The sequence below is a fragment of the Chrysemys picta genome, chromosome 3 (assembly GCF_011386835.1).
Source record: "Chrysemys picta bellii isolate R12L10 chromosome 3, ASM1138683v2, whole genome shotgun sequence".
Lineage (NCBI taxonomy): Eukaryota > Metazoa > Chordata > Testudines > Emydidae > Chrysemys > Chrysemys picta.
This window is the reverse complement of record NC_088793.1, coordinates 106,601,782-107,178,497: the sequence shown is the minus strand read 5'-3', so window position 1 is coordinate 107,178,497 and position 576,716 is coordinate 106,601,782. Positions and strand designations below refer to the sequence as shown.

Below are 576,716 nucleotides of genomic sequence, written 5' to 3'. Positions count from 1 at the left end.
ATGTCTTTATTCTGCTGCTCTCCTTTCTTCCTTTTGTCAGGATCCTGAACTCGACTATCACATGGTCACTGCTGCCCAGGTTGCCACCCACTACTACTTCCCCTACTAATTCTTCCCTGTTTGTGAGCAGAAGGTCAAGAGGAGCATGGCCCCTAGTTGGTTCCTCCAGCACTTGCACCAGGAAGTTGTCCCCAACACTCTCCAAAACCTTCCTGGATTGTCTGTGCACTGCTGTATTACTCTCCCAGCAGATGTCAGGGTGATTGAAGTCCCTCATGAGAACAAGGCCTTGATCTGGAAACTTCTGTTAGTTGTCCGAAGAAAGCCTCATGTACCTAGTCCTCCTGGTCTGGTGGTCTATAGCAGATGTCCACTACGACATCCCCTTTGTTGCTCTTGCCTCTAATATAAACCTAAAGACTCTCAACAGGCTTTTTCTCCAGATTTATACTGGAGCTCTGAGCAATCATACTGTTCTCTTACATACAGTGCAATATTGTTATAATCTTTTACAATATATGCCTTGAGGTATCATTTGAAAACTAACTCACTGATCATTAATATTCTTGCATGATGTGTATTAAGAATTATAAATATATGCTGGAATTATGTATAACGTATGTATGTGTAAACCAGGTATGCTGGGAGAGTTGTTAAACAGGTCTATCCCTAACAAAGGAATGTGTGTTTACTGCTTATATGTAAAATGACGTAAATAGGACCATCAATTTAACAGGGGGAAGGGATGTCAGGAAACAGAACAATTTTCAATTTCAGCTAACAAGTAGGGGGAAGAAAGAACATGGACTTCACCACCAGACTCCATGTCATCTTCCTCAAACCTTGAATGAACTTTACTTTGGAGGGTGACCCTCAGAAGAGTCAATTTCAAAGGTGTATTCATCTATGGAGACAGGGGGAGAGGAGAGGCTGAATCTCAAGTGATAAATAATTGAATCAACAGATTTTGTATAATATTACTGTATTATAAAAGTGAATAGCGTGAGGTCTTTTCTGAAAGCTAATAGCATGCTGGTAATACACTGGACCCTTGCTAGAACACAGGATTTGGGATCCATGTGTGGTACTGTGTTAATGCAGGGACCGTGTTATAGTGGGGATCATGTTAAAATGAATTGCAATTAAAGTAATTAAATTTGGGATCCATGGCTGCAACTGTGTTATATGCAAATTTGTGTGTTCTAGTGAGGGTCTGGTGTATTGTGAAATGTATATATTAACACTATATGAAGAAATATGGATACCTAATGATATGTTTTAAAGTTTTTTTTTAAAGTTATGTGGGCAAATCAGGAGAAACAGGTTCCCTCCCAGAAGAGAGATGGCTGTGATTTATCTGTTTCCTATATAAATTAAACATAATGGAATCATAGAATATCAGGGTTGGAAGGGACCTCAGGAGGTCATCTAGACCAACCCCCAACTCAAAGCAGGACTAATCCCCAGACAGATTTTTGCCCCAGATCCCTAAACAGCCCCCTCAAGGATTGAACTCACAACCTTGGGTTTAGCAGGCCAATGCTCAAACCACTGAGCTATCCATCCCTTGAATCAAAACACTGGAAGTCCTATTTACATACACAGGGATGGGAAGCCCACAGGAAGGGAAAAGTAGCATGAGATTATCCTGCATCTTGAAACAACGTCATTGAACTTTGGAAGATATAAACAACAGAAGCCATCTTTGGCATCCAACACTAGATAGACACAAGAGCCCAGAGCTCCTGCAAGCTGAGAAAGATGGATCTTTCAACCAAAGGAGTGGGGTTTGAAGTCTCTGGAACTTGATACAAGTGAGAAGTCTGCTTAAGCAAAGATCTTTCACCTAGGAAGACATGGGAAACCAGTCCCTTGTGCTTTTGTGGAAGGTCTTGATTGAGAGAAAGTCAGCCATGGCCAGGAAAAAGGAAGACTGGTGAGAGAAACCATCTTGAACAAAGCTTGTATCTTGCTAGGTTACGTTTTAGATTTTTAGATGCCTGTTTACACTATAATTTGCTTGTAACTCTAACTTTATTCCTTTTACTTGACATCACTTAAATTTATTAGTAAGACATAGATTGCTTTATCTTTATTATAAACCATCTCAGTGCTGTGTTTAAATGGAAGGGTGCGTTTAACCCAGTTAAGTTAATAAGCTGTGATGTGGTTTGGGGGTCTTTCTAGAAAGAAACTATATTATTTCTCTGAAGTGTCCAAGAGAGGGCTGGATATTACAGGGCATGCGGTTTGGGGAAAATTTGGAACTTCGAGTGTGTTGGGGTCACCCTGAAAGTGGTAACTAATGCTTATGAAAACCAGAGTGGGGCTGTAGACAGGCTGCTGGGGCCAGAGCTGTTGAACCAGGGCTGACAAGCACAGAGACACTCAGAGTATGACCTGCATGCTTATAGGATGGCTGCTGCTGTAGCTTCCAACCTGTGATGCTCACAAAGCATTGGAGGCACCCAGGGTTGCAGGGCAAGTGTTGACAATCCCTTACTGGTCTGGACTGCACCCAGAACCCCATGACAATCTCTACAAGCTCTACACCAGCAGAGATTCCCCTACAGATGAGCAATTATCTGTGTGGAATCTCTGGCCAACTTGTGGCCTTACCAAAAAAGTTGAGCCTCTGTATATGCATACAGTATATATGCATATACAAGTTTATACATAGAAAGAGTATTGTGGTGCAGAGTGGCATAAATACTTTATTGGCAGGTGTTTGAGATGGTAACATTACTCATGAGTAGGGAGATCACACACAAGTTATGCAGGGCCCTCCGACCAGTAAGAAAAATCCTATTATTGTGTGGCTCTGTCCCCGTCTTGTGGCTAGACCATATGTAGAGTATTGTGTCTGTGCAACTTTCACACTAACAGAACTAGATCTTTTAACCCAGGCAGTATAAGCTCCTGCCTTTAGATCTAGAGATTTGGGGTTCAGTCCCAATGACACATCCAGAGCATATTACAATGATATCACTTTTCTTTTTAAATGGCAGCTGTTTGAAGGTGTTTCAAGATTTAGAATGTTAAAAGTAGCTCTTAAGGAAAAGGATTAATAGGCAGGTGAAGTTGTCAAAGGTGCATAATAAATATAATTTATCTTGTGGCTCTATTACACAAATCATAACCACATATGGTATCTAATTTAATTTATACATATTTCTGAAGATTGCATGATATATTTATATGCAAAAGCACACTTTTTTAAAGAAAACTATTTCAGTTTCTGAAACTTTGAAAGCTCTGATATTTGATTGTACTTGCAGGCAAACAGAGGGGAATATGCTTTCTTGATATTCCAAATAAAAGCTTCTTTTCTTAATTAAGATGAAATTAACAATGAAGTTTAAAACAGCAACTTCATCTTCAACTTTCATTCTATATGGAGAAAGAGGGACTTAATGATTTATATTGAAAAGAAGTCATTAGATCAATAAAGTTTTCAAACTTGGAACAGAATTATTTGGTTAAATACTGCACAAAGATTGTAGATCCACATTATGTATTTCAGGGATCGGCAACCTTTGACACACGCTTCGCCACGGTAAGCACCCTGGCGGGCCATGCCAGTTTGTTTACCTGCCACGTCCACAGGTTCAGCCGATTGCAGCTCCCACTGGCCGCGGTTTACCGTTCCAGGCCAATGGGGGCGGCGGGAAGAGGCGGCCAGCACATCCCTCAGCCCACGCCGCTTCCTGCAGCCCCCGTTGGCCTGGAGCCAGTGGGAGCCGCAATCGGCTGAACCTGCGGACGCGGCAGGTAAACAAACCGGCCTGGCCCGCCAGGTGCTTACCCTGGCAGGCCACGTGCCAAAGGTTGCCGACCTCTGATGTATTTTTTGTAAAACATTTACCTTGAAATTTTTAACTCATTGTACAGTGAGGTTCTCTAATGCAATATGCTGCTTAATAGTGCCATATTTATACACAACACAAACTTGTATTATTAACCTTATGACTAAAGATACAAGGAATTTAGGGAGTCTCAGAATCACGCTGCATAGGTTTAATTGTTTGGATTGGGGGGTGGGGCAGGGAGGACAGGATATAGAAGGTATAACAATCCTAGGTACCATTTGTACTATTTAATGGTCAGGGGCCAACAATCTCATGTCTGTTCAATACTGCTGTGTGAAATGAAGTTGAACTTAGTCCAATGCCTACTGGAGAAGTATTTTTCCCCAAACAATCATCATCATAATTGGTGTTTGGCTGTTGGTGTTGTCAGCAGAAAGGCCAAAGACTGAGCAGGAGCAGAGATTGAATTCTCTCATTTACAGAGATGGGGCCTTTCAAGATCAGTCTTACAGGATATTGGTAAGGCAGTGTAGAGAAGCTTGCTGCCTGTCCAGTAACTAGTCTGTGAAGTAACAGATTACTTTAATCTCCAATGCCATCAATCTGACATCTTTTGAGGTGAAACTATGACTTTAAGAAACACTGCATTTATTGCAAATGCCCTTAGCCAAACCTCAGGCTGAATTTACCGTACAAAAACAAAATAGTCTTTTTTAGAAGAGAACAGACAAATTGTTCCAATCTCCAAAACTAAAACCCCTTCCAACTCACTGTTACACCACAAAATCCTATATGCTCAACCCATCCTCACATCCAGGTAGCCTGAGAGAATGTTTAAGCTTTGAAGAGTGATCTGGAGGTCACTAAATAAGGACTCTGGTAAACCAAAGAATGTGGAAGCACATTCCATCATTCTCCTCCTTTTTAAACCCAGACTGATCAGAACAGATGTGATATGGCACTGAGGTAGCCAAGACCCAAACCAGGTAGGAATTTTAAGAATCAAACACTTTAAATTTCACCTAGAAGTCATTTAGAAGTCAATGCAGATCACAGTTCATGTGTGCAGCAGGAACTCCATAGTAAACACTACTTAAATCTGTAGCTCATTCTGCACTAGCTGTAATTTCTGAATTGTTTTTTTAAGGTGTGGCACCATGTTGAACTACTACAAGGAGTACTATATGGAAGTGAAATAGGCTTGCATAACATCTGAAAGAAAAAAGTCAGAACCTTCTTACCAAGCAAACATTAAAACTATTGACAACCACGTACACCTGCCCACCCAGGAGCAGCTGGAACAACTCCCTGAGTAAGAAATGGAAAGTAAACCCGAGTAAGAAATGGAGTCATTTGGCACCACTATATTGGTGGCCCCATGTGACAGGGTACACCACTCTCTGCTGGTCTAGCAACTCCTCCAGGTAACTCTGGGATTAGCTCTTGAGGTCAACACGCCCTTCCACAGCTTGCATGCCATTGTTCTGTTTTTCTCACAGGCCTGCAGCTCCTCTCTCATCCCAGGAACCACAGAGTCCTCTTCATGACCCAGCCTTCCATTGTCCCATACTGCCACTCCCTCAGTGGCTGGTAGGGGAACACAGGCCCACCCTCTACTGTGGGTTCCAGTCCAGGGACCCTCAGCTCAGCAGTTCTGGGCCTTCCTCTATCAGCCTTCACTGCACCTTCCCTGGACTGGTTCCTAGCACACCTGACTCCCCTTCTCCTTCTGAGTGTACCAGCTCCAAAACCTTCCTCCCTCTTCCCACATAGTGATTCTTTCCTGTAGCCTTTCCCAGAGGCCCCCATCTAATCCCAGCTACCTGGCTTTATATAGGCCCCACCTGTTTCTGCACAGCTAAACCTGCTTCCAGTTAGTTCCCTGATCCCTGGCTCTTCCTCCAGGTGCAGCTTGTGGAGATAATTGGGCTACCTGGCCACCTTAACCCCTTTCAGCCCTTTCACCACATCACACACCAATATATTTTTTCTCATTTCTTTGTTACTTCCCCACTTTATCAAACATTATTTCATTGTAATCTGGATTTAGCCTGAGACAAGTATCCCCCATGCAGATCCCAATTTGTATCAGACACTAAATTGCTCAGCTGCACAGGAAAAGTCAGATGAGATGGAAACATAGAACAGAGTGTCACCCATGTATTAAAGACACTACAGTTTATATACTGCCCCACAGACAGATTGAACAGGAGTGGTCCCAGAATTGAACCTTGTGGAATCCAGCATAGGAGTGATCTTGGGACAGTGGAATAAATGCCCCAAATTACATCTGACAAAGCATCAAGTGGTCCATGTAAGAATGATTCATCTACCCTGCTATAGAGACAGCAGGCTATCAACAACAAAGGCAGCTAACAGATCCAAGAGAATCAGCATGGTGAACTTTGTCCATTGCCAAGGGCAGATCATCAACCAATACAATTAGCACACTCTCTGCTATAAGGCTTTAAATCAAACTGATTGGAGTTCAAAAAGACCTGAAGACCCAACATGCTGTTGTCTGACTGCAATCTTCTAGATAATATTCCCAGAAAAAGGAAAAATTGAGCCAGTGAGACAATGAGAAACTGTCAGCATGAAAACTGGTTTCTTTAGTAAAGGTCTAACAATTGCTGTTTAAAGAGAAGTTGTCAGCCTGTTCTCCATGAGGGATGTGTTGATAGGCAACTCCAAAGAAGGCACCAACACTTGCCAATTGGCCTTCACCAGTCAAGAGGGGTATGGATCTAATTCGCATGTTGCAGCACACACTTCTCCAGTATCTCTAGGACATCAGTGAACACCAGTGGCTGAAGTTCCAGAACAGAAGCCTAAGGTGTCAGACAGCTCAGTCAGCGTCGAAGTGGCCTTGTTAGCAAAACAAAAGCAGTATTACACAGCAAGAAACATTTAACTCTGTCACTGGTTGAAAACAATAATGCATTAGCCAAATTGTTTACCACCCAGAAGTGATCATGGCTGCTACAGTGGAGATACAGGAATGCTTTCTCTCATCCTGCACTGCTATTTAAGCATTCATCTCAGTCAGTCTGACTTGGAATGAAAATTCTGTTACCTACTATGTAATCATCTTCCCTGCCACTTTGTAAGTTGCATTCATCTGAATACCATGGTGACTTGTGAATTTGGCTCCTAAACACTTGCTTTTCCAGCTTCACTATATTGATAATCGAAGAAAACAGATTACCAAGTCCAAGCCAACCATTGAATGGCCTAGTGGCAATGCAATATTCTTCCTTAGAGCCCTCTTTTTACCAATTACTCCTCTAAGTGACCTTGGAATACATTTATTTTTACAAAGCAGTAGTAATAGTATACAATGCATGCTTGTATCGTAACTTAAGTACACCTCTAAATATTTACATGTTCAACACACATACCATTGTCTCTACAATGTGATGAATCATTTAAAACAAATCAGTACACCACACTCACAAAAATATGGTTTCTTAAAAACAATATTGTAGAAAATGCAACTTGTAGAACAATAACTTTAAATAGTAAAAAAAAGTCATTTAAGAGGGATCCGTTGTGTTATGAAATACGTTTTGCTTTAGTATGCACAAATGATATTAATTGAATGGAATTTTAAACAGGCCTACATTCTATTGTATTTTACCTTCAGGTACAATAGGTACAATTATTCTTCCTAATGAGCTGTGTTCTATTCATTTATATAAGATTCATTTTTATTGTGTATAGGGCTTCTTTTCCTCTTTTGAAAATGCATTTATTTAACAAGTCTTTTCTTTTCTGAGGCATTCTGTTAACTGTATAAGATAATGTCTGAGTCACTTATAGTTGCTAACAAATTGTAAGAAATATATAATGTTTTCAGTGAGTCTTTTTAAGTAAGCTATTTCACCCCCTAGCGCAGGATTGTCCCCTCTGGTGTGCTCCATCTTGTGCTGTAATGCTATCTGATTAATGTTTAGTTAGTGACACTAGAGGAAAAAGATATCATAATATCAATGAATCCTCATTTAGGCAAGTTCTCGAAATTAGGGATATTTTTCATGTCGCCTTGAATATTTTGTTCCTGAAAACAAAAGACAATTTCTGTAGGTTGAACACTGTCATTTAATATATGCAAATACTTGCTCCATAAAACTGAGCAGTTTAGCCTGCTCTAATGTGCATCTGTACTAAGCTTATTCTGAATTCCACTAGGGTACAGGACTCCCTTACTTTTGCAAATATAACTTTTCTTTGCTTCTGATCTTATCCAGAAAGAATGACTTGCTCCAAAGTTTGGATATGATCCAATCTTCCACAAAGTTCAGGTGCTTTGAGAGCCGGAGGACTGTTTTGGCTTTGGCCCATCTTTAACATTATCTTTTAATGTTAATATTTATTATAATGCAGAACATATACATCACAAATGCCAAAATGAAAGTAAACAGAAGATAATCTGTTTCAGGTACGCAAGTTCATTAAAAATACTATTCAGATCACAGCCAATTTTTTTTTTAAAACAGATAAGATGACATTCTATTTTAGTGACACTAGTGAGTTACTGTTAGAACTTATAATGAGCAGGCATATTTGCTGAATTTTGAATTCACTCAAACATTGTGGGTTTGAAATAAGGATCAGAACTCTAATATTTAGAGGTATGCATTCCACTAAGCCCTAGCAACTACCAGTTTCTGTCCACTGATGCTAACAGTGCCCCAAATTGGGAATGCATGCATTCTAAATTGAGGCATGACCCTCCTCTTTTCATAACAATACAGGGGAGAACTCCTTGGTCTAGGTAATAGAGAAGAGATTCTTCTGCACAACCTCATCTTGCTCACTTCCTATAGGAAAGGTGAGATGAGCAATGCCTCTGAGTGGGGTTACTCCTTAGCTTAGTCCGTTATGTTACATCTTTGCCCCACAGCACTCAAAGTATAGTATAATAAGAGGTGTTTCCTGAATCTGCTGCTGCCAGATGGAGAGAGAATGGATTAGAGGAGTGGCAAACCACCAGATCTCTGAAAACACTCTCTTTGGATAGCGGGCCCCAGGCTTGCATATCTTGAAGACAGACGAGGAGAGGAGATAGGGCACCCTCAATGCTCCTGGAAGAGAGCAAAGGAGCAGGGGATCCCACTTGTTTGTGGGGAATGGTGCTTCTCTACTCCTACTGGATGGAAAGAAGATAGAGCTTGGGATTCATAGATTCTGAGGCCAGAAGGGACCATTGTGATCATCTAGTCTGACATCCTGTGTAACACAGGCCACAGAACTTCCTCAAAATAACTCCTTTTGAACTAGAGCATACCCTTCAAAAAAATCCAGTATTGATTTAAAAATTGCCAGTGATGGAGACTCCATCACAATACTTATCAAACCGTTCCAATGGATCTGAGGGCTTGTCTACATGGTGGGGCAATGTGTTGTGATTTCTAAAGTGCACTCATGTGTTGCACATTAATTGGTCCATGTAGACTTTGCTGGTGCACAAAAAAGTTTCCCTACTGCACTTTAATGTAGTATGGTTTCAAACAGCATTCCATTAAAGTGTGCCAGCAAGATTTACATGGACCATATAGCACATTACCCTTCCATGTAGACAAGTCCTTATTTCCACATCCTGTAACAACACCTACTGAAGTTAGTAGATATGTAAGACTGCCAATGTCAGTGTTTTACCAACACTCCTGGGTATAGCACCTTTAATACACACACACTCTTCTGACAGGTGCTAGATCATAAAGGCTAGTAGGAACTTGGACACAAGCCTTCGGTATATTTTTCAAAAGTCTCGGTTTCATAAAGCCTTGGACTCCATGAGGTTCAACCAGACGTAGAGCTCTTTTATGTTTTTCCAAGCTCTCTCTCCTCACACTTCCCTTGGCTCCTCCACCAAGTATACTACACTGCAGGCAGATCCTGGAAAAAATAACAATGTAACAATGGGCAGCAAAAAGCATCAGATCCACCTACTGTCAGTAGAAGAGACCTGGACCTCATCCAGAATCAATGTCTAGGCAAGTGCTGCCAGCCAGAAGCATCAGTGAGGTGACCATTAGTCATCACAAAGGATATGTCTGATTAGAAAGAAAGAAACAGAGCATAATGAGTGAATTTCTGTATACGTTGATTTTTGGACATGATGGTATCATTCAGTAATTTACTCCCATTAGTGCTGTGCTTTCCACTAAGAGTGCACGTCATTTGTTTGTCTTCTCTCCTGAGACTTCTCTCTCTCTATATATATATTACATACACACTAAAATTTCAAGACAAATTCAGTTATGCATTCCCATAATAAATACCATTAGCTTCTCAGATGTCATTGTTTACTGTGTTTGACAGACACTATATATAAATATGATAAAGTGCGACATTCCATCCACTTCTTCTGCTGTTATGCAGAACTATTGGCTGCATTTTTTCTTTTGCATAACTGTAGCCCTCCTTTCTGGGTCTTTCCTCAAATAGTGTCAGAACAGAAAGTTGTTATCATCTTCAGTGTTCCTGGCAGTCAATGATAACACCAAACGGCATGACTCTGGGAATGCAGGCTGTTAGGTACGCACGTGCAGTTAGCCAGGGTCCACAGAGTATGAGCAAATATTGTTACATGACACAGAATGACAACTGCTAGTCACAGCTTCCCAAGGGAAATATGGTACTTGATAGAATGTAGTCCTGTTGCCCAAAACTACAATTGTCTCATTGTTTTCTAACCTACAGCACCTGAATGACAGAAGATCAGGATCGGGGCATGGATGTGCTTACGCTTTTTTGCATATACAGTTGGGCAGACGTTGGTTACTGGACTAAAGGCAAAAGTTTGGTGCCAGGTTGAAGGAATGGCTTGTGAGTGCCAGGTTGAAGGAATGGCTTGTGAGTTTGTGCAATGCCTTTGCATATGAGACAATATATTAAGTCTTTACAGAGTATTTAGGCTTTGCCACAGTTTTTGGTGTAGTTCTGCCCCAAGGGCCAGATCCCAGGATCCCTCAACCGTAATAATTTACATTTAATATATGCTTTAAATAGCCTGGGATTCCCAAGCACTCTTACAAATACAAATGTAAACTGATTAGAATTTTAATTGCATACAGAAATGCAGCAATCAATGGGATGAAATTAAAAAGTGTATATGGGCACAGAGCAACCAATTTCGTGCAGGAAGTTAAAACACCACCTTAGCCAACAGAATAGAAACAATTATAGATCAGCAGAATGTAACTACCCACACTGGAATGTAGTCAGGACTTCAGAATATTGCCTAGCATCCCTACACTGAAGTACCTAAAACTACAAGAGTAGGTGATACTACCCCACAAGTTACAGAGATAAAAGACTACATTTTAAAGTACAAATTGAAATTATAACAGCACTGACAACCCCAAAAATTAAGTCATGAATCAGGGTCCCAAAATCATGAAGGGTTTTTTTTTATTAAAATACATTTTGGGTTCTTTTTATTTGCCTTTTGGTTTTTTATTTGCCTTTAGGGTGCACTCAGATCACATTTTCAAGCCTTTCTCCACAACTGTAAGGACTAGACATTTCTTTAGAAAAACCCAAACAAACAAACTAACAAAACAACCCCGAGATTCTCATATAATCACAGGATTCTAGGAACTGGGGGTTTAAATAAAAATACCAAATATGACAAAATTTGTGATAAAATTGTAAGAGTTGGCAACACCTATGCAGCAGGGTGGTCTGCCCCTTTAAAGGCTTGCAATGCCAGCGAGCAACAAGCCCTAGCCTATGGATAATCTTCTGCCTCTGCACAGGGAAAGGTTTGCCTCACCAGCCTTCTCCCTCACCCCCTCACAAAGCTGGTTCCTTACTTATATCTTGCAGCTTGGAGTCAGGGCCTATCATTAGCTTGATCAGCTGATTCCCAGTACCTGCTTGCTGGGCTTCTCCTTGAGTTGCCCCCTGGCTCTGCAGGCCCTAAGCTGTAGAAGGGCAGTCTGCCCCTTATCAGTTTAAACTTCCTGCTTTCTGATTAACTATCACTCTCACTCTCTTACTCTACTTCGTTGATTCTCTGACCAGACAAATCATTGTCTGGAAAGGGGCAGAAATTATGGCCTTGCTCCTGGGCTGCCGCCTTACAGAGGAGTTCCCCTGCACAGAAAAGAGTATATGGTGCTGTCCGGCAGGAAACATGGCTGTGCACCTCTAAACTCATCCTAAACTTTGCAGTGTTACCAGACATTCCAAAATGGAAGCCTGAAAATGGACTAAAGGTATCTAGCTCCTTCAAGATGGTAAAGGAAGTATGTTTTTTTACATCCTTTCTCATAATTTCATATGATGGTATGAATGATTATTGAACCTAATTTATGTCGATCTTAATTTTAGCTGTAAAACAAATAATCATCTTGTAGAATGACTGAAACCTGAGATTGTCCTCTCTCTAGCAACCCCATCCCACTTCTTATCTCATCCACAATAATGAAAAGCTTGAAAACGTAAAGAGTCTCTTGTTTACTGGTATCAGACTACTCTTTGCTCTGCTTTAGGCAGAGCTGCAGTTAAGCAATCCAGCTATCCACAAATGTCTATTTGGAATGCATCTTCAGTACTAATGGAAAACTTGTCACAAGCAAGTCTGAAATACTAAGAATGGTGAAAAACTGACATTCCTAAAGGTGAATATGAAGACATTTTAGTAAAATTCCACTGTGTCAACCTCTCTCACTGCTTCAGGTGCTGTCAGTTTTGACAGCATTGGTGATGAACGGGGTGGGTGCTGACAGGGGAAGACAAGGGGCTAGAGGAAAAAAGAGAAATCTTCCAGATTTAAGTCTTGTGATATTACATTTTTGGCTCTGTGAACTCAAGTGTTTAGAACATGTGAATAAATAAACTGCAAGGTGAACTATAATTCCTATACAGCAAACTCTGCATTACTATACTCCATTCTGTACATAAAGCTAAGTAATATGCCTAAATTCAAGATAACTATATAGCTACTGTAGTGATAGATTAAATATAACTACATGGGTAGATAGACCCTAATTTGTACAGAATTACATGTCAGAGTAGCAATAAAGCAAGAATTTAAGAAGAAATATAATATGCTGTTACTTTTAGAATGCAAATGGAAAGAAATTCCTGTAGGATTTACCCATGATAAGCTCATGATACTTTAAGGGTAATCTGCTAATTACTGTAGAAATAAAATCAGACACACTGAATTGCAACTGAAGCAGGGAAATGAACACATGAAATGAACAGATCTACTTCTTGATAAATACAGTCCTGCATTCTTTGCAGCCAAATTTCTATTTTGAGATGGACAGTAGAGCTGTGTGGGAAAAGTTCCTGTCCCACAATAATTTTGAGACTTTGAAACTTTTTCCCTATACCAACTAGGGACAAAAAGTCAATCTTGAAAAATGTCATGACCAGAATCTGAATTTTTTTTGATCAGTTCATTCATTTTGAAACATTTTATTTCAGTTTCAACTTATGCGTACATTTATTAAAATGTCTGAACAAAAAGTTGTTTCCAACTGAAAATCCAAACTTTTCATTTCTAAAATTATTGAAACAGGACTTTTGAGCATTCAAAATGTTTGCTTCAAAAATATTTCAAATCAGGAGATTTGTTGAAAGAGACCCTTTCCCACAAATATTTTCTGGTTTGATCAATTGGTATTTTCTGATGAAAAAACTTGTAGTTGGAAAATTCCAAACCACCTGTATTGGACAGGCATAAAAAGCTCAACCAACCTGCCTATCTCAAGTGAACCAAGAATAGGTGGTTTCAGGAAGGTGCTTGGTACCCACAATTATTACCCCATAATGACCACATCAGCTTAGTCTCATCAGTATTCCACATAGAAACATAAGGTAAGAAGTTATAAGGAGAAACAGTAAGGAGGAAAAAAATGTAAGCAATTGCACTGTAGTGCTTCTGTTTTTCCACTCTTTTTCCATTAGATCTTATGCCCATGTAATCCCCAAACCATTTTGAGGGCTAGTCTACACTACCCGCCCGGATCAGCGGGTAGAAATCGATCTCTCGGGGATCGATTTATCGCGTCTCATCTAGACGGATAAATAGATCCCCGAATCGATGCACGTACTCCCACCTCATCAGAAGGAGTAAGCGCTGTCGACGGGGGAGCTGCAGTGGTCAATTTTCCGCCATCCTCACAGTGGGGTAATAGGATACGTCGAATTCAGCTACGCTATTCGCGTAGTTGAATTTGCATATCTTAAATCGATTCCCCCCCCCTGCAGTGTAGACCTAGCCTAAGACAAATAAGTGGTGTTTGCTGTGTTCTGCATGTAAATGGATCATCATCAGCACAAACACAATCACAGATATCTGGCATGCAAGTATTCAAATATGTATTGTTAGCCAATCAGCTAACAAGTGTTTCTTTGTGTGGGCTCTCTCTAGGTTCTTAAAGAAAATTGTCTATTTCTGATGGCACTTATTGGTAATCCTTGACCACAGTTGGTTTGAGGGCTTGAGCTAGCAGCCATAACCTTGACTCTTACAGTGAGAGATGTAAAAACTCAATCTGTTTAGTTTATTAAAAAGAAAATTGAGTGGTGACTTAATTACAATGTACAAGTATCTTCACTGAGAGAAGGTACTGGATACTAAAGGATTTTTTAATCTTTCAAAGAAAGGCATAACAAGAACCAATAGCTGGAAGCTAAAGCCAGACAAATTCTAAGAAATTAGGCACAATTTTTTAATGAAGGATGTGTAACTATTGGAACAAACTACCCAGGGAAAGGGTGGATTCTCCATCTCTTGGTGTCTTCAAATCAAGATGGGATGCCTTTCTTGAAGACATGCTTTAGTCAAACACAAGTTATTGAACTCAGTAAAGGAATAACTGGGTGAATTATAATGGCATGTAATATCCAGGAGGTCAGACTATATGATCTAATGGCCCATTCTGCCCTTACTATGAATATAATCACTCCTCCCAAATCTGTATTGCCATCATAGCACCTATCCTTTCCCACAAGTGGGAGATATATTTGTTTTGACTAGATGGACTTATATAAACTCAGGTGTTCATAACTGCTACAAATCAAACTGAGTCAGGGTGTGTTGGCACTTAGTTGGAAGAAATTCAAGCAACACCTACGTCCTGCAGAAACTGAAAGTGCTGATTTAGTTAGTGTCATTCCATCCTCTAAGGCAACATGTCCTTGCTTATCCTAGCAATGAGGCCACTACACCACCATACAGAGCAGGAAAACTGTTTTCTCCTGGGCACCATGCAGAAACTATATTCCACATCAGAGGTTACATTCTCTGGCTGTAAATAACATATAAGGCTCTAGATATTGACCTTAAAATCTACCTGGAGATATGAAATAACCCTCTTGTGAGTATAGCATTCGTTTTAAAAGGTATCAGAATGATAAAAGAACATAAGAACGGCCATACTAGGTCAGACCATAGCTCCATGTAGCCCAGTATCCTGTCTTCCGACAGTGGCCAATGCCACGTGCTTCAGAGGGAATGAACAGAACAAATAATCATCAAGTGACCCATCCCCTATCATCCATTCCCAGTTTCTGGCAAACAGAGACTAGGATCCCAACCCATCCTGGCTAATAGCCATTGATGGACCTATCCTCCATGAACTTATCTAGTTCTTCTTTGAACCCTTTTATAATCTTGGCCTTCACAACATCCTCTGGCAAAGATTCCACAGGCTGACTGTGTATTGTGTGAAGAAATACTTCCTTCTGCAAACTAAACTCTATTTTTTATCCACAAAACAGAAACTGTACTGCAAGCTGCCTTATATTATCCATCCAATGTACCTCAGCTGTATTCTGGAGAACATCTAGTAGGGATGCTGTAGTTCCATCTCCAAACCCATTCAGCCTTTTCCCTATCTTCTGAGACTGCCAACAAGTGGCTAATTAGTCCATTTCTGATGGTTGTTATGGAACATAAAATCTTTTCCAACTGGAACCAGAGCATGGGATTGTATGTAACTCTCTGGGGGAGGGTGACCCAAACTCCTCCAGGAACCAAGCCCAGTGTGTGTGGTTGGGAAGGAGGAGATTAGGCAAATTCATCCAAATTGTAACACCTCTGGAAAGGTGTCTCCACCTTGAGAGTCTCGTTTACTTTGGTTCAAACTGAATTATCCAGAGTTCAGCAAAGAAAGGACTTTTGGATAAATAGCCTGAGTTTAAACTGACTCAGGGCCTTCTTTCTGATCCAGAAAATGATCAGAACCTTCTGCCCAAGGGGGGCCCCAATCCTTCCTGGGAAGTTTGAAGGATTTTGGCCTACTGAGGCCCCATAAGACTGATAGGTGACCTCTGGTAAGCTTTTAGCATGCATATAGGAACTTTTATTGGTTTTTTTTTTATATGTCTTCCTCAGTAATTCTTTCACTCTCAGAATATATGTTCTTGCTTATAAAGAGCTGTGTGGTAATTTGTGACTGCTGGCTGTTCACAGCCTTTAAAGAGAAAGCAAAGAGCAGATGCTGGCCTGTTTAGGCAGTCTGGCTTGCTGGGAATATCACAGTGTAGGCAGGGAACTGTGCAGCCTAGAAAATCCCTGCTCCAGAGGGAGAGAGACACAGGTCAATATCCAAGAGAGGTGATGACTGAGGAGCCAGGGCCCTAGAGGGGGTTCTCTCAAGGGACCATGGAAGGGGGAATACTGGTGCAGTTGCCCTGAATTGTGACATCAGCATTGTTTCGTACTGAATCAATAGAAAGATGCTGATTTACACCAACTGAGAATCTAGCCCAAACATTTTGTCTTACTCACAAACAGATAAGAGCACCATCAGCCCATGCTCACAGCTACTAGAATCTCCCCAAATTGGTTCAGTCTAGTTGCATATGTAATATTAGCAACAACAATAAAAATGTATCTCAGCCAGTTTTGATATGCTTCTAGAAAGTACATTCTGGATTTTGTCACAAAGGCCAAATAACTCAATAATTCACAGGCAAAGGGAACTGTACTTTAGGGTTTTTAATAAAATAGGTGACTTTCAGAATAACATATCTAGTGGTAAATGTGAAATATCTTAGTAGATCATAAGCTGATTTAAATCAGCATTGCTTCATTGACGTCAATGCACCTCTACCAATTCAATTCATACCAGCTGAAGAGCTGGCTCATTATCTTTAGATCTTCACACAAATGACCCACTTTTTAACCTTTATTTTATTGATTTTCAAATCAGGGAAAATGTTTGTTCAAGCAACTTCAGTGTATTCTGTACACTCTTCAGCTCTGCACTTAAGTGGCTCTCTTAATAGTAATGGTCCTACAGCTCCTGAAGGAGAGCCTGAAAGCCTTAGACTCTGTCTTTTCAAACTATTCCTTATACAGAGATTAAGTAACCATTAACAAACTAAACTCAAGGTGAACCTTCTTCTGCCCATCTTTTATTTTAATTTCGCTCCACTGTCATCTTGGTTCTGTATTTATGGATATTGAGAAGAAGACTTTAGAGACATCCCCATGGAAACAAGGGATTCTCAGGAGCAGAGAGACCTTTTACTTTCATTACTTTCTATTAATGATCAGGTTAACATAAGTGATGATTCTGCATTTTATGTTTTTGTCATATACTACACCAAACACTAGCTGTTTTTCAATCAATATGGTTGTATGGATCTGACATAATTAATCGGTGACATAACGAATTGGTGTTACCTACAGTAGTAACAGCTCATATTAATATGATGACAAACAGATGGGGGCCCTGATTTTGCAAAGTACTGAAGCACGCCCTTAAAAATCAATGTCAATGGAATTTAGGCATTTGTTTAAAATTATGCACCATGCTTCAGTGCTTTACTAAATGGAGTGGTTTGCTGAACCAGAGCCAGAGTTAGGTATGTTTCAATCAATAAAAAGGAGATGCTGGTTCATAAGTGACAATTCTACCAACTAGTAAAGATCTTTCGTGGCCTCTTTATGAGCAGCTTTGCACTTCTTTATTTTAGTTCAGACTCCAACAAAGCAGGTAAACTGCTAATCTCCCTCTATTCCCTTTTCAACAATTAAGTATCTAATGAATGTATACAGTGGTTTTAGCTTTATGGTGATATCGCTAATAGCTGCTGTTCCCCATCATGACTAGACACACCATTTTATGTACAAGACAGAATGCCAAAGTATTATGTTGATTAGTGCCCTAATCAAGACTAAAATAGATGAGAGAAGGAGAACTATCTGGGGGCTGCAAACTTTCCACTGATGACTGTTCTGCTGAACCTCCCAGAAAAACAGCAAGAGGAACTGCAATGACAGGCCTGGTCCAGAGATACTGGGCCAAAGCTGAGCATGGGTTGTTACTCTCAGAGTAACTGAGCACATGTCTCAAGAGGAGGTTATGTCCATCCCACCAAAATGATTGAACTTTCGACAAGGAAATAAAGTTGCCCATTGCAGCTCCCATCCCATGACGAGGAATGAAAAAGTGCCAGAGTGCAGAAAGAAGTGCTGGGCCATAGGAAAAGAAGATGGCAGAAATAAACACTTGGGCAAAAGCCTTCCGGAGCTTTCAAGCAACCATCTTGTATTAACTGGGTTCTGCTCCAACTGAAAATGAAGGGGACCGATTCAGGAATAATAGAAGAGTCACCATAGCTCACCAGTCCAATTGCCAAGAATGGAAGAGGTGGAGGGGACATTCAAACAATACTACGGGCATTTAACCTAAGGAAAAATCCAAAATGTCAGTGATTTCTTACTATGAATAAGCATGAAGTGGCCACTAGAGTGTTCAGCAAATCTTTCTTTCTTTCTTTCTTTCTTTCTTTCTTTCTTTCTTTCTTTCTTTCTATTGTGTGCTCCTCTGAGATATGGACCGTAGTTGAAGTGCAGAAATTGTGAGGTGAACAGTGAACTTGCTGGAGGATTCTCTGCACCTTGAAGTCTATAAACCATGATTTGAGGACTTCAGTCGCTCAGACATAGATTAGGGGTTTGTTGCGGGAGTGGGTGGGTGAGATTCTGGGGCCTGCGTTGTGGAGGAGGTCAGACTAGACAATCATAATGGTCCCTTCTGACCTTAAAGTCTATGACTCTATGTATTGGTAACGAAGGGACTAAATACCAGCCAAATGTACAAAACCAAGACAATGAATATAAAAGCTTGCAGAGTCTGAATTAATGTGTAATATCACATGGAAATATGATAGAGGTTATAGCAAACAGATACTGGAGATGTGGTAACTGAGGGGAAGGTGTGACAGGGCAGAATGGCCCCGCACTGGCGCAGCAGGGGTTAACCCTTCCTTCCTGGCAGAGGAAGTAGGAATTTGTACATGCAAAATAGATAATTGCACACCTAACTACCAGTTTTGCAATGGTTGACTGCAGGTACAATGTTGGAAGCTCATTTTAATGTGGACCTTTGGATTGTTTTCACGTCATTCGTGTACCACACATTAGTTCTGCAGTGCTGTTTTTTAAGGGAGTGCACTTCAGGGACTGAGTAATATACATGTATATAAACATGCACTGATAAATTTCACAGTGGGTGTGTGGATATGAACATACACACACAGGCTTGTGCATTTTTATTCTCTTTGTATGTAGGAAAGAGTATTTTTAACCACAGCTGCTTAAACTGTTTCTGTAAAGTTGCTAAACAAGATTAATAATATATTTCCTGTATGAATTATTTATTGTTGTAATATTTAACCAGAAAAAAATTGCAGATCTTTTTTGCACCTCACACTCAAAGATTTCCTGGAATAAGTAGAAACTATGAAGATGAAAATGCCATGTTTAACGTATTTTGAAATCAGTCGTCTGTTCCTTACTATTTTAAGACTTGCATCCCCAAGATAAGCCTCTAATTTCTTGTTGAGCAATAACAAGACTCAAGATCAGGTAATAATAGAAAAGGAGTGCTTAAAGACAATAAAGTCATTGCGGAGAAACGAAATGAATTCTTTGCTTCAGTCTTCACGGCTGAGGATGTTAGGGAGATTCCCAAACCTGAGCTGGCTTTTATAGGTGACAAATCTGAGGAACTGTCACAGATTGAAGTGTCACTAGAGGAGGTTTTGGAATTAATTGATAAACTTAACATTAACAAGTCACCGGGACCAGATGGCATTCACCCAAGAGTTCTGAAAGAACTCAAATGTGAAATTGCGGAACTATTAACTAGGGTTTGTAACCTGTCCTTTAAATCGGCTTCTGTACCCAACGACTGGAAGATAGCTAATGCAACGCCAATATTTAAAAAGGGCTCTAGAGGTGATCCCAGCAATTACAGACCGGTAAGTCTAATGTCGGTACCTGGCAAATTAGTCGAAACAATAGTAAAGAATAAAATTGTCAGACACATAGAAGAACATATTGTTGGGCAAAAGTCAACATGGTTTCTGTAAAGGGAAATCATGTCTTACTAATCTATTAGAGTTCTCTGAAGGGGTCAACAAACATGTGGCCAAGGGGGATCCAGTGGACATAGTGTACTTAGATTTCCAGAAAGCCTTTAACAAGGTCCCTCACCAAAGGCTCTTGCATAAATTAAGCTGTCATGGGATAAAAGGGAAGGTCCTTTCATGGATTGAGAACTGGTTAAAAGACAGGAAACAAAGGGTAGAAATTAATAGTAAATTCTCAGAATCGAGAGGGGTAACTAGTGATGTTCCCCAAGGGTCAGTCCTAGGACCAATCCAATCAACCAATCAACTTATTCATAAATGATCTGGAGAAAGGGGTAAACAGTGAGGTGGCAAAGTTTGCAGATGATACTAAACTGCATAAGATAGTTAAGACCAAAGCAGACTGTGAAGAACTTCAAAAAAATCTCACAATACTAAGTGATTGGGCAACAAAATGGCAAATGAAATTTAATGTGGATAAATGTAAAGTAATGCACATTGGAAAAAATAACCCCAACTATACATACAATATGATGGGGGCTAGTTTAGCTACAATTAATCAGGAAAGAGATCTTGCAGTCATCGTGGATAGTTCTCTGAAGACGTCCATGCAGTGTGCAGCGGCAGTCAAGAAAGCAAACAGAATGTTAGGAATCATTCAAAAAGGGATAGAGAATAAGACGGAGAATATCTTATTGCCCTTATATAAATCCATGGTACGCCCACATCTTGAATACTGCATACAGATGTGGTCTCCTCACCTCAAAAAAGATATACTGGTACTAGAAAAGATTCAGAGAAGGGCAACTAAAATGATTAGGGGTTTGGAAAGGGTCCCATATGAGAAGAGATTCAAGAGGCTAGGACTTTTCAGCTTGGAAAAGAGGAGACTAAGGGGAGATATGATAGAGGTATATAAAATTATGAGTGATGTGGAGAAAGTAAATAAGGAAAAGTTATTTACTTATTCCCATAATACAAGAACTAGGGGTCACCAAATGAAATTAATAGGTAGCAGGTTTAAAGAAAATAAAAGGAAGTTCTTCACACAGCGCACAGTGAACTTGTGGAACTCCTTACCTGAGGAGGTTGTGAAGGCTAGGACTATAACAGCGTTTAAAAGAGAACTGGATAAATTCATGGAGGTTAAGTCCATTAATGGCTATTAGCCACAATGGGTAAGGAATGGTGTCCCTAGCCTCTGTTTGTCAGGTAGTGGAGATGGATGGCAGGAGAGAGATCACTTGATCATTACCTGTTAGGTTCACTCCCTCTGGGGCACCTGGTATTGGCCACTGTCGGTAGACAGGATACTGGGCTAGATGGACCTTTAGTCTGACCCAGTATGGCCGTTCTTATGTTCTTATGTTCAAGGTTATTCAACTTTTGGCCATCATGTACCCAAATTGATTAGGATATGGAGATTCCTGAATCCTGAATATCTCATTTTATGAAATCATTTAGTTATGACTCAAGACAGCTTTCTCTAGTTACGCGTTTCAATAAAATCTGTTTACATACTTTAAGCAAAAGGGGTGAAATACTTTACAACTCTATTTTTCACTTAACTACAACAGCCTTTCAGTGTTCTGGAATTTGGGAATTTGAGAATTCCAGATGGGCCTGAGCCCAACAGCCTGCTTCCACCCCTCCCCCCAAATCCTGATTTTTGAACACCCCAAAATTTGGAGCAAGTTTCCATTTGGGTCACTATTGAGACTGGAGCCAGGTGAAAAATTCTCATATATCATCCAGATTCCAAACACCTCTAGTCCCTTGCTTTGGTTCAGGCCCATTTCTATCAGGAACTATATCATAGGATGGAAATTAGAGTACTTATGGATCAATGTCTGCCCTCTCCAAAGGCCATTTATTGAATTCCTTTCAAATAGAAATTCTACGGGATAGGGATTTTAGTTCTTTGTTTAAGTTGGTGAATTGGTCCCTATAGAAATAATAGAATATTAGCCTACTGTCGCTGACTGCTGGGGACCTTATGTCCAATTTTGGCCAGGACGGTCCCTTTTTTAAGCCCTGTGCTGGCTGTCCCGACTTTTTTGGCAAAATTTGTCAAGAGCAAATAGGAAAAATGCCTACTTTTGCCAAAAAAGTGGGGTGCGGAGGAACATGGGGGGGTGCGAGTGGTGCTGCCAGCCCCACGCATGTGGGGGGAGGCAGGGCTCGAGTAGAGGACAGGCAGGGCTTGAGCAGTGGTGCCAGCCCCAGCCTCATGCAGGGCTTTGGCAGGGCTTGGGCAGGCAGCAATGCAAGCCCCGCCTTGCACGCACGGGGCGGGGGGGGGGGGTCAGGCAGGACTCGGGTGAGCAGCAATGCCAGCCCTGCATGGGGAGAGGGGCTCAGGCTAGCCCCATGCAGTTTTCCCTTTGGGAAATATGGTCACCCTAAGCAAATTAGTGTTCAGTTTCATCCTGCTTTACAATATATATTTGCTTACCTCTGCCAAAAGGTAAGACTGTAGGACAGATCCATAAATGTCTAATGCTAACTGATGTGACAACAAAGGAAATCATCTAGAGAGACCTCTGGGTTTTAAACTCCCCGAACACATGTAATGCTGTGCCCGGAGGTGGGTCATTGGCAGCTGGACTGAACCTGGGATCTCTGCATTATAATGTATATACCTATACTGCTTGAGCTAAAAGAGCCACCTGTTAGCCAGGGCTGCAGCAGGCTCATCAACCTCTCTGTGGCCCAGCCTATGCTAGATGGAGACAGAGTATCAAACTGAACATACATGCTTCTTAATGCAGATGAAGACCAATTGTAGGGCACTGAAGTTATTCAGATTTAAAATAAGAATAATAAACACCAATTGCTGTGACTGTTTTTATAAAAAAGATATGCAATGAGAATTGAGATGACTACATAGGGAGCAATATAAACCTCCAATACTTCTAAATAGAAGAAAGCAGTGAAGGGCATACATTTAGAAAGTTAAGTTTTCTATGCTGGTAAGGAAGGCACAAAACACATAACAATTAAGAGTTGTCTATTAGTAATGCTGCACCTACCTGAGTGATAATAGATTTATGGCATTAGCTTCTGAGGCACTGCACAGAAGCTGATCTTGGACCCACAATGGGAAAAAAGCACACTAATTTTCTGCAAAACCATGGAAACAAGAGAAAGACTAAAGTAGTGGAGAAATGAAATTCAGAGAAGGAAAAAGGACCCTAGACACACAAAATCCTGGGGAGGGGGATGAAAGATGTTTTCATAATCTGCTTCCCCAGTCATCCTAAAGAAACCCCAAATGGAAGGAATAATATGTCCGCATTGGTAACACAATTGTAAATAGCACAGATCTTCATGAGATGCTTCTTTTGGACCCATATGTTTTGTTAAATTGCTCAAAAGAATTTAAAGTGAGGTAACTTTAAGGTGACACTGTGTTGGGGTGTCAATGAGCTACTGTTAGCTAGGCCATTAAATAAACCAGGGCTGCCCACTGGCAGCAACTAAAGCATTGGAGTAATGTGTTGCATACCTAGAAGATAACAAATAGGGAGAAATGTACTTGTGAATTTCATTGCCTTATTTCTTAGAGACAGGGAATCCCCAGAAGAGGAGTCAGTCTATTGACAGACTAAACAGACAGCAAAAGCCAGAAAATGTTGGCACCATATAAATATATACTGCATGATGCATCCTTTCCCCAATAGTAAACAGTATCTGTCTACTGAAGCATTTAGAGTACACACCCCACACTCCTGTGAGATGCAGGGTATTCCAATTCTGAAATTCCTAGAATAACACAGAACAAAAAAAGGAAAAGTTGGTACAGCCTGGCCACAGGTTTTACTAACCGAACATCTCTTAGTCCCCACTAGAACAGACAGTTGAGAGTGCTCTACCCAGCTGATTCAGGAGTAACATCTGAAGATGACATTTATAGTTTTCCCATAAACTACCTGATTCCCTGGCACTTCCATCTCTAGCTTTCCTGCACGCCACTCATCTCTGTCTCATGTTCCTCTCTCTCTCTCTCATCTCCTAATCCCACCTCTTCATACATGTAACCATGAGGAGGGCTCAGAACTCCCATTCCTACTATCCCCTCATGTCACCAAATTTTCCCATCAAATGGTATGGACTTGGACCAATCCATCTGCCCTCCTCCCCATCCACACACCATGATTGTACTGCACTAAAAGGGTTAGTATGGTATTGAACCATCCATCTATAATTAGTGTTCCTTTTCAACCATGCAATTAGCTGTTATCTTCTAAATTTTATAGAATCATTGGAGGATTTAATGACATGATTCCCATTAAAGTCAATAACAGTCACAGAATTAAACCCACATGTTGAAAAATTATAAGGAAAACTACAGTACACTACATTCAGATTTGAGTGGAGAGCATTGCATTGGACTGGATTATGTTGAAAATGTCTACATTTCCTAATTCCCCCCAAACTGACTATACCCTGGTATCTCTCCTGAAAGCAAGCAAATGTGTTTTGAAAGCAAAAATGAATCACTTAAACTCCATTAAAAGAGATAGATAAGAGTATGAGTAGCAGAAAAGCCACATTCTCAACATAGGCTCTGCTATTGATGCACATTTCTGAAGGAGTCAATGAGTGGGGGGAATGAAAAAAATGACCACAAATAAGATAGGACAGGGGTTCTCAAACTGGGGGTCATGACCCCTCCCCGTGGGGGGGTCCTGAGTAGTCAGACTCCACCCCCAAACTCCGCTTCACCTCCAGCATTTATAATAATGTTACATATAAAAAAGTAACAGAGGGTCCTGTGGCACGTTTAAGACTAACAGAAGTATTGGGAGCATAAGCTTTCGTGGGTAAGAACCTCACTTCTTCAGATGCAAGTAATGGAAATTTCCAGAGGCAGGTATAAATCAGTATGGAGATAACGAGGTTAGTTCAATCAGGGAGGGTGAGGTGCTCTGCTAGCAGTTGAGGTGTGAACACCAAGGGAACACCTCACCCTCCCTGATTGAACTAACCTCGTTATCTCCATACCTATTTATACCTGCCTCTGGAAATTTCCATTACTTGCATCTGAAGAAGTGAGGTTCTTACCCACGAAAGCTTATGCTCCCAATACTTCTGTTAGTCTTAAAGGTGCCACAGGACCCTCTGTTGCTTTTTACAGATTCAGACTAACACGGCTACCCCTCTGATATATAAAAAATGTTTTTAATTTATAAGGGGGGGGGTCACACTCAGAGGCTTGCTGTGTAAAAGGGGTCACCAGTACAAAAGTTTGAGAACCACTGAGCTAGGTCATATGCAATGTTTCTATTCCCTCCTGAACATATAAACAGAGCTGATATTCCACAGGTTTGGATTTTGCAAAAGTAGTAGTCTGTCCATTCCTAACCCATGTCACCATAGTACACTAAAAATAGCTTTCCACAGACATGGTAAGGATCCTTGTTGTCTTGCTGCTGTTCACAATTATGACTGACTGTAATAATGTTTTCCCTTTCAGTAATATAATCTTACTTAATGGCAGCTTCCCTTAGTATTCTATTTATGGAAAGGATATTTAATTATATGCCTGGGTTATCATTTCTTATATTAATTATATCTAGAGGTCATGTGCTAGCACATTTAATAGTTAATGTTTTGAAAATAAATTAAAATACATAATTTAAGGGTAACTAATTTTCAGATATTACAAAATGGATTACAGAAACAATTATGTAGCATATTGAGAGACTAGATGATTCACAGATGGCTAAATGGACAGAGTCTTTCACTTCTGGGTTACCAGTTCAAATCCAGCCTAGATTACTCAGTACCAACTAGAACCAGTTGAATTTTTTGTTGCAGTTATCAAGTTAATTTCAGCTGGGATTTTCAAAACAGCCCAGAAATGCTTAACTCCCTTAGGACCCTTTGAAAAATATCAATTTTTTTTCTCTGTTCACAAGTCATTCACAAAGGATGGAAACCTGGTACTGCTGGAGTCAATGGGAACTTTGCTATTTACTTCAATGGGCTCAGGATTTCAGGAAAAGAGACTGAGTTTTATTAATTTTGTTTTTGTTAGTAATTGTTCAAAGAGCAGTTTCTGAAAAGAGTTTTCTTCCTAGGGGTTGTTTCTACACTCTTCACTTTAGCATTTTTCTTAATTGCTCACCTAGCTCACACTATTATATTTGCTTAATGATTGGACTCAACATTTGTAAGCAGGAAAAGAATGAAGGCAGAATAGTCTAATTTGTGCATGAATAACTGTGAAGGAGTTCACTCAATGCAGGTGCCCCCTTGTGGCCAGGCATACTCTCTTCTTCTTTCCAGGTGCACCCTGCTGAAAGCTATGGTCTGCCCCCTATTGTGACTCAGCCCTGTAGCCAGGCCATGTATTTATGTCTGCCACTTTCAGGGTATATAAAGAGTCTGACAAAGGATAACCCCTCAGTCAGGCAAGGGACTCCAGGCTTCCTGTGGGCCAAAGTCTCAGGAAGGCCTAGCTTCAGGGCCTTCTCTTATCTAGACTCCCCATATCAGGGGTAGACTTTCCATCTTCTGCCCTGCCTAGGGATTGACAAGGGAACTCCAGACCCACCCTCTCCACCAGGTTCCAATCCAGGTTCCTGTGGTAGGCAGTGAAGGTCCATCAACACCCCAAAAGTGCTGTACCGCAGTTTCCCTGGATTGTTTTCTACCAGTCCTTTTCTCCCAAAGTGCAAAGTGAAGGCACTAAACAAAATAAATCAAAAGTAAATCTCAGAACTTTTGAGTATCCAGAGTCCTTTTCTCCTTCGTGGGTCTGGTTGAGTTCCCCACAGCCAGAGGCCCCAGGCAGCTGGACCTCTCACTGTGCTCCTTCTGAAGAGCTAAGTATAGGCCTATTCACCTCTGCTGGCTGCCTGCTACTAAGCTGTTCTGTTTCCCTTGGAAACCTCTCCTCCAGCCTATATATGCTTTGCAGGTACAGTGGGGTGGGGCTGCCTGGGCCAAAATAGCTTTTTCATCAATTTCTTTCCAGTGCAGGGTTTGTACACCCTCTGGGTGTGTGTACTGATATTCATATGAACACATATTCCCCAAACTTTTTTATAATTATTAGTTGTGTTATGGCAGTGTCTAGAAGCCTCAGCACAGATGAGGGCTCCACTCAGCATACAATCTAATAAGAGAACAAAGGTGGGAGAAAAGAAATATCCCCATTTTACAGGTGGAGAACTGATGCACGGAGAGATTAAGTGACTTTCTAAAGGTCACACAAGAAGTCTGTCTCAGACCCAAAAAGTGAACCCAGGTCTTCTGAGTCCCATTCAGTGCCTTTATCATATTTCTTTTCAAACACTTACATGAAATTAAAACATGAATATATGTAAATAAATATAAAGAGGCATAAATATGATGAAAACAGACAGACATTCAGAAGTGAAATAAATGTTTATGAACACTGTTTTACTTCATCCAGCCTTAGCCTACTCTCTGTGAAAAGAGTACATGGATTCAATCTCATTCCTGGTGAAATGGCATCTACATCACAACTGTCACTAGTTGTAGCAATGAGCAATTAGCCAGTTTGGAGATTCAGGTGATAGTAAAGAGTCATAATATACATAAATCTGAATAGCCTCAAAATTCTAATATCACAGCACTAGGAGGAATTTCCTTTTGACATGCCTTCTGTCAAGGCTGATTTCCCACTCTGGCACTTTGAGTGCAGAAGGTGGGGGCCCACAAGGATTCTAAAAATTAATACTGGCCGCTCCAGGCTTGTATTAAATTCCCAAGGTTACGGCTTCTCTCTGACCTTGGATTGGTAGATGCTGCCACCACCCAAATGCAAAAAAACCCTTTGAGTCCAGGAAGGTGCACTTGAGAATTCCTCCCTGTGGGGTACCCTTTCACCCCCTCCCTCCGGGGAAGAGCTGAGAAAGAAAACAAAGGAAATCAGCTGTTGCCACCAACTAATTAAACAACATGTGCACAAACCTCTTAGGACACAAAAACCCAATCCTGTTCTTAAAAAAGGTAAATTTTATTAAAAACAAAAAGAAAGAAAATACATCTGGAACTTAGAATATTGCTAGATTTTAAAAGAGCAAATATAATAATTAAGCATCAAGAATGGTTTTCTTGAGGTCCAAGCAAAACAAAAGCATTTGGGGTTAGCACAGAGGAGTCCACTCGCATCGTCCTAGACATTTCCTGATCTACTTACATATCTGGGGTTTCAAATGAGTAGTTTCTAGGTATGATATAGTGATTTTCATACCTGGCCCACAGCTTTTACAGCATAGCTCCAGCCCTGTCTTTGCTCTGTCTCCTCTCTCTGGAGAATAACAGACAGACAAAGGGAAAGCTTTTTCCCAATTTTAAAAAGTTGCAGCCCTCCCATTGGATCTTTTGGTCTGGTGCCCATTCCCTTCCTTTTACCTATGGGCTTTTTTAACCCTTTACAGGTAAAGCAAGTCGAGAACAGCTACTAACAGGGATTTTGTAGCTAACTGGCTGGCTGGCTGTCCATAAAAGGGAGCTCCCCTCTCCCCTTCATTTTTCACACCTTCCCTCAAAGTGCCAATGCTCCTCCAAGTTACCTTGAGATATTTTTTGAAGTGCTTCCATTTACCATCCCACCCATCCACAGACAGAATGTCCTTAGAGGGTGCAGTGGGAAAATGGCTCCTTTCCTCTTCTAGGTCTTCAGGGGATAATCAGCTAGCCAATTTCTCTTATTTGTTTCTTTCTTGGAGATAGTAAATAGGTTCACTCCCTCCTCCGCAAACTCACTCACTTATCTTTGAGAAGTAACCAGGCTGTTGCATCACCCATCCTACAGAACACATTTTTTCTGTACCTGTTCACTGGGACGTTAATCCTGTGTGGATGAAATTCCCCAGAATGCACTTGCGCTTCTCGTTGAGGTAGAGTACCAGAGTCGATGCTCAAGCGATCGGCGGTCAATTTATCATGCCTATACTAGACATGATAAATCGACCCCCGCTGGATCGATCGCTGCCGGTCGATCCAGCCAGTAGTGTAGACAAGTCCTGAGGCCAGGTCTACACTACCGACTTATATCTCTATAACTACATCGCTCAAGGGTGTGAAAAATCCATACCCCTGACCAATGCAGTTATACCAACCTAACCCCCCAGCGTGGACAGTGCAATGTCGATGAGGGGGCTTCTCCTACCAACACAGCTACTGCCTCTCGGGGAAGTGGATTAACTATGCCAATGGAAGAAGCTCTCCCGTTGGCATAGTAGTGTCTTCATGGACAGCACTAGAGTGGCGCAGCTGCACTGGTGCAGCTGTGCTGCTGTAGCGCTGTATATGAAGACAAGCCCTAAGAGGACAGTGGAATACCCTTCAGTAGGTGGCTTTGTGTAAGCTGGGGGAGCTGGGGACTGTTGGGGAGAGAGGAGGATGTTTGGAAGGGGCAAGTCCCATGCCAATAGGGCAAGCCAAAGATTCCGGCTTTTGTTATCTTCTGGGGACAAGATGTGATTCTGTGCTCAGCTCCCTGATCAGGATGGAGCTCAGGGATTAGCAAGTGTTTCCCCATCACCCCATTGTGCAGGCCAGAGAAAGGTGTTCCAAAATAATATTTCATCCTTTTCCTCCTATGAGAGAATCAGGTGGACCTCTATGGACCAGTGTTCCTGGAAGGAGGGAAAACTATCAAGGAAAAAAGGCAGGCTAGGAACATATGATAATAGTAGCCCAGGCAAAGCTATAGGAGAGAGAATAATGTGAATCCTAATGCTAGTCTAGTAGCTTTACACTATTCTCAAACTGATTTTTTTTCAAAGCAGCTACCAACAAAGAAATGACCACAGCAAAGATTTGTCAAAAGAACTCAACACATAAAAGAAGAAATCCACTTTGACTTCCTGTGTTTCAGCAATAATATTGCTAAACTTACAGTGAGTAGTAGGTCATCCAGTTTCTGGCTGAAATCAGATCCGTTGGCTGCTAGTCTTGTCTTAAGCAGACTATAAGAAACTGACCTGTTTGCAGTGGCTGATTTTTATTTCATGCCAGAAATGATCATTGGGAAGCTCTTGGAAGCTCTGGGCTTGCTGTGTAGCTCTGCTCGGAATTCTAAACACTTTCAGATGGTTCAGAACACAGGATTGAATGACGCCTACTTTGTACCTCATCCCATGCTATCCTTATCTAACTGGCATCTAGCATTGTGTTGATCACATGTAACTTTTCTTTAGGGCATTACATAATGTATATTTTTGTGATTTGTGAACTAATATATCTGAATATATTGTATAAAAATGGAGGAGGAAAGAGATCCAGGAATGTGTTACCTGGAGCCAAAATGTAATTGGTATTTTGGGTTGAGATAAAATGGAAACTTGTTTTACTTCTGGGTATATAGCCAGAGGGAAATACTGCTGACACCAACTGGCCTTCAGTGCCTGAATTCTTTGAATACAGCATTGTGTTAAATTCCTACCTCATTAAATCAGCTGTTTAGCTGCAGCAGCTCTGAGCTGCATCTACTGTGTTGCCTGTAAAACCTTGTAAGGCAAACAGGATGCCTGAACTATGAGGTATAACGTAATACAAAAGTCAGGCCAGCACATTCTTGACTACTTAAGTAAATTTCTGTATTTTTTACTGATCAAAGTGAACACTTGTTCAGTAGTTGGATTTTTTTTTTCTTTTTACTGTAGTGTTGGTATTGCAGGCAGCAAGCAGGTTGCCCAAAAGTTCAAATAGCAATTAAAGACAGTTTTGGAGCTTATGCAAGACAATCTCACATTTCAGCACCAACCAATAGTTAGCCCTAAAAACTTGGAAAACAAGGTCCAAAAATTCTATGGTTTCTTTATTAAAGAAGGGTGATGGTGAAAGACACTACACTGACATTGCTGGAGACCTCCATTGATATTTAGGATAAATGCCAACTGGATAGGCAGCAGCAAAAATATCCCCACACAGCATTGTGCTTTTGTGCATCTGCCCTGACCAGCAAGGAGTGACTGTAAGGGTGAGGGTCTGTTTTTGTCTCCATACCAATTGATTCCCTTTGAGAGGACAACATGCCTGTTAGTGACTACTGTGGTGCTGGCTCTAGTGACATGGACATCTATGTAGTAAGAGCTGATTACGTCCCCATAAAGGAGCTCCACATAAAAATCTGCATAACCACCCTATTGTTCTCCTTCAAATCCTTCCTGAAAACTCACTTCCTGATGCTTACAAAACACTTGATGATAGTGGGTGTGCTGTGACCATTCCTTATCACTCTCATCATAATCATCCCACTGTTACTATGTGCTGCCCCCCCCCCCCCCGTCTGTTTGTTGTATCCTTTTGTCTCATCTTCTACTTTGTCTGTAAACTCTTTAGAGGCAGGGGCCATCTTTTTGTTATGTTTGTATAGTGCCTAGCACAATGAGATTTTGATTGAGGCCTCTTGATTGGGGCTTCTAAGATCAACAAATCACTTTATATAAGACACTGAACTGTTTTAAGTTAGGAACGACTGTTGGTCACCATCAGCCTTGTCAAAATGTAGACTGGTGACATCACTATGAAAGATTCTATATCCAGTGATGTACTCAAGGAAACGCTCAAGATAGCATTGTTGAAAATCCATCACATTAAAGTGTAGATTTGAGGCTGTTTTTCCTGACTCCTTTTGGAGTTCATTGCCTTTCTAGATCTTACTAATTCGTTACTGTCAAGGATGACTTTTTATTCCTGGAGCTCATAAATAACTTTTCCCACCCTTTTCATTACAACAGGTTGCATCCTCAAGTCTTTTCTGCGAGATCTTCAACCTCTTGCCCAAGCAAGTGATATAAACTGAATGCAAAATCTGCATCATCCTCAATGTTCTTCAGAAGTGCACTTAATATAAGCATGGCAGGAGGTGCTTCCTCCTTCTTTGGTTATTAGAGACTGTTCTTGTTTCTATGCAAAAGCGAAGGACTACATTTCCCACCCTTCACTGCTTCTCCACAAGTGCATCCACCTGGTATGAATTCTATTACAGGCTAAAGGGATTGATTTTTGTTGGTACCCATTGTGAAAAGATTGGCAGCATATTACTGTCTATATTCCATTACGGATCCCTTCAGCCTGCTTTCAAATTTATAAAACTTAATGTTAACAAAAGTTTTGAAAAGGATACAAATCCTCATGCTTCAGGGTTTCAACTAGTTTCTATTAGGAATTAGGATGAAACCTTCATAGGGCACAGATTACATCATATCTGAGTATTCTGGGGTTTCTTGCACCTTTATCTGAAGCAGCTAGTGCTGGCCACTGTTAAAGACAAGATGCTGGACTGGATGGATCACAGGTCTGATTCAGTATGGTAATTCTTATGTTCTTATGCAGTGCACATTGCAGCAGCAGGAATTACATGCTCAAATGGCAAGATCCCAAAATTAGAGTGGTACTCTGGAAGACCCAGCTTCAATTCCTTGCTCTCCCACAAATGTCCTGTGAGACTTTGGGCAAATTCCTCAAGTGTCTCTATGCCTCAGTTCCCCACCTGTAAAACCAAGATAAAAGCACTTCTTTACTTCACGGGGAGGTTGTGCAGTATTCAGAAATTGCAGACATGAGGCTATTTAATACTTTAGATAGATAGAAATTTAGGCCCAGATCCACAAAGGGATATAGGCACCCAAACGCCAGAAGGGGGAGCACCATGACCTCCCTTACAACTTTTACCTCAGTAGTTAGAGTACTCACCGGTGATGTGAGAGACACTTGTTTGGTTCCCTCCTCTGCATGATGTAGAGAAGGGATATGCCATGTGGGCCTTAGTCTCATAAGAAATTAAAAGTTGCGAGGAACTATCAATTTATTTTGTTTCACAAATACTGGAGTTGTGAAACTACTGTTTTCACAAAAACTGGCAGATTTGTCCCAGGAGAAAAACTACCCTTTCCATCAACAAACATGATTCCTAATGCCAAATGTCACACAACAGAAAGTTTATCACCTTACACAGTAAACTGCCACCAAGAGTTTGAAATTTCCTTCCTATGCAGCATCATGGATGGCCACAGCTGGAGATGGGACACTGGGCAGAATGGGCCAGTGCTTTGAGGTGGGATCAAGCATTCTCTGTCTTAGGGTACGTCCAGACTACCCGCCGGATCGGCGGGTAGCGATCGATCTATCGGGGATCGATACATCATGTCTCGTTTAGACGCAATATATCGATCCCCGAACACACTCCTGTTGACTCCAGAACTCCACCAGGGCAAGCGGTGGTAGCAGAGTCGACGGTGGAGCCGCGGCCGTCGATCCCGCACCGTGAGGAGGGGAGATAAGTCAAAATAAGATACGTCGACTTCAGCTACGCTATTCCCATAGCTGAAGTTGCGTATCTTACATCGACCCCCACCCCAGTGTAGACCAGGCCTTAGGTGCCTGGCTGGCTGGTTCTTGCTCACATGCTCGGTGTCTAACTGATCACCATTTGCAGGGTCAGGAAGGAATTTTACCCCAGTTTAGATTGACTTTGACCTTGGTTGGGGGTTTTAACGTTCGTCTCAGCAGGACAGAGGTAAATAGTGGTGTCCCCCAGGGGTCTGTTCTGAGACCAGTCCTATTCAACATACTCATAAATGATCTGGAAAAAGGGGTAACAGTGAGGTGGCAAAATTTGCAGATGATACAAAACTACTCAACATAGTTAATACCCAGGCAGACTGCAAAGAGTTACAAAAGGATCTCACAAAACTGGGTGACTGGGCAACAAAATGGCAGATGAAAGTCAATGTTGATAAATTCAAAGTAATGCACATTGGAAAACAATAATCCCAACTATCCATATAAAATGATGGGGTCTAAATTAGCTGTTACCACTCAAAAAAGAGATCTTGGAGTCATTGTGGATAGTTCTCTGAAAACATCCACTCAATGTGCAGCGGCAGTCAAAAAAGCAAACAGAATGTTGGGAATCATTAAGAAGGGAATAGATAATAAGACAGAAAATATCATATTGTGCCTATATAAATCCATGGTACGTCCACATCTTGAATACTACATGCAGATGTAGTTGCTCCATCTCAAAAAAGATATATTGGAATTGGAAAAGGTTCAGAAAAGGGCAACAACAATTATTATGGGTATGGAATGGCTGCCATATGAGGAGAGATTAATAAGACTGGGACTTTTCAGCTTGGAAAAGAGATGACTAAGAAGGGATATGATAGAGGTCTATAAAATCATGACGTGAGTGTAGAAAGTAAATAAGGAAGTGTTATTCCTTCTCATAACACAAGAAGTAGGGGGTCGCCAAATGAAATTAATAGGCAGCAGGTTTAAAACAAACAAAAGGACGTATTTTTTCACACAAGGCATAGTCAACCTGTGGTACTCTTTGCAGAGGATGTTGTGAAGGCCAAGACTATAACAGAGTTCAAAAAAGAACTAGATAAGTTCATGGAGGACAGATCCATCAATGGCTATTAGTCAGGATGGGCAGATATAGTCTCCCTAGCCTCTGTTTGCCGAAGCTGGGAATGGGTGACGGGATGAATCACTTCATGATTACCTGTTCTGTTCATTCCCTCTGGGATTGGCCACTGTTGGAAGACAGGATACTGGGCTAGATGGACCTTTGGTCTGACCCAGTATGGCCGTTCTTATGATTATCTGGTTATATCTAACTTAATCATTTCCCTGCCACTGCGGGGGTCTCAGGTATTGGTGTACTTCGGTTCCTCCTATTCTCTGCCTATAGTACATGTGGGCTGTAATATTTTGGTCTAATTTCAGTTATTGGGTTTAGTGTGTGGGTGATATCGGTGCCCTGTGATATACAGGATGTTAGACTAGATGATCTGGTTGTCCCTTCTGGCCTTAAACTCTATTTTTTCTAAAAATTACAAAGGACAAAAGTAACAATATTGAAAATTAGAAATGACAAAAATGTGCCTCCCTTTCCCATCTCTCCTGTTCCATCTAAATATATTCAGCCTATCTGGTGAAGAGAAGTAATGAGGCTATGCCTAGTGCTTCTGCCAGTTTAAGTGTCCTCCAGTCCTTTTATTATCGGAGCACAAGGACCAAGATTGTGCCTGACCCCTGTGAAGAGGGATCAAGGAGGAAGGTTCTTTGTACTCTTCACCCACAAGCGCACCCTTGCACATGCGAAAAAGGTTAGGCACATACTGCTACTTCTACCTCCCCTTTTGGAACAGCAAACTTGGCCTCTAATGTCCATCTAGTAGCCTCTGTCTGACAGTGGCCAATACCAGCTGCTTCACAGGAAGATGTAAGCCAACCCTGTAGTAGGCAGGTCTTGTTATTGAGTGTGTGTGAAAGAATGTACATGTGTTCACACCCTGCACACTATTGTAATACTTTTTGTCCAAGGCCAGTCCTTTAAGGCATCATGTGAAAACTCACAATTTGCTGGTCAGCATTGTCCCAAATACGTGTGGAACATTGTATATAAAATTGTAAGATTTCCCTGTAAGATGTTATTGACACTTGTTCCAAATCCCACATCTCTGCCTAAACTGAAGTTGGCAAACAAGTTTGTCCTAAACAAAGGAATGTGTGCTCTGCTTAATTTGTATTTAAGCAGTAAACAGAGTCATCTTGCAGGAAGGGAAATAAAGAAAGCTCAAACATGTGAGAAAAAACCAGCAGGGGAAATGCTTCCACATAAACTCTTTGTGTCATAGTGCCCAGCTGGAAATGTTTTTCAAGAGAGGGACTGAAACTATCAAAAAGGGGGGACAAGGCACCCCGTTCTTTCTCCCTGTCCATTGCATTCACTGCACCTGAAGCAACAAAGGAAGCATTTGCTGAGGGAGAGGTCCTGACCTACTGTGTTGGGTCAGTCAAACGGCTGAAAGCATGCAGTGAGAAACTTTGCTTGAATCTGATATAGTTTGTTAAGTTAGGTATCAGTAAATGTCTTATCTTTATTTTTCTTTTAATAATTTCTGACTTTTATGCCTCATTACTTGTACTCACTTAAAAGCTATCTCTTTGTAATTAATAAACCTGTTTTACTGTTTTATCTAATCAGGTGTGTTTACATTGAAGTGTCTGAATAATTATTTGAGATAATAAGCTGGCATATTATTTAAGGAATAACAGATTTAAAATATTTTGTACTGTCCAGGAGAGACCTGGGTAGTAAAAGACATACATTTCTGGAAGAAAATTTAAGCCTAGGCATGCTTTGGGGTCACTCCGCAGTATAACCAAGGCAAGTGAGAGCCAGAGTGTAACCCAAGTGTGGTTGGCAGGCTGAAGTTACACACAGAAACTCAGGGTGTGGCTTGCATGCTGGAAAACTGTTTGTGAGTGGCTCAGGTGGGAGCTACTTTAGCAAGGCATTGTGAGGCATCCCTTGCTGGTCAAGGTGATGCAGCTGTTCATTAGTCTGGATTGTACCCAGGTATGTGTCAGTGTGATTTATCATGATATCAGAAGCCAGGGGAAGAGAGGAGGGGAGGCCAGAGAGATGAAAAAAAAACTGATGGTGACCCAGACCTCCATCCAAGATATTTTTGAGATAATGGAGATGGAGGAGGAAGAGAATTAAGAGGGGCAGAAGAAAATGGAAGATAAAAAGGAACTAAGGGAGAAATATTTATCATCTGTAATCAAACAAGTAGCAAAGGGAAAGTGTATGAGGAATGACAACCTTTATCTTTGAGTGCATTGTGTTGCCACTAACTATCAAGACATCAGAAGTTTGACTCAGCACTTCTAACACCAAGAGTCACTTTAAATGAACCTCCAAGGGGAACTGCAAGAATCTCAGACATTCAAGGAGAAGGAGGAAGGCAGGGAGGGAGAAAAAGAAGGAAGGAAACCAAGGTCATTTAATTAAGGGTAAAAATCCAGGCTGATACTCTGGCATAAACCAACATTGCTTTTTAGAAAAGAACAAAAGATGGCATAACAGCTGTCAAGAAACATCAAGTGGGAAATTAAATTTATATTTTCACTTCTATGTGAAAATGTCCTGGTTTTGGTGGGATTACATCAGATCTTTAACATTTCTTATATGGCATTTGTCTTCTGTGTTATTACAATTATGTATTTTAAAAGGGAAAAAACACATTTGATAGCTCCCAAACAGAGAAATATAAACAGAAGATAATACATTAAAAGTGTACCAATTTGCACTCCTATGGTGCCTTTCATCAAAGAATCTCACTGTACTTTACAAATGGGTATTATTCAGTTTTTCAGATGAGGAGGCTGTGGCACAGAAAGATTGAACATTCAGACTTTCCAACATGGATGCAAACATTAGACCATGTGTTTAGGACCCTGGAAGTGAGACTATTTTTTTAGGTGTCAACATTTATATCCACCTCAGAAAGTATAAATCTTTAATCATTCTGTGCCTCAGCTGCTTCATCTAAAAAGCTGAATAATACCCATTGTTAATGCTGACTTCAGCACCTATGAAAATCAGGTCATGTGATTTATCTATGGTCACCCAGCAGACATGGGACTAGAACTAAAGTCCGATTTCTAACTGCTAGACTTCAAGGTTCAGAAAAGGTTAGCTTTTCCTTTCTTCCAGAAATTTCCATTGTGCCCCTACACTAATGGGCTCTACTCTGCACCAGAAGCAAGAATGCTGACGTACTGTGCCAGGAGATGCTGTTTCAGCCCCAGCATTTGTAACTCAACCCGAAGCTGTTCATGCCAGAAACTCATTGCCCAGCTTGATACGATGGCTACAGGCATGTTAGAAATGTAAGTCAGATAATGAAGATAAGGCCTGTTTTCATGAAGCTTTAGGTAAAAATCCCAAGTTTAAGGTAAATGTCTACGCCAATGTTCCATACCTTTCAATGCTTATCCAACATCAAGCTTCTATCACTCTAATGCTTTATCACAAACTACTTGGCGAAGGAAAGTACATCAAACTGTCATAAGGGGAGGTGCAGAAGGAAATCTTATTCAAGCTGATAATGAAGCTTGAGCTGCGGATGTTGATGAAGAAAGGTAGGCCCATTACAAGCAGCTGTAAAAGTTGGGCAAAGAAGTCTATTAGATTGTGCATTGGTAAAACATGCGTGCTAGTTTTAAAAGTGAAATGTATAGCAGAGACTAAGCTTTGAGTAGACCACTTGCTCTGGTACAGTCAGGACTGGAACTAGGCACCAACAAACCAAGAACATTAATGGGGAGGCACAATTCCGGACACCTTTTTTTTTTTTTTTTTTTTGCTTCGGCAGTTGCGCTCTCTACTGCTACCAACCATCATGATTTGAATTTGTCCAGCTCTGAGGGTCCATGCATGTAAGAGCTGAAAAATCTTTTAAGAAAGAAATCTTTTGCCTTAATTTTCTTTCTAGCATCCTCAATAGTCAGATTAATGATACAGCAAATTGTTGTTGGAAAACACAGAGTGCAGGCATAAAATTCACCATCCACTTTTTCAACAGGTTCTTTGCAAAGGGCAAATGCATGATTATTGACAGAGGTTTCCAATTGTCAATCACTTCTGATATGCTCAAGTTTAATTTTCCGTCTCAAAAATTATTCCCAATTTGTAGTTGCTGATGAGGCATAACCTAATTTTTGACTGATGTTTTGACTGAATAGTTTTGAATAGATGGTGGGCAGTACTGTTTTACAAAATTAAACATGATCAAGTGGAAGTAAAACTGAAGCTCTCTGCAACTAACTTTTGAGACCAGTCCATGCTTTTTATAGGAGAACACACATACATCAATGTGGCAACAAGTATTCAACAAACCAATATAGGTTTGATTTCTGCTTGAAGGTTCTCATTCTTGAATACCAGAAACTTCATCTCCTGTCTCAATGTAATTATACATGATTCTGGTTGAATGCAAATATTTTAGCAAGGGTCATAACAAGCTCAGTGGCCATCTCAACTCATTCATCAAACATCCTAGTGCATTGAAGAAGAGAGATACAGTCTGCCTCAATTTGATCCTGGCAGAAAGAAAGATCAGTATGAAAACATTTTGTGGATTGGCTTTCCCCCTATTGAACCAAGATTCATAAAGACATTAAGGTGTCACTGATGGTATCGCAAAAATACTTAAAAGAAAGACTGATAGATGACCTTGCAAGCATGATGCCCAGAAATTACATAGTCTGCTACAGTAGAGGAAAACCTTGACTCTTGAAAGATCTTATCTCCCTACTCACAACTCTAGCAATTCTGCTTCTTCCTTTTCCTCCAACTGTATGTCAAAAGCTGAAAATTGAGGATATCTTAAGATGTACCTGGAAAGATGTCCCACAGCAAGTTGGACAGCTTTGTTATGATCAAAACATAATTAAGTGGTTAACATACATTGGGAACAAATGTGAAATTCCTTTACTTGGCACCCAAAACCAGAATTTTAATTATAACTGTAGTCAAATAGGTAAGATATTCTCTTGCTGAATACTGAAAATGTATAACAGCTGATACTTGTGAAGGTGAAAAGTGATATTTCATCAAGATGCCACCATGTCCACTTTTCCTGATACTTCAAATTCTGATGTCAGTTCTGACAACCTTAGTAATGAATGGCGTGGGTGTCCATTGACAGCTGAATATGAGGGGCTAAGACAGAAGAAGAAAAATTCAAGTAGGAAACTATTTGCCAGGATGCTACCTGACATTATTGGTTTCATTGACTTGGGTCTAATAAATAATTTGATAGAATCTAAAATGCAAAACTCACCATGGCTTTGTGATGGGGTCTATAAACCCTCCACCAGTGATAAAGAGGTTAAACAGCTGCTGTGAGCAAGGCCATCAATCATGTCAAGGGTGAAATAAGGGCTTACAAGCAGGAAGTTCCCAGTAGGTGCTAGGCAGCTCTGAGAGATAGCACATGGTGACTCTACAGCTCCCAAGGGAGACTCCTGGAAAGGCTTCAAGGGAACTGCCTGCAGCAGGGCCATTTACCAGCTCACCCAACCCCCCTCCCCCCCCATGCCCACACCCACAAGGGGACAACAACCCTGGTATAATGGCTGAGTAGAATAGGTTCAGCAAGCCCCATAGAAAACCATTAGGAGGTAGGTACCACCACCATCTACCCCATTTGGGGTTAGGGAATCTGCGATCATACTAAACTAACTAAGGGAGTGGGAGTCAAGAGCCCTATCCCCTTAAAACATGTGGACTATTTAACTCAATTTGTATTACAGAAATCCCTAATTAGGCAGATGGGGGTACCTAGGGATTCTTCAGTGTCTGTACAATAGGAGGTGCCAATCAGCATCCCAGGAACTGTGACAGGCTCATATATTGCTTCTAACTTGTACAAATACAATTCAATAAAACAATTTATGCCATCCAAATGCACACACTAAAGATAATTTACATGTAGGTGCAGTAGTGGTTCATATCTGTTCTAAAGAAAACCCCATAATCCTCTAGAAAGGAGAGACTGAATAGCAGTGGCTGACAGCTACACTAGTGGAAAGGGACAACAGTTAGCTAAGCCCCTATATCTCTACATCTTTGTAGAGACAGGATTGTGAGGCACCAGGCCCAAGGAAATTTCCCTTACCAGGCTTCAGCAGGTTACAGCTTTTTAACAGCTTCAGTAATCTCAATATTGTCAGAAGTTCTGACGTGAGCCATTTTGTTAGGACAGCCAGTTTTATGATTAAGGCACTAAACTGGGAGTCAGGAGATGGGATTCAATTCCTCGCTTTTCCACAGAATTCTGTACGACTACAGGCAAATAACATCATATCCATTTGTCTCAGTCCCCCGTCTGCAACATGGGGATAATAGGACTTCTCTACTTCACAGGCGTGTTTTCAGGAACAAATTCATGAATATGTATGAGGCAATCAGATACCACAGTGGTGGGGACAAGGTAGATTGACTCTTGGTTGGGGGAAGTATAAGCATCGGGACCTGGATCCACAAAGAAATTTAGGCACCTAGAAAATCACAGGAACAAAAATGTGATCCAGAAAGCCCAAATTAGGCACCTGGACTCCCCATACAATGTATGGGGAGATACAGGCGACTGAAAATGCGATTCGCAAAAGCCAGCATACTAGGCAAGGAGCCGCTTAAGCTAGCCAATGGGAGATAACAACTGGAGTAGAGTCCACCGGCCCTGCTGATCAACTCCACCCTTCCCTCCCAGTGCCTCCTGCACAATGCAGAACAGCTGGAAGGGGGAGGAGTTGATCAGCAGAGCGGCGGACAAGCAGGGAGGGGGCGCATTCAGGGGAGGGGACGGAAAGAGGTGGGGAAGAGGAGGAGAGGAGTGGAGCAGGGGCAGGAAGATGTGGGGCAGAGGTGGAGTTGGGGCAGGGCCTGGGGCTGAGTGGGGGATTTGGGATCTGCGAAAAAATTTAAATCAAAATGGGGGTCCTTGGGTTGCTAAAGTTTAAGAACCACTGAACTAGAGGATAGTATCCTAACTCTACTCTTTCAGGGAGATAGCCACCTAACTCCAGGCAGCAGGGAAATGCCTCTCTCTGCTTGTGATCACCAACCAGGAATCCCTCTCTGAGGCTAGGTCTACACTACCCGCCTGAATCAGCGGGTAGAAATCGACCTCTCGGGGATCGATTTATCGCGTCCCATTGGGACGCGACAATCGATCCCCGAATCGGCGCTCTTACTCCACCAGCGGAGGTGGGAGTAAGCGCCGCCGACAGAAAGCCGCAGAAGTCGATTTTGCCACCGTCCTCACAGCGGGGTAAGTCGGCTGCGATCCGTCGAATTCAGCTACGCTATTCACGTAGCTGAATTTGCGTATCTTAAATCGACTCCCCCCTGTAGTGTAGATGTACCCTGAGAGTATGTGGCTTAGGTGCCTAAGTTGTCCTCATCTGCTCCTGTGGGTAATGGCACTGCAGTGGCTGAAAAAGGAGAGACATGGCAGGGGAGAAAAGCTAATTTTTTTAAAAAAGAAGTAAACATGCAAAAATGGAAGCTGAAAAACAGAAAAATGGAAATTATCAGATCTTAATGATCAGATTAATCCTTTATTTTATTCAATATGATGATCAAATCCAACCAACAATTTAATCCTGGCTTAACCATGATGTTGTCACAGCAAAAAAAGATATATCAGGGCCAAAAGATTATATATTTTTATCTCAACTAGTCTTTAGTGGGACTACTCAGATGAGTAATTTCTCACCAATGTGAGTAAGGGGTTCACAGTCTGGCCCTAAGAGAAGTTATTTTGAATATAGCAAAAAAAAAAAAAAAGCCAGCAAGCTCTTAGCCTACCAGTTAAGGGCCTGATTCTATGAAGTCTTGATCACATGCATAATCTCTAGTGCCGACCGAGGTGTATAAATCATCACTTGTGTAAAAGTCTCTAAATATGTCTAGTAAAGAATGCCTAAATGTGTAACACATGCACAGACACCGATGGGACTAAGGCATTCAGGAACCATAACCCATCTGTCCATTAATATTTTATGTGTCTCACCTGCTCATGTGGTGTATTAGGACTACCAAATGTAAATAAGTCTCAGATGTACATTTATATTTAGGATTTACATTTTGTATTTTTGGAGGGGTTACACTGAGTGCATTTGGAGTGCCTGGTGTGGAAGATTCCCATGTTTGTAGTTTTGTGCTCTTCTGGTCTCTTTGGGAGTCTTCCTTTGGAGTTCTCATTTTCTTTTGCAGGCTTTAGTAGGCTTTAAATGTAGTAGTGAAATAATTATAATGCCACAAAATAGTCAAGTAAAAGGTAGAGTAGTTCCTAAATGTTTGCAGATAATCTATAGGTTGGGGAATGAGAGACTAGCAGGTCAATTTTTTGCATCTCTGAGTAGTAGGAAATTCATTATGTTTTCTAAGCAAGCTGGTTTAATGTAATTTCTATATATTTTGAGGTGGAGGGAAACTTGTATAAAAGTTTTGGCCAACTTGTAAAGGTTGGCTTGCTTCCCCCAGTTGGTGTCCTGCACAGCCACAGGTTTTATATATTTGCCTGGAGAGCAAGCTTTACAAGTTCCATGTTCCCATACTTCATCCACCATGTTACATATTTTAACAGTTCTGTAATGCTCTGGATATTTTATTAGGTAGTGCTTTAAATTAAGGTTCCCAAATACATATTAAAGATTCCATAAGACACTTAGGCTGCACTTTTGAAAGCTACCTAGGGGATTTTGGGATGCTCAATTTCCATTAAAATTAATGGGAATTAGGTGTCAAAATCCCATAGGCATCTTTGAAAATCTCAGCCTTATTGTATGCTAAATAAATACTCATTGTTAAGGAAGACATTTATTGAGGTTTAGCAACTTCATTGCAATCAGATGTAAAATGCTGGAAGCTCTGGGGTGCAGTGCCAAATCCTGCACAATCATATGGGATTTTTTTTAATGGAAGGATTGAGGGAAGGGGAAGAATATTGTGGTGTTTTCTTAAAATGCCACAGAGAAGCAGCATTGTTGAGCTGCTCATGGGGGTCATTAAAGTGTAAATACCAACAATTCAACAGTGCAGTGGATTCTAGATTATTATTTGAGTTGCCTGCATAAGGATATAACAAAGATTTAAACTTTTGCTTAGCACCCTACACATCTATTTAACCTCCAAGTATGTAAAAGATAAAAATACAGGTTACACTTCATCCCAGGTGAAATCTAGAGCCAATATATCAGTGGGAGTTTTGCCATCAATGGGACCAGGATTTCACTTTAAGTGCTCAAATGTTTGCTAAATAGGGATGAGTTTAAACATGTGGTTAAGTGCTTTGCTGACTCTAGGCCATACATTTGTTATACTCAGTTTGTTTTAAACCTCAGCTAATAAGATTTTAGTCATCATCCACTGTATAAATAAAATAAAATTAGTTAATGTTCATTTTAATTCCTTAGCTACTAAATCTTTATTGAAGGTATAAACAAATTAAGTTAACAAGACAGTTTCTGTCCCAAGCAACATAAAAAGATGCATACATTTAAAAAAAAAATCAATCATTAGTCAACACATACATAGCTGACTTGTTTGTGTTGTATACTAATGCACATGTACATTCTGATTCCTGGTTTTAGAATATGTGTGTTAAATATGAGCTATGAAGCATATATAGTTATTAAAATGTATGTAAGTGAGATACGTATTGCAAAGTAAATATCAAGGGACAGATATGTGTAGTATGATTGTATTATATTATGTTAGATTCTAAAAGAAATGTGGTTAGGAGAATATATTGTTTATATGCTGAGAAAGCTTTGTAATTAGAATGTACATAGTAGGAAAGTAAACATTCAAATGAGCACAAAGGAACATACACACATGATCTCAAAAATTCCTTCAAGCCATCTCTTCAAATTCCAAATAACCTGAAATCGTTAGCTCACATATACAAATATTAGGAAGAATAATTATTAAAATATGGCCAAGTGGATAATAACTATTCCAAACCCTTGAAACGTTGTCTTATAACTTTTAAAAATTGATATCAGTCATCTCTGTTTTTGGGGAACCAGGGTGCAGTGTCTGGCCTGTCTTACTCATGAGGGACTCACCCCCGGTCTCTGCTTGAACCAAGACCAATCAGAGAAAAGGCTTGCAGAGAGCAGTGAAGGGCATTGGCAGAAACACCTAGACTCCTCCTGACAAGGGTGACAAGATTAAGACATCTCTATCTACATACAGAATGGAGAGCACAGACAACTTCTAATCCCTGTCCTCATCTGCATGAAAGATGGGACAGGGATTAGAATACAGAATGAAGAACAGAGAACCGCACCGAACTCTGGGACCAGAAAAGCAGGGAAGCACTGCATCATGGGAATCTCTGCTCCAGATGTTAATGAACCTACGCCTGCCCATGCCCAGCTCAGCAGTTATCAGACCAATTCTAATCATGAATCTTTGATTGATATCCAAAATACTGAAGCAGCCTAGTTGCATTATGAGCTCCCTGGAAGAAAACACCATAGACTTGCTCTGTTAATATATGTGTGTGTGTGTGTGTGTGTGTTCATCTGGTTTTGGGGCAGGTGGAACCTAGGTCCTGCAGGATAGCTCCATTGGGAGGGGACTTGCATAAGGGAGTAGAGCTCCATGTGAAAACAGACGTGACACAAGCAGTACATTGATAGAATTACAGACACCCCCCGTCCCAGGAGACTAACCCGAATAAATGAGCATACCTCAAAGTAACGGTCAAATCTGGTAACAAAATTGCTGGTAGTCTTTCTGGCAATCATAGTGTATATAGATTAGTTATGTATTCAGGTAGCAAACACCTGACTTTGTAAAGGGTTGGGGCATAGGAAGTCTGGCTTAGCAGTCACAGTTGGACAAGTCAAGGATGGTCACGAGGCAGTAGTCAGTGACAAGGGATTGGAGTAATTGCTAGAGCCAGGGGTCAGATAAGCAAGGGATAAGCAAGAGCCAGGGTCCGAAACCAGAAATAGTATCAGGTTAGAATCAGGAGGCAAAAGCCAGGGTCAAAGACTAGAGATTACAAAGCAAGGTACTGGCATCACAGCAGGTCAATTACCGGTTTTCCTCAGAGATTTTTTGTTCTTATTGCACATCTCCATATTAATCCTTCTCTTACAGGATCAGTACTACAGAACTCAATTCTTCAAACATTACAGAGAACAGCTTCAATGGGACTACTCATGATAGTATGCACTCTGCTTGGAAGTAGCTGTAGGGTTGGACCCATAGCTTTGTGGGGCTCTGTACCCGTGTGAGGATTCATCCGCCTGGGCCCAACCGCAGGATTAGGGTCATAGTTTTTTAGTGCATCCTTTCTATGGCAAGTGCTTAAAAAGAACAATTCCTCTAAAGAAAATTGGAGCAGTAGACAGCTAGGCTCATAAGTAGATGGTCAGAGCCATATATGTTTTGATATAATGTCTCAAGTCGTGCTAGTAATTTAAAAAATATACAGCATGGAGCTTATGGAGGGCAATGGCAACCCAATAAAAGTAAATACCTTTTTAAAGTGAGAAGCAAATAAATGACTGTGTAACATGGTAAGCCTATAAATGTTTTGATTTTCTTCTGGTCTGCACTCATATTCCATGCCTACAAAAATAAGGAATATCAAGTCTGATCTTCCATGATATTATTGGAGGATTTCCTGGAGAGCTGAACATGCAATATATGAGGATGGTTGTCTTGTGTTAGGGCACTAGCCTAAGAGCTGGCAGAATTGAGTTCAATTCCTTGCTGTGACAGAGACCTCACTTGGTCTCTTTGTGCCTCAGTTCCACATCTGTCAAATATGGGGGTAATAATAGAGCTGTTTGGAAATTTTCTGATGCAATATTTTTTCATCCCAAAATGCCACTTTGTAAAAAGCCTTAACTGTTCAGGAAACAGTCGGTTCTGACAAATCTCTTGATTCAAAAAAAAATTTGAAGTAAGTTTTGACATTGCTGAAACAGCTCATTTTGGCATTTTCAAACTGAGACGTTTTGGTTTTCAGTTCAAAATGACTTTTTGTTTAGAAATTATAGTTATTTTATACTAAAAAAGGGTCAAATAACAGGCAGTATGCAGGAGTCAGGATTTCTGTGCTAGCTAAAATAAGCAGGAACACCATGGTGCTAGAGACAATGGATAAGATAAACTTGGAATGTAAAGATGAGGTTATACATGAACAGTGCACTGACAGAGCATGCTGTACAGGGATTGGTTCCTGCAAAGTAACCAGTCCAATCCCAAAACTTATAATGCAATGTATCGCAAATGCAATGTAATGTGTAAATGTATATAAAGGAAGAGGTTTTCTGTGTAACTTTTATGTGTGGTACGTCCTATACCCACCCCCTGTGCTTGAGTCTGAATAACTCAGCATAGCTTCACTGTATGCCAAATGAAGGAACTTGAGTGATGACCTTCAGGGTCCTAGAGCTCAGGCTCCAGCCCAAGCCTGGAAGTCTACACCGCAATGAAACAGCCCCGCAGCCTGAGCCGGCTGTCATGGGCCAGCCGCGGGTTTTTCTTCGCTGTGTAGACCCACCCTAATTGGCCCTTTCTCAGCTTCCTTAATACTTTCAGGGCTGGTGTGGGATGAACACCCCATCATACAGTTTATAAGTTGGTTAAAAACCAGCAAAACAAAATCACCACAAAACTGAAAAATGTTTACAAAAAATTCTCATTGAAGTTTCAAAATTTTCTGTCAACTTTTTAAATAAACTATTAAGTAAAAATGAAAACAAGGAGCTTAAAAACAACCTGACTAAAAAACCTCTTGCCTTCTCAACTGGCTACCTTTCATTCTCTTCACTCTTGTCATGTCATAATTTCCCACTTTTCTAGTCATCGTCAATTTTTCCAGGACAAACAGAAACTTGATTTCAATCTGAAAAACAGAAGAAAATATCTTCATATTAAAAATAGTAAGCCAACAAAACTTTTAGATCTTTTCTACTACATAAATATATCAAAACAAATAAAGGGCATAAGCATTTTTTCCATATGCTGGTCACTTTTAAGTGGTAGCTTCTTTCCTACATGTGTCTGATGATCCCTCAACATACTGCATCTGTTATTGTTGCTGTGCTTATCACCAACTCCTGTGGATACATTTTCTTAATTGTGGGTCAGACAAGCTCTTGGAATCCAGACTATCTCTTTTACGGTATCTAATGTGGCAGGCTCATTTGTTTTAAATACCTCACTTTACAACCCTCAGAGTCATCCTTTAGCAGGGTCCCATAACATGTTTCACTCTTCCCCTCCTAAATTCCAATTAAGCAGCCATCCATCTTTAACCATTACCTTTTTTAAAATCAGAAAGACTTATGCAGAGATGGAAAACACCTATTTTATCCATCTCCCTGACAGTGCAGGTTTATTCCCTAGAGCATTTTTCACTTGTTTTACTGTGCACTTTTAAAATAAAGTTAGATCCCAAATAACATGAACAGCTAGAATGACACCAAGTTTGGATAATTGAGAGTATATATTGTCAGTAGTCAATGCCAAGAGAATCAATGGACAGGAAAAGACATTTTATTTTCTCTACTGCTATAAATGTTCACAGTGCTTTACAGACAACTAAAATACCCAAGCCAAAGTGGCCACTGATTTTGTGTGCCTATGTTGATATACTCATAGTCCTCTGAGAAAGGCTGAACTCTTCAGCTATTGGCAACCAAGAGAGAGACATGACAGAGATAATCACCAAGATTTTTAGAATTATTAAGGTGCCTAAAAATGAGATATGTGCCTAGTGAGCTTTTCAAAAGTGCCTAGGTACTTAACTCCTGATGCTTAGGTGCTTTTGAAAATCCCATTAGGTGCCAACCTGCATCTTTAGGCACCTAAATACTGTTAAATATCTGGCCCCAGAACTCTTGCTTGTTAGGGAGTCATGGGTGGCCTTAATGAACTCTATTTTTCTGTATTTATAAACTTTGGTAAAAAGCAAATTTAGTGAAAATGAAAGATTCTGCTTTGGTAACACTGGAGGATGATGCATCCAGTTATTCACAGAACAGATACAAGCAAAGGAATCAGTCCTATCCTATATCAGCCCACAATATCACCTCAGTCCTGACTTACAGAAATCCTCTGTAAGAGTCAGAGGGTAATTAAATCTATATGCCCATTTAGTCCCTGGGCTTTCTGCTGAGACTGCTAGTAATGGTGCCAGTTAGTGCTCACGCTAATGGTAATTTTTGTGATGTGGTCACTTATTCACAAGAATTTGGACTGAGCCTGCCAAACTTATTTCACATAAGTCACTAAACAGCTGTCAGCTGATAACAACATTTGGTCACCGCTGACTTACAATGACACCTATTCATGTTCTTCTGATGCCACTGGGCATGTCTTTCTGTGCCATTGCTGCTCCGCCCTCAGTCTTGTGTGTGAGGCACTTCACAAAAAAACAAACCAAACCAAAACCACACACACATAGGAGTGCAAAGACACAGTAGGAAAGCAGGTCAGATCTTTTTATAATCAGAGGAGAATCAATTGCTCTGTCAATACCATGCCAATCAAACAAAGTATCTCATTAGGAGAAAGATGAATTATTTGTTCCCATTTAGTGATGAGAGAGAAGACAAAAGAGATGACCCAGACAGACATGGATGGGATAACGGGTCTTAAGATAATGAGGCTTATTTTTAAACATCCTTAGCAGAATAATACCAATAAAAGGTCTTGATTTTACTAAAATTTATCCATTTATAGGGCCAATCCTATGCTTTGGCATAGGTGGGTAACTTCAATTTGGCCCAAACATTTCTATATACAATTGATATCAATGTAGAACTTGCCTGGGTTATCACTATCTTGAACAAGTATGAGAGCTGTGGTGAATCACTTAGCCTAGCCTGTAAAATAGCAAAGGTATAATTAAATAAAAATTGGTACACTACAAGTTTAGTTAAAAAACTCCTAGTCATTCTCAGGCATTCCCCTTAGCCTTTTATATAAGCAGTGAAATAAAAACCAAATAACTCTCTTAATAGACAAAATCATTATTTTCAATCAATGCATAACGGCAAGCTGCATTTATTTATATAAGGGCCAGATAGTGCCAAGCTGCTGGAAAGGGTTGCTAGGGAGGGGAGTGCAGAAAGGCTAGTGACAGTCACAGTTCTAGGGCTCATCTGAATACAATGAATAGACAGGGCTGGCGCCTCCCAAAGAGGCTGGGAAGGGGAAGGCAGGAAGCGAGGGCATGGTTCTATCCCATCTCTTCACAAGGCAACAGCTATGTACATGAAGTGCACATTGCAGTGGCCACATTCCTGCAACAGGACAAATTCATCCCTGGAGTAGCTGCCCCAAAATCCATGGAATTACACAAGGGATTAATTTAGCCAATGTCTCCTGGAGCTCCTGCAGATCTGGTACAGACTTTTGTCACCCCCAGCACAGGCCAGTGCCTTACAATGCCTAAAATAGCCACTGTGTTGCCAACTCTCATGACTTTACCACAAGTTTGCCAATGTTTGGTGTTTTTCTTAAAGGCCCAGATTCTGGAGTCAAGTGATTATTTGAGAATCTCACCTTCTTGTAAGTAAGTTTCTAACCTTATATTTTTGGAGAAAAACTTAAAAATATGAAGCAAATCTACCCTGAAAAAAAAGAGGACAGATAAAAAGATAAATAAGTTGTATTATGTTAAAAACAAAACTCTCATGATTTTTTATGGGCTGACTTATGATTCTTTAGTACTTGGGGTTGGCAATACTGTAAGAAGATATGTAACTCTACTGTATATTGTGGAATTAATGGTGCTAGACTGGCTTATATATCAGTAGTAACAAATACTTATGCATTCTTTTGGTTTTACAGTTATCAGATTTATTGTATCATAATGTATACTCATATTGTATTAGTGACCAGTAGTCCTGCGGGGCATATAATCTACTCTAGAGGGATCATTTCATAATACATCAATAGAATAAAAAAGCCTATGGATTTTATGATAGAGCTGTAAAACAAATATTAGGTATTGTAACTAAGCTGTGCTAAAAGAAAGCCATTGCTCAACAAATTTACCATGCTGTGCATCGGATATACAATAACGTTGCAATCTCTAAATTCAGATGCTTTGGGAGTTCCACTCACAGACAATTTGTAGAATCTGCCCAGTAATATCGAGAACTATTGTCTTGGTAGTTGACATGATTTTCAATAATTCTCATTCTCATTTCATTCCTGTTATTTATATAGCACCACAAAAGAGTACTAGGTATTTTACAGACATGTGCGATGACAGGCCTCAGCCTTGTCAAATTTATAGAATACAGTCCCAATCCTGCAAACAGCTTAACTTTATTCATACAAGAAGGAGTCTCATTGAACTCAGTGGGGCTATTCACACACGTTAATCCAAGCATATGTGCATGCTTGCATGCCTGGGGCCTCATGGGGCAATCCTGAAACTGCATCTACTTAGATTGACCCCCAGAGCCCATGGGGAGGCAGCTGCAGTATCAGAGGATAAGGTCTCAATCCTGCAAAAACATATGTGTGAGAGTAATTTAAATAGACTTCAGTAGACTTTTTATTCTAATGTGTGTTTTGCAGGATCTGGCCCCACACAGTACAATAGGCAAAGGACAGAGAAGGGTGCGGGGAAGAGACGTGCACAGAAATGTTTTTTACAACACCTCTTATATCCTTTGTGTGGTATAGTCTCCTCACATATATTTATTTTTGTTTGCTTATTTTTTAAAACCTTGCCCTGTTTTCCTTTTTTGCTTTTAGTTTTGTTTAACTGTTGCCTATATTCTATTTCTAATCTGTGGCTATTTGATTGTTTCCCCTTTGATTGCTATAATATAAGCTAAATAAATTCTCTCTCTTCCAGCCTTTTTGTTCTTGTTGTTCTTTGAATAAATAACCTCTTCCCAGCCTTCTTCTGTCCTATGCCTTGATCATGCAATGAGATGTATGAAGACAGACCTGTGCATCTACATTAAAATTGTTGGGGCTCTGTGTGGGTACAAGGGTATGCCTGCACACACCTCATTGCAGCACTGGGACTCAAATGCCAAGACTGCCTGCAAAAGTTACTTCCATCTATTTGAGAGGAAATATTAGGGAGAAAGGTTAATTTAATGATCAGTGCACAAAATTGGGACTCTGAAGATATAGGTTCAACTCCCAGCTCTGCTACAGACTTCCTGTTTATCTCTGGGCAATTCACTTAATCTCAGTCCCACAATTCTCCATCAGCAAAATGGGGATAATAATGCTTCCTTTCTCCCACCTTTTAGCTGTGTTATCTATTTAAGTGGTAAACTCTTTGGGTCAGCAATTGCTTCTTACAATGTATACGTACACTGCCTACCACAGTGGGGCTCCAATCCTGGTTTGGGCCTTCAGTTGCTTCTCTACTACAAACAGTCATTTACCAAAAATGACCCAGATGATCACCCACAATAATTTCAAATGTCTCCTAGTTTTGAGAACAGGAGCAGGATGACAGGAGTCTTGGTTCATTCAGTTTAATCTCCAAGTTGCACATGCAATGAGGCAGTGCTCTATCAAAATACAGTATTGACAAGTGATCAAAAACCATGAGTTAGACACCCAAAAATCATAAATTTGTCTTTTAAATCTTCAGATTATATATAAAAACAATTTGGGTGTTCTTTCCTTTTGCCTTCTGGCTTCTGAGCACTTATGGGTCACATTTTTCATGTTTTCTCCACAACAGTGAAGACTAGAAACTTACTCTCTTTTTTTAATGAAAGCTAAGATTTTCATGCAATCACTGCCCTCCAAGATCTGAAGAAACACCAGATATCATGAGGCTCTATCCAGTCACAATACTGGAAATGCTAGTTCTTTGTGAGTGAACTTTGGGCAGCTCGTGCATCCCAGTGGTATCTAGCATTTCATGCAAATAAATTTTAATGGCTTAAATCCCTTTGTACATTCATCCTGCATCTTTATTGATCTTGGGCACTTTTATGGCCCCCTTACTGTAGTACTTGAGCATCTCACAGTCCTTGGCACGGCTTCTAACTCCAACTCAGACTTGACACACACACATACCCTGCCCCCGGGCTGACTCTGACTCCAGTTTAACCTTCACATGACTTCTTCCCCTGACTCCGGCTGTGAACCTAGGTGTGACGCCTGATCATGAACACGACTCTACTCTGGGCCCTTAGCTCAGACTGCCCACATTTGAGCCCTGCTAAGACATGCCTTGAATGCATGGCATCTTAGTATGCTGTAGATTTACATCCCAACTTGTTGTGCACTAAGTGTCCATGAGGACAAGCCTTATAGCATATGATTTTTTTAAAGTAAGAAGATGAGCCCTTTCAGCTATTAATCTATATAACATAAACAGGAAATTCTGCAACTCTTTGCATAATATGCAGAGTATGATGTTTCTTAAAGCCATAACTCAATCAATGAATTATGTAGCTTGCATTATCTTAAAGGCATGTAATTTGATCTCCAAGCATGGGCAATATTTTGTGTTGCAATCAGTAAACAGTTGCTCTTTAAAATTATTCTGACTGATGTTCATTTGTACGAACTATTCCTCAGTAGAGCCTTAGTTTGATGAAGTAAAGGATGTATTCTAATAGCAAATATGTTTACAAACTGACAATACATTATATTTGATCCTGTGTGACAAATGAACTAAGGAAATGTGTAGTTTGGTGGGCTGATACAGCATCTCACTGGAACGACTGTGGCCTTAACTAATCAGTTGCTATCAGTTCAGCGAGATAATTTTCTCTTTTAAATTACAGTTTACAAAGAGTGTCAGATTTCAACAAAATTATGAGCACAGCATGGTCTGACTGAAAGAAAAAATAACCTTCTAGTCTGTGGTAACTAAGGGATTTTTACTGCAGATTCCTCTTTCTCAGAGGAAGAATGCCTACAGATTCCTTTATTTCATTAGAAACGTCAAATATGTAATCACCCCAGCAATGAGACCTTGATTGCTGGGCAAGAAGGGTGGGCATTTTAAAATTAATTTAATCAGAGATTTAACAAACAAGATGTTCTTTCTAGGCTAGGACATCTTTGTTGCAATTAGACAGAGTACAAAACAGAAAAATTAACCTGGCAGCTAAAGCAGTAACTAAAAACCCTACTGCAGTTACATAACCATAGTTTCTAAATTTAACATCTTCAGTGCCAGGACACTTGCAAGCCTCTGGGGAAAAAAAGTCCATTTCTTCATGCATCAAAACCAAGAACCTCATAACTGCCCTTTCAAGTTTGAACAGACATACACTGTCTGTCTCAAGCCATCTGTAGATTATCTCTATAATAAGAATATAAGAACAGAGGAATGGCCATACTTGGTCAGACCAATGATCCATCAAGCCCAGTATCTTGTCTTCTGACTGTGGCCAGTGCCAGATGCTTCAGAGGGATTGAACAGAACAGGGCAATTATTGAGTGATCCTGCCCCTGCCATCCAATCCCAGCTTCTGGCAGTCAGAGATTTAGGGACACCGAGAGCACAGGGTTACATCATGGCTAATGGTCTTTGATGGACCTGTAATGCAAGTTAAAGATACAATAAATATTTCAGTTAAATATCTGCCAAATGAATTCCTTATAATTTATGTGACAGGAAATAACTTGACTCACCTTCATGAAAATACCCCAGCACTCTACGGCATTCACCCCAAAGCTGAGCAGTATCACTATTGTAAAGTGTAGTGGTTTCCACTATTACTGTAAAATACTGTAGTACTTTTTTAAAGGGCACAGACCACCTACATATGTTTTTAGACAAGAACTGTCAAAATAAAAATTAAGAAACAGCAAAGTAAAACATCCAGAATTGTGAACAACATAATATTGAAAGAAATGCTGAAAGCCTGAGTGTATTTGTATCCAAATTAGCATCGCTGTCTAGTATTCTATGAACAGACACAACGAATAAAATATCTAAATAGTTTAAGCTATGGTTCAGTAAAACATAGATACCAAAACAGCTAACCTGTGTGCATGGTTCTCAGAACCCAGCTGTAGAATAGCTAGCCTATGCGCTACCTCCAAATGTGGTAAAAATTACAAGCCCATTCTAGATACTGTCAGCAGTGGGAAAATGCTGATTAGCTCGTGATGCAGTGACATTGCCAACAAACCATGTTCAGAAGTGTAGTTTCAGAGAATTACATCTTAAAATATGATAGCTTCCAAGTATATTGAAGGTCAAACTATAATAGAACTTGTTTTAAATGAAAGTCCTACAGTAAGTAGTACTGTATATAGAACTGCAAAGAGGCAGTATTGTCCAGTACATAAGACACCGGACGGAAACTCAGAAAACCTTGGTTATCTTCCTAGCTCTGCCACTAACCTGCTGTGTGAACTTGAGCAAGTCACTGTACTTTCTTGTGCCTCTGTTTCCCTTCCCATGCTTTGTCCCTCTTGTCTATTTAACTTGTGTGGTATTTGGGCCAGAAACTGTCTCTCGCTATGTGTTTATACAGTGCCTAATATAATGAATCCCTGATCTTGGTTGGTGCCTCTAAGTATTACTATAATAAGATAATAAGTTATGCTAACTCTTGTAAAATACATTTCAGTAAAACCTCATTGTTTGCCTAACCTATCATGTATCTGTTTTGCAAAAGGATACAGCAAGCCCTCAAAACCTGCATTATCATAACCACTGAACTACTGCATATTAACAAAGTCAGCAAGAGCATTTTTCACAAATAAAAAAGATATATGCTGAAGTCCCTGAGAATTTAAGAACTAAGAAGCCACTTTAAGCATAGCAATAAAAAAACTCCATGAACTAAGAAGCGATATTTGGAAATGTCGGGCTAAATGTGGGGCTGAACCTCATTCAGTATCCAGTATTTTATTTAATTTTGAATAATGCCTTGTTCTGATCAGTTAACAAACATAGTGGCCCTAATCCAACTCCCACTTAAAGTCAGGATCAGTTCCTTTACTTTGTAATTGGTTGACCACTCATAACATTAGTACATTCTTTTCGGTGCTGACATATTGTAGAACTTCACAGACAATAGGAATCTGAAGAGTGTCCTTATGAGACCCATATGGGTTTCACGCCAAGTCTGCAGGAAGATCTATATGTCATTATCTTTGCCTCACAAACTCTTCACGAGATTTAGAGAGAGATAAATACTCTATGTGCATAAATCACTATAAATTCATTGCTTTTGGAAGAAGTAAAATTATGATGTCCCTTCCTTCTTCTTCCCGGAATGAGAAAATATGTTTTTGTTAACACTGCCATTTCCCTCCCACCTCTTGTTTTTTGAATATTTTGATTCAGTTTGGGTTGAACAGAATTTTTGGGGGGGAGGGGAGTGGAAGGGGGAACTGCCAGAAGAATGAGAAATCAGTTATTTGCCCATCTCTAGCTATGGTTCCCATGTGCCACATAGATGGTGCCCAGAGGCCATCACCCTGCCACAGATACATAGAAAATAATTTGCATGTTAAAGTCCTGTGTTTGTACAGCGCTTAGCAATACCCTAATTCAAATAATAATTAAGCATAGACAATTTACAATACTCAAATACCATTCAAATATATATAATACAAATATACAACTTAATAAACAAGTAATTTAGGAAGAAGGGACGTGTAGCCTGTTATCTTTAAGTGGCTGGTTCCAGTCCAGGCTTGGTACCTAAAAAGGTAAAATGAACCTACGACACCTATTTTGTGGTCTGTCGGAAGTGTACTGCTGGTTGCAGGTCAATTCATAAAGTACAGGTGGCAACAACCCAAGAAAAGAGAGAGCCACAATGGGCACCTCTATTGGGAGTCTTAACAGGAGGACCAAAGGCTGAATGAGTCTGGAGAATAAGTGATTTTCTCACCCCTACAGAGAGCTCGGCTTAGTGAGGGTTGAGATAAATGGGCAGGGCATTGGGGGAAGCTTGTATTACTTCTGCCCATGCTGTACTTTAGCTGTGAATAAACAGAGATTTTCTATTTCCAAAGCTGTCAATCTTAAATCATTCACAAACTAGAAAATAAAGAGAAATGTTGCTCAATTCCCACCATTCCCAGGTCTCCTGCTGTTACAGTGAATGTTGCCAGTCACATGCTCAAGCTTCAGATCAAAACCAGGTGGCACAGTAAACTGGATTTAAACTTTGACCCTCAGTTCCATTCTGGTGCACATCTTTTGCTCAGCAAAAGAAAATAAAGGTTTCACTGGTAACAAATGCCTTTCACTCAGCACAAAACTCATTAACAGATCTTTTACCCCCTATCTCAAATATTTGTGCACGGTGTGAATCTTCTCCCACAGCACCAGCTGTAAATGGAATTTGATAATGAATTTGTTTTCAAGATTCCAATATTGCATTTAGTTCCTATTTCCTTTTAGAACAAAAATGATAAAGAACTAGAAAAAAAGAAATTGATGGACCTGTCTAGCTACTATAGGGAACAAAATGACTGCTGTGTAGTGTCACAGCTAATAATGCTTCAGATTCAACTGAAATAGCATTGAAAAAAATAGTCAAACAGGAACCTTTCATGTCTGACTTCATATGTCAGCGACCCCAAGCTATGTGCTCTTTCTGTGAATCTCTGAGCTAAGTATTTCCAGCTACAGTAGTTCAAATACACAGAACAAGAAAAATCAACAAAGAATAAGACACAATGAACCGTCTAGAAATACCACGTAGCTGGTACAATGGAGCAGGGAATACTGGCTACTTTGCACTACTGAAAACAGCTTGGTGCAATTTTGTTTTGTTTTTAATAAAATGGTGCATTCCAGATCTAGAATGGTATATCTGACTGCACAATAAGAGCAGTATGGAACCTACACTCCCAAACCACAATCTAACCTAATATAATATGTTCCTCGCAGCCAAAAAAGGAACTCCTATGAGTCCTAGCTCACTTTCTTCTATTATTATTATTACTATTTAATATTTGTATTGTAAGGGAGGGTTTCAAAGCTCCACCCAGGGATCAGCACTTAGTCCATTATTATTCATAATTGTGATGAATTTCATAAATAAGCAAATCCAAATAGAAGGTGGCATGAAGTTGATCTATGCAGACGATAGTGCTAATGGCTGATAGTGAGGAAGATTTGGTCCATACAATTGCCTGGAACAGGGAATTAACTATCTAAGGCCTCAAGATGAGTACAGAAAAGGCTCAAGTCATATGGGGGACTCATGAAGAACCAAGATAGATGAATATCAACATCAATGGCCAGCACCTAAATCAGGTTTCTACATTTAAGTACCTTTGGGGCTGGTTATCAGCATATGGGGAGATCAACACAGAATTGTAAACAAGGCTGCTAAGCATTGGAGAAGCTTGGTGCAAGATAAATAGAAGGATGTAGGATAAATGGATGCCCCGACTACTTAACGGACAATTATACAAAATCATTATAAGACCAGTTCTTATCATGGAGTAGAGACAGAGATGTACTTGAGAAGGCTTGAAGCCATTGAAATGAGATGTTTAAAGCAGTGAGAGAGGTGACATTACTGGTCCAGATATGGAAAGATGTCATCAAACGTGAGACCAAGGTCTGTGGTATCAGACAGAAGCTGCAAGAGAGAAGGCTGAGATAGTATGGGCATGTACAAAGGATGGATGAAGGGAATCCTCGTAGGGAGGCATTTGAGACCAGAGTTTATGGGCGGGACAAGAAGATGCCTGAGAAAATGGTGGATAGACTGTGTACTGGAGGAAGATGTGGATATGGAATGAACGCTGGACTGGCAAAACAGGAAATGACTGATCCAGCAACCCTACCCCAGCTAATTGGGACGAAGAAGCGGGAAGATTATAGCAGCACCTGCGGGCCGCAATCAGGGATCAGAGCCCCATTGTAGTAGGCAATGTACACATTCAATGATCTCTCACAATAGTTCATGAAAAGAGCATTTTTTTTCATGTATTCATCCAGAACCAGTAAAATAAGCAGTAGCACTTATCTGCAACTCCAGTGCTTGATTATCTTCTCAGTCGAGGACATTTTTTTCTACCTACCAAAAATTCAGATCTAGCACTAAAGTCCCTTAAAAAGCCATACACTATCTATATAGGTTAGCCTCTTTTTCATAAATCAATGCCATTTCATGGAACAGGTGCTTTGTGAAGTGCACAATGTTAACGGTATTGGAAGCTCATAGGGCATCCTATTTTTTGGCTGTTTTTCAGCTATTTTGTAATTAATCAAAACTGAGTTTGCTTTTGGAAAGATCTGGCTGGAGTTAAAACAGCTAGAATCAACAAGTCTGATGGGAGGGTTTTTAAAATGTCACAGGGAACTGGGGCAAAGGGTTTTTAATCATTATTATTCACTGACATTTTTTGAAATCTTTGTTGTGGCCAAGTGGCACCATGTTGAGATGTGCTACTTATTCCACTGGCTGAAGAAGAACAGTTTGTTCCTTTGTTTTTTGTCTGACTCCATAAGGAAGGGAGGTGACGGCCAAGTAGTGACACCTTGCTATAAAAAGGCCAGGGCTGAAGCCCACTGGGATCAATTGGACTCATTACAATGATTTTGATGGGCTTTGGATCAAGCCCTAAATTCAGAGTATTATCATTACTATGCAGGAGAACAAAAATCCAGAATTTTCTAAATGGTTGTTACAATTAGTGTCATGGTCTATGTTGTAAAGGAGTGTAAATGCTTATAGGATCCTAGTATCTAAGGGTACATCTACACTACAGGGGGGAGTCGATTTAAGATACGCAAATTCAGCTACGTGAATAGCGTAGCTGAATTCGACGTATCACAGCCGACTTACCCCGTTGTGAGGACGGCGGCAAAATCGACTTCTGCGGCTTTGGAGTTAGAGCGCCGCTGGTGGAGTTAGAGCGCCGATTCGGGGATCGATTGTTGCGTCCCGACGGGACGCGATAAATCGATCCCCGAGAGGTCGATTTCTACCCGCCGATTCAGGCGGGTAGTATAGACCAGACCTAAGTTACCCAGCTGGAAGATCACTGATTCCTTAGGGGAAAATGATGTGTACGACAGAATAAACTTTGCTAAAAGTAATTGCCAGGCCCTGACTACACATATTTCATTAAGCCATTGCCATTCCTGTTGATGACAGCCTCTGAACTGTGGCCACAGAGATGAGGAAGAACCTTTTTTGTAGCTAGAAAGAAATTGGGAGAGCGGTAATCCTTCAACCACACCCATCAATATATCCAAAACCGTTTTAAAAGATACCAACTTAAATATCATGTTTTATTTAAAAACTTGTTTTTGTACTACTGATACAAAAAGTAGCTATTATTACTATGTGGTATTGATCAAGAAAAATAAATTTTGCTCTATTTTTCCATTTGTTTACTATGTGCTTTTGACAGTGACTTGTATGATATCCTGCAGAGACTTTAATATTCCTATCAATGGGAATATTCACATGCATAAAATCTTTGAAGCATTGGAGCCTTACTTACCCTGTTATCTGTGTGAGTTCTTCAATGTGGGAGAGAATTTTTTTTTAACATAAGACAACGTGTCTAGAAAAACTGACAGGGGGCTCAGAGGCAGGTATAACTCTCTCTCTCTCTCTCTCTGTGTATATATATATATATATACACACAGAGAGAGAATCATATATATAGATATGACTATATTCCAGCTTGATATTATGATTTGATCATTTTCTGCCATTGGGATGTAACATCAGCTTTTTATTTTAAAAAGCACAGCAGAATGCAGTACACAGAAAGTTGCTACTAGTGCTAAGCTGAGGTCCTATTGTCAGAGAGTGGGTGGTAAAATGGCATTAGGACAGATCTGATCTTGTTAATATTAGTATAGATCCAAAGTAAGTCCATTGGATTCCATAGAGTTATATCTCAGTTACAATGGTGTAAGTCTACTCTGTCAACACTATTTGTTAACTCCTTGTTTTCATGTATTGCTTAAAAGATTTATCATCTTTATTGCCTCAAACTTTATAAATGCAGGTTGCCCAGAGAAATACCATTCTGTCGCTGCTGAAAAATTAAAATTCTATTCTGACTGCTTCTTTTGTAATTGGAGGATTACATTGTACATTTTCAGTAAGTGGGCACTTAATCAGAAATGGCCTTTGTCTTGTTAAAAAAATAAATGTTTGTTATTCAACTTTTGTTATGTATAATTGGGCTATTTGTACAGAGTAAAAAAAAGGCTCATTAGTGTTGCACAGTGGCTACCGCCACATATTGCAGCACTAACTTGAACTCTATTATTTTAAAAATCTTTTAAAGAAAGAACAGATAGTCACAATTACAGCTTTCCGGGTGGTTATTAGTAACCCTTTACCTTGGAAGAACTGGGTTTTGATCAAGTGAGTTGAAGAAATAAAAGCAGGCCTACCTGCTGATTGACACGCCTGTGCAGTTCATACTTTGTAAGTATTAGGGGAAAGGATCAGCTCTACGTTATTTAAAATTGAATCAGGGTACAACACAGGTCATGTTGTTCATATTCCCAATTTAGGAGTTTCTTAGTTCCCTTAACAGCTCTCTCAGCCTCAGTGTGCCTGTATAGAAACCTACAATTAATCCTCCAGTTCTCCCTCAGCCCCCATCCCTGGATGCTTTATAACCGCAGACAGCAAATTAATTGATCTCAGGTGAGGATGCTGATCTGCTGTTAAGCAGTCCCTTCAAGATCTCTTTCTTCTTCTCTCACTGAGTTTGCTCTGTCCCTCACTACATCACACAGACAATTGTCTCTAATTCACTTATACTTGAGCTGTACAGCTTTCTAGACAACGTTTAAAGATCTCAAACTTGAGCCATTTGAGGCTAAAATAACAAAGTAAAACCATATGTAATAAACATAAATTATTACTAAAAGTTACAATTTTGATTAAACCAAATCAAAACTGATGTACATTGCCATTTAGCAGCATAGAAAGGTACACACTCAGAGCCAGACTTCCAAAACCATTACATTATCTCAAATACTAGTCATTTAACCAGATTTCAGACTTGTGAATTAGCTTCATATTATTGGAATGAAAAAGATTTATCCAGTCATAACTCTCTGGAATTAAGTATTCAGTGAAACAATTATATGGCAGAATTTAGTTATGTTGTTCTCTAGTCCATACCACCAAAAAGATGGACTTGGTTTTACGAAGGGCAATGCATGTGTGGACATTAGAGCAATGCCACATATGCAAGTTGAGATGCTTATTGTCTCCACAGGGACAGGAAAGAATACTACCCATGCATTAGTCTCTACCTGTGATTTGCCTTTAGTTCTTTGGTAGACCTTATTGGTAATGGATTGCTCTTCTACCCAGATACAGCCACACTCAAAGTCTGTAACTATCACGCTGTTACTACGAATAGTAAACCCTGTGAAGACTAATGGTAGCCAGACCCAAAGAGGTTTGGTTTGGTAATAACTGTGGTGTATGGAGCTGAGTATACAAAGACATAACATAAGCTACAAAGTTCAGCAAGTTTCATTTTTTCTTATTAGCTCCATATTGTATTATTTGTATTCACGTTAGTGAACACTTTGATCTGCACTGTAGTGAATACTTTAACCTTTGATCTGCAGCTTATCACGCTAATGATTTTGCTACAAACAGTGCATCATCCTGTTAGCATATTCAAATACTATTAATTCAAGGCTGATCAAACCATATGACAAAAAGATATGGCCAATGTAGTACATAGTCATAGCATAGTGTTAGCAAAGGTATTAAAAATGAGGAAATCAGTTAATAACTATCATATCAGATTTTTTTAAGAAGAATAATTACTTGAGTATCAAGGAGAAGCCTATCCTTAAAATATATCAAAGCACAATTGTGGATAAATTTGCCTGAAAACATTTCAAACAGCCAAGTGTTAAGCCTATATCTACTACGGGCATCTGACAGCTCCTTGTGCCCTAGTATTACCTATTATCTTTAGTACCATATAATTATTTGACTCCATAATTTCTTTCTCTCCTTCTCTGTTCCTTTCATTCACAGTATGTCTATATTAGGGTTTCTGAGGATCTCTGGTCAATTTTTCCACTCAATTTTCTATTGACTTTTTTCCCCCCTCCTCCCACCCTCTTTTTACCCCTCAAATGTGAAGCAAAAAATGTTGGGTGTATGTTAAACACTCAAAACCCATGATACCCAGATGGGTTTGAAATTAAGTTAAATGAGTTCCCCATCCCTACTATGAGTCAAAGTATTATATGCTGTCATTTGTTTTAATAAATTACATCCCATATTGTCTCTCTGAAAGTGGAAATTTCTGGTTTCTCAGGACAAGATAAATGGCAAGGTACATCAATTGTACCTCACATTTAGCCAACCTGGATGTGGCTGTCTCAGATTCAGCATGTGAGGATTTATAATTCCCAAAGTCTCCTTTGTACTGGTGCAATCTCTGATATGTTGATTTTGAGATAAGGGTTTTGAAGGAGAGCAAAGAATGCAATTCTTGGTTCAAGTTGCATAGAATTCTAGCCTGCCATGGAGTTTTTTGCCCTTTGGCCTGTAAATAATTTGGCACACAAATATTATTTTATTTATTAAGAGACTTAACAGGGATATATGGCTCTTTCTGCACACCACACACAAAAAACCCCACCTTTGTCAGGAAAACAAAGATGTGGGGCGGGTTTAGATTCACAACAGCTCAGTAGTCAGCGCACGCACCTCCGAGGTGTATGCCAGCACTTGATTGCAATGTAAATATACAATGATCTGTACAAGGAAACTACTTTTCATAGTATGGCAGATATGGTGATTTTTTGCAATCTGCTTTTTAAAAAACATATGGAACTAAGATCTTTAGTTTTAGTATCTTTGGAGTTCATTGTATTAAATGCAAAGTTTATGTATTATTGTGGCCCAGGATTGCATGTAACTTCTCTAGAGGGGAGATGGGATATGAACTCTGGGAAGTGTTAGGAACTTAAAAGGACTATACTAAACAATATGCCAGACAAGACTGGACTTTTGGGACAAACAGTATCAAGTGTTCACCTGGGGAATTTCTAGGGGGCAGTGAAGGCAAATTCCCGCTTCTGTTTTTGCAAAAACTCAACCTTTTAAACCTATTCCCTGAGGAGGGAGTGTCACAGTTATACTGATTACCTGTTCCCGAAGGTTGGAGATCAAAGGCCTAAGCTGTATAGAGAAACAGGTTGATATGCCCAGTCAGTGTGTTTGTTCTGAGCTGAGGCTGTTATGAACTTGTAACCTCAAAAAAAAAAACCTTGGTGGGATTTGAGGGACTGACTTTTACAAGAGCCCTTGTTAGAGTTGGGTGTGATCTCTGGTTAGCTTATTAGCATGCAGGTAGGTTCTGTTTTTAATATGTTTTCTCTGTAATGCTTTCACATTAAGAATAAATGTGCTTGCTAATAAAGAGCTGTGTGGTAACTTATAGATGTGGGTGATTATCTGGGAATAGCTTTCAGAGAAAGCAAAGCTCCAGACACTGCCTATTTAGGCAAACTGGCTTACTGGAAATATCGCAGTGTAAGCAAGGAACTGTATAGTCTGGAAAAATCTCTAGTCAGGAGGGAGAGAGTGTGAGTCTCCACCCAAGAGAGGTGACAGCTGAGGAGCTGGAAGTCTACAGTGGGTGTTCATGGTGGACCACGGAATGGAAATAGTGGTGCAGTTGCCTTGAACTGTGATACATATCACAGAATTATAAAATTTGGGGATGGAGTAGATCTATTACATAAATTGGTCTTTCAGCTAGCTAAGGCTGGATTGTTCCCTATGGTATATTTACTAGTATTCTGTCCAATCTAGTTTTGCCCAGTAGAATACCACTGTGATCCACAAAGCCTGAGCTAGGTGCTTAGGCTCCCTATACAATGAATGAGGAGAGACAGCTGCCCTAGAATGCAATCCACAAAGCCAGCATGCTAGGTAGGAAGGTGCATAAGCTAGCCAATGGGAGATGCTGACAAGAGGGGTTTGTCCTAAGCCCCACCCCTCTGTCAAAGATAGGCACCTAAGTCCAACCTGCCAGGAAGGTGCCTACCACTGCTTGTGATCCACAAACCAGGGAAAGATAGGTACTCCTCCAGGTAACTTGCATGAGAAGCCAATCCAGTAGGTCTGCACAGAGGCTGCCTAGATCCACACAAAACATGCAGTGAGGTTGATGATCCCTGTTCAAATCAATTTTTCCTCATCACACAGAGGGGGGGACTATGAACTAGCAGTCTCCTACATGTGAGGTGAGTCTGCTAACTACAGGCTTAACAGTTATAATGGATGTCTATCCCCCTTCCCTCCTGGGGCTATGTTGTATAGTCTATGCAGCCTCTGACTGTGCTTAATGCCATAGGTGGCAAGATATATGGGCCTGTGGTGCCTGTGCTCCAGCAATATTTAGGAACATGGGCCAGGCTCCAACAATGTTTGGGCTTACCATGCTTTGGAGGGCTCCATGCTTCAGGGGGACGTGGGGTCCTGGGCAGCCTAGGGGGTTAGCAGGGGGCCTGGCAGCAGCAGCAGTGAGTGACCTGGCCCCAGCCTGCCCCGCTTCACTCTGCCCCGCCAGCTCCTGGTGTCGCTTGGGGGAGGGGACAGAAGCCGGAAAGAGGCAAGGCGGGGGCTTGGGGAAGGGTAGAATGGGGGTGAGTCGGGGAGGGGGCGGAGCAGGGGCAGATTGGGGCTGGGTTGCTCGCTGCTGCCAGCACCAGGCCCCCCGCTAGCCTCCCCAGGCCACCCTGGACCCCGCATCCACCTGAAGCGTGGGGCGCCCCAAATCATGGGGCTTGGGGTGTTTGTCCCGGTCCATCCTATGGACAGGACGGCTCTGCTTGGACTCATTCTGGGCACCACCAAAAATTATATAAACCTGGTGCCCATGCTTAATGGATCAGGCCCTGCTTGTGAGCAAGATGGAAGAGTGCCTATCTTCTGGTTTGTGGATTGCTCTGGGCCTTAGGTGGAGATAGGGGCCTTGATGCCTAGAATGAGGCAGCCATGTGCTTGCTCAGAGGCAGAAACAAAGGTGCCTAAGGAAATTTTACTACAAAAACTTATGTACCAAGTGAGTTTAGGTATATACAGGTTAGGGAAGAACTAGGTAGGAGTTTTATGTATCACAGTGGAGCCTAAAACAGGATTTAGGCACTTAAACCTGGGGATTAAGCACCTAAATATCTTTGTGGATCTGGGACTTTGTGGTTACTCCTAGGAAAAACTATTTTCAAGCAGACCCTCTCTTGCTTCAAGCTTCTCTGTGACCCTTGTGACCCTACTGACTACAGCCAGGATCCATGTAAATGTAAAAATCTGTCCACATGGAGCAGTTTGCAGATCAAAGACATAATCATTTTTGAGATTTGAAATGTTTCAATGTCTATATTTACATTATGGAAAACAGGCGGCTCCAGGTTTTTTGCTGCCCTAACCAAAAAAAAAAAGGGCCGGAGTGCCACCCCTTGAGGAGTGCTGCCTCTTGAAAAATGCTGCCCCAAGCACATGCTTGGGACGCTGGTGCCTAGAGCCGGCCCTGATGGAAAAAAGACAAACATTCCATAGATAAAGTCCACTGTGTGGTAATCTGCTTTCCTGTAATACCAAATTAAGGACTCAATCCTGGAACCTAGATGTAGCTGAAATGTTTCATACAAATAGTTTTTCCATAAAAAAAATGGCCTTTGAACACAAATTAAAATTTCCCCTCAACATTTTCAATGTTATCAAAATGTTCTATTTTTTTTTTAAATTTTCCATTCTGTATTTTATTGAAAACTTTTACCATTCATTTTATTTATATTTTCTCATTATTTTATCAATCATTTTTGAAAATTGTTGTTTCCTAAAAATATAGTTTTCACACAGACCAATACCCCCCAAAAATCTGAGAATAGATTCAAAATTATGTAAATTATGTAACATTTAATTGTTTAAAGTCATAAGCCTAAGCCCTAACCCTAACCCACCTTCCCCTTCTACTACTGTCTAATGCTCTCCAAAAAAAAAAAAAAAGAATTTGGAGATATCATGACTTAGGGGCAAATCCTGATCTCTTGCTCTATGGCCACCATTCCTGGTAGACCATCCAACGATACAGGAAAGCAGTGTATAGGAATCCCACACAGGGGTGCTGCACCTCTGTCCACTTCAGAGCTGTGTTCTATGGGAACTCCTGACAAACATGCAGGAAGGTTTTGGGGGACAGGGAAAGCTGTGGGAGGGCTAGAGAAATAGCTGGTGAATCCATCAGTCAAAACTCCCTTCAGGAAGTAGGTGAAAAGTTTGACAGCCACTATCTTGGCTAGCAAACTGGGAATTGAACTGGAGACCTCTAGAGCTAAAAGAAGAAGCTGCTAAAATTCCCAAGGCAGTGGAGGGGGCGGGGGTGGAGGGGGGGATGGGGGGGAGGGGAGGGGAAGCAGTAACAATTCACTGTCTGAGAGTGGCACGAAGTGGGACCTGGGGCACAACCTGGTGTTACAGAAACAGCCAGAGATGTCAGTGAGAGATGTGTGCAAGCACAGCTTGCATGATCAGACCCTCTGTCCCTGGAAAAATCATGGAGCAGGTCCTCAAGGAATCAATTATGAAACATTTAGAGGAGAGGAAAGTGATCAGGAACAGTCAGCATGGATTCACGAAGTCGTGCCTGACTAACCTAATTGCCTTCTATGATGAGATAACTGGCTCTGTGGATGAGGGGAAAGCAGTGGATGTGTTATTCTTTGACTTTAGCAAAGCTTTTGATACGGTCTCCCACAGTATTCTTGCCGCCACGTTAAAGAAGTATGGGCTGGATGAATGGACTGTAAGGTGGATAGAAAGCTGGCTAGATCGTCGGGCTCAACGGGTAGTGATCAATGGCTCCATGTCTAATTGGCAGCCGGTTTCAAGCGGAGTGCCCCAAGGGTCGGTCCTGGGGCCGGTTTTGTTTAATATCTTTATTAATGATCTGGAGGATGGTGTGGACTGCACTCTCAGCAAGTTTGCAGATGACACTAAACTAGGAGGCGTGGTAGATACACTAGAGGGTAGGGATCGGATACAGAGGGACCTAGACAAATTAGAGGATTGGGCCGAAAAAAACCTGATGAGGTTCAACAAGGACAAGTGCAGAGTCCTGCACTTAGGATGGAAGAATCCCATGCACTGCTACAGACTAGGGACCGAATGGCTAGGTAGCAGTTCTGCAGAAAAGGACCTAGGGGTCACAGTGGACGAGAAGCTGGATATGAGTCAACAGTGTGCTCTTGTTGCCAAGAAGGCTAACGGCATTTTGGGCTGTATAAGTAGGGGCATTGCCAGCAGATCGAGGAACGTGATCGTTCCCCTTTATTCGACATTGGTGAGGCCTCATCTGGAATACTGTGTCCAGTTTTGGGCCCCACACTACAAGAAGGATGTGGAAAAATTGGAAAGAGTCCAGCGGAGGGCAACAAAAATGATTAGGGGTCTGGAGCACATGACTTATGAGGAGAGGCTGAGGGAACTGGGATTGTTTAGTCTCCAGAAGAGAAGAATGAGGGGGGATTTGATAGCAGCCTTCAACTACCTGAAGGGGGGTTCCAAAGAGGATGGAGCTCGGCTGTTCTCAGTGGTGGCAGATGACAGAACAAGGAGCAATGGTCTCAAGTTGCAGTGGGGGAGGTCCAGGTTGGATATCAGGAAAAACTATTTCACTAGGAGGGTGGTGAAACACTGGAATGCGTTACGTAGGGAGGTGGTGGAGTCTCCTTCCTTGGAGGTTTTTAAGGCCCAGCTTGACAAAGCCCTGGCTGGGATGATTTAGCTGGGTTTGGTCCTGCTTTGAGCAGGGGGTTGGACTAGATGACCTCTTGAGGTCCCTTCCAACTCTGATATTCTATGATTCTATTCTATGATTCTATTTTGGCAAGTATCCCATTGAGGTATTGTTTTTGTAGTAGCACTACTACATGATTTAGTCCTGTAGTATCAACATTTGCAGAGTACAGACCCATTACTGCTGAATAATGTCAATTTTTGTTTGTTTTTTATTAATTTTCTAGAAGGATAATCCCCTGGTAATTATCCTACTGTGCCCTGCTCCTCCTCAGTAGCCATGGGAAATGAACTCCTTCTCATAACACTGGGAGACACAGTAGGATTTGCAAACACCGTTTTTTCATTATGTTAGTTTACCAGTGAATTGTATGAAGTAAGAGAAACATCAGCACTTTTTTTTTCATTTTTTGTTAAGTCGCATGGTGTTTTTGCTGTTGGGGAAAAATGTATAAATAAGTACAAAATGAAATCAAAGATTACTATTTTACTAATCCCATTCTTGAATACATTTTAGTTTGACAGCTCACTTTCTTTAGTCCTATTGCTTAGTCCAGTCACCTCAGCTCTCATTTTTGTTTGCATTTTTATTCTAACAGGATATTAAATCTTTCTCCTTCCCTTCTCTCTCTCTCTCTCCCTCTTCCCCCTACCCCGGTGTGTGTGTGTCTGAGTGAATCCAAGGATTTAATAGAACTCCTATTTTTGGTATCAACACTCCTGCCAATTTTTTTACATAACACAAACTCTAAACCCTTCCAAGCAAGCTGAGATTGGACTTGAATATACTTATTACTGCAGGACCAGGCCTCACATTGGTACATGTTCACTTACATTCACATTAAAGTTATTCATGAGACTTATTCAAGGCAGCAGGGCCTGGTGAACAAAGAGCACCCAGGGAATTCTAGACCAAAGATACTGGAGCAAATTATTAAATTATCAATTTGTAAACACAAGGAGGGTAACAGGATAAAAGAAATAGCCAGCACAGGTTTGTCACAATCAGATCGTGCTAAACCAACCTAATTTCCTTCTTTGACACGGTTTCAGGCCTAGTGGATAAGGGGGAAGCAATAGATGTGATATATCTTAATTTTGGTAAGGCTTTTGACACATTTCCACATGACTGTCTCACAAGCAAACTAAGGAACTGTGGTCTGGATGAAATTACTATAAAGTGGGTGCACAGCTCTTTGAAAGACCCTACTCAAAGAGTAGTTATCAATGTTTCTGTGTCAGCATGCTTATAAAATTTGCAGATGACACCACACTGGGACAGATTGCAAGCACTATGGAGGACAGGATTAGAATTCAAAATGATCTTGACAAATTGGAGAATTGGTCTGAATTTATCAAGATGAAACTCAACAAACACATGTATAAACAAAGTATTTCACTTAGGAAGGAAAATCAAATGTAGGACTACAAAATGGGGAATAACCAGCAGTACTGCTGAAAAAGATCTGAGGGTCATAGAGGATCACAAATTGAATAAGAATCAATAATGTGATGCAGTTGCAAAAAAGGCTAATATCATTCTGGGTGTATTAACAGGAATGTTGTATGTAAGCCTGGGGAGGAGGGGGTTAATTGTCCCACTCTACGAGGCACAGGTGAGGCCTCAGCTGGAGTACTGTGTTCAATTCTGCGTGCTAAACTTCAGGAAAGATGTGGACAAATTGGACAGAGTCCAGAGGACAGTAACAAAAATGATAAAAGGTTTAGAAAACCTGACCTATGAGGAAAATTTTTAAAAAACTCAGTGTGTTTAGTTTTGAGAAAAGAAGACTGAGGAATGGAACCTGATAAGAGTCTTCAAATACATTAAGGGCTGTTTTAAAGAGGGCGGGGATCAATTGTTCTCCATGTCCACTGAAGGTGGGACCAGAAGTAATGAGCTTAAACTGAAGCAAGGGAGATTTTGGTTAGATATTAGGGATTATAAGAGTAAGGCTTCCAAGGGAGGTTGTGGATTCCCCATCATTGGAGGTTTTAAAGAACAGATTGGACAAACACCTGTCAGGGATGGTCTAGGTTTACTTGGTCCTGCCACAAATCAGGGAACTGGATTAGACGACTTCTCAAGATCCCTTCAGACCCTATGTTTCTATGATTCTATGATCTCCATGCATTTCAAAATTCATTCAACAAACTGCCAGGGGACTAAGATGTTTGGGGTATTTTTTGTGTGTATTTTTTAAATCTGACTCAAAACTTGACTAGTCCCATCTATTGTGTAGTCTATTGTGCTGGGCAATCTATTTATGGCATAATGGAAAAGCAAAACTCGACTGATAGGAGTTGAGTGTTAGGCAGTAGCAGATGCAGTCAATAGTCTAGTCATGAACAAACTGTCAAAAATTCAATTAAAATAAGGATGCATTGCATTTTGTTACTTTGTCATAGGCTGAGGTTTGCAAAGGGGCCTAAGGGAATTATGTGCCCGACTTTGATTAAATTCCAGGGGGATTTGAGAGCCTAATTTTCTTAGGCTCCCTTGAGAAATCACAGCACTGGTGAATAAAATTTATGAGGTCAGACAATCACAGTAAATTTCATTATGATCTTCCTCTTCCACCATCAGGTAAACAACTACTTGAGCTTCATTATTTCCTTCTTTTTAAAATTTAATTCGGGACCCAGCTCCTCAAAGATATTAAGGCACTTAACTCTCATTGATTTCCTTGGTAGTTAGGCACCTATCTACGTTTGAGGAGGTGGGCCTATAGTCTCATTTTTGCAGGATTTGAAATTATTATCCAAACTACAGTTACAGTCAAAGGGGTGTTATTTTACACCTCTTTTGCACTTTGTTGTAACCACATGAGCAATTGGTGAAAAATGCAATTGCAGCTACAGATCCCAGAATCTTAGACAAAGGGCAAGAATGCAGCCTTGCTTCTAAGACTTTCACCTTCTTCAAGGGAAGCCTGGTAAAGGAAAGCGGTGAGGTCAGTAGATTAAACAGCAGGTATCAATAGGTCTCTGATTTCTAAGGAGACTGGGACTTCTAAGAAGGGTGAAGAGAAACACACACATCTGCTATCACCCATCAAGCTTTCTTTCAATAATTTATTAATATATTCAAATCTGTAAAAATCTCTAGCGGGCCCAGTCCATGCACTTAGCTTCTCTACAATCTAAATGAGGAAGATAAAAGATTGGAACTCCAAAGATGATCTTAATTATAAGATGGAGAGCTTCTGCTGCCCTTCCCCCTGATTGTCAGCATGACATCCCATTGCCTTCACTCCATCCTTGCAAATATGCAATTCAATAGATATGCTGGAGGGATAACTAACCAGAGCTCAGTAACACTATCTCTATGACAATCATTTGCTACTCCAATAGATCCTGAATTCAAATTCCTGTATTGTTGCTGGAACATCATTTTGTTAGATATTGGCTGCATTTACCTTTCCAAGTCCTAGTCACAACTTACCCCTGTACAACCAAGCTTTTCTATGTACGCCATGTCCAGGGCCGGCTCTGGCTTTTTGGCTGCCCCAAGCAAACAAAAAAACCAAACAAACAAAAAAACCTGCGGCGCGGCCAGAGCACGGGTGCAGGGGGACCGGCTGGGGGCGGGGGGACGGGGAGGGAGCGGGCGGGAGAGAGAGAGAGAAGGGGGCGGCCAGGGCTACAGCAGGGGCGCTGCCACGTGGCCCCTCCTGCTGCGCCGCCTCCTGCCGCTAGGGTTCCGCTCGGGTCCTCCGCACCGCCGCCCCCTACAGGGCGGCCGGAGCAGAACAAAAAAAAAAACATCCGAATGCTGCCTCGAACAATCTGCCGCCCCAAGCACCAGCTTGCTCAGCTGGTGCCTGGAGCCGGCCCTGGCCATGTCATTCACTTCATCTGGCAAGAAGGTATGCAAAGTTGCAGAATCGAGGAGCTGGAGACTTTATTACTTGTAAAGACTGAGTAATAACCATTTTTATTTCCTTTTTTTTCCAAGTGTCCATTGGTGGCCCTGGGTATAGTAATTAGAAAACTCAGAGCAGGAGTGAGACAATTTTCTTTTACAAGGAAACCTTTGCTTTTACTGCTCCATGAATGCAAGACAAGGTCTATTAAAATGACATTAAAGTTGAGTTGCCAGCTTGAATTAGAAAATAGGTTTCAAACAACTGAAAAAAGAGGGTAAGGATATAGTAACAGGCTGATAGTATGCATAAGGAGGAGTAAGAACTGGAATAAACAACTTCCTAGATTAATTTTTCCTCCATTCTCCCTCACTCTTCCCACCCATTTTAATAGTTTTCAATATGCATCTGTCTATGTACACAGACCTATACATTTACGTTCACACACGCTTCTTTGAAAGAACACATTTTCAACTGAAGAAAAACCAGACTGTTCTGTAGATAATCTTAGTCTATGACAAAGTATCTGATGCTCCTCCGTTAAAAATAAAACATACACCTTCACTCAGTGGCCTAGGCGTCTTAAAATAGGGTTTTATCTGATGCCGAGACATTCAGAAGCTCAAAAAAAAAAAAAAGTTCCTCCTTGTGACTATTCTATGTTGCTATTCTGATTCCATTTTCATTAGCAACAGTCATTCTTCAGTTTCATAATTTTATTGCAACACACTTGTTTTCTTATGAGTAAATGTTTATGAAGCTTTTGTTTGTTCTCCTAAAATCAAAATCAATGAATTTCAGCAATAAAGACAGTTGGAAGGAAACGCCCAAATAAACTGAATATATTTTTTCAACCCTTTTAAAAGTTGATTTCCCCCTGCCTTCCAATCCAAAGGTTTCAACAGGTCACCATGCTACTATTTTTCACACAATCCTTAAAACTCTGGAGGAGCTCCCATCACCACCTGAGAGGACAGTCATACATTTTCAATCTGTTGAAAATAATTGTGTGGAAAAACTCATTCTGTTGCTTCCAGACACAATCCAATCAGTGTAATGGTTTTTGAGAAAGAGGGAACTATATTCACATTTCATTCATGTAAAGAATGAGATAATAGAGGACTTTCATGGTGGATGAGCACCCTGAAGGTACTGCAGTTTGCTGCAGCATACATAAGGCCTTGCTGGGTTCATTGCATAAAGAAAAATCTCTCTTAATTTGTACTTTTCCCTCAGGCTTCAAATGCATTTTTTTTTTAAATGGACTGAAGCAGGAACTAAAGGGATTTGCACCCCAATGAGACTCTCCCTTTTGAATGACAGCTTTGCTGCTTTGGGAAAACTTACCATAATTCTCGTGTTTCTTTAATGAAGTAAAATTGATGTAAACTGCAGATACCTGGGCCCTTGCCATCGAACTTGGATAATTATTTCCCAATCAAAAAAAGAACATACTGTTTTCCTTTGGCATTCTCTGTGTCCATTACCTTTGTTATTTTAGCTTTAATCGAAATTCTATAATCACAGAGTTCAAAAGCAGAACAGTTTTAAGCCTGTGCACTGCAGCAATAACATCGCCTTAGAGAGCTACTTATTTGACAAATAAGAATGTTCCTTTGCTTTTTTATAGCACACCGTTGTTCTCGGGCTCTCTTTCATTATAGTGGGAAAGGTAGCCACCACTTTAATTAAGGTTGAAAGGCAGTGTCCATAACAATCCTCTCTTCAGTTGTTCATACCTTTCTCACAGAAATTCCTGCCAGGCTGAAACTGTCCAGGTTTGCTCTCAGAGGCAATTTATTTTAGAAAGTGTATCTCAGAAATATTTTTTTAATAAATAAATACACTGATTTGTAATTTTGGAGAGGTTAACTTTAAAAATGGCTGAACAGAAATTGTTCTAACTTGGCTTATTTGATAGATCTCACTATTGCCAATTAATTATAATTAACGCTAGTGGTGATGATGATGAAGAGGGATTTGAACGACTTAACTGGCATAACAGCTATACTAAAATCAAGAGAGTATTCTAGGGAAAACTTTCTAATATGGAACATGACACCTGTGCTTTATAAACTGTGTTAGTTTCTAATTTGTTTCTAGGTGCAATTCATTAATTTTAAAATAGAAAGCTGCATGTGTTTTGGTTACTGATATTAAGGCATTATTTCTGTTTCCCCACTGGTCTGACATAAATCTATTGAATTTGCAAACACTACTTATTTACTCAGGGTTAAATTCATCCCTGTGTGGAGAGCTTAAGAGGAGTACACATTATGCTCACCAACTTGGTAGTAACTGGGGATTCAACACAGCTAAACACATGACCCTGTAAAGCTTGAGTTAAAGAACCAAGTCCAGTGTCTGGGAGCTCTATCAGACTTATATTCTCTTTAGATTGGGCATAGAGAAGGAGAGACACTACAGTGGGTTACACATACACATTGTGTTGACCCCCTGTATAGTAACCTTCAGACGTTTGCTTGAAGAGGTGGTTTAGGGTTGGGGAAGGAATTCAGCTACTTTTAAGATTTATATAACTCTATGGGGTTTTTTAGTTGACATTGTATCAATCAAGCTTATTTTCATTTTTGCTTTGTGCTTACAAATATACAAGCTGAGATAGGTGCACCTTATAAAATAAGTAATAAAACTTAATAAGGGCTGGGAAAGTGCTTTTACTGAAGTGGTTGTGAAGTTACATGGGTCTCTGAACTGTATAGATTTCAAAGAGCTTCTGATGCCTAATGGAAAAAGTCCTGCTTATTTGCCATATTTCCTGATTTATTTCCTTGTCTCACTTTGTATTAGCTGGGATATTTACATAAAAACATACCCTTGTTCCTTATGAGTTCATCTGCTGCTCATTCTTGTGCTGAAGTTGAAATAATCCTATGTTTGTGACATTGTTATCACCTCTACAGGAAACAGTTGTGAAATCATAAACAAAGGATTATGGCTTCAAGTAGGCAATAAGTACCAGGAGCTGATGAACTCTTAAAAGCAAATATTTCCAGTAAGAAAAACATAGAGCAAAAAATTATAATCAGAATTTAGAATCAACAGGTCTTTCAGAGAGAATAATGATGGTTAAAATGCTTTTTTAGTAATGTATGGATACTGATGATAGTAATTAATATTACTGTTTATTCTGCCCTTTGTGGCTGCAACAATTTCTTTTTTAGCTAGCTCCACTATGTTTTGAAAAATGGATCCATCCCAGGTTTGGCCAATCTCTAAAAAGAAGCTCTTGGGTTGCTAAACAACTCCTTGCCTTTCAGAGTTGGAACTAGACAAGTCTAGTTTGACATCCTGAGGGTGGAATTTGACTGTGAACAGGAGCAACACAAAGTCTCACTGTAGCCAACTCATGCAATATTTACTATTTTATGGAAAGCCCCAGATCCTGGAGGCAAATGATTACATGAGAATCTCATTTGTTGTGTGAGAGAGAGAGATAAGTATATTTCTAGCTGAGCTGGTTGTGGGGGGAAAAATTTAAAATATGATCCAAGTGCACCCTGAAGGCTCAAAAGGAAAGTAAAGAACCCTAATTTTTTTATTGTAGGTTAATGACATGATTTTGGGAGACCCAGCTCATCAATTTTCATTATTTAAGGTTGGCAATACTAAAGTCTATGCATCACTTAAGTCCCATTTAGGCAGGGCCGGCTCTGGCTTTTTGGCCGCCCCAAGCAAAAAAAAAAAAAAAAAAAAAAACAGGGCGGCCAGAACAGCAAAGCAAAAAGAAAACAAAAACCAGTAATCTGTGTGCCGGAGCACCGGTGCAGGGGGCGGCCGGGGAGGGAAGGACAAGGACTGCCCTGCCGGGCTTGCTGCAGGGCGTTCCCGTCCTCCACGCCGTCGCCCCCTACAGGGCGGCTGGAGCGGAACAAAAAAAAAAAAGCGGCGTGCCTCCCTAGGATTTGACGGAATGCCGCCTCTTTCAATCTGCTGCCCCAAGCACCAGCTTGCTCGGCTGGTGCCTGGAGCCGGCCCTGCATTTAGGCCATGTTTTGAAGGTTTAAGTGAAACTTCACTGGTGCATAAATCTCATGCAGGAATTCTCAGAGGGATAAATTTCATCCTCAGTTAGTTTTAGTAAGTTTGGTGAATCTTCAGTAAACAAAACCAAGACATACAGGCCCAGATTTTCAATGTGGGGTGCACAAAACTGCTCATGTAATTGAGCACACATCCACTTTAGACATGCAAATCCCCAGTTAAATACATGCTAGCTGAATAGGGAATTATGCCTATCTACACATGCACTGGGGATTACACTCTAATGGCATGTGTGTGTGGAAAGAGGCACACAGTTTATACATATATATATATGTATATATATATATACATATATATATATACTATGAGAAAATAAACACAAAATATTGAAGAAGGTAGTTTAGACTGATTATATATTATCAGAGGGAGAGAGACCCACTTCTCTCGCCCTCCTGACCAGATTTTTCCCCATGCTGCACAATTCCCTGCCTACACTGTAATATTCCCAGCAAAATATTGAAGAAGGTAGTTTAGACTGATTATATATATATAATCAGTCTAAACTACCTTCTTCAATATTTTGTGTTTATTTTCTCATCGCATATATAGTGACTATATGGAGTCTACTTATACATTGTATCCTTCCTCGGAATCCACATTGTAGAAATACTCATATGTAAACATTTAAAATGTTCTATTTTTATTTGTGATGCCCATGTCTGGCATTTCAGTACTGAAGTGGACTGGAAGATACTCAGATACTGTGGTGAAGGACATTAAGTATCTAAACAGGTCTTATAAGTATCTAAATAGGCTGTCAGAGTCCTGGCAGCTGGTATCACGAGAGATATAGGCTACGTTTATACTACACATCAGTTTTGGCAGTGTGTTTTGGGTATGATGACCTATTGAGGTCCCTTCCAGTCCTATACTTCTATGATTCCGTGATATATGGACAATAGTGTGTGTCGGAGGGGAGGGGGATGGGACATCTATATGTATATGTACAGTATAGGAAAATGTATTGCAGGACAAGAGTTGGAATTGAAGGTTTAACAGTGTCATTAGTTACCCAAGGCCCAAATTCTCCAAAATAGAAATGGACTGGTTATCTGCTGCTAGCAAGAGAATGCAGCTCTTAATGGCACATAGGAAGAGCCTTAAAGAACTTATAGTCTAAACAGACAAAACAGATAGAAGGGAGATGGCAGATGAAGATAGGCACAAGAAGATAAAGTGACTTGCCTAAGATCATGCAAAATATCAGTGGCAGAGCCAAAAAAAAAAGAACTCGGGCCTTTTGAGTCTCAGTTTAATATCCTATCCACTGAAGCATGCTACTTCTAATATTTGCACATGGAATTGCAGTAATTTTTCATGCAAGTTTGGTTCTCAATTGTGTTTATATTTGCAAGTTCAGTTGTTTGTCTGACTCTCAAAATCAGTCCCAGAATGACCAGTCAGGGTACATAATCAAGGTCAATATCTGAGCAATTCCAAAATAATAATAATTGTCACAATTCAGGGCAACTGCACCTGTATTTCCCTTCTGTGGTCCCTCAAGGGCACCCACTTTAGGTTCCTGCTCCTCACTCCTCAGCTGTCACCTCTCTTGGGCAGAGACCCACTTCTCTCTCCCTCCTGACCAGATTTTTCCCCATGCTGCACAATTCCCTGCCTACACTGTAATATTCCCAGCAAGCCAGATTGCCTAAAAGGCCAGAGTCTGTACTTTGCTTTCCCTTCAAAGGGTATGAACAGCTATAATTTCCAGCAACCACCGGTTACTACACAGCGCTTTCTAAGCAAGCACATTTATTCTTAAGGAGAAAGCATTACAGAGAAAATGTATTAAAAACAATGCAAGTTCCTGTATGCATGCTTACCAGAGATCACATATCTGTTTTATGGGACCTCAGTAGGCCAAAGTTCTTCCAACCCTTCCCAGGAAAGTTTGGGGTGCCCATTGGACAGAAGGTACAGTCCATTTGTTGGATCAGAAAGAAGGCCTTGAGTCCATTTAAACTCAGGTTATTTATCCAAAATCCATTCATTGTCTGTTGGTCTCTGGAGAATACAGTTTGAGTTAGTATATGCGAGCCTCACCAGGTTATGCTACTTCTCCAGAGGTGTTGCAACCCGAGTGAATTTACTTAATCACCCCCCACAGTTCTTAGTTAGAGAAGGAGCTGTGGTCACCCTCCCCCATGGAGTTACATACAATCCCTGATCTGCAATGATTCATAAACTTAATACAATAAGATCTCCCAAAGATATTGCCATAACTGCCACAATAATACCTAACTTTTATATCATCAATAGATCTCAAAGTGGTTTACAAAGGAGGTCAAGAAACAATGACAAAGATAAAATCCCACCAGAAAAAATACCAAAGGTCCTTAAGGAAACAATGGGAGAGCTATTAACTGGGAAAAACTCCAGCCAAGCTTGCAGGTTCATTTTCCCAAGCCAAGGATCTATTACCATGGTTGGTAAAGGGGAGGGGGGGAGGGAGCTGCAGCCCAGAGACCTGGTCTAAGAGTGAGAGGACTGTGGGGTTCCATCCACAGGAGTGCACTTGAGAGGATCTAAAAGGGGTGTAAAGCGCAGTTTGCCCAGTAACGGTGACCTCTATGTTTTACTAAGCAACCAGATGGCTCCCCACATACCTGTTTGAGCTTTAAACCACTCACATATGCTTCAAATGGTTCATATTACCTTTGATTAATTTTTTTAAAGAATGAATGTCCCTCATAAGGACAATTTTTCAGAGGTACAGTATCTTTATCCATACATTGTGCCACTGCCTTTTTTAGCTTCCTCTTCCTCCTATATAAAAGCATGAGGTGCCTAGAGTGCAGCTGGGCCTATGCCACTGTCTGCATGTTACATGTTCTCTCTGAAGTCCCTGTGCCAATGAGAATTTTCTAACTGTTGCTTATAATGAGGCTTGGCAGAATTCATTTCCTTTTGTATTTTTAATATTTTGACAGATAATATTGGTGTATTTTAAGCATTTTTTTCAACTTTTATCAGTTTACATTTTCACAATTGTACAAAATTATGGGTTTTAAGCTTTTTTATTTTTATTTATTAAAAATTTTCACAGCTGCAGGGAAACTGGGGAGAGGGTCTGCCAATCCTTATTTAATGACAGCAGACACCGAGATTCAAAAAGTTCAAGCTTTACAACCGTACAACACGAATTGTCAACATCACATGTCAAATGACACTAAGTAAATATCCTTAATCAAACTCTAAGAAGTTCTCAAGCAGCATTTTCTTACTTTGCTATAAATGTTTATTATTATTCATGAAACATTGTTTCATTTGTGTGTGTATACAGTGAAATCAATGTTTATTGACATTTACCGCTAAAAGTCTAATCCTTCCAAGCGTACTTAAAACTGATGTCTTTTTTTTTTTTTCAGTGAGATTTTCTTGCAAGCCTTGTGGGATTGGAGGAAATAACTGATCTAGATCTGGTTTAAAAGATTGTTTAGTGAATACTGTGGGGCGGGGGGAGTTGGTTTATTATTAACACCATGAGCACAGAGATAAAACGGAGTCATCTCAAGCTTCTGAAAACAGGGCCGGCTCCAGGGTTTTGCCCGCCCCAAGCAGCCAAAACAAAACAAAAAGCCGCGATCGCAATCTGCGGCGGCAATTCGGCGGGAGGTCCTTCGCTCCCAGGCGGAGTGAGGGACCGTCCGCCGAATTGCCGCCTAATACCTAGACGTGCCGCCCGTCTCCGGAGCGGCCGCCCCAAGCACCTGCTTGACAAGCTGGTGCCTGGAGCCGGCCCTGTCTGGAAACACCCACTTCACAGTGGACATGCTCAGAGGCTTAACCCAGCTATTAGCACAGTCATTCGATAACACAATGCCTACCGGTACTGTGCACATACCTCTCTGCTTAAATGTGGTTTGGTTTGGGTTTTTGTAAGTTCAAGTGAAATCTCTTCAATTGTTCTTGAGATATGGGAGAGTGAAATGCACCCACATGGTTTTTCCATTGTCAAAAGATTCTAATGGATCTATTTTTGAACAGTGCTACAGCAAAAATAGCTGAAGTTTGAAACCTTGCATTTGCACAGTCCTCAATTAGGAGCAGTTCATGCTTTAGTGATTTGACATTAAACATTTAAGAAGTTACAAACAAATAAAAAATCAATTCTGGCCGTACTAAGTCAGGCATCTGCTCAGATTTTAGAATTTCTTAATGAATTACAACCACTTCACCACCATTACACATTTCATTTACCCTCCCCCATCTATTGGAAAAATCAGTCAGACAGTACAATGTACCACAAGGTCTTGGAGGAAAATATAGTCTTCAGATTGTATCTTTTTATAGTTCTGTTAGGTTCCAGATACTGTAGCACTGTGATAGCGTTTAATGAACATTGAGACTAGATTTGACAGACTAGCAGGGAGAGGGCCAGCTGCTCTCACTCTGCAGCTGGGACAATTAGCAAAGAGAAACTGAAACTGTCTCCCTGAAACACATGAAAATATCTGCCTTGACTTTTGGGACAGGTGAAAATCACAAATCTGAAAATAATTACAGATCCCACTGTTTTATTGTCTCTCAACAATTTTTGCTATATGCTACAATAATCTGCAAATGTCATGCTTTTGTTTATATATATCTATCTTTGTCTATTGCAAAGATACAGCCAGCTCAATGTGAACAGATACACTATTTCCCTGTTAACCCAGCCTAATGACTCCATCCAAGCAATAGCAACAGCAAATGTGGGAATTCATCCCTCCACATTCCACGCACCTTGATCTAGTCTGAAGAGCAGAGTCCAGTTGGGACGATTTAATTGCCATCATTATGGATCAGAGACAATCCATTTTCTTCCCCTTGCTTTCAAAAGCAGCAATCAAAAATAAAGGAAATTAAATGCCTGAATAAAATTCAACACACGGGTTGCACCCCAATTAGTATTCAAAAAAGTCAGGATATGCAAAGGTTAAATAAAATTGGAGATCCTTAGTTGGGTTATCAACATAGCACCATTGGGAGCTACATCAAAATTTATAACAGCTGAGGATCTGACTCAGTGTTCTAACAGCAATAGTTCTTGCCATTAATAAAATCAGCATTTACCCAAAGTCATCGCCAAACAATAGTTTTTTTGTTCTAATCCTAGAGAAATACTATGGTGCATGAGATCCATTCTATAATAATCATGGGTGAATGCTGACTTTAAAGAACAATTACTTACCAGTGTGACTATGGTTCTTCATGATAATCACCTACATGAACCCTTCTGCAAGTGATATGTGCATCCTGGGCATAAGAACATGGGACTTCTGAGTAGGAGTATCAATCTAAAGGTTAAGTCAGAGAGTAATGTTTGTAAAAGTAATGGAATGCCAGGTACAAGCCTTGCATCTCTCTGTGGCAGAGATATTACTAAGAAATGCAGTAGAGGTTACTTTAGATCTAGTGGAACAACTCAACTAGCTCACAGCAAGACCATATGCAGGTTCTGATCCACTTCAATGGTCTCCAAGTGGAAACTGATTAATACCTACTATGGTCCCTAAACAAAAAATGGGGGTGTTTTTCTAGATTACTCACTTCTATTCAAGTATCCTATTATGGTATACTTAATCTTGTCTCAGTGAGGGGAGGATAGTCTAGATGATCTCTTAAGGTTCCTTCAAGCCTTAGATTTCTATGATTCTATAGATCAGATAGTAGTTTAAGATTCACTTATCATCTAAGCAAAAAAGGCAGGAAAAAAATAGTTGGGTTGATTTCAAAAGATGTCCAGATACTATATCATGATGAGCCTCAATATGAGACAGATAGATAGAGGCAGGATATCGGACTTGATAGGATTTGGCCCGATCCGACATGGCAAACCCTATATTGCCATCTGTCTAAACTGTTTGTTTCTAGTTTTGTTTACATTTATTAAGTTCTATGATTTGTTTTTGTTCAACTGAGCCAGATCAACATGTGGATTCATATATTTTTTGGCCTACATTTTTTAAGAAATCCTCTATCGCTGAGAGTGCAAAACTGCCAGTGCAGTTGCCTTATAATCTGACTTCAAAGCAGCAAGTTAGACATCTAAATGGCTGCAATTATGCTTTCAATTTTTCACCTTAATTTAATTGTGAGATACAGTATTACACAATGAAATATAAATAGCTAGGCTGAAAATCAGGGCCTTAAACTCATTAGATCTGATTTCCACTCACTCACACCAGTTGTGTATAGGTGTAACACCACTGGCTTCCTCACCATGGAATTATTTGCCATTTACACCATGGCAGAAAGGAGAATCAACCCATTGTCACTGTGGATACAGATGAAGGTCCAAAGGAGGAGGATTGAGGGGGCATAAAGTTATTTATCTGAAGAGTCTCCCCAAGTAGAAATGCTAACTTTTCAATCTCTAGTTTCAGTAACCTCTAATGTTGGTGAAAAACAAGAACAGTGGAATACAGTATAGAGCTAACATATACATTTATTTCTCACACAGAAAAAAATTGACTCTCTGTGCAGGAGACAGGTAAGCATTAATTTTATTATTAGACAAGAAGGCCATGGAGGGAGGGATAGCTCAGTGGTTTGAGCATTGGCCTGCTAAACCCAGGGTTGTGAGTTCAATCCTTGAGAGGGTCATTTAGGGAACTGGGGTAAAAATCTGTCTGGGGATTAGCCCTCCTTTGAGCAGGGGGTTGGACTAGATGACCTCCTGAGGTCCCTTCCAACCCTGATATTCTATGTTGGCAAAGGGAGGGAGATTGTTTTGTACTGAATTAATGATGCATGACTGGGTAAGCATTTCCATATCTTAAGAATGGCTTCAGCATTTGGTACTTTATTTATTTATTTTAAGCAGGACACAGAAAGTTTGCACTCAGATCCATTTATCTGTCATTTGTGCAGTACATCACTAGGCAACATAGGCAGAAACATAGGGGAATCAAAGACAAACATATTTACAGTATATAAGCTCAATCCCTTAACTGTCTTTGTCCTTATTCTTTTCCAGGGAAAGACTTCAGGTGTTCTGTCTATCACATTGAGCCCTTTTTATGCCTGGAATAGCATATACACTACTGACAGCCTGGCTAAATACCAGTCTACCAGGAGGGGAACCTGTTTAATTGCCTGGATTCTGGCTTCGGAAAACAGTTTTTACTCCTAAAGCTGGACTAGCTCACATCTGTGGCTGTCAGATTTCTGGCTTGCAAATGAAGAAATCAGCTGTTCCTGTTCCCTAAAGAGTACCCAGGGGTTCCAAACCTCATGCATAAAGTCAAAACATACAATCTAATTTTCAGATAGAATACAAATAACATATTTCCTTAATAAGAACTCCTATAAATTACTGTACAAAACATGTTCAAGTCTTTATGCATGTAAGACATAGTACTATTCAATTTAAATGGAATAAAATAAGACTGCCAATTAAAATTCAAATGATTCTGGTGTTATATCCAAACCTGGTTGTAATCTCACTGTATGTCATCTCTGGGTCCTTTTTACCATAAACTCATTGGGCTTTAAGCAACATGTTTTTTCTTCATCAAATGAAACCCATTTACCCGAAAGCATAGTCCATGGCAGTGTGTGTGCACATGCCTATCCAGGTGAAAACTGTAGTCTTATTCAACAGTGACATAAAAGTTACATTTATTGGGCTGCATCATCCCTATGCCAGTTCTTGCCAATCAAAACCCATAATATTTTTGTGCTCTGCTACCTAAATGGCTGGTTATTTAAAAATAGTAATAGTAGTGAAGGTACATTTCTTGAGTCCAAACCATCCCAGTTTGGTTCTCCAAAACTGGAAATCAGATCAATTTAAATTTGGGAATAAGGTCACTCTTACTGCCCCACACCTACTCTAAATGCCCTCTCTCTTTAAACATGCAGTCCTAACATTTGTCTTTGTAGAAACAGGAAGGATGAATGTGTACAAAGCTCTTGTTTTTTTTAGAATGCAACATGAATTCTCCCTCTATAAATCACTCTGGTGCTACCTGAAAAGGAACAGTTGCAACAGAGCTGAGTAAAGTGTGCTGTTAAAGAAAACGGTATTGCCTGCTTTGCCCTTCTGTATATAAATCTTATTACAGAGAGAAAAGCTACATTCAAAGAATGTCAAGGTTATGAAGTCAAGCTCTCAAAACTAGGAAATTCCAGAATTCAGATTCTATCTTATAATTTTACACTGCCACTCATGACCATAATATCTGAACGACTTCCATGTACAATCTATAGCAATAGCAAAGTCCGTACCAGACTTCATGTAGTCTCTGGCACATTTCCCTCTTTTGAGGTCAAAATTTTGTCTATGCTACCTTAATTCAGCCCTCTTGTGCATAAGCAGTATGTTATAATCCTTAATGATATGTTCATATACTTGTTTTTCACATACCTGCCTCATCCAGCACACAGGATGGATGGTGTTCACGTAACGAATAGCTATGCAATTATTTATTTTATTCAAATCTTCCAGTGTGTAGCCTTAGGCTTATTTAATACTCTATCTCTGCACTAAATAAAATACTGTTAATATCTTTATGGACTTTTTGGTCGTGCTCATCTCCACCGTATCTGAATACTTCACAAACATTAATAAATTTATCTTCACAACGCCCCCGGGACAGGAGGTGGTATTATCCCTATTTTACAGATGGAGAAGTTCTCCAGGAGAACTGAGGCAATGAGAGACCAAAATTGTAAAATGTGTCCATTAATTTTGGGTGCCCAACTTGAGGTTTAATTTTTTCATAGTACTTAGTATTTGCATAGCACTTTGCATTATTAAATGCAAAACTTACCTGGACTTCAGTTGCAGTTGTGAGCACTCAGAATTTCTGCCAAGGTTAGGCACCCAGATAATGAACAACACACAGTTAGTGTCCAGCTGTGAACAGTTTGGATTAAGTGACTTTACCAGCATCACACAGGAACTCTGTGGCTATTTTATCAATACATGCAGCGTGTTTCAAGAAAAAAAGTATAAACATTTTCATCCAAGTGCACCCTAGTATAAGTTTGTTTCTAGTCTATAGCTACAGGATTTTAGTAGCTTGATCCTTATTTCCCTGCACCTTTGTAGACATTTTACACCTATGTAAAGTGGGCATAAAACTCTACCTTTCTGAGTTGCTAGTATTTTACATGCAAGTCTGTACTCATTTTGCACTGTGTAAATGTCTGCATATGGTCTAGGACAATGGAGAATCAGGCCCTAGGTATTTAGGGGCTTGATTCTCATTTACACTAAAACCACTTTACAATAGCAGTGTTGCAGGCCTGGTTCTTTGTCAAATATAGAAAGGCAGTTAGGGATAATGGGAAGAAAGTAAGGCCTCAGTCCTGCAATTGCCTTAAACTTTATTACTATGATTAGTCCTATTGAAATCAATGGTAATTAAGTACATGCATAAAGTTTTGCAAAATTGGGGGTCTAACAAGTCAAGAGCAAAGTAGTAAGTTCTGCAAAGCTTTGGGATTGTATATGTACATTTTAAAATGTCCAAATGTTTATGCAATTTAAGATACATACAGGGTGGAATCGTCCAATGCAGTAAGAATTCTCCTAATTCTGTTTCCACTGACTTGGACAGGAGCACAGCCAGGCCAATGCTGAGAGCTTTTGAAAACTGTATTATGGATAGTTTGGTACAACAAAATGGTAATCATAAGTACTGCCTTTTAGAAATTAAGGGAAATTAAGGGAGATTGTCTATCCACCTTATAAAGTCAACAAAACTCATTTTGCAACAGAAAAGGCTTTTCCCGGACATCTCTTCTTTGTTCCTTGACATAAATTTAATATAGATGGCATGCCCTTTTTAAATAATGACAGCATATCGCTGGGAGACACCATGTGCTAAAGGACAGCTGGAATTTGTCCCGCCTGTTTCTAGAAGGTTTTACACATCTCCAGCTATAGGCATTGCCAACTCTCACAATTTTATCACAACTCCGGTGATGTTGGGATGGGTTTTTCACCTGTCTCATGAAAACATGATGAAAGGCTCCAAATGCATGAATTTTCCTATATTCAAAAGGAATTACTGTCAATGGGGCTGAAGCCAACAAGATGGCCGCTATTTTCCTACAGTCTATATGTATGTGCAAGTGAAGCTGCCTTTAATAAGGTTGGCTGCTGCCTCCCTATTTTCAATGAGTTTGAAGCCAGGTCCAGAGGCAAAATGGCTGTCACTCAATGGTTCAGGAGTTTAGATAGGACACAGGGACCATGAGGAGCACCAGAACTTTGAGGAGGACATTGTGAAAGGTAGATAGGGAGAGTGAGGGAGAGCAAGACACTGGGTGGGGGAGAGCAGGAGGAAGTTACAGGGGGCTATGAGGGTCAGGAAGAAGGGGTAAGGAAGGGAGTCCAGAGCAGAGGGAGGCAGAGGCGGGTGGAGTTAGGGGTCCAGAACAGGGGGAGGCAGGAGTGGGGATGGGAGTGCTGCCCAGTCATAGGCATAGAAGTGGAAGGGAGGAAGTCAAGGAAGTGTTGCTTCTTGTAAAGGCTAAACCAATCCCATATTATTTTTACTCTGACCTAATCACTTAAATGAATTATTGTAGGGCTTCAGTTTTTGGGTGTTGATTAGTTTCATTTTTTAGCAATTTTTGAGTTTTATGCAGATACGCAAAAACCAGGATTTTTCAAGGCCTTCTCCTTGTATGTGCTGTAATGAGTAATGCATATTATATAATGTAATATATTACATTACTCATTACATTACTATAAACTGCAATGAGAAATCTCTTTGTAATGTTCCTTACTGAGCTTTAACATAGTACTGTTGCAAATAGTAATACATGAAAGCACACTAGGGAATCTTTAATGTGCAACAGGAAGGTCTACACAGACCAATTAATGTACAGCATATTAGTGAGCTTTAGAAATCACACCCCAAAAGTCCACATACTGCTCCATGTGGACAAAGCCCTTCGATACAAGTTATCATTTTCAGTGTTTTTCCAGTGTTCATTGAATAAACAGCACTTTCAATATATTTTGTATTAGAGGAGTTTATTGGCTAAAACCAAAAATCAGAAGCCCTAATGACTGATATAATTTTAAAGTTCTGTAATATGTATATCTGTAACTCATCAACCCTAGAAAATAATATACAATCTATTGCAAGAGTGAATAAAAAGGATGCATGTATCAGGTCAATGGTTCTCAAATTATTGACCATCCAGAGCTTTTTTTAATCACACGAAATAAACTGAGACGGGAGAGATTCAAGACAGTAACTGGGGAACTGCCATCTATTCCTATTTTAGGGGTGAGGAGATGGTAAGTGGAGTCTCCATCTGAGCAGGCAGGGAGAGGTGTGCATTATTATGTGCATTAAATGTTGACTTTCCAATCTAAAATTCTCACAGACACACTGGCAAAGGACTAGAGGGAGGTTAAAAAGTCAAAAGACAGACTAAAAAACATGATTTGATGGGTTTTTTTTAAAATTGCACGATTTTGGGGCCAGGCTCATGATTTTTGGGTGCCTGGACTCCTGATTTTTCATTTCTTGATGGGGTCCAACTCATTTCTGGTGTCTTGAGGTTGGTAATACTGAGAATGAATCATTGAAGATTGGGGTTGGAAAAGACCTCAGGAGGTCATCTACTCCAACCCTCAGCTCAAAAAAGGACCAGACCAACACCAACTAAATCATCCCAGCCACAGCTTTGTCAAGCCGGGCCTTAAAAACTTCCCTAGATAACCCATTCCAGTGCTTCACCACCCTCCTAGTGAAATAGTGTTTCCTAATACCCAACCTAGACCTCCCCCACTGCAACTTGAGAAAATTGCTCCTTGTTCTGTCATCTGTCACCATTCAGAACAGCCTAGCTCCATCCTCTTTGGAACCCTCCTTCAGGTAGTTGAAGGCTGCTATTGAATCCCCCCCCCCACACTCTTCTTTTCTGCAGACTAAACAAGCCCAGTTCCCTCAGTCTCTCCTCATAAGTCATATGCCCCAGCCCCCTGATCATTTTTGTTGCCCTCCACTGGACTCTCTCCAATTTGTCCACATCCTTTCTATAGTGGGGGGGGGGGACAAAACTGGACGCAATACTCCAGATGTGGCCTCACCAGGGCCAAATAGAGGGGAATAATCACTTTCCTCGATCTGCTGGCAATGCTCCGACTAATGCAGCACAATATGCCATTGGCCTTCTTAGCAACAAGGGCACGCTGATGACTTATATCCAGCTTCTCAACCACAGTAATCCCCAGATCCTTTTCTGCAGAACTGCTGCTTAGCCAGTTGGTCCCCAGCCTGCAGTGGTACATGGGATTATTTCGTCCTAAGTGCAGGACTCTGCACTTGTCCTTGTTGAACCTCACCAGATTTCTTTTGGCCCAATCCTCCAATTTGCCTAGGTCACTCTGGACCCTCTCCCTACCCTCCAGTATATCTACGTCTCCCCCCAACTTAGTGTCATCTGCAAACTTGCTGAGGGTGCAATCCATCCCATCATCCAGATCATTAATAAAGATATTGAACAAAAATGGTCCCGGGACCGACCCCTGGGGTACTCCACTTGATACTGGCTGCCAACTAGACATCGAGCCATTAATCATTCCCTGTTGAGCCCAACAATCTAGCCAGCTTTCTATCCATCTTATAGTCCATTCATCCAATCCATACTTTTTTAATTGCTGGCAAGAATACTGTGGGAGACCGCATCAAAAGCTTTGCTAAAGTCAAGATATATCACATCCACCGCTTTCTCCATATCCACAGAGCCAGTTAGCTCATCATAGAAGGCAATCAGGTTGGTCAGGCATGACTTGCCCTTGGTGAATCCATGTTGACTGTTCCTGATCACCTTCCTCTCCTCCAAGTGCTTCAAAATGGTTTCCTTGAGGACCTGCTCCATGATTTTTCCAGGGACTGAGGTGAGGCTTACCATCTGTAGTTCCCCAGGTTCTCCTTCTTCCCTTTTTTAAAGATGGGCACTATATTTTCCTTTTTCCAATCATCCGGGACCTCCCCCGATCACCACGAGTTTTCAAAGATAATGGCCAATGGCTCTGCAATCACGTCAGCCAATTCGCTCGGCACTCTTGGATGCATTAGATCTGGACCCATGGACTTGTGCATGTCCAGCTTTTCTAAATAATCCTTTTAACCTGTTCTTTCACCACTGAGGGCTGGTCACCTCCTCCCCATACTGTGTTGCCCAGGACAGCAGTGTGGGAACTGACCTTGTCTGTGAAGACCAAGGCAAAAAAAGCATTGAATACTTCAGTTTTTTCCACATCATCTGTCACTAGGTTGCCTCACCCATTCATTAAGGGTCCCACACTTTCCCTGACCTTTTTCTTGTTGCTAATATACCTGTAGAAATCCTTCTTGTTACCCTTCACATCCCTTGCTAGCTGCAACTCCAGTTGTGTTTTGGCCTTCCTGATTACACCCCTGCATGCTCGAGCAATATTTTTATTCTCCTCTCAAGTCAACTGTCCAAGTTTCCTCTTCTTGTAAGCTTCCTTTTTATGTTTAAGCTCACCAAAGATTTCACTGTTAAGCCAAGCTGGTCGCCTGCCATATTTGCTATTCTTTCTGTACATTGGGATGGTTTGTTCCTGAGCCCTCAATAAAGCTTCTTTAAAATACAGCCAGCATTCCTGGATTCCCTTCCCCCTCATATTAGCCTCCCAGGGGATCCTGCCCATCAGTTCCCTAGGGGAGTCAAAGTCTGCTTTTCTGAAGTCCAGGGTCCATATTTTTGTGAGGATCCTGAACTCAATCATCTCATGGTCACCGTTGCCCAGATTGCCACCCACTTCTACTTCCCCTACCAATTCTTCCCTGTTTTTAAGCAGCAGGTCAAGAGGAGAACGGCCCCTAGTTGGTTCCTCCAGTAGTTGCACCAAGAAGTTGTCCCCAACATTCTCCAAAATCTCCTGGATTATCTGTGCACTGCTGTATTGCTCTCCCAGCAGATGTCAGGGTGATTGAAGTCCCCCAGTAGAATCAGGGCCTGTCTTCTGGAAATTTCAGTTTATTGTCCGAAGAAAGCCTTGTTATCTCATCCTCCTGGTCTGGTGGTCTATAGCACACACCCACCACAACATCACCCTTGTTGCTCTCGCTTCTAAACTTAACCCAGACTCTCAACAGGCTTTTCTCCAGTTTCATACTGGAGCTCTGAGCAATCATACCACACTCTTACATACAGTGCAACTCCCCCTCCTTTACTGTCCTGCCTGTCCTTCCTGAACAGTTTATACCCATCCATGACAGTTCTCCAATCATGTGAACTACTCCACCAAGTCTCTGTTATTCCAATCACATCATAGGTCTTTGACTGCTCCAGGACTTCCAAGTCTTCCTGCTCGTTTCCCAGGCTTCTTGCGTTTGTGTACATGCACCTAAGATAACTAAGATATGGTCCTGCTGTACTGTCCAGATTTGTGAACACATGTTCATCACTTATAGCAATGTTGGGAAGCAATCTATTCATTTCAGCCTTACACTAAAAGTAATAGGGTTCATGGACATTTTCTAAATTTCAAAATTGATGAAATTTCAAGTTTCAAAATTCAAAAAAAACCCAGGAAACATTTTGACACCTTTCATGTGGAACTCCCCTTCCTCTTCTCCTCTAATTTTTCAACAATCTGATTGATTTTTGTTTGTAATTCTGGCATTCAACATACTTGAAATTTCAAAAAAAAAAATCAGAAAGAACTTTTGAAAAAAAATGTGCATGACATTTCCCCCTTCCCCCAACCAGCTGTAACAACTAGAAATGTGGGACAAGTTAATGTGGAACTCCATTGGAGTTAATGTGGAAACTTTGACTTTCACCTCAGCAGATCTAAACATGCTGATGTTCTTTGAATCTGAAAAAAAAACATGCAGAAAATGGTTTCCTTCTCATGAATCCAGAAATGCATCTCATCTATTTACCACAATAAATGTAACTGAAGAAGAGGGAATGGAGCTCCAGAAAGGAAAAGAAATTTGTGTGTTGACATATGTATATTATTGTGCATCATTGTGTCAGATATACAAACAAATAGCATACATGGAATACCATACCCATAGCATTTTAAACATGCAACTAACTTTGGGTTGTGTGTGGGAGAGGGGGTCAAGGTACATATTAAGTGCACTGCTTAGGTTATCTTTAGCTATCATTGGTAACCAACAAGCTGTATGTTTGAATTTCTCTGCCTTGGATACACTTTAGTCTGAAAACAAACCATTAGAAGTTAGTTTTCTGTCTCTTTATTTCTCATAACTTGACAGACTGAAGAAAATGAAAGACAGAGAGATTGCCTGTCTTTTCCCCTTGCTCCCTTTCTTTTTCAATTTCTTCTATAAAAGGAAAAAATGAAAGCCCAATAAATATAGCTGAGGGAATGATGCCTGTGTTGTTGCTACATTGCACATATTCTTATAGCCTTCTAAATCGTAAAATGTTAACAGCAAAACTAAATCTTGACATGTTGATAGCTAAAACCATACTGCAATATGGCACATCAATTGCCTGTTATGTTTTTGAGGACCAAAAAATATTCTCTTCTGTACCATTAACATAAATCAAACTGGTTAAATCACTTTAATACTCCAGGTGCCTTATTTCTTTTTTCAGATGGCACAATGGTTGATGTCAATTTTGGGGGATGGGAAGGGAGGGAAAGGGAAATCATATAGCTTGTAGATTTGCAGAGGGGTTATGCACACAAATCAAGCTCAATCAGTTTGTCAGATGAGCATTTCACATTAAATAAAAATAATAACCTGTCATAAAACTTTAAACAGTTGCTTTTTTGCCAGGTTTCAAGAGAGCAATATAGGGCTGTAACTATTGTACCACAGCTGCATTTCTTAAACTAAGAGCAAACAATTTTAAAGGCTTTCATCAGACAGGTCCTTGCCAGATGTGGATTCTAACACTGTTATGCAAAAGGAAAAGTACCAGCTTTCCAAAACCTCAGAACTGATGAATTATAGCTTGCAAAAAATAAAAATAAAATCTCTACTGGTGGAACATTGTAAAATTACTGCAGGTAGGTAACGTTCCTGTCTCTATAGACCTCAATTAAAGTAAAAAACAACATGCCCAATTGACATTTGACTGTTTGGGATGTTTAGAGGGCTAAACTTCATGCCTCACGTAACCAAGGTCAAGACCTCAGCATCCTCCCTGCTAACCACTAGTAGCCGATTTCACTCAAAGCAGCTCTATCCACTCTCCAATGAATATTTTAGTCCCTGAAGATGGCAGCAGCCCATGCTTGGAATTCCCCTATTCAGAGATGGAATGAATCTCATAAAACCTCAGGGTTCGTTCAGGGTGAACTTATTTCTCATGAGAAGTTCTGTTTCATGGCTGCATCAATTTCAGACCAATAGAACTGTAACTGATGGTAATGGAGTGTCTAAAACTCATGTACTTGATGAGTGTATAGTCCACCTGATGCACACTCTTATACTAGGGGCAGCAGCTGTGTTCTAATGGGCTGGCAACTGGGAGCTCTGGATTCAGTTCTGCCACTGAATCTGTGTAATCTTGGACACTTGGTTTAACTTGTGAGTTTCAGTTACTCCCATTTGTAAAATGGTGGATGATACCTACCAATCTTTGAAAATCACTTTGAAAACTATGGATGGAAGAGTACTGTACATGTATAAAAAGTAATCAAATTCATTAATTCTCATTTAGATTTCTTGTAATTAACCCCTCTTTGATTATGATGTATTGTATGGTCAAGACTGGCATGTAAAAACTAGGTCCAGATCCTGCTCACATTAAGTTCATTGGCAAAACTCCCATTGCTTCATTTGATCATTACCTGTTAGCTTCATTGGGTCAGGACTACAACCTTAATGAGCATAATTCTTCAAGTCTGTTTTTGCTACAACATGAGGTGGGTGAGGTAAAATCTTTTTTTAGACTAACTTCTGTTGGTGAAAAAGACAAGCTTTCGAGATACACAAAATTCTTCTTCAGCATTATTATTATAGTGCAGTCTCTCTTTTTTGTATTTTATTGGTGATACACTCTATATATAATTACATATTTTAAGCGGGTTTCCCATAATCATTTTCACAGTGGCTCAGGATAGTTATATATATATATGAATGAAAGTGAGAATAGATGGTTGCATGGCACTGTTGTAGTTGGTGTGCAAAATATTGATGTGCCAGATCCGCTAAAAATTCATATGTCCCTTCATGCTTCAACCACTATTCCAGAGGACGTGTCCATGCTGATGACGAGGTCCCTGGACGATCAAGATACAGAAGGAGCACTTAAAGATGATAAAGTCATTGTGGAGAAACTAAATGAATTCTTTGCTTCAGTCTTCACGGCTGAGGATGTTAGGGAGATTCCCAAACCTGAGCCGTCCTTTGTAGGTGACAAATCTGAGGAATTGTCACAGATTGAAGTGGCACTAGAGGAGGTTTTGGAATTAATTGATAAACTTAACAGTAACAAGTCACCGGGACCAGATGGAATTCACCCAAGAGTTCTGAAAGAACTCAAATGTGAAATTGCAGAACTATTAATTATGGTTTGTAAACTGTCCTTTAAATCGGCTTCTGTACCCAATGACTAGAAGATAGCTAATGTAACACCAATATTTTAAAAGGGCTCTAGAGGTGATCTCGGCAATTACAGTCCAATGTCAGTACCGGGCAAATTAGTTGAAACAATAGTAAAGAATAAAATTGTCAGACACATAGAAGAACATAAATTGATGGGCAAAAGTCAACATGGTTTCTGTAAAGGGAAATCATGTCTTACTAATCTATTAGAGTATCAGAGGGGTAGCCGTGTTAGTCTGAATCTGTAAAAAGCAACAGAGGGTCCTGTGGCACCTTTGAGACTAACAGAAGTATAGGGAGCATAAGCTTTCGTGGGTAAGAACCTCACTTCTTCAGATGCAAGGCAAGATGAGGTTCTTACCCACGAAAGCTTATGCTCCCTATACTTCTGTTAGTCTCAAAGGTGCCACAGGACCCTCTGTTGCTTTAATCTATTAGAGTTCTTTGAAGGGGTCAACAAACATGTGGACAAGGGGGATCCAGCGGACATAGTGTACTTAGATTTCCAGAAAGCCTTTCACAAGGTCCTTCATCAAAGGCTCTTACATAAATTAAGTTATCATGGGATAAGAGTGAAGATCCTTTCATGGATTGAGAACTGGTTAAAAGACAGGGAACAAGGGTAGGAATAAATGGCAAATTTCAGAATGGAGAGGGGTAACTAGTGGTGTTCCCCAAGAGTCAGTCCTAGGACCAATCCTATTCAACTTATTCATAAATGATCTGGAGAAGGGGGTAAACAGTGAGGTGGCAAAGTTTGCAGATGATACTAAACTGCATAAGATAGTTAAGACCAAAGCAGACTGTGAAGAACTTCAAAAAGATCTCACAAAACTAAGTGATTGGGCAACAAAATGGCAAATGAAATTTAATGTGGATAAATGTAAAGTAATGCACATTGGAAAAAATAACCCCAACTATACATACAATATGATAAGGGCTAATTTAGCTACAACTAATCAGGAAAGAGATCTTGGAGTCATCATGGATAGTTTTCTGAAGACGTCCATGCAGTGTGCAGCAGCAGTCAAAAAGAAAACAGGATGTTAGGAATCATTCAAAAAGGGATAGAGGATAAGACGGAGAATATCTTATTGCCCTTATATAAATCCATGGTACGCCCACATCTTGAATACTGCATACAGATGTGGTCTCCTCATCTCAAAAAAGATATACTGGCATTAGAAAAGGTTCAGAGAAGGGCAACTAAAACGATTAGGGGTTTGGAACAGGGAGACTAAGGAGGGATCTGATAGAGGTATATAAAATTATGAGTGGTGTGGAGAAAGTGAATAAGGAAAAGTTATTTACTTGTTCCCATAATATAAGAACTAGGGGCCACCAAATGAAATTAATGGGCAGCAGGTTTAAAACAAATAAAAGGAAGTTCTTCTTCACACACCACACAGTCAACCTGTGGAACTCCTTGCCTGAGGAGGTTGTGAAGGGTAGGACTATAACAGTATTTAAAAGAGATGGATGGTAGGAGAGAGATCATTTGATCATTACCTGTTAGGTTCACTCCCTCTGGGACACATGGGATTGGTCCTGTCGGTAGACAGGATACGAGGTTGGATGGACCTTTGGTCTTACCCAGTATGGCCATTCTTATGTTCTTATGGGTTCTGCTTGATAACGATCCAAAGCAGTGTAGACCAATGCATGTTCATGTTCATCATTTTCATCATCTGCCACCATCAGAAGGTTGATTTTCTTTTCTGGTGGTTCGGGTTCTGTAGTTTCTGCATCAGAGTGTTGCTCTTTTGAGACTTCTGAAAGCTTGCTCCACACCCTGTCCCTCTCAGTTTTTGGATGGCACTTCAGATTCTTAAACCTTGAGTCGAGTGATGTAGCTATCTTTAGAAATCTCACATTGGTACCTTCTTTGCTTTTTGTGAAATCTGCAGTCAAAGTGTTCTTCAAACAAACAACATGCTGGGTCATCATCCAAGACTGCTATAACATTAAATATATGGAAGAATGCAGGTAAAACCCCCAAGGAATTCAGTCACAAATCTAATTAATGTATTTTTTTTAAACGAGCGTCATCAGCATGGAAGCATGTCCCCTGGGATGGTGGCCGAAGCATGAAGGGGTATATGAATGTTTAGCATATCTAGCACGTAAATATCTTGCAATGCCGCTACAAAAATGCATTGCAAATGTCTGTTCTCACTTTCAGATGACATTGTAAATAAGAAGCAGGCAGCATTATCTTCCGTAAATGTAAACAAACTTGTTTATCTTAGTGATTGGCTGAACAAGAAGTAGGACTGAGTGGACTTGTAGTTTTACATTGCTTTGTTTTTAAGTGCAGTTATGTAACCAAAAAAAAAATCTACATTTGTAAGTTGTGCTTTCACGATAAAGAGATTGCACTACAGTACTCATATGAGGTGAATTGAAAATACTATTTATTTTGTTTATCATTTTTACAGTGCAAATATTTGTAATAATAATATAAAGTGAGCACTGTACACTTTGTATTCTGTATTGTAATTGAAATCAATATATTTGAAAATGTAGAAGAACATCCAAAATATTTAATAAATGTCAATTGGTATTGTATTGATTAACAGTGTGATTAAAACTGTGATTAATTTTTTGAGTTAATTGCAGGAGTTAAATGCGATTAATCAACTGCCCTAGTTGCTAGGTGTTTATATTAGAGAAGGTAAAGTCAAAGAAATGTGTTTTGCACATGAAGTGGAAAGTGGTGAGTTTTGTAATAGTCTTTAGTTCCTTGCGGAGTTCATTCCATGGTCTTGGACCAGCCGCAGAAAAGGTTTTCTCTCCTGCATAGTTGAGCTTTACTCTTATTGTTGAGAGGTGTATTGTTCCAGAGGAGCAAAGTTGTCTATCACAGTCTTCATCCTGGAGCTTTAGACTGTCTTTTAGGTATCCTGGGCCTAGGACATGGAATGGAGTGCTTCAAAGATAAGGACCAGGAGCTTAAATTTGATTTGAAATTCTAAGGGAAGCCAGTGTAGAGGTGTGATGTACCTGTGTTGCTGAGGAGATCTCCTGCAGCATTTTGTATTAGTTGGAGTTTCCTAAGTGCTTGCGGTTTCATGTCCAGATATATTTAATTTCATTGCTGTAAGCCAGCCAAGTGGTGATGAAAGTATGAATCGGGGTTCCCAAATTGTGGACCATGACTCAGTCCTGGGTAGTCTGCCATCGTGGGTGGAGTTTCAGTGGGGGAAGCAGCGGCGACACCAGGCGTTCTGTGCATCCAGGTCAGTTTCCCCACATGGGCTGGGTAATTGCCACCATGCCCTCCAGGCTCGGGTATGTGTAGTCCTTGGTGCCCGCAAACCAGCAGGTACCAGTGGCCACAGTGACCATGTAGGACAGCATGACTCAGTTTCATGTGCACATAGCCACAAGGAGTGGAGCTGCTTCCGCTGTGCCAACTAAGGACTGAGTGCACGTGCAGGGCCCACAGCAGCAGCACCCCCTCAGCCACAGCCCCTCACTGCACCCTGAGCTACAACCCTCCCGCCACAAAGCCCCTAGCTACCGCCTGTTTGCACACAACCCATAGCTACTCCTCTCTCTGCACCCTGAGCTACCTCTGAGCTGGCTGAAAAACTGAAAATTGAAGATGAGATCAGTTTGAGCCTCACTAACATATGTCCTGAGCTGGAAAAAATGTGCAAGGAGAAGCAGGCCCATCCATCCCGTTGAAAACAATCCTAGTCTGTAAGTTATTTTATATAATTATTTACAATATTTGATTTTTTTTCTAATTAGTAGAGAAAAGGTTTGGGTCTTTACTTACACAGCACAGAAATTCAGATTTTACACTAAAAAAATTGAAAACAGTATAGTATTCAAAGTTGAACAACTGTTTTGTTTTAAAATCAAATAACAACCTAATGTGGTTTTCTAAACAATTTGGTTAACACTGTGGTGTTGCTTATTGTTCAGTTTTATACAAAATTCTGTTTTCCCTGTGTGAACACCACATGTGGCTCCCAACATTTTTTTAAAGTGTAGTTTTACCAACACTGTTTAGTTTCAAAGATTTTGAAGCATTTCTTTGAGTGTATATTGCTAGGGATTTGTATCATGACAAGTGTTTATATTAAAATGAAAAGGACATATGTATGTTGTTTATGTACAGTGTTATAGTTAATATTTAATATTAAAATTAATACTTTTCCTCAGGAAGTGTTAATAATGGGTGCAGTGCCTATTCTAGCTGCACAGGTGGGCCTCAGGGAAAAACAGTTTGGGAATCTCTGATATGAATAATTGAGACCTGGCTTTTGTCTGTCAGGATGGGAGAGAGTCTCAGAGCCAACCAGAGATGGTAGAAAACATTACTCACAGCCATTGCAATGCAAAAGCTCGGTGTCACTGAGTAATCCAGGAGTACTCCTGCACTACAAACTGAATTGACCAATTGTGGATGTCAACCTTCAATCAAAGGAGACTGCACCAAGGCTGCAAACTTTTCACTATACTTTCCTCTATCCACCAGCATCACCTGTTTTGCTTTGGTTTAGCTTCAACCACCTGTTCTTCATCAATGGGCTGATCTAAATCAAGCAGTGGGCCAACTTTATGGTTGCAGCATGGTCATCTCTGGTGAAGGAGAGCTAGAGCGGAGTGTCATCTGCATATTGCTGGTACTTGACTCTAAGTTGTCTGACCAGTTTACCTAATGCTGTATGTAGATGTTGAAAAGGACTAGAGAGAGAATTGATCCTTGGGACCCTACAAGTGGGGTGTCTAGGTGCAATTTCCCATTGCTACTCTTTAGTTGCATCTCTCCAGGAAGGACTCAAAGCATTTTAGTGCATTACCCAGGATTCCTGCCACCTCTGGCAGATGAGAGTAGTATCTAATGGCAAGCGTCAAATACTGCAGAGAGGTCCAGGAGGATGAGAATAGATGCCTGTCCTCTGACTATCATCCTTAAGTATCACTAAAGCAGTTTCAGTTCCATGTCCTGGCCTAAATCCAGACTGCTGGTTTATGATGTTGGCTTCAGTAAGAAGAGTTTGTTGTCAGCCTTTGGCTGGCTTCTCTATGAGCTTGCTCAGGAATGACAGGTTTGACACTGGGCGATAGTTGGCTAGGACTAACGCATCCAGTGGGGGTTTAACTAATCCATTTCAAATTCACACCTTCAATTGATTTGGATTAGTTTTCCTGGATGTCCCAGCATAGACAAACCTCTTTTATCTGCATTTGAATTGCAACAAACAGGTCTACCGCTCTTCAGCAGATATGGAAAAATGCATACACTTTACATAGATAATAGCAGAGCTAAATGTTCACGTATTGCCTGTTTTCTATAAGGATAAAAAAAATCTGGAATTGCCAATAGAATTACCAAAATTTTAAAGCAGATATAGCAAAAAAGAACCCAACTTATTTTGTCACCCATGGAATGTGCTCCGTGGCCTGTATGGCAGAAATTGGAAAAGTCACCGCATAGCATTCACCATTCTTGCAAACTTAAAATTTAGCAGTAGGCGGATCAAACACATATTACTGCTTCATTGGTAAGACACCATACTAGAGCATCAGAGGAAAGAAAGGAAAGTGAGGACAGTATTCAGCCCTCATCTTTATATAGTGACTTGTGTCAAAGGCACTTGAATCAGCCCACAGGAGATTCTGTACCAAAAAAAATGTATCCTACTTCAAAATCCTGCGAGGTCAGCCACAGCCTTTGGCCAATCAAATGGGAGATTATGATAACATATTTTCCCAAGCAGCCTCAGAGACTGCAATGCCAATGACATCTGTGGGTCAGTACCCCCAAAGCCCAGATTGTAGAGCTCCACAATGACTGATCAAGGACTTCATGCAGACAGTAATATGGGTATTTTGGTTTATTGTGGTGTTAGGACATTCAAATAATATGAATGTTTTGGGGGCTGCATTAATTTAAATAACAAAGGAATGTAATATTGTCAGCAACTCAGTCCATGATTGCTGAAGCCCCTGTATGAGGATACTAGAAGGAACACAATTTGCTTTCCAGCTTGTAAACTGGAGCACAAGGGTGCTACAAGGTATATGTATATTCCTCACCCTAAATAAAGAATCCCCTTTATGTTTACTGTACCTTCTCTATTGCAAGGTACACACTACAGGGTCCAAGGAAATATCTTTCCCTTTCTACTTACTTGGACTCAGAACCTCCAAGCAGGTAGGGCCATGGCCCAGCCATCTTCTACACCATGGACACCCAAGGGGTTGTATGCAGTACCATTTGGAGATGTGCAGCTATGAGTGCCCCTTTGTATGACAATTGTGCATGGGAGTGTTCTGGGAGGATTTCTGCCTCCATGAAGGCAGAGTCCTCCTAAGGTTCCCACTGGGTGGTGCAGCTCTCACACTGTTCACAAAATAGGGAAGAGTCACAATTGATCCCAATTGCAGAAAAGCTGGTAAAATTAGTGACCAGTTGTGATGGTTCTTAGAGTACCCAGGCTTCTGAGTTACTTTGTGACCACCTACCTCTAGCATGAGGGACTCTTGCTTACGGAAACTGGGTGTTAGCTCCTTACCACTACCTGCCTTTCAGTCACTCCATCACTCTCCTCCAGGCTATGTCTGCCCTGTCTTTGCCTGGCAGGTTAACAAGAGGTACACACCAGTCTGAGTCCCCTTGAAGCATTTCCCCATGATGTCTAGTCCTAACACTTGGCTAGTCACAGAAATTCCACAGTTTCTGCTCCCAAAGGAACATGTGCCCCACTTTACCATTTTTACATTAAGCCATCGCTCCTCTATAACACACAGCACTTGTAATGAGACAAAAGGTTTATTTAAGAAAGAATAGAGATTCCACTAGAAGCAAGAGAGAGATAGAAACAAATGGTTACAATACAAAACAAAAATGCAAACTTGGCCCTACATGTAATAGTTAGGTTTCTACCTGCCGGCCCACCCACACCCCAAAAAGTTCGCCTATCGCAGAGCTAGCTGGTTACACAGGAACCAAGATCCATTCTTCATAGAAAGCTATCTCCTCTGTGAATGGATCCAGAGTGTCTCTCCCCAGTCTATATTATACTGAAAAAAAAATCTTTTTTCGTTATTTACAGGCAGGGTGATCCTTGGTCTGTTTTCACAGTCCTTTTTTACCTCCTAGTAATTTTGATTGTTTGCAGTTGTCTTTGATAGTTTTCCATTGACTGTTCTGTGAGCAGCTAATGATAGACAATTAAGCCTTGCATTTCATCACCCACTAACCAGGGAGGGGTGTCAACTACGTCCTGCATGAATCAGGTTATCACCAAGTAATATTACTCCTTGATGACTTCTTTTAATCTTAAGACTACAAGAGCATAAGCTACACATTACTCCTTAAATATTACCTGTAAATACATCATACCCTGATTGTGAACATCAGTAAGTTGCAAGGTTTCAACAAAAGTCTTACATATTACCCTTCATGGACAAATACCCTGTAAGCAATGTATTTAATGTAGTGAGTTTGTCAGGTCTGACGCAAGAGCTGTTTGCAAAGAACAGAATGCCCTTTGCCCAGGGGCATAATGTGTCACACCAGTTCAAAGGTGTATGAATAAAAATAAAGAGGTAACATACATTCCTACAAGCGTGTGCAAAAAGATAAGAGCATGTTGAGCAATCTAGACATTAATTACCAACCAAAGCCTCAATCCTCTTGGAAAGCATTTTACTTCTTACTTTCTGTATTTTCATGCTCCAACGAGAAGAAAAGCTGAAGAGCCCTTTGCAAAACTATCTGTTGAAAGTCCCTTGATTTCAAGGATGAGTTATTTGTGTAAATGTATAAATATTGCTTCACACAGACAGACAATCTTGGAGATCGTGTTGATTGAAATATGTGGCAGTGTGATTTCACTACAGACCTTCTCTTCACATATCCCTAATCACTGTGACTAGTATAAAATAAACCTCAGGCTAAACTTGTCACTTTATAATATTAACGTGGTAAAAGGTAAACAAATGCTGTGCTACAAGAATCAAAGCTGAGGTTTACCTTTTGGTATTAATAATGGGGGAAATTTTCAAAGGCACAAATAGGAGTTGGCTGTCTGAACAATGGGAACTGACCACCTCAGTGTCATTTGAACCTTTGGAAATCTCCTCGAATGACAATAGAATCAACTACGGTACCATCAAAAGTACACATAAAAATGACTTAGCTATGATTAATCCATTAAGTGTATCTGTAAGCAATTTACTACAATAAAATTCATGTGGTATTAATGTCAGATGTGATGAGTACATTAAGATTAGGAATCCCAAAGATGGAATACATTGTAACTAAAAACCACAGCATATATGAGCTTGCAATGGGACATAGAATAGTACAAGATGGAAGAAGAAAAAAAAGAAGCCAGCCCATCTTACAAAGTTTAGAGCTTCATCTTGTTTAAAGGAAGCAACTATCATGTCCTAAATATGGTGGAAAGGGGGAAAGAAATTTCAATGTGGGTTTAAACCCTGGTGAGTATATCAACATGATTGTACACAGAGTTAGGAAAAGTTTTCATTGCAAAACATGAAAAATGTGCATATAATTTTGAAATGAGCAATTCTACTTTGATCCAAAGTTAAATGAAATAATTTCACAAAACTCCATTTGTGCAGATGTTTTTGCTAAAATATGAACTGTCAAAAGGTGATGTAGTTAATTTTAAACGAAATACAAACAGCTTTCACCATTTTCACTTAACAGGCACAACTCACTTCGCTCACTGTAAAAAGTCTGTGCTTGCAGATCTCCATAGAGCCATTCATATTGCTCTAGTTAAGATTATGTCAGAATTTTCCATTCTATTTCCCTATCTTCGGTGCTAATGGTGTTTATAACTATATATGCACTTCAGGCTGAAATTTAGAAAACAAATTTCTGTCTGAAATTAATATATGTCTTATCAAATTGGTTAAATTTGTTTTTTGGGGGTTGGGGTAGTTGTGTTGTTGAATATTATGTTTTGCACGAAAACAAGATGGAAAATTTAGTAATCCCAGACACTTTGTGCTCCTAACTGATAAGGAGTTTTTTTCCCTCCAGTTTCTACCTAGGCCCTTGCAAGCAGCGGACAGACAGAGACAAAATATTTCTGTGAAGTGGTGGATTACCCATCTGTTGATGTCTCCAAATCAAGACTGGATGCCTTTCTGGGAGATATGCTTTACTCAAACAAGTTATGAGACTTAGTACAAGGATAAGTGGGTGAAGTTTGATGGCCTGTGTTACACAGACTATATAATTTAACTATCCCTTCTGACCTTAAAAATCTATGTTATATATGCTTTTATTGGTTAAGATGTTTGTGCTCTATGCTGAAAAGTGTTGAACACCCTTGATGGCAATGGAAATTGAGGACATTCAGCAGCATGAAGCTGTGTTGGATCTTTGGAGTCCCTCTCTCCTTATCTGCATCAGTACAATCTTAAATATTGTATTTAGAAATTCAAGTTTCTAGGCCTTACAAATGCAAATATGAACCAAACCTATGTTGAGCTGAGGCTGTGATAGACAAAGACTTTGAAAAAAAATAGCTAAGCGAGGAAAAAGCTCTAGAGAAGAGGGATTCTGGCAGGAGAAGATGGAGAAGACACAGAGAAGAGGGCAGATGCAGTCAAAGGGATAGGGGCAGGTGAAGATACAGGTCTGGAAGACAGAGGGTGGCAGAAGGAGACAAGGCCAAGTGACAGGGAAAGAAGATCTGGAAGCAGTGGCAAAAAATGTTAGAGGGATATCATTTGGCAACCTTACTTTTCAACCAAACATTGAAATATGGCCATGTGTATTCATTTTCCCATTCCAATGAGCTCAGCACACACACTGGTTACTATCCAAACCCCTCCAGTTTTTTGTTACTTGCAACTGAAAATAAAATACCAGCAAACCATAGTGAGCTAGCTTCCTACCTTGAGAAGAGCAGGCCAGCTACTAACGTTCTCCCTGAAGGATTTGTTGTCCATCTAGTATGCTGCTGGCGAGAGAGACTTCATCCTTTTTATGATCCTCATAAAATTCATTTAATCTGGATGACTCATTTCATCTGCACATCCATGAAAGGTCCTTAACCTGCACAGTTAGCTCCTCCAGGTCCTTTGGCACAGTTAACCACTACTCGCCATATTTACCTGTTGATAGACTCCAAACCAGATTCTCATTAACAAATTACTTTTTGGAAAAACCAGGTTCTTGGAGATTATCAATTATGCAAATATGATATAATGGGCAATGTGTTGTTTCCTACTGATACTAATGTGCATATCACTCATTGCATGATATTACTTATTTGCCTGCTTTTCCTATCCATACCATACTGCACAATCCTAGATCTGCTACTACCTCACGTGACTATGCCCCAACCTAATAGTGGTATTATAAAATTGCATTTTTACAACTAAAAATATATTGTCCATTAATCCATAATTAAGACCATCTTATTTTGGTTTTTACTGATTTTTACCAAAATTTTCCTAGGTTTCACAAAATCAATTCATTTTTATCAGTTTTCATCCAAATTTTGGGTCACTCAAGTAGATGAAAATACTGATTATGTTAAGAAAATCCAATCCATTACATTAAGTGGCTGTGTTTATGTTAATAATAAATGAGTGTAAGTGTAAATGCAAGGCTGTTTGTCAGTGTAGTAGAAGACAGACACATGGACATACGTATGTGTACATCAGCGCTCAAGTCCAAAAAAAAAAGTGCCAGAACTCCCCAGATCCAGCTCCCTGCTCTGAAAGGAGAGATGATGGTTGGGAACTTCATTATCGTGAGAAGCTTTTACTTTTTCTCTATTTGTTGCTTTTTTCTGTCCTCCTGTCCCCCAATGTTCACCCCAATATTTACCCCAAGAACTGTGCCATTTTTTTTTGCACTGATTCACAGATGTCTTTGTTTTTTTACTTTGTAATGTGCAGTGAAGTTCCTGGGACATTTTATAAAAAATAAAAGCCAAAAATAAAGATCTACATTATGGGTGAATCTAATAAGCTAGGATGAGTATGTAAAGAGCACAATGAAAAACAGTGAAGTTACCATGCCAGGTTCATTCCTGGTGAATCTCCATTGAAATTTGGCCTCTATTGTTTAAAAAAATATTGCCACCAATAACTCTTCTTGCATCCCCGCACCCAAAATAGTTTTGGTTCAATAAATAACCTTAGTAGAGAAAGACATTAGAGACCTAATAACTTGGCTGGCTTGTAGTACACAGCAGCAGAGTAGAGAAGATGAGACCCACAGACACCATCTACAAGGTATGGAGGATGAAGCCTGACAGCTTGAGCCATATATGCAAATCACATCAACTGTTCCTATGAATAAACTAAGCAAAAGGGGGTTTGCAACAGCCCAACTACCGCAGAAGCTAGAAATATGGGAGTTGGAGTAAATTTGTTCCCAAAAGCATTATAAACTCAATTTTTAAAGTAAAATTTAATGCACTCAAATGAGCTAATAATAACTAGGGTCAGACTTAAACCCACAAAGGCAATAAAATTCATAGTTAAAGCTGCCATGATTTCTCATGTTTGAAAACATTCTCATCTTTCCCAGTATAAAGAGTAATTTGCATGGGCATAATCCTATTAAATTAAGTGTCTTTCTCCAATTTTTACTAGATAAGAGAAATTTACAATTTCCATTCCATGAAAGAGTCCAATATTTCAAGTTTAAATAAATAAAATAAAATTGATTTGGAAATGGTAAAACTTTTCATTTCAGGTGTTTAACCAAATGAAACTTTTTGACATTCCCAAATCAAAATGCTATGGTTTTAATTCATAGACGTGAACTAAATCTATCCATTTCAAATCAGATCAGCATTAAACTGCATTTTTCCATTGTGGTATATTGCCTCATGGGAGAGATATTTCAGGTCCCCATTCTATCCTATCAGCTAGGCAAACTGGAAGACAACATCTCCTATGATGCAATGAGGACTCCCTTCTAACCAAGCTGCATGCTACATCTTGATAGTCACAGGACTCAGTCATAGGAAAACTAGTTCAGTCAGGGAGCCTGACCCACTGGGAAGAATGGGGGCATCAGGCTACAGAACTTGAACTCCCACGAGGCAGTAGTAGATTACAGCACAGAAATCTAGTTTCATGTGATGCTGATTCCAGAAAAAAAATTTCAGGTCAGTTCCAGAAAAATATCATGATTTGAATCAAACTTGATTCAAAATTAAATATTTCATTTTTGATGGAAAATAATTTAGGGGGCAACATTGAAATTTTGCAGAAACTATGATTTCTGTCTGAAAACCATTCAGAGGGGAAATTACTGACCATCTCTAATTTTTACCTTTAACTGGACTCTTATGCTTAAAAAATAAATAAACGATCACTTCTGTAGCCCTTTCTAGTGTGATGAACTTCCATATTGTAACCCTAATAACCTATTACCAAAACCGGTGTCTATAGAAAACACAAACAAAGGTATGAACTTGCTCTTCTCCACCCAATCATTTTCTGTATGCAATTTGTACCCATTAAGACCACACTGTAAATATCCAGGAAACTGCGGTGAAATCTTGGCCATTTTTAAATCAATGGGCGCTTTCCACTGTCTTAGGTGAGGTTAGAATTTCAGCCAGGTGTCTGTCTGCATTTGTAGGAAGTCATTTTGAGAGGCAAAATTCAGACAGGTACACAGGAAATGCATATACTGTGCTATCAGAGAGAGATCTTACTCTTGTTTTGTTCTCTTCTTGTAAAATAAAGGTCATTCTGACTGAAAGTGCATGGTTTCCCTTTGTGCATATTAAAACACAATCTTCTCATCTGCTTAGTTGGAGTCATGTAAATTAATTATACAGGATATAAACTTTAGTAGGCTGCAAGGTTCACTTCACAAACAACCGAAGGTTTAGACTAGATTGTCACATTTTCAAATTCTGAAACTGACAAAATTTTAATAATTGAAATTAATAAAAACAGCATATTTCATATTTTTGTAAAACTTACCTTGGGTTTTATTTTAACCAAACTATGGAGCTGTTCAAAAAATTTGAAATTTCAATTTTTTTGAAAGAGGGAATAATTCAAAAAAGTGAACATTTTATACCAGATTTATTATTAGTGTTACAGTGGCACCCAGCGAGAAGGTTCTTGTGCTAGACACTCTACAAACATAAAAAGAGATGCTCCCTCCTCTGAAGAGTTTGCAGTCTAAGTGAAAGACTATAGGTAACAGATGGATAAAACAGATAGAGGGAGCACAAAGAGACCATGAGAGGATATTAGTCAGCATAAAAAAACCCAACCATAACAGATAAGCTACCTAACCATCGTTGAGTTCTTTGTAGGCATCAAAGCAGAGAAGACTTTTAAGGATAGATTTGAAGGTGGACAATACAACAGCTTTGCAGATATTTATGGGCAGCTGTTACCATGCATAAGGTCAAAAAGGGATAAAGCACAAAGCTGCTTGTTGGAAAAATTAAAAAATGAGCAATCAAAACTAGCACTATTTGCAGAATGAAGGCAGGAGCTGATATTAGGAGAGCCAATAGATAGGATCCGTTGATGTGAAGACAAGCAGTTTGTATCTGGTGTACGGGAAAATGGGAGGCCAAGGAGTAACAGAAAGAGAGGGGCAATGTGGCTGAAGTAACAAGCCAGGAAAATGACTTTTACAGCAGCATTTTGAATAGATATAAGTAGTGCAAGATGTGATTTGTCAAGAACAGAGAGGTAGATGCTGTAGTGCTCAAGATGTGAGAAAGATGAGGGCCTGGAAACTAGATTTAGTTGTATGGAAGAAAGGCCAGATCTTATGTACAATGAAGCAGCAGGAGTTAGACAGCAGATGAATCTTATATTCCTATTATATATGAAGCTTATCTAAGCAATCCAAATCTCTTGGATGAGTAATATTTGGCTGGAACTCTCATGGATTTCCAATACTTCCAGTCATGCCCCCAACCCAGAACAAAAGGTGCTTCCTGTAGTATGTTCACTTCCATTATTGTAAAGGATCAGAACTACAGAGGTATGCGAACATGTACAAATTAAGGGATCAAGGCAAATATTTTTAAAATCAATGTCTTTTGAAAATAGGAAGGACAGATTATTCTGTGAAATCAGTGAGCAAGACACTATTATGCTTTATAGCAACAGATTATAGTCTATCATGCTTTATAATGATAAATAAATGCAGCTCCTTGAGTCTATCTTAAAGAGGTTAAGCAGCGACTTGATCACTCTTAGCTACCTACATGGGGAAATATATTTGAATGTGGGCTCTTCAGTCTAGCAGACAAAGGTATAACACAATCCAATAGCTGGCAGTTAAAGCCAGACAAATTCAGACTGGAAATAAGGCTTGAATTTCTAGCAGTGATGTTGATTAACCATTGGAACAATTCACCAAGGGTCATGGTGGATTCTTCATCATCAGCAACTTTTAATTCAAGATTGGGTTTTTAAAAGATATGCTCTAGTTCAAAAGGAATTATTTTGTGGAAGTTTATGGGCATTGGTATACAGGAGGTCATGTTAGATTATCACAATCATCCCTTCTGTCCTTGGAATCTATGAACCTTATTTATATAGCATCATATTTGCTGTTTTACAGACAACTGTGTGCCACTATATAAATCCGTGGTATGTCCACACCTTGAAGATTTCACACAGTTCTGGTCATCCCATCTCCAAAAAACATTAGAATTGGAAAAGATACAGAACAGCAATAAAAATGTTTAGGGGTACAGAACAACTTCCATATGAGAAGAGATTAAAAAGACTAAAAAGACTGGGATGGTTCATTTTAGAAAAGAGACAACTAAGGGGGAATATGAGAGAGGTCTATAAAATCATGAATGGTCTGGAGAAAGTGAATATGGAAGGGTTATTTACCCCTTCTCATAACAAGATAAAATCGACCAATGAATGGATAGGAAGAAGGTTTAAAACAAATTAAAGGAAGTATGTCTTCATAAAATGCACAGTCAACCTGGGGAACTTGTTGCCAGGGGATATGGTGAAGGCCAAAAGTATAACTGGGTTCAAAAAAGAATTAGATAAGTTCATGAAGGATAGATCATCAATGGCTGTTAGCCAAGAAACAACCCCATGCTCTGGGTGTCCCAAAGCATCCAACTGCCAAAAACTGGGAGTGGATGACTGGGGATGGATCTCTTGCTAAATTGCCCTGTTCCGTTTATCCCCTAAGCATAAGGCATGGGCCACTGGCAGAAGAGAGGATACTGGGGTAAATGGAACATTGGTCTGACTCAGTATGGCTGGTCTTATGTAACTAAAAGTGGCAAGTCCCTGCTCCAAGGAGTTTACATTATAGATAGATAGATAGATAGATAGATAGATAGATAGATAGATAGTATATGCAGTAATTATAGGATAGCCCAGTTGAAGAGAGAGATTAGCTAGGGATCTGCACTTACTGTTTAAACATTGTCTGTACATCCCCTACCTAAACATGCCTTACAGTGAGATACTGAAGGAACTCAATCTATTTAGTTTATTGAAAAAACAGTTAAGAGGTTATTTGATCAGGGAGGCCAGTAAGTACCTACGTAGGGAGAAGATTTCTGATAGTGAGCTCTTTAATCTAGCAGACAAAGGCATAACAAGGTCCCGTGGCTGGAGATTTAAACTAGACCAATTCAAACTGAAAATAAGGCACACGTTTTTAATAATGAGGGTAATTAATCTTTAGAACAACTTACCAAGGGATGTGGTGGATTCTCTATCATATGAAATCGTTAAAGAAAGAATGGATATCTTTCTAAAAGATATGCGATATCTTAACAGAAGTTAATGAACTTGAGGAATGAAGTATTAGATAAAATACTCTGTCTTGTGCTATGAAGAGGTGGAACTAGGTGATCGTAACAGTTCCAGCCTAAAAAAAAAGAAAAAAAACATCCCACAATGCATGAATCTATGCATGAATTATCCTCATCACAATCTCTTTCCATCTGATGGATTTCTCACTATTTCAAATCAAGACCGTCCCACTTAAAGGGACAGGCCATTTTGGAAAGGTTACACTGAGCAACAGATATTTTTGTGGCTCTTTTTAAGCAGTTTATTGGCTTCTCAGTCAGTTGGTTAAGTGTAGGAGCCGAGAATCTGTTTAGCTCAATGCAAAAAGACATGGAGAGTTGCTTTGAGGGCTCACATTTCTAACTCAGGAGGAGGATCAGTTCCAGTGCAAGGTGATGACTCTGCACAGCAAGCAGATCAGGAGTAGAGGAGAGAAAGGAGAAGGGACAGAGAGATAAGACTAGCAGAAGGGGGAGAATTACCTCTGGGACTTTGGATTGATGCCTGCTGTATTTACTGTCTGTAAACAGCACTTATATGTCAGGCATTACAGTGGCCATAAATAAAATGACAACAACATTTACCATATCGGGTTATTTGAGATACCACTGTTATTTCCTATTTCAAATGCAGGGGAATACTGCCAATATCTCAGATTCCACATGAGCTCTCGTAAATGTTGAGCGTTTGATGGCAACCACTGTACATGCTACAACCATGCACAGTTGATTGACACAAATTCTAAAGAGGACACGGTTACCAAAGTTACATTGCCAGCTAATCTGTGCAGTATTCACTAAGAAAATGACTTCATTGTCTCATCTCTTGTCCTCCAGGATAAGTAAAATACATCATGGAATAGGAGTGTAAAGGCCTGATTTTCAGATGTACTGCAGCTCAGTTATACATAAGCAAGGAGAAGACCAATGCAGAAATTAAATAATCACTTGATTTTTAGAGGGAGGTGGAAGAATTAAAACTTCATCTATGATACATTTTTAATAAACATTTCTGGAGTTTCTTTGAGTGGAAATTAAGCTTCCGTTTCAGCCACATGCAGTATATTTATTACATCTTTAAGGTACTGGGCTGCATTCTGAACTCATTTATACCAGTGTAAAACTGGAGTCAGCCAATCTAATGGCAAATTCTCCAGATTTACACCGGTGTTTCTGAAAGCAAAGTCTGGCTTATTGTTTGATATGCCATATAATGGTGGGAAAGCACCTCCGAAGTGCGCAATGTCAGGCAAGAGCACTTGTAAATCAACAGAGCTCATGTTAATAGCCTCAGCTGCATTAAGATGCACAGAGACTATCAAACTGAATATGACCTGTATTTAAAATACACACACACCCTAACACAGCCTGGAAAATGACAAATAAAATAAAGAATTACTCTGTGCTGTCCCAAGAGACAGTCAATTATAGTTTCTAAACCGCAAAACTGAGATAAGAAACGTTAAGTCACTGATGTATCAGAACCAGTAAGGAAATATGACACTATGCATCAAAATAATGCAATCCATGTGAAGCCTTGATTACTCTCTGCAGCCATCCTGTTTGATAAAGCTGTGGGTAAACAGCACACTGTTGGCTATTAAAATGCCTTACCATGTTTACTAGCTTAGTAGGGTGGATATGTGTGGGAGGAGGAGGAGAAAGAGGGATGAGTTTTGTTCCGTTTTTTTTTTTTTTTTTAAGATTTAAAAATTGAATCCATTTTTGGATTAAATAATTTCTTCAGAATTCACTAAGAAGGCCTTCTTCTCCTCCTCCCCACCCCCAAGAAACTAGGTTTATAATCTTCTTTCCCACCTATCGTTGCAAAAAGTGTTGTGTTCATTCATCTGAGCTTAAACCACAAACCCTGCACTCTGACAATATTTGTCCTCACAGACACATTTCCGTGTTCTGAACAAGCAGTTGCTTTGAAGTCCACCTCTTCCCACAAGCCCCTGTCAGCAAACATCTTTCATCAGCCTGCAGTAAGGCATATTTTTTTAATTAACCATCCTACAACCACCAGCAAACTGTATAACATTCAAGGGCTGAACTGATCCAGTGGATCGCTGTTTCTCTACCTTGTGCACCACATGTAGACAAAACAGTGAATTCACCACAGATATCAGATTTAAGATGCAATTGAAACAGACAGAAAAAAAATACACCAGAGTCAACATTCACCCTTCCTGATGTTGTCAGTGAAAGCAACTCTGTTTGAGCTTGTGGTTTGGGATTTTGTTTTTGTTTTTTTCCCACCACTATCCTCATATGGCTCTTCACCTCTCTCCCGCACATACACACTTGCAAACACTGATCTAATAATCAGCATTTTTCTCAGGGTTAATCGGGCTACTTTATTTTGGGGAGAATTCCCACCCATCCACCCTCCATTGCTGATTCTGAGAGACAGACCATTCTGAAGGCAATAGTAATGAGAGTAATATTCAGTCCATAAATACAGAACCTGTAATGGGCTTTATTACTGGAAACAATGATTTATCAAACAATACAAAGAGTGCAAAACCTTTCCTTGACACTTCTTTTATAAAATTTTGTACCATAGAATCATCAGTAAGGCTATTTTCAAACTATCATTTGTTTATTTCAATTAATACAGTGGCAAGGTTAGAGCTCTTCATATCAATGTGTAAACAAAAGGGCAATTGATGAAATTTTTAAAAATGGATAAAGGGAAATGTTTTATATCATAATGTAAAGTTAACTTGTGTAACTCACTGACAGGAAATTGTTGAGGTAAAAATCTTGGAAGGTCACAAAATGGGATTACATATTCAGGAATTCGTAGGATTAGCAGTGGATTCTTGCAACCTAGGTATAAGATCCACCATTCAAAAGAAGAGGCTCAATGCACATCCAGATGCAGCAGCTGGTGTTTAGTCAAAAAAAAAAAAGCAGAATAGCAGCAATAGGAGGGGCACTTCACAATTGACAGCTGCTTGCCAACTGCTAGCTTTGCAGAGACCAGAATGAAGACCCAAGGAAGGGTAGGAATAAAAGAGGAATGTCCTGGCTCCTCAACCTCAACTCCTCATGTCATATATTTTCATCTGAGCAAAGATCATCAGGCAGACTACCTCCCTGGTGATGGTTACCCTGCAGCTGGCTGCTGCCGTAGAGGAACCAGAAGAAAGAACCAGGGACAGGAGATGTCTTCCTTAATGCCTCATTTCATTGCACAATGTCATGTCCTGATCCTAGAGTGAGATGGAAGCAGACAGGTTACTGCAGTTGTGTGTGTGTATATGAGAGATTCTTTACACACCGTTCTAAGGCATTTCAACCAGCAATCATCAGTGAGAAAAATAGGCCAGGCTGCCGGTGATGGAAAGGAAGTTAAAAAAGCCATTTGATGTTGGCTGGCCATAAAGGAGGGTCTGGGCTGGATTCTGGAGGCAAAATATAGTGCAGGGCCAATGTATCCATGGTGGGCTGGACAGGACTGGACTCCCTGTATGGGAGGAAATAGAAGAGTTTGGGCTGGGAAGAAATGTCTGCTGGGCTGAATACTGTTGGATTAGTGAGGGAGGTAGGGAGTAGATGCATGCTGAGAGCTCAGCTCCAAGGATATATGTCTATCTGAGGGGGGAAGAGATGAAATAGTGTAGCCTCCCCACTTCTCTCTCTTCAGTGCTTGTTATCACCAAAATATGGAGTAATTTTTCCCTCTTCTTGCATGGGCCAGGTCCTGGGGTTCTTTTTCTTGGTACCCAGATGCCTCCTCTCAAAGTGCCATATACACTGTGCTGTCCCCCTTGTGAAGAATCAATGACAATACTGTTAGCTGGCAAAGAGTATAAAGCCCAGAACCATTCCCTGCCAGCATTTCATGGTCTTAATGAGCAAAGAGAAATTTGTACAGTATTTCATCAGCGACAAATGTTGGATTTGGATGCAAACTTGCCACATGTTTAGAGGTGACAGAGCCAAAGCCCATCCCCTTCTTGGGAGGTAGAACCATTGCCATTGTGCCTAGTACACGTACAGGGATACCACGGAGACAGGGACGGCTTTAGGACCTGCGGGGCCTGATTTGAAGACACGGCAGCGGTCCAGGTCTTCGGCGGCACTTTGGCGGTGGGAGGTCTGCTCCACGTCTTCCGTGGCACTGAAGGACCCACCACCACCAAAATGCCACCGAAGACCCAGGAGCAGACCACCCCCGCCCTCCCCGCCACCGCCACCAAAATGCCGCCGGAGCGGACCACCGTCGGGTGAACCTAAGGCACGGGGCCCTCTTAGGCGCAGGGCCCTCTTACCCATGGGGCCCGATTCCGGGGAATCGGGGGAATCGGCCTAAAGCCGGCCCTGCACAGAGAAGGCTTTTGGTGCCCTCTCTTGATGTGCCACTTCTACAGCACATCCATGCAGGGTAGGGAACAACTCAGTCCTCTGGTTTCTGGCTTTGTAGACTCCTGGGATTGGTCTACAATAGAACTTTTCACATCATTTATCTAGCACCAGAACAGCCAGGCTGGAAACATTAATTAGACCAACGGCAAGCATTTTTGCCACCATGTCACCTACCCCTGTACCAAAGAGACAGGATACTGGACAAGTTGGGTTAATGTTCTGTTCCGGTATTTCAGATTCCTTGGCTTCTAAACCCAGAAAAGCTGTTCAATGTTACATAATGTCTATATTATAGATACTATAGGCGGGGCTGGGAGCACTATATATTGTTAAGGTTGCCCAGTACATCTCATTATAAGACCATATTTTCAGGTGTTCATAACTTTGTCAAACTACATGGAAAATTTCAGCCTGCATTGTTATCAGCCTAAGGCTGAATTTATTTGGAACATTTCAGCCCAAACACCTCAGATAATTCTGAGAATGATGCCAGTAAAAAAAAAAAAAGCATTGTTTTGCCCATGTTAAAAATTCTAGTGACCTTTTCTTTGATTTTGGCATTTGCTAACTTTTAAGGTTGCAAAGCCAAGCACTCAAAAATGTTCTGTTAACATTGTTTTTCTATGTGTAATTATTTAATGTAGATTTAGTTTCAGTCATGCTCAGTTAATTACAAAGACTTTTGTATCAGCATATATAATGAACACTGTTTTTTCCCCACAAATCTGTTCCTTTTTAGAGTCCACAATTAATCTTGAGGAAAGTTATTTATTTCAGGAAAATATTCCCTTTCTCCTACTCCTTACACCTCTGTTACTCCCCTCAGAAAAGCAAAGCTACCATCTCACACAGATAGCCCTGAGCTGGAAATGCATTGATGAAAGTATAAATTGCAGTCATTATGGATTTAGATAGTTCCAGTTCAGATAATTTACTGATGATATATTCTTCAAAAAAAGAAAATAATCCAATTCCAAATGCAGTGAAATATCCTACAAGTCCCAGGTTACCAAACCAAACAAGACCATATTTTCCATTTTATGATAGTCTAGAAGAAGGGTCCCTTTGAACGATGAATTATGCTAGGTTTTTTCTATAAACATGAAAGTAAGGTCTGGGTTGGGGTGGTTTTTCTCTTCCTCCCCATAAAGCCCACATTGTTGCCTTCAGACTCACCACTAGTAATAACTATAAACAATTTAGCAAACAGTTCTTCCAATCCCCATGCATTTCAATGAGGGCTAAACATATGTTCCTGTTCTTCATCTTTCTTCACAAAGAGGTGCCTTTTTTCATCACTTTCAAATGCTGGCATCTACCTGTGAAAAAGTGTAGCTTGTAGCCATGTTGGCACACACACCTTCATCTGTCTGAGATAGAACAGTCTTGAAATCAGATGATACTATTAGTCCAGAATTTCAAGTGTGCTAGCCTGTCTGCAGGTCCAGAATATTCTCATTTTAAAGTAATTTCCAAGAAAATAGGATCCTCCAAACCTAAATTAAAATACTGAATTAAAGTAATCATGGAAAAAAACAAATGACTGATTCTTTGGAGACATATTTCACTACCTTTGCCATTCTCTGGGTGGCACCACATGATCCTGCCTCCCAGACTGGATCTCTAGGCTTCAGTTCTCCTATTTACCAACCAAGTTAACCCAACAGTCCCAGATGTTTGGCACCTGTGCACCCTTATCCTCCAGAAACCTGTGACACCAACTGATTAAAGTGATCCCAAACTAGCTTCCTCAAAACAAAGCATTATTTATTCACCCAAACGTACATAGCAAGCAGAGCAAAGGGATAAAACAAAAAGGCCTAGACATAGTTTATTGTACCTAAACCTTAATCTTTCCTTTCAAACTGTAGTGAGTTCCAGTCAGTCCTGTTACCTCCATATCTGCTGCATGTCTCTCTGGCATGTCTCCCTCCAGGCAGCTACTGACAATCCAGTCAACTCCCCTTCTTTCCTAGGCCAGCACTCATTGATCCTAAATTTTGGCCTGGGAAGAATAAATCTTGCCAGTCTAGTTATTGCCATGTAGCAATCTGCCCATTTTTTCCCTCAGGAACTATTGGTATTCATTCTGATTGTACCTTATGTTTGCCATTGTTTTGTTTCCTCTTTGTTTTCCCTGATTGAATCCCTTAACTCCTTGCAATCAGGTAGGATAATACCAATCAGGTGAACTAAAGTGCAGATGATATTTATAAAAAAAAAACAGACACAACTATCTTATTCTCCACAGAACCAAAAGCAGACTTTGGTATTGCAGTCTGACAGTACCATTCCCTGTCAACATTTCATGGTCTTAATGAGCAAAGAGAAACGTGTACTGTACTTCATCAACTCTTAAGATCTCTATTGAGGTAACATGGTATTTGATGTTGTGATAGTTTAGATTCATTTAACAATACAGATATATTTCCATGTATTAAACTTTTGTTATACACTTATATATTTAAATTATAAATAACTTTGCAAATATTTTGAAACATTATTTTATTCCAGAATTGGACAACTCACAAAATACAGACGCTCCCCGACTTATGCAACCATTCGTTCCGAAAAGCCTTGCGTAACCTGAATTTTACGTAAGCTGGAAACATATATTGTGCAAGCATAAAAAAACAAACAATTACAATAAAAATATTGCATTTCCCTTAATCCTATTGTTATCCTGGCACACTGAAGGCTGCATTTTGGTGGTGGGTGACAATGGGCTTAATTTGTAGATGAGGAAGGAGAGGAGGAGACAGGAATGATTTGAATGAAATAACAGGGTGAAATAACAGAAACACAGTATCACTGAAATAACACGAGATTGAGAGGCTGTGAGAGCGCAAAGCCTTCCCTTGTAGGAGATGCTACTGCTGTATTCCTCCTCACACCGCACTACAGTACTTTGCGTTCCCGTATGCTACGCAATATTTTCCGCAACTTGAAAATTTAATTTATGCCTTATGGAACATTTTGCGTAAGGTCGAATTTGCGTAAGTCAGGTCTTGTGTAACCCGGGGAGCATCTGTAGACTATACAATGTAGAAAGAAAGTAGGTTAGGTAGTTTCATTTATTGGACCAACTTCTATTGCGAAACGTGAAAGCTTGTCCTTTCCACCAACAGAAGTTGGTCCAATAAAAGATATTACCTCTCCTACCTTGTCTCTTTCATATCATGGGACTAACAGCTACAACAACACTGCAAACTACAATAGAGAGGATTTTACATATGAGGGTAGATGATGATTTAAGGCAGTGTTAAGATAGCCATGCAGCTAACTCCACCAGGAGAGTGTACGCCCAGCCCACTAGTCTTTTGCACCCAACAAGTTATTTGCATAGTCCATGTGTCTTTCAGAATTTCTCCAGTAACAAAGCTGTCTAAAAGTCTTTCCAGTGTTTCCAGGTGTAGGTGCTCTAGTACAGCTTTTATGCACATTCTGCTGTGATGGGGGTAGGCACCTTAGTCCGTCCCCTCACTAATTCCCAATCAAAAATTAGATCCAGCTTTGCTTCTAAAGCCCAAGCCCTGACCTATGCAAGTCCCTGTTATACTGGGGATAATTTCTGGTCAGGAGACAGGGAGGATTGATACAAACACCCCTGGGTAGAATTTTGGGAAGGCATTGGAGAATTCCCAGCACTTGAACGGACCAGCTGAATCCTCACTGCATAACTAGTTCAAGCTTCAGCTACTCTCAAGCTTCAACCCACCCTCCCCCCACCATCAACAGGTCAGCTGTCTCAGTCTTAAAGTATCACATAACTAGAGCTAGAGATTTTTGTGTGAACAGAAGTCAGGTCAGAGGCAACACTCCTGGTATAGCCCAAGTTAACAGTGCATTGAAGACAGGACTTTAGGTAAGAAAGGCCTGCCTTTAGACTGTTGGTTGTTTTAAAAACTTCTTCTCTTATGCTTTGCTTTGTTCTTTTCATTAAGATTAAACAATACTTTGTTTTAAGAAGGCTGTTTGGTGTCATTATATTCATTACAGCTCACAAGCTCCTAAAGGAAAGGACTCCAGGTACTTGTACTCAGTCAGAACTGTTTAGGGTAAGCATAGTTGATCCACAGGACCAGGTCTAAGAGTGAAAGAATCGCATGATTCCACCCTAGGAAGGTAAAGGCATGAGGTCTAATACGTGATTGGAGGGACATTCAGAGAGCGGAGAGAAGTGTTGCTAGCCCCATAACTCTGATGCATATACTTAAGTCTTGCCATGGAAAACTGCTTTTCCACTGCTGCAAATGGGAGAAAGAAATTTGAGAAAAAGACAATTATTATCAGCCCTTCTGCAAAAGCAATGAGAATCCAAAATAGCTTATTTTATATGTGAACATTTTGTACCGTTTCTGTGCTTAGCTAGAAAATCTTCAAAGGGGCAGTTAAGTCTGTTAAGAACAGCAACAATAAAATGTGTGCTTCTGATACTCAAGAAAATGATCACCGGAGAACTCAGAAGCAGTCTGAGATATCACAGATTTATATATCTTAAGGCCAGAAGGGACCATTCTAACCATCTAGTCTCACCTCCTGCATAACACAGGCCAAAGAACTTCCTTGAATTTATTCAAGTTTCAAGTCCAATAACTGTGATTAAACCAAAGCGTATCTTTTAGAAAAACATTGAAGTTTGATTTAGAAATTTCCAATGAACAATTTAGTTAATTACTCTCCAGGTTAACAAATTGCTCCTTATTGCTAGGCTGACTTCGTTTAGCTTCAATCTGCAGCCATTGGACCCTATTATATCTTTGTCTGCTAGTGAAGATCTCTTTATGGTCAATTTTCTGTTCCCCATGTACTTCTAGACTCTAATGAAATTGCCCTGTCATGGGGTTACTGGCCCCTTTCCCCCCCATGGTCCTGCTTTGAGCCTGGGCAGTCTGGACTAGTGGTCAGAACCAGAGTCAAGATTCAGGAGTCAGAGATGAGGGTCAAACCAGAGTCAGGAACCAGGAGACAGAAACCAGAGCAATAGCAGCTGCAGCTATAAGTGTTGAGCAGTCACTGGCCAACTCCTATTCCTGTGCTTAAGAATAATTCTGGCATTGCCGCTCAGCCAATCAGGTGACCTGGGTGATGAGGGGTTTCCACTGAGGTTAGCTAGCTGATCCTAGACCCAGCTACAGACCTTCATTCCTGACACCTTTAAGGGGAACCTGTGACAAGTTAATTCAGGAGGAGTGAGGCCATCTAGGCAGTTAATTGAATGATGAGCCATATTTCCTGTAAACTACAAGCACATATGCCCAGCAATCTTGTGTATAGTGTACAGGCCATAAGTCACACTGGGCCTGGCATGGTCCTTTAAGTACCTGCTCTGCTTGGCGTCCTGCCTGGACATATTGGCACTGCAAGGGGAATGGATGAGCACCCAGTGTCAGGGTGCTGAGGGAAGCGGAGCCTCAGGAGAGGCATCTGGCTGGGCTCTGCAGTGCTGGCTTGGGTCAGTGGAGGCCTGGGGAGGTGCAGTCTCTCTCTCTCTCACATGCATACACAGACACAGACACACACACTCCTGGCTTGGCTCCTAAGGCTGTGAATGAAGGAGACATGGACTACTGTGTGCTGCTGGGGAGGAGCTAGCCTCTGCACACCTCACAAGCCCCTTACCCCACATCTCTCGCTCATCTACACACACCCCTACCTCCTCTTCCTCCCCCCCCCCCCCCAACATGTTGTCCTTGGGCAAGCATAAGTTTGGGGGGAATTTTGATAACAAGCACCTGGGCCTGATAAAAAAAGCCTCAGCTGCCAGGCGACTCAGAATCCAAGGCCAGAAGGGACCACTGTGATAATCTAGTCTGGCCTTGTGTATAATACAGGCTGTAGAACTTCCTCAATATAATTCCTAGCGCATCTAATCTTGATTTGAAAATTGTTAGTGATAGAGAATCTACCACGACACTTGGTAAGTTATGCCAATGGTTAATTACCCTCATTGTTAGAAATGTACACTTTATATCCAGTCTGAATTTATCTTTCTGCCATTGGATCATGTTATAGAATCATAGGACTGGAAGGGACCTCGAGAGGTCATCTAGTCCAGTCCCCTGCACTCATGGTAGGACTAAGTATTATCTAGACCATTCCTGACAGTTGTTTGTCTAACCTACTCTTAAAAATACACAATGATGGAGATTCCACAACCTCCCTAGGCAATTTCTTCCAGTGCTTAACCACCCTGACAGTTAGGAATGTCCAACCTAAACCTCTCTTGCTGCAATTTAAGCCCTTTGCTTTTTGTCCTATCCTCAGAGATTAAGAACAACAATTTTTCTCCCTCCTCCTTGTAACAACCTTTTATGTACTTGAAAACTGTTATGTCCCCTCTCAGTCTTCTCTTTTCCAGACTAAACAAACCCTTTTTTTTTCAATCTTTCCTCATAGGTCCTGTTTTCTAGATCTTTAATCATTTTTATTGCTCTTCTCTGGACTTTCTCCAATTTGTCCAAATCCTTCCTGAAATGTGGTGCCCAGAACTGGACACAATACTCCGGTTGAGACCTAATCAGCACAGAGTAGAGTGGAAGAATTACTTCTCGTGTCTTGCTTACAACACTCCTGCTAATACATCCCAGAATGATGTTCGATTTTTTTGGAACAGTGTTACACTGTTGACTCATATTTATCTTGTGGTCCACTATGACCCCCAGAACCCTTTCTGCAGTACTCCTTCTTAGGCATACATTTCCCATTTTGAATGTGTGCAACTGATGGTTCCGTCCTACGTGGAGTACTTGGCATTTGTCCTTATTGAATTTCATCCTATTTTCTTCAGACCATTTCCCCAGTTTGTCCAGATCATTTTGAATTTATAAGTGTACTCTCTATGCCATTATCTAAATCATTGATGAAAATATTGAACAGAATCAGAACCAAAACTCATCCCTGCGGTATCCCACTCGTTATGCCCTTCCAGCATGACTGTGAACTACTGATAACTACTCTCTGGAAACAGTTTTCCAACCAGTTATGCACCCACCTTACAGTAGCTCCATCTAGGCTGCATTTCCCTAGTTTGTTTATGAGGTTATATGAGACAGTAACAAAAGCTTTACTAAAGTCAAGATATACCAAGTCTACCGCTTCCCCCCTATCCACAAAGCTTACTACACTGTCAAAGAAAGCTATCAGGTTGGTTTGACATGGTTTGCTCTTGACAAATCCATGCTGACTGTTACTTATCACCTTATTATCTTCTATATGTGTGCAAATCGATTGCTTAATTATTTGCTCCATTATCTTTCCGGGTACAGAAGTTAAACTGACTGATCTGTAATTCCCTGGGTTGTCCTTATTTCCCTTTTTATAGACTGGCACTATATTTGCCCTTTTCCAGTTGTCTGGAATCTTTCCTGTTTTCCATGACTTTTCAAAGATAATCGCTAATGGCTCAGATATCTCCTCAGTCAGCTCCTTGACTATTCTATGCATTTCATCACGTCCTGGTGACTTGAAGACATCTAACTTGTCTAAGTAATTTTTAACTTGTTCTTTCCCTATTTTAGCCTCTGATCCTACTTCATTTTCACTGACATTCACTATGTTAGATGTCCAGTCACCGCCTCTGGGTGAAAATTGAAACAAAGAAGTCATTAAGCACCTCTGCCTTTACCACATTTTCTGTTACTGTTTTTCCTTCTCATTGAGGAATGGACCTACCTTGTCCTTGGTTTTCCTCTTGCTTCTAATATATTTGTAGAATGTTTTCTTGTTACTCTTTATGTCTCTAGCTAGTTTGATCTCATTTTGTGCCTTGGCCTTTCTAATTTTGTCCCTACATACTTGTGTTATTTTTTTATATTTATCCATTATAATTTGACCTAGTTTCCACTTTTTGTAGGACTCTTCTTTGATTTTTAGATAATTGAAAATCTCCTTGTTAAGCCAGCATGGTCTCCTGCCATACATCCTATTTTTCCTATGCAGTGGGATAGTTTGGTCTTGCAGCCCTAATAATGTCTCTTTAAAAAACTGCCAACTCTCTCAAACTGTTTTTCCCCTTAGACTTGCTTCCCATGGGATCTAACACAACAACTTCCCTGAGTTTGCTAAAGTCTGCCTTCTTGAAATCCATTATTTTTAAATTGCTGTTCTCCCTGCTACCATTCCTTAGAATCATGAACTCTATCATTTCATGATCACTTTCACCCCGCTGCCTTCCACTTTCAAATTCTCAACCAGCTCCTCCCTATCTGTCAAAATCAAATCCAGAACAGCCTCTCCCCTACTAGCCTCTCCCCTTCACCTTCTGAAATAAAAAATTGTCTCCTATACATTCCAAGAACTTGTTGGATAATCTGTGCCCTGCTGTGTTATTTTCCCAGCAGATGCCTGAGTAGTTGAAGTCCCCCATCACCACCAAGTCTTGTGCTTTGGATGATTTTGTTAGTTGTTTAAAAAAGCCTCATCCACCTCTTCTTCCTGGTTAGGTGATCTGTAGTAGACTCCTACCATGACATCACCCTTGTTTTTTACCCCTTTTATCCTTACCCAGAGACTTTCAACAAGTCTGTCTCCTATTTCCATCTCAACCTCAGTCCAAGTGTATACATTTTTAATATATAAGGCAACACCTCTTCCCTTTTTTCTCTGTCTGTCCTTCCTGAGCAAGCTGCACCCTTCTATACCAATATTCTAGTCATGCATATTATCCCACCAACTGTGATGCCAAGTATGTCATAGTTGTGTTTATTTACTCGCATTTCGAGTTCTTCCTGCTTATTCCCCACACTTCTCTCATTAGTATACAGACATCTAAGATACTGATTTGATTTCCTCCCCCCAGTTCTGACTTGTCTCTCCCTTATCTCTGCTATAACAGCCTATTCTTCCCGAAAATTCCAACCTTTCTCCCAGGTCTCCATGTTTTTGACTTACCTGTGGGCTTTGGTCACCTGCCCCCTTTAAATCTAGTTTAAAGCCCTCCTCACTAGGTTAGCCAGTCTGTATCCAAATATGCTCTTCCCCTTCCTCGATAGGTGGACCCCATCTCCACTTAGCAGTCCTTCTTCTTGGAACAGCATCCCGTGGTCAAGGAAGCCAAAGCCCTCCTGGTGACACCATCCTCGCAGCCAGGCATTCACCTTCAGGATGCATCTGTCTCTGCCTGGGCCCCTACCCTTGACTAAAATGATCGAAAAGAACATGACCTGCACTCCCAGCTCCTTCACCCGTACTCCCAGAGCCGTGTAGTCACTTCTGATCTGCTGAGTGTCATACCTTGCAGTATCATTACTGCCCACATGGATAAGTAGAATGGGGTAGTAGTCAGAAGGCCAGATGATCCTTGACAATCCCTCCATAACATCTTGGATATCATGCCCCTGGCAAGCAGCTTACCTCCCAGGATGCCATGTCAGGGCGACAGATGGGTACCTCTGTCCCCCTCAGAAGAGAGTCACCAACCATCACTACCCTACATTCTTCCTGGGAGTGGTAGCTGCGATCCTCCCAGCCTTAGGCGTACATGACTTCTCCTTCACCTTTGGAGGTGATTCTCCATTGTTCATTGCCAGGGCAGCATAACGGTTTTCTATCACCATGGTGGGTGGGTTGGGAGTAGGGGTGGAGCACTGCCTGCTGCCAGAAGTAACCAGCAGCCAGTGTCCTCCCTGTGACAGAGCCATATCCTCCTCCCCCAGTGATGTGACAGCAGTCCTCTATAGCTGGATAAGCTTTCTCAGCCTTGAATGTCTCCATATGAATACTCTCAATGAATTCCTCATGAACACGGATGTTCCTCAGCCCAGCCACCTCCTCCTGTAGCTCTCCCACCTGCTTCCTGAGAGATTTCACCATCAGGCACCTTTCACACTGGATGGTCCCCCCAGCCTGGCTTTCTGTGAGTGGGAAATGCAGGCCACAGTCTTTGCAAAGCCACACCAGGATCTGGGTAGAGGCATCCTTGGTTAGGTGGTCTGTCTGGATACAGGCACAGGTGGAGGAGACAGGCACAACGTCTGGTGATGTGGCCTTTCCTAACCATAGTGATTATATTATGTCTGCCTCCCACAAACTCCCTCTCAAACTCCCCCGTTTGTGGGCATGATCAGGTCCCACCCAGATAGAAACTCAGATCACTGCATTTACAGTCCACAGTATTGACCATTAGACCACAGAAGATGCTCACAAAGCATGAAGCTCTCCTAAGGGAGGGAATTCCTAGAGATCACAGGTCCCCACGGAGAAGGGGAGAAGCAGAACCCCAAGGAAGAAACTTGATTTTGATTTTATTTGACTTTAGTACCCCAGTAGGGGAATTTTGTCTTACATCCTTTTGGACTATCTGCCACTAAGGGGCACTAGGAGAAGGGAAACTGAGGCAGGGAGTGCCTGTTGCACCTCACTAAGTTAGCAATGGGTGCTATAGGGCAACCAGTCTGCACAACACAAGCTTTTATATTTGTTTTGAGATGCTAAATAGATTGAGCACCTTGAGTCTATCACTATAAGGAACGTCTTCCAATCCTTTAATCATTCTCTTTTCATGGATCAGTAACAAGTTACAAAATAGGAAACAAAGGTCAAGAAAAAAATATCAGTTTTCACAATGGAGAGAGGTAAATAGCAGGGTTTTTAAGGATCTGTGCAGGGACCTGTGCTGATCAATGTATTCATAAATGATCTAGAAAAGTGGTGAACAGTGAGGTGGCAAAATTTGCAAAGGATATATAATTACTCAAGATAGTTAAGTCCAAAGCTGACTACAAAGAGTTACAAAGGGATCTCACAGAAGTTGTTGACTAGGCAACAAAATGGCAGATGAAATTCAATGTTGATAAGTGCAAAGTAGTGCACCCCGCAAAGCATAATCCCAACTAGACATACAAAATGATGGTGGTCTGTTACAGGGTACTCTACTCACCAGTGGAACACCTCCTTGTAGCTACAGCTAGGGATTAGCTTTGCCAGTCTGATACCCCGTCTTGTAGGTGCTCTCTCTCTCTCAGGACTTGACTACTCCCTCTTTGTGGCTTCGACCTCCAAATAGGTCACTGTAGTTTTCTGCTTCCGGCTGGAATTGTGTACCAAAATGTCTCTGTACCAAACATCCGAGGCAGTCTTCCAGTTCACCACCCCTCAATGGGGACACTTTCCCAGTGGCTGATAGGGGAACCTGGGCCTGACTTCGTTTCTGGGTTCCAGTCCAGGGACCCTACAACCAGCAGCTAAGGTCTATGCTGTTCTACACCTTGCTGCTGGTTCCCTAGATTGCCTCTATCAAGCTCCTTCTCCACCTTCCTCCTGGCATGCCCTCCCCTGCAGGCCAACCTCCCTGCTCACACTAATCTCAGAGAGCCTGACTATCAACCTCCTCCCTGCAGCCCCTTTCTGCCCTCAGCTACCTGGCTTTATACAAGCCCAACCTGTTCCTGTTCAGGTGAACACCATCCTTTAATTAGTCCTCATTGCACCCTGGCTCCTTCTCCAGGTGCTGCCTATGCAGTTAATTGGCCCACCTAGCCAGCTTAACCCCTTTAGGAGCTGGTGTGGGGGTGAACACCCCATTACAAGGTCTAACTTAGCTGTTACCACTCAAGAAAGAAGCCTTGGAGTCATTGTGAATAGTCCTCTGAAAGCATCTGACCAATGTGCAGCAGCAGTAAAAAAAAGCTAACAAAATGTTAGGAACCATTAGGAAATGTATAGATAATAAAACAGAAAATATAATGCCATTATATAAAGCCATAGTATGCCCACACCTTGAATGATACTGTGACCCTAAGCATCTCTGTATTCACACCCTATACACTACTACAGTGATGTTTGTCTAAAATATGCCTTATAAGGCTGTGACATTAATAACATCTCAAGGGGAGACACCAAGGGGCATCCTGATATCTGGTAATGAATTTCAGCTGGCATAACCAGTCCAGGTCAATTTGTTAATGTTATGAAATGTATCTGATAAGTGTCATGCAAGGTATCAATGAAAAGCTCATAACTCACTGGTTCTTAGTATCATTGCATAATGTATGAGCAAGCAACTGATGCAAAGTTATGGACAGAAACTGAAATTATACTTCTTAAAATGTGTTTGCCAGCCAAGCAGGAGTTATCCCACCCTAGACAAAGGAATGTGGTTTCCCCACCTGGGAGTTACTTCCAAAGTACTTTGAAAGACAATGAGAATGTATTTACATATCACACATACAGACCCATCAAGCTAACAAGGGGTGGAATCAAACCTCACACTATCACAGCAGGGGATGAGAATGACAATCAAATTCAGTCAGTTGCACTGGAAGGGACAGGAACTAAATAATTTGCATTTTAGCAGACAACCCCAGCAGGACTCTTCCTTCAAGATAGACTCCATGTTGTCTACCTCACAGCTGGAAACAGACTGTTATCTGGAGGTATCCTTCAGAAGAATCCATTTCAAGGATTCAATGGACTATAAAGGGGAGGGGTACAGAATCCTAAGTTTTCTATCTTTCATCTAAGACCACAAAGGAACCAGCCCTTTGACTATAGGGAATAGATCCTGACCCAGGAGTTCAATCAGCCATCTTGACAGAAACATGTGGTGAAGATTTTACCTTGGACCAACTCTAGTTAGTTAAGTTTTAGTCACTAGAAAGTGTATTATCTCTATTTCTCTTGTAATGATTTCTGATTTTAATCCTTATAATTGATCTTACTTAAAACCTATCTCTTTGGAATTAAATAAACTTGTTTAATTTTTTAATCTAAATCATTCCAATACTGTATTTAAACTGAACTATTCAGTAACTCCAGCTAAAGTTTTCATTTTTATTTGCTTGTAATCATCTCTACCTTTATTTCTTTTACTTGGCATCACTTAAAATTGCCCTCTTGTTAATAAACTTATTTTATTTTAATCTAAACCAACCCAGTGCTGTATTTTAATTCAAGTGATTGTTAAGTCCAGTTAATGTGGCAAGCTGCTGGGTATTGTCTGTTTAAAAAAGCAAACAAACCTTATTATTTCTCTGACTAGTTCAGGAGAGGGCTGGACGTTTCAGGGCAGAGGGTTTTGGAGAAATTCAGAACTGGGGACGTGTCAGGTTTACTTCGCTAGTAGTAACCGAGGCTGGTGAAGACCAGAGGGTGGCTGTGGTGTAACAAGCAGGCTGATGGAGTCAGAGTGGCTGAACCAGGGCTGCTTATCACACAGAGACTCGTTGTGTGTGTGTAGACTGGCTGGGAGTGTCCAAACAAGGTACTATACCAACAGAGCAGTAAAGGCACCCAGGATTACAGGGCAGGCAGTGACACACCTTTTCACTGGTCAAATTGCACCCCAAACTGTGACAACTGCATGCAGTTCTGGTTACCCTATCTCAGAAGAGATACATTAGAACTGGAAAAGGTGCAGAGAAGGGCAACAAAAATAATTCCATATGAGGAGAGATTTAAAAGACTGGGCCTGTTCAGATTAGAAAAGAGACAACTAAGGAGGGATATGATAGAGGTCTATAAAATCATGAATGGTGTGGAGAAAGTGAATAGTCAAGTGTTACTTACCCCTTCACATAATGCAAGGACTGGGGGTCACCTGATGAAATCAACAAGCAGTGGCATGAAAACAAACAAAAGGAAGTACCTTTTCACACAACGCACAGTCAGTAGTGGGATTCATTGCTATGGGATGTTGTGAAGGCCAAAAGTATACCTGGGTTCAAAAAAGACTTAGATAAGTTCCTGGAGGATAGTCCGTCAAGGGCTATTAGCAAAGATTGTCAGGGATGCAACCCAATGCTCCAAATGTCCCTAAACCACTACTGCCAGAAGCTGGGATGGGATGACAAGTGATGGATCACTAAAAATTGCACTCTTCTGTTCATTCCCTCTGAAGCATCTTACACTGTCCACTATTGGAGATAGGATACTGCGCTAGATGGACCATTGGTCTGACCCAGTATGGCCGTTCTTATGTTGTTATATTCTCATGGCTGTTCTCTGAACCATCTTAACTCCTCAATTTTTCAACATCCTTCTAGATGTGGACACCAGAACTAGGTATAGAATTCCAGTAGAAGTTTTACCAGTGCTAAATCCAGAGGTAATATAACCTTCCTGCTCGACATTTGCCTGTTTATATATCCAAGGATTGCATTAGCCCTTTTAGTCACAGCACCACATTGTGAGCTCACAAGCAGCTTATTATCCGCCATGACCCACAAGTCTTGTTCAGGGTCACTTCTTCCCAGGATAGAGTCCCCCCATCCTGTAAGTATGGCCTACATTCTTTGTTCCTAGATGTCTATCTTTACATTTAGTCACATTAAAAGGCATATTGATTCTTACCAAGTGATCCAGATTGCTCTTTGCCATTGACCCATCCTCTTTATTATTTATTATTTACTAGTCACCCGTTCTTTGTGTCATCTGCAGACTTTATCAGTAATGATCAAGTAAGGGCCAGATGCATTATGGAGGTGCCTATTAGTAACGCCACAGTTTTGCTAAGATGGGGGCATACATTCCTGTTTTTCTCTAGAATTAGGTCACCAGTAGGTGTTCAATTTCACCCAGGGTTAGTTCTTATATCCTATAAATTTCTATGAAGTTTTTGTTTGATTGCTCTTGCTAAAGTTTTAATAGAAACCCTGTGATTTTGAGCTCTGGCTGGAATTTTTCATTGACAGCTCTATTTTGCATTGTGGATTGGTATCTTATTAAAAACATCTATTTCCAAAATACTTGATAAAGATGGGGTCACTCAGGAAAATTAAACCTTAATTCTGCCCCTCTATGGATACCAGCCTTCCATCAGCTCCTTTAACTGTTCTTCTGCACACAATCCTTTACCAAACTGCCCTTTGCCAACACAAGTAACCAGAAACATTCACAATTGCTTTCACTGGGAAAAAATCATCAGTAAAGGGGGGCGGGCCAAAGACAAGGGAGGGGCAGAGGTAAAATTACAGTTCATGGCTTGTGATGTACACGGCACGGGGTATGCTTGTGGGTAGAGGAGTAACAGATATGTACTGTTAAATTACTTAACTTTTCATTTGCTTGCTCCTGTGGGTTTGTCAGGCATGTTGTGTGTGTAGCCATAACTGCTTCAAAACAAAGTTCATTGTAATTAAAACATTTAATGTATGTAAGTCATTCTGGGAACGTAGAGAAGATGAGGAGCAGCTTCGGAAACTTCCTAGTAAATTGGATTTTTTTTAAAACTGCCTTCTATGCATAGGTATTTGATTCAGTTTTGAAATGTAATTAAAGGCTAATACGGAGCAAACCTTTCTTAATGTGCTGTAGCATTAGGTTACTATGTGTCACTACATAAACTCACCACCATCTTATAACCATTTTCAGTTTTAAAAGAGATCATGGCTCCTGGAAGCACATTCTTCTAATGTGCTGGATGAGAGGAGTTCTAATGAATCATTAAAAACCCTTGCATTAGATTCCTCCAATTTCATATCAAGTGGATCTGTGAGTGAGAGGTGAAAGCAGCAGCAGCAGGAGCTGCCACTCCAAATATTAGACATGATTGACAAGGAAGCTTGTTTCTATGTGTTAAATTAGAGAAGCAGTGTTACAGTAGCTGGTTTAAACAGATGCATTTTGTCTCATGGATGCCCAAAGTACCCACTTAGAGGGCCACATTGAAAACTACTCAGGACAGAGCCCAGTAACAGGGACATTATAACTGCCCTTATTTTTAATACCAAGGTGTAATCTGCAGAGACTCCAGGGCCTGACATGCAATCCTTTGTCTTTATCTGATCTGAGCAGCCTGCTAGGATCAAGATGGAGCATTGCATGGTATGAATAGTCTTCACTGATAACACCTCTGTGTGAAAGTGACCACATACTCTAATATTAAATTCTATGGGCGGTATTTGGCTCTGTGTTGCACTTTGGCCATCATGTTGTATCTCCATTTGTTAGTCAAGGTGGTCCCTGTGGATCCTGTGCAATGTCTGCGATCAGAGGAGGGGAGAGCATAATGCATATCATACATAATGGGAAACATGTAGTAGCATGATTAAAAATTAGATGAACTTCAGGCACTGCATGAAACACCTTCTTTTGAGGGCTTGTCCACACAGGGAGTTAGATGAATGAACTAAAGGTGTAAAGTTAATGCACATACCTTAGAATGCTTTAAGCCCCCATGTGGATACTCTCATTCAGAAGTAAAGGATCCTTAGTTCTCTGTAGCTAAGTCCTAGGAGGATTAAGCTACAGAGAATTAAGGTCAGTTTACTTCTAAATTAGAGCATCCACATATGGTTTTAAGGCACTTTAATTTATGCACATTAACATCACACCTTTTTGTTAATTTGTCTTAACTTTCACGAGTATCCCCATGCTGACAAGCTCTGAGAGTACTATAGATTAAAACCCAAGTTAATTTTAAAATATTACTTGTGCTGGACCTTAGGCCAAAATAATTTTAGCCATCCAATGCAAGATTTCCCCACGTGTAATGATTATTTTAATTTCCAACCAAATATTCTCTGCCAGAAGAAATAGACAATCTGGTATCTGAAGGCAGTTCTGACAGGGGCCTCAGGGCTAAACCATGCTGGTGAAAATAGTTCATATGGTAATCATTAAATATCACCGCTGGTGTTATATTCTTCAGAATTATTCTAACAGACGTTGTCCCAGTGAGTGCACATGGCTCTGACCATTGCACCCAAACTAAGTCTCATTGCTAGAATTTGAAGGCAAAAGTAGTTAATCTGTTGCTATTAAAGTGCTGAGATCTACCATTTGAAAGTACTTACAATTACTGTGATGTTACAGACACTCCCCATATTAAATATAAGGGGAAATGAATTTGAGAAAAAATGAAAAAGGGCTAGGGTTGTCAAGCGATTAAAAAAATTAATTACGATTAATCGCACTTGTAAACAATAATAGAAAACCATTTGTTTAAATAGTTTTGGATGTTTGCCACATTTTCAAATATACTGATTTCACTTACAACACAGAATACAAAGTGTACAGTGCTCACTTGATATTTATTTTTGCTTACAAATATTTGCACTGTAAAAAACAAAAGAAATAGTATTTTTCAATTCACCTAATACAAGTACTCTAGTGCAATCTCTTTATCATGAAAATTCAACTTACAAATGTAGAATTATGTACAAAAAGAATGCATTTCAAAATAAAACAGTGTAAAACCTACAGGTCCTCTCCATCCTACTTCTTGTTCAGCCAATCACTCAGACAAACAAATTTGTTTACAGCTGCAGGAGATAATGCTTCTTGTTTACAATATCACCTGAAAGTGAGAACAGGCGTTCTCATGGCACTGTTGTAGCTGGCATCACAAGATATTTGTGTGCCAAATGCACTAAAGATTCATATGTCCCTTCATGCTTCAACCATCATTTAAGAGGACATGCATCCATGCTGATAACGGGTTCTGCTCAATAACCATCCAAAGCAGTGCAGACCAACGCATGTTCATTTTCATCATGTGAGTCAGTCAGATGCCACTAGTAGAAGGTTGATTTTCTTTTTTGGTGGTTCGGGTTCTGTAGTTTCTTCATTGGAGTGTTGCTCTTTTAAGACTTCTGAAAACATGCTCTACACCTCATCTCCCTCAGATTTTGGAAGGCACTTCAGATTCTTAAACCTTTGGTTGAGTTCTGTAGCTATCTTTAGAAATCTCACATTGGTACTTTCTTTGTGTTTTGTCAAATCTGCAGTGAAAGTATTCTTAAAACGAACAACATGTGCTGGGTCATCATCCGAGACTGCTATAACATGAAATATATGGCAGTATGCGGGTAAAACAGAATAGGAGACATACAATTCTCCCCCAAGGAGATTAGTCACAAATTTAATTAATGCATTATTTTTTTAATGAGCATCATCAGCATGGAATCATGTCCTCTGGAATGGTGGCCGAAGCATGAAGGGGATTATGAATGTTTAGCATATCTGGCACATAAAGACCTTGCGATGCCGGCTACAACAGTGCCATGAGAACACCTGTTCTCACTTTCAGGTGACATTGTAAACAAGAAGAGGGCAGCATTATCTCCCATAAATGTAAACAAACTTGTTTGTCTTAGCAATTGGCTGAAAAAGAAGTAGGACTGAGTGGACTTGTAGGCGCTAAAGTTTTACATTGTTTTGTTTTTGAGTGCAGTTATGTAACAAAAAAAATCTACATTTGTAAATTGCACTTTCATGATAAAGAGATTGCACTACAGTACTTGTATGAGGTGAATTTAAAAATACTATTTCTTCTGTTTGACATTTTTACAGTGCAAATATTTGTAATAAAAAATAACAGGATAAATGAGAATTGTCTATTTTGTATACTGTGTTGTAATTAAAATCAATATATCTGAAACTGTAGAAAAGCATCCAAAATATTTAATAAATTTCAATTGATATTCTATTGTTTAATAGTGCAATTAAAACTGCAATTAATCACAATTAATTTTTTTAATCGCGATTAATTTTTTAAAGTTAATCGCGTGACTTAACTGCAATTAATCGACAGCCTTAGAAATGACATATTCTATTCATGTGGAAGTTAAAGAACTTTGCTAGAGTTTTCAAATCCTTGCTGACCCTTTCAAAACAGGATCCACATTTTCCCCAGCATGCCATCCAGTTTTGCACAATTTACAGAGGAGGGTGCAACAGAATATGTCAAGGAAGGCTATTCTAGCTGGTTTTAAAACTCAACAGACAACAAAGAACTGGAAATCTCAGGGCAGTCTGTTGTCCAGAGATGTAAAGCTTTGCTTTATAATCATGACCTATAAATGTTACTATGAAAATCTGATTGTTTGGCCCAATTCTTTAGTCTTTACACAGTGAACATTCCCATTAACATCTGTCGGCATTTTCACTGTATAAGACCTGCAGAATTAGTCCTTCTGAGGTTCACCCATAGATTGACATTTTTCATAAACATACAGCTAAGGGTAGCATAAAATCCCTCCTTACCTGTAAAGGGTTAAGAAGCTCAGATAACCTGATTGGCACCTGATCAAAAGGACCAATAAGGGGAGAAAATACTTTCAAATCTGTGGGGGAAGGTTTTTGTTTTCGTGTTCCTTTGTTCTCTCCCAACCAGCGAGGAGCCAGGGCACGGAAAATACATCTCCCTAAGCCATATCTGAACTAAGAATCTAATATTACAGAAATAGTAAGTAATAGCAAGGAAATGCATTAGATTTTCTTTTGTTTTAGCTTGTGAATTTTCCCTGTGCTAAGAGGGAGGTTTATCCCTGTTTTTGTAACTTTAAAGTTTTGCCTCGAGGGGAAATCCTCTGTATTTGGAATCCTTTTTGTTACCCTGTAAAGTTATCTTCCATCCTGATTTTACACAGATGAGTCTTTTATCTTTTTTTAAATAAACTTCTTTTAACAACCTGATTGTTTTTCAGTGTCCTAAAGACCCAGGGGGTTGATCTATGCTCACTTTGTAACCAATTGGTGAGGATATTATTCTCAAGCCTCCCCAGGAAAGGGGGTGTACGGGTTTGGGGGGATATTTTGGGGGAGGTAGGGCTCCAAGTTGCGCTACCTGAATGTTTGTTTAAATCACTTGATGGTGGCAGCGATACTAAGGGCAAGGAAGGAATTTGTGTCTTGGGAAGTTTTTAACCTAAGCTGGTAGAAATAAGCTTAGGGGGTCATTCATGCCGGTCCCCACATCTGTACCCTAGAGTTTAGAGTGGAGAGGGAACCCTGACAACATTGACCTCTTTTTGCCCCATCAGGTACTAAATATCACTAGGGCCGAGCAATTTGACAAAATATATCTATTATTCCCAAAACCGATCTATTTTACAGGTGGCCAGATTAGATGATCTAATGGTCCCTTCTGGCCTTAAGGTCTATGAATCCGTGAATGAAAACAAATGTATCTGTCACTGTTATCATTTGATTTCCTAATTATATGAAAGAGCATATGAAGAACTAAGTGCCAAACTTATACTTGACTAAGTGCATGCAGTTCTCATTGAAGGCACATTCATGGGCTGAAAGTTTCCTTTACAACCAAGAGGAGAATTTACCCCCACTTGTGACTATTTTTCTACAAACCTTTCAGATCTGTACTTTTGCACACACAAAAATCCATGTCAAATGAGATCCATATTTTAGCTCTCTAAAGCACAAAAATAGTTAAAACATTTTTGACTAAAAAGCAGGAAAGCAACTGAGCATGAAAAGGCTGAGATTGGAGGGGTGAGAGAAGATTTGGAGCTAAAAATGTGTATTCAAAGTTTTAGTCTCTAAAATTAGAGCTTATCATAGAGAATTTAAAGTGGCCTTCGCTATTGTGATGATTTTAAGATTCTTTCATTTAAACAGAAAGATAAAGGTATAGGATTGCCTGCTATTCATATGGAGGTAGACAGTCTCTTCTTTTCATAAGCACCACCTGGTCCATTTCTTTTCATGGGATGAAAGCCAGAGAAACCAGCACACCTGCTAACATCAGAAAACCAGCTAGTCACTTATGGGTGAGTGACTGAGTGGGGTGGGCGGGAGGAGGGTGCAGTTTAGTTTGCCAAGGGCGGCAACAATCTCAAATCAAATCCTGACTATTCTGTACATACTTCTGAACTAAACTGCTGTGAAACTGGCCATTTGGATCAAGGAACTTTGCAAGACTTGGTCATGGCATCGCATGGTATAGCATGTTACAGTTCGTTGTATAGTATCGCAGATGAAATGCATCATCTTACATCTAATGTGACCCACATATGGCTCATTAATTTCTTATAAATGAAATCAGCAATGTTGAATTATAATTATTTGCCAAATGAAATGTGAAGAAGAGAGTTAGGTGTTGTCAGCAGTTTTAAGGGCATGCAGAGAGCTCAGTATTAATAATAATTGCTTTAAAAGGAGATTCTATATGGTGAGCTATGGTGAGATGTCATATTTATTGCTGAGGTGAACAGTCACCTGATAGCTTTAGAACTCTTTTCTCATCCGTGGGTTAAATATGATACCTCTTTGGAATACACTATAAGTCTATTTCTAGCTTCAGTCCTTTTTAACTATCAGGCTGCTGCACAAGCCAATAGACCAGTCACTCCCCACCCCCACCCCCTGACAAGCTTTTTCCCAACTGCCTGATGCACAAAGGTCATATAGCATGATGCTTAATAATTTTATATGCTTTTAAAGATTTTTATATATAAAGCTCTACTCAAATATGTGCATGATGTTTTTATAATAATTCAGGAAAAAATGATCCAAAGTTTAAAATCTGGTTCCATTTGATTAGTTGATTTTTAAATTACTTGGAAGGATTTGGGATTTACTTGTAATGAATTAGAACTGAAATCTACAGAAATATAGGTTCACGGACAGGAAAGACAAATTCCAGGGATCCAAAATCCCCAGTTTGTCAGTGTTTCAGATAAACAGTCTTTCCTATCCCACACACCTGGTTGTTTTGTTCAGAGGCAGAATATCAAAGGGATTATCCAGAAAGCAATCAGACAGCTGGATTGTTTCATTTCTGAATGTCAATTTCTCTTTGTTTTGTTTTTTTAAGTCATCAGTCAGCAGACAGAGGAGAGAAACATGGTGCCAGTAGCTGAGCAATCTGACAAAGGCCCGTTACAATGTACTGATCATTGCTTCCCAAACTCATGGCTTTGTTTCTGTGGACAGCATTTTAAGCATCAATCATGAATTAATAAACATTCCTGGCTCCAGCTTCTTCACAATATAAGTTTTAAGTGTCTGAGGAGACATGATAAAGAACTACTAATAGGTTCCCATACCTGTACCATGATTGAGGACAAATGTTCCATCCTGTAACTGAATATTAGAAATGAGTGAATAACTCAAAACAAATAATTTGGTTGATGAATTTATCATCTTTCTGCTTACATGTGTGTGAGAGCAGTTCATGATTTCCTCAAATTCATTGCATACATATTTTTGCAAATCTGTGAATTGATCACAAACAATTCACTATGAGTATTTGATAATTGACATTTTTAAGTTTGATTGGTTGGATAAATCACATGTTGTTATTTTCCTTGATGGAATGGGTGGGTAAATACACCATACAAATGCTTTTGAGTGTTAAAATTCAATTTTCACAAATGGCAAAAGTGGCAAACAATATGAGGCATATCAGCCAGAGCACTGAAAAAGCATCTCTGCATATAAACCTGAGTCTGTTTGGAACCAAAAACCCAGAAAGCAGAAATTTATTAACTTAAGTTCCATCACTTTAAAAAGCACCCTTCTATTAGGAAATTGTTTACCTTGCATTGTTGCAATTAACACCTTAGAATTGCTATAACAGAGAGTAGAGCATTTTTTCAGCTTGTTTACTCTGTGAATTTGACATCACCTTGTGTATAGTCAGTTACATTGTTTCCCCTGTATAGTCAATTGTTTGTTTTCCTCTTGTTGTTTGTGTGGATTGTACACACTGTAGCAATAGCAAGGGAGAGAAAAAAAATCAAAATTTGAAAGATGGGACTGTAAAACTGTAAAAACTGGTAAAGGCAGGTCTAGCACCTGAAATTACTTTTAATTCCTTTTTTGAAAGTGACAAGGGTCAACCCCCTACAAGAGTCTTCACTACTTTTGTGACAGGACAAACAATGGCCATTTTGGGACATATGACCTTAGAGAAGCATCACACCGCTCAGCTTTACCAGTGATTTACCATGCCTATGCAGGCTTTAAACCTGCTAGGAAAATGTACTGAGATACGTGCTCATGAGATATTAAAGCAAAGTATTATGCTTCTCTGTTGGCCAGCAAGAATCTCTTTTCACCATTAATTACACTGCTGCAGGTATCTAGGAAATTAAGCTATAACTATCAAAGCCAATTTTCTCTGTATTCATCTTAAATTATAAGATTCCTGAAGGTCTCAGATCCTTAAGTCAGAGGGAGGAGGGGGAATGAAGGAAGGGATTGTAGTCTCTTCTGCTGTAACAATTCAATATTTTGCTAGAAGACAAAATGTGAATAAGAGTCATTTTCTCAATCCTTCCAATGGCTTTAAGAAAAGGTATAATTACAAGCACTGAGCTGAATGTAAATATTGTATGACACTGGTTGGTTGGAGACAACAGCAGCCTGCAGGAAGCATCTTATTCTAATGGACCCCCATCCTCTCTGCCTAAGAATTAATCTAGTGTTAACACAAAGGATTTCTCAAACTTTAACATGTACTGTCATTACAGATTTCAAGGTATTTATTACAGCAGCACCTGCGGGCACCAAAAGAGTTAGGGGTCTGACAACCTCTCCTAGCCTAAGACCCTATTTACAGGGCTTTTATAACTCAATCGTAAAAACTGGCTGCAGGCTCATACTTGGTAAAAAGGGATCTGAGGGGAAGATTTTCAAAGGCACAAAGGGCAGTTGGACACCAATGAATTTCAATAAGAGTGGGGTACCTAACTGCCCTATGTGCTTTTGAAATTTTTCCCCTTAGTCAAGGAGCCCTTTTCTTCGCACATTTGCAGATTCATTTATTGGTCCATTTTAGGGTAAAGGAATGTAAAATACACTAAAATCAAACAAAGAAATGCACTTGTTTGTGAATTTCTTCTTCCTTTCATATCACTCAAACTGTTTGCTATTTAACACAATATTTTAGAGATCCCAATCTTCTCCTCCCCTCCCCTCTATGCCATGAAGTGGGGAAAGATTGTCGGGGGGGGAGCCAAGTTGAAAAAAATGAGATGATATAGCTGGCTCGGGAAGATTCAGAGAGTTGGAGGAGAGTCAGATGGGTGGGTAGAGGGTTTGTATGTGGTGAGTGGTGATGCATGTGTTAGATTAATGAATATAAAATAGCATCATAGAGGATGTTACTTATAGTGTTAATGTTGACACTCAACAGTATGGGGCTGTAAGGGTACAGTATTCATTTGGGTAAAGTAGAGATTAAGATATTGAGCTAAAGCCACTTGGGCTACCTTAATTTCACATTTACCAATTATTTATAAAAATGTGACCTAACCCTTCAGGCTGACACCTGTTTTTTGGTTTTGTTTTTAAATCCAGCATTTGTTTTTAAATCTGGTATAAGTTTTATACCAGAGAACTGCCTTAGGATTTTTTTAAACAAATTGTTCTCTGATGTGTATTATTAGTTTAAAAAGATGGAATTAGTTTGTCTATATGTGTGAAATATTAAGATCAAGAAGTAACTATAGCTAAGCCACTAAGTAATAGTGATAACCTCCCACTACTGTAATATCTGACCAGATTGTTGGGTGCTATTAAATCAGGGAAATTGTGTATAGTATGACTATCCCTTTCTCTCACCTTCATATAGTGTGTTGCCTTAAGTTTGGGGCAATTCTTAGCTGTCTCTAAGTAGCTGTAAGAGAAAGAAACACTTGGTGATGCCCACAGTATTCATCATATGAAACTGGAAGGAGAGGACAACCATAAGATATGCAATTTTTACAAAGCATTTTTTAAAGAATAAAGGATGATAGATACGCGATAGCCTACTGTCTCTCCCTTATTAGTTGGTTAATATACTATAGGCTTCACAGAAGTGAGTCTTGAGGAGAAATTTGAAGGAGAAGATTGTAGTGGACTCATAAGTCAGTTGATAGAGTGTTTCACATGAAAGGGAAGAATGGAAGAAGGGATGCAGGTGGTTCTAAGAGAAGAAGGCAAATAGGTAGTCCAAAGTGACATTTAAGAGAAAAGAGTAGATAGGCAAATTGGAGGGAAGGGTGGAAGAGGATATCCAAACAGATATCCTTCAGATGACAGAAATCCATGACCACAATTTGTGCTGTGCCTCTCAGGAGCATCAAACAGGAGTAAACTCCACAAGTGCAAATTGGAGCTTTATCTATGCTAGGGATTTGCGTTTGTGTAGACACATCAGTGGCTGGCCATTGATTGCTGGAATCAGGGCAAATTGTCAGAGTAGATGGTATGTTTGATCATTTGGATCAGTTTGAACTCAAGTGAGAGAGCATAACTGTGCTGTGCTGCTAGCTCAAGAACCAGAAGGTCTTTGTTCTTCATGGCTGCACACTGCTTAAGTGCTTCAGGGCTATTAAGAGTATTTGAGACAATGCATGATTCTCACAGATCAGACATAACTATCCAGCAAAAGGGAATTCAAAGATCCCCCTCCCAGCTCAGAGACTAAAATTGGCTTGATCTCTTCAGTTTTCGTTTTTTTTTTTTTTTAATTGCAAGGGATTGTCATGTCACAACTTCTAAAAGAAAAACAAAATCTTCAAAGACAATGAAGCTAAAATGGATATCCAAAATACAGCTAATATAATGGGAATCAAATAAAATGAAGAATGCCTTCAGCCTTGAACAAAGCCCAGTGGAACATAGAAAAAATCAACTGACGAAAGAATAAAGTTATCTGTCCCTAGTGCAGCAGAAGTTGGTGATTCAACTCCTGGAGCAACACAAAGCAAAGCAGAAAACATTTGTAGATAAGAGGACAGAACCTAATGGATATTTTCAGTAAACCTAAAAGCTATGTTACCACTATAGTGCAAAAGATAATGGTTTCTACCTCTACAATTCCTTGAAGTGATTGTTTTGCCAATATACAGTATAAAAGAAACAAAGACTAATAATTGCTTGTCAGCATTGACGAAGCATGACAGGCATCAAGAATGGGGCGGGGGAATGCCACTTCGCAGCCACATCCAATAGTAACAGGCTTCATACATAGTGTATACTGTACACCAGTGAAATCAGCTGGGGATTGCGAAAGAAAGGACATTTGAAGGTCAAGTTAAACAAGTTGAGGACATCTCTCTCGTTAAAATACATTCTTGAATCACAGAGATAATTTAAACTTGTATCGAATGATGTTACAAATCACACAACAGAAGATAGCTCCAGTCTCTATATAGCAAATTAGCTCCAACTGTCTTACAAAAAAGCTGTAGCAGAAAGCATTTCTCAGGGGAAAAATGTATACCACAGAACTTTCCATCACATAAAAAAGAAGCCTCCAAATGCAGACTAATTACTGAAAATGATATGTAACATACAGAGTGAAATTATGGTGTGGAGGCCCTGAAGGAAGTACACACCTCATTAGAAAAGAGATGTGTAGTACACAATACTAGAAAATATCATTTACAAAGTCCCGTTGTTGACTAAAGGACATTTTACACAGGTTAAAAAACAAATAAAGTCAATATTCAAAACTTTTTTTGCCATTTTTCTATGTATCCTTGCAATCAAGTCCATACACAAGTTCACAACTACACTTTCCTTAGGATAGATCCCTTTTGCAATTCACTAAGTCCCTGATTGAGGAAAGCACTTAAGCTTATGCTTATGTCTCTCCTTATTCAAGAAAGCACTAAATCCAAGAATTTCAAAAGGAACTAGTGATTCTGGGTGCCACTAGTTTGGGGCACTCAACCTGGCACCTTAAAAAGGCCTGACTTACATAGGGTGGGAGCTCAGCTCTATCTGAAAACCAGAGAGCTTTAAATGTTCTTCAGTTGGGCACCTAAAAATTGAGACACTCAAAATCATTAATCATTTTTTAAAATCTTGGCCTGTACTTTCCTGAATAGGATCCTAAGGAGGGGAAAAGCAGCCGCCCGCACATTAAACAATATGGAAGACCAGCCATTCAAATTCCGGCTTGAGTTTCAAGCCCTGATGTTGACTGGATTTATATATGAATAAAAGAATTCCCCTGACTGGAAAAACTAGTTTTAAAAATGCAACAGCATATTTTATTAGGCTTGTAGGAAAGCAAAACATTTGATATGTTGTCAAATTTTTGTTGTTGTTGTTGTTGTGTGTTTAATAGAAAGTTGTTGTCCTACTTATTTGGCCCTAAAAACTTGTTTTTGCTGTAACCCCTCCCCCCCCCCCCAAAAAAAAACCCTAAGAAAAACCCAACCAGGATATATTTCTAGGCAATAATGATGAATATTTGCCTGAGGAAATATCACACAAAAATTAATAATTTTAGCTGGGGCAGGACTCTGACATTTTTTCTGCAAAGAGCTGTGCTCCCTTGTGGAAATACTGATTGGAATATGTAAAAACTCCTAAAGCAAATATGGTAGGCTTTGTATAGCACTATTTCTGGGAGGAAGAAGTGTGGGGGGGGGGGAAGTGACAAGAAGTCTTGATATCTAAATTCCAGAGCAAGGAAGGCTGCAGCTAATCAGCTTTATTCCCCTGGTAGGTGTGTGGCTACAGACCATGGAATTGCTCTACAGAGGTTCACAGATTCAAACACTGAATGACTCAGGGGAACAGTAATAAGATACAAAGCCTTCCACCTCTAGGTCACTGGCTTGAATGTATCCCAAGGAAGAGCTAGAGATCTTTTTCCCCCTCAAAGTTAGGCAATGTTTTCTTGAGCTTCCTTGATTTATCCATGGACCTTGTAAAAGCATTTTTTTTTTAGATACATTTTTATCTGGTGGCTATTTGGTGGTCTATGTGTTGGTGGTGGGTTTTTTAATCCTTTTCCATAGACAAGTATCTCTGTCACAAAAATCATCATCACAGATTCTCGTTGACAGTCTCTTCTCAGAGGCCAAGGATGTAATGGATGTGGAAACTGAAATACCATCTCACCCCGGAAGGAATCTCTCCGGGTCAAATGTGACACTCCTTACTGGAGCATTGGGGGAGGAGGGAAATTACTTTGGGCTTCAACTGCCCCTTTTCTGTGGCTAGATACAGGACTTCAGTCTCCAAGGGTGTCAAATAAACAGCTTTTATCAGGACTATATTTACTTTTTAAATCAATTTAATACTCAATTTTTTTTCTCAAAAAATAATAAGTTTTCAGAAAACAGAGATGATATCAATTAATAAAAACAAACAATGTGCCTACATAAGAAAGAATAAACTGACAAACAATTTCTGCCCTTTGAATCTTTCTAGTCTGTAGCATTGTCTTTACTGCTATCAAATTGGGGACATTTCTCTTGTGATGTGTGGATATTTGTTTTCTGATGCAAGATAGAGGGGTTTTAAATATATATTTGTTTACCTTCTCTGGGCTTCACTTTGTATAATAGTTAATTATATGTAGCTCCTTTTAGCACAGTACTTTGAAAATACTTGTCCTTTGCTAAACTGTTCCGTATTTAACAATCATAGCTTGTGTTCATTTAGTTAGATAACTTTGACACAGGGATGTGTGGGTAAACCTTTAGATTTTTCTTCATTTTTTCTGTACATCATCTCATGTCCACTGGGAAGGATGAAAATATACTGAATGTTAACATTAAAGAAAAAGAGAACAGCAGCAACAATTCCCATTCTTATTGCTAGTCACAATGTCCTTCTAAAATGTAGGTTTTTTTTTCTTTGTCTTAATTTCCATAGCATTTGTAACAGACAGAATAATTACAAAGATGAGCAAAGTGTGTCCTTTTTGGTTTGCATCTTGACAGTATTGTTTGTGCATTATAGATTTCAATGTGTTTTTAACTAGCATATTTTCAATAGCAATCTCTTCAGTCCAATTCAATCCCAGATAGTTTTGAGAACATCCCTTCTACTTTAAATATGCCATCTCTCGTGTGAGAGAACATGGCAGAAAAAAAGAGTTAACATAATAAATACCAAAGTACCAGTTATAAAGCTCTGTACTAAGGAACTTTGTACCTTGTCTACACTAGGGAAATTTGGCAAAAATGTAATACCCCTGCTGATGCCATTTCACCTCCACATTGTAAGTCCTAATGTAGACACACTGCTGCCAACATTTTAAGCACCAGGTTTATTAGACCCCTTCTGAACAATGGTAGCACCCAGGTTGCAGTAGAGTTCATGCCTTGAGAAGAGCCTTTCCTCCCTCTCTCTCCACACCCTATCCCCCAAGCAGCAAGGAGACTCTAGATACAGAAGTGGCAGCTCAGTGGTGACTCCTCTGAACTGGACGCAATGGCAGCTCAGCAGAAGCAGTGGCTCTTTCCTCCCTGTAGGGCCTTCAAGAAAGTAACACAGAGGTGTGATGTTCATATCTGAGGCCAGCAGCCTGCTGTTTTCCCAAAGACAACACAAGATAGCTACTGAGATGTAGCTGGGAATTGGGGATAAGCCTAGGACTGAAATCAAAATGGCATCTGGTCAAAGAAAGTACCATTTCATAGGGATGGCACAAGATGATCCACTTTGATCCCTGTGAATAATGCTAGTTATCAGGATTCCACTGGAGATCCCTTCCAGCCTTGCATTTCTATGATAACTAGTTTTGGATGGGGGTTATCAAGGTTCAGTACAAAATTCTGTCAAGTACATAGCACACAATGGGCCAGATTCTGAGGCAGTGACATCAATGTAAATCCCAAGTAGCTCCAGTAAAGTCTGTTTTCCATGGTATAACAGATTAAATCTGCCCCCACTTGTCTCAAAAAACACTAACCAGGAGGGCCCTCTAGCTAGGCTAATTACTCAGCCTCAGTATGGAGCACACTGTCCTCATGCAAAAACAATTACCATAAGGACATCAGCACCACTAACTCAGACTGTGGAAAAGAGGTAAAAAGACACGGAAGAGGGGAGAAGAGGGAGAACCATTTTAGAGTCATTGATTGATTTGTGGGGGCGGGCCTCCAGTACAAATCTGACATTGATCTATCTTTTAATCTAACAGCACAACAACAATTCTTCAGGCAATCAATTTTAATGATATTAATAGCCCCATCCAAATTATTCAACTTCTACCTTAATTTAGGGGGTTGACTTCATATTCTTTGGCAAATTTGTCCTATAAATATTGATGTTTGTGAGGATAGCTTTAGTGACTTCTCCATTTTAATATATTTGTTTTTTTTAAAGTTTTATAATTCCCTGCCAGTGCTGATTAATTAATAATTCATTCATTTGCTGCTTGTGGTAATCTTTCTGCCTTATGGAAATCATTTCCATGTTGGCTTCTCTTATGCTGTTTGGCAAACCTCAAGCAGCCTCAACACATCTTAATCCAACAGAAACTCTGATTAGTGTGGATAATCTTTGTCTCTCCTGAGTCAAGAATGGGCACAGGTCAGGGCTCTCCATTCTAGTAACTGCCCTTTCTTCATCCACAATTTGCTTTCTTGTGTAAGCCGTCAGTCTTCTCAGTTCTTTTTCATTCATTTGGGGCCTGATCCAATGCCCATGAAAGTCAATGGGAGTTTTTCCACTGATTTCAAAAGGCACTGGATCAGACTCTTGATCATTTTCCAGTATATTCAACTGAGGGGAAAATGGAGCAGGGCTGAGATGAATTGCTCAGCGACATAAAGCAATAACTAGCAGCAAGCTCACAGAGTTCACAGGCCTGCAAGCACATGAGCATCTTTCAAAATTCAGCACTGCTGGCTTGAATCTCAGGGAAATGTATATATATATATATTCATAAAAGCCAAATTTAGGTAGTCTCATGACCACAAGCCACACAAACTTATGCAGTAGTAATATTCTTTTCCTATCTTAATTTATATATAAAATCAAGGGACTATACTACAATATTTTTAATGGATCCCAAGCTTTTTAACATGTTCTAAAATAGTTTTAGAGCAGTGTCCTGCAATATTCACCTCCAGTATAAAATTTAGGATTACTATTGTTGAACACTGCTGTAAAACCTCTAAAATATTGGTAACCACTATGACTGTGCAATATTAACAGTATAAACATAGGTGGCTTCCCCTGCAGCGCAGCCACCAACCCACCGCTGGATGCCTGGGCTGTGCTGGCCCGGCCTGCGCTCCACCCCCAAGACCCCCTCCCACATTTCTCCCATGGCCCCACCCATGTTCTGCCTCTTCCCATCCCTGCTCCTCCCCACCCCCGAGATGTCCCCTCTGCCTGCTGCTCTCTGAGTCTCTCCCCTCCTCCATCCCCCACCCTGTGTAGCCCACCCTGCTTGCTGCAGTGCTCACTGAGTCCCGACTCCCTCCTCTCCTCCACCCCACCTCCTCCATGGTCCCCCACCACTCGCTGGTTGCTGAGTCCCTCCTCTACTCCACCCCCTCATCCCCCGAGACCCCTCCCTGCCCGCCAAGCGCCAAGTCTGTGAGCACTGCAGCGAGTGGGGGGCGGGGGGACCACCTGTGGGAGGGGGGTGTGGAGGTATTCAGTGGGCGGTGGGGTCTCTGCAGAGGTAGGGTGGAGGCACTTAGCAGCAGGGCTCTCAGAGGACAAGAGATAGAGGAGAGGAGGGACTCAGCGAGTGGCGGGCAGGGGCGACCTTGGGGGAGGGGGTCAAGCATGAGCGGGTCTGGGACAAAGTGGGGGTGGGGCCTTAGGGGGAGGAGGCCGAACAGAGGTGGGGCTTCCGGGTGGAGCAGGGTGCGGGGCTGTGGTCTGGGCACTGGGGGGGGGACTTCCGGCACTCAGGCCAGCCTCCCCACTGCCAGAGCCATATGCCACCCATAAGTATAAATCAGTGTTATTCAATCCTGAGAGTGGGCCTGTCCATAACTTTTAAACTCAGTTGTGATAGGTACTCAGGCTAGGTCTGTAAAGGCCAACAAGTAGCTGTGCTCTCTATGAAATAAACATATTGTGCTCCTGCAGCAGGGGCTCTTGTGGATAGAGGGCAGGAGACCAGACCTCTGCTTTCCCCCTCTGCTTTTCCCTCTCTGCTGCCCACTGGACTGGCTGCCTTCATTCAGGAAGGTAAGGAGAAGGAACCTGAGAGCAACAGGTGTCCTGCACATTGTACACAGCCTATTATTCATTAATATCCATATATTTTCATTGCAGTGGGACCTAGGAGCCATAGTCATGCATCAGGACCTCACTAGATGTTGTACAGTCACAGAACAAAAAGACCATCTCTGCCCCAAAGAGCTTACAATCTAAACTATCTCCTCCACACCTCTGGACAATACAAACACGTACTGTAGTGCAATCTCTTTATCATGAAAGTGCAACTTACAAATGTAGATTTGTTTTATTATATAACTGCACTCAAAAACAAAACAATGTAAGACTACAAGTCCACTCAGTCCTACTTCTTGTTCAGCCAATTGCTAAAATAAAATCAGGTGTTCACATGGCACTGTTGTAGCCACGCATTGCAAGGTATTTACGTGCCAGGTACGCTAAACATTCGTATGCCCCTTCATGTTTCGGCCACCATTCCAGAGGACATGCTTCTGTGCTGATGACGATTGTTAAAAAAATAATTTGTTAATTAAATTTGTGATTTAACTCCTTGGTGGAGAATTGTATGTCTCCTGCTCTGTTTTACCTGCATTTTGCAATATAGTTCATGTTGTAGCAGTCTTGGATGATGACCCAGCACATGTTTTTCGATTTAAGAACACTTTCACCGCAGATTTGACAAAATACAATGAAGGTACCAATGTGAGGTTTCTAAAGATAGCTACAGCACTCAACCAAAGGTTTAAGAATCTGAAATGCCTTCCAAAATCTGAGATGGATGAGGTGTGAAGCATGTTTTCAGAAGTCTTAAAAGATCAACCATCCAATGCAGAAACTACAGAACCCAAACCACGAAAAAAGAACCTTTGTTGATGGTATCTGACTCAGATTATGACAATGAATGTGCATCAGTCCACACTGATTTGGATCATTACTGAGCAGAACCCATCATCAGCATGGAAGCATATCCTCGGGAATGGTGGGCGAAACATGAAGGGACATGTGACTCTTTAGCGCATCTGGCACATAAATATATTCAATGCCAGCTACAACAGTGCTTACTTTAGGGTAACATTGTAAACAAGAAGTGGGCAGCATTATCTCATCCAATTGTAAACAAACTTGTTTGTCTCAGTGATTGGGTGAAGTAGGACTGAGTGGACTTGTATGCTCTAAAGTTTTATATTGTTTTATTTTTAGTGCAGTTATTTTTGGTACATAATTCTGCATTTGTAAGTTCAACTTTCATGATTAAGAGATTGCACTACAGTACTTGTATTAGGTGAATTGAAAAATACTATTTCTTTTGTTTCTTTTTCACAGCACAAATATTTTAAATCAAAAATAAATATAAAGTGAGCACTGTACACTTTGTATTCTGTGTTGTAATTGAAATTAATATATTTGAAAATGTAGAAAACATCCAAAAATATTTAACTAATTGTATTCTATTATTAACAGAGCGATTAATTGTATAATTAATTGCGATTAATCTTTTTAATCGCTTGACAACACTAATAGGAAGATAAAGATTGCTGGAACTGGACATGGAGTAGGTTGGGAGAGAAACAGAAAATGGGGCATCTGTAAGCACATAAAAGGGACAAGAGAGGATTTTAGGAGAGGGGAAAAAGGCGGGACTGCAATGAAAGAGTAAAGTAGATCACCCCAGTGAGACAGAAAAGAAACCCAACATTATTTTCCCCCACTTTACCTCATGGGAATAAAAGAGAATTGGAAATGCCTCTTAAGAATGCTGGGAGAGAAAGAGCCTGCCATCTCTCCTCAAATGCTGTGGTGGAGGAGACCGTTCCACCATAATCACCCTGGACATATGAGAATAAGGACTCCTCTCAGAAGGTTAGTGCAGGCACAGAGAGGCTTATAAAAAAGTTCTATAGCATTTGTTACAAAAGGAGAATACGTTTCATAATACAGATAATTAATTAACCTGTAATTTCGCTGTGTGTCATATAAATGTAACTGCTATTAATTCATGTAACTGGAAAATTAACTACACAATTGAATTAATTACACCTATAGTCTCATATTTTTAAAATGTACTATTAAGATCCAGGTACTTTGTAGTTACTCTGAAGTTATACTTATTGACACAGGTACCTACAGTACTACACGATCCTGTAACCAAAAATGTTATTAGAGGACTGAATTAACTATGCTTAACCCCAGCGTTAGATAATTAACACATATTTTTAGAATCCAGGTACATTATAGATACAGGTACAGAGATGTCTACAGATTGAATGTACCTGGATTCTATGTGCACAGAAATTTTACTGTATACAATTATGTATTTGTAAATAGAAATAGTATAATTACACTGTAACTGCAGCATGCCTCCAGGGTAATTAATGTCACTGTATAATGCAGTGTAACCAAACAGGATCAACTTTCTATTGTTTTTTTGCAACCATCCTATGGAATTTAAGAGATAATTATATCTTAGCTGTAGAATTTTACAGGATGGTTTAAAATATAAAGGAGCATTTGCAATAGAACCGTACAGATTTTATAGTAATTTCTATAAGAACCTTTCAGATTTTTCTATAACCATATTTAATTCTATTATATAGATTTTTTCTTTATCCATGGGTGGGGAAGTTGTCAGTGCTGGGATGAGGATTGAGGATGAGGGCTTGTAGGGGCCTTGAATAGTCATGTCTGGAGAATTATCCCCGTATTTCCCCACATAATGAATGCTAAGGGAAGGGAAAGCTGCATGACTCCAGATCTTACAATGTAAATTTCCTCCCTCCTCACATACAATGTAAATTTCCTGCTGTGTGTAAAGCAATGGGAGCTCCTTGAAAACAGTTTGCCTTCTCTCCCTTCTCTTCCAATGGCCCCTAGGGCAGCTGACCACAGGACAGCTCATGTATATAGGAATCAAGCCTCTTTTGTCTAGTCCCAAGGGACTCAGTTCAGCCTTGAGAGCATATGTGGCTTAGCCCCAGGGAGCCATCAAAGGGCTCCTCTCAGCACCCAGAGCAGCATGTAGCTTTCTGGGAAGAGTGGAAAAGGAGATCAAAAACCAAGAGTGAGAAGAATGAATAATAAAAAAGCAAATAAGAAAACATGAAATTTAAAACAAGATGGGAAAGAAAAATTAACAGAGATAAAATGAAAGAAGGGAAAACTGACAGAATAAAAGGAGAAAAGAGCAATGATCATAGGACATGATGCAAGGAGACATCTGAGGAGACATCACTGGGGTTGATATAGACAAGATCTCTCTCTTGCAATCTTACAAGAGAGCAAGCATGGTGCAGTGAGTTATAACTAGGGACACAGGTTTGAAAGTTATCTGACTAGACAAGAAATTATATTGAATAATGAGAAAACTTTACTGACAATGAAGACTAATCACCACTGGAATAATCTCCCAAGGGAAGAGGAGGAAGAATCATCACTTGGGACATTTAAAGGTGACTTGCAAAGGGGAAAATATGCTTTGCCCTTTCTTCAGCTTGATGTATAAATGAGACCTCAATGGATTTTTTTTAAACGGGGTCCGATTTTTTAAAAATTGATTCCTATACACATGTCCAATTTGTTTTGTTTTTTTTACTTAGAAACTCAGATCCAATCTAGCCTGGAAGACTAGAGAACTAGTTATATATCAAGACAGTAAAAATTGAGCAATGGACATAAGAAGGGATTTAAAGTCAGAATGTTTAAAACTTTGGTTTTTGTTTATTTTTGTAAATACATGGTTTGTTGTTTATTTTGGAGATGGGACATGTTTGTTAAACATTCAGCATTCCCACCCTATCAGTTTAAGTGTGACAGTTAACAATAGCCAGCCTTTGATTATGTCCTACAGGTAAATGGGGGAAGACAAGCTTTGATATTCTAGATATGTCAAAGGTAGAAATCAAAACAAAAGAAAGCACTTACAATTCTTTCAACCTCTCTGTATACATGATGAAGAAGAAGAACCAAGTCTAACTTTTAAAAAATTGCCAGTCACCTTTAAAATGAAACTGGACAAAGTAGTGGAGAACAGACTGTAGAGAAAAGTCTTGCACTGGTGAGGGGGTGTTCTTTTTGTATGAATCAAGAAGGATTTATGAAGTTTCAGTGGTATTTTCTATCTTGTTTAGCCAGGCTTTCCTAGGGTCAGAACAGTAATAAAACCCTCCCTGGGCTTTCTTTCTTACACTGCTTTTTAAAACTTGGCTTCCTTGCCAAAAATATAATTAAGCATCCTTCAGCCATAAAGGCAATAGGTAGAACCCACTATCTTCTCCATAAAGAGGCTAGAAAAGGGTGCAAAGGATCAAGGCAGCTGGCCAAGCATGCTACTTTCAAAACATACTTGATACCCACCCACCAGACAAAAAGAGACAAAATCCAGACTTTACTTCAGCTCAAGAACTGCTTCTTTGCAACTGGCAACTTGTTGAACTAAGGCCCTCATAGTTAAACAAGGTGCATGCAGACAGCAGCCTGTGCCCACACGGAGCCATACTGAAATCAATGGAGCTGTATGCAGGTCCAGGGATCAGCTTGTACACATCTCATTGCTGGATCAGGGCCTAACAATGCACCAATATATTTTTTTTAATCTGTTTTGAACTGTATGTAATGACTCACGCCAAAACACAGCTAAACAGATCTCATAATTATAATAATAGGAAATTGCCCTTGTTGTGCTCAGATCAGCATTCGTAAAGTGCACATTTGCTATACAAAAATAAAGTTTAAAATGAATGCTGTCATTTTAGAGCCAAACCCTAGGAGTAGCCATTTTGGCATGGCGTGTATCTCCACGTGAACTTTCAGAGCACCAAGCTGAGTAAAACAACCCCAAGTTTCTTTTATTGATGTGACCCAATCAAAGCCCAATTCAAACAACCCATTACTTCAGGGAATCTGGATCCAAACATTGCAGCTTGAGCCCATCTCTAGTTTATTTTAAAACAGATGGTCGATGAAACCATTGTTGGTACATGCTGGATGTCCTTTCTATGCTGCTAATTCCATTTGACCAAATTAACCACACACATCAACCCCATAAAAGACAGACAGTAGCTAAAGTTATGGCCCATTACTAAAGCAAGTGTGAGGAGTGGCCACAACACTTAACCCTATTTAGAACTTTCATCGTGGCATTTATTCTTCCCCAGCACAGGGATTTCTCATTGACCCGTCGTTTACATTTGAGCTTGGGTTGCAGTTGTGAGTTTCTTGATTAGATCAGAAATACAATTGAGCATCTAAAAGGCCATGTACTAAGGGCAGTGCAGTGCCACGACAAGGAGAATGAGGCATGTTCATCAAAGTAAAAGGGGTGATTATTCTTGGAGGTTTATAAATAGATTGTTGTGATCCATGTTAAAGGTTACAAGTGCTCTCTTGCTCACTCGTTCGCTCTGAAACCCATGGAAAATCTCTCTCCCATTCATTTCAATTTATTATTATTTGTATTAGAGTAACATAAAGGAGCCGCAGTAATGGATGAGGGCTCCACTGTGCTAGGCACTGTACAAACAGAAAACAAACAAATGGTCCCTGCTTTTATTCTGTTTTCATACCATTTTGGCAAATAATTTACTAAACAATAAACCAAAGCAAACATTCCCATAGGTGAACAGATCGATATTCTTTTGAGGCACCTAAACATTTGGAGATTATCTGGTGCTAACTTTTGTAATGCTTATTGCAACAGGTAGTTGTGTCCTGCCAGTCAAGCTAAAGACCAAAAAGAAGAAAGTATTATTTTATTATACACTTTCCATTGGTGACAGACCTTGGGAGGCTGGCCAGTCCTTGCTTACAGACAGCCCCCCAACCTAAAGCAAATACTCACCAGCAACTACACACCACAAAACAAAAACACCAACCCAGGAACCAAACTCTGCAACAAACCCTGGTGCCAACTCTGTCCACATATCTATTCAAGGGGCACCATCATAGGACCTAACCACATCAGCCACACCATCAGGGGCTTGTTGACCTGCACATCTACCATTGTGATATATGCCATCGTGTGCCAGCAATGCTCCTCTGCCATGTACATTGGCCAAACAGGACAGTCTCTATGCAAAAGAATAAATGGACACAAATCTGACATCAGGAATTATAACATTCAAAAACCAGTAGGAGAACACGTCAATCTCCCTGGTCACTCAATAACAGACCTAAAAGTGGCAATTCTTCAACAACAAAACTTCAAAAACAGACTCCAACGTGAAACTGCAGAACTGGAATTAATTTGCAAACTGGACACCATCACATTAGGCCTGAATAAAGACTGGGAGTGGTTGGGTCATTACAAAACCTAAACCTAATTTCCCCCTTACTAATTTCCCCCTACTGTTACTCACACCTTCTTGTCAACTGTTTGAAAAGGGCCACTCTCATTACCACTACAAACGTTATTTTTCCTCTCTTGGTATCCTACTGTTAATTGAATTGTCTCGTTAGACTGACCTCACACTTGGTAAGGCAACTCCCATCTTTTCATGTATTTATACCTGCTCCTGTATTTTCCACTCCATGCATCTGATGAAGTGGGTCCTAGCCCACGAAAGCTTATGCCCAAATAAATGTGTTAGTCTCTAAGGTGCCACAAGGAGTCCTTGTTGTTTTTACTTTCCATTGGATATATTATGACCTTTTAAAAGTACAGAGCAACAGATAGCTAAGCAATTTTAAAATATTATATCTGCCATCTGCTACATTTCCATTATTATGCCTTCTTCCAAAGTTTTCATCATGTAGGACTCAGCCTTGGAAATCCTTATTCATTATTAAGTACTTGTTTTTCATGTGAGTGGTTCCATGAATAAGGGAACCAATTTTTTTTTGTGCGTGCGCGCGCACACACACACACACACAGAGAAAATAAGGATATCAGGGTCTTCATTCTAAATTACATAATCTCCAACAGAAAGTGGAGATCTGGACTTTTTACATTCACAACAAAAATCCTGAGCTTCCATAAACATAAGGCTGTTTTTCTTTTAAATCAGCGGATATGTATGAAAAAAGGAAAGAAATACGTTCAGCTAGAAACCTCAGTGAATGTGAAGGCTAGAAAATGTGCCCTAGAAAAACCTGGGTAGTTGGCAGCTGTGGCAGTCGTGAAATATATTAAAATGGGATATGACCCCTCCCCACCACCACTCGCTTTGACTGTGCTGAGGACACCCATCACTCTTAGAGCTCTTTGTTTTCTCCATTTCAGTCATATCCTTTACGCCATTTTATCTAGATGCTGAGATAACACTAACATGAGAACAATGAAAACAGCATCAGACAGCAATTTCCCCTCCCCCCTCTTCACAGACACGTTCCCTTCCTTTTCTCTTCCCTCCTCCCCCCAGCCCCAGCAACACACACACACAAACAAATAGCACTGCTGCAACCTTTTAACAGCCTTGGAATCAGGTTCACACTTTCAAATCATTCCAGTGCTGGGGTCTGCAGGCGTTTATCTGAACCATTGATGCAGTCAAATCTGAGGCAGATTTTGTTTGATATAACAGAAATTAATCAGTGTTTTGCACTTTTTGTAGGACTAAATTTGGAATGATCTTCCACAGGGAGAAGTCTAGTGGAAAAGATGAGTCTTAACATAAAAACCTACCGTATACAGACAGACTCAATCCTGTGAGGTGGTGTACACCCCTAACTCCTATTGAATTAATTGGGAACTCGGGCACTCAGCACCTGGCCAACCCTAGAATGCAGAATATAAAAGGTCACTTTTACATCCCCAAAGATTTGAGGCCATTGTCAATGGGTTTCTTAATATTTGCTTTTTGGATTCAGAGCATTTTGAAACTTTTCTCTGCAAGCCTAAGGGTAAGAAATATACTTATAAAAAATGAAAACTGGGATGTTCAAAAAAATCACATGACTCCAAGAGCCGAGGATTAAGAAAAATACCAAATATCACAAAATACATAAAATAAAAGAGTTGCAAACACTGTCAAACAATTTTGAAACTTTTCTCTGCAAATCTAAGGGTTAGAAACTTACTTTTAAAAAATCAAAGCTGAGGTTTTCAAAAAATCACATGACTCCAGGAGCTGAGGATTAAGAAAAATACCAAATATCACAAAACACATATAAAATTTGAAGAGTTGCCAACACTGTAAAACAATCTGTGTTTTTAATCTGAATACAACAACTGCTGAAATAAAAGACAAATTACCCCAAGCAAGAGAAGATTACACTGATATAACCACTACCCAACTCATTACCTATTTATAGCAGGAACACCAATTACATGCTGCTAATTCTTCTGGCTTTTCCCCAGCAAAAACTATAGGTTTATTAGTACAGTGTGCAATATTTACACTGAACCTCAAATCTACTTGAACACAGCCTTGGGCTCAAGAATCACAGCATTCATGAACCTTACTCTGTGCATAAAAGGGCCTGGAGAATATGGACTGATGGTACTCAACCAGCAAAGTATTCTTCATTTAGCTGTCTACTCACACTGCTCTCAGCAAGCTGCAGGACTCTTATCCCCATCTCAGGGAAGGAAGAGGAATATCATAACTTACTTTCAATAGTAAGTTATTCCTCAATTAGTCCCACTGAAATAGACAGGACTTCTCAAGGTGTTAAATACTCCTTGGTAGAAATAAGGACATCAGAATATGGCCCCCAGAAACAAACAATAAAATACAAAAATTGAAGAAGCATGAAATAGTAGCTAAGTTCTATATTTTTTCATTACCTACAAATTCCAGCATCAGTATTTCAAGACCCATAGGATTACTTTAATATCCAGTAAATAAAATAGGAAATGTTATATTTAAATTTAATATGATAATTTGATGCCAAGTTTTTCAGTGAGACTTAACAGCCATATCCTTCATAACCATCATAATGATGCTAATTTTCAGAAAGGGCTTAGCCCTGCAAGGTGCTACACACTCTTAATTCTCTTTGGCTTCAAAGGAATAGATAATGATGCACCTTGCAGGAAGTGCTCAAGAGACCCTGCAGAACAAAACTCTACATATATTTTTATAATATTGATTCATAGAGTTTAAGGCCCCAAGGGACCATTATGTAATCATGTGATCAGATCTCCTGTATATCTCAGGCCATTACATTTCACCCAGTTACTCCTGAATTAAGGCCAATAACTTGTGTTTGACTAGAGCATAACTTGTATTTGGCTAAAGAAAACCTTCAGGAAGGCATCCAGTCTTGACCTGGGGATGTCAGGAGATGGAGAATCTACCACTTCCCTTGGTAGTTTTTTCCAATGGTTAATCACCCAATCAGTGTTAAAAGTGAGTGCCTTATTTCTAATATTAATTTATCTAACTTCAGCTTCCAGTCATAGCATTGTGTTTTGCCTTCTCTGCTAGATTAAAGAACTCCTTAGTAGTCAGTATTTTCTCCCTGTGAACGTACTGTAATCAAGCCACCTCTCAGTCTTCTTTTGCTTTAAGGGGATATTCAGGCTAATATGCATAATAATTTCAGAATTGTCTAGTGGCTAGGGTACTAGATTCAGAGTCAGGAGATCTGGATTTTATTCCCAGTTCAACCACTGATCTGCTGTGTCAGCTTGGGCTCACTTCTCTGTGCCTATATGCCCTCCCCCCTTTGCCTTGGCAGTCTAAATTACAAGGTCTTTGGGACACCGTTTATTTTTTTTTTCTGGCAGGAGGATGAATTAGCTTAGGAGAAATAAAAATACTTGCTTAGGTCACTGATGAATGGCCCTCAAAAGTTTCAGAGATTTGATGTAGTGCAGATAAGCATCTGAAGTTAATTCAAATATATCCATTCCAAATCTCTTGAGGAGGTCTCATGAGAAAGGTCTCACTCTGCGTTTTCCAGTATTTCCTGCTTTCACTCAGACCACAAATACAGTGAAAATGTCTATTCTTGTGATATATTTGTTTCCATTTCAGCCAAAGCCAGGTAGAGAAAACCCCTCCTCACCAAAAAAAAAAAACCAACCTGATTTTTTCTGATCTTAAAAAAAAAGTTCAGGCTCTGTTATTTATTAATTATTTATTTTTTATACTGTGGCTGAGCCCAAATACCCTAATCATGATTGAGCCCTATCGTGTTACACATTGTACATGCACCCAAGCAGAAATGAGTCCTGCTCCCAGAGAGTTTTCTATTCTTGGCAAAGGATCAGGCTGATTCAAATTCTTTCACCAGTCTCTAGAAAAGGTTTTGAAGATAAGAACTTCCAGAGATGAAGCCAATGTCACAGCAGAAAATTTTAAAGCTACTAATATTAAAGCAACATAATAAATTGAGGGTGTGTGATTGCTTTGGAAAATGCAGTTCTCTCTTTACACACAGAACAGGTGGATCATCTAAGGGACCGTTTAGCCTACAGGCTCCATGGACAGATTCAGCGCAGGCTTCCCCACACTAACCTGCCAATATGTTTCAGGAGAAAGGCTAGCACTGTGGAATAAGAATATATGGTAGATCTGTCTTCATTTCATTCAGTCCTTGGTCTCTGTTGAGACTGCCAGAAAGAGTGCTAATTAGCACCAGTGTTGGTGCTGCGATGTGTGCACCTGTTCCCTAGGAAGCAGTCTGACACCACCAAGTATTTCATATGAGGCACTAAGAAGCCATGATATGGTCAGACCTTTTTGTGATTGTAAAAAAACTTGGAGGTGAAGGGTGAGATTTTCAAAAGTACCTAATTGACTTAGGAACTTACGTCATGGGCTTTTAGGGGGATTTGTGCCCCTAAATCACTTAGGAAGTTTTGAAAATCTCACCCAAAAGGTTCTTCTGTCCTTGTCAAAGATCAGCTTAGATATGCCAGAAATATATATTTGATGTAATATTTTGAAATGTGGTTTGATTTTTGCCAAGTGGGTATTTTTGAAACGTGATAGTATATCAGAATTAGTATTTAGAGAATTACATGGAGAAAAACAAGTTGCATCCTTTTGTGGGCTGCAGTAAGGTCTTACTGCAGCATCCCTTAGCCCCAAACTGATGGACCCCTCCTGGAGTGTCCTCTCTCACCATGGAGACTTCCAGCCGGATCTCTATAGCGTCCCACCCCTTCCAGGATAATAATGTCCTTATTGTCTCCAACTATGTCCTCAACCAGCATTAAACACGTGCAGCAAACCCCAAAGGGGCTTCTCCTTAGTCCCAACTTTTTCTCCACAAATAGCAGGTAGAAAAAGCATAAATGTTATCGAAACCCTACCTTTCCTCATGGGGACTAGGGTTCCAAACTCTTTCTTTCCCAGCCTTCCATCCTTTTCTCCAGAAGCTGACCCATAGGGTTGTCTCCCTTGAGTCTTGCCTCCTTCACCAAGCCTCACCATAAGCAACCTTATCCTACAGTGATTCCTAATCACCCCTTATACTCAGGTCCTCATCTCACACCCAGAAGAGGGCTTCTGCCCTGTCTCTCCCTCTGGCTTTCTTCCCTCACCAACTGGTTCTCCCTACTTTAGCAGCCTGCCCCCACCCCAGGTGTAGCAGGTGAGGTTAATCACCTCTCAGAGATTAACAGCATTCTCTAGGCTAACAACTTCTTCCCAGGCTCAGCTAGGACCAATTACCCTAAAATGGACTGTTTCTCTCCCGAAAGGACCCAGTCACCCTATGACAGAACATGGATTGAATTAGGATTCTCAGAGTCCCAATACCTTTTGGAGCGTCCCTTTGGGAAACATAGCTGTGTAATACTTCCTACTCCTGGCTAAGGGCAGCCTAAGCATTATAGCCAAGCAGGCTGATCTTTGAACCATAGAAGGAACTTTCATATTTGTTTTGAATTCTAACCCTGTCATCCAAAGTGCTTGCATCCCCTCGCTGCTTGGTGTTAGCTACACGTTTTATAAGCATACTCTCCACTCCATTATCCAAGTTATGAATGAAAATATTGAAATTTACTGGACTGACTCCTCTAGGACCCCACTAGATACATTCTCCCAGTTTGACAGTGATAACTATTCTTTGAGTATGTTTTTCAACCAGTTATGCACTCCCCTTATAGTATTTTCATCTAGATCACATTTTCCTAGTTGGCTTATCAAAATGCCATGTGGGACTGTGTCAAAAGTCTTTCTAAGATCAAAATATATAACGTCAGCTGCTGCACCCATCCACTAGGCCAGTAACCCTGTCAAAGGAGGAAATTAGGTTGGCTTCGTATGATCTGTTCTTGACAAATCCATGTTGGCTATTTCGTATAACCCCATTATCTTCTAGGGGCTTACAAACTGATTGCTTAATAATTTGTTCCGGTATCTTTTCAGGTATCAAAGTTAGACTGACTGCTCTATAATTCCCCAGGTCCTCTTTGTTCCCTTTTTAAAAAATAGATAGGTTTGCCCTTCTCCAGTACTCTGGGACCTCACCTATCCTCCATGAGTTCCTGAGGATAATTGCTAAAGGTTCCAAGATTGCTTCAGCTTCTAAAGTATCCTAGCGAAAATTTTATTAGGGTCTGTCAACTTGAATACATTTAAATTCTCTAAATATTCTTTAGCCTGTTCTTTCCCTATTATGGCTTACATTCCTTAATTATTAATTGTGTTAAGCATCTGGTCACCATTAACCTTGTTAGTGAAAATTGAAGCAAATGGGCATTCAACACCTCAACCTTCTTGGTATTCTCTGTTATTAGCTCTCCCTCCCTGCTCAGTGGTGGACCTAAACTTTCTTTCATCTTTCCGTTGCTCCTAATGCATTTACACAACTTCTTTCTATTGCCTTTTATGTCCCTTGTTATGTGTAACTCATTTTATGCCTTAGCCTTTCTGTCCCTACATGTTTGTGCTATTCTTTGTGCTATCCTTAGCAAATTGTCCGTGTTTCCTCTTTTTGTAGGATTCCTTTTTTATTCTCAGATCATTAAAGAGCTCCTGATGGAGCCATGTTGGCATCTTACTATTCTTCCTATCCTTCCTTCGTGCCAGGATAGTTTGCTGGTGTCTAATTACAAAATAGTTTTGTCTCTTTGAGAAACTGCCAGCTCTCCTGAACTCCTTTTTCCCTGAGATTTTCCTCCCATGGAACTCTACCTACCAGATCACTGAGTTTGTTAAAGTCTGCCTTTTTAAAAATCCTTTGTCCTTATTCTGCTGTTCTCACTCCTTCCTTTCCTTAGAATCATAAACTTAGAAGACTTGTGCCTCCTCATACTGGGGGGTGAAGAGCATAATCTAAAGGGGAGGACACCTAACCAGCCCATGTGTCTCTTCTGCCTAGCGACCCCATAGCCCCACGCCCAACTCAGGGTCACTTTCCCCACCCCACATTACCTGGGGGATTCTGTACTTCTCCCACTGTGCCTTCTCCCCAGCATGTTTGGCCCCTGTCTCTGGCAGCCAGACCCGGGTGGGTCTCACGTGGCTGAAGCTGGCCGCTATGGGTTGCTGACTCTGTCCAGCACAGCAGCTGCCTGAGAAAGCCTGGGTGGGGAGGCAGCAGTGTGCCACCCCTAGCCTTGGCCCAGGTGCTGGAGACAGGGGCCAAGCCAGAAAGGTGCTGTGCGGGAAGACCCTGGAAGCCGGGCCTGGGCAGGGGGAGGCCTGCTGCAGCCGGGCCTAGGCGGGAGGTGGCCTGCCGCCGCTTCCCTAGCCTAGGCTGTCTCTCAGGCAGACACTGTGCTGCATAGAGCAGTGACCCTGAATAGTCGGTGTGAAAAGTGGCCAGTCCTGCCCCTTCTACTCCCGTCCTGGGTCCAGCTGCCAGGGACAGGGGCAGTGGGAGAAGGACAGAGAACTTTTACCTCCCCCGCCGGCAGGCCAAGAAGGCACTCGGGGGGGGGGGGGGGGGAGGAGGCACTTGACCCTGCATGCCCGCCCCTCCATGAGTCACCTATGAAAGTCTATCATTGCATGGTCTAGAAATGCCTCACCCACCTCTCCTCTTGATCTGGTGGCGTGTTGGGGTGGGGGAGGGGCACTCTAACCTCTTAGAAGGCCCTGTTGAGGTTTTGCACAACTCCCTTGTTTCCTTCAGAATACTTGCCTCTTGCTGGGTCTTCCATAGCACGGTCCTCTGGGCAAGTCACATAAAGTTCCGTCCCCTTTCAGGGTAATAACATTCAAATCAAAATCCAAACAAATCCAGATAATAGTTCTTCTGTCCTCTTAGGCTTCTGAACTCTTCTGCTTCCACTTACAAACCCTCTCTCAGGGCTCCTTCCAACAAGAATCCAGTTTCCTCCTTGTGGGTTTCATTAACCTGTTGTAGGCCCTAATTCATAGACTCATAGACTTTAAGGTCAGAAGGGACCATTATGATCATCTGGTCTGACCCCCTGCATGCTGCAGGCCATAAAACCGTCTCTACCCCTTCCCTGGACTCTGCTGTTGAAGTCCCCAATCCTGTTTTTAGTGACTTCAATTGGCAGAGACCCTCCTGCTAGTGATCCCTGCCCCATGCTGCGGAGGAAGGCGAAAAACCTCCAGAGGCTCAGCCAATCTGCCCTGGAGGAAAATTCCTTCCCGACCCCAAATATGGCGATCAGTAAGACCCCGAGCATATAGGCAAGAGTCTCCAGCCTGACCCCTGTTAGCCATTATACTATTTACCTACCATTGCTTGGTTTTCCTTGACTACTATGTTTTACCATTAAACCATTCCCTCCATAAACTTATCTAACTTAATCTTAAAACCAGACAGGTCCGTCGCCCCCACCGTTTCCCTCGGAAGGCCGTTCCAATATTTCACCCCTCTGACGGTCAGAAACCTTCGTCTAATTTCAAGCCTGAACTTCCCCACGGCCAGTTTATATCCATTCGTTCTCGTATCCACATTAGTACTAAGCTGGAATAATTCCTCTCCCTCCCTTGTATTAATCCCTCTAATATATTTAAAGATAGCAATCATATCCCCCCTCAGCCTTCGCTTTGTCAGACTAAACAACCCAAGCTCCTCTAGTCTCCTTTCATACGACAGGTTTTCCATTCCTCTGATCATCCTAGTGGCCCTTCTCTGCACCCGTTCCAGTTTGAGTTCATCTTTTTTAAACATGGGAGACCAGAACTGCACACAGTACTCCATAGGAGCCTACTCTGCTCCCTGTGTGATTATCAACATGGGAGAGTCCTCTGCAGTCTCTCCCTGGATCTTGCCCACTTTTTAGGGTCCACCACAGGGATCAATACTATGCCTGTGACCTTCCTTTATCTACCTATGCCAGGCTTTTCCCAGGGAGAGTCTTCTCCCCTCAAGTGAGCTCCCTCAACTCCTTATAAAGCCCAAGGGTTTAGCTAGCTCCTCCTGCACTGGTCAGGAGTCATTAGTTAATCACTCCAAGATCTGGAGCGTGACTCTGTGGGCTTGTCTTCACTACCATGCTAAATCAGCGCCACTGCGATTGATGCAGCAGCATTGATTTAGGGGGTCTGATGAAAGCACAATAAGTCGATGGGAGAGTGCTGTCCCATCAACATGATTAATCCGCTTCAGTGAAAGGCGGAAGCTATGTCGATGGGAGAGTGTCTCCCACCAACATAGTATGTTGTAGACACCGCATTAAATTGATGTAAGTAATGTCACTCAGGGGGGGTGGGTTTTTTATATCAACTGAAGTGGTAGTGTAGACAAGGCCTACTTTTCTAGCAGGTGATGGGGGTTCATCCCATCACAGGTGGTCTATAGTAGACTCCTATCCTGATGTTTGCCCCTGTTTTTTTTTTCTTTTTTATCTTCACCCAGAGACTTTCAACTAGTCAGCCTCCCACCTCCTTCAGGACCTCAGAACAAGTGCATACCTTCTTGGTGTACAATATCACCTCCTTTTTTTCCTTGCCTAGCCTTTCTGAATGAGCTATATCCCTTTATACCAATATTCCATTCATAAGATTTATCCCACCACATCTCCATGATGCTAACTGAGTCATAACTTAGGTTGGGTACTAAGCCTACCAGTTTTCCTGTTTATTTCCATACTCCTTGCATTTGTGTATAGATATCTATGATGTTGATTAGGTTCCCCCACTGTTATCCCTTTTGTTTCTCCTATGACTATATTTTAATTTTCCAATTCCCACCCAATTTCCAACCTGTTGTCAAGGTCTCTTTTTTTTATATTTAGCTGTGAGCTTTTGTCACTTGCCATATGAGGCCATGAGTATGTTTGCTTATAAATCCCTGTAATTACAGCAGCCAAACATCTTTTCAAAACATACATTTATCTAGTAAATTTTACTATAGCCTACTAAATCTAGTGAAACGTGGGAAAACAAGATGTGAAAAATAGACAGTGAAAAGATGTGCATCAATGACACACAATCCTGTTTACAAATAGATACTAAGATCATGGGTCATACTTTCCTTTTTAGGTTGGGTTCAGGGCAAATTCCTTTGGTGCATGATTTCCTAAGTTACTGGTGTTAAGCTCCAAAATACATGGAGAAGGTAATATTTGTGCTTCAGCGTGGGCTATAAATATAGACACAAGATTGTATGGCTTATCTCGCTTTTTAATTTGCTCTAGCGGTGATGGTGTGTAAAGCTCCCATCAGCCTGGTATCCATGCAACATTGCTGCAGGTCTCTTTCAGACTTCTGTGCTTTTCTATTAGGTCTCTCCACTAAGGAACAATCTACACTACAAATACAACAACATGGGCGAACTCAGTCGAAATGCTGTTGTTCCCCAACACGGTCAAAGCATATTTTAGTCTTGCAGTGTAGACAGAACATTGACCATGTGCCTGAATAAGGCTAATGCCTTTGAGCATAACAACATTGCCACACACAACATGACTAAACAGTGATAATCTCTAGACATTTCTGCATGGGTGGTGAGAAAAACTTGTGCTACAATCTGCTGTATATGCCCAGAAATTGTGCATTTCTTTGCAAGTTGGAATCCTGACAAAAAGAGGAGGGAATATATGTGTGTAAAAAGCCATCTGACAGTTTAATATATTTGTGGGGAAGATTTTTGTTTGTTTTTACACACTGCAAATCTGATGTGATTCTAAAAATTACTAAAATGTTCATTATACATCAAGGACATAGGGAGGTTAACTGGTGCCCTAGATAGCTCAAAATTGTACTGGCGCCTAGCAGCCTGCTTCAGTGTAGGCATGAATCACAAATAAATTGTCCACTTAAATCAAATTCCACCTGAATATATGTTACATAGAGTTGCAGGAGATGTGCTATGTCTTGAAAAATGGAAATATTTGAAGGTCTAATCAGATAACTTTAAATGGAAAAGCAGTGATCGCTAAAACCAAATGAAATTAGATTGTGGTAAATAGGGAATGGGTTATTAGATAAGGGCACAGTGATCACTAGTATAAATGACTGATCACTACTCCCAGATTTCACTGTTTGACTGACATCCCTTCCTGTTTTTCTATCTTTGTGACAATTGTTATGTGGCTAGCACCCTTTTCCCTTCAATATAGCTGTAAAGTTTTCAGGAAAAAAAGGAGTGTGATACAGTCTGATTCATCATGCTTTAGTCCATTTTTACACTGATGTAAAACTCCTTTGAAATCAATTGTGGAACACTAGTGTACAACTTGAGTCAAGCAGAGGTGAATTAGGTCCATAGGTTTAATGTGGGTTGGGCTGGGAAAGTGGTATCTTGTGAATTTCTTCTCCTTCCATCCCGGAGCTCCAGTTCCATTCCTGTTTCTCCTTGCAACGTCAGGGCAACTAAAGAAATCCTTCTGATTCTCCAAAGTATTTCAATATCCAGGTAATGACAGTATTCAGTGGGGAAGAAACTGAATTTGGAGTGTGACTCCAAAATGAAGGTGAGTTCATAGTGTTCCTTTTCGGCCAATTCATGGAATCCCAATTATATATTTGAAAGACTTGTACCTTTAATCTTCATTGCAACTTCCACTTCATGCCATCCAGACCTCTTTGCTGAATTAAGTTAGGCACATATGAAGATTTCAGTTCATCTTGTACTTTATTCTCTTATTTGGAAACTTTTCTCCTGTCCAATTTGTTACTTTTATCTCTAACACCCAAAAGTACTTTTACATTTCCAGTTTGGTGGCATTTATCTACCCTTTTGTGTCTGGAACGTGTGTCTGTCCTCTTGTTGGTTCCATTTTGGTAGTGGTTTTCAGGAAGGAAGAAAAAGCTTTTGGGGAAACTGGAGGAGGGAGGGAAGAAGCCACTTACCCTACAATTTCTGGCTTTGTTGAAAACTAGGAGAACCAGACATCATGAAGAGAACCAAAGAGGTATTGAATTTCTTATAAGAAAGCCTGTTCTCCTGATATTTTCATCCCAATTTCTTAATAGGAGAGGTTCAAATAACCTACTAAACTGAACCAAAAGATTTGGGGTTCACCTGTCACTGAATAATATGGTCTGTAAAAACCTCACTTCTTCGGATGCATAGAGTGAAAGTTATGCCCAAATAAATCTGTTAGTCTTTAAGGTGCCACCAGACTCCTTGTTGTTTTTGTAGATACAGACTAACACGGCTACCCCCTGATACTTGACAATATGGTCTGGGTGTCACACATCATTATACAGGTCAATCAGATCAAATTTTGTAATGTAATTCCTTAGTCAAACCTGATAATGCTGTCATCTATTTATTAATTTGGGATTTTTATTAATTTGGGATATTTTTAGAAGAGGAAGAAAAATTGACTTTTAAGCAGGAGTTATTATATGGCAGCACAAATTTTTCACACTATTTTTACCCATCCCAGTTTCAGATCAACTGAAGTCAAGGGCACTGACCTGTGAATTTGCTAGCAATTCAGATTTGATGGGAAGGAAATCAACAGAGCCATAGAAATCAATAAAGCCTTTCTTAAGAATATGGCCCATTAACTAACCAATATTTATATAATCCCTTCTGGATTCAATATAAAATTTCCATGGCTTTCAATGGCATTTTGATCAAATCCTGATTCATTAGCAGGACGGATTTGTTAGCTATGCTCTATTGATTCTCAGATCAATGAAGCACGCTTATAAAATCCAACAGGGAGACTATTTATTAAAAATGCTAGTTTTAACTCACAGAAGTGTCAGCCAAGACTGCTAAGTATAAACCCTCTGGTATCTAGTCATGCAATTCAGATAGGAAGGAACGGACACCATGTTTATACATTACATTTCCTGTCCTTCCTACTCAGCTGCATTACCCAATTCAAGGCTATATCCCCACTGCATGTAACATGTTGCTAAAAGGGTACATGAGAAAATACTAATAGATGTAGCCAAACTTTTTTTTAATTCTTACAAATTCTTAATAGAATCAGACAACACAATTACAAGGAAAGACCAAAATTAAAATAATTAAAAGCCCAGTACATTTATCACCCCAGTCATATAAAAGTTAATAATAAGGAAAAGAAAAATATGTTTTGTACTTACATACATCTGAATCATTAATCAAAAATTAAAGGATTTTCATGTATTAACCTTCTTCTCAAAATTGCCTCTCAAGTATCAATTCTAGAGCAGGATAAAGATCTTAGCTCAGTTTTTTAAATTATATCCTTTTGTGTTCACCTTCTACGCAATCCAATTTTTTTGGCACACATATTTGTGGAAAGTGAATTTCAAAGTCCATGTGTGAGTACGCACAGAAATTGCATATGCATTTGAATTTTAAATCCACACCTGCAAATATTCACATTGGCAGAGCTTGCCTGCTCATCCAGTCCAGTTACAGAACCAACAGCACATGAATTCTCTGACTAGTTATAATTAAGCAATACACCTTTAAATATTGAATAGAGAGTATCAAATACTCACAACAAATGGTTTGTGATTAACGTAAGTGGAGGGGAATATTGAAAAAATTGAGTGCATCGAACAATGAATAAATCCAAAGAATCATGGCCTAATCACTCATATTTCTGGAGAGCAGAAAAAACAGCCATATTCAGATAAAATATTTGGTTGCAAATTATTTTTCTGCTGCAGACAAGTTGCTTATATTCTAAAAATGTAAGGCACCACGTGCAAAATTAATTCACCCTATTATGTTAAAAAGCAAGTCAGTTCAATAATGGAAAAACTATCCCATGACATATTCAACCAAAACCATAATATTCATAGAATGTTTTCTTTACCAGTATTGAGCTATAACATAATCAGCTTTAAAGAATCTGTCTGAACCAAGAATCAATTATAAACCATATATTCATGAACATATATAAATTCTATATACAGTACTATACATACTTATATACATTGTTTATAGAGATTACACAGTACTGTCAAATATATTTTGCTTGGTCTTTTCTGACTTGATCATCATTTGCAGGTTTCTTTTCCTGTTTGTGTCAGCAAATTGCTTTTATTATGAAACAATCAGATAATTTAAATAAAAAGAACATTTTAAAAATAATCAGCCATCAGGACTGGCCATAGAGTACTTGCAGCTCATGGTGCTTTTAAGAGGAGCTGCGGATGCTTAGCATTTCAGAAAGTCAGGCCATATGGGCATATTATCAGCAGGTTATTTTCTGCTGCTTGGCAGTTACAGACACACACTGTGTTTTTTGTTATTCAAACATTGGGAATTGTTTGTTTCCTTTGCTAATGAGTCAGTGTCCCTAACTCAAAAGTACTTGATTTTTTTTTATTTCAAAAAAGTGACACAATAACATGAAAGATGCTGCCACTTTGTTCATTTTGCTGTAGCCTTTATAGCATATCACAAGCAGGCAGTAACAAAAAGGGATTTTTTTCCCCCTTATGATTTGGTAACAGAAATGTCAGGGAGCTTGTGGCTGATTCTAAGGGTTTTAACTCTTCGGTATCCAATAGCACATCAGGGAAGAGGGAAGCAAACAGCAGAATCATCCAGTGCTAAAAGAAATAAGTTATGGGAGGGTGAGTCAATCAAATAGGAAAAGGCAAGTCAATTATCTACTACCCTCTCTGTTTTATTATATACAATAGAGAGACCGAGCACTTATGGAACTGGATAAAGATCACTGCTACCTGAAAAAGAAAAGAGTGCTAAAGAAGGTCAACAGTTGCTTTCCAATCCCTGTGAGGAGGACAACAGTTCCCTAAATTGATTAAACTGGCATTTTTTTAAAAGAGGGCCAAAAAAAAAAAAATATGGTCTTTCTTACACTAGTAAGCCAAAGGGTGATGTTTTAGTGGCTGTTTGGGTCCTAACTATAGCATCCCAGTTTTTCAGTTTATGACCACAAGTGTTCCCTCAATGAATATAAAACTAGATTAACAAGCTTCAAATTGACCAAACCAAAACTACAATGGCTAATACCCAGTATCTGTTTCTAGGGGTAAGTGACAAAGTAGCAATGATCTCTCATGATTGACTAGACATGACTTTTACTTTTCCAATTGTTGATTAATCTACTCTGTCAAACTCTCAGGGGGTCAACTAACATCAGTGGGAGTCCTGCAATGAAATCCCTGTGAACCATTCTGAAAATGTACCCCTATGCTTTCTAAGAAGGAGGACTGCTGGCAGCAACAGCCTCAAAAGGCTCTGACACCTCATTGCTTGAGCATAAATTTGTATCATTAATACCTGGACATGTTGTTGAAATAAGGTGCGCTGTCCCCATGAAGGCAACCCTGCCTAATGGTACAAGGTACAGTAATGGATCCCTAATGATGGATAGTCTTGCTGCTCTTGTGCAGTCAGATACTACAGGTTTGCTTCCAAAGGGTCTAACTACCTTGTCTGTTGTGCTGACTTTGGGGTTTTACCCTTACTTCTGTTATCTATATAGGGCCTGATCCAGAATTCCATACTCAGGCAAAATTGACTTCAATGGAAGTTTTGCCAGAGTAAAGATTCTGGATATGGACACAGATGATGGAAATACATACTTGAGGGTCCCAGGGCCAGACCTAATCAGTAGTATAGACTCACTCAAATTGGTTGCGCTGGTATTGCTATTACTACAGTTTTTCTGGTAAAGTCCTACAGACTGTAGTGCCCGAAGGGAATGAAGTGCCGGCGCTAGAGTGGATTATGGTTATACCAGGAAGAGCTACACCCATCTTTGCCTCCCTCAAACTTTTATGTCCTTCAACCTTGTCAGCTTGCTCTGTGTAGTATGCATGCCAGCCTACTCAGAATCGCAGGGGCCTAAAGCCAGAAAGGGATTTACATGTTGCAACTCTGAGCATTGCAACACCGAACTTTTAGATGACTAGAAAATCAAAGGAACAACAGTGGGATCCACAAAGCCTGAGTTAGGCACCTCCCCTCTCTGTACAATGAATGGAGAGAGACTGGCGCCTAAGAATGTGACCCAAAAAACCCAGTACAGTCAGTGCCGGCTCCAGGGTTTTGGCCGCCCCAAGCAGCCAAGTGTTCCAAGAAGAAGGAGTGCTAGGCAGAGACGGGCTCCACCTAACGAAGAGAGGGAAGAGCATCTTCACCAGCAGGCTGGCTAACCTAGTGAGGAGGGCTTTAAACTAGGTTCACCGGGGGAAGGAGACCAAAGCCCTGAGGTAAGTGGGGAAATGGGATCCTGGGAGGAAGCACACGCAGGAGAGCGCAAGAGGGGAGGACTCCTGTCTCATGCTGAGAAAGAGGGACGATCGATGAGTTATCTTAAGTGCCTATACACAAATGCAAGAAGCCTGGGAAACAAGCAGGGAGAACTGGAAGTCCTGGCACAGTCAGGGAACTATGATGTGATTGGAATAACAGAGACTTGGTGGGATAACTCACATGACTGGAGTACTGTCATGGATGGATATAAACTGTTCAGGAAGGACAGGCAGGGCAGAAAAGGTGGGGGGAGTTGCGTTGTATGTAAGAGAGGAGTATGACTGCTCAGAGCTCCGGTATGAAACTGCAGAAAAACCTGAGAGTCTCTGCATAAAGTTGAGAAGTGTGAGCAACAAGGGTGATGTCGTGGTTGGAGTCTGCTATAGACCACCAGACCAGGGGGATGAGGTGGACGAGGCTTTCTTCTGGCAACTAGCAGAAGTTGCAAGATCGCAGGCCCTGGTTCTCATGGGAGACTTTAATCACCCTGATATCTGCTGGGAGAGCAATACAGCGGTGCACAGGCAATCCAGGAAATTTTTGGATAGTGTAGGGGACAATTTCCTGGTGCAAGTGCTGGAGGAACCAACTAGGGGCAAAGCTTTTCTTGACCTGCTACTCACAAACAGGGAAGAACTAGTAGGGGAAGCAAAAGTGGATGGGAACCTGGGAGGCAGTGACCATGAGATGGTCGAGTTCAGGATCCTGACACAAGGAAGAAAGGAGAGCAGCAGAATACGGACCCTGGACTTCAGAAAAGCAGACTTTGACTCCCTCAGGGAACAGATGGGCAGGATCCCCTGGGAGAATAACATGAAGGGCAAAGGGGTCCAGGAGAGCTGGCTGTATTTTAAAGAATCCTTATTGAGGTTGCAGGAACAAGCCATCCCAATGTGTAGAAAGAATAGTAAATATGGCAGGCGACCAGCTTGGCTAAACAGTGAAATCCTTGCTGATCTTAAACGCAAAAAAGAAGCTTACAAGAAGTGGAAGATTGGACAAATGACCAGGGAGGAGTATAAAAAGTATTGCTCAGGCGTGCAGGAGTGAAATCAGGAAGGCCAAATCACACTTGGAGTTGCAGTTAGCAAGAGATGTTAAGAGTAACAAGAAGGGTTTCTTCAGGTATGTTAGCAACAAGAAGAAAATCAAGGAAAGTGTGGGCCCCTTACTGAATGAGGGAGGCAACCTAGTGACCGAGGATGTGGAAAAAGCTAATGTACTCAATGATTTTTTTGCCTCTGTCTTCACGCACAAGGTCAGCTCCCAGATTGCTGCACTGGGCAGTACAGCATGGGGACAAGGTGACCAACCCTCTGTGGAGAAAGAAGTGGCTCGAACTATTTAGAAAAACTGGACGTGCACAAGTCCATGGGGCCGGATGCGCTGCATCCGAGGGTGCTAAAGGAGTTGGTGGGTGAGATTGCAGAGCCATTAGCCATTATTTGTGAAAACTCATGGCGATCGGGGGAGGTCCCAGATGACTGGAAAAAGGCTAATGTAGTGCCCATCTTTAAAAAAGGGAAGAAGGAGGATCCGGGGAACTACAGGCCAGTCAGCCTCACCTCAGTCCCTGTAAAAATCATGGAGCAGGTCCTCAAGGAATCAATTATGAAACATTTAGAGGAGAGGAAAGTGATCAGGAACAGTCAGCCTGGATTCACGAAGGGGAAGTCGTGCCTGACTAACCTAATTGCCTTCTATGATGAGATAACTGGCTCTGTGGATGAGGGGAAAGCAGTGGATGTGTTATTCCTTGACTTTAGCAAAGCTTTTGATACGGTCTCCCACAGTATTCTTGCCGCCAAGTTAAAGAAGTATGGGCTGGATGAATGGACTGTAAGGTGGATAGAAAGCTGGCTAGATCGTCGGGCTCAACGGGTAGTGATCAATGGCTCCATGTCTAGTTGGCAGCCAGTTTCAAGCGGAGTGCCCCAAGGGTCGGTCCTGGGGCCGGTTTTGTTTAATATCTTTATTAATGATCTGGAGGATGGTGTGGACTGCACTCTCAGCAAGTTTGCAGATGACACTAAACTAGGAGGCGTGGTAGATACACTAGAGGGTAGGGATCGGATACAGAGGGACCTAGACAAATTAGAGGATTGGGCCGAAAAAAACCTGATGAGGTTCAACAAGGACAAGTGCAGAGTCCTGCACTTAGGACGGAAGAATCCCATGCACTGCTACAGACTAGGGACCGAATGGCTAGGTAGCAGTTCTGCAGAAAAGGACCTAGGGGTCACAGTGGACGAGAAGCTGGATATGAGTCAACAGTGTGCTCTTGTTGCCAAGAAGGCTAACGGCATTTTGGGCTGTATAAGTAGGGGCATTGCCAGCAGATCGAGGAACGTGATTGTTCCCCTTTATTCGACATTGGTGAGGCCTCATCTGGAATACTGTGTCCAGTTTTGGGCCCCACACTACAAGAAGGATGTGGAAAAATTGGAAAGAGTCCAGCGGAGGGCAACAAAAATGATTAGGGGTCTGGAGCACATGACTTATGAGCAGAGGCTGAGGGAACTGGGATTGTGTAGTCTCCAGAAGAGAAGAATGAGGGGGGATTTGATAGCAGCCTTCAACTACCTGAACGGGGGTTCCAAAGAGGATGGAGCTCGGCTGTTCTCAGTGGTGGCAGATGACAGAACAAGGAGCAATGGTCTTAAGTTGCAGTGGGGGAGGTCCAGGTTGGATATCAGGAAAAACTATTTCACTAGGAGGGTGGTGAAACACTGGAATGCGTTACCTAGGGAGGTGGTGGAGTCTCCTTCCTTGGAGGTTTTTAAGGCCCGGCTTGACAAAGCCCTGGCTGGGATGATTTAGCTGGGAATTGGTCCTGCTTTGAGCAGGGGGTTGGACTAGATGACCTCTTGAGGTCCCTTCCAACTCTGATATTCTATGATTCTATGATTCTATGAAAACAAAAAACAAAAAATAAGCCGCAGCCGTGATCGCAATCGCGATCTGCGGCGGCAATTCGGCGGGAGGTCCTTCACTCCGAGCCGGAGTGAGGGACCGTCCGCCGAATTGCCGCCGAATACCTGGACCTGCCCCCCCTCTCCGGAGCGGCAGCCCCAAGCACCTGCTTGAGAAGCTGGTGCCTGGAGCCAGCCCTGAGTACAGTACTCACCTGGAAGTAGGAGATCCTGTGTTCAATTCCCCATCTCTGATGATTCTTTGATTATTTATATGAAGAGGGAAAAGCATCAACAGGAGAGACTGCAAGTACCTTTAGAATTAAGATTAGTTGTCTCTTGCAACTCTTCGCTATAAAGGAAACTTGTACTTTAGGCAATTCCCCCTCTCCCCCCCGTTTCTCTGTGAGCTGAGGGATGAAAACATTATCCCTGTGTTGATAGTTCCCTGCCCCCTTGCATTGTCCCATGTGTAGATTTGTATTTAAGGATCTTTAGGAGCCCAATTTAAAAGAGACAGAAAAATAAACACACTTTCCCCCATTACAACCCTCCTCCTTCATTCTCTCAATCTCCCTAAACAAAACCAGGAAAACATCTTTTAAAACACGGTTTGATTTTGCAAGCAGAGTTTAAAATATGTGGAATAAATGAAGATTAGGCAATTTTGCTAAATGTATCCATCTAATAGTGATTTTTTTGGTGTCTATTTGTCAGATGTTCACTTCTGAAATTCCCACCAACTCTTCCTTTCCCTGTCCAGGTTTTACACATTTTTTTTTACTGAGTAAACAACCTGAGGATACAATTTTAATTAGCCGGCAATATTCCCTAAGGGTGAAATCCACCAAGGGCCCTTACAAGGCTGTCTGCGTCACGTCAGCTTTACAATGAAGCTACATGAAGGTGATGGAATGGAAATTGGCTCAGCAGCCTCCTGAAGTGGAGGGGAATCTACAGTCCTCGCATGCCACAGAGGGGTATCTGTGTCCCATACTGGCCAGCATGGAGGGTTGCATTTAGGAAAGGGAACAAATTATCCAAAAATATGCCACTCTAGTGGTCTTAACAACCCATACAAGAATGGTCAAGGGACAGCATCTGCTATTATAATTCATATACGGCTGTGTTGCAAAGCCACCCATTGAAGGAGTGGTTCTCCTCAAAATTCTGCCCCCTGGACTATTCAGGCTTTGTGGAGGTAAAATGAATTTCATCCTAAATTTCTAAAGCAGTTTAGATACACAATCCCCACAGAGAATAGGAGTCACATTAAAAAGCCTGGGGGTTAGAGTCCTGCACAGGTACATCTCTGGCACAGAGCATCCATTGGCCTAAAACTTCACCTCACAATCCAATGTTTACTGATACTACAACTGTTCACTAATATGGTATTGCAAGTGGCATGGGTTCCCCCCAGGGTGCCACCTGGAACTGGGGTACCACTGAGCCCTCTGACTCACCAGCCTGGGCTCCCTCTCACATTGTGCTGCTGTGACAAGCTGCAGACCCACTCCTTGGCCTACACTTCCACCAGCATTCACACAGGTTGGGACACACCCAGCTGCAGTTACACGCAGGCTCTCTGACCAGCCACTGCATGAACCAACAATAGAGAAGCTACAACCAAGATAACCCCCAGCTCCCCAGATACGCGCCCTCCCAGTGGAATATAAACCTAAAATTATACTGTCTTGCACTGCACAGGAACTGTACAGCATAAGCTCATAGTTCGCTCCTCCCTCAATGTGGAGAGGAAATGCAACAGCTTCAGCCCCTTGAGCTAAGCTTCCCAAACACTTCACTCCATGGTTTAGATTAAAACATAAAATAAGTTTATTAATTGCAAAAAGATAGATTTTAAGTGATTATAAGTGATAGCAAACAGATCAAAGCAGATTACCTAGTAAATAAACAAAAACGCTAACTAAGCCTAAAATACTAGAAAGGTAGGATGTGAATTAGCAATTCTCACCCTGGCTGATGATACAAGCAGGCTGCAGATTCTTAAGGCACAGCTGCACTTGCTTTGCCGCCTGGGATCTCCACCCCCATTCCAAGTCCTTTTCCTTAGGAGCTTCTCTTAGGCGTTCAGTTGTAGGGGAGTGAAGAACAACAGATGATGTCACTCCCAGCCTTATATAGCTTTAGAATATGGCAAGAACCCTTTATTTCAAACTTGGTTCCCAGACCAGTTTGTGGAAAAGTACAGACATCCCAAAATGAAGTCCAGAGTCATGTGGCCTGGTCACATGTCTTTGCATACCTTCCTGAGTCATAGCAGCCATTACTTACAGGCTGTCTGGAGCATTCTCAGGAAGGCTTAACAGGTGGGGGATAAGCTTCTCCTGAGACCTATTGTTTTTCCTAATGGCCCATTACTTTGAATAGGCCCTTCACAGCCAGCTGTCTAGACTAGAAGCATTTTGCTTAGTGGGTGTCACCCAGCTGTGACTACATGTGAAATACAGATACATAGTCAATATTCATAACTTCAGATACAAAAATGATACATCCACACAAATAGGATAATCATATTCAGCAAATCAGAACTTTTCCAATGACACCTTATATGGTGAAGTATCACAGTGAGTTTTACCTCATTCATTTTATTACTCACGGCTCTTTTTATTTTGTCATTCACACAATATAGCTTCATCATACAAGCCAACAAAATCAGCCCCTTTCAAGGCAGTACATGCCCTGCATGCAAGCATTGCAGAGCTGTCAGTTATCAATAAGGTTGCATGTCTGTCACAGAGGTTACGGAAGTAACGGATTCCTTGACTTTCCTTGAGATACCTCAGTGACTTCTGCCTGGGCCAGCAGCAGCAGCAGTTTGGATATGTGGGAGAGGACTCAGGGCTAGGGACAGGGAATTGGGGTGCAGGGCAGCACTTACCTCAGGGCAGGGCACTCCCCAGCTCCCGCTGGCATGTCTCTGCAGCTCCTAGGTGGAGGAGCCAGGGGGTTCCACGCACTGCCCGTGCCCAGAAGCCCTACCCCCGCAGCTCCCATTGGCCGCAGTTCCCAGCCAATGGGAGCTGCGGAGCTGGTGCTTGTGAGCCCCCTGGCTGCCCCTTCCCATAGGAGCTGCAGGGACACGCAGAGCTGGGAAGGGAGCCTGCCAGCCCCGCCAACCCTCCCCTCCAGCACCAGCGGGGGTCCTGGGCCACCCCCCCACAGTACCCACAGTGCCCTTGGACTGTCCCCCTTAGAGCACCCACAGCCCCTCTCCCCAGCCCAAGTTTTAGTTAGGGGTATATAGTAAAAGTCATGGACAGGTCATGGGCTGTGAATTTTTGTTTACTGCCCATGACCTATCCATGACTTTTACTAAAAATACCCATGACTAAAACATAGCCTTAATTATCAAGCATGGAGGGTGAAGGAGGAACAATACTTTATTACATAGTCCCTCCATGCCTCAGGAAACCACAGCACTATATGGATTATGTTTCTTAGATGAATTTCACAGCCGGGGGAGTGGGGCTAGCAGAAGGACAAGTTAAGTGATGAGCTAAACTACGCTCCAAAAATAACTCAGATAGTCAAACTGCAGTGTTTCCCAATTGCCAGTGCTGTAAACTTTTACCTTGTTTACACTGCTTCTGTGGCACTGCAACTTTTCAGCTTGGAAACCTGCTGTCAGATGGGGATAATGCCTTCTTCAGCTGCCCAGGCACATTTATTTATTTCATTCATCTTTGGGGTTGAGTGCTACCGTTTTGTTGTTCACTCCTAACACCTTCCGAGACTGTAAATAAGAGTTTTCTGTGCAAACAACATCCCAATCTGCAGGCCATATTGGAAACTGCTATCTTGGAAACCACTTCTCTAAGTTTCTCTTGGGTGCCTATGGTCCATGGGGCATGTTCTAGCAGCCAGCTATAACCAAACATAGCAGTGCTCCAGCCACACAGCTTTGCACCAAGTCATGCCTGTTACCTTGGAAGCCCAGTTGGGGTGGGATAGAGCTGCTATGTCAGCTTTCCCCCTTACCTCTTGGCCTTTGCTACTGGAGCAGCACAAAAAGTAGGGACAAGGATCTGGCCCTGGGTCTCCAGCTAGGAAGTACAGTGGCAGTTTCCTTAAAATGGCACTTTGTACTGAAATCCCAGTCAAAATAGTTAACTCTTTCAGGTATTAAAAACACTACAGAGTTCTCATAAGCAAGAAATACTCTTCTGCTACTACCACACCTTATGTAGCATGGCAGGATAAACAGAAACACTTCCCAACACTGTATGCTATACCCTGATTTTCAATTGAAAAAGTCACTATCAGTTCAGAGAGCAGACATCCGTCCCAGTGATGAAAAGACACCACAGTTAAGTATGTCAGGAACCAGAGAAAAGGGCGGGGTGAGATACTATTTATAAGACATATGTGAACCAAATGCCTGGACAAATCTACCACACATACCACACACACACACACACAAAAGTGTTGGGGGTTTTCTGCTAGAGACTGTAGCATGAAGATAACCAGAAAAATAGCATTTCATCAAAATTTGTCAGGACAGATGGTTATAACAATAAAAAAAAACTCTGGCCCATGATATTCCAATTGGGATGTCTGGTTATATAACCCCACACTTAGCCTGCTATATATTTTTATAGTACTCAGCTTCTCAATATAGTCTTTCCAAGAGAGTGGAATCACTGATAAATTGTTTTTCTCCTAAGCATTTAAAATGACATTGCAAAGATCTGAACATAAGGTAGCCGTTAGGTACAGTACTTAGAGGCACTAAATACCCTCTATAAATGCAATGGTTTGGTGATTGTTTGCAAAGATCCATTTGAGAGAAACAGATCCTATGTAACTAAATCGGAATCCCTCTCACTCTGTCAGCTCAGCATTTGTTCCTATTTAGGTGTGTGAGGGGAGGGAGGAGGGAGTCTGGCTGGATGGGTGCCCTGGAGAGATGATAGTACTTAGCACTGAGGTGTTAAAAGTAGCTTTGTAGATAGAAGGTGAATCAGACAGAAACATGGTCACAGAACAACAGGAGGGAAAAGGAAGACAAGTCCTTGGTTTGCATGTGTTTCTCCCTCAAAGATAAGTCTGTTTCAACTGAATCAGCAAAAAGAAGGAAGGCAAAACAAAACACACACACCCCACACAAACCTAGTCAGTGATAGTTTATCTTAGTTTAATTGATTATATATTTTGATTTAATTTTTTATATGCACAGATAACTTTCTCGTTCATATTAAACATATTTTATTACTAACAAACAATCCTGGTCTGATCTGGATATGACTAACTCTTGAAGTTAGACTCTTTGGTGCCCCAAAATAAAAAATTTAGCAGAAAGAAACACTGTCCATGCATTTTTTATTATGGGGTTCTTCTCGCAATATATTGATGTCAAAGTGTCCATTCAGCAGTATATTATTGGTTTAAAATCTAGATGATGTTCAAGTGGCTATTTTGCCACCCCCAGGTGTAAATTTTTAACTCTGAGGGTAAATTGGAACAATTTATGAAGGGTGGTGGTGCATTCAATCAAGATTGGATTTTTTTTTCTAAAAGATCTGCTCTAGGAATTATTTTGGAGAAATTCTATGGCCTGTGTTATATGGGAGGTCACACTAGATCAGTGGTAGGCAACCTATGGCACGCGTGCCAAAGGCGGCACACGAGCTGATTTTCAGTGGCACTCAGACTGCCCAGGTCCTGGCCACCGGTCCAGGGGGCTCTGCATTTTAATTTAATTTTAAATGAAGCTTCTTAAACATTTATATATTAAAGACTTATAGAAAGAGACCTTCTAAAAATGTTAAAATGTATTACTGGCACACGAAACCTTAAATTAGAGTGAATAAATGAAGACTTGGCACACCACTTCTGAAAGGTTGCCGACCCCTGGACTAGATGATCGCAGGAGCCCTTCCGGTGTTGGAATCCATGAATCTATTAATCAAGCTTCTGAAATTTTGGCTTTAGTGTTTAGTGGCCCATATCTTTCTTGGAGGATTGAAGTCTAGAAAGGTTTTGCTTTGTAATTGACCCTCAATATTCATCATCAGAAAGGATCATATCTAGACTGTTTAGCTCCAGATAACTGGCCTCCAAGTTTTGAACTAAAGAAGTAACTCTGCTAGCTGGCTTTTATACTCTGTGAGGGGGACACCAAAAAACTTCATTAATGCTTATTAACCTATTCTAATATACACCTAATGGGCATTTTATCTTAGCCTTGGGCACCTAGGAAATTAGCATATTCCCTTTGGAAAATCCCACTGAGTATTGTGTACTCAGGCAACTAAGGTGCAGTCAAACTTGAACTTTGAAAATCCCCTGGGTACCCAACTCCCACTTGAGCCCCTAGATGGGAACCCAAATGGGTATTTGCACATGTCCACACTTTTGAGACCATTCGCCATAGTGTTTGTAGACAGCTCCTTATCTACTTCACATTTTCCTCCTTCAGCATTCAAGCACAGAATGTGAGAAGCTGCTTTAAATGGCATTTTTATACAGCAGAAACCAACCTTCTCACCCTGTACTCCATCTGTTTTCAGGTGTTGATGGGGTAATTGGGCTCTGTCAGCTAGAACTAGATGCCCCATGAGAAGACTGCTGACGTGTCATGGCTGAACAAAGTGAGGCTGGATGTGGCACTGAAATTAGAAACAGGGAGGACAACAGTGCCTGGAGAACACAGTATCATGAAACAGTGGCAAGCAATTCTTTCTATCAAGCAATCAACCATCAACTGAAGAAACTTAGCTGACCTGTAACTCACACCCAAGAAAGCCACAGAATCAACATACTTCAGTTATATCTTTCTATTCACCCCAACAGCAGGAAATGCATTTAGGGTTCAAAAACCATGTGACATGCAACCTCCCTGGGAACTGACCCAACCTTTGTGCACAAAGTTCCAAATCCTGCTCCCGCATATGACTCAGATGGCAGACACAATGGTTCTTCTGCTGTAGTGCTGCCAAAGAAGAAAACAAATGCAGGGAACTTCACTACAATGGGTGTCACAGAGAAGGCAAGTGTGATGTGTCTCTGCAAGGCATGCAGACTTGGGCATTGCAAGTGGGTCTACATAAACAAATCCACATGGTCCCAAAACCAAGGGAATAGTCTAGCAGCAGGCCATTTCTTCTATTTCATCACTACCACCACAATCAGAGCTAGCAGCAGACAGACACATTGTGACTGTACTAGAGCCCTAAACCTTGTTTTCATTCTATTGCCGAGGTCTCTTGTAGTTTCACAGGAGCAAATCCTTTTCACTCTACCTTTTTTTCCTTGTATAGAATGGGGCCAATAGGCTTTGCCTACCATAGATAGCTGGTAGGATAACAGAGGACTGGTTAAGAAATATTTTCACAAACAAAAGTGCTGTTTTTCTATCTCACAATAAGGGCCATTGCTGTCGCTACACTTTGTTGGCCTGGTTTGACACATGGGTGAGGCCTCATTTCTTGGGAGACAGGATTAAAGAGGTAAATGGATCAGCAGGCTGGAAACAGAATGTCTGTACTAGCTAAGATAAGGGGGAACACCCAGGGAACCGTTTACAATGGATAAGATAACAAAGGACAAGATATGTCAGGAGCATAAAGTAATGTAAAGAGTAAATTGTGCATGAACGGTGCATGAACAGATCATGCTGTACACGGATCGGTTCCTACAAAGTGACCAAGCCAATCCCAAAACATGTGATGCAATGTATATTAAATGCAATGTAATGTGTAAATTTATATAAAGGAAGAGGTCTGCTGTGTAATTTAAGATCTGTGGTGTACCCTGCATCCACCCCCTACATTTGAGTCTGATCAACTCAGCATAGCATTGCTGTGTGCAATGTGCCAAATAAAGATACCTGACTGACGGAGTCTGGAGTCGAACTAAGTTCTTGGGATGCTGAGTGGAAAGAGGTCTTAGAGGAAATCCCAACATCATTGGTGCTGCTTCTGTAGTCCTTACTCTGGTAAAACCCAACTTACAGGAAGTTCTTCCTGAATAAGCAAGAACACCCTGAGTAAAGGTCGGATGCTTAATAATTATTTTCATTGAAAAAGTATAGAGTATTGTACAAGCACTTAGAGGACAAAAATCATTTCATACAAAGTCAACTACCATTCTTGACATAAGACATGCATATTAGCATTGATACAATCTTAAACTATCTCCTATCCCACAGCAGCACTGTAAATCTTTCCTTGAAAAATATTTTAATGTATTGTTTGTATGATACAAAGCTATATAATATAATTATGACCTACCCCATTTGTATTTTAACATGGCATTTGCATTACTCCATAATCCTGGACTATTACATCAGTTCATATCATGTATTAAACATTTACTTATGACTTACAGGGCTGTCAATCTTATATAAAGTATCTTTTGGGTCCACTTATCCTCTAATATAAAACAATATGTTATTTGCCAAAGGGAAGTATTCCATATTCCCAATAGCCCCTTAGCAGCTCTCTGGCTTAATCCCAAAATCAAAATGAACAATAAATAAATAACATTTTTTCTGTGACCAGTGGTGTTCCCCAGGGTACTAATCTGATGCAGGACATTATCCTGTATGGGAAATTATCTCTCTTCACTGAGCTATACTCAAAATGTCATCCGCATGACTCACAGGTCTTTGCATTATGCAAGTGAAGGACTGTATTCTTAAATCTCCACACAAATTTCCCCAGACCATCACTACTTCAAATATTATTCCTGTGCAACTCATCCCATAATACCTCTAAGCTACAAGAAAAATCTGACTCACAGAGCTTGAACAACATTCGAGCAAACGTTTTAAAAATCTTTATGGGCTAGATTGTCTCTAGCCCTAACACAGCTCCAAAGGGGTGTCATGGGAAGGAAGGTCCCCCTTTCCAACTCCACACAACCACATTAGGGCGGCCTACATTGCAGCTCCAGGCAGAGGGGAAGGAGAGTAGGGATTCTTCCCTGCTACTCCTGCCTGCAAGAAAGTGACCTTAAAGTGGTGGAACCAGAGCACTGACCCTATATGCTGGTCAGTAGAACTGGCTCAGCAAGAGTGGGGAAGTAAACTGAATTCTCAAAAGTGATGAAGTAACTCAGGGTTAGTCTACACTAGAAGCACTACAGCGATGTAGCTGCACCGATGCAGGTGCACCGCTGTAGTGCGTTTGATGAAGACACTCTATGCCGATGGGAAATAGCTCTCCTGTCAGCATAATAAAACCAGAGGGGGTAGCTACGTCAGCAGGAGACACTCTCCCGCCGACATAGTGCTGTCCACACAGGCATTTAGGTCGGTGTAACTTATGTCGCTCGGGAGATAGCTTATTCACACCCCCGAGTGACATAAGTTATGCAGACATAACCTGAAGTGTAGACTAGCTGTCACTCTCCTCTAATGCTCCCAGAGCAGGAGGGGAGCAGGGTAGGAATTGTTCCTGAGTCACAGTTATTTCCCAGTGCTTTTCATGAGTTAGAGTAGCTATTCACTGCCCAAGGCTGAAACTAAAATGTCAATTTAGCCTTACATCTTCAGTGATAATGAGGAAAATATGGGAAGAATTATTCACAACTCACAGTCATAACTCAGCATCCACAACTCAAGCCTTCGTTTTCTTACTATGCACAGCAGTTTGGACTCCATTACTTTTTCAACAATCATGACTGTCCCCTCACTCAGGCTGGTCCAATTATTTTAGGTTTCCAGACCCAAATTGATACATGACATTGCACACTTCAGTATTTTTGCCCTTCCTATATGTATGTGTCTGGAAAGTTCAAGCCTTTACTTCCTCTCACATATAATAGAAAATAAAACAGCATAGTCACCACTATAGCTAGGTGCATTGTGGAAACATATTTACTATTGCTGACTGATGGTCTGAGGTAACTATTTTGGGAGGGGGGCTTACATTTGGAAAGAGGATTCAGGGGACAATCTTTTGGTTTCCATGAATGTTTAGGAGGAGATTTTATTTGTTTGAATAAACAAATCAACTGAGCACATTTACACGCAAACTGGTAAATGACCAACAGAAATGTTTGCCTGACCACTCCAGAGAAAACAGGCAAACAAGACCAGTGATTTTCAAACCAACAGCTTGAGCAAACAGTGAGGAGACGGTAAGCTGGTGGACTATCTCACCAGCCTAGGAAAGAAACAATGCTGCACCCAAGTCTGTTTCAGTCCTTGTATCAGGCCAGAATTTATTGATGAAACACCATGAGTAACACCAAGACAAAGCACATGAGTAACACCAAGACAAAGCAATTGCTCTGGTAAATTTATAGGTTGCAGTTTCCAGAGCTTTTCCGCCACTGGAAGGACACGTGATAGGGAATCTTTTTCTTACTGCTTTACCCTGTCACAAGGGGGCTAGGTTCAGTGACAGAAGACTTCCTTATCTCTACCAACCATCTAGAAGTTAAAAGAGCAAAATAAAAATTAGAATAAAAGTTAGAAATGGCCTCACAAAGCAAGGAGAAAAATCAGTAAACTATTTTATCGGGTAATCTGGAACATGAGCAACGTGGCTGCATTCTGGCCAGATAGGTAAAAAAAAGGACACGCAAAGTAGAAAAAGCCCTTACACAAACCAAACAAAAATCAAAAAGATAAATCAGTGAATATATTTGTCAAGGTAATATATGGAAAAAGACTTACTACACTGACTCCATTTCTGCAGTCCCTTTATGTGTATACCTTCCACTGACCTCAGTGTTTTCTTAAGTAAAAATGATGGTCTTGATCGCTTGATTAATAAGCTTATTTTAATGGGATAAAGACAGGGGTAACTTTGGGGTTAAGGATGAGGCAGACAGAGAGAAGTAAACCTGGGCATAGGGTGGAAGAGTCAAAGGGATAACCCTTGGGGTTAAACAAAAAGGGAGAAAAGCAAGAAGTACGGATCGTGACTTTGGAGCCTTGAGAGTTCAGAATCAGGATAACTTTAAAGCCTGTCCCTGTCGAAAAGGCATGGGTGTTTCATATACATAAATAGTATGCCACATGGTTTTTGTATATTGCATACGGTATGTCTGTGCACTGTAATTAAAGGGAACCACGCCTGCATATCATAGAATCATAAAAGATTAGGGTTGGAAAAGACTTCAGGAAGTCGTCTAGTCCAACCCCTGCTCAAAGCAGGACCAACCCCAACTAAATCATCCCAGCCAGGGCTTTGTCAATATATGATCTTGCATAAATTCAATATGTAAGGTATATATAGCATCCATACATGTATTATTGTTACACATAGTAAGTAAACAAAAGAGGAGGAATTCAGAGGAATGTGGAGTCAGGTGAAGGAATAGGAGATGGGAAGATAATATGTTGATGGAAGCCACATATGTACATGATAGATTAGATGCAGAGGACAGGAGGGAAAAAACATAGAATGGGCAGTAGAGGTCTGAGATTAGCATAGACCCTGATGATAGATATGTTGCTTCCCCTCCCCTTCCTTTATCCTAACCCTCTTTATTTACTTTATGAACTATTATGAATCTGGTATTTTGGTCTATTTGTTGTATTTAGAAAAACTAATAAAAATTATAAATTTGAAAATAAAAGAAGAGTGAGGAAAAAGAGGAAAGGGAAAGAGGAAGAGGGAAAGAAAAAGATGCTTGTTTTCCTGGTTTGGAGGGAGAAAATCCAATAGGAAGAGACAGACTGTATGCACTAGAAGAGGTTTGCTATGACAGATGGAAGAGAAGAAGCAGAGGGTAAAGACAAGAAAATATTTATACGGCAAAAATACATATTAAAAGAAGTAATAGAAAATACAGAAAGAGGAAGAGAGGTAGGGAGAAAAGAAAGAAATTTTAAAACGTAGGGAAAACAAATACATTGAACAAAAATATATGAAAGGAAAGAAACAGGGAACAGAGAAGAAGAAACAAAAGGCATTTGATTATTTTATTGACAGTAATTAAATACATTAATACAGTTTGGAAAAAAAAAAACATCATTTTTTGCACATTAACAAAGTGGCGTTAGACATTGTTTTTTCCAGATTTTGCCACACTCTGCCTTTGTCAGATGCTGAGATGGTACATATTAGGATTTATTCATATGAAAGGCACTATGTAAATTTAAAATTATTAGCATAGTCATTGTGAATTTTCCACAAACAGATCATGATTCACTGTAATCTATTTGTTATTTGAAATGATTTGCCATCTAATTTTGCTAATTCTTAGTGTGTAGCTCATTATCAAACAGCTTATTGTGAGCTGTTTTGATTGGACAAATAGGTCACATGCTAAGTTTCTGTTCTTTGATTCAATGAGTGCAATGCTTAGTCTCAGGTCTCTGGTGTATATACTCATGGTTATCAATTTAAAATTTCATTCCAGCAAATATTCTGCAATTTTCACTTAAAATTCTCTGTTTTGGTAAACATTCCTGTCAATAAACTTGTTTGCTAGGGTGGATATTGATGGAAAGTGAATTTTAAAAAGGACATGGACAAAGTCTAAATGAATTCATGAAAAAAACATGAATGATTATTCACTGTACATTTCTTACAACACTTACCCAGCTCTGGGAATAATCATGCATCCATGGGCTCTAGGCTATACGCAGAAACATGTGTTCGTGCCATATTTAAACCAGGTGTAAAATTCCCATACATTTCTGCGTGGAAAATGGAGTGGCTGATTCTGGATAATGTGTTTATTTCAAATAACATCAACTTACAGCTGCTCTTCTAAAAACAGCAAGTTGATAGGCCACAGAACCCTAGCAACAAATTTAGTGAGCCTATGGTTGTTAGGCCTTATCCAAGCTAATCAAAGTCTTAGAAAAGTTTCAGGTTTCTATGGGAGATGATTCACTGAACCAGAGTCCTCATTTTTCCCAAACTAGTTTGCTTTTCCCTATTGAGAGATTGTATCAAATCATGTCATGAAGACATTGTTAATGGATTTTAACTTGGTTAGAAATATGTCTCAACTCAGGTTTTGAGGCTCAACAAGTAAATTCACTCTTCATGCCCATTCAGTCCTTTGTCTCTTTGTTATGTTTACACTGCAATTAGATACTTATAGTTGGTCTGTGCCAGCTGGCTTGGGCTAAGGGACTTGGGCAAGGGGGCTGTTTAATTGCGGTGTAGAGATTCGGACTTGGGCTGAAGCCTGAGCTCTGGGATTCTCCCACCTCACAGGGTCCTAGAGCCTGGGCTCCAGCCCAAACCCAAACATCTACATGACAATTAAGTAGTCCCTTAACCCAAGCCCATGAGCCCAAGTCAGCTAGCGGCAGGGTTTTAATTGAAGTGTAGACATACCCCTTTGATAAGATTCTCAACAAGAGTGACAATCATAATTTTACATAGGTTACTGAATGTTTGCTTCAGTGACTATGGCAACAAGCATGGCATATGTATCTAGATAGATTAGACAGAGCTAGGTTGGTTAGATAGATGAAATAGGCAGATTATCATACAGCAGGCATTTAAGATTCAACTGCTACCTAATGTGCCAGGTAAAAATACACCTCCAGGGATCCCCATCAAGTACATCAAGTACATCATGACATTCCAGAGTAATGTCAATGGAATGTCAAAGCTATGGCACCAAATAAGATGTAGTGGAGGATCAGCAGCAAAAGCAATTAAAATGATGTAGAGTTAATGCCCATAGAATAAATTATATTCTCTATAACTTCAGTGCCAGAACCTTGAACTGATACTGTAAATTGCAATAATAAAAGTGAAAAAATACCTAATTTATTTGTGATGAAAGTAAGATTGGACTCTGTTGAGAACTATTGACACTATGAAGGTAGGTGGATCTAAAATATCTCTGAAGCTTGTCTTACTGATAACCTATTACTACATTTATAGAAAGAAAAACAGAGAACATTTTTATTTCTGTATCATTCACATTTTTTTTCACAGTTTAGAACTTTAAATTCTTAATCTTTAATCTTCTAGGAATATAAACTAAACTGTTTGAAACTTCCAGAAAATGTGAAAAACAGAAATTTGTAAACCTTTCAATGACCTTGAGCTGAATTTCAAGCAAACCTAAACTGGTTTTGCACAAACTTGGTCCAGTTTATGGTTTCAGGTGGGAACCATTAAAGCTAAGTGATTCATACAATTCTGACAACCAAACAAAGCAAAAATTGGTGATGTTAGTTTAGTTCTACTTTGAGTTTTGAGGTACTTTTCAATTCCAAATTCAGAGCAAAACTCAGAGGGTGAAACAAAACCAGAAACAAAATGATTTAAGTGAAGTGAAGCTGCTAAATTCTATACAGTCCTAGTTCCATCTCTGGAATCAAACAAAAGATGTTTTTGGGGAGAGGTAAGCAGGGGAGGAATTCAGTTGTAGTTTACTAGCATAAAAGCTTTTCTCATTGTCTTTCTTTCAAGGTTATCATTACTCTAAGATTTAATTGACTAGATATAAAAAACATTGAGCATCCATTAAAGAGCTAAAAATGGCACTTAGGCATATATTTCAGATCTTCACATCTCTTTTCATGCCCCCACTCAGATGAAAAGAGACTCTAACGCTCATGGAAACCCACAAGTGTCATGACATGTGACTAATCTAGAACCTCACAAAAATAGGTAGAGAGTGGGCATAGCGAGGAATCAAGGCACACAAAATAATACTTAAGAAATTTTGTGTGAACAACTTCCATTCAGGTTGGGCTATTCTAGATGACAAATCTAGTTATGATACATTTGGCTGCTAAAAGTTTAAAATACACTCAAAATTAATTGATTTACCCAGAGTATAGTTTCTAAAATGCCTCTAGCAGGTGAAATCAATTATCAGATACAACATTAAGAAGGCATGATCTCATGATGGTAAAGTGACACGTTGCAGTACAGTTGTTACTTGCGGCAAAATCAACACAGTACGTTCCTTTCTATGCAATGTGCATCCTGTTGTTGTATGTTAACGGCAAATACTATTGTGTATATCTTGCAAAATAGTTTGCAATGTTTAATAGCTATAGGAAATTGACATAACTGACTGTTGAATACATAGGTGAGAAATACGTTCCTTTGCAATTTAGACCAGTTTAGATTCACATAAATGATTAATCAATTCCCCCCGCCGTGTTGAATGAAATATGTTCCTTTGCCAGTAGGGTAAGAAAAGATGTCTTGAGAGATCAGTATTACAAGTAAAACATGCACATTCACCTACTACCAAACTTCTGTTCATGAGCATCTCTAACTATAAATGTACATGGTGTCAACTGGGATAGTTCATATTATGGTGGGTCTTGACAGCAATTCAGATGAATTACACACCAAATAACAAGGAACAGTCCAACAAATTGTTCAGCATTGTGCAAAGCACTCTAGATACAAAATTACAGGGTTTAGAATGTTTAGCCACTTAAGAGAGTTGATTGGCTGAACATTGCTAAGTGCTCTATAATAAGCGCTCTCTTTGTTTCTTCAAATGTGAGAGACCCATAATTGATAGGCCTTGTAGGTTAGAGCAGGCAATTAAGATCTTTTTCACAATATGCAAACCCCCTGTAAATTGAATACATTGTTCAATGGGGTACTTTGTTTATTGAATTTTATTTCAGTTGTTTTGAACTTGAACTTTAATGTTAAATTGTTTTCTTCTATTATTTGTTAACAGGATTTGTATGCAGACCTCCCACACACTACTTAATACAATGTACCTCATATTGTACTGTGCTTCTCTGTTCAGTTCAGCATTTTCATTATTGCTTGTTTTGTAAGTTTCAAGCAATTTCAGTGCTTATGAAAGTTAAACAAATTGAATTAAGAAGAACCACTTATACTATGGACAGGAGGTGTAAAAGTTCCTCTCAGTCTTACCATGCACCTCCAAACTAACCTGTAACATTTCCATTATTCCAGACTCATCCTTTTTTAGCAGGTAATGAGAGTCCTGTACATTGTTTATTATCTTTGATGCAAACAGACCTACTCTGGGGGCCAGAAAGGGTTAGAAACATATTTCCCTTTTGACCTAATCAGCAATTGAACCTACATCTCCAGAAGTATTGATGCACTAACCCAGTGTTTCCCAAACCTGGGATGCCGCTTGTGTAGGGAAAGCCCCTGGCAGGCCGGGCCGGTTTGTTTACCTGCCGCGTCCGCAGGTCCAGCTGATCGTGGCTCCCACTGGCCATGGTTCACCGCTCCGGGCCAATGGAAGCGGCTAGAAGTGGCGGCCAGCACATCCCTCAGCCCGCGTCACTTCCAGCAGCTCTCATTGGCCTAGAGCGATGAACCGCGGGCAGTGGGAGCCGCGATCGGCCAGACCTGCGGACGCAGCAGGTAAACAAACCGGCCTGGCCCGCCAAGGGCTTTCCCTGCACAAGCGGCATCCCAAGTTTGGGAAACACTGCACTAACCCATTGTATCATCACCATTCTATCCCTTGAGTCACAAACTTTGTAGTATTCTTTGGGATTTTTTTTTATGTATTGATGATTGACTTAAATAGAGATGGCACACTAGTCTATATTCTCTGGGATAGTCGTACAACACTTACAAAATTGTGGTGACCATTAATTTAATATCAGCTGAATTCTACAGGGTTACATTACTGTCAAGCTATAGCTCAGGACTATGATAATGTGTGATGTACATGTAATATAATTAGCGTGCCCGACATTCACTTGCTCTTATATGTTTAGTTTTATTCTCATTTTACTATAAGATAAAATGCCACTCTCTTCACAAATCTGAGTTTGTGAGGGAGGATTTGGACCAACTACGTAAACAATATATTTCAAATGCCAAAAAAAGTTCTTAGAGTGGTAGCCGTGTTAGTCTGTATCAGCAAAAAGAACAAGGAGTACTTGTGGCACCTTAGAGACTAACAAATTTATTTGGACATAAGCTTTCATGGGCTAAAACCCACAAAAGCTTTAAAAAAGTTCTGACATCCAATACTGATTTCACCAATAATACTGTTCATCTGACCTGAAACCTAGACCTAACTTGCTCACAGACTAGATCTAGTTTAGTCCATCAGAGCTAAAACCTAAGGCTAGCTATGTCAATGACAGATAGGTATTGTTTAGAGTAGAACAAACAAGTATCAAGGCACAAAACTGAACAAAGGACAAATTACACGAAGAAACATTCATACATACCTAAGAAACATTTTGTAACCGTAAATAGTTTTCCAAGGGAAGTGATAGAAGTCTCATCAGTTGAGCACACTAAACTGGATAATATTCTGTAGAAAATAATCCTGCAGTGGCAAATATAGACAATGTGACTTTATAATTTCAGGGTATTTTTAGACTACAACCAGAGGGTGTGATTGCAGCTTGTATAGACATACCTGAGCTAGCTTTCATCTAGTTACCTCAGGTCCAGGAACAGTGAAGCTGTGGCAGCACCAGGTTTCAGCATGGGCTAGCCCTGTGAGTAATAACCCAGGTTTCCAGGTGGGTTCATAGAGATGACACTGAAGCTCATATTGCTTCACTGAAGCAGTTTCACTGTCATGGGATCTGAGGTGACTAGATTAAAACTAATTTGAGTATGTCAGTTTGACCTGCAATCACACCCAGTGACTGCATTCTAGACACTTCCATAATCATGTCTGTATCTAATTTCTGACTCTATAGGGCCAAATGTTCAGTCCGTGTAAATTGGCACACCTCCATTGACTAGAATGGAACTATGCCAATTGAGAATCTGGCCTTATTTGTGCAATGTCTGAAGGTGTGTTCATTATGGGGGAGATTCTGATACCCTTACTCCTACTGAATAGCATCATCTTCTTTGAGCAGCTCTAACAATTTCCAGTGAGTATTGTGCTACTTAATGTGAGCAAGGAATCTGAATCTGGCCCTATATAATTGTAGTTTTTAAGAAAACTTTTATAACAGAACAACTAAATTAGGGCCCAATCCTCTCTACTGTGATATCCTCACCATGACTTTGATGGGACTATTCACTTTAGGATTACTTATGTGAGGAAGTGTTCCAGGAACTGGCTCATAACTCTCATATCACACATCTCACGAAGAATGCTAATGATATATTAAAGATATCTATCAGTACCTTCTACAGTACCTGATCATACATTTTTGCAGTGTTTCTTTTTTATCCTCATCTAGATTCTAACAATAGCAATATATACCATTAAATTACTGATTCTCAGCCTTTGCAGATGCAATTAAGTTGATTAACACAAAAGGAATTGAAAACACTTGCCACTATAGCAACAACATAATTATTTGCCTTTCAGATATTGTGTATATTTGTGTTGATCAGTACACTTGATTTCTGTCTTTTTTTTCTTTTTGTAAATGTTGCCAAGGCTAGTAAGCATCTAAAAATGCAATTGTACTAGTCAAAATCTTTGCTAATGTGTGATTTTGACAAACTGAGTCTCAAAGAACAACATCAGAAGATTCTGAGGAAAAAATATATCATTCAATTTCAGATGGGGAAATGAAAGGAAGCATGTATGCAAAGAGAGCCTGTTGTTCCAGACAGATTCCCACGGGAGGTTTGAGAGCTTAAGCTAACCAGCCTATTATACAAAGAGAGAGGGGGAGGCAAGTGAAAGAAGGAACTGCTAGAGAGCAAGTCGCATGGTGGATTTTGCATCAAACTAAAAGAACTATTGATTTAAAAGCCAAAGAAATATGCTATGTAGCCACATACACAGTAAAAAAGGGAAGGGCCCACTCCATTTAAATCAATTAACCTGGCCTCATGGCCCCATAAATCCCACAGATCCTCATAATTTGAGTAATTTAGAAATACCAGTAATAAAACTATTTTCATCTTTAAATAACAAAAAAAAATTAGTTTCTAGCACTATTCCTTGTGAAGATATTCTTGGAAATGTAAATTGATCATTAATATTGGAAGTTTGTCACTGATTTAACCAAGGAATAAAAAGCCATTTATAATCCCTACTACAGGCAACAGTTCCTACTTGTCCTTTGGGCTCAATGGAAACCCAGGCTTGATGTTCAGGAGAAGTCTGGATCAGTTTGTGCCAGTAGTAGTAGTGATGGCCCTTAGGTTCTAGCCGGCCACTGGTGATCCTAGGACTTCTGCAAGCTCCCTCAGAGTCACCTGCTTGCAGCTTAGCAGGTTGCTCTGCTGAGAAGACACTGTGACCTCCAAGGACTTGGAATGGTATCCAAATAGCACAGCGAACTAAACACAAGACTGACAAGAGATTCCTGCATTCTAACCCCAGTTCTAACATTGACTCTCTCTGTAGCCTGGCTTGAGTTATTTAAAAATTCTGCCTTTGTTTCCCTATCTTTGTTTCCTTACCTACCTTATCAAGATTTGGGGAAAGCTAGAAAATATTTTGACAATATTTTAACAGAATTGTTACAGAATTTCAACAGATTCTGTTGGACGCAGAAGCCTCCAGCTTATGCGGACAATTGTCTTTACAAAAAACTTGTCCAAAAGGTAGAGGAGAGTAAAATTTCAACAACAGCCTCCACCAACACACCTCTCTAAGAGCCCAGTCCTGTAGTTCTACTCACACAATGGGACTGCTCTCAAGAGCAAAGACTGTCTGATCAGACCATCACTCAATGGATATCTTCCAAATGTGGAACTTAAGCTCCTAAATTGTGGGACAAATGAAGAGTGATGAGGCACAAAGATGATGATTTGACAATGAAAATACAATCATCCTGGACCAGAATCTGATACCCTTACTCAGACTGAGAAGCACCTTTACTCCATGATTAGCACCATTGAGCTGACCCATTCTATTTTAAAATATGTTAAATACCATTTATAATTTGTTACATATTGTCACCAGCCCCTCTCAGCCCTACTCTAGGACAATGGCATCCTCGACATGTTTGTCCTTCAGACAATTGCTGCAATATTTCCAGGCTTGCAGGGTTGAAGACTATGACTCTGTTTAGCTAAATCCATCTCTATTTAATTAAATCATCATGAGATCTATGGATGAAAAGTCCTATATAAATGCAAAGTATCATTATTTACCCTAATTTGCCACCACAAACTTCACCCTTTTTATTTTCAAATACAAGGTGCACCTCTTTGACCTTGCTTTCAAATAATAAAAACATAGCACAGCACACAAGAAATAAACATGTATGCATATATTTTTAATCTCATGTAACTTTTCCCCCAGGGACACAAAGTAGAAAGAGTTCTACTAGTGACAGATGTTAGTAATTGTGATGTTATTGACAGGAACTGTGACCGTATCGATCATTGTTGCACCTGTACAATCTTGTACAGAGGAGGCCAAGTGGGGTGTCTAAAGAAAGGTTGTAGTTTGCTGGTTATACTTATGCTGTCTGTAGGTGTGTATCATTTTTTTATTCGAAGTTATGAATATTGGCTATGTACTTGTTTGATTTTAAGTAGCCTCAGTGAAGCATTTGGTCGGCTTCTTGAGAAAAGACTATTCTCAGTAAGTGCCCAATCAAGAAATACTTAAGCTGACAATGGACTTTGAGAGATGCTAGTCCACATCTGAGCTTTCCTGGGAAAGTTCAAACTAACATGTAAGCAATGGCATTGGCCTGCAAAGAGTCATGCATAGACATGTGGCTTGCCCATGTGACTCCAAAACTCCATCTTGTAGCTGTGATTCTGCATAGGAAAACACAAGGAGTTTCTACCCACAAGAGATACTATAGAAGGCCCTGGGAAACCCCTCCATTTTGTATTCAGCTGGCACAAAAGATAGCCTCTCCACCCCAAAGAGATGCCTGAAAGAAACTGGAACAAAGGACAGTAAGTACAGGGGAGTGAATGATTGCTGGACCCAGACTAGGAGGAAGTTTGTCTGTAAAAAAACTTATTGGAACATCTCTGAGGGTGAGATTTACCTGCATTTAGTTTCTTACTGTATTAGGCTTAGATTTGCGTGTTTTATTTTATTTTGCTTGGTAGCATACTTTGTTCTGTCTGTTATTACTTGGAACCACTTAAATCTTCCTTTTTATATTTAATAAAATCACTTTTTACTTATTAATTAACCCAGGTCAAGCAATTAATTCCTGGAGGAGCAAACAGCTGTGCATATCTGTTAGTGTTATAGATGGCGAACAATTTATGAGTTTACCCCATATAAGCTTTATAGAGTAAAATGGATTTATTTGGGGTTTGGATCCCATTTGGAACTGGGTATCTGGGTGTTGGCGACAGGACCACTTCTTAAGCTGTTTTCAGTTAAGCCTGCAGCTTCTGGGGGATGTGGTTCATACCTGGGTCTGTGTTTGTAGCAGGCTAGCATTTCTGACACAACCAGGCAAGGTACTGAAGTCCCAAGCTGCCAGGGAAAACAGGCTCAGAGGTAGTCTCAGCACATCAGGTGACAGTTCCCAAGGGGGTTTCTGTGACCCAACCCATCACAGTAATATTACTTAAAACACTTTTGAGAGGTGCTCAGATAGTACAGTGATGAGCGTGGTTTAAGAACTTGTGTAGAATAGAACAGAATCATCATGTCTATTGCGCTCCATTTTTCCTACTACCAGAGCTGGAACTGCCAGAACTGTAATCTCCAATTGTATAATTGAAGCCGCAACTTCATGTTTAGAAGAAACTATTTTAAAATATTGTTTAAAAGTTGTTGTTGCAAACCATTTGCCTGGCAAATGTGGATGGGACCAAACTATTTTTAAATGATGTTTAAAACATATGTTTCAGAGAATAGTCTAGTAGTAGTCTTTATGAAATAGTTTAGCAACTGTCCAGGCACACAGTATTCACACTGTTTTGGGATGAACCAGTTTCACTGCATGGTTAAAAAGCACGTCCATTATATGATTTCTCCCCAGTATACATGGTTTCCTAGAGATTCTTGCTCAGATAAGTCCAAAAGCTGAGAACTATCATTCTGTGGGTAAGAGTTAACTCTTATTTTTAAATATATATGGAGTATCATAGATCAAAAATGTGAAACAGTCTATGAAATATGGAGCATATGTTGGTCCTTGAAACTCAGAATTTTCTAGGGGCTTCAAATCCTTTAAAGGCCCGGAGAAATTGAAGAAATTGAAAGCCTTTACTCTCACTCTCTGTGATTAATTCCCAGCAAAAGAACTCTGTCTCAGTAGTCTCCATACCTTAGAGTTCTGTTTCTTACATTGTGTGAAGCCATCACATGCACACACACAATATATGGAACATCTTACGGAAATCAGCTGGAAGCACCTGGCTGCCATTTTGCAGCAGTGCAATTCATGCCTCGTTAAGTACTCATCATCATCTAAGCATTTATTTCCTTCATAAACCCCTATCTTCAAAGGTTTATAATGCAAGCTAAAAGAAATGCTCTCGGCCAGAGGTTCTCAAAATGTGGTCCATGGACCACCAGTGATCCGCACGCTCCATTCAGGTGGTCCGCGGATAGTTCCCTCTAAGATGCGCACCTAGGTGGCTGTACACAAGAGAATGAAGGGCCACCCACCTAATTAGTGGAGCTGCGCAGGCGTAGCTCCACTAATTAGGTGCCTAAACCCTGGAGAAGACGCACATGTAAGGTGAAGTGGTGGCCTTGGGTGGAATAGGGGGTAGGTGGGAGGGGGCAGTGGGGTGAGAAGAGGGGGTGGAGGGAATTTGGGATGTGCAGGGAGCGGTGGCCAGAGAAAGAGGTGACTTTCCCCAACTCCAGGGCTGCAGCAAGGGCTGGCTCCAGGCACCAGCGGAGGAAGCACATGCCTGGGGTGGCACATATTAAGGGGCAGCATTCCGTCCATTCTTGGGGCCAGACAGTAGTCCGAGCAGCTTTTTTTTTGCTTTGGCAGATCAGGTGTTAGTCCGAGTGCCTTTTTTTTTTTTTTTTTGCTTGGGGCGGCAAAAATGGTAGAGCCGACCCTGGCTGCAGCTGCCGGGAAGAGACGGCCCTCCTTCCCAGCCCCAGCTCGGTGGCTGCTGTAGTGGAGAAGAGCGGCACATCCTTCACATTAGAAAGGTAAAATTATTGATATGAAAATATGAATTGTGTGCTTTTATTTGTAGAACAAAAATAGCTAATTATTATTACGTATATATATATAAACGTAATAATAATTTATATATAATTTATATAAACGTAATATATATAGTGCTTTTATCCAAAGCGCTTTACAATAGTTAGTTAATGATACAAACAACATTTGGAAAGATCATTAAGTGGTCCGCCAAGACCCTCAGCAATTTTCAAGTGGTCTGCGGGAAAAAAAAAAGTTTGAGAACCACTGTTCTAGGCAACATCATGGCATGAAGTGTTAAAGCTCAAGACCATATTCTTTGTAACTTGTCTAGACACAAATATTGACCATGATAGTTACAACGAAATAAACTATTCTGTGATAGCTGTGTCAGAATAACTCCCTGTGTGGACATTCTATTCTGGCAAAAAAGTGACTTTATTTCAGAATAATTCCTCTGCTGTAGAATAGCTTATTCCACTATAGTTATGCCAGTCAATTTCCCCATGTACACAAGAATATTTTAGTGGAAAAATCCATTTGGACCTTTTTACCCATGCACTAAAAAAAAAGTGTTTCAGATATTGAGTTTGTATTGATATAATTACTTTGATGCAGGAAATGAAATTTAACAAGCAGTTCATTCATAACATGGCCAATTTGCATTTGGTGTTTTATTAATTATTACTGCAGAGCCAAAGATATTGCAAGTTAACAATTGGCTACTGCACATTTGCAGTAAATGTTATTGACATGTTTGCTGAAAATTTTTTGCTTGCAACACTGTCACACTTTAGCTAAACATCTAAATGCATGATAAATCAGAACCCTCTCCAGTCTAGGACTTAAATAATATGACTTAATATCGATATAGAGGATATAGATATAGATACCACACACAAAAAAAAGAGATTTAAACCACTAGACTGGAAAGACTGCAAGCTGTTCCAGTCTGTCAGAGACATGATACATGTTTTGAAAAACTGCCCGTTTGCCCAAGAGACCATAAATTGGAAGGCAATAGATAAAAGTATGAAATTTTAAAATCTTTCTTGTGAATATTTTCTTTTATTTTCCCTCAGAAAGGGGAAATTATAAAAAGTTACAAATAAATAATGCTAAAGTTTGCTTCTCAGTGAGAAAAGTTAATGGGAAATTCCAAGATTGGGGCCTCACATCATAGTTCCTCTTATTTTTTCCCTTTTCCCCACTTCTCCCTTTTCACCTCCCACAGAACGTTATGAACTCCTGGAGAAGCATTAGCCTTCCATTAGATTCCTTGCCTTTTGTCTGTTTCAATCAATTGCTTATTATCATTCAAACATTTATTCTGGAATTTAATTTCGGTCACTTAAATATAAGGGATTAAATATAAACAGACCATACATCATTAAGTACATTGTCCAGCATAGGTTTAAATTAAGTGTTGGGTCTTCTACCACTCCCCGTGGGAATCTAACACAAAAGTGGTGGTTGGACACTTGTGAAATTAATACTATAACTCTCATCACCTGTTTAAAACACTTCAATATTTAATGTAATTGTTAGTAATCACTAGACTGAGATGAATAGACAGTTAACGATGTATTAAACTAAACTAACCACTTTTAATGCTTACAGAATGCCCAAGAGCAGATCCAGATTTTCTTGAATTTATTCACCTCAGTTTTTCCATACTTAATTTCTCTTCAGATTGATTACAAACAGTTTTGGACGAGGATAGACGAGGAGAGTAGAAATATGAACATCACGGTTTAACTGTGATTGGTCAGATTAGTCAGATGGTGTTATATCTGCCCCCTGCCTGGATGAGCATAGCACTTTCAATGGCTTTTGAGACTCTTAGGGAGTAATAGCAGATAAATAGGATTAGGGAATTTAGAACTTTTTATTTTATTTTTCTTTCTTAAACACACAGATCTTTCCCAAGGCATCACACTTGTAAAAAAAAATAGCTTTCTGTCAAATGTATTGGCTGGAAACTGAGCTCAAGTTTAATTTTCTTTCATGTGTATATAAGCCACTGAGAAAGGTACAGTCAGAACCTCGTCTGGTTCATTTAATTGCCCCTAGTGTACTGCACCAGGTATCATCCCAACTAAAATATACCTAGTTTACTGTATTCATTGGTCTGCAAATTTCTCTCATCACCACAGTGATTGACACAAAATGATTACATGTGTGTGGTCCTAATTGTGAAAAGCATGGTCACACTGTATCTTTGTCCAGACCATTTATATTTCTGGTGAAATCCACCTTTGTGCAGAGAGCCAACCCAAGAGGCATATACACCACTTTTTGCACCCAAATAGGACTTTGCATTGCTTCTCTGCACAGGATAGAATTTCACCCTCCATTAATATTTGTACAAGTAAAGCCTATTTGCTCAAGTCTTTGTTGAAAGTAAGTACAAAAGGGGCATGAGCATTAAATTCAAGCAAATATTCACAGAAAAATAGTTTGCAGTATTTGTCTAGCTCTAATGATTAAACAACTGACATGTCAAACAGTTGCCACACTGTACACATTCACTGTTTACTTGGCAGTTGAACGGGACCTAATGCATTGCAGTGCAAAATGTTGATGTTTTATTAAAATATCAAGCTTTTTATGTGTTGTTAATTAAACGTAAAAAAATAATTATTCAATATAAATGTTTTGATAAAAATCAAATAGTTGTAATTGCTCCCCAGACTGGCACACTGTGCCCATGAATCTGTTTAAACGCAATAATACCAAATGGAACTGACTGGAAGGTTGCAGCTGTAATATTATACATGTCTATCTAATTTTTAACATTAAAAATAATAGGTTATTTCTCTTAATTTTCAATTATGATAAGTTCATCAGATAAGTATTTTTCTTGGGCATTTCATCCTCTGTACAAAATAAGAAACATATTTACAGCAAAATAATAAGATACTTGCCTGCTATCATTTATAACAATTTGGATCTGCTATCTTCAAATTAGTTTGCAATGTGAACCACATCTTAAATTGAGAGATCACTTCTCTGCCATTCATGACTATACAGACCACCTCCTCTTCAGTTCACTCCAGCATGACATCCCTGTGGAACTACAGCAATTTGCTTACACAGACATTTAATATTAGAAAATCATTTGCTATGTTTAACTGTCTTTTAATGCAATTTAAAAACTGGAAACAAGGAGCACCAGCACCATGCAGTCAGTGATTCACAAACCATAGTTGTTAAACTGCTGTCTTAGAATACTAAAAGTGAATGAATACCACTTACTTTTTTACATTTTACTCAGCTTTGATAATGATAGTAGACTGAAAGTTTCACTTCCCTGGTTTGTGTCAGTTTCACTTTCTCATTCTCATGCTCTAACACAATGCTTTTGTGTTTATGTTTATGACACTCTAGAGTAGTGTTTAAATTCTCCCTGTAAAAGGGTATACTGGCTATTAATGCCAGAGAGGGCCAGAAGAACCCATTCCAGGGATCTTTGAATAAACAAATGGCCTTGTAGCAGGAAGAGAGGAAGCAGTCCCAGAGACTTAATAGTTGGATGGGTGTAATGCTTGGTGGCCGAGGCTAAGGGGATGATCCATAGCAGTAGTCAAGGGTGCACGAGCCATCAGGAAGCTGGCAGATCAGTCCGTTTTGGAGGCAGTCCAGGGCAATCATTGGAGTTCTTGCTCGGGTCAGTAGCTGTAAGATTCAATACAAGTGGTCAGGTCAATGGGTTGGGGAGGCAAGGTCGCAAGGTATGGTTATACAAAGCAACATGGCAACAATGTTGGGACAGGCAGAGGCAAGGCAGTCTAGGCAGCAACCAACAGGCAATGGTCTGTTGCTCAGACAGCTTCCTCTTCCTGTTGGGGCCTTTATATAGTGCAGGCACTCAATGAGAGTGCTGTCTGTCCATCCAATCAGGGGTGTAGCTGCTGTGTGCCTGCAGACCTTTAGCGCTAAGGCTGTTGGCCAAGAGCAGCCATTCAGTGCATTGTTGTGGCACAGTGGCTAAGGATGCCATCTAAGGACCTGGCATGCCTGTGCTCAATGCTGAGGTCCTGACAACAGGAAAAACCAGGATACTGTTCCTTTAAGGGCTAAAAACCAGGAGCCCTTTACTATAGGGTTTGGCAGGGCTCCCCTCTCTCCCATAAGAGCTCCGTGTGTGGCAGAAGAGCCAGACATGAGTATGAGTTTTTGCGTTGCTGCAATGAGCTTAATTTGAACTGATTTCAGCTAGTAACCTAGCCCCAAGCAGTGGTTGGTGGTAGTCCTAAGAAAGACTGGGGGGTGTTCTTAAGGGATCCCAAAGAGGGGTAACAGAGCAAGTTCACCAGAATCCATGTTCAAAAGAATCCCTCAGCTAATTCTATATCTATTTAGTGCCTCTATAAACAATAACATCAGCCACTGATAGATAACATTTTCCCCACCCGAGAGCCCAATATAAATAAAAATGTTCAGGTCTTCCCTAACCATATAACCTTTGGAAAATCATGGATGCTGCAACATGCAGCTGATCTCACTATAGAAAAGCTCATCTCCCCACAAAAATCTAAAGAGAATAAAGCTCCACCATGGCTTGCTGCAGAGCCGCTTGAAAAGCTGAAGTGTAAAGGAACTCCACCTCTCAGAAGCTCCACATCTGCCAATTTTAGACCAAACCAATTGGGCTGAGCACATAATGAGAGTTATGACAGCACTAGAGTTTAGCATACCCCCTTCATGCAGCCCCAAGAATGGAGAATGACAGATTCCAGTAAGGGTTGGGACAAGAAAAACGTACTTCGCCCTTTTTGTTGCCTCTCCACCTGCAATAATTTCCTCAAAGCCACTGACTCTGCTCAGCACAAATTCTTGCAAATTTATTCAGAGAAAAGATTGGACACTATCAACCATGAGCTATCCTCCAACTTTTCATTCTACTCGCCACCCGCTCCAGCTTTCCTCTTTCTTTGCTATCTCCTCTTTCACCCTGATCTCCAACACCTAAATGTCCCTCCAATACCCTTTCCAATCTTTTGACCTTATTTCTTATTGCCTCCTGACCTTTACACTCTCCCTCATCCATCTTCTCTAATTCATTCTGAAATTCTATCTCATTTGACTGCTTTACCTGAGCCTTAAATATACCACTGTCTCAACTACCTTAAAAAACTCTCCCCTGACTTCTCCCGTCTCTCCAGCTGCTACCCCATTTTCGTCATCTTCTTTACATCCAAGTTCCACTTACATTGTGTTAATTTCCACACTACTATTTCCTTGACTCTTTGCAATCAACTTGCACCCCTTATATTCTGCTGAGGCATCCCTAACTAAGGTCAATAGTGACCTCTTCCTGGCCAAATCTGACAGTCTTTTTTCCATCTTCATCCTCCTTGTCCTCGGAATAAGGGATAGCCTCAGAGGCTATTTAAAATTAGATATAGGGGCACAGAATCTGAATAGGAATAGACAAGATGTTTAAATGGAAACACTTCAGGGAGTCAACAGTAATAAAGTGGCTACATTAATTTTGTGAAATAATCTATAAAACTGTATGTGTCCCATGCACACTGCAGTTGATATGTCTTCAAGAACACACCCAGAAAATTCCTCTCCTCATCACACACATATGTCTAAGCCCTTACACAAAAGAACAAAACAAGGAAAGTAAAACACTTGGAAGGCCTGATTCTAATCCCATTTGCCAACTTTACCTAATCACTGTGCAACTCCATCAACTTCAGTGGAGTTATTCCTGATTTATACAAGTGTGAGATCAAAATCAGTCCTTCAGACCCCGATTTAGACAGAAATGCCATGGACAAAAGTGCAATGTTAAAATGAGAAAACAAAACATTTAAATCATCCAAGAGGGTAATTTGTTTTCTAGACTGTTATTTACAATATGCCACTGTATGTGGAGCACTGAAAGATATATACTATAGCTCCGTAAGAGGCGATACAAATATTATTTTCATAGGAGTAAAAATGTGACTTCCTGGTATCTCCTCAAAAGGTAGATTTTCGTAACTAAATATTCACTCGCTGTTGTTGGGTGATTCAATATTATTAATACATGTATTATAATAGTTTTGGACCTCCTTCTGTTAATATATCAAGTGATAGATATCGCAGTTTGAGTATCACTTATTTTAAAAAGGTTATGAAAACTCTAGTCAATCAAAATGAAATTTCTGGCCAGCTAAAGGTGGTTCAGCTGCAACATACTGTGGGAGAGCCTGGTGACCTTGGGATTCCCTCCCCTTTGGCTGGTTGAGATCAGGCGTGTTGCTATGGTGATAAGCTTGCCCTCCAGAATGAGGAGATAAGGCTCACTTTTCTTCAGCACCCCTACTAATTTGGGCCACGAGGTGGCATTAACTACAACCAAGAACATGATGAGTATCACCCTGTTTGCAAGATAACCAGCTTTTCTGATTTATTTAGGACTGTCCTAATTGTCCACTAGTAACCCTTAGGAAACATTAAGCAAAAATACAACACTACTCAGATTCCCTCCCCTCCCCCGCACACACACACACACACACACACACATCCTGTGAACGTTGGATGGTAACAGTGGTATTCTTATTGGCAGGTTACTGGAACAGTGATAACACTCTTCTTCGACAGAGATAACACTTCTGCACATTCCTGGTATCAATCTAAATGCAACAGAGCAGATACTATTGTCAATTATATGCCAATGGATTTACACTCATGTACATGAAAGCAGAATCTAGTTCAATAGGCCTGATTCTCCTGTCACTTACACGTCATACCAGTGTAACTCTGCTAACTTCAGTGGTATTGACACCCAATTTATGCTGGTGAAATTGAAAAGAGACTCAAGCCCAATGGTAGAAAATTACACTGTAATTTTCAAGTATCCATTAATTTTGAGTCTCCTGGAGTCAGATCTACGTAGGTGTTGAGCACCCAAAACCCCAACTGAGGCCATAAAATTAAAGCAACCAAATTTAGCCTGCACTTGAAATTTTTCTCTTTATTGATTACTTTTATCTTACGACCCATCTTCTTGCTGAGCACAATCCTGCAAATACATACTCAGACAAATAATATTTATTTTCCTGAGTAGTCCCACAGACATCAATTACACTACTTACATGATTCGGAACTAATCATATGAGCAAGATACTGCAGGATCATACTCAGAGTCATGGTTATAATAACAATAATTATGGTAAGAAACAAAGCCAATTAAAAGGAAGTAGAACAAGGGCAAAATCTCTTGTACTACTTTAATCAGGTATATTTTTACTTCATTTATATATTCTATGGTAATACAGTGGCATAAATTCTGAAAATTTCCTAGAATTGTCAGCCTAGGAAAAAATGTCTAAAATTTAAAATATCACTTTGATATTTATACTGTAATTAACAATTGTTTACATTTACAAAATATGAAGATGTGGGGGGTTTTCACTATTCAACTTACTTTTCGACATCTTTAATATATCTGTTTAGGCCATACATAGATTGCATACGTAACATGTGAACATTCATTTTGATAACCTACATATTAGTCACTATAAATAATTATCATACCTTATATAAAGATAAGTAAACACAAAATGTAAGATATTTTAAGTTCTGTCTCTTAACTCAAACAAATTTGTTTGTATTTTATTTAAATTATTCAGGGATCAGTATGCTGGAACTCATGTAAAATATACAATATGTATAGCAAAGCACTAAGAACCATACAAGGAATTCCAATAACAGTATATACTTTTACTGATGCCTACTAGATCCAAATGAGTATGTTTTGTTTTGTCTTAAATACTGGATTTGAAAAATTTGGGATTACATTTCAGTTTTTCCTAATTCATATTGAAGTTTGAGTGTAATAAATAGAAAAGGTACATGTGCATAAGTTTACTTGTTTGTTAGCTACATTGTTTCATGTAGTAATTATCTCTTAATCATCTTCAGTATAAATGCTAAAGAGTGAAAATATATGTGAATGGCATGATAGTTAGTGAGGCTATTAGAGCTAGATACACTTATTTCATGAGACCAAAGCCCATTTTCTGTGAGGAGGGGGGAGCAAAAATTTCAGACTGCAGCACTGAACAGGGAGGTTTCATTTATCTCAGAAATGTGGCATTGCCCCAACATTCCAATCAGGCAATTACCATAGGGATGGTCCCAACTGGAAGAGTCAGGAAGAGTGAGGGAGGTGGGAAAGGTACATGAGTGGACAGAGAAGGACTTCAGCTACAGAGTCAATGTCCATGAGGGATATAAAACCCCACAATAAGGGTAAAGCTCATCTGTGCTAAAGACAGAACTTTCTCAGGGGCAGGTCAGAGACTGTGGAATGAACTCCATTAGGAACTAAGGACCATCACACACCTCACTACCTGCTGCTCCAAGTGCAAATCACATTTCTTTGACCTTGCCTTCTCTAACATAAATTCATAGCAACATGCATAGTTTTAAAACCCGACCAAAGCAAGATCCTCCACACACTTCTCCTCCTGGGAAGAAAATTAAAGAATAAACAACATGACAGTTGTGTAGTCACGTGGTTTAATGCACTACTGGAAGATGCTCAGATACTACGTGATGAGTGAGGTACAAGGACCTATATGTAATAGACCTATATAGAAAATAGTATCATAAGACTCCTCACTCAGTCATATGGGAGATACTAAATAGTTTATACTTAAATCAAAACCAACCAACCAACCAAAACCCTAAAGCCCCATTGAAATAAAACACTCTACTGCACATGCTCCTCCTCCTGGGTAGAGGATGAGAGAACAAACACGTGAGAGCTGTATAGTCTGATTGCTTAACGCACTACTGGAAGGCGCAGTGTAATGTGATACAGGTGGTATAAGAACATGAATGGAATAGAATAGGAGTTGTAAACACTGTAGCAACCATGGAGGAAAAAGAGGGTCAGCAGTCTGCAGACTCTTTATAGAAAGTGCTGGACGTATGCAGGCATGAACCAGTGAATGTTTAGAATAGTTTAGCTACAGCTCTACACTGGCCAGGTTCCTTTAAAGGCAGTTGTGGGATTCAACTCAAAAGGTTTCATACAACTGGAGAAATTGCCCAGAATGGGGGAAAGTTGGGTGTTTAGAAACATGAGAGACAAAGGTTTCAGAGTAGCAGCCGTGTTAGTCTGTATCCGCAAAAAGAAGAACAGGAGGACTTGTGGCACCTTAGAGACTAACAAATTTATTAGAGCATAAGCTTTCGTGGACTACAGCCCACTTCTTCGGATGCATATAGAATGGAACATATATTGAGGAGATATATATACACATACAGCATAAACAGGTGGGAGTTTATATATATATGTGAGTGTGTATATATATCTCCTCAATATATGTTCCATTCTATATGCATCCGAAGAAGTGGGCTGTAGTCCACGAAAGCTTATGCTCTAATAAATTTGTTAGTCTCTAAGGTGCCACAAGTCCTCCTGTTCTTCTTTTTATGAGAGACAAAGTTATGCAGCTATTGAGCAATCACAGCTAATGATCAGGTTAGCTTTATTGGGAAAAATCCCAGGAGTCTAGCACTAAATCTACATAACACAATACTAATTTTAACTAAATAAGTTAAACATTTCCAGAGAAGACAGAACAGAAAAACAAAACTGGGTCAGGAGATTAAAATAGCACCAGCTTCAATGAATGATTCTGTTTTGTAGTGCAAACTTCTGAGTAACTGCAAGAACTTTGGACTTCAGTTTATCCACTGGACTACTATACCCTGTTTATTCTTGGTGACCAGCAAATTTGCAGGCAGCAACACCTAGCTCTTAAGCCTCCCAGGGTAGGTCTACATTGCAGCTGGATGTGTACTTCCCAGCCCAGGTAAACAAACAAGCATGAATTTGAACTAGCTATGTAAACAGGATAGCATGGGCAGTGGGGGGGTCTGGGGGGGTTTTACTCAAGTGGGTGGCCCAAGCTACTTCCCGTGCTACCTTAGCTACACAGCTAACTTTAGCACAGTAGCTCATGTCTGTCTACCTCTCTAGGAAGCACCCTCAAAGATGCAATGTAGACATACCCACAGTTTTGGTGGGTTACTCCCAGTTTTGGTTACAATCTACCATGTTCCCAGCTTCCTAGGGGAATCTACCTATTTTCTCCTAAAGCTATAGGTTCAGCAGATGAGCAGACATAATCTCTTCACCTGTGCTATCTCCCCAGCTTTTTTGGTCTCCATGAATCTATCATATTAAAGTGTTGGAAGCCAGTGAAAATGAAATCTACTTGTTTGCCTTCCATGTCAAGACAACATGTCCCCTCCAACTTACATTTATTACTGCAGCTAAGACAGAGGGGTAATCAGAGTGGGGACCTGTGCTGCAGCAATACAAATTGAGAGCAGAGATAGTCAGCCAAACACTGAAGAAGTATCTATAACACACAGGAAAGACACTATCACTGATCTGAAGAGCTTACAATCTAAGATTCATTTATTTTCTGCAATATATTTGGCTTCAACCGGATGCCACTTTTTTGATCAGTTTGGATACTTTTTGGTCTGGAACAGGGGTCGTCAACCTTTGGCACACGGCTTGCCAGGGGAAACACTCTGGCGGGCCGGGCCGGTTTGTTTACCTGCTGCGTCCACCGGTTCGGCCGATTGCAGTTCCCACTGGCCGTGGTTCGCTGCCCCAGGCCAATGGGGGAGGTGGGAAGCGGCGCGGGATGCCTCTTCCTGCCCCCACTCCATCCCCTCCCCACAGCGCCTCCCGCCCACCGCCAAACAGCTGATCAGCAGGGATCGACAGGGTCCACCGAACAGCTGATCGGCAGGTGGCTGGTGGGTGCTGAGCACCCACTATTTTTTTCCATGGGTGTCCAGCCCCCGAGCACCCACAGAGTTGGCACCTATGACTGTGTCTAGTTTTTATGTCATGTGTAGATTATTTCTATGTATTTTGTTAGCCATTCTTTATTGCATATATAAACTGCTCTTCCCTTTCACTCAACTGTTTTACTTTGCCTATATTTGCAAAGTGGTTTATGTTTGCTCTAATACTGGACATTTCCTATACTCATGGTACCTGCCACATCAGTGACATTGTCCCCTATTTGGTCTATTTTTTAACCTTGCCTTTTCATTTTCTCTCAACTTCTTCCTTGCTTGTTTAGGCATGGCGTTTACAGCCACATGCTCCATGCCTCTTTCAAGGGCTGTTACTTGTATTCCTCTTTGTTCTGCTGCTTACGTGTCAGGTCCATTTCCCTGAGTAGCTTTCCACTTATCCTTTTACTGCTGTGCCCAAAAGCTATTCAGTCATTAAGGAGCCAGTCTTTTAGCATTCTAGATTCACAAAAGCTTTTTTATATTGATCATTGCACTCTTTTATTGTTTCTCCATCTTTTGGAACTTTATTGGGAGTATCTATTTCTTTCATAGGAAAAACAGACTCACCCCATATATGTATACTCATCATGCATTATGTGTGGGGATAGTTGGTTTTGTAATATTATATTTGGAGCCAATCCTGCCACCTTACTTACTCCACAAGTAAACAATAACGTCCTAGTCAATGTAAGGTACTACTTAATATGTATAAAGGTGGAAGAGCCTAGTCCATAGTGAAGAAGGATAGTCTTGTTATTAAGGCACTGGACCGATATCACGCAATTTCAGTTCTAATCCCAGGCCCAGATGCAGAAAAAGATGTAGGCGTCTAACTCCTACTTTAGGCACCACTGGGATCCTCAGAACCCTTGCTCAGCTGCCGCTTAACCCTGGAGGTACCTAATTTTTTGTCATAAATGTCCCCTAGTTGCCTAACTTTCTGCCATTGAGAATGCTTATAACACCTAATCTAGGTGTCCAGCTTCCTAAGCCCCATGAGGAGCCTCCAACCAGGTGAAATTAGGCATTCCCCTGTGGGATTTGATCTGGTAGGTGCCCTCAGAGCTTGCCTAAATCCACACAAACCAGCTGGAGTGTTGAGAGGGTTGGATTTGGGCCCCAGCTCTTCCACGGACCTTGGGCAAGACACTCCATGTCTCTTCCTCAGCTGCCCCATGTATAAAATAAGAATCATACTTCACCTTTTCACAAGGTTGTATGAGTATAAATTCATTAACAATTGTGAGGAGGTCAGGTACTATGATGATAGGGCCCATGGAACAAATAAAAATACATATTGTACTATTCACCCCACCACCACATTCAAATCCTTTCTCTAAAATAAGATCCCCTTCCCCCTCCCCCTCCACCCCCAAACAATGCTGGATTTAATCAAGACAGCCTGGTGAACTTTCTGGAGAGGTCATTGAAAATGATTTGTGGGGCTCCCCTCTGCTGGCTGGAGGGGAGGGGGGGGAGTGAATGTACTCTGACCAACACTTTGTGAAAATAACATGTTATTTTCATAAGGCTTCAAATGTGCTTTTTGGAACTGTTTATAACTTGCACATTTTGAAAAGACAATAAGCACACTGGAAACTGGCATGGCCCTTGCCACCATTGTGAATGCAGACTGTACATGGTTCCAGGCCTCTGAACCCAGTGATTTGATTAAACCAGTTGAAACAATGTGGGTGTATTATTTACTCAGAGATTGGCAGGTTTTGTACTCCTCTAATCAAAACCAACTTCATTTGTAAGCAGGGATATTTACAGGTTATTACTCCACAGTAATATTGACTAGGACATTTCTGGTGGCGTTTTTCAACAACAAAAAGTTAAACAGCCAAGTTATTTATTTACATTACAAGAAGCATCTGCTCTTTATGCAGACAACAGCAGTTACTGAACTTTCCAAAATATTTTAAAACACAGCGTGCATTACAGTTCCATTACAAAGACAATATTTAAGTCTCCTAGATTGTACTATATTAAATGTAGCTCAGCATTATTAATGCAGCACCACCCTATGCAATGCATAGCAATCCTATTACACATTGACAGCTTACACCCTCAAGTCTCTGATGGAACTGTTATGATGTAGTATGTCATTTCCTAATAGAAATACTATGCAAAGCACAGCTATATCTTGACAAGCTCAACAAAAACCAGTTCTGAAGGACCTATTGTCGTGCATGCTGTCAATGCATATGGCATAATTCTAAAGGAAATCTAAGAAAAGCATGCAGAAGATGTCCAGTTTATGTAATAATCATACTTTGCACTTATCTAGAGCAGGAGTGTAGCCATACTTGGGTCTGAATGGGCCATGGCTCATGCAACTAGCACCTTAGCACCCAGACCCACTCAAATCTGAGCCTGTGTGAATGCTCTCAAATGGGAGGTGCTCTGTGGCCAGCCCAGGTCACGTGACTCAGCAACTCCACCCCTGCCTAGATGTTGTTTCTCCCCACCCCCAGCCCAGGTGGCAGCAGCAGCAGCAGCAGAGGGAGCTGCATAGTTTCAGCTCTGACACCAGTGGTGCCTCCTTGCATCCTCCCTATTCGGGCAATAGCGCAGGGAGCCTTCTCCCTATGCCAGAGGCTTTGTGAGGATGGGCTTGGGGAGTGACATTGGGAGGTGGGGCAAGGACCTCAAAATGCCCCAGCCCCGACCTGGACTGAGCAGATACATGTTGTATTCCTCCTTCCCCAGACTTTACTCCTGCCCCCAGCCCCGACACTCATTGCCAGGGTGTCTGAGCCAGTTGGTGCTTCCCGGCTATGGTGAAGGAGGGTCTCCTCCTATCCCTGCAGGGAGCGTACGCTGTGGCAGGTGGGGTGGGAGGCAGAGACTGGCTCTCTGCGCTGGGGTCAGGCTAGGTGCCCTGCATTGGTGCAGTGTGCGGGGGGGTGGGGGTGGATTCATTGCCCAGCCATCATAAGTTGGGGACCACCCACATTTCAATTGCCAGCTAGTCCAATGATGTAGACACTTCTGTCTGAGGAACTTGAAATACCTTCATTAATTTAACCTCACAAATATCTTTGTGAGGCAGGTAAGTGTTATTATCCACATCTCATACTAGGGCATAGAGATGTTAAGTCACTTGTGAAGATCACACAGCAAGCCTATGACAGAGCTTAAAAAAGAACCAAGAGCTCCTGTTGTCAGTCCTGAGCCTTATGCAAAGGGTTAGTTTTCTGTTATAGTTTAGAAATATTAACAAAATCGGATAGCACCCAGTTATTGTGCTGCTCAAAGACCATTTAATCATCCAAATTCACTAGTACTGGAGCAGAAGTCAGGGAGGAAAGGAGGACACTGCCGCCTTTGCTCTTGACTTTCCTTGATTCCATCCATTTAATCAGATCTGTGACAGTATTTGCATGCAGACTTTTTGCATTTATCTTTGAGAGAGAGAAAAATTGTTTCCCTTCAGAGGTTGGTTCAGAGGTGTCACAGGATTGTGCCTTTATATAATTTAATGTATTCAGTGATAGTGTAGGAGGAACTGCAGGACTGTAAAATACAAAAATAAAGTGACAGTTCTGATGCAAGGTAAAGTGAGATTGTTGCTTTGGTACTGCCCTGGCTTCATCCGATGGGAAACTTCAGTCCTGAGCCTGCAAGTTTCAAAATAATCTAGCACAAATGACTCCAAGAACTGGGCATTTGTATAGCTCAAAAAGGCTAAGACACATGGGGAAGTAAGGAAGAGATACACTGTCCACATGGTGAAACGTGGGGTGTTCAGAAAGTTTCTCGCCTCATAAAAATATATAATTTGCATTCAATTGTTTATTTTTCAGTATAATCCCATTTGACGTCAAAGCACTTGGTCCAGTGCAGCTGCTGTTTGGCTATGCCTGTCTTGTAGAAAAAGTCCTTTTCCTGCATGTCCAGGAACTCCTCAACTGCTGCAATCATCTCATCATGGAAAATCTTCCCACTGAGCTCTTCCTTCAACTTGGGGAACAGGCCAAATCTGATGAATAGGCTGGATAGGGAAGCAGCTGAAAGCCCATTTGGTCACTGTGGCCACTGCAACCTGGGATACTGGCTGCCAACTAGACATCGAGCTGTTGATCACTGCCCCTTGAGCCCGATGAGCTAGCCAGCTTTCTATCCACCTTATAGTCCATTCATCCAATCCATACATCTTTAACTTAATGGCAAGAATACTGTGGGAGACTGTATCAAAAGCTTTGCTAAAGTTAAGGTATATCACGTCCTCCACTTTCCCCATACCCACAGAGCCAGTTATCTCATCATAGAAGGCAATCAGGTAGGTCAGGCATGACTTGCCCTTGGTGAATCCATGTTGATTGTTCCTGATCGCCTTCCTCTCCTCCAAGTGCTTCAAAATGGATTCCTTGAGGACCTGGTCCATGATTTTTCCGGGAACTGGGTTTATTTAGTCTGCAGAAGAGAAGAGCAAGGGGGATTTGATAGCAGCCTTCAACCACCTGAAGGGGAGTTCCAAAGAGGATGGAGCTCGGCTATTCTCAGTGGTGGCAAATGACAGAACAAGGAGCAATGATCTCAAGTTGCAGTGAGGGAGGTCTAGGTTGGATATTAGGAAAAACTATTTCACAAGGAGGGTGCTGAAGCACTGGAATGGGTTACCTAGGGAGGTGGTGTAATCTCCATCCTTAGAGGTTTTTAAGGCCCGGCTTGACAAGCCCTGGCTGGTATGATTTAGTTGGGGTTGGTCCTGCTTTGAGCAGGGGGTTGGACTAGATGACCTCCTGAGGTCTCTTCCAACCCTAATCTTCTATGATTCTATGACCCAGCATTGATGCCTGCTGTCTCAGCTATGTGCCTGACTGATGATGATCTGTCATTCATCACCATCTGATGGACTACATCAACTTTCTCTGGTGTGATGTCCTCTCTGGAGTATACCTGATCTTAGATTATCCTCTGTGCTGATTCTCCCTCGCTTAAATTCAACAGCCTAGTTTTTTACTGTGGTATATGAAAGGGCATCTTCCACCAGCGTTGCCACCATGTCCTCATGGATTTCCTTTGGGGACAAGCCATTCTTATGGAGGTACTTGATCACTGCTCAGATTTCATTCTTCTTCACTTTTCAAATCTTTGGTGACTGACTCACCACAACATGTCCTCATACAAGTTCTGTACTAATGAAAAAAAATGGCTTCTAACAAAGAAAAACATCAAAGTATTAGTATGTGGAACTGTGAAATCTGTTGGGCCCTAGTATATCATTAAATTGGTCAGGCTCCACACTTTCTGAAGGACCCTCGTATATGGCTATATTATACCTATATAGTGCAGGGACAGGCTTAAGGTTTTCAGAGTCACTGGTGGAGAGTGTGCTTTCCCAAGCTAGTTACCACGTATCTGTGTAACAAGTGTAGCTTTGATCATCACAATGCTATCTCCCAACAACCAGCTGGTGCACAGAGATCAAACTGTATCCAGTCTTCCAACTTGTCCAGACACTCCCTCTCATTGGGATGTTCAGTACCACTGGAAGTGAAACAGCCCCTCAACTTACAGAAGTGCAGGCCACTAAATAACAGTTACCTCCAACAAAGGTCCATTGGGATAAGGGGATACCTGAATCCTCCCCCTGAGCACATGGGGCAGGCGGCCATAATTTGTCCTGCATCTGTAGATGGTCATAACTGAAGGGGGAGTTAAAACTGGATACCTGAGAGCAAAGATAGGAAAGCTTTAAAGGTAGATGTCACTTATTTGGAATAAATAATTGATGTTTGCCTTTCTTAAATGTATTATAGGATCATAATGCAACATAATTAACAGTGTAAGTCATATGAAACCTGCACAGCTTCAGGTACAATAACAGAGCACAAGGTACAGTTCAATGCATGCATTAAGGAAAGTCTAAGCACAACGGCTTCCAGATCACATAGATGAGGGTTGTTTAACGGTCAGGAAAATAGCAGGAAAAAATGCCACAGCCTAAGGGGCTGAGAGACTTAATGTCAGTTAATAACATCTCAGGCAGAGTATATGTGAATATGTTCCCAAGAGAATTCCAGGAGAGGATAAAAAATATTCCAGGCTGCTACTGACAGAGTTAATTTCTTGGCATATTAGTATTAATGCTCTGGGTGGCTATTGTATGTCTAATTATTTTCAGGGTGTTCAGAGCCATTGTGTAGGCATTCTTTTTTAATGGCAAATATAAATAATATAAACAATTTTACAAATTCAAAATTCACTAGCCAAGAATATTCTCTAGTAATCATGTCAGGCCTGATTCACGAATGCACATGAACATGTGCTTAAGACCTTTTCTCTTTTGGACCGTACTTTAGCACTGACTTATCTTTAAGCACATGCTTAAATCCTATTGAATCAAAGGGACTTACACACCAGTTTAAGTGTTGTCCTGGATGGAGATGCTTTTCTGAATTGGCAGTTTAAATCTGGATAGATAATACTCAGTGTCCACCCAAGGATGATTGAGGATAATTCTAACCATCTTTCATAAATGGGTCTGGTAATACAGGTAGGTTTCAGTGGCCACATTTTGGCATTATTTTATTCTTATTCAGTCTTTTGAGATTTTCTAAAGAAAAGGAAGGAAGAAAATTCATGAAAGGAATTCAGCAAAGTCTTTGATGTTCTGGGTGCTGTTTACCCATGTACTGATCCTAACATCATCTCACCTTTCATTTCCTTATGATGGCTTGTCTATACGAACACTTAGTTGACGGCAAGCTGGGGTGTCAATCCACTCTGCACGAGCCTGCTGCAGACTAAGGATGGGAGGTATGATTCCTAGCTTGAGTAAACAGACTTGTGCTAGTGCTTCTTGAGCTAGCATTCTACAAATAGCAGTGTGGACCCTGTGGCACTGGGGGCAGCTCAGGCTAGCCACCCGAGGTTAGACCCAGGGGGTCAGGCAAGCTTGGATTTGGGCAGCTAGCCCACAAGGTCACCCCTACTGCAACATTTTTAGTGCACTGAGTCAAGTAGAGCTAGCATAAGTCTTTCTATCTACGCTGGGATTCACACCAGCCAACTGCAGTGTAGACCTACCCTTTGTGTCCATGTGGACCCTGCTGCTGGGCACCCAAAGTTAAAGAGTGCTCTTTGAGCTACCCCACTTTAAAATGAGAGCAGACTAAAGTGCACTAGGGAACTTTTAGAGCATAGTAGCAGGGTCCACATGGACACTTAGCGTGCAGCAGGCTAGTGAGCAGTAAATTTACAACTCAACATGCTGCGAACTAAGTGTGTGAACAGACAAGCCCGATGCATATTTTGATTTTTTACTAAGGGTGCATTTCAGCCCTGATGATGGTGTAGGATTTGCATACCTTATTTTTGGGATACAGGTACTGACATCAGGTCACAGGTAGATGACTGCTGTGTTTGTTGCAACCCATTCTAAACATTCTCTTTTTTCTGATATTTGCTTGCTGTTTTTCCCCCCACAATCTCTTCTGAGATAAGGAGTTTACTGTTCCCTTTGTCCTAGTGTTGTTTTTTTTATCTGATTCAATTAGACATATGACTTCCTCTTCTGGACGATAATCTTTATTCATACCACAATCACAGTGTTTCTCTGAGGGCCTCACTAGCCTATATTTGTTCAACATCTCTTACTCCTGGGGCTGCGAGCTCTTGCTGGGCAGCGAGGCTGCAGAGCCATAGCCTGACCCGGTGCTCTGTGCTGCGTGGTGGTGTGGCTGACTCCAGCCCGGTGGCATGGCTGCCTGTCCTGGTGCTCTGGACAGTGTGGCAGTAGCGCCGCCAGCCACCAGTGCTCCAGGCAGCGCGGTAAGGGGGCAGGGAACGGGGGGGTTGGATAGAGGGCTGGGGAGTTCAGGGTGGTGGTCAGGGAGTGGGGGTATGGATAGGGGTCGGGGCAGTCAGAGGACAGGGAACAGGGGGGTTGAATGGGGGTAGGGGTCCCAGGGGGACAATCAGGAAGGAGGGGGGGTTGGATGGGGTAGCGGGGGGAAGTCAGGGCAGGGGTTCTGGAGGCGGTCAGGGAGAAGGGGTGGTTGGATGGGACAGGGGTCCCAGGGGGGCAGTCAGGAAGGAGGGGGGGTTAGATGGGGCGGTGGGGGGCAGTCAGGGGCGAGGGGTTCGGGGGTGGTCAGGGGACAGGGAGGGGTGGATGGGGCAGGGGTTCTGGGGGGCCATCAGGGGACAGGAACGGGGGGGTTGGATGGGACAGGAGTCCCGGGGAGGCTGTCGGGGGCGAGAAGCATGGGGGGGTCGGATAGGGGAAGGGGGCCGGGCCACGCCTGGCTGTTTGGGGAGGCACAGTCTCCCCTAACCATCCCTCCATACAATTTCAGAAACCCGATGTGGCCCTCAGGCCAAAAAGGTTGCCCACCCCTGCAGTAGAGGCTCATACACTAAGCTTCAGAGGTTCAGAGTTTGATTCCGCCACTGACAAGGGTCTGTTGGCATTACAATAGCACATGATTCAGATGAGTATTTGCCTCTAGTGGCCTGCAGAACCACAACCTGCCACCTTAGGCATATGACAGGGTGTTTTTTGTGTGTCTGTAGACTCTGTTGCACATACAGCACTGACTCTCCAGTTCCACTTGCCTGTATGTTCTTCTCATGTGTACACTTAGACCTGTTGGCTTGCAACCCTGGGAACCTCACAGTCATTTTCACTGGAACGTTCCCCCGGCCTTTCATACCTCTCTGTGACATTGGGACAATGTTTGTTGTTATCAGTTTCACCTGCTGGTTTATTGGTGCTGTAGGAAGCCTCATCCATCTCACAGTCAGATCATATTTGTTGTTGTCAGTTGTGCCTGCTTCTCTTTGAAGCACTTTACAAACTTAAAGTTATTTCCCCTATGTAGAGAGCCAGCATTAGGCCTAAATACCACTTATGTCTCACTTAAGCCTTATTGTGAAGGCACAAGTATTGCATAGGCCCTGTGCTTGTCCTCTGCATAAGGATAAAATCTACTCCCTGGGAAGTAGTGATTATTATCCTCATTATACAGGTGAGGAAAATGAGGAAGAAAATGACTTGCCCAAGGCCTCAAAACGTCAGCACCATATCCCAGCTTAGATATCAAGAATAGCTGACTTCAGTGGGAGTCAGCATCTTAGCTTGAATTAGTATTCAGGAACTTCTGGCTCCTATTGCTAAACTCTGATCAGTAGACCACACCTCTCCTTTTAAACATTTGGTCCCTAGCACTGAATTATTTGATACAAGCAAGAGGTTTTGAGGGGAGTATTACACTGAGGATGGTCATGAATAGTTATTTGCAAAATATGCGCATTAAAAACCAAGCTACATCTGGTTTGTGCATTATGAAAGACATCTCAGCCATATCAAATATTAACCATGTTACTTTCAAGGTAGGATTGACAATTAACATTAAAAACTTTAACATATGTGCACCAAGACATCTGCTTAAGCTAGCATTTCCCCAAATAACCATGACATAATGACACCCTCTCAGAATGGCTAAAGCCCCAGAACCATATCAATGCAAATAAACATCTTAATAAGAGAGAGCCAGCAACCTCTACTTCTTAGAGGTATTTTGATGTATCTTTATCCAGAGTGATAAGCACGATAAAAATGTCTATCTTTAAAATAAATAGATACATTTCCTCACTCAATGTACATTATTAATCCATGTAGTCTCACCTTCTGGTCTTTCTGATTTAGGTGGCCTTCTCAAAGAATCCAGTTATTCTTATAATAATGTGTGTACAGGCTCATATGGGAGATGGATGAAGGCCTGCCATTTGCATCTTGAGCACAAACTTCCCTCAGATCTTTGCAGACTTTTGCTCTTAAGAACTATGTAGAAAACTTTCATTAATTTGCCTTTACTGCCACCAGTGTCGAAGAAATCTTGTTCATTACCATCTAACAAAAAAGAGACAAAGGCAGTAGGATTTCAAACAATCTGTTGATTCACATGCACATTAATAAGAGGCTAGGAGGATACTGAGGTAATATTGTGTATAGCTCTATTATGCCCCCCTCTCTTCAGCACTAGAGAAGAATAGCAGCATCTCAGTTCTTTTCCAAACACTTCAGAGCCTTGTCAGAAAACAAAAGTCTGGGGATACTCATAGCTAGCAGCATTCCAGTCCTTGGTGGGTTAACAGTCTGGTCTCCTCAGTTTCTGGTGAGATTGGACACAGGCCACAGTTTTCCTAAGTGGTACAGATAGGTACTGGAATCAGCATATAAAATATCCATTCCCTGGATCTCTACAAGGTGTTCACTCTATAGGGCACAATCTTCTCCTCATAACCCAAGATAAGTCAAGTAAGAATTTACAACCTCTCACCTCATTAAGCTATACCCCATTCTCTCTTTAACTGAGACAGAATCCCAGTTTAAAGCTCTCCCCCTCTAGGTCCATAAAAGACACTGATGTGGACACAGCAGCAAAATGAGGACAGACACATACATGGTATTAAGCAGCAGGTCACAACTTTTATTCAACTTTAACACTGGGGCGGGGCGCTACTCACCCATCACCCATACTCTCCCATACCAGGTATGTAACTGGTTTCAGTGTGGGCGTTACAGGGCTCCTTATGATATAACCCATAGCACAGGGTAGCTCTCCTCAGCCTCCCCCCGAAGAGGCCTAGCACTCTCCCCATTGCGAGGGGGACAGAGGGTGCAGCAGGGTGGGGACCTCAGTCTGTAAGGGCCACACAGTCTGACCTCAGCCTGCAAAGGCCACAAGATCTCATTCTATCCCATGAGCCCAAGGCCCATCACCAAAATCCCAGGTCTTTTATCTCTGGGCACTGTTCATTTTATTCTCTTAACTACATTGAAAACTGGCCTCAGGGGGTGCCAGCAACTAGCTTAGTCACTCCCCCACCCAACGACGCTGCCTGGTATCACACCCCGCCTGCCCAATCCATGCCCTCACGTTCCATAGTCATATGTGAACACCTCCATCTGACAAATGTATGCTATCATCCCTGAAAACTTCACGCCAGTTGTAGCAGATGTCTCTATGCTGTAACACTGAACCCCCTTGTCTCCAGGAATATCTTGGTGATCTCCCTATTTAATTTCTTTCTAGCCTTGCCCACATGAGCTGGGTCTGCTTCCAACCCTAGCCTATCAGTGAGTGCAGAAGTGGCATGAGCTGATCCCACTGCATGCTTTGGACCTAAAGCCCAGCTGAGATCCAGCTGCTGTCCTGGCTGCCCTCTTGTGGGCCCAATGTACTATAAAGTGCTGCAAATCCAGATGTTGTGTATACTCCGGGTAGCTTCTAAAACAAACAAGCAAATTGGGTTAGTTACATTTTGCTGTTCCCTGACATCTTTTCTTTGGTGTGGACATAAGTCCTTGATTTCTAGTGCCCTTGTTCCTGCACCTGCCATGGGCCAAAACCCCTTGCAGCCACTGACATTGCTGCTCCAATCCTGAAAAAATGAATACCAAGTTTACTCGGGTCAGGACTGCAGTAGCACAAGGTTTTTTTCAGTACTGTGCTGAATTGGTACCTTGTCATGCCATCACTGTGCATGAACAGGAGGAGTGGCTACAGGCCCCGCATTTTGGGGCCACAAGCGCTTCTCTGCACATTCCTTCAACACCATAAGCCCCGGTTCCCTTCTGGTCTGTTTTTGAGTACTTTAAGTGCAAGGACACTATGTTGCACATCTGTAACATTTATGCATGCTGGGACCTGTCTGCAGCTGCCCCAGACACCAGCTCACTCATTCTCAAAGCACCAAATAAGGCAACAACAAATGCTTCCTTAAATAAAATGGCCTCTTTCTTTCACAGCTGCAGACCCATGACAGCGCCCTTGATAACTCTGTCAGGGTTTCCAATGTTATGGGTAACCTGTAATCTCTCTGGCGCCCATCCCTCCGGGACCACCCTGCTTAACATTTCCATACTATGAAATGCCCACCTGAGTCTGGGAAACCAGCCAACCTGCTCCAGTAGGACAGATCTGCTAGCTGGCCAGAGATAGTGGAGGGAGCCAACCCATGATAGGTCAAAGGCACCACAAATTGCACTACCTGGTATGTGGGTATGGGCTACTCACACTAAGTCCCTAAAGTCCACTAACTCTGAAAGGCTGGCATTATAGGCCCACACAGTCCACAGTGCAACCAACTCTTCGACTAGTCTCACAGCTGTCATGAGCCAGAGTTGTTTGGGCATGGTCCATGGATCCCTGCTGACCAACAGGGCAAGATCCCGGAATCTGTCATTCTGAAATCAAGAAATCATCAGCAACATCATTATCCATTCTTGGACATGTCCTGCATGAAAAAGGATGTTAAACCACAGGCGGTGCAAAATGAAGCCCCTCAGCAGCCTGATTATCAAGCAGTCTTAGCCAACCGTATATTTACAATATGGACCATGGGTTGGTTGTCACACCAGAACAGACTTTCTTGTTCTGAAAGTTTTCTTCCCAACTAGTGACTGCCACCAGTATAGGAAAAAATTTGATGAAGGCAATGTCCCCTGTAATACCCTGAGCCATCCAGCTTTCTGGCCATCTCTGTGTACACCACTCCTCTTGAAAGTAAATCCCAAAACCTATACCTCCTAAGGTGTCAGATTGTATCTGCAGCTCAGTCTTGAGCAACCAGACTGAACGCCCTATCGAAACCCCCATTAAACTCTTCCAGGAATCTTTCCCACACTTCTAAGTCTTCCTTCATTCCAAGTGCTTAATTTGTGCCAGGGCTGATCCCCAGCACCTCTAGCCTTGGAGGTTCATAGCCCCAGTACCTCTGGGCTTGCTGCACCATTTATGAATGTAAAAAATTTGCTTGAGCCCTGGTAGCTAATTGCTTGAGCCCTGGCACCTCTTTCATTACAAATTAAGCACTGTTCATTCCCCTTGTCATTCTTATAAAGTGGTGGGGTTCTCACACTTCAGAGGCCTCAGATGCTAGACAAGCACTGGGAGCCACCACCTGGCATGCAAACTTTAGGTTCCCCATGACCACCAGTAGTTCCCTCGGAGTAATTTTCTTTGCCCCTTTGAAAGACCATATCAGTTCTCTGACCAATTCCAACTCCTCTGTAGAAACACCCTAACCTGTGTCCAGTTCAATTTATTTTATTTAGCATGTGCATAGTTGTCTAGCCAAGTGATGGCATTTTCAATGGCATGATGCAGTTCTTCTAGGCCACGGCTGAACGTAGTCAGCAGACATTCATCGACAATGTGTGTCATCGTCTGTGTTGCACCGCAACTGCACAAAGGGCTGTCACAAAGGGCCCCATTGATACTGGTTGGCTGCACAGAGGCCTTTCCCAGTCCAGAACCTGTTCAACAAGGACCATTGGCAATGGGGCAGGTCAAAACCAAGAGGACAAATTGTGGGGTCGGTGATGAGGGACTGGTTGGGGATTATAACAAATATCCATTCCTCTCACCAGAGTGTTTCCACTCTAGCATCCTGGCGTGGTGGATGAGACCATAATGGGCGACGTGATGGCAAACGTGCAGCTGGTGGCTTAAAAAGGTCATTGTGCAGTGGCAGGGCTTGAGTTGGCATGTACTTTCTCCAGTAACTTGCCAGTGGCAACCTCTTGTCTAATATGAGAAGGAGCAATATTGCTCAGAACTGGAAGCCATGGAAGTGGAGTCGGACACAGGGTGCCAGAGATGATATGCATGGCGGCATGTAACTGCATATCCACCAGTTTGGTGTGTGACAATTGACTCCAAACTCATGTGTAGTACTCCGCCACCGAATATGAGGTGGCAAGAGCTGACATCCGCAAAGTTGGTGCACGAGCACCCCATGATGAACCTGCCAGTTTGCTAAGAAGATCATTGCGTGTCTTAACTTTAGCTGCTGTCTTCTTCAGGTGGGCATGGTAACTCAGTGTGCAGTCTAAAGTCACACCTAGATAGACTGGTTCTACTTCATGCTTCACCTTCTGACCATTCAGATAAACGTTCAGTTCTTGGATTGTGCTGGCGTGATGAAGATGGAACAAACTGGAGACTGTTTTTATAATGCTTGGCTGGAGGCACCAAGTCTTACAGTAGTCAGTTAACTTTATCATGTCCGGGTTTAAGGTGGCATCAAGCTCATGAAATGTCCAGGCCTGGATACCGCAACAGATATCACCTGCGTAAATGAACTTTTGTGAATGGTGATTTTCAAATATATTGATTTCAATTACAACACAGAATACAGCATACACTGCTCACTTTATATTATTATTTATGTAGAACATGGAAAAGATCCAAAAATATTTATATATCTGGTATTTTATTATTGTTTAACAGTGCAATTAACACTGTGATTAATCGCAATTATTTTTTTAAGTGTGATTAATTGTGATAATTTTTTTTAATTGTTTGACAGCCCTAATCATAACCAGAATTAGATACAGCAATGTTAAGGAGCATAAAGTAAGAATGGCAGTAAACTTAAAGCTTTGTTTTCTAACAGGTTTCCTAGCTGGAAATTCTCTTCCAGTTGTTTAGTTTTCCCTTGTGCTGAAGATTAATTAGGGGACATCAATCCCAAGAGTGATGTATGAAATACAGCTCCTGTCAGGGTCCTAGGTGCACAAGAGTTCAATAAGAGTGCCAAATGTTTGTGATAACACAGTTGAATCTGAAAAATGAAATAAACCAATCAGCCCAAGCATTTGTTCATTTGTTTTATGTTATAGTGACAGGATGCAGAGGGAAAGTTAAGGAGCTGCATTTATTAAACATTTGCATATAACCTTTACAGATCTCTTTTGCTTTTAAAAACCAAGGTGAATTCAAAGGAAGGGAGGGCATCCGAAAATTAGACAACCTTGATGGCAAATCATGAGGCTGTATTTGTTGAGTCCCCTTCCTTTCCTGATATTGACTAGTTGCACTTCAGATCGTGGCTACTTTACCAAGGTCACTTTTCTTGTAGAGTGAATTATGAACAGTGTGGTGCAATAATAATAATTTGTCTATCATCTGTCTGCCTTCTGTCTGTCACATTTATATTGAGCCAATCACTGTAGTATATAATACACCTTGCCCTTTAAGTTCAGAGGGCATGAATTAATAAATTCATTTCTTGATGTTGTCTGAAATATGCTGAAGCTGAGTGGATTTGCAGATGAAGCTTCTCTCCATGTTACTAAAGTAATCTTGCCATGAATGTTCACTTCTGATTTCTCCTGGTGGCAGCAATGATTAAAAATATTTATGCAGTGTTTGGGCCATATTATTCCTTGTTACATCCATAAACTCACTGAGACTTGCATAGACTTTTCATCACATCATCAGGGCCCATACTTGGTACCACATTTTTACTGTCCATAAGGAGAAGATGGTTGTAGAAAGTTTTTGCAAGATTTTCAGTTCTACTTGTAGCTCATGTATTTTCTATTGCCAAAGAGATGGAGAAAAGCAGTGGGGAGAAGACATGCATTTTAGTTGCAGTACTCTGTGTCTCCACACATATGCAGAGATCAGTGCAGGGCAACTCAGCTAGAAGGGTCTAGAAATATCCAGAAGGAGGATGCAGCTCACTAGCTGCTTCTGAAGATGTTCAGAAACTTTTCATTAAGGGCAAGCAGTCTTCCAAGTGTCACACAAGCTCACCATCTGATCTCAGGGAAGGGGTTATAAATATAGGAGTTAAAGACAGCTCTATGAACTCAGCATCTTATTGATGCAGGACCAATAGATGTGTCTGCTGTGAGGGCTGCGTCCCAATGCCTGTACCACTTTGGATACAGGTGACTGTTTATTCCATTTTTACTGACTAGGGAAGCCCTCCAATAGAATTAATGTTGGGCCAACTGCAGATGCTACCCATCAGCATCAACAGGTGAGGGAACTTGATAGGGCCAGTGGTGAAAGGGGGACAGTCTCAGCAGCAAGGGAGGGAGACACTTGCCAAGGAACAATAGGTAGCTCCTCCCCTGAGAGTAACTGGAACTCATTGGCTAGCTGGGGAAAAGAGGTGCTGATTGGCCAGCATTCCCCAGCTCCCACGATTTACCTGCTGCAGGGGCCATGTGGAGCCTCTATTGGCTTTGTTTCAGTAGAGAAAGTGTTACTCGCCAGCTTCCAGCAGCAGCAGCAGTCCTAAAGAAGCAAATGAAGTCTGGTAAGGTTTCTAGGGCCCCTCTCCCTGGGGCAGAGAGTCTCCTTGCATCTGGCTGCACCCCGCCCCCAATCCAGCTTCTGGTGTGGGGAAGGAAAGGGCTCATGGGGCTTTGGCCAAGGGTACGGCCAGCAACCTGCAGATGCCTGCACCAGGAGCTGCTCTGAGGGAGCCACACAGAATGACCAGTTCCTCCCCCCTTCCTTCCCCCGCTTCCTCAAGGGAGTCAGGAGTCAGGGCATAGGTAGTATGCAGGCATGAGAAGGACCCAGGCATGGGAAGGACCCAGCCCTGCCCTAATGGAGGCACTGAGAGAAGTGAGCAAGGGTTCATTTGTGGAGCTTTGCTGGGGAATAGTGGGCTTGGGAGTGCAACCCCATGGGAAAAGATGTGATCAATCTTCACAGGAATGGAGATCATGCAAAGATCAATGGCCTGCAACCAGTGCAGAAGGAGAGTCACAAGTTGAGGGGAGCAGCTTGGCAAGAGCTGGGACCTCGGTGGGGACAATTCGCTTTCCGGATGATAGTGAGGCAGAGGAGTGCATTCCTCCTGGATAGGATCCTGAACCCCCCATACAGCAGGTCCACAGGATGGATTCAGGGTCTGAGAGTAGTCAGAGTCAAACCTGCATTGAGGTGAACGAGGATGACAAGGAGCAGGTGACGGGCCTAGGCCTTACCTTGCTCCCGTAACCTGCCAAGAGTCCAGCAGGCCTCCTCAGGATGCAGTGGTGGGGTTCTCCAGTGGCCTGCAGATACTGACGGAGGGGATTGTGTACCTTGGCACTCAGGGGCAAGGGTGGCGGCCCAGGTCACTCCCCCCTTGGACATCCTTCTCCTTAAGGGATATGTGGTGACCTGGTAAAAATCACTGGGGTTGATGGCCAATAGGTTGGGCAGCCTGCCTGACAAAATTGGTCCACTCTCAGGTTTGGGGTGATATCCTGCAAATAAATATGGAGCAATTAAGAAAGGAATTTGTGGATTTATTTACCTACTGTTCAGGGAAGAGCAGACAGAGTAGGAAGAAAATAGCGCGCGCACACACACACACACACACACACACACAAAGATGAGGACAAACCCTGCAGAACTAAGGTGCCTCAAATGCTTGAGAAATGGTCTGCAGCCTTTCGCATTTATGTGAGTATAATTTGTGTGAGGAGCCCCAAGAGGTATATTTCCTTGTTCAGGCATTAGGACTTAATAGCGAGGGCTTATGCTACATATGGTGGGATAACTTGGTTAAGGTATGACAGAGGGAAGCTGAGGAGCCTGATTTACCCTGGGGAAAATATACAAGGAACTGTGTGATTCCTTATTGCCCCACCCAGCTGGAATTTACAGGCAGCAGGTTGCTCAATGACTTCTTATGTTCAGGAAGATTAGGGACAGACATCTGTGAGTACAACCTTTTGGCATTTCAGAACCTAGACGAGCACCTTGGGAATCCCCCTCGCCATGAAAAAAAAACCCATGCCCAAAGTTTAACATACCTGGGCATTGAACTGATCATCAGTGATGGGTAGGCTACCGAAGATATGGTGCACCTCAAAAGCCATTGGCCTCCTAAAGCCTGGAAAGGACCCAAGTCAAGCATCAAGCTATCATCCCATATCATTATTGTCAGTGTGCTTCAAGGCACTGGAGCGGTTGGTCCTACAGCGCATATTACCCATCGTGGAGAGTATTTTGAGCCCTGACCAAACCGGCTTTCGCCGAGGCCGTAGCACAGGCAACCAAGTACTCGCGCTGACCACATTTATTGATAATGGCTTCCAGGGAAACTTGAAAACAGGTGCTGTTTTCATTGATCTAACAGCGGCATATGATACGGTATGGCCAACTGGCCTGCTTGTGAAGGTATCACGGATCCTGTTACTTTGGGTCACAGGCATTGTTGAACTGTTCCTCCACGATAGGCAGTTCAGAGTCCATATGCGGGGGGAAGACAAGTGTTTGGAGATGACAATGGGTTACCCCAGGGCTCTATGCTTTCTCCAACCCTGTTCAACCTTTACATCAATGACCTGCCAACAACGGAGTCATAATAATGCTGCCGGCTTCTTATTTACAATGTCATCTGAAAGTGAAAACTGGTATTCACAGGGCACTATTGTAGCAGGCGTTGCAATGTAGTTACGTGCCAGATATGCTAAAGATTTATATGCCCCTTCATGCTCTGATCACCATTCAGCCAATCGCTCAGACAAACAAGTTTGTTTATATTTACGGCTGAACAAGAAGTAGGACTGAGTGGACTTGTAGGCTCTAAAGTTTTACGTTATTTTGTTTTTGAGTGCAGTCATGTAACAAAAAAAATCTACATTTGTAAATTGCACTTTCACAAAAAAGATTTTGTACTACAGTACTTATATGAGGTGAATTGAAAAATGCTATTTCTTTTGTTTATCTTTTTACAGTGCAAATATTTGTAATCAAAAATAATATAAAATGAGCACTGTATACTTCGTATTCTGTTTTGTAATTGAAATCAATATCTTTGAAAATGTAGAAAAACATCCAAAAATATTTATAATAAATTTAAACTAGTATTCTATTCTTGCTTAACAGTGTGGATAAAACTGCGATTAATCGTGATTAATTTTTTAATCGAGTTAATGTGTTTTGAGTTAATTGCTTGACTTAACTGTGATTAATTGACAGCCCTAGTTATGATATTGTTGCCACTTTTGTGGGTGTTCCAGTTGGGAGTAGAGATTGGTGGGAGCCAGGTATTTCTTTGATGCAGTCTTGTTCATTTACAAGGAATGTACAAATTCCTGTATCTCTGAACACAGAAGAAACCAAGAATAAAAAGGAGCAGTTTCTTAGCTTACAGCCTTAAGCCCTTTTACCAACACCAGCCAGATCCAAAAGCTCTCTAGCTTTTTCCAGGACACACTGTGCTTGCTTGTTTCTTCTTGCCTTTTTTCCTCTCCCTCTCTTTCTGGTCTTGTCTGTGACCTAAGTCTCTGTGTGTTCACACTCCCACACACCACTATCCAAAAGAAATACTCAGGCCAAAAGCTCTTGGGTGGCTTCCCAAACACCTGTTGTCTTAGGTAGGGCTTATGTTTCCAATTATGTTAATTGAACAGTGAGTTCAGACCTTTCCACCTCAATGGGGTTTTAGCCCAATCCATAACAAGGTTTCATGCAGCAAAGAACAATACTAAATATATGATTGGTTTGGATATTAATTGAATAAGCTTTATCCAATAACCCAGCTGCTCATGAATGGCTGAGAATCAGTCCAATTACAAACATTCTAGAATATTTGGAACCCAAGTGCCAAACATTTGGGCAATAGTTGATGAAACATAATTTATGTGACAGCCTCAGAATACAACAAATTGGTGAAGCTGAATGCCTATGATGGAGTGACAGCCCCTGCTGGCCAACAATGGATAGTGCTCATATGGGGTAATCCTGACTTGTTAACCAGAGAAAAGGAAAGGAAACATGGAGTGTTCATAGGCAGAAAGTTATAGGTGGAGTAAGGGCACAATTCAGAAAAAAAAGTGTGTAGGAAAATAGAAATATATAATGGGTACCTGACAAAGCATTTACTATAGCAGAACTAGTGAGTGCTTCTATGATATATACCTCCCTCCCTCCCTCTGCATTCATCCTGCTTTTCTTATTACTGTTCTTGCTAACTCAAAGCAAATGGGGGGGGGGGGGGGGGGAATTGACATCTACAACCTCAGATGCTCTGGGCATCTACTGGACATGCATTTGAAACAATATTTAAATTAGACTCAAAACATAATTATCTGATCTCCCCTCCCTCCCATACTCCCCCCACTGTTGTTGCAAGATAACAGTTCTGTTGTACAGACTTCCTCTCCCAGCTGAACTGCATGCTTGCTTTGCATGCATTACAGTTCTGGTGCATTCATTCAAGGGATATAAGACCCTACTAAATCTTAAAAGAGTTTAAGACAGTACAAAGGAAGTTTATTTTGCTGAGCATGATTTGTAACTACCTGCAGTTCACTTTAGACTAGGAGAGTTTTATTTGCCAGGAAAAAAGAAATACACTTCTCTTTAATATATTGATCATTAAATAAATATTTTTCATGCAAAAGATTTGTTAAATTAAAAAGCATTAAAATTATATCACCTAGCTCTTTTATATTGAAAGGCTGCATATATTACAGGGGGGAAAGGGATCTAATGCTGAGCTAGAAAGGTATAAATAATGATAAGACCCCTCCAAAACAAAAATCTGCTTTTGACTTGCTATCTTTGGAATTCTTTTTGGCAGGTAGGTGTCTCTCCTGTTAATAACTGACTTCAGCTGAGATTTTTAAAGGGGACTTCAGAATTTAGGTGTCCAACTAACACTGACGTTCAATAGGAGTTGGGTACCTAACTCCCTTTGGCCTCCTTGAAAATTTCAATTTTAACTCCTTGGGGTCCCATTAAGGTACACTCTGACCAGTGATCTTCACTTTTCCCGTGTAAAGATGTAAAACAATGCAAGGTAGTTCAATGGTTTCAATTTTAAAGGGAGGCAGAGTATTGGATTACAAAGGTCCCTGCATCATTGGAGCCACAAATTTAAGCAAGGTTCTAAACCCCTTAGATATAATCACAAGAATTTCATTCTCAGATGGGTGATTACAAAATGTGAGCCAGGAATTCCTGGTTTCATAAGGATCCTAGAACACCCTTCTTTGTCTCATAAAGCTGCAATTTTTTGAAACAACAGCAATATGCAATATACATGCAATGCTTTTTGAGGGGCATTCATGTGAAATTCTGATAAACACATATCAACTGGCACTGGGGTTATGACTACTTTGAATTTAAAGCAGAATGGGTAAACTAATCAACATCCCAATTCAATCATAATTTTTTTCATAAAGAACAGAAGTATACCACTCATCCAACCAGGGCCAGCCCTAGGTTTTTTGCCGCCCCAAGCAAAAAAAAATTTGGCTGCCCCCCCATCCCAGCCCTGGGCTCCTCACCTGCACCCCCTGCTGCCCCAGCCCTGGGCTCTCCCTTCCCCCCCCCCACACCCCGTGCTGCCCCAGCTCTGGGCTCCCTCATTCCCCCCCGACCATTGCCCACCCCCACCTGCACCCTCCTTCCACCACAGCCCTGGGTCACTGGTAACTCGCTCCCACGGCAGGTCATTCAGCAGGAATTTTAGATGTGCACAGAACACAGACAGGATTGGTTCCAGTATGGTTACAGAACTGCAGTAAAGTGGAACGATTTTCAGCTTGTGTGTTTGGAGGATATCTAGATGCATATTATAAGACTGTCCTACATAAATGAGGAAAAGTTGAGGTGCCTTTATTCTTTTGTTCCACTCTTTCTTTCTATGGGGAATTTGCCAATGCAGTATCACTGTCTTCCTTTTAAACAAACAAACAAACAAGGCAATGGCTGCTGAAAATAGCAATTCCAGTCCTAATAACCACTGGGAAGCATTTCTTGCTCAATTTTATCCTACTTTTTCTACAGCAAGTTACAGTGGATCAGTATAGTTGATTTGGGAGAAATGAAGTAACAGCTGCCCAAACTGAGCTTGAGCACTGGAAGGCAGGTGCTGGAGGCGGGGGGGTGTCTGAGTGGCACGGTAAAGGGGCTGGGGGGTTGGATGGGGCGGAGGTTCGGAGGGCTGTCAGGGGCAGGGAGAAGGGGGGGATAGATGGGTCAGGGGGTTGGGGGGGCAGTCAGGGGATAGCGATTGGATAGGCAGCTGTTGGATAGGCATAGGAGTCGCGGGGGTTTGTCAGGGGACAGCTAGGGGGTGGAGTTCTAGGGGGGAAGTTGGGGGGGGTCTCAGGAGGGGTCAGTTGGGGACAAGGAGAAGGGAGGCTTAGATAGGGGGTGGGATCCCAAGGGGCAGTTAGGAGCAGGGGTCCCAGGAGGGGGTGATCAGGGGACAGGAAGCAGGGGGGTTGGATGGGTTGGGGTTTCTGTGGGGGGCAGTTGGAGGGAGTGGATGGTGGCAAGGTGGGGCTACCCTCCCTCCCTGTGGAGTGTCCTATTTTTTGAATGTTAAAATATGGTATCCCTGCCCTTCCCAGTGCAGCTCTCCAGTCACAGTAGGCTGCAGCATGAGGTCTCAGCTACCTCACTCCCTCCCCCTCTTTCCTGTTGGTAGTGGCCAAGGGAATGCTGGGAAATGTAGTTCTTTCCCTGCTCCAGGGCTGGTTCTATAGGCAGGGAGCTAACCAAGGAACTACAGCTCCCAGGGCCCCCTTTTGGTTCTCAGCTCCCATGCTGGATTCCTGCCGCCCCTGCAAATGGGCTGCCCCAAGCACGTGCTTGCTTTGCTGGTGCCTAGAGCCGCCCCTGCATCCAACTAGTGAATGAAAAAACTGATCAGCTAGCAGATGTCCTTGTTTTAGGACACTTACCCTTCAGGGCCCCAGTGGCCTAATGGATAAGGCAATGGCTTTCTAAGTCAGAGATTGTGGGTTCAAGTCCCATCTGGGGTGAAAAACTACTTTCTTTCCCCTCTATTTGACATTGGTGAGGCCTCATCTAGAGTACTGTGTCCAGTTTTGGGCCCCACACTACAAGAAGGATGTGGAAAAATTGGAAAGAGTCCAGCAGAGGGCAACAAAAATGATTAGGGAGCTAGAGCACATGACTTAGGAGGAGAGGCTGAGGGAACTGGGATTGTTTAGTCTGCAGAAGAGAAGAATGTTGGGGGATTTGATAGCTGCTTTCAACTACCTGAAAGGGGGTTCCAAAGAGGATGGATCTAGACTGTTCTCAGTGGTACCAGATGACAGAACAAGGAGTGATGGTCTCAAGTTGCAGTGGGGGAGGTTTAGGTTGGATATTAGGGAAAAACTTTTTCACTAGGAGGGTGGTGAACCACTGGAGTGGGTTCCCTAGGGAGGTGGTGGAATCTCCTTCCTAGAGGTTTTTAAGGTCGGGCTTGACAAAGCCCTGGCTGGGATGATTTAGTTGGGAATTGGTCCTGCTTTGAGCAGGGGGTTGGACTAGATGACCTCCTGAGGTCCCTTCCAACCCTGATTTTCTATGATTCTATTCTATGACAAGCAGCAATTTCTGTATAAAACTGAACTGACTGTTTATATGGGGGTTAGAGCAGAAACTACAATGATACAAAGTCTCTTGTTAAATGGTGGCAACAGTGCAGTATTTATTTTATTTGTGGTGGTGTTGTAGCCATGATGATCCCAGGACATTAGAGACAAGGTGAGTGAGGTAATGTCTTTTATTGAACTAACTTCTGTTGATGAAAGAGACAAGGTCTTGAGCTATCCAGAGCTTTTCTTCAGGTCTGGAAAACATATTCAGTGTCACAGCTAAATAGAAGGTGAAAGAGATTGTGTAGCATAAGTAGTTAACATGCATTCAAAGCGACCATTTAAGGCAGGGGTGGCCAACCTGTGGCTCTGGAGCCACATGCAGCTCTTCAGAAGTTAATATGCGGCTCCTTGTATAGGCACCAACTCCGGGGCTGGAGCTACAGGCGCCAACTTTCCAATGTGCCGGGGGGTGCTCACTGCTCAACCCCTGGCTCTGCCACAGGCCCTGCCCCCACTCCACTCCTTCCCACCCCCTCCCCTGAGCCTGCCATGCCCTCGCTCCTCCCTCCTCTCCCCCGAGAGCCTCCTGCATGCCATGAAACAGCTGATCAAAAAGTTCGGGGAGGGAGAGGGAGGCGCTGATCGGCCGGGTTGCTGGTGGGTGAGAGGTGCTGGGAGCGGGGTGGGGGAGCTGATGGGGGTGTTGCAGACGTATTACTGTGTCTCTTTGACAATGTACATTGGTAAATTCTGGCTCCTTCTCAGGCTCAGGTTGGCCACCCCTGATTTAAGGTGATGTGGTGTATTAACATCCCTGCAATCATAGGACCAAAAAAGAGGATTAGTGGTTTATGGATTGTTATAAATGAGACATGAATCCAGTGTCTTTATGAAGACCATGATTTTTAGGATCTAGCAAAGTTATTAATTTAAGCTCCCAGGCTCGACTTTTGAAAGTTTTATTCAGGTTTCCTTTGAGGATGAGGACTATGAAAAGTGTTCACTCACAGATCCTATACATGTCTACCACACCATGTGGTGTACCTCATCCAGTCCACTAAATGCCCCAATAACAACTATGTGGATGAAACCAGACAATCACAATGGTCTTCAATGAACTCACACTGAAAAATGATAAAAGACAAAAACACCATATCACCTGTGGGTGAAAACTTTACACAAAATAATCACTCTATATCTGATCTCTCAAGCCTCGTCCTTAAAGAAACCTGCACAACACCTTCAAAAGACTAGCCTGGGAGTTTAAATTCATAACTTTGCTAGACACTATGGGGCTGTCTCCACAGAAACTAGACACATGTGGCTAGCCTGTGCCAACTGACTCGTGCTCGTGGGGCTCGGGTTGTGGGGCTATTTCATTGCTGTGTAGACTTCCTAGTTTGGGCTGAAGCCCAGGCTCTAGGACCCTGTGAGGTAGGAATATTTAGCTGTGGGAATAGCTGTGGGTAGGAATATTTAGCTGTAACATTTAGCTGTGACACACCCAATACCTTTCCCTGCGTGGCTCGCAAGCTTGTCTCTCTCACCAACAGAAGTTGGTCCAATAAAAGATATTACCTTACCCATCTTGTCTCTCCAACATCCCGGGACCAAATTTTTGTGTACAGTGCCAGCCTATGAACCTCTTTAGTCCCACGTAAGCCCTGGGCTTCACTGGACTTCAACGGAACTACACTGATTTACACCAGCTGAGGATCTGGTCCTCCCATGTCTATATAAATCTCAGATTATGGTTGAAATGGCCATCAAAGGGTGCCAACTGTTGTCCCGTTGTGGGCAATTTTATGATATAGGAAACTAGATACTATAGTGATGGGTATTGTAAAAGAACTGAAATAGAACAGAATATCCACTGGGAAGTTAACTGAGATTATACACTTGGTTCATTCAGGCCACCAAGCAGTCATCAGATGGTAACAACTTTGTCACTACTAACACAGAACAGAATGGAATACATGTCCTAGAGCTGAAAAGTTCCATATCTCATTAACAATCCCCTGAGCCATGCCTGTCACCAGTAGCTTTAAGTTTTAATTTCTCAGCTTTCATTTGTCACCAAGGCTATTTGTCCATATCTCTTTTGTGTTTAATTAGCAGTATCTGTGCTTCTGATGAGATTATTTAGCTAGCCTGATACTCCAGGAAGTCACAAACACAGAACTGTTTATACAGGAACAAAGTAAATACAACTTTTTATTTTTAGATAGAAAAATAACTGGTACTGTGAAACATAACATCTTTAGCAAAAATGCTTTGGAGAGCTAGATTATCAAATATAACAGTTCAGTGGTTCAATTCATACCTGACAGGCTTCAAAGAATATATATGCAAATTGATCTCCCAGCTGCAAGGGTAATTAACATGGTCTACTGCAGGGGGGCTGTTCTTCCACCCATTCTGTTTCATGATTTTAGTGACTTTACAATTTTATCAATCTACTGTCTTTTGGTATGGAAATAAAATTAACTTCTTGTTCTGTGTAAACTGCATTGCACTACCATCAACAGGGAATTCAGGCTCCTGGAATTGCAAACATTTGAAAATCAGGCAAGACCTGATGTAAACCTGAAAAATCTGGAAGCACTTTTTTATTTAGATAGATTTTCCTGTTTTCAGCCACTAGAGCCCATATACTGATATATTAGAATTGCACATGCATACAGTAGGTCCAGTTCTTATTCTTAAACCCTTTTTAAAACCAGTGTAGCTCAACTGACTTCAGTAGCTACTACTGATTCACACTGTGATATCACAAAAGGTACAGTCTTAGAATATGCTATTCATTTCACTTTTCATTAGGGTCCAATCTTGATCACAACTCAAGTCAATTGGAATTTTTGCCATTAATTTGCATGAAAGCAGGATAGAGCCCTAGGTATATAGTATTTCACCTTATATTCTGCTCCTATCAAGGTTGATAATTTGTGGGGACTTGAACTGAAATATTTGGTTCTACATCCAGAAGGAGGGGCTTTTCAGCCTTATGTACTGTAACACATTCCAAATAGGACTATGAGGGAACACCAAAAGTATTTTCCCATTACACAGTAATAGTAAAACTCAAAGACACGTTTCTGTAACTTTTGTAGAAGGCAGTCATGTTACATATGCTAAGGAAAGCTATACAAATAGGGGGATAACTGTATTTGGTACCTGTTCATAAATACACCTCAAAGCCATTTTTTGAAAGTAGACAGGATCATCATGGGGTGACTCATGTTTGAGCATAGATTTATACGTACACATAAAGCAATATGTATATTTTTGAACATATAATTGGACAAAGTAATCCCTGGTGTAAGTCCACTCAAGTCATTGGAGTTATTTCGGGGATGAATTTGGTTCAGTATATTACATATAAATTACATGTAAATGTTATGTCTTTTTATGTATTTCTGTTTGATAGATCTTTGACACACACTGGAGTATTCCTCAGGCATTGGAAAGGATAAGAATGGACTACACATACACATATATAAGGTTGGGTATATTTCAGATGTGGATGGACTATTTTGCTAAAAATTCAAACCATTCCTCCCTCAAATCAATTTCTGAGCTGAAAATGCAGAAAATTTTCAGTCTGTGTCTCGCTAGATTTAGGCTTGTGTCAGGGAGAGGGCAGGTTATGCCCTGCCTTCATCCTCATCTGATGTTAGAGCTCAAAGCTGGGCCACTACAGAAGCTCTTCTGTAGCCTACATGCCACTCCCAGTAGAGTACTTAACTGGGGTTAATTGAATGTATGCTAAAAGGACATTCGTGGGAGTGTGAATGGCAGCACTGACACTGTAGTGGATAAGGCCACCCCTGACCTTTGATGCCAGCTCCATATCTTTTTCAGAAAGCAAGTGAAAGAGACAGTGAAGGGGAAAGAGTAAAAGTGAAAAAGAGGAGGTAGATGTGCAGGGGAGAACTGGATGAGGCAATTTTATATTGTTTTAAGCATAAATAAGTGGGATTTTTCAAAGCGGCCTAATAGTTTGGTCTCCAACTCCCACTGAATTCCAGTGAGAGTTGGGTGCCTAATTCCCTTAGTCTCCTTTAAAAATCCCAACCTACATTTTTATCTAAAAGGCAGACTCCCTAATTTGCCTGTTACCAGTACACCAAGTTATACCTCTGTTAGGCAGTTCATGATGGCAGATTAGTTTGTGTTGCATCCGAAGAAGTGAGGTTTTTACTCACAAAAGCTTATGCCCAAATAAATCTGTTAGTCTTTAAGGTGCCACCAGACTCCTTGTTGTTTTTGTAGATACAGACTAACACGGCTACCCCCTGATAGTTTGATGTGGATCACCACAATCTCATGTCCCTTACATTCATGTGACTTGGACATGACCCATCATGAATAAGAAATTCCAAACAGCAGAATACTGATTTTGTATTATTGTAGACTGGGGGTTGAAAGTTATTACCCCCTAACAGCTGTCCAGTGGTCATTTGCTGGCAGTCTCAGCAGAAAAGCCAAGGATAGGATGAGCATGACATCTTGAACTACCTTTTCTTTCTAGGGCTTGTCTTCACTGCTAAACAAGCAGCGTTTTTTTTTTTAACCTTGAGGTAGCTAACACACATGCACTATCCCCAGGTAAAAACACAGCAAAGAGGAGGTACATTAGTTTTATCACAAGGTAAACACACCAGTTCAGCCCTATACCTCCACCCGGGGTTGACTTCAGTGAGTTTATCTCATGGTAAAACTAAAGGGCTTTGTCATCATTATGTTTTTACCTTAGTAAAGATCACGTTAATTATCTTGAGGTAAAAAACACAGTTTTTTTAGCAGTGAAAACAAGGCCTTAGATGTGTTCTCTTTAGGTCAATATTAAGGAATATTGGAGTGTCAGTGGGCAGGGATGGGGTGACGTTTATAGTGCTGCTGCCCCTGCATTATGAATAAACAAGACTTTAATTTCCCAGTGTTGACAGACTGGCACCTTCCACAGACACTGAATTACCTTTTTAAATAGTTATAAAGAAAATATAAGAGCTAGAATGTGGACTAGAGACACTTATGGGGTAGTAAAACATACAAAAACCAGGAACTAACATCTTCAGTTCATTCTATTTTGCTATAAAGAAATGGCCACTGTGACTATCAGAAAATCTGCAGTCTGCCTCTGTAATTTTCCATTGTGTCTGAAAAATGGCTTTTTAAATGCCATTTGACCTTGAAAGCAAAAATAATCTGTCCTTTATCAATTCCGTCCTTTCATGGTCTGGCTTACAGCATCCAATTTACATCCTATCTTAATGTGAAGCTTCTAGTGATAATGAATTCAACTAAGTATCTGGATCTTTGCTCCAGAAACATTTCTCTTTATTTTATAAAAAGAAGAGCATAGGTCTTTTGTCTGTCACCTGTCTCTTGACTCTGACCTAAAGAGCGCTTGAACAATTTAGCAGCTCTCACTTACAATATGAGACTTTTCTTGTGTGCATTTGGTCTACAAAAGCCACCAATTCTAGGAGCCTCAAGTTATCCTATTTAATTATGAATATGTCTCCTTTGTTATCCTGAATAGTTTTCCATCCTCTGTGATATAACTATTTCCTCTACTATTCTGTATTTTTGAACTCAGTGGGAGTGTTCATGTGAGAAAAGTTACCAAAATCAAACATTTAAATTAACTTCTGCCCAGAAGAGATGCTGTGTCTTACTATGCATTTGACAATGCCTGGCACACTGGAGCCATGATCCTGGCTGGGAGATATGGTAAGATAAGTTGCAGCAAGTGGGAATAAGATGGAAAATATGAGAAAGGAGGATAACAATGATAAGATGACATGATTGCAAAGGCTAAGAAGTGTGCAACTTAAACTTGCTGAATTCAATGAAAATTAAAAATAAAGAAGAAATTGTTTGCATGGAGGAGAGAGAAGTTTGTCTGACAAACAGAGACTTTTCAATCGCAGGGAGCTGCAAGAGGCAAGTCCTAACATCAGCATCCATATATTTTTATCACCACAACTTGGGACTTCAGTTAGTTACAGACCACAGTGAGCTGCTGAAGACAATGCTTTGCACACACTAGCAATACCAAAACCTGAAATGCCCCTAAAAAGGCCAACTGCCTTCAAGGCTTTATTAACCCTTATTGAAAGCATTTAGAGGGGCATCAATCACTGCCCTGTATTCACTGCCAGGTCCTATTACTGAATGCTGTGTATACAAAAATGATGGCAGGTGACCTACTCTCTCCTTCTTCTATAGAGAATGTATGGCCGATGCTGCTCCAGAGCAGAAGGTGCTAAGCCTTTTCCTCCCAAAAAAACCTCCTGTTCCAGAGTTTTGTCAAGCAATGAAGACAGCAGGAGCCTCTGACTGCTCTGATAGTCCATCTGACTATGGACATTTGGGCAAACCTCTGATTACATGTCCTTCAGCTCATGCTGGATCATCATCAGCATGCTGTGATGTGCATGCATAGAACTGAGAGACAACCAGACTGGAGAAATCATAGGCTGTCATAGAAGCATAGTTACTGAGCTCCTCCTTCTTACTTTAATTTGTGGTCTTAAATAATGGCAAAATGTGAGGAAGGCAGCTGATGACAGCCAATTCCTATGTGCATCCTGATTCATGTGCTGTATCAATCTATTGGTGAAGGAGTTCTTCCATAATAATAGAACATTTGCAGAATTCTCTCCCAGCTAGAAAGATGTGTATCCACTTCAGCTGACCTTACATTGCATGTCATCTTCCCCAAGAGCGTTAAGGGAAGAAATGACCTCCCTGCCAGTAGATTTAGCAGGCTGCCAACTGCTGGTGTTCCTGACTAGTAGTTTATTGGGGGAGGGGAGGTTTTAGGCCCTCATTCAGCCAAGCACCTAAGACATGCAAGCACTTAAACACATGCACAGCTTTAAGCACATCTCCCTAAGCAGCAAAGCCCTAGACACAGACCAAAGCCCTGTGAAGTTAATGGAAATGCTCTCGTTGGTGTCAGATCATTATCATTTTACTCATTTTAAATAAAATAAAAATCAGCCGCATCCCCATATATCTGGTCACTCACAGGGCTAGTCAGTATTTTGTTTTTTTTTATTTGAAATAGGAACATGTTGTGAAATAAAAATATTAAGCCATTGGAAGAGAAAAAAGACTGTAGGAATCTGCACAAAATGGTATTTGTCATGCTGGCTGGAGTGGCACACAAGCATTAGTGCCACCTCAGGGCAGACTGTCCAGGAACAGAGCACAGACCCCAAACTGTTCGTATGTTCTATAATTAGATTTTGCCAACCAAGTAACAAGTATGAACTCCTAAAGCACTCTAACAGCCTTAACATGGAGTCACAGACAGTCTCCTTGGGCACTCTAGTCTGACTTGTCATCCAGGCAAGCTTGTCTTTGTGCTACATGGTTCTTTACACCAAAAATCACAACAATATTCAGATTATTCCCAGTGCCAAAGGACTAGTGATTTACCCAGGTCAACTGTACTTCAGCTCTCAAACAAAAGACAATGCTTGTAGCCTTTCGTGGATAAAAACCCACTTCTTCAGAGGCACGAAAGCTTATGCCCAAATAAATCTGTTGGTCTTTAAGGTGCCACCAGACTCCTTGTTGTTTTTGTGGCTACAGACTAACACGGCTACCCCCTGATACCTGACACCATTACAAAAGTAGAAACATGGCCAGGCCACACCATGTAGAACTAATAAACACACGTTCACAAACAGTGTCTTTTGAATTTCTAGCTGGCTCTATCATCTACATATCCAATTTCACAACCTCACACAAAGGACAGATAAGTCAACAGGGCAATATTCTCATAAACATCTCACAGCCTTCTGACATGTCAGTGGGGTGCCATCCATTTCAAGCCTATGAACAAGGCACAGGCTGAGGATGGATTAGCTAGTAATTTAAAGCATGCTGGTGAAAGGATTCTTATCTCTGGCAGGGAGAGCAGCCCATGCTAGACTGACAAATATGTCTTGAGCCTCCGTCTGATTATCCACCCCTCCCCTCAACGCTGGAATGACAATAGATGAGTATTACTTGCCAGGGAAAGAGCTGACATACTCACCCCAGGGTAGGTGAATTGTTTCAATATTTTCTGGGCTCCCTGATGAATGAGAACAGTAACAGAACTCAGGCTGACTATGGCTCAGTCAACCATATGCCCTGACTAGGAACAAACCTAAGAACCAGAGTTTTTCCAAAGGCTTATTTGGGCTTCAGCTTTATCCATGGTTTTCCCAACTGCAGTTAGCTGAGCCACTAAACAAAATGAAACAGGGCTACAGGAGGAGTGCTAGATATTTCCTGCAAAGAAAAAATGTGTGGGTAACAGAACTTTAATGGGAGACCTCCAAGGAAAACACAGGGTGCTGCAGGAAGTGGCACTGCTGATTCAACAGAATACCTCTGAGTCAGTACTAAACACATTCCCTGGGAGGGGTTAGGGGACTTTATGCTATTGGAAGTGCTCTCTTTTAGGTTAGATGTAAAACTGAGGTCCTAACTATTTGCGAAATTAAAAATTCCCAGGCACTTTTCCCAAATATTGGTGTGTTAGCACCAGCATCCTAGCCAAAATAAGTTTAATTGCATTCTGCCTACCAAATATCCCCTTGCTGTTTCAATTATATAGAGTATTTTCCCCCATTTCTGTTTTAAGGTATTGTTTAGTAATACTGTACCCTGCTTGGCAGCTGCTGCTTTTTTTTTCACAAAGGTGGCTACACTTCAGTGATGGGTGATTCCTTCATGAAGTTTGTAAAGCCCTCTGGCTACTGCTTCAGAGTTAGGCCTAGATACTTTTACTGTATACAGTCTTTCATCTCAATGTAAATTGTTACTATTTCAGTTTTATGAAATGAAAATATATCGTCTATGATTTTAAATCCCCTGACCTGTATCAATCTTGTATGGTTTGATGCCTTTGGTGGAAATGCTCCTCAGCCTTGACTTTGCATTTTCAGTGCTTGCTCTTTCACTTTCCTTTGACAGTCCCGTATATTTATTTGTGACTTTTGTCCCAGCCCAGTTTGATCTATTGTCTGCACCCTATTTTATTTTCCTACTCCAGGTTTTAGTCCTTGACCCTATCTCTGTCTAGCTGGGATACACATCTAAGCACACTCAAAACCACCTACACTAAACAAGGACAGCACATCAGAGAAGTAGATCACATCATGGAACGGGCCACCTAAATATCCTGGGAGAACCTGCTTCAACACAGAAAAAAAAAAAACAAACACAGACTGCATACTCCTACTTGTCATCTACCACCCCATACTGGAACCCACATGGGGTATCATCAAACAATTGCAACCTATACTTGGGGGGTTTGGCAAGGTTTCTTTCAGGATGTGATCCCCATCTTTTCTGGCCTTCAAACAACCCCCCAACCTCATCATCAGACGCAACTCACCACAGGCCAGGACACAAGAAATAAAAGCAGTACCAGATTCTGCCATAACAACTGATGCAAAACCTGCAAACATATCTTCAGTGCTATGATGACTAATACCTTCACAACATACCTTTCAAGATCCACATGGCTATGGTGTACCTCACTAAATGCCCCATCAACAACTATGTGGGTGAAACCAGACAATCACTACACTCCCACATCAACTCACACAGAAAGTGATAAAGACAAAATCACCAGATCACCCGTGGGTAAATACTTTTCACAAAACATTCACTCCATATCTGACTTCTCAGTCCTCATCCTCAAAGGAAACCTGCACGGCACTTTCAAAAGATGAGCTTGGAACTTAAATTCATTACTCTGCTAGACATTAAAAACCATGGACAAAACAGAGACACTAGTTTATGGCTCATTACAACAATTTGTAATACACCCTTCTGCCCGCTAACTCTTAATTGCTCACTTTATTTTCAGTGGTCTTCTGCAGCATGTATGATCCTCTGATGTTTAACAATCTGTCCCAACTTGTATTTGGCTCAGGCTCTGCTTACCTACCCCAGACCTGAAAAGGAGCTCTGTGAAGCTCGAAAGCTTGTCCCTTCCACCAACACAAATTGGTTCAATAAAAGACATTACTTCACCTATGTTGTCTCTTTCATATCCTGGGACAAAAGACAGCTACAACAACACTGCAAACAACTATCTCTGTCTTTCTGTCTCTCTAGTTCTCTCGAGATACTATATTGCTCTTAGAAAAACAGGTATAATCAGTGGCCTAGTGATAGTGCTTTATATTGCCATGATTGAATTCCAAGTGTTTTACAGTTCCAAGGCAAAATTCAGAGGTGATGTGTAAATTAGACCCCTTACATTAACTGAGGGCTGGTCTACACTGGGCACTTACATTGGCATAGCTATGTCGCTCAGTGGCGTGAAAAATTCACATCCCCCGAGCGACATAATTACGCTGATCTAACTCCTGATGTAGACAGTGCTAGGTCGATGGAAGATGGATGGGGAGATGGATTCCTGTGGATGGGGAGATGATTGGGGAGATGGATTACCTACAGCAATGGCCTCCTGGTACTGTGGCGCTACAGTGCAGCTGTGCCGCTATAGCAATTAAAGTATAGCTATAGCCTTAGGCCTGGTCTACACTACGAGTTTAGGTCAAATTTAGCAGCGTTAAATCGAATTAAGCCTGGACACGTCCACACGACTAAGCCCTTTTTTTCGACTTAAAGGGCCCTTTAAACCGGTTTCTTTACTCCACCTCCGACGAGGGGTTTAGCGCTGAAACGGTCACCTGGTTGAAATGGGGTGATTTTATTAAGGGGACATTCAGAGGTGCCCATTCCTGCTCGGCTGAACATAAATGTTCCCCGCTGTTAGCCATGCGGTGGGGGGAGGGGTGAAGTGATCATCCCAGAGAATTGGATGTGTTGGGGGGTAGTTGGGTTTGTGCTGCATGTTAACCCGGAAACCGCAGCCCCTCCTTTTACATTGCAAACCCATGTTAAATGGCCAATCCAATGGGTGCTTGGTATGGGAAATGAGGGCACTGCTGTTTGAAACCATTCCCACATGTTATGAAGGTTAAAAAAGCCAAAAGACTGTGTCTTACCATGGCTGCCTGCAAGCCGAATTCTGTTGCCTGGCACTGCATGAGTGATCTCTCACACCAAACCGGCAGGCCCTCAATATAAGAGGAAAAATGCGACCTTGTAACGAAAGCACATGTGCTGTGTAATGTGAACAAAATTTAATGTGAAAGAGTGTACCCATTGTTCTCTAAAATGTGTCTAAAACCTCTCCCTTCTCCACCACCAGCTGCAAATGTTTCTCCTTCACAGAGGCTAGTGAAGATTAGAAGGAGAAAACAGCAGACTCTGGATGATATGTTCTCGGAGCTCCAGATGTCCTCCCATGCTGACAGAGCACAGCAGAATGCGTGGAGGCAGTCAATGTCAGAGTGCAAAAAAGCACAATATGAACGAGAGGAGAGGTGGCGGACTGAATCGTGGGCTGAAGAGAGCAAGTGGCGGGCTGAAGAGGATAGGTGGTGTCAGTTTGCTGACAACTTGGTGACAGTTTGCTGAGCATCAAACTGATATGCTCCAGCGTATGGTTGAGCTGCAAGAAAGGCAGCAGGAGCAGAGACCGCCGCTACAGCCCCTGGGTAACCAACAGCCCTCCTCCCCAAGTTCCATAGCCTCCTCACCCAGATGCCCAAGAACACAGTGGGGGGAGCCTCCAGCCACCCAGCCACTCCACCCCAGATGATTGCCCAAGCATCAGAAGGCTGGCCTTCAATAAGTGTTAAAGTTTTAAAGTTTTAAACTGCAGTGTGTCCTTTTCCTTCCCTCCTTCCCCACCCCTCCCGGGCTACCTTGGCAGTTATCCCCCTAGTTGTGTGATGAATTAATAAAGAATGCATGAATGTGAAGTAACAATGACTTTATTGCCTCTGCAAGCGGTGCTCGAAGGGAGAAGGGAGGGTGGTTAGTTTACAGGGAAGTAGAGTGAACCGGGGGAGGGAGGGAGAGTTCATCAAGGAGAAACAAACAGAAGTTTCACACCGTAGCCTGGCCAGTCACAAAACTGGTTTTCAAAGCTTCTCTGATGCGCACCGCGCCCTGCTGTACTCTTCTAACTGCCCTGGTGTCTGGCTGCGTGTAATCAGTGGCCAGGCGATTTGCCTCAACCTCCCACCCCACCATAAATGTCTCCCCCTTACTCTCACAGATATTGTGGAGCACACAGCAAGCAGCAATAACAATTGGAATATTGGTTTCGCTGAGGTCTATCTGAGTCAGTAAACTGCGCCAGCGCGCTTTTAAACATCCAAATGCACATTCTACCACCATTCGGCACTTGCTCAGCCTATAGTTGAACAGGTCCTGACTACTGTCCAGGCTGCCTGTGTACGGCTTCATGAGCCATGGCATTAAGGGGTAGGCTGGGTCCCCAAGGATAACTATAGGCATTTCAACATCCCCAATGGTTATTTTCTGGTTCAGGAAGAAAGTCCCTTCCTACAGCTTTTGAAACTGACCAGAGTTCCTGAAGACGCGAGCATCATGTACCTTTCCCGGCCATCCCACGTTGATCTTGGTGGCTTGGTGCTCCGGTGACAAGATATGGATATGGGTTCCGTCTATCGCCCTACCACAGTTTGGGAATCCCATTGCAGCAAAGCCATCCACTATGACCTGAACGTTTCCCAGAGTCACTACCCTTGATATCAGCAGGTCTTTGATTGCATTGGCTACTTGGATCACAGCAGCCCCCACAGTAGATTTGCCCACTCCAAATTGATTCCTGACTGACCGGTAGCTGTCTGGCATTGCAAGCTTCCACAGGGCTATCGCCACTCACTTCTCAACTGTGAGGGCTGCTCTCATCCTGGTATTCTGGTGCTTCAGGGCAGGGGAAAGCAAGTCACAAAGTTCCATGAAAGTGCCCTTACGCATGCGGAAGTTTCGCAGCCACTGGGAATCATCCCACACCTGCAACACGATGTGGTCCCACCAGTCTGTGCTTGTTTCCTGGGTCCAGAATTGGCGTTCCATGCCATGAACCTCCCCCAGTAACACCATGATTTGCACATTGCTGGGGCCTGTACTTTGTGAGAGGTCTATGTCCATGTCAATTTCCTCATCACTCTTGTCACCACGCTGCAATTGCTGCAATCGCCTCCTCGCCTGGTTTTGCTTTGGCATGTTCTGGCTCTGCATATACTCCAGGACAATGTGCGTGGTGTTCATAGTGCTCATAATTGCTGCGGTGATCTGAGCGGGCTCCATGATCCCAGTGCTATGGCGTCTGGGCTGAAAAAAGGCACAAAACTATTGTCTGATGGAGGGAGGGATGGGCGAGTGGTGACATGGCTTACAGGGAATTAAAATCAACAAAGGTGGCTGTGCATCAGGGAGAAACACAAACTGTCACACAGAATGGCCCCCCCAAAGATTGAACTCAAAACCCTGGGTTTAGCAGGCCGTTGATTTCATGGAGGGAGGGGGAAGCAAATGAATACAGAACAAATCTGGTCCATCTATCTTTTACATCTTAGGCTGGCAGCAGACGGTGCAGCATGACTGATAGCCATCGGCATCTTCTGGGTGCTTGGCAGAAGATGCTGTATTACGACTGATAGCCATCATCGTCAAGATGGTTCAATAGGACTGCCGGCAGGACTGAGTCTCCAGGAGACAAAACATGTCTGCCCAGGTGCCTCTGACCGAACTCACTGAGGAATACGACGACGATGGATACCAGTCGTAATACACCATCTACTGCCAAAAGGCAAGGAGCTGCTGCTGTATAGCAATGCAGCCCCACGTCTGCCAGCACCCAGATAGCCGATGACGGCTACCAGTCATACTGCACTGTCTACTGCCAAAAGGCAATTAGCTGCTGCTGTGTAGCAATGTAGTACCACGTCTGCCGGCACCCAGATGACATATGGTGACAGTGAGCTGAGCTGAGCTGAGCTGAGCGGGCTCCATGCTTGCCATGGTATGTTGTCTGCACAGGTAACCCAGGTAAAAAGGCACGAATCGATTGTCTGCCGTTGCTCTGATGGAGGGGGAGGGGCCTGACGACATGTACCCAGAACCCCCCGCGACACTGTTTTTGCACCATCAGGCATTGGGATCTCAACCCAGAATTCCAATGGGCAGCGGAGACTGCGGGAATTGTGGGATAGTTACCCACAGTGCAATGCTCTGGAAGTCGATGCTAGCCTCGGTACTGTGCACGCGGTCCACTGACTTAATGCACTTAGAGCATTTTATGTGGGGACACAATCGACTGTATAAAACTGATTTCTATAAAACCGGCTTCTATAAATTCAACCTAATTTCATAGTGTAGGCATACCCTTAAACATGCTTACACTCAGTTTGGGCAAATTTTGTCCCTCACTGTGGCTGTCATCAACAACCCTGTGCTGCCCCTTTGCAAGTCAAGGGCAGGGCTGGGAGTTGGAGGGGGCAGGAAGGGAGCATAGCTATAGTGTTATAGGGATTCACTGAAGCCCCTCAGTATCCCAGGACAGGCTTCTGTAAGAGAGAGCATCCACAGTGAACCAAAAGTCCATCTGCACAGACGTAAAACCACCTTTGCCTACCCCCTCACCCTTAAGGCTGCACTTCTGTGCTACATCTCTAAATGGGCAGGACAGAATGAGGCCCTCTTACACTAAATTAGACTCCCATACACCCTTACTGCTGAGGATAAGCTGGTGTTATTTACATACTGAGGAGCTGGAAGAAGGATAAAAGAGAACAGTATTATGATTTTTATGCAACATTTTCACCAGCAAAGTACTCTAAAACAAACACACACACAGAAATCCACAGACAGAAACCTGCACTTACACACACACACAAATCTTGTAGAAACACTTTTGCAATGAAAAAATGGCTTTTGATGAAAAACTGGAAGCCAAAAAAACAAAAACAAAATGGGATTTTATATATATTACAGAAAACTGGCATTTTAATTGAATACTGTTTTTGAAAACCAAAAATGAACCACCACCACCCACCCAGCCAAAAAAAATATTTTTCTTGGAAAATTACACCCACAATTTTTTCAAAATTTCCTGCAAAGTATAACTTGCATTTTTTGAACAGTTCTACAAGAAAGGCAGCATAATTTGACACTAGCCTCAAAAGCTACACGTTTCATTGCCAGAAACAACTACTGTGAAAGTTGTTACTTCTAGAAATTACTAGCATGACTCACTGGCTGCAGGTGTCTTAAAATTCTTGTGGTCACCAATCAGTGCCACCTTCTGGATGCGGGGTGGTGGTGGTTAGGGCTAAATGAGGACTGGATGTATAACAAATTTGAGCACCCCCGCCCCCCTGCTTTCCAAAAGAAGAAAAAATGTGCTTGACCCATCCAGTCAACACAGATTCTGCTTCTCAGCCCTATCACATCTGAGTTTTGATCTTCTACCTAGATGAAACAGTTAAGCCCTTCCACTATAGGCAGCTAACCAGCAGCAATTAAATGTGCCCTTCACTGTCATAAACTGTCTCAGACTCCCTGCTTCATTTCAGGGGGCAGAGGAATTGATAGTTTGTAAGGGATATGAAACTCAAGCTTCAGAACATAAACCAGACTCTGAGTGAGGGGGTTAGGAAGAAACTTCCTCATGGGCAGGTTGCTCCATGAATGATCAGTTGTGCAGGGGAGAGGTCTTGCACTTTTCTCTGAAGCCTCTGTACTGCAGGCCATGGAAGATAGGATACCGGATTTGATATATCACGACTCTGATCTAGTAGAGCATTCCTATGTTCCTTTGACTGCTTCTGACCATGGAGCCTGAATACTACGGTCTTAGGCCTCGATTGGACTAAACATGAAGGTTGGTTCTTCAAGATAGTTCTGCATATTCACACTTCTGGTGTGAATTAGGTACCATTAGGCACCTTCCAATGGAGCCTAATGGTAGAACCCTTTCCAATCAGTGTCCATTAGAGTGCTCCCATGTCCCCTCCCACCTCTCCCCTCAGCATCTCCAGACGTTCTGAGGACGAGGCTATATAAGGGGGTGCAGCGCCCTCTACTACCTCAGTTCCTTCCATCACCAACCTGAAGACACAGAACAAAAGAGGACTCTGAGAAAGAGGGGAAGGTGAGTGGGAAGTATGACTATGCAGAGCAATCTCGAAGAACTCCAGTTACAAGTAAATAACCTTAATTTCTTCTTCAAGAAATGCATAGTCCCACTTAAGGGTAGTTTGATAAGCAGTATTGAAATAACATGGAGGAGGGAACAGAGTCCTAACTGAATAGAGACTGAAGCACCACTCTACCAATCTAGTATCAGACTTTGAGGCCAAATCGAGAGCATAATGCTTAATAAAAGAGTTCCAGTTAGCAGCTGTGCAAATTTCAGTAACAGAGAAAACTTGCTAAGGCAAGCAAAAGAAGCTGCCACAGCTCTACTGGAATGAGATTATACCCTCATAGGTACAGGAATTTCTGCTAACATAGAACATTTGATAATAAATTGTTTAATCCATCTAGAAATAGTCTGGGAAGAAAGACACTGAATAACCCAGGTGATTCTTAGTATAAAACATGAATAATCAAGATGATTTTCAAAAAAATTTAGTTCTATCTAAATAATATGCAAGTGCATAGTAGGTAAAGCAGCTTCCCCCTTATCAGTATGTGGCTTTAGAAAAAATACTGGCAAAAGAATTGTATGATTGATGTGAAAATCAGAAACCTTTTTTTGAAAAACCTTGATCAGGCCTAAGAACCACCTTATAAAAAGACATAAAAGGTGGATCAGACATCAAAGTATTTAATTCACACAACCTTCTGGCTGTCTGATGGCACTAATGAATGTCATCTTAAGAGATAAATAATAAAAAGAACACTCAGCCAAGAGTTCAAAATGTGGCTTCATGAGTATGTTTAAAACTAAATTAAGATTCCAAGGAGGGACAGGATTTCTCAAAGGAGGATACAAATTGGATAGCCCCTTCATAAACTTCTTAACCATATCATGCACAAACAGCAATCTGCCATCAACTAAAAAGTGGTAAGCAGAGATAGCTGCCAAGTGAACTTTCAAAGATGAGTTAAATAACCGTTGAGTTTTTAAGTGCATTATATATTCTAAAACACAAAGTATGGAAGCAACAGAGGGTCCTGTGGCACCTTTGAGACTAACAGAAGTACTGGGAGCATAAGCTTTCGTGGGTAAGAACCTCACTTCTTCAGATGCAAGAAGTGAGGTTCTTACCCACGAAAGCTTATGCTCCCAGTACTTCTGTTAGTCTCAAAGGTGCCACAGGACCCTCTGTTGCTTTTTACAGATTCAGACTAACACGGCTACCCCTCTGATACTTGAAAGTATGGAAGATGAGACAGAAGAATAAGATTTTCCCCTAATCCAAGCCAAAACTCTGGTCCACTTCAAATGGTACCATTTTCTGGTAGACAGCTTTCTAGAATTAAGCAATACACTCTTCACTGATGAGGAATATGATGGTTCAAGAATAGAGAGGGTCAAAACCAATTACTCAAGCCATCTGGTGAAGAGACTATGGATCCGGATGAAGAATCCTGCCCTGTTGCTGAGATAAAAGATCTGGAGAGAGAGGAAGAAATATAAAGACTCCTCCAGATGGCCCAGTATCCTATCTCTGACAGTAGCCAATGGCAGATGCTTCTGACATTTCGAGTTTAGGGATATCTGGAGCATGAGTTTGCATCCCAGACCATCTTGGCTAATAGCCATTGATGGATCTATCCTCCATGAACTTATCTATTGAACCAAGTTATACTTTTGACCTTCACAACATCCCACAGCAACGAGTTCCACAGGTAGCCTCTGCACTGTGTGCAGCAGTACTTCCTTTTGTTTGTTTTAAACCTGCTGCTTATTAATTTCATGGGTGACCCCTGGTTCTTGTGTTATGTGAAGGGGTAAATAACACTTGCCTAATCACTTTCTCCACACCAGCCATGATTTTATAGACCTCTATCATAACCCCCCTTAGTTGTCTCTTTTCCAAGATGAACAGTCCCAGGCTTTTAAATCTCTACTTGTATGGAAACCATTGCATACCCCAATCATGCTCATTGCACTTCTCCACATCTTTTCCAAATCTAATATATCTTTTTTTTGAAATGGCACAACCAGAACTGCATGCAGTATGCCAGGTGTGAACATACCATGGATTTATATAGTGGCATTATGATATTTTCTGTCTTATCATTTATCCTTTTCCTAATAGTTCCTAATCTGTTAACTTTTTTTTTGACTGCCATTGCACATTGAGCGGATGTTTTCAGAGAACTATCCACAATGACTCCAACATCTTTCTTGAGTGGGAGCAGGTAATTTAGAATGAATGTGCATTACTTTGCATTTATCAACACTGAATTTCATCTGTCATTTTGTCCCCCAGTCACCCAGTTTAGTGAGATCCCTTTGTAACTCTTCACAGTCAGCTTTGGACTTGGCTATGTTGAGTAATTTTGTATCATCTGCAAATTTTGCTACCTCACTGTTCACCCCCACTTTCCAGATAACTTATGAATATGTTGAACAGCACAAGTCCCCTTACAGATCCTTGGGGGACCCTGCTATTTACCTCTCTCCATTGTGAAAACTGGCCATTTATTGCTGTTCTTGGTTTTCTTTTAATCAGTTTCTGATCCATGAGATGATCATCCCCACTTCTTCCATAACTGCTTAGTTTGCTTAAGAACCTTTGGTAAGGGACCTTGTCAAAGGCTTTCTGAAAGCTGTATCCTGACGTATCTTCCCTACTACCTTCTGGATCAATGGAAAGAGGGAGAACATACAGAAGGCCCCTTCCACAGTGCAGGAGGAAAGCATCAGATTATGGATTGACTGTCCCTGCCTGCTCTCGAGCAGAAGAAGTGACAATTCTTGCTGAACCTCATAGCAAACAGACCCCAACTGAAAAATATGCTCTGAATCAACTGACCCTTTGAGAAATGTCCCTGCTGAGGTGATCTGCAACAAGGTTATTCTCTCATGCTGAACCCAGGGCCACCAGATAAACAGTGTGAAGAATACACCAATCCCATAATCTGATTGACTCGGCATATAGCTGAGTGGAGTGAGCACTTCCTTGTTTGTTGATATAATACATAAACACATATTGTGCTTCACTGCTTGCACAATGCTCCCATGCAAGTAAGAGAAGAACAATCTGAGGCCAGACAAATGGCTCTCAACTCCAACACACTGAAGTGCAAGTCTCTCTCCTAAGAAGTCCATTGACTTTGAACTGTAAGATGATTCATATGCACCCTCCAACCACTGTTTAACGCATCTGAACTTACTCTCACCAGTGGTAACAGGGAATGGAACTGGACACCACTGAGAATGTTTGTTCTGACTGACCACCATTGCAGTGAGTCCAGAATGTTTTGAGGCATGCTGACTAACATTTGAAAATTGTCCAGATTTAGTCTGTAGACCTGAGACGCCCAATGCTACATTGGCCTCATTCTGAGACACGTGAATGAAGTCATGTAAGTAGTAGCTGCCATGAGACCCATGAGACACTGAAAAAAGATTACTTTCTGAGTTTGACATATTTAAATGTTTTAAAACATAGTGCACTACATTAAAAAAAATCTGTTCTCTGGTACAAAGGCTGTCCCTGCTACCAAGTCCAATATGAAGCCTATGAATAAAATGCTGTGAGACAGAGATTTGACTTTTTGACATTCAGACGTCGTCTCAGGTCTAAAAAAAGGGTGATTGTAAAAGCAACAATACTTAATGGATCCTCATGAACAACAGCCTTTAACAGCCAATCGTCCAAAGAGTGGTAAACAACAAGAGACCTGAAGGCTGGAGCCAAAGACTTGGATGGCACAAGGTCTGACGGCAAAGACTTGGATGGCAGAAGGTCCAGTGAAATACTCAGATCTATCTTTTTAGCTCCCAAAGCTGTCATGAGTCAGTTCCTTCAGCTGAGCCTGAGAACTAGCCAGCCCAGCATCCAGGCAGATTAACGGGCAAAGCTGGGTTGTGGTAGGATTGCCTGATTGGCTGAAGGGAGTCCGCGGGCCTGTTTTAAGCTTAGTAGCAGCAGCAAGTCGCTGACTGCTCAACTATTATGCCTGCAACTGCAATCACTCCTGTGCCTGCTTTGTTCCTAGCCTTGCCCCTTCCTTGTCCTGACCTGCTTCCCTGCTTGCTAGAGTTGCCAACCTTCAGGATTGTCCTGGAGTCTCCAGGAATTAAAGGTTAATCTTTAATTAAAGATTATGTCATGTGATTAAAACTCCAGGAATACATCCATCCAAAATTGGCAACCTTACTGCCTACTCCTGACTCCAGCTCTGACCCTCAAGCTTGACTCCTAACCCTGGCCCTAGGGTTACCAATTTTGGTTGGACGTATTCCTGGAGATTTCATTACATTACATAACCTTTAACTGAAGATTAATCTTTAATTCCTGGAGACTCCAGGCCAATCCTGGAGGGTTGGCAACCCTACCTGGCACTGGCCTTGACGTGATTTCCTGGCTCTTGATTCCTACTCCAACTACTAGGCCTGACAACCCATGCCCCAGTCACAACAGAAGCTGAGACCAGAGCCATCCTTGATTTTGTAACCATAGCAGCTGTCAGAATCAGATGTATCTGATAAATCTGATACTGGACATGACAGATAGGCAGCTTCAAAGCCCTGACGGCTGACGTAGCAAGAACTGTAGCTGGGCTTGATACAGTTTCTGATTTCTTGAAACCATTAACGTTCAAAGGAGCCAAAACTGGCCTTTTAGATCTTGAATCCAGAGGGAGAAACGCTGGCATAAAATTCCAGCAGATGGAACACCGAGAAGGAAAATGGCCCTCTCCCAAGCATTTAAGGCACATAACGTGGCTGTCCAACTCCAGGAAGACAGCAGAAGAATGAAGCACACCTCTTCAGTTTTGTCTTTGTCATCTTCAGTTCCACAATAACCTGGAACCAAACTACTAAACGACCTAAAAACCTATGCTTCTAACTAAACAACTAACAATTAACACTAAGAATAGAGGATAAAAGAGCAGTTCACTTCCATTAACAGCAAGCAGTTGGAAGAAACTGAGGTGATAGAGGACACTGCTTCCCCTTACGTAGCCTCGCCCTCAGAGTGTTTGGAGATGCCAAGGGGAGAGTAGAAGGGGGTGCAAGAGCACGCTAACGGACACTGCTTGGAGAAGGTTCTACCATTAGGCACCACTGGCTCACAGTGGGGCCCAGTAGGTATGTACGTATTATCCAATATCCTCACCAATCTCTACTCAAAATCAATTCCTAGTACTTCTTTTAACTAGCCAAAAGGGGACTAATTCATTCTTAAAACAAAAACCAAAAACCCCCCAATGTTCCTATAACATTTTTCTGCCTATATTTTTTGGATTCTCACATTATTTCTGGCAGAAAATTAGATGGAATCTTCTCTTGAGTCACCTTCTACTACTGGCAGATTGACTCACAGTCAGACCTTTTTGCTTTATAGTGTGTTGGCAAGAGTTCCATCTACATAACTGTACTTAATATAAAGAGTGCCCCCACCTTAGCCAGGGTGCTTCTCAGCATTGTTGGACCATTTTGTGGCATTATTTTAACTTTCATGTAGAAAGGAAGAATGGCCTGGTAATGTGTTTTAGCTGTATATATCTGTATTATACTGTTCTGTTTCTGATAGCCCAGCAACAAATCCAAAAAGGAAAAGTTGCAATCCAAGTTCTAACAGCAAGTGACTTTGACTTATTGCTGTGATTATACTAATTGCTTGTCTTCCTAGTGGGAGGTTGCAGGAAGCTGTTTTGAGGTAATCAAGCTGAGATGCACCCTTCTATTTATAAGAGGTCTAGAAATCTTACACTAAAAAAAAAAGTAGTTAATTGAATCCCTCTCTAAAAACAACAGAGAGGATTTCTTTATCCCCCCTCAGCTATGCAGCACAATAGTTTATGGTTCAGTTCTCTCTATGAATGTCTGTGAACTTAAAATGATCCTGCATAAAAGCTCTGCACACAAAGCTTGTTATAGTACTTGGTCACAGATTTTGGATGCACTGCAAGCCTCCTACAGCTCTATATTCACTCCAGGATCTTCTCATACAGAGATATACAGTGCCATATTAATACACATATTACCAAGCTCCTAGGCAGCTTCAGTACAAACATTATAATGTTTCATATGTCTATGATGGCCTTCATCCCAATACTGTTTAATGTTATGGCATCATTGAAATAATTCTAGAGTGCAATATGGCAACCCACCTTAATGAATAGTGCCCCAAATGACTATGGGGAAAGGGAGATTTTGGTCAAGAACACCATGGCAATCTGCTGTTGTTGCAAAAAGAACAAGGGGACCTTTATTCTCCATGAAGACCTTTTAAAGTCTTCTCTGAAACCAATTATCTATCTCAGAAACATGAAGGGCTGAGTCAATCTAAAGAATCTATGGGTGAAATTCTGCTCTCAGTACACCAGTGCAATGTGACTGATAGCAACAGAGTTGTACTGGTGCAACAAAGAGCCAAATTTGGCAGTAGTGAAAACATGATTTTTTGTTTGGTTTGTACAGCACCTAGCACAGTGGAGTCCTGGTCCCTGACTAGGCTCTACAGCAGGGGTCGGCAACGTTTGGTACGTGGCTTGCCAGGGTAAGCACCCTGGCGGGCCGGGACAGTTTATTTACCTGCTGACATGGCAGGTTCGGCCGATCGCGGCCCCCCACTGGCCACAGTTCGCCATCCTGGGCCAATGGGGGCGGTGGGAAGCCGCGGCCAGCACATCCCTCGCCCGCGCCGCTTCCCACTGCTCCCATTGGCCCGGGACGGCGAACTGCAGCCAATGGGGGCCGCGATTGGCCGAACCTGCCGCGTCAGCAGGTAAATAAACTGTCCTGGCCCGCCAGGGTGCTTACCCTGGCAAGCCGTGTTCCAAACGTTGCCGACCCCTGCTCTTCAGTAACACAAATAATAAATAAATAGTAATAATAGAGATGTTTAAGCCATTAAACCACCCATACCTTTCCAAAGATTTAAATATAAATGCAGAACAAAGTAGAAAACGGAAGGAAAGCAAATTTCTTCATTTTGCAGGGTCACTGGACTACAAATAACAAAAATAATGTTTTTAAGCACTCATGATATATCAAAACTCCCCTAAATAGTACAGCAGAAGTCAGTTTATTTTTATGTAACATACAGCGATTCATTTGGAAATATCACAAGAGACTTTGCAATTGATTAGAGCATAGCCATGCAGTGACAAATACACCACATACAATAGCTTTCAATAGAAAATGTAGGCTCCCAGATACTACAGGGATGATGTGGTGTAAGAACCTAGAAAGACAGGAAATATCAGTCGGTATTGTATGCTGAAATAGGAGGAAAGGGATGTAAATAGGCAAGATTTTGGGCAAAACACTAAGCATGGGAAACTGGAAGACTTGGGAGTAGACAGGGTTTTGTTTTAATAGACAGGGTTATGGGACTCAGTGGCCAGATTAAAAAGATGGGCTTTGAGATAAGATTTGAAGATAGTCAAGAGGTCACTTAGGTAGACAGCAAGGCATCTTGTGCAGAAGTTGAGCTAAACATGAGGACAATTTGGAGAAAAAAGACCAAAATTAAAAATCATCATCTCTCTCCATATATCATCACAAATCAAAACAAATCTAGTAATTCGAGAAAGAAGCAGAAAGAGGCAATTGTTTGCAAAGCCTGACAGATCTATTGGCAGGCATGCCTGTTGTTCCTATCCTTGATGTGACATACACGGTAAGGGTACCATGCTGTATATAAGTCAAGAAAAACCCCAATGAGTTTCATTATCCTAAGAAACGTAGGGGCTGGCTTCCTTCTGACAGTCAGTGATGCTGTTAGCTAGTCTTTTGCACTGGTAGCAGAAAAAAATTCAGTCAACATATTTTAACCTTCAGAGAGATTCAAGCACATTCTGATCTTACCAAAAAGGCAGATAACAAGTGAAGTACAAGTCTGGCGTCAAACAAATAACTAATGAAAGGAGGGGAATGCGGCTTTCTTCCCTATCTCTCCTCCCCCCACTCATTTGGCTTGTAGATCAAGTTAGTCACTTTCAAGGCTAAGGCACTGACAACATATTTTTTTTCCTTGAATAAAATATAAAGAGTGGAGCTTTTCAATAATACTAATGCTTTTGTGGAGCAGTGAAAATAGAACAATGAGATCCCTAACTCGAATAGACGGCATGGAGGATACACCAATCCTACCTGATGTTGGATCCTAGTATAGACTGAATTAGGCTCTGATCCAAGACAAATCATAAACTCTCTAGGCTCTCTCAGTGATATTTCATTACCAATCCAAAGGATCTTTTAGAGTTTCTTATTTGTAAAGAAATCTAACTGGTCTCAACATTAGATTGCACAGTTTGTTGAAAATAGCATGGTGTGGAGGAAAAGGGAGTTGAAACCAGCCAAACCTTTGGGTTCAGTCTGGGTTTCACATACGTGGGAGTGCAGGAATTCCACAACTTCACATTTGGAAAGAGGCCCAGATTGGAAAGTAAAAATAGAAAAGTGTGTATGTGACTTGAAGAAACTGGATCGCAATGAAGTAAAAAACAAACAAACAAACAAAAGTTTCCTTTGGGCTAGATTCAGACTCTTGGGATGCTGCACCAGTATTCCACTTAATTTGAGAACTTTTCATTCAATATTCTGCACACAGAAAAACTATTCCTAACAAAATCAAAGATTTTTCCGTCCCTTTTTAAAGTTGTTTTTTTTAAAAATGACTCTGCAGAGTGAGAGTTTGTGATTCACATGTTTGTTTTAAAGGAGGACACTATTTATGAAAGGAGAAAAATTTCAGTAAATGGAGAGAGTTACCATAAGATTCTGTTGTGTCTTGAAGCTACAGACAACAATAGGGGGTTGCGCAGAGCGGCAATGCATTGTGCCTCAGGTGAACAATACAGTTCAGAGTTGCCCTGTGGCTACACCTTGGCAGCAAAGCAGCCATATGACCTCATTCGTGGAATACCAGCTCTACAGCCCCAGACCTACAAGAGCCCCTGGCACAGGAGGCCTTTTGTATATATTTAGGGAAGGCATCCTTGAGATGGAGGGATGGCTGGGTGGTGTACCATGAACTCCCTCCCATACATGCAATGAGAGGTTTCCCTGGCATGTGCAGAAGGTGGGTGGGTCATGGCCCTGTTGATCAGAAAAATCTAGCATCAGCAGCAATGCTTGCGCTCTATATACCTAGGCAAGGGGACAAGGTGGGGATGGACACAGTAAAGCTATAAGATTGCAATCTGATGTATATAAAGAGAGGTGTCTTCTGGTGCTGAATAAATGAACATATCGACCCAATTGCAAGCTACTTTCCTCTGCGTGCTCCTATATTTTGTACTTGTTAATAACCCCACATAGTTCAGACCTACCTGTATGAATAGCCTTTTCTCCTTATGAATTAAATATATAGGGCTAGATTTGCTTCTTGGTGCTGAAGTTGCATATCAGACCACCAATGGCATCTGAGGCCAGTGTGCGCCAAAAGGATTCAATCTGGGTCACTCACAGTGGCCCCAGCTGGCACAGGCTGTTTTCTTCACTACTCTCCCCAGGGTTTCTACGGAGAAAGGGCAGAATTAAGTTTCAACCGGGACTACACATGGAAGAATCCCACCTGTGGATACTATCTAAGGGAATCCCTAAAATGGCCTCTCCAGCCAACCCAGCAGGTTCTGGGCTCTGAGGAGAGCAGGGTTCCAGTCACTTCTGATAATGCTGCTAAATCAGCAGATACAAGGAGAAGCCATAATCCAGGGTGCCCACCAATACTAGTGTGATGCTTACTGCTCTTGCTCTAATTCTACATGGGATGGAGAATGAATTTTGTACTGACTGCAAGCCCCATAGTATATTAACCATTTATTACAGGCCTAGCTGTGAACATTGCATGTTTTTCCCCACTTCTCAGCCCCACCCTATTTAACAGGAAGCCTCCATTCCCTAATTCCCTCCATAAATACACACAACAGTTCTGGACACATTACTTAGCCCTGGTCTACACTTGGGGGGTGGGGAGGGGAGAGGAACCGATCTAAGTTACGCAACTTCAGCTACGTTATTCATGTAGCTAAAGTTGCGTAACTTATATCGACTTACCATGGTGTCTTCACCTCGGTGACAGGTTTCAGAGTAGCAGCCATGATAGTCTGTATCCGCAAAAAGAACAGGAGTACCTGTGGCACCTTAGAGACTAACAAATTTATTAGAGCATGATATGATATGCATCCGAAGAAGTGGGCGGTAGTCCACGAAAGCTTATGCTCTAATAAATTTGTTAGTCTCTAAGGTGCCACAAGTTCACCTCGGTGAGTCAACTGCTGCCGCTCCCCCGTTGACTCTGCCTGCGCCTCTTGCGGTGCTGGAGTACAGGAGTCTACGGGAGAGCTCTCGGGGGTCAATTTATCACTTCTTGCCTAGACGCGATAAATCGATCCCTGCTGGATCGATTGTTGCACGTTGATCCGACGGGTAGTGAAGACATACCCTTATTTCTCCCCCACTGGGACTCAGGTTGAATCTGTTTTGGTGCACAGTTGACTTGGGATTCAAGCCCTGAAGTTAGCATGACAAAGTTTGAGGCAGAGAGACCAAGAAGACCACACCCTGAAGCTTGGACTCCTGGGATTTCAGTCAGATGTTGGGAGTTTTGAGCTAGCCTGGCCCAACTGCAACACCCTCAAGTGTGGCCTGCCTTAATAGGTACCTCCAATCCCAGGTTCTGCTAGGATTACCCCAATAGAAACCAGGAGCAAAGAGAACACATACATTTTAGAACATAAGAGCATCTTATTTTGATCCTATTATTTGGGGCTTTTGTGTGTGCATATTTTCAATTTAAAAAATTAACAGTACTGTCGATCTCACCAGGATATGTTTTGATCCAATATTTTCTTTCATACACCCCTCTTTGTGATCATTTTCTCTTAATTATTTCATAGCAATAAAATCATTTTGCTGGCATTAAGAATAATCAGAAGTTCAAATAGATCAGCCATGAAACAGAGGAAAAATAATGAGAGCAGTAGCTTTCAGCAGCTCTATTTATAGTGCTTGAGCAACTATAGCTTAAATGAATAAATAAAAAGAACAGTAATTGTATTGAATTATATTGTTCAATTTCAATTGTGTCTCCCAACATAAACAGCCCAGTGATTGATGTGTTATTGTGCACCTGTGGAGTGTGTCTATAATGAATGTGTTTAGGAATGACCCTCTGAGAGTAAATCAATGTTGGAAAGAGATCTCTCTTGATTTGGAATTTTGATTATTCTAAATCAGATTTTAAATGCTCAGAATTTCTGTAAGGAGAAAAAAGAAAAATCACTAGAGAATATGGAAAATAATCCTGCACTGTCAAAGGAAGATGTGACTTAATGTAAGTCAGTCATCCAGATCTTCAGCTGTGGTAAATCAGTGTAGCTCCACTGAAGTTAGTGGAACTACATCAATTTATGTCAGCTGAGGGTATGGGCTCAAATCTTGTAGCTTTATAACCTCTTTTCCATACATGAAGAAAAGGAGCCTGCACCCCTGGTATACTCTTATCAGTCTCCTGGAATAGTTTTACACAGATGTTCCATGGAATTCTGGTTCCATACATTTAGATTAAAAAAGGGTCAGGTAAGGTAGAGTAAAAGATAGACTAGTATCCTCTGGATCATAACAGTGTAAGGTGCTGTAGAATCCACTTTTTGGCAAGAGATGGATTGGAGGACTGAAACAATATTGCATTTCCTCTTCCCCTTCTCCCCAACCTTCCAGAAGCCCCAAATAATAATTATGCATATGTACTGCAAATATGTTCCTAAAATGTGTTTTGGAGGCAAGTTAGATAAACAAGTTTGGCTTAGACAGAGGACTATGGATTATCATGTCTGGGTCAAGCTTTGTAAGCCAGAGAACAATTAAAGTACATTTACATATAAGGTAAACAAAATCATCAAGCTAAACAAGCCAGGAAGAAAACCACTTAATGATCACATCAGGAACAGAATCTGCACCCAAGAAACCATTGTGGCTCTTCAAACAGAGACAATAGATTTTGAGTAACATAACAGGGGCTAAGTCTCTGACTGCCAGAAACTGGGACTGGATAATATCATTTGATAAATTGACCTGTTCTGTTCATTCCTTCTAAAGCATCTGGCACCAGCAACTATCAGAAGACAGGGTACTGGCCTAAATGGACCATTGGTCAGACCCAGTATGGCTGTTCTTAGCTATAATGGCTTTTTAAGAATGTATCAATCACTGGGGAGACATAAGAGGACAGCACCCCTTTGATCCTATGAAAGCCATACCCTCTTGGCCTGAAAGACAAAAGCTGCTGGAATCTTGATGTAAATGACAAACCCGCTTAGATAAAGATTGTAATGTGCTAAAATTAAGTTTTAGTCACAAGAAAGCATTTTTTGTTTTGTTTTATGTGTAACCATACCTGTCTCATTGATTCTCGCTTGATATCTCTTAAATACCTGTTTTTTATTAATAAGCTCATTCTCATTTTATTACCAAACCATCTCAGTGCTGTCTATTAACAGTGGAGGATGGGTCCTCAGCTAACCTAACAGGCTGATGTATACGCTGTCTCTTTGAGGCAGTGAACTTAACTTCTGTGAGTGTCCAATGAAAGGGACTGGACACTTCAGGGAGATGTCTCTGGGAATTTGGTTTCACTGATTGTTACCTACTTCAGCAGACCAGCTCATAGCCAATCAGGGCTAGTGGTCAGAGCGGGAGTCGGGCCTAATGGTCAGAGTCCAAACACCAGAGGCCAGGGGCAGAAGTCAGAGTCAGAAGTCAGGAATCAGAACTGAAGTTCGGGACTGAAGTCAGAGTCCAAATGCCAGAGCCAAGGTTTGAGGTGGAGTCAGAGTCAAGAGTCACAGGTGAGGGTCAGATTACCAGGAGTCAGGGAAGGCAGCAGCCAGGCATGAACAGGATGGAACAAGGCTGGGTGCAGGCCAAGGTCTGGGCTGCAGCTGTGGAGGAGCAGAGCTTGGAGAGACAAGCACAAGGAGGCAGAGTCCAGGGGTTTGTGCATTGAGCAGCCAGAGACCTACAGCGGCTGCTAAGTTTAAGAACCAGCCAATCAAGCAGGGCGGTCCATCAGGCAGCCTGGGTGACTTGTTAGGGTGTCAGGAATACTGAGCAGGTGCAGCTGAGGGCCTTATTCCTGACCCCTGCAAGCATAGGTGCTGGAACTATGGGTGCTGGGGGTGCTGCTGCATCTCCTGGCTTGACGTGGTTTCCATCATATCCAGGTTCACAGTTTGGTTCAATGGCTCTCAGCACCCCCACTGTACGCCCTGCCTGCAAGGAAAGGTTTGGACAGCCAGAGCCCTAAAAAGTTTGCTGGCAAGGCAGACAAACTGGTGGAATAAGTAGTAGACACACAGCTTAGCAGCAGAAAAGTTCACTCCTGCTGAGGCAGAGCAGTCACTCAGTGGCTCATATAATTCTGGGTAGCCTGAGTAAGATGTCACAGAATATCTCAGGCGGCTACAGTTCCTTGGTTTGGGGCAAAAATGGGTAGAGAAGGGCTGAGGCAGGTGGATGGGCAGGGAAAGCTCCTTTTCCCTGCATCATCCCACTAAAACTTCAAAGATTTCCCCATCTAAGCTGGTGTGGAGATGACAGAGGCATGCTGGCTATGGGCTCCAGGGGAGGGTCACTGAGTGTCCAGATCTTCATATCTATGTCCTAAGGCACCAACTTTTCAGCAAGGTCACACTCCTTGTCTGCTCCACTGGTGGTCAAAATCAAAATAGAAATAGAGGCAAGCTTTTTTTCTGTGGAAGGGCATGAGATAGCCCATGGTTTGTAATGGTCCTGTTTTTATCTTCTTCAGATTTAATTTAACGGTCTAAAATCTGCAGTAATTCACTCATCCCCTTAAACTTCCACAAAATCAGAAAGATCTTATCTAAATTTGTACTGGAACTATTACAATTAATTTCTCTAGCATATCGGTGCCAGTATGTGTTATCCCACATTTTGTACTCAATCCAGTTTACTACATGCTAGTTTTGAGCTTTGTGCCTCTCTATTGTGAAATCAATACTGTTCTGCTGTGTGTTTAGGTTTGGGGTTGTTTTTTCTTAAAGAGCGCTGGCAAGCAATTTTAAGGTTTTTTAAAAAAAGTCCAGAACAAATTAGTACAGTCAGGGAAGTAAATATAAATACTGTAAGGACAAATTACGCAAATAAGGGGCAGGTGGCAACCAAAAGCACAAGTATCATTGGAGCATGAGCTGCTAAAGTGGAATAATATTTATGTACTGCAAACATATTTGTGCTACTGAGCAAATCTGAGTTCTCTAAGGACTGAGAGAATCATAAACACCTGCCTTTGCAGCAGCACAGTGGGCAAGCAGTCTAGTGCCAACCAAAATAAAATACAAAAATATTAGCAGTGCTCAGATGGGGAAGATAATATTGGATAGTCCATGCCAATATTTCTCACTCCTCTTAGCTGAAAAAGGTGAGTGGGTGGGGAAGTTATTACTAGCATGTAACACTCTAGATGTGCTAGGTGTTAGAAAAGGGTGTGCAGAACACAAAAGAAGTGAATGGGAAAAGAGTTTCCTATGTCACTTCCTCCTCCATTTTGAGTGCTAAAGTGGAGTTAAAGTGACAAAAATTAGGAATTTCAGAATTAAGACACAGACACTACCTGTCCTTTATACCTATAATACCATTATACCACTAGCATCAGTGCCAACAAAAGGAAAACTCAAATCTAGCCTAGATTGGCAGTGATTGTGCAGCCAAGATTGGTGGTGACAGAAAATTTTGATGTTCTTTGTGAAATGAATTGGTCTTGATCCTGTTCCTACTGAACATATGTCCTCATCACAAAAGTGACTATCATACCTGGCAGTAACTGACAGTTTGTTGAGAATCTCAGCAGAGACCAAGGAATGGATTAGTATGAAGCATAAACTATCTTCTCACTCTTAGACATGGCTCCTCCAGGACAGGACTCTTGCAGGATGTATGATACAGGGAAATTTGCTTTGCTGCATTTTGATGTTTGTCTGAAACTAGTCTGAATTATCTAGGCCATCAAAGTAGTTGCCATATTCCTCCCTTGCTACACAAACCCTTTCCCTCATAGACATTGGCTTCCCCTTCCTGACAGTTTTATGGGGACAGCTCACCAACTTGCCATCCCTCTCTGACATCTTCACAAAACTTTGTTTCCTCCACACTTGCCTGCGCCTTGAAAAACTAGCCAGCAGCTCCTTCTGCTCTTTTCCTCTTTGAGTAGTGGCTGGAAAGTGCCCCAATCCTCTCCAGGGAGAAGAATAATAGGCCTTTTCCCCCAAATCAGTCTCAGGTTGTCCTAAGAGAATATACTTTCCCTGTGGTATTTTGGCATTTTTCTTTCTGGTGCTAGGAAAAGACATTGTGAGAATTGTCTCCTTTTTCCTCCTCATCTGCATTACTGTTTTCTGGCTGGAAACCAGAAGTGAGCAAAGTCTGAGCAAAGTCTAATCAAAGTATTTCAGCTCCACAAGAAAGTTTAGATCTAAACATCGGTGAAGGTTCTATAAGGTTTTGAACTGGTTCACCCAAATCTATTTAGACCTTTTTGGATTGAGACGACCCAATTATTTATTCAAAAAATTATTGTTAGATGGCGTTCAGATACGCAGAGCCACACAGAAATTACACAACATAAGAACATAAGAGCATTAAGAATTGCCATACTGGGTCAGACCAAAGGTCCATCCAGCTCAGTGGCTGACAGTGGACAATGCCAGGTGCCCCAGAGGGAGTGAACTTAACAGGTAATGATCAAGTGATCTCTCTCCTGCCATCCATCTCCACCCTCTGACAAACAGAGGCTAGGGACACCATTCCTTACCCATCCTGGCTAATAGCCATTAATGGACTTAATCTCCATGAATTTATCTAGTTCTCTTTTAAACACTGTTAAAGTCCTAGCCTTCACAACCTCCTCAGGCAAGGAGTTCCACAGGTTGACTGTGTGCTGTGTGAAGAAGAACTTCCTTTTATTTGTTTTAAACCTGCTGCCCATTAATTTCATTTGGTGGCCCCTAGTTCTTATATTATGGGAACAAGTAAATAACTTTTCCTTATTCACTTTCTCCACACCACTCATGATTTTATATACTTCTATTATATCCCCCCTTAGTCTCCTCTTTTCCAAGCTGAAAAGTCCTAGCCTCTTTAATCTCTCCTCTTATGGGACCCATTCCAAACCCCTAATCATTTTAGTTGCCCTTCTCTGAACCTTTTCTAATGCCAGTATATCTTTTTTGAGATGAGGAGACCACATCTGTACGCAGTATTCAAGATGTGGGTGTACCATGGATTTATATAAGGGCAATAAGATATTCTCTGTCTTATTCTCTATCCCTTTTTGAATGATTCCTAACATCCTGTTTGCTTTTTTGACTGCCACAGCACACTGCGTGGATGTCTTCAGAGAACTATCCACGATGACTCCAAGATCTCTTTCCTGATTAGTTGTAGCTAAATTAGCCCCCATCATATTGTATGTATAGTTGGGGTTATTTTTTCCAATGTGCATTACTTTACATTTATCCACATTAAATTTCATTTGCCACTTTGTTGCCCAATCACTTAGTTTTGTGAGATCTTTTTGAAGTTCTTCACAGTTTGCTTTGGTCTTAACTATCTTGAGCAGTTTAGTATCGTCTGCAAACTTTGCCACTTCACTGTTTACCCCTTTCTCCAGATCTCCAACTTACATGGGAAGTAGGCTGCATCTACTTGTTTAATTATTTATTGAACTTTGACAGCTTGTTTGGTAACTTGCAAACATAAGAAAACAGAGTATCTGCCTCAGAGAGTGTACAGTCTAACTTGAGGGGGGGGGGAGATGTGTATTATACATACACACGCACCCACAAAATTCAGGCACACATAGTTTGTTGGTAAGAGTACTGTGAGATGTAGAAATCTTTTGGTGGCCATTCAAGTCATTACAAAATATAGCAGTTAGTTTTTTCTTCTTAATATATAAAGTTCTGATCACTTAATTCTGATTCCCTTATTACACTCAGTGCAAAACTTGAGAAAAATTTACCACCAGAGTGTCTGATATTCATCTACATAGCTCACACCACATATGAATTTGGCCCAAGATACAGAAATAAAAGCAGTGGATTATACTCCATGTAGACTAAAGTACATTAAAAATAAACAAACAAAAAAGTGTATGTGGAGGAATTGAGTCTCAAGTCCTTAATTATAGGAAACAGGAAATAGTTTGGTTGCCCTCCTCCCCAAGATCAAAATTAGTAATTATACAGCTTCCCAGAGCTTCCTTCCCCTTTTGTCAAGTCTATAGCTTGGCATATTTCTATACCACCATTTCTTTGGGGTGAGGGATCACTATAAGAATGTAAAGAGAAGGAAAGAAAGATGCACAATGTGTTCCAAGATGAGAGCAGAGAAAGCCAGCTCATGATAAAGTCAGCTAATACTTCCCCTAGGATTACACAGTGGGTCATCCAGGAGCACGCAAGAGAATTTTTTCCTTCATAATTTGCCATTGAAATTTTGCAAGTTGTAACCAGGATGCTGCAGCATATTAACAAAGGGGAATTGACATTCCAAGAAAAAAAATTGATTTTTTAAAACAATTTTTTGAAGATCTCTACAAAAAGACATTCACCTTGGGGGAAAGGGAGCTAGAAATTATCCTTTCATTTTACTGTGCTATAATACAGCATGTTTTCTCCATTCGACTGCACTGTTTATTAACAAGACAAAGATATTTATATTTGTATCATTCTTATTTAATTAAATATAAAAGTGAACAACATTTTTACAGACACTGTGAGCCAAATCCAGTCATCATTTTACACATGGAAATTCATCTGAAATCAACAGAAATTTTGTGTAAAAATCAATGTCAACATTTCACCCATTTAGAAGCAGCCATATAAGGCACTTTTTTTAAATCAATGTCAATATAATCACATACATTGTATAATTACATCAGTTCTGTGTCATGAGCTAATGCAGTACATAGTGGGAGGCAAATTCCCCAACTTTATTATGCAAAGAAAACTCACAATTTGTCAGTATTGGGCAAAAGAGGCCACAAATAACTTTGCTTTGGGAAAGAGCACTGCGAGAATATCCACTGACAGCAGTGAGTGTAGGGTATTATTTCAACTGTGCAGTTTGCTCACAGCTAACAAGTTGGTCTAATAAAAGATATTACCTCACCTACCTTGTCTCTCTAAAAAAACAACAACAACAAAACCACCAATCAGATTATTAGCCATCTTGACTCTATCAGTTTGAATTTTTAACCTGGAACTGAAGAAATTTTCCGGAGAATGTGATGTACTAAATATTTAAACCTGAACATCAATGGCAATTTTTCAATGTGCCCCCTCTCCTCTTCTATACTGGCTGATAGTTCACTAGGGCCCCAACACTGCAGCAATTTACACACGATTAATTTCACTCACTGCAAGTAATCTTATTAACATCATGGACATATGGGTAAATCTACACTGCAATTTAAGGTATGATTGCAATGCATGGAAGCATACCTTTATTACCTTTAATCTAGCGAGCACAGGTAGCAATTGTAGTGAAGATGTGGTAAGACGGACTTAGGCTCGGGCTACCAACCGAAGTATGTACCTGGGGTCCCCAGGAGGCTTGTACTAGCCCTGGTCTGTGCTGCCATGTTTTTGCCACTACTGTTACCCACGCTAGCGAGGACAGATATGCCTACACACACTACAATCACACCATCACTTGAGGTGTAGATATACCTTAAGTCTTCACAGGGTTGGAGCCTAGGTGCATGCTCATCTTCTTACTGTCCTAGATAGGCAGATAGCCATTTAGGTGGGTGGCTTAGCAAAGCGTATTTCAAAGAATGAAAAGAAAAAAATATTTGTGATCAAAAACAAAACTCAGGGTGCAATGCTGCAAGTTGTTCTACACAGGCTTGCAGGATCAGGGCCTTTGTTTGAATTCAGCAAGGCCATGCACTGTAGCTGTCCAATTGTTAGCCCTAAATGCACAGCTGTTGAGACAAAAAGGGCTTAACAACATATATGTATAAAGTTTCATGACAAATGTAAATGCACCTATAACTATTTTTGCAACAGAGACAAAAGAAACCCCCAACGTTTCAACCCTAAGGCCTCTATCAAAGATTCAAGGCACTCTTCTCCTGCACTCCCTTTGATAAAGGCCTGAGGGCTAAAACTGAGTTTTCATCTGTCTGTGCTACAAAAGCTAGAGTTCACTGATAGTCTCTCACTACATCTGTTGCCTTTGTTCAAGAAATTTGAAAGTGTTAGGATGTGCTTGCGATAATTAGCAGGTGTTTTATACCCTGGGTGCCCAAAAGGGTTCAGCAACCCTCAAGCAGTTAAATAATCATTGTTTCATGGCTTTGAGGAGAAGTAATTAAGTAATTACTGTTGGCTACCATGGAGGATGATGGTGGCCAAGATTACACTGGTCTACAATTTTTGAGAAGTCGTCTGCTTCAGAGATAAAATGTGCTATTTATTATGTATTTTGATGTGCTGAATTCAAATATGACAATTAAAACAACTGATTGGCTACTGTTTCTAAGATATTTAAGTTTTTACATTTTATGTCTATGTATATTGTGTAGATAGTAGAGTTTTAATCATAAATTGTAAACCTAGGTCTTTTCATGTGTTTATGGTTGCTTTACATGATAATATTTCACCTGTCTTGTTTATGTAACACTTTAAAAATCAGCAAAAGGGTTATATAAATAAAATTTAGTATGAAACAAAAGGCAAAAAACTATTATATACATAGTTTAGTCCTATTCAGTGTCTACTCGGCGCTTCTTGGCTTGTCTCTTGTATTCATTAAATGGAGCATCTCTTGTCATTGTCCAGCAATAGTCTGCAAGCATTGATGGGCTCCATTTGCCCTGATAGCGTTTCTCCATTGTTGCAATGTCCTGGTGAAATCACTCGCCGTGCTCGTCGCTCACTGCTCCGCAGTTCGGTGGAAAAAAATCTAGATGAGAGTGCAAAAAATGTATTTTTAGTGACATGTTGTAACCAAGGCTTTTGTATGCCTTGAGGAGGTTTTCCACCAACAACCTGTAGTTGTCTGCCTTGTTTCCGAGAAAATTGATTGCCACTAACTGGAAGGCTTTCCAGGCCGTCTTTTCCTTGCCACGCAGTGCATGGTCAAATGCATCATCTTGAAGAAGTTCACGAATCTGAGGACCAACAAAGACACCTTCCTTTATCTTAGCTTCACTTAAACTTGGAAATTTTCCACGGAAGTACTTGAAAGCTGCTTGTGTTTTGTCAATGCCTTGACAAAGTTCTTCATCAGACACAGCTTGAGGTGTAAGGGTGGTAGAAGGGTGGGAGAAGCCAGCAGTCCTTCTCCGTGGGGTACTGGGCGTATAGCTGATGGAATGTTTGGATAATGCACAGTCCACTTTTTCTTCTTTGACACACCTTTCCCAACTGAAGGCACCATGCAGAAATAACAATTGCTGGTATGATCTGTTGGCTCTCTCCAAATCATTGGCACTGCAAAAGGCATAGATTTCCTTTTCTTGTTCAACCACTGGTGAAGATTTGTTGCACAAGTGTTGCAGCATATGTGTGGGGCCCACCTCTTGTCCTGATCTCCAATTTTGCAGCCAAAATAAAGGTGATAGGCTTTCTTAACCATAGTGGTTATACTGCGCTTTTGGGATGCAAAAGTCACTTCACCACAAACATAGCAGAAGTTATCTGCACTGTTCACACAAGTACGAGGCATCTCTGCTCACTTTGGCTAAACAGAAATGTGTCCCTTTGCAAAATCAAACACTGACAAATAAGAGAGCACGACACTGTATGATTTCTAGAGCTGATATAGGGCAAATTGTTCAGCAGAGTGATGATTGCATCATCCATGACTTCTAGGAATAACATGATGCAATTCATATCATGTATGACGCAATACCAGCTTCAGATTGCATCATTCATTGTTTTGCCTAAAAAGCAAGTACTGTCCAAACCCAGTCATAGATTTATTCATAGATCCAGTCAAAGATGTATTTTAGTCATTTCTGGTTTGAGAGCCCTTCCCTTTATAACTCACTTATCCTCCACCATTCCCAAGTCAAGGGTCATATATACTGACCCAATAGCATATCTTGAAAACTAGAGCCAATCAACAATTTTAAGCATCATTTTCGTTCTCAGTGACCCAGAATTAATAAAATTTGACTACATTTATTTCAGAAGCATTTTGGCTGTAGAGCAGTGTTATTAAGCATCTGGAATCTACAATTATTATTCTTCCAATAGCTACAAAGGAAACCACAGTCCCTGCCCCAAAGAACTTAAAATCAAGCCTGAATTTTTCTCATTTTTTTTCGTAAAGATTAGGCACCTCTGGCTATATTTTTACACTCTGGGAAGCCATGAAGAGCCTGCTAGTCAAGTCTGTATTTTAGCACTGATAGTGTAGGTGTTAAAAGTATATGTATACAGTGGCCACCCACAGTGTTATAATAACTTTGCTTGCAACAGCCAGAAAAATGATTACAAAAGGCTGGAAATCCAGTTCAGAGCCCATAGTTACAGAATGGTTATCAGATTAATCGAACATAATTCTCACTTATGCTAAAAGAAATAGACTGCCAGGGTAGTTTGATATATGGCACTCTCTGCTTCCACTACTCAAGAGGAATCCCTAATTATTACACATTAACATTATACAATCCAAAAATACAAAGTAGAATGTGGCCTAAGTTTTTGTTTTATGACTAGTCGTATGTTCTCTTAGTGATTTTTTATGCAAGCACACCCTTAAAGTTGTGATTAATAGTATGCCATTTGGATGTCTAGCATAGGCCTCAGAGGGTGGGGGTGGGGCATTCCCAGCCATTTTTATCATGCTAGCACACTGATGCTGGAACACTACTTATTTATTCAGCAACTGAGGAGTTGACTAGTTGTTATCTGCTCTAAAATCATATAAATGTCCCACTTGCAAGAGTCAAAGACAAACTGTCCGTAAAGCCTGCCACTGGTTTGAGGCTCTTAAGGCCAAATCCTTTGGTCTGCTCTGCAGCTATATTTCCATTGCTGCACAGAAGTGAGGAAATGGGGGCTGGGGCAGAAATGAAATTAAACTCAATAAGAGTGGGCTAGAAAAATGACGGGGCCATGGGCCATGGATCTGTGCAGTGTGCTCTGATCCACTGATCCTCAGTGTTTCCAACTCTCACAATTTTGTTGGGAGTCATCATCTTTGACATTTTCCTGAAAGCCCCAGCTCCTGTACTCAAATGATAATGTGAGAATCTCAGCCTTAACAAAATAAATAAATAAAAAAGTAAGTTTACAACCTTCATTGCTATGGAAAAAAGCTTGAAAATGTGACCCAAATAAACTGTAAAGACAAATAAAAAGAACACAAACTCTACTGATGTTTAAAACTCATACTTTTTTTCTAGTCCGTGATCTATGAATGATTAAGTTTGGCAATACTGAAAACCTTTCCCAGGAGGCATGTAATAATTAGGCCATGACTACCTACCACCATCCATTAACTAGTGGAGCCAAAGCCAAAGGCTACACATCATGCCTCCAGGGAATGCTGGGTATAACAGTGCAAATCCCTCTTGTGGGGGACCAGAATTTCATCCTTATTTTCAGGTAAATTCTGTTATGAAGATTAGACAAACCCATTCTCATAAAATAAAAATGGATCTCTACTTTTAAACAAAATCCAATCTGTTTGGTTGGTCCCTTGTTAAAACATTTGGCAGCACATCACTGACATGATATGGAATTATGAGGATTCAGAAATTCTAAGGTGACAAGGGACCATTGTGATCATCTAGTCTGACCTCTTGTACAGCACAGGCCATAGAACTTCCCCACAATAATTCTTAGAGCAGATCTTTTAGCAAAACATTCAATCTTGATTTAAAAATTGCCAGTGATGGAGAATCCACCTTCACCCTTGGTAAATTGTTCCAATGGTTAATTACTCTCACTGTTAAAAATGTACATCTTATTTCCAGTCTGAATTTGTCTAGCTTCAACATTCAGCCATTTATGATATACCTTTCTCTGCTAGATTGAGGTGACCATTACTAAATATTTGTTCCCTCGGTAAGTACTTACAAACTGTAATCCGGTCATCCCTTAACCTTCTTTTTGTTAATCTAAATAGATTGAGCTCTTGAGTCTATCACTATAAGGCAGGTTTTCCAATTTTTAAATCATTCTCGTAGCTCTTCTCTAAACCATCTCCAATTAATGATCATCCTTGAATTGTGAGCACCAGAACTACACACAGTTTTCCAGCAGAGGTTGCACCAGTGCCAAATATAAAGGTAAAATAACTTCTCAACTCCTCCCCTGTTTATGCATCCCAGGATTGCATTAGCTCCTTTGGCGCTGCAGGATCACATGGGGAGTTGATTATCCACAACCACACTCAAATCCTTTTCAGAGTCATTGCTTCCCAGATGTATACATTTACCCATATTAAAAGGTTTGTTTGTTTGCACACAGTTTACCAAATGATCTAGATTGTTCTGAATCAGTGACCTGTCCTCCTCATTATTTACTGACCTGACACCATCAAAGCTATCCTTAAGAATGGCCAGTGGTCTCTCGTGCAGATTTTTAAAATATACTACAAATACTTTTTAAAATGCAATATAGACTGGCATTTTTTAAATAACCATTACAAATAGATGCATACCAATTATGTTAAGGGAAATTCCAGTTAAGGCTTGGGGTGTTCCAGTCAATGTGGCCCTCTGTCAGCAGAGCCTTTGAACAGTGGAGAATGACAAGGTGTGTATGTGGGTAAATGTAACCAGAGATCTCCATTTGCTCCACCTCTCTCTCTGTTAAATAGAGGACTTGTCTATGTTGAAATTAACCAGCATGACTATTGCAATAGCTATACTAGTGGATGCTCTAGTCCAGAATAAAAGAGATTTACAGCCTAATTTGTGACAACAGGCTTGAACAACTGGGTGTCTTATTTGGAATAGCAAACCGCCTGTTGGTGGAGCAAGATCATCACCGTGCACTGCTACAGGAAAAACTTGGGTTCAGCATCAGACTTGGGTCTGGCACTTCCCCAGCCAGGAGAGAATTTCAGTGCATTATAGATAGATTATGCTGATAAGCCTGGCCCTTTGGACATTGTTGAAGTGAGGAGGAGCAGCTGCATATTCAAAGAGCTCCTCGGGTTGCTAGTTTACACAAATGTATTGACATTCTCCTTGCAGGAAACTGCTGGTATGCATTCCCAGCAGGCATTAAACTCTAGGTGATTGAGGTGGTTAAGAGAAAACTTCAGATGTAGAGACTCTTTATCTCTGATCAGAAAGGAGCACTTTCATGTCTACCCTAATGACAGAGGAGAGAGAGAGAGAGAGAGAGAGAGAGAGAGAGAGAGAGAGAGAGAGAGAGAGAGAGAGTGGAGTAATTCATAAGACTGTCAAACCATATATTGTTATTTATATAGTCATAGTTGTGCATAGCATTTCACTCTAAGGTGATAAGAAGAGTCCTTGCCCCTTTAATATTTTAATCTAAATTAAATTATAACACAAAGCAATGACAACAATCCAGGTATGTAGGCCAAGGAAGTGCAAGGGGGAAGGCATCAGTAGACACAAGAAGAGGAGTTAGTAGTGTAGTTCTAGTCATGTTGGTCCCAGGATATTAGAGAGATAAGATGGGACGAGGTAAAAGATTTATACAATCTGAAGAGAAACCAGAGTATTATTACACACAGCTTTTCTTCAGGTATGGAAGAGGAGCACTGTTTTAGGGGAGGGTAGATTTTCCTATAGGGAACAAGAAGAATTGATTAATATGGTATATTTTATGTTGATTATTTAAGGCTTTATATTTTAATATACTATATCAATTTACAGAGTAGCAGCCGTATTAGTCTGTATCCGCAAAAAGAACAGGAGTACTTGTGGCACCTTAGAGACTAACACATTTATTTGAGCATAAGCTTTCATGGGCTTATGCATCTGATGCATCGGATGAAGTGGGCTGTAGCCCACAAAAGCTTATGCTCAAATAAATGTGTTAGTCTCTAAGGTGCCACAAATACTCCTGTTCTTATTTCAATTTAATCATTTTAAATTCTATATTTGATGGGTTGTAGTTGCAGTGTTGCCAATCTTATGATTTAAATGCATGTGCCATGACATTTCATATTTTTCTTACAGATCCAGCTACTGGAGTCATGTGATGTCATACAAATGTCAATTTTCTTTTTTTCTTTTCTTTTGTTTAAGTGCACCTCAAAGCCTCAGAAATTGAAGGCAAAGAAAAAATTCAAATTTTGTTACACTTTAAAATCATCTCATGATTTTTAAGGCAATCATTGGGAGGAGGCTGACTCATGATTTTTAAATGCTTAGAGTTGGAAGTACTGTTATTGGAAGGCCTCCTGGGACAAGGACAGAAATGATTTTGTGATTAGAAAATCTGGGGTAGCAACCAAAAAACTAAAGAATGTCAGAGCAGCTACATGAAAAAAGCATCCCATTCTATTTCCTACAGTCACACTGAGAATTGGCTCAGACTTGAATTCTTGCTTTATTCACTAATGACAAAGCTACAAGTTTGTGTACCAAGTATACTTCATTAGGAGAAGCAAGTTGTATAGATAATAAATAGACAGACACACACTGTTACCTACACACATATTCAGAAGGAGAAAGAAGGGGAGAGGTTAATATATTCCCCAGGCAGAAAATAAATGACGTTTGTATTTGTGTTGGGCTCTTGATTCCCATGAGGTAGTTATTAGAAGTCATGTTTGGAATTGTTTTAAGGATGTTTAAGACTCTTTTCCTCACGTTGTCACAAGCTCATTACCACAGAATTACATTATATAAACAAGAGCAGGCTAGAGCCAACTTGGCTTGGCTATTGCTGTCTGAGGGAATTGGAAAAGAGGATAATTTCCCTTGCCTTTGGAAAAAGGCAGGCATAGACTGAACAGCAGACAAGCTCATCTCCTCTCTGACAGTGCTGGACCACGTGGCTTTTTATTTCTTAGAGTGGCTCTCTCTTTAAATGACTGGTACTTTCAATGGACCGCATTTTTGGTAAGTACAGTGTATCTCCGCACCAAAGCACAGAGGATTAGCGCAGTAATGAATTTTCATCTCCAATGACTCTTTAAAATACAGCACTGCACAATAAAGTCTCCACTGCATCACTGCAGAAATAATTATTAAAAATGTGGTGGTTATAAATATTATTCAGTACAGTGGAGAATCACTTCAACAGAGAAAAAATCCCAGAGGAGGAGTCTGGAGAGAGTTCAAGCCAACCCAATTCCCTATCTTTCCCGAGAAGACAACATTGATTATATCTATGAGGTTTACCCTTAAGGTTCCGTGGGATTTTAGCCCATTTATAATTTATCAGGATATTAACATTTTAGTTCAATGTGAATAACTGATAATACTGTCCCAGGCAAAATAGCCCGAAACAGGCCAGATTTGGATACCCTCACTCATACTGAGTTGCACAAGCAGTCTTATTATAACCATCAGGACTACTTGTGGAATAAAGTATGTTTATAAGGTATTGTGTATTCAATGGGAACAGTGGATTAATTTTGGGATAACAGTCCTTATTTTTAAGGCCCTCCACTGTACTAGACCAAGTTACCTAAAATACCAGCTCTTGCTCAGTGACCTAAACCTCCTTTGACAATTGCATTGCACAGAAACAATAAAACTGTCAAGTTCAAGAGATAAACTCTTGAAGCAGGGGACAACAGTCTGACAGCTGGCCCAAGACTAGGAAAATCCTTAGGTAAAGATGACCACAGACCCCATTCAGGCTGAAATGTAAGATTTACTTATTTAGCTTTACCTCTCTACCACATCAGCAGCAATAAAGTAAAAAAAAGAAGACAATGGGGGAAGAGGAGAATGTCAGTCGGTCACACATACACATGCCAAAAGAAGAGGGGAGGGGGATAATTCTAGAAACTTGCTAAGGAAGGAGGAGTAATATAGTACACTTAGACCCTATATTGTATTCGTTCTTTTTTGGGGGGTGGGGAGGGGAGAGGAGCAGGGAAGCAGTTCAGATACTATTCTGATGTGTGCCTGACAGGAACATAGGGACACAAAGAGAGAGAAATCTCACTTTTCAATTTCCCCATTGCAGTTTGGAATAGCTTCTGCAAAGAGTTGGTCAGAAAATGGCACACAGATTTTACAAAAACCCTTGTGAAATTTTTGTCCTGGACTTTTTTCTCTCATTGAAGTTCAAAATGGGTGAATATTTATCAACATTTCAAAACATTTCAAACAGCTCTACTTCCATGTTCTCAACTGCATCACTCTCACACTGAGCCAAAAACCCTTTCTGCTCCCACCTTCAAATTTTTCCCAGAAGCCCTACTATCTTTCTTGCTGGATGTCCTAAGCCGCAAGTCTGTCGCAGTTTTCCCCATTTAAAATCAGATGCTATGCAGAGCGAGGCTTCCTGCCACATTGAAAACAGATCTTGCCAGTAGGCTGTCCATCAGAGTTTTAGTCATCCTGGATCCCCCTAAGTACTGTAGAAATAGTACACATAAACTGTTCAGCAGTCAAATTGTTCTCCAGGAGCTCACTCTCAGTTGAAACAAATACTAATATTCCAGAATATTGCAAACAGTTGTTGTTTGGCACACTAGCATTCTCTGTCCTTTTGGAACGATATAAAACTGTCAGCTCATTAATGGATTTTTTGGGGCAGAAATTAAACAATTGCTGAAGAAAATGTCTTGTAAACATTGAAGCAACCACAATAGCACTCCATGCATATACAAAGAAAAACAAAATGAAAACAATATTTTGCAACTAAATTTATCTTTACTTAATCAGCAAAGAGTCCCACGACCTTGCAACCAATCTTTGGTATAGCAATTGAGAGTCACTTGAGAGTCCATTTAGAAAATGATGGCACTGTAGTTCACAGGACAAAACTTTACTGATAAGTCAGAGCCATTGCTCTGACAACATTAAATACTGCAGCCTTATTAGTTGATGCACTTTTGCACCAACCCAATCATTCCAACATCAAGGACCAAGTTTCCCAAAGAGCACAGCTCCCATTTAGGTAACTCAATAAAGACCAGATTTTCCAGAGTACTCAGCAACCAGCAGCTCCCATTGTGAGTCACATGATCAGATTATCCAAAGATATTATCACAATGTGTTAATTTTGGTGCTTAAATAGGAGCTAAGCACTTTAGAAAATCTGACTGCAAATATAAAGTTATTCCGATAGGTGACATGACTGGAGAGATATGTATCGTAAAAATGTAGGCAAAACTCTTGTTTTCAGTGTTGTAGCCATGCTAGTCACAGGATATTAGAGAGACAAGGTGTGGGAGGCAACATCTTTGACTGGCCAAACTTCTGTTGGTGAAATTGACAAGCGTTTGAGCTTACACAAGGTTCTTCTTCAGTCAAGAAGAGCTCTGTGCAAGTCGAAAGCTTGTTTCTTTCACCAACAGAAGCGATTTTTCTGTATTGTTGCATGTGCACTGTAAAAAATGTATGTTTTCTAAAATACAGTTCTCTATTTGGATCTCCCAAATATTTAGTGGATGCCATGCAATTCCTTTGGTAAAACTCGACAGACAGACCATTTTGATCCACATCACATCAATAGTTTGATCTGTAGCTCTGGCCAAAAAACAAGTCAAAACACACACAAAAAGCCTAAAAACTAAGATGAGTGGGGAGACAGGGATTTGGGAGCGGGGGAAGATGGGAAAAACACGAACGATCATAGTGATATCAGTGTTTTAAGTAAATTTTCTCTGACAAAAATGTCCATTCTATGAGATGCTTTGTTGCGCCACTACACAAAATTCTAGTTTTTTTTCTCCAGGCTCACATGTCCATTGTCCCATGGTTAGACCTGCAGCCATGGGACAATGCTTCTGGGCAATACTTCTCCATGACTTCAGTATTGCATAAGGATTTGGTTAATTCCAGGTGCAATTAGTCCACAAACAGGAAAAAGGGGATATATGCCTCCTGGTGTATATTTAATGCTGATGTTCAGCCATGCAGTTGCCCAAACCGTGCACAGACAGATGCTTAGAGGCACCCGCTAAAGTTTTTCATTTAAGATTAGGAATTGGGCACACAATACATACCCGCAACTCATCCACATAATATCCTTGGCCAAAAAATGACATATCGGATGTAAATCAATTATTTATAACGTGGCTTTAAATTAATATGTTTCAATGGCAAGAGAACAGTGGTACAGTTCGGTATATTCTAGAGCACTTGAGTAACTGGGGTCCCATTCCCAGCAGTAGAGGGAAATCATCAGTCTCAGCCCAAGTTATTTCCCGACCTGACTGCAGCAAAGAAAAGGCTGTGTGTAATGAAGGCTTTACCCTATAGGAAAGGCTACAATTCCATGATATTAGAATAGTCTTACAGTGAGTCACAGAGAATTTGCCTTTGATTTGGAGGACTGGTGAGCTCTGTGCTCTGGCCACCTCCCCAACATCTTTCCTTCTCTGCAGCAACGGAATGGCTACATGTCTCAGAATATTTGCAACAATCTCATAATTCAGATTCATTCTCCTTAGCCCGGAGGGCAGAAGCTTAGACTGTACTTTTGTCCTGGTTTGCTGTACATCACAACACTGCTGTGTCTAATCCAACATACCTAGGTATTTATATCATGCCTATCAGTAAATTTATTTGAGAATCTCTCTCCTGCACTAACAAAGCATCTTTTTCCTCCAGGGTAACGTTTGAAGAGATTCTCCCAGAATTCTACTGGAGAACAATTCTAGGAGTTGTTTCCCTGTTGTAGAGTAAGGATTTTAAATTCATGGCATCCTAGCTGATCTAGTCCACACTTTAATTTTAATATATGGAGATATACCTATCTCCTAGAACTGGAAGGGACCTCGAAAGGTCATCGAGTCCAACCCCCTGCCTTCACTAGCAGGACTAAGTACTGATTTTTGCCCCAGATCCCTAAGTGGCCCCCTCAAGGACTGAATTTACAACCTTGGGTTTAGCAGGCCAATGCTCAAACCACTGAGCTATCCCTCCCTTTCCTACTATGTTGTCTCATCCTTCCTTCTGAATGACTTTGTGAAAAACATCATCACACGATATTTCCTTTCGTGTGCCTGATAAACTACAAGAAATAGTTATCCAGTGGTGTTAGAAAGGTTGTTTTCTGTTAAGGCAGGCAAAAGATTGAGGATTTTACTTATGGAATTTTTAGAAAAGTAGAAGTTGTATTAGTGCTTCCTTCTTTACTTGGGCTATGTTTTCAGTGTGACTCAAGCTCGCTAATTTTAGCAATCCCGGCCATGTTAAAATATCTTTAGTGTTGGGAAGAGATGCAACTCAAATCAATGCAAAATAAGCTGTGCAAGAAAAGACAGCTCTAAAAGCAGGGCTGGAATGGCACACACCACATTGGACAGGGAAATGCATAAGCACAAATCTACCCACCTTTGTTTTCCCATGGCTTACTTAAATCCTGCCTTGCATGGAGCCCTTAAAGATTGAAAGTCAGGTTTGTTATGTAAGTAAATATGCAGGGGCTTACACATGCACTAGTGTTGTCCTGCCATATGGGAGCAAGTGGCCTCCCACTTCCTAGGCCGATGAAGGTCTAGCATGTCATCATGGTCTCTGGGAAAAGGGGCATGTGGTCATTTGTGTTCACTTTTCAGTTCTTTTCACAAAACCAATTTGGAGCGCAGCATCTTGATAATTTTGAAATAAACTGCACATTCCTTTCCTCCACAGACCAGATGTAGATGTGACAGCTGCCATTAAGAAGGACAAATTTTAAAAGATTGTGGGAAAACAGCAGCACAAGGGAAGGAGGGAGGCAATGGGCAGTCCCCTCATCCTGCTTTCTGGTGTGAAACACTGATGTCATCAAAGATTCAAAGCTGCCAACACAGGGAGTCACTACACTTTGCCATGTGCTTATTAAAAGAGGTGTTGTGAGGAATAGGTAAGTAAGAGAAAAAGGTGTAAATCATGCTTAGAAACCACATGTGCTGGTGTCTCTGAATCCATTCACGGTCTTTCACTAGCTCTGTTTTGTATTCTGTACATCTGTAAGGTTTTTTTCCCCTAATGTTTCCTATCATATCAGCTACAGAATTCCCTGCATGGAGGTGTCCATCAATTATACTGTAGACTAGGTGTTTCTCATAACAAAAGGCACAAGTTGTTTAATTCGCTGTATGGTTGTTTAATTCACTATGTATTGTGCGATGTTACCCAGGTGCCAGCGACATCCCTCTGACCAGCACAGAGGCACAAGGGACCACCCCAACATAAATTTTTAATGGGATCAGCTGTGACACCATATACACAGCGAAGACCTTAAGGCCTTAAAGTCATCCTATTGGAACATTTTTAGGGGCCCAGAAGAAATGGTTTAATTAATCTTCTTTTTTCAGGATTGCTTTTTTTCCCCCAGTATAAATTATGTACACTGAAAACCTGCCAATTATAGCAAATTAAGGGACTTGGCAAGTGCATCCCTTGGAGGCAGATGGTAAATAATATTCATATTCTGACTTGAAACAGGGCTAGTGCTTAGCTGGTGCAGGATTGAAAAGCAGTCCAAATACATGAAATAAAAGGGTTTAATATGAACGCAAGTACTGTAGGTTGCTTTTGGGGGTGATAATGATAGCACTGAAAATATTGATAATTCATCATTAATATGCTGTACCCCAAGTGGCAGAAGGATTTTAGGTCCTTTTGCCCTATTTTAAAAACAACAACAGTTGTTTATTTTTGCTTTCATGTGAATGAAATCAACAGCCATCTCATTCTTTCTGAAGCAATTCCAGTTAACAAGACAACATCGTAGCCTAAGGACCAGCTTAAATGGTGCCCCCTCAAAAAATGAAAGGAGTAGACCATGGACAAACATTCAAAGGCAAAGGGAGTCTAATCTCCTGGGAGGTGAGGATCAGGAAATGCAGGAGTGCATGTACTACTAGCCTTCCATTTCCAGATAACTCTGTTTCCCACTTAGGTTGCAAACAAAATGAAAGTGCTGGCCTCAACCTGTTGCCCTAATGACCATTTCTCCATTGCACAAACCTACCTGACAAAGAGTTTAGAATAAATGACCATCTCTGTTACAGCCTGCAGTAACAGAGATGGTGCCAGTCAGGGATGCACTGGCAGGACTGCATTGGGATTGGAAACTCTGTCTGGGAACAATGATTGTTACTAATCTGACACTCTCGGTATTGCTAAAATACACCAAATTTAATTTGATTTACAAATCTGAAAGCACAGAGAGACCTTTTTTAAGAATCCAGCCATAGATAAGAGGGATGACACAGTCAAGTATGTGTTAGTCATTTAATTCATACCGAGCTTGGGATACTAAATTTAGGAAGTGATTCAATCATCACTCACAATTACAGCTATTTTCAGGCCATAAGTGAGGCAGCACACCAGCACTGATGCAAAAACATACCACAATTAGTCCTGCAAATGCTGTTGCGACAAGTCATAGTTTCCTAAGAGCATTCAATCTAACTGTGGAATCTGACTCTCCCTCAAGGCACATCTTACCATATGATTTCATTTTGCACATACAGTAACCTGCCAGTGATGTCACTGGAGTTCTGCTTTCCTTGATATACCCCTCAGCACACAATAAGATTAATTGTACGGATACATTGTTAAAGGGCACAGAGAGGACTCATTTTACCAGCATCTTCAGATGGATATTTGTACCCAGAAAGCACTAACATGGGGTTACTTTAAATGCTATAGAGAAAGTGGAGATGGACAATAGCTGCCAAGAGTCAATGGAACCTTTTCTAGGAATTTGTGGCTTTTCTCACAGACAAGAGCACAGAGTTCTGAAGAAATATGTAAACAATTAAACCACCCAAAAATCTTTATTCAGCTTGTTCATAAACACACAAAATCCAGAATAATTCAGAGTAGAGACTGAGGGTGAAATCCTGGCCCCACTGAAGTTCATGTAAAACTCCCATTGAATGGAGCCAGGTTTCAGCCTGAATCTCCACAGAATTGCCCACTCTTTGAAATTCCCTGCAATACCCACTCAAAACAGAGTAAGTTAGTGGGCAGGAGCCATATCATTAACCGAGTGACCCCAGGTTAGACCAGCTGAAGATCTGACCTAAAGGATTTCAACCCTAACTTTTAATGTCTCTCTCTTCTGGGTTTTAAATCAAACCCATAATATTAGTTGAACATAAAACTCCTCTGTTGATAAAAACAAATTATGCCATGGTCAGATGTATTCAAAGGCTTCTTCAGGTTACAGCTAGTCAAATTAACCAAAAAAAAAAAAAGTCATTTGCTAGGCTGTGAAAACAAAAAGGTTTTGCTGTACTTACAAAATGTTAACGAGCCTTGTAATTCTTTTGGCTTTCTTCTATACAAAAAGTAGTTTTATTCTGGTTAAAAAAAACCCAACACCTTCTTAATCTTAGCAAATGCATCCATTCCAATTCTCATCAATCCAGGAAGTTGATTTTGCTGCTGCAAAGTACTTCAGAGAAAAATTAGAGTACATAGTCTCACAGAAATTTCAAAATGTGCATAGATTTTGAGAACATTAACATGAATTTCACAGTAGTTTTGGGAATTGCCATCAGGTTAGTGAAGAACCTGGGAATTACTGCAGATTTTATATTGCCTAACTTTATATATTTATTTTGCATGGCTCAGGTTTCTCAATGCAATTTTGCAACTGTACAGTTCTACCTCTGACCTAACACTATACCTATTAAACCCAGTAAGATTTAGCCTGGTTTCATTTATTTATTCCAATAGCAGAAAAGCCTATCTATAACTACAGATGCTTATATATGCGCAGAACTTTATCTTGGACCAACATTGATACTTACATTCTCTCAATCTATCATACACAACATTCTGCCCCCTTAGCCAGCTCTTACTCTATTTTAACCCACTTCATCAAGGAAAGGCTAAGGGAAAAGGTAAGCCTTAAGGTATGCACTGAAGGCCATTACATCCAGGTTCCATCAGACTAAAGGTAGGGGCGACAGGGGATGGATCACTTGATGATTATCCGTTCTGTTCATTCCCTCTGGGGCACCGGGTATTGGCCACTGTCGGAAGACAGGATGCTGGGCTAGATGGACCTATGGTCTGACCCAGTATGGCTGATCTTATGTATGGGAGTATGTTGTAGAGCTGCAGTCCTTTCAATTACAACAACCTTACAGCAATTCTCATTTAAATCTGCTAGTTCAAGTGCCTCAGATGATCACAACTGCCATGAAACCATATCAGGCAAGAGGCAATCTCTAAATGTTTGACTAATATTTATAATGCATATTTACAGCATGGATTGTAATAACTCAATCAATGCCATTATACTGTGATATAGATTAACAGTAGCATCCAAGTGGCTTACTGTGAATCTACAGTACCCCATAGTGTGTTCTAAATAGTCTCATGAAAAATAATGTGCCCACTACTGTTTGCTGTTTAATGACAAGACTGACATTTCCAAATAATCTTATATCTTTGAGATTGTTAAAAGAAGTGACTCAGCTGGTCACAAAGACATTGATGTATCAGGAACAATGCCACAATATTCCTCTACAAATGGGTACTCACTTGCACCTTTGAAACAACATTAGATCAAGCAATGCCTCAACTGAGGTGCCCTCCCAGGAACATACCAGAGACTATATATTCATCTGACAGAACACATAGAGGGGTTCCTGTTCCCTTGATAGACACCCATTGCAGCAGTATCATCTGCCACAGCCAGTCTTAAAAACTTAGTTCTGACTGTGTGAAGGAAACACCTGCCTTCCAAGACTTCTTAACATGTGTGTGTAACCCACTGGTGAGTGGTGCTACCCGTCCCCCTCTGTGTCAATCTACATAGGACAGGAGCTGCTACAGCTTGCGCTAAAGAGCCAAGGGGATGTAATGACTCATATCCACAATGGTAGAGATGGATATCAACTCCAATTCTGGCAGCACATCTCTGACAACAGTTCCACTACAGAGGTCCAGTCCTCCTCCCAGATATAATCTGCCATTCCCCTATCTCAGCAGGAAGCACATCCTGGTCAGGGAAGCGGAAAATCACATTTCCCTGGAATCCTTGGACAACTCCCTCCCTTCTTTTGAAGATTTCCTATCAAGGTATGAAGGCCTTAGGCCCTAGTCCTGCAGTCTTCATGTCACATGATCATTTTAGAGACTTTTCCCAGATGTACAAGATTGGGACTTTAAAGAACCCAATTGTATGTAAATAATTCTGCCAGTCTACCCACCCAAGGCAACATACCATGCTGGTTCAGATCATTACTTCAGTCTCCTCCAGGAGGCCTAAGGATAGCTCCACTTAGGTGATGGCCTATGAAGCCACTTCAGCAACAATGCAAACTAAAAAAGATTAGAGACTTGAGATTTGTCATAGCACTAAACTCACACAAACAAAGTCATGGCCTAGTGCCTTGACTTGACATGGCTTCCCTTTTGTAGGGGATCCATATCAAAGGAAACCTCATAAAAGTTAAATCTTAGGAGTGGAGTTCAGAGTCCCACTTGGAAATGTATCAGAGGGGTAGCCGTGTTAGTCTGAATCTATAAAAAGCAACAGAGGGTCCTGTGGCACCTTTGAGACTAACAGAAGTATTGGAAGCATAAGCTTTCGTGGGTAAGAACCTCACTTCTCCACTTGGAAATGCTTCATAATACCTTTGGTGTGATACTGGGAGCCACCAGATGGCGATATTACAGACAGTTCTGCAAATGGGGTGTGTTTGTATAAGAGTTAGATCTTGAAGAAACACTGTTAGCTGCAATAGAGTTTTTTTCTGCTTAAACAAAACATTATATGCTAAAAACATGCCACAGTAGGTTTTTAAGTGCTCCTGAGACAACCAGCTGCAGCTGAACCTAGTTAAACTAGGACCATTAAAAGGGGGTGGGCTGCTTTCAGGGAGGGAACAGACATGTGCAGCCTAGAAACAGCACAGGGAGCTCTGGAGTCTTAAGAGCATCTCTGTATATATTGTTTTGTTTGGGGTGTTTATACAGCATTTGGTTGTTTGGACTAGAGCTGCACAAATACTGCAAAGCAGTCTTCACAAACATTCATTTGAATTCTGAACAGCTGTTTGTTTTAGCTATGGTCATGCTCCTTTTTTCATTATTTGTGTGAAAACGTTTTTGTGAACATGAATATCGGAGAATGGCTATCCTTCATGTGAATATCTCTATTCGCGTGTGAACAAGGGTACTCCCTGTTTGTTATTTTCTGTTCTAAAAAGTTTCAGTTATCCAAGAAGGGGCATGAAAAATACCATGTGCCTTAAGAGACAGTCATACACCACAAAGAATGAAGTAAACAAACTAAAAAAATTTCACACAAATTGTGTGTGTTGAAGAATTTTTAATAATTAAGGCATTTTTAGAAATCAAAATCTGGTCATGGATAATTCACAAACAGAAGCAAGGGCTAAATCTGAGAGATGAACTCACAATGAATACTCTCACCAGCCCTAGTTAGTATTTAAAGGTTTTTAAGCTGCTTGAAGGCAGTGTGGCCAGACACTTAAATGGTTTTATTATTTGTGTTAGGATAGTTCAGGGAGTAGGACCCCATTGTGCCAGGTGCTGTACGCACATAGTAAGAAGATGGTCCCACCCCCAAAGATGACAGTGTAACTGATGGGTGGAGCACAAGGTAATAGCGAGACAACTATGATAAGCACAAGCAGCATCAGTCACAGCACACCAGCTGCCAGCAAGCCTTCACACCAGATTTGTTTTGTTTTGGCTTCTCCAGGGGAAGAAACTCTCTAAATGAAGCTAAAACCCTCAAGAAGGCTTCTCTGCTGTACTTGGGGCTCTTGCCAAGTTCCTGTCCAGCTGTGTGAACCCGAGCCCTGACACAGCATTATATAAACTATTGATGAGCCCTCTGAAAAGATACAAAGCTCAGCCAAACCTGCTGATTCTGCTGAGCTGTAAGAAGTAGACTGAAGAAAATAACAAGCCGTCTATACCAAAAGAAAAACCAAGAAATGTGAAAGATGAGACTATGATTCCTTTGAAAAGATAACAATGAAAACTATTTTATAGCAGTGCAGTATACTATTTAGCAAAGCACAAGGGCGTGAAGAAAAGAAGAACAATAGCCTTTTCTTTGCATCTGGAAACATATGTTCAGTATTGCCATTTGACCACTAACTGTGTGTTCCTCAGAAGGACCAAAATAGTTTTCCTGACTGGAATGTGAATAATCTTTCTAAGTCCACTGTGACTTGAGGCTGTATCTCTTTCAGGGAGAACTGACATAAGCATCCAATTCTGATGCTTATGGGTATTTTAAAACATGGCATCTTAATGATTACATTTTCATCCCCCACACCTCTCTTTACCAAGGTGCTAGTGACTGTGTTATGTTTCATGCTACTCAAACACTAGTATTTTTGGTTATTGTTGAGACAGTATAATGCAAAGATGGACAAAATGGGTTCAGATACATTAAGAACTGACCCTAACCTTCACCCAGAACTCAAACCTACACCTAAGCTTCTTAGAGCTTTATAAAAGTTAATTTTCTTCTCCCCTCCCTTCCCTTTTTTTTTCTTTACGCACATATACCTCTTAAATTTCTAGTTTGGTGGAGAGCTAGAAAGAGATGTCCCACAATATCACAAGACAGGCAATTTTTGTAACAGTTGCAGCCAAATTGGAAATGAGAACCTTTGAGTGCTTATCTGAACATGCTGTAAACTCCATAGCTTTTGCTGTACACCTTTCACTTTTTATATACACTAAATTAATATAATTATGTCAAATGTCAATAAAGCAGTACAGAAACTACTGCTGGTTGGGAATTTTTTACCTAGGCATTGAAAACTAAGCTGTTGGTGGGAATGGATCAATTCTAATACATTTCTCAACTCGAAAAAATGTTGAACAATTTCAAAAGTGTCAAAATGGGACATTTTCAAAATGAAACATTTGTGTGTCCTGGTTCAAAACATCCTCATTTTGAAATTGAGGCTAATTATTGTAAAAATTAACATAAAAAGGTCAAAAACTAAACAATATATGATTTGGTTAACAAACAAAATATTTGCATTTTCTCAAGCCAAATTATTTTTCAGTTTGTCACTTCGTGAAGATTTTCAAGATTTCAACTATTTGTCTTGATCTGGGATGAGAACATTTTTGAAATTCTCAAATATTTTCCCAGAACAGAAGAGTAGTTTCCCACCATGCTATAACTGAAACATTACTGGTACTTCTGGTGAGAGGTGGTTGATACAATTACTGAGAGGTGCCAGAAATACCTACTACAACAAACAGATGTCTTATATCAAATCCAGCAGGCAGGAAGATCATGTGGATCAGTAGGAAATTGGTTCTTACTTCTACGGTCCATTTACACTAAAAAATTATCAGTCCTGCTCCCTTAAACAGTGTTGAAAGTGGTTTCGGGCTTGATTTTTAGGGATGCTAAGCACAAGAAGTTCCCATAAACTTTATTTGCAATTAGGATGTCCAGATGTCCCAATTTTATAGGGACAGTCCCGATTTTTGGGTCTTTTTCTTATATAGGCTCCTATTACCCCCCACCCCCGTCTTGATTTTTCACATTTGCTATCTGGTCACCCTATTTGCAACTGCAGGTGTTCAACACCTGAAAATTAGACCCTTTATTACTAGTATATAAGAGACAAAGCCATTTCAAACCCATGATTGAGACTAATTTACAAATAGATCTGTTCTTTGCAGATGGATAGAGGGCATTCCAGCAAAAATGATTGTGACAGATGGGCAAACTGAGGCACAGAAAAGTTAAGAAATGGTCAAGGTCACAGAGAATCAGGAACAAAACGAAGCAATGACTCCCAGTTCCCTGCTCTAATCGTTAGATACAAGGCATAAAAAATGCCACTTATTCATATGCTCGGACATGACAAATTCAACCAATAATGGTATTTTTTAACACTCTCCCTAAGCAATAATGAAAACCCTTGAAATTATAGATCCAATTAAATCACACCTATTAAACACAAAGACCAGTTGCCTGGCCATTCCTTAAACCAGCCTCCATTCATTTCTGCTTTCTAGCCATGTGAGTTCCAAAGGAAGTCTGAACAATCAGCAGCACAAACTCTCCCAGAAGGACAAAAAGAAAAGTTCATTTTTACATATTTGCTTTTTTACTCTCCCCTCTTCCCCATGTCAGCTTATTGCAGAAGCAACGGTAATGCTCAAGGAGTTAAAGCACATTCACAATAAGCACATGCCTATTTTTTAAGCATATTCTTTTGCACTCTCCAGAGTTACATGCACAACACCCAGTGCACATGCACGTTTGGGTGTGGCACTACCCCTATTTGTTTGCTGGATCAGGTATTTTGTGCCCCTAATTCAAACACAAGCGCTTTAAAAATTTTGGTTCAACATGTGCAATTTTCAAACATCAACATCAGCAGTTAGTCAACCAAGAAGAGCAATTTATTGCATTAACATGAGCATAATCTTTTTTTTTTTTAATATCTACACTAACCAAGCAATGAGAAGAGATCATCTTGGTCTGTGCCCAGACTAAGTGGAAAGCTGCATCCAACAATAAATTTGTTGTTTCTGGTAGTTTATTATGTGATGTTACATAAATAGAAGCCTAGGGTCTGATGCAGAGAGAAGCTGCCTAGCTATTCATGCTCTGACAAATATCTATCATATCTGAGTGCCATTCAAAGCAGCTTAAAATGCACTACGTCTGAGAGTTTGGAAATATGTAACAGCACCTTTTTCTGATCATTTCAGGAGTGTGGGGATTTACTAATGGTACTTGTTATTTCATTCATGAATACACCTAATACTCCATAGGTCATGTGACAGTACATTTGGCTAGTTCATCGTGTGCCATAGTCAGAAACATCTACTTCCCCAATACAACACATTCAGTTTTAGTAGAAGCTAAAAATAGGAAAAGCATCCACAGTTCTAGCTTGCAACATACTCTGAAAATAAATCCATGCAACCTTAAGTCTTTCATAGAAGAGAAGTAGAAAGTGAAGGATCTGTTCATTTATTTTCCCATGTAAAAAACAAACAATTTCCTATACAACACATGGCAAAGAGACTTGTATTAAGTGCACTTGAAATATTTGTCCTTTGTTCCAGAAGAATATACTGTATAATGATAGTACAACAGAATGGTCAAATGGTTTGGGGGCAAGTCCTTTCAAAATGGTCAGGTATATCCTACCCTAGGAAAATGGTTGTTGTTTTTTTTAAATCATGCTTGATGCAATCTGATCAGGGTGCAAAAATTACTCTTCAGAAGAGTTTTTATGAGACCTAGTAATAAGCCTGCTCTTGTTTGGCTGTCGCAAGAAAGAGGGTGACTTTCTTAACCTTCTCTTCATCTTGGCCAAACTTGGGTATGTCCCAGGAGCATCTTCCGACACAGCAAGTGGAAAAAAAATCTGGGGTGGAGATCTACAATACATCAAAAAAAGGCAGCCCTGTATACATATATACATCCTGATATCCCAAGAGATGACCCCAAATATTTGTCTGATGTTCCAAAGATGGGGCCAAGAAATATTGAAAGAAAACAATTCACTTTGTGCTAGATGTCCAATAAAAACTGAGGATTCAAAGGGTATTCGTTAACAAAAGTTTACTAATATTTGCAGTACATTCTGAAAATAGAAGGCTTATTGCATCTAGTATTTTAAGAGAGGCATTGGTTTATTATTTTCTTTCCTTCAGCTTTATAGTGAACTAAAATAAAGGGTTTTAAAATGTATATAAAAGTCATGCTTAAACTTAGTCCAACGTATTTCCTTATCATTTCAGTCACTGTTTCCCCACATTAACATTCTGTATGCCACATGTCTATTAATAGATTATATGAGCATGCACTGCAGACATATTCACCGGCACAGTTGCACATATGGCTGTCACTCTATGTTCAACATTCAAGGATAGCTTCTTGCAGAAAACATTCCTGCCCTCAGATTTCCACCAGCCAATTTGACATCCTCCCCAGTTCAGAGACCCTCGCTGCCACCTCCAAGGGCATTCTTGTGCCTATCTGTATGCTGGCTCCATGAATATTTAACAGAGAGTTAGAGAGGAGACTTACTGGAGATCCATCTGTTGAGCTGCTGGAGCAATACCAGGGACCCCTGAATTGGCTGCACACTCAGTATATAATAATGCCAGGATTCAACAGAGAATTTAAGATATTCAGCTGATCCACTGTCCAAAGCAGGCTGCCGGAAAGAGAAGGATAGCAATGCCGTATAGATGGCGAGAGTGGAATTTACTAGCCAAAGCTATCTCTGCACAAATCAGCAGTGACTAGTAATAAATAGTAGCCTTTAGCTACCACTCTTTATGACAAGTTTACAGTTATTCTGCCCTACTTAAACACAGCTAAAGTATCCCTCACATTTGACTTGAACAACCCTGGTATTATTATATTATAGCAAACAGGAAATCACATAGCAAACAATATTCATTGGACTTACCTGGTTTCTGACAGTCATATCAACATCCAATACTTTATATCAGCAACAACATTTTGGAGGGACCACCATCTCAAATCAGTCACAAATCAGGCCACTGTGCTGATATCTACACTGAACTATAAACCTGGATCTGTGGGATCCAGGCTTGTGCACTCAGGATTTCCAAGCCAGCACTTGAGCGTCCACACTGCATGGTAAAACTGGGCTTACAATTTCAGGACCAGGGATTCACAGCCATGCTAACCCATCCATCCTGCACTACACAGACCTTCTGACTCAGGTCTGCAGCTTGATATGTGTCCACACTGTAAAATTACAGGGATTGAACCCCAGTCTCATCAGGACACAGGCTCTGACACCCCTTCCCCTGCCCTGAAGCAGGGTGTTAGGATCCAGGTCCTGAGTGCTTGCTGACCCAAGTCAGACTGATTTGTGTGTGGTCGGAAGGAGGATTTGGGCTCAAAATTGAGTCAGAGCCTGAGCTTAGTGTGCAGTATAGACAGACCCAAAGTCATCTCCTGTCACCTGATGGAAGGTGTTTTTTCTTTCTTGAGGAAAAACAACATCAGGATTTCTAATGCATCTTGATGGCTCAGAAAAACATTGAGTCAGCCTCCTTCAGGGCATATCACTCCTGTTTTAATGTGGAAGCTGAAGGACAGCAGCTAAGTTCTCTCTCACATTCATGAATTTCAGATTTTGTTTTCTCCAAGGACTCATTTAAAATTGAAATGAAGTGTCCTTAAAGAAAGGGGGGGAGGGGGAAGCTGCATTATTTTTTAACACAAGTTAAATATTTTTAAGAGAATATTAAAGAACAGCTGCTTTCCTCAGAATGAAGCAACAGTTTGTGATTTGTAGTTACATATTCCTGCCCTTTCTCTTCACCTCCAATTGCTCAGCATCAGAACTGTGCAGGGCTCGCTCGCTCTCTCTTTTTTTTTTTTTTTTTTAATACAAGAGGGGATTATTATTTATGAGAAGAAACCCCTAAGAACTTGTCTATATTAGGGCATTTTATCACCTTTAAACACCATTTTAACTACTGAGTTAGCTGTGATTTTGGAGCGGGGTCTAGCTGGGAAAATAGTTGTGTTCAGCAATATGTCAGGTAGCCATAAAGAAGCCCGACTGGGACCACAGTATAACCATATCTGCTAGAGGTCAAAACTAAACATGACTTCTTTGTCTGTATGGACTGCAAAGTTGTGGGTAGCATTATATCAGCTAACTCAGTTATTAAGTATGTCTAAACACAACAAAATGCCCTAGTGCAGCTGAGCTTTTATATAGTGTTTTTTAAAAAGTGATAAAGCACTTAACAATGGGAAATGAAGTTGTGTCATATGCAAGTTCAAATACTCAAATTATTTGCCCTTCAAACAAATTCACTGGCCTAAATCTGGCCCTTTTTTGAAATAAGGATTTGTAGATAGAAGCATTGGGCCAGATTCCTATTCATTCCTAAGCATAAATACAAGCCAAATATAAATAAAAACAATAACAAAAAGAAAAATGATAGTACTTCCAGTGAAAACCCACCCACAGTCTTATGAGAAAGACAAGCATGGCTTTGCACTATTTTGTATTATGGAGTAGCTAATGTGATTGTCCAATCAAGATTTGTGCAATGAAATACAGAAGTGGAGGAGCGTTAGACAGGCACATTAGGAAGGAGCAAGAGAACAAAAATGACAAAGAATGCATTTCCCTATGTAGTCAAGCTTATAGAGAAAATATTTTATTGAGATAGGAACAAAGCCATCCTATTTTATTGCATAATGAACCCTTCTCCTCTTGTAAGACATAACAGGAAGCAGAGAGTATATCTGCTGTATTTAATTTTACATTTCAGAAGAAGAATAGTCCAGTAGTTCGGGCACTAACCTAGCTTTGGGTGACCTGAGCTCTAATCTGCCACAGACCTCTTGTGTGACCTTCAGTACGTCACTTAGTTCTCTGGGCCTCAATTCTCCATATCTAAAGTAGGATGATACTTCTTTACTTCACAGGGATATTGTGAGAATAAATGTATTAAGGAGTGTGAAGTGCTCAGAAATTACAGTAATGGGGGCCATATATGTAAAAAAGCATTGAATATGAATTGCAGAAAGAGACTAATACCTGAACCTTCAGAAAAGATGATCCATTAATAAAAAGCCACCACCCATTACTATACAGTAGATACATCATTTCATTCTTAGACTATCTTGAGATGATATTTTTTGTGACACTACATCATGTCATGCAATTACTTGGTATGACATCATGTAATGTAGTACAAGCTACATTAGTCAATGCTCTGTGTCCGAAAGCAATGATAAAAACTATGCTTGTAACTACTGTACTTGATGGCCAACTTCTTTACAAAATATACTTGGCGCGAGTTATTTAATGTTTACATTCCTGGTTGAATAGAAAGAGCTTACACATACACAGTGACTACGTTTAACATTTCTACAGAAAAAACAATTAGCACAATGTTGGATTGTACAGTGAACTGGAGTGATGGAATCTGATCACTAACATCTAAATATACTCTTGCAATTCTCTTCCTCTGAGAGCAGCCATCACTGTGGGAGGGCTGCATTCAAGGGTAGTAGCTATAAACAACATGAACAACATGTTACTTGTTCCTCTTTTAAAAGATTGTGAGCCAATACATACCCTATAGGTGTCTCCTTCCTACTGATGGATACTTTGTTCAGCATTTTCTGAGGATTTAGACAGTCTGGGTTTCTTTAACCCCTTTTAAAAGGCATTGTTGAGAACTAGATCTAACTGATACGGTCTTTCAATTATCTAGCGAGGGGCTTTAATAGTTAGAGCTTCTTCTGGAATCGGACAGAAATGCAGATGATCTGTCAGCTGTCGGACTAGGAAGTCAAATATGTGTATGCTGCAATTTCTATGATGGTTTGTTGTAAAGTTAACAATTAGGAATCTTGATGGGGAAAGTTCTGAACAAGGTTAAGTGGAGAGCCTTTTTGCCTCTGGCCCATATAAATTGGAGATAAGGAAGAGAAATTTGCTTTCATTCCAGTGATGGAATTCTTAAACTCTCAGCTAACTGCCTACCATTTTTGTACAGCATTCAGGCAGAGTGGTATCCTGATCCTGAGAGCTGCTGTAATATAAATTAATACTAATAAATAATAGTGAAACTAATGCTCTTTTTAAAAACTTAAATTCTCCATCTTTAAAGGGCTCTGTGAAATGTTGATCAGGTCACAGTTATACTTCATTTTTACATGCATTTAAGATGTTGCTGTCCTTGAAAAGAGATTTGCTCAAGTGTGAGATAAGAACTTCTTGTTCTTTCCTCTCCTTGTCTATTTTCCCCACCCTAACTTACCCTGGGAAATGCTGAATTGATGAAAATGGAAATACATTTTTCTTTTTGTTTGGGGTTGAATGAAAGGAATGAATGAATGAAAGCTTGAAATGTAAATCTGTGAGCCAAATGGAGAGCTGGTTGAATACCAGAGAAATTCATCAAATACATTTGTTTGACAAATGTTGTTACCATGTCAAATAACATACTTGGTGACTAGAATTAGACCAGTTATAAGAGCTGGTTAAATACCAGAATAATTGAATTGTCTAATGCATTGTTTGACCAAAAAAATGGCAAAATTAATTCAATAGTTAGAAGAATAGTATTTGACAATACTGAAGTCCTTAGTCAGGATAAACTCTTTTTAGGCCAAATCCTGAAATCTTTACTCCACTCCTAAGTCTGCTCTTACTGTCTGTCTGCATTGATCTCCGTATAGTTAACTGGGACCAACTCCGGTGTAAATGAGAACAGTTATTTATTAATTCATTTCCTTTATAATACTACAAGAAAGGCAAGAATTATTTAAAGGTGTGAGGAGACTATTATATCCACTTAAGCACAGAAATTTGTGAAGATGTAAAAAAAATGCACCACATTCTTATAGGCTGTGAATGCAAACTGAAAAATGGGCAAACAAAAAAGATTATATAAACTCTTCAATTGCACTGATCCTAAATGCTACTAACTTCTACTGGCTTGTGAGGACTGCTGAAGTGCAGCACTCTCCTGCCCCCCCTACCAACTCCAATGAGCTCCCTTCCACCCCAATATGCTTTCTATGATAGGGGAAGGAGGCTCTATGAGCTGTGGAAAAGGCAGGTATCTTCCCCATGTGGAATTCCCCTGCATCAGGGGAATCCACAACTGCTTTGTGCTCCCTGAGATGGAATAGGTTCTGTGACTCCGGCTATGTACACACTACCACTTACTTCGGTATAACTTATGTCACACAGGGGTGTGAATAAGCCACCCCCTAAGTAACGTAAATTACTCCAACCTGAGCGCACGTGTGGACGGCGCTATATCTCCCACCAGCATAGGTACCGCCGCTCTTGGGGGCTGGAGTAATTAAATCAATGGGAGAGCTCTCTCCCATCAGCTTAGAGTCTGCACTAGCAGTGCTACGGTGGCGCAGCTGCTGTAAACTCGGGTGTGTTTCTTAAGGCCCCAAGTCCTGGAGTTACATAAGAATAACAGGAGACTCTCAGCTTTCACTTAAAAAACCTCTCATGGTTGCCGAGAAAAGCTTGAAATGTGACCTCAGTGCACCATATTGGTACAAAATCCTAAAGATAAATAAAAAGAACCTACAATGTTTTTTTGTTTGTTTGTTTGTTTTGTTTTAATTTCATGATTTTTAAATCAGTTTCATGACCTTTGGGGAGCTGAATAATCATTTTGGACACTTGGGGTTGGCAATACTTATTGCTTTCAGTTAGATTACTCCTGATTTACATTACACTGTTTTAAAAACAGAATCTAGCCCCAAAATTTCCTGTATATCCTTGTGTAACAGGGCGTGCTGGCTTTTTAAGACTGCGTGTGGGTCCAGCAAGACACTGTTCCTGGTTTTGGCGCAGAACAGAGACATTCTGGGAGTTTTAATTCCCCTGGTGCATGGAAGTTGTAGGACTCACAGCAAGCAATGGTGGGAAGGAAGGCATCCAAGGCAGACTAAGGAGAAAAACCTATGGTGGTTCTCTCCTGTGAAGAGCCTAGAATGAGCAAATGGCTGGTTGTCCCTATTGAGGGAGAGACTAGGAAAGGGACAGAAGCTGGCCTGGGAAAGAGGCTGGGGTTTTGGGAGACAGTGAATTCCCTACACCCCCCCCCTCCCAGTTTTGTGAACTAGTTACATGCCAATTTAGTGACTGTTTGGACATTTGAATTGAAATTGAAACATTAATACACACTTTAAAAGCATATACGGTGTATGATAAAATACATGTCTCTGAAAAAGTATAATAGATTTGAAAAGTATGAACATAGACTAGCTTCCTTATACAGCGTTTGTTTTTGTGACTATGACACTGTCAGTGCATTCATTTCGGTGATGTTGGCCAACCTAATAATTTCAAATGATGATTTATAAGCAAAGTCTAAATGAGCTCTCCCTGACAGCTAGTGATGAGCTGGGGCTGGGGGGAAAGGCTTCAGGACCAGATTGTATTTACATTCACACCTAATCTACCTAGGTACCCAGCAAACAGAGCTGTGTTGCCCAAGTGATAGATTTTTGCTGGGGTTGGGTTACAAATCACTTGAAGTGGGGGGGGGGGGAGGAATGAAATGTTGTTGTTCTTAGGGTTACTATTCGACCGGATTCCCCCGGACATGTCCGGCTTTTCTCAGTTAAAAATAGTGTCCGGGGGGAATTTGTAAATGTCCGAACTTCCCCCCCATGCAGAGTGCGCATGGCTGACAGGGCAGCCGGCTGGATGGTGCCACTTACATGGGGCTCCGGCAGCCAGAGAGAGCCCCTCCTCTGCTTCCCCCTCCTCTCCCTTGCAGCTGAGATCACTCCCCTCCTCTCTCTCCCTTCCTCCCACTCCCTGCATTCGCAGCCGGCCGGCCGTTCACAACGGGCCTCCGGCAGTCTGGAGCTCCTCCCCCTGCCCAGCACGCCGCTCAGCAGCACTCTGTGAGGGTGGGAACCGGGCTATGCGCTCCGTGGGGGAGCACGGCAGTGTGTCGGGCTGCGCGTGGAGCCCGACATGCAGTTCTGAGCAGCACGGTAAGGGGGCCAGGGGATCAGAGAAGGGGCAGGGAGGTTCTGGAGGGGGCAGTCAAGAGACAGGGAGCAGGGGGAGGATTGGATGGGTCGGGAGTTCGGGGGGGGCTGTCTGGGGGTTGGGGGTGTAAGGTTTTGGGCAGTCAGGGTGCAGGTAGGGGGTAGGGTCCTAGGGGGGCAGTTAGGGTGGGGGGGTCTCAGGAGGGGACAGTTAGGGGACAAGGAACAGGGAAGCTTAGGGGTGTGATCAGGGTCGCTGGACCAATGGATAAAATGGTGTGGACTATAATGAAGTCTCATGAGAATGAGAGTGAGAATCAAGTCCTCCCAGTGGAGCATGGAGAGGAGGTAGAGGAGAATGTTTGTGATGATCATGGTGAGGAGATTTTATCTATCTTACCGATGGTTTTTACAAGGGACACTTTTAATGATTTAACTATGGACAGTTTTAATCCAGATTTTAAGTATTTAAGTACATTTGATGATCCATATGTTAGGGAATCGGGATATCTTAATGCTCATTTAGTTAATGGGTCTAGTTTATTAAATAGTTTTAGACCAAGTACTGATTTTAATAGGGATCGTAATAAGGATCTTAACAGTACTGGTAGTAATATAAATATATTAGAAAGTAGTTCGTGGAAGGATGGGGTTTTTTATTTAGAGTATCCCGTTGATAGTTTTAATTGTCCAATATGTCCCCAGATATTACCAACATTTGGTAAATGGGCCAAACATATTAATGTGGTTCATAAAAGTAAAGCCATACGAGTTGTATGTAGTAAATGTGGAAAATCTTCTCAATATCATAATATAGCTTGCCACTACCCCAAGTGCATACCCAAGAAGGCGGATACCCCAATGAAGAGCCATACGTGCTCGGTCTGTGGGCTTGGTTTTCATACTAGATCTGGATTGAGCCAACACTGTAGACATAGACACCCTGCTGTGAGGAATGAGCAAAGAAAAGAAGATATGGCTGCTAAAAGTAAGATCAAAGAGGGATCGACTAGATCTCGTATATGGACCAAAGATGAGGTTGCGCAGCTTATACAGTTGGAAAGGAAATATATTGGGAAAAGGAATATAAATAAATGTATTGAGAGCGAGATGAGGACCAAAATGAATAAACAAATATCAGATAAAAGACGAGAATTAGCAAAGAAGAAGTTAGTGGTAACAGGAGATAGGGAGGAAGTGACTGAGGTAGAGGACATTAGAGTAAATATATTAGAAATTCCGCCCCCAAGAGAGAGGATTTTCCCACTAAAAGGACATCCAGAAGTGGATTTAGTGGAGAAAATATGTAAACGGGGAAAACAAAGTAGGGAGGGAAGAGAAATAATAAATAGTTTAGGGGAAATTGAAGGATTATTAAAGGAGGATTTAACAAAAGCTCTCGGATGGGCAATGTTGGAAAAATTATGTTATTCATTAGTAGAGGGAAAGGACCCTAGAAATGAAAGTCAAATAGAGTTGAGGAATAAAGGAAAAGGGAAGATGAGAAAGGAGGGGAGAAGGAAGCAATTTAATGCAATTAGGAGATATGCTACAAAGAAAGCTAAGTATAAATTCTATCAACAATTATTTGATAAGGATAGAAGAAGATTGACTCGCATTATAATGGGAGAACCAGATAAGGCTAAGTGTGCTATCCCTATGAAAGAAATTGAGGAATACTATGTAAATATTTTGGGAACAATTGGACATGGTAATATGATAGGGTGGCCATCATCCACAGAGAATGCGGATAATGATATATTAATGAGTCCGATCTCTGTGGATGAGATTAGAATAGCTTTAAGAGAAATAAGAAAAGATAGTGCTCCTGGCCCAGATAAAGTAAAAGTGAGCAATTTGTGGGATATTTTTAATTTAGACTCCTTAATGCTTACAAAAATTTTTAATATATGGTTTCTAAATAGACAGGTACCAGATGAATTTAAGAAAAATAGAACGATTTTAATACCAAAGACACAAGATGAGGAGGAAATGAAGAAGTTAACATCTTGGAGACCATTGACAATTGGGTCAGTTTGGATTAGAATCTATACCAAAATATTAGCAAAAAGACTGGTGGAAACAGTTAAGATATGTAGTAGACAATAGAATGGTTTTAACTATATAATAAATACTTATTAATGGATGAAATTCCAATTTAAATTATTAGTTTTTTTTTTTTTTTAACTACTGGATGTGGATGCGGACTGGCCGCGTATAGTAACCAGGAAAGGGCAGGTAGTCACGCCTGTACATAAATAGGGGCTGGGGTTCTGGAGGGCAGTTAGGAGCAGGGGTCCCAGAAGGGGGCAGTCAGGGGACAGGGAGCAGAGGGGTTTAGATGGGTCAGGAGTTCTGGGGGGGAGGCTGTCAGGAGGTGGCGAGTGGTTGGATGGGGCGTGGGAGTCCCTGGTGTTTGTCTGGTGGTGGGGATGTGGATAAGGGTTGGGGCAGTCAGGGGACAGGTAGGGGGTAGAGTTCTAGGGGGCCAGTTAGGATGGGGGGAGGGCCTCAGGAGGGGGCAGTCAGGGGACAGGGAGCAGGGAGGCTTAGGTACGGGGTGGAGTACTGGGGGGCAGTTAGGTAGGGTTACCATATGTCCGGTTTTTCCCGGACATGTCCGGCTTTTTGGTCCTCAAATCCCCGTCCGGAGGGAATTGCCAAAAAGCCAAACGTGTCCGTGAAAATAGCTTAGCCGGCATCCCTGCCCCAGTCCCCTGCTTACCTTGCGGCTCCCACAGGCTGCGAGCTGCAGGCAGATTCCCCCGCGGCGGCTGCTGCTGCTCCCCCCAGACACTTCAGCTCTGTGTAGCTGAAGAGCCGAGCTGCCTGAGCGCTACCAGCTTCACGGTTTGCCAAGCAGCCCCCAGACCTCCAGACCCTGCGCCCCCGGCCGGGCGCTTCCCCAGCGCAGCCGGAGCCCGGGAGGGGAAGCGCCCGGCCAGGGGCGCAGGGTCTGGAGGTCTGGGGGCTGCCCGGCAAACCGTGAAGCCGGTAGCGCTCAGGCAGCTGTTTCGCAGCTGGGACGGAGAAGGGGGAATGCGGGGCGCTCAGGGGAGGGGGTGGAGTTGGGGCGGGGACTTTGGGAAAGGGGCGGAGTTGGGGCGGGGAAGGGGCAGAGTTGAGGCGGGGCCAGGGCCCCATGGAGTGTCCTCTTTTTTTAATGAGGAAATATGGTAACCCTAGTTGTTCTTATTGTATGAGTAAAGGGCAGTAGAACTGTACTTAGCCTGTGCTGATTGAGGGCATCAAGAGAGAAGGTGGGGACCTGTCCCTCTCCACTGTTTAAAGACAGAGCTGATTAAGCTCCATAGATAGTCTTTTGTTCTATTAAGTGACCACAGCAGCTGAAATCACTGATAATCAGGTCTAAGTGCTTAGTCCTGCTGTGGGGCCAGTGTTTCTGTGGAAGAAAGGGCCCAGACTGCACTAGCAGTGAGGTTCCCCCACTGAGAGCTGGGTGGAACCTCATTGCTGAAATCACTGAGAGCTGGGTGGAACTTCAAGAGACCAACTTGCAGAGGTCACAGTGGCAGTTGGCAGCAAAAGGTGACTGCGCAGGGCCATTGGCAACAGAGTGGTGGAGTGAACGGTGGCACAACGAACAGCAGTGGCCAGAGCAAACAGTGAGCAGCTGGAGGAACGAGCAAGTGCCTTCTTGCCCCCCACCTGGGAGGTGTACTCACGTGAAAGCACCTCTGAACTCTGAGTCTCCACTGACCAAGGACAACACCGGTGAATGGGGTGTGCTGGAGGGAAAAGTGAGGGGCATGTTAAATAAACATTTGTTTGTTGGACTATATGTTAGTGACTTTGCTCCAGAATACTAGATTTGTGACTGGGAATGGAAACTTATATAAATATGTTTCCTAATAGGCGAAGATTTTTAAAATGCATTATTTGCTAAGGTTGTTATCTCACATCGTTGCTATCTTGAGAGGTCATTATGTTGGGGAGTTTCTGTACTAAACATTTTTATTATTATAATTAATGTTTACATGAGAATGGTCATACTGGTCAGACCCCAATGGTCCATATAGCCCAGTATCCTATCTTCAGACAGTGGTCAAGGCCAGGTGTTTCAGAGGGAATGAACAGAACAGGTAATCATCAAGCGATCTATCCCCTGTTGCCCATTCCCAGATTCTGGCAAACAGGCTAGGGACACTCAGAGCACGGTGTTGCATCCCTCCCCATCCTGGTTAACAGCCACTGATGGACCTACTCTCCAGGAATGTATCTAGTTCTTTTTTTAATCCTGTTATAGTTTTGGTCTTCACAGCATCCCCTGGCAAAGAGTTTCACGGGTTGACTTTATGTTGTGTGAAGAAGTACTTCCTTTTGTTTTTTTTAAAACCTGCTGCCTATTAATTTCATTGGGTGACTGCTAGTTCTTGTATTATGTGAAGGATTAAATAACTTTTCCTTATTACTTTCTTCACACCAGTCAAGATTTTATAGCCCTCTATCATATCCCCCCTTCGTCATCTCTTTTCTAAGCTGAAAATTCCTAGTCATTTTAATTTATCCTCCTGTTTCATACCCCTAATCGTTTTAGTTGCCCATCTCTGTACCTTTTCCAATTCCAATGTATATTTTTTGGGATTGGGTGACCAGATCTGCATACAGTATTCAAGGTATGCACGTACCATGGATTTATATAGAGGCAATATGATTTTTTTTTCTGTCTTATTATCTATCCCTTCCTTAATGATTCCCAACATTCTATTCGTTTTTTTGACTGTCGTTGCACATTGAGTGGATGTTTTCAGAGAACTATCCACAATGACTCCAAGATCTCTTTCTTGAGTGGTAACAGCTAATTCAGACTCCATTATTTTGTATGTATAGTTGAGATTGTTTTCCAATGTGCATTACTTTGCACTTATCAACATTGAATTTCATCTGCCATTTTGTTGCCCAGTCACCCAGTTTTGTGAGATCCCTTTGTAACTCTTCGCAATCTGCATGGGACTTACCGGTAACTATCTTGAATAGTTTTGTATCATCTGCAAATTTTGCCACCTCACTGCTTACCCATTTTTCCAGATCATTTATGAATATGTTGAACAGTAATGGTCCCAGTACCGACCCCCATCAGGGATACCACTATTTATCTCTCTCCATTCTGAAAACTGATAATTTATTCCTACCCTTTGTTTCCCATCTTTTAACCAATTACTGATCCAAAAAAGGACTTCCCTCTTATCCCATGATGGCTTACTTTTCAAAAGTCAATTTAAATTACATACATGTATATTTTTTTTAGAAATCTAGACCTGTTATGTGTTTTGGTGTAACTTGCATTATCCTTATGTTAAATTTGCATTATCCTAACAAAACATTTACTTTATTAATTTCTCTTTTATATATCTCATCGGTCCTGATCTCCTCCCTTCCCCCTCTCCCCGTAAATTTGAACACCCTCCCCCAATTTCAATTCCTGGGGAAACCACTGTTGGGACACCTTTGTCACACACAAATAAAGCTACAAAAATGTAATATGAGTATTCTGAGCTGATAGGAGATTATGATTTTCAGCAGCATTTATGGAAGGTGTTCCTGCTATGAGGGAAAATTCCCTTTAGAATTCTGGGAACAATCTCTTGCAAATTGTATTCTACACATTTTGCATAATTTTTTAAGTCATGCTTTCCTGGTATACCACCCAGTGTTCCACAGTCCTCTCTTCTCATTTACAGTCCTCCATATTGGCATACTGTGCAGCCTTAATAAAAATATACTTTATACATGCAGTAAATGTTATCATGTGTATAATGTGCAAATTATGATAAAACTAGAAGCGGTTTCTGTAAGTGCCCTGACTAAAAGTGTCAATATGAAAGTAAAATTAATATACCATTTTACTGACCTACCTGTGTATAAATAGGGTCATATGTTCCTTTCAAGATGTTAACATATTGAGCTGAACGCCCCAACACCCATAATGTGCACATGCAAATAAAATTTATACAGTCACCCTGTTATTATACTGGACTTGTACACAAACCCTATATACAGACAATCACAATACAAACAGATTTTCTGCTTCTGTCACCACTGCACTTTTCCTATGCATGAATGAGTCCATCTAGCTTCGCTGTGCATTATTCTTACAAAAGGATGTACTGTTGCCAGTAAGCCAAGGCAAGCGACCCATTCAAGGAGTAATGGCATCCCACTCAGCTTGACAGTCACTAAGGATTACAGAATGGGTAGTTCAAAGATGTGACTCTGTCCTCCGTGCCCCTGATTTTGCAATGACTACAGGGGGTCAAAAAAGAAGTGAAAAATAGAGAGCTCCTGATGGCAATTACACTTGGGAGAAGCATTCCACACAAAACAACGCTGGCAGGAAGAGAGGGGATTAAGTAATAGAAACACCAACTCTTCAGGTGGGAATTAGGCAATAAGAAGATATAATAAGTGTGTATGTGGCTGAGAAACTGCCATGATTCAAACTGAATTTGTAATCAACCTCCCCCTCCCCCGCCTCAGGAAGGATATGTGCCTGAAAAACAAGAAAACTAATGAGGGGTATTCTTATATGGTCACAAAGACCTGGAATTTATGCACTCTCAAAACAGAAATAAGAATGAGTACAATCCTACCATACTATATTGGGTGAGCAATAAAAATGAGTATGTAAGTGTGGCAGGGTGCTGCTGCAAACACTCTTAATCAGCCCCTGCCATGCCAGCCCCAATCAAGGGGGATAGATTGGGGCTGGTTGAAAAGCCTTATGTCCTGACAGGCAGGAGCTACAAAGACTGGGAAGGAGCCAGAAAGAGGGAGGCAGCCAGAGAGAGAGAGAGAGAGAGAGAGAGAGGCAGGTCAGTCAGGGAGGGAGCTGACCCAGCCTGCGGTAGGCAAGAAACCTGTAAGGATGGTATATAGTTGGACACCGGTGGTGGGAAAATGCTTAACGAATAAAGGACACGGGTGTTGCACAGAGCTGAAGTCTCCCTGGACTTATGTGGGAGGGCAACCAGGCCCCGAAGAAGAGGGGCCGGCCATGCACTCCATGACAGTAAGGAATGTATGCGATATGGGTAGGCAATTTTTCCATAGCCAACAAAGCCAAACCTCACACTCACTAATTCTCAAAACACACAAAGCTCTGACACAAATGATATGTACACACTTCAAGATGGGGGTGTCATTCCCAACTTGAAGATACATACCCAGGCTAGCTCTCACTGAGCTAGCATGCTAAAAATAGCAACAATGGTAAGAGTGGCCGGAGTGACAGATGTGCCTAGCATCTCAGGGTATGTCTTCACTACCCACCGGATTGGCGGGTAGCAATCGATCCAGCAGGGATCGATTTATCGCGTCTAGACTAGACGCGATAAATTGACCCCTGAGTGCTCTCCCATCGACCTCTGTACTCCAGCTCGGTGAGAAGCGCAAGCAGAGTCGACGGCAGCAGTCGACTCACCGCGGTGAAGACACCATGGTAAGTCGATCTAAATAAGTTGACTTCAGCTACGTTATTCACGTAGCTGAAGTTGCATAACTTAGATCGATCCCCACCCCCCCCCCCAGTGTAGACCAGGGTAAGATGGGATCATAATCAAGGTGGCCAGCCCCTCCTACTGTCATGGCTACATTCTATTTTTAGTGCACTAGCTCAATCAGAGCTTGAGCTGGAGGAGACATACCTGAGCAAAGTGTAGATATACCCTATGAGGGAAATTCTGGAAGAACTAGAGGTGGTCAGAGATTTTCCACAGAACATGTTTCCATCCGAAAATGTCACTTCATTAAAAGCAAATATTTTGTAGAAACACGTGGATTTTAACAAAATTTTATTTCAGAAAAAAAACTGAAAAGCATTTCTATATTTTTGGAATAGAACATTTCAATATTTCATTTCCAAACAATGTTTAGTTTTGAAATTCGTTGGTTTTTTTTTTAATTAAATGTCAGAATCAAAATGAAACATTTCATTTGACCCAAAATGAACTTGTGAGGGGGAAACTTATTTGCATGAGAAATTTCAAGGTTTTATTTTCTTTTCGTTCCATTTCAGAAAAAAAATTGAAATAACAGAATTTCCCGCAAAATTGAGAGTGCGATTCCTGCCCAGCTCAGGGTAACTCAAAAGATACTGTCTGCAATGTTTGTTCCTGCTAATACAGATCTGAACTGTTACAACTTATTTTATGTGATATAACTGAAATACAGAAGTAACAAACAACTATGTGAAAGCCAGGATAGACCCTAGGCTGAATTTCATTCTTTATGTGCTTGATCTCTTTCCTTACTTTTAATTGAACCAAAAACACTCCTCTATTGCAGGGGTTGGCAACGTTCGGCACCCTGGCGGGCCGGGCCAGTTTTATTTACTTGCTGATGCGGCAGGTTCGGGGGCCGCGGTTCGCCGTCCCGGGCCAATGGGGGCGGCGAGAAGGGGCGCAGGCGAGCGATGTGATGGCTGCGGCTTCTCGCCGCCCCCATTGGCCCGGGACGGCGAACCGTGGCCAGTGGGGGCCGCGATCGGCCGAACCTGCCGTGTAAACAGGTAAATAAAACTGGCTCGGCCCGCGAGGGTGCTTCCCCAGGCAAGCCATGTGTCGAACGTTGCCGACCCCTGCTCTATTGAGAATAAATCTCTAAATCATGTAATTTAAAAGCAAAAGTGGTTGCAAAACAAGCTCTGTTTACAGTAAAGTAGGAAAAAGGTTAACAGGAAACATAACCAAACAGGACAGATTCCAAACATCTTAGTTATGTGCAAACTCTTTGTTTAGAAAGAAAGCATATTACTTACATAGTGCTCTCATAATGAGTCTTAGAAGAGAGTCCTGCATTAAGAGAATGGGCTGTAATTCAGGCAAACACCAACTGGCATTTAACTTCAATTAATGCTCTGCTGACCAAAACAAGTGTGGAAAAGACAGCCACAGTGAAACAAACTGCTTCTAAACATTAACTTTTTTTTTTCATAAAAAGAGAGAATTAGTACACAAAAACTTAGCATTTGAAAAATATCAAGCAATTCTAATGTCCAAGGTATTTCTTTAATGCCAAAATATAAGATAAATTGATGACATTTTTCTTACATTTTCTGCAATATATTTTATCGAAATCTTTATCAGAATTGTTGGTTTTTTAAAACCAGTGTTTGGTAGACTAAAAAAATAACTATTTTGATAACAATTTCTCTTAAAATGTTCATTAAAAAAACATCATGAATGTCTAAAGAGGAAGAAAAAGAAAGCAAAATAGGCTCAATTTGACGACCTACAAAATGAAAACAACTTCAACATTTTGAAAGGTTTTTTTAAAACTAATTTTCATTTTCCATCAGCATTCTCATAATATAAGAATGGCCATACTGGGTCAGACCAAAGGTCCATTTAGCCTTCCATCTGTCTTCTGACAGTGGCCAATGTCAAGTGCCCCAGAGGGAATGAACAGAACAGGTAATTATCAAGTGATCTATCTCCTGTCGCCCATTCCCAGTTTCTGGCAAACAGAGGCTAGGGACACCATCCCTGTCCATCCTGGCTTATAGCCATTGATGGACCTATCCTACATGAACTTATCTAGTTCTTTTTTGAATCCTGTTATAGTACTGGCCTTCACAACATCCTCTGGCAAGGAGTTCCACGGGTTGACTGCACTGTGTGAAAAAATACTTCCTTTTGTTTCTTTTAAATCTTCTGCCTATTAATTTCATTTGGTGACCCCCAGTTCTTGTGTTATGAGAAGGAGTAAATAATAACACTTCCTTATTTACTTTTTCCACACCAGTCATTCTCATAACATGAACCATTATCACTATGGGAAGAGACAGATCAGCTATATTAGGCCTACTCAATTCAATCCATTTTTATAGACCATAAGGTTTTAAGTGGCTTTGCTGTCCAATGTAGTAGCATGAACCTTCAGCGCTTTTAAATTAATCTTTGGATACTTTCAAATGAATTTCTGAAATGTTATTTTCTAATATTCTTGCATTGTAATCTTGCCCTAACCCCACTCCCCAGCATGGTGTACCCACACACCACCACTCTGTGCTCACTACATAGTAAGAACTGGCCCTTGTGGCTGCTGCTTCAGTCTCTCCTCACCTCTCAATAAGTGTGCTGTCTCAGCTGCCCCAGCATAATGTAAGGAGCAATCTCTGTCTGGTAAACATCTGGCACAGATAACTTTCCCCCTGAAGTACAGAGGGGGAGTCAGAGAAAGAATTGTGACTCTGAATCACAATTTCTTCCATGAGCTGTTCCTGCAGTGCTACAACTACACCTTGTTCCTGACATAGGACAAGATGAAAAATCTCAGTCTTCCTCTTGATTTGTAATGGGACATCTTGTGCTATTTCTGATAGTTTAATGATCTCTTCTGGGTCCTATTTTGTATAATAAAGTAGAAAGTACTTGGTTTTATTGATAACAAAGCCAGACCCTCTTAAGTTTCAAGAGTTCCTTATGTCTCCCAATTTATATTTCCAGTTTGTGCTTACTGATTTTTCTATGTACAATAATGTAAATATTGCATTAATTATATCATCCGGAATGTTGCAGAGCCTATATCAACACTAAATAGAACGTGACTTGCAGGCTTTAGGTAACATTTTCAAAAGCATGTAAGGAGTCCAAGTCCCACTTTTAAAAGAGACCCTTAGAAGCTTTAAGTGTCATGAAAAATCAATGAGCCTTAGCCTCCTAAGTGCCTAAATCACATTTCAAAATGGAACTTGGGCTCTTAATTCACTTAGGTGCTTTTGAAAGATTCACTCTATGTGACCAGTTTACTTCTGAAAGAGCTGATCTAATCTATATACATAGAAACTTTGACAGACTGGGTTGTGCTTGAAAGGTATGCATTCAACCAACAGACTCCCTCCTTCTGGTACTTAAATTACAATTTCCTGCGGAAGGAGGGAGGATTTGGGATTTGCACCTGACTTCACTTTTGCCCAGCTGCCTACAAAAGGAATCCAAAGAAAGCAATTTAAAAAGCAAAGTGGAAAAAAATCCCACACACAAAATAAAAAGCAACTCCCAAAGAACTCCCTGCAAGGAGAGAGACTTTGTGATATAAATCCTCTTTTGTTGGGGAAAAAGCACACACACATACGCAAACATATCCCACATACTGCGTGATGCACCAATTCCCTTCTAAACATAGAGCATATTATCAGCGTGGCTGTACATATCAACAACTGAGTGACTGTTGAACACCATGTTTATCTAATGGACCATAATAGAACGAAAGTGCACAACAGGAAACATTGAACTGCAAAAGTATGTTTCAAGCTAGTACAATCCTTTTTTTTCTTCTCCAAATGGGGAAAGGCGGGGGCGAGGGCATTACACAAGACAGATCACACGGCTGTCCAGCAACCACTGAACCATAGCACAAGGGCCTTGTTTAGATAAATAATGAATTCTTTACTTTATTCTTAGAAGTGGAAATTGCCAGAGCTGAAACATAATGTCCCACAAATACTTGTAGCATCTGTTTTTGAAGGAGTGGGGGAGGGCAGTTTTTAGGGAATCAGTTTTCATAGAATTCCACTGGATTGAAAAGAGAATTCCTAGCTTTCTGTCTATGGATCCCACACATATACAGATGGAGCATTAAGGCTGCGAATCATGAGAGTTCTGCGTTCTAGCATGAAATTTTGGAAATTCACGACAGGGCCTTGCTTACAATAGAAATGGTTCGCCTGTATAGCCATATAAACCAGTAAACCCTCCAATGGAGATGCAGCTTATACCAGTGAAAGAGTTCTTTTGCTAGTGTAGCTTATACCAGTTCTCCAAGCAAAATAAGCTATATGGGCAAAAGGACCTTTCTGCTGGTATAAATGCCTAAACTATGGCTTTTACTGGCACAGCTATGTCACTTTGGGGTGTAGTTCCCCCACACACACACACTTCTACTTCTATGGCAAAACTTTTAGGTGCAAAACAGGGCTTGGGAAAGTCACGTGACCTCCTTGGGCCTCAGCTGACTCAGCTGCAAAACTCAGTTACAAAGTAGAACCTCCCCATAAGACATTTGTTACACCAAGCCAAGCATTCCTGGGAAAATAATATTTTGCAAAGAACACCAAATTATCAGCTGAAGGCTTTGGTCAGCGAGATTTGTTGCTTCACCGTTTTTTCCCCCCTTTTTAATTGAGAATTTATTAGAACCTGATTTCATGGTGAGTGCCTTGTTTAGTTATAGCAATTGGCGTGAAAGGGCTTCCATGATTCCCATTCATGTCCAAATGGGAATGAGCTCAAATTTTACTTTTAAAAAACATATTTTTGTACATGTTTCGTGCAAAACTTTACTGCTTATAGCATAACCACAATGATTTGAGACCATTAGTAAAGTTATTTTTGTTTTTTAAAAATGAGTAGGATGGGTGGGGAGACTTTCTCTGATCTTGGAAAACAGATACAAGAAGGGAAGAAAAATGTAAATAAAGCTGGCTAATACTGAAGCCTCTCTCAGTGGCTCCCACACCCAAAGTAGAGTTAGTTAGTCTATGGCTTATTTGAGAACTGATGATTATGAGTAATTCACTAGTCAGTAGTCAGCAGTATGATTGCTCACTTTAGTCATATGGTGCTGTTTCTGTCCCATAATTGGATAACCTGAGCTTTATAAACAGAAGTCTCTCTTTCTGTTAACAAATTATTCATGAACATTCAGAATTGTTTGACAGTTCACAACTGTGTGAACAAGACAAAAGGCTTTTCAAAATGACCATGAGAACACTTCCAGTGTGAACAGTCTTGCACGTTTACTCACACTTGTATTCATGACAGTTTTGCTTTCTTCACCCATCGGGTGAATTTGTCCCTGCAAGTTTTAAGTGAGTAGCCATCGAAATCACCTTGTTTGTTAAACCTAATCAAGTGGCACCTCTCTACAGGATATATGTATAGAATGAGCCTAACCAGCAGGGAACTGATTCTCTGTTGCCCTACAATTTGTGGTGTTGTTCACACCTATGCAAACTGAGTGTAAAACACTACTATTCTGATGAAACAGCTTTTTACACTGGCGAAAGAGACTACACAAGGTGCAGAGCAATGGAGAATAAGGTTCCTCTGGCAATGGCACATGGGGCCCAAATCACTATTGTCTTTCACCTTTTCTGGTAATTTCCACCTGTGCCAAAGTGAGGCAAAGTAGATGTAACCACACTGATTAGGTAGCATAACTTTTTTTATACCTGCTTTGCGGCAGTGTTAATGAGTGCGCAAGACGCAGGGCAATGGTGAATCAGACTATCCACCACCTCCTTAGAGTATTTCTTCCAGGATTGTCTCAAAGATTCTGGGGCAACTAGTCAATGTAAATTAATTGTTTTCTCTTGTGTTTAACTGTGATCAGAAAGAGTCAAGTGGCAGACTATGAAACACGTGGGATGATTCGAGTCAGACACGGGTCACTTCTCCTAACCTGAAATAGTACCGCAGAAAAACACTCATGGAAATACTAAGAGAAACCAATACTTCAAACAGACTACAGTAACTCCACACTTAAAGTCGTCCCGGTTAATGTTGTTTCGTTGTTACGTTGCTGATCAATTAGAGAAAATGCTTGTTTAAAGTTGTGCAATGTTCCCTTATAACATCGTTTGGCAGCCGCCTGCTTTGTCCACTGCTTGCAGGAAGAGCATCCCATTGGAGCTAGCTGGTGGGGGCCTGGAACCAGGGTGGGCCAGTAGCCCCCCTATCAGCTCCCCGCTCCGCTAAGTTCCCTGTGGGGCAGCTGCCCAGCAGGCTATCAATTGCCAGCAGTTCAGCTGTCCCTCCCCCCACTGCCATGTGCTGCTCCTGCCCTCTGCCTTGGAGCTGCTCCCCGGAGCCTCCTGCTTGCTGTGCAGGGGGGAGGGATGAGGAGGGCTAATGCCAGGGTGTCTCCCTCCCCCCTGCTCCTGCACCCCGCTTACCCCAATTCCATAGAGCGGGGGGGGGGGAACACACATGACACAACAGGGCTCAGGACAGAGGGAGCTTCCTGGCAGCAGCTTCTGTCTCAACTTGCTGATCTATTTAAAAAGGCAGTGTATTTAGAGTGGGGTCAGCGTACTTAAAGGGGCAATGCGCAACTCTCTCTCACACACGGTGTATGTCTCTGTCTGCCATGCTCCCTCCCTCCCTCCATTCCTGATGCCTTGTAGAGTGTGAAGCTACATTAACAACAATGGGTTAACCCTTGAGTGCTCAGCTGATTGCTAGTTCATCATTTAGCAGTAAGGCATTCCCTGGGAAATATCCCACCTTCTGACTTCACCACCTCAACCAACCTTCACAATCACTGTTGCTGTGTACCAGTATTAAATCGTTTGTTTAAAACTTATACAGTGTGTGTATATATAGTCTTTTGTCTGGTGAAAAAAATTTCCCTGGAACCTAACGCCCCCATTACATTAATTTTTATGGGGAAATTGGATTCGCTTAACATCGTTTCGCTTAAAGTCGCATTTTTCAGGAACATAACTACAACGTTAAGTGAGGAGTTACTGTACATGGCTGACTGCAATCTTCAGGAAGTCAGACTAGATGATCATCATGATCCCTTCTGAACTTTGAGTCTATGAGTCTTGCATTTATCCTGGTGGGGAGGGAGAGATCCTTAGATTGTTTGGATTTGTGCCTCTAAACTTTAACCTTATGAGCCCTATATCACTTTTATGCCACCACAACTCTGTAAACTTGAAACCAATCATTTAAAATGTACTCTACAGGGCAACATTTACTATACCAAATTTACAGATAGTTAAACTGAGGCACCAACAAGCAAGTGATTTGCTTCATTTGTGGAAGTGGGTGATTGGCAGGAGTGCCATAAAGTGAAAGGATTTGGGAATGACAACTGAAGTGCTTTAAAAGCAAAACCATGCAACAAAAGAATTAAGAATATTAGAATGCTATTAATTGTTTTGGAGTGTGCATGCCTATCCTGGTGTGTGATGAGCCAGCCAAGATGGCAAATCGTTGCTCCAGGTAAGAAAAGGAGTCTACAAAGTTCAGTCCTCAGCACTAAATGATGGGTGGGTTACAGATTAATCCAAAAGGACCTGGGCTTCCAGCAGCTCACAATGCATTATGAGCCTGTATTAAAATACATACTCATTCTGACCTCTGCTGTCTTGTAGGAAGAGTCTTCTGCCTGCTGGGTGTATATCCCCACCCTCTGGAGACACAGCAGCCTGCTAGCAATTACACTGGATACACCAGAAGGTATTTCCCCAGAGAAATGACAAGCCTAATAGCAGGTAGCTGTGGGGCCTCCAGCTGACTGAGCGAGGATTTGGACTCCTGACATGCTGGGCCCTCTGTGCTGTCCATTGACCTTGTCACAGGGGTTACAATGCATTTGTAGGAAAGAATTCAATGTAAGTGGAAGATGTTCATGGGAATGCTATGATAATAAGCTTTTTACCTCAAACTGTCAGCAATGTCTGGTTATTAATTTGCAGAGCAGAGAAATGGAACAGGTTACAACTTCTCTCAGTCCTATGGTGCACTGGTTTGCGTGTCAGTGTACAAACAACACGGGTGTGAATATTAAGTGAGTACACAGCATCAAAAAGGATGAGAGAGAAAAATTTAACTGAGGCATGGGGGTGAGGCTCACACAACCAGAAATGTTCTAAGGGTGAGATTTTTACAAGTTTCTGTCTTCTGACTGTGGCCAATGCCGGATGCTTTAGAGAGACTGAACAGAACATGGCAATTAGCGAGTGATCCATCCCCTGTCATCCAGTCCCAGTTTCTGGCAATCAGAGGTTTAGGGACACCTAGAGCAGGAGATGCATCCCTTACTGCCATGGCTAGTAGCCATTGATGGACCTATCCTTCATGAATTTTTCTCATTCTTTTTTGAACCCAGATATACTTTTTACCTGCACAACATCTTCTAGAAACGAGTTGTACAGGTTGAGTGCATGTTGTGTGAAGAAGTACTTCCTTAGGTTTGTTTTAAACCTGCCTATCAACTGGATCACCCTCGAGCATATGCTTGCTGACACTTTTATAGAAAGCTAATAGTTTGATGAGGCATGGTTTTCCTTTACAAAAGCTGTGTTGATTCTTCCCCAACATACCATGTTCATTTATGTATCTGATAATTCTGTAAATCTGCTTTAGTCTCCAGCTTCTTAGCTGCTGGCTCTGTTTACTTAAAAAATGTTTCAGAATGCTCTGCTACAGATGAGGATTCCAGTGCTGTTGCCAAATTAAAAATGTGCATAGCTTATTTTTCCCTTTAACATTGCAGACTCTGCACAAGAGCAGCATGTTTAAGACCTGTTTGTAACTCCTCTGATTTCTCTCTTCTCCACAGGCTTTGCTACTTTGCAGAACCTGTTCAATATGTTGTTTTGCATTAAATGTACTAGGAAACTTATACTGGTGTCTTGTAACTGCAGTGTTGAATTGTGTCTTTAACACTAGTAAAAGACAGGTCCCCAAATATGGATTCAAAGGTGAATTGGATGATATCCACAATGTCACAAGGAAGGCCTTACAGACCCACAACTGCATCTATAGAACATTGCTCTGCAGATGCTATATGCAAGAGAGAGAGACTAATAAGAGAGACACAGATACACATCAGAATGTCCAAATATTTGTTCCAAAGGCATCTACAGAAGCAAAGTCTACCACTTTCAGAAAATGAGTCAAATATGTTGATGGCTCATTTGATGAAATACAAATCTCACTATTAAAAAACGAATCTCTTCACTGGACTGCACACAGGTCGAATGTGCACACATACATGCATAAGCACACACTCTGATTGCACATTAACATCTGAAAAAAGAACAGGAGTACTTGTGGCACCTTAGAGACTAACAAATTTATTTGAGCATAAGCTTTCGTGGGCTATAACCCACTTCATCAGATACATAGACTGGAACATATAGTAAAGAGATATATATATATATACACACAGAGAACATGAAAAGGTGGGAGTTGTCCTACCAACTCCAAGAGGCTAATTAATTAAGAGAAAAAACTTTTGTAGTCAAATCAAGATAGCCCATTACAGACAGTTTGACAAGAGGTGTGAGAATACTTAACATGGGGAAATAGATTCAATGTGTGTAATGGCTCAGCCATTCCCAGTCTCTATTCAAGCCTAACTTGATGGTGTCTAATTTTCATATTAATTCAAGTTCAGCAGTGTCTCATTGGCAGTCTGTTTTTGAAGCTTTTCTGTTGCAAAATTGCCACCTTTAAGTCTGTTACTGAGTAACCAGAGAGGATAAAGTGTTCTCCTACTGGTTTTTGAATGTTATGACTCCTGATGTCAGATTTCTGTCCATTTATTCTTTTGCATAGAGATTGCCCGTTTTGGCCAATGTACCTGGCAGAGAGGCATTGCTGGCACACGATGGCATATATCACATTGGTAGATGTGCAGATGAATGAGCCCCTGATGGCGTGGCTGATGTGATTAGGTCCTATGATGATGTCACTTGAATAGATATGTGGACAGAGTTGGCATCGGGCTTTGTTGCAAGGATAAGTTCCTGGGTTAGTGTTTTTGTTCTGTGGTGTGTGGTTGCTGGTGAGTATTTGCTTCAGGTTGGGGGGCTGTCTGTAAGCGAGGACAGGTCTGTCTCCCAAGATCAGTGAGAGTGAGGAATCATCTTTCAGGATAGGTTGTAGATCTTTGATGAGGCGCTGGAGAGGTTTTAGTTGAGGGCTGAAGGTGACGGCTAGTGGCGTTCTGTTATTTTCTTCGTTGGGCCTGTCTTGTAGTAGGTGACTTCTGGGTACTCTTCTGGCTCTGTCAATCTGTTTTTTCACTTCAGCAGGTGAGTATTGTAGTTTTAAGAATGCTTGATAGAGATCTTGTAGGTGTTTATCTCTGTCTGAGGGATTGGAGCAAATGCGGTTGTATCTTAGAGCTTGGCTGTAGACAATGGTTAGTGTGGTGTGTCCTGGATGGAAGCTGGAGGCATGTAGGTAAGTATAGCGGTCAGTAGGTTTCTGGTATAGGGTGGTATTTATGTGACCATCACTTATTAGTACAGTGGTGTCCAGGAAATGGACCGCTTGTGTGGATTGGTCTAGGCTGAGGTTGATGGTGGGATGGAAATTGTTGAAATCATGGTGGAATTCCTCAAGGGCTTCTTTTCCATGGGTCCAGATGATGAAGATGTCATCAATGTAGCGCAAGTAGAGTAGGGGCATTATGGGGACGAGAGCTAAGAAAGCGTTGTTCTAAGTCATCTGAGGTGCTACAACATGTTATAATTTTCATTATAAACTGGAGTTGTGAGAAGACTGCAAATGCCAGAAAAACTCCATAGAACCCTGATGCAGAGGCTACTTAAGAAAATACAGCCTGGATCTCATTATAAACAAGGAGGAAACAAATCAGGTGGCAGAAATGGGTGGGCAGGGCTGTAAAGGTTGCTTTACTTTGCTTCTTTTAAATTGGAGCAATAGGAACAAGAAAGAGCATTAGACTTGGAGAGAATTTGGATGAAGATAACAGAAGTAAATTAGAACTCCAGAAGCTGGGACAAGATAAAAAAAGAACACAGGTTGATGCTGTGACAGACAGTCCCCCTGTATTCACACCTTGCACACTTTTGTAATAATCTTTGTACAAAGTATGCCTTGTGAGATATCATTTGAAAACTCAATTTGCTGGTCATTATTGTCCTGGTAAAATAATGTTGCCACAGATATATGAAAAGTTATAAGATTCTACTGTGTGGTATTAACTAAAACATGTTCCTAGTCTGGAGTGGCCAAACCAGTTCCTCAGAGACAGAAGGCAAACTGACACCTCAGCCAGGTGTAAACAATGTCAATGGGCCATTACCTGCTAAGTGGTTATTCTTTGGCAGGAAAGGGATGTGGGCAAAAAAATCTACATCTTAGCAAATAGACAAATCCACAGAGTCTACCTGTCACTATGATCCCAGCTGGAAATGCTTCTCAAAGGGGGGAGAGGACTATAAAAAGAAAGGGGAAACACACCAAGGGACCCCTCCTCCTCGCTCTCACTCTCTGTCCATTGATTCACTGCACCAGAAGGAACAAAGAAAGCAGCCATTACACAGAAGAAAGGGTCCTGGTCTAAGAAATTTGGCCAGTAAAACTACTGGGAACATGTGGTGAGAAAAACTTTGCTTTGAATTGAATGTAGTTTAAGTTAGGCACTAGTTATATTTTATCTTTATTTTTCTTGTCTTTATCTTGACCTTTCTGTTCATTACTTGTATTCACTTAAAATCTCTTCGTAGTTAATAAATGTATTTTATTGTTTTATCTAAATCAGTGTGTTTGAATTGAAGTTTTGGGGAAACTCCATTTGGGATAACAGGATTTGTACATATCATTTCTATTAATAAAATGACAGACTTTATGTGAGCTTGTATTGTCCAGGAGATGGCTGGAAAGTACAAGACATACATTTCTGGGGAAAATCTGGAACTGGGAGTGTGCTGGAGACAACCTGCAGTATAATTCAGGCTGGTAAAAGCCTGGGTATGATTGCCAGGTTGCAAGTGTACACAGATGTAGCTGGGAATGACTTACATGCTAGATGCAGATTGTGAGCAGTCCAAGGGTACGTCTACACTTACCGGAGGGTCCGGCGGCAGGCAATCGATGTTCTGGGATCGATCGGAAGTGCTCGCCGTCGACGCCGGTACTCCAGCTCGGTGAGAGGAGTACGCGGCATCGACAGGGGAGCCTCCCTGCCGCGTCTGGACCCGCGGTAAGTGCGGACTAAGGTACTTCGAATTCAGCTACGTTAATAACGTAGCTGAATTTGCGTACCTTAGTCCAAAGTGGGGACTTAGTGGGGACCAGGCCTAAGAGTAGAGATAACAGCAAAGCAATGTAAAGTTCACCGCAGGTCAGAAGGCAGGGGCAACACAGCTAGTCAATGGTCTAGATTGTATACTGGGTCTGCCATAGATGCACTAGGCCAAAATAGGATTTGGTGCCCCTCATCTATCATTATTTGCTTTTCTTCCTCCCACCCAGCTCAGTAATTCACTTTGGTCATCTGTTTGTGTCAATTGTTCCTCTATAGGGATGTCTTTCTGATAAGTATTCTGCAGAGGGTGCTTTTTCCCCCCCAAATACATTTCCTGATCATTTGAACTGGCTATGTGGTCATGAAAAATGAACCTGTGGCCACACAGGAAGAGTTAGCCCTTAACATAGAACTCAAGCCCTTAGCATAGAACTTGTCTCTTTTGTCTGTTTAGACTGTAAGCTCTTCTGGGCAGGCACCATTTACTACTTTGCACAGTGCCTAGCACAATGAGGCCTGTGATGGTGTATACAAACACTGGGATGGGAGGGGTTAAAGGACCATATTGGATCCAGCTAGCCCCACCCCTCCAACAATGCAGGGTGTGCTCCCACTGGAGACAGAGTTGAAAAGGGTGCAACCCAGCTCAGAAGGGGGAGGAGTTCAGACCTACCCTGAAGACTCCTGCCAAAAGGGGCTGGAGAAGCCTCCCGGAAGGAACAGAACTGTGTGCAGAGCCCAAGGTGTGGCTGGCACTTTTGGTTTCCCTTTTCCTTCCCCCTTATCTGGGAGCAGAAGTTGAGGGAAGGAAGCAGTGGAAGTAAGTGACCCTGGGAATGCAGCTCAGAGAGCCCCTCACAGAGACCAAAACCTGCTGACCTTCGGAGGGCCTTGGGTCGGATCCCAGTGGATTGGGCAGGCCCAGGCTCCCCTACCATAGCCCCACAACCGAATTGACGCTAACCGCTAGGTTCCTTGGCCCACTGTGGACCCCATTACAGGGCCCCATTCTCAGTTGGCCCTTAGGCACTACTCTAATAAACATTAATAACAATTTAAATTACTGGATCAGATACAAAGTCTCAAAAAAACACATTATGCTAGTTATTCCTTTTCTGCACCAAGGTTGTGCCCTATCCTCAGGGTATGTTTTTTTTCATGCCAAACCCCCATTTTATCAGTTTTTTTAAAAAGTCACACAATTATTTTTTTTAAGATGATAGGAAACATTTTTGCTCACCTGGTCAAAAATTGCTGGTTTGTGTTTTTGTTTTAACTTTAAATTAACAATAATATCACATTGGGGCAGAGACTAAATCATTAGAATATGAGCCCAAAGAGTTCTTATTTCTGAAATTTTAAAACATCTGAAAACAAAGGAGTTATAATGAAAATTGCTGTACAGCATTAACTGGTTGTTAGCAGGTACCTGCCTTCTATAATAAAAAAGGATTTTAACTCTCTACACGTAGATTGAAATGTACTCTGAGGAAGCAGCTGCTTGTGGATACAATAAAGGGTAAGAACTTCCTGATACGCATGGGAGAAAAGGGACTAGTGGAGAAGCAATGCTCAATTTAAACTGACTTTCAATGGAGGATGAATCCAGCAGGATGATTTCAACTCATCCAACACACACTCATTGTGGGAAATCTCACCAGCTTCTCTTCATCTCAAATTAGTACAGGGACTCCCAGCTAGTAGGTCACAGTTAAAACTTTCAGCCTGCTTCTGGGGCTGCCTGTGAGGAGTGGCTTCCTAGTTATTTAGACCGAGTTGGTTCCTTCCCCACCCCCATATGATTCTGATGTGATGAGGTAACTTTGCACTCTTGTGTGCATAACTCAGTTTCTTCTGCAGGGAAAACATGAGTTGTTCAAGGGGAATTTTGTTTCCCCTTTATTCCTTTTTAAAACTTTTTTTTTTTTTTGGCTAGCTGGCATTAAAGGGAAATGAAACAGAGTTCAGATCCCCATACTCCACTACTATCTCTCTTTTGCAACCCAGGGAGGTATTTGAATGATTGCTGCAATATAAAATTAAACTGATTGGCATGGAAACTTAAGTTTAAAGACAATATTAGGAAATATAAGAAAGGCAATTGCAGATACAGGAGAACTATTAAATCAAAGGAGGAATAATAGGTGGCCAGAGCAAGCACTTTTAGCAGTATATTATCCTTAGTTTGGGGATCTTTCAAATACTGGCAGGTATGTTCACCTGAGAATTTCAAGAACCACTAACTTCTTTCCATAACACCTCCTAATCCAGAAAATGAACTCAGAAATCAAGAGAGACATTGCAGAATTCCAAGGATAAATTAGTTGCTCTATCACTGCATCAGAGTACAAGGGGTGATTAATTACCAGGGACAGATTTACGAAATCAGTTGTGAGTGCAGACATTTTACTTGCAATTGAATATTTCTCATCTTTTAAATCATGAAATTTCTTCTTCCACCATTTTCCTATACCTCTCCTCTTTCTTTCCTGAATCTGACCTCCTTTGTAAAAGCTGTTTGAGATCTACTAATGACAAGTGCTCTATAAGAGCTAGGTATTATTATTATATCAATTTTCTTTGTTCTTTCCGCCATCAAAACTTCCATTTCTTATCTTACCTTTTCTTTTTAAAATTTGTGTCCTCCTTCCTCTCCCTCTGATATCTACCAGCCATTAAATTGTGGTTCCAAACTCTGGCACTAAGCGGCACTTATCTGGTTGAGAAGCCAAAATTCTCAGTATAAATTCAGACAATATTATTTTCACTGACCATCAGTAAGCAGGTGAGAGTTCAGTGCCATAGTAATAAGCAAACCATTTCAGATAAAACAACTATGTACACAAAGCTTTTTTCCAACACTAAATTGAACCTGACCCAAACTTTTTATTATTCAAAATGTGAAGGTAGTTAGTTCTCATTATTTTTCATGTGTGTATGTCTGCACTTCAAGTTCTGCAAGGGGCCAGAAGCAAATGTTCCAAAATACCTAAAGACAGACTGTTCTCAAAATACTCCAGTTCAGCCAGATGTAGGAAGTACCAGAAATCTCATTAGAAAGCCTGTTCACATAAGATTGCCAGCCCAACATTTGCAGACCAAGAAGTTTGGAAATAGTTCAGTTAAGCACACAAATCTTTGAGTGGATAATGAAATTGTCATACCAAATTGTTTTGGGTTCACGCATGTCCTAGCCAGAATTATCCTTAATACTCACATATTATTGATTGAGGATCAGGCATTGATAGTGTACCTCACAGAGCACTCTAGCAATTTTATACCCAACATATAAAATGAGGTAGAATCGCAAATCATTCTATCACAAATACATTTGAGAAGCAAGTGTAATGTAAAATTCCTGATGAATAAGTAATACAAAGGAGTTTAGGAAAATATTTACTGACAACTATCTCTCTGAACTGAACCACAGTATAAACCAACACAGGAGATTATATATTGTGTTTTACACTTTTATTTATGGAGATTTGAAATAAAAGAAGTTTTGGGTACAGTATGGAGGGCAGAGACTATTCCCCTTTGGTAACTAATTTGTTTAATTAATATATTGTATAATGGAGAAGCACAAATGCAATTGTATTCACAGACAATAACCCAGATCCTCAAAGGTTTTTAAATGCCTAATTCCATTGATTTCAATGGGAGTTAGTTGCCTAAATACCTTTGAAGATCTGGGTCAATATGCCTGGAGCTTGTTAAGAAAGAAAAATATTATGGGTAAAGGGTGACCATCGATCATCACCCCTCCCCTCATATTTGCAATAAGAGTATTCTGTGACACTGCTGGAAATTTAAATAAATGTACAGGAAAACAATGACTGCATTTTCAATCCTTTTATTTGTAAGGGTGTAGGGTGGGGCAGGGACTGTATATTGATCTTTTTAATCCCAGGGCAGCATGTAAATGAAACAAGGAACCTCTATGCTCAATATTTTCTACAGTTTATAAAATCAAGCTTGGGAAATAGAGTGGAGGAATTTCCTTCTGATATCCCAGAGTGACTGGCCAAAATAACAAAAGAGAATTAAAAATTTAAAAAGAAACAAAACCTGCATACAGGGTTTTTTGGTCTATTATATTTTTTCACATCTTAGCTCATAGAGCAAAGAAGCATAAATAGCATAGATGGGGATGCATACATATATGTATCTGCCACTGATAGCTTTCAATTAAGGAAGTAGTAAACTTGTCCATTTGTTTTCTATCCAGTCCCTCACTGTTAATTGGTTTCTTTTATCATTCAGATTCCAGAGAGTGCTAAAAGCTCCCAGTGAAGGACTTTGTTGGAAGAATTACCAAAACAGATCCTTTTTCATCAATGTTTCTTTCAAGAACTTGTGAAATTTCCCACATCATTCCCTGTGGAGCTGGTTGTGGGGGAAGAGGATTCTACCAGTTAATCAATCGCTTTAGAACCACAGAAACACTTGACTATGGAAACCTTAAGGTTGTAATCTATTATTCTATTGACCTGGTGGTTCCTGTATATGAATGTACCCATGGTATCTGCATTTATGAAATTATTTTCACTGATTCCTAGGGTTTTATTTTATTTTTAAATGGGATTATTCTCCTGTGTGTTTTTCTCTCTCCTGCATTTAAATGTCCTCCACCCCCCAAAGTACCAATTCCATATAACATTCCCTCTTTCTGGGAAGCGTCACTCCCTTTTCAAGCCAGCAGAGATTGGTTGATCAGGCAGCAGTCTCTCACTATGCAGAGATCTAATGCATCATGTGTTACCAAGTCCAGAATAAACAAGATTTCTGTGTGAAATTCAGAGTGCTCTACTCTCATTAATTCTGCTCTGTGGGGAGAGGCATATGAAATATTTTGTTTTGAGACCCACTGAATCAGTGGCCATTATTTGATTTTTAAATTCCTTGTTAAATTGAGTAACAAATTAAACCCATTTAAGTGTGCGAGAGCCCCACTTGAACATTTAGGTACAGGATCTGTCTGTAAATGGATTAAATCAAAACCTAGACATTTAAGATAAGTTACATTAAATATCTTTTTTAGTTCAGAATTGAAGAGAACTTTCACGAAACATTCAAGAAGGTAAAACTTATGCAGATATTAACAATTTAGTATAAATGTTGTTTATTTAGGTCAAATATTCTGAGTGTCTGTTAGCCCTTTAATGATTTGTTGATATCTGTAGTTTTCCTTAAGGCTAAACAAATGAAGAAGCCATCTTGTTTTCTACATCACTGGACCTAGCATGCGATAGCAGATTTCCATGGCAACAGGAGCTAGTATGCCTGGTGTGAAGACAACAGTGTAGGCCTCATTTCCTAAAAGCATGTTTCTACTAAAGTTGAATAACCAATTAAAAGACTCTTTTCTGTCCTCCAGGGCTTCAGAGATGCAAATAGAGTTGTGAAGCCTGCCTGGTCAGCTGTTATACCTAGTAACTCTTACTGATCGTTTAAAAATAGACTTCCATTGAGTAACTTTCAGTAAACAAGGAAAAACAAGATGTTTCTAGAATTTCACTGAGTGCTGGATTAATGCACAAAAATAAAAGGGTTGTTTGAAAGAGTGGACTGAGACAATCCTTGTTGTGACTTGTGATTATTGGGTAAGCAGCTTAAACAAGGGGGCGTTCTATATGTACTGAAGAGCCTTACAGTGAAACTTCTATGATATCAACAATACCATGTTTTGTCATCATTCCTCTGTCAGCGTGTATGAGTCACACGCATTGAGTGTAAGCGAGGATTAATTATAGATCTAATAAAAAACAGATATGAAACTGTGGGATGACTGTAGCTTTTAGGCATCATTCATCCTTTCATAAATGCACCATTATGACATATTTCTCTTCCTATTTTAAAATAAGTAAAGATAAAATAACATGCTTCCAAGTTGCCTTTATTAAAGCAGAACTAATCTAAATTATATCCAGGAAGCTTAGTTTTAAAAAGGTGCCAGCAATTAATTGATTATATCACTAAGAAATCATTTTGCCTAGCACAAAATCATGGTTCAAGTGGTTTAGTTCAAGCTAAAAATGGCCTGCAAGAACTTGTTACTTTATTTCAGTTATAGCTTAAAATAAGTGAAGAGATGCTGCAGAAAATTTAGAAATCTTTTTTTGTAGGACAATGAATATTAAGGAGTTAAATTTTGCCCTTAGTTGAATGATTTGACTTGGTGAGTGGTCACCGCCCAAGTTTTTATCAAGCCTTGTATCAAATAGAAAGAGTTACATATTTACACGAGGTATCAGATCTGTCCTGGCACAAGATTGCAGCAACTATTGTTGCATACAGGGATGTGGTGGACCTCCTTCATAAATCCTCCAGAAGTCTTTGAATTATTTGACAAGGTGGCTAGTACAATCATCAATGCCAGAAGACAGACTGATTTTTGTCCGTCATGCCATTCGTCCCCTGCTGTCCGAATAATCAGTGACCACGTATTGTTTGCCAGCCATGAGTACGTGAATAGATATAAGTCCTTGTGACAGGTTTGGTCACAGCTACCCCCTTGGGACTGTCATCTGATGTGCTGAAACTACCTCTGAGCCCATTTTCTTTGCCAGCTTGGGACTCCAGAACCCTGTCTTGTTGAGCCAGACTCGATAGCCTGCTGTAATACAGACCCAGGGTCTGAACCATGCCCTCAAAGCTGTGGGGGGGCTGCGTAGGGCACCCAAATGGATAGGGACAGCCCTGATTAACATGCATGCTTTTTTTCTCCACAGATTAATGCTGAATCCAACAATAACTTTACCAACACATGTATAATTACCATGTAGGGAGTTATTGTGTTTCTGTAGTAAGTAGCTATGCTGCAGTAGCACTTGTAGAGTAGACATCTCCTTAGGCACCTAACTCCCATTGAATGTAATGGCAGTTAGGGGCTTAGGCTCTTTTGAAAAATCCCAGTAGGAGGCTATCTACATTTTTAGATGCCTAAATACCTTTACAGATCTGACCCCTAGTTCACAATCAGGACCCATCTACACTTAAAATGCTACAGCTGCACCGCTGTAGCACTTCAGTGTAAGCACCTCTCCGGGAGGCAGTAGCTAGGTCGACTGAAGAATTCTTACATCAACCTAGTTCTGTCTACACAGGGTCTTAGGTCGGCTTAAATAAGCTGTGGATTTTTACACCCCTGACCAACATAGTTAATCCGACCTAATTTTCTAGTGTCAACCAGGCCTAAGTACATTCAGAGCTGTAACTCAGCAAATAGCTTAGTCACTCCCAACCTAGTAACCTAACACCTATCCTTATACATTCCAAAATTCAAATTTCAAAATATAATTCCATTCTCTCTACTGAATGAGTGTGATTTCCTTGTTATAAAGTATAGCTAGCTAAATACATTCTAAGTGTTATCTGATAGATAAACTCAATAAAAGTCTGCCTTGGACAGTCAACAACAAACTATCAATACATTTCAGTCTCAGTGAAGCTAATCAGCATATGCTTTAGCAGTTTCCTATGTGAGGCTAGTCCAATTTTGTTAGAGCGCATTAGTTTGTAACTACTGAGGTAAGCAATGAGTCTTTCTATACAAAGTTTGCTGAAAGGAACAAAAAAAGTCAGTTTGCATACTCCTGCCACCATATTTGGCAAAAGAGACTTTTTCCCCTCACCCTTAAAATAAAATGCCAAGTTTTTAAAATAACTTTAAAAGATTACATGGTAAAAACTGACCAGAAATGGCACTGTAAATAATATGTCACTATTCAAAATGATAAATTCTTACCTGGATTACTGAGCTCAGTTGTCACTGGCTCCCCGCAAGAAAGATAAAGCAGAGATTGGAGAAGAGCAGCGAAGACAGTTAGAGGTGTGATTGGATTTATATTGGATGAGAGATTAACCTGGACAGAACAAGGGAAAGAGGATTTCATGAAGTTGTGAAAAATTACTGTGGGTGTAGTTAAAAACTCATCAGTCTCTTCTTTAATTAAACTCGTCCAATCATATGATAACATTGAAACGTGACACATTCTGATCAAATAAAAGGAAATATTTTTTTATTATTATATAGTCACTACTGTATGAAGTTATCAAGTGAAATACTATGGATAGAGTTTAAAAAAGATAGTGTTACAACCATTAATAACTTCTGCAGTGTATGAAAGTCTTAATAAATGAGAGTTATCTAATCACAAATTATGGGGTATATATTGAAGAATTCAGGATTGGAAGGCATTTTTCCCTTTACAAATGACAGCTCTATGATTGGCTTAGTGTACTGACGGGAATTTTGCCTCCCTCTGAAGTCAGTGTAGGTCACTGCCAACCTATCCTTTATAGATTTTAATTTTGTTCACTGCCCATAGCTTGAAATTATTTCAAAGGCTTGAAAATAACATTTTATCAACTGATTTTATCCTTTTCCATTTGACAAACCTTGGTTTCTTATTTTGAGACAAACTGAAATTAAACACATCTGTTTCAGTTTTATATCTTCAACATATATTAATATAGTGTCTTTCACACAGTTCGATCACAAAGGTCTTTACTGATTTTGGAATCTGGCCAGAACACCCCTGCCACCAGAGATCTTCAGTAATCACAAACATTCAAGGCCTTGATTTTACATCTCAGCTGAAAGGCCCTTTTAGTCATGCCAGATCACCTTTCCTTTTACACCAGCATTATCCTGCTCAAGAAATAGAGTGGTAGGTTAATTGCTATTCTGGAGTCAGCAGAAGGACAAAACATATTGTTTCATAGTGTTGTCGCAAAAATAGTGGCATTGAGGGGTTTTTTCTTTTTCTTTTTTTCCCTTTTCTTTTGTTTTTTAAATTCTCAGTGGAGTACTATATTTAAAAAACAACGACTGTATATTGTGCCTTCAGATGTGCATGAGTAGCTTCCATTGAAGCCAGGGGATACTTGAACTGAGTTTCACATGGAAATCTGCATGAGCATCTGAGAGCAGAATTTTGGTTTGTACTAGAAATGTTCCCAAGTTGCAAAATTCAGACCTAGGTCTGAACATTCAGCCTTCTTTAGCTATAAAGGCCAACCTAAACCTTCAGATCTGAATACAAGTTTTCTCTAAAGTTGAGGATGCTCAGATATGGGGTTTGATTGGGGACCATAGCTATCCGAAATAATTAAAAAGCAAAATCTTTGAGATTTAGGTTTCCTGAAAAGGTGGTGGTAGCCTTAAAAATGTGTTTCTTGTTTGGAGAGTGACCCTTAAAATAGGGAGTATGGAGTTTTGTGTTTATTGGCTCAGTAATTTCCATATACAATTTGCTCAGTTCACTAGTAAACAGATGATAAATCTAATCACCAACTCTGCAAATTCAGCCTGGGCTCATTCTGGCTTGTAGATCACCAGGATAAAGAATCTGCACACCAAACTGTACCCTTCACAGGGGTTGTACAGCTGCAAGTGATAAAGTCCACAAATGGAACTGACAGGTTTCAGAGTAGCAGCCGTGTTAGTCTGTATCCGCAAAAAGAAGAACAGGAGTACTTGTGGCACCTTAGGGCTTGTCTATACTTACCGCGCTGGTTCGGCGGCAGGCAATCGAACTTCTGGGTTCGATTTATCGCGTCTAGTCTGGACGCGATAAATCGAACTCAGAAGTGCTCCCCGTCGACTCCGGTAATCCTGCTCGCCGCGAGGAGTACGCGGAGTCGACGGGGGAGCCTGCCTGCCGGGTCTGGACGGTGGTAAGTTCGAACTAAGGTACGTCGACTTCAGCTACGTTATTCACGTAGCTGAAGTTGCGTACCTTAGTTCAATTTGGGGGTTTAGTGTAGACCAAGCCTTAGAGACTAACAAATTTATTAGAGCATAAGCTTTCGTGGACTACAGCCCACTTCGTTAACTCTTGATGATACATAAGTCAGTTTAGAAACCAGCTCATTCCCTCAGCAGTTTTGACTTCTGGGCTGAAAATGATTTTAAAAAAAAAGTTACAATTTGCTTTTGTTACTTCAGTAACCACATAAGATCTTGAACTAGGAGATTAGAAGTAAAATTTTCCAAATCACCTCAATGACTTTGGAGCCAAAATCCCACTTTCACAAGCAGCTTGGGACCAGATTGTCAAAGGCATTTAGGCACCTGTAGATACAGATAAGTACCTAGTGGGATTTTCAAAAATGCATATGCAAACTAGGTGTCTAACTCTAATTGGTGCTTTTGAAAATTTTACTAGGGGCTTATCTGCATCTTTAGGTGCCTAAATAGCTTTGATAATCTGGCCCTTAGCCATCTAAGTCACATTGAGTTTCAGTGAGACTTAGGTTCCTAAATGTCTAAGTCACTTTTACAGATGGGACTTAGGCTTTCATGTCATTATACTTAGGTGTTTTGGAAAATTTTACCCCAATCTGTTGAATAAGAAAGTGCATTGTTACACAGCCCATTTCCTAAGTAGAGTACATGCTTTAAAGTAGATCAAATGTGGGGACCATCCAATAGCATTCCCTAGCATACTTGGATTTTCCTGTTTTACCCTTTATCTCATTGTGTGCCAAAGTAGACAGCAGTATTCTAATGTTTTAGAATCTTGAGAGGTAAAATTGGGCAATAAATCCTTCCATGCTGATATGTTCTGTTGTAGCAATGGAACAATTTATATTGAATAATCATAAGCAAAATAATTTTCATCTGCATGGCTGACAAAAGAAGTCATTGTTCTTTCTCATACAATGAACCATGAAAACCAAACTGAGGAAGGTTGATTTGATTGTGCTACAGTAAATCCAAAGAAAGAAGTGTTGGTGCTTTCCTAATGCAGACAAACAAGAAAGCAAAAAACCAACAGATAGATGATTTTTAAAAACTAGTCCAGTGCTTTCCCAAAGGATTCACTCCACACAAAAAAGTTGTGTGTGTTCTTTTCTTTGATTTCAGTCCAATTGGATTCCCTTTTACCTCTTCAGTTTCACTTGGGGTTTCAGGTTCAAATGATCCCAAAGCAAACCTGTGTTGAAATTATGCTTCACATGGAAGCCCATCTTCTAAAATTAAGAATGTTGCATGATTTCAACCCAAAACCAGAAGCTAAATCCCAACTGGCTTGAAACATGACCGTTGCTCACTTAGGCCTAGATGCTCAAAAGTATTTTGCCATCTAACTCCCTTTGATTTAAATGAGAGTTAGGCATCTAACTGTCTTGTGAGGACCTGCTCCTTAAAACACTCATAAACCTTACACACCTTGATGTCCAAAGCCTGGTCTGAGATTTACTTTTGTAATACACAAAATATATGTGGGTTTGGGGCAGTTGCATAATATTTTGCATACATGTAACTTAATTAGCATGTCTGGTAGGAGCATCTCTCATTTAACAGAGGGCATGATCCTGAAGCCCTTACACACATGAGTAGTGCCACTTTAGTCTATGGAACTATTTACGTGACATCTATTTGACATTGGATCTAAATTGAAGGTACCTGGGATCATAGGTAGAGCTGATAAAAAACAATGGAAAACTTTGAAGTTTTAACATTTTAAATTATGAAGACTTTGAAATGTTCAAAAGCTATTTTCAATCCATAGGTTTTAAAAAGGATGATTTTTCATTTACTCAATTTTTCATGAAAAAAATGTATGGATTTCCTCCTTTACTATTTCCTTCCCACCTTCTTTTTCTTTTTTTCCATTTTTCTACAGAAAACAGTGATTGAGAAGGGGGAAATGAGAACGGGGAGGAAAAACCATACACTGAAAAAACTGAGTAAGTCTTGCCTTTTATGGTTTCATCAAAACAAAACGTACATTTCTAAAAAAGCAATTTGGGGGCGAAATTTATAGTTTTGAAAAAGAAAAGAGATGAACAAATTGTTCATTCAAAAATATTCAGCCAGCTCTAATCAGAGTAGTTTTTGAAGTATTTTTAGATACCTAAATACCTTTAAAAATCTGGCCCATGATAAATAAAAGTACTGTATTGCGACTATTTTACTTGTCTGCAAACACATAGCCAGTTCAGCACCATTTAAATTATTTAATTCTTTCACTTACTACCTTCCATAATAATAGTTACAGGACCAAAAGCACAATATAAACTAGCATGGGTTAATAAAGTAGGCTTTGTACGTCATTAGCTCTACAACATAGTTCTGAATTGTGTTTGTTTGTTTGTTTGTTTTATGCACTGTGTAGGTGATCCATATGCTCATTAATAAGATTAATACATTAAAAACATCTCAATCAATTTTTGGTTAGTTCTAAAGCACTCATTATCTACTCTTATTCTTTTGTTAAAGTTACACTGCATTAATCTGATAAATGCTCTCCAGCTCCTTTTCTTCTATTTGTCTCCTGTTTCTTTAAATTTTCCTTCTCCGCACCTGCCACCAGATAGAGAAGTTTTCTTAGCCTTTCCCTTATGAGCCAATCAATTTCATTTTGTTTTGGCTGTTTCACTGCTGGTTCATGATTTAGCCTTTGTGCAGTAGTTGTCCACTGCAGTTTACTAAGGAATAGCTGAGTCTACCGGAATGCAGCATTTATACTTGGTGCACAGAGAATCACTGGAAATATATCTTGCCCCAAACCCCTCATAAACTGAATGGCAGTGATTTAAAATACCCAGCTTATTACAGAATGCTTACCATTGCATTTACAATACTACATGGATTGTACAAACTGGTCATGTGACTCAACCAGTGACAGGGAAATACGGAGCAACAGTGGATTAGCAAAACAATAGTAAAGAAAATTATAGAAAGAAACTTTATCCACGGTACTGTCAGAAATCCTTGTAAAGATGATAATATCCTACTTCCTTTTTATATCCAAAAGGTTGACCTCCACATGGGTTAAAGTTTTAACTAACCTTTTTCTTCAGTATGAGGCTATCATTAATTCTCCCCAGGTTGAGTGTTAGTAGAATATAACTTGCTGTTTCAATGTGTTAAATTTATCTCCTAGGAACCAAAAATTATAGTTTATTCTACATATTGTCACAATATGAACATTCAGTGCAGGACATGTATATGGCCACTTTTGTATCTGAAGAACAGAAGGATAAAATTTCAGAACTAAACAATCAATTGGTTTAGTTTTACATTTATCACTTCCACTGTGTTTTAAAAATAAAAAAATCATTGACCCTTAAGGACACTTTCATCATAGGATTTCTGAAAAAAGTCCCAAGTAGTTTATTTAAAAAAATAAAGTTGGCAACTGTTTTTTTCCCCCCCTGATCATTTCTGATTTCATCCCACCAAACCAGCCAAACTAGTTGATTTGTGAGTCACTGCACTGGGAGAAATCATTGATGTTTTCTGTGGCATTGAGTTCCCAATGACTTGCTAATGCACTACATCTGATACAATCAGCCTGCTCTCCTCTCATGGTAAGTCAAGCCTGAACTGTGAAATAACATCCTATAAAACTGCAGGTATCCTAGCAGAATTGCACTTCAGTGAGATTTTGCCACTAACTTTTTGCTGAATTTGAGAATATTTATATGTTTTCCCCCTCTAGAACAATTTCCGCACATTAATTTGTTTCCCTCAAAGGTCACATTAGAAAATGGAAGTGATAATTATGCAAAAATTTTAAACTGTATGGCTTTATCACTCACTTTGGTACCTATCATTAGCAGGATACTACAACAGCTGGGGGGAAAAATAGTGCCAGTGCTACCAAAAGCAAGTGGTCAAAAATGAATTTTACCAGAAACACCCAACCCCACCTAAGAATGGTATAAAAAGTGAAGGGTTTCCTGGGCATTTCAGTAAGACACTTAACATATTCACAAACGTACTTAAACACCTAATTTAGATGCAGTTTTTGGATCTACTGCAATCTAAAAAACTCCTGCTCAGCTGCTGCCTCTACCCTGTAGGTGCCTAGGTTTTTGCAGCTCTCTAAAACTGCATAAATTTCTGCTTCTGAGGATGAACATGGCTGCCTCATTCTAGGTTTCCACATACCTATCTCATACCTGAGCCCCAGAGGGGGCCACAAGCCAAGGGAAGACAGGCCTATGGCCACCTAACTCATAGGTGGGGCCCAATACAGAAGGCATGATCAGAGGCCACTACTGGACTGGGGGCTTGTCCACATGTGAAACCAGGGCTGGTCTTACCATGAGGTGAACTGAGGCAGCCACCTCAGGTGCCAGACTGGGGGGGGCGGTTGCCACTAGGACCCAGAGTGTAGAAAATTGTGTCTGGTTCTGGTGCATATGTATTTTCTCTTCTCTAGATGCACAGCGATGGTGGAGTGCTGTGCTGGATGAAGGAGGGCACAAGAGACATAACAGGCAGGCAAAAGAAAAGGTGAGAGGGAATAACAAAAAAGCCTCTTATGTACTTTTCTAGCACCCCCAGGAGCCTGGCCTGATTAACAGCAGCTTCTCAGGGAGCTTCCTGTTTCCTGCTGCTTCCCTGAACCCACTTGAGGGGAACAGGCAGTCAACTGAAGTAGTAGGAGCCAGTTAGGCCTTTAAGACGCTGATATCTTCCCTCACTCAGGCCCTGCTACCAGTCTGCTTATTTGTCCCCTTCAATTGAGTGTTGGAGAGTCACTATAGCTGGCACAGAACAGCAGTCATGAGTGAAAGAAGAAAATGCCCCTCTGTGGCAGCATTCAGAAAAGAAAGAAAGCAAAGGAAGCTTTTCTATCTAAGCAGGAAGGAGCTCTCCTGAGATACATAGACACAAATATTCACAGTGAGCCTTCCGGCACCAGTGAGGATGTGAGTGGTGAGGAGATGACTGATCTTCCAGTTAGTCAGAGTGCAGGTGACCTGTCAGCTACTGCAGCATCCATATCTCCATCTCAAATGGATGTAACCATGTATGTTCCTGAAGAAAAGTGTAGATCAGAGAAGAGTGTGGTGGAGACGCAAGAAACAGCTGCTGCTGAGTTTAGTTCCTTAAGTCTAGATGATCCAGGACTATGGACCCACTGAGCAGTAGCCTGAGAGACTTCCTTGTTCTGCCTGGGCCACAGCAAGTAAAAAACTTCATGTTCCCCAAAGACAATGAAAATAGAAGTTTCCTTCCATCACATTACTTGCGTGAAATCCCCAATGGTGACAAAGTGGAGAGGCCTGGCTTATGTAAGAAAAAACCCAGAATGCTGCATACTGTTTTTGTTGCAAACTCTTCCAGTCTAATGTTCCAGCCACATTGGGTTCTACAGGAACAAAGGACTTGAAAAATCTGGCTAGAAATCTGGCATGCCATGAGAAGGCAACAAATCACCAGAGAACATTCCATAGGTGGAAAGAGCTTGAGATGAGACTAAGGTTAAAGGCCACCATAGATGATCAGCATCAAGAGTAGATTGCATCAGAGTCTCTTTACTGGCAAAATGTTCTGAAAAGGCTCATTGCCATTGTGAGAATGCTTGCTACCCAAAACCTAGCACTGCGTGGCACTTCAGATCAGATGTATGTGCCAAACAATGGAAACTTCCTTAAAATTGTGGTCCTGATGGCTGAGTTTGATTCTGTACTCCAGGAGCATCTAAGGAGAGTCACCACTCAAAAAATGTACACAAGCCACTACCTTGGAAAAACAATTCAAAATAAGATCATTCAGTTCCCGGCAACAAAAATCAAACAGAAGATTGTGGCAGATCTGAAGTCAGCAAGATATTACTCTATTATTCTGGACTCACACTTGACATCAGCCATATGGAACAAATGACTTTAATGGTGCATTTTTTAACAACAACAGAACCTAGTGAAAATATCCCTGCAATGGTGACTGTCAGAGAGCATTTTCTAGAATTTATCGATATTGATGATACTACAGGAGCTGGTATGACAAATGTGCTTCTTAAAAAGCTGGAAGATACAGGAATTGCGATAGCTGACATGAGAGGTCAGGGCTACGATATTGGTGCCAACATGAGAGGAAAGAACAGAGGAGTGCAGACACGGATCCGAGAGTTAAACCCTCAAGCTTTTTTTGTTCCATGCAGTTCCCATTCATTGAACTTGGTGGTCAGTGATGCAGCTTCAGCTTCTAGTGAGGCTGCTGAATTTTTTAACGTAATTCAAAGCAGCTATGTATTTTTCTCTGCATCAACTCATCAATGGCAAATTTTGAAGCAACATCTGGGAACATCCTCTCTGACACTGAAACCACTGAGTGCCACATGATGGGAAAGTCGAGTGGAGGTGACAAAGCCTATCCAACACCAAATTGGGAAGATAGATGATGCCATAGTTGCCATTATGGAGGATAATGCTATGACAGGAACTGTTTGTGGGAGAACAGTGGTAGAGGGAAATGGAATCACCAGAAACATACATAACTTCACATTTCTGTATGGCTTAGTGTTGTGGCATGACATACTGTTTGAAATAAATGTTATAAGCAAGAGACTTCAAGGTGTTGACCTTGATATATCTGGAGCAATGGAACAACTAGCAAAGCAAAGACAGAACCTACAGTCTTACCGATCAGATGAGGGATTTCAAAACATTCTGAAGAGTGCACAGAAGTTGGCAGAGGAACTTCACTCTGAAGTTATTTTCCCACCCATTCAAAAATACAAGAGTCACCTAAGAAGAAGACATTTTGATTAAGAGGCACAGGATAATCCCATAAGAGACCCCAAACAACAATTCAAAGTTGAATTCTTTAACCAGGTGCTAGGTTGTACAATAGAGTCAGTTGAAGAACGTTTCATGCAACTCAAGGAACACAGCAGTATATTTGGGATGTTGTATGATATTCCAAAACTCCTCACTATACCCGAAGACCTACCCAGCAATGCAGGGCACTAGAGACAATGTTGACACATGACGGGATATTGATGCAAGTGATTTAGGTGATGAACTGAAAGCCCTTTTAAGATACATTTCAGCAGGATCAACTCCAAAGGCTGTTCTGGAATATATGTGCACAAATAAGATGACCACCCTTTTTCCAAATGCTTTTGTTGCTCTGCGCTAGCTTTGGCTGAGTTAACACACTAAAAAATAAGAGTGTAGTCATGGCTGTATGGGTGATTACACTAGCTGCCCCAAGTACAATTCCACCTGGGATTTTGATAGCAGTTTGGTGAGTTGGTGGGCTCATTCCAGTTGTCCACCTCATAACTCCCTCCACTATAGTGTCACTAATTGGTACTAACATCAGCAGACTCATTAGGCCATAGAGTGAATGGGCCTGAAGATTGAACTGAGCTAACCCAACTCACAGGTCACACCTACACTGTGTTAGATGCAGGGAACCACGTTACAATGTGACCCTGACCTGATTACAACACAAATGAAAGTGTAGTTAAATGGGATCTGACCATGTCCTCTCAACCAATCCTAAACCTTTGATTGTCCGAAGTTTTATTCCATTGTAAGGAATACTCTTAGGCTATGTCTACATAGTGGTGCTGCATCTAGGAGCTCTGGGGGTGCTGTCATACCCCCTGTATGAAGTAGTAATAACAAACGCCAAATCCATGGTTCCCACCACTAGCACCCCTACTATAAAAATTGTTACAGCTCCCCTGTGTCTTTCAGCTTTAAATTGCGTTTTAATCAGGTCAGGGGACAACCATGTTTGTAATTGGGTTCCATGACTTGATTATAGTTATAGTGTAAACAGAGCCTTATAAACACTTCCTCTTGGTTCACATGTGGGGGAAGCATGTATTGCTCATTCCAACGCTACCTGTTCTGGGCATAAGCAGAGAACTTCAATACCAAGGACTACATTTATTTAAAAAGAAAAAGGAAAGAATCCAGGAATAAAATCTAATTTGGAGATCACAAAGAGTAATAATGCAGTAGGTGTTCTTCTGTAAAGAAGTTTTATTTATATGCTGCTGAACATCTATTTTTAAACATGATTGGTGTTGAATTTTCTTGGAGCATTATAACTAAATATAGCTGCCTGGTCTTAGAACTGAGTTTCTCTGAGACAAGGACAACAATAATTAGTAATCAGGGCAGGAGACTGAGCATGACAATTTCTACCCCAGAGCAAAATCCATTAGCAGCAATTTTAGACAGCAATAATTTAAAATCTTTTAAATATTGTACAACTGTAATGTTATACTATAGGAAAGATAATTTCCACAATGTTTCTTACACATTCATTTTTTTAGGGATTTTAAAGCCTAAATTAAGAAAGCATTCCAGAAAATTTTAACCCCTCTTGAAGATTGTGATTTCAATATTTTCCAGAAGAAAAAAAATATTTTGAGGTTCTAGTAGTGGTCAAAATGCTCATGCTGACATTTTAAGGCTGGCTTGGAGGGAACAGAGTTTGAGTGACAGATATTAACTCAAGCTTTGTCTACAGCAGTGTTTAAAAAGTTATGTTGCTAGAACACATTAAATAACACAATCTAAAGGCCTCATCTACACCTAAACCTTCAGTCAACCTAGCTACATTGCTCTGGGGTGTGAAAAATTCACATTCCTGAGAGACATAGTTAAGCCAATCTAAGCCACTATATAGACTCTACTAGGTTGATGGAAGAATTCTTCTGTTGACATAGCTACCAACTCCTGATGGGATGGATTTACTACAGAAATCTACTGGATTTACTATGGAAAAATCACTGCAGCAAGTATCTACACTACAAGTGCTATAGTGGTATAACTCCAGTGCTGCAGCTGTACCACTGCAGGACTAGTAGCGTAAACATAGCCTAACTAATATGTTCTACAAGTCTAGGGCGTGGTCTACACTAGCAATTTATGTCGGTAATCCTATGTCAAGACAAGGCCTCAGCTTCTCTAAAAGCCAACCTGATTGACAAAATGAATGATGACTCAGGAAAAGGAGAACATTGCAGATATATTCTATTGATTATTGGACCAGCAATTGAGCAGCAATGGTTGAAGGGAAGAGTAGGACAATAAGACAGGTAATTTTGAAGGAAATAAGTCCCCAGGACGGGAGGGGAAAAAGAGAGAAGGATCTACAAATGAAAGAAAAGGTAGCATCAAACAGAAAGGAAAAGCCAAGAAGTAGAAAAGGTTGTGCTATCTCATACCCCCAGTTTAAAGATGGCAAGTTGGTATTTAATTCAGGGGCCTGGCAGGGTTTAACTGGGCAAAACTCACTTTTGTTGCATACCTAAATTAACTCACTTTTGTTGCATACCTAAATTAAAATGGGAAGATTTAAAAAAAATAAAAGGAACACCAATTGTTTGAACAAAAGCAGTAGAGTTGCTTTTACATTTTGTATGCACAAAAAGACAAAGTGAGCATGTGAGACAAAGTGGGTGAGGTAATATCTTCTGTTGGACCAACTTCTGCTGGTGAAAGAGACAAGCTTACGGGAGACAAACTACAGCTCTAAAGCTTGTCTCTCTCACCAACAGAAGTTGGTCCAGTAAAAGATATTACCTCCCCCATCTTGTCTCTCTAATATCCTGGGACCAATACAGCAAACACTGCAAACAAAGGAGATCATGTAGCATTTTAAATAAATGAACAAAATAACTAGTGAGTGTATAAACAGAAGAGTCAGGTTTGCAAAGTCAATACAGTAATAGAAACAACAAAAAAATACATGTAGAACAACAAAGAACTACAAAAGACCTCTTGGACAATCTAATTTGGGTATCCAGTTGTCAGATGCATTAAAAAAATTCTTCACCTTGTATTTGTGTGTTAGTGTATATTTTCATCCATCTTTGGTAGCAGTGATGAAAGCTTCTCTCAGTGAATCTTTATAAAACTGATACTGAAATTTGTCTGTCTGAAAATTAACATTGCCTATATCACAACAGTTCTTTGCACCTGTCAGTTTGCTTCCTACATTTGAGAACGTTTCCTCAAGATGCTGGGGGATCCCACAGGTTTCAGTTTGAAAATGGAAGTAACAAATTGCCATAGCTAGAGCACATTAGGTAAAACATTCTCTATTCATCTTGAAAATTCAACACCACTTTTCAGTCAGTCACATCCTTGACAGTGAAGGAGCATGGGAGTGATGGATTTTTCACTGAGGGTATCCACATTTAACTATGTTTTCCACACCAGTAGAATGGCTAGGGAATGGAATGGCAATGGTATTAGATATTTCTTAAGATGGTGGACACCACTCTCCCAAATATTCATTCGCCACACTCTGTAGAATCTCATCACTTTCTCATGTATGTGGAGGGAATACAGAACTGTCAGTTAGCTCCATCTGCCCCTTTTCTGCTTATTTCCAGATGATAATCATGACACACACTTAGGACTAGAGGAAGAGATACATGTTCATCCAGTGTCTCTACCCCAACTCACTCTCCCTTTACTACATACTCAGGGTGAAATCTACTGTGGTGCAGAGGGTCAGCCCAAGGCCTGTGCACCACATGAGGTTTGCCTGCATTAGAAAGCTGTACCACTAACTATTCTGGTATAGCTAAAGTGTCAACCCCCTCACCCATTAACTATACTGACATAGGTAAAGGGGTACAACTTGTGTGTATAGACAAGGCTCAGTTTATGAAATAGTTTTCCAAAGGGCATGATAGAATCACTGTTAATTGAGACCTTTAATTGAGACTTATCTGGATAACGTTTTACAAACTAAACTGTATTGAACAGTTCTGCAGCAGTGGGATGGATTAAATAATAATAAAACCCCATTAGGTTAAATATTATTTGTTATTACAGTAGAGAAAAAAATGCTTCGGTCAAGATTGGACCCTATTCACTCCATTAGGTCTTGTCTACACAAGGAAATTTACCACTATAATTATACCGGTATAACTCCTCTTGTGGACACTCTTATTCCAAAATAAAAACATCCACACAGGGAGTTATACAGATATAACTGGTATAAGAATGATATAAAGATGTAAGTATGCCAGCAAATTTCCCCAGATATATCCCCTTGTATCACCAAAAATAATAATACTTCCTTCAGTGAAGTTTACAGTCCTCTCCTCTCAACACTTGTAGACACTTGTGTGCACTCCCAACCCATCAGTAGTTGTTTATTCAAGCAAAACTTGTTTAATTATTCTAATCTCAAATCAATCCCTTCAACCTGTAGTCCTTTGTGACTTTTTAAGAATCATAACATTTGCTCTGTCTTTCTTGGCTTTGAACGTAGGGCTTCAAAGCAGGTCAGACATGCCAAAAAGCTGTTAAATTTGATCAGCCAGCTAGTGGAGACAAGATGAAGAATTTCTTCCTATGCATTGACCATTCCTGTTGGGGGGAAGGAAATCAGCTTTGTTCATGCAATGATGAGACAGGATTTCTTCTGAAATTTCTCAAATATCTCATCATCCTCTTCCATGTGATTGATAGTATGGTTTTGCCAAAGTTTGTGGAGAAGGAAGAGGCAGCACACAAGGCCACTTGCAATAAGGCATTCTTATTTTCACCCTAAGGGCTGCAATACAGAAGGAAAGCATCCACAGTTCACATTAGTATTGTCATCCCCATCCGCAACCATCTGTTTCAGCTGCAGAGCAGTTTTGTTGCTGTTTGTGGTGCAATGGCACAGCCTTTTCAGCGCTGTCTTCTAAGAGATCTAAGAGGCAGTTAGCCATGCCAGGCCTCCGTGTTAAATAAGTCACCAGTCCACCATTTAGGGAATATTTCTGTATTGCCTTGTTTGGAAGTGTGACTTAAATCTGAAAAACAGTTCATTATTTCTCAGAGTTTTCTCTAACGAGCTAGCACATTATTTACTACACGGAACCTTCATTTCCCTTTTAAATTCACAACCAGGGCATTAATAGCATTATTAATAATATAGATATTCTTACTGGCATTAACAATAATTCTATAAAGTGTTCTTTACCAAGTCTTTTATCCAAGGATTTCAAAGCATGTTATCAACAGTAATTCAGATTCATGATGCCCCTGTGGGGTAGGTAAAGAATATATAGGGAAAAGCAGACACTACTAGGGTAGAATTTTAGAGCCTTTTTACATTGCACATATATGCCACACAACATGTTAGGGCAGGAAGCAAAGAAAAATCCTCTATCCAGGTGCTAATGCAGTGGGAAATTTATAATTTGACCAGGAAATTAAGGTTAATACCCCTATTCTTAATGACTGCAAGTAATAAGGAGTAAATTGTGCAAATCATTAAACTTGAATCAAGGATGCTTTAGAACTTGACTTCAGCCTGGGTTCAGAAACAGGCAATGGGCAGAGCTGGTCAGGAATTTTCCATTCCAATGGAAAAAACCCTGATCACAAAATCAAAATGTCTGTGGATAAATTTCAATTTTGCAAATTCTTTAAATCTATTTTTGTTGGGAAAAATCAAAATGCCAGCTCCTCAGCTACCCACCTTGAAGGCTCTTGTCAAATTCAATTTCTGCCTAAGGGTAGAAAGTGAAATTGCAAGTCTTTAAGACGGGCATTTGGTTCGGCTGAAAAATTCAGTCTCTGTTCTCCTGAAACAAAGTTTCTGGAAATCCATTCCTGTAACAAACGTGTGTCAAGATGGAAATAAACTTTTTCTTTTGGATGGCAGTGAACATTGTAAAGATGCTTTTTGCTGATGCATATAGAGTTTGAACTGCATTAGTTGGGAAAGTTCATCATAGGGCAAGTCACATGGGATTTCGGCTGTGTCTCTAATTAGCTGAACTACCCCAAGTAACATGCAAGGTCATCAGAAGCCATTTTCTCTCAGTTTCTCAGAGAAAGAGAGAGAGAGAGAGGGAATGTGTTCATCTAAGTTCTCTGAACTACACTGAAAAAAATAGAAGGAAAAAAAGATTGTATCCTTTTTGATAATTTATCACACAGAGAATGACTGTTTGTATAAAGAGGGAAGGAGGGGTTTTGTTTCTCTTTTGGCAATTTTTCCATGACATTCTCAGTCGAAGTGGAAGAGATTTATTTTAGTTTGTAGGACACAGACCTCACACCAAAACACTAGAACAGTAGAGGGCTCCGCCTATTAATAATTCTACTAGTCAGTGTTAACCTTATTTTAACTTTTGCTGGTAGCAAAGGCTACAGTTAAGAAGTGTATTGAGACATCTGTTCCCCATTCGTTCACATCCTTAATCTTTCTGAAAATTCTCCCTTTCAGATGAAATTTTCCATGATTGGTCTCAACCCCAGAAGTGGATATTTTCTTGATCGTTGAGCCATATTCATTCACCCATTTTTAAATTTTCAAGAGTTTTAAAAAACGACTGTAAAGATTAAAGCCTTTGGCAATAACTCAAATGGCTCATCTTTATGAGTTGAAAACATTTAGCAGAGCTCATCTAAATTATTTATTCATTAGTTAATCACACACAATGTACTTGGAGCTGCACAATACAGAAAGGAAGATCCTTCCCCAAGGATAGACTAAATAGATAGACAACACATCACACTCAAAGGGCACAGCACAATGGGCGGTTCTATCTTTGAGCATCTCAGATGAGATTCAGGAAAGCCACAGAAGATAGAAGATAATCAGAACATGCATTTTAGCCAAAAGGACAAAAGAAAGGTTGGATTTAAAAAAAAAAATTGTAAAAGAACCAAAGAGAACTAGTGTATTTTAATGGAACAAGCTTGAAGATTTCTATGTGCCACAGCATAGTTAATAAAGTAACTGAGACCGGTAAATACTATACTTGTAAAAGGAACAGATCTTTCTAAAGGTTGGGAGGAGGAGCTGGGGAGATTGGCAACAAAATTGTGCATTAACAAATTTCTATGCATCAGAGCCACTAGGAACTTTACTTGTAATTGTATTTTGTAAAGAAGCTTTAGTCAATTGCCCTCATAGATCCTACTAATAGAAAAAAATGATATCAGTGTCATTAGGTAAACCACATTTGGGTAAAACTGGTTGTGAAATTCTTTTCTAAAATAAACTGTACTGAGAAAACCAAGATAATAGAAGATCTTGAAGGTAAAATTTGCAAGGACCATTTGAAGACATTTAATACTTTAAATAAATCAGGATTTTAAAAAGCTATATGAGATAGTGCTAAATATCTAAAGGGCAGCAATATAGAAGAGGGAAAATAATTATTCACACTGGGTACTAAAAGTTAAAGAGTAAAGGGCTAACATTGAAAAATGATGCATTTACTTTCTGATACGTAAAATTCCAAAAATGCTACAGGCTCTGCTGCTCTCTGAAAATGATATATTTTGTTTAGTCATTAAGAACAACATTTTGATACTAAGACCAGACATGGTAACAGTTTGCATAGGGGGAGGTATTTATAGTACAGTCTGTAAAAGTGATCAAGGAAAGGATAAAAACAGATTTATGGGAAGGGTAGTGCTTTATGCAAAGAGTTAGACTACTGATCCAAAAAGATCTTCCAACACTATCTGGTCTGAATATATGAAAATAAGAGATCTATTAAGGGAAGGGGAAGCGATATTGGAATCAATCATTGAGAGGTAATACTGAGCAGAATGATGACTTCAGTTGAAGTCAATATTAAAATGTATTGATCTGAGAGATAAATATTGACCAAAGTGAAGCCAAAGTCAATATTTAACTTCAGGAACAGTAAATCCTGATAGTAACTATAAAGAGCAGCCAGCATCACCTATGTCTGAAATATATTCTATTATATTTTACAAGGGACTAAAAGCTTTTAAATGAGAATCATTTTCTTGGATTTCGGAAAGCCCCCTGCCTTGCAGACCAATCCAAACTGTATGCACTTTATTTTCCAAAGATCATATAATGATTGGGGTGATCTAGATATTGAGAGAACCAATCCAGGCATTTAAAAGCTGCCTATTTAACTAAAAAACATTTGTGAGCATCTTTTGCAGATTTATGTTAATTATGAAATGCTGCAGCATGTTGGAAGCTGAAGCTATTTAACAGTTTATTGGAAAATCAATTATAAAGTATGTAACGTATCTCCACAATTTTCTGCCTTTTTTTTTATTTTCCCCTCAACACATCAATTGGACCCATAAAAATGTTCATGTACATAACAGTTCCCATTATATTTACAAGTTATTTCAATATATAAACTATCAGATATTGATGCCCATAATTTTGTGCTGGTGGTGTTATTAAAATTTCTTTCAGTTCTGCTACTGAACTGTATGTGATCCGTTTCCTAACCCACTGCCTAAAGTTTTACAATGTTAAATCGAAAAATCTCTCTCTTTTACTCTCTCCCTTCCTCTGTGTCTTTGCTGGTATTAATGAGATGGAGCTGATTGTCACAAGTAAGATAAAAGCAAATTAATAAATACAAATAATTAAGCAAAAAACCCACAGCAGTTAACAGCCTTGAGGCAGCTCTAACAAACAGGTTTTCCCTATAACATTCTGAAGGATTTTTATGTTATTATATTAGAAAGCCATTTGGTTTTAAAACCTGCTGTATATTTATATTTATTTTTCTAAAATCCAAATAACACATTTACAATAAAAGATTATGTGGACAGCCCTGGAGGATACCAATGTTCCTAGTCTAGACTGTAGAACATAAACACAAGGAATGATGTACCACAACTGTATGCAATAAGGCTTTAATTCTATCAGAAGGGGTTTTATGACATTAAGAATCATGACAGTGAACCTCAAATGGTTTATTCATGTCACCACAACCCAAAGATTAAATTAGTTCTGATGTACTTACGCTTAGGATCATGGAATTAGAGATGGAAAACTGTCCTAAATGCCCATTTCCCAGCCAATGCCATACATTTTCTAGTACACAGTCCAGTCTAGTTTTAAATGTCCTAAGCTACTGAGAGACAATGGCCTAGTTTTTCAAAAATTTGGGTAGTTTTAGACACTAATTTTCAGAGTTTGATTTTCAGAAACTCTGAACACTGAAAACTCCATCTGAAGTCAGTGTGTTCAGCACCTCTCGCAAATGAGGCCAAGATGGGTGTCTCAAGTTGGGCACCCAAAATTAGTGGACACTTGTCAATTTTGTATGTGCTATTGCTGTAGTCATGTTGGTCCCAGCATATTAGAGAGACAAGGTGAGTGAAGTAAAATCTTTCAGTGGGCCAACTTCTGAGAGAGACAGGCTTTCAAGCTTACACAGAACTCTTCTTCAGGTCAGTTTTGGCATTTGTATCTAAATTGTTCCCTCTATTTAATTTTGTGTTTCTATCTAAAAAATGCAATCAAATTTGTCTGACAAGATATTCTTTTAATATTCTTGCAGCATATTTCTCATGGCTCTCTCAGCCTCCTGAACGCTAGATGGTAAGTAATTTCTTTAATAATATTTGTTCTGTTGTTTTAAAAGGGGACATGGACGAAAGCTGGGCCATTATTTAATATAATCCAAAATTTCATACTTATTTTCCCTGCTAGCAATGAGTTAAGCACTGACAAACTGTGAGATTGAGTACTTCCTAAAATACTGGAAAAATAACATCAAACTGTATTATAATAGCATCCAGGAAGTCAAGTATTTTGCTCGAGTTAAGCATCTCTAGAGTTATAAACAAAGGTGATAATACTGGGGATTTACCCATTTTTGAGAAGAGAAGAGTCAAGCTCCATTCCTAATCAGAAAAAGGACATTTTAACAGAATCACATTAAAAAGGGATTGCATTGTTACTGCAATTTGGCTTTTGAAAAGTTTACCAACCAATGTAAGATACCAACAAAACAAAACAAATAAAAAACTCTCGAACTTGTGATATTTCTGGGGACAGATAATACACTCTTTGAAAAAGAAACCTTGATATATTTTCTTTCTCAAACCCAAAAAGATTTCATTAAGTGTGGCCATCATCAAGCCTTTGGCTGGATTGTGATGATTCAGTCTCTTTGTTTCCCTCACACAGGATGAAGTCTTTATGCAGTATTGTCTGAATGTTTGCTCAGTTAATCTCCTAGCAATGTGTGATGAACAATCTGCCTATTGACTGTCTCAGCAATTGCTAGGCCCTCCACCCTCACCCCATGTTGAGACTCATCTAGTCTCTGCTGGCTGCTCATTTTCCTTTAAAAGAAGTGCTCTGTCTCTCTTCCCATCCCCCAATTTACAATCCCCACCTCCCTCTGCTATCCCATACCCTTCTCTTCTCCTCTGTCCCTCCCTCTGGAATCTGGAAAATGCTGCCTACATCATAGTCTGTCCTTGGATAATTACTTAGTTCCAGTCACCTTGAGCTCTCATAGCACAGAATGATCTCTCTACTGAGTTTCGTATCTTCATTTTCATACCAAGGAAAACAAACTTAGTATGAACAGGCAAGTTTTGGCAACAGCTGTCATCACATTATCCACAGAGTGCTAGTAATGGATAGTTGGCGGGGGGGGGGGGGGGGGGAATAGTGTAGGAAGCTATACATCACGACTAAAACCCAAGAACTGACCTCAGAGCAGGGCTGTTCACTCACACCAACTCAGAAGAAAAATAGAGAAAGGACCAGATAAAAATCCAAGATGCTACATACTGAAGTTTTGAACTAGCTTAAAATCAAAACCTAGGACCCAATTCTGCAATCAATTCCACTTGGGTACGGGGCTTTGCCTGTGCATAGCCAATTGCAGGATAGGGACCCCTACCATAGGAAAAACCAAAAGTACAATTCAAAATTTCCTTAAGCCTTGGTGTTTTAAATCCAGACCCCAGGAAAGTTTTCAAAAGTACCAGCATGATTTAGGAGCCAAATTCCCATTCTCAAAAGTGACTTAGGCACTAGGACATCTTATTTTGGAACCAAAAAGCACAGTCCAACAAACCAAACCAAACAATTGACAGCAAAATATTCAACACTTTAAAGGATACCAATTATTTTTTTAAAACATGGGTTTGAAAAAATAATTAGCTTTTCCCTGAAGCAGCCTCAGAGCCAGTGGTTCAAACACATATTTCCCTGTGCATATGAACTACAGGTGTAATATCACACTTACTACAAAGTTTCCCTGGTGAACTTGCAAATTTCCTTAGACCAAACTTCATCTCCATGAGCTCAGTTTGAACACATTTTGCATGTATTTCCTTAATTCTTAATGAAATTTGGGTTCAAAATTCATGTTTCATACTCAAAATGTCTCCCATTGGGTTTTAAGACAAGCTTATTTCTCCCATAGAAACATGCTAGTAAAATAAATTCTTATCTTGACAACCTTTGGTTTATCCATTGCACTATTCCACATAGACATAATTAATCACTGAATGCATGTGTGTAAGGGGGTATGAAGCAGAGCTTTGTTTCCTTTTCCAGGGATCTATGATATTGTTTTTCAAAATTTTATTCTTTGCAATGGCTTATGTTTTGAAGTTCTGTAGAACCTTGAACTACAGATATCATGAATCATATTTTCAAAAGAATTCCTGATGCACAAATAATGCCTTTAAAAGGAATACATTCCAGCACTGCTTGATTCTGCCTCACAAAGGTTCAGAAAAGGAAGAAAGAAACTTGTTTTAAAATAAAGGAAAATGCTGGCATTAAAGAAACTGTGCTAATAGAAGGGGTGCGTATAGTATAGCAAGGTTGTATGTCTCCAGCATCTTGTTTACACCTCAGGATCTCAAGTCACACATTCTTAAGAGAAGGATTAATCAAAAGCAAGGAGTTAACTACATGCCTTTAATTAACTTGATCTCAGAAGTTTCCTCCAGTCCACAAAAACAGGAAAGTTGCATATTTTTATGCAGTTCTCTTCTCAAAGTACAGGCAGTAACTCATCCAATTCTGCAAGGTCTTTCCTATTCCTTGTCTCTCCCTCTCCAGTCTAAGGGCACGTCTATACTTACCCGCTGGTTCGGCGGCAAGCCATCGATCCCGGAAGTGCTCGCCGTCGACGCCGGTAATCCTGCTCCGCGAGAGGAGTAGGCGGAGTCGACGGGGGAGCCTGCCTGCCGCGTGTGGACCCACGGTAAGTACCTTTAAGTTAAAACTAAGATACTGAAGTTGCGTATCTTAGTTCGAACTGGGGGCTTAGTGTGGACCAGCCCTAACTTTCACCCTGCTGCCTCCTCAAACACGCACAACACCAAGTCACCGCCAATGCCAATTACCCTACCATTACCCTTGTGCTTACCCTTGCTAGCACAATTCTTACCTGCCCTCAGAGCCTCCCCAAGACCCCTCACTTCCCTCCAACCCGACCCTCTACCCCTTCTCAGAAACACACACACACACCCTATGCCCCATGCTGACAACCACATCGCTGCCAATACAGTAGAGCTGATCATGTTTCACCAAAATGTGCTGTTCTGTCAAAGCATATTTGTTTCCACAAAGCTTTCTTTGGGAGGGTTTTTTGGGAGGGAAAAGCGACCAAGTGGGTGGTTCATGTACTGGCCTGTGATGTAGGGGACCAAGGTTCAAGAGTTGCTCTGCCTGAGACAGAGCAGGTTTTTCATCCCAGATCACTCTGAATGAAGAAGAGCATGGACTTGAACCTGGGTTTGCCATACCCCAACTGTCAGGATACACATCAGCCTCAGAACCCCGCCCATTCCTACCTGCCACCCACCACCACCACCACCAGGCTCAGAAGCCCCCTCTTCTTTTCCCCAGACAAGAACCTCTCCCCACCCAGGTGCTTACTGGAACTAAAGAGAGGAGGAAGAGGCAGAGGATGACTGTGATGGCTACGGAGAGCCTTATGCGGTCTGTTTGTGGGGCTGAACAGAATCTGCCCCTACTCTGTTCCCTACTCCTTTCTTCCTCCCTCCACTGCCTACAGTCTATGGCCTTTACTGGATTTCTTTACTAAGTTAACTGTCAGTTTACTCGAGGTACTTACCACGTTTGATCCAGGTGACTAATATTTGTTCTTTACTATAGGCATCAGCCCCACTAAAAGCCCATTAAAGACAGCAGGTGGTCCTGAATCCTGCAATGCATCACCCACACTACACAGAGCCTACAGTGCAGCTGACAGGTGGGGCATTTTTGGTGGGGCTTAGCCCCATTAACCCCTTAAGAACAGTAGCTGCCCTGGAACACTCATGGCACAGAGGAATGAAGAAGTCTAAGTTCACATGGCCAGATCCTGGACTGCATTAGGGTCTCTCTTTACTTCTCTACCAGTGCAAATGTGCCCCAAAGACAACTTACCTAGCTATCGGAAGTCTAAGGGGATCAGCAAACGGCAGAGAGCCACTGTAGCAGTTCCTGCACTTACTTCCCTGATAGGTCATGAAGATAAAGAGGTAATCTCTGGGGAAAATGAGAAAGTGACTGGGATACCCATGCATCCTTCTGATTTCCCAGCTGCCATAATGGCCTCTTGGGTCCATAGGCAGCCATCTTCAGTTAAAGCAGCCCCAAAGAGAGTACAAAAGTGGCTCAGAATTGCTTCTGCATCTTCCTCTGATCCTCAGCAGCAGCAAACACCCTTAAGCTGTGTCTGAGGAGCTGGCATTTTAACTTCTATTGCTTTCCCCTCAAGGAGCCTGACCAGCTCCCTTCCCCTGACCCACTGTCTCTTCCAGCATCCGTGGAGCCAGAATCCTATGGATTCTCTGCAGTGAGCCTTCCCCATGGTTGAGGGGAGAGGGGGCTGGCATTCCCTCCACCCCCTTCATGACCTCAGTCCCAGATGCAGCAGGAGAACATGGGCCTTGCTTTAATAGTAACACCATGGAGGTGCAGCCTATTTGGTCACATTTATCACTGTACTAATCTAAGGTTTGCTGTCCATAATTAATCAACCTTAGGCAAAATAAATAATCCAGTATTTTTCAATTTCAAAGTGCTTTTCAAACACTAGCTAATTAAAGATCAGGAAATTTCTAAGTTACTTTATAGACACTACTTAAAAATTAAATAAGGACATTTTTGACCATGTGTGTGGGTTTTTTTTAGTTTTCTATTTGTTTTTCTTGTTGTTTTGGTTTGGGTTTTTTACTTTTACTCTACCGGCTACCTGCTAACATAGTAATAATATGGAGATTTCCATGCAGACCAAATATAGCAAAAGAAACAAACACAGTTGATTCTGATCCTGCAAATATGAAACCTTGTAATACTGCTTAATTTTTTTAAAATCCATTTCACACATTTCTTTTAGCTCCTAGTGGCCACATACTTGTTAAAACTTTGCAGACTGAGGACAAGGAAGGGAGAGGAAGAGTTGGTTCCTTTTATGTGGATTGACACCTGTCAATGGCTCAGTGCTTAAATAGCAAGTTCTCATTCTTGTCTGTGTCTCTCTCTGTAATGAAAATAAAGAGAACACAATAAAAATACACTAATAATCCTGAAGCACACCCGATCTTCCATGTAGAAATCATAGTATTTTCTCTCATGAGCTGTAAGCTCTACATAAAAATTAATTGTATCATACAACATTGTGTTAAAGTAACATGAAGAGTTTAACAGACCCACAGAAATTCTGAATTAAAACAAACTCTGTTAACACACTACCCTTGACTCATCTTCTTACATCTTAATCTCTAACCACACATAGGCTCTTTAAAAATAACATTAAAGAACTGAGTGCGACTTAAGAGTGTGCAGCACTCTGCCCACACTATGCAAACATTAAAGTCTGAAACGTTAACTGAATTAAAAAAAAAAAAAGACTCCCATTGATTTCATTCAGCTTTGGATCACAGGTCCTTAGTCTCTGTGTCTCAGCTCACTAGGTGTAAAATGGGAACAGCCTATCACACAGGAATGTTGTGTGAATAAATTCATTACTATTTGTGAAACACTCAGCTACTGCAGTGATGGGCAGGAGAGGTATATTTAGTGATGTAGATTTATTAGCCTTATTCTGATATATAAACCATTCAGGGCAGAAACAATGCTCACTGATTCTCACTCTGCTTGCACTAGTTAGGAGTAATTCCACTGGAGATGGACCACTTTTACACATGAAAGTGAATCAGGCGCCAGCCATCTCTTTCCATGCATCTTTTTAGGCAGTGTAAAAATAATAAATAGGATTTGTTTGAACCCTGCTGAGAGCACTTACAATTGTGTCAAAGGACCCAAGTACAACTTTGTTTCCACTTTGTAGTTTAGACAGGGACTTTAACTATGTTCCAGATGCATTCAAAGGCCTTGGCCTTGTTCATTTGTTTAGCACAGTAACCCTGCCTTGAACAGAGCAGCATTGTAGATGTGTTTACCCAGTTTGGAAAATAATGCCATTAACTAATTTCTGAAACGGTTTTAAAAGCCAGGCTAGCATTAGGGGGAGCAAAAGGCACCACAGCACATATTTTAGCCTTGGCATGATCTGAGGCTCAGCAATACAAAACAAAGCTCTTAGAGTGCTAGTGTTAATGGAGGTTTTCCACTTTGTAGATTGTTTTATTTAAAAGTGGGAGGGGGGATGAAAAAATACAATGAATTTTAACTATTCGACATGCGATGCCTAAAGTTCTCTGTGTACTTTTAACAAAACAGAATTCACATGAATATGTATGTGGACAGACTGAGAACTCACTTGAAGCGGTCACTATCTATTATATAAAAGTGTGTGGCTAGGCCACAGGCAAGACTCCTCCTCTCATGTGCAGATGTCAGAGCTCAATGTCCAGGTTCTGTAGCCAAAGGTTAGCTTCTGTGTTTAGGGAGGCGAGGTTTTGTAAACCACCCTCCAGATGTTGAATTGGGCACTCTTCCACTCCATGAGTCATTGTCTGCAATGCTACCCCCCTTCCCCCGCACACACCCCATCACAGCATGGAGAGGAAGCCAAACCAGTCTGCCATATAGTTGCAGCAACTCTGGATGAGCCAGAGAATAACCCCTGTTGAACCTGATCCAGGATCTATGTTCAAGAGGACAAGGAGGCAGGTGCAGTGATGGAGTCCTGAATTTACATAGCATGTTAGACTCTCTTTCCCACCAGTGTTTCCATGCTATAAGAATGTTGTCGTCGGCTACTTGGTGCTGCCGATCATCCATGAGTGGTAAAGAGCCAGTAGTGTTCTTGTCCAGGAGTGCATGAGCTGCTGTAGCAAAGTGGTGTTGAAAGATCAGACATGCTGTTACAGCCAGTCCACAGGAGTGGGATTCTTCCCCTGAATATGAGCGGACCTTCGAGTTGGGGCGGCAGACCTTCGAGTTGTTCCCTGTCTGAAAATGGGTCAGTCAGTCAGCTGGAGATGTAATAGATTGGTATCATTTGTCATAGCTCTCCAGGCAGACTTAACAGTACTGACATCGCATCAAAGGTCTGGCAGAGCTATGTGTGCTAGCACATATAACCTGGAGGCTGGTGTATAATTCGTGCAGCCACTAATAATGCAAGTGACTGAATTCAGCTCCATGTCAACAAGCTGAATGCAGAGGCTGCACCCCCAGAGCTCAGAACAGCATTCAGCTGGAGCAAACACCAGGCCCAATACAGATGTACAAAAGACTGATGGGTTTGCTCCCCAGGAGGTTCCCAACAGTTTTTGTAACAAGGCAGTACAGGAAGAGAGATTTATTTTCAGGCGAGGCCAGTATGTCAGGCTACAGTCCCAATTATGTGACCCCTGATTGAAATGGCAGTAACCATCCGGTACATGGATCAATATGAGTTGATTGGGGGATGGGGGGCAGATTATCCCACGTCTGCCTACTGTGGGTTCTTGCCCCTTACTCTGAACCATCTGGTATTAGCCACTATCAGAAACAGGATATAGGATTAGATGGACCTCCAGTTTCATCAGCCTGGCAATTCTTATTCATATGCTGGGTGGGTGGTGGTTCTAAGTCTGGAGGAACCAGACTAAGTTTAATAAATTAGATGATACCTGAGTTCTAAAATCAGGTCACCCTGACTATATTATCCTCCCACCACACACTCTCACTTGAATCCCAGCATGATTTTAGCAGCCAATATTCTCGCAAACCAGACAACCAAAGAATAACATTTTATACCAGTTGAGGGCTGAAATTACAAAGTTTCAGATGATGTGCTCTGCAACATTGTCTCTAGTTCTAATAGCTCCAGTGATAATAGTCACTAAAATCAGCTCAGAATAGAAGGCAGTAGGAACATGCAAAGGCAAATGGTTGTAAAAATGGTGTGATTAAAAATTTGATCTGTCACAAACCAAACCACCAGGAATAAAAAATATTACCATGTATTACGGGAAAGCTAGAATTTCCAAGCTTTCCCATGGAGTGTAATGTTAGTTTGTATCCCTGATGATTCACAAGACATCATACCATAAATGGTCACCCGTTGCTCAGAAAACCAAAAATACAGTGCAACTTACCAGATAGGCCAGGGTGCTTTCAACATCCCAAGCATCTGGACCCATTAAGCACTTCCATAACAGCTCTTCAGTTAGATGTCCATTACTCCACATCATATTTTGTCACTATGCACTTTGAGACATACTGATTTAAAAACGTAGCAAAAATATATTATGCAAAAAATACCAGAAGGAGCCTATCCATATTTTTAATTAATGGTTTAAAACATTCCAGAATAGTTACAATATAAATCTGACACCTATGGGAATTCCATAAAAGGAGTTATATGAATGCAAACAGCATATATAAATCCGAAGGCAAAACAAAAAAAAGTTACATTATCTCTTAAATACCCAAGGATATTATATATGTGTAGATAATAATTAGCTGGTTTGTTTGATTTGTTTTGTTTTTCCAAATTTCATATCAAATTGTCAAGAAATAAGAGGAAAATAACTATTAACAAATCCTTCCATTAATGTTTACTAATAATCAGCCAGCTTTGCAAATTCATTCAAACTTTGTCAAGTTTCAGCTGCAAGTGGATTCCTGTAGTTTAATTATCAACCACAGAAAAAATGAAATCTATAAACTCAAAACATGCTTAACTAACAGAGACGCTGTAACATGGCATGAAAAGACTTATTGGGACTGCTGAACCAGTGCCTGAGATTACTCTAGGGTTAGGAATTCTGTGCACATTGTTTAAAAACTCCGCCTGTTAAGTCTCTTTCTTTGTCATGTTAAAAAAAATTAAAAATAGCAAGAAGTATCCCAGCTGGGGATGAAACCTAGAGACCCCATAAGCAATTTAGGTAATTATAGTGTTAGATAAATTGCAGTTAAGCCATTTGGGTTAACTGTATTACAACCAGTAGCAAGACCAACAAAAGGGTGAAAGGGGACAAAATGTGTGTTGACAACACTACTAAAAACCAGGCAGGAACAGCCTTTCAGTGTCAGAGATCTGCTGCTGGCTTCAAGATATTATAGTCCCAAAGTACTTTAAGTCATAGACAGGAATTGGCTAGCTATAGATTATATAATAAAAAAAAACCCAATCAAACAAAAAAATATTCATCTCCCATAAAGGCTGTGATTTCATACTTCAGATACCAGCAAAGGAACTGTATGAATTTGCTTCCCAGATATAGTCTGGAAATAGGTCCATGAAATTACAAAAGAAAGGCATCCTTTACATTTAGACAACGGACCTGTGTTTTCTTTAAATACAGGTGATTTTGTCTATTATATACTTTAATTTTCAACAATTGAGTTATACCATTAATATTCCTGTTTCCCAGGAGAGGTCTTATGAGACCATAAAAGATAAGGTCCAGTCTGTTGTTTGCAGACATTAAAGGTCCTTTTTATTACATATTTCTTAAAGGTAAGGCTTTCCCCATTGTCCTTAGCCAAAGCTTCCTCGCCTTCTCTGTTCTTACTATGTCTTCCATGCATCAGCTGGTGACTGCATATCTGTTATTACTGTATGTACCATGTATAACACCAAACTTTAACTCAGTATCTTTTGTGTGTGTGTGTGTGTGTGTGGGAGGGAGAGAGATTGGTAATGCATTCCCTTTGAGGAAGTATCTAGTGGGGTACTGCAAGGATTGATGTTAAGTCTGGTCTTCTAGGACTAGATCTACAAAAGAATTTGGGTGGCAAAATCCAACATTTCGGCATCACTAAGATCCTCAAAACTCTTGTTCAGCTGCTGCCTAACCCCGTAGGCACCTAAGATTTCCACACCTCTCAGGAGAGTGCCCTAACCATTGGACTATGGGATATTCTGATGTGGGTCTCCCTCAGTCTCTCCTGTTCCACTGCGTATAAACTGAATATTCATTCATCAAGGGGACTGGATCCTGGGTTCCTTGCTCTCGAGCAAGTGCCCTTGCCACTGGGCTACAGAGACATTCTGCCATTCTTTCTGCCCAATGATCCAGCTTCCAGGAGTGAAGCCAGAGACGCAGAAAGCCTGGGCCCTCAGCCTCCCCCCTTAAGCTCCAGGGCCAGACAGTCAGACAGCAAGGTTGCTCGGACTCTGGCCCTGGGGCTGTGTGCGGGGCGGTTGAGTACCTGGGCTGTCTACGTCTCTGACACTGGAATGAGGTGGGGGGTTGGGAGGCAGAGAATCAGGGTGCTCAACCTCAGCAGCCCTCCCAGAAAGCTTTTGTCAATTTCATAGGCAGAAAGTGAAGCTGATAAGAGTCTTTCAGGCCAGCAGCCAGAGAACTGTCCTTTTGATTTTCCCAATAGAAAATTGAAATTCTCCAGCAAAACTAAAATTTTCCCATAGAAAATTATGGCTTTGTGAACAGAACAGGGTTGTTGTTGTTTTTTCTGGGGTGGTGTTTTGTTTTGTTTTTTTTTTTGGTTAGAAAATCATTCTGATAAAAAATCTTCAGCCAGCTCTGAGCGTAACCCTTCTGTACTGCCCATGCAGTAAGTGCCATATTCTGCAGTGGCTGCCAGGATCATCACGGATGTTTGGCTGCCCTCCCTGAAGTCCTGCTGCTTTGGAGGCCCCTAATGTAATATATGACAGTTTGGGGCAATGAAGCAGCTGTTTCTGCACCATCCTTTTATCTAAAGGAATGGAAGCATTGCACTGGTAAATTAATAACTGTGAATACCTATTGGAATTGGGGTAAAGGTAAAATACTGAGTTCACTTTTCATTTTCCTTGTTGGGGACGTATCCTATGAGAGAAGCATCGCTGGGAGAAATTTCATAAAGACCTAATCAAACTAAGAATTGGGGAATGTGATGGAAGATGTAAGTCAGTATAGATAAGTACAGGTTGATGGACATTGCAGTTACAATTTAAACTACTTGTACACACTGATGGCTTCTGAATTACTGTAGTTAACCTCTCAGATCTGGCATTATCATGGACAGCTCAGTGACGAGGTCTGCTGTATGTGCAGGAGTAGTCGAAAAAACAAATAAAATAAAATGTTGGGCTCAATTCAGAAGTGGACAGGGAATCATGCAGAAGATGGACAATGGGGAAGACTAAAGGAAATATAGTATTAATGTTAAAAAATAGGAGGAAAAAAGAATGATCATAGCAATTACCATCCTATAAGTAATTTATATTCCTAGTAAGAGACAAGAAGTCACTAAATGTCAGGAGAATAGAACCATGAGTAATAAGTAGCATGGTTTTCTAAACAAAAAATACCTTGCCACTTCTGATTAGGGATTGGGGTTTTTGTGTTGTTTTGGGTGTGGGGGGGGGGAAGAATTGCAAAATTAGTAGATGGAGTGCAGTGGATGTAATATTTCCTTTTCAGTAGTGTCTGATACAATCTTATGAAAGCTGTACTCATGCCATGTCAATGATCTGTGGTTAAAACAACTGTAAACCAAGGAGGATGATAAATGGCCCCATATCACATCTAAGATGGAACACTGAAAGAATTAATGTTAAATCTGGCCTCACTGAATATTTTCATTAAACAAGGTGAAATACAGTCAGAATCCTGTGTCTGTTTACCTACGAGATTGCCACTTCTGTGTGGACTATCAGCACTTGCAAACCTCAGAGGCATTAAAGCCAGAAGCCAGTTCCTAGAATAAACTATAGATAAGCTAGGGTCCATAGCTCTGGAATTCATTTTTTGCTTCGATTTGCCCAGCTCACATCTAATAACCTATAGGGCACTGTAAGAGACATCAGTTTCTCAGGCTTTTCCTGAGGAGGAAAAGATCTGCATGTTGACTGGTGGCGGGGGTGGGTGGGAAAGTTGAGTGGAGTAAAATAGAGATTGTGTCCATAATAGGAGCTAGATTATAAGAAGGAGCTATGCCATAGGAAAGTTTTCCAGGAGCTTTGCTTTTGAAGATATGTCTATTGTGTATTACTAAATGTTGTGCTTTTACCATGGTATAGTTCTCTCAGACGTTGTGCTAGGGCAATAGAAGTTGTAAGTAATTAAGTTATTTACTCCCGCTTCCAGATCATTACATTCACAGATATTAAATTGGGAGGAGTTGCTAATAGTGATGGCAGAGGAAGCTGGAGAGGGATAGCTCAGTGGTTTGAGCATTAGACTGCTAAATCCAGAGTTATGAGTTCAGTCCTTGAAGGGGCCAGTTAGGGATCTGGGGCAAAATCAGTACTTGGTCCTGCTAGTGAAGGCAGGGGGCTGGACTTGATGACCTTTCAAGGTTCCTTCCAGTTCTAGGAGATAGGATATTTCCATTTATTTATAGGAACTAAAACCATTCAAAACATGGGGAGAACATTTTTTAAAAAAATCTAAAAATATAAGGTATATCTGAAACACAGATTGACAAGTGGAGAAAGACACTTTGAAAGAGCAGCAATACCAAAAGAGACCTAGGAGCAATATGAGATAGTGAATTAGATATCAGTTTGCAAAGTAATGTGGCACTAAAAAAAGCCAATACCATTTTTAGGTTTCATATGTTAAGGGCATTAAAGCCCAAATCTAACAAAGCCAATGTGACTGCTCATATGCCTAAATCTAAATACATGTTTTCCTGGATCAGGGCCCAAGCTGTGGAATAAAGCAGTCAAACTCTTTACAGTTGTGGTGTAATCTCAATAGAAATATTGTGTTCAGTTCTATGCACCATATACTATCAGTAAGAGATTGACATTGTGACATTGGCAGGTGCCATCTCATGCCAAGGTCCCCATGTCTCAAGTGAACACTGATAACTACATAGCTGGAATCTGGCTGGCTCACTTGTAGGTTAATATTGATAAAATAGGTATTTGAATTATAAGAAATTGTTCAGTGTTCAGACTCTGTTGAATGCTTGTGAGTTGCTGCATACATTAATCTTATATTTATAATATAATTATACTATCTGTGTTCTATGCTGTAAAGTCATATATGAGCAATTGTATTGTAAGCCACGTGTTAATTAGTGTGAAGAGCTGCTCTTTACAGAATTTGTTATGCCCCTCCCAAAAGAGGAGACCTATGGATACAAGGGCTCTGGGTGGACCTTAAAACTGGAAACTTCCCACATCTGGATTGAGGAATTGTCAACAAAAGGACTATTGTTCTGCTCTTCTCTCCATGAAGATGAGTCATGCAAGTGGACTCCACCCATCAGCTGAGTTTGCACCTCAGAGCACATGGCAGGAAGGGGATAAAAAAAAAACACCCTAAACCAAAGGAACTAAGGATATCTATGCAGCTTGGGTTCTGGGAGTGCAAGGTGTTTCTAGGCATAAGCAAAATCTCCCCAACTGCTTAGCCCTAAAGGTCGAAACAGCTTGCTGATTATAGAAGTCCATAGTACCTTTTGAAACCTAAGTAACTCATTCCTGTGTCTATGTTTGCTTGCTTGATCCCTGTAAATAACTCTCTAATTTCCTTTTCCTATTTATTAAATCCTAATATAGTTTACTATAGGATTGTCTATAAGCGTTGTCTTTGGTGTGAGATCTAAAGCACAATTGACCTGGGGTAAGTGACTTTTTTGGGGCCATCTGTCAGAGAGACACGCTCACCTGGGTGGCAAGACAGACCCAAGAACCCAAGGGGACTGTCTGTGACTCCATGCTAAGGCTGCTAAAGTGCCTGAGGGGTTTGTACTTGGTTCAGTTGGTTGGCGAAATCTAAGTTTAGAATTCACAACCAATGAGAAGTTTGTGCCCTGGTTTTTGTCAGTCTGTCCTGAGGCTGGTACCCACGCTTGTGTGTCACTGTTCAGAGCATCACAGACATACTGGAGGTAAGCCAGAGGAAGCAGTAAAAAATAAGGTGCTAGCAGGATTGGCTTAAGACCAACAGCTAATACATACAGTCTGGTTGAGAAATGATTATGGCAAGAATATTGGAACACCAGGGATCAAGAGGATTTATTTAGGATAGAACATGGGGGTAGAACAGAAGGTATGTCTACCCTGCAGATTCCTCCCAGTGGCACAGAGTCCATCCCCTGCACATCCCCTCCTCCAGCTAGAATAGGTACAAATAACAATGTAGAGTGTAAGTCTCTGCTTAGGAGAGTAAAGACAAGACAGAACCTTAGGGTGTGTACCCTATATGGCTCTCTACACACTTCCCCCGTCTATACTGCTATTAGCAGTGTAGTGTCCTGCTGCACAGTCGTCCACCCCGCCCCTCTACCCCCACACTTCAGGGAGTCTTTTCCCAGCACAGTGAAGGATTCCTGAAGTGGGGAAGGACTCTGGCAGTGGGGAAAAGGCTCTGGCATCTAATCCAGTTTTAGTGACTCAGCCAACAGGGTTCTACTACATCCCTTGGGAGACTATTCCATTCCATTCGACAATTTCCCCTCATATTCAGCCTGTATTTTCCATTGCTTAATTTCATTCCATCATTCATATTTATAACTCCCTGAAAACCCTAAATAACTTCTGTCTCTCTATGATCTTCACAGGCTTCCAATATTTATTCATGGTGATCTGAGATTTGATGTAATTCAGGCAAGCAATATAAATTTGGTTATTTTAATCATCCCTCATAGAGTCCGTCCTGCCTCTTCATAATATTTTCAGTTCTTTGTTGAATACTCTCCAGTTTATTGACATCACTGAGATGCCCAGAACTGAATGCATCACCCTGTGTATTGTGTCACTAATGATATAAAATCTCTGAATGGAGCCAAGAATCACAATGGATTGTCTTTATGAAGAGGGCATCAGTTCCTCATTTAGGCCATATAAACAATGATACATCACCTTTACATTGTGAGAAATGTGACCGCCATCACTAATGCAAGAATTAAAGTAACCACTGGCATAACAAGAGTCAGAAGGTCAACTTCTCCCCTTATTTTCAGGGTGTAAAACTGGAGTAACTCCATTATAGTCAATGAAGTTACTCCAGATTTACACCAGTATAACTGAGGATATAATTTGTCTGGGAGTGTCCTAGTGTCGTGGATTGGTCCTTATATGCTCTACCATGTCAGGCATGATAGGAATGTTTCTCAAATGCTGCAACCATTACGAAAGGGTATGTTTGCCGATTAAAGAAGAGGTTTTCAAATGCACAAAAGTCAGGTGCCTAACTCCCATTGATTCTCAGTGTAAGCTGGGTGCCTTATTACCATTTGTGTCTTTGACAATTTTCCTCTGAATTACCAGTCCAGTAAAGCACTAAAGTACCTGCTTCAGTTTAAGCATGTGAGTCGTCCTGCTGACTCCAGTGGAAGAATTCACATGCTTAAAATGAAACATTTTTTAAGTGCTTTGCTAGATCATGGCTAAAGGAAGAGCGAGACAGTTCAGAAAACATATGAACTATAGGGTACTATTGCCCATAACTTGAAGTGAACCCAAACCTATGAACTTGGTTATTTATTTATTTTAATTTTCACATCTTCAATTTCTGGTTTCAGCTGTGAGAAAAAAAGCACTGCAAAGTGATCCCAGGCAAGGTAGTTCTCTTAGTACTTTCTTCGCATCTGGAATTCATAGGCACGGACTCTGTGGGTGCTCTCAGGCTAGAACACCCACGGGGAAAAAATGGTGGGTGCTCAGCACCAACCGGCAGCCCCCTTATTAGCTCCCCCCACCTGCCCACCGCCTTCTGCCTGCTGGCGGGCCCTGCTGATCAGCGCCTCCCCATCCCTTCCCTTGCCTCCCGACTGCCACAATCAGCTCTTTTGCAGCATGCAGGAGGCTGAGAGGGAAGGGGGAGGAGCGAGGATGCGGCGTGCTCAGGGAAGGGGGTGGAGCGGGGGCAGGAAGAGGCGGGATCTGGGTGGGGCCATGGGGGAAGGGGTGGAGTGGGAGCGGGGCCTGGGGCAGAGCTGGGGGTCAAGCACCCCCCAGCATTTTGGAAAGTCAGTGCCTGTGCTGGAATTAGAAAGAATTCTAAAATCTCACAAAACAACCTGATCTTGAAAGATCTTTTAACCTGATTTCCAGACCAGCATATTCTCTGCGGTTTTGGATGAGCTTCAGAACTTTGAATACTTCTCCCAAAAATTAACCCTCCTGCTGAGGTTTTCCAACCACTACTAATGCAGTGATCAGGGTTTCAATTTTAGCCTATTACAAAAAGAAAAGAGTTTCCTCAGGGACAAAAAAACCCACACACTCCACAGATTCACCAGCATATGTTAGTTAATACCAAAAAACTTGAATATTTTTCATGTTACCCTTAGCTCATCAGCCACAGCTGTCATTTTCATACCACTCCTAGTCAATTTCACACTGAGGAAGCACTATGGGGCTGACTGGGGACATGCAATTGGGCAAACATCTCTGAGAAATGCTTGGCAAATCTGGCTTTTCAGCTTAGCGTTTACTTGCCAAAAACATCCTCATCCCCCACTCCACCCTGCCTAATTTAATTTCTAAAAGTCAGAAGCTTTAATAGTGAAAATCCTGCAAAACACTGTCTCTACATCTCTCTATAAAATGCGAGTGCAAACCTTATAATTATGTTTTGTTATACATGCAGGAGAAGCCAAGTCTTTCAGTTGCTCTTGACCACAAATGCTAATACAATTACTAACTATGTGTCCAAAAAGCTACTGAATATTTCAAGGAGCACTTTCCCCACACAAAAATACATATCAAAATACTCCTGTTACCCACCCCAGCCAAACCTTGCCAGTGATCCATGAGACTTGTCTCCTAGGTTAGTGCATCTGGTTTGTATAACTATTCCCCATCTCAATGCAGTAAGAAGTTGCACAGCTCTCTAGTGAGTTCAAGGCAAATGATTTTCAACAATCCGTCATTTCTATAACTGTTATTTCAAATGGGATCTGTACATTGGTTATGAATACTGAGTTTAAAATAAAAATAGACCACTCATATTCCTGAAGACATACTCTGTGTGGTATCCTTTGCTTCAGGTCTTCAGAACATTTTTGAGAAATGTGTTTTGTGTGTGCATCCACATAGGGGTGTACATACACATACATATATGTATGTGGGGGAATGGGTAGATATAGATATAATGAATTTTAATCCATTTTGAAATGGCTGGGGAAAGTAGACAATCCTTTTCAAACATTGCAATTTTATGCACTTTATTTTACAGATGAAGAATTCTTGCTTAAAGTGAGATTTAAGGATTTGCCAATAGCCTACAGTAAATACTTTATTCTTTTCTTTTTGCACTAGTATGACTGGCCTTCTTTCCCCTTCAGTAATCATTGTCTAAAAAAAGAAAACCTCTAGGAGCACTTCACTTCTGTCCCTTCCCCCTGGCAGAATGCCCAGCCTCAGTATGATGCTTTTAAACCCTTCCCCCCAGATACAAGGTTTTCACAACATTATTGTCCTGCACAGTACAGCAGAGCTGTGGGATATGACACCATTCATGCAGTAATACCCTGAGATATCTTTTTAGAGGAGTATATGAATACTCCTCTAAAAGCTGTATGTGTGTACACACACACACACACACACAAAAAATGTTTTAGCATAATGTGTTTTATAGTTGCATTGAGTAAGAAGAATCTGCCGGAAGGAAAAAACAATGAATACACACAGAGCCCAGACTGCTAGCCTGTCTCATTTGTCTGTGTGCGCATGCAGTGGTTTTACTGAAGTTCAGCAGTAATTTTGGTAAGTGAGAAAGCAGCTGTTATGGAAAAAGAACAGTCAACAATTTCCATATACTATTGTCCAATGGGATAGTTACTAAATAAACATTCTGGGCCTGATACTGCATTCCTTGCACAATGAAGCCAATGGGAACAGTAGTGCACAAAGAATGGAGGATCAGGTACTGGATAGTACCATCTTCTATAAGGGCACTGTGGGCAGGAGAACAGAAAATGAAGGCTGCATTATTAAGGGCATTAAGTTGGAAAAAATTAACCAGATGCATTTGTATGTTATAAGCAGTGCTATAGCTTTATCAGTCACCTAGAGAATCTATATTTTTGTACTGTATCTCACTTACTGTTGCCATATAATAAAGATCTTTTGTGCCAGTTTTATTTTTAAATAATCTTATTTGACATGGAACACTCTCCATAAGTATCTCAAAGCCAAGAGTCTTGCTTGTTGCCCAACCCTGATTTCATGGACATTAGTTCAAAGAGGGACTTACCACAAAGGCTAAAGGAGATGGGGTTCTCTCGGAGCTGATGATAGTAACAACATAAAACAAATACAGAGGTTGATCACTCTGTTGTACATTGGTTTTAATCCAAATATAGTGAAGATTAAATAAATAAAAGACAAAAGCATCTAAAACAGAACTAAAAGACTCTGAAACCCCACTGGATGAGCAAATTCACTTGTTATGTTTACTGAGGGGGAAAAAGCACTTAAAATGCTATGTATTGGCTCACAAAACCAAAATAGGTTAAATATCTGTGATGTTCAGTTATTTGTGATTTGAGGGAGTTTTTAATGAACACTTTACTGCTCAATTGGCTCCTCTCATGCTCTTTGTGATGCTTTCATAATGTGGGCAGAAGTTTTACGGGCCTTGTCTTTCAGCCGTTTACATAAACCTCCCATTGAATTCAACAGTGAATAATATTAAGGAATGATCAATAGGGCAATGAGTGCATGCGTTGTAAAACATCTGGGGTACTGCTTGACACATCAGGAAGGAAGTGTTCCTCAAACCATTCAGCAGAGCTCTGGCACAGAGCTGAGAATCATTTAGAACCATGCACACGCCAGTGATTATTTTGTGTGCCATGAGGAATTAATTGTTGACTCTGCATCCAGCCAATAAAATCTTACATTAACCTGTTTTTTATAGAAATGATTCTTTGGGCAAGACCTGATCAACACAGATTTAAAGTGTGTGGAAATACCCTAATCTTGTTTAGCTGCTACCTTTCCCAGAGAAAAAGAAAACCCTAAGCGGATTCTTATAACCCTCCTCCTGTTGATGGGAATTACACTCATCCAATCAGAGAGCAGAGAATGTCACTTCTGAAATTAATCACAACCAGCCTCGAACTTTGAATATCAAATATTTGCAGTAAACTGTTTGCAATGGGAGCAAAAAAAATTGCAAAATTTGACAGTAAATTTAATAATGAATGGATCTGAAGAATATGATTTCAGAGAGCAGAGAAAGAGGCTGAAATCACTATGTAAGCGATCTGCTTCGCGCAGCTCTATTCATGAACTGTGTGGGGTTTAATGTTGTTGAGCGATCCCAGCTCCTAAGCAGATGTAAGTCACTGCAAGTTTATGATTACAGGGACTCAAGTGTCCATAGAAATAAAGTACTTTCTAGTCATAAGTAATCTCCATTACCTGCAGTATAAATCTAAAATCCATTTAAACATGAGGGTATTATTATTATAGATTCTAATCCTCCATGTGGAACACAATTCATTTGGCAGGGAAAGGAGGAGGTATGAAACAAACAAAAAGCAGCAACAAAACGAGCCATGTTCCACCAAATGTGAGACTTAAGCCTGAGCCCTATTGAAAGAGAATGCCATCAAGAATGTGAAACCAAACCTCTCCCACATCTGTAGTAAAATTTCTCAGTCATAGCCCGCCTGCTGTTAAGTACCCAGACAGTGCTGATGAAAGAGTTCTAAGCACATTGGAATACGTGTCCTTCTGTAAGTGTGTATACAGGTTTAAAAGGCCTGAAGGCAAGGGATAGAAGCTGAGAATGAGGAGGATGGGAGGATAGGAAATTCAAGTCAATTTATTTTAGTACACAATCCTGAGCAGTGTCCCCTTTCCGCTCAGTAAATAGTGTTGTAGCTACTCAAAATGCAAATGTAAACTTTTCACTTTTCCATTTTCTTCTTATTTCAGGACTCAGAAGGGGCCAAAGAAATGTAACACTAGCCTGTTTTAGAATGTATAAAGTATGTTTACCAAGGCAGGAAGGAATTTAGTAAATACTCCCTCCCACAGGATCTGTGGAGCCTAAGACAGACTGAACCAAGCAGGAAAAGGATAGGGGAGTAAGGAAAAAAGAAAACAACTTGAGAGACTCTCTTTTCTTTTTTAATGCTGTTGGGCTAAAGCATTCAAGAGTAATTAAAAGTACTCTCTCAAATTAGATTAGTCCCCAGAGATAGATTATTGGTTTTTGTTTTAAAAGTAGTAGTTGTTTTTTACAAAAGCCAGCAGGAATGGAATAGATTTAACAATTATTAGTCAATGATATCTCTTTTTTTTCTTGTGATTTGAAATGGAATGTAAACACCAACCAGCCAGCCAAGTTCAGCCATTCAAGTGGAGTTAAATTCAAAAAGTAAACAAACAGAGTAAGTGTTGAAAATGACTCTTTGTTGGTTGTGGGGGGGTTTTAGGAATTATTTGAGTTTTAGTAATCTAAGGATCTTGATAAAACAGATAGTTTAATTATGTGTGATGGAACCAATTAGGCAAGGTGCCAAGCATCTTTCACTTGTTATTGAAGCAAATGGGACATTCAGGCACTCAGCACCTCGCAGAAAATGCTCAGCACCTTGCATAATCAAACCCGATATTGATTTATTATCCGATATAACAGTGAAAAAAGATTCAAATTTTACAGATGAATCTTAGTTCTTTTTTGGCCTAGTGTGACTTTAGTCTGTGCACACTGAAACTTGCTTGGATCTTAGAAGTTATTTCCTTGCACGTTAGAATGATGGGTTTCATTCCATAACTTTTATATACCAGGTAACAAAGCACTTTACAATATAATGAAAATTAGGTCCCGATCTTATATTAGAACAATGTGGGCAGGCAGATCCCTGGGCCCATACAGAGCCTCATTGGCTTCAATCGGCCTTCACCTATACACAGAGAACTGACCAAATGGTTCTCAATGCACAATTGGGGCCTCGGATATCCTGGGTAAAATTCTGGTCTTATGTCAGTTCCAAGTCTTATGTCAGCTCCAGCAAAGTCAAATATACAACTCATACTTTTTCCATGTACAAATAAAATACTATAGACTTTAACAGACTTTACAGCTACAGGTATGGCTGTAGGCAGCATATCTTGATCTAGCGCTGGATGGAATTTAGATTGCTCATTTGAGTGTGACTGTGATGAATTGGACAAGTGTGTTGTACTTGGCTGTATATGTTGCATCTGAAAGGGAATTTGTTATGGAGCTAAGTAGCCAGAGCGTTTGGCGATAATGGTATTAAAGTATAAAGACGTGAACTTTGTTTGGCCTAGGTGGCAAGGTTGCTTTAACTGGTCATTTTGTGTTGAAAGAAAATATATTTGTACAACTTTAATTCTATGTCAACCTAGACTTTCATGGAGAATTATTATAGCCACCACCTCCAATCCATTCTCATTTATAAGGTGCTCATGATTGCCATTAACTTCACAACAAACTCTCAGTAGCTCCACCTGGTGAAACTTCACCATCACAAGACTAAAGGCAAAACAGCACTTCCTCTTCTGTCATCCTCAAACTATGGCCTGCTCCTTCTGCTCACCAACTTCTTCATCTGCAGTTTCATTTCACTGAGATCAGCCATAAGTGATCATCACAGGTTTAAATACAGGGGAGAGGCTAGGCATAGACGGCAGGTATAATAGGCCAGGCGAGGCTAAGCCTCCCCAAACAGGATGCATCACATCTCCCTTTGGAGGCATACCGCTGGCATGCCGCCTTTGGAGCGTTGCTGCCTAAAGGGCACCCAGGCCGTGGCCCCACCCACACTCCGCCCCAAGGCCCTGCTCCCAGGTCCCACTCCTACCCCGTGGCCTCGCCCCCACTGCTTCTCTTCCCATTCCTGCTCTGCCTCTTCTCCCACAGCCCCACCCACCAACTGCTCGCGCCTCTTCACCCCCTGAGAAGCAGAGAGGCGAGGACTGCAGGGTGTGTGGCCCCCTCAGAGGAGGGGTCAGAGAGATGTGGGCGGCTGGTGGGCCTCAGGGGTAGGGTTGCCAGGCATCCGGTTTTCAACCGGGTTGTAAAAGTCCAGTTGGCTGCACAGCGGGGGCCCAGGGCTAAGGTAGGGTCCCTGCGTGCCTGCACTGGCTCTGCGTGGCTCCCAGAAGCGGCCACCAGGTCTCTGCAGCCCCTAAGGGCATGGGCAGTCAGGTAGGCTCCACGCACTGCCCCTTGCCCCGAGTGCCGGCTCCGCAGCTCCCATTGGTCGCCGAGCCTCCCTGGCCACCCAAGTGCCCAGGGGCCACAGGGACCTGGCACCTGCTTCCTGGGAGCTGAGGTAAGCACCAGGACCCTGCACCCCAATCCCCTGCTCCAGCCCGGAGTCCAATCCCACACCCAAACTCCCTCCCAGAGGCCTCACCCCACTGTGATGCTCTTCCTCTCTCTTCCACCTCCATCTACAGACATCACCACCAAGCAACTGAAGCACTGATCAAAAGGGGAGAGCCTGGCTGAAGGGCAACCAGCCAGCCTGTGGTGAGAAGCATCTAAGTTTGTAAGGGCACTGAAAGTGTTAAGATCAGCTTAGAATGTGTTTTGCTTTTATTTCATTTGACCCAGTCTGACTCATTATGCTTTGTCTTATAATCACTTAAAATCTCTCTTTGTAGTTAATAAATGTGTTTGTTTTATTCTACCTGAAGCAGTGCGTTTGGTTTGAAGCATGTCAGAGACTCCCCTTGGGATAACAAGCTTGGTGCATATCAATTTCTTTGTTAAATTGATGAACTCATATAAGCTTGCAGCGTCCAGCGGGCATAACTGGACACTGCAAGATGGAGGCTCCTCGGGTTGTGTCTGGGACCGGAGATATTGGCTACTGTCATTCGATTTCACAATCCAAGCAACTTACATGCCAGAGGCTGTGCGTGAACAGCCCAGGAGTGGGGGTTCTCACAGCAGAGCAGGGTAAGGCTGGCTTCCAGAGCAGATCATCAGTCCAGATACCACCAGAGGAACGTCACACCCGCACCCCCGGCACCCCAACTCCCTGCCCCAGCCCTGAGCCCCTCCCCTGCACTCCAAACACCTCATCCCCGGCCCCACCCCAGAGCCCACACTCCCAGCTGGAGCCCTCAGCCCCCTCCAGCATCCCAACCCCCTGCCCCAGCCCGGTCACAGCGCGTGAGGGTGGGGGACAGCGAGCGACGGAAGGAGAGGGAATGGAGCGAGCAGGGGGTGGGGCCTTGGGGAAGGAGCGGAGAAGGAATGTTTGGTTTTGTGCTATTAGAAAGTTGGCAACCCTACTCGGGGGAGGGGGCCAAGCAGGAGCGGGGCCTGGGATGGAGTGGGAGTGGAGCATGGGTGGGGTCTTGGGAGGAGGAAGCCGAGCGGGGGCATGCCTCAGGGCAGAGAAATGTCTGGGCCCCAGTGGGCCCCCCCTTACTTCTAGGGAGCTTCCGGCACGCAGGCCCAACCCCCTCAAATGTGGGAGTCATGTGCCACCCATGAGGATAGGGCAAAAAGCCTTTTGGCGAACATTTTTCAACAAAATTTACTTAAGGCCACATTCATCGCACCCCTCTTTGTTCACTTTGTTAACATCCATGGAATGCTCATGGAGAGCAACATTTTCATCTTCCACATTTAAAGCAAATTTGGAATGTTCTTGCCTGTAGTGGTCACACCCATAGCGCTAAAAGAAGAGACAATACCTTGTGATTTACAATATTTGACCCATTACACCACAGTGCAAAAGCACACATTTAAGAAACCAGAGTTTAATAATCAAACATTATTGTTGAATAATTTCAAGCAAATTTATCTGCAATTGTGTGTTCAGCACCTCGCACAATGGGGGCATGATCCTGCTTCAGGTCTTTTGGTGTTAATCACAGTATGAAAAATAAAATAATTTAAATCATAGTAATAATATTAGACTTTGTTCACAGATATTCCACCACCAGAAACCAAGGCAAAATTATTGGAACAAGTTATTATTATTTGCTCAGCTCTATTTATAATACAATACTCCACCACAGCCCTCCCCAAAAAAATTTTAGAACATAAAATAACAATTTCTTTTCATGTCCATGACTGTTCACTACCTCACATTTCAATCTGAAATCCTTTTTGCAACCAACATGGATTAAATGTGTAAAAACAAAACAGGGGCTTTTTTGCACTGCTTCTAGAACAACAGACAAACACAAATTGTAGGAGGTTGCCACATCGGTAATAATTGTGTGCAACCTTTTGTTGGGTTAATAACAGGAAAGCATACAAAATCTGTCAAAAAGAGCTGAAGGTCTCTTCTTTGAGACACTCTGTGGTCTTAGAGGTTTGTATTCTTTCTGCCTCAGTGTGATATGCATTGTCTCTTTTTGGCACCGTGATTATCTTTGCCTTGTTGTTAGCCTCAGGAGAAGATATCATTTACTGTGCCACCTTTGTGACTCTTTTGGTATCAGATAACCTACTTAACACTCACTATCCAGATGTTGAGAAATCTAGACTTTACAACTATGCAGTACCTACATGGCACTGATTCCTGGATCAAAAAGGCTTTTCTCCCCCCTTCCCCTCCTACCGTGGATAAGCATTACTCAAAAACATGCCAGGAAGACAATAGCCAGGCAAAAATAGCACAACTGCTATGTGCCTGCTTTTGCACTGTTTGTGCTCTTTTTCTCTCCCTGTCTCCAGAGATCCCCTGCCTTAATTTTTCTCCATGATTGCACTAGATTTATTGCTCCAGTAAATTTCTGCAAAAGGAAAAAAATAAAAGAAGGTACTTGAGAACCCTGGGGATTGCCAGCATGAGATCACCTGACTACTCAAGGCTTGCTTCACAACAAAAACATTCCTTAGGATTCAACTGTTTTGCCAGTGCTAATCCAGAGCTGGAGATGAGCAGAGGAAAAAAGTGTATGTGTGTTTGAAAGAGTAGGGGGAAGCAGCATTTGGAGGAAAAGTGGGGAGGAGGCAGAGGGCTCTCTCTTGGTCCTTAAGGAATAGGAGGAGCCAGGCATGGGTTTGCAGCTCAGCCCTTTTTTTGCCAGTTCATCTCTTGAAAATGGAATTGTGTTATATCATTTGCTACATTATTTTTGTTTTATTCTTAATCTGAACGAAAGCTTCTCTTTCTTTTTAGATGCTACTAATTTGATATTCAGTTTAATTTGGCTGCATGATGTACAATACCCACAGAACTGTATGTGATTATTTTAAATCTTTCATCACATTAGGTTATGCTTATAGGGAAGAAAAGGAGAAAAGATCCCGAGATGGGCAAGGGAAATTTCACCCATTGCTTGAAACTTTACACAGCACCATTGTGATGCATTTAAAAGTTGACAATCCCATTCTCACATTGTGCTTCATTTAAATCTGACATTCCAGTTACCTGGAGCAACTGCCTTGATGAAGAGAAACTTAGAGGGTATTCCACCAGGACATATTAAACTGTTACAAGTCATAAAACATCTGCACCCAATGGCAAGCTATAAAGCTGAATGTATAAAGCTATTAAAGGCATAGTATTGCTCTTCTCCCTCTGAGCACACTCAACTTGTTCACACACAAAAGCTTTTTCTATTATTATATCGTGAAACTCTTACTATTATTTCAGAGACAGAAGTTGCTCATAAGAGTTTGGTTATGTAGTTAGGTGGCATTCACATATTTCCTCTGAACACAAAACAGAGACTGTTGTATACTGCGGTATTTTGCTGAGCATGTAACAAAAGATTTTTTTTTTTAACCCCATGATAGATTCCTCCCTCATCCTTGTCACACAATTTTATAAAAATGATTAAAGCACTAAAAATAAGATAAGATAAAATAATAAGAAGGTCGAGGCAAGGAAAAATCCATTAGTGCAAGAAAATGAGATGTTTAGAAAACCACAGTAAGTACTAGCCCAATTCTCTGTTCTTCTATTCTTACACTTAGCACAAGAACAAGAAAGGTGGGGGTAGGGGGCACGGGAGGGGAGGTGGCGTAAAGCCCCATCTTTGCTGTATACTTTTTGGGGGGGGCAGTCAGGCAGGTCCCAGTGCATGCTGGACTATTACTCCTGTAAGAGACATGAGTAGCAAAGAATAGTCAGAACACAGCACACTGTGGCCATGTCTGCTCCCTCCCCAAATTTTGGATAATTTCTGCATAGATTCCTTGTACCAGCGGTCCACTAACCAGGAAACCTCTTATTTGGGGGAATATTCCTTAGGGGCCATGACGTCGCTTTTGTGAAGAGGCATAAAGTGGCTTTAGTAGAAGAGATTATCAGAGTCAATGTATCTGTCTGCTCCCTCTGCTTTCCCTGCTCTCTCTCCACACAGGATCTTGTTGATTTCTTCTGGAAGAAACTGACAAAATGCCATGTAGCCTTTCCTCTCTTCTCAGCTCACCTTCCCTTTCTCCTCCTTTGCCCCATTACAGATGCAGAAGTTTCTCATCTGTTCTCCTTCCCTAGCTCCTCCACTTGCCCCAGCAACCCCATCCCATCCCCCAATCCCTCTTGCGGCCACTCTCATTCCCCTGACTCTTAACCTCTCACTCTCCTCTGTCTCTTCCCTTCACAATAAAAGCATGCTTTAGTCTCTCCCAGCTTTAAAAAACCCAATCAACCCCACTTTCCCTTCTAACTGCAGCCCCATCTCCCACTTATCTCTAAGATCATTGAGCAGCACTGTCTACAATCTCTTTCTCAAGTTCCTCTCCTCCAATTCTATTCTAGACTCTCTCCAATCTTTCTTTTACTCCTTACACTCCAATGAAACTGCTCTCAAAGACTGGAATGATTCCTTCCTAGCTAAAGCTCAAAAGTGATTCTCCATCTTGTTCCTCCTTGACCTGTAAGCCACTTTCAATATCTTTGACAATATTCTTCTTGAAATCCTTTCCTCCCTGTTCTTTCCATGAGTGTCCTCTCCTAATTCTCCTATCTCATTAATCACTCCTTGAGTATGTCCTTCACAGACTCCTTGTCATCTACCCCCTCCAACTTTCTGCAGAGCTCCCCAGAGCACTGTCCTTCCTCCCCTTCTCCTTGTGCTAGAGATGGGCAGGAATTGAATTTTCCATTTCTTGGGAAATTCCATCATTTTGAATTGTTTCCATTCGGAAACCGAATGAAGACAAAGTTTCAAAATTCCCTCAAACAAAATTCTGGGGGCAAAAGGGGGAGAATCACTTAAGATTGATTTTATTGAAAGAAACATTTTGATCAAAATATTTGGTTCCAATTTCAAAATTTTATATACTATAATTTAAAAAATTAATCAAAATATTTGGAAATGGAAAATCAAAACATTCAATTTTGAAAAAGTCAAAATGGAGTATTCAGCCTTATCCGAATGCTCCATTATTTTTAAAAAAATTGTCACAATTGACACATTTCTGCAAAACATTTTGCTTTTGACAAATTGACATTTTCTGACAGAAAAATAATTCAGTTGGAAATTTCTGACCAGCTCTACCCTCAATACCTTATCTCTGGGTAATCTCATCTGCAAATACAAATTCAACTACCATTTCTATTCTAGTAATTCACAGATCTCTCTCTCTCTCTCTCTACTCCAGACTTCTCTCTTCCTGCTCAAACTAAAATCTTGGCCTGTCTCTCTGACATTTGTTCACAGATGTCAAGCCACCAGCCCAAGCTACGCATGGCTCACACAAAGCTTTTAATCTTCCTCTCCCCCAAAACCCTCCCAACTACCTCCCCTTTTGAGTAATATGGATATCTCAGTCATCCTGCCTGGCTCTCAAGCATGCAACCTTTGACTCATCCCCTCTATAGGTCCTCACATCCAGGCTGTATCTAAAACTTGCAGATTCTTTTTGCACAACATATCCAGAGGTGAAAGTAAAGCCGAAGACTTACTGGTACAGGGGCCAGCTCCGGCCCCTAGAAAGGGCGGGGCCTCGGGTGGAAGGGCGGGCTGAGGTCAGCGTCCCACAGCCAGCCATTCCATGCTGCCTGGCCTGCACTGCCCTGGGCTTCAGCAGCGATTTAAAGGATCTGGTAGCAGCAGCCAGAGCCCCAGGCCCCTTTAAATTGCCGGCCCCGGGGCAGCTGCTCCTTTGCCCCCACCCCTGTCAGTGGCCAGGGGGCAAAAGGGGCAACAACATTAAAGCACTGCCGCGGCAGTGCTTTAAAGTCAGCTGGGTACGGGCCGGTACTGGCGGCCACTTTTTACCAGTACGTTGTACCGGCCTGTACCGGCTTACTTTCACCCCGAACATATCTAAGATATGGACTTTCCGATTCATCTACCCAGCTCAAACTCTCATCCAGGCTATCATCTCGATTCCTGCAGCATCTTTTCTCTGGTCTTGACAAATGCTGTTTTGCCTTGCTCATATCCATTCAGAAAACTGCCACAAATATTTTTCTAGCCACTTTGACCACGTTTCTCCTCTCATTGATCCTTCCCCTGGCTTCCCCTTCTCGGTTTAATGAAACATGAAAGTGAAGACAAGCTTAAGGACCTTCATGGCCCACCCTTACTCTACCTATCATCTCTCATTCACTATTGAAATGTTAACTCCTGCCTCCAATTGGCCCATGGTGCCAACCTCTATCACATGCTTGTTAAATTTTCAAACAAGCACCTTCGCTCTTTCTCCCACGTTGCCAGTCCTGCTTGGGAGGGTCTCCCTGTGCAACCAGCTCATTAGCCTCCTTCAAAACCCTCATTAAAATCCTCCTTTGCCACAAAGCCTACAAAATACTTGATAATGGTTATGTTGCTGGAGTGCCGCAACCACTGCCTATCGTGATGACCAGGAGTGTCTCGTTGTTTCCTCGTACTCCCACCTCTGTCTGTGTCCATCTGTTGTCTCTTGTCTTAAACTTTGGTTGTATATTGTTTGGAACGGGGACCATCATTTTGTTCTCTGTTTGTACCGCGCCTAGCACCGTGTGATCTTGTTCCATGACTTGGGGTCCTAGATGCTATGGTAATATTACTAGAACTGATTAAGAAAATTGCCTTGGTAGAAAGTTAGAATCAGAGCTATTGCATCTATGTGCTGCAGCATACAGATCTCCCCTTTCATATAGTCCCATGATCTTGGGCAAGGTTACATACCCGTTTGTGGTTCTTTATAAATACAATGAAATGTTTGTAGTTTGAGCAGTCCACAAAATAACCACTCTAAAGCCAATACTATTGAAATAAACATGTTTTTCAGCAATTAGTACTTCAACATACACTGTGTGCTGCACGAGGAAAGTGCTTCCAGTCAAATTAACTTGAACATCCATCCAAAACTTGAACTAAAGCTTTCATTGTTTCAGGTTTTACATACATTTTCTGGCTTATGCTGAGACTAGAGGTGTCAATACAAAAATACCATGAGGAGAGACCTTCTCTCTCTCACTAAGCTATGGCCAAAAAGACAGAATATAGAAATGTATGTGATGCAGCCGGATATTGCAAGCTCTCCAGCAGAATGTTTTGACCATTTTGGTTTTGATATGTGTTGATAAGATTTGGTTGATTATGCAAATCCAAACTGCACTATCACCAGCTGCAGTCCTGAGATACAAAAGGGCTCACTTCAGAGAGTTGTGGCAAGCTAAACTCAGCATTTCCTTAATCTTATGGATCTATTTCTCAACTGTAATATTGTTTTAATATGGTTTTGGGGACAGATCACATCTGTGTCCACCAGCCAAAGAGCTGGCACTTGACATTTAGTTTTGTTTCACATGTTCATTTAAGTGGCAGAAAAGCTGGCATTGGCACACTTATTGTATCCTCGATAGCATAAACTGTCTCAGTAAACTTGAACTACATTTCTTTGTTCCTTGTCAGAGGACAGCATCTTTTACACAGATTTGTTAAGGGTGGCATTTCATTTGTGCAGTATAAAACAGGCTTTGTTAAGCTGTAGTACCAATTTGCAAATTGTAATATTATCTTTTAAGACTTTGCATTGAAATTATTTTGGTGAATTAGGGTTCACTGATTGTAACCAAAGGACCTCAGAATGCTCACTGGCAGGGGACATAAGGATACATAGGGGCCCAGCAATCCACTGGGTTCACCAAAAGAATAACATGTAAGGTCTCTAATGAAAGCCTGTGTCACATTGGTCATCCATAATCATTGTGAGATAGATGTATGGAAAATAAGAGGAGTTTTGTATATATGCTGAGAATTACGTTCTTTAGGCCTTGTAGTTAAAGCCAGATTACTCAAAGGTAGTGTGCCTTGAGACTAACTTCTCCAGACAGGAAGTGGGAGACATTTTATCCCTGATGGACCGTTGTGTTATGTGTCTCACAATAGAAGTCTATTACCATAGGGAATCAAATGCTAATGAAGAATTTACAGAGACTTCAGAAGGAAATTAACAGGAGGAGGTAAACAGCTGAACGGGGTGGAGAGAAAACTCTGTTTTCAAGTGAAGATGAAGGTCTGGTATATCTGAGGGTGTAGAGAGATGCTATGGTATCCATCACTCTGTGAAGACAAGCTGCCAGTGGGCTTCATCTTATCAAAGGTGAATATCAGCCATCCTGGGTGACAATGCTGGGGAAAGACTTCGGATAAGCTATGCTGTAGGGGATAGGGTAATGTCTTGTGAGTTAAGTTTAGAAATAGTGTTATGATTTTATATGTAACCATTTTTTCCCCAGTATCATCATTTGAATCTGTTCTTTGCTAACAAATTTATTCTCGTTTTCACTATAAATATTTCTAAGCCTTGTGTGTTAAGCAGAGTGGTGATCCTGTGTTAAAACTAGCAAGCTGGGGTGTACTGTTCCTTTGGGAGCAGTGAGTCTGAAAGTGTTCAGTGGAACAGGGGCTTGGGACTCCAGAAAGATGCTAGGAGGACTCGGGAGTTGGTGCATGCCTATCCTGTACAGAGAGATTGAGGCCTAGAGGCCAGTGCTTGTTTTGCTGGAGGCTGGTGTAGTCAGGGAGCTGACCCACAGCAGACACAGACAAGGTTTCCTCATGTTAAGGGTTGGTGGTACAAAGTGCCTCACAACCCTGGGTACCCTGGCAAGTATCACACTAGTAAATCTTGGCGAGTGAGCATGATCTAATATTTAGACGAGAGAGCAGGGAGATGAGGAGTCAGCACTCCGGTGCTCCCTGACTAACATAATGCTGTCTTTTTACTTATCTTGGTGTGGCTGTGAAGAGCTTAAATCCTGTATATTTTCAGATTTGACTTATGTCAGTCTCCAGAGATATTTTACAACTGGCCTGCTTTCCAGAGGTGCTGAGCACCCATCTCTCTGAATTCAGTGGGAGTTTTGGGTGCTCATCACCCAGGATTGTGCTTATGCCATAACGTGTTTATGCCATAACTCTATATTGGGGTGTACTTGTACTATCCTTCTGGAATGTGTTTACATGAAAACCCAGTACCTAGTACTTCTTAGGAGTGCCTGTGCTTTAGCAACACTAGTTATGCTTTTGCCAAGTTCATGTACCAGACAATGAACTTGTAAGCAAGCGTTTGCTTTATGGCAGGGCCTGACTTGCTCATAGCATGGCTTCTGCTAACTTTGGTTCAAGCCTCAGGCCTTGCACCAGGCCCTATGTTCCAGGCTCTCACTCTCTCTCCTACAGGTCTGATATTCTGAGCACCCACAGCTCCCGTTTAAGTCAATGGGAGTCTGCCCTGTGCAGTTACTATAGGAGTGGGCTTTAGGAAGAGTTAACATACACGTGACTGAAAAAGTAAATGTATAAAAAGTAATGGCACATCAGATGTGAACAAGGAATCATGGGCTTGATCCTCAGAACATCTGGGGATGGGATGGGAGGGGGCCAGGATGGAAGTAGTTTTAAACCACCATTCTGTTCCTGTGAATCTGGGTGTCATAATGGATCACAAATATGAACAATCAATGTGATGCAGTTACAAAATTGGCTAATATTTTGGGGTGCATTAACTGTAGTGTCATAGGTAGTACTCTGAAGGTAATTGTCACACTCTATTCAGTACTGGTGAGGCCTCAGCTGAAGTATTATGTCCAGTTTTGGGTGTTGTGCTTTAGGAAAGATGTGTACAAATTGGAGTGAGAGAGAGACCAGAGCAACAAAATTATATGAGGAAAGGTTTAAAAAAAAAAAAAACCACCACAATCAGGCATATTTAGTCTTGAGAAAAGAAGTCTGAGGGGAGAACTGAAATGGTCTTCAAATATCTTAAGGGCTGTTATAAAGAGGACGGTGATTAATTGTTCTCCATATCCACTGAAGACTGGACAAGAAGTGATGAGTTTAATCTGCAGCAAGGGAGATTTAGGTTAGATATCAGAAAAAAAAATCTGACTATAAGGGTAGCTAAGCTCTGGAACAGGCTTCTGAGGGAGGTGATAGAATTGCCATCATTGGAGACTTTTAAGAAGAGGGTAGACAAAAACTGGTCATTGATGGTGTAGGGTTACTTGATTTTGCCTCAGCATAAGGGGCTGGACTAGATGACCTCCTGAGGTTCCTTCCAACCCTACATTTCTGATTCTATGACAACCCATAAATTAAAGTAAATAGGGCTCTATGGTGTAGCAGTAGGGCCCACTTGAACATACTTGATTATATCGTATTCACACTGAAGGACATGATAAAATAGAAACTACGGAAATTAGTTTCTCTGTTTATCGTATGCTTACTATGTGCCTACTTGATTGAAGTTTATAGTGTGGTCTTTTTGGGGGGCTGTGTTCTGAGCCAAGCAGCCTGAGAGCATACAAACAAGGCTCTAGCCTGAAATCCTTTGATCCCTAATCCCTTCAGGATCCCTTGGCAAGGGGGCTGGGCTAACCCAGGGAAAACAGGGGTATAAAACGCCAGCTCCTGACTGACCAGAGGGGATAATGAAGAGATGAGTTTTGCTAGGGAGTTTAGAAAAACAGATACATCTAACAAACTTACTCTAACTAATAATTTCCCCCCAACTCCCTCCCCCCAAAAGATCAAAAATCCCTGAAAGAGTAAAAATAAAGCAGGCAGAAATCCAGCAGCAAAGTGGGGGCTATCCAGTTTATTGCACTGAATGCAGCACGTACCTGACTTGTGGGTAGGTGGCCTACATGTGCCTTCGGTGTAAGCAATTCATGGCCCTCAGAAACCAAGCACAGGCTCTTGAGACCAGAGTGTCTGAACTGGAGGAGACAGAGGTACACAGACAATACTTTCAGAAACACAGTAGATTGGGCCCACCCTTATTCTGACAGCCTGTGCACTGTTGAGGAGGATTAAATTCTTGGGGAAGGAAAACAGCAAGCCAGAATGAAGAGAAATGATCCCATAGTTGAGACCCTCCTTCCAGATGACATCATGGTATCCTCTTGCACTGAGGACACCCCTCTGGGGGAGGTGACTCCAGTGACTAGGAAGAGACAAGCACTAGTAATGGGTGATTCACTTATTAGAAATATAGATCATTGGGTTTGCGATGACTTGGAAAACTGCATGATAAATTGCTTGCTGGGCATGAAGGCTGCATACTTCTTGAGACTCTAGATAGACTTGTGGTCATCGTATATGTAGGTACAAATGACAGAGAAAAGTAGAAGAGAGGTCCTGGAGGCCAAATTTAGGCTGCTAGGTAAGAGATTAAAATCCAGAATCTCCATAAAAAGAACAGGAGTACTTGTGGCACCTTACAGACTAACAAATTTATTTGAGCATAAGCTTTTGTGGGCTACAGCCCACTACAAATTTATTTGAGCACAAGTTTTCATGGGCTACAGCCCACTTCATCGGTAAAGTGGGCTATAGCCCACGAAAGCTTATGCTCAAATAAATTTGTTAGTCTTTAAGGTGCCAAAAGTACTCCTGTTCTTTTTGGGGATACAGACTAACATGGCTGCTACTCTGAAACTTGTCAGAATCTCCATGTTAGCATTGACTGAAATGCTTCCAGTTCCACGCGCAGGGCCAGTTAGACAGGCAGCACTGCAGGGTCTCAATGCATGGATGAGATCATGGTACAGGGAGAAGAGTTTTAGGTTTATTAGGAACTGGGGAACCTTTTGGGAATGGAAGAGCCTATATAGGAAAGATGGGCTTCACCTAAACCAAAACAGAACCAGATTGCTGGCATGTAAAATTAAAAAGGTCATAGATGAGTTTTAAACTAAGGGCTGTAGGAAACCTGACAGGTATGGAGGAATACAGGGTTTGGATTGAGATGCCCCTTAGGGGAGGATTTATTAAAGGGGATACACTATACCCTAGAAAAGAGGAGAAGATAGAAGTATATGAAGTACAAGTAGGAACCAAAGAGAAACAGTCAAATGGAAAAGAGTCCCATTCAATTAAATCACATGAAAGCAGACAAATAAATATTGACAGATTTTATAAGCACTTGTATACAAGTGCTAAAAGCCTAAAAACTAAGACAAGTGAACTTGAGTGACTGATAGTAAATGAGTATATTGATATAATAAGTATCACAGAAAGTTGGTGGAACAATGATAATCAATGGGACATAGTAATACCAGGATACAAAATATATAGCAATGACAAAATAGGTTGCAGGGCCGGCTCTAGGCACTGGCAAACCAAGCACGTGCTTGGGGCAGCACATTTTCAGGGGCGGCATTCCGGCCTTTTTTTTTTTTTTGCTTCCGGCGGCAAAAGACTAGAGCCAGCCCAGGCAGCAGCAGCGCCTCATGTGTGGGGGCGCCCTGGGGCCGCTGCAGTTTGCGCCATGGGGGAGCAGTGCCACACCTTGTGGCTGGGCCGGGCAGGCTCCGAGCAGGGGAACTCGGGCTGGGGGCCACCCCGCAGGGCACACGGAGCCTCCTGCAGGTGCCGCAGGGCGGCTGCCCCCCAGCACCGCAGCCAGGGCTGGACGAAGCAGCCCGAGCCGCCCATGGACTGCGGCAGGGCGGCCAGAAGCAGCAGCAGCAGCAGAGCCATAGAGGGCGGGGGGCTGCCGTGCGGGGCCCACGTCCCGCTCTCTGGGGCTCTGCTTCCTCTGGGGCTACCAGGGCGGTCCCTCGGCTCTGACCTCCTGGGTCCTGGCCGTTCCTGGAGGCGCGGCCCGGGAGCCCCGCTGCTTATCCCAATCCTGCCAACGCCGGACCAGCTGGAGGCCGGGGGGGGGGGAGGGGGGGAAGCCCAGGGTTGGGGCGGCAGGGGGTGCAGGAGGGGGGGTGGGAGAGAGCCCAAGCAGGGGGTGTGGGTGGGGGAGGGCACTGGTGGGGGGGTGAGAGCCCAAGGGTGGGGTGGCAAAAAACGTAGAGCCGGCCCTGATAGGTTGCACTGGTGGGAAAGTGGTACTATATGTGAAAGAAAGCAGAGAGAATATGATATAGTAATATAGCCTTTATTTTAAATTAAATTGAATTAATGATTTTGTGTTAACCTGCAATGGGTTCAGTTCCTGTCATTACAGTTTCCAAATTAATAGGTTGGAAGTTGCCATTTACGATTCTCTTCAATTAGGAGACTTTGAGGAGCACATGAAGAATGAATACAGTGACCACAAACACAAGTTACAAGTAAACAGTCTTCTTTGTATTACAAGTTACACCCGCATATCCAACCTGAGAGAGCCTGCAACATAGCCAAGGATGTATTCATACTCACATCCCCTAGAGTCCGGTGGATCTCTCAACAGGTGATCATCATTAGAGGGGGCGTTCCTGCTCTGGTCTTTCCACTTTTACCTAAACAGGGAACCTCTTTTATATTGTTGTTCTGAACATGCATTGTTGTTCTGAACATGCATGAGCGTTCCAACCTCTTTTTCCTTATCTGTATTTCCACACCTCATAAATGTTGGGGTGCCCCAGTTGGGGTGCCCCAGTTTCCATAGGTTGTTCTCTTAGTTCCTTTTTCCTTATTAGCATCTTATTAACACTTATGTCAATCTGTTTCCAGGGTAACCTGTGGTCAGAACTTTCCATGATGTTACAATCAGGTGTCTTGTGGTCTATTTTTCTGTAACATCACCTATTGGCACATCTTTACAGTAATCTTGAGGTCTTATTGATGTAGGGTCAGTCTTAGGTCACCCATTTATGTCAAGTCTCTTTAAACCCGAAGCCTAGTGTGGCTAAGCTGAAAAATTATAGGTCTTAGCCTGTAGGCCTTCCATTACTTATATCCTTAATACACACTCGTCACTCCTAAATACTTGTCAAACTTCTACTCCTATAATCCTATCCTACTTATCTATTCATCACACATTGATTATATATGAAATAACATGTGAGTTAACTACAACAACACAATTAAATGACAAAATGAACTAACTGGCTACAGGAAAAATCTTAAATGAATCAAATGATACCATAGAATCTCTATGAATACAAACTCCATGCTCGAACAATAAGAGTATAGCAGTAGGAAAATACTTCCAACCACCTGACGAGAATGGTGATGGTGATTGTGAAATGCTCAGGGAGATTAGAGATACTAAAAAAAATAATAATAATAATAATGAAAAATAAAAAACAGAAAACCCAATAATAATGGGGGATGTCAACTATCCTTACATTGACTGGGTACATGGTGACCTCAGGACAGGATGCAGAGATCAAATTTATGGACATCATTAATGACTATCCCTTGAAGCATCTAGTCCTGGAATCCGCAAGGGGAGTTTCAATTCTTGAGTTAGTCATAAGTGCAATACAGAATCTGGTCAAAATGGTGCATATAGCTGAACCACTCAGTAATAGCAACCAAAAAGTAATTAGATTTTACATCCTTGTAGGGGGAAAATCCTAAAGAAACCCACCACAGTACCATTTAGCTTCAAAAGGGTGAACACCACAAAAATGAGGAAGCTAGTTAAATGGAAATTAAAAGGAACAGTCACAAGAATGATATGCCACATGGAAACTATTTAAAACTACCATAATAGAGGCTCAAACTAAAGGCATATCCCAAATTAAAAAAAAAAAAAAACAGTAAAAGGACCAAAAAAATGCCACCATGATTAAACAGGGGAAAAGAAGCAGTTAAAGGGGGAAAGGCATCCTTTAAACATTGGAAGTAAAATCCTACTGAGGAAAATACAAAGGAGCATAAACTCTGGCAAGTCAAGTGCAAAACAGGCTCAACAGGTAGTGATCAATGGCTCCATGTCTAGTTGGCAGCTGGTATCAAGCGGAGTGACCCAAGGGTTGTTCCTGGGGCCGGTTTTGTTCAATATCTTCATTAATGATCTAAAGGATGGAGTGGACTGCACTCTCAGCAAGTTTGCAGATGACACTAAACTGGGAGGAGTGGTAGATATGCTGGAGGATAGGGATAGGATACAGAGGGACCTAGACAAATTAGAGGATTGGGCCAAAAGAAATTTGATGAGGTTCAACAAGGACAAGTACAGAGTCCTGCACTTAGGACAGACGAATCCCATGCACTTCTACAGACTAGGGACCGAGTGGCTAGGCAGCAGTTCTACAGAAAAGGACCTAGGGGTTACAGTGGACGAGAAACTGGATCTGAGTCAACAGTGTGCCCTGGTTCCCATGAAAGCTAACGGCATTTTGGGCTGAATAAGTAAGGCATTGCCAGCAGATTGAGAGATGTGATCATTCCCCTCTATTCGACATTGGTAAGGCCTCATCTGGAGTACTGTGTATTAGGAACTATTAGGAAATGGATAGATAATAAGAATAAGAAATATAATGCTATTATATAAATACAGAGTTTGCCCACACCTTGAATACTGTATAGTTCTGGTAGCCCCAACTCAAAAAAAGATATACTGTACTAGATTTAGGCTAGGTCTACACTACAGACCTTAAAGCATCATAGTGCTGTTGAAAGGTCTCCCATGTGACCACTGTATGCTGATGGGAGAGAGCTCTCTGGTTGGCATAATTAAACCATCTCCAATGAGTGGCAGTTGCAATGTCGGTGGGAGAGCGTCTCCCACTGACATAGTGTTGTCTGTACCAGTGCTTTTGTTGGTGAAACTTATGTTGGTCAGTGGTGTTTTTTTTCATACCCCTGACCAACAAAAGTTTTACCAATAAAAGTGCTAGTATAGGCAAAGCCTTAGAAAAAGTACAGAAAAGGGAACAAAAATAATTAGTTCTATGGAACAGCTTCTGTACAAGGGGAGATTAAAAAGCATTGGACTTTTCAGTTTAGAAAAGAGAATACTATGGAGGAATATGACAGAGGTCTATAAAATCATGAATGGTGTGGAGAGAGTGAATAAGGAAATATTATTTACCCCCTCACAGAACACAAGAACCAGGGGTCACCAAATGAAATTAACAGGCAGCGGGTTTAAAACAAAAGAAAGTATTTCTTCACACAATGTACAGTCAGCCTGTGGAACTCATTGCCAGGAGATGTTATAGAGGGCAAAAGTATAACTGGATTAAAAAAGGAATTAGATAAATTCATTGAGGATAGGTCCATCAATGCCTGTTAACCATGATGGTCAGGACACCAGCTCATACTATGGGTGTCTCTAAACCTCAGACTGCCAGAAGCTGGGACTGGATGATAGGTGGATCAATCAATAATTGCCTTGCTCTGATACCTAGGTCTAAGTGATTTCAGTTCTGCAGCATATAACAAGACTCTCAATTGAGTCTAAATTAGCTCTTATTATACCATGGAGAGAGGGAGGGTCAAATGGTGTCTAGGACCCTTAAACAGGGTCCACACCACCAGGTACAAGTACCTATCCCCACCCTCTCTCAACTCATTGGGCTTTGGAACCCATGTCCCCTGCCTAGTGAGTGCTGTTCACTTGAGGGTGAGTCCCTCCATTGGGGTATGCCAGGTACAGTTCTGCTGCCCTCGGTTCACACAACAAGGATAACAGCCTTTTATTACTCCTGCCCCACTAACAAGGAGACTGGGGATCCAACACCAGCCACAAGTGATCATTTGGGCAAGAAGTCCCATCATGCTGAGCACCTAGGCAGGGTAGGTGTGTCCATACAAATGAGATCAACTTCTGAAGTCTTTTTCCACAGCTCACCACTAGATGTCAGGGGAGAGCTCATCCAGACTCTGCTTACACTGATAAATCCTGCATGTACAAATATGATTAATTTGAATTCATATTTCAATTTACAATGCTTTATAGAAGATATTGCTGAGACTCAATATTGTGAGCATCTTAAAAGTAGTTGCAGGATGTTCATCCAAGCAAAGCTATCTGAGGAAATGTCTCCAGAGGTAATTACTTGTTCCTTCTTCTGTAAGTGGGTATAATGATTGCCCAGACTACTTTGGAGGATAGGTCCATCAATGGCTATTAGCCAGGATGGACAGGGATAGTGTCCCTAGCCTCTGTTTGCCAGAAGGTGGGACTGGGCGACGGGATGGATCACTTGATGATTACCTGTTCTGTTCATTCCCTCTGGGCCCTGGCATTGGCCACTGTCGGAAGACAGGATATTGGGCTAGATGAACCTTTGGTCTGACCCAGTATAACCGTTATGTTCTTTTTTATGGTTCTTTATTTTTATTGCTACTTTGGTATCTCTGGTTCCTTGTTCTGTATCATTGAGTAGGGATTTCTTGGTTTTTTAAGACCCACGTTGATCTGTTACTAGAATGCTCAATGTTAACTAGATAGCTCCATTAGCCTGAGCAGATGCATTCTAAACTCGTTCAGTTAATAAAAGCACGGTGTCTTTTCATCTGACAAACTTGATTCTTGAGCACTTTCTAAAAAAGAAAAATCATGAAGTTTAGCCATTCTGACATATCAAAGATAACAATGATTCTTATCGCTACAGCTGGTTGGATAATATTCGTATGGTTTATTTGATTATTTGTATGTTTTTGTCCATTATTTGACAAATATTTTTTCACATATTTGACAAAAATCTATAAGGTTGGCCAAAATAATATTTTATTTGCAAATTTTTTATTATTATTATTTTACTAACTCTATTAACAATTTTGAACTGGTAAATTGCAACAAGCAATGAGTGAATCTTGAAAGGTTTCTAGGGTATATATGAACCATCTCCTACTCAACCATCTCCTAACCATCTCCAACCATCTCCTACTGCAACATTGGATTGGAAAATTTACAAGAAGAGGCTTTCTCCTGAGCTTTCCAGTGCTTCTGCTTCTGGTCACAGCTGGATAGATCATAAGATCAGCCTTTTTTGCAGCATCTAAGGCATTTCTGGTTCAGTTCCCAGAATTGAAACTATCCTCTTCAAATGTTTCTGAATCTGAAAGTGCAGTCATAATCTGAAAAATAACTGTAAAATGGCATTGTGGCTTCCATATTTATGGTCTCTCAAATGACTTTCAAGTCACATTTGTTGAGTTTAATGTAACAAGATGCATTTTTCAACAGCCAGCTCTGCAAACAATCTGGATTCTGACAGTCAAGCTGTGTCTTTTGGGACTCATACCTCATAATAAACATTCTGCAGGCCAAATTCTACTTCAGTTACACCTGTGCAACACCTTTGCCTTCAGTGCAGTGGCACACACATAATAGAGCAGAAATTTGTGTTTAGTTATTCTGTTCACGGGTGTGTATTAGAGTAGAGTCCAGGTTCCTCACCCATAGCTGTATTGGCTCTGCATGGTTAATATGAGCCAACAGAAATACAAACTTATTTTATGTCACTAAGGTGAGAAAATATGATTTAATAGATCAAGACTCAGCTCTGTTAAATAAAAAGGTACCATTTCTACACAATCATTCTTCAAAGTAAAACTGCACTTAGATTCTTGTGTTTATACAGTGGCATGTGCTTCTTTGGTTCTCTAATATGTAGCAATGAGGGTAGTAAAAGGCCACGCCTGTTATCCTTAGTCAAAACAGCCTTTCAAGTTCCTGGGAATTTTGCTACTAAAAGGATTGCATGACAGGGACCAAGAGTTGTGTCACTAAGTCATATTACCAGATTTTTAGTAAGGTTTTTTTCAAAAACTTTAATGAAGTATTAGATTGTTGGTAAATCATGTTAAATCTATGGTTATAAATACAAGGAGGCTGGGCAGGTCAGATATTTCAGATACATTTTAGACTCACGCATATAACTGTGGCAGTAGCCTTTCGTTGTCTGCATTATCTTACTCTCTTTTGTGAGATATTTCATGCCATTCACATTTTGTACAATCTGAAGCACATCATAGTCCTTTATATCTTCTAAAGCCAAAGTGTACTTCAGTATCAAAACAAATCTTATTATCCTGTCTTACCAGATGGTGTGATTTGAGAGTACTAGAAACATTAATTAGGGCTGTGCAGAGAATGGAAATTCTATTTTGTGGAGGGTTTTGAAATTTGCCTCGATTCCAATCAGGAAAGAAATCTGAAAATTTACAAATTCTCTGCAAAAGAAAATCCCAACAAAAAAAATCTAAATGAAAATTTTGAAATGAAAAATTGAAATGTTTTATTCTGAAAAATGTTGAAATAAGACATTTCAACATGGTCAGATCTCTCCTTGCCCTGCCCCCAATTTTCTTCGTACATGTCTTGGCATCCTGTATGTAATGGTGTTATTACAAGCAGGAATACATTACTAGTATGGCCCTCCCAAATTCACAGTACATTTTGGTCCATTTCATGGTCACTGGATTTTAAAAATAATAAATTTCATTATTTCAGCTATTTTAATCTGAAATTTCATGGTGTTGTAAGTGTAGGAGTCCTGACCCAAAAAGGAGTTGTGGGGGGGTTGCCAGGTTATTATAGGGAGTGTTGCGGTACTGCTACCCTTACTTCTGCACTGCTGGTGGTGGCAGCTCTGCCTTCAGAGCTGGGCAGCTGGAGAGCAGCAGCTAATTATTAGTAGAAACAAATACTCCTGAGTCTAACATTACATTGATTCAGAGACTGGTTGAAGGGTCATCAAGTTATCTCTTAGGGCCTGTATAGAGAGAGATGTTCATCTCTTGAGGCATAGTTTTGGCCTGGTTTGCATAAAAGTGTTGCAGAGCAGTTGCTGGAGTCTGGAAAACCTTTTAAGAAGTTGGGTCTGGTGCTCAGTGTGCTGTTCCACTCTGAGAGCTGAATAAAAATAGTACCTTCCTACCCAATAGGAACCTTGTTTGTAGTTATTTGTGCACCGGTAGCATCTAGGGCTATGAACTGAGATCAGGACCCTAGTGTGCTAGATACGTGCAAACACACAGAAAGAGAATTTTTGCCTCAAATAGTTTACAATCTAACTAGACAACACAAAGAAAGTATTGTTAAGACTGTCCTGATTTTACAAGTAGAGAACTGAGGCAAAGACAGATTAAGTCTCTTGCCGAAGGTCACTGCAGTAGAGCCAAGAATTGAACCCAGATTTTTCTGAGACCCAGTTAGGTGCCGTGACCACAATACATCCTCTCTTTCTTTCAGAGTCATATTGTCTTACTTTACTGACAAAAGTCATATTAGCCTTACAATGCTAATTCAGCTCTGGAAGAATGAGCTGAATTCTATTCTGGCTTGTGCATCATCAGTGCTTTTTTGTTTTGTTTTAAATCCTTTTAGAACTTTTATTTAGAGGACGTCTTCCATCAAGCCTTCCTTCCTTGCAATCTTTGTATTCAATAGATCTGGATTCATAGAGCCATGTTGCTTGTAAAGAACTGATACATCTAAAAACTTTTCCAAATATTGTGCTAGAGTCTATATATATTATATTTAGGAACTACATTTACACACTGTTCAATTGTGAGGTTAGCTAAATCGAAGGCAATGGAAGATGACTTTTTTCTTATTATGATGTCTGGCACAAACCACAAGAAGCAGAGGGATTATTCATCACTGTTTCATTTTCTCTTTCAAATTTAGTGCATTTTAATGCTCATGAAAGGTGCCAGAATTATAGCCCTGGAGACTAACTACAAAGTTTGATGTTTCCCCAGGTGATAGCACAAGATTTTATTGGCTAAATAACTTAGTTCCTTACCAAGGGTATAACAGGTTTGGAACTGTACCATTCATAATGTAATTAGACCCTATCTAAACTCGCCAGCAAAACCATTTGAGTGGCATCTGTCTGGTAAGAAATGTATATCAAGAATTTTTCTAGCACAAAACAAATATCAAATATTGAGAAAATAGAAGAGAGCCAATCCCCACTTATGTTATTCAACATTTTCATCCATATTGAAATTTACATGTGGAAGACATGTAAGATCACTGACACTGGATGAATCGCTCTCGTGGACAGATGTGAGTGATTTCACTATCTTGCTAAAGAACAATTTTTAAACATGGCCTTACAAGAAAAGTGCCAATACCATGTCCCTGGCCAGATAATTCCCAAACTGAAGTGTAAATGGAAGATCTAGCACATGTCTCTTTCCCACTTTAGCTTTAATATATTTGTACAGAGATTGGCTTAAATAGGGTTTGGTGCTTTTCTAACTATTTATCATTCCTTGTTAATGCAATCACATTCAAGCTGACAAGAGACTGACCAAGGAGCAGTAAGATTTTAGAGATACTTTTACTATGTTCACAACCTTACTAAATACAGTGCAGTTTCCTTGTCAGAATTTTGATCAAATGCTTACTAAGAATGCTAAGCCATTCAGAACTGCACTGTACCTCTGTTTCATGACATGTGAGTTATTTGCTTTCATCTCCCCTTTACTGTATAAAAGAGGATCTAAGGCTGTAAAACTTCAATCCAGAGATTCATGCAGCTGGTACATAACAGATCCTTCCTCTCTCGTCATTGCAGCACAACATCAAACCAAACAAAATGTCTTAGAAAGCTACAGTATTTGCAGCTAGGCTGTCACAGATCTCCTTTTTTGCCACTGAAGGAAAGTGGCTAAATGCCCAGCAGCTGCCTTCTTAGTGACATTTTCACAAACATCAAGGTAAAGGAATCAACCTTTGTCAGTTTCATCCCAGCGATTTGTTTGAAACAATGAAATGAAAAGCTAAGGCCTCTCTCCTTGCTACTGGATTAGAGGATTAAAATAAAGGACACTTGATTTTATTGATTTAATGAGGGATGGGGGCTTTAGAGGAGCATCCCTCGTGATTAGAGAACAAGCAGTGTTTGCAGGTACCATCTCCCAGGCATTTCTTTCCTGTTTGCTTGGCTTTCATGGGAACTTGCTTATGTATTTGGCTGTTACGATGACCCATAGCGTTCAATCCTGTGCTGCATGAAGCAGTCAAATGCCTGCAGTGATTTCAGTCTCTCTCTCAACAGGGAAAGAAAGGCAGGTTGAAGGTATTGCAGCACAGTTCTGCAAACTAAAGAGATGCAGGAGACCAGAGGGAAAATATGCTTAAACATGCAAGATAAAGCAAAGCAGAGGGGAAAGAAATGATACCTCCTACCTGCAAAATACACTGTATGGAATGTATTATTCTCTTAGTATATTTTATCAGCTAGGAATTCCTCCCGCAAGCTATGAAGTGTGAGGTAGGCTAAAGGAGTTCATGCATGGTGTTTTGTTGTGGATTGATCCATGCACAGCTAGTTAATCTCTTCCCTAAGACCTTTTACCTTTGTTCTCTTTTTCTTTAGGTCATTCATATGATATAACTGACATTTTCATATGGTAATCTCTCATTGTACGTTTGCTCTTAAAGATTAGCCAAAGGGATCAATCACACTGGATTGCTTCCCCACAAAAACCAAAATTAATTCTCTATTGTCCACTAGGCTGTGTGATAAGAAGAGTTAGTGCTACTTAGGCGGAATGTATGCATTTAACTACCATTCATAATATAAATGAATGGCTGGTTTATACATACATTAGTATGTATGATTATGTGATGTATACCTAGAGAAATATTACTGTTTATGAATGTTTATAAATAATCCATACGTATAGTATCTACAAATATAGTATCTATTTCACCCACAGATGAAACACCCCAAATTCCCTGTAGTATTACTGTCGCTGTGAATTGCTATCTTAAAAAGAAACAGTTCCTAAAGAGCAAGGTTTCTAAAATGCATCCCTTCCCCCATCCTTTTAGTTTACATAAAATGAGCAACTTCCCCTCCCCCACAGCTCCTTCGCTCTTTGTAGGCAAGTAAATCTGAAACCAGGGGGCAAAATCATTACTTCCCAATTATCTTAAGCCATGCAAAATAACCTCTCTCTCAAGGGCTGATGTTAAAATATGCACTTGGTTCTGATGTCTAGACAGTTATGAAATATAGGTGTAGGGCTCTGTGTATGTAGAAGAGAAATGCATCCCAAATGAAGTGCTTTTATTAAAGTAGTATAATCACTCGGATAACTAATTACGTCAATACCACACAGTTAATTAAACCCATTATAGTTACTATCCCCGTGGAGGGGAGGTCAGACAAAGCAGCCATCCCCCTGACTCTGCTGTGCTAACAAAAGAGAGAGAAATTAAATAAAGTACAATGCTTTTTGCTCAGGTTAAAAAAGAAAAAAGTTTAACTACACAGTTGCTCAACAAAGAAACTCCACAAAGGTCATTTGTGTCTGTACATCTGCATGTGTGCTTTCCATATAGGGACCTCACAATTTACCTAGGCTTCCACTACATTCAAACTAATTGAACTGTTCAGGAGAAAATATTGCTCTTAGAGAAAAAACAAAGGGCTACATTCCAAATTTGTCACAAGTGTATTTAATCACACCCATTCATCATTGGACATACTTGATAAAGCATGACTGAATATAGGAATATGGGCTGGGAATGTCACTAGGTCTAGATATTGCATTTACACTAGCAAAACCTAGTTTCCTTCTGCTCCCACCTGGAACTTGGGCAGATTATGCCAATGTGTGACATCCACAAGTGCTGGTAAGAAGTGCTAGTCTTTACTTCCTGTCCCCAGCCACCTGGCATCAGTCAGGTTCAGATTGCAGACATCATTATTAGGGCTGGCAGGAAAACAAGAATTCCACTTTGTGAAAAATATGGAGGTTTCAACATTTGGTTTCGCTCTACATTGGGACAAGAAACCAGACCTTTGGAAATTTTTCAGTGTAAAGAGAGGGATCCCAAAACAGCCAATAGCCTAGTGTTCAGGACGCTCACCTGGGATATGAAAGACCTAGCTATTGGCTAATCTGTGTGGACTTGAGAAACCTTCAAGTCAAAAACGGATACATTTTTGGTAAAAGTTGCAGTTTTGATTAATCGGGATTTTCTCACAAAAAATATTTTGTTGAGACAACCCCAACTAGCCCTAATCAGTATCTTCTGCTTTCAGTGACAATAGTTAAAACGAGATCGTCCACAGAAACTAGGAGTTTCCTACATCTTATCCCCTTGATGTAGGAAGGAGCAAGACAGAAAGACCATAATTGCTTCCCAGAGATGGATTAAGATATTCTGGCGCCCTGGGCCAGAGCAAGCGGGAGGGGAGGGGATGCCAGAACTGTTGCCCCACCCCACCCCTTCAGCCATGACCCTGCCCCCTGCTTGCTCCTTCCCTCCCTGTTGCAACACTGAGACCGGTGAAGCTCTGTGCCCCCACCGTGGCCCTACGGCCACCGCAAGGAACGAGAGCTCCTCCAGTCCTGGGGCCACAGTGGGGGGAGATTTTTCCAGGGCTCCCAAATTGGCCGGGGCCCCTGGGCCCTTGCAGTAATCCACCACTGCTGCTTCCCCATTAGCCTTAATGACATGTTAATGAGAAGTAGTAGAGAAAAAGCTGAGGATCCTGCCATTTTTGTGAAGGCCAGGCATAGCTAATAGCGCTCACTCATGTCTGCCTGGTATTATATACATACACCTTCTTCAAAGTGTAAGGGATAATTTTCCTGGTGAAAATAAAGACATCCACATCCTGGTCCTTATTGTCCCTAGATATCTCAGAAGTCATTGTATGACTGACATTTTCTCAAAGCAGTCCATTATGCAAAGGGGGATTTGCAGTAACTCTTCTTCATAAAGAAAACGGAGTACAAAAAAAAAAAAAGGCTTTGCAGTGAGATTGGCTATATTTACAAATCTGACCCTACTGGTGGGGGAGGTAGGCAAGAAGAGAAAAGAAATAGAGGAGAAGGAACGCTTTGATCCTAAACATGAAATGCTGCAAGCAACTCATCGTAAAACTCAAGCCCTATCTTAACAGCAGCTATGAGTGATTTCTGCTGTTGTGGCATAGGTTGTTAAAGGAAGCAGTGAGCATTCTAGAAAGCGCTGTACATGGGGCAATGCAAATTCTTAACCTTTCACCTTTTACATTTTTTTTTGCTCACAATTTAGCAGAGTTTTTTTGGCAAGTAGTACAGAAAAATTAAGGATACATACAAATTCCAAGAACAGTTACATGAATGCTTCATCCTGCAAGTTTACAAAGAAATAAAAATAAAAGTAAGGAGACAGAATGAAAAGGAGCAGAAAAAAAAGACAAGAGAAGACAAGACACAGTGGTCCCTCTTTGCCTGAGATAAATAGAGAAGGGTACTCCAAAATATTTGCAGTATCTGGAAGTCTGCAGTAAAATTGTTATCTAAGCCAATTGGCAAGTTTTTAATAGTGGCTATGGTAAGTGTTAAACCAGTTTCATTATTTCCATATTGTTTACTTGTATTACAATATTGCCTAAAGGATGCAACCAATATCAGGTCCCCATTGTGCTAGGCACTGAACATACACATAATAAAAGACCAACCTGCCCTGAAGAACTTAAAATCTAAATCAGACAGACAGAGTAGGAGAAAGGAAGTGTTGTTATTCCCATTTTACAGATGGAGAAATGAATCAGAAAGATTAAGTGACATGTCCCAAGGTCACATATAAGGTCCGTGGCAGAGTCACAAATTGATCCCAGACCTCCATAGTGCCAGTCGGGTGCTTTAATCAGAAAAACAACTTTCCTCTAGACACCAATGACAACTTTGTCTGCACCTCATCACAGAGCCTTCCACCCAAAGAAACATGGGGTTAGAGTTTACCATTTTTCTCCATGAGGACTTTCAACTATATGATTTCAAACAATCCTCCTGCTCCCCACCACATATTCCCTGAATGGGAGAAAATTGTATTACTATGTTCTTGAGTCAATGATGTGAAAATCCTTGACCAGAAATTACCACATCCAAGAATTTTACCCATACGTTTTGTAATCAGTCCCCAACCTTCTGCAAATAATTCTTTGGTGTCTTGGGTATGAGCAGTAATGGGATATTTTTGTTTTTATTGATCTTCCATAATGGCTCTCTCCAAAGGAAATGCTATTTTTTTATATAATTAAATTTTGGAAGAGTGGCACTTGGGAGATCCAAATGCCATGAAACCAGGCATACATGTACAAAACTTAATACACAAACAAAAAATGGTCTTGTTCATTGTTGGGTTAGAAAAGGTGGACAGGGCCCCCATGCTGCAGTTGTTCATTATATCACAAAAAGAGTGTGAAAAAACTCTACTATTTAGCTATTACCGGACAGGACAATGGTTATACAAGAAGAAATAAAGAAAACCAAACACTAATTTAGAAATAAGGGGCCAAATTCTCTGTGGATATACATGGTTGCAACTCCACTAAAGTAAATTGAACTTCATTCATTGACACCAGAAGAGAACTTGCTAAAAGAAGAAGGGCCAAACCTTTGCTTCATTACAAGATTAGTCTCTTTAAGAATGAAACAGACTTAGTACAGGTCTTGGTTTGGGCTAGCACACAATGGTATGGTATATTGCCACCTTCCCGCTCTCCAGTCACTAAGCTTTCATAAAAAAGGTCTGTTATTGTTGGTGAAATAGCCTCAAAATCCTGAATTGAATGCAACTGATTCAGTAAGGTCTGTCTGTGTGTACAGAACCTGAAACAGTTCAGGAAACTCAGACCTGCCCCATTCATCTCAGTGGGTACTAACTTAGATGCCCAATGATAATACTTTAAAACATCAACATAGTTAATTCACTGCTCAAAGCTTGTGAGAAAGGGGAGGGAGGATTATATTATGAAGATCTGCACAATCTAGGCTATGGCGCTACATCAGCACCAATGCAGCTGTGCCAATGTAGCACGTTTGGAGAAGACGTGCTATGCCGATGGGAAAGCACTCTCCCGTCGGCACAATTACTCCACCTCGGTGAGAAGTGTAAGTTATGTTGGCGGAAGAGCATCTCCCACTTACATAGTGCCCATGTGGACAGCATGAAACTTGTGTTGCTGGGGGCAGGGGAGAGCTTTTTCACACGCTCGAGCGATGTAAGTTAAATCAACTTAACTGGTTGTTTAGACAAGCCCTAAGTGACAGCTCACTGTGGCATACCAGTGAGAGAAGTTTGGAGACTACCATCACTTTTGCCTATCCCTTCCCCCTCTGGGAAGCAGAGCTCAAGAAGCCTAATAATGCATAAGAGCCTTAGTAAGGGGAAGTAAAGCCTGAAGAGCCCAGCAGAGTATTAGGTGTATTCAGACACTACTGAGGTGGAGCCAAGCTCAAGATACCCAGAGAGCGTGCATGGTCATATTTTTAACATCTGTACAACCTATTGTGAATGGTATCTCATGTGAGTGGAATTTACTTTGTGGGCAGAGCTTGGCAAGAGTACCATGTCTTCCTGCTCGCAATCAACCCAATGACTTAAAGGCAGTTTAAGTGGCTGACTGAGAATTCTTATTCAATAGTAAAATCCTCCAGTGGCATAGAACTGACTTAACTGACTCTACACTCCCTCCCAAAACCCTAGCACAAGAGGTAAAGTACGTGTAGCCAAAGGAAAAATTCAAGGTGTGTGTTTCTTGAAAGCTGCAGCAAGGCAGGAGTGAACATTCAAGGAAGAATTTCCTCAGTGAAATAGAGTGTCTTTAGGGCTGTTGTCTTTATTCCTCTAATAAGGCTTCTTGTGCCACGTTAAAAGTCAGTGACACTTCTGATGATTATTTACTGTTGTCACATGACAAATCCCAAGCCTAAATAGGACAGTTGTCCTTGGCAAATATTTTCACTAATAAAAGCTTTTGGTTTTGCTTCAAACAGAAAGCACCTGTAAGCCATCCTCTCCTTGGAACCACAAGTGCGAACATCAATTAAGTTCAAGAGTAGGAAGCCCAGCAGCCATCTTCCAGGCCTCCACCTGTATGTCTTGAGGCAGCGGCATGTTTCAAGTGCTACAAACAGGGCCGGCTCTAGGCACTGGCAAACCAAGCACGTGCTTGGGGCAGCACATTTTCAGGGACGGCATTCCAGCCTTTTTTTTTTTGCTTCCGGCGGCAAAAGACTAGAGCCGGCCCAGGCAGCAGCAGCGCCTCATGCGTGGGGGCGCCCTGGGGCCGCTGCAGTTTGCGCCATGGGGGAGCAGTGCCACACCTTGTGGCTGGGCCGGGCAGGCTCCGAGCGGGGGAACTCGGGCTGGGGGCCGCCTGCAGGTGCCGCAGGGCGGCTGCCCCCCAGCGCCATAGCCAGGGCTGGGCAAAGCGGCCCGAGCCGCCCAGGGACTGCGGCAGGGCGGCCAGAAGCAGCAGCAGCAGCGGAGCCATAGAGGGCGGGGCGCTGCCGTGTGGGGCCCACGTCCCGCTTTCCGGGGCTCTGCTTCCTCTGGGGCTACCCTGCCCCGGCTCCGCAGCCCCCTGCCGGGGCGGTCCCCCGGCTCTGCCCTCCTGGGTCCTGGCCGTTCCTGGAGGCGGGAGCCCTGGCTGGAGGGACCCTGGGCTGAGACGCGGCCCGGGAGCCCCGCTGCTTATTCCAATCCTGCCAGCACCGGACCAGCTGGAGGCGGGGGGGGAGCCCAGGGTTGGGGCGGCAGGGGGTGCAGGTGGGGGGGAGTGGGAGAGAGCCCAGCGCTGGGGTGGCAGGGGGTGTGGGTGGGGGAGGGCATTGGTGGGGGGGTGAGAGCCCAAGACTGGGGTGGGGGGCAGCCAAAAATTTTTTTGCTTGGGGTGGCAAAAAACCTAGAGCCGGCCCTGGCCGCAAAGGTTGTCTCACTTTGCAAGAACAACCACTGTTTGACTCACTTGCCCCAAAAAGAATAAGAGTACCTGAATAGATCAGCCTTTCATAAAGTGAGGCAGGATGACATTGGGACTTCACTATTGACACATTGCAGTGATTAAATTGTTGCAGGGTGTGTCTATCCTGCAATGCGCCCCACTGACCAACAGTGGGGCAGCAGACACTCTGTCTCAATTTCCATTCTCTCAGGCTCCCTTAAGAATGCCACATGATCCAAAAGGATAGAAGACAAAATTCCCCTGCTGGGGTTCTACTTTATTAAAAACAAATAAACTTGAAATAAAGTCTCTCCCCTTGGGCTCAGTTGCAGAGAACTCCTCTTTGGGGCCTGAGGGTCTCAGTACTGGCCTCTCTGGCCTGTAGTCTCTCCCCTCAGGTTCAGGAATTGCACAGTTCTCCTTCTTGGGGCTTGTGGTCTCTGGAAGTTTCTCTCTTAGGAGAGCTTCTTCCTCTGTGAGCACCACCCTGGAACTGACCTTTAATGGCCTTTTATCATAGAATCATAGAATATCAGGGTTGGAAGGGACATCAGGAGGTCATCTAGTCCAACCCCCTGCTCAAAGCAGGACCAATCCCCAACTAAATCATTCCAGCCAGGGCTTTGTCAAGCCTGACCTTAGAAACTTCTAAGGACGGAGATTCCACCACCTCCCCAGGTAACCCATTCTAGTGCTTCACCACCCTCCTAGTGAAAAAGTTTTTCCTAATATCCAACCTAAACCTCCCCCACTGCAACTTGAGACCGTTACTCCTTGTTCTGTCATCTGGTACCACTGAGAACAGTCTAGATCCATCCTCTTTGGAACCCCCTTTCAGGTAGTTGAAAGCAGCTATCAAATCCCCCTCATTCTTCCCTTCTGCAGACTAAACAATCCCAGTTCCTTCAGCCTCTCCTCATAAGTCATGTGCTCCAGACCCCTAATCATTTTTGTTGCCCTCCGCTGGACTCTTTCCAGTTTTTCCACATCCTTCTTGTAGTATGGGGCCCAAAACTGGACAGTACTCCAGATGAGGCCTCACCAATGTCGAATAGAGGGGAATGATCACGTCCCTTGATCTGCTGGCAATGCCCCTACTTATACAGCCCAAAATGCCATTAGCCTTCTTGGCAACAAGGGCACATTGTCGACACATATCCAGCTGCTTGTTCACTGTAACCCCTGGGTCCTTTTCTGCAGAACTGCTGCCTAGCCATTTGGTCCCTAGTCTGTAGAAGTGCATGGGATTCTTCCGTTCTAAGTGCAGGACTCCGCACTTGTTCTTGTTGAACCTCATCAGGCCCAGTAGCATTCAAGAACTACAGTCTCATTTCCCTTAAATTAGCTCATCACAGGTAGCCTGGGCCCAGATTCCCCTTAAAGGAACCTGCACCCTGTGACATTAATACAGCAAAAAGATGTATACACAGAGGATAAAGCTAAATATTATAGGCCTTACTGTTTGCAGTACATGCAACTGTCCCTCTTTTGGAAAGACTGTCCTTTTCTCTCGCTTTCTTCCCCCCTTTCCAAATTTTGTAGTATATCTATTTATCTTTCTATCAATCGATCAATCGATATATCAAGGGAGATATAAGCTGTGTCCATATTTTCATCCTACAATGTCATTAACAATAACTTTCAATTGTTGGGGATGGCTGGTACATAGTAGAGAATAGACCATATGAATGGCATCAGTCCTTGATAATAGCCTTCTAAGCAATGTATTTGAACTGCTGTCATCTGTGCTCAGCAGAGAGGATACCCCACTGTATGCCTGCCATTTTTGGCTACAATTGAAGCCTGTTTAAAAGCCAAAGGAACATGTGTAGACTAGAAAGGAGCTTTATACACTGATATTGTAAAACGCTAAATCTGCAGCAGCAGCACAAGTGTCTGAGCTTTCCTCCTGCAATCTTCTGGTTTTTATTCAAGATGCATGTTCAGTGCTGCTACAAATGTTGTTACTGACCTCTGAGCAAGTCTAAATGCTAAGAATATAGAACAACTGACATTCCTAAAGGTGAACTAGGAGACATCTCATCCAGACTCCACTCTGTCTGCCATTCTTCCTGCTTCAGATTCTGATGTCAGTTCTGACAGCATTAGTAATGAATGGGGTGGGTGCTGACAGGTGAAGATGAGGGGCCAAGGCAGAAGGAGAAATCTTTGAGACTGATCTAGTCTTATGATGTAGACTATGACTGGGATGTATAACTGAATAAAATACAGTTTAACATGTACTGTGCTGCCTCCAAATTCACATCCATTGGATTTTTCAATTTTTGGAAACCAAAAGGCTCATGTACAGATTGTCTACATGGAGACAAGAGGACAGCCTTGTTGTAACAATGATATTATTAAAGGTTATAATGGAAACAAACAGCTTCTTGTCTTAATCAGTAAAGAAATATGTGAAAGTTAAAGAGAAAAAGCTGCTAAGAATATGAAACAGCCCAAACAACCCGAGTCTGAACTAAGCTTTCCAGATTCTATCCTGGCACTACTTGACATGTTTATCAAAGTGGTTAAAATGTACATTAATATTATAAAAGTACAAGAACTGTAACTGGCACCCTTGTTGGAAATTTTGGCCAAGGAGTCTATGAAAGAATGCGTATGACTCCATGATTCTTCAGCATTGCACTATATTGGCAGGGCAGCACAGGTGTATAGAGTTACCCCCAACCTATTGTTAGAGAGCTGCAGTCTTCAGAACTGTCAGTTTGGCATATTTTATAAGCAACGAATTCACACAATAAGGACCTGACCCCAAAGCCCATTGAAGTCAATAGAAAGACACTCGTTGATTTCAGTGGGCTTTGGAAAAGGCTCTATAGGTTGAAGCTAAAAAGCCTGGCCCAGTTAAAATTTAAGAAATCTAATCTCTGCTGAGCAGTAACCTGAGCTAACACCTGGCCCAGTGTGAGAGTCTCACTCATGTCAGTCCTATGGTAAACAGTCCCATTGACTGCAATGACATCACATGACCACTGTGAGAAAGGCTTATACAGTTGAATCTACTACAAGTAGGTTCAGCCTCAAGGCAGCTCCCCCTATTTCAACATCTGTGAAGGACTAGATATCACAAAAATACAATAGATCTACTGCAAGCTCAATGAAAAAGCCACAAAAATGTTACATAAACATGGATGCCCAACAAATACCTTCAAACTGCCAAATGCTGCTGCAGTCACAATCCAGTAAGTGAGAAAATAGCATGGTATTTTTAAAAGACCAAGCAGTACCATAAACTTTGAATAAACTCCAATATTAATTTAATCAAACACAGAATACAAGAGTTTCTCCCAAGCCATACATCAGCATAGGATCTATGTGGGATTGTGACACAGGTCTATCTTTAACAGGACAGATACTTCAAAGTATGGTGCAAGCAACCCTGTAGTGGACAGTTATGGAGCAACCTGCTCATAGAGGAAGTTTCTTCCTGACCTTCACAGCTATTGAAGGTCTTATGACCTGAAGCATGAGGATTTATGTATTGCTTCAAAAAGCCTCTTAATACTTCCTAATATAACTGTGAATAGTCTCATTACTATCCATATGAACATCTAATCCTTTTCTGAATCCTACCAAACTCTTGTCCTCTTCTGATATCTTGTGGCAATGAGCTCCGCAAATTCAACTATAAATGACCTTGTCTTCAAATTAGGGGCTCACAAGATGTGTGCATAATTGAGCACCTAGTTTATGTGTGCAATTACCACAAGTGTATGCTCAAATGAAATAACTGCATTCAAAAATGGCCCATTAGATATCTAACAGGCCATTTGCATATGCTTACAGAACCATGGTAACCGCACATTCAGTTTTCATGCAGCTTCCATTGCATCTAATTACAAAAAAAAAAAAAAACAAGTCTTGCATGTGTCCTGGAGGAAATCCATCTATATTCTGTGATAGCCACACCTTACTAGACATGCAAATTGGGAATATAATCTAATACGTTATGAATAGCTCAGTTTTCAAATAATACCCATTCCAGGGAAGCAGAGATTGGGCTTCATAAAATAATCTTATTCAGTGGGGTTTATGTCAAAGTTTTCTGTGTAAATTTAGAGCTTGTGAAAAGGTGCCAAACTGACAGGCCTCCAAGATTGAAGTTCTCTGTTTAAAGGACTGATACAGAACAGGCAGCAGCCTTGCTAGCTTCCCTCACACTGCCCTGCCAATAGGTCTTATCCTTGAGATGTAGGAAGTGGCCAAGTTACATATCTAACTGATCATATGTACCCACAAGTATTGAATTTGCATGGGAAAAGGTGCAAAATTATGCTTGCAGTTGTAAATTCATTTTTGTACAAGCTTAATTTAAAAGTCAGGCCCCAAGCATCTGCATAAATGGTTTATTTTTTAAACAGTGATTCATCAAGTTTCCATTTAATTTTATGGACCTACCTATATTTCCTTTTCACTTGACTATATTATGACTTTAAGTGCTATGGCAAACATTTGACAGCTTGCTCAGCAGGGTCTGGGCTCTGTGGAGCTCACACAGTGTTACCTATTATTAAATGGGTTTCAAAATGCACTCTTCTGTAACCAGAGCTAAGATGTGACTATTGTACCTGTCAGCATGAAGCATGGTGAAGTAAAGTATTTGCAATATGGTTTATAAATCCTTGTAAATTTGAGCAGTTAAGAATTAAAAAGTTTACATAAATTTAAATTAAATAAAAATTGTTATAAATGATTATTGCAAGGCATCTGCCTATTCAGCTGTTATAGTTGCTTAATGTACAAAAATAAAGGTGGGGGATGTTGATCAGCGTGATAAGGCAGGACATGGTGTCTTTTTAGAAGCAACACTTTACATCCAGGAATCTCAAAGCATTTTCTAAACATAAATTAAGCTTCACAACTCTCTTAGGCTACGTCTTCACTGGGGGGTGGGGGAGATTGATTTAAGATACGCAAATTCAGCTACGCGAATAGCCGACTTATCCAAGCCGACTTACCCCGCTGTGAGGATGGCGGCAAATCGACCTCCGCGGCTCCCCCGTTGACGGCGCTTACTCCTACCTGCGCTGGTGGAGTACAAGCGTCGATTCGGGGATCGATTGTCGCGTCCCGATGAGACGCGATAATTCGATCCCCGAGAGATCGATTTCTACCCGCCGATTCAGGCGGGTAGTGCAGACGTAGCCTTAATAAGGGGCAAAGTATCAACCCTTGAGGAAGAAATGAGATAATAGGTGCAGGCAACACTGATGGATGATGACCTTCGATGTGATATAAAAGTGACTGATGGCACCCACCTAGGTAGAAGTTCTTATGGTCAGGGACTGCAACTTTGAACTCAGAGGGCCCTGGGAGGAGGGCATGCAAACTGGTGCTTGAAGAAAGTGTATATCTGCTCAAGTGCACAAGAAGGAATTAGAAGAGGGATAGCATCTGTTAAGCTAACAGTATGAGTCTATGCAAGAAGGAGATAGAGAGGGTAAGCATAGGTATTTGCTGCCTTTCATTTTAAGGTGTGCAAAGTCTCTCTTAAAACATATTGGAAAGTCCCAGTTTACATGGAATGGTTTCTAAAATGTTGAAGAAGTCTGCTTGATGTAGACTTATATTTATCCATTCAAAAAGTTGACAGACTGACTTTTTTTCTTCAGAGAAATTTCCAAAGAGATGTAGTACACTTTATTAATTATACTATTTAGAAACAGAACCACACATTCATGGTCACCCCTAAAAATTTGCCACCTGCCTTAGATAACTGATGTCATCACAGTATTAGTAGATATTCCCTATAGAGAATAGGGTAGTTTAAGAAACACTGCAACCAGAGCTTGAATTGTAGTCTGTGTATTGACTTTATTGGGTTTTGGATCAGGCCTTTACTAAAGTAATTATTTTCCCAAGGCAAAACTGGCAAGTTTTTAAACGCTGATCACTGCTTAGTGTTGTTCTGCAAACATCATTCAGGAAGGTGTTTCCTATGTTCCTGATGTCTGCTTTAAGACCTGCCCTCATGGAAAGTTACAGGTGCTCAGCCTCTCTCAGAATCAGGCCTCAAGCATGGATATTTTCATGCATTATTTAATTAAGTTTCTTTCAGCCCAGTAAATGGGCAGGGAGCCCCATCATGCTATGGCATACATACAGTACACTAGCATGATCAATTCTGATGCCATTCTAGTTGATTGTTATAGCAAGGTACATATTTTAATAGGCAATTCTATTAGGAACCAAGCTCTGGAGCTTGATGTCCGAGCTAGCCAATTTGTTACATAATATTCAAAAAAAAAGGGAAAGGCACAGTAAGTGACCTGAGTATCCACTGTTTTTCATTTTCAATGATGGAGACCGGGAGGAGATGGCTAACAGCACTTGAGGATGAAAAGTGAATTCTGGCCCTACACATTCTGGGCAAAACCCACTCTGCTCACAGTTCACTGCAATGTAAACTGCTGCAATTCCCACAAAGTATATTTAATTTGGTCATGCAGCCCACTGACCTTGTTACCAGTGAGAAAACCATACAGTGTTGTCAGTTATGCTTCAGGCAACTAGAACAGTTAATACATTCCCTAAGCCTCAACCCCCACACACAGCTTGGCCTGAATTAATGCTGTTAAAAGTTCATGAGTGTGTAAATAAGTTAATACACACACACTAGAGAGAAAGCACTGGTGCACCAGGATTTTTGGAAAGGTATTATGATACTGTAGATGTGGAAATACAAATTAATTTTTCCTCTTCAGTTTCCCAAATAATTACTTTGTAAAAACAAAAAAGAAAAAGTAAATAGTGTTTATTTTTACTACCATTTTCCTCCTGCCATTCACACTTTTATCTTCACCCTATTTTTTTTCCAGTATATAGATTCAAACAAAAACAGACTATAATTATTGGACTTACACTAGTTGGAGAAATAAAATAAAACAGCCTCCTCAAAACCTCAAAAGCAAACAATGAAATAGATACTATATTTAAGTTTAGGCCATAGAGTACTACTGTTTTTCCAGATTGTATATATATAGCCACCCATGCAATCATTATTTTGACAAACAACTGGGTATCTGTGACTGAGTTAACTGGGGATACAGGATCTATGCTGAAGTCAAGAGAAGGAATCAACAAATCATGCAGTTAATAACTGGGACTGTGGGGTCAGCCATACCCATATACTGTATGGATATTGCTAAATGCTTTGTTTTAGGCAAATCAATGTTTATCTTGTTTTTCCCCCAAATAAAAGGTGTTCGTAGTTTCATATTCCTAGGGACTCCCAAGCACTAGTCATTGGGGAAGAACCTTGAAATGTGACCAGATGATTTAAAATTGAAGTTTCTAAAACCTGGAAGTGGGTAAAGTTTTAGGAGGGAGCTCAAGCCAAACATTGTTTGTTTTAAAAAGGAAACTGTACGCAGCATTGAACCTGGCTCTTACTGTTGCTGATGACACATGGCAAAAGGATCACATTTAACATGATTAAATACTTCATTGTCAAGTGTATCAGTTTCACCAAAATTTTACCCAAAGGCAAAGTCACACAAGAAGGGGAGAAAAGTGAGGTAACAGCAGGCTGATGGAGCTGCTAGGATCAAGCAGTAGGTGCTAGTGTTGCTAGCACATGCAGTCTAGTAAGCTATCAGGATCCTGCATTGTGCTGCTCCCAAGGGAACCTCCATTAAAGAAAGCTATTGATTCCCCCCCCCCCCCCCCAATCAGACATATGTAAGTGAGCAGCAAACTAGGCACAGCTCCTTCCTTACAGCCTGTGATTTTGAAAGGGGGCCTAAGCCTTGTGGATTTAGAATTCTGGTTGGGAGCAGAGAGATCTGGCCCAATATTGGTTTGCTTAAAGTACGGTACATGCAGAACAATCTGAAAATCATTTGAATAGTTGATGGAGTCCACAGTAAACATTCCATAGCTCATTGTTTGATTTGGCCACGTTTCCTGCAGATGAGACATCTGCTCAGAACCCCTTTGTTCTGTGCAGCTACATTGCTTATGTAATCTCTCATCGTAGTGTTGCAGCACAACAAATGCTTATATAACATCACATAATGACGCACAACATAAGACCTGATGCACTACTGGAGTCATGAAGCACCATATAATTCATGTCAGGTTGGGAACCCAGGGGCAAATCTATTGGTATATAGCTGGTGCAGCTGTCTGAGGTAGTTTATATAGAGCAATTTATTTACAGCTTATATCAGTGGATAATTCATGACAGATCCCTCCAATTATTTACTTTAATAACTTTCTCAGATTCTTTTCATTCTATTTATTCTCTATACTAAATCTGGCTAAACCAGAAGAGGGAAGGCTAGGAATGGCAGCATTCCTAGACTCTCCTATTATATTATAGAGCATTGTATTGAAGAAATAAAGGCATATGGATGCAAATAATGCTTTTCCCTTAGTGCATACACTTACAAGATGACTTCCATGTCCCTTTTACTCAGCACACCAAGATTGGAAACATTTTGGACTCCCTTCAACTCTGCTGAAGCCAATCCAGATGTTAAAAGTGCAAATATTTTTTGCTTTCATTCACTCATCAGTGATCATCCGAGGTCTGCTTCTGTCCTTGTGTAGCCTTTTACAGCAGCAGAGAAGAGAATGTAAATACACAGGTCATTTCCTGCCTCTTCACAATGGTATAAATGACTATGTAAGATGCAAGGCAGTGGACACCCCCAGGCTCCAACTTATTTGTTGCCTGCCTGATCATAATAAAGGTGATGGAGAATAAAGAAAGTAGTTTGTTTTCTCATTAAATTCAGTAGATCAGTCATCCTTTTCAGTTTAGTAAACTGGTAGAATTGTCTAAGACCTTGATTCTAGCAGGTCCCTGCCACTTCCTAAGCTCTGAATGCCGTAGCCTGCAAAGGAGCCAGGGAGTTAAAGAGTGACCTTTGGAGTGGCCCATAAATAAGCACAACTAGATAGGAGACCACCACTACCAAGATGCGGAGGTTTCCTTTACCGTATTACCAGTCCTGATATACATGCCGTTAACTGGGGACTCGTGAATTAAATAATACTAGAAGACATCCTATGAAAGTTAAAGTCCTGAATAGTGTAGTTACTGGGGTTACTCTGTACCCCTAAGGGTACCTGTAGTGTGCCCAGTGTACTACATCTCAGAGGCAAGCACTGTAGGTGCTAGCTCTGGTGGGTCCCAGTAACCACATGGCTAAAGGAAAGGGAGTCTACTAGGGTTGGCAGGAAAAGGAAAGGTTGCAGATATTCTAGATACAGAAGCTTAAATGATTATATCTCAAAATGAGCAATAACGGTTCATGTTTGGGTCTGTAGGGCAGTCCAGTCGAGAGTCAGGGCTCTTCAGGACTAGTGCCTGGGGTGCCTCTCCAGCCCAGGCTCTATTCCAGCAAATAGTATTACTCCTGAGGGCATTCTGCGCCAAAACATTTTTTAAAAAATCTGTGCACAATATTTTAAAATTCTGCAAGTTTTATTTCTCAATAAAACAGAGGCTCCTGTATGGCAGGGGGGAGCACAGGCCACAGGCTGCACAAAGGTGGGATATCACCCTGAAGCCCCCACCCACAGAAACAGACTCAGTGGGGAGGCTGCACCCAACCCTGACACAGCACAAGGCCTGGGCCTACCCCAGAAACATGCCGGGTCTCTGCTCCCCTGCCACAGACGCACCAGGTGTGGGGCAGGCAGGCTCAACCAGGCAGGATCCACGTGTGGAGATGCTCTATGTGGCAGTATCCAGGTGTGGGGTGAGAGGATTCTGTGTGGGACAATCTGAGTACAGGCAGCTCAGTGTGGGGTCTAGGTGTGGGGGGATCTGGATGCACGGAGGCACTGGGGGGGGGAGGGTTTCCAGGTGCAGGGGCAATGGGACTCTACAGGGACTTCCAGGTGAAAGTGGTAGGGGCTCAACAGAGGATTCTGAGTGTGAGGGTCTCAGCAGGGGGGTCTGGGTACTGGGGGAGTGGGGGTCTTGGTGTAGATAGCTGGAGGTAAGTGGTGAGCAAGTCTGGATGTGCGGGCTCTGGGTGGTGCAGAGGGTGGGGAATCAGAGTGGGGGGTTGAGTGCAGGGAGATCAGGTGGTCTGGGTGCATGGGTGGGGGTCCAGAGGCAGGGGATCTGGATGCAGGGGGGGTTCCAGATGCAGGAGTTGAGGTTCAGTGGAAGGGGGTTTGGGTATGGGTATGGAGGGCCAGGGTGGGTTCTGGATGTACCAGGTGAGGCTTGGCAGGGGTGTCTGGGTATGAGAGGTCCAGATGCACAGGGGTTGGGTGGATTGGGGAGCAGCTCCCTGTACAGTGACCCCCTCCCACCACAGCTGAGAAGCAATGTGGGGAGGCAGGGCCGGCTTTAGGCCGATTCAGCTGATTCGGCTGAATTGGGCCCCGCGCCAAGAGGGCCCCGCGCTGCAGCTGTCCGCCCCGCCCCCAGCTCACTTCCCCCTCCTCCCCTCCCCTGAACGCTCCGCCCCCTCCCCTGCTTCCCGCGAATCGGAGATTCGCGGGAAGTCTGAGACGAAGCAGGGGCAGGCCAGCAGCACGAGGTAAGCTGGGGTGGGGGTGGGGGTGGGGGTGGTGGGGGCGGGAGAAGGGCTCCGGGGAGGCGCGGCCCGTTCCCGCAGGCCCCAGCGGCTCTGGCCCGGCTTGGCTCCAGCCCGGCCCCCGGGGCCCGGCTCCGGCCCGGTCCCCGCAGCTCAGGTCCCCCCCCCCCCCCCGGCGCGGTTTCCGCGGCGCGGCTCGGATCCCCCCCAGCGCAGCCCCACGGCGTGGCTCAGTCCCCCCCCCCCCGCGCAGCCCCCGCGGCACGGCTCGAGTCCCCCCGTCCCCGTCCCCCCCGCGGCACGGCGCGGCTCGGGTCCCCCCCCCGCGGCGCGGCTCGGGTGTCCCCGTCCCCCCCGCAGCGCGGTGGGGCTCGGGTCCCCCGTCTCCCCCTGTCCCCGCGGTGCGGCTCGGCTCCCCCCCCGCGCAGCCCCCGCGGCGCGGCTCGGGTCCCCCCGTCCCCCCCGCGGCGCGGCTCGGGTCCCCCCATCCCCCATCCCCCCCCCGCGACTCGGGTCCCCCCCGTCTCCCCTCCCCGCGGCCCGGCCCAGTCCCCGCGGCTCGGGTCCCCCCCCGGCGTGGCTTCCGCGGCGCGGCTCGGATCCCCCCACAGCGCGGCTCGGGTCCCCCCGTCCCCGTCCCCCCCGCGGCGCGGCGGGGCTCGGATCCCCCGTCTCCCCCCGTCCCCGCGGCGCGGCTCGGGTCCCCCCGTCCCCGTCCCCCCCGCGGCGCGGCGGGGCTCGGATCCCCCGTCTCCCCCCGTCCCCGCGGCGCGGCTCGGCTCCCCATCCCCATCCCCCCCGCGGCGCGGCGGGGCTCAGGTCCCCCCCCCCCGTGGCTCGGGTCCCCCTGTCTCCCCCCCCCGCAGCGCGGCTTGGGTCCCCCCGTCCCGCGGCGCGGCTCGGGTCCTGGGGGCGGCTCGGGCCCCACCCCCGTGGCTCGGGTCCCCCCGTCCCCATCCCCCCCGCGGCGCGGCGGGGCTCGGGTCCCCCCGTCCCCTCCCCCCGCGGCGCGGCAAGCCCCGCCCCCAGGAATCGGGCCCCGCTCTTGCTAAAGCCGGCCCTGTGGGGAGGAAAAAGGGGAGGATGCTTACCTTCCTGCAGCTTGGGGAGGTTTTTGGGGGTGGGTCTGACAAAGCCCCAGCCATTCCTTGCAGGAGAAGAGGAAGTTCCATCCTTTTTGCCTCCAGCCCAGCTGGGACTAGCAGCTGATCCCAGCTCAGGGTAGGAGCCAGTGGCTGGGGTGTCCCCAGCCCCATGGTGATTTACCTCTCCACTGGCTGCTCCAGGTGCCTGAAATGATATCCCTACGCTGATAGTGAGTGGTGCATGACTGTTCTTGCAGCTTCCCTTTACTTCCCTGTCAGAAAGTCATTTTTCTGCAGGGAAGCAAAGAAATCTGTGGGAGACATGAATTCTGCACATGTACAGTGGCACAGAATTCTCCCAGGAGTAAGATAGGTGCTTGCAAGTTTCCAGGCCAGGCTCAATTAGTGTCTCTCGGTGAGGCCCCTCTGCACTGGTTCCCTGCACAGCACTGCTGCTCCCCCCTAAGTGTCCCACAGACCTGCACCCAGCTGTGATGTCCAGCAGTCACACAGCTTATTCCACATGCAACTCTGGCCACAGAACTTGGGGCTTCTCTCCAGCACCCTGCTGCCATGAGACTCCCCTACTCCCAAGCAAAGCCCAACCAATTCCTGGTTCAGGACCTTTCCCTTTACCTGCCGAGGAGAAAGGAGGTGCAATGGGGAGAGGGCTGATGGGAAATATAGTCCTTACTTAGCCAAGAGGAAGGGGATGAACAGTTGGGAAGGCTGATGGGAAACCCCCTGCTTTGCAGATCCATCGCAATAGTAAGACACATTACAGTATCATTTACAAATCATTCTTCTCAGTTGAACTATGCAGGTACAGTCAATACCTGGCTTATTTGGAGAATTTTCCCTTGAAAATATTTTTTGAATATTGGCAACAATGCATGATGCTATATTATTCCATACTACCACCCCCACCACCTCTTCCCTTCCCACTTGGGTGTTGAAGATGACCTGGGGAGTTACTGATCTCTACTGCCCTTGCCATAGCTGCTGGGAATAAAAGAAGAGAGGGACCCAAACTTGTATTCTAACCACTAAAGTTCGTACTATTGAACCAAACAACCTGTGTTGGAGGAGTCTTTGACTGACACCTAAATGGTTACTTCCAAAATGCACAACATGTTCCTAAGGTGGACACTACTGAAGATGGTCCTTTAGGTTGAAGTCACTTTTGCCCCCTTAACTTCCAAACTCCTAGTGACCCCCCAATCTAAATGTATGTGGGATTTTATAAATTGTCCAAAATTTGGTTGCATGTAAGGAGCTGCAAAACCTCCAGTTGAGACCTACAAATTTAAACTACGCCATTCCAGAGCACAGACAGAAGCCTGCAGAAATAAAGGGAAGAGAAAAATAGTTTAAGAAAATAAGAGAAGTGCACACACCAAAGGGAAATGTTTTTAAAAACTGCTTTCAAGTCTTCTTGCAAACATAGTTTTGTTAGGTTAAAGACAGCATGGTTTATTCCTTTGGCATTCAGATTTACATGCTAATAAAAATGTGCTTATAAATTTGAATAACTACACAGTCCCAAACACTGCGCCCCCAAATCTAAAAGCTGCTACTGCCAAGGTAAATATATTAGACCTCTCCATCTGCAATCAATTATATTGCCCTAATGTGACCAGAAATCCCAGTCTTTTATAGCATAATCCCATTATTAAAGTGCAGTTCTGCTGCCTGAAAATGACAAATGTCATTGGAGCATTTCCTAATTGTCATCTTCCAATTTCCATGTCAAGTGTGTTCAGTTTAATTATGATTTTTCTGTCAGCTTTGCAAATCCAAACTGGATTCTGAGAGTCGAGCTGAGCTGTTTCCATTTGGTTCATCATTGTTAATAAAGGCCTTAAAGAAAACAGAAGGGGCACGAGTTTATCAGCCAAGTGGCAGTTTATGACAAGAATTAGGGGGGGGGGGGGGAGGGAAGAGAAAGAGAGACATAGGCCTAGGACTATGGGGAAGTGTTCCTTTAAGAGTCTCTGGCACCAACCAGAACCAGTTCTCATGTTATGCAGAGGCTCATGTTAAGCAATGCTAACCAGACATGGAATGAAGCAGACCTCGGTCAGGCTCCCGGGCTCTGAATGATCACTGAACATCACAAAGACTGGCTCTTACAATTATGTCTTCTCTGCATTTAGGTATGTTAGGGATCTTTAAGCATCCCTAATTGAGGGGCATATAGAAGTCAATGGATTAACACGGGCATAAAAGCAGTGTAAGAAAGTACAGAATCAGGCCCATTATGTTCCTGGCACTTCTACAACCTTTACTGCTAATCCTGCAGTATGGCTGGTTGTAATGACAGCAAATAGCATTATCATACATGTCAGCTAGCAGCATCATTGCCACTTTCACCCCTCAACCTTGAGCAAAGTCCAGCGGTAAGATGTAGGGAAAGAGAAGGCATTTCATTTTGCCCAGACTGACTGTTGTTAAGGACATAGGATTATTTGTTAGTGTTCCACTGTCACAAAAACAAAACAGAGGAGCTGTTCTCATAAGGTTTCCCAGAATTAATCGTAGTTTATAGATATGAATGGCAGGATGAGGAGGGCAGGGTTGTTAGTGTAATAAATTTCCAGGGTGCCCTTGTTTCGTTTGTATACTTCTGTTTAACCAGATTTTATTTCATGTCGTCTCTATTTTCAGTGCTTCCCCAGTTAAATCCTTTTTTTTTTTTAAAGTAATGACAGTTGGATGTGGAGATGATTATGTTGGAGATAATCACTTCTGAAACTCCTCAGCAAGACAGAGGAAGCTAGGGTTACCATATTTCAGCAAGCAAAAAAGAGGACGGGAGGAGCCCCGCCCTAACCCCGCCCCTGCCCCTCCCACTTCCCGCCCCCCCAGAACCCCCAACCCTCCCCCCGTTCCTTGTCCCCTGACTGCCCCCTCCTGGGACCCCTGCCCCTAACTGCCCCCCAGGACTCCACTCCCTATCTAAGCCTCCCCGCCTCTTGTCCCCTGACTGCCCCAACCCTTATCCACACCCCCACCCCCAGACAGACCCCTGGGACTCCCACGCCCCATCCAACCACTCCCCACCCCCTGACAGCCCCCCCCCCGAACTCCCAACCCATCTAAACCCCTCTGCTCCCTGTCCCCTGACTGCTCCGATCCCTCTCCGCACTCCTGCCCCCTGACAGCCCCCCCCAGAACTCCCAACCCATCTAAACCTCTCTGCTCCCTGTCCCCTGACTGCTCCGATCCCTCTCCCCACTCCTGCCCCCTTGACAGCCCCCCCCAGAACTCCCAACCCATCTAAACCTCTCTGCTCCCTGTCCCCTGACTGCTCCGATCCCTCTCCGCACTCCTGCCCCCTGACAGCCCCCCCCCAGAACTCCCAACCCATCTAAACCTCTCTGCTCCCTGTCCCCTGACTGCTCCGATCCCTCTCCCCACTCCTGCCCCCTTGACAGCCCCCCCAGAACTCCCAACCCATCTAAACCTCTCTGCTCCCTGTCCCCTGACTGCTCCGATCCCTCTCCCCACTCCTGCCCCCTGACAGCCCCCCCCCCAGAACTCCCAACCCATCTAAACCTCTCTGCTCCCTGTCCCCTGACTGCTCCGATCCCTCTCCCCACTCCTGCCCCCTGACAGCCCCCCCCCAGAACTCCCAGCTCCCCACCCCCCTGCTCCTTGTCCCCTGACTGCCCCTTCCTGGGACCCCTGCTCCTAACTGCCCTCCAGAACCCCACCCCTAAGCCTCCCTGTTCCTTGTCCCCTAACTGCCCCCTCCTAAGACCCCCCCCAACTGCCCCCCAGGACCCTACCCCCTACCTGTACCCTGACTGCCCAAAACTTTCTCCAACCCCCCCCCCAAAAGCCCCCCCCCCGTTTCTTGACTGCCCCCTCCAGAACCTTCCTGCCCCCGGTCCCCCTTACCCTGCTGCTCAGAACAGGGTGTTGGGCTCTGTGCGAGCCGAGCCGGACACGTGGCTGCGCTCCCCAGCACAACAAAACCCGGTCCCTGGCCCTGCACAACAAAACCCGGTCCCTGGCCCTGCACAGTGCTGCCGGACCGGGTTGCAGGAGAGGCCAACTCAGAATGCAGGGCGGCTCCGGCTCCTCTACAGCTGCTCAGGAATCCAGCCCGGGATTTTTCTGCAGCCCTCCCAGCCGCTCGCTCTGCTGGGGGAGGGGGAAATCCCGGACATTGTGAGTGCTTTACAAATTCCCCCCGGACGCTATTTTTAGCGCGAAAAGGAGGACATGTCCGGGTAAATCCGGACGAATGGTAACCCTAGAGGAAGCTAACATTTGAGTGAGCACATGATCAAGGGCAATAGAGGTTGTGAAGTTTTGTGGATCCCAGAAGGAACAGTCATTTGATTCTTCCAGGGTCTACCTAAGATGCAAGATTGGAAGACAGCAAGCTGGCCAAATCTCAACAAATCTTAAAAAGGGGGCTGATGTTATTTGGCTGAAGGAAAACAACAGGGGGAGATGGCAGAGATAACATCTGTCAAAGGACGACTAAAATTCCCAAATTAGGAGTTCTCAGCTTCTTCTGCATTTCCTGATTAGCAGTAGCCTGGTCAAGAAGATTGGCACGTTTCCTAAAAGAGTTGGCGCTTACCACAATTATGTATGACTTTGTCATCTCCAGTCTGCATCCATGCATTATACCTTATGTGGGGGCTACCTTTGAAGAGGACTGGACATTTCAGCTGTGGTAGAACATATCTCCCTACTTAGTGATAATGCACACATGAAGCATATTACACCTGTGACCTGAGCTCAGCCCCAACTTCCTATTAATTTTGGGCTGGATGATCTATAACTTTTTTTAGTTTGGGCCCTTGTATCTTAGAGAACTTCTCTCTCCATGCTTTGATTCTCTAGCTGACAGTCTTTGATTTTGGTTGTGGTCCATTACTCTGAAATTCAGGTCTGAGAGCTAAAGTTGGTTGATTTTCAGCGTACATTGCAAGGCTTATTTTACTTATTCAGGATCTTCCTTAAGAAGTAGACAGGGGTTTAATGGATAGCTATAGGCATTACATTATGTTGTAAAGGGAGACAAAGGTTTTATCTGCATGTGTTGAGTGAGTTACATGGATCATCCCAAATGAGTGTTGATTAAATTTGTTTACTTCAACATACTCTACTGGGCTGTGTATATGCCATGGGCTTTACAGAAAAAAAATATTTAGAAATGTTTAGAGACAATACAAACATTATTGTTTCTATCTCTTGCATCCATCCCTCTCTAAAACTAGGTGCCATAATTATCAATAAAGCTTTGAAGACCTCAAAGAGCTACCTAATAGATCTACAGTAAAACATAGCACCAAAATTGACAGATGCGCTGGATAGCAGTCCTGGCAACCCTCCTCATAAGATCAGCAGAAGTTAGGGCAGCACTTGCAATACTAGCAGCAGTTTCAGCACCATACCCAATACCGCAATTCGTTTCAGCACTTAGCTGTTTCCTGACTTATTCATCAACTCTTTTTCCAGATACCATTAGAACAAAATACAGACTGACTCTAGTTTATTCCGCTTCCTCAGCATGCCACTTGGCCTCTTCCTGTTCTCACATGTTCAGATTCCAGATAAAAAAAAAAGCTTCAAAGTTAAGACCTCAACACCAAGGACAAATATTCTTTAGATATTGAATATTACATGGCATTGGCAGAGAACTAAATTAAGTTAAGCAAAGTTATAGCTCATAAAGTAGTTATGAATGTTCTCTTGGCTGAGTCCCTTTTGGGATATTTCAAGCATTTGGTCATAAGTTCAATTTTTAACAGTTATCAAAAATGCTGTGAAAGCTTCTTAAGATTAGACAGTTCATTTTACAATCAACTTTTTTAAAAACAATGAGTTGAAGACTAATATTTGCCCTATGCCACATCTGAGGGTATGGGGGAAAACCAACAGGTTACGTGACCTTGTTGTGAGGTCCTGTAAAATAAAACAAATAATCTTAAGAAATCACATAATTTATTTTTATTATTCCAGGAATACTGAACTGGCACTCTTGTCTCTGAGCATATATTGCCAAAATGAATAGGATCTTGCACAAGAGCCCGGTTGTATGCAAAATAGATCTTATTCGTCTTAATACTTCATGTTTAAGAAACAGCTTTCACATAAGAATTCCAAGTGCCATACAAATACTAATCAGTCAACCTTGTAAAGCAGGTAAATATTACTCCTGTTTTAGATATGAGTAAACTGAGACACAGAAAGGGTATGTACCTTGCCCTGCATCTCTCATCCAAAAGCAGCACTAGGAAGAGAAACACCAATTCTGTAAGTTACGTAAGCAGGTAACTAACATTAAGTACACTTCTTACATACCTTGCTGAATTGGGTCCAGATTGTCAGCTCTTTGCTTTCACTAGATAACACTGCCTTTTAAACATGATCCAGCCTTGGAGTAGTTGCTTCCTAAACAGAACCGCCCTTGGTCATCCCCCACTTCCCTCTCCCCCACACCCACCATGAGTCCCATTAACATCTAAAGGAGATCCATTACCAATCAAAAGCCGGTATGACACCTTTTCAATAGAACTGAGAGTACCTTTTCCTGTTAGGTTTCAGAGTAGCAGCCGTGTTAGTCTGTATCCGCAAAAAGAACAGGAGTACTTGTGGCACCTTAGAGACTAACAAATTTATTAGAGCATAAGCTCTCTAAGGTGCCACAAGTACTCCTGTTCTTTTCCTGTTAGGCATTTTGGAAATACTGCAGTTCTACTTTCAAGCCATTCCTTCCACAGGATTAGAATGGTCAGTCCTTCCCCTCCAACCTAGAGAATATAACATATCTAGTTGATCTGTCTCCCAGTTGCCAGATGCTTTGGAAGTTCTATCGTAAGGAAGCCAGCGAGTAAGATGAAAGGGAAAAACCATGGCCACTCATCTTGAAAAAAACGAACTAATTTTCCTTCTCACATGCTCCTTCCTCAGTTCATACATCTTCCTGCCATGTCCCATTTTGAACTAGGGTATCTTTCTTTCCTTTCTCTTCCCTCCCTATCACAATCAGATTCCCTGACGCTTTTATTCCCCTTTATTAGCCATAATGTAATGTTATGCCTGCAGAACATTTCTTCATGAAGCCAATAATACTCAGTCATTTGAGCGGAGTGTAACATACCTGCCAACACACCTCATCTGAGGTGAGACTCCTTAATTTTGGATTGATTTTAACTTTTGAGGCAATTTATAAAAAGTATTTAAAATAATTGTTCGGGGTTTTTTCCCCAGTGAGGCGGATACAATCTCACTCATAACTGTCTGACTCATTTAAATTGCCACAGTAGATATTAGTCATCCTGATATCTTCTAGGAAAAGAAAACAGATTCCAGAAAATAACTCTTTATTAACCATTTCATTATTACCTAATCCAATAAGTGGATGGGGCAAAATGAACCTCAATGTACCTTCGGCATCCATTTTGAATGCTCATCAAGATTTTTGAAAATTCAAAATCTCAGTGCAAAAGCTCAATGCATTTTTTCCCTGCAGACTTGCCACAATTTTTTGGCCAGCTCAAGCCCCAGTGTTCCAATGGCATGCTGGCACTTACAAGGACATCCCAGCATTCTGCAGCAAACCTCCACAACAACAAAAACAACATGTCTGCCATGAGGTTTACAACTCACCAGTAGGATACCTTGTAGTGACTCATCTGGGGATTAGCTCTCGAATGGTCTGACGCCTCCTCCTTCAGTTGCTCGTCCCATGGTCTCTTTCTCTGGACTCAGAATATTCCCTCTTCATGACTCAGGTTGCTCCCTCTCCATAACTTGTCCTTCCAGCCAGGTAATTATAGTCCTCATGTTCTGGAATATCAAAGTCCCTCTGGACAACTATTTAAGACAGTCCTCTGGTCCACTATCCAGTCTGTGACACTTTCACACCCACTATTCTAGGCCCCAGTTCAGGGACCCTATGTCTAGCAACCATGGTCTACACAATCTCAGACCCTGTTGCTGTTTCCCTGGGCTCCTTCTTGCTTTTTCTCCCCATCTTTTGGCCCATCTCTGGGTTACCCTTGGAGCGTCCTCTGTGCCTCATGACTTCTTTACCCCCTCACAGATTTTTGCCACAGTCTGTATTCCCAGACAGGATCCCAGGTTTTACTCCCCTCTGGGCCTCCTCTTTGTCTCTTATCAGCTCCTCTCCTCTCCAGACAGTGATTGCAGAACTCCTCCCCTCAGCCCCCTCTTACCACCAACTTCCTCTCTTTATGCTTAACCCAGGTCCTCCCCAGCTGAGCTTCATCAGCCATTAGGCCTTATCAGTCATGACTCTCCTTGAGGTGCAGCCTGTCACAAGGTTAATTGGCCCTTTTTTCCCAATCAGGCCTTGTCCTGTTGGGTAGAAACCCCATCACAATATCCCACTCAAACACAGCAATGCAAAAACTAATCCCAGTACACACTGGGACATCTCGTACACCAGCATTACAAATGTTAAAGGTGATATTTCTACATAGTCAATTGCAGGGTTATTGTCTAGTCAATTAAGTCAAATAGCTGGTTCCTCAATTTAGACTTTTACCTTTCTCATGAATATTATGGAGACCATTTTGTATTATATTATAGCTAGATAATCTTCACACTTACTGTTGTGCCTATCTGCAGGGCCTAATTAATTGTGCAACCTTGAGCAGGTTAATCAGTGATTTAACTGGGAATACATCCACAATCTCCTGTTACCAAGCTGGTGTCCAATACACTGATTCACCAGCCAGGGAAGGCTGTCATGAGTGAACAAATTATAAATAAAAAAACCTTTCTATTCTCTGGTATATGCCAATAATTAGAGCATCAACCCTCTAATCTACTTTTCTTCAGAATGAGAGTGAAGGTCGGCAACGTTCGGCATGCGGCTCGCCAGGGTAAAGCACCCTAGCGGGCCGGGCCAGTTTATTTACCTGCTGACGCGGCAGGTTTGGCCGATCGCGGACCCCACTGGCTGCGGTTTGCCGTCCCGGGCCAATGGGGGTGGCGGGAAGCCACGGCCAGCACATCCCTCGGCCCGCGCTGCTTCCCGATGCCCCCATTGGACTGGGACAGCGAACTGTGACAAGTGGGGGGCCGCGATCAGCAGAACCTGCCGCGTCAGCAGGTAAATAAACTGACCTGGCCCACTAGGGTGCTTACCCTGGGGAGCCGCGTGCCGAACGTTGCCGACCCCCACTCAAGATGCAGACAGGTGCTTTTGAAAATTCCATTGAGCACCTATCTGCATCTTTAGTCATTTAAATATTTTTGCAAATCTGACCCTCAGTCACAGAAACCAAATCGTAAGGCATCTAGCAATTTGTGCAGAAATGTGTGCTACCCTTTTTGGAGACAGCTCCATCTCCTGACTTCATTCTGGAAGGTGGACAGTCATGTGTACTCCCTGGTCCTTGGGATGTATGGCCCAGATTTTCATCATAATAGCTGCTTCTCTATAAATCATTCTGCATCACTCAAAGTTATTTTTTTATTTTGCAACATGTTGCATGTTTTCAAAGACAGATGAGAACTTGAGTAAATTAATATTGTATTAGTGAACAAGCTAGCACTAAAGTGAGAAACCCCCAAAATTTACCAATTTCCCCAGAAACTGAAGAAGAGCCTAATTAAAGATGATGTAAATCAATGCCCAGGCACTAATTGCAAATAGCTGAGAGTGACAATGACTATCTGCTTGGTGGCCTCTCTGAAGGTCATTCCTTAGTGGACAAGTGTGATAAATGAAGTGTGTGTGGGGGGGGGGGGGTAGCTCCCTTTTATGAACACCCAGCCAGTTAGCTGTAAAATACCTCTTGGTATCTGTTCTCTACTTGCTTTACCTGTAAAGGGTAAAAAAGTCCCCCAGGTAAAGAAAAAAGAGTGGACACCTGACCAAAAGAGCCAATAGGAAGGCTAGAACTTTTTTAAATTGGGCAAGAAACTTTCCCTTTGTTCGGTTGTTCTCTCTGGGCTGCAGCGACACGGAGCAGCAATGCCATAAGCAGGAATGCTGTCTAAGGCTTGAACCAGGTATGAAAATTCATCAGATCATACCTTGAATTATTTATTTAAAACCCCGCAAATATGTAAATAAATTAAGGGTATGTCTACACTACGAAATTAGGTCGAATTTATAGAAGTCGGTTGTTTAGAAATCGTTTTTATAAGGTCGATTGTGTGTGTCCCCACACAAAATATTCTAAGTGCATTAAGTCGGCGGACTGCGTCCACAGTACCGAGGCTAGCGTCAACTTCCGGAGCGTTGCACTGTGGTAGCTATCCCACAGATCCCGCAGTCTCTGCTGCCCATTGGAATTCTGGGTTGAGATCCCAATGCCTGATGGGGCAAAAACAGTGTTGCGGGTGATTCTGGGTACATGTCGTCAGGCCCCACCCTCCCTCCCTCCCTGCCATGAAAGCAACGGCAGACAATCGTTTCGCGCCTTTTTTCAGCCTAGACGCCATAGCACTGGGATCATGGAGCCCGCTCAGATCACCACGGCAATTATGAGCACTTTAAACCTCACGCGCATTATCCTGGAGTATTTGCAGGACCAGAACCTGCCAAGGCAAAACCAGGCGAGGAGGCGACAGCAGCGCGGCGACGAGAGTGATGAGGAAATAGACATGGACATAGACCTCTCACAAAGTACGGGCCCCAGCAATGTGCAAATCATGGTGTTAATGGGGCAGGTTCATGCTGTGGAACGCCAATTCTGGGCCAGGGAAACAAGCACAGACTGGTGGGACCGCATAGTGTTGCAGGTGTGGGACAGCCCAAGAATCAAAACTGGCAGAGCAGTCAGCACCAGAGCCCGTCCTTGCAACCCCACCAGAGTCAGGGGAGCCAGCACCAAAGAGCACCACAGAGCCTGCACCTGCAGCAGCAGCTAAACCAGTGCAAGAGGCTCAACCGGAGCCTGAAATACCACCTAGTGCACCAGCGGAGAGCGGTTCAGTCAACAGAAACACCCCCATCACCTGCATCACTTCCAGTGGGACTGAGCCCAAGTTCACAACCCAATGAGGAACTAATGTCTCCAGCATCAAGGGAGCAGTTCCAGGCAGAGCAGGAAGCACAGAGCAAAGAGCAACCCACCGCCTCTCAGATCTTCTAATAGATCCAAGTTTGGAAACCCTTTCTGGTGGGCACAAGGAGGACTGGCATCCTCAGAGACAGTTGGTAGTTCCAACTAAGTATAGGGAAAAGCTTTTGAGCTTAGCCCATGATCACCCTAGTGGCCATGCTGGGGTGAATAGGACCAAAGACTGTTTGGGGAAGTCATTCCACTGGGAGGGAATGGGCAAGAATGTTTCTACCTATGTCCGGTCTTGTGAGGTGTGCCAAAGGGTGGGAAATCCCCAAGACCAGGTCAAGGCCCCTCTCCAGCCACTCCCCATCATTGAGGCTCCATTTCAGCTTGTAGCTGTGAATATTCTTGGTCCTTTCCCTAAGAAGACACCCAGAGCTATATATACTGACCTTCATGGATTTTGCCACCCAGTGGCCAGAAGCAGTAGCTCTAAGCAACACTAGGGCTAAAAGCCTGAGACAGGCATTGACAGACATTTTTGCCAGGGTAGATTGGCCCTCCGACATCCTTACGGATTTGGGAACTAACATCCTGGCAGGGACCATGAAATGTCTTTGGGAAGCTCATGGGGTGAACCACTTGGTTGCCACCTCTTACCACCATCAAACACATGGCCTAGTGGAGAAGTTTAATGGGAATTTGGGGGCCATGACACGTAAATTCGTGAATGAGCACTCCAATGACTGGGACCTAGTGTTGCAGCAGTTGTTCTTTGCCTAAAGGGCTCTACCACATCCCAGTTTGGGGTTTTCACCCTTTGAACTTGTTTATGGCCATGAAGTTAAGGGGCCATTACAGTTGGTGAAGCAGCAATGGGAGGGGGTTACTTCTTTTCCAGGAACTAACATTTTTGGACTTTGTAACCAACCTGCAAAACACACTCAGACTCTCTAGCCCTTGCTCGAGAAAACCTACAGGATGCTCAGCAAGAGCAAAAGGCCTGGTATGACAAACATGCCAGGGAGCGTTCCTTCAGAGTAGGTGACCAAGTCATGGTCCTGAAAGCACTCCAGGCCAATAAGATGGAAGCATCATGGGAGGGACTATTTATGGTCCGAGAGTGCCTGGGAGCTGTTAATTACCTCATAGCATTCCCAGACCCTACCCTAAAACCTAAAGTATACCTGTTAATTCTCTAAAGCCCTTTTATTCCCAAGAAATCAAGGTTCTCCCATTTACAGCCCAGGAGAGAGACGACGCTGAGTGGCCTGAAGGAACATACTATGAAGGAAAAAGCAACAGTGGCGTAGAAGAGGTAAGCCTTTCCATAACCCGTGGGCATAAGCAGCGACAGCTAATCCAGGAGCTGTGCACCAGCTTCGCACCAATGTTCTCAGCCACCCCAGGACAGACAGAACGGGCATACCACTCCATTGACACAGGTGATGCTCACCCAATTAAAGCCCAACCCTACTGGATGGCTCCTCAAGCCAAAACCGTGATAGAAAGGGAGATCAAGGACATGTTACAGATGGGTGTAATCCGCCCCTCTGAGAGTGCATGGGCCTCTCCAGTGGTTCTGGTTCCCAACCAGACGGGGAAATCTGCTTTTGTGTGGACTACCATAAGCTAAATGCTGTAACTTGCCCAGAAAAGTATCCAATGCCACGCACAGATCAGCTATTGGAGAAACTGGGACGTGCCCAGTTCATCTCCACCTTAGACTTAACTAAGGTATTGGCAAGTACCGCTAGATGACCCAGCCAAGGAAAGGTCAGCCTTCATCACCCATATAGAGCTGTATGAATTTAATGTGCTCACTTTCGGACTGCAAAATGCACCCGCCACCTTCCAGAGACTGGTAAATAACCTTCTGGCTGGATTTGGGCAATTTGCAGTTGCCTACCTTGATGATGTGGCTATATTCTCGGATTCATGGGCAGAACACCCGGAACACCTCCAGGCTGTCTTCCAGCACATAAGCATTGCTGCTCCATGTCCCTGCAGCCCAGAGAGAACAACCAAACAAAGGGAAAGTTTCTTTCCCAATTTTAAAAAGTTCTAGACTTCCCATTGGCTCTTTTGGTCAGGTGCCCACTGTTTTTTCTTTACCTGGGAGACTTTTTAAGCCTTTACAAGTAAAGCAAGTAGAGAACAGCTACCAAGAGGGATTTTATAGCTAACTGGCTGGGTGTTCATAAAAGGGAACTACCCCCCCCCCACCACACACACACTTATCACAACAAGTTTGCACATCAGAAAACTATGACTGTCACAATTCTCAGGAATTTGTACCCTTGTTGACAATCTTAGTGGAAAGGCAACGGCTAGGAATGAACAGAATGGCCATGAAGACCGAATCACCCTTATAACTCTAGAGGTAATCCTGCCAAGCCAGGAAAGAGGCACAATGGACACAGTAGCATTAGAAAACTTACATGGCTGTTGTCTATGCTTTCCCTGTTCCGTATGGATGCAATTCACACTTGTGCACAGAGGCAGTACAAAGTCTATGCACCACACAAGCCAGGTCTTCAACTGGACCTAGTCAGAGGGGTGAATTTATCCTAAAATGAATAGGAGATTTCATTATCTGGGACTATCAGTCTGGTGACTTTTGCTAGCACTAAATGTGATAAAACTTTTGCATAGATATTAGTCTTTAAGTCTGATGCTTCAGAAGAAGCAAATACAGGTGCTCGTGTGGCTGAATGCATGCTGTTCTTCCAACACATGCACACATTCCAGAGGAGGTTATTATACCAAGGATTTCATTCTAAACATGACATTATAGTTTTGGGTAGTCCTTTGACTGCCTGCATTATGAAGGAGCTTGGCACTACCTGGGGCCTCAGCAAGTGATGCAATTTTTAGCTCAATTCATCCTGAGCTTATGTGGTGATGGACAGACAGTGAGCTTGTAAGCCTGGGAAAGGCTGGGAGGGTGAGGGGGAGAGGGAGGAGACTTATTTGCTTAGTCTGAATCTCTGGAGTACAGCTTACTGCCATTCTAATGTAAATGTTGTGAGGGATGCAATAAAATATTAAACTGTATGAATAATTGATATTTACTTTATAGTAATTCAGATCCTTGCTTGTTTGAATAAAATCCATTATTTACAATATTCTACTTAACTAGGAGTGATTTCTCTTTGTTCATACCACTTACTAATTACTTGTTCCATATGACACAGTTTCCAGAGCTGCATTGAAATAGTTGTTGCATGTCAGTGTTTAAGAGTTTAGTATCCATATTCCAGATACAATATGCCACCAAAAAAGGCAAAAGAAAATGTGCACAAACACATTTTTGCGTGGTGAATGGTCTCTAAATCTCACTGGGGTTTTTTAGCATGCACAATTATAACCAAGATACTGTACTGAGGGTATATTATTGTAGCAATGGCTGAATAATGAAAAAAGGTTCACAAGTGTTTTATCTAATACATGGTTTGATTTCAATTCATTGTCCATGTAGTTATACTCTGCATCATTCATGAATATTCAGATGACCACTGGGTATTCGTAAAAAAGTCCACAAATCCTGAAATTCATATCAGACATGCATTCTACACTATTAATTCTACTGCTTAAAAGCTTCAGTAATCCAATTACAGAGCAGAAACTGTACCATCTGATTAGTCACACAAACCTGAATAGCAAGTAGTCAACATGAACAGTTTGCAAATAGCCGATAGCTTGAAAATTATGCATCCAAAATATTTAGTCACATATGACTAAAACTCACACATTTAACTAAACTTGATATAAATGAATGTCTTGGATCGACCTAGGCTAATGTATAGTAAAGTAGAAAGAACAGGAGTACTTGTGGTACCTTAGAGACTAACAGATTTATTAGAGCATAAGCTTTCATGGACTACAGCCCACTTTTTCGGATGCATATAGAATGGAACATATATTGAGGAGATATATATACACACATACAGAGAGCATAAACAGGTGGGAGTTGTCTTACCAACTCTGAGAGGCCAATTAAGTAAGAGAAAAAAAAACTTTTGAAGTGATAATCAAGATAGTATAGTAAAGTAGGTTTCAATTTTCCCTTAAAACACAAATACTAAGGGTCAGTATACAGCTCAGCTTTTGAAACCTGCTGACTAACTAGTGAAATTAAGAAATGTATGTTATAATAATGATGACATAATTCCTAAGAAACGCTTTTTTTCATACAAAGTGCCAGGCGTTTCCTCCTACACACATGATGGTTACAACTCTGGAATGTTTTAGAGGTAGACTACATGCACTCATCCACTTGATAAAGAGCTTAGAAGAAGGGTTTCCCATCTTACCATAAAAGTTGCAAAGCCTGCAAGTTACTTTTACTGCTTAAGAAAAACAAAATGAATAATGGAATCTGCATCAGTCGAATTATATTGGCAAAGTACTTATCAGCTCTGCAGCCTAATGTTTTATTGGGGAGCAGGGGGAGTTTGATGTATTTATAGGCATATGATTGCTGTCTGTAAATACATCAAAGGGGTAAACACCAGGGAGGAGAAGAGCTGTTGCAGCTAAAGGGCAATATTGGCACAAGAACAAATGGGTATAAACTGGCCATAAATGAATTTAGTCTGGAAACTGGAGGAAGGTATCTAACCATCAGAGAAATACAGTTCTGGAACAGCCTCCCAATAGAAGTAGTAGGGGCAAGAAACCCAACTAGTTTCAAGTGGGATCTTGAAAATTGTTAATAGTATTTTACGACGGAAGTCCCTTCCAGTCCTATGTTACTATGGTTTTGTAACATTACCTCCAGAAAATTCATTTTAAAACAAATGCACTGATAAAGGGCCATTACTACATTCCTAGTGCTGCCTCAACTCTCAGTGACCTCTTACATCTGAGATTTCATGTGAAGTCATTGGGAGTTTGGGCATGAATAAAAAATGGCGGATTGAGTCTATATTAAAAAGATGGATAATTTTAGAGATGGCCCAGACTAAAACCTCAGATCTGAACTCAGGTTCATATCAGAGTTTGCAGTTTGAACATCAGTAATGAAGTAACTCAAACACCTCAAAATTTGAAAGTTTGGGTTCAGGTTTTGACCATTAATTTTTGGTCATTTGGGGTTTTGCTTCAGGCCCATGTCTGTATCTATTTGTTTCCGCATGCATTATATAAAAATCATACTGGGGACTATTGTATAACCAGTAAATTAAAAATGTTGATTGTTTGACAGTGCTTTGAAAAAGTAAAGCACTAACTATTTATAGTCAGAACACCCTTTTTAATTGAAATGGGCTTGAAACAGAAAAGAACCAGACCTCTGGATGCCAGCCCATTTCTTGCTTTCTTTTTTTTAAGAAAACAATGATTCTTTATTAATATTGCCTTTTTGGTACTTGTATGGCAATCATTTGTAAAATTGCTTATACTTCCTAAATAATCACTACAATTGATAGAACTGTTTTTGTTTGAGAGACTTTATGTAAGGATATAGTCCCATCTTTCTACTGGGAGACCTTAAAGGCCAATCCATTTCTGCTTGTAAAGTATTATCCCTGTCTTCCATACAGGAAAATTGAGGCACTTGCCTGAGGTCACCAAGCAAGCCAGTGACAAAGCAACATTAGAAGGGAAGATTCCTAGTTTCCAGCCCTAAATTCTTATGTTTTTCTCCCACATCTGAGAGAACATGCAGTTTCATTCCGAACGACTCACCTCTTAGTTTAAGGAAAACAAAACAAAAATGTACATTTCCTTGAGAACGCACATTGTGAAAGTCTTACTAACAGACTAAACTGAATGTGCTGTCCAAAATAGAGGGCCTCGTAGTAAATAGACATGCAGACATCTCAGAAATTTGAAGCAGCACTGCAGAAAAACAGAATCATAATAGTTACGCAGCCCCATATACCACAAGTTCAGTCCAAACAATTCTGCCTTCATGCATATCTACAGAGATAACATATATACCAAACAGAACCTACCATTTCATTTTTCAATGGATATTCACTTCTGTGAGGATAGGGAAAACCATCCAGGAAGAAATAAGATCCCTTCACCCAAAACTCAGTCTCTGTATTAAATGTTCCATATACCTCTGCACTTCCTAGCTTTGGATGGGGACAGACCCACAAGTACCAGAGGCCCCCCAAAAAGGATTTTTCTCATGGTATTTGCAGCTTGGATGAAACCAGGAAATATCAAAGACTTTGGACAAAACCTGACAGTAAAATTATTCCAGTGTTCAAATAAATTCTGATAAGGTCCTAATGTGTACTTGAAAATTAGGACAATTATTTGAACTGAACATCCCAATATTTTGGGGTTTACCATCAATACAAATGATAATTGTTGCTATTATTTAATCAAAGACCATGAGTTATGAAGGAGATTATTCATCCCTGACTTCTGATTCGCATGCATCTTCTCCCAGGAACCATTCCCAACAAAGAACATGATATTGGAAACATAAGACAGATTCTCCATTCTAGAAATATAAAACACTTTGCATCTACCAGAAATATATCATATGAAGTATCTTTTCCCTTAGGCTGCTTGAAGCTATGGTGTGACTTGTTAGGCTCATTAGATTGACATTTGATTGATTTTTCCTTGTTTCCTTAAAACTTTGACTTCTTGAATGGCCATTTATTGCATTTTCATTGCTTCACTTTGCAGTCCACCATCCTTCAAAAGGACTTGACATGGATTGCCCCATAACCCTGTTAAAAGGGTTTGAGGTAGCATGGATTGTGTGGCTGTGCTATCTTCACACACCAGCTTTCTTGGAACTGTAAACAAGAGCTTGCTGAGGATTTATTAGTGGATGTGCAGAGTAAACAAAAGCCTACAAGGATCATGTTGGATTACACTACCTGTGAGCAGCAGATTGCAAGGCATGTGGAAGAAACCTGCTGGATTTGTGAAATGCACTAGACTGACTAATCACACACTGAGAAGGCATAAGAAAATACAACATTAGATCTATGAAAACCATCCTGAACAGCTGTTAATAATATTATCCAAAGTTTTCTATATAAAATAAAATCACTTTAAAATAGCCACTTGCAAACAATATAACTAAAGAAATAAATTCCAGAGCTATTTCATCTAATCAGGTACAAGTAAATCGAGGCAGTTAGCCAAACTATTTGTCATGTCTTCAGTTTTATTCCAGCTGTTAGCAAAACAAAGGTACTTTTTAAAATTTGCAGACAAATGTAGTGCTCATTAAAGCAAAAGATTTAAAACATTGGCTAAAGCCAAGCACAGTGTGAAGTTGTTCAGGCAATGTGGAAATTCACACACACAAAACACTGTTGCAGGGTTCTTCAGCCCTAACTTGAAAGCCTGTTTCTACTGTCTTAGGTCCTCTCTAGAACAAATATTACTTGTCATACTGTACTGTATGAAACTGCGTGGTTTTTTGTGATGTGGTCAATTTTCTGTCAGAGGCAGGATTAAAGAAAGAATAGATAAAACTGGCAAAAGCGTGTTTAAAGTTGTTGCTTTAAGGAAACCATAAGGGCACCATACATTTTTATTTTAATGGGAATAAAAGGTGTGACAGGTTGGATCACAGAAACCCCCCTAGGAGCTGCCAACTGATGTGCCAAGACTACCCCTGCTCCTATTTTCCCTGCCAGCTCAGGACTCCAGCACCCTGTCTTGCTGAGCCAGACACTCCTGTCTGCTCCAACACAGACCCAGGGTCTGAATTACTTGCCCCAAAGCTGCAGGTTTACCTGAAAACAGCTCACAGAAGTGTGCTTGTCTTTAGCACTCAGATGCCCAACTCCCAATGGGGTCTAAACCCAAATAAATCCGTTTTACCGTGTATAAAGCTTATACAGAGTAAACTCATAAATTGTTCGCCCTCTATAACACTGATAAAGAGATATGCACAGTTGTTTGCTCCCCAGGTATTAATACATACTCTGAGTTAATTACTAAGTAAAAATGATTTTATTAAATACAGAAAGTAGGATTTAAGTGGTTCCAAGTAGTAACAGACAGAACAAGGTAAGTCACCAAGCAAAATAAAATGCGCAAATCTATGTCTAATCAAACTGAATACAGATAATCTCACCCTCAGAGATGCTTCAGTATGTTTTTTTCTGAGACTGGACACCTTCCAGGCCTGGGCACAATTCTTTCCCCTGGTACAGCTCTTGTTCCAGCTCAAGTGATAGCTAGGGGATTCTTCATGATGGCTCCTCCACCTCCTTGTTCTCTTCCACCCCTTTATATATCTTTTGCATAAGGCGGGAACCCTTTGTCCCTCTGGGTTTCCATCCCCCCTCACTGGAAAAGCACCAGGTTAAAGATGGATTCCAGTTCAGGTGACATGATCACATGTCACTGCAAGATTTCATTACCCACTTGCCAGCACACACATATACAGGAAGACTCACAGGTAAAACACAGTCATCTGCAGACAATGGTCCTGGTTAATGGGAGTCATCAAGATTCCAAACCACCATTAATGGCCCACACTTTGCATAATTACAATAGGCCCTCAGAGTTATATTTCATATTTCTAGTTTCAGATACAAGAGTGGTACATTTATACAAATAGGATGACCACACTCAGTAGATTATAAGCTTTGTAATGATACCTTGCAAGAGACCTTTTGCATGAAGCATATTCCAGTTACATTATATTCACTTATTATAATGTTTTTATAAAACCATATAGACTGCACAACGTTACAAAAGGAAAGAGGAAAAGAAGGTGTATCATATGGGGTATAAGTGAGAGAGAATACTAAGCAGCATCTCAGAACTGGATGGCAGAAAGTGCCCTTGAGGATGGATTTTCCCCACTTCAGAAGGGATAAAGTTGACTGGGTCCACAGAACCATATCCCCATCTCCCACAAGTTGGGAGTAGATGGACTTGCCATCCTTTACAGCACAGTGCCGCAGATGATGAGTGCTGAGGGATGCTTTAGAAAGTTGCAAGAACTAATTTAGAACTTCACTAATGGAAAAGTGTTGGAAAATTCAGTAACAGAATACAGCCCCATCAAGAATTTAATTCCAGACCTTTGAAATATAAAACCAAAAACTTCATCTACCCATTCTAGCTATTCTTTGGTTAACATTTGTGGGAATTTTCAGGTATCAATTTGGCCATCAAAAGGATCTTATAGTTTTATGTAATAGAAGTGTAAGATGTTCTATAAAAGTTCAAAGTGTATTCTCTAATTCAGAGCAGTCCTAAGTGCATGCACAATTTAATGTAAAACAGATTTCATTTACTGCATGTTTTTCTCCTGCCCCCATAAGTATGAAATTTCCTAAAGGAACAAACAAGGGGAGATGTGGGGGCATTGCCCTGAAAATACCAAACAATTCAAATGTATGCCACTGCACGGATCAATCTGGTCTGAAGAGAATAAATGCAGCCTGTGTCTTTCCTTTTCACTGGCTGGTTCAGGCCTGGAAACTACCCTAATTCATGCCCCATGGCATTGATTCACAGAATCATCAAGGCATTCCCTTTCCCCACCTCAAAATGCCACTCTGCAAAAGGGTCCCCTGTCAAATGACAGCAAGTTGAGGCCAAAAGAAGTGAGGGGGGAAATTAGGGATCATGGTAGGCTCAGAAAAGCAGTATGGCTTCTTATCCAAACTGAGCTGAAGTGCCAGTCAAAACATGGCATCTCAAAACAAGATTACTTTAAGCAAGTAATCAATTTTAGTCCAATACTTCTTTTGCCCTGACTGTTTTCCCCATCCCGGGGCATGGATTCCAGTCTGAAACACCTGTTTATTTCAGAAGGGAGACATTCGAACATAAGTAAAAAGAAAACAAGCTGACAGAGAGATGACATACAAACAGTGCCATAGCAAACAGAACTTCCTGTGCACACCCCAATTTCTATTCAACACCCCTAAGCATTGGGCAAGGCAGGAACTATGCAACATTCCCAAACATACAACTCTAATCAGTGCATTTTGATCCAGATACCATAGTTATTGTGAGTGTGGTATAATGTACCGATAATCAGATCCTGCCTAGAGTGGGTGAAAATTTTCAGATAAGTTTCACTGAAAAATGCAATTTTGGTCGACCCAAACCTATTCATGAATTTGCCAAATGGTTTCAGCCAAAAAAAATTGGGGGACTTAGATGCTATTCACATGGTGGTGGAAGTGGTATCCTGTATAACCTTCAGGTCAGTGGTTAGCACACTCACCTGGGATGTGGGAGACCCACCTTCTCTTCCCCCCTCTGCCTGATGTGGAGAAGGACTATGAATCTGGGTTTCCCACATGGCAGGAGTGTGCCCTGGCAATGGGATGACTATTATGAATGACAATGAATAATCACTGAGCCAAAGGAAGAGTTTAGTTGCTAGATTTTCCCTTTGAAATTCCATCCTCTTTCCTGTCTGTGTTTTGTTGTGTGTGGTGAGAGTGAGCATGAGCTGAATGAAACATGGTAGTAACAGTTTGTTGTTGTGAAATACAGCAGAATTCCACCCTCCCAACCCCACCCCCCGAATCTTAGTGCTGCCCTTTCATGGAGAAAAGAAAGGGGAATGGTTGGCTGGCTATGAATAAGTGGAAGAGCCAACTTAGTCAGGCCCTGCTAGTAGCATGAGTTCAGCAGGTCAGCAAATGGGACCCTGAGACACAGAAAACAGGATTAGAATACAGAGAGAGAGAAAAGAAGAACAGAAATCATGAAAAAAGGGACCTGTGGTCCAAAACTGGATAGAGACACCAATATGATTTTGGACCAAGACCCTTCTGCCATTATTTATGGTAACCTTGGTTGTGTGGGGGGATGGTTTTGTTTTGTCTTGCCTTGTCTTTGGTTCCTCTCTCCATGATAAAGAGGACTCATAAGTTCTGTTTTCTAAAGGAAAAGGATGTTCCCAACCTATCAAGCTATAAGAAGCCAACCCAATCGCTTGGTCTGTATGACATGCTTCTATTACAATTGTGAAAATTGCTTGGTTAAAGATTGCCAATTGTGATGCTAAATTATGTGTTAGTTTTGTCATGTGAGTAAATGAGGATTAGGATTTCCATTCCTATTTATTGCAGTATTTGGTAAACATTGGCAGTATACTCAGTGCTGTACAAGACAGTACCTCCTCCAAAGAGCGTAGAGTCCAAGCAAAAGAGACACAGAAGAGACAGAGTACACTGGGAAGCCTAGAGGAAGGAATCTCATTTATGGCTCAATCCTACAAAGGAATAAGCACAAAAAGGTCCATTTACCTGCAAAGTCCACCTGAAGTCAGGATCAGCATAAGGGCACACCATGAATGAGGCCCTTAAGTTGTATTATTATAGTCTATCATAGCATTTATAGCACCTATAGTCCTAGTATAGCACTGAATCACTAACATTGATATATTATAGCACTGACTCACCTCTGGTGGGCACCCTGGAAGAAGAGAGTCTTTAGGAGGAATATGAACAAAAGAGAGTGATATATGAGAGGCTGGAGTTGGAAAGCATTCCATACACATGAGTGGTATGGAAGAAAACGCAAATGGTTGTGGATGAGACCAATCCCTGTGAGGAAATCAGAAACACATATGCAAATATTAAAAAACAAATAAAATAAAAAATTTAAACTGATCTCTCTCCAAATGTAAGAAGCCAGTGATCAAACTCACTACATCTCCTATTTTCTTCTTTTCAGATATGACATTTGATAGTTTAGTTTTTTTCTGATCACTTGCAACTTTAACATAATAATTAAACTGCATATCGTTATATTCCCAGAAATAATTTTATATGGCCAACAGTAGACCTAGACATGAGAGGGTTTTAAAAAAAAAAAAATTAGGAGTTTATTTGATTTTCTGGTTACATAAATGGATTTTATGTACTGTAAAAGTAGCTAATCTTGATAGATGTGCAAGTGGTAACACAGCTGAAGCCAGACAGTGTAGCTTTCTCTTTCCATGCCTCTTATTGACGAACTGCACTGATGCTTAAGTAAATAAACTGGCAAAAAGAAAATGGATAGAACACACAGAGGGAAATGATTAAAATTAAATTAAAAATAAATCAACAAAGTTCTACTGAAATACAACGTAGGTCTCTGAAAGCTGCAGCAGCATCACAGCATAACACAAATGAAGAAAAATGTATGGATCTCTATGCATAAGCTTAGCATTCATCTATTCATACATCATTTGGGCATTTTAGAGAACATTTGTTTGTAATAATCAAATTGATTCAGCTTATGAGATCATCACATGTCGTCTCCAAAAAACTGTTGAAGCTTATCAAAGCAGCTGATGGATCACACTGCTCCACATAAAAATAAGCCAGTTTGAACTATCATACTAAGCTTCAAATACTTTAATTTTGTATATACACAATTTGCACCATTATGCAATTTATCACATGGCTATCACCACCACATAAATTTGTATGTAATGTCTTTGTTTTCAAACAATAAGATAGCATTTAATTTATATACAGCTCTTTTTTCCCCCTCAATGTACTGTGTCCCAAAGGAATGAGATAGATTCTGGGGAGCCAGTTCTCGATTACTCCATTCCTGTGCAGGGGTGGAGCAGGGAAGCAAAATTAGTTTTAAGCCCATATTTCTATACTGAGGCCATTCAGAAAGACCTTCCGTGTGTCATGGTCAGTGGAACTGGAAGCAGAGGGCAATGTTTCCTCTGGGAACTTTTATTAACTAGAAACCAGTGGAACATGTGATGCAGGGAGTTAGGTTGGAAGCAGCTCAGTCACCTGGACAGAGCAATGCACAGGATTTAGAAAAGTTCCACTGGTTCAACTTAACCCGTATTCAGCTTCACTCTTTGTGAATGAAACACACCCAGACTTCCATTTTAGCTGTTCTGACTTGCACTCTGCTTTCCATGTCCCCTGGGAAGTAAAGTATAGCCATAAAGATGTGCACTCCAGCCATGCCTCTGATCCTTTCCCTACATTGTGGGCTGACAGTTGTAGCCATGTGCATGGAATTTAGAGGGAGGAGCACCAGTTGCAGGAGGAAAGAGTTTGGAGGAAGCACCAGGAAGTCAGTCTGTGTGTACATGGCTAGAATGCTAGTCGGAGCTGCAGCATCTCTAAGTAGCAACAGAGAGTCCTGTGGCATCTTTAAGACTAACATGTATTGGAGCATAAGCTTTCATGGGTGAATGCCCACTTCATCGGATGCATGCATTCGGATGCATGCGGATTCACCCACGAAAATTTATGCTTCAATACATCTGTTAGTCTTAAAGATGCCACAGGACTCTCTGTTGCTTTTTACAGATCCAGACTAACACGGCTACCCTTCTGATACTTGACATCTCTAAATAGTTCTCTTAATAAAGATCAAGTTTAGTTTAGAAACAGAGTCCTTTCATTACCTAGCACACAGTACATGAAACAGGAGCAGAGCCAATGTAGAGACCTTAGGCATCAGCGCTACACCAGCGCAAGGAGCCCTCTGTGCAGAAGCTATTGTAAGGGGCCTATTTTCTGCCCACATTCAGGCTCCTGTACCCTGTGAGAGCAGCTTAAAAGGGCCTTAGTGCACCTGAGAATTGACTCATTGTTATGAGTGATTGTGTAGGAAATGCAGCAATCATATTTTTATTATTTATTTGACTTGCAAGGCCACCTAAAAGCTTCAGCCATGAGCCAGAACACTATTGTTTGCAGCATTGTAAAAACACAGAACAAAAAGATGGACCCTGTATGGAGGTCCGTCTATACCAATGCAACTGCAAAATCAGGGCTTAATAAAGCAGCTTACATACAACCTTAGGCCTTGATTTTGCAAACATTTATATATGTGCTTAACTTTGAAGTCAATAGGTGTACCTGCATGCTTAAAGTTAAATACATATATCCGTGTTTGCAGAATCAGGGCAGTAGATGCAAGTACAAGTTTACTAAGACTGACAAATTCGATGGAAAGGTTCCCATTGATTTCAAAGGGAGTAGAAGACGACTGTTGAATCAGAATATTGCCTGAGCCACTCAGGTTATCTCCTAGTCCTTTTGGAAAATGCAATGGGAACTTGAGCGTCCACCTGAACAGTCACCAGGGACTTTCATTTAATTATTGAAATTAGAGAATGAAATAATCTATTACATCAGCTTGTCACTCAGGAGGAGAATACAACAGCACAGCCCTCTAGAACAGCATTGCAAAGGTCAGCAGTGAGAACAAGAACTTGCATTGGTCTTGAATCCATAACCACTTTTTTCCCCTCCTTTCATTTTAAGTTACAGCAACTAAACTCAATTTCATATAAACAATTCACTTAATGGGATGGAAGGATAAATGAGGTCAGGTACAGGAGCAAAAAATAGCCAACCCTACTGTGTTTATTATTGTGGGTTACTTAAATGGATATTTGAAGTTAGGAGAGAAAGCAAAATGGAGGAAAGAGAGAGATTGGAGTGGAGTAGAGGAAAGACATGAAGCTTAAAAGAAAGTGGGAGGAGAACGTAAGTAATAAAAGATAACATAATACAGACTGCAGTCCTGCAAAAAGCTTGGCATGGGGAGTCTGCTTGGCCAATGCACAGCCCTGTAAACTTCAGTGGGGGTAAGCAGGGGTGCCAAGGTCCATCCTCAAGCAGATCCACTTGCAGGATTGGGCCCAGATATATTTGGGGAAAGAGGGAAATAGGTAGCCACTCGGTGAATGAGAAATCCATAGTGATGAAGACACTACTTCCTGAATTATAATGTCATGCTTTTGATAGCAGGTAATGCTTAATTTCTTCCATTTATGAACTTCCTCTGATTGATCAAATATAAACAAACACATATGATCCATATTGTAGTACAGAATGATGTAGATAGAATTTTCATTGTCATAGGCTGGGATAAAACATTGCTGCTTATTGATTAAAGATGACAGTATCTCATTAATAATTTTGGTATTTACATTACAGTGCAATAGCATGAATTTGGAAAATAAATGCATTACCCCACTGTACCTTTACACTCACATCCTCAAACAATGAGCAGATCAAAAGATATTAACACATACATGTATCTACCAATTTGAGTTAGAATATAAGAACGGCCAAAAGGGATCAGACCAAAAGCCCATCTAGTCCAGTATCCTGTCTTCCAACAGTGGCCAATGCCAGGTGCCCCAGAGGGAATGAACAGAACAGGTAATCATCAAGTGATCCATCCCGTCGCCCATTCCCAGCTTCTGGCAAACAGAGGCTAGGGACACCATCCCTGCCCATCCTGGCTAATAGCCATTGATGGACCTGTCCTCCATGAATTTATCTAGTTCTTTTTTGAACCCTGTTATAGTCCTGGTCTTCACAACATCCTCTGGCAAGGAGTTCCACAGGTTGACTGTGTATTGTGTGAAAAAATACTTCCTTTTGTTTGTTTAAAACCTGCTGCCTATTAATTTCATTTGGTGGCCCCTAGTTCTTGTGTCATGAGAAGGGGTAAATTACACTTCCTTATTTACTTTCTCCACACACATCATGATTTTATAAACTTCTATCATATCCCCCATTAGTCATCTCTTTTCCAAGATGAAAAGTCCCAATCTTATTAATCTCTCCTCATATGGAAGCCGTTCCATACCCCTAATCATTTGTTGCTCTTTTCTGAACCTTTTCCAAGTCCAATATATCTTTTTTGAAATGGGGCGACCACATCTGCACGCAGTATTCAAGATGTGGACGTACCATGGATTTATATAGAGGCAATATGATATTTTCTGTCTTATTATCTATCCCTTTCTTAATGATTCCCAACATTCTGTTTGCTTTTTTGACTGCCACTGCACATTGAGTAGATGTTTTCAGAGAACTATCCACAATGATTCCAAGATCTCTTTCTTGAGTGGTAACAGCTAATTTACACCCCATCATTTTGTATGTATAGTTAGGATTATGTTTTCCAATGTGCATTACTTTGCATTTATCAACATTGAATTTCGTCTGCCATTTTGTTGCCCAGTAACTCAGTTTTGAGAGATCCTTTTATAGTTCTTCGCAGTCTGCCTGGGACGTAACTATCTTGAGTAGTTTTGTATCATCTGCAAATTTTGCCACCTGTTTACCCCTTTTTCCAGATCATTTATGAATATGTTAAATAGGACTGGGCCCAGTACAGACCGCTGGGGGACACCACTATTTACCTCTCTCCATTCTGAAAACTGACCATTTATTCCTACCCTTTGTTTCCTGTCTTTTAACCAGTTACCAATACATGAGAGAACCTTCCCTCTTATCCCAGGACTTCCTACTTTGCTTAAGCAAGGTGAGGGACTTTGTCAAAGGCTTTCTGAAAATCTAAATACACTATATCCACTGGATCCCTCTTGTCCACATGCTTGTTGACCCCCTCAAAGAATTCTAGTAGATTGGTGAGGCATGAATTCCTTTTACAAAAACCATGTTGACTCTTCCCCAACAAATTATGTTCATCTAGTTTCAACCAGTTTGCTCAGTACTGAAGTCAGGCTTACTGGCCTGTAATTGCCAGGGTCTCCTCTGGAACCCTTTTTAAAAATTGGTGTCACATTAGCTATCCTCCAGTCATTTGGTACAGAAGCTGATTACAGAGGACAGTTAGTAGTCTTGCAATTTCACATCTGAGTTCCTTCAGAACTCTTGGGTGAATACCATCTGGTCCTGGTGACTTGTTACTATTTAGTTTATCAATTTGTTTCATATGCTTTTTTAAATCTTTACTTTGCGATCTCATGAAGTATTTTTCAAAAGGAATTACAAAGAAAATTAAAAGGACAAAGCTTTATTCATTTCAGGAACTTCCAGTCAGATCTGCACTGTTCTACTGTATTATATAGGGAAATAAATCAATGTAAATATCTGAAAACAATGGAGCAACAAAACCTTAGGGTTTTTTGGTTGGTTGGTTGTTTTAGCCCTGGTGCCCCAGAAAACATTCTTGTTAGTAACAGCATGACTCAAATGTCTTACTAATTGTCTCATATTAAACAGAACCAAAAATACAACACAGACATTAATAGTATAGAATCCAAGAGAAATGGCCTTATAGGGGAAAAAAAACACTACTTTGTTATACTATGAAACTTGATTGCCATGAAAATAGCCCATAACACATTATGCTGATTTTGATCATTACGTTCTAATTGTCAAAAAATATGAACACTGCAACATTTTTAAATAAATATATTGAATGGGGAGTGCACATCCATATACAAAGTAACTTAGTGCGAAGCATAGGACTTTCTAACCACATAGCTTGTTACAATGTGTTGTGGTCTAAATATTTTAAATATTATGAGTCTTGTATAAATAATGAGATATTCCAAAGAAGTCAATAAAGTTACACAGTATAAAGTTAGCATTAAGAGATGATCATGCACTGTGTCAGATAACTGCATCGTGTCAGAATGGGAGAGATTAGAAATCATAGAAATGTGGAGCTAGAAGAGACCATTAAAAGTCACCTATGCAACCACCTGCCCTGAGGCAGGACCAAGTATACATAGACCAGGGGTTCTCAAACTGGGGGTTGGGACCCCTCAGGGGGTCGCAAGGTTATTACATGGTGGGTCACAAGCTGTCAGCCTCCACCCCAAACCCCACTTTGCCTCCAGCATTTATAATGGTGTTAAATATATTTTAAAAGTGTTTTTAATTTATTGGGTGAGGGGGTCACACTCAAAGGCTTGCTGTGTGAAAGGGGTCACCAGCACACAAGTTTGAGAACCACTGACATAGATCATCCATGACAGGTGTTTGTCAACCTGTTCTTAAAAGCCTCTGGTGACAGGGATTCCACAACTTTCCTTGGAAGCCTATTCCAGTATTCCACTATCCTTATAGTTGGAAAGTTTCTCTTAACATCTAACCTAAATCTCCCTTGCTGTAGATTAAGCCCATTACTTCTTGTCTTACCTTCAGTGGACATAGAGAACAATTGGTCACTGTCCCCTTTATAACCGTCCTTAACATAACTGAAGACTTATCAGGTTTCCCCTCAGTCCTCATTTCTCAAGACTACACATGCCCAGCTTTTTAACCTTTCCTTTTAGGTCAGGTTTTCTAAACCTTTTATCACTTTTGTTGTTCTCCTCTGAACTCCCTCCAAATTGGCCACAACTTAAAGTGCGGTGCCCAGAACTGGACACAATACTTCAGCTGAGGTGTCACCAGTGCCAACTATAGCAGAACAAATGCCTCTCATGTCTTACATATTACAGTCCTGCTAATACCCCGCAGAATTATTTTAGCATTTTTCACAACTGCATCACACTGTTGACTCATATTCCATTTGTGATCCTCTATAGTCCCCAGGATCTTTTCAACAGCACAACTGCCTAGCCAGTTATTCCCCATTTTGTACCTGTGTATTTGATTTTTTCGTTCCTAAATGTAGTACTTTGCACTTGTCTTTACTGAATTTCATTTTGTTGATTTCAGACCAATTCTCCTATTTGTCCAGGTCATCTTGAATTCTAATCCTGTCCTCCAAAGTGCTTTCAACCCCTCCCAGCTTGGTGTCATCTGCAAATTTTACAAGCATACTCTCCAGTCCATTATCCAAGTCATGAATGAAAACATTAACTAGCACCAGACCTAGGACAGACCCTTGAGGGACCCCACTAGACTTGCGTCTGATGAAGTGGGCATTCACCCATGAAAGCTTATGCTCCAATACTTCTGTTAGTCTTTAAGGTGCCACAGGACCCTCTGTTGCTTCCCACTAGATATGTCCTTCCAGTTTGACAGCAAACCATTGATAACTATTCTTTGAGTTCAGTCTTTCAACCAGTTATGCACCCACTTTATAGTAATTTCAGCTCAACCACATTTCCCTCATTTGCTCATGCAAACTGTGCAGTGAGAAACATAAGTCATTACCAGGAAGTAGAGCTGGTGAGGAGGGTGCATACATAGAAAAATAGAACAGTTTTTGCTGACCACAAGACTTTTTGTTTTGTTTTTTGGTGGCAGGTGGAGTAATACTGAGTCTTGCATTGTGGTTGGGAATAAAGTGGATAAATGGGTCACTTTTAAAACTCTGTGGCTTTAAGAGGACTTTTGATCTTAACTTTTTTTGAAAGGTTTTCAAGGATTGGGTAGTCACTAAAGAAACAAGAGTCGGATTAGATCATTAATCTAATATTATGCAACCCAGAAAAGGCTAGAGTATAATGTAACAGTTAAGGTGTCTCTAAAAATACCTAATGTTGTTTGCCATTTAAAAGTTGTTTGTTTATCATGCAACAATATGGGCCAGTGAGATGGGAGGTGGTAGCTACTTACTTTTCATTGAAGGCATTGTTTTTTGTGATTAATTTAACCGATGTGGGTTTACTTAGGGGGGAAAGTTTTTTTCCCTGTTAAAATGTGGGAATGAGTCACCAAGTTTTGCAACAGATGTGAGTTAAATAGAAGATTGATAGACTAGAAGAGGAAGATTTTAATTCTTTTGGATAGTTGATTATGAATAATTTCTTCCCCCAAAGAGGCCTGAGTGAAGCACCCATGACTGGTGCCTTACAGTAGATTTTAGGTATGAGAAAGGGGCATAGGAACAAACAGAAAGCTGGATTTAGCCATACATTTTAGGGTGAGATTCTTAGTGCTTGTCTTCGCTTTTCGCTAGCAATAAAAACCCTCCTTAAGTTACACAATAAAGAAAAATGACTACAAAGTAGAGAAAGCTATTTTTAAAGCAAAAGAGTTGTGTGTAATCTCTCATTCCTCCCTCTCACACCCAAATATTGTTTTTATATGGCACCATAAGTGGACCAGAATAAAGAAAAACTCCCAAATCTAAAATAGATAGACAAAACACAGAAACAGAATTAGTGTAAGAGAGGTAGAATGTAAGTTGGTAAACAGGGGTAGACTAGGAAGCATTAACCTCATGTTTCATTTCCTGTCATGAGCCCCTGGGCCTGTCTTCTTTCTCCTGGGTGTGACAAAATCATAAGCTGGGAGCACATGAAGCAGCATGACCATAGCTCTCTGCTGACTTGATTGGGAGCCTTCCCTCACCTCCCTCACACAGCCCAGCATGCCCAGCTAGCCTTGTGCTGATTTATTGTTCCCCTACGTCTGCTATCTAAAAGACAGATGCCTAATTCTTCCTCAGAGTTATGATGTAACACAGCTGAAACCACACCTGGTACCAAAAGAGCAAATGAGTCCTCAGCCAGTCTGTCCATATCATCAAGCCAGCAGTCACCTTCATTTTTTGTCTGGCCAGATTCCCCTCTCCCTATACCCTGCTTTTCCTGATGCCTCAATCCTAGGTCACAGTGAGTCCGGAGAGAAAGGGTAGTCAGGCTTAAGGTGAAAGGTGGAATTTTTCAGCCGAAGCGATGGAATTGGTTGGGGATGGGATTGTTAAACAAGGAGAAGAAAACTGATGGGGTGGGGCGACGACAACGGAAATGAAGAGATATAATAAGGGGTAGACCAGATGAGTCAGCAGATCAGTATCAGGTAGTTGAACAAGTGTCCTCCTCCTAGGAATGCCCTGGTGGTTCCACAGCAGCCCAACAAATGGCCCCTCACTTTACCTTTTTAAGAAGCTCCTTAAATGAACTCCACACAGACTATGCTGAGAGACTGTGTCACACACTCTCAAAGAAACTGCGAATCTACATATCACACAAGTTGGGTCCCCCTCACCCCATGCCTCTTCTCCCTGGGTCTAATTTACTGACTTTTTAAAAAAAATTAAACCTTTAGTCCTGGGGCTTTTCTCCACCAAGTCTGCTCTCTGCAGGTCTTCCCTGCCTTGGCAAGCCATTCTTATCCCTATCTGGCTGAAGTCTATTCTTCCAGCTGTTGAAACTGCTCTCTTTCCATCCCATACCTTGGGATCTGGTTTTATCCACAGAACACTTCAAAATAAAGTCTCCTCAAGTCCACAGATATACCCTGTTATTATGATTCTTCCCAAGCCTTTCCTGCCTGTAGTCTCATGCCTAGATCTCTCCACTCATACCTACTCGCTCCCAACAAACTCTGTTCTCCCTGAGTGCATATTCACCCCAGTAGCTTCCTGCTGCTCTTCATAGGGGAACCAGGTGATCCCTCGTTAGCAGAGGTTCCTTAGTAATGAAGGTTGACTGGCCGCAGACTCTAGCCCATTAAGAGGCAAGCTGCACTGTTACATAGCGAACATCGAAAGTTTTAGTTTCTGAAATGAAGTTACTGTATCTATTTTGAGGAGGAGGAATGTTAGACTATGATCCTGCAATTAGATGCAAACAGGCATCGCCCTGAGATCATATGGAGTCCCCCTGAAATTGGTGTTTCTGTGCATGGGCACAGATCTGATTGTAGGATAAGGCTCTAATCTCTGCGTGTAACATGTAATGGTTTTCTGAAGGACCTCAGTTTACTATGATGTGGGTCATGTATTAAAGTGATTTTTAAATGAAGGTTTGTATCACAGGTATGTTTTCTCTAAATAGAGGATAGTGTTTGTATTTTCACTTTGAAAAATATCTGTTTAACAGGTGGATATTCCAGCCCTTTGTAAAGTGTGATGACATTGGGTCAGCTTGATTAGATGATCCCTTTAAAAAGGCCTTTTAAAAAGTACTGGGAAAACAAGTTTTGGGTGCTTAGTACTAAGTTATCAGGCAGAGATATTATTTGTCCTGTTTTCCCTTTCATTTTGGGTTTGTCAAATCAGTGGCCACATTTGAAAAACTAGCCATAGTTAAATAAAGTCTATTTCAGTTGAAAACAATAGTGTTTTATAAAGATTAGGTCCTCCTAGTCAGAAAATAGATTTAGGTGGCCACATGATTTAGGTGGCCAGGCATTCAGTTCAAGTATTGAATCACTAATATAGATTAGTTAAGAAATACCAATAGCAAACTATTTGTGAGCAGTCCAAAAGCTGAAATTTGTTCACACAACACTGTGTGAAGAACTGTGACTAGCAACAACAAAAACCTTTCGCAGTCTTTTCCTGGGGAACTTATGAACAGGAGAAAGTGGTATTTTCATCAAATAATTTTTTTCTTGGGAATTCTTTGCCCAGTTCTTTCAGCCTGCCACAAGGGCTCTGTGCCTAAATCTAAATGTATCATATTATTCCTCAGGTGATTGCTATCACTGAAGGATAAATAATAAAATAGCCAGGAGCAGAGGGGAGGAAGTTCTTGGTAAAAATGGAATGCTAACCAAATGTTTTAACGTGATACATTCGGGTTTTTTGCACCCTGCCGATAAACAGGAAAACTGTCTCCATTCAAATAGATCTCTAATATGCATTTTCTTCCAATTCCAAACCTATCTGAATTACACCAAATTTACCTGTATGAAAATAGAAGTCATCATTGGATTTTACACATTTCATAGCATAGTTTTACTGTGATAAAATAATAATAATGCTATGACACACTGTGAAGAACTCTATTTTAGAAAATTATCATGCAAGACTGGGTTCAGGTTTATAATAATAAGATTGGCTTTAGCCTACTAATTCTAATCTTTCCTGTGTCAGTAATGAGTGAAAGGCCTTACCCATCTGATGATTGTTTGGTGACCTATTTAAAATGAGTTGTTGTTCTCAAGTTCTTTACTACTGAAGAGGTGTTCATGTCACAGAAGCAGCCACCATGGTTAGAACTAATTGGTACTTGTATAGCAGTTTCAGCAGAGAGAGCAAATACTGAATAGTTATGGAGACAGTCTACACTCACACACTTAGGCCACATCTACACTACAAACTTTGGTTGACAAGTTACATTAACTGCGGAACCTTTATTCCGTTGTATCACTTATGCGCATGCATACTTGGCCTGAACACTTGGCTTGGCACTGCGTGTACTCACCAGGAGTGCTTGTGTCAATGCACAGTGAAGTGCACCATGGGCAGGTACGCACCTCGCCATTGTCCAGTGTGTAGGACAAAAACTAGTTGCATGGGAATGACTAGAAGTTGGGGTCAAGTTTCCATCATGTAACTTTCTCCATCCTGTAATGCCATCCATATCCCATAATTTTCACCCCTTTTTCTGAAATCCCACAAACCCACATGGTAACTTTTCACTGTCTCTGACAGAAGCATGGAACTCTGCACTATTGTCATGAGCGTTGCAAACACAGGATGAAAGAGCCTCCAGTATTTGCAGTGTTGCATGGAAAAATCCCACAACAATGAACAAATTGCTGCAGGATGTAGCAAAAAAACAATTCAAGGTTGTTGATGGTGTTCACAGAGCAGCTGCAGAAGGTGGAATGCTGGTTCTGGGACCAAGAAATGAGCACTGACTGGTGGGATCACTGTGATGCTGGCAGACCAGGTACCTGCTCCTGCCAAGGTCCAGGGCCTCACTGTACATTGACAAATGCATAGCTGGAAACCAGTCTGGCTCACCTGTGGGATAATATACTTAAAATAGATATTAGTGTTATAAGAAGATGCTTGTAGGATGCTACATGTATTAATCCTGTATGCCAGGGTATGAAGTTATATTGAGTGTTTGCATTGTAAACCTCTGTAATTTTATAGCTCACCAAACAGGAAAAGAAGCACTAATTAAGGTAAAGGATTCATTCTGCACACAAGATGACCCATTGAAGGCAAATGAGGCATTATGTAGCATCAAAGGACAGAGACTTTGTGGACTCCCTCACTCCCTCCAGGAAGGGGAGACCTATGTATGAACTCATCCCAGTAGTTTGGATTCTGGGATGAATGGGATAAAAATCCCCAACAAGGAGAAATTTGGTCTCTTTATGCTGCCTGGACTCTGAGGAGCAAAGATTCCTAAGCATAAGCAAGAAATCCCCATGCTGCTTGGCCTGGGTCAGTCCTAAAGGACATTAGAGCTGCTAATTACAGAAGCTTATATTACTTTTTTTAAATCTAAGACTGCAACTTATTTCTGTGTATGTTTCCTGTTTTAACCTTGTAACTAACTCATTTCTTTTCTTAGTTAATAAATTTTTAGTTAGTTTATTACAGGATTGGCTTCAGACGTTGTCTTTGGTTTGAAATTGGAGTACAATTGACCTGGGGTAAGTGACTGGTCCTTTGGGACTGGGAGTAACCTGAATATTGCTGTGATTTTTGTTGTAAAGTGACCGTCTATCAAATAGTCCAGCTTGCCTAGGTGGCAAGATAGTCTCCTGGAGCATTCCAGTCTATCTGTGAGTCCATGGTAAGACTGTTAGAGTGCTTTAGGAGTTCACATTTGTTACTGGGTTGGTGAAATCTAATTATAGAACATATAACCAATTTGGGATTTCTGTCCATTTTTTGACAATCTGCCCTGAGGTTGGCACTCATGGTCATAAGCCACTCCAGACAGCATGACAATCACCTCGTAATGCAGGTTTGGGGTGATGAGCAGTGGCTGCAGATCTTTCAGATGCACAAGGCCACATTTCTGGATCTGTTTTCGGAGCTCACTCCAGCCCTCCAGAGCAGAGAGCTGCACTGACAGTTGAGAAGTCAGAGGCTAATGCTCTGTGGAAGTTTGCAATGCCAGATTGCTACCTGTCAATGGGAAATCATTTTGGAGTTGGAAAACCCACAGTGTCATGCAAGTGTGCAGGGCCATTACTTTTCTCCTGCTATGCAGGACATAGAGGATAGATTTGCAGCAAGGGGGTTCTTGAGCTGTGGTGGGGTGATAGATGACATACCTATCTCTATTTTGGCACCAGCACACCTTGCCACAGAAAGTACATCAACAGAAAGGGCTTCTTTTCTAAGCTTATGTAAGAGTTGGTGGATCACTTGGGACAATTCACTGATATCAATGTTGACTGGTCAGAGAAGGAGTATATTGCTCACATCTTTAAGAACACAGGACAGTTCAGAAAGCTGCAAGCAGGGACTTTCTTTCCTAACCAATGGATTACCATTGACAATGTTGAAATGCCAATAATGATCCTGCGGGATGCAGCCTAGCCCTTGCTTCCCTGCCTCATGAAGCTGGACACTTGCCACCTCAACAGCACCAAGGAACGATTCAACTACCTGCTCAGCAGGAGCCGAATCACAGTTGAATGTGCTTTTGGTAGATGGAAGGGACGCTGGCATTGTTTACTTACAAGATTGGATCATGGTGAGAAAAATATCCCAATGGATATAGCTGCCTATTGTGTCCTGCATAAATATATCTGTGAGGCAAAGGATGAAAAGCTGCCGTCAGGGTGCCGGGCAGAGTGGCTGTCTGCAGCATTTGAAAAGCCAGATGCAAAGGCTACTAGAAGAGCTCAAAGCACAGCTATTTGGCTCAGGGAGGCCTTGAAAGAGCACTTTAACAGTCAGTAACAGTAATGTGATGTGGTAGACTGCGCTCTCCCTGTTCCTGACATTTTGGGGGCTATTAGGAATTGTGTGGTGCTTGGTGTACATGTATGAATATAACACTGTGTTAATGCACCTGTTCATTTTCCAGTGCTTGCTGTACTTCTATAATTATTGCAGTGTTTGTCACTGATGCTATGGGGTCTGTCACCCCATACAGTAACAAGTAGTGGGTGCTTTCAGTAGTGCTAGTCATTCTGCAGCAGATAGTGTGAAGCAATAAACATGAATTATACCAAATAATAGATTTTTACTGTGTACCAAAGCCAGTGCAAAACACTATGTGCAATTAACAAACAAATACAATCAAAACTTCTGAAATAAATTAATGGGCCAGAACTTAAGAGGAGAGAACATTGATGTCCATTTCAGTTCATTTTGGCTACACAGATAGCAAGCATGGCTTTCACAGGAGATCACGTATGAAGCTGTAGTTGTCCTTACTGTTTCCGGTGTGGCCTGGTAGAGGTAGAGATGCAGCCCCTGATGTCACATGAAATGTTGGGAGGTGTGGGGCGGTGCTAAAATGGAGTTTTCCCATTGGCTGCAAACAGAGGCAGGTCCATGATTATTGAACCTGTAGGTCAACAAAAGTTTGAAGGATTTGTGTTTCTGCTGGAAAAGCCCCATTATGTTCTTTTCCTATGTTCCTCTCCTTTTCCTGCTGGGACTTTCTCCTCTCCAGTCTTTCCTTCTCTATACAGTCTGTAATATTCATCCTCCAGGCCCTCTGTTCACAGTCTGATGTAGCACTGTCTTGCAGGATCTCACTGAACATATCTTCCTGTGTCCGCTTCATTTTCCTCCTTATCACGGTCAGGTATTCCATCGGGAGGCGGGGAGGGAGGGAAGCCATAAAGGCAGCAGGTACAGATAAAACACATAGCGATATCATTGTCAGAATAGTCACAATGGAAGGCAAAAATTAAGTTTCAGAACTCCTGTTGCTCCCCTAAAGTTTTAAACAAGACACACTTATTGACACTTCAGCATTGGAGCATCTCTGCACAGCACTGCTTTCCAGTCCCAGCCTTAGTGATATGGCCCAGCAGGGGTGGTGGGTGGATCAAGAACAAGGAGGGAATTGTTCATGAAAAAAATAAAATTTCAACCCCCTATTTCCTTGGGTACAAGTCCTGGCACTTCCCCCCCAGGCAGTGGTGATTTTGGCTGATCTCTCTCCTCAGAGTAACAAAGGGACAGAGTACAACTGCTGCTGGCATCCCGAAGCCACCTCAGCTCATATGCTGCTAACCTGTTTACTGGAACTGTACCTACCAAAGTCATCATGGACTGGCATGGGAAAGCATCCTACCACAGAGAAAGAAATAAGGCTGCCATCCCTAGAAACCTTCGGGAAAGGAATGCAGCATACTTCCATCAAAATTTCCTCGAGATGTCTCAGGAGGATTCAAAGGACATCCCTGTGTGCATAAACAAACTGCTCCACCTGCTCCCCAGCAGGTACCTAACTCTACAGGGGAATTAAAAGTAGATAACTCTACCTCTCTTATAGTGCAAGTAAATTAATGAAAAGTCACTACCTGTGTTCTGCTACACTGGGGTCAGGCACCAGCTGTACATTTAAACATTGTAATGGGAAATGCAGTCACACACTTACCCAAGGTTCTTTCCCCTGCCTCAGGCTCACCCTGGCTAAGCTGCTGGGAATGACTGGACTGTGGTGAGTCTTGGATAGATCCTGGCTTGCAGCATAGCTGAACCCCCACAGTCTCATGTCTCTCATCTTCCACTGCCTCTTCCTCCTCCTCCTCCACAGTGCTCACAGCAGGGGTTTGTGTCTCGAGCTCCATTGAAGTATCCATGGTGACCTGCAGGCTGTTGGTGGGGTCTCCCCCAAATACATGCAGCTCACTGTAAAAGTGGCAGGTCTAAGGATCAGCTCCAGACACTTAGGTGTCTGCTTCCCTGGCCTTCTGGTGTGCCTGCCGCAGTTCCTTCACTTTCATGCGGCACTGCTGTGATCCCTGTCATGCCTCTTGCATCCCCCATGCAGGCCTCTCATAGATGTCTACATTTTTATGACTGCTCCAAAGCTGTGCTTGCACAGCCTCTTCTCCCCCCAGGCCCAAGAGATCCAATACCTCCTCTCTACTCCAGGCAGGAGCACATCTGGAGCGTTTAGTTGGCAGGATCAGTTGGGCAGTTGCACACGACAAGCGAGACATGTTAGGTGTGCTCACCAAGATGGCCAGTCAGCAAAAGGCATTTCAAAGATACACGGGGTTTCTGAAGGGAAGGGGCAGCTTGCGGTCTTCCTGACCCCGAGCAGTGAAGTTCACAAGTGTGACCAGAGCGGTCAGTGATGGGCATTGTGAGACAGCTGCTGGAGGATAGTTAGATCATATGGTATCAACACATATGGTGTCGACCACAGAATGGTAACCATGCTCTATGCCATTCAGGGAAGTGGTGTTACTGTGTTGCCGGAATGGTGCACGTACATTGGCGGGAGACAAATTTGAGCATAGACACATGCACAACAAGGTTGACACAATTGTTAAGATGGCATAAGCTTGCCTGATGATGTGCTATATAGTATATTTTCTGTAGATGAACAGAGGACTTAAGGCTCCAAGGCTGTCAAGTCAATACCTGACCACTAAAATGAAGTTTGGCTGAGTGACTCATTCATTCTGTCTTAATGTTTGTAAGCTACAATGTTCTTGAATTTTTATTTTCAGTTTAATTTTCATATTACAAATAACTATCAAGATTACAGCTCCATTTTAAAGAATGCATGGGAGTACCAAGAACTGCAGTCATTCTTCAGTTGTTTTAATGTCCTTATATAAATGTTTGTAAACACCAGGCCATAAACCTGGTCATGAAGCCAGCAAAGTGATGTAATCCTGTGCATGTAAAGCTGTCCTGTGTAACCTAACTTATGTTCCTCTTTGAGACTCAAGAAGATACAAGTCAAATGTGAGCTTTCTGCGTACCCTTCATCATCATATGTCTTTCTACTATAGCCCAAGGGTAACTGCATTCAAAAAAAGTCACTAAAATAGCAAGCATTTGGCTGACTTAATTTAGCCAAAGTTCTAACTTCACACGTTGTTCACATGCAAAGTGAGATACAATCTCTGGTGAGATGCAAGCTCTAGGGAGCCGATAAGATAGGATGAAATGTTTAATGAATGCTATTGCTTGTACTGTCCACTCAGATAGCTAAAAAGAGAATTTGTATGATAAAATCTTAAATCTGTGAAAGTAATTGCTTCTGACATCTCCAACTAGGCAGCAGGCTGCCCAAACATTGCTGTTCAGTCACAAATTCTAAGGCTAATGAAGTGAGAAGAACACAGTGTAGATACAAATTAAAACTTACTTATGATGAACAGCGTAGGGTTTTAAAACTCCCTTGTTTTGTGTAGAGAGGGCAAAAATAATCTGTTCATAATAATCCCACTTTTGTATTTTTAGAAAATGCTGTAAACTTGTGATTCACAGCAAGAAATGGCCATAGGATAATTCTAATATGTTAAGGAACCCCCACACTCCTGTAGTGCTCCCTTGTAGATTCTTTTTGTAGATTTTACATTGTGGAGGAAATGAAATATAAAAAATGAACTACTTCAAAAATGATAAATCACAACTTGCTTGCATTCTCTTTTTTTACCGTATCTCTCTACAGCTTACTCAAACATTTAAAAGTCCAGTTTTTCTCTCCGTGCATGTCTTTTATTTCTGATGGGAATTTTGTTTACAAAGTTGAAATCTATGGGCCTTATTTTCAAACTTAGTTGACTAGGTTAGATACCTTAAATGCCTGTTATTTAGGTGCCTAAAAGGGTCCTGATTTTCAAATTTGCTGAGCATATGCACTGCTCATTAACTTGGGTGTCTTGATTAGGAGTTGTGAGTACAGTGTCTTTGAAAAATCAGACCACCTAATTTCAGACACTCAAATTTAAAAAATTTGGCAATAGCACATCACCTAGGATAAAGAACTAATAGCTAATTGATAATTTTTCATAGTGGGATCAGTGCTAAATACTATACTAGTTCTTGAGCTATACCATCAGTAGCAAACTCCTACACTTTTAAAATATTGGTCATGTACCAACATCAGAGAACACTTTCTTACCTCTGTGGATGTATCTATGTCTCTGAAGTAGACACAATAGCACTGGGGGGGTGGGCGGGATCAGAGTTAGAGAACTGAGCACTCTCAAATTTGCTGAGGCCAAATGGTGCAAACATTTGAAGGGAAGGCACATTGTGCTGTGATGAACACTCGTTGATATTGTTTGATACTCTCTGGCATAACAGAAGCCTTTGATAAACATGCTATTAAACCCCTGTGAATAATGGAAGATCAAGATAAAAAAGCAGAAGCCATTTCATATTTAATATCAAAATATGCATCCTACAGTCATTGCATTCCCACAAGAGAGAATGCCTCCCTCTAACTTGAAGCCACAAGATTTGAAGGACTTGCATTCCCAGTGGCTTCAATATGGCATTACACATTCTTCCAGATCAGCCTAGTGATACAGTCCAGGATCTTTGAATTAGAACAGTTACATCATTCAAACTCCTTGAATCATTATGCACATTAACCTTGAGAGTTATCATTAGAGAGCGTTCACTGATGCACAGATAACCACAGACCAGACAGGAAAAAATTGTAGTAGAACAAGGGTTCAAGGTCAGATGTCACCCAAGATTGCACATAATGTGTAAAAGAGTTTGCTAATAAAGATGCAGACAAGATTCCTCAAGGTCTCAAGGACAATTTTTCAATCAAATTTTTCAATATCATTGTGGACGCTGCCATCAATTTTATGAAGAAGCATTACGAGCAATTTAGCAAGCACACCATCTACTGGACTTTCCTCTACAACATAAAAGAACTTTTAGAGGACATTACCTAGCTCACTGAGAAACCTGATATTTTCCATCTTGGTGAATCAGACTAGCTGTTTAGATTCACCTGAATTCAGCAACCCAAATTTTTTACTTTGAGGCTTATGTAAACCCCAAATCTCAAAATATAACCCAAAATTTAAGTGTGGTAGGTAGTGAAATGTGATTACTGTTTGGCTACAACTTGTGCACATAGTTAAACAACCCTGGGTAAAATTTTCAAAAAGCACCTAAGTCCTATTTTCAAAAGTGACTTAGCATTTAGGGGTAGGTCTACACTGCATTGTAAACACAGGTCTGTGAAACCCCTGCTTAAGAATTTGGTGTTCATACTGCATTGTAAACCTGGGTTTACAATTGCTGGCCCTGGGTCTCATAACCATGCTAACATATCCATACTGCACTATGCAGACCTGACTCGGATCTGCGGCTTGAACTGCATCCACTGTATAAAATGACAGGCTTGGACCTGAATCTCAGTGGACTCGGGCTAGAGGGTGGGTTCTAGGACACGGCTGACCTGAATCAGGCTGATTTGTGTCAGTAGGAGGGTTTGGGCTCAAACCTGAGTCTGAGCCCAGGTTTATAATGCAGTGTAAACATAACCTAGGAGGCTAAGTTACATTGAAAGTCAGTGGGACTTAGGATACAGTCTGTAGCAGTGAGCGTCCCAGCCTGGGTCAGACTCAGACTTGCACTAGCATTCTAAAAATAGCTGTGTAGACAGCCCTTTCAAGTTGCGGATCAGGTTCTGAAGCCTGAGGGTGGGTTCAGCATTGTAACACCTGTCTTTAGATGCACTGATGCCCAGTAGAATACTCAGCCCTTAGTTAGGGGGCCAGGGTACCTATACAAAGCACATGGAAAGTCAAGCACCTAAGAGGGATAGCTCAATGGTTTGAGCATTGGCCTGCTAAACCCAGGGTTGTGAGTTCAATCCTTGAGGGGGCCACTTGGGGATCTGGGGCAAAACCAGTACTTGGTCCTGCTAGTGAAGGCAGGGGGCTGGACTCGATGACCTTTCAAGGTCCCTTCCAGTTCTAGGAGATGGGATATCTCCATAAAAAAAAAAAAAAAAAAAAAAAAAAAAAAAAAAAAAAAAAAAAAAAAAAAAAAAAAGACAGGAATCATAGAAGCCAGCAGACTGAATGGGGAGCTGCCTAGTAGGAAATGCTGAGGAGAAGGCTGTGGCTTAGGCTGCACCCCTCAAAGAGAATAAGGTGCCTAAGCCAGCTCAGTCCTTTCTCACAAAAAATTGAAAAGGTAACATGGCTGATCTCCCTATAGCCCACTGGTTAATACTGGCCTGAGGAGGTGGAGGCCCAGGTTCAAATCCCTCCTTAGCTGATTCAGAGGATGATCTTGAACCCAAGTTTCCCAGGTGAATGCCTGAATCACTGGGCTATCAAGTATTCTGGGCTGGTTATATTAGTGTCTCCTGGTTATATCACTGGTTTGAGCACTGGCCTGTTAAACCCAGGATTGTGAGCTCACTCCTTGAGGGGGCCATTTAGGGATCCAGGGACAAAAAAAAAAAAGCCTGTCAGGGACAGTACTTGGTCCTGCTAGTGAAGGCAGAGGACTGGATTTGATGATCTTTCAAGGTCCCTTCCAGTTCTATGAGATAGGTATATCTCCATATTTGTATAAAATCTTTGAATTGTCATTGGACCAGAGAGAGTGTGGCAGCCTCAGGTTCCAGCCCCTGCTCCACTGTACTACAGGCACACACCTCTCCTCCTCCATTTTGTGCAGGGCCCAATTCAGTAGGCATGCTCTTAGGTGGCCTCTGAGAATGCCTACTGGCTCGGGACCCTCAGACAAGATAGGTGGGGCAATGCCAAGTTTGGTGATCCTGCTGGGGCTTAGGCACCAAGCACTTTGTGGTGTAAGAAATTAAGCAACTTTGCACATGCCCACAGCGGATATGTAGGTGTCATGTGGAGTTTACCAGTGGAAACTTAGGTGCTCTACTGACTTTAGATGCCTACAGGGTGGAACAGGGGTATTAAAGACCTACTTTTTGGACTTAGGCACCTAAAGTAGCAGTTAGGCCCTTAAATCCCTTTGTGGAGCTAGACCTTAGTACCTAAGTCATTTTAAAAAAAATTGGCCTTTGGCTCCTAAATCCTTTAGGCAGTTTTGATAATTTTATCAACTATTATTTTTGTTACCTTCTACCGCTCCCTCATCCAGCCTACCTGTTTGTTTCATTAGCCTGTTATGTCTTGCCTGATCGTCCTTACCCCAAAGAACTGTCCTTTTGTTCTGTGTTTGTACATTGTCTGTCACAAAGGAGCGCAGGTCCATGACTGTGGTTCCTAGGTGCTATGTTAATATAAATAAGCTAGCTGGAGCCAGGATTGTTCTGTACAGTGCTTCACCCAGCAGGACTCCATCCTGGTTGAGGACTGTAGGGGAAATATCAACGATTAATCAGAAATAATACAAAAACATTAATCTGAATGACTTCTGTTACATGTAAGGATTTATTTATTTTTACTTACTAGCATGTGCTCATCAGTATAATAAACTGTGCTGAGGTCCACCAGGTATATGACAAAACCTTTCCTTGGTGTTGGGTTCATTTGACCAGAGGCAGAAATTTGATGGGCATGAAGGCCAAATAGTTAAATGTGATAGCAGACATTTAGCTATGCCAAATACCAAGACCTACTTATAAATCCCTTCCTAATTTCTCTCAACATCACACTACCTCCCATTGGCCCAGGATTTCACCACCCATCCTCTGTTTCACACCCTTTTGCCACACCCTGGCTGGCTCCCTCCCTTCTCCCCCGCTCCAAAACCCTGTGCTGGTCCTTTCCATTGGCACAGCCTTATCCCACTCACTTCTATAAGCATGTCTCTTTCCTGACACCGATGACCACTAAGACCCACTTCTGCTGGCCTTGCTCCTTCCTATCACACCTCCTGGGACCCAGAGGCTCCAATCCTTTTCCCTAACTTACCTCACTAGCACTGCCCCTCTATATTCATAGTCAGTATTTAAAGAATACTCCAGTCAATAATTTGGTGTTTATGAAAAAGTGACAGATTTCTAATCAAATGTTCCTTATGACTGTCTGATGCACTCTGAGGAATCTATCATGGTTTGGTGGAAATGGCACTGGATTGGGAGTCAAGAGACCTGGGTGCTAGTCCTGGCTTCTGAACTGCTGTAGGACCTTGATCAAATCACCTGACTTCTCTGTGCCTTAATTTCCTCATATTTGTAAAGAGTTTTGAGATCTGTGGATGAAAAGAGCTATAAGATCTAAATATACGTAGGGCGCGTATCACTATATATCCAAGCACCTAATACAATAATTAAGATAGCGAACATCATATTGGATTCTGCTCTTCTCCCCTCCCATGGTCTTGTTACCTCTGTTTGTTTAGGAGTTGAAGGCTTGCACATATGTTTTATCTCAGCTCTCAGAAGCATCAGCCTAGGCACTATTAGCTGCCATGTTCCAATGAGTCATGAATGGGCAAGCAAGGAGGCAGGATCCTGAGCCAGCCCAACTTGAGCTGAGATTCAAGACCTTCAGTGAGAAATTCATCCGAGCCTCCATGACATGTTTACTTTCCTAATGAAACCTGGGCTGGGCTTTAGGCATAACGTTTTAGATATTATTCCAACTCTGCAGGGGGGGAAAAGTGCAGATTATAACAAAATCCAGTCATGATTTGACACTTGAAGCAGATGTACTCCAAAGGAGGAGCAGCGCACACTAAGTGCTCTCCCAACATTTCTGATATCCATGGCTGCTGCCACCCACAGCTTCTCAAGCTGAAGCTCATAAAAATTTATCAGCAGTTGACAATGCATTTGGAAAGACTGAGCTCTCTGGAAACTTGCTTTGCTGAGGAAACACAGGAAAGTTGGATTGCTTACAATGAAGTGATTGAAGCCTTTGCCAAGAAAAATGCATGCAAGTTTCATTATAACTATTAATCTAATAGGTTCACATCAAGCACTCTATTTAAATCAGAAACATATCTGCAATTTCCCATACTTGTTTTTACTATTAGATTTAGGTAGAAGGGAAAAGATGAAGCAACAGGCTTGGGCCTGCAAGAGCCATGGGTGAGCTAGAGATACCATGACCATTTTCTCCAGAACTGTGTAAATTAAAGATGGGCACAAATGTCTCCAGATAAGAACTGTAGACAATGGGCCTTTCCACCAGCAGCCACGGCCAATTCTGTTTTTGCCTTCAAGGCAGGCTCTTTTATTCTTCTACAACACAAATGCAAGAAATATTGAAGAGTAACCCAAAAATGTTAGTCCTGACCTGAACTGGTACTGTAGGGTCCCTTACTCCTCTGTAGCTCAAGGTCCTCCCTTAGCCTCAGGCCTCCTGCCTCAGTGGAAGGCCTACTGGCCTTGTTACAGCGGTCCACTGATGTCCAGGAAAATCAATCAGTCCATCCATCTGTCCTGGTCCCACACTCCCCATTACAGAGCTAGGTCCTTACTTATATCTCCCAGACGGGAATCAGAGCCAATCATTAACTGCTGCTTAGCTGGATCAACTGATTCCTGACACCTGCTTGTTGGGCTTCTCCCTAGGATAGGGCTTGCTGCTTCAAGGCTCTGCAGGCCCTCAAAGGAGCAGACCATCCTGCTACATACTCTCCACCTAGATCTCTAGTAAAACTTGCTCTTTGCACAGCAGGCTACACTCAAACTCTACTTCCAAATGCTCCTGAATTTAGGCACTTGAAATCTAGATTGAAATCCAAATTTTCCCCATATTTCAGGCATTCCATGTCCAGATTTGCCTCATGTGAAGGGGCACACCCCCACTCTAGTAGAGAGGAGGCTAATGAGCTTTTCTGGCCTCAGCCAGCACTTGGGCACCTGTAAGATTTCCTCTATCTGGAGGGGAGAAGCTTAAAAAGGGAAAGCCTGCCACAGAAGAAGACTGCTGTACCTCAGAGACAGACCAGCAAAGAGGGAGATAGTCACAGACCTCACCATCCCTGAGACCACATGGATTAGCTATAAAGTGGGGTGACCCAAGAGAAGGTGCTGGAGGCAGACCCTAATCCTGATTAAAGACACTATACCAGCTAATAAACCAAGCAGTCAAGGGGTGACCCAAAAGACTGCCTAAGAAATAGACCACCTTTGCCTGTCTTTTCTTTTACTCTGCTTCTCCTCTCTCTCTCTCAAGGGAGAGAGAAAAGGACCCTTTCCCCCCTTGTTTGTTTTCTTTGCAGAACCCTTTGTGTGCTACAAATGGGGGAAGGATGTTGTAAACAACTCAAACATGGTCTGGTAGGGACACAGGGGAACACCCTAGTCCCCACAAGTGGTGGAGAATGTTGGCATGACTATGCCTGATACAAGGGATTTAAAAAAAAGACATATAGGGGATAGAATTCAGCAGCTTTGTATAAGATGGAACCAGAGTGGTGGTATAAATGGCTAGCAGAGATGCAGCAACAGCAGCAAGCTGCTTAGCAACAGCGGTTTCTGCAGCAGCGGACCACCCAACAGCAGATTCAGACCACGCAACAGCAATAGTTACTGAGGGAACGGATGGCCCAGGAACAAGAGTTTCAAAAAGAAATGCTACAACAGATACTGCTGACCCTATGTCCCCAGGGAGTCCCAGCCAGTCATGTTTCCACCAAGGGGGTTTCCCCTCTGGTACCTGTGAAGCTAACCAAGTGGGGCTGGATGAGGATCCAGAGGATTGGTCCTGCTTTGAGCAGGGGGTTGGACTAGATGACCTCCTGAGGTCCCTTCGAACCCAAATATTCTATGATAATATAACAAGAGGCCTTTTTAGTTACATTTGAGAAGGTGGCAGTAGCCTCCTGGTGACCCCCAGAACAGCAAGCTTTGATTTTAGTCTCATACTTGAGCGTCCAACACAGGGACCCTATCTTAATATGGCGTTGGAACAATTAAAGGACTATAAACAAGTAAGCTCTGCCATTTTGGACTATTTGGACATTTCTGAAGAAACCCACTGCCAACTATGCAGATCTGAGAGCTACCCCAAGGGGGCCAGAACCCGAATAGTACTGCAACAGTTCAGAGAACACTGTTGGAAGTGGCTCCATCTAGAGGAACAATCAGAGGCCTAAGTGGCCAAGGCCATAAAGCTATCACCCATAAAAGGCAGAGAGTGGGTATTTCGGCACCATCCAGGAATGTTATCAAAGGTGGTGCAGCTAATGGAGGACTCTGTAGAAGCCAAAAGGTCACTAGAGGCAGAATCCCCCAAGGCCTCCAGGGAGCAGGGGACAAACTGGAGAGAGACCCAGGTGGGTGAACTCAAACCAGTTAACCCCTTCTGGGGGTCCAACCCAAGGATGCCATCCCAGAAGGTCAGACCACCCATTAGACGAGGGGTAGTCCAAGGAGAACAAGGGGGTCAGGCATGGACACAATACTCCCAATGGGACCATCAGGCACCTCGAAAAACTGAAGTAGGACTCGCAGACCACGGTTCAGCCACTATTCCACAACTGAGTTCACCCCCCAACCTAGGAAAGATACTCGAAGCACCAGCCAGTAACTTGTGAGTCGTGTGGGCAGATAAGACACATGAGGAGGGAGTGCCCTGTTATGGAATGTGAAGATGCACAGAGCTGAATGGCACAAACCTGTGCTCAGAAAAAGATTTCCTCTAAGAAATTGATGGCACCAGTGATGGCCCAAGGGAAGAGGATTCAATATACCATACTGTGGAAGTTTGTTTTGTATACTCACCATCCCATTCCGATTGTTGGACAGGTTCCTAGTTCCAGAGAATGTAGATGTCATGGGAATTTGTGGTCATGGAGGGAGACCATTCTCTTGGTTATCTAACAATATAGTAGGGTTTGAATATGGAGGCAGAGACCTTGAACTATACTATGGGTTCATCACAGAGCCACTGCAGAAAGCAGAACACAAGGATACTGTGTTCATGATGCCATGTGTTACTAAATAGGCAGGCTGCTGTAACTGGAGCTATCCCTAAATACACCTCTACCCCGATATAACGCTGTCCTCGGGAGCCAAAAAAATCTTACCGTGTTATAGGTGAAACTGCATTATATCAAACTTGCCTTGATCTGCCGGAGTGCGCAGCCCTGCCCCCCCGGAGCACTGCTTTACCACGTTATATCCAAATTCATGTTATATCGGGTCGCCTTATATCAGGGTAGAGGTGTAAAGTCAGTTGAGTTCATCAAGCCTAGAAGTCACAAATGCACCCCACATAGGGTGCATTTTCCCAACAAGCTGCAGATGGAAATAGCCTTTGTTTTGTCTTTTTCTACCATGGCTATTTGGGCATCCAACAGCATTCAGGAGTCTGAAAGAACTTAAGGCTGCTGCACCAATTTAACTTAGGCTAGGTCTATACCACCCGCCTGAATCGGCGGGTAGAAATCGACCTCTCGGGGATCGATTTATCGCGTCCCGTCGGGACGCGACAATCGATCCCCGAATCGGCGCTCTTACTCCACCAGCGGAGGTGGTAGTAAGCGCCGCCGACAGAAAGCCGCAGAAGTCGATTTTGCCGCTGTCCTCACAACGGGGTAAGTCGGCTGCGATACGTCGAATTCAGCTACGCTATTCACGTAGCTGAATTTGCGTATCTTAAATCGACTCCCCCCTGTAGTGTAGATGTACCCTAACTGAAGGTAGAATCTCTTGATAGTGGAGGATGTTAAAGAAGGAGGTCCTACAAAGCACTTTCCTCTTGCAACCAGCATCCCCCTTAAGTTTTGTCTGAGTTCAGGTGTCAAACTCAGCTAAGCACTGACCAAGCCAAGATAGGGTGCAGGTTATATTTGTAGGAAAAAGAGAGGGTAGAGGTGGGTCTCCTCTGACACTTCAGCCCGTGATATCTCACCAGCTCTTCCAGCAGTTTCTAAAACTGTATAATATAGTAGAAAGCACTGAGCCATGCGAGACTCTCCTGATGGAAGAAAAGTTGCCTATAAACAAACCTTTCAGTTTTGTCTGAAAGGAAAGACTTGAGCTCCTTCAGAGAGTTTCCAATCACCCTCGCAGCTTTTTGGAGTCAGGATGTGAGTTAACACTACCAAATGTTACACAGAGGTATAGCAGGATAAGTATTGATAGAGTTCCCTTGTCTAGAGATAGGAGGAGGTCATTTATGGGAGCAAAAAGTGCTGCCTCAGTATCATAATGTGGCCCGAGGTCTGACTGAGAAGGATTCTGGGAGCTGACAGGTTGTACTGGAGACTATTTTCTGCTACCTCTCAATTAACTTGCTTAGAAAAAAGAAGTTAGGCCCGGGGTGGTCTCTGGTGTTGAACAAGGGTTTCTTTAGTATAAAACATACTAATGCGTATTTTAGCCTGCATGAGATTAAAGAAGGTGTTGACAATCTGTGTATTAGAGAGTCCCAGGTGTTTTCCACTCTGCTACAATCCACAAAGTGCAGGGCTCAGAGGCTACATCTCCTTTTCTTCAATTTTGATTGCTCTGGTCTCTGTTTTACCAGTGTCTGACAGAGGTAATGATCTGAATAGGAAAAGTTGGATTCAACTCAGATAAGAAGCTGTCAGGAGGACTGGGGCTGGTGGGTTATGAATGTGTCTTGTAATGGAGGTAGATGTATAATTTTCCCAACACAATTCACTGATGTGGGGACATATTAGATCCTTTGCTACTCCAGGATTTCCCAGACATTTGTGGAATATAATGCCTTTCTCATCTGCAGTAAGCTTGGAGCTATGACAGTTCATCTCAGATGAGGACCTTGCCAGGCCTTTGTAATCTCAAGGCTCTACGTAGTGCTATTTCTGAAAAGCACCCAGAAGCTTTTCAGTGCAGCCAGTCTCTTGTCTCCAGAATGGACAAGGCCATATAATACCAACAATGATTAGGCCAGCCATGATGACATATGGTTCAGAATGCTGGCCAATGGGGAAGAGAGAAGAACAGCTGCTTCACACTGCCGAGATGAAAATGCTCAGGTGAATGCTGAGTAAGATGAAAATTGATAGACTATACGATGAAATGATGCAAGCCATGGTGCAGGTAGCCTCCATCATGAAAAAGCTGAGCGAGAGTATTAACTGAAATGGTTCAGTCATGTGAGACAATGAGACGCAGGATAAGTTGGCCAGAGAGTACAAGATCTAATAGTCACGGGACAAGGACCAGAGGAAGACCCAGAAAAAGATAGTTCGAGGTGGCGAAGGAGGACATGAAGAATGTCGGTGTCAGATTGGAAGGCACACTTGACAGGAATGCTTGGAGATGAAGAACAAGAGCTCAGGACAAAGCAAAAAAGCAGACTTTTAATTTCTGTAAATTGCCTACATGCTAAGGAGATGGGCAGTGTACCAAATCTTAAAGAACTAATTAGAGAAAGAATAATTGACTGGTTTCTGGTTAAATCATGACCAAAAAAAACCCTGATATTATAACAGATGATTATATATAGGAAACAATACGGAATCTTCTTTATTAGAGCACTTCCTCATGCACAAGGCAGTGTCCAGTTTGAAAGGCATTATAGACAAGATTAACTAACAACAGTATTTAAGAGAGACCTATTTTCTACTGCACTGTAAATCACAGTTTGGCTGTATGAATTGAAAAAACTGATTTGTTTTGGGGGTTTCCCTGTTTGGATTTAGTAGAGGAAGAAGGATCGGAACAAAATAAATCAGATCCAGGCAAATGGAATGAGCTTTGAAACAGCCAAGATATTATATCCTGAAAATGAAGATATTTAAATACAGGTTAAAAAAAAAAAAAGCAAAGCTGTGCAGCAATATGCCAACAGTCAAGCTTCTTTGTGGGCTATATCACAAGGTAATTGGCTGTGATGTGAATTATGCATCCGGAGCCAAATGTGAGAGTGCTTAACAGACACAAAGGTCAATTATCTCTCAGTACAGCCTGCTGAAAAGAAAGAGGTTATTGCAATTAGAATACACTATTAAAATGGTTAGTCATTTTTAGTATTTTAAATCACTATGTCTCTTTAAAAAGTTGTGCCTTGTACTTGTGGTAGCTGTAAGCATCACAGAGTAATCTGGCCTCAGAAAAGAGATCACTAAAATATTACTCATCTAGGCTTCTTCTAATATGAGCCTCAGAAGCTCAAGTTATTAGAATAAGGGATACATTATCAAAAGAGATGAGGCCTTAGCTTATTTTCATGGGTTCAAATCTAAACATATGCTTGCTTTACTACCTAATTTCTTCCCACAATGAGGCACAAAGGCTTGCATCTGCAGAAAAACATACACAAACTACACTTGCAAAAAGGACTCTGCATTTTGAAAATGTGGCCCTGTTTATGTTTGATAGCCTGCTATGGTGTTGCGTATTGCATAATAGATAGATGGGCCTGAAGCAAAACTCTGGTCCTATACCCAACCCCACCCAATATTTGGAAAGATTTTATCTGGATTTGACTGTAATTGTTTGTTTCTATCCCTTGTATCTACAACAAGCTTAACCAAAATCCTGGATGTGAAACAACTCCATACACAGCTGAATTTTGAAAAAAACTATTCAGATTTAATTTGAGATAGAAACTTTGTCTCAGACCCATCTAAAATAGAAAGAGTATGTGCCATAAGAGAGACAAGATAGGTAAGGTAAGATCTTTTACTGTGGACCAACTTTTGTTGGTGAAAGTTACAAGCTTTCAAGCTACACAGAACTCTAGTAACAGGTTTCAGAGTAGCAGCCGTGTTAGTCTGTATCCACAAAGAGAACAGGAGTACTTGTGGCACCTTAGAGACTAACAAATTTATTTGAGCATAAGCTTTCGTGGGCTACAGTAGGGCCTGGTCTACACTAACCCCCCAAATCGAACTAAGGTACGCAACTTCAGCTACGTGAATAACGTAGCTGAAGTCAACGTACCTTAGTTCGAACTTACCGCGGTCCAGACGCGGCAGGCAGGCTCCCCCGTCGACTCCGCGTACTCCTCGCGGCAAGCAGGATTACCAGAGTCGACGGCGAGCACTTCTGGGTTCGATTTATCGCATCCACATAAGACGCGATAAATCGAACCCAGAACTTCGATTGCCAGCCGCCGAACCAGCGCGTAAGTATGGACAAGCCCTAGGTTAGCTAGTAGGTTAGCTATTCAGCATACACTGCAGTTCATATCTACATATAAATACTGGGACTATTTGTAAACTCTCTCTTTTTTCAGTACAGTGAAGACACCACTCCATATAAGGGCTTACTACATGCCATTTTTTTTAATATAGCCTTTGACAATGAAGCTTAGCAGACAAAAGACAAACTCTTTTCAACCATTCATTATCAAAATTAGATTGCCCAATTTATACTTTTTGTTTTAAAAACAAAAGCAACTCTTTCAACCTTCATATCAGGTTTCACCCAGCAGGATAGAAATATAGGCCACAGGTGTTGCCTAGCAGTCTTAAAAGGATGTGTGATATAAATCAAATACACTTTCTTTAAAATAATACACATACTTAAACTTAAAACAATCGTATTTTTAAAGTTGCTTGGCACCAATCTCTGTACAAAGAAGGTTACGCCCCACTCTATCTCCAGTATGCTGAATGCAGAACAAGTCAAGGCCCTACCACAAAAATAAAAATAAGATATAGGGCATAGAACATGATGTTTCACACATATAAAATACAACCTCTCAATACTCCATGGGGCAATTGGCTTTTTGTCATCCCCCATTGTATGATAAAAGTGAGAGCCTTGTTTAAAAAAAGGGATACGTTTGTCTGTTTTCCTCATCCCTAACATCAAAACAATAAAAATTATACATACAGTGACCCCTGTGGCACATATGAATTGCCTGTGCAAATACCTAAATCCAAACCCTTACTTTGTGTAGAGTTTGGAAAGTTTTACTCTTAAGATCTCTGACACATTATTCCCCTCACAACTTGGATTTTCATGTCACTGCTCTGTTATTGTTTTTTTGGATGATGTGGTTCTATTCTATTCTATTCAGGTGCTTATGACACACCCAAAACCATAGCACCTGCAACAGCTTTATGGATGTCTATTTGTGATGGATTTTCAGACTAAACATTGCAAAACACAACCTATAAAAATCCTAAATGTCAGGAATTTCTCCTTAGACTATAACTTGGTTGGTTGAGCCTTTCTGATAATTTTCCACCCAAACAGTATATCAGCTTCCAGCAGGGCACAAAAAGGAATTTTGTCAAAACTGAAACATCTCACGGAGCTGTACCTGTTTCAGTGAAGTTTCATCAGAAAGGTTGAGAGGAAGACAGACTATAGCCTGGGATGTGGGAGACCCAGGCTGGTTCCTATCCCTGCTTTGCCTGCTTCAGAATGATCTGGGATGAAAAACTGTGCTATGAATCATGCAGAGCAGAGACATGAATCAACCCGAGTCTCCCACATCCCTGATGACCAGGCTACGCACACATTTCAAACAGCCATTTTTTGCAAAAATATTAGAAAAGGTCATGGTTTTGTTCCAGTGTGGAAGAAAAATAAATGTCTAACGTTGCCATGAAACAGAATTTTCATCCTCCGGATACCTCTACTTGCCACCTCTATGACATCAACTTCCAGGAACAGTGTCTGACCCTCATATCCTTCAGAGAGTCCACAGCTTTTCTGTTTATCTGGACTCCCCACTGCTTCTAGGTACACAAACAGCCATGGCTGAGAAAAATACTTGTTTCTATATAGAGCGTGCTATGAGACTGCGTCCCCTCCTATTGGATTAAGATGTCACAGTGATTCATGTATTCAGGACCTGACTGTAATCCTTTGGAGCTAATATCTACCTTACAAAAAAGTAAGAAAGAAACAAAAAGCTCCAAATGGTTCAGAACACAATAGCCCATCTGCTCAGTATCACAGCCCTTGACAACACGTCACTTCACTTCTCTGCTCTTTGTTGAATACTGGGTGATATTCAAGATTTCAGTCTTCATCTTCAAAGACTTCCATGAGAACGGCCCTACTTCCCTGAATGATTGCCTCACTATGTATGATCATGCCCTCCCATGACATTTACCTGTATTCCCTTCCACTGGAACTAAGAAACTGTTACCCTCAAGGGGGAAACTCACTTCTGGAGGACAGAGAGCTTTCTTTGCAACTGGCCCATGAATCTGGAGCTCACTCCTGCAAGAGATCAAGATGGCAATAAACCTCAACACTTTAACAGAAACCCACTTTTTGACCCATCCTTCCCCAATAACACCAGCACCCAAATACACACGAGCACAGATTCCTACTGACTGAAGGAATATTGAGAAAGATATACACAGTACAATATGTATACACTGTATAATTCTGGGAGTTGCTAGGTCACCACAGGGAACCATAAGAACCTAACTAAGTTAAGTCTGTCTTAAATACTAGATAAAAATTTAGTAACACTGAAAGCACTCACTCCCAGAGCCACAGAAAGACTTAGTCACCTAAGTCCAAAATTTTGGTGCGACTGAGATCTTTAAAACACCTGCTTAGTCGCCACCTAACTCTGGAAGTGCTTAAAATCCCTCGGCACCTACATTTTTGCCATAAATGTCCCCTAGGCACCTAAATTTATGACACACACACACTGCCTCAGTATAGGCGCCAGAGTGTTTACCTCATGCCGAAGTCCCAGCACAGTCATCACACACAATGTGTATCTCACCTGCAGGGACTGATCTGGTAGGCATTCTCAAAGCATGCCTAACCCCACACAGAATGGCTAGGAGACACTCACCTGGATGTGGGAGACCTGCTTTCAGTTCCTCCCTCTGCCTTATGTGGAGAAGGGAGTTGAACATGGCTCCCTACCGCTCAGGTGAGTGCCCTAACCACTAGGCTATGTGATATTCTGATGAGGGTCTTTCTCCTGCTGAAGCTGTTCTACTGTGTATAAATAATTCAATATGCAGTGTGTAAGAGACAGTATTAGAATGACTGACTCTATAGCCCAGTGGTTAGGGAACTCACCTGAGAGGTGGGAGATAAAGATTCAATTGCCTTCTCTTCAGCAGGCAGAGAAGGGAATAGAACCCTGGTCTTCCATATCCCATGTTAGTTCCTTAACCACTGGGCTAAAGGTTATAAGGGAGGCTGCTGTCCCTACTGCTATTCCCCCCTGGCCATTTTGTGTGGCGTCAGGCATGCACTGCCACTGTTCTTGAAGAACACCTGACTCCAGGATAGGATTCCTGGTTGTGAATCCCAAGCGGAGAAAAATACTTCCTTCCAGCCTGGATTTAGGTGCCATACTCCATGAAAGGGGTGGGGCTCAGGTCACACCCCTTTCCTCAGCATCTCCCATTGGCTATTTTAAGCAGCTCCCTGCCCACTCCCAGGCACCTATCTCTCCCCATGCATTGCATAGGGAGCCTACATGCCTAACTCAGGCTGTGTGGCTTCTACTGGGTGGCTAGGTGCCTAAAAGTTAAGAGATGCAATGCTCAGCATTGCAATGCCAAATCCCTTTGTACAGTGAGCCTGAGTACAGTAATTGTTTTTAACAGCTTTCTCTGGCAACTTAAGTTGTATCATGATACCAGATTTTTTAAAGTGTCAGTTGACCACATAGTGTAAAATGAAACAAGTAGAGTTTGCTAATTTGAAACGAGTCCTAAAGGCTTTAATATTCCTTGCACTATAGCAATGCAGAAAGTCATTCCTGTTTAATTAGTTAGGCCAAAGTATTTGCAAAACAATTAAGAATGTAATTTAATTTTGGTGTTTGGTAAACATCCAGGGATTCATTCATTGTGAACTGATGACCTACATGTTGAGTTTACTTTGCAAAGTATCATTAAACCAGTCAATTAGAACTTACAATTAAAATGCATGATATGAGGAGTCCCATATATATACTGCAGAACTAGAACTATGCTCCATAAATTCATTTTTGAAATATTTAAACATTTTAAAAATATGCAAAAATTAATTGTGGGGTCAAGTCCAGATTGCTTTTTCCTCACACCAGAAGTCTCTTTGAAGCTATCAGGGTAAGGCAGACAGCATTTGGCCCTTACAGGGAGCATCTTCCATTCCAGCTCACTGCTCATGTAGAAAGGTTAGTCAGCTTAGCCTGTTTGCTCAGAGGCTGCTCCTGCAAGCAACCAGCAAAAACAGTACAGTACTCCTCCAAACAGATAGGCAAACTGTGGTATTGGTGTATGTACTACAGCTAGTCTGTTGCTAGGCAGAGTCAGCAAAGCCCTTAGCATAGCCAGCCAGGCAATATGAAAATTATGATGTAGTCACCACCTAGTAATAGGCAAGCAGCAGCACTCCCTAAAACCACACACAGAGAGCCATCAGAGGCTGGCTGCCCATGTAAGAATTATTAAGCACAATAATTAAATTACATACAAAAAATATGTTAAAAGAACATTGCCGTGGGAAATGCCAGAATGAGGTTTGCTTGTGCAGCCTTAATTTGGTCCCTTTGTGCACATGCATTACAGTACAGTCTTTTATTACATGATCACATACTATTTTTTCCACAGGATTCCTACCTCATTCAGTGAATGAGTAGATACTTGTTTCTATCTTCCTCATCTGATGTGTGGCCCCAGCCTTATTTAACACACACCACCTCCAAGCCTTTCACTGAACACAGAATTATTAATTTCCCCTGAGTGTTTCTAGGGTGCTTTCACCGTAGTATCTGAGTGCTTCACAAATAATGAATATATCTTCATAACACCCCTGTGAGAAGAGGTGTTATTATTCCCATTTTACAGAAAGGGAACTGAGGCACAGAGAGATTAAGGCCAAAATTGCCAAAAGTGTCTATTAATTTTGGTTTCTCAACTTGAGACACCAACGACCTGATTTTCCAGAATACTTAGCATTTTTATAGCACTTCACATGTTCAAATAACAGTGCCCACTTTTTCCCAGAATATGGAATGGAGCTGCCTTAATTAGTGCATTCAGCACTTCTGCAAATGATGTTGGGCAAATGAGAAACACACAGCTAGTGGCCACCTGTGAAACATTTGATTTAAGTGACTTGCCTAGCATCATATAGGCACAGGCAGGGATAGAATCCAATTCTCCAGTGCAGCACACAGCTGTCTTTACCAGGGATCCTACGGACAACAGCCTCCTTTCCTATACGACCCTGATTCCTCCACAGAGCACCATCATTCTGTGCACTGAATGAGGCAGGGATCCTCTGGAAAAAATAATATGTGATCATATCATTAAAGACTGTAACATAATGCATATGCACACAGGGATTGAATTAAGGTTGCACAGGAAACCTTAATTCTGGAATTTCCTAACTTTTTAATGCTTGGCTATGCAGCCTTAACATTCTTTTAATACAGTTTTTTTAATGTAATTTCTTAGTTTAAAAAATAAAGGAAGAATAGAAATTCTCTCGTGTGGAATCATACTGACTCCCAAAGTGGGTCATCAGCGGGGTTTGGACTGTTAGATCCACAGCACAGACCTCTACTGCTTGAACTCACAGCGTAACTGGTAGCAGTAGTAGGCTGTTATTATGCAGGTGGACCGGCGCTAGAAGGGGATGAGGCACACACTTTGTCAGTGAATTTTGCAGCTATTTACTGACAGCAGAAGAATGTAGGAATTCGGGACTCCTGCATTCAATTCCAGGTACTGAAGGGGACTGTTAGTTACTTGTGGTTAGATCTTTCTGTCCCTGTCCCTTTCCTTCTATCCATATCTATCCCCTTCCATCTCTTACCCTACTTTCTGCCCAAATTCTATCCCCTTTTGTCCTGCCCTTACCCTTCCTATCCACCACCTTGCACATTGGCTCCTATCTATCTCAACCCTTCCCCTTCTGGTTCCCTTCAACCTGGAACCCCTTGCCATTCCTCACCCCACCCCTGCACGTCAGTCAAGCTGTTTCCTTCTTGCTGTCTGGGTGCTGAGAAGGGGAGCATTGAGACCGCAGCTATTCCATTGCCCAACACGTCTGAAAGAAGGAGCAATTGCAGGAAAGTCCTGCTCAGCTCCAGGACACAGCATACTCAGAGAGTCTGTGAGGATGTCACACGCATGGTCAGATTGATATGTAGAAATTATGAGGTGCTGGAGCATGCTCACTGCAAATAGAATCTTTGGAGAATTTAGCTTTCAAGCTCCCATAAGTTTTCACCAAGTATGTGCAAATTGAGAATTTCCAGAGACTCATAACCTGGCCAAATTTGGGTGAATTTTCACTGGGATGGCAAAAAGCATGTCTCTGATGCCAGAGTGATATCCCTGCCAAATTTCAAGTCCCTGCACTAAAACACAGCGGCACTAGAACTTTTCACAAAATACTGTAGTTATAAGAATTTTTTTACATGGGCAAAACAACATATTTTCCCCTAATCTCATTCCTGGAAACAGCTGAACCATTTTTGCTGAGCCTTTCAAAATAAAATTCAGACTGAGGCACCCACCCAGGGAAAACATCAGTTTGAATGGTGAAATTTAGGCAAAATTATAAGCTGAATCAGGATTAAATCATGAGAAGTGCCAGGCAACTTTAGTGATCAGTGGCATTACCTGTGCTGTTTATAATGTATATACACATACAATGCTTTGGCAGAGTCTTGTATAGTATTTTCCTCACACTGATGTCGATACATCCCGATCCTGCCTGGTCTGCAACACCCTTATTGTTCCAATCTCGGGTCTTCTCTGAGCAGAAACTGCCAGCCATGTGACATATATCAAATTGTAGCTTGATTTTTGTGGTATGGCCAGACACCCACTAGGGACAAGACTGAAACCACCAAACCCATGTTACATATGACCTAAGCTACAATCGAGCTCTCCAGAGGCAAAAGGCTAGTGTATTAACCTACTTTGTCACCTAGCCCTTCACTATTGATTAGTAATTATTCTTTTCAAATGAAACAAGGACACAGGATGTAAGGTCATCTGCAGTATATCCTGAGAAAATCCAAGACTTCTAAACCTCCTTCAATCATTCATTGCTGAAGGTTGATTAAAAAACAATGGTTCTCATTGAAATACAATTAGAAATGTAATTTAATTCAGGTCTTTGTAAAGAACAAAAGGTTCATGCATGTGAACTAGCTATGAAGCAGCAATGCCAGATAGGGTAGGTACGAGCTATAATCCAAATACTGTATAATTTGATAAAGTAAATTGGTCAGTTAATAAATAAACCACGCAGGGACCAACAGACACTGATGACATCATCAGACTGCTTTCAGTAGTTTGCGCTTTGAACATTCTCTCCCTGTGCTGATTGGCTGTTTGCTCCAACTCCTCCAGCCCCCTTCCTCATGGTCTCCCTCCTACTCCCTTCTTTTTGGCTTTGTGTATGGCTCACTAATCCCCTCCGAACATAACTCCATACACATGATTATTATAGACTTTCAACAACCAGAATCCCTGATCTAAATGCCCACAAATTTTGTGGGAATTGTAAATCTGAACCCAGATCCAAATGTTGTAGCTAAAACCTAGCTCTATAATTGGCTGGATTAAAATCCTAGCTCCAAACTCCCATCCAAACTTTCCAACTCCAGATCCATCTTGGGCCTTTTGTCTTTATCCATAATGCATGCAATACCATGCCATAGCAGGGGTAAATACCTAGGTAGATAGCTACAGTTGATAGAAATCGGATTTCTTCTAAATCACAGCTGGTATTCAGCTAATTCCATGAAACATGAGCATTATTGTCAATTTTCAATGTAACAAATATTTTGTTCAGTTTTAATGCCCATCACATTTTCCCAGAATATGGAATAGAGCTGCCTTAATTAGTGCTAGGAGATACAGTTTGATAGTGTTGATTTACTTCCGTTTTTTTCAGCCTCTACTTTAATTCAGTTTCTAAAGTCAGATGACATCCCATCTCTGAGATACATAAAAGCTTTCCCCAGCATGTAAATGCAGCACATTAGCATTTTGTATTCGCAAGTGTCCTAGTTATACAGCAGAAGTTGCAGCATGCATGGTCATACAAATAAGTGAAATATATCCTGACACACAATATATTCACAAAGTAATGAAAATTGGTCAATCTCATTATGTTTTACAGACTTTCATTTATATCATACATTGTCAATATAACTTAAATATATATGGGGCCTGTTTTATTTAAAATATAATATGGAAATAAATATTTTTGACATATGGGATTTAGATTAAATACAGGAAACTACATTTCAGGGCCTGACCCTAAACCCACAAAATTAAAGAGTCTGAGGTGGGGCTATCATTCTACCAATAACTATTTCTTTCTTCCTTAGGTAACAAAAATGTCTTGGAACAGTTCTTAGTCTTATGCACATTGGACTAGATTCTTGGCCCCAGCTTTGCCTGCTGCTATCAAAAAGTTTCTCTGAAAGGAGAGCCATAGATTTCCCCTCCTAACGGGAAACATTGGGTATAGCCGGCTCTATCGCATCCACATAGAGGGTACATAAGGGAGAGGGAGTGAAGCAGAACATGCTCACAGCACAGCAGTTTGCCTCACTCACAGCTTTGTGTTCTCCATTCTTTGGCAGCTTCCTAATTTGGTTTTATACCATGCTTTGCTTTCTAATCCATGTTCTCTTCCTCATTTCTAGTTCTAATTCTTACCTGTCCCCTCAGTCATTCAGATTTGGGTCTTTTTTTATTTCTGTCCCAATCTACTACACTCCTGTCTATAAGTTGAGTGTCCAGTTAGTAGCAAGCATCCATTTCTCTGTATCCATCCTGTTACTGAAATTGACTTCGAATATATGACAGACCCATTCACAATTCCTTTTCTTTCTTTTACTCATATCAAGAACCCCATTACTAGGGTACAGACATCTTAAATATTCTCAGCTAAATCATCCACTCTTCATAAACTATCCTATTTTTAAGTTTTAATAGCTTGCTTACCTCCCCCCTTAATATTATTTTTTCTGTACTATGCAAAGGTTTCTTGCAGTAAAGACACAGACCAAGAGGCTTGGCTTTCCAAAGCTAGAATTTCAAATGCTTTTCAAGATCTGTCTGTGACCCACTCACTCTGGTATTTGTTCAACATATGTTGGAAGAGCAAGTTCTGTTTCTTTATTCAGCGGTTGTAACAGTCACTAGATTCCCTCTTCTCAATCCAAAACCTTTGTTGGATCATTGTCAGTAGCCATCATCAACTCCTCAGCATTTCCTTGACTGAACAGCATTCCCTTGAGAGTTTAAAACTGAGGTGTATGTTTGTGTTTCCCATGCCAAAACGTAAAGACCCTTTCCTCTGTTGTTGAATGTATTTGTACTAATCTAATAGCCACATCATTCCCTTTCTCTTTCTTTCCTTCTTTCTTTCTTTCTTTCTTTCTTTCTTTTATGGAGGTGAGTAGGAAATGAAATGTGAACTTGCAGACACTGTGATACAATGGTGATAAGTGCAGGACGAGTCTTAAAGCACATTTCTTTAAACAATTCTATATCAAACATATCCTTCCTGGCATTTTTAAGTTATGCGTTGGGGTTTTCTATGCACCATCCCAGTACTATATAAGAATTAAGCATATACGCACATGTTTACAGACAGACTGAATCAAGGGATTGATAATGGGATGTAGGTTAATGGGAGGAGAGGGGAAAATCAGTTGGTTACAGGCCAAAATTCATTAATGTTGTTCAGTTCTCTATATGAAATGAATTGACTGTATCTCAGTTGTGGACCTAAGGACCAGGTGTAAAGCCACCACAATTGTCGCTAGTTGTCAACCTCAACAGAGAGGTTAAGTGTTCAGCGGACATAAAGAATGAGTTATCCCTAGAGACAGTCACTCAAAGTCAAGGCTGAAGCATGTTGGCAGTGCAGTGTGGGGAACCTTGTATTGCCTTTGCTGATGCTATACCTGTTCTGTGAGTGAGCAGAGGTTCCAGGGCTGCCAATCTAGCATAACTCATGAATTATGAAATTTTCTGGACAATAACTGGTTCTTTGGAGTTGGATGCCAAGAAGTTTGATTTTTTTAAATGAAATTTTGCAGCCAGTCACCTTAGTAAATGTAATAGTCCTGTTCAATTTGGTATTTCTTTCTCTTTTTTTAAATTAAAATAGACATTATTATCATATAAATGTCAGCTGCTGTGCATATGAAATTACTTTTTTTCTTTGAGTTTTTTTTAATATGCATATCTCTATTAGAATCATAATGGCTCTGACACTATGGACTGACGTGATACATGGGACCACAATTACTCCAAAGCAGCCATTGCAATCTGGCAAGGATAAAATACACATTTTATGAATGTTTGAGTTGAGAGTACAGTCTGTCATTCAAACTCTCATACATTTCAATGACATTTTTTTTCCCTCTGACACTAGTGGTTTCAGTGTATCTACTGCCTGGAAAGCACATTGTTCTGGGAGGTTTAGCACAAAAGCATTAAAATGAAACCACAAAAAAGATTTCAAGTAGCATTAAGAAACTGATTTAAACCCACAAAAGCAAGGAAATTTAGTATTAAGTCAGACAATTAAGGCTGACATGCTATCCTTAACTCACTCTAGAGACTGCCTGCCATGCATATACGATGTTATTGAAACCATTAAAAAATATAATTTGCAGCGGGGCAGCCAGATTTCAGAGCATAGTAAATTACAACTAAGGATGGGTAAACTTCAAAATGTTCAGGGGTTAATTTGGTTCAGAGATTTAACTAAACGTTCAGGTGATTGTGCAAACCTTTGTAGCCTGTTAATTGAACTGTAAATCTTATCATAACAGCTTTCCTGCAATATTTTCAGCCAGAATTCCCCAACCTGGTGACCTAAAGTTAGGCATCTAAATCAATATATAGACAACCAAATAGAAGTGACCTTATATTCAGAAGTGCTGAGCACCCATAAGTCCTGCTAAAGTCAATGGGCACTGCAGGTAATCAGCACCTTTGAAAATCAAGCTACTTACACTTAATATTTAAATGTGGATTTTGGAACCCATTTTGAGGAGCACTTCTTTTCTCAAGACTAAACATGCCCAGTTGTTTTTTCTAACCTTTCCTGGCAGGTCAGGTTTTCTGAACCTTTTATCATCTTTCTTGCTCTCCCCTGGAATCTCTCCAGTTTGGCCACATCTTTGCTAAAGTAGACAATGTCCCAGAAGTGGACACTGTACTCCAGCTGAGGCTTCACCAGTGCCCAGTAGAGTGGGAAAATTACTTCCCATGACTGACATACAACACTCCCATTAATAAACCCCAGAATTATATTAACCTTTTTTGTAACTGCATCACATTGTTGACTCATATTCAATTTGTGATTCACTATAACTCCCAGATTGTTTTCAGCCGTACTATTGGCTAGTTTCAGTTATTCCCCATTTTGTAGTTCATTTGATTTTTCCTTCTTAAGTGAAGTACTTTGCACTTGTCTTCATTGAATTTCACCTTGTTGATTTCAAACCAATTCTCCAATTTGTCAAGGTCATCTTGAATCCCAGTGAATTAATCCTCAACCTCACTGTGAGGTATATAAGTATTATCACCATTTTACAGATGACAATATCAAGGCACAGAGCAGTTAAGCAATGTGCCCCCAGGTTACACAGGAAGTCTGTAGTAGCGCACAAATGGAATCCATATCTCATGAGTGTCAGTTCTGTACTTTACCTACATAATCATTATTTTCCCAAGACACTGTCTTTTTGTGCATATGTCCTTAGTAATAAAAAAATAGGGAAAAGAAATACATTAAATATATGATACAGTCTATAAGCAGAACTGTCTCTAAACAATATGTCTTTCAATTTTTTCCATGAGGCATCAACATCACTCTAAGGACTTTATCATCATAACTGACACATAATCATTCCTTGCAGGTGGAAAACATTGTGCCAAGGGATAATTGGGATAGTTATTGGATATGACTCCTCACCAGTTTTAAGGCTGTATCTGTGGCATGATTGCATTCTGCTCAAAGAGAAAAATGAATGTTCTTTGCACTTATGTCAGATTGAGTGATTTATGGGCACAGTATGTACTGAATTCAGTGATGAGGGCTAACATTATCTGGTATGTTGCAATGTGATCTTAAAATATGTATGTTTTCCTCCTGTACATAAATATAAATTCTTTGGCTGTCTGGAGTCACCCTGCTATTAGTTTATGTATGTGGGTAATTTGACCCCAATTTATATGGAGGAAACTATCATTTCAAAGCACAATATTCATCCTAAGAGAAGCACATAGTGTTAAAACTCATGCTGAAATAGTGGTTTCACTAACAAACAAAAGTTATTAGCTGCTGTAGTTGAGAACTTTAGCATAACTGTTTTTTCTACACTGAGCCGACACATTTGTGAGCATTAAATTACTCACATGAATCCTCAATCCAGTGGGCAGATTAAATGACTAAACAAGTTCTGGGTTTCTCAGACTCAGGTTGCTGTTTTTTTCTAAGGGATGCAAGTGGGTCAGAATATGGGCAAGATAAAGGCCATTTGAAGTGGGAAATTCTTTAACCAAAGAGATTTCTGAGATGGAAATCTGTGCCCAGATAGAATTCCTTGCTGACACACTAGTTGGGAAAAGGGAGACAAAATACCCATATATCTGGAAAAGCAACCAACAAGAATGAAATGTGCTACCACTTTGCTCTCCAATATCATATTCCACCTATCAGAACTCAGGAGTCAAGGAAAGAAGAATAGAGATGCAAAGTCCCTGAATAAAACTTTTTTGCAACTGTGGGTTTTGACAATTTTTTTAAATGAGTTTTCTGACCATGAATTATATACATACTGTAAATCTGGCTTCTTATTTTTCATTGTGCCATTACCAAAAAGGAAATTAAATAGAAAAACATGTACATAATGTGAACTTTAGGTGTGTAACACAGAGAACAGAAGAGCAAGGACATTTCTGTAGTAATGCTCACACTCCATCTTTAACTCAGAATGGGCCTGATCCAAAAGCCATTTAAGTCAATCTTTCCACTGACTTCCCATAGGCTTTGGATCAAGTCCAGTTTCATTCCTGTTGCCAGTGCTCATTGTTTAATTTTAGTAAAACAAAGTTGTTTAATTTCCTTTTTAGCAGTAGAATTTTCTAAAAACCACATTTCAATAGTGTACACTATTGGATTAGAAGCTTTTTCATTTCATGCTAGGTCAGTAGAACTGTTATGTTTTTGCCATATTATTAGGTCCTAATTTCAGTAAAAAGGATGCCCAAAACTAACAGCCCAAAAGTTCACACCTAATGCTATGGAAACCTCATGAGAAATAACAGAGAAGCCAGACATAATTTTATTGGCAAATTAAGCCCTTAGTTATTATTCTTTTGGCGCCTTCATGGGATACAGTGTCAGTATGTACAGTACTAGAGGCATATCCTGTCATTGTTCCACACGCGGAACTCCCATTGAAGCCATCGATGGCAGGATATGACTGTAAGAGTAGTAAATATTATCCTAGTGTGAAAAATCAGACTGGATAGAAAGTATGTCACAACTCTCAGACTGGTGATGACAACCGTGAGCACAGGTGTTCTTTGGAGAAGATAACAAACATGCAATTTTGGTAAAAGACATTAAGCCCAGATCACCTCTGCTGTAATTCCACTGACATCAATGAAGTTACACCAGAGATGAATTTGACCCATTCTGTTTCTTATACTATCTTTTACCCTTCCATCTTACATCCCTATCTCTCTCTCTCTCTCTCGGGATTGAGGGAGATTCTGAGAGTGAGGCTGTGTTTGGTACATACTAGGTTTCTGTTAGATTGTGTTTTGTGTGTGTGTGTGTTACTTGCTGTTTCTTCGCTTTATAGATGTTGTTTGTTCCCCCACCCCTTTTCCTTAGTGTGGGATGAGGGGTCCACTTCAGATGAGTTTAGCGATTTGACCCACAAGCATGGGGTTCGGCATGTGCCTGCCATCTGCTGCACTGTGGAGGATGTGTTGCTGTGTGTGGGTTTCTTGGCCTAGGAGCAGCTTGTGAATTGTTTGATACAGGAGGGACTCGGGGTCAAGGAATCTTTTGTTCAAGTTTTTCCCTTGTTTCCACCTGTTACTAAAGCAGGATTTTTTTCAATGGGTCCCCCCTTCCTTCACAACAAGATGCTAGTGTGTGAACACTCCCATTATGGGAACGTAGTTTCTGGTGTTATGAGGATTCTGTTAGGCTGTGAGAACCCAGATGTGAGGCATGTCATGTTGTTCCCGCACCAGATTTATATGGTTCTAAATAACCCTGAACAGCCCTTGAACCTCTTTCAAGCACCATATAGATGGAGCAGTTTATATAGTATTTGCTACCTCTGAAAACATGAAATGTTTCCTGTGTGGTGACCCGGGTCATTTGAGGGGTTCCTGGTCATGCACTGCTGGCTCAGGGGTCCCTGGGAAGATAGTGTGGAGGGGGCTGGGACATCAAGGGACCAGCAGGAGACAGAGCCTGCATCTGCACTGCCAGATTCCATCTCCCACACTCTGTGGTCTACCATTGTCCAAGGAGCAGCCCAGCTCCAGAGGAATGCTTTGTTGTGACCCCATCACTTGTGCCTGCACAGAAGTAAGTCCTGGAGGTTGAGGAGCACCTCCCTGCAGAGGAAGCAGAGATAGGTTCCAGATAGGGGGGTGAAGGACAGACCTACAATATGGATTTATGCAGGACAATTTCTAAAAAGGCTAAGACATTGGAGGCATCTGAACTACTGGCAGTGGCTGAGTATGGAGCTGTGTGCCCTAAGGAGGAGGATAGCATTGCATTGGGTAATAGCTCTATGTCTGAGGCTCCCAGTGGGTCCTGTCTTTTCCTGGTAAGGCAACTCCTCCAGCTGCCAATCCTGCATGCTGCAGTGAAGACACTGGGTCCTAGCATGGAGCTGCACTGCCTCTCACTCTTGGAAAAATAGATACGCTAGCTACTCCCACCTTTGTGAGTAGTCCCTCCTTTATGAATAATGAGAATGTTACAGTGGCAGCTCAATGGTTCTTCTGAGCTGATGGAGTCTGAGGTAGATTAAGAGGATTATGATGATCTCTCTGAGTCATCACTGGTTCCTAATGTCCCAGACAGTCAGCTAGATAGGAAGGGTGGATACAGTGTGCCAGAGATAGAGACTTTTTGGATAGCACTAAAGGGAAGCGGGGAGTTGAGATTTTCACTGAGCTGCCCTTGTCTTGAGAGAGACCTCAGTTGATTGTAGGAAACATTTCCATCTCAAAAAGTTGTTGAGGAAGGTGAGGAAGCGTACAGGGATTATTCAAGATAAAGAGGCCTCCCCATGGCTCATTTTCTTCAAAGTACTTCCACTTTCCATTGTCTCTCTCTGCTGCTTTGCTCTCTCCTTCTAGTCTCTATGGCTCTCTAAATATTAATGGATGCAGGATGTTCATAAAAGGGCACAACTCTGAATTTCTCAGACAAAAATGGACTGATGTCCTTTTGCAAGAGATGCACTCAGACCCTGATAATCAGGAGAACTGGTTGAATTAATGGGAAGGGGAAGCTTTTTTGAGCCCTGGCTGGGGTTGCTGTTCGCTTTTCCCCAGGGTACCAGGACACAAATCCTCTCTGGGAAGAAGATTTGCAGGGCCAGCTCCTCCAGGTGAAGGCATGTATTGGCACTATTGTTTTTAATATTTGTATTGTGAATGTCCCTACCCTGGGGCAAGATCGTGACTCCTTCTGCAGACACTTGCCCAGGCCATGCTTGGCTGTGAGCCTGATACTATTATTGTCCTGGGAGGGGATTTCAATTGCACTGCAGATTATGTTTTAGACAGGAACCACAAAGAGCCACACACTCAGTCAGGCAGGGAACTGTGTTGTTGCCTGCAGACCTTTGAGCTAGTAGATGTCTGAAGGGTCTCTGACCCCACTGTTAGGCCATGCTCTTGGCTGAAGGGTCTCTCAACCAAGTCTCAGGAGCTAGATTGGATTGCTTTTATTCCATGCAGGCCAGTGTGAATATGTTTTTTCAGTCTTCCATGTCTCCCACTCACTTGTCTGATCATCATTATGTCTCTGTCAATGTGTCCCTCCCTCTTCCTGTCTGTGCTTCCCACTGGCGCTTTCATACCAAATTATTACAGGACTTGAATTTCACCCAGATGGTTGCTGTGTTTTGGGAGCGTTGGTGACAGCACAAGGCCCTATATGAATCTCTGAGACAGTGGTGGGATGTGGGAAAGATACAGATCCAACTGTTCTGTTCTGCCAACAGCATACCCAGGCTGACATGCTGTCCTTGCATCAGGCCATGAGTGCTCTGGAACGAGACATTCATGGCAACCTTCATGTGGGAAGTGCAAACACAGTGCAAATTTACCAAACCTTAACTGAGAAGTACCGATTCCTGAGGTGTTTGTTGGAAGAGAAGGTGCAAGGAGCCCTGGTTCAGGCCTATTTTATTCAGCTACAAGGTTCTTTCTTGGGTTGGAAAAAAAGTCTGTGGACCATGGGCAGATTTTTGCCTGCTGCTGCCAGATGGTCATCTGATGGCTGACCCTGCTGAGATCTGGAAAGCAGTGGTTTCTTTTAACAATACTCTGCACTTACCTGAAGCCTGTGATGGGCTGGCAATGGAGGAGCTGCACTGGGGTTAGGAAAAGGGGCTCTCTTGCAGTCCAGCCGCTCTCCACAGGCAAGGTCCCAAGTATTGATGGGCTGCCATCTGAATTTTACAAGCATTTCTGGCATCTTATTGGTCCTGACTTTTTTTCTAGTGGTACTGGAGTGTATCCAGAATAAATAGCTGCCCCTTAGTTGCTGCAGGGTGGTGATGACCCTGCTGCACGAAAAAAGGGAACTTTGGGACTTACAGAACTGGAGACCTATTTCCCTTCTCTGCTCTGATTATAAGATTTTATCCAGGGCCTGAGCCAACTGGCTGAAGGACTGTCTGGATTCTTTGATGCACCCTGTTCAAACATATTGTATCCCTAACAGCTGTATTTTTGATAATTTGTTAATTTGTGATGTTTTTACTGTTAGCAAACTTTGTACTCTGGATATGCAGCTTGTTTCAATGGGCCAGGAGAAGGCCTTTGAAAGAGTTAACCATAGTTATCTTTTAAAGACATTAGAAGCTTTGGGATTGGGCCTGTGTTCTCTTCACATATTTCTTTATTGTATCATAATGTTTTTAGTGTTCTAAAGATTAATGGGGGTCTTAGACACTGCTTCCCAGTCCTCAGTGTCATTCGGCAGGAGTGTCATCTGTCTGGAATGCTGCACGATCTTAGTTTGGAGCCATTCCTGAACCACCTGAGAAGCCGTCTGACTGCCCTTTCTGTGCCAGGAGTGCCGAATGCTTTCCTGTTTCATCTGTCAGCTTATGCAGATGATATCTCAGTCTTTATCACATTTGACAGTTACGTGCAGGCATTTTGTGCTTGTTTACAAGTGTATGAACAGGCATCTTCTGCTTGCATTAACTGAGCTAAGATCAATTTGATCTTACTGGACCCTTGGCAGTGTAGCCATCCCCCTTTATTGCCCAAACAATTGCAATGGGGCACCTCTTGGATTAAGGTGTTGGGGGTCTTTTTTGGATCTGAACAATATATGCTAATAAAACTGGGAGTGACCTGAGGAGAAGATGCAAGGCCACCTGCAGAAATGGGGCTGGCTCCTTCCTGGATTCTCTTTTGGGGGACGGATTTTGATTGCCAACAACCTTGTAGTCTCAATGTTGTGGCTCCAGCTAGTGTAGCTGGACCACACACACACACACACAGTCCTTTTAGAGTGGATTCAGAGGCATGGTAACCATTTTGGGGCTGGGGGAGGAGAGGGGAAATAGTTACCACTAGTTGTGCCCTGTTTTGCTGTTCCTTCCATTAGATAAAGGGGGTCAGAGGCTCATTGATTTAGTCAGCAGGGTGGAAGCCTTTTGCCTCCAGTCTGTTCAGTGGTTGCTGTACTCCTGTACTCTGACTCTCTACTGGCCTGGAAATCCTTTGCCTTCTCTCTCCTCCGTTGTGCTGAGGGGATGGGCTTTGACTCTCATCTATTTTTGTTGGCACCTGGTTGATTACAGAATCTAGATTTGCCTCCATTCTATAATGGCCTTTTTGATGACTGGCGACTTCTCCAAAGACTTCTCCAGAAGAGCCGCTGTTTTTTAACCCTCTTTTTCCCAATAAAGCTCTCTCTTTCAGGAGTCTGTTTTCTGCCTTTATTCAGGCTGGGTTGACCAAGCTGTACCACCTGATTGTTCCTAGCTGGTCAAGCTGGAAGTCAGCGACAGCTCTTGCTGTTTAGAATCCAACCTGTGTGGTTTTTTGGATAAGATCCTCTCTGAATTCCAGGCGGTGCTCCCTCAGTGGACTGCTCAGGCTTTCCAGAAAGTTTTTGCAGGGATAGTTCTTCCAGGAGGGAATCCTGTGTTCCCCTCAATAGCTGTCTTCCCTTCTTTTGATGAGATCTTTGTGCAACCAGGCAGATTGTTGTCCTGGAAGGATTTGGTGAATATGTTTCTTTTGTAATCAGGACCAAGAAACAGCTCTATGGTATGTGCCAAGGTGCAGCATTATGCCACCTTCTCTAATCTCCATGATACAGCCTGGAGGGTGCCTCTGTACTTGGGTGAATCTATAGCCCAGGCTTGGGGGACTTTGTACAAAGCTCCTCTTCCTAAGCGCTCTGGGGACTTGCAGCAGCGAGTCCTACATAGTATCATGTCAACCAATTATTTTGTGTGCCATATTGCCCTTGAGATGTCTGCGCAGTCCCCTTTCTGTTTGGCTTCAGACATAGTGTTTCATTTTTTTCTTACATTGCGCCCAACTGATTCCTCTCTTTGTTTTTTTTTTGCAGCAGTTTTTCCAAGGTTTGGGACTGGTAGTTCTCCAAGTGAGATATGGTACTCACATTTGGCTGGTTTCCTGTTTGGCTAACTTTTTGCTGGGTCAGGCAAAACTAGCCATTTTGAAATCTAACCAGAACAGAATGGCCAGGGTAGAGCGGTGTGATGTGCTAGGGCTGTTCAGAGCACTGATTGTGGCCCGGCTGTGGACTGATTACATCTTGTATAAATTGACTTGTACCTGGATGCTTCTTAGTTGATTTGATGTGTTAATATTTTGAATGAACTTGGTGATGATGATGTTTTAATGATCTATGTACAATGTTTGCTTAAGATGTGTTTTGCTTTATTTTATTCATATCTTTTGTGTATATATATTGTAATATTATAACATTTTAAATAGTTTAAATGTAATTTTATGAAAATAAAGGCTTTTTCATGTAATTTCTCTCTCTCTCTCTCTCTCTCTCTCCTCTTCTCCTACCCACTGTCAGAAAAAAATGGCAAAAAGAAAATCTAGTTTCTTTGTAGTTAAGGATGAAGTTAACCTAATGATATAATGCTAGTTTTGGACACACACTAACTTTACCAAACTCAATGCAAAGCTAAACCTATCCACCTGAAATTTTATAGGGGTGATGTTATGTCTATTCCATCAGGATAGATTTTTTTTTCCCTGAAAGTTTGAGGCAAATCAGACAAAGCATTTGGAAGGTATGACAGTTTTTTTGTGATGTGATCTCAGTTCTCAAATACTTTCTTAACTTTCTTTGACTCATCATAACCCCAAAATAACATAGGTTTAATTTGTTCGTCTTGATGACAAAGTCTGGTGCCTTTGTCTAGTTCCCAGGAGATTTGTTGTAGGTCTCATTAAGTTGTAGGTCTCATAGTTTACTCTGGGTTCTTGACTCCTCATAGCCTCAGTATGGGCAAAGCACAATCAGTCCAGAGGAAATATACTGTTTTGGAGGAAAATGACAGCATGCTCTGCCAGACCAGCATTCTGTTTCTAATACTGTGGAGGTGCTACATACATTGCTTACTGCCACATCCAGGGTATGCCCAAAGTCTAAATGTTGTTTTTAGGAACCCCTCGTTTTACACTCCTAATTTTCCCAAATACTTGGTCATTAGGCTGATATTTTCAGTTTTTCAGTTATTGGACTCTGCCTGAGCTGATGTTTTTGTTTTGTGAGGAAATTTTGTGGAAAAGGCCTTCAGCAGTTTTATGAGTTATGGGACATGAGAAAAATACTTTTTTCATTATAAAAATTTCTAACACAGCTACAGCAAAAAATGAGATTTTTTGAGATGTGAAACTTAGCATGGACATAGTTGTCATTGAGGACAATTGCCTATGCGTGGTGTGGGATAAGAAAATATTAAATGATAAGCAACTGAAAAATCATTCTTGTGCATAGTCAGTGGATAATTGCCATGAGGGGTTAAGGACGACAATGGCTGCTCTTGTTATGCCCTATGTCACTGACTAAAATAACCCTGTTTAAAAACATGTGATGGATCTGTAAAGCAGGGACTACAACTCCCATGAGCCCCCCACCCCTGCACTTCACTTTCCCCCGTGCAAGTAAGGGAACAGGTCATGAATGAAGAAGTGGCTGGGCTCTGCTTGGAAGTAGGACTTGCATGGTATCAGGAAGCTGTAGAGGCTCGGGAAAAAAGATGCAGAGCCGCACGTGGAACAGGCTGTGAGGGCTGGATATTACAGCTGGGTGCAGGTCTATATGGAGTTTGTGAGATCAGCTGTGGAGGTAGCTGATGCAGAGGGGTCCAATGAGAAACACTAACTGAGTCTGGCCTGGACCCCTGCAAGCACCTATTTTATGGAATAGAGACTGGACTGGAGAGGGCACCCCAGGCCCTAGGCCTGAACAGCCCTGACTATCAATTGGACTGCCCAGGGACCCAAACAGGAACTGCTATTGCTCACTCTGAACTGTCATTTTTTAAGCCTCTGTACCTAGGGCATCTGCAACCTTTCCGTTTCCTGCGAGCCCTAGTAAAATACCTTTTCCCTTAGTCATGTGTCTGAGTGGCTACAAGATCTAGCTGCTAACGCACCTACAGTGCTTATTTCTGAGTTGCAGTACCCCTAGTATGCTACGAGCACCCTAGCGGTTAGGTATATTGGTCAGTCACAATAAATTACAAACAGTTATGCAACAAGACTGTGGGCTACTATATGTTTTTTTTATTGCCAATGTGGATGGGAAATATGATTCTATAACTATGTTAGCAAAGAGTGTTTTTTAGCCTGGAGGCAGTGTGTCCTAGTGGATAAATACTGCACTGACACTCAGGAGAAAGAGTTGTTTCCATATCTGCTGAGTGACCTTGGGCAAGACACTTCACTTCTCTGTGCCACAGTTTCCCTACCTGTAAAATGGATCCTTTGTAAAGCACTTTGAGATCTACTGATGAAAAGCACTATATAACAACTAGGTATTATTATTATTAGCCTAGACTGACACAGGGTTAATGACTAGTCTATGCTGGGCCTTTTTTGCTGAAAAATGTCCTGATGTTAACACTGACATGGTGGGTGTATTAGTGCAGACAAGCAGCAAAGTATTAAGGCCACTCTTTCACAAATGGCCACTGATTTTGAATGCCTCTATTTTGGGAAGCCCGATTTAGATGCCTGAGACAGGATTTCAGAAGTGCTGAGTACTCATAACTCGAACTGAAATCAATGGGAGGTGTGGCTGCTCAGCACTTCTGAAAAATCGGGCCCAAGGTATCTCCAGTTGGGCTTCCAAAAACCAGTGATCTTTTGTCATGTAATATATATATAAATGTAAACCAAGTGATTTATGTGAGAATTTTGGGAGCACAAGGAATGTAGAACTGGGCCTAGTCTGCTTTCATAGAAATAACTTCAGAGAGTAAATATACATATTTTTCAATAAATATTAGGTTTTATAAAACCTTCAAAAAGAAAACTAAATCTGGGCCTTCAACAACTGTAATTGACAATGTCCCTTGATGCAGGGCTTTATTTTATCAGGGGGCATGGCACAATTTTACTCAGGGATGAGGGTAGCAGGGGTGTTGCCTTTCTAGAGAAATCTGACTGGACTGAACTTTTGAGGTCTATGGAATCTTTCTTGTTTGTAATGCTTTACAAGCTCTGACAGGACAGTATTGCTTCCAGAAGTACAACTCCTTAATGAGTTTCCCAGAATCCTTAAAATATTATATGTAGGCAACAGCATTCTAAGGGTCACCTGTATCCTGCTAGGATGACCTGGAAAATATATTATTTGCTCACTCGCTCTCTCTTTTTCCTGGAGATATGTTCAAGACCAAAACCAAAACTGTTCTGACATTAAGGGCACTCTGCTCTAAGAAGGCCACATTTTGGGAAGCAGGAATAGTGGATTTTTTAAATCTTTAAAGAGTTCTCACTTAATAAAACCAAACACCTTAAAATTTGTTGTCTCTTATGTTTATCATAAAGCATATCACGGCATCCATTTAGTGTTTTTCTTACACCATTTGTACATAGCATTTCAGGGAGGGCACAGAAAGGGGGTCAGAGTTTGAAAGTCTAGAAAGTCTCATAAAACCTGATCCTGCAACCTTTTCTCAAGCAAATAATACAAGTTAGTAGCACTAATTTACATAGTGTTTCCATTACAGCAATAAATCTACTCATGTGAGTAAAGATCCTGTGATAAAAGCTTTAAACTGTAGTTCCCAGATGCTAGCTATGCAAAATCAAGTGGCTGCAGACTGCGCAAATGTATTTATTTGTTCTGTTTGTTGAACTACAAAGTACCTATCATGGTTGCCACTATGTGCTTTCCAATAATATTAAACCAAACCAAATGAGTGCTCAAATGTTGACTTAGTAATCCAGCTCCCTCCCCTCAAGGAAAACTTGCCTGCCATAAAATTCCAATCAGTCACACACACACAATTATGAAAATATGAGCCTAAAAACTTCATTCAAAAGCCTGATTAAACTAAAAATAGATCGACGAGTAATTTCGCCATCATTTCTATTTTAAGTCCTGTTTTTGACATACATTGAAACGATAGTGAGTGCTTTGAAATTTTTTGTTGAGTGCAGGATTTTATGGCGGGTTTTAAGATTTTAATAGCTTGAAATATTCCATATTAATGTTTTAAATACTAATAAAAGTGATGAAAACGCATGAAAAATCATCATTGTTTGCATAGGATTTCATTTAAAATATGATCTCTCTCTAGCTCAGTTATGATTTGCAGTGGTGTTCCCTTACAAAATGGTAAAAGGCTAAAAAGAGCTTAATAGAAAACACATGCTTTTTTCTATTCCACCACCATACTTGGATGTATCCCCTTGTGGCAAAGTAAACCAGGCTAACCCACTGCTAGACAGCCATATTGTGAACTGGATCTGTATAAAAACATTCCCCAGAAATTTCTAATGGATCTTTCTGAGAATATGCCTCAGAGGATGTCTTTTTTTTTTTAAATAATTCTTGCCATTAATGTTAAAAGGGGATGTGTCGGGGAAGGCCATCTATATTGTTCCAAGCTAATGAAGGGCTTAGCAACTGTAAGCAAAAGAATGTTTATGTTGAACTTGTATATCTCTTGCCATCTAAGGATAGATAATAACTATTTCCCCCATTTCACAGATGGGGAAATGGAGGCATTAGATCAAAGTCATACAGTAGATCAGTGGCAGAGCTGAGACTAAAACCCAGGGCTTCCCAGTTGCCAATCCACGCTCCCTCTCTGAAGCATGGTTCCATTCAGAAGCCTTTATTTAGACTCACTATCTGACCAGCCTTGGAACCTAGTAGGCATGTACAATAGCTGCACTAATTTATGTATTGGGGGTGGGGAAACTGAGCAGGGACCTTTGTAAAAGGAGAAGGGAGTGCTCTCCAGCAATGCCCCTCTCCTCCCCACCTACTCTGTTCAAAGATCAATGGATAATGACAGGCTCTACAGGGAGCTGCATCTGAATTTCCTCACTAGAGATAGACTCAGAGCAATGGAGGGCCTTGAGCATAATGCAAATAAAAAGATGCATGTTCCAAGAGAGGGACTTGGAGCATGCATCTCCCCTTGCCCTGGAAGATGAAAAATAGTCAAGGTAGACAATAATAGTTTTGGTCTGAGGGCAGAAAGTTTTCTGGGTTAAGATGGTTTTCAGGAGAAGAATCAAGGTAGCAAGAGTGAAAATTAAATCTGCACTATGGTTTAGAACACACCACAAGGATCAGCTACACTGGAATTACACAGTGTAATTTTTTTTTTCCCACACAGGTGATATGATATGTGTAACCTTTATGTCAGGAAGGTGCTCATTTTTTCTGAGTTTCTATCTCGGACCATAAGAGGTTAAAATGGGCAGAAGCAGTTCTCCTCAGTCCATATTATGCTTCATTTCTAGTAACAGTAAAATGAAGGAATTACTTCTAAGGCCAGAAATATCATTATTTTTGCACTCATCCTGACCCCAGCATCTAAAAATACAAACTACTGGAATTTTACAGCAGGTGACATTTTAAAAAAGGGCCCAGGGAAGTCTCATAGTTAAGGCTAAATGTACTTAGGTGGTGGGCATACAGAAATAGAGAGGTATCTCTGCTACTGACCTAGGTTTAGCAAGATTGGTGACATAATTCATTTCAATGACTTCTTGTCTGTGGAGTTTACCTCTGGGTATAGACAGAAGCATTCCTCTTTTCACATAATGGATCACAGAGTCAAGCTGGCTATCTCCCATCTAAGAGAGGGGTTAATTTTAGTCTGATCCTCATGTTGAACACACAAGGAATTTATATTACTTATCAACCTTTGCCAAAAACATAGGATACCGTCTCTGAGACTTAAAGGAAGTCTGCTATTTGAAAAGATTCAACTGCCTGTCATTAATTGATCCAATTCTCCTTTTATGTCCTGGGTAGTATGATAAAGCTATACAGGAAGGTGGTTAAAATTTCTAAAATGCTGTCTCACAAATTTTGAATACCAATTCTGTAAACGTTGTACTTTTCCTTTTGTAAATCACTCTCCTTTTGCTTGACAGAGACTGAGGGCCTAATTCTTCACTCACAGAGATATTACTCTAATGTAAATGAATTGTCTCCTGCTTAAGGGTCCAATCCTGTAAAGTGCTGAGGGCCTTCAGTGGGTGCTCAGCACCTTGAGGATTGGACCCTGGTGCGGATGTCAATCAGATCCTGACTTTTGAATTATATACCTCACTCAGGATTTTATTATTATATTATTTTCTATTGCTGAAGAGTCATTGTTTGAGGGCATAAGTGCTAAATGCTGTCACCCAAGCAGAAAGGCAATAAGACTTTGAGTCATCGCTACTAAAGATGGGCAAATAGAGTCAGAAAAATTAAGAATCACCCTATACCTCCTCTGAACCCTAACCCATTTCCTTTCTAACAGTTAATATTCTAGTGTACGGTATGGAAGGGTGTTAGCAGTCTACCATACATGTTGTGCCCCTTCTTCCAAATTTCCCAGGCAAGCTCCCCTCTTCTATGTCCTCAAAGCAGTGATTCAAGAGATTTGGCTGGGAGGTCCGGAGTGGCTCTCTGGGAAGAAGTGTGTTTGATACGGTCTCAAAAATCAGGATCTGATAGAAAGCAGCACTAGTTTTTTGTCACTAGGCTTCTTGCTTTATGTTGGGGCAGTGGGGGTTCTAGATGTGTTATTAACTTTTTCAGAAGTTTAAACACTCTGATATCAAAATAAAACACTCTGAAGTCCAGATCCTCAGTCGTTGTAATTTCATATAGCTCCATGAAAATTATGCTGAGTTACACCATTTGTTACCATAACTCTACCTGCCCTTTCTTGTGTGTATGAATCATGAAACAGATTTCAGTTACAGGATTCTATGTTGCTTCTCACATAATACAGTATAACACTGTATAGTATGGTGACAGGTTTCAGAGTGGCAGCCGTGTTAGTCTGCATCAGCAAAAAGAACAAGGAGTACTTGTGGCACCTTAGAGACTAACAATTTTATTTGAGCATAAGCTTTCGTGGGCTAAAGCAGTGGTTCTCAAAGCCGGTCCGCCGCTTGTTCAGGGAAAGCCCCTGACGGGCCGGGGTGATTTGTTTACCTGCCGCGTCCACAGGTTTCGGCCGATCGCGGCTCCCACTGGCCGCTGCTCCAGGCCAATGGGGGCTGAAGGAAGGGCGGCCAGCACATCCCTCGGCCTGTGCCGCTTCCCGCAGCCCCCATTGGCCTGGAGCGGCGAACTGCAGCCAGTGGGAGCCACGATCGGCCGAACCTGAGGACGCTGCAGGTAAACAAACCGGCCCGGCCCGCCAGGGGCTTTCCTAAACAAGCAGCGGACCGGCTTTGAGAACCACTGGGCTAAAGTTTTGAGAACCACTGGGCTTTAGCCCACAAAAGCTTATGCTCAAATAAATTTGTTAGTCTCTAAGGTGCCACAAGTACTCCTCGTTCTTTTTACTGTATAGTATTTTTGTTCACAGGATACACAGAGAGAAGTTGGATATAAACATTCTCAATGGAAGGTTGCAAAATAGCACAATTTTATCTCTTAAAATCCAGAACCCTAACACACAAGAGCAAACAACATAGAGACAGAGACGAAGCAGGCTGCTCGCCCCCAAGCAAAGAGGCACAACTCAATCCATCTTGACTGAGGCTGGCTCTTTTCAGTCCCACTCCGATGGCACACTTCCCTACAGAGCCCCCTACACTGCAAGCAGGACCAGGAAACCCCTTGCAAACTGAAGTGATACTTTTGTAACTTTAGCACCGTTTTCCAAACACCACAGTTTTCAATACTTCTTCGATGCATGTGTAGCATCTTGTAATATTCTTATATTTTTTCCTTCCTACACCAATTTTATTATCATAATGGCTCAATGTATATTATGGATGCTGCTTGATTAGACTGTAATTGGCAAATGAATAACTTTTGAGGATTTCATTCATCCACTAGAGATGGGCCCAAACTGAAGTATGGGATCTCATACAAACTCCAGACTTTAGATGCATTCATAATGTGAAGTGTGATGTGAAATGAACAAACAGCCTCCATCTTTATGATAAGATGAGACAAAACACATGGTTCCAAATACCCTGAAAATTGGAGGTTTTCTAAATCTGGATTTGAGTTTTGTAGCTGGAGCCTATTTGTATGTAAAGAGGACCCTTTGTCCTTCATAGGACACTTCTTCCTCTCCTGATTATTCTTACTCCAATGTCATAGTCTGGTGAATATAACAGGATTGACTGCATCATGATTGTTGTTATAAAAGAAAATGCAGATTGTCCATGCCTTGCTATAAACACTCACAAGAAGGAAAGGTGAGGGAGAGAGGACGAAGCTTCCACTTATTCTTCCCTCTCCCCACACTCAAACAATCTCTCTCTCTTTCTTATGTGAATTGGCCACGTGTCTGAGAGCAGAATTAGGACAAAAACTTTACTATGCCAGAATTTTTATGAAAGGCAGCAGTAAAGTATTTTATGTCTACATAGAATGTTCCCAAAATTGGATAAAGGACTGAGAAGGTTATTGCTAAAACTATGATTTTTCCATAAATTGTTTCTTCCCTTCCCTAGTATCTCTCCATCCACCACTATCACCTTTGTCCTTCTCCTTAGGGTCAGATTCAAAATCTGAGAAACTAATAGGCCAGCAGAGGCTAAGCTCCCCTGGCACAGCTGCCACCAACCCGCTGCCAGACGCCTGGGCCATGGTGGCCCCGCCTGCGCTCTGCCCCTTCCCTGAGAGGCCCCACCACCCACTGCTGCCTGGTGAGTTCCTCCTCGCTCTTCTCCTCCACTCCACCTCCTCTCCCTCCGGAGGTCCCCATCGCTCGCCACATCCCTCCTGTCCTCCAGCCCCTCCCCACAAGATCCCCCTCCAACCCGCCATGTCCCTCCTGTCCTCCACCCCTCTCCCCGTGAGACACGCCCCCCCCCGCCCACCACTCACCGCATCCCTCCTCAGACCCTGCTTCCGTGGGAGAGGGTGTGGAGAAGAGGAGGGGCACGGCAAGTGGTGGGGGCCTCATGGGGGGGGAAGAGAGGAGGGACATAACAAGCAGCAGCAGGGGGTTGAACAGGGAAGGGACTGAAGGGCGGGACCTGGGGTGGTGTGTGGGTGGAGCTGCGGATGGAAGAGGCAAGACAGGGAGCTATCCTCCCCCAGGGGAAGCTTCACCCACTGCCCATGGAGAAACTTCAACTCACATTGAAGTTAGCTGGCCTCTTTGGGTCAGATCCTCAGCTGGTGAAAATAGAACCATAGCTGACTTCAGTGGAGCTCTGCAGGTTTCCATCAGCTGAGAATCTGGCCCTTTAACTTGAATGGAAATTCAGGAAACTCTGCACCTATCTGGCTCAGACCCTTAGACCTTGATCCTGCAAAGACGTTTGCTAAATACGTGCTTACCTTTGGGACACAGTGGGGCTACTCACATGCTTAAAATTAAGCACATGCTTCTGTCTTTGGAGGATTGGGGCCTTAATTCCCTTTTCTCTTCCTATTTCCCATTACGTTTTCTCATTGGTGTTGAAACTCTTTCTCTCTCTTTGGCAATAAAAATAGGTACTTACACTAGAGAGGAATAGAAATAGGTGCCAGTTGCCACTTCCGATTTTCCAAAGCTGATAATCTAAGTAAAAATTCAAGGATTCACAATATTACTGCACTATCATTTTCCACAGAGCTAGAGGAAACCCTCAAACTCAATTTGTCTTATGGTTTGTCTAGGCTATCGTACCACAGGTGTCATATTTTGGTTTTAACAATGAAAAAAGTCCACATTCTTTCTAGTTCAGCAGAGAAGACATGACAAAAGATAGTTATCATGAGCTAATTACAACCCTTTGAAAATTATCTTTATGCCTGGAAATATGCATTTTTTTCTTTGCTGCTGATGAAAAAGTTGGCAGTTCAAATAAAAAATACTATTTAAGGTAATAGTACAGTTACATAACCTGTTCACAAAAATCACAGGATAACTTTTGGAGCTTTGCATTGCTTAAAGGATTATGCCACTTGTTAAGAAGATCTATGTGGATGATAATCTATAAAAAGTTTTTATAAAAAATAGTTTTTCCAGGTTGTAACCTTTGGGAAATGTAGCAATACTGAGGGTGCAGAAACTGGCAGACAAACCATCAGTCTTTCTCCTATTTATGACCATTTTTCTATTATGGCAGATCCTACCCACAGAACTGAGGTCTCCCTACCTTTGAGACCATGGGAAATGTGGACATACTCAATGACATATTCAATGACAAGGTGGACATACTCAATGACTCAATACTAATGTGGCCCTTAGTCTAGCTACATTTTCAGAAGTAGCCATTAAGTTGGGATGCTTCCATTTTTGGCTGCCCAGCTTCAGATATCTTGAGCCTGATTTTTGGAGTTGCTGATTGCCCACAGGTTCAACTGAAATTAGTGGTAGTTGTGGGTGCTCAGAAGCTCTTAAAATGAAGTCCAAGCTGTCTCAAATCCAGGCACATGCACACTGAGACAACCAAAATCCATGACGGCTTTTGAATATTTTGGCTAAAACTGTACAGCTGTCCAGTCTCTCCTGTCTTTTGTAAACCTATGTGTATGACATTTGACAGGGTCATGTATGCAGCAGATATATATAATATGACAATTTATAGTTGATTGAGGACCCATTGTGCTAGGGGCTGTACAAACACATGATGAGGAAATCCCACCCCCATACAGTTTATAATCTAAGTAAATAGGGAATGAGAGGGAAAAGGAAAACACAAAGATGTGAAGGGCCTGCCCATAGTGACACAGAAGGTCAATGGCAGAACTAGGATTAGTAAGTAGGTCTCTTGACTCAGAGACCAGCAACTCATCTGCTAGACCACACTGCCTTACCTAGGGCCAATTCTATTACCGTGTCTACACTAAATGAAAGGTTATTGAAAAAGACATTGTCTTTAATACCTAGATTATACATGTACAACCCCTGGCAACTGCACACAACAGCTGCTACAAGCATTTCCCAAGTGTTTGTTTTAATGGGTTGTAGTGGCTAGTACAAGATCTGTAGCTCAGGTCTAGCTCAACTATCAGTTTATAAAGTTTTCTCCTCAGTATGGACATGAAGCTCTAAGGGTTGTAGCTCCATTGTAGCGTTGTAGCTTATTCAGACAGGCCTCCTATCTCCCACAATGAAGTGCTCTTGTTCTCAGCAACAGTGCTAGCCGTCATGAGAGAGATGTTTCAGGAAGCAGGATCAACAGTTGTAAGTCATGCTGTTGTGTACACGCACCTAAATGCACGTGTTGCTCTGCGGGCATGTTAAACTGTTGCAAGGCTCAGAGATGTAACAAGCCATTTAACGCAATTGCTGTCCCTGCAATTTGATACAGAGTACAATATGGACATGAACTGAATCCACAGAGATGAAAAGTTAGGTGCTCAGCCATTGTGAGGATTTTGTAAGATAGCTGCTATATGGGAATCATAGATAAAGATACCAGCTGATTTTTGATGACTGGTCTATTTGTCTAGTGGATATTGAGGCATCTGAGAGTGACTGGAAAATGAAGGAATGGAGCAGTCAGGGGGGATCTCTCTTAGTAATCCCTGCCAATGTGAGACAAAGATTCAAAATGAGGGTCACAGGACAAAAAATGCATAATTTTGGATTAATTTCTTAAAGTAATATTTTCTGTAATCTTAAATTCCTGATTCAGCATTTCTGATGCAAATCATATACTATGTACATTGAGAAATTCCCACTTCTTTTGTTGGAGGTGCTAGATTTACATCTATATTGAAGGACTATAAGAAATCCTCCACCAGCCAATCCAGAGAGCTATATTAGCCCAGATTTCACCAGATGCCACTCCCCCAAAATTGGTGCAGTGATGGTAGATAAGTGTATGGTAAATGTAAGGTGTTTTCATATGGGGAAAACCAAACGCCATGTGAATGGTGCATGAAAACTCTTATTTTTCCAGGTCAGTAGAACAAAAGAAGAGATCTCTCACAGAATCTGATATAATACCTCTAGATCCAGGGCCGGCTCCAGCATTTCTGCCGCCCCAAGCTCCTTCGCTCCTAGAGCAGGTGCCGCCCCTCTCCCTTGGCCGCCCCAAGCACCTGCTTGTTAAGCTGGTGCCTGGAGCCGGCCCTGTCTAGATCCATCCTGCCAACCAAAAAATAAATTACAAAATTGTAAAGAAGGGTCATGGTTTATTCACTATACCACAGAGCAATTTGGGGATCATTGTAAATCTCTTCAAATTCTTGCTCCAGTTTTGATGGAGAACATTTAGTTCTATAATAATAGTACTTGGGTAACCTGTACTTGACCTATCTTTGGACAGTTATGATTTTCCATACAAGATGTTTTGGCATGATAACACAGTGATTCAGATGCTCTGTCTTAAGGCAGCTAATGTACAAGTGGCTGGTTCTGGAATTTTTTTTCTTCCACTGCTGACTATGAATATAAACTGCATGTTGAAGGCCTTTCATGCCAGTCACATTTTCAAAGTACTCCACATAGTTAACTCATTTCCATTAGAATTCTTCTGGTTTTGATTTTGAGAACATAGCATTGTACCCATGGGAGCTGAGCTTTTCAGGTGTTAAAGAGGATTTGTTACAAAGAAAGTGATTATAATAGGATTTAATGTAATTGAAAGTCAAGGTACAGTAGCCAGGCACTGTATCAGAGTGTATTAAAACTTGTATTGAGGATGGAGGAGGTATCATGAAGTAAACAGCCAAAATGGATCCCAAAAAATAACTACACCTCTACCTCAATATAACACTGTCCCCGGGAGCCAAAAAATCTTACTGCATTATAGGTGAAACCACGTTATTTTGAACTTGCTTTGATCTGCCGGAGTGCGCAGCCCCCCCCCCCCCCCCGCCCCGGAGCGCTGCTTTACCGCGTTATATCAGAATTTGTGTTATTTTGGGTCGCGTTATATTGGGGTAGAGGTGTATCTAGTAGGTTCTTCAAATTTGCAGCCGCCATGAATAAAACAATGATGAAGGGTAGTTCAGACCCTGCACAGTTGTTCACTTTTAGTTGGATTGCCACTCCAATGCATTTTCCTCTGCAGTAATCAGGACAAGCAGCAGAGCTGAGTGATCAGAAGTGTGTAGCAGAATGTCAGAAGCCACAGGAACAAAAGGTCCAGTTCCCATCCAGAGGATCTCAGCCCATCCACATTTCCCACATGCTTCTATGCTGCAGCATTGCTCTTGTTCCTATAAGGCTACTTTTAGCTGTGCCCTTGCCCCCATGCCATCCAAGGTAGATAAATGTCACAGAGGTGGATTTATTGCTGCACAGGGCATGCTTTTTGCATCATAACATATGTTGCCTTAAGACGGGCATATGCCACTTAGACAGACCATTCCCCAGGATCTTTGAACTCCTGTACAGCAGATGTGGAGTGTAAAATTAGGTATCTTCACAGAATCACTTTCACACCATGTAGTGAAGGGATCCGCTGTATGCCCATTAGTCATCCTGATAAGACAAGGCCAGATTCTCAGTTGTGTAAATCAGTAAATTGATTTCAATGGTGCTATCGTTGATTTCAGTGATGGCTCTGTAGATACCCTCTGCTATATGGTGAGAGAGTAGAAAGGACTTTAAGGGGGTCATGCTGAAAGGAAAGGTGGTTATGTTGCCCTGATAACATGAAAAGAAATCATTCAACATCTCTGCAATATCCTTATCCTCCTCAATTGCTCTCTTTCTTTCCTTGATAGTCCAACAGCCCGACCTATTTTCTAACAGGCTTCCATTTCTTATATACTAAAATAATTCCTTGTTAATTGTTTTTATATCTATGACTAATTGCTTTTCCTCAGACTTTCCATTTTACTGCTTACCTGTCCTAGTTTATTCTGCTTTCTATTGGTTTCATCTGTGCTGGGTCGTCATTATCTGCAGGATACTTGTTTGGCTCAAATAGCATCTTGAACTTTGCTATTTAATCATAGTAGGATTTATTCTTGCCTCCCAGCTTCCTTTTCTGATGCCTTCTGTGTCTCTGATACAATATCCTTAAATAACCTCTCTGCTGACTCCTGTGGGTAGTTGAAGTCACTGTTATTATTTTATTTTAATTATATTTAGTTGCCTCTTTCATGTCCCTCACCATTGTGCCTTCAGTACCCTTCTCCTGATCAGAAGGCCAATAATGTAGCCCTGCTACTAGCATAGTGTACTCTGACGTCTTGAGTCAAGTTGGTTGACTTTTTTTCTCTGAACATGAACATTAATTTTTGACAATATTTTCCACCAAAAACTGAATATTTTTGGTGAATGTTTTTATCCCAAACAAAACATGTTTTCTGAGAACAGATTATTTTTCTTTTTTTTTTTAATGAACATTTTTGACAAAAACAAAAACCCACACATTTTTAAAAACTCCCCATGAAAAATAATCTGCAATGTTTGCCATCTCCAGTCTTTAGATTTGTATCTATACAGAAGTTTTTTGTTTGTTATGTTGTTGTCAGTCCTGTGTGATAGGCCTCTGCTGATCTAATAGCTAATGACAGTGGGGGGTTTACCATGTAAGCACTTTCACTGGTTGCCAATAATATGCTGTTATTTATTGATTTGTTTATGGTATGGGGTGTGGGAGATGGAACAGACTTTGGAGGTGCATTTCACTGTATGCACTGCTGATGGAACATGTTCCTGATCTTTAATCAACCAGAAGATGGATAATTGGAGTTGTACTATATACACACACTCATAGGGATCATTTTACCTCTCCTTCCCATCACTAAAATGTACACACCTCTATGGTGCTACATGGCAGCCATATAACAGCACCAGCAACAACGCTTCACCCATGCTAATTGATTCCTCCCCACCATCTTTGTCCTGCTGGGAACAGGTGTTTATAACATGGGTGAGGGGGGAAAGGAGGTATGATTACTAAGGATAGCAACCTACTGACAAAATACATGCGGATAACTCCTGTTTAACTGAAGGCCCCTCCAGTGGTAAGTGATGTAGTTAATATCTTCCTGCTATGTTAGTTGTTATTTTAAAGGGCTACTTATTAGCTGCAACCAAGCTTTAAAGTTCAAATGGGTTGGGAGCTGAATTGGTACATTCAGCCAGAGGGAGGCTATCGTTATCGCACCATCCACCCTTCTTGTCATGCAGGGACTGGGTACTTGCTTGACTTCCGCTGAACTTTCTTTTGAAACATCACTCGAGCTCAGTTTCCCAAATTTCCAGTGGACACATACTTCATGCATTCTTTAGATGTAGGGGAGGGAAAGCTGCTTACACTATTATTTCCTTTAATTATTTCTGGCATTTCACCTCTGGTATTGTGTCAAGCCTTTTTTTTCTCTCTTTCCCAGGGAGAAAAAAGAACAATTGAGGAAGTTCATTATAAAGAAAAGTGAAATGTCACCAATAATTAGTTAAAAACACCAACCCAAGGAACCAGTTTGAGGACAAAAAAACCCCAAAACAATTAGTGTTTCAAGCTTAAAATTCGGGGCCTTTTGATGAAAATGTGCAGTGGCGAGAGGATCAATTTCTGATGATGTTCTTAAAGGGCAGAAACCGAGATAATAACTTTGATGTGGGTTCTTTGTTTAAATGACTATTGTTTGTAGTTAGCTGCTATTTAATCTCCGCAGCAGAGAGGAAGCACTTCTCCACAGCTAAACTCTCTTCTAATGAGATCATTATTTTCTTACCACTCTTTCGGATGAATGTCATTTTACATCACAAAACTACAGAGACAGCATTTTAGAGCAGTGCTACCTTTTATCTAGCCAACATAAGAGACACTTGAGAAAAGGACAAGGAGGGTCAAGAAGAAAATTTATGCAGCATACTTTCTTTGCCTAGTAGGCAGAAAAAGGATAATGGAATAAGTCCATGATAACAAGAGTGACCAGGTTTATTACTGGAGATGGTTCCAAGCTGCAAAGTTTGGGGATAGTTGGATCCAGTATTCCGGTTTGGCCCAATATATCCTATGGAGACTGCCATAAGGTTTAGACCTGAATGCAAGCTTCCACAAAGTTCAGGGGTTTAGGCCCATCTCTAATTATTATTAAAGAGTTTGCCACTTGCCCACTCTCCAGTCCACACAGATAATGACAACTGTGATAACGTAGAAAATGTCTATTCTGCTTCTGTGTGCTGTAAATTTAAATGTGGAGGCATCTCCCTTCCTCCTAAAGAGGCTAGATCTACTGTAGCTCCTATTTTGTGTTTCATTTCAGGTGCATAATGTTTGAGGATCTCACTCTGTGTTAATATTGCTGTCCTTGAGCATTCAAATATCATGAATCTGGCCACAAAAAAACATAAGATTGGCAAGGCCCTACTTCACTTGCGATATTGCAGAAATTGCGGATTCCTCAATATTAGGCTTCCACTGCAATTTTGACAGTGGGAATCCCGCTGTGCACGGGACTGATAGTGGTAGCCCCAGGTGCCAATACTGAGAGCCCCAGGCAGCCGCGGTAAGCCCTGGGCGGCCAACAGCGGAAAATCACAGAAAAATAATGGTGGGCTTTATTACCATAAATAATAAGGTCCATTATTACTTTTCTGCAATTTTCCATGGCTTATCCGCGACTCAGCTGGACTTTTTTGACAATCATCCCCCAAATATATGTTGGGAAAATAACACAGCGGGGCACAGACTATCCAACAAGTTCTTGGACTGCATTGCAGACAACTTTTTATTTCAGAAGGTTGAAAAAGCTACTAGGGGGGAAGCTGTTCTAGACTTGATTTTAACAAATAGGGAGGAACTCGTTGAGAATTTGAAAGTAGAAGGCAGCTTGGGTGAAAGTGATCATGAAATCATAGAGTTTGCAATTCTAAGGAAAGGTAGAAGGGAGAACAGCAAAATAGAGACAATGGATTTCAGGAAGGCGGATTCTGGTAAGCTCAGAAAGCTGATAGGTAAGGTCCCATGGGAATCAAGGCTGAGGGGAAAAACAACTGAGGAGAGTTGGTATTTTTTCAAAGGGACACTATTAAGGGCCCAAAAGCAAGCTATTCTGCTGGTTAGGAAAGATAGAAAATGTGGCAAAAGACCACCTTGGCTTAACCATGAGATCTTGCATGATCTAAAAAATAAAAAGGAGTCATATAAAAAATGGAAACTAGGACAGATTACAAAGGATGAATATAGGCAAACAACACAGGAATGCAGGGGTAAGATTAGAAAGGCAAAGGCACAAAATGAGCTCAAACTAGCTACAGGAATAAAGGGAAACAAGAAGACTTTTTATCAATACATTAGAAGCAAGAGGAAGACCAAAGACAGGGTAGGCCCACTGCTCAGTTAAGAGGGAGAAACAGTAACAGGAAACTTGGAAATGGCAGAGATGCTTAATGATTTCTTTGTTTCAGTCTTCACCGAGAAGTCTGAAGGAATGCCTAACATAGTGAATGCTAATGAGAAGGGGGTAGGTTTAGCAGATAAAATAAAAAAAGAACAAGTTAAAAATCACTTAGAAAAGTTAGATGCCTGCAAGTCACCAGGGCCTGATGAAATGCATCCTAGAATACTCAAGGAGCTAATAGAGGAGGTATCTGAGCCTCTAGCTATTATCTTTGGACAATCATGGGAGACGGGAGAGATTCCAGAAGACTGGAAAAGGGCAAATATAGTGCCCATCTATAAAAAGGGAAATAAAAACAACCCAGGAAACTACAGACCAGTTAGTTTAACTTCTGTGCCAGGGAAGATAATGGAGCAAGTAATTAAGGAAATCATCTGCAAACACTTGGAAGGTGGTAAGGTGATAGGGAATAGCCAGCATGGATTTGTAAAGAACAAATCATGTCAAACCAATCTGATAGCTTTCTTTGATAGGATAACAAGTCTTGTGGATAAGGGAGAAGCTGTGGATGTGGTATACCTAGACTTTAGTAAGGCATTTGATACGGTCTCACATGATATTCTTATCGATACAATAAAATTTAGAAGGGGCTACTATAAGGTGGGTGCATAACTGGCTGGATAACCGTACTCAGAGAGTTGTTATTAATGGTTCCCAATCCTGCTGGAAAGGCATAACAAGTGGGGTTCCGCAGGGGTCTGTTTTGGGACCAGCTCTGTTCAATATCTTCATTAACGACTTAGATATTGGCATAGAAAGTACGCTTATTAAGTTTGCGGATGATACCAAACTGGGAGGGATTGCAACTGCTTTGGAGGACAGGGTCATAATTCAAAATGATCTGAACAAATTGGAGAAATGGTCTGAGGTAAACAGGATGAAGTTTAACAAAGACAAATGCAAAGTGCTCCACTCTCAGAAGAAAAAATCAGTTTCACACATACAGAATGGGAAGAGACTGTCTAGGAAGGAGTACGGCAGAAAGGGATCTAGGGGTTATAGTGGACCACAAGCTAAATGTGAGTCAACAGTGTGATGCTGTTGGAAAAAAAGCAAACATGATTCTGGGATGTATTAACAGGTGTGCTGTGAGCAAGACACGAGAAGTCATTCTTCCGCTCTACTCTGCTCTGGTTAGGCCTCAGCTGGAGTATTGTGTCCAGTTCTGGGCACTGCATTTCAAGATTTTTGTATTTGTTCTTTCTTTGCGTTTCCCCTTAATCTGCAGCAAATCATCTCTTTTGCCCTTTATTTATGGGAAAGCAGATGATGGGAGGCTTGAGGAGAAGAGAATCATTGCTTTACTCCTCAAACACAGAGGTTCTTCATTCTTAACTGGAATGACCTTTAAAAAAATGCATCTGGTAGCCATTTTTAGTCTGCACTCAGCCTTACCAAGCCCTCGCTATACCATGCCTGATTATGACGGGTGGTGTGGGAAAAGTGGGCCTCTACAACGTTTCTATGTAACTATCAGAGCATTCAGGCTTATGCAGCCATGCCAGTCCCAGTGTGGGCTTTCTTTTATTTTTGTGTGTGTGTTTGTTTGTTTGAACAGCTGCTAATCATTATATTTCCTGCTAAAGAGAGGGAATCAGGAACTTTGAAAGCCACCAGACTGATAGGAAGGGGAAGATGCTGCTCCCATCCCCCCTCTTTCTTCATGTTGGAATTCTGATACAAACAGCATTCCAGCCTCATTCCCCTCTGAAGTTAAAAGCCTTAAATTCTTTACAAGGAAGGTCATCTTTTCATAGCCAGCAGTCTGCTTTAGTCTTCCCCCTTGCTTGCAAATAAAAACCGAGGGCATACTCCAGCCTACTTCACCAATTCAAAACTTAAGCATAATAAACTCAGAAAAGAGATTGTCTCTCAGTTATTAATGTGTGTGTTAGGTACAGACTGCTTTCCAAAAGCCTTTCCAAGAATGCTCTAAGGATTGTTCTTAACTTGACCTGATCAACAGTTAAAGAGGCCTGGAGTACAAATCACATATTGTTCAGAACCTCACTGTACTTACTCAAAAGAACACTGTCAAGTACGTCTAATAGTATTAAATATTACTTATTGATTCTCCATTGTTTGTAATAATAACCTCTTAGAAGCTTGAGAATAATGTTTTTTTTTCCCCTGCAGATTTTGTCCTATCAAACATTATTTTTTTCCTGGTGTTTCTAATAGACCTTGAAATTAACATTGCATTCATGACTGTATGTACCACACTTGTTTGTGCTGGTGCACCACTATCATCAATCAAAAAAGCAAAGCACACACACACACACACACACACACAAAAAGCCACCTATGTGGCCTCTCTCTCTCTGGGAATAATGGAACAGATTCTGCCCTCAGACTTATGCATGGGACTCTTGTTAAGGTCAACAGACATTGAGTGTGTGTTACAGAGGCAGAATTTGACTCAGTGATTTGTTAGCTGATTGGTGCTGCATAGGTAGAATGAGCATAAAATGTTGCTTTTGAATAGGTCCTATATAAACATTGACAACTGAAGATTTTTTCATTACTCTGTGATAAATGGCATGATTAAAAACAACAGGTATCTGTAAAACAGAGGAAATTCCTTATGGAATTAGAACCAACTTTAAAGTGACTTAAATGTTGGGTCTCAACTAAATGACCGTGTCCCTTTGAACCCTGGACAAACAGCATAAGAAACATTGCTAAGCTCTCAGTGAAATATGAAATAATGGTTTTGTCAGACTGACTTATGTTTAATGAAAAGACAATTATTCCACTTACATTAGGAATTACCAATAAAATAATTTATAATGTACTTTGAACAGTTTTATTCACTAACATAAAATGTCATTAAAATAGCTATGCGGCTATTAAAAGCTTATTATGTTGAGAATCCCTGGTAAAAATTCAGCATGTTTCAGGGTCACATTAGAAAAGAGCAACGGGGAAATATTACTTCGGTGCTGTTTAAAAGGTCCCCCTGTTACTTAATAGCATCTTTTCTTCTCCCATGCAAACATAAATGTGAGAAATGAGCTGACATATAAACAGTGAGAGACGTGTGGATAAGAGATGCACCATAAGCTAAGTAATAGGGCTTTGTACAAGGATTCCGAGCTCTGTGGAGGGGTTTTCCTTAGATTGTAGCTAACTGATCATGCATGGAAAGGCTGACGCTGCAAAACAGCTGGTATGGGGGAAGGGAGAAAGGAATGGGAAGGGAAGCAAAAGGAGAAGGAAAAGTATATCCTGTACTGCTTTTCACATTTAGGTCTGTATTCAAGGTACTGTAGGAGATAGTTGTTAATGTTAAACGCATTAGAATCTGATGAAATGATCACACTTGCAAAGTCTGTACGCGGCTAGAGATTGCCAGAACTTCATCTGTATTTTGGGTTCTCATACAGGAAATAATGCTGGTTGATTTATGGCATTTTATTGCTCTTCTTGGCCATTGCTAACATTTTCTTCATTGAGTCATGACAGAAGCTGCAACTTGGATTTTTATTGTGCAGTTTGCCAGGTTTTTTTGCTTTTTTTCTTTCCTGGGTGAGTTTGCACTGAATTTAGGAGCTGGAAATTTATGGAGTCAGACGAGCCTCAAGAGGACCAAATCCAAACACTGAGCCAGAGAGAATGTTGCCAGAGTTTTATCTACCCTCACTGAAAACATAGTATCCTTTAAAAAATTTAAAAAGTGATTATAAAAGAGAGAGTGACCTAGCCTGTAACTTACACAAAAAATTTTGGCCAGCATTGCTGGTGTTCTTTTTTAAGCAAACAAAACAATGTTTCCTAGTTGGCAGTTCCCAAAGCCCTTCCTTTTTTTTTTTTTCTTTTCATTTTTTGGCACATTTTTGAAAGGTCATACTGATATTTTTCCAAAACATGGTCACCGAGTAAGTCTTCACATAAAATAGGGGCCCCTGCTGGAGGGCCCAATCCTGCTTCCATTTAAGGCAGTGGTAAAACTCCAATTGGTTTCAGGGGTACCGGTTTGGTACCTTAGTATGGCAAATCCCAGAGACAGGTTCGGATCAGAATTATAGGTAGGGCTGCTAGCACCTCCTCTTACTAAGGTTGCTCAACACTTCCCATTATAAGATCCTGTTTGAGATTCCTTATAACTTTGCCAAACTTTAACGGTTAATTTTCCATGCTGGGTTTTGGCCTCAGGCCTCCATTTCTGAGAATGAGGCTAGGGAAAAATACATTTCCTTACCCAGGTTAAAGAATTCTGGTGACTTTTCTTTGGAAAGCTCTTGGCCTTCCAGGCTTTGGATCAGACTTGAACTTTGGCAGGGGGTTGGCCTTTGTGTCAGAGACATGCCTTTTGCCGTCCCCATCAAAATCTGACCACGTCTGATAAAGTTATAAACCTTTGAAAAATTGCAATTCATACATGCTTTGTAGAGACTATTTTAGATTTTGAAATATATGATATATAATATGTAATTAAAGACTGTGTAATAATGCCTATGCCCAGAGGGGCTGCACAGGCAACCTTAATTCTGGCATTTCCTAACTTCTGAGTGCTTGAGTTTACACCCTTAATAATGGTTTCCTAATGTAGCTTTTGCAAGTGTAATATAAATCTATTCTGTTTACATGAGTAAGTAGGAGGGATAGTCTAGCAGACAGGGTATTGGACATGCACTCAAGAATCCTAAATTCAATTCCTGTTTCAGACACATTTTTTCTGCATGACTTTGTCTACACTAGCACTTTTGTCAGCAAAACCTTTGTCAGTCGGGGTGTGAAAAAAACCACAAAAGTTTCACCGACAAAAGCGCCGGTTGGACAGCGCTATGTCAGTGGGAGAGCATCTCCCGCCGACATAACTACCATCGCTTGTTGGGGATGGTTTAATTATGCCGGCAGGAGAGCTCTCTCCCGCTGGCACAGAGTGGCTACACAGGAGACCTTACAGCGGCACAGCTGCAGCGGTACAGCTGTGCCGCTATAATGTCCATAGTGTAGACACAGCCTTAGTCTGTGCCTCAGTGCTCCATCTATAGAATGGGGCTAGTACTTCCTTTCCTCATAAAGGTGTTATGCAGCTAAAATGCATTCATGATGATGAGGCTTACATAAAAATAGGAGGGGTGATCTAAAATAGGGAGCTTCTTGAAATCATGATGGTTCTCACTCCCTTCCAATTAAGCGTAATTAAAGGACATCTAATATTATTAATAGTTACTATTTATTTTATCGTAGCACCTAGGAGCCCCAGGTATGGGCCAGAACCCCATTGTGCAAGGCACTTTACAAATGCAGAACGAAAAGCCGGTGCTGCTTGATCTCCAAAACTTAGTCAAGCATCATCAGAACTGATATTTTTCTGGCATTATATAAATCTAAGCCACTGTGACACGTGTCTTTCTGCCCTGGCTCTGAAAGATGTTTGTTTTTCTAAGTTTCTTATATTTATTTGTACGAAACGAAAAGGCAAGACTCAAGAGCTTTAAGGATTCCTCAGACATGCAGCCAATTGCCCCCCTCCTTCAGTCACTTTCAAAAGAGAAATGTAATATTGGCAGGGGCTGACGGCACTAATGCTTCTGGAGCTTGGGTTTATGTAAGGAGTTAAAAGCAAACACCAGTCTGTTGCCAGCTTGGATCCCAGTAAGTTTGTACAGGGCTGAGAGACTTTGAAAGGAAAGACAGGTTCCCTGTCACCTTTGACACACAAACATCCTGGGCAAGTTACCTTTTTGTTTATCTCACTGCAAACCTCAGAACAAGCTGTATTCAGGGTGCTTACCTTCCATAGCATGACCTTTCCAGCAAATATATCCCTTCAAACATTTGAATTCAGTGAGGTAGAATTAAAATCATTGACCTTTTATTCTTCCCCACCCCCCTTTTATAGCCTTTGCTTTTAATAACCGAGAAGCAGATTTGCAATTTTTGTTGTAAACACTGCAAAAAACATCAAGGTTTGTGCGATACCCTGGGCAAAATCCAAATGAGAGAACATGCTGCAGGGATTCACATTTAATCTCTAAATTATGTCACAGGGCAACTGGCAGTCTGCATGGTTCAGAACTTTGTGTCTGTGCGGTTGCTCCACCCTCTGCCCCCGTAAACAGAAGTACAAAAAAAGTTTCAAATAACTTTGTCATATTAACAACAAAACAGAAGCTGGTTTTCTGGAATAGTTGGATATGCCTTTAATTGATGATTTAGAGCTCCTGAGCTTCCTCTCTTCTAGTCAGGGCCACTCAGCTAAGAATCTACTTCGCTGCTAAAGTCATTGTGTAACTATCATTTTGTTTAAAACATGCCAGTGTTGCTGCCTTTGGTAACGCTTCAGATTTACCCTGGTGGCAGAGGGAGACTCGGCTAAACAGGGGAGGACATAGCCTGATTCTCTGCACTGCACCCAAGTGGAGTCAATCAGCTAGGTGGAAGACATATCGTGACATCCTTCACTCACTGACAAAGCAAAAGCAAGAGGAAGGAAAACAAAGAAAGATGCTACTAAGGGAAGGGGTGGGGTTCTGTTTTTCTCAGAAACAGTGCTGTGCTGTACGGCTGTGCCATTTATTTTTGGCACAAATTGCTGCAGCAAATTATATAGCTTATCAGCTGTGGTTTGTTAGGCTCAGTAAAGAAACCACTGCTAGGACTTGTTTTCCTTGTTGTCTGCACCCAGTTAAGAGCTCAGCACCAATCAAATTCCTGATGTTGTACAGGAGTGAGGTAGAAATTCCATTGGTATTGTTTTTACTGTAATTGACTTGAGCATGACTGGGTTACAAAAATACCCCAGTCCAATGGGATGAACCTCTGTCTTGTATACAAAAATGGAAGCGGTCCCTATGTTCATCTTGATGCAGGTAGATTTTCAAGCACAGCTTGCATGTGAATGGGAGTGTATTAGACAAATTCAGCCATGGTGTGAACAGATGCAGCATAGAAGTCAGCTCAGTGGGACATAAGCACACTCATTCCAGGGTTACATTTAGTCCCTTGGTTTAAGTTGGAGCTATGGGCACATACAGGTTGCAGAATCAAGCCTATAGGCTTCAATTCTTTTCTCCCTAGGCTAGATTGAGCCTTTAGGACTCAGCCATGATCAAGAGATGACACACTACTGCACTGTCCCAGGCGCAGTCTTGGGAAGGCTTATGAGTCACAGCACCTCCCCTATCCCACTCTTACTCTGAGAGTCGGGGATGTAAGATGCTTCAGTCCTTGCAACTGTGCAGTTTATTTCTCCCCCTGGCACCTCATACTTGGCTAGCACCTCTGGCCAGAAAGTGTGGGGGCAAAGCCCAGGGTAAGCATGCACAAGGAGGAGAAAGCAGGCCAAATATAACCTCTTCAAGCACTGACATGTATTTGAGGGAGAAGATAAAATGTCTCATTTTATCATTGTAAACAAAATTGGATTCATTTCACATCCTTCCTTGATTATTTCTAACTTTATGTAATTCAGTGGATTAGCTGGCTTGATTAGACAGGGGGACTAGAATTCTAATTGTGAGCCTCTGGTAGGTGAAATGGATTGATGTTCATGGAAAAAACTGAGAGGCATAAAATTACTAGAAGACTCAGACCCACAGCTGACATATTGCTTGTACATGTGCATACTTGAATTGGTGCTGTATGTACTTACCAGGAGTGCTTGAGTCAATGTATGGTGCAGTGTAGCATGTGTAGGTATCCCAGTGTGCAGCCCACCACCATACAGCGCATTGTCTTTTGAAAAGTTTCAGCAATGCATGGTGAGGCAGAAACAAGTCACATGGGGTGACTATGAGCAAGGGGTCAACTTCCCAGCGTGCAACTGACTCCATCCCATAATGTCATCTATAGCCCATAATTTTCCAAGCCTTTTTTTTTTAAATCGCACAAATCCGTGCAGCCCTCTTCACTGTGTACCATCTCTGACAGAAGCATGGAGCTCTGCACTATTGTCATGAGCATTGCAAGCACAGGCACATGATCTTCCAATATTTGCAGAGCCATAAGAAGAACCAAATCAGCAGGGAACATGACAATTTCTTGGAGGACAGATTGCGGTGGTACCTAGCAAAAACCTATTCAAGGTTTCTGGTGGCATTCACAGAGCTGCAGATGGTGGAGCACCATTTCTGGATCAGAGAAACAAGCACTGGTGGGATCACATCATAATGTAGGCTTGGAATGACAAGCGGTGGCTGCAGAACTTTCAGTTGCAAAAGGCCATATTCTTGGATCTGTACAATGAGCTCGCCCCAGCCCTCCAGCGTAAGGACACCAAAACGAGAGCTGCACTGACAGCGGAGAAGCAAGAGGCAATTGCACTGTGGAAATCTTACAACACCAGATTGCTACTAGTCAGCGGGAAATGATTTTGGACTTGGAAAATCCACAGTGGGAGCTATCATCATGCAAGTGTGCAGGGCCATTAGTCCTCTCGTGCTACACGGGACTGTGACTGTTGGCAATATGCAGGACATAGTGGATGGATTTGCAGCCATGAGGTTCCTGAACTGTGATGGGGCGATAGATGGCACACGTATCCCTTTTCTATAGTCATGCAAGTTCCACTGGATCTCCAGGGATGCTTCATTGACATCAATGTTGGCTGGTCAGGGAAGGTGCATGGCACATGCATCTTTAAGAACATAGGACTGTTCAGAAAGCTATAAGCAGGGACTTTCTTTCTCATCCAGCGGATTACCACTGGTGATGTTAAAATGTCAATAGTGATCCTGAGAGACCCAGCCTACTCGTTGGTCCCCTGATTCATGAAGCTATACACCAGCCACCTTTACATCACCAAGAAAAGATTCAACTACCAGCTCAGCAGGTGCAGAATGACTACTCTACGCCGAAGGGCATCTGGAGTGTGTACCTGGCATGGTCAGCAGGGCAGTTGCACACAACAATGGAGAGCTGCTAGGTGTGCTCGCCAAGCTGGACAATCAGGAAAATGCATTTCAAACATTTGTGTGGATTTAAAGAAGAGGGAGACTTTCCACTCTCCGTGGCCCCTGCACAGTGGAGGTCACATTTGTGTCAGTCATTGTGGGATAGCTGCTGAAGGACTGTTCGGGTTGACATAAGCAACACAGTGTCTACACCTGCACTGCATCAACTTCAGTACATCAACCATGGCTCATCACATCTCGGGGAGGTGGTATTACTGCATTGATGTAATGGGACACTTACATTGGTGGGAGACAAAATTAAGTGTAGACATATGCACAACTAGCTTGACACAGGGCGGCTTACATCAACCTAACTTTGCAGTGTAGACCAGACTTAAGATCTTTGTATTCTGTGTTTCAATCTGTTTCATTTAATCACCTGCCTTTACCTCTACTCTGCTTCTAGGATGCTAAGAAATGATTGGTTTTAAAGGTAAATAGCAAAGTTTAACAAGATAAACAAATAACTGTGTGTAAGACTTCCAACCGAATGTACCGTATATGCAGCCTTAAACATACATACGTTGACAAATAAAATTAGTTTCCTTTACTATTTGTTAAACCCCACTTTCATACTCAGTACTGTGCAATCTACAGTTCAAGGAAGTCCTTGTCCAAAAGATCTTATGATTTAGAAAGTAGACCTAGCTAAGACAGGACTTAGCAAGAGACCAACAGAGAGAACAGGATTTATTTCACATGAATGTGTATAAATGTTCAGTGTTGTTATAGCCATGTTGGTCCCAGGATTTTAGAGACACAAGGTGGATGAGGCAATATCTTTTATTGGACCAACTTCTGTTGGTGAGAGAACTTACACAGTGCTCTTCTTTAAGTCAAATTAACTGGATAACTTTTTTTGATGAGATTAGAAGTTTGGTTGATACAGGTCATAGTGTTGACGTAATCTACTTACAGTTCTGTAAGGAGTTTGTCTTGGTACCACACGACATTTTGAATAAAACACTAGACGGATATAAAATTACAATGGTACACATTGAATGGATTAAAAAGTGGCTAACTGATAAGAACACTGTAAGTGGGGAATCATCATCCAACAGGTGTGTTTCTAGTGAAGTCCCACAGGGATCAGTACTTAGCCCTATGCTATTTAACATTTTTATCAGTGACCTGGAAGAAAACATAAAATTTTGTAGATGACACAAAAATTGGAGGAGGAGTAAATAATGAAGAGGACACTTCATCAATACAGAGCGATCTGGATCACTTGGTAAGCTGGGTGCAAGCAAACAGTATGTGTTTTAATCCTGCTAAATGTAAATGTATACATCAGAGAACAGAGAAGGAGACTATTCTTACAGGATGGGGGACTCTATCCTTGGAAGCAGTGAATCTGAAAAAGATTTGGGGGTCATGATGGTTAATCGGTTGCACATGAACTCCTAGTGCAATACTGTGTCCAAAGGGCTAATGCAATCCTTGGATGCATAAATAGGGGAATCTCAAGTAGGGGTAGAGAGGTTATTTTATCTCTGTATTTGGCACTGGTTTGCCCATTGCTGGAATATAGTATCCAGTTCTAGTGTCCACAATTCACTAAGACTGTTGAGAAATTGGAGAGGGTTCAGAGAAGAGCCACAAGAATGATCAAAGGATTAGAAAACATGCCTAAAGGAATAGACTCAAGGAGTTCAATCTGTTTAGCTTAACAAACAGAAGGCTAAGTGGTGACTTGATTACAATCTGTAAGTACCCACAGAGGGAACAGATATTTGGTAGTGGGATTTTCTATGTAGCAGAAATAAGATACAACACAATCCAATGGCTGGAAGTTGAAGCTAGACAAATTCAAACTGGAAATAAGGTGTAATTTTTTAACAGTTTGACCATTGGAACAACTTACTTAGGATTCTCCATCACTGGCAATTTTCTAAAACGAAAACTAGTAATTAACTTAGGGAAGTTCTATGGCCTGTATTATACAGGAGGTCAGACCAGATCAGCATTTCTCAAACTTTTTGTGCCATTTGGACTTTAAAAAAAAAATCTTAAGACCATAAGACCAGCCATTCTGGGTCAGACCAAAGGTCCATCTAGCCCAGTATCCTGTCTTCCAACAGTGGCCAATGTCTGGTGCCCCAGAGGGAATGAACAGGTAATCATCAAGTGATCCATTCCCTGTCACTCATTCCCAGCTTCTGGCAAACAGAGGCTAGTGACATCATCTTGACCCCCCACTAGAAAAAATTGCAACCTCCTACCTTCAGCCCAGCCGGGTTCTCTAGGCTTCAACCCCCATTTTGAGGTCACAATCCACAGTTGGAGAACCGTAGCACGAGATGATCACAGTGGTCCTTTCTGGTCTTGGGGTCTAAGAATCTATGTGATAACCGCCAACAGAAAGAGACTGACCATATGACCTGCCCAACTGACCATGGAAAACAGTGGTAGCAGACTCATTACCTTCAATGAAAAACAGTACTTGATTGCAATGGACTTATATTCAAACTTTTGGGAGGTCGATGTCCTGCCTGCTATAAGAAACAAGTCAGTGATTAGCAAACTGGGGGCTTGCTTTGCAAGATATGGCATTCCAGACATGGTGGTCACTGACTCTGGACCCCCAGTTTGCATGCAATTTGCATGCAAATGGGAGTCTGACTCCTCCTGAACACAGCCACAGAATAATGGTAAGGTGGAATCAGCTGTGTAACCAGCTTAAGAGACAGTTACACAAAGCTGTTTTTTCTGGTTCAGACCACTTGTTAGCACACAGAGGTGCTATCCCATCACAGAGGTGCCAATACAGTCCAGCACAAACGCTGAAGGGACTAAGGACCAAAATCCTGAAAGGGCTGTTATTGAGGGACGCCAGCAGACCAGGAAATGTGGGGAGTTAGGCTGGAAGCACTTAGCCATATGGGCAGAGCAGTCCACAGGATTTAATAATGTTCCACTTGTTCAACTTAACCTACATTCAGCTTCACTCTTTTCAAATGAAACACACACCATTTCTCTGCCAGTTCCACTGAATTTTTACTGATGTAGACTTTTGTGTGAGAGTTGGTACAACTGGGTCATGGTCTATTGATTGGTATCTTTTTAGAAACACAGCTGTTTCTGTTCTTAGTTAGCACAACTTTTCAACAATGATTTACTTCCAATAGTAGAGGCTCAAAGAAAAATAGTCCCTTTAGGGTACAGTTCCTGCAGTCAGGGTAAAGATATCTGTTATGATTCATGAAGGCCTATACCAATATGAAGGTGCAAACCAAAGATACAGTAAAAGATGGAGTGGTATCTATTGATACTGTTATGAAACTACACAACTTCTGCATGTGCTTCTGAAAATGCATGGACATCTCATTTCAAGACAGGCAAAATTATAATAAACAATGAGGCTCTGGTTCAGGAAAGCTCTTAAGTAATGCTTAAATATATTTTTGCTCCGCAATACACTTAAGTATGTGTGTAACATTAGCCATGTGTTTAGGTGCTTTGCTGAAGTCTGAATTTGAGACATGTTGCTAAAAAAGGTTTAGGCAAAAAATTTCAAACTGACAACCTACAGTTAGACACATATATAAGTGATCTGAGTTTCAGAGTTGCTGAAAACCACAACTCCAAGTGAAATCAAAAGGAATTGCAAATGTGCACTGCCTCTGAAAAATCATGCCATTTATCCAGGTGCCTAAGTTTGGGCTCAGATGCCTGGCATGAAGGCACCCACATTTGAAAACGATAGCTTTTGCTTTTAAAAATCCTCTTGCAATTCTCACGGATTGCAAGAGTTAAGCAAGCACGTTTGGAGTTTGAACTTAAGTTGTACAAAAACTCCTATACACAGAGCAATGGACCATCTACCTTATTTAAGAAAATGTATACTGCAACTGTTTCATGGTCTCGCCTTTGAAGTATCTGTACAGAACCAGTGCTGCTGTATTTAATGATAACAAATTTATCTAGCTACACAGAAATAGACGTTCATTTTAAAAAGTATTATGTGTAGAAAAAGAAAAATGGAAGAAAAGAACTGCCGCATGCTTCTGTTGTGGACTTTCTGAATTTTCATGCTAAATGTGAGTTTAATGTCATTCATGAAAATACCAGCTCAGCACAGTTGAATAAGAAACTATATCCACTCCTACTTTCTGTCATTTAAGTTTAACAGATGTACACAAGCAAACTGCAAGGAGGAGGGGGGGGGAAAAAACAAAAATGAAACTCAAAAAGGCTGGCAAGAGACGTGACCTTTGCCTTTCCTTTCATAGTATTTTGCAAATTTCTCTGCTAGTGGTTAGGAATTTTTTTTAAAACGTCTTTCAGGCAAGAGTGGAAGATTACATGAATAAAAGTGTATGCAGTCTCATGAATTTAATAGAACCATTTTAGACCCAATCATTGCTCTTTCCAGAATGCACTTTAATTTGGAGCTGAAATTCCCACTTTCATTTATTTAGCAGGTTATCTTATGCAAGGTAAGCCTTGAACATGATGTGTGTGTAAGGAAGACAAACATTTCACTTGACAGTACTCCTGACTGAACTATATTTCAGGAGAATTACAGAGCCACTGCTGAAATATAAGAAAAAGCTGGCAATCTAAACAGACTCATGTATAAATACCAAAGATCTAGAAGGGACTGTGACCTACCCTCACTACAAATCTTCTGCTTCCCAGGAATCAAGGTCATGGTCAGCTTTTGTGCCCTTTTGCACTCATCACTATTCACAAAAACACTGATAGCAGAAATAGCTAGCAATTGTCTGGTTTAGGGTTTTCTTACTTTAAATATTTGCCTGACCAGGAGTCCCTGCTTGTGTGTGGGATCAATATGGGGTGATGGAGGATGGTATCCTGGGCACTAATCATCTACATAGATTGCCCCCATCTGCTTCTACAGCCTATGGGTTTGGTAGCACCTTTATCCTATTGTATTCCCCACCACATGGAGATTGGGCCTAACAGATTTGTTCCTGAGTCTGCCCCACACATAATTCCTATGCTGACATGTACAGTGTGCTGTTGTAGGAGGTTAGATCCAGGATTCATAAAAAAATGGTACGTTCATCTGCATTGTCTTCTGCATCTCCTGCTCCAGAGAGCAGCACAGTAGACGTTCCGGTGTATCATGGGCCTTCTGCAGCCCCTCCACATAGCCCTGGAAATTACCTTTTAAGTCATTATTGCAGAAATAAAGTGAATTTATTACAAGAGTAGCACACTTTCATACTTCATGTTGTATAAACAAACTCGTATTTATCCAGAACAATATTGAAGGTTAAATAAGGCAATATTGTTCTTCGTCCACACTTTATATGCATGCAGCCACATAAAATTGCATGAGAATGTAAGTGATCTGGGAAGATTCTGCTCCTGCTTCCCTAACAATAAGTCCCAATGGCCTACAGAAGGAACTAGGAGGCACAGAATTCTGTTCCCAGCTCTTCTATTCACTGGCCTTGACCTTTATACTATTTTACAAACCATATTTAGTTAGGGGCCACACCACTCTCAGGAGGACAGTGGATATAATTACACCCATTTTACAGATGGAACAATATCAGGCACAAAGTGACATAGGAAGTTGGGGTCAGAGCTGGAATTAGAACCCAGGCCGAGATATCTGCTAGGTATCTACTGTAAAAGACCACAAATCTCCTCCTCAGCAATTCCTTAACCAAGCTTTCTCCTGGGTACCTCCATGATGATTGGGGAGGAGAGAGACCTTCCAGTAACATGCCCCCAAAGTAGAATCCCTCTCCCAAACTATATTTGGAAAACCTAGTTCAAGTTTTGGTCCCTCTTCTTTTTTTCCCTTATGGAAATTATAACAAATTTAAAACTCCCAATAAATGACCTAAAATAACATTCATGTCAATATGTGGCCTGATTTTGGTCTCACTAGAGTAATTCCACTGAAAACAATGGATTTACACAAGTGTCAAACTGGCAGAAGTGAGGCCAGAATCAGAACCCTGCTGCTCATCTGTTTAATTACCTCCTGTTTCCTGTGGCTATTTCCAAGAAAAGAGAGCAGTGATGTCACCCTTGCACATCCATGCCAATAACTAGCCATTGATCATTAAATGTTTGACTCAAGTCACTACTTTCTCAATATCACTGAAATCTTATAGAAACTATTTTTCTTTTTCTACCACTCGAGTTTTCTGAGTCTGAAGGACTCCCTCACACAAAACTCCTATTGGATCAAATCCCGAAGTGCTTACACAGTTTTTATTCAGTACTAATTCCACCCAAGTCTCCCAGTGACTTCAATCACTTTCTCCCATTGTGTTAATAAGGAGTGCAGGACTGGGCCCGATCATCTTGACACAGTTGTGTACCAGTCTGGAATCTGGACACAAAGAAAAGTGAGTCATGTTAAGGACTGTGCTTAAGAGCAAATAGTTCTGTCCACTAAGCCAAAGCCTCTACATTATCATTAGTTTATCTATCCAGGAACTGAGTCTGTCTCCCTTGCTCATGCCCTTACTCAACAAATACTCCCGTTCATTTCAGTAGGAGTTTCCATGGAGTAATTCAGCATAAGAGTAGTAGGATCAGGCCCATTGTCTAAGCATAAAGCCTAAGCATAGAGGGTAAAGGGTTTTTTTCCCCTTAGTGTGCCATTCTGTTAGTCCTCCCTGAAAAGGAAAATGTACTATTATAATGCAGATTTCCTGCAGAATCTCATAGATCACTCTGTGCTGGGATTTCACTTTTCAGCTGAAATAAATTTCTGCAGAGGTATTGTTCCTTTATTCAACAGCTTTATTTTTAAACATAGAGCACCATAACTGGCTTCACTAATTCATTGTAAAGTTGTTAAAATGTTCAGTTTTTGCTTAGGGCTTCAAGAATCAAGTAACACTTAAATGAGTTACACTGACGTCCTTTTTATCCTTTTCTTCTTTAATTTAAAACTCACCATTAAAGGTTAAAAGTAGAAGTAAATGACCTGAAAATTCCACTAGTTTTGTTTTCATGTATTCATTTCCAATCAAGTCTGCTTCTTCTTTCATACTTTCCACAGATTTTTTTAAAACCATTATCACTGGAACATTGACCTTAGTATCCCATTTTCACTTCACTCCCATTTGTGGCAGGCCAGAGTGACAGTGACGATCTCACTCTGCTTGTCATTAGAGGCCAAATTTAGCCCCTGTGGCATTTCGAAGCACAGAGCCAGCCAGAACTCCATGGCCTGGCCAGGGGCCACAGTCAAGAAGCAGAACTGGAATTCTGAAGGGGGATTTAGAGTGATGACTGTGTACCATGACTGCAAACTCCCATTGTCCTGGCCAGAGTAATCTCTGAATTCACCCCAAGGGGATGATATTGGAGAAGTCTTGTGCATGTACTGGACCTCTCTGGCCCTGAGATGGTGACAGGATGGTCTTCTGCAATGCAGCACTAGAGGATTTTGAAGGGACCACACAGCCCAAAGTTTACCATCAGATGGCAGTTCCAAAAATGAGGAGTAGATAAGATGGAAGTGATGGCATCACTGTGAAGAAACTCCCAGTGGGAAAGAATAGGTAAAGGGCATATCTGCACACCTGATCACCCTTCCCACACAGGTATTTTTCATCTGAAGGCTGGGCACATCAGATTTAAGAAACCAATTCTGATCTTGTTCTCTTTTCATCCTGCAGCTGCTCTCTGGAGCTTACTGCAGCTTTTGGGGAGATAGAGGGAGACTGTGGTCAGCAAACAGCAAGACCTTTGGGGGAGAGGGTGCTCATTTGCATCAACTTCCTACCCCGAGAAACTTCATGGGTCTCCACAACAAAGCTAAGCACTGAGCCTCTCTGCAGTACTTTCCATATAGACCTGATGATGCTTGAAATCAGTAAGGCTGATTCAGATACCAAATGAGCAGGCTTAAAGTGTTAATGCACCCTTTGCCCCTGCTTAACTAGGCCTGAAGAAGTAGCCTTATGTGCACAGTTCTCAGTCAGAGGAGGGTTGTCTGTCCTATATTTAGAACAGCATAGGACAAAATCATGCCTTTACTATCTTGCCCTGGGCAAAGAGGTGGGGAAATCAATGCCAGCCTTGCAGATCATGGTTACTGAGCCATCCTACCAGTACAGGGCAGATTGACCCAGGGAGTCCAGAGGGGCGTGAGCTTGAGAACATGTCTTACGGCTACTTCCAAAAGGAACAGTAAGGTGTGCCCTTGCAATGCCTACTACAGCATACACATGAAAACCAGCATGCCCAGTCATATACTGTTAGCCCAGCTCCAGGGCTTCATTAACTGGGTCCCTCTATTAGTGTTCAAGAGAGCACTTGGGCCCTGATTCAGCAAAACACTGACGCCTGTGCTTAAGTCTCCTGACTTTGGTGACCCTGAAGCACTTACTTAAAATTAAGCATTTGTTTAAATGATCTGCTGGACAGGGATGGATTTAAGCACATATGCATGTCTTTTAAGTGCTTTGCTGAATCAGAGCCATAAGAGGGATCTTTCTCTGCTGCTGCATTGGTGCTCTTGATGTGAAGCATTTCTCTGTTTTTTCTGTTCTCCATAAACCACAGAATGCAATGGAGAATTTAACCTTTACTTTAAAAACCCTTGATCTTAGTTAATATCAGTTGGAACCCCCAAAACAAGCTCCATGAGCTAAATTCTGTCTTCACATATGCATGTGCCACTCCTCTTGAGCTTCTTGCACACAAATCCAAGGACAGAATTTGGCCCTGGTTATGTTGGCATGTACATTACTACCCTAAATATCATTCTCTTTCTGAGGTTAAATACAAAACACAACTAGAGAGGTGCCTGATAAGACCAAACCTCATGCTTATACACCTTTACCTCGATATAACACTATCCTCGGGAGCCAAAAAATCTTACTGCGTTATAGGTGAAACCGCGTTATATTGAACTTGCTTTGATCCACCGGAGTGCGCAGCCCCGCCCCCCCAGAGCACTGCTTTACCGCATTATATCCAAATTCGTGTTATATCGGGTCGCGCTATATCGAGGTAGAGGTGTACTCAAAATGCCAGGCTCCCATGGATGGCATTAGAAAGAGACCTCAATATATATGAGTTTCTGAAAAGAAAAACTGATTCGGAATTTTAAAAAAATGTTCAAGATTACACCAAAAAAGGTTAGCAGGAAAATGATACATTTTAAGCACTAATGACTATGCCTTATGAGTATAGCTTTACCCAGTGTATAATGCATGAGCGGTAAAATAGGTCAAACCCTGGAAGCATTCATATCTTTGAAATCATTATGAATGCAATATAGTGCATCACCACTTGCATAAGAGTTGCAAAGCAAAGCCTTCTGAGGAATGCAAAGCATACTGAAAATCCTTGCTCGTGTGGCAGATTAGAGAGCTACTGCAATTTTTGGACCCTTTCCCATTTGATACATTTTTGTGGCCAGTACTTCTAGATTTTCTCTCCTATTTGAGATAAAGAAATTCTATGTTTTTCATATTGCTCCTAAAACTTTTATTGTTTGTGACCCAACATTTCCGTATGTTAGCAATGATATTGTTTTTCATGCAGGGAAATCTTCTGGTCACCCCATTAGTACTCTGCTTGGGGTTTTTATTCCATAGTTTGTTTTCAGTGCCCCATCCCCCACAAACAGAGAATGCTCATTCACTCTACCTACCCGTACTGCTAAAGTTATGTCAGTGTCAGATAATGAGAAGGCTTTGTTATTTAGCAGGCAAATAATAGAGAGCCTTTGTGCAGGGATAATTACAGTGGTTCGGATATTCCTGGATTAACTCTTGGGTGAACAGTCATCACAGTAAATAACTAATGTATACATTAGCACCACACGTCTCTCCATTTTATTCTCATATCATCATGATCATATTGCACTCAAAAAACAATCTAGGGCCGTTTTTTATACTATTGACTTCATTACAATTTGCTTAACTTTGTTATATTATTTTAACAAAACAACCTGAATCTCTTGCATTTTACCTCCGTCTGATTTGCTAAACCAGGAACAACAGTAGATAGCTCATAAAGGTGTTGTGAAGATTAATTGGTAAATGTTTGCACAGCTCTTTGACTATATATGGCCTGACTCATTGCTGCCTTACTTCAGTTTTATGCTGGTGTGAAACCATGGAAATCAATGGCATTACACTAGAATAAATCTAGAGTAATGTAGCAGAGGATCCAGCCCCCTAAAGGGCTAAGTGTTATTACTGTCATTATTGTACCTGTTCATGTTGCCACTGTACAATCACACCATTTCATATTGCAGAAATGGATAGTCTCCACATCATGTAAATGTGGACACCATTGTCATGATTTGTTGGAATCAAATTCCATTTGATAACATGTGGAAATCCATGAACTTAAACTGGAGTTCCCTGGTTGTAAGGGAGCTTAGAATTTCACCATTAATTTCTGATCTCTTGCTACTTAGTTGACAAACAAAAGTGTAAATTTACCATAGCAAAATAGCTTTCATTATAACATGGAAGCCCTCTGCACTCACTGACATCTTATTGTCAGACTGGGTCATAAAGAGATGCTCGAAGAGTGTAAAGAGCATTAAATATTTACTACCAAATTGTGTTGCGTGGATTAATATATATCATGCATCCAATCTTTAATATAATATCTATTTGTAGTAACCAACAAGCATTAAATACATTGGCTATGTATTTCAATATTGCCATAGCTTCTTGCTTCAGATGCTGACGTACAGTAAGTATAATAATACTCAACCTTTTGTCTAACAGATTGGTCCTAATCCTGGGGTCTGACTGGGCAGTGTTGGTGCAAATCAGGAGGGGGTGAGGTACAAACATTGCCTTACACTCACTGGCCCTGGGATACTGAGGTGCCAATCCAGTCCTCTGAATAAATTAGAGAAGAATTCAGGTTATTCTAAATATTACCAGCTGACATCTCCCCCAGGGAGCTGAGGATTGCTGGAGCATAGCAATACCCCAGCAATGCCTCCTTTTGCCCCAGCCTATCCCAATCATCAGGAGAAGGGTGATGTCAGAGCTGCTGTGGCAGCTCTATGCCACCCATGAAGTCTCCTATTAAATAGGGAGTCCTCCAGTGGTTGGCTAAGCTGCTTGTAAGACAGCATTATCACACTGAAAATTTGGGCCTGGTATCAATTTCTTACATTTCTTCAGTGACAATATTCAGCCATGCCCGCTGCCTGCCACTGCAAGCACTTTTTTCTCATGACGGAATGTCATGTTACATATTAAGTTATGCAGCTCCGTTTCAGAGGAAATTTTTTAAGCTCCTGTCCCTTTTTATTTGTGTACCTTTTCACGACAAAGGGAGCATCTCACCTGGAACGTTAACATGATGCCACCTGCATGTGAACATGGCCCAGTAAATCAAGAGGTGCCAGCAAAAGTGAAACATCATCTCCACCATGCTCACATAGCAACACATCCTTTCAGCTAGGCAAGTATCTCTTCTAGTCCATAGGTAATACTATAAATTTTTAAGTACAAATAACATACAAAGTTTATGGAGAGAAAGTAATGCTGTTATTATGGAACAAAAAGTGCTCAGCAATTGCAGTGAAAGGCTAGAAATCTATAATTTTATTGCCCAACCTAGTTTGCCTTAAAATAACAAAACTATGACTGTTAGAGATGGAAAAAGACCTATTTGGTCATTTTTCCCCCTGTCTTCTTATTAATTAAGGGTTTCTCCCTCTAGTATTCTTGATTATTTTGGCCAGTTTTAAATTACTCAAGCAATGAGGATTCCATCGCTTCCCTTGGGACACTATTCCACAGCCTCACAACTTTCACTACTAGGATTTTTTTTCTGGGGATCTGCATATTTTTTTCTTCATTCAGTTTCATCCCATTACTCCTAGGGTATGTCTACACTATCCGCCGGATCGGCAGGCAGTGATCGATCCACCAGGGATCAATTTATCACGTCTATGAGAGGCGCAGGCAGAGTTGACGGGGGAGTGGCAGCAGTCGACTCACTGTGGTGAAGACACCACGGTAAGTCGATCTAAGTACGTCGACTTCAGCTACATTATTCACATAGCTGAAGTTGCGTAACTTAGATCGAACCCCGCCCCCCACCCCAACTGTAGACCAGGGCCTAGTTATATCCTGCTGGACCATTTCATATGGTTCATATAACATTCTGTTTCGTCATTTAATCTCACATGCCAATAAGCATTTATTTCCTACTGGAGTGAGATATTGGGCTAAATCCCAACTTCAGTAAAGTTACTGGTTGTAAACTGAGAAGACAGCATTTGGTTCGCCACAATAAAGTCCTTTATCCCTAGACAATGAGCAAAAAAAAAAAAAATCACCCGATACTTAAATTCGGAGGGGGGAGGGGGAACGAACACTTTATTCTCCCCTCCCCTACCAAATGTTAGGTTTTTGCACATACAAGGCTGTCTGCTTCTCAAATTCAGTTGGACACTTAGAAAACAATTCAGACTCCAATCTGCCTCCCCACCGACCCCTGGCTAATCTAACCTTCTGGAGCAGCTAGGCAAATTGCATTGTAGTTCACATTTAAGGGGTAAAAACATCTATCCCTCTAACAGGACGTGATGCAAATCATATATTTGTCCAAATTATTAACTAAGAGTGAAAATCATCTCTATGCAGAAGATTGGCACAGGCCTATGTACCACTTTAATCCCAATTATGCCCTATTTCACCATAACTGCAGATTCCAGGACCTCCTTTCATGTAGCTGTGTGGAAGGCACCCCACCCTCAAGGTCAGTTCTGTGGAGGGTCACTTAACCATCATGGGTTATTAAATCTTGTAATGTACGCCCAGATATTACAGTGAAGGGCATAATTTCTTGAAAATTTTAATTATTATTGTTCTTCCATTCCTCTGTGCTTTCACAGTCCTTTGGGGACTCCAGCAACTTAACCCTTCATGCCTGAGTAAAGAAAGTTGAGGACTTTGTTGAAAAGCCTTTACAATTTTTCATGCATTTTTGCTACAAAACAGTAGAAAAATACCAGGAAAGGAAATGCACAGTTATCTTTTTATCTAACACTTAAACCCACGATGGGAGAAAGAGAAACCAAACCATCAGTGCTCAAAAGAACAAATAAGTTTTAGGAGTTTAGTGTTAACCTTAAATTGAGCTAATGAAATGTTTAATAGTAAAAATGTTTATGGCTTTTTGTTTCAGAGATGTAGCCTTTGATTTGGAACACAGACACCGGAAAAGGACACTCAGCTCAGCATGCGTTCTCCTTTCAAGCTCACAATCCTTCGTTCTCTGTAGTCTGTCCCTTTTCAAGCATATCTGCACTCATCCTCAGTTGGAAAAAGAACCTTGGCCAAAAGGGTCACACCTGGGTTGCTAAAGTTAGGTCCCTAACTCCAGAGCTCAGCACTTAATTCAATAGTTAGGTAGCCAAAATAAAAACCCAACTTTAGGCATCCAGGGCCAATGTGTCTGGTTTCTGGGGCCTTGGTATCTATTTGTATTATTAATTTTCTGAGCAAAATAGTTTTGTCAAAAATATTCACTTAGTCCTTGTTTCCTTTTGTATAAGGTCAAGTCCTTTTATGCATTGCAAGGGCAGAGGGTTGAATTAAGTGAAACTCTTCAAAATTTATAATATAAACATTTGGTCCCCTGTAAGTGTCCCTTTGTCTAGTGAAAATAGGTTCCATTTGCTCAACCTTCTTTATTTGTAATACACATTCTGGAATGATAGACAGTTCAAGACCATTTGGAACTAGTCAGCAGGATGCCCTGCTGTGTAGCTGTGAAGAAAATGAATGGAATAAATGTGGTGAGCTTCATTTTTTTTTTCCGTAAAACTAAATTGTTAAGGTAAATAAGTGTGTAACTACATTAAATCATAGGTATCTAGTAGTAAAAGGTGAAGCCCAGTGTGTCTGTTTAGTGGAGAAAGGTACATTCCATCTGTGAATTTCCTAGGCTGCGTGTAAATTAGGCACTTCAAATTAGTTGCTTTATATGTTCTTGTGTTTTCATTTCTTCTCTGTTTTTTCTGACGTGGGTAAAAAGAAAAAGAAAAAAAAGAGAGAGAGAAATAAAGAAACCCATCAATAATCCCCCTTTCAGAGCTAGATCTATTCCATTCTATCCAGTCCTCATACCACGCTCATTACTGTAGTATCCGAGCACCTTCCAGTAGTGCATTAAGCACCATGACGACACATCTGTCACATGTTTATTCTCTCTTCCTCTCCTTGGCAGAAGATGTGTGTGCAGTGGAGTGATTTGGTTTGGAGATATTATAGGCAAGGTCAAAGAGTGGAAGGTGATAAGATTAGTGATGGCCCTTCATTCCCGTGGGAGTTTATTCCACAGTCTTGGGCCAGCACCTGAGATAGTTCTGTCGCCTGTCTCTTGTCTAGTGCCAACTTCCCTAAACTCCCAGTGAGCCAGAACTGTCAGCAAAGATTGGTGTTGACACAAGGGACTACATTCCCCAAGGGGTGAGTGATCTGCAGTACTTCCAGACCTCGCCAGCCCAGCAAGTAAGAGACTAGGTCCAAGAGCCCTTCATCCATCCATAGCACCACAGCTAACCCACCAGAACTGACCCACAAATGGATTTCTCTCTCTCTCACACACACACACACATCCCATTCCAAAATACAAAGAAGTCTTATCAACCTCAAAGTTGGCCAGTTAGATCTAAAGGCTGAGGTAGAAATGTTTTATCTTATTTGAAATGAATTGAACCAGTTCTTGTATTGATATCCTAAAAATCAAGGTTTTCACCAGAATTCCAAAACTGTACTAATGTTTTTGCCATGTTGGAACAAGAAACCAAAAAGAAGAGATCGCAACACCTCTTTTATTGGACTCCCTTAGCTAGGATCTACTGTACACAAATAAAAGTGATTTGATTACAGTTAATTTGACAAGTAATTCTAAACCCTAATAGTAATGTTTCTGTGACTCGCTGGTCCCAGTGACTTATTTTTGGTTTGTCAGAGCACTTATCGGTGATTGGAGAAGATGGCTCTTCACTTCCAAGATGTTCTTCATGAAGTTACATGCAGGCAGGCTCTTTGACCAGCCCCTGCTTGGGAAGGCTTCAGCTAGGGCACCTCCCAGTTCCTCAGGCATGCACCCCCTCTGGAGTATAAACTCAAAATTATACCGTCTTGCGCTGCACAGGGAACTGTACAGCATAAAGTCATAACATTCTCCCCCTTCCTCAATGTGGAGAGGAATATGCAAGCAGGAATAGCTTTCTGCCCCTGAGTTATGATTTCCACGCACTGGTTTAGATAAAGCAAAACCACATTTATTAACTACAAAAGATAGATTTAAATGATAATAAGGGATAGCAAACAGATCGAAGCAGATTATCTAGCAAATAAACCAAAAATGCGAACTAACCTTAATATACTAAATAGATTGGATATGATTAGCAGATTTAAGCAGGCTGCAGATTCTTCAGGGGGAAGCTGCACTTGCTTACAGCTTGGAATCCTCAGGTGTTTCATTCACAGGCTAAAAATTCCTTTAGCCTGGATCCAGCACTTCTCCCAGTTCAGTCTTTGTTCCTCAGGTGTTTCCAGGAGTCTTCCTGGGTGGGAGTCAGTGAAGAACCAAGATGATGTCACTCCTGGCCTGCATATGGCGGGGACCCTTTGTTTCAAAGCTTGGTTTCCATACCAGTCAGTGGAAAAATACTGACATCCCAAGATGGAGTCCAGCACCAGGTGACCTGGTCACATGTCCCTGTAGAATCACAGCAGCCATCGCTCACTGGCTGTTTGGAGTGTTCACAGGAAGGCTCATCAGGTCAGAGATCAGCTTCTCCTAAGGCCTATTGTTTCTTCCTAATGGCTCATTAACCTGAATGGACCCTTCCCAGCCAGCCTTCTAGACTGAGAGCATTTTGCCTAGTGGGTATTGCCAGGAATAGCTACATGTGAAATAGATACATAGTCAATATTCACAACTTTGGATACAAAAATGATACATGCATACAAATAGGATAATCATATTCAGCAAACCATAACCTTTCCAATGATACCTCACATGCCTTATCTTGTATAAAATACATCATAATTATGATATAATTATATCACATTAATATCATTATGAAGAATATGGGGTGCAGTGCCACACTGACTATTTGAGTGGATGCCGTGGCTTGTGAAAGTGCAACCTTAACTCTGAATTACTTGAGTTTCTAACATTTGTTTTTTTTGTTAGACACTAATGTTTTTGAAAGTTAATGCTGATATGAGCTGGCAAATTCACTCCAGCAAAGCTTTAGAATTGTCAATTAAACTCTGAAACATAAGGGTTCATAATGGAAATGGAAACCGACCTTGGTATAAAGCTGCCAACATGAGAAACAGTATAAATAGATTTATCTAATATGTTGGCTATATGTACACAGGCTGCTATTCCTGCTCACGCTTCCTAACAAGGGATGGATTTTAAACAGCAATAACAAGAAATTCACCATGTGAAACATTACAGTACATTTTACTTTAAATACAGCAAATGAAGCATTCCAGCAGGTTGGATGCTGACAGTCTCATTTCATCTTTTGATTGTGTTTGAAGTGGCAGCCTAGGTGACTTTAATTTATTGTCAGCATGTATTTACCTACTAGCTGCATGAAAACTAGCCTTTCTTCTGAAGAACTTCCCATCATTGCTAAGAGTAGTACAGCTCCCTCAGTGGAAGCTCCCTCATTGAATATGCTGCTATGGACAAGGCTCCAGATGGATGGTGGTTTCTTGTCCACCATTTTGTCTAAACCTGCTCAGAGTAGTTCTACACAACACAGAGTTTCCATTAGAACACCGACTGTTGCTACCACCGGTGGAGATGCACTGAGGTGAGCAATGTTGGGAATTTTTTTCAGGCGAAAATCTAGTGAAGACAAGGCCACAGAAATGACCCCTTAAAGCCAACCCTCATTCTGCCCCACTGCTTTCTGAATCCTTTTAAACACATTAAAAAAGGGGTTAATTTTTTTTTTTTTAAATGAATGGTCTTAGGAAAAGGGGTTATGTCGCACTCAGACTATCACGAGTGTTTTTAGTGTAGCTCTGAAATGTATGGTTCAAAGTGGTAAGCACAAGGAAGCCACATATGACTCACCTTATTGCAAATGAATCACCTGGGGAGGAGGGACAGGGATCAGAGGTAAAATTTCCAAAGCACCTAAATGACTTAGGAGCCTCACTTTCATTTTCAAGAGTGATTTAGGAACTTAAGATCCTAAATCTCATTAAAAGTCAATAGAACTTGGGGTATATCTACTCTGCAAATAAAAACCCGTGGCTGGCCCACGCCAGCTGACTCGGGTTCATGGGGTTCAGGCTGCGGGGCTGTTTCATTGCAGTGTAGACTTCCATACTCAGGCTGCAGTCTGAGTTCTGGGACTCTCCCACCTCACAGGGTCCTAGAGACTAGGCTCTAACCCATGCCTGAAAGTCTACATTGCAATGAAACAGCCCTGCACCCCGAGCCCCACGAGTCTGAGTCAGCTGGCATAGGCCAGCCACAAGTGTCTAATTACAGTGTAGACATACTCATAAACTCCAGGCCCGTCATCTTCTATGTATATACAGCATCAAGCACACTATTGATACTCCAAAGGTTAGCACAGTCAAAGTCTCCATGTCTTGTTAGGAATGTAACAATTGCAGATGGAGTGTCCCAGTCTTTTCCTTTTTTCTTCCTGGTTCCATTTCACATTTGCTATGTATCAAGTTTTCATTTGCATAAAACGTTTTGAAAGATGGAGGTTTCAGAAAACCTTTCTGTGAGCCAGCCCTTTCTTCATCCTTCCAAATGGAATGCTAGGATCAATCACACACCAATTATTGAATTTTTAAAATTAATGAAGGAAGAAAGATTCATTTTGTTTCCTGGTGTTGACAGCAGAATCTGACGATTCATCTTTCTATTTAATGAGGTTATATGGCATACATCACTGTCACATCTTAGAGTAACTACATCTTCTTTGGGCTTTGGTACACTTGGCCTTATTCAGATTACACGCCTCTTAATAAATAAACAAATAATCAGCAAGCTATACCAAGAGCCCAGTGAGTCATGAGAGGCAGTGTGGTCCGGTGAATAGGGCACTAAAGTGTCAGTCATTTCCAGCTCTTCCACTGACCAGTTGTGTGTTGGTGAACAAGTCTGTTCGCCTCTGTTTGACAAGTCAAATAAGTCACTTCACCTCTCTGGCCCTGTATCTCCTCTATCCTTTGTCTTGTCTGTTTAGATTGTACAATTTTTGTCTGTTGCTAAATGTCAGTACAGCACTTAGCATAACAGACCTCCAGATGAGACTGAGGATGGTAGGTGCTACTGCAATACAAGAATCGTAGATGGAGTGCACCAGCCTGAAAGCATGTTCAGGTAGAATATTCAACTCACTAACATCAAAAGATGACCTCAAGAGTATAAACAGTGAATTACCAGCTAGCAGAAAGAATTAGGCTAGCCAAATGGCTCAGGAACAATACCAAGAGACACATTCAGAAATGAATAAAAATAGCATTAGTAGCAACAGTGATCTTGTTTTTGAGCTCTTGATATTTTTTTCATCCAGCTTCTTAGCAGATTTGTGTTGCCTACTTTTTATTTCTTTTGTCTGAACACAGTATTTTCAATCTCTGAACATCTTCTTTGTAGTGGCCAAAACACAGGACACGTGGATGCAGTTCCTGCGTCAGCACTGATTTATTCTCTGATCTTCACCAAGTCAATTAACAGATCTTTTTTACCTTGCTGTAAAATGGGCATAAGAATTCAGCAATTTCCCAACATACAGGAGTGTTGTGAGATTGATCAATGTCTGCAAAATGCTTTGAGGTCTTCAGCTAGACTTGTATGTGCGCAAACTATTATTGTTATTACCAGTGCATCACCCTTCTTCCAGACACATTTTCTGAGATTGCCATCAATATCAGTTCAATAAATCAGCCATTGTGGGGCAATGGGAACACCAACCCTGTTGTATCTCCACTGCTCTGGCAGGGAATGAGGGGGGAACTCAAAAGGGTGGTCTCAGATCAGGACTCCGCAAGGCCTTGCCTCTCGAATAAGACACTAAGGGAGTATCATGATGACAGCTGCACTTACATCACTGAAAATAATTATTCTGATCCAGGGACACAAGCTAAGCCATAAGAGTGGTCTTGTAAGCAAAGGTTTGTTTTAATAGAAACATAAGTATTATGCATTACAGTCTATTGTAAATTGGCTGTAATTTTCTCCTGACGCTCTGTGAATTAAACTAGTTAGGATACCAAATAAATAAATAAATAATATAACAAATGCCACAAAGCAGAAAGCAAGCTCAGTGTCTGAAGGTTAATGATTGCTCATGAAAGCTACAGAAATAAATTATCTGCCTAGGGACACTGTCACATGATCAGCACAAAAGCTGTAACAGCCAAAAATGTTTATGTAGAGGGGGAAAAAAACACTGTCAGCATCACAGAACCCTTCCCCCACTGCTAAATCCGAGTCCCAAGCCAAACAGCTGCTCCTGACTGCTTACATTAAACTAATTTGTGCTGCAACATTGCAGCTGCTTAATTTTTAGTCTGAACTTTATCACCAATAAGTGTTACAATAACAAGTGATTCAGTCGTATCTCTGAAGAAATATCAGCTCCTCAGCAACAAAAACAGTTTAACATAAGTAGATTGCAAATAAATGTAAATTTTAAAAAAATAAATAAAGACAATGACCCAAACAATGCAACTTAAAAACTTGGAGTAGGAGAGACTTAAAAGCCTGTTTTGTTCCTAAATTAATTATAGGACAAATTTTGCCCTCAGATACACGGCCATCTCCCACTGGTGTCAATGGGTTCATATGCAAGGGCAGAATCTGACCCTTCAATGATTGAATATATAGAATGTGGAATCTAAATAACAATAGCTCCTGGAAATAAAGATGTCTTGCAACCATCTGAAGGGAGAGGCTAGATTCATTTAGGTCCAGATCCTGCAGTGAATAGTTTGTGGGTGAACTGCTATGTTTGTGTGGAAAACAATGGGGTTTCTCGCAGGCCCAGCAGTCCACACATGTACTAGACATTGTAGGATTGGATCCTTAAAGAGCATATGCAGCATTTCTCTCCCTTTACCCCAAACCTAGCCTGACTTTTACTCCAGTGGAATGTGGGACTTCCTCTATTTGGATTAAATACTTAAGTAGTGTCTGTATGTTGCTCTTGCTGTGGAAGATTCTAATGTGTGTGTTGCTGTGAGAGATTTTTAAAAAGTTGCACTCACCATTAAAAAAGTGTAGCTCATTTATATGGTAACAGCTTGAACGTCCTGACCTCTTCCTCCCCGCCCCCCCCCCCCATGAAAAAAAATGTGTTCAAACTCGGTTGCATAGAAGGAAGTGTTTTGAGAGTGACTGCAAAATGTTGTTCCTTGGGTAACAGTCCTGCTGCAGTTACAAAATGTCACATGTTGTTCTTCATGTTTTCCTCTGAATTATTTTCCTAGCCCTGTGACACAAGCAGAGCCTCATCTTTCTGCTGATACAGACACTGACCTGAACTGGTTGTAATTCCTGCCAAATATGCAGGCACTGTTTTGCTACATTTTGGAATTTGACTTAGTCCATGTGTCAAGCATTTGCTTGCACTCAGGAAAGAACTTTTTTTTCACCCACTGTTTGGAATGCACAGAAATTTCAGTTTTTAATTAGTTTAAATATGATTAATGTTTTTAAACTGGATATCTTATTACACCTAGTATTTCCTGTAAAAAGGGATCATTCAAACTTACTAGCCTTAATTATTAAGAAAATAATTTGAAAAGAAAAATAAGCATTCAAAGAGCAATTTTAGTTAAACAAAAACCTGTAGTTTCTAGTAGTACTAGCAACAGGGTTCAAAATATAATGTTGTTTGTTTGATGGGGGAAAATGGGCTTTGGGTTTTGCTAAACTAGGGGTTGTTTAGCTGCAGGCCCCATCTTCTGCAAACCTCCAAAGATTAGTTAGAGGAAAGAGGAGTTAAATGAAGCTATGCCCCATCTCTTTTTGAAACAGAATGGGGGGGGGGGAAGAGAAGGGGAGCAGCATTTGGTTGGTTGGTTGGTTGGGGTTTTTGCAGGGGGTGAGGTTTGGTTTATTTTGTAAAAATCATGAGTCAGGGTTTTGGCTTTAAAAAGTCAAAACAAGGGAAGGTTTGACATCTGCATGCCCATTTTATCCTGACCGCAAAGGTTTTTTTTGGGGGGGGGGGAGTGACTGGATAAATGGGTTCCTGTTTGTATTTATTACTATTTATGGAGTAATCTTGTTAGTGTGGAAAAAAATTCTGATGGGAAAAAATAATTGCCACAAGCTGTTCATATGGAGGAGGAAAGGAGAATAGGGTAGTAGTTCCTTATATCCCTATTGAATTCCTGAGATTCCTCCTCTATTTTTCTCCGCTTCACACTTTAAACCTAGAAACCCTTACAGATGGACACATCTAAGGGAATATACTAGCGATAAGATCAAGATATAAAATTTGAATCCAAATCTGTATTTTGAACACCCCAAGTTCCAGGGTGCGCTGAATTCTGAGTTTTGGCGTAGTCCATTATAAATACAGTCCTAACCAAATTCATAGCAATGAAAAATGCATCACGGACCATGAAATCTTGTCTCCCCAGTGAAAATCTGGCTACTGTCGGGGGATTGCGGTATTGCCACCCTTACTTCTGCACTGCCTTCAGATCTGGGCACCCGGAGAGCAATGGCTGCTGGCCTGGCACCCAACACCAGTAGCAGCGCAGAAGTGAGGGTGGCATAGTATGGGGGATTGTCACTTTTTGGGGTGGTGCAGGGCTGGCCTATGTGGGCGAACCCCCAGGGTGCCATGCTCAAGGGGTGTGTGGTCACCCCTACACACACACAGCCAGCCCAGGCCCCTCTAGCCCCTGAGCTCTGGGGAGTAGCAGGGCATGGCTCCTACTAAACACCAGGCTCCAGTTGCTAGTCCTGTGGAGGAACAGAACGTCCTCTTTCCCTGCATGGGCCGCTTCTGGGGCCGGGTCACATCCACCTCCGGCGGCGGCACAGAAGTAAGGGTGGCAGTACCATATCATGCCACCCTCACTTCTGCACTGCTGCTGCTGCTGGCGCTGCCTTCAGAGTTGGGCTCCTGGCCAGCAGCCACCACTCTCCAGCTGCCCATCTCTGAAGGCAGCACCGCTGCCAGCAGTAGTGCAGAAGTAAGAGTGGCAATACTACGACCACCCTACAATAGCCTTGTGACCCGCCCCCACGACCCCTTTTTGGGTCTGGACCCCACAGCTACAACACTGTGAAATTTCAGATTTAAATCTATGAAAAGATGAAATATAAGACTTTTTAAATCATATGACCAAGAAATTTATCAAAATGGACCAGGAATTTGGTAGGGCCATCATTATAAAGAAGTAAGGTGTCATCTGAAAAATATGGAGCTGGGTTTTGGAGCTGGATTGTGAACTTTGTCCATCAAAATTGTGAGGGTGTTTAGATTCTGGTTTCAGGTCCATCTCTATTGTACACATTATTAATTATTATTGTAATTAATTTCTCACACACCATAAATAAAAAGATACATATGCTGCCCCAAAGAGCTTTTAGTCTTTATAATGTAAGGCAAATAGAAGATGAAACAAAGGGCATTTCAGAAGAGGTAGTGGGAAAAGATTATAGATAATGAGAGGACAAAGGATTGGTTAGAGTGAGTAGGCAAGGTGGGGTAAGAAGATTTGTTTCAGCTGTAAGGGCAGCATGGTAGAAGGCATAAAGCCAAGTGTAGGAGAAGGAGACCAAGGGAAGATCACAGGGAATGAGAAGGGCAATAGGAGGAAATATAGGTGGAAATTTAACTAAGTGGGGCCCTATAGGTGAAGCTGAGAAGTTTAATGTGATGCAAATACAGGGATTCAAAGATGGTGGTAATATACATGTGTAGCCCTTCTTCCAGGTGGAGTTGGCAGTAACAAGGGCCAGGTTCCATATCTAGGGGTTCCTTTTAACAATACAACATAGAACTGGCTTGACCACCCCACCCAGTAATCTGGGAAAATTACACACTACCCCTGGGTGCCTCTAAGAGGGAATACTTCCCCTCTTGCAAGCACTGAGTCTGAGTATAGAAAAGAAAACTTTTAATAACAAGAGGGAAAGAACCTGGCATTAATTTGGGGAAACACCGCAAGCAAAACATCTACCCCAGAGTATGTTGGGATTTTGCCTCAGGTTCTCACCTCATGGTGTGAAAATCCAAGAAACAAATGTTCCTTTAACATGCCACTCCCCTCTCCCTTCACCACACCCCACTCATAGTTGTTGTCCTTGGACAGCGAAGACCCAGAGTTCAGAGGTGCGTTCGCGTGAGTTCACCTCCCACCCCAGTGGGATGAGTCGTTGAGCAATACCTCAGCTGCTGTGCTGCTCATTGTGCATTGCTACCTGCTGCCACAACCACTCCGGCATTCACTCCACACTGGCCGCTGCGCCGTCATCCAATCCATCGCTGGCCACTGCATTGTCATTCACTCTGCCTCTGTGCTGCTGGACCACCGGATGCTGTGTCAGTCTACTACATACAGCCTCTGCGAGATCCCACCACTTAACACAGCTCTCAGTGATGTCAGCAGTTAGTGGAGGAGCCTCAATAATAGGGCGGGTTGGTCAGTCTCTGGCACTGGAGATGTTGCTCCCCAGATGTCAGGGGAGAGTTCATTTAGACCCTGCTTGTACATGTGATGGACTGGAGGGGCAATTGATAAATTGGACAGTCATATGATACATGTAATCATCACTCCCCTTTCACTGCATTATCTGCCCACTAATCCATCCTTCCACCCTTTCCTTCAGAGTTAGTTGAACATTGAAAAACTCAGTAGCATCTAACAGCAACCAGTTCCTTTCTAAGCCAATCTGCCAGAAAAAACATTTCTTCCTTCTCACCCCAAATGTAGCATTTTTCATACACACCCAACTTATAAAATAACTGCAGTTTGAATATATGGTATGGTATAACTCTGATCTGTGGCCAATATTTGTGTAATATTATAAATTATCATGCACCTTCGACCTCTCCACACCTTTCCTCTTGACCCACTAATCGATCTCTATGGAACATAATCTAACATTCCAGAACCAGAAGGAGCTTCAAAAAAGTATCAGTTAAAAAAAAATCATTCTTCTCCTCTTCCTCCCAAAATTGTACTTACCTAAGGACCAAGAAGGGCAAACTCTGTACTGAACCAATGACAGATATTATAGTCATTAAAATGTCACATATTTAAAACCTGCTACCTTGCAGCCCTGCAAGGCACCAAACAGGGAGCGCTGCATTTTCCCAGTGGCTCCAAGGCTTGTTTTCAGCCCTGAAAATTTCCTGACATATCACATTTCAACCTCCTGAAGTTTTTAGCTAATTTTCAGAGGTTTTCATGGCTCCCTCTGAGACCTGTACAGATAGACTAATAGTAACTAATGCATTTGGGTTTGCAGACAGAGACAAACATGAAATTACTCTGATATCGTTTTTCAAACTCTTGAACTCATTTCTCAAATAGTTTTTCTATTGGCATAACACAGGTAGAGCATTCAAAATGCAAGGTGGTGTGATGTGGCACAAAGGTTATATTGAGACATATCTGGGATGACCTGCAGTAATTCACTCAGTAATAATGTAGTTAACCCAAGTCATGCAATATATATATATATGCACTAAGAGTATGTATATTAGATATATATACTTAGTGCAATAAATTATTCTTTCCACTCAGATCCTGGCAAAATGTATCATATCCATTCTCATTTTTAGTAAGAAAATATGTCTTCTCATTTCTAATTATCACATAAGTTGAAGCAGTTAATGAGGTATGTAGTAATTTCTAATTCACAGCATTAATGCTCATAGTAATAAGCCTAAAATTTATCATTTTTTGGAGACAAGCAAAATGTGAGCCATTTTATGAAAATGAAAATTGTAGAGCTCTTATTTTATAGAGAGGTGGGCCTGAGCCATAAAGTTTGTATTCAAACAACTCAATAAAATGTAGGGAGGAGGGGATGCAGGAAGTGTGACCAGGGTTTTGTGTGTTTTGAAACAACACAATATATAAGGATCAAATTCTGTGCTCAAACCCATATGTTCAACTCCTCTGGGGCTAGGCTGAGCCTTTAGGCTCAGCATGTAGCTGTGCCTCAACAGGAGGAGCATTGAGAAGGAACTGTGACTATGTCACAATCCCTCCCCTGCTCTTTTCCTGATCAAGGCAGGGGGAGAATAATAATTTTTTTACAATTTTGATAAGGGTTCAGCTCACTTCTATCCTCAGGCCCAGCCAGTTCCAGTTGCTAGAGCATAAGTGGTGGCAGAGCCATGATTCCACCCACTCCCTGCCCTAGCCACCACGTTGGGAAGAGCAGGAGCAGGGCAGAGCCTTAACTCTGCAGGGGACTCAGAACTGTGACCCAAGTAGCCCTAATAAAACCTCGCAGCAGGGTAGGTTACTCCCCACCACTCCTCTGAACAGCCACTTAAGGCCTAGGCATTTCAAGTCTAGCCCTTTGACTTCAGTAGAAGTTCAACTGTGTAGACCCATCTGAAGGTAAAAAACGAATACCTCATTGTAAGGCAGTTTATTAATTTGCAGGACAAAACAACAAAAATACAAAAGCTCAGGTCAACAGCCCAAAGCTTCACAGCGTTTTATTAACGGCACAGTAGTCAGCTGTACACTGATGAGAGCACTTCAGAAACCCAACATCTGCAATTCAGAATCAGAGTTATCAAACAAACGGTGAAGCCTGCTATTAATATACTGTCTGCACTGATGTCTTCATGCAAAGCATCCTCCATATGGTAGTAGCTGCAGTGTTCTTTATCGTTGTCATCATCATAGATGGCACCATTTTGGCACACTGCATGCTGATTATAATGAGTCACCTGTAGTTACCTGATTTATCATAACTAAGGCTACGTTTATATCACGGACATCATGGAAGTCATGGATTCCGTGACTTCCAGAGACCTCCATGACATTCTCTACTTCAGCCCCAGGAGCTTCCAGACTCTGGAGCTGGCAGTTAGCAGGGCCCTGGCAGGATTCTGGCAACAGCAATGACAGGCGACAGGGGGCCCCTTGCAAGGTTTCAGCCACAGGTGACAGACTCCTGAGGGGGCCCTCCTCAGGGTTCCAGTGAGGGGCAACAGCCTCGCACTGGGTGAGGGGGACGCCTCAGACGAGGGGCTGAGAGTGTCCCGTTTTCTCTTGGGGAAATATGGCCACTCTGCAGCTCCCAGCTGCCGCGGGCAGAGGGGGAACCCCACAGGTCCCAGCCACCATAGTGGCAGGGGAAACCATGGAGTCGCAGCAGCAAAAGTCACAGACAGGTCACGGCGTCCGTGAATTTTTGTTTATTGTCCGTGACCTCTCCGTGACTTTTACTAAAAATAACCATGAAAAAAATCTTAGCCTTCATCATAACTGTATCTTTAAAACAGCCCATATATAGTATGATCCTGCAAATATTGAGCAAAACTAATCATCCAACTTATCTTCAAGTATGTGTGGTACTGTGAATTAGGGTGACCAGATGTCCCTATTTTATAAGGACAGTCCCGATATTTGGAGCATTTTCTTCTATAGGTGCCTATTACCCCCACCGCCATCCCGATTTTTCACACTTGCTGTCTGATAACCCTACTGTGAATGCATTCTATGGCTCCAATTTTGTACACTCTCACGCATGCAAGTTGTGCTATTGAATTCAGTGGGACTGCTCCTATGTGCAAAGTAACTCATGTTTCTAAGAGTTTTTCAGATGGGAGCTATAGTACATACACAAATTACTACATTTTAATACACAAAACCTATTGACACAATAGATAGTGCAGCCCTGTGGAGCCCTACAATCTATTATGTCAATAATCTGAGGATTATCAGAGTGTCATACTTCCACTGACTTCTATTTGGTTGTTTGTGAACGAAGACAACAAAAAAAGCGGGAGCACTGCGGAGGCAGAAAGGTAAAACCCTGTGGAATAAGACACTTTGTGTACTGGTGTGCAGTTTGAAAAGGGGATATATCCTGACTTTCTCCAGCCAAAGGAAGCTTGGACCATATCATTTATGTTGTGTATATAATTAGATTGTATAGCACCAATCTCAGACTCTCGGGACCTGCATTTTAAAAGCGCTGAGTACCCACAGTTTCCAGTGAAGTCAATTGAACTTGTGAGTGCTTGGCATCGTTAAGAATCGGCACTTTAAAAAATGTAAAAACAACAATATTGAATTCAAAAATTCTAACCATTAATCTATTAATTGAATTGCCATATAAGGCTCCCCCACACATACACAAACACAAACCTCTGCTTCTCAATCCATCAACCCAACCTTTCCAGAAATGCCTATAGAAAAGCTGGAGAAAAAACGGTTACCTACCTTTTGTAACTGTTGTTCTTCGAGATGTTGTTCATGTCCATTACACATTAGGTGTGCGTGTGTCACGTGCACGGACATCGGAAATGTTTTCCCTCAGCGGCTCCTGTCAGGCCGGCAGGGCCCCCCCCCGCCAGAGCAGCACCCCACTCTAGCATATATATACCCTTGCAGGCCCGACCCTCCCTCAGTTCCTTCTTTCCGGTGACTCCGACAGAGGGGAAGGAGGGTGGGAAGTGTAAAGGACGTGAACAACACATCTTGAAGAACAACAGTTACGAAAGGTAGGTAACCGTTTTTTCTTCTTCGAGTGATTGTTCACGTCCATTACACATTAGGTGACTCACAAGCTTACCATTGGAGAGGGTAGGAGTCAAGTAACAATTGATTGGAGCACAGTCCTGCCAACCATCGCATCCTCCCTGGTCTGATGATGGACTGCGTAATGGGCTGTGAATGTATGTACCAACAACCAGGTGGCCGCTTTACAGATTTCCTGGAGTGGAACCTGCGCCAAGAAAGCCGCCGAGGATGCTTGGGCCCTAGTCGAGTGAGCCCTGATCGCCGGGGCCAGCACTTTGGCGAGCTGTAATAGTCCGGTGCGGGGGTCGTGCCCTCTCAGGGGCCGTCGGGAGCCAGGCCGCCTCACTACACGTCCGAATCGTGCCTCGGGTTCTGCGGTTCTCGGGGCCGGCCCCTCAGTCAGGGCTGGGCGGCAGCCCTGGTCCGGGCTCCGATTCTCACAGCCGGAGCTGGGGAACTACAAAGTCACATAAGTTCCAAACGCTAGCTCAGGGCGCAACACACAATAGTCCGGGGGGGGGCTCAGAACCTTCCTGCAGGCTGAGCACTCCCAAAGTCAGGAGTTAAGGCCCGGCCCTCAATCAGGGTGGGGCAGCACACAATAGTTCAGGGGGGGCTCAGAACCTTCCTGCAGGCTGAGCAGTAACACTAGCAAAGTTAGTAAGCCCAGGCCCTTAGTCAGGGTGGGGCAACAACAATAGTTCAGGGGGGTTCAGATCCGGGTCGCAGGAGCTGAGGACTAACAAAGTTAGTAAGCCCAGGCCCTTAGTCAGGGCGGGGCAACAAACAATAGTTCAGGGGCTCAGGACCTTGTATCAGGAGCTGAGCACTAGCAAACTCAGGACGCCTCAAGCCCTTAGTCAGGGTGGGGCAACAAACAATAGTTCAGGGGCTCAGGACCTTGTATCAGGAGCTGAGCACTAGCAAACTCAGGACGCCCCAAGCCCTTAGTCAGGGTGGGGCAACAAACAATAGCCCAGGTATGAGGCCGGAGCGTGGGGTGGCAGGGGGGACACAGGCCCACCCACTCCACTGTGTCCCAGCCCGGGGCCCTAAGAGCGGCAGTCAGTCTGCCGCTGTGTCGGTGGGGTCCTGACCGCAACACACCGACATTGGCTCCTCTGTTGTAGCCAGACTGGGGTCAGCTACCCCCGGGCTACTTTCCATCTCCCCCTCCATTGGTACCTGCTCATCGCTGGGCTCGGCAGCGGGGTCCCACACCATGGGTTCCTCAGCTCGCAGAGGGTGGTCTGGGTCGGGCTGCTCCTCCGGTCTCGGGTCAGGGGGGCGCTCGTGCCCCTCCTCGAGGTACCGTGCTCGGGGCAGGCTCAGCCAATCCACTTCGGGGTACCTTGCTCGGGGAAGGCTCGGCCAATCCACTTCGGGGTACCTGGCTCTGGGGAGGTCCGGTTGGTCAGTGTCCGGGTATCTGGCTCTGGGGAGGCTCGGTCCGTCCGCGTTGGGGTACCTGGCTCTGGGAAGGCTCGGTCCGTCCGCGTCGGGGTACCTGGCTCTGGGAAGGCTCGGTCTAGCCGGAGCTCGCACCGGCACGTCTGTCCTCTCCGGCCGCTGGGCTCCAACTGAGTGCTGGGGCCTGGCTTTTATACTTCCTGTCCCGCCCCTTGACTTCCGGGGGGCGGGAACAGGTGGTGGTGGCTCCGCCCACTTGGGTGCCTGTTCAGGCTCCTCCCTCTCAGGGGCCGTCGGGAGCCAGGCTGCCTCACTACACGAGCTAATAGCATGTGCGGATGCAAAGCACAATCCATGCTGATAACCGTTGAGCCAAGATAGGCTGGCCTTTCATTCTCTCCGCAATGGCAATGAACGGTTGTGTCGACTTGTGGAATGGCCTGCTCCATTCCAGATAGAATGCCAAGGCTCTACGGACATCGAGGGTATGCAGGCTGCGGTGGCTTGGGTCCGTACGGGGTTTGGGGAAGAACACCGGTAAACAAACGTCCTGCCCCATATGAAATTGTGTGACCACCTTAGGGAGGAATTTGGGGTGCAGTCTCAGCTGCACCTTGTCCTTATAAAAAACTGTATAAGGGGGTTCCGAAGTGAGGGCTCTCAATTCTGATACCTTCCTAGCTGATGTAATGGCCACTAGAAACGCTACCTTTCATGAGAGGTGCATGAGAGAGCAAGAGGCTAGGGGTTCAAAGGGTGGTCCCATGAGTTTAGTTAGGACCAGGTTAAGGTTCCATGTAGGGACCGGCGGGCGCGAGTAGGGAAACACCCTTTCCAGCCCCTTGAGGAATCGGACTACTGTGGGTTGGAAAATACCGAAAAACCCAACTCTCCCGGGTGGAACGCCGATATGGCGGCCAGATGCACTTTAATTGAGGAGGGGGCGAGCCCTTGATGCTTGAGGTGCAGCAAGTAGTCCAGTATTGATGGGATGGAGGCTGCAGAGGCTGTATGTGATTAGGCTCGCATCAGTGGGAGAACCTCTTCCATTTGGCAAGGTAGGTCGCTCTTGTGGAGGGCTTCCTACTACCAAGGAGAATTTGTTGGACCTGGTGGGAGCACCTATTCTCCGTATCGTTTAGCCAGAGAGATTCCATGCCGTGAGATGTAGCGACGGTAGGTTTGGGTGGAGTAGGCGACCCCGGTCCTGCGTGATGAGGTCTCGGTGCAGGGGTAGGGTAATCAGGGTGGTCGATGACAGTTCCAGCAGGGTCATAAACCAATGTTGGCGCGGCCATGCCGGTGCGATGAAAATAACTGTTGCTTTGTCCCTGCGGGTCTTGAGCAGGACCCTGTGGATGAGCAGGAATGGTGGGAAGGCATACCTCAGGCTCCCGCCCCACTGAATCGCGAAGGCATCTGCCAATGAGCCTGGGCTGAGGTTCTGGAATGAACAAAACCGAGGGCATTGGCTGTTGTCCTTGGTGGCGAATAGATCCACCTGGGGAAACCCCCACCTCTGGAAAATTGAATGTAGGACGTCCTTTCTCAGCGTCCATTCGTGCATGTGGTATGACCTGCTGAGGCGGTCTGATAACCCGTTTTGGACCCCTGGAAGATATGCTGCCACCAATTGGACTGAATGGGCTATACAGAAGTCTCATAGGAGGAGCGCCTTGTGACAGAGGGGAGAGGATTGGGACCCACCCTGTTTGTTTATGTAGAACATGGCGGTAGTGTTGTCTGTCAGAACTGACATGCTGTGGCCTTCTATGTAGCATGAAAGGTCTGGCAGGCAAGGCGAACTGCCCTTAACTCCTTCACATTGATGTGGAGCAACTTTTCCTCCCTGGACCATAAGCCCTGGGTCCACAGGTCCCCCTAAGTGTGCCCCCCAGCCCAGGTCTGACGCATCTGTTACTAGCGTCAGGGTGGGCTGCAGTGCAGCGAAAGGGACCCCTTCGCAAACTTGCTGTCGATCAAGCCACCAGCAGAGGGAGTTCGACACCCAGGCTGGGATTGTCACTATCGGGTCCAAGGGGTCTCTGCTGGGGCGATACGTTTGGGCTGGCCACAGCTGTAATGGTCTGAGTCTTAGGCGGGCATGTCTGACTACGTGTGTGCAAGCCGCCATGTGTCCCAGGAGTTGCATACACCATCGTGTGGTCGTGGGAAATTGCTGGATGGAGGTTATGGCTCTTTGAATGGCCAGGAACCTGGGAACTGGAAGACTTGCTCGGGCCTCCACCAAGTCCAGGACTGCCCCTATGAAGTCCAGTCTGTGCGTGGGGATCAGTGAGGACTTGGGCACATTGACCAGTAGACCGAACTTGCAGAACACCTGTAATGCCAGTGCCATGTGGGAGCGGACCTCGTCCTCTGATCTGCCCGCGAGGAGCCAGTCGTCCAAGTACGGGTATACCCGCATCTTTCTTTTTCGAAGAAAGGCTGTCACCATGGATGTGCATTTCGTGAACACTCAAGGGGCCGTTGCTAGGCCAAAGGGCAAGACCGTAAATTGGAAATGGTGTTGGTTGATGATGAAACGCAGGAACCGCCGGTGAGCAGGGCGGATGGCGATGTGAAAGTAAACATCTTTCATATCGAGGGCAGCGTACCAATCCCCCGGATCCAGGGATGGGATAATAGCGCCAAGGGAGACCATGCGAAAGCGCGCCTTCACTAAGAATTTGTTTAGTTTGCGAAGGTCCAAAATAGGGCGGAGACCCCCTTTTGCTTTGGGAATAAGGAAATATCTGGAGTAGAACCCTTTCCCTCTTAGGTCTGGAGGGACCTCTTCCACCGCCCCTGCTCCGAGGAGGGCCTGCACCTCCTGTATAAGGAGTTGCTCATGAGAGGGGTCCCTGAAGAGGGATGGGAATGGGGGGTGGGAGGGAGGGGGCGAGGAGAACTGAAGGGTGTATCCCACCTCCACCGTGCGAAGGACCCAACAATCCAATGTTATACGGGACCAAGCACGGTAGAAATGGGACAAACGGTCCCTGAAACATAGGGGAGGGTCCGGCATGAGGGTCGGTACGTTGTTCTCGATCGCAACTTCAAAATCCTTGCTTGTTGCCATGCTGCGGCTTGCCTTGGCCTTGGCCTTGGCCTTGGTTAGGCATGTTGTTTCGCCTACGCCTGTTGTCCCTACCCCTTCTGCGGTACAGTTCCTGCCTGTAGCAAGGGTGGTACTGTCTCTGCTGCGGCAGTTGGGGCTTAAAAGGTTTCCTCTATGTCGCTGGGGTGTGCATTCCCAACGACTTGAGGGTTGCTCGGGAGTCTTTGAGGCTATGTAGTCTGGCATCCGTTTGGTCCGAGAACAAGCCTGACCCTTTGAACGGGAGGTCTTGCACCTCTGGATTGTCTTTGGCCTGGAGGGGGCTCTCTGCGGACAATTCGATGAGGTCCCTTGCTGCCTCAAACGTCTCCGGCTTGGAGGGCTGTTCCAAAAGCTCCTCCAGCCCTTCCTCCTCACTCGATGCGCTTATCCCAGCGCTCGACGGGCCTTTCGGCGCCAGAGCCACTGGCACCGGGATCTGTCCTGGAACAGCAATGCCTTTGGGCGCATTCGAGGTCTTCACGGGTGCTACCTTTTTATGCAGGGAGCGTCCTCGGGCCTTGGATTGGCTCTTTGATTTTGTCGGCGAAGACGACCGGTGCCGGGGGCGGTCCTGCTGTTTCGGTGCCGTAGGCTTAGGGTGCCCTACCGGTGCAGGATCACGAACCAATGCTGGGGCACTCCGCACCGAGGCTGACGGTGCCGCGGCCAGATGCGTCGAAGTGGAGGGCTGTAATGCAGCCTCCATGAGCAACTGCTTCAGTCGAAAGTCTCTCTCTTTCTTAGTCCTGGGCTTGAAGGCTTTACAGATCTTGCAGCGCTCTTTCTGGTGCGATTCCCCCAGGGCAATGGAGACACGAGTCGTGGGGATCGCTGATCGGCATAAGCTTGCGGCACGTGGCACAAGCCTTGAAGCCTTGGGCGTGCGGCAGGCCCCGCCGCCTAGGGCCAGTGTCGGGATTTGACCAAACACCTAAAACAAAGGAGCTTAACTAACTACTAAAGAACTGATAACTGCTAACATTAACACTGACTACTAATGCTAAGGGACACTCTCAGGCGAGAGATAAGAGTTGTTCCAACACCGGAACTGAGGGAGGGTCGGGCCCGCAGGGATATATACACGCTAGAGCGGGGTGCTGCTCTGGCGGGGGGCGGAGGCGGGACCCTGCCGGTCCGACGGGAGCCACTGAGGGAAAAAGTTTCCGATGTCCGTGCACGCAACGCGCGCTCACCTAATGTGTAATGGACGTGAACAATCACTCGATGAAAAAGCCAAGTTCCAAAGATAAGGGGTCTTCAAACAAAATACTCTGACAGCCAGTGTCTTTCATTTAAAATGACTGCCACTGTTGAAATTTATAGCTTTGCTAATATCTCATGGTGAGAGGGATACTTTCTCAGGAAATGGGTTACAAACTGTTTCAGTTTAGAGCTGCTCAGAAAATGTAAGCAGAAACAATGTTTTGATGAAAAATTGAAATGAAATGGTGGGGTAATTTTCCTGAAATTTGGTCTGTGTTCTGAGCAGGTCTCATTAAAATCAATAACTTGAGCTTCAATTTGAGCTGCCAATTCTGCAGTGTAGCAGGCTCTCTGTGAGAAACTTGGTTCAATAACCAAGCAGTTACCCTAGCTTCAACTTTCAAATGTGCTCTAGATATTGCTCCATGTAGACTACATTACTGTAGATTAGTCCTGAGGTGATATAAGTGTTTTAGGATCTGTATAAGAGATAAATTATTACAATTGCCTCACCAAGTGCAAATGGAGAGGAAGGAATGGAGTGGGGAGGAAGCAACATTGACTACAGCTCCTACCTGAGCATTCAGCAGCAGCACAGGTCTAACAACCCCCTGCACTGAGGATCTGTGTGTTCTCAAAAACAACAAGGAGTCCAGTGGCACCTTAAAGACTAACAGATTTATTTGGGCATAAGTTTTCGTCAGTAAAAAAACCACTTCTTCAGATGCATGGAGTGAAAATTACAGATGCAGGCATTATTATACTGACACATGAAGAGAAGGGAGTTACCTCACAAGGAGAACCAGTGTTGACAGGGCCAATTCAATCAGGGTGGATGTAGTCCACTCCCAATAATTGATGAGGAGGTGTCACTAACCCTCCGTCACACTTTTACGTACACATTGGACAGATTCCTGTGATACTCCACTAAAGGCGTCCCTTGAGGCCCAAGTGCCATTCCCAACACTACCCTCTGGAAACCTCTCGGGAACTTCTCAGAAGAAAAGAACAGAGTCACTCAAGGGCAACTACTTCCACATCTGCTAGGGACCACAGATGGCCATAAAACCTTGTGGTCAATGGCAAGAGAGGCCACATCTAAAAAGATTAGTATTTACTGTGTCATCCATCCACAACCTCTTAATGACCTTGCCCAAAAAAAGGGAAAATGAGAAACATGTTGATAGTTGGCAAGGTTGAATGGATTTCTGAGCAAGGAGAGCCTCACAATAGTTTCCTTAAGGATTACAAGCACCTTCCCCCAGCATCCATTCATACAGCACTATAAATAGTCTAAGGCCAGGTCTACACTACAAAGCTGTGTCAAATGTAAGCTGCCTTGCGTCGACCTAGTTGTTCATGTGTCTACACTTAAATTTGTCTCCCGCCGATGTAAGTGGTATGTTACACCGACATAATAACACCATCTCCCCCACGAGGCGCTGAGCCAAGGTCAATGTATGGAAGTCGAAGCAGCGCCTATGTAGACATTGCGTTACCTACGTCAACCCTAAAAGTCTTCCAGCAGCTGTCCCACAATACCCCCACACTGACCACTCTGGTCACCACTGTGAACTCCACTGCCCAGTGACCATGTAGACGGGAAGCCTCCACCCCTTTTAATGCCCTGTGAATTTTTGAAACTCCTTTTCCTCATTGCCCAGTTTTGCAAGGACACCTAGCAGCTCTACATTGTTGTCTGCAATTGCCCAGCTGACCATGCCAGCTACATGCTGCAGATGTGCTCTGGCCTGGAGTAGACAAGAGATATTGGATCTCCTGCGCCTGTGGGTAGAAGAGACTGTGCAAGCACAGCTTCAAACCCACCATAGAAACATAGACATCAACTAGCAGACTGCCTGGGGGATGCAGAAAAAAGGATATGACAGGGACCACCAGCATTGCCGCATGAAAGTCAAAGAGCTGCAGGAGGCGTACCAGAAGGCCAGGGAGGCCAGCAATCAAGCTGGTGCAGAGCCACAGACCTGCTGCTTTTACAATGAGTTGCATGCCATATTCGGCGGAGATCCCCATTCCCCTCCCCGACAACACCATTGATACCTCTAAGGAATCCAAGTCGCAGGCCTCTGCTGTGAGCAGCAAGGAGAAGGAGGTGGACAAGGAAGAGGAGTAGGAGGAAGGGGGACAGGTGACTGGGAATCTACCTGTGCAGAGAGTCAGAACTTATTTTTGATTCCACCGCAGTCCAGCCAGTTGAGCACAGGCAAGCCCCGTGCAGGACAAGGAAGCTCAGGTAACTGTGCACATAAATGTTCCATTACAGGGATGGACCCCCAAAAAATAGTAGGACACAGTTTTGACTTTTTATTAACTTATTCAAGCTATTAGAGGCAGAGCTACAACCAAGAAAGATAGAGTTGCTATCTGTCTGAGTCTCCTCTAGAGTTAAGCCGGGGGGGGGGGGGGGGGGGAGGGAAGAAGAGGAGGATAGGGCATGCAGAGCAGTTTATTTATGTACACAGGAATGTCCCTTGTATTCTCCTTAGAGCTCTCAATGAATCTTTCATGGAGGTACTCTGCAGGCTTCTAGGGAGGACAGCCTTATTTCTTCCTCCTGGTAGGACATTTTCCCATGCCAGTCAGCGATAACTTCAGCAGGTACCATTGCAGTACACAGATTAGCAGCATATGGGCCTGGGCAGCTTCGAGACACCATCAGCAGCTGTGCTGTCTCCACCTTTGTTACCCTCAGGAGTGAGATATCAGCTAAAATTACCACCACCTGTGGAAAACAGTGGCAGTATTCGGGACCATTGCCCTATCCTACTAGAATCATGTGCCCGGGAAATTTCCTCCTCATTTCCCCTTCCCCTGGTGGGCCATACTCACCATGGCTGGTGCTGTGACTGGCACCGTGTACAAGTAAGCAATTCCAAGCAAAGTAAGCAGGTAGTGCTTAAAATTTTAAGAGAGCCTGGGGAGTGAATTCTGCATCTTAAGTTCCATTTTCCATAGTGACTATATTGACAATGTACCTCTGTGTTTTATCTGCAGCTGCTGCCTTTGTGGCCTTGAGGCATGGGCGGCGGGTAGCATAGGAAGGGGAAGGCTGAGCCTCCCCAAACAGCCTAGTGTGACCCCGTCCATGCTCCACCCCCAGGTCTCCTCCTGCCCGCTGTTCCTTTTCCCTTCTGTGGCTGGGGCAGGCAGGCTGGGGCCGCAGTGCGCACAAGACCCTGGGGCTGGGACCATGCTGTGCCGCCCGTCCTCCCAGCACTCCGTCCATGCCACCCGCCCGCCCAGCACTGGGACTTTGGGTGCGCAGGAAGGCCGGAGGCCATGGGGAGAGGTGTGCTTTGGGCTCTAGCAGGGGAGGGGAACAGAAGGAGTGGGGCCACAGGCAGAGGGGGAGGAGCCAGGGGCTAGCCTCCCCCAAGGGCATGTTCACCTGCCACCCATGCCTTGAGCATCTCCCTCTCCACGCCCGTGAAACGCTTGAACCAGAGAAGAAGGAGAAAAAAGAGGGGATGACATGTTCAGTGAGATCCTACAAGTGAGTATTGGATCGGAATGTGAGCACAAGGCCAGGAGGCTGAACACTGTGGACAGTCTGGAGAAGGAAAGAGTGGAGAGGAGAAAGTTGCAGGAAAAGGAGAGGGAGATACACAGCACATAATGGGGTTTCTCAGGAAGCAAACAGCATCCTGAAGATGCTGCAGACTCTGGTGGACATGCAGGTTCAACAATACTGGGCTTGCCTCCCTCTGCAGCCCATTGAGAACTCAATATTGGGACTTTCCTATGTCCCCCTCACTATTCCACATGGCATCAGGGGCCCCAGGAGACATTAAAGACAATCACAGCTTCACATACACTGACGGTTGGTGGAGTAGCTGAAATGGGCATGAATGTTCTTTCCCCTTCATAAGTTCTGTTCTCTTAATTTATTAAGTTTTAGTAACTTTTAAAATTTTTATGGTTTCTTTTTTTTTGCACTGAATTCTGTTACAAAATAAATATCCATTATTTAAAACATAACTCATCTTTATTAGTTTGCAACATCTGCTACCAAGTACTTACCAGGTCTGAAAGCAACCAATTAGTTGTTACTGACAGCGTGACACAACTCATAGGATAAGCCACAAACAAAATTAATAGATGTATTGACAATGTTATATTCCTACATGTACAGCAATCACCATACAATTCCTTACAGGCCACAAAAGAGCAAGGCCAGGTAGAGCATAGTACAACAATACGCATAACTGTAGCTCACTGTTAAAATGATCTTTCACAGCCTCCCTGAGCCGTATATCTCCACATTCAGCTATTCTAATAGCACTTGGGTCTGGCTGTTCAAACTCAGCAGACAACTGCTCCACATCTACTCTCTATCCTGGTGGAAAGTTTTCCCCCTTTGTTACACATATATTATGCAGGATACAGCAGGCAACTATAACCATTGGGATATTTTTCTCACTGCGATCCAATCTGGTATGTAAACAATGCCAGCATTCCTTCAATCGACCAAAAGCACATTCAACTGTCATTCTGCACCTGCTGAGCTGGTAGTTGAATCATTCCTTGGTGCTATTGAGGTGGCCGGTGTACGGCTTCATAAGCTAAGGGAGCAATGTGTAGACTAGTCACCAGGAACACTATTGGCATTTCAACATTCCCAATGGTAATCCACTGGTCAGGCAAGAAAGTCCCTGCTTGCAGCTTTCTGAACAGTCCTGTGTTCTTAAAAATGCAAGCACCATGCACCTTTCCTGACCAGCCAACATTGATGTGAGTGAAGTGGCCCTGGTGATTCACTAATGCTTGCATTACCATAGAAAAGTAGCCCTTTCTACTGATGTACTCTGTGGCAAGGTGGTCGGATGCCAAAATAGGGATACGTGTGCCATCTATCGCCTCACCACAGTTAGGGAATCCCATTGCTGCAAATCCATCCACTATGTCCTGCACGGTGCCCAGAGTTACAGTCCTGAGTAGCAGGAGGTGATTGATAGCCCTGTACACTTGCAGAACAACAGCCCTGAGGTGGATTTCCCTACGCCAAATTGATTCCCAACTGTTTGGCAGGAACCTGGCATTGCAAATTTCCACAGTGTGATTGCCACTCACTTCTCTGCTGTCAGTGCAGCTCTCATTTTGGTGTCCCTGTGCTGGAGGGCTGGGGCGAGCTCAGCGCACAGATCCAGAAATGTAGCCTTGTGCATCCAAAAGTTCTGTAGCCACTGCTCATCATCCCAAGCCTGCATTATGAAGTGGTCCCACCAGTCAGTGCTTGTTTCTCGGACCCACCATCTGCAGCTGCTTTGTGAACGCCACCAGAAACCCTGAATAGGTTTTTGCTAGTTACCACACCAATCTGTCCTCCAAGAAATTGTCATGTTCCCTGATGATTTGGTTCTTCTTATGGTTCTGCAGATACTGCAGGATCGTGCACCCTGTGCTTGCAATGCTCATGACAATAGGGAAGAGCTGTGCAGTCTCCATGCTTCTGTCAGAGATGGTGGACAGCAAGTAGGGCCACGTGGGTTTGTGGGATTTTTTTAAAAGGTGTGAAAATTATGGGATATAGATGACATTATGGAATATAGATGACATTATGGGATGGAGACAGTTGGACCGACATTATGGGCTGAGAAGTTGACTCCTTGCTCCCATTTACCCCTGCATGACTCGTTTCTGTCCCACCATACATTGCAAAAATTTCCCAAAAGACAGTGCACTGGACAGTAGCGGATTGCACACTGGGATTTCTTCGAGCAGTGCACTGCACCGCTCATCATCACAAATATTTCTGGTGAGTACGCGCACTGCTGACACAGTGAACCAAGTATGCACGCATACAAGTGATGTACTTCTGAGTTGCAACTAACTCTTTAAAAAGGGGAATAAGGCCAGAGGAAGTGAATGTAATAGCAATAGTGAACTGAATACAATCGTTATTCTCCATCGTCAGTAAGGAGGGAAAGGACTATGAAAAGGGTTAAAAAAAAGGTGAAATTTGCCTGGTAAAAATGAGAGGGTAAAGGGCTGAAACTAATGCTCATACTATTATTGGTCACAATTTGAAGGAAAGAGGTGAAATACAAATCTGTAGAAAGATCTTTTTATAATTTAAATAAAGAGACAATTGTATGTACTAGTACTGGTATGTGATTATATATTATGCTACAAATATATAATGAAATACATTCAGGTATATTACAATAATACTTTTTTATATGAGGAGCTGATCCAGAGAGCTCAAAGATCAAAGCCCTATTTTATTCTCATTTTATAAATAGGAAAACTGAAGAACATAGAGGTCTGGTTTTGTTTTTACTTTCCCTTTGCTACATAGTGACAGAGATAAAATCAAAACCCAGGAGTCCTGACTAATTCTTTTCTCTGGACATTACACCATGTCAACTATGCAATTAGGCAAATCATTCCTTAAAACAATGTTTGATTGTATCAATTATTAATCTGTGCTAACTCTGAACTTTTGGAGTAATTATTAAGCAGAAATCAAATTATTATTATTACTAATAATAGTAAAGTTTACACTTTAGAATGAAGATTTAGCTATCATAACACATATGGTATCTGTGAAATCCTTAAAGGAATAAAGGAAGGGAGTTAGATGTTTTCATGAGATGAGGGCAGCAAAAAGAGTGAAACTGCATCAGTTAATGAATTTCCCTCAGAAAGTGGGAGTACTGTTTATGAAAAAGTATTATGCTGAAGATTTTTGTTCTTGTTTTAATAGTGTAGGTCTTGAAATTGACAAAAGCAGCTGAAAACAACAATGGAAACTGAAGGGATGTTGTATATTATGAAAAATAACAGTAGTCTGCTTCTATAGTAAGTTTTCTAAGGCTCACAAGTTTTTAAGCAATGGTTACTAAGAGTGTGCCAAGTCAAACACTTTCCTTTTTGGTCAGTCTGCTACCACTTCTCATGGTAAATAATACATTACTCTGTGATGAGTCTACTGATCTTAAGGGCACTACTTAGAAGAAAGCACTATTCAGTGTAAGGATGGTAGAATCTGGCCTTGACTGAGAAATGACAGCATCGCTAATGGAAATGGCTAGTTGGATGGCTAAAGAGACCTCTCATCAGGTAATCTTAATGGAGAGTAATAAACCTGATACGCAATAAGTGAACAATCGGGTAATGGAGTCGTGGAACCATATAGGCAAGGTGGAAAATAAATGTCAGGGAGTTGAGAAATCTAATCAATGCCTGATTAAGCTAATTGAAGCCTGGCCACTGAAAATTAATGATTTGGAAAATTAGTCCTAGAAACGGAGAAAAAGCAAAGATTATTGGCTCTCACAAAAGAGACAGACAGTTCAAATGTGAACACAATTACCAAGAGATTAATAACTGTACCCCGGGTGTGGAAGAGTGTGCGATATCACCTCTTACTGCATTGAATATATTGCTCCCCAGATGCTTCTTCAAGCACGTGCCACCCAGCAAGCCTCAGAAGCCCATTGGTTTGAATTTTTTAAATTGTAAGTAAAAGGGAGGAAATGAGATTGAAAGGTGTTATGTTCTAATGGCTCCAGAATTTCTTTCCCTTCCATCTTCAGTGCAGGGGTATAACAAAGGAGCTGAGCACAAAATGACAAACTTGAAGTAGAGCTGATAGAGAATTAATGGCATAAAATGCAAGTATTCAAAGTATATTCTGCCCAAGTGCAAGTTTCGAGTTCCATTCACCACTCAGGGTCCTTACAACTAGAACAGCCTCAAGGTTCCTGATATTTAAAGCCCTTAATCAAATTAAAGCAGGGGTCTTGATAGAGAGACACATGGTCCAGTGGATAGGGGATGGGAGTCAGGAGGCCCTCCTTGGTTCTAAGCACACATTACCAGGAATCTTAACATTTTGTTTGCTTTTTTGACCACCACTACACATTAAGCAAAGGTCTTCCTTCACTGTGAAGAGTGATACCCGGGTCTTTTCCCTGAGTTTATGTAACTTAGATTTCAATAAAATGTACAAATAGTTCAAATTATTTCTTCCAATATGTATCACTTTGTTTTAGGCAACACTGAATTTCATCTGTCATCCTGTTAGCCATATGCCTAGCTTGGGTTAAGTCCTGCTGAAGTTCCTCATAGTCTTCTCCAGGCTCAACTAACACCCTGTTCACTCCCTTATCCAGATTATTAATAAGTATACTACCCAATACCAGTCTTTGAGGCATCCCACAGGTAAACTTTTGCCATGATAAAAACTGACTATTTTCTTCTTCTCTTTGTTTTGTGTCTCTTACCCAGTTTCTGCATGGCAATACTTTACTTTACACAACATAACTACTTAGTTTCTTTAGTAGCCTTTTGAGAGAGACTTTGTCCAAATAAATTATATTGTCTGGTTCCCATTTATCCACTATTTTATTGACACATTCAAGGATTTGAATAGGTTAGTGAGGCACAATTTTCCTTTGCAATTGCTATGCTTATTATATCCCCAAAGTATCATGATCATCTAGGTCTTTTGTAATTCTGTTTTTAATTATCACTTCAACCAAATTGCCAAGGACAAAAGTAAGGCTTACTCATCTATAATTCTCCCAATCACTGCTATAACTTTTTAAAATGTAGGTACAATATTTGCTACCCTCCAATCTTTTACTGTAGTACAGCGGTTCTCAAACTATGGGTCAGGATCCCAAAGTGGGTTGTGACCCCATTTTAATGGGGTCACCAAGGCTGGCTTAGACTTGCTGGGGCTCAGGGCTGAAGCCCGTGCTCCACAGCCCTGGGTATCGGGGCTCAGGTTACAGGCCCCCTGGCTAGGGCTGAAGTTCTTGGACTTGGGCTTTGACCTCTTCCCCGCCCGGGACAGTGAGGCTCAGGTTTTGCCCCGACCCCAGGGCGATGGGACTCAGGCGGACTCAGGCTTTGGTCCCCCCTCCTGGGGTCGTGTAGTAATTTTTTTTGTCAGAAGGGGGTTGCGATGCAATTAAGTTTGAGAACCCCTGTTATAGTAGCTGACATTAATAAGAAATTGCATATTTTTTTACTAGCTGCCACTTCATTCTTAAATTCATTCAGAATTCTTGGGCATATACCATCTGGGGCACACTGCTGTTTTTAGCTGATCGCTTTATCATGTTTGGATTCTTCAGCAATTTATACTGTCATCTCATCAGATGAGCAGAGAGAACCTCAACTCCCAAGTCTTCATTGCCTTAAAGGTGAAATTCCTTAACCTGGTGGATGTCAAAATGCCACCCTCTGAAAGGGAACTTCCTTCAGGATTTGCCATGACTTAATCTATTAGCCAGTGCCAGTGTCCTGGAATGGAGATGTGCACCAGGAACAGTGCTCATCACAGGAACATAGGCTTCACATCAACATCCTGGAGCTGTGGATGGTCCAACTAGCCCTTCTGATCTTCATGGAGTCCTATAACAACCACCACATTTTGTTAGAACAGACAATACAGCAGTGGTCACCTATCTGAACAACCAAAGCAGAAAAAAGGGTGAGATCCTGTTGCTAGAATCAGCTCTTTTCTTCCATATTACACATTCTGGGGAAACAGAACCTCCAGGGTGACTGAAGGAACCTGGAGGAATGGTCATTCAACAGGGAATCTTCAGAACTGTATCTCCTACAGCTGTCTTCCCTCCATGGACTGTTTGCATCCCAGTCCAAGCACTTCCTGCTCACAGGGCAGTACGTACCTCAAGCCAAAAACCTGAAATCAGGAGGCTTTCTCAGTCCCCTGAATAGCAGTTATTTTATGTACCCCCACAACTTTGCCCACTGACCTGGAAGAGACTAAATAAAGCACAGTGAGACAAGTGCCAGGTGATTCTAATTTTCCCCAAGAGGCTAAGAGCCTCATTTGCTGAATATCTGTGGCACTCCTCCTTCTTCCAGATAGGCCAATCCTTTTCCAGCAAATGTCCATCCCTCAGACAGCTTTGAAGTCCTCAAGATCAAATCTCATGAGAGGAACTTCTTAAAAGTTGGATCATTCTGACAGAGTCCTGTGCACTCTGTAATATTCTCATAGGAAAAGGTATCAACTTAGGTTACTAGAAAGCATGGCTGTCTTCTCAGCTGGCACAGGTCTACTGAACTTGGGCAAAAATGATCCCCAACTCAAGTCAACTAGCTCTCTACAGGATCAAGCATTGGCCCTCAATCCCCTCAGGGGGTTTACTGAAGGGGAACTGAGTCACCCCTTTGTGACTATACTGCTAAAATTTAGTAAATATTCAAGCATTCAATCTTAAAATTAGCTTTTCTGGAGTATTCACAATTGTAACAATTGTGCTTGAGTTTTCACAGAAAGGACTGTGGACATGATCAGATCAAAATTTGCTTTTGAATTCAAATGAATGATTGCATACAATTTTTCCCACTATTCAATCAGCTCTAGTCAGATTTGGCACTGATATAGCAACGTACCAAAGCATGCATACTGTGAACGCACTTAGAGGGTGCACTATGTTAATATGTTTGTATGAAATTTTAAAACTAAGAAATGAAATTGTCCTATGAAACAGATGAAGTAATTATTTCTGTTCGCGACTGTTGTAAGTCAAAGTGTATATTAGAATTAGTCAGGAAATGCACACATTCATGAGAGGTTGGGTTGTATCCAGGCTTCATATAGTCTTACTCCACCGTTACATATTGTGATGTGATAGTGATGAACAGGAATGGTTTAAATTGAGTGTGCAAGATGCAAAAAAAAAAAAAAAACCCCAAAACCAAGCCAGTCCTCAGGTCAACTCAAAAGCATGTCCACTCCTTCTTCCATGTTGCCTGACACTCATGGGACTCTCTCTCTGAACTGATAAGGTTACTGCTCTCTCCTTCAAATCCCTACTCAATACCAACCTTTCTTCCACCATTTAAAAGAAATTTTCCAGAAGCAGGTGGGGATAACTAATAATTTATCTACTTATAATAATAAAAAAGCAAATGTGTATATGTATGTAGCAAGGATATATATTTGAGTGTATCTTTGGCTACCCTTCCACATACATCAAATGTCACCTGTCTTTTAAGGCCCCAGTCAAACATATATACATGTTTAACTGTAAGCATGTGAGTAATCTCAATGAGCCAACTTTAAGCAGGTGAGCAATCTCAGGATCATGCCCCCAAACAATAAGTTTTATGTGAAGGGGGCCATATTTCTATATATGTAGGCACATTGCCTGTCACACTGAAGCTTTGATCCTCCTGATCAGGGCCTCTGGGCTCTACTGCAATATAGGTAGCTACTACAATATAAATATTAAATAATAATAAAGTATTTCACCTGAAACAGTAAAAGTTAAATTCCCAGACTGAATTTAATCTTCTCCCAACAAAGAAATATGAACTGTGTGATACTCTTTATAATTTCATGGTGTATCCCAGTGTTACCACAAGCCTTGAAAGATAAGGGTTTTTTCTTTTAGGAAAATAAGTTATTACATTTGTCAGAGAAGACACTAACAGAAATGTACTATAATATTTTTTATTAATTACAGAAGGAATTTAGTTTGAGAGTAGCACAAAATTTTGTTCAATTTTCACAGATAAAATATATTATATTAAAAAAGTCCTAGGATTTTAATTTTGTAAAATCCAATAGTGTTTAACTGAGCAAGTTATTCACTGTTTGGAGAAGTGCTCTGCAGGACTGTTTCATTCTTTTACAGAGCATTAGTTTAATCACCTAGGAGATTTCTAACAAATGATGAAATCTAAATGAGAACAGAAACTTAAGTTATCTTTGGATGAATATACTTAGTTTTACATTTTGTCTTAGCACCAGACAATGTGCTGAAAATAAAACAGTCTAAATGCACTTTAGTTTCATCCCACAAAATGTATTTGGCTCCTGTTAAATATAAAAGAGCACTTCCAGAATACTTTCTATGGACGTTATAGGGATTTTTCACTCTTTCCTGTTAACAACCCTCTTGAAAGTGAAATCTTTTTGATTCTTTAATTTTAAGTTTATTATTTTCCAATATAAAATAATTGCAATCAGTATAGTGGCAAATTATTAATTGCATGAACAAAAGGAAACAAAACAACAAACAAAGGAGGAAAATCCTGTACTCCCTATTCAGGAAAAACTGCCATTACATGTTTTTCCTGAGCAACAAGTACAGGATCAGGCCCAAACAACATAACAATCATAATAATAAATGCAACTCATCATAAAACAGACATGGTAATACAAGTTAATAATGAAAGACCACATTAAAATTGAGTATATGCTGCTTCCCTGTATAGTCCTACTTCCTCAATGCTGTTAGCAGTTGCAAATGTGTTCTGCTCTATAAAATCCATAAAGATATCCCATACATACAGCTTGATATTCAGTAAATTATCCTGAAGTTTATACAGAAGACAGACAAGCTATTTGACCACCATTTTTTCTCCATCCTTGTGCTCTTGCACTGTTATTGTAGGGTTGTTGGGCTTGTAATTATATTTGTTGTATATAGTTCACAGTTAGTAGCCCTGATAGCCCAAAGGTTGAAGTACTCACCAGGCACCATCTAATTCTAATAGACATATCATCTTAGTAGTGTATAAATATAAATAGGAGCTAATATGCAATCTTCTTGTCTTACTCATGAATCGCACCAGTACATCAGAAAGTTGACATTTGATTCCTGCTTCCCCATTTTTCCAGGTAAACTGCACTAACCCTATACCTCCCTCTGCTTCCCTCCTCCTCCACACTGGTTCAACTCTGCTAGCCAGTACATCGGAGGAGGTGGAGTCAAGGCTCCTCCCATTCCCTGCCTTTGTTCATTCACTCCCCATCCCCTACTGCTTGAAAGGAACAAATGGCCATGGCAGCGATGCTGTTCTCCTGCATAGGCTGCGATGAGGGGAGCCCACACAGGGGCATACTCCCCTGCATGGTGCATACAGCAGCTCACAATGGAGCCCAACGGAATTAGGATGCAGTATGGAGGATATGAATAAATTGTATTGTCTTATTTACATGGTAGATATATTTAAAGGTTGGACACATATTTTCCTTAGGTTAATTAATCTGAGCCCAATCCTGCTGTTATTGAAGTTAAGGGAATTTTACCATTGATTTCATTGAGAGAAGGAGCTGACCCATGACTTAGCTAGTTATAGGTTTAGACTGGCTCCTTCTCCAGTGAAATCAATGGGCCTATGCAAGGGGAGTATATAAAATGTAATTGTCAGTTATATTTCTTCATATTCATGTGCATACATTTAAACAAAAAAGTAAAGCATGGAAAATGCTTGATTAAGAATATGCACATAGTGTAATAGAAATGAATGTGGTGTAGTACTAATGCAATACTTACTGAGTACGCTGGTGAAAGAAAAGGAAAGGTCATGACCCTGTTTCAGTACTATGAGTTCTCAGAAAGGAGATCTCAGAGTAGCAACGGGAACTCTGAAAAACAAAACCTCCAGTGCTAAGAATACACTCAAAATGGATCCTGCATGTAGGAATCTAAAGACACTGAAGAGTGGAAAAAGCATAAACTACACATATATGATAACCATTCAAAACATTTATTCATGATTACATTAAAATTTGTATTAAATAACCCGGCATCTTGACCTAACCTGTAGACACTGGATGAGAAAACAGATATAGATAGTCAAATATTTATCTCTGGGAGAAGGAACCGTTTTTTTACTTCCAAACATTTGCACAGACAGTTTTCATATTTACATCAGAATTATGTGGATAGCTGCTAAAAACCCACTTTTATTTAGATTGTATGTTCTCTGGGACAGGGACTGTCTTTAACTCTGTGTTTGTACAGAAACTCTGTACAGGGCCTCTGTCACATCCTATATTGTTATTATTTGTAATACAGTTGCACCTAAAGGGCCCATCTGAAATCACTGCACTAGGCATTATATACTCTAAGAGATGGTCCCTGGCCAAAGGTCTTTCAGTCTAAATAGACAAAGTGTGGGAGATATGAAGTGATATTATTCCCATTTTACAGAGGGGGAACTGAGGCATAGAGACTAGTTCAGTGACATGTCCAAGCTCTCACAAATTGAAGCTGCCTCTCCTGAGTCCCAGGCCAGAGCTATAAAAAGTATCGGGTTGTTATAGGTAGATTTTCATATTTTGGAATCCAATACAAATTCAGGCTGAAGAACAAAAGAAGCAATGCTTTAGGGGAGCCATATTAGATTTCTTTTTTAGTGGGGAAGAAGTGTGACTGAGTGTTTAGAGCAGGGAATTGGGTGTCAGCACTCTTGGATTTTAGTCCCAATTATGACACTGACTCTGAGCGAAGTGAGGACAAGCCACAGTGCCTTGTCTGTGCCTCAGTTCCCTTATCTCTTAAATGGGGGTAAAAATACCTCCCTACCTCAAAAGAGCGTTGTGTGATGTTCCAATAAGGATTGTACAGCATGTCAAGTTCCTCGTATGAAAGGCCCAGTTAAAAGTGTTATATTTTACATCTCCTAACTTTTAGTATTTGTAGTAAGCAGTCCAACTAGATGCTCTGGCAGGGTCGCAATTTTGATTCTGAAGAATCAGGCCAATCTGAGCTATTATTAGTTACCCTCATTCTGCTGCAGCCCCTCCTATCCCAAAGCCAGAATCCCACAAAACCTCTATGCAGTCACACTGCTGCTTTCCAGCCTCTCCTATTCACCCAGCAATTTTATTCTTTTTGTTTGTTTGTTTTTCATATGAGTAAACCCATCCCACAGAGTCTGTGGAACAATGTGAGACCAAACAGATTTTATTTTTAAAAACTTCTTACAGCCTGATCTCAGGCGAGAGTCTAACTCCAAATGAGCTTCACTGAGTGCAAATACAAAGCTTGGAGCAAAGCCCATTGGGCAAAGAACCTCAGGGGCTATTAATCCACAGCCTACAATTTGTAAACGTGCAGGATACTGAGTCAGTAAAAAAAATAATTTTAAACATCTGTGGTATTCTTTCAATTCCAGATTAATTACACTGCTCAGATTTTAATGTTAGCCAGAAATTTCAAGTCTCTCCACTGCTATGTTGGGAATGTTGCATTTTCCTTTGTGTTTATCACTCCTCTGCTACGGTAGGAGGCTTCCTGTCCAACACAATCTAATGCTGTCTTCTGTGTCCTACTTTATTCCGCTGCTCACCTTGTCTGCCTTTTCTTTCTCTCTTTGTACTGTGACTTTCTGTAACTCTTTGTTAAACAGCATTAATTATTATTATTACTTTTAAGACAAAGGCTGTGTATATACCCCCACATCACTCCATCAAAATGGCGATATAAATGAAAATCTAAACAGGCTGTTTAATCCTTTTGAGAAGCTAATAATTATTTTCAATCAGCAAGGACTGCTCTGCCATTTCAAAGAATGATTAATGAGAGCAAATGTGTTAGTAATTTATTAGCAGCAGCTTTTGGGCGGGGGGACTCAGAAGTGGCAGCAGTAGCATCAACATCTGACTATGTAGAGGCAGTTCTTCGGCGCCGTATTATAGTCAAATATGAGCCCCATACTCTACAGTGATCTATACTCTATATAGTGACATAAAGCAACTGGATCTTATTAATGAATGGCTGCATGATTACCTTTTGTGGAAGTTTCATAGAAAAAACACCATTAGGTACCTCTTCCGCAACACTTACTCAGACATCAGTATTCATCAAGGTGTGTTTCTCTAAGAACAGAAACATATTCCACCAGAACATAGTGGAAAGGGTGTATAACAGGACGTGCATGCCCCGCACTGGAACTGCAGGGAATAATTCCTCTCTTTGGGCCAAGGAGGCCACACCCCTTCAACCCTTCTGGGCATGCTCCGGTTGGAGGCGAGGTATAAAAAGGGAACAGACAAGTTCATTTGAGATTGACTGCCAGAGAGGAAGGAGGTGTGCTGCAGATTCCTGCTGAAGGACCTCTGACACTTGACGACACAGAGGCCAGCCAGGCAGCGGTGACCCGTGACCCCCAGGTGCTGGATGCCACAGAGGGAGGAGAGACTGGGGAGATCTCCAAGACCACAAGCCCTGGAGAAGAGGGTAGGAAGTAACCCAGGGAGACTTTGCAGGGAGGTGATTGGAGAACTAGAGACTAGCTTGGCATGTTTCAGGCAGATCCCCACTGAGCTGGTGGCGGGCAAACCCGCCACCGTCAGGGTCCTGGATTGGGACTTGGAGAGGAATGGCCTGGGTCCCCCAATCCCAGTCACCACCCACACTGGGGTGGCAGCCTGCCTTACCAGCCATATGGACTTTGGCCGCTAGGCTGCACAGTCCTGATTGTGAGGGCTGCCCTACGGATAGCCATGATAGAGAGGGCAGGTGGATTGACTTTTGCTGTTAGGCCACATTACTCTGAGATCCAGAGGGGGTTGTGCAGACTTGACCATGGGCCTATAATGACCTGTGTCCCATTCCCAAAAGGGAACAAGGTGTATAAGTTGGAAAAAGAAAAGCAGAAGATGGGGAGGTAATAGGGAGGAAGGGAGGAATATCTATTGTAAGTAGACTAGGCTAACTACATGAGCTCCATTACCATAGTATCTGAGCACCGCACAATCTTTAATGAGTGTATTTATCCTGTGAGGTAGGGAAGTACTATTGTCCCTATTTCATGGCACAGAGAGGCTCAGAGAGACTAAGGGTCAGATTTTTAAAGGTACGGAATGTAGGCCTTCTTCTGTTCAACATTTAAATCTCTTTAAAAATCTGGCACTCAGGAGCCACAGGACAAGTCTACACTTAAAATGCTGCAGCGGTTTTTCACATCCCTAAGCGACATAATTATACCGATGTACGTTTTTTGTGGAGACCTAGCCTCAGTCTCATTGAAAGGCAATGGGACTTAGGCTTTTAAAAGCCAGATTTTTAAAGGAGTTCAGATGTCTAGTGAGAATTTCAAAAGCATCCAGGCACCTGACCCCCTTTGATTTCAATGAGAGTTAGGTGTCCAGGTGCTTTTAAAAATCCTGCTGGGCACCTATCTGCATCTTTAGGCACTTAACAGTCTTTCAAAAACTGGTCCTAAATGCCTATGTGACTTTTACAAATGTCACTTAGGCTCCTAAGTTAGTTAGGCATTGCAACATCAAGCAGAGCCATGCCTAAATACCTTCTCTAAATCTTGGCCTAAATAACAGGGCCCAAGGTCACTCAGGAAGTCTGTGACAGAGCAGGGAACTGGACCCCACTTTCCCACATCCAGACTAGCACCCTAAGGACCAGACTGTCCTTCCTCTCAGGCATTATGACCTTCCTCGGGCACTAGAACATGCACAAAGGAGCAATGAATTCACATTCATGAATGGAAGAATGTAAAAGTGTTCTGAGAACTCAACAAATTACAGTTGTTCCAAACAGTTTTAACTTGCAAACCCAGCACTTACCACACAAAGCAGATATAACTCAAGCAGACACTGAACTTGGCAGCATTACAGAGATAATATTTTCCTAAGGATGAACTATTCTTGTAGAATTTTGCCAGTATATTAGACACAGATATGCTTTCCTTCATTAACAGGAATGCATGTCTTCTTGTTCCTCCTCATTCTTATTTAGCCAATGTATTTACAATGAACAATGCAAAGAAGGCCCGTTCTTTGGGATTTCTCCATGGTGCATTATAAAGTAGATTTTTTTTTTTTTGGCCTTCCTTTACAGCATAGAGGATTGACCACTGCTAGAAGCAAGATACTGGACTTCATCGACCAATGAGCTGAGCTGATGTAAAAAAGACAATCTTTTGTTCCATTCCCTTTGACGTCCCCTTCTCCATGAATTCTTTTGTTTTTGTTCTAAGTGTTGTATTTGTCTGAACTAGATTATAAGATCCTGAATTAGACACGCTTGGCCAAGATTTTCAGAACGGACTAGTAATTTGGGGTCCTCACATTTTGGGTACCCACCTTGACACACTATTTTTAGAAGGTGTTGAGCACCCAGCCTCTGGAAAGCAGGCCCCTTTTAGGGTTCTTTCATCTCCCTCTTACAGTGCACCACTGTATTTGTCTGTCTGAACTCAATGAGCAGAGGACTAAACTTATAATGAACAGTGCCTCCCCCTAGCCCAAAGTACTGATAGAATACAAAGCCGTGTTCTGCATTTGACTTTAGAGAATGCAGCAGTAGTTAGAAACTGTCTGCACCAATGATTCAGGGACTGATTGTGCCCCCAAGATCTGTTCACAGAGGGGGGCCTTTGTATATGGATTTTGCCTCCCATGCAGAAGTGGTCTCAAATGCCTTTTCAGAAGCATTCCCCACAACTACCCCTGCAGCTCCATGGATAAATGGATCTGTGCAGGGGGAGATAACAGGCAGTGGGAAGGCTGGGGGAGGAGGGGCAGGGCCAGACATCATTATTTCTGTGTCCAGTAGAACCCAGTAGAGTGGAAATGTAATACAGCTTCTGTGGTGGGGACCCTTCTTTAAGGTGGAGTCCCAGGGTCTGCCACCTGCTGCAGAAGCCCTAGCAGCAGAGCTCTAATGGAGCCACACTGTCTAGTTATGGAGATGGGGGCAGTGTCAGACAATGCCATAGAGCCTGTGCACTGGTGAGCCTCTCTTCCTGCTGATCCTTCAGGATATATAGGCCTTTTGGGTGAGTCCTGGGGTCCATAGGGCTTGTAGGGGGGGGAACCCTTCTTCCCCCACCCCAATGGAAAACTTCTCTCTGTATCCTCCTGCAAAGCATTGCTACAGAAGGGGATGATCAGTCCCTCAATATTTAAGCAATTATACTTGGTTTTCCTCATCTTATAATGTGAAGATCTGGAATATGTTCCTTGACTCATTAGTCAAATATGTGTAGGTAGGGGAATGACAAAGGACAAAGAGGCAACAGCTTTTAAAGTATCTCATGCTTGCATCAGGAAAGTCAGCATGAGCAAAAACCTGATGCAGGTGTCCTGTTCTGCCTTATGATTCAAAATAAGTTTTGTGCATTATGGATGGAAGGCTACTTTTTGCTGCTGAACAAAGCATAGCATTTAGTGTATTACAGGACATTTGCATCCTGCTCTCTTGAAGGCAAAATGGTGGCAAATCTCTTGTCAGTCCTGAAAATGGACCCTCCAGAATAGTACACCTTGATAATGTTCGTATAACCATGCCAGAGCACCACAATGAGCTGGCAAGGGTTATGTTCACGAGGCAGAATGAGTATTCCCCATATATCTACCTAATGAAATCAAATATATGAATAATTCCAATCTTAATTACATTTATCAAAGTATAGGTTATTAAAAGATGTGTTTATATTTCACTGAGTTATTAAGAGAACTTTCTCACACCGTTTCTGTGGTTTCCAATGAGAAGGAAGGTGCTACTGGTCCTGGCTACAACTGATCCTGCAGACCTTATCTGGGATATCTGAGAACCTCTTGATAGCATCAATTCTCTGATTATTTGGTTCTCTGATTGTTGGGCAGGAGCAGACAGAAGATTTTTAATGGGAAACTTTAGAAAAGCAAAATTTTTTATTTTTCAGAAAATGCATTCAAATGTTTAACTGGAACTACTGTACTGTTCAGTATTTTAAAGGTAAGGGAGTAAAGACCTGATGGAACATATTTAATTTGGTTCTACTTATCATGCAGAGCAGATTTATCCCAGTTTTCAAGAAAGCGAGTAGAAGCACAAACCAGTTATCGTGGCTTGCCAGAGAGATGAAAATTATGTGATCAAAAAAGAAATGTCTTTATAAAAAGTGGAAGAGTAGTGGGGTGAGGTGAAAGGATGAAATAAAGACTAGTTTCAATGAGTTATCTTGGGCACGTACAAGAAGAATCACAGACAAAAATGTGTAAAGAGCATGGTAGCTAAAATAATATGATGTAGGACTCCTGAACACTGAAGCAGGAGAGACCTTGAAAGAGGATATGAGAATGGCTGAAGATCTGAATTAAGGTCTTTTCTAAGGTATTCATTAACATTAGGAGATGAGCAATCCAAAATATATGCTTTTAAATGTGGAAGGAGGCAAGAGATGAAGATAATTTTATAATAGCCACAAGCATTGTGTCCAAAAATTATACATAAACTGATGGACATAAACTGATGTACATAAATGGTTTATATCTCAGAATACTAAAGGAGCTCTTTCAAACCATTTAGTATCTATAAGCAATGTGTGCTAGGTCTCAAGCATATACTAGACAATTGGAAAGGGGCTCATATTAACTCCATCTTTTAAAAGGTCTGAATTCTGAAATGTTAGGGCATTATCTATTCAGAGGGGGGTGAGGAGGGGTCAGATTCTCATCTGGTGTGAATTGTCATTTACATTGCTGTAGCTGTACAGATGTAGGTGCACCAGTGCAAACCCCTAGTGTAGACAAACTGCTCTGATGCAAAAAATGAGTTGCAACAGTGCAGTTTAGCCTGGGTATTCTAATGTAGCATGTCTACATTGGGGATTAACACCAATGCAGCTACATAAGTGCAAAAAACCCAAAACAATGTAGACAGGGCTTCAGCCAGTCCTAGGTAGAACTGTGGAATCTACCATAAAGGACAAAATGATAGATGGGCTTATAAATAAAGCAAACAAAGATACATAGTATTACAAAAATATGTGAGGCCAACTTTTTTTTTTAAAGAGGAACAGAGTAAAACTATTCGTCTACATTGCTGTCTCTGTAAAGCTTTTGCCAAGCATTTCTTTCTAGGGCTTTGTCTAGACTAGAATCTAAGGGATGAGGGTTAATACATTTTAAAAGTCTAACACAGGCAAGGAACACTGCCTTTAACATATGTTAGCTGGTTGTGGTACAGAAGGTGGAGTTTATGCTTTGACTCAGCCAGGTTAGCATGTGTTATAGTTAACGTGTGCTAACATCACACCTTTAAATCCTTGTCTAGGCTCAGAGAGGCCAATTTCTATGTGGAATGCAGATATATAAATTAGAAAGCAAAATGGTTAAATAGGCATAAGCAAAAAATTAGTGTGATGACAATTGCAGTGGACAGAAGTCACCAGTGGGGTACCTCAGGAATCAGTGCTGGGTCTGTTGCATTTCGTGTGGTTTATTAATTGCCTAGAACAGGGCTGTGCCTGTAGATGGGCAAAATTTTGTGACGACTCCTAAATCATTATTAATACCTTATGTGACTCACGGAACGTCTTCACTTGTGCATTATCTTGACTTATCTACACTCAGGTAAGAATGGCCACACTGAAATAACACTCCAGCTGCTGTGTCCACACTGGTGCTGCACTCACTCATGTGTAGCACTAAAAAGACTTCTGGGGGAACATCCCATGATTTTTTGCATTGTAGTAAACTTTAAACTGAGCCACTTTATGAATTCTTCCTCAGTGAATTGTGGGAGAATTTGTCTGTCCTTCTTGGGCACATGGAGGGAATCATAGAAAGCTATTGGAGAACTAGCAGCACTCAAGTAGTGCTAACTTGTGTCCACACTACAGAGTAGCCATGTTACAAAGGGACAAATTGTGTTTATTCAAGCTTTAGCCTATACCTCCTAACAGGACAGCCAACTTGTGTTAAAAGCATGATGGCATTGGATCTAACAGCTTTTGTGTGTGGAAGGGACTTGGGTTAAGAGGACCAACCCTTGAGTTATAACTTGAGTTAACTTTATTGTGGGTTCGATTGGTTGCACACTCAAAAACTGGCATTAAAATTAGAGATAAGATCTTAAAATCTGGTGCTAAGTGATCACAATGAGGTTGTTGGTGTGTTGAGACCACAGTCTATCATGCTGAGCAACACTGTCTCATTGGTCTCTGTCATAGGGCAGCCCCTTCCTGGAGCGCCCTCCTGATCTGGCCAGTTCTGGGTGAAACTAGGACATGGATGGAAGGCTCTCCCTGTCCTAACCCAAGTAACTTGGCCTGGTCAGGGGCCTAACCTTGACAATACCTTGGCTCTCTATGAAGGACTAGTGTTTATATTATGGACTTTAACACCTAGATGGCTATTTTTGAGTTGAGTTTTAATTTTTCCTGTTAACTACAGGGCTCGATTGAGAGCTGACCTGGCCGGAGAGCTAGGCCATGGAAGCAGCAGACCAGTGTAGAATCAGGACACTACAGAGGAAGAACCCCTGCAGTGCAGAGGAGGGTGCTGTAGTCATAAGTGCACAGGATAAGAGTCTGTCTATATCCATTTGTTGTCTCTTATTTTATACTTGTATTGCAAGATTCTTGGGACAGGGCCTCTCTTTTTGTTTTGTGTTCATACAGCACCTAGAGAGCTGGCAGGTCACATGGTACTGGCTCCTGCTCCTTGTTACCAGCTGAGAGAAACAACAGTTGAGAGGACGAAATAAATAAGGAGCAAAAGTAGATAGTGTGATCCACTTTTTCCCCCCCCCCCAAAAAAAAAAACATTAACACATTAAAAGACAGCTAAGAATATATATTTTCCTAATATTTTACCTTGTAAAAAAATTGCTATATTTGCCACATAAAAGGTTACATGTTTACAAGTGGTCTAAGCAATTGTGAATGGTAGCAGAGGTATCCACTTCATAGTCTCTCTGTTAATGTGTGGTCCACACTATGCAAAAGCTTAAAATTTAGCCTATTAACTCTAGTATCATTTATTTGAGTGTATTTGCCTCCCATTTTAAAAAATAAGCTAGTCATAAGCATTACCATACTTTATGTCAGACAGTTTCCCTGTGCAAGTTAGTATATAAAACATAACTTATAAATGGCTACCCACTGGGCATTAAAGTAATGTAATGAAGTTAAAGCAGCTGTTTTAAAACATATTCAGACCAAATCTAATCAATGAGATTTGGCTCTCTGAATTTCATGTTGTACTAATAGGTATTTAAAATGTAGCTGATATTAAATGAATTCTTCAAATCAAGTGAAAAGTCTAGCTATTTGAACACCTCATTATATTACACTGAAGATTTTTTTCATCCATGATATCCTATTAAGGGTTGTAGTGATAACCAAAATTGTATTCACTGGTATAATAAAAAGGACATACACAATACTATGATCCTGATCCTGCAGATCTTACACAGGCATAACTCCTGCTTATCTCAACAGAAGTTTTGTCAAATAAGGACTACAGAATCAGGCCTTTACTTGTTAGTCTACAATATGACTTCCAATAGAAATGTAATTTTCTGCTGCACCTTAAAAAAACCCAAAACTTCAATCATGATTAAACACTTATGCAGGGATATTACTCTCCCTTCCCATTCACAGATCTTCTTTGAAGCAGGATGAGTGCATTAGCTTCAGGCTATTTAGCCTTAAATGGGACACCATCCGCTTCAAAACCACATTTCTCTTATGCCTACAAAACGTTATATCTTTCCCAGTAAAAAATGCTACCTAAGATTACTATAACTGAAAGGAATTAGCCTTGTTTTTGTTTTGTTTTGGTTTTTGGGGGGCTTCTTTTTTTTGCTATTTCTTTTCAGTACTTTTACTTTGCCCATTTGACCATCGTGTATAAGCAGTTTCACTCTACAGTCAGGCTGTTTATATGATCAGGGTCTTAGTTTCTCCCTTGCTAAAAAGACCCTTATAAACTGCAGCAGGGGAATAGAAAACCTTTAATTTTTAAAGGATTTTGTTTTAATTCAGGACCTATTATTTAAAGGGCACGCTACCAGAAATCTTGATTTTTTTTTTTTTAATTCTTAATTTAAAAAAACCAACGAACTGACGGTGTCCTTTTAAAATATTCAAAATAAAAGAGCATTCATTCAGGTAGGGTGAAACATATTTTATATTAAAGTATAAATGATAGATATGGGCATGGCTATTCCAAATTCAACCATAAAAAATATTCTGCAAATACTAATGTGGAATGAACAGTGTAGTAGAAGGGCCCCAACCTTACGAAGGAGAGCATAGAAAATGCATGGTTTCAATGTACAAACATAATCCAGCTTTAACGAAAGTCAATGAGTATTTTGCTATTAAATTTAGTGGAAATAGGTGAATGCCTTTTGAGAAGAACTGGTTCAATACAATGTATTTTAGCTAATAATTTCTGATACCTACATAACTAATCCTTGTCCTAGGTGGAGGCTATCAGCTACTAATATTTATATACTACAAGAAAATGTACTGCCCCAATCTTTTCTCTTAACATCTTCCTTCTGATTATTCCCATCATCTTCTGAAGCAGTCATCTCATTATATCTAGTGAGCCAAATTAATTGCTGGTGTAATTCAACTAAAGTCAATGGTGTTGCACCACATAAGAATTTACCCAACGTGATCACTATTAGATAAAGATTATCAATATATATGGCTAAAATGAAACAGTTAATTTCAATCAATAGTGAAGTATAGAGACACCTATGAAGAATAAAATAAAACTGAACAAAAGATTCAAAGAAAACAATTACTAATAAACAAATAAATGTGTTTTATGATAAATCATTTCTGGAGTAAAAACAAAAAAAATCTAGCTACAATAATTGCAAAATGAGCAGTATCATTTTAAAATAGAACCATTAGCCGAATGGATCCTAAATGTGACAAAAATCAATATCCATGTTTTGTTGAATTTAGTTTTATATTCTCTTCATATCACATTCAGCTTTTTCCTCGCATTCTCCTCCCATTTTTTCGCTTCCTTGGTCCCCTCCCTTTTTTTTTTTTTCAATTTCAATGTGGATGATGTTTCCTCCCCCAACTCTGTTCTGAAATGTACTAGAACCCTTAGGGGTGTATACTGAGCACAAATAGTGCCACAAAGGTGAGAATTCTAGTAACTGTCTCTTTGGTGTTGGCCCATCAGAACTACATGAATGTGACACGGTCCATCTCTGTTCTCCCAGTTGGTCCAGGAACAAAACAAATGTATAAAAGAGTGAATGGCACATGTGTACTTTAGCCATGAACCTGATTGCCTTTTTAGCTGCTGCTTCTCTTTCATACTTTTTCTCTTCTCTCTTTCACACACTGAAAAGATGGGACAAGGGGTACCATTTGATTGTTCTCATGCCAAGATGAGGAAAATAAACACCCACCCACCCCGAAAAAAAAAACCTAACTCCTGGCGTGGGGGGTTATTTAATATTCTGAGTTGCTTTATGATCTAGTGGACTAAGCACTTGACTGGGAGCCCAGGAACTCCTAAGGTCTAATAATAGCTTTACCAATGAGTTTTTCCATGGACTCGATCAATTCACTAAGCCTCTCTACCTCAGTTTATCTGTAAAAATTGATATAATAATTCTTGTTTGCCTCCCTCACAGGGTTGTCATGAGAATTAATTAGGTCCAGTTCTGTCCGTAGGTGTGTGTGGACACCATTTCCATTGCCTTCAAAAGGAATTGTGCCTGTTTATCTGAGAGTAGAATTAGGCCCTTGAGTGTTGGACTTTGCACTGCTCTTTGAAGATGTGACAGGCTGAGTATTATTATAAATGTATTAAGGGAGATGCGACATATGCAAAAATATAAATGTTGAACAGGAAGTTGTATTACTCAGTCATACCCCTTAAATACTGTACAAAGGAGAGGAAAAGGCAAACACTAAATGGAGAATGGAATTATCCTTTGAATTAGTACATATGTATGTCCCAAAATAGAAGGTGGAACAAGAAGATGGTTGCTGTCGAAGGAAAGTATGTTAAGTGCCTAAGACACTGAGTAAATTGTTCAAGAACATTTCATGCTTACTTAATGAATGATTACTCTATAATGTTGCCAAGGTCAGCAAAACCTTGGGTTATCTGTCATGTGAATGCCAGTTCCATGAGTTAGTGACCACAAATGCAGTAACTTAACTGATGTTTTTCAAAGATGTGTGTACCTCTATTATTTATTTATTTAGACTTAGTAAAAATGTGCCTATCCCATATGCTGTTCAAGTACAATCTTTACAAACTATATATTAATAAACAGGGCCAAGGTCCAAAACAGGGGATTCTCCCACTTCCTCCCTCCCACCCCCATATTAAAAAATGTCTTGGAAACACCTCTCTCATCCTTTTACCTTACTCCCCCGAGAACAGATACTATGACTTGAAGGTGCACAAATTAAGGCTCTGGGAAATAAATGAAGGAAGTATGTTCAATAGTATAAAAGATCCCCTCACTAAATTTGCCTTGACTACAACCCTTCAAAACAAAATCAGGATCTGAAGAAATATTAAAATAAGACCTGAAGAAGAGCTCTGTGTAGCTTGAAAGCTTGTCTCTCTCATCAACAGAAGTTGGTCCAATAAAAGATATTACCACACCTACCTTGTCTCGCTAATAAAATCAGGAGGCTGTTAGCTCAAGTTTCTTAAATATATCCAGTGCTGTATTACCACCTGTGGAGAAAGGCAGTCCTTGAGTTAACTAGGACCAAATACATTTAAGGCTTTAGGGCTTAAAACTAACACCTTATATTCCATCCGGAAACATATCAGAAGCCAGCTTAGATCACAGAGCAGAAGTGTAATGTGCTCTGTATGACAAACACTACTCAACGAGAGGGCTGCCACAGCTGCACGAGTTGAAGTTTCTGAATGCTGTCATGATGGAGCCCCATGAAGAGTACTCTGCCGTAATCCAATCATGAGTTGACAAAAGCATGGGTCACTGAGGTGAGGTTTGAAAGGTTGTAAATGGTAAGTGCTTTTAGACACTCCTGCCAGACATCTAGAAACAGATGATTAGTGAATCTGTATAACACAAGGTGGGCATACTCCCCCAGCTGAGGGAGCAACTATCAACTCTTGCTACTTCTTCCAGTTTATTCCTCCAACCTACCAGCATTATCTTGACCTTGTCTGGATTACATTGCAAACCCTGATTCTGGCAAGACACTGGGTAAAGCAATCAACCCTCTCCTCGGGAAAAGAATAGATCTACTCAGCAATGACTCAATTTTTCATTACCAGGGCTAGATTTACATATTGGGCGCTCCTAGGCACTGCTGCGGGGCTGTTTCATTGCAGTGTAGACTTCTAGGTGTGGACTGGGGCCAGAGCTCTGGGACCCTCCCACCCCGCAGGGTCCTAGAGCCCAGGCTCCAGCCTGAGCCCACAAGTCTACACAGCAATGAAACAGCCCAATAGCCCGAGCCCTGTGAGCCTGAGTCAACTGGCATGGGCCAGCCATGGGTTTTTCTTTGCTGTGTAGATATACCCCATGAGGGCAGATTCCTGTGCCTGCCTGGAGCTTCACTGACTTAAGTGAAGTTTCATGTGGGCTCAAGGATCTACCCACTGGAACCTAGGTGTAGAATGGTGACAATGCCTAAAAGAGCACTATAGGTCAGCAATTAGTTTCCTTAATGAATGGTTCATTTTGTTGTTAAAACTTTTTAATATATACCTATACATCAACATTTGTAATTATTTGTATAACTATTAATTATTCTTGTGGGGATATATGATATATACCGTTAACTTTGTCTAATACTGTGCTATTCAGATTTAGTCCTGCATTCCTGTATGCCCCAAACTCCCATTGGTGCTAATGGAAGTTTAGAGTGAACCAAGACTACAGGAGCAGGCACATGATATTTTGTTCTTGCTCTCAAGTGCTCTTTATGACTAGGTCTTTTTTTTTGTATAAAGAGGTTTCCCCCTCCCCCTCAGTTGGTTTATTTTTCCTGGTTCAATTAGGTAGTGCATTAAAGTGAACCAAACAGTTATTACTGCAAGTGCCACAATTCAGAAGTGGTTTCTTGAATAATTATTTACTGTTTTGTTTTTGTTTGGTCTGCTGGGTCTGTACAGTCTGTTCTGTCAGTGCACAGAATTTAAAGAATAATTCTCAGTGGATGTTATTAAACCAATGCCATCTAAGTGCTTCAGTTTTCTTATTTATATACACAAAATAAAAATACTGCACCTTTTTGTTGTTGCTAAAATGGAAAGGATCTTGGTAACAATTGCTCTTTAATTTACTAGCACTGATAAACCAGACTTATTTTGATGGAGCCTTTGTCTAGTAACTGTTTGTTCTGTAGATTATATCGAAAAAATGTTTCCATTCAGAATCTGGAAATTCATTCATTTTACCATTCATAAAAAAAATTAATTCGTATGTAAATATAAGCTGGTGGACTGTGCTACCTTTGTTTCCTTCATTTATTTTAATCTCATTTGGAAGGTTTTTCTTTTTTTAACTGTTTGTTGATTTTGTACGAAAAGTGATATATCTGTGTTAGATGTGGCTTTGGAATTCTCTTTAACATTATAGCACTTGTTTTGGACCAGGTGTTGACCGGTCAAATTACAGGAACATGAAGTATAATTTGTACTTGTCACACAGGCAGCCCTCGTTTAAAGATGTTAAGTACTATCTTTTTCACCTGATTCAGTGAAAGGCGATCTAAATTTGTAGTGGGCAGTTATACCCTCTCAATGTGCCTCTGCCCTCAGCACTCCCTCACCCTGTGGATAGTGCTTTGTTATTTGAGCACTGGAATTATGCAGGACACAGCTGGTGAAGCAAGCTAGAGAGGGGTGGATGTGGGAGGGATGGAGCTTAGAAACCATGCCTGAGTTTGTTAATAGGGAAAAGCTATTTCAAATTGAGAGGATGCCATTTCCAAGTGATTAAGCCAGAGAGAAACGTGATTTATTATTCTTCCATGGGAACTGTAGGAGATATGCAGTTATACCCTAATGCACACAATAGTCCAGATTGTCAAATGTAGGTGCCAAAAATTAGGTTCCTAAAAATTTAGGCACCTTAAATAAAAGAGGCTTGTTTTTCAAAGGACTTGGGCACCCACAGCTCCCATTGACTCTCGCTTAATATTGACTGATTATATTTGGACTCATTAGAATAATATTAACATACATAATAATGACCAATTAATTGAAAGGTATAAGAAATATTAAAGTTGCATCCCACTCTTTTTAATGCATCACATAGCACAGTGTGGGCTATAGTCTGAGTGGTGGTTGGAGCAGGGGACTGGCAGTCAAAACTCCTAGTTCTTGTCCCAGTTATGCCACTAGTTTGCTGTGTATACTTGGGCAAATCACTTAACAGAGGCACAGAGAGGTTACCCATTTGTAAAATGGGTATACTAATACTTACTTACCTCATAGGGGAATCATAGAGTGAAAGTCACAAAAATACTTAGGCCTCTTAGTCTGGGGTTTAGGTACCTAAATCCCAGTTTTTAGGCTCCTTGAGATCCACAAAACTCTCCCCAAAGCCTGTAGGTGCCCAAATTCACTCAGCGCCTAAGTTTTCAGGTTAAAAGTTCCCTAGGTGCCTAAGTTTCTGCCTCTGAACATGTGCACCGCTGCCCCATGCTAGGCAGCCAGATGCCTATCTTCCACCTAAGCCCTAGATTGATCCATGAACTGGGGGAAGATAGGCCTTGCCTGCCTAGCTCACATGAGGAGCCCAGTTTGACAGGCATGTACAGAAGCCACCTACCAGAGTAGGCCCCATTCAAAAGCTGCTGGTGGTAGTCTAATGGTTACAGCACTGATGTGGAATACTTGGGTTCAATTCCCCACTCTACCTGATGGGGAGAAAAGATTTGAACACATGTCTCAGCAGAGTCCACTGAGTTATGATGAGGGGTGGCAGGCTCTCAGGCTTTCCTGTTGAAGATTTTTCCAGTTTGTATAAATAATTGGAGTCACTGGGCTAGAGAGAGAGTGTGTGTGAGAATGACTTCGTACCCTGGCATCAAGGTAGGAGACACAATCCAGTCCCTCTGCGCCGATGATGACTGTTTATTTAGCTACAGTGGAACAGCTTTGACAGGCGAGATTGAGAAAGCCCCATATCAGACTATCCCATAGCTCTGCAGTTCAAGCATTTACCTGAGGTGTGTGAAAGATCCCATTAAAATCCTTTCTCCCCCTCAGGTGAGTTCTCTAACCACTGCACTAAAGAGTATAAGGTGGGCACCACTTCCTCTTCCAGATGTTTTGTGTGGAGTGAGGCAGGCACCTAACTCATTCTCACAAAACCTGACTTAGGTGCCTAAGCCACCTGACTGCAGGAGAGGGGTTCCCAGTTGTGGATTGCAAGCAGAGACAGCAATCCTTGCAGCCTGGACTTAAGACACCTATTTCTTTGGGAAGGGCAGGGCTTAGGACGCACATCTGTCCTTAGTATCTCTTGTTGGCTAGTTTGATATCTCCCTGCCTAGCACACTGGCTTTTGTGGATTCCATTCTTAGGCACCTATCTCTTCCTGTGCATTGTATAGGGAGCCTATGAGCATAATTCAGGCTTTGTGGATGACAGTGTTATTCCTGTGATTTTCTAGATTCCTAAAAATTAGACATTACAACATTCAGCATCACAGCACCCAAGTGGATCCAGGTCATAATGCTTAGTTAGTTCAAATTTGTAAAGCACAAGACTTTCATATACAAGGTACTATACAAGTCCAGTCAGGAGTGCTGAAAGCTCCCTAGAAGTGGGGGGGGGGGGCACCAACACCCAAACCATGGTTTTCCCCCTTCCCCCATGGCCCCACCCCTTCCCCATGGCCACGCTCTTGCCCTGCCTCTTCCCCGAGGCTCTGCCCCCACTCACTCCTCTCCACCCCCTTTGTCCCCATCACCCACCCTTAAGGCATGTAAAAAGTGATGGGGCCATGTCCCCCTGTTCCAGCACCCCTGAATCCAGCATCTTTTTATTTTATATGTTGTTCTTACTGGGACTGATTCTGCAGTTAGTCCACTTGCAAAGCTCCCAATTAGGTCAACTGGAGTTTCAGCGGAAACTGTAGAAGGAGGCCTGCTATAATACCCATTGACAAGATTCATTATCAAGGCTCCTTCTGAGTCATTATGAGCTACAGCAGTACTCTAAAATATTTTGCTGATGAGTGGATTATTTAAATTTCTCAATGCACCATTAGCAAGACGATTTTAAAAATTAAATAGCAAAAGGATGATTTTCCTTTCCTATCTTGCTCTCTAGCCCTCAAGGCTGTGAAGGAAAGTTTGAAAATGTGTCATGAGTCCACCCTAATGGCAAACAGAAAGAATAACCAAATGTATTGTTTTTAAAATCTCATCCTTTTTAAGCCAATCTCATGATTTTGGTGGGTCTAACTCATTATTTTTGAACACGAGGGGTTGGCAATACTAGGTGAGGGGGAACTGGCCTTAATCTGTCTCTTTCCCTTCAATTCTGCAACTGGAGGGAGACTGGATTAAGTTACGCGATGCAAAACTTGGGTGGGCTGTGGGATCCCCCAAGAAGTAGAGCGCCTCTGAAGAGCAGGAGTCCAAACAGATTCTGTCTTTGTGCCTGAGGCCAGCCCTCAAAACAGAGGGTCGAATTCTCTGGTGCTCTAAGTGCAGTATCACAATTTTATTGCAAGTCTCGCCATATTTGGTGGTTTTTCTAATGCCCAGCAGCTGGAATCAAGAGATTGCATGAAAGCCTCCGTTTTCAATGAAAAATAAAAAATGGTAGCCCCCACACAGCGGTGCAGAACTGCTGGTAAAGGTGAACCAAGCACACCCTGAGGAGTTGGAAACTAGAGGGCAAATATGAACACTCTGAAAAACGGTATTTTAAATATCTCGTGATTGTTGAGCCAATCTCACGATTTCTGAATGCTTGGGGCTCGCAAGGCTCTAAGTGGGTGCCACCCAGTAAAAGGCCATGCAGTCGCAGGTGGTTCTGCTGCTCCCTTCACGCCACACCTGCTTGCCCTTGCGTTTGTCTTCTTAGCTGGCTGCAAGCAGTCGCCAGCTCCATTGCACGCTGAGAAGGGAACAACAAACAGCCTTGCACAGAGCGGATCCGGTTTACACCCCCCTCGTCATCCCACCCCTGCAGCTGCCCGCAGAGCTGGACGCGTCCTCAGCGCAGCCCTGCTGCCTCTCGCTAACACAATGACGCTGCTGCTTTCTTACCACAGCGGGAGCGCGTCGCAGCAGCCCCTCCCTCGTTCGGCCAAGGGTGGGGAGAAGGAGGAGGAGGGAGGGAAATGGGAGCGCGCAACATAGGCGCAGGGCTGATCGAACGCGCCCCGCCGCGCGGGCGCAGCAGGGGCAGGCTAACTAGGGTGCGGCGCCGCCGCTGCTACTGCGGGGTGGGGGAAGTGCCCAGTGCCAGCAGTGGCGGGGAGGGGAAGAATGGCTGTTGGCTGAGGAGAGGGGGGGCTGGCGTTGTGTTGGGGGCGTCCAGATGATTAGTTTGAGGGAGGAAGGGAAGTGGGGGATGTGGCGAGCCGGGAGAGCGCTTAGCTGGGGGGAGGGAGAAGGTGGACATGTGGCTGGAAGGAGGGATGCGGGAATGGGGCGATAGGGGAGGGGGAGAAGAGGGAAAGGTGCTGAAGAAGGGTTTGGGGCGTTTGACTGAAAGAGAACAGGGGGGATTTCCCCCAAAATCATCTAGGGCTGTAGGGTCAGTTAGCATGCAGGAGAGTCTGTCCCTGAAACAAACATAGCTAACCAACCCTCTGTCTCCCCCACGCCAGGCATACACTCACACCCTGGAGAGGACGTGATTAAAATATGGCTTCACCTTTGCAATCTTTGCTGTCATGCATGTGCAAAAACGAGCTGCCTGAGTGGCTCTTAGGGTGAAAATAAGCCCTTCACTGGAGTGAGACCTGTCAAATATTAGTCCTAGAACAGGTCTGTGGTGCTTTCTCATTGGGAAAACTTGATTTTCCTGATTTTTTTTTTTTTTTTTAAACAAGCCTGCAAGTGGTTGAAAGACTTGCCCCTGGAGGGTTTCTAATCGGGCAAAATGGATCAGCCTCTTGAATGTATTTACCTTGCAAAATAGTTCCTCTCTGCTGTGGCATTTGATTAAAATAGGACTAAGAATGACTCCTGCATTTTTGGAACATGTTGGGATGACATAAGATTTTTTAAAAATGCTGCTAAATGATAATATTACATTGAAAACGGCTGGATCAAAACATGTTTTTAAAGGACTCTGAAGTTATGTTTACAGGCTCTTATTTTTAAATAGAATTTTATAATGGTAACAAAATAATGGATAATAGGGAACCAGTGGATGTAATTTATTTAAACATTCAAGAGGCTATTAGGGAAAGTTGCTAACCACAGAGGGAGAGGTAAATCCTGTCAATCATGGATTAAAGTCTAGTTATGAGATGGGCGGGGGGAAGAATAAGAATAAATGGCAAATTCTCATTGTGAAGAAAGTTAATAGTGGGGTGCCCCAGGGATCAATACTAGGCCCAGTGTTGTTTAATATATTTATTAAGGGCCTGCTGGAGATGCTGACTAATGAGGCACTGAAATCTGTTCTCTTCGCAAATGATATAGGTTAGACAAGATTGGGAAGGATTGTGAGGCACAACAGAACGACCTGACAAAACTAAATAATTGGGCAATGCAATGGCAGATGGAATTCAGTGTAGGTGAGCTCAAGGTAATGCACCTTGGAAGGAATGATTTAAACTATTTGTACACACAGATGGGTTCTGAATTAATTGTAACCTTTCAACAACAGAATGTAAGCATCCGTGTGGACAGCTTAATGAAGATGTCTGCTCAATATGCTATGGTGGTCAGAAACAGCAAATAAGATGTTAGGCTGTAATAAAAAAGGAACAGAGAAAAATACAGAAAATATTGTAATACCATTATATAAAACATTGCTAAGTAGGTTCTTCCTTTGATTATTCTGTTTTGGTCACCTTTATCTTAAAAGGTATTTTGGGATAACTCTGTATGAGGAAAAAATTGAATGACTATTTAGGGCTCAATCTTACAAAGTTCTGAGTGACCTAAACTAGTATTGACTACATTAGTAGCTCAGTAGTTCAGCACCTTACAGGAAAAGGGCCTACGTTTTTGTTTTTGTTTTTTGTGCAAAAAGTACAATTATATATATACACACACAACGAAGGATGGAAGAGAGAAGGCCATGTGACATCCTTATTTTATCTTGTCCCTCAATAGTAAGGGGATATTCAAAAGTATATCATTTATCTCTGCAATGTATAATTAATCTGTGAAACTCACTGTCAGAATGTTATTGATGAAAATAGCTTAGTTTAATTCACAAATGGATTAGCCACATGCAAAAAAGAGCAGGCCAAATCTGTAGCTGGTGTAGAGTGGTGTAGGTCCTTCAAAGTCCATGGAGCTATGCTGATTTGAGCACCAGCCGGGGATCTGGCCCAGCATCTGCAGTTATACAAAGATAAAATTGACAACAGCTATCCATCTTCCTGTTTTGAAGCCAAAACTGAATGCCAGCTGGATTAAGATAGAAACCCCCCAAACATATATCTCCACCACTGTATACATAACTGTTTGGCTGCTTTATCTTGGGCAGTTTGTCTTCTGAACTATGGGGCCAGGAAAAAATTCTTCCCATTCATCCATGGTATAATATTGTTCAATTGCAGGTGCATTATAAGTCTTCATTAGAAGTAGTTAATGTAGACACTACTGGAGGCCAGATCCACTGGACTAAGTGGGTCACTAGCCTGTTTTGTCACAGCAGTTCCTATGTTTAGGCAAAAGATGTGTGACTGAACTTCAGATGTCCTTTTAGCTGTTTGTTTTCCTTCCTGAAATCAAATCCCTGAGCACTGTGCAAAACAAAAATAAACCAAGGCTAACTAGCAATAATGCATGAGCAAGAACAAACCTAGTATTAGGGTAAAAATAGATAAATTCAATTTAAGGCTGCTACAGTCACAGAGCTGTTTGTTTGTTTGTTTTTATTCTGCAAGCATCATAAGTATTCTGTGAGGAATCAACTGCCCTTGACAAGTTATACATTAAAGATAATGATTGAAGTGTTAATAAAACATTATAAACTGACAGAAGTTTTCTTCTCAAATATGAAGACCTTTAGAAAATCTGTAAATGAAATTATTGAGCAATTAATGTTTGTAAAGCCTGTGGAAGATTAAAAGCTTTACATAAATGCTTATTAGTGTATTAATAACAAGCCTTACTCTATCAGATTTACTACCATTATCATCTAGGGTGGGTTGGGCAGTACTCCATGGCAGATAGAGGAGTGAGTCAGTGCCAGAACATCTTTGAGAACATCTTTCACTAAAATTCCTGGAGACTATCCCCAAGAAAACTTCAGATGGATGTGAGGGCTCTCACACAAGGCTTCCATCCCCTCCACCAACACACATTCACATCCTGGAGCAAGCTATGAATGGGTTATTGGGTCGTGGGGGGCAAGATAATTTTGAGGGGACTATTTGCTGGGTGAGTGGACAAACTGGTTGATGAGGGTGTCCTGGGATTAATTTTGTGAGAGTTTGTTTGGAGGGAAGCAGAAGGTTGGGGACAGTGTTGTGGGCAGGGAGAGCTGATGTTGAAGAACATGGATAATTTGTTGGGCTGCTACTGTTTGCTGTATCAAGGATATTTTTCTAATGGGGAGTTGCAGGTAAACTGCAGGAAATGGGTAATTTGAAAAGAAAATTGCAGTGTTCTTACTGAGCATAGACAGTGAAGATTGAGAGTTTGCAGGGATACTTTATCCTGGAGCTGAGAGGAAGCAGGGGTTCCCAAAAGGTCATTGTTACAGGGGTAATTTGTAAGGGCCTTGGAGGTGGGATATTTGGAACATATAGAAGGGTAAGGGGAGAAATCAGTGTTTAATCCTGCTGTTTGGGTGGGAGTGTGGAAAGGAACAGCTGCCAAGGGGTTGGCAGCTAGAAATGTATTGTAGTATAGGTTTAAATATATATATATATATAGGACAACATCATAGCTCCATTGTAGTCAATAACAAAACTCCCATTATCTTCAACTGGGCCAGGATTTCATTCATGATCTTAAATAAAAACAAGGAACCAGCATAGTCTTAATAATTGTATGACAACAACTACATATAATAATAATACTCAAACTAATGTAGTGTCTTTCATCCAAGAATCTCCAGGCACTTTACAGAAGTGAGTACATGTTATTATTCCATTTTAAAGACAGAGAAGATGATGTGCATTTAGGATTGAGGGGATGGAGTTTTCAAAAGTGCATAAGGAACTCAGATGTCCAACTCCTGTTGACTTACATGTCACTGGCAGAGTTGGGAAAAAACCCCATCTGACTCCCAGTCCCTTGCTATAACCAGTGGCATAAGTCATTATATAACTAATTTACCTTTCTGGTTACGCAATAGCTATTTAAATATATCAAATGCTTCTCCTTTAGAAAGTAAGTAGAAAAGAATGTATGCTAGCTTCTAGAGTAATTAGTTAATGTTGGTATTGTGCTTTGAAGCCATAAGGTGCTACTTTATGTAAATATTAAGTAGTAATATTATAATTTACTATTATTAGTGCATGAGTATGATATCATCAAGCTGACTCATGTGGACAGTAGTGTGAAAAATCACATACAACCTGCTCAGCTCGCCTAAAAGTTAAAGTAAAAAATTGCACAATTGCCTAACATATATTTGATTAGAAAACAGGTTTTAATTTTAGGTTTCTAAGCTATTGTTATTAACAAAATTTAAGTTTAAAAATAATTTTTGAAAGTATGAGTAATTTTATATTTTAGACATTTCTTTTTAAAATGTATTTACTTAGATGAGCCCTCTGGGAAACAACTATGTTACTGTACATATTCCAACAGTTAGACAACAATTAAAATCTATCTGGACCTATTGTACTGTTTGTAGACAGGGGCGGCTCTATGTATTTTGCCGCCCCAAGCACGGTAGTGAGGCAGCCTTCGTGCCCCAAGCACGGTAGTGAGGTCCGCTGGTAACGCAGATTCGGCGACATGCCTGCGGGAGGTCCGCCGGTCCCGCGCCTTCAGCGTACCCACCGCTGAATTGCCGCTGAAGCCGCAGGACCAGCAGACTTCCCGCAGGCATGCCGCCGAAGGCAGCCTGACTGCCGCCCTCACAGCGACCGGCAGGCTGCCCTCCGCAGCTTGCCGCCCCAGGCACGCGCTTGCTGTGCTGGTGCCTGGAGCCACCCCTGCTTCTAGACCCAATGGCCCAAGAACCAGCCACTGACAAAAATGAAAATAGGCACGCACAAAAGTTATCCAAAAGGAAAAGAAGGTAAAAAAGAGAGGCTTCCCAAAGAACACAATTCTAATGGAAAAGTCTTAGAACAGGGGTAGGCAAACTATGGCCCGTGGGATGCGTCAGATCCATCAGACATTTTAATCTGGCCCCAGAGCTCCCGCTGGGGAGCAGGGTCTGGTGCTTGCCCCACTCCGGCGCTCCAGCCGGGGAGCGGGTTTGGGGGCTTGCCCTGCTCCGCGCATGCCATGGCTCTGCATGGCTCTTGAAGCAACAGCATGTCCTCTCTCCGGCTCCTATGCGTAGCGGCAGCCAGGGGTCTCTGCACATTGCCCCAAGCACTGCCCATGCAGCTCCCATTGGCTGGGAACTGCAGCCAATGGGAGCTACAGGGGTGGTGCCTGCGGATGGGGTAGCACGCAGAGCCGCCTGGCTGCGCCTCTGCATAGTAGCCAGTGGGGGGACATGCCGCTGCTTCTGGGAGCTGCTTGAGGTAAGCACCACCCGGAGCCTGCACCCCTGACCTCCTCCCGTGCCCCAACCCTCTGCCCCAGCCCTGATCCCCCTCCTGTCCTCCGAACCCCTCAGTCCCAGCCCGGAGCACTCTCCTGCACCCCAAAACCCTCATCCTCAGCCCCACCACAGAGCCTGCACCCCCCGCCGGAGCCCTCACACCCCCCCACATTCTAACCCTCTGCCCCAGCCCAGAGCCTCCTCCCACACCCTGAACTCCTCATTTCTGGCCCCACCCTAGAGCCCGCACCCCCAGCCACAGCCCTCACCCCCTCCTGCACCCCAATCCCAATTTTGTGAGCATTCATGGCCCGCCATACAATTTCCATGCCCAGATGTGGCCCTCGGGCCAAAAAGTTTGCCCACCCCTGTCTTAGAGCAAGTCTTGATGGCTGTAACAGCAAGTCTCCTCTGGATATGTTCAGAAAGGGAGATCCACAGACATGTAGCTTCTGAACTGAGAATGCCCTACCCAGATAAGATTAACTCTTATGACAATGAAGCAGGACAATTCATCTTATCTCAAATGCCTTAGGGAGACAGTGGAGGAGTGTTGAGTTGAGAGCTGGCCTGAGTTACAAAGCCTGAAACCTAAGGGTTTGCAATAAAAATTATTACTGACCTGTAACTAAAGATATGCACTGAAGGGCTTTTGAAAAGATTGGTCAGACTGGGCTGTTTTCCCTTTCCTGGGGGTTATAATTGTAAAAGGAAATCAAATCAGGGGAAGTGTGTGTGAAAGAGTCTCACAAAATTCTGACTGTACAAAATAAGAAGGCTCAGAGCTTATAAATTCCCTTGAACCACAACCTATTCCTGATAGTCCTTGCGTGAATGTTTTTGCCATTACACACATTGTATACACATTATAATTATTTAATTTAGAAGAAAAACAGAATCAAATCAAAGGGGAAAATGTAACTAGTTCTGCAACTGTCAGCAGTGCATAACCCATGACCACTACCACCATTACGTGTAACCCTTTATCACCAAAAGTAAATTTGAAGGATTCAAATACTTCACAATTTATATAAATAAAACATAATAATTAAAATTAGCAAGGATGCTGGTGAAGCACTAGCGGCAGCCATGGTCACAGTGACAGCAACAGAGCAGGAATTACTTACTTACATACACAGACCTTGATCCTGCAGACACATGTACTGAATTTTGATCCTATTTGAAGTCAATTTTTTGTGTGCAAATTAGAAGCTACTGCTCCACATGAAGATGTGAGATCCAAAAAGTGTATGCAAGTATGTACTTACCTAAACCTGAAACCTAATACCAAAGACAGTTCTCTTATATATCCTAATACATTATTACAGTCCAGCTTAATATGCCTAATATTTTTACATATATGTAATAATGGAAATGTAAAGGTAAAATGCAGGTTTAGTAAATAGAAAAGTACATTCACATTTTAGATTTGACATGAAAAAATGTTGGGCCGTATCCTCAGATGGTGCATATCAGCATATCTCCATGGACTTTAGTGAAGCTATGCTGATTTACACCAGCTGAGGATCTGGGCCTACAGAAGTCAAAAGTGAGATTGACACCATGCTTATGTCTGAGTTGCCCAGGTTTTGTCATTTTAGATCACAATCATAATGGGCCAGGCAGCAAGTGTGAAAAATCGGGATGGGGTGGGGGTAATAGGAACCTATATAAAAAAAAGACCCCAAAATCGGGACTGTCCCTATAAAATCGGGACATCTGGTCACCCTATGGGCCAGATTCTGTTAACTTTGCTCAGGCTGAGCAGTCAGTTCCCAGGTAGTCCCATTGATTTAAATGCGAGTTTGTGGTATGCAAGGAATGAAGTGCAAGGCTCTAATGTGCAGTGATCTACAAAAATATAATAGAGCTGTTACTCATGTGCATAAGTATTTGCAAGTTTGGGGCCTATACTTGTAACCACAAATCTTTGTGAACAATAGTTGCTTTTTTTTTTTTTTTTGGTAGAACATTGCAACACAGTCTAACAACTTATCCAGTGAATAATGTTGGTGATCTGCATCAAATAAATTACTTGTCAACTACCAATTAAATAATTTATTCAATGAATATTTTCTCACATGTTCAACCTCTAGGACATAATTAGAGGGAATTCTCTATTTTCTGTACCAAAGAAGTTTTCAAAAATGTCCCACCAAGACATCTCCATGCACTTATAAAATACAAGAATACATAGTATCTGTATGATCATCTTTTATAAGGTCATCTTTACAGGGCTTGGATCCAGCCAGTAGGTGGTAGTATGGTGTCTAACTACCTCTCTCTGGAGGTTATCTTGGTCTCCAGAATCGCAGTTTTCATTTTTTAACAGTAAGGACACGTCTTCACTAGCAACGTTAAGCGCTGCCGTGGCAGCGCTTTAATGTGGCTTGTGCAGTCGCGGCATAGCACTGGGACCAGCGCTCTAAAAAAACCACCTCCATGACGGCAATAGCTCCCAGCGCTGGGAGTGCGGCTCCCAGCGTTGGTGCACTGTCTACACTGACACTTTACAGCACTGAAACTTCCACTGCTCGGAGGGTGTTTTTTCACACCCGAGCGAGAAAGTTGCAGCACTGTAAAGTGCCAGTGTAGACAAGCCCTGAGTCGTTACCTGTTGTCGTTGTAAAGAAAACCTCAATATTTGAACAGAGAGTAACCAATGTGGAGATGTCTACATGAGTCTGCAAAGAGCCTGCCACAATAGCTCTGAGAGGTATGAACTGCCCCATTCATTTGACGGGTGTTAACTGAGATGACCAGTGATGATAATTTTATGTTAACTATTTCATTCCACATATAAGAAAGGACAGGAAGGATCACAGATCTGAAAATGTACTATGAGTGAGATCTGATTTTGGTGCCACAAATAGTTAGCATTTAGGAGATTTCACCACTTATTTTTTCCCCCTCAATCAAGGAGCCAAGTCCTAGGTACCTAGCAGAGTCTATGGGCATAGTCATGGCCCACCAAGGGAGAGTTAAGCTCAAGGAGCCCAATGCTGCTCAGAGAGATGCAGTCTTACTTTTAACATCTGTACAATCTACTACGTGTCGTGTTTCATCTTACCAATTCACAGGAGAAGGGCTTATTTTCTGTGTGGAACTTGGAAGAATACCTCCAGCTTTTTGTTCTCAATTTGACATCTATCTTTAGTGTTAGTTGTCTGTTCTTGTAAAAGGGAGGTTTTGATGGATTTCTGTGTACTTCAGGTCCACAGTAGTATATTTTATCAGATGAAGCAACAAGAGTGGTATAAAGGGGTCCAAGTTTAAAGTGAGAATCAAGCCCAAGTCCCAAGTTAGGACACGCACCACCAACAGAAGTAGGGTAGTGTGGACATCAGCCATCTCAGTAATTACTGGCTGTAAGTAAGAGGTGATTTTATCATGGTCACAAGTACCTTCATGGAGAAAAAAAAATTGGATAGTAGACAACTCCTTAATGTAGCAGAAAAAGACATAAGGAAATTCAATGGTTAGAAGCTGAAGCTAGACAAACTCAGACGAGGTGCACATTTTTAACAGTGAGTGTAATTAACCATTGGAGCAATTTACTGAGGGATGTGGTGGATTCTTTGTCACCTGAAGCTTTTAAATCAAGTTTGTATCTCTTTCTAAAAGATATGCTATAGCTCAAACAGAAGTTGTGGTCTTGATACATAAAATAATAAGTGAAGTCCTTTGGCCTGTGTTATGCAGGTCAGACTGGATTATCACAATGGTCTCACCTGGTCTTAAAAGTCTGTGCAGCTATGAAATCAAGACAGGAACTACAATTTTAAATATGGTCTCCATCCTACAGATGCTTATGCACCAAGTAAAGCATGTGAGATTATGGCTGAAATTGGGAGACTCCAAAATTATGCTGGAGATCTAGGTTCAAATTGTATTTAAACTCATTTTTACCTATGCTTTCTTGACCTTAGTCTATCTCCCAGTGAATGTTTGTTCACATAACAAAACTACAATAGAGTCTGGTACAATTCAGCATACCTGGAAGCCTCTGTTCAGGAGAATCCTAGCATTTACTTTATGAGGTGGTAAAGGAGAGAGGTTTAATTTATTAAAACAATCAATAGATTAATTTATGGTGAACATCAGTATTGAAACTATCATTGGTATATGGCAACTATTCTCTACACTTTATAAGTAACTCTAAATAGCCATCTATGAATATAGGAATCATATTTAACAAGAGTTTAATTTGTTTTCAAAAGATACAGGAGAACTCTTTCTAGACTAGATTAAATCTGTTATTAGTTCTACTCCCATTTCATATAACCTTTGTAAATCATATAAACCTAGGTGTGATTTGAGACATTCCCTTTTCAGTGTAAAATGTTTAAGATTCATTCATAAATATTTTTAACTGTGCTCATGAAAGGTACTAAATTAACATCTCTGGAAACCAAAGTCTTCTGTTTATTCACAGAAGAGGCAGTATGGGCAGAGACAATGTAAACTTCCCATGTCCCATCAATGTTTCAGTCTAGTTGTGGAGATACCTCACTGAAGGTCCCTAGTACACAGCCAGGCAACCTCAGTTTGGAAGATCCCACCCATTGAGGTACCCCCTAGATAGCAATGTGCTGTTTGCTCCCCCAATATCTCTTTCCTCTGTCCTCATGACCTCAGACAGAGTCGTTCAATCTTTGTGCCTATTCAGTGTTTCACCTTTTTGGTTGAGACTTGCAACAAGGATAGATGGCATTTTATACCATTTGTCATGTTTCTTTAATGTAGACATTTGTCTACTAGAAACTGGACAGAGACCTTCAATTTATTTCATGGAGGCCACTGAGCTATCAGTTGGTGAATACTTTTCGTCACAACTAATTTGGGCTGAATTTGAGCCCAGTGACCTTGAGCTTACTTCAGAAGCCATTACCAATTTCCTAAATGCCCAAAGAAGTTCCCATTCCTATTCTTTAGTCCCATTTAATAACAATATCCAAAAGATATGTACTAAAGATGTCCACACTGGGATTAGGTGTGACAGAAGACAAACAGAGTGAAATTTAATGGATGATTATTTTGATTATTGTATCTTCTTGAACCGCCTGAGGAAATAACTTTGTACTGAATAGTCTCATTTTCAGAGTTAAATTTTAAAAGAAAATGTCTTGGAATAGAATTACACTTACAAATCAAAAATGTTAACTATGTTCCCTCAGCTATGAAGTAAGTGTATGGGGAAGGGGACACAGTACAAAAAAAAATGGATCCTAGCAGCCACCCATTATCCTGGCATATGTCCCTCAGATTAGAACATCTCTTCACAGAACAAACCTATGGTTCCTGGCATGTAACTGGGTAATTTAGGTATGGGGGGACGGCTCACTAGTGGCAGTGTGTTATTAGCTCCCCACTGTCACTTTACTCTGGCCTCATGACCATCTGTCGCCAGAGGACATTAACTCCCTATGAAGCCCAGCAAAGAAAAAAATCTGACCTGTGCAGATAACTCTCTTTCTCTAGCTTTCCTTTCTCCCATACTAATTGACTGTGGCTTCTCCACTACAGATTCTGCCTCTTGCAGATGCTTGTCATCAGTCTATTAATCTTTTAGCATCATGCCACTACTGGAGAGGATTCCCATTGGGGGAGCTCTCCCACACCTGAGCTAGCTGGTTATGTGCCAGGGTTTATAGACTCACTAAGTAGCAAGCTTCACTGTGGTGAGAGGATGTTCTAAATAGGAAGACATATGGTAGGCTCTGGGGAATTCCTGGCTTGTCTACAGAACCAGTGGAAGGAACAACAACGGTGATTATTTGAGGCTTGTGCCTGGCATTGCATGCTGTAGCTTCTCCAGCTCTATCCTATTGACTTTGATGATATCCAAACTAGAAAACTTGCCAAAGTCATTTTCTTCCAGCTGGATAATCAAGGAATCTGGTGCTGAGGTTTATAACCAACTCTGCAGTGTCTACTACATTCTCCTTCTACCAAACCAAGTAAAAGTGACAGACTCCTCAGACAACCCTAACTGTTGTCCTTCTGAACTAGTCTTTGTCCACTGCTCTGAACAATGTGTGATAGAATGCTCACAAACCCACTCCAGGATGGTTTGCATTGGCAAGGTCACAAATGAGTACAGCTTGGCTTTTCAAAGGAGCCAAAGAGAGTCAGATGCCCAAATCCCATTGAAATTCACTGTCCCAATGAGAGAGATACCCTGATGTCTTCCTGTCATTGTATGTCAAGAGCTGAACATTGTTGTTGGTCCCAGGATATTAGAGGTGCACGGTGGGTGAGGTAATATCTTTTATTCAACCAACTTCTATTGATTAAAGAGACAAGCTTGCAAGTTACACAGAGCTCTTCTGCAGGTCTGGGAAAGGCAGCTATACATAACATTTATAGCATCTGCTTGGATTCTTCTTTTTGGTTTTCCATTATGCTATGCCTATTGCTGTTGCTCTAAAGTGGAAGGAATGAGAGAGTAGAAACTCAGGATCCCACCTCCTGCATGGTCTTCTGCTTCAAACTCTTAACTCCCAAGTGGGCAGGGGAGGGGGGTGTTCCATCTTCATACTCCTGTGCTAGCACATTGTCAGACATTTCTCCGTTCCTGTTCTGAACACAGTACTAACTTTACCCAAGAGCTTGTTGCAGCTGGATCAGCTTTTGAACTTCTCATATGCAGTGCCCTACTTTCTCATTAGCTGATGGCAGCACCAGCTCAGTTATGCAAAAGCCCCTAAAGAACACCAATGTGTATGCTGCCTTAAAGAATTGTGCTTCACACTGGACCTGGCAAACTGATGGATTCTTGCCCCATTACCGTCCCCTACCTTGTCTTCCTGTTTTTTTCTGATTTTCTATAGAATCCTCTGGTTAACCATAAAGTAAGTTGCTTTGCAGCCCTGATGAAGAAAACAACATCAGGCCCTAACTTTTACATATGAGATGTAAATGCCTGAAAACACCTCTCAGGCCCATAGTATATTGGGTGATATGCCTACTCATCTTTCTTGCTGTCATGTGCCAGTCCTCCACAGTCTGCTTTGGCATCTCTACTTCTGGTGCTAGCTTCCAGAATCTGTAAAACTGAAAATAAGAAAGGGCATCCAAAGCAGCGTTAATCCTAACTGATATGTGTTGGGCTTTGAAAAGGCATTGCAATACAAATGGTCTTACCAGTGTCACCATGGATTTGTATTTAGCAGATTGCTTGCTCATATTGTCCACAACTGCCTAGTTGTCAAACGGCAGCAATATATCCTCAATACTCATTCGTTTGCCCACAAAACTACCACTACCATCGAGGGAAAAATCTCCAGGATGGTGGTTGTTCCTCTTCTTATCACTCATGGCCCAGATTGGAGACCATGGCTAAATCATATTCCCTAAACCAAGAGCTTCAGATGTGCCAGAGAGCACCTGATTATCCTCTCCAGCAGGCCAGATATTGCATCACATGGCAGAGACCCCATTCAATTCCTGTAGAAATTCCAGCCAGATGATGAGGTCACTTCCTTAGCAATGCTATTCTGGTGGTTTCCTTGCTCCCATCTTTTAATGCTTCCTGCCACCCCTTCCCCCAGGGAATTCCATCCTTTTCACATGTTGTTGTTTTTTAAGTCTGCCTCTCCCCTCCTTCTGTTCACTTATCAGCTCTGTGCTTGGATCTTACCCACTGTGTGCAAGACTGCTGACGTCTGCACATCATCTGCTCCAGTTGCATCTGTATTCTGAACCCAAGTTGGTTCCAGATAGCACTGTTCACATTGCCAGCCAGACTAAGTTCTCTCTAAGCTGTGCGGCCACACAGCAGACTATCAAGGGCCATGCAGGTGCACAGTTGGGAGAGGCGTCTCTCCCCCAGGCCACAGCCCCAGAGCTGCAGCAGCGGGAAAAGGCGCTCTCCTCCAGCCCCAACCTGCTGCAACGAGAGAGGGCTGGGGGGAATCATCTCTCCTCGCCGCAGCCACTGGGCAGCCTGCACCCCAAACCACTCACCCCTCTACACCCCAACCCTCTGCCCCAGCCCTGAGCCCCCTCCCACATCCCAAACCCCTCATCCCCGGCTCCACCCCAGAGCCCACACCCCCTGCACCCCAACCCTCTGCCCCAGCCCTTAGCCCCCTCCCACACTCCGAACCCCTTGGCCCCACCCCCACCACACATCACCTCCATATTGGTGCACATAACAAAATTCATTCCACACATGAATGTAACAAATTAGAGGAAACATTGCCACTAGAGCAATTAGGCAGAAAAGCATCACCTTTAACTGACCTTTAAATACCTTATGGCCAGAGTAGACAAGTAAGGCCCTGGCCAGTCAAGCTGCTCTAAAAGAGGGCTACCAGTCAGACTTCTCCTTCCCCAGTAGGGAGCAATGCCCTGTAGTTCTATTCTTTGAGATGCGTATGTGCCAGCCGCACACTTCTGTTCTTGCTCTGGGAAGTGGAGGGGGCAGAAGCATTACTGCTTGCTACTTGATGGCTGTTTGGACCTAACAAGGGGTGTGCCCCATTCTTTGTCTCTGAGCACAGCTGCCATAGAGCTGAACCAGAGCCTTCAGCACTCTCAGTGAGCTGTGACATAGTGTCCCTTCTTAAGAGTTTTATATTAGATAAGATTTAAAATAGGACAGTATCCAACTTCACTGCAGTGTTCACAACCCACCTCCCCCTGTCCTCTCCCTCTTGTGTGATAATTTAGTGCAGCTGGGTAGATCTGGTGGATTTTTAGCTAGAGTTGCAGTTTGAAAATCCAGGATTGCTGATATTTGGGGTTCTATTTGCATGCCACCTCACCGTACCAAATGAGTGCTGAATGTTAGATGTGCTGTGCTGAGGGGCGGGTTTATGGTGTTGTGCCTCAGCATACAGGACTACTGTATTTACAAAGCAGTTACCGTGTTTATGTATTTCTTTTTTCTTTTCCAGCAAAAAGCAGTGTCAGATAGCGCTTCTATTCGTTCCCTGCAAACCCGATCCCTCTAAATCAGCCCCAAATCATCACCAGACAAAGCCAGCCAGGCGAGAGGTTGTGCAACTTTGCAACCACCTCTTTCCTCCCCCACCTCCCGGATCAAGGGCAGCAGCAACAGCAACCGTGTATGTGTAAAAAGGTGGATCTCGGGAATGAGTCTTGCTGAGTTTGTTTACAGAGCAGAGTCGCCTCCGTGTGAATGCCAAAGCTACCGAGAGAGGTAAACACAAACTTAGCAAAAGCACACGTACATGGAGCAGCCGAGTGTAACCCAGAAAGCGCGGATTGGATCTGTGTCGCTGTGTGCCATGGAGGACAAACATCCCCAGTTATATTCTTTGCCACCTGCAACCTCTGCTTTATGCGTGCGACAGCCCCCTCCAAATAGAGGCAGATGAAGAAATACCTAGAGGATGTGGGGAAGGGAGTTACCCCTTTCTAAAAAAAAGTAGCATGCCAGACATGCTCACAAAAACAGCATTAATTCTCACGTGTTTGGAGCTGTATCGAGGAAGCCCAGCAATTCTGGACAAGGCACGAGAAAGGCTGTTCAGTTGCTTTCAGTGTAATGCTTGTAATCGGAAGCAATGTTGCAGAATTGCATGGGGGGGGGGGGGGAGG

At 41.6% G+C, this 576,716-nt stretch overlaps 1 long non-coding RNA gene and 1 other non-coding gene across 4 annotated transcripts; one reads left to right on the top strand and one right to left on the bottom strand.

Annotated features, from left to right (window-relative positions):
- Positions 1–174,115: 174,115 nt before the first annotated feature.
- On the bottom strand, positions 174,116–562,533 carry LOC103307054 (uncharacterized). Of its 3 annotated transcripts, XR_010600106.1 has the most exons (8): positions 561,548–562,533; positions 555,943–556,013; positions 543,094–543,185; positions 341,952–342,077; positions 318,830–318,947; positions 214,177–214,401; positions 196,956–197,375; positions 174,116–178,788 (listed from the first exon to the last, which is right to left on the bottom strand). It is a non-coding gene; the product is annotated as an uncharacterized LOC103307054 (long non-coding RNA). The 3 variants fall into 3 exon arrangements; XR_010600105.1 differs by lacking the exon at positions 174,116–178,788 and having other exon boundaries at positions 193,854–197,375; XR_006173970.2 differs by lacking the exons at positions 174,116–178,788; positions 543,094–543,185 and having other exon boundaries at positions 193,854–197,375.
- On the top strand, positions 227,004–227,076 carry TRNAR-UCU (transfer RNA arginine (anticodon UCU)). Its single transcript has one exon. It is a non-coding gene; the product is annotated as a tRNA-Arg (tRNA).
- Positions 562,534–576,716: the final 14,183 nt, after the last annotated feature.